General features: G+C 49.9%; 1 protein-coding gene across 2 annotated transcripts; it reads right to left on the bottom strand.

The window, feature by feature from the left end:
- Positions 1 to 102,881: 102,881 nt before the first annotated feature.
- PLXNB1 (plexin B1) lies at positions 102,882 to 466,252 on the bottom strand. 2 transcript variants are annotated; one of them, XM_069206118.1, is made up of 38 exons: positions 466,121 to 466,252; positions 322,454 to 322,521; positions 294,974 to 296,117; positions 276,569 to 276,751; positions 246,051 to 246,179; positions 241,189 to 241,289; positions 230,775 to 230,907; positions 223,782 to 223,938; positions 219,402 to 219,510; positions 219,202 to 219,310; positions 216,900 to 217,820; positions 215,718 to 215,846; positions 213,983 to 214,105; positions 212,543 to 212,636; positions 208,487 to 208,653; positions 194,944 to 195,095; positions 192,917 to 193,022; positions 190,577 to 190,713; positions 177,277 to 177,453; positions 173,246 to 173,414; positions 166,859 to 167,101; positions 162,722 to 162,898; positions 161,900 to 162,048; positions 160,243 to 160,343; positions 159,145 to 159,362; positions 148,134 to 148,312; positions 146,805 to 146,871; positions 144,951 to 145,097; positions 141,516 to 141,690; positions 141,033 to 141,136; positions 140,255 to 140,339; positions 135,867 to 136,033; positions 135,609 to 135,769; positions 130,078 to 130,225; positions 110,720 to 110,784; positions 110,558 to 110,633; positions 107,659 to 107,733; positions 102,882 to 105,428 (listed from the first exon to the last, which is right to left on the bottom strand). In XM_069206118.1, the coding sequence occupies exons 3-38, from the start codon at positions 296,114 to 296,116 to the stop codon at positions 105,324 to 105,326; spliced, it is 6,681 nt and encodes a 2,226-aa protein (XP_069062219.1). In that variant the 5' UTR covers position 296,117; positions 322,454 to 322,521; positions 466,121 to 466,252; the 3' UTR covers positions 102,882 to 105,323. The 2 variants fall into 2 exon arrangements, with proteins under 2 accessions (XP_069062219.1, XP_069062220.1); XM_069206119.1 differs by lacking the exons at positions 146,805 to 146,871; positions 148,134 to 148,312.
- Positions 466,253 to 528,073: the final 61,821 nt, after the last annotated feature.

Below are 528,073 nucleotides of genomic sequence, written 5' to 3'. Positions count from 1 at the left end.
GAAGCATAAGAGGGAAGTAAAGAGGAGAGACAGGTACAGGTAGAGAGGAGAGAGTCAGGGGAGTGGAGTAAAGAGGAGAGACATGTGCATGTAGAGAGGAGAGAGACAGGGGGGAGTAAGGAGGAGAGACGGGTACAGGTAGAGAGGAGAGAGTCAGGAGAGGGGAGTAAAGAGCAGAGACAGGTACAGGGAGAGAGGCGAGAGTCAGGGGAGGGGAGTAAGGAGGAGAGACAGGTACAGGTAGGGAGGAGAGAGACGGGGGAGGGAAGTAAAGAGGGGAGAAAGGTACAGGTAGAGAGGAGAGAGACAGGGGAGGGAAGTACAGAGGAGAGACAGGTACAGGCAGAGAGGAGAGAGACAGGGGAGGGAAGTAAAGAGGAGAGACAGATACAGGTAGAGAGGAGAGAGTCAGGGGAGGGGAGTATGGAGGAGAGACAGGTACAGGTAGAGAGGAGAGCGACAGGGGAGGGGAGTAAGGAGGAGAGACAGGTACAGGGAGATAGGAGGGAGTCAGGGGAGGGGAGTAAGGAGGAGAGAAAGGTACAGGTAGAGAGGAGAGAGTCAGGGGAGGGGAGTAAGGAGGAGAGACAGGTACAGGTAGGGAGGGGAGACACCCGGGAGGGAAGTAAGGAGGAGAGACAGATACAGATAGAGAGGAGAGAGACAGGAGAGGGAAGTAAAGAGGAGAGACAGACAGGTAGAGAGGAGAGAGACGGGGGTGGGAACCACAGAGGAGAGGCAGGTACAGGTAGAGAGGAGAGAGATGGGAGAGGGAAGTACAGAGGCGAGACAGAGGTACAGGTAGGGAGGAGAGAGACAGGGGAGGGGAGTAAAGAGGAGAGAGACGGGCAGGGGAGTAAAGAGGAGAGACAGACAGGTAGGGAGGGGAGGGAAGTAAAGAGGAGAGACAGGTACAGGTGGGGATGAGAGAGATGGGGAGGGAAGTCAGGAGGAAAGACAGAGGTACAGGTAGAGAGGAGAGAGACAGGGGAGAGAAGTAAAGAGGAGAGACAGGTACAGCTAGAGAGGAGAGAGACAGGGGAGGGAAGTACAGAGGAGAGACAGGTACAGGCAGAGAGGTGAGAGACAGCGGAGGGAAGTAAAGAGGAGAAACAGGTACAGGTAGAGAGGAGAGAGTCAGGGGAGGGGAGTAAAGAGGAGAGACGGGTACAGGTAGAGAAGAGAGAGTCAGGGGAGGGGAGTAAGGAGGAGAGACAGGTACAGGTAGAGAGGAGAGAGACAGGAGAGGGAAGTAAAGAGGAGAGACAGACAGGTAGAGAGGAGAGAGACGGGGGAGGGAAGTACAGAGGAGAGACAGGTACAGGTAGAGGGGAGAGAGACAGGGGGGAGTAAAGAGGAGAGACAGGTACAGGTAGAGAGGAGAGACGCAGGGGAGGGAAGTAAAGAGGAGAGACAGGTAGAGGTAGAGAGGAGAGAGACAGGTGAGGGAAGTACAGAGGAGAGACAGGTACAGGTAGAGGGGAGAGAGACAGGGAGGGGTGTAAAGAGGAGAGATAGGTACAGGTAGAGGGGAGAGAGACGGGGAGGGAAGTATAGAGGAGAGACAGACAGGTAGAGAGGAGAGAGACAGAGGAGGGGAGTACAGAGGAGAGACAGGTAGAGGTAGAGAGAAGAGAGGCAGGGAAGGGAAGTTAAGAGGGAGAGACAGAAAGGTAGAGAGAGGAGAGACGGGGGAGGGGAGTGAGCAGAGAGACAGGGGAAGGGAAGTAAAGAGGAGAGACAGGTACAGGGACAGAGGAGGGAGACAGGGGAAGGGAAGTAAAGAGGAGAGACAGGCACTGGTAGAGAGGAGAGAGACAGGGGAGGGAAGCACAGAGGAGAGACAGGTACTGGTAGAGAGGAGAGAGACAGGGGGATGGAAGTACACAGGAGAGACACGTACAGGTAGAGGGGAGAGAGGCAGGGGACGGAAGTACAGAGGAGAGACAGACAGGTAGAGAGGAGAGAGACAGGGGAGGGAAGCACAGAGGAGAGACAGGTACTGGTAGAGAGGAGAGAGACAGGGGGATGGAAGTACACAGGAGAGACACGTACAGGTAGAGGGGAGAGAGGCAGGGGACGGAAGTACAGAGGAGAGACAGACAGGTAGAGAGGAGAGAGACAGGGGAGGGAAGTAAAGAGGGGAGACAGGTACTGGTAGAGAGGAGAGGGATAGGGGAGGTGAGTACAGAGGAGAGACAGGTGCAGGTAGAGAGGAGAGAGACAGGGAGGGAAGTACAGAGGAGAGACAGGTACGGGTAGAGATGAGGGTGACAGGGGAGGGGAGTAAAGAGGAGAGACAGGTAGAGGTGTAGAGGAGAGAGACAGGGGAGGGAAGTAAAGAGGAGAGACAGGTACAGGTACAGAGGAGAGAGACAGGAGAGGGAAGTAAAGAGGAGAAACACGTAGAGAGGAGAGAGACAGGGGAGGGAAGTAAAGAGGAGAGACAGACAGGTAGAGAGGAGAGAGACAGGGGAGGGAAGTAGAGAGGAGAGACAGGTACAGTTAGAGAGGAGAGAGACAGAGGAGGGAAGTAAAGAAGAGAGACAGACAGGTAGGGAGGAGAGAGACAGGGGACGGAAGTAAAGAGGAGAGACAGGTACAGGTAGAGAGGAGAGAGGCAGGGGGGAAACACAGAGGATAGACAGGTACAGGTAGAGAACGGAGAGGCAGGGGAGGGGAGTACAGAGGAGAGACTGGTGCAGGTAGAGAGGCGAGAGACAGAGGAGGGAAGGAAAGAGGAGAGACAGACAGGTAGGGAGGAGAGAGACAGGGGAGGGAAGTAAAGCGGAGAGACAGGTACAGGTAGAGAGGGGAGAGACAGAAGAGGGAAGTAAAGAGGAGAGACAGGTACAGAAAGAGAGGAGAGAGTCAGGGGAGTGGAGTAAAGAGGAGAGACAGGTACGTGTAGAGAGGAGAGAGACAGGGGGGAGTAAGGAGGAGAGACAGGTACAGGTTGAGAGGAGAGAGTCATGAGAGGGGAGTAAAGAGCAGAGACAGGTGCAGGGAGAGAGGCGAGAGTCAGGGGAGGGGAGTAAGGAGGAGAGAAAGGTACAGGTAGGGAGGAGAGAGACGGGGGAGGGAAGTAAAGAAGAGAGACAGGTACAGGTAGAGAGGAGAGAGACAGGGGAGGGAAGTACAGAGGAGAGACAGGTACAGGCAGAGAGGAGAGAGACAGGGGAGGGAAGTAAAGAGGAGAGACAGGTACAGGTAGAGAGGAGAGAGTCAGGGGAGGGGAGTATGGAGGAGAGACAGGTACAGGTAGAGAGGAGAGCGACAGGGGAGGGGAGTAAGGAGGAGAGACAGGTACAGGGAGATAGGAGGTAGTCAGGGGAGGGGAGTAAGGAGGAGAGAAAGGTACAGGTAGAGAGGAGAGAGTCAGGGGAGGGGAGTAAGGAGGAGAGACAGGTACAGGTAGGGAGGGGAGACACCCGGGAGGGAAGTAAGGAGGAGAGACAGATACAGGTAGAGAGGAGAGAGACAGGAGAGGGAAGTAAAGAGGACAGACAGACAGGTAGAGAGGAGATAGACGGGGGAGGGAACCACAGAGGAGAGACAGGTACAGGTAGAGAGGAGAGACATGGGAGAGGGAAGTACAGAGGAGAGACAGAGGTACAGGTAGGGAGGAGAGAGACAGGGGAGGGGAGTAAAGAGGAGAGAGACGGGCAGGGGAGTAAAGAGGAGAGACAGACAGGTAGGGAGGGGAGGGAAGTAAAGAGGAGAGACAGGTACAGGTGGGGATGAGAGAGATGGGGGAGGGAAGTCAGGAGGAGAGACAGAGGTACAGGTAGAGAGGAGAGAGACAGGGGAGAGAAGTAAAGAGGAGAGACAGGTACAGCTAGAGAGGAGAGGGACAGGGGAGGGAAGTACAGAGGAGAGACAGGTACAGGCAGAGAGGTGAGAGACAGCGGAGGGAAGTAAAGAGGAGAAACAGGTACAGGGAGAGAGGAGAGAGTCAGGGGAGGGGAGTAAAGAGGAGAGACAGGTAGAGAAGAGAGAGTCAGGGGAGGGGAGTAAGGAGGAGAGACAGGTACAGGTAGAGAGGAGAGAGACAGGAGAGGGAAGTAAAGAGGAGAGACAGACAGGTAGAGAGGAGAGAGACAGGGGAGGGAACCACAGAGGAGAGACAGGTACAGGTAGAGAGGAGAGAGATGGGAGGGGGAAGTACAGAGGAGAGACAGAGGTACAGATAGGGATGAGTGAGACAGGGGAGGGGAGTAAAGAGGAGAGACAGACAGGTAGGGAGGCGAGGGACAGGAGAGGGAAGTAAAGAGGAGGGACAGGTGCAGGTAGAGGGACTAGAGACAGGGAGGGGAGTAAAGAGGAGACACAGGTACTGGTAGAGAGGAGAGAGACAGGGAGGGAAGTAAAAAGGAGAGGCAGGTACAGGGAGAGAGGAGAGACAGGGGAAGGGAAGTAAAGAGGAGAGACAGGTACAGGTAGAGGTGAGAGAGACAGGGGAGAGGAGTACAGAGGAGAGACAGGTACAGGTAGAGGGGAGAGAGACAGGGAGGGAAGTAAAAAGGAGAGGCAGGTACAGGGAGAGAGGAGAGAGACAGGGGAAGGGAGGTAAAGAGGAGAGACAGACAGATAGAGATGAGAGAGACAGGGGAGGGAAGTAAAGAGGAGAGACAGGTACTGGCAGAGAGGAGAGAGACAGGGGAGGGAAGTACAGAGGAGAGACAGGTACAGTTAGAGGGGGGAGAGGCAGGGGAGGGAAGTACAGAGGAAGGAGGTACAGGTAGAGGGGAGAGAGACAGGGAGGGGAGTAAAGGGGAGAGACAGGTACTGGTAGAGACGAGCGATACAGGGGAGGAAAGTAAAGAGGAGAGACAGGTACAGGGAGGGGGGAGACATGGGGGGGAAGTACAGAGGAGAGACAAGTGCAGGTAGAGGGAGAGAGACAGGGAGGGGAGTACAGAGGAGAGACAGGTACAGGCAGAGAGGAGAGAGACAGGGGACGGAAGTACAGAGGAGAGACAGGTACAGGTAGAGGGGAGAGGGGTAGGGAGGGAAGCACAGAGGAGAGACAGGTAGAGGTAAAGAGGAGAGAGACAGGGGAGGGAAGTAAAGAGGAGAGACAGGTGCAGGGAGAGAGGAGAGAGACAGGGGGAGGGAAGTAAAGAGGAGAGACGGACAGGTAGAGAGGAGAGAGACAGGGGGGGGAGTAAAGAGGAGAGAAAGATATAGGTAGACGGGAGAGAGACGGAGAGGGAAGTACAGAGGAGAGACAGACAGGTAGAGAGGAGAGGGACAGAGGAGGGGAGTACAGAGGAGAGACAGGTAGAGGTAGAGAGAGGAGAGACAGGGGGAGGGGAGTGAGGAGAGAGACAGTGGAAGGGAAGTAAAGAGGAGAGACAAGTACAGGGAGAGAGGAGAGAGACAGGGGAAGGGAAGTAAAGAGGAGAGACAGACAGGTAGGGAGGAGAGAGACAGGAGAGGGAAGTAAAGAGGAGAGACAGGTACTGGTAGAGAGGAGAGAGACAGGGGAGGGAAGTACAGAGGAGAGACAGGTACTGGTAGAGAGGAGAGAGGCAGGGGACGGAAGTACAGAGGAGAGACAGACAGGTAGAGAGGAGAGAGACAGGGGAGGGAAGTAAAGAGGAGAGACAGGTACTGGTAGAAAGGAGAGAGACAGGGGACGGAAGTACATAGGAGATACAGGTACAGGTAGAGGGGAGAGAGACAGGGAGAGAAGTAGAGAGGAGAGACAGGTACAGGTAGAGAGGAGAGAGACGGGGAGGGAAGTAAAGAGGAGAGACAGGTACAGAGGAAAGAGACAGGGAGGGAAGTACAGAAGAGAGACAGACAGGTAGAGAGGAGGGGGACAGGGGAGGGGAGTAAAGAGGAGCGACAGAGAGAGGTAGAGAGGGGAGAGACAGGGGAGGGAAGTAAAGAGGAAGATAGGTACAGGTACAGAGGAGAGAGACAGCAGAGGGAAGTAAAGAAGAGAGACAGGTACAGGGAGAGAGGAGAGAGACGGGGGAGGGAAGTAAAGAGAGGAGAGAGACGGGAGGGAAGTAGAGAGGAGAGACAGGTACAGTTAGAGAGGAGAGAGACAGAGGAGGGAAGTAAAGAAGAGAGACAGACAGGTAGGGAGGAGAGAGACAGGGGAGGGAAGTAAAGAGGAGAGACAGGTACAGGTAGAGCGGAGAGAGGCAGGGGGGAAGCACAGAGGATAGACAGGTACAGGTAGAGAGGGGAGAGGCAGGGGAGCGGAGTACAGAGGAGAGACAGGTGCAGGTAGAGGGTAGAGAGACAGGGGGGAAGCACAGGGGATAGACAGGTACAGGTAGAGAGGGGAGAGGCAGGGGAGTACAGAGGAGAGACAGATACAGGGAGAGAGGAGAGAGTCAGGATTGGAGTAAAGAGGAGAGACAGGTACAGGTAGAGAGGAGAGAGACAGGGAAGGGGAGTAAGGAGGAGAGACAGGTACAGGTTGAGAGGAGAGGGTCAGGGGAGGGAGGTAAAGAGCAGAGACAGTTACAGGGAGAGAGGCGAGAGTCAGGGGAGGGGAGTAAGGAGGAGAGACAGGTACAGGTAGGGAGGAGAGAGACGGGGGAGGGAAGTAAGTAGGAGAGACAGAGGTACAGGTAGAGAGGAGAGCGACAGGAGAGGGAAGTAAAGAGGAGATACAGGTACAGGTAGATAGGAGAGAGACAGGGGAGGGAAGTACAGAGGAGAGACAGGTACAGGCAGAGAGGAGAGAGTCAGGGGAGGGGAGTAAGGAGGAGGGACCGGTACAGGTAGAGAGGAGACCGACAGGGGAGGGGGGTAAGGAGGAGAGACAGGTACATGTACGGAGGAGAGAGACGGGGAGAGAAGTAAGGAGGAGAGACAGAGGTACAGGTAGAAAAGAGAGAGACAGGGGAGGGAAGTAAAGGGGAGAGACAGGTACAGCTAGAGAGGAGAGAGACAGGGGAGGGAAGTACAGAGGAGAGACAGGTACAGGCAGAGAGGAGAGAGACAGGGGAGGGAAGTAAAGAGGAGAGACAGGTATAGGTAGAGAGGAGAGAGTCAGGGGAGGGGAGTAAAGAGGAGAGACAGGTACAGGTAGAGAGGAGAGAGACAGGGGAGGGGAGTAAGGAGGAGAGACAGGTACAGGTAGAGAGGAGAGAGTCAGGGGATGGGAGTAAAGAGCAGACATAGGTACAGGGAGAGAGGAGAGAGTCAGGGGAGGGGAGTAAGGAGGAGAGACAGGTACAGGTAGGGAGGAGAGAGACGGGGAGGGAAGTAAGGAGAGACAGATACAGGTAGAGAGGAGGGAGACAGGAAGGGGAGTAAAGAGGAGAGACAGGTACAAGTAGAGAGGGGAGAGACAGGAGAGGGAAGTAAAAAGGGGAGACAGACAGGTAGAGAGGAGAGAGACAGGGGAGGGAAGCACAGAGGAGAGACAGGTACAGGTAGAGAGGAGAGAGACGGGAGAGGGAAGTACAGAGGAGAGACAGAGGTACAGGTAGGGAGGAGAGAGACAGGGGAGGGGAGTAAAGAGGAGGGATACAGGTGGAGGGGAGTAGAAAGGAGAGACAGACAGGTAGGGAGGGGAGGGAAGTAAAGAGGAGAGACAGACAGGTAAGGAGGCGAGAGACAGGGGAGGGAAGTAAAGAGGAGGGACAGGTGCAGGTAGAGGGGAGAGGGACAGGGGAGGGAAGTACAGAGGAGAGACAGGTGCAGGTAGAGCGGAGAGAGACAGGGAGGGGAGTAAAGAGGAGAGACAGATACTGGTAGAGAGGAGAGAGACAGGGGGAAGAAAAGAGGAGAGACAGGTACGGGTAGGGAGGAGAGAGACAGGGGAGGGAAGTAAAGAGGAGAGACAGGTACAGGTAGAGAGGAGAGAGGCAGCGGAGGGAAGTACAGAGGAGAGACAGGTACTGGTAGAGAGGAGAGAGACAGGGGAGGGAAGTACAGAGGAGAGACAGGTGCAGGTAGAGGGGAGAGAGACAGGGAGGGGAGTAAAGAGGAGAGACAGGTACAGGTAGGAGAGACGCAGGGGAGGGAAGTAAAGAGGAGAGACAGGTAGAGGGAGAGAGGAGAGAGACAGGAGAGGGAAGTAAAGAGGAGACACAGGTACAGGGAGAGAGGAGAGAGACAGGGAAAGGGAAGTAAAGAGGAGAAACAGACAGGTAGAGAGGAGAGAGATGGGGGAGGGAAGTAAAGAGGAGAGACAGGTACAGGTAGAGAGGGGAGAGACAGAAGAGGGAAGTAAAGAGGAGAGACAGGTACAGGTAGAGAGGAGAGAGACAGGGGAGGGAAGCACAGAGGAGAGACAGGTACAGAGACAGAGGAGAGAGACAGGGGAGGGAAGTACAGAGGAGAGACAGAGGTACAGGTAGGGAGGAGAGAGATGGGGAGGGGAGTACAGTGGAGAGAGACAGTGGAGGGGAGTAAAGAGGAGAGACAGGTACAGGTAGAGAGGAGAGGGACAGGGGAGGGGGGAAGTAAAGAGGAGAGAGACGGGGAGGGGAGTAAAGAAGAGAGAGAAAGGGGAGGGGGGAGTACAGAGGAGAGACAGGTACAGGTAGAGAGGAGAGAGACAGGGGACGGAAGTAAAGAGGAGAGACAGGTACAGGTAGAGAGGAGCGATACAGGGGAGGAAAGTAAAGAGGAGAGAAAGGTACAGGTAGGGGGGGAAACAGGGGGAGGAAGTACAGAGGAGAGACACGTGCAGGTAGAGGGGAGAGAGACAGGTAGGGGAGTACAGAGGAGAGACAGGTACAGGCAGAGAGGAGAGAGACAGGGGACGGAAGTACAGAGGAGAGACAGGTACAGGTAGAGGGGAGAGGGGTAGGGAGGGAAGCACAGAGGAGAGACAGGTAGAGGTAGAGAGGAGAGAGACAGGGGAGGGAAGTAAAGAGGAGAGACAGGTGCAGGGAGAGAGGAGAGAGACAGGGGGAGGGAAGTAAAGAGGAGAGACGGACAGGTAGAGAGGAGAGAGACAGGGGGGGAAGTAAAGAGGAGAGAAAGATATAGGTAGACGGGGGAGAGACGGAGAGGGAAGTACAGAGGAGAGACAGACGGGTAGAGAGGAGAGGGACAGAGGAGGGGAGTACAGAGGAGAGACAGGTAGAGGTAGAGGGAGGAGAGACAGGGGGAGGGGAGTGAGGAGAGAGACAGTGGAAGGGAAGTAAAGAGGAGAGACAGGTACAGGGAGAGAGGAGAGACAGGGGAAGGGAAGTAAAGAGGAGAGACAGACAGGTAGGGAGGAGAGAGACAGGAGAGGGAAGTAAAGAGGAGAGACAGGTACTGGTAGAGAGGAGAGAGACAGGGGAGGGAAGTACAGAGGAGAGACAGGTACTGGTAGAGAGGAGAGAGGCAGGGGACGGAAATACAGAGGAGAGACAGACAGGTAGAGAGGAGAGAGACAGGGGAGGGAAGTAAAGAGGAGAGACAGGTACTGGTAGAAAGGAGAGAGACAGGGGACGGAAGTACATAGGAGATACAGGTACAGGTAGAGGGGAGAGAGACAGGGAGAGAAGTAGAGAGGAGAGACAGGTACAGGTAGAGAGGAGAGAGACGGGGAGGGAAGTAAAGAGGAGAGACAGGTACAGAGGAGAGAGACAGGGAGGGAAGTACAGAAGAGAGACAGACAGGTAGAGGGGAGGGGGACAGGGGAGGGGAGTAAAGAGGAGAGACAGAGAGAGGTAGAGAGGGGAGAGACAGGGGAGGGAAGTAAAGAGGAAGATAGGTACAGGTACAGAGGAGAGAGACAGCAGAGGGAAGTAAAGAGGAGAGACAGGTACAGGGAGAGAGGAGAGAGACGGGGGAGGGAAGTAAAGAGAGGAGAGAGACGGGAGGGAAGTAGAGAGGAGAGACAGGTACAGTTAGAGAGGAGAGAGACAGAGGAGGGAAGTAAAGAAGAGAGACAGACAGGTAGGGAGGACAGAGACAGGGGAGGGAAGTAAAGAGGAGAGACAGATACAGGTAGAGAGGAGAGAGGCAGGGGGGAAGCACAGAGGATAGACAGGTACAGGTAGAGAGGGGAGAGGCAGGGGAGCGGAGTACAGAGGAGAGACAGGTGCAGGTAGAGGGTAGAGAGACAGGGGGGAAGCACAGAGGATAGACAGGTACAGGTAGAGAGGGGAGAGGCAGGGGAGGGGAGTACAGAGGAGAGACAGGTACAGGGAGAGAGGAGAGAGTCAGGAGGGGAGTAAAGAGGAGAGACAGGTACAGGTAGAGAGGAGAGAGACAGGGAAGGGGAGTAAGGAGGAGAGACAGGTACAGGTAGAGAGGAGAGAGTCAGGGGAGGGGGGTAAAGAGCAGAGACAGTTACAGGGAGAGAGGCGAGAGTCAGGGGAGGGGAGTAAGGAGGAGAGACAGGTACAGGTAGGGAGGAGAGAGACGGGGGAGGGGAGTAAGGAGGAGAGACAGAGGTACAGGTAGAGAGGAGAGCGACAGGAGAGGGAAGTAAAGAGGAGATACAGGTACAGGTAGATAGGAGAGAGACAGGGGAGGGAAGTACAGAGGAGAGACAGACAGGTAGAGAGGAGAGAGACAGGGGAGGGAAGTAAAGAGGAGAGACAGGTACTGGTAGAAAGGAGAGAGACAGGGGACGGAAGTACATAGGAGATACAGGTACAGGTAGAGGGGAGAGAGACAGGGAGAGAAGTAGAGAGGAGAGACAGGTACAGGTAGAGAGGAGAGAGACGGGGAGGGAAGTAAAGAGGAGAGACAGGTACAGAGGAGAGAGACAGGGAGGGAAGTACAGAAGAGAGACAGACAGGTAGAGAGGAGGGGGACAGGGGAGGGGAGTAAAGAGGAGAGACAGAGAGAGGTAGAGAGGGTAGAGACAGGGGAGGGAAGTAAAGAGGAAGATAGGTACAGGTACAGAGGAGAGAGACAGCAGAGGGAAGTAAAGAGGAGAGACAGGTACAGGGAGAGAGGAGAGAGACGGGGGAGGGAAGTAAAGAGAGGAGAGAGACGGGAGGGAAGTAGAGAGGAGAGACAGGTACAGTTAGAGAGGAGAGAGACAGAGGAGGGAAGTAAAGAAGAGAGACAGACAGGTAGGGAGGACAGAGACAGGGGAGGGAAGTAAAGAGGAGAGACAGATACAGGTAGAGAGGAGAGAGGCAGGGGGGAAGCACAGAGGATAGACAGGTACAGGTAGAGAGGGGAGAGGCAGGGGAGCGGAGTACAGAGGAGAGACAGGTGCAGGTAGAGGGTAGAGAGACAGGGGGGGAAGCACAGAGGATAGACAGGTACAGGTAGAGAGGGGAGAGGCAGGGGAGGGGAGTACAGAGGAGAGACAGGTACAGGGAGAGAGGAGAGAGTCAGGAGGGGAGTAAAGAGGAGAGACAGGTACAGGTAGAGAGGAGAGAGACAGGGAAGGGGAGTAAGGAGGAGAGACAGGTACAGATAGAGAGGAGAGAGTCAGGGGAGGGGGGTAAAGAGCAGAGACAGTTACAGGGAGAGAGGCGAGAGTCAGGGGAGGGGAGTAAGGAGGAGAGACAGGTACAGGTAGGGAGGAGAGAGACGGGGGAGGGAAGTAAGTAGGAGAGACAGAGGTACAGGTAGAGAGGAGAGCGACAGGAGAGGGAAGTAAAGAGGAGATACAGGTACAGGTAGATAGGAGAGAGACAGGGGAGGGAAGTACAGAGGAGAGACAGGTACAGGCAGAGAGGAGAGAGTCAGGGGAGGGGAGTAAGGAGGAGGGACCGGTACAGGTAGAGAGGAGACCGACAGGGGAGGGGGGTAAGGAGGAGAGACAGGTACAGGTACGGAGGAGAGAGACGGGGAGGGAAGTAAGGAGGAGAGACAGAAGTACAGGTAGAGAAGAGAGAGACAGGGGAGGGAAGTAAAGGGGAGAGACAGGTACAGCTAGAGAGGAGAGAGACAGGGGAGGGAAGTACAGAGGAGAGACAGGTACAGGCAGAGAGGAGAGAGACAGGGGAGGGAAGTAAAGAGGAGAGACAGGTATAGGTAGAGAGGAGAGAGTCAGGGGAGGGGGGTAAAGAGGAGAGACAGGTACAGGTAGAGAGGAGAGAGACAGGGGAGGGGAGTAAGGAGGAGAGACAGGTACAGGTAGAGAGGAGAGAGTCAGGGGATGGGAGTAAAGAGCAGACATAGGTACAGGGAGAGAGGAGAGAGTCAGGGGAGGGGAGTAAGGAGGAGAGACAGGTACAGGTAGGGAGGAGAGAGACGGGGAGGGAAGTAAGGAGAGACAGATACAGGTAGAGAGGAGGGAGACAGGAAGGGGAGTAAAGAGGAGAGACAGGTACAAGTAGAGAGGGGAGAGACAGGAGAGGGAAGTAAAAAGGGGAGACAGACAGGTAGAGAGGAGAGAGACAGGGGAGGGAAGCACAGAGGAGAGACAGGTACAGGTAGAGAGGAGAGAGACGGGAGAGGGAAGTACAGAGGAGAGACAGAGGTACAGGTAGGGAGGAGAGAGTCAGGGGAGGGGGAGGGGAGTAAAGAGGAGGGATACAGGTGGAGGGGAGTAAAAAGGAGAGACAGACAGGTAGGGAGGGGAGGGAAGTAAAGAGGAGAGACAGACAGGTAAGGAGGCGAGAGACAGGGGAGGGAAGTAAAGAGGAGGGACAGGTGCAGGTAGAGGGGAGAGGGACAGGGGAGGGAAGTACAGAGGAGAGACAGGTGCAGTTAGAGCGGAGAGAGACAGGGAGGGGAGTAAAGAGGAGAGACAGATACTGGTAGAGAGGAGAGAGACAGGGGGAAGAAAAGAGGAGAGACAGGTACAGGTAGGGAGGAGAGAGACAGGGAATGGAAGTAAAGAGGAGAGACAGGTACAGGTAGAGAGGAGAGAGGCAGGGGAGGGAAGTACAGAGGAGAGACAGGTACTGGTAGAGAGGAGAGAGACAGGGGAGGGAAGTACAGAGGAGAGACAGGTGCAGGTAGAGGGGAGAGAGACAGGGAGGGGAGTAAAGAGGAGAGACAGGTACAGGTAGGAGAGACGCAGGGGAGGGAAGTAAAGAGGAGAGACAGGTAGAGGGAGAGAGGAGAGAGACAGGAGAGGGAAGTAAAGAGGAGACACAGGTACAGGGAGAGAGGAGAGAGACAGGGAAAGGGAAGTAAAGAGGAGAAACAGACAGGTAGAGAGGAGAGAGATGGGGGAGGGAAGTAAAGAGGAGAGACAGGTACAGGTAGAGAGGGGAGAGACAGAAGAGGGAAGTAAAGAGGAGAGACAGGTACAGGTAGAGAGGAGAGAGACAGGGGATGAAAGCACAGAGGAGAGACAGGTACAGAGACAGAGGAGAGAGACAGGGGAGGGAAGTACAGAGGAGAGACAGAGGTACAGGTAGGGAGGAGAGAGATGGGGAGGGGAGTAAAGTAGAGAGAGACAGTGGAGGGGAGTAAAGAGGAGAGACAGGTACAGGTAGAGAGGAGAGGGACAGGGGAGGGGGGGGAAGTAAAGAGGAGAGAGACGGGGAGGGGAGTAAAGAAGAGAGAGAAAGGGGAGGGGGGAGTACAGAGGAGAGACAGGTACAGGTAGAGAGGAGAGAGACAGGGGAGGGAAGTAAAGAGGAGAGACAGGTACAGGTAGAGAGGAGAAAGACAGGGGAGGGAAGTACAGAGGAGAGACAGTGGTACAGGTAGGGAGGAGAGAGACAGTGGGAGGTGAGTAAAGAGGAGAGAGACAGGGAGAGGGGAGGTAAAGAGGAGAGACAGGTATAGGTAGAGAGGAGAGAGGCAGGGGAGGGAAGTAAAGAGGAGGGAAAGGTACAGGTAGAGAGGGGAGAGACAGGCTAGGGAAGTAAAGAGGAGAGACAGGTACAGGGAGAGAGGAGAGAGACAGGAGAGGGAAGTAAAGAGGAGAGACAGGTACAGGTAGAGAGGAGAGAGTCAGGGGAGGGGAGTAAAGAGGAGATACAGGTACAGGTAGAGAGGAGAGAGAACGGGGAGGGAAGTAAGTAGGAGAGACAGGTACAGGGAGAGAGGAGAGAGACAGGAGAGGGAAGTAAAGAGGAGAGACAGGTACAGGTAGAGAGGAGAGAGTCAGGGGAGGGGAGTAAAGAGGAGATACAGGTACAGGTAGAGAGGAGAGAGAACGGGGAGGGAAGTAAGTAGGAGAGACAGAGGTACAGGTAGAGAGGAGGGAGACAGGGGAGGGAAGTAAGTAGGAGAGACAGAGGTACAGGTAGAGAGGAGTGAGACAGGGGAGGGGAGTAAAGAGGGAGAGACAGACAGGTAGAGAGGAGAGAGACAGGGAGGGAAGTACAGAGGAGAGACAGGTACAGGTAGAGGGGAGAGAGACAGGGAGGGGAGTAAAGAGGAGAGACAGGTACAGGTAGAGAGGAGAGACGCAGGGGAGGGAAGTAAAGAGGAGAGACAGGTACAGGTACAGAGGAGAGAGACAGGGAGGGAAGTAAAGAGGAGAGACAGGTACAGGGAGAGAGGAGAGAGACAGGAGAGTGAAGTAAAGAGGAGAGACAGGTACAGGTAGAGAGGAGAGAGACAGGGAGGGGAGTAAAGAGGAGATACAGGTACAGGTAGAGAGGAGAGAGAACGGGGAGGGAAGTAAGTAGGAGAGACAGAGGTACAGGTAGAGAGGAGGGAGACAGGGGAGGGAAGTAAGTAGGAGAGACAGAGGTACAGGTAGAGAGGAGTGAGACAGGGGAGGGAATTAAAGAGGAGAGACAGGTACAGGTAGAGAGGAGAGAGACAGGGGAGGGAAGTACAGAGGAAAGACAGGTACAGGCAGAGATGAGAGAGACAGGGGAGGGAAGTAAAGAGGAGAGACAGGTACAGGTAGAGAGGAGAGAGTCAGGGGAGGGGAGTAAGGCGGAGAGACAGGGAGAGAGGAGAGCGACAGGGGAGGAGAGTAAGGAGGAGAGACAGGTACAGGGAGAGCAGAGGGAGTCAGGGGAGGGGAGTAAGGAGGAGAGACAGGTACAGGTAGGGAGGAGAGACACGGGGAGGGAAGTAAGGAGAGACAGATACAGGTAGAGAGGAGGGAGACAGGGAGGGGAGTAAAGAGGAGAGACAGGTACAGGTAGTGAGGAGAGAGACGGAGGAGGGAAGTACAGAGGAGAGACGGAGGTACAGGTAGAGAGGAGAGAGACGGGAGAGGGAAGTACAGAGGAGAGACAGAGGTACAGGTAGAGAGGAGAGAGACAGGGGAGGGGAGTAAAGAGGAGGGATACAGGTGGAGGGGAGTAAAAAGGAGAGACAGACAGGTAGGGACGGGAGGGAAGTAAAGAGGAGAGACAGACAGGTAGGCAGGCGAGAGACAGGAGAGGGAAGTGAAGAGGAGGGACAGGTGCAGGGAGAGGGGAGAGGGACAGGGGAGGGAAGTACAGAGGAGAGACAGGTGCAGGTAGAGGGGAGAGAGACAGGGAGGGGAGTAAAGAGGAGAGACAGGTACTGGTAGAGAGGAGAGAGACAGGGGGAAGTAAAGAGGAGAGACAGGTACAGGTAGGGAGGAGAGAGACAGGGGAGGGAAGTAAAGAGGAGAGACAGGAGGGACAGGTAGAGAGGAGAGAGACGGGAGAGGGAAGTACAGAGGAGAGACAGAGGTACAGGTAGAGAGGAGAGAGAAAGGGGAGGGGAGTAAAGAGGAGGGATACAGGTGGAGGGGAGTAAAAAGGAGAGACAGACAGGTAGGGACGGGAGGGAAGTAAAGAGGAGAGACAGACAGGTAGGCAGGCGAGAGACAGGAGAGGGAAGTGAAGAGGAGGGACAGGTGCAGGGAGAGGGGAGAGGGACAGGGGAGAGACAGGGGAGGGGAGTAAAGAGGAGGGATACAGGTGGAGGGGAGTAAAAAGGAGAGACAGACAGGTAGGGACGGGAGGGAAGTAAAGAGGAGAGACAGACAGGTAGGCAGGCGAGAGACAGGAGAGTGAAGTGAAGAGGAGGGACAGGTGCAGGGAGAGGGGAGAGGGACAGGGGAGGGAAGTACAGAGGAGAGACAGGTGCAGGTAGAGGGGAGAGAGACAGGGAGGGGAGTAAAGAGGAGAGACAGGTACTGGTAGAGAGGAGAGAGACAGGGGGAAGTAAAGAGGAGAGACAGGTACAGGTAGGGAGGAGAGAGACAGGGGAGGGAAGTAAAGAGGAGAGACAGGTACAGGTAGATAGGAGAGAGGCAGGGGAGGGAAGTACAAAGGAGAGACAGGTACTGGTAGAGAGGAGAGAGACAGGGGAGGGAAGTACAGAGGAGAGACAGGTGCAGGTAGAGGGGAGAGAGACAGGGAGGGGAGTAAAGAGGAGAGACAGGTACAGGTAGGATAGACGCAGGGGAGGGAAGTAAAGAGGAGAGACAGGTAGAGGGAGAGAGGAGAGAGACAGGAGAGGGAAGTAAAGAGGAGACACAGGTACAGGGAGAGAGGAGAGAGATAGGGAAAGGGAAGTAAAGAGGAGAAACAGACAGTTAGAGAGGAGAGAGACGGGGGAGGGAAGTAAAGAGGAGAGACAGGTACAGGTAGAGAGGGGAGAGACAGGAGAGGGAAGTAAAGAGGAGAGACAGGTACAGGTAGGGAGGAGAGAGTCAGGGGGATGGAAGTAAAGAGGAGAGACAGGTACAGGTAGAGAGGAGAGAGACAGGGGAGGGAAGCACAGAGGAGAGACAGGTACAGAGACAGAGGAGAGAGACAGGGGAGGGAAGTACAGAGGAGAGACAGAGGTACAGGTAGGGAGGAGAGAGATGGGGAGGGGGGTAAAGTAGAGAGAGACCGTGGAGGGGAGTAGAGAGGAGAGACAGGTACAGGTAGAGAGGAGAGGGACAGGGGAGGGGAGGGAAGGAAAGAGGGGAGAGACGGGGAGGGGAGTAAAGAAGAGAGAGAAAGGGGAGGGGGGAGTACAGAGAAGAGGCAGGTACAGGTAGAGAGGAGAAAGACAGGGGAGGGAAGTACAGAGGAGAGACAGAGGTACAGGTAGGGAGGAGAGAGACAGTGGAAGGTGAGTAAAGAGGAGAGAGACAGGGAGAGGGGAGTAAAGAGGAGAGACAGGTACAGGTAGAGAGGAGAGAGGCAGGGGAGGGAAGTAAAGAGGAGAGAAAGGTACAGGTAGAGAGGAGGGCGTCAGGGGAGGGGAGTAAAGAGGAGAGACAGGTACAGGTAGAGAGGAGAGAGACAGGAGAGGGAAGTAAAGAGGAGAGACAGGTACAGGTAGGGAGGAGAGAGTCAGGGGGATGGAAGTAAAGAGGAGAGACAGGTACAGGTAGAGAGGGGGGAGACAGGGGAGGGAAGTAAAGAGGAGAGACAGGTACAGGGAGAGAGGAGGGCGTCAGGGGAGGGGAGTAAAGAGGAGAGACAGGTACAGGTAGAGAGGAGAGAGACAGGGGAGGGGAGTAAAGAGGGAGAGACAGACAGGTAGAGAGGAGAGAGACAGGGAGGGAAGTACAGAGGAGAGACAGGTACAGGTAGAGAGGAGAGAGACAGGGGGGAAGCACAGAGGACAGACAGAGAGGTAGAGAGGAGAGAGTCCGGGAGGGAAGTAAAAGGGAGAGACAGGTACAGGTAGAGAGGAGAGAGACAGAGGAGGGAAGTACAGAGGAGAGACAGGTACTGGTAGAGAGGAGAGAGACAGGGGAGGGAAGTACAGAGGAGAGACAGGTACAGGTAGAGGGGAGAGAGACAGGGAGGGGAGTAAAGAGGAGAGACAGGTACAGGTATAGAGGAGAGACGCAGGGGAGGGAAGTAAAGAGGGGAGACAGGTACAGAGGAGAGAGACAGGGAGGGAAGTAAAGAGGAGAGACAGGTGCAGTTAGAGGGGAGAAAGACAGGGAGGGGAGTAAAGAGGAGAGACAAGTACAGGTAGAGACGAGAGACGCAGGGGAGGGAAGTAAAGAGGAGAGACAGGTACAGGGAGAGAGGAGAGAGACAGGAGAGGGATGTAAAGAGGAGAGACAGGTACAGGTAGAGAGGAGAGAGTCAGGGGAGGGGGAGGGGAGTAAAGAGGAGAGACAGGTATAGGTAGAGAGGAAAGAGACAGGGGAGGGGAGCAAGGAGGAGAGACAGGTACAGGTAGGGAGGAGAGAGATGGGGGAGGGAAGTAAGTAGGAGAGACAGAGGTACAGGTAGAGAGGGGGGACAGGGGAGGGGAGTAAAGAGGAGAGACAGGTACAGGTAGAGAGGAGAGAGATAGGGGAGGGAAGTACAGAGGAGAGACAGGTACAGGCAGAGAGGAGAGAGCCAGGGGGTGGAAGTAAAGAGGAGAGACAGGTACTGGTAGAGAGGAGAGGGATATGGGAGGCGAGTACAGAGGAGAGACAAGTGCAGGTAGAGGTGAGAGAGACAGAGGAGGGAAGCACAGAGGAGAGACAGGTACAGATGAGAGAGACAGGGAGGGAAGTAAAGAGGAGAGAGAGGTAGAGAGGAGAGCGACAGGGGAGGGAAGTAAAGAGGAGAGACAGGTACAGGTAGAGGGGAGAGAGACAGGGAGGGGAGTAAAGAGGAGAGACAGGTACTGGTAGATAGGAGAGGGAGACAGGAGGGAAGTAAAGAGGAGAGACAGGTACAGGTAGGGAGGAGGGAGACGGGGGAGGGAAGTAAAGAGGAGAGACAGGTACAGGTAGAGAGGGGAGAGACAGGAGAGGGAAGTAAAGAGGAGAGACCGGTACAGGTAGGGAGGAGAGAGACAGGGGGATGGAAGTAAAGAGGAGAGACAGGTACAGGTAGAGAGGAGAGAGACAGGGGATAGAAGCACAGAGGAGAGACAGGTATAGAGACAGAGGAGAGAGACAGGGGAGGGAAGTACAGAGGAGAGACAGAGGTACAGGTAGGGAGGAGGGAGATGGGGAGGGGAGTAAAGTAGAGAGAGACAGTGGAGGGGAGTAAAGAGGAGAGACAGGTACAGGTAGAGAGGAGAGGGAGAGAGGAGGGGAGGGAAGTAAAGAGGAGAGAGACGGGAGGGGAGTAAAGAAGAGAGAGAAAGGGGAGGGGGGAGTAAAGAGGAGAGACAAGTACAGGTAGAGAGGAGAGAGACAGGGGAGGGAAGTAAAGAGGAGAGACAGGTACAGGTAGAGAGGAGAAAGACAGGGGAGGGAAGTACAGAGGAGAGACAGAGGTACAGGTAGGGAGGAGAGAGACAGTGGGAGGTGAGTAAAGAGGAGAGAGACTGGGAGAGGGAAGTAAAGAGGAGAGACAGGTACAGGTAGAGAGGAGTGAGGCAGGGGAGGGAAGTAAAGAGGAGAGAAAGGTACAGGTAGAGAGGGGAGAGACAGGGGAGGGAAGTAAAGAGGAGAGACAGGTACAGGGAGAGAGGAGAGCGTCAGGGGAGGGGAGTAAAGAGGAGAGACAGGTACAGGTAGAGAGGAGAGAGACAGGGGAGGGGAGTAAAGAGGGAGAGACAGACAGGTAGAGAGGAGAGAGACAGGGAGAGAAGTACAGAGGAGAGACAGGTAGAGAGGAGAGAGACAGGGGGGAAGCACAGAGGACAGACAGAGAGGTAGAGAGGAGAGAGACAGAAAGGGAAGTAAAAAGGAAAGACAGGTACAGGTAGAGAGGAGAGAGACAGGGGAGGGAAGTACAGAGGAGAGACAGGTACTGGTAGAGAGGGGAGAGACAGGGGAGGGAAGTATAGAGGAGAGACAGGTACAGGTAGAGGGGAGAGATAGCGGGGAGTAAAGAGGAGAGACAGGTACGGGTAGAGATGAGGGTGACAGGGGAGGGGAGTAAAGAGGAGAGACAGGTAGAGGTAGAGAGGAGAGAGACAGGGGAGGGAAGTAAAGAGGAGAAACAGGTAGAGAGGAGAGAGACGGGGGAGGGAAGTAAAGAGGAGAGACAGACAGGTAGAGAGGAGAGAGACAGGGGAGGGAAGTAGAAAGGAGAGACAGGTACAGTTAGAGAGGAGAGAGACAGAGGAGGGAAGTAAAGAAGAGAGACAGACAGGTAGGGAGGAGAGAGACAGGGGACGGAAGTAAAGAGGAGAGACAGGTACAGGTAGGGAGGAGAGAGGCAGGGGGGAAACACAGAGGATAGACAGGTACAGGTAGAGAAGGGAGAGGCAGGGGAGGGGAGTACAGAGGAGAGACTGGTGCAGGTAGAGGGGAGAGAGGCGGGGGAAGCACAGAGATAGACAGGTACAGGTAGGGAGGGGAGAGGCAGGGGAGGGAGTACAGAGGAGAGACAGGTACAGGTAGAGAGGCGAGAGACAGAGGAGGGAAGGAAAGAGGAGAGACAGACAGGTAGGGAGGAGAGACACAGGGGAGGGAAGTAAAGCGGAGAGACAGGTACAGGTAGAGAGGGGAGAAGCATAAGAGGGAAGTAAAGAGGAGAGACAGGTACAGGTAGAGAGGAGAGAGTCAGGGGAGTGGAGTAAAGAGGAGAGACATGTACATGTAGAGAGGAGAGAGACAGGGGGGGGTAAGGAGGAGAGACAGGTACAGGTAGAGAGGAGAGAGTCAGGAGAGGGGAGTAAAGAGCAGAGACAGGTACAGGGAGAGAGGCGAGAGTCAGGGGAGGGGAGTAAGGAGGAGAGACAGGTACAGGTAGGGAGGAGAGAGACGGGGGAGGGAAGTAAAGAGGGGAGAAAGGTACAGGTAGAGAGGAGAGAGATAGGGGAGGGAAGTACAGAGGAGAGACAGGTACAGGCAGAGAGGAGAGAGACAGGGGAGGGAAGTAAAGAGGAGAGACAGATACAGGTAGAGAGGAGAGAGTCAGGGGAGGGGAGTATGGAGGAGAGACAGGTACAGGTAGAGAGGAGAGCGACAGGGGAGGGGAGTAAGGAGGAGAGACAGGTACAGGGAGATAGGAGGGAGTCAGGGGAGGGGAGTAAGGAGGAGAGAAAGGTACAGGTAGAGAGGAGAGAGTCAGGGGAGGGGAGTAAGGAGGAGAGACAGGTACAGGTAGGGAGGGGAGACACCCGGGAGGGAAGTAAGGAGGAGAGACAGATACAGATAGAGAGGAGAGAGACAGGAGAGGGAAGTAAAGAGGAGAGACAGACAGGTAGAGAGGAGATAGACGGGGGAGGGAACCACAGAGGAGAGACAGGTACAGGTAGAGAGGAGAGAGATGGGAGAGGGAAGTACAGAGGAGAGACAGAGGTACAGGTAGGGAGGAGAGAGACAGGGGAGGGGAGTAAAGAGGAGAGAGACGGGCAGGGGAGTAAAGAGGAGAGACAGACAGGTAGGGAGGGTAGGGAAGTAAAGAGGAGAGACAGGTACAGGTGGGGATGAGAGAGATGGGGAGGGAAGTCAGGAGGTGAGACAGAGGTACAGGTAGAGAGGAGAGAGACAGGGGAGAGAAGTAAAGAGGAGAGACAGGTACAGCTAGAGAGGAGAGAGACAGGGGAGGGAAGTACAGAGGAGAGACAGGTACAGGCAGAGAGGTGAGAGACAGCGGAGGGAAGTAAAGAGGAGAAACAGGTACAGGTAGAGAGGAGAGAGTCAGGGGAGGGGAGTAAAGAGGAGAGACGGGTACAGGTAGAGAAGAGAGAGTCAGGGGAGGGGAGTAAGGAGGAGAGACAGGTAGAGGTAGAGAGGAGAGAGACAGGAGAGGGAAGTAAAGAGGAGAGACAGACAGGTAGAGAGGAGAGAGACGGGGGAGGGAAGTACAGAGGAGAGACAGGTACAGGTAGAGGGGAGAGAGACAGGGGGGAGTAAAGAGGAGAGACAGGTACAGGTAGAGAGGAGAGACGCAGGGGAGGGAAGTAAAGAGGAGAGACAGGTAGAGAGACAGGTGAGGGAAGTACAGAGGAGAGACAGGTACAGGTAGAGGGGAGAGAGACAGGGAGGGGTGTAAAGAGGAGAGACAGGTACAGGTAGAGGGGAGAGAGACAGGGAGGGAAGTAAAGAGGAGAGACAGGTACAGGTACAGAGGAGAGAGACAGGGAGGGAAGTAAAGAGGAGAGATAGGTACAGGTAGAGGGGAGAGAGACGGGGAGGGAAGTATAGAGGAGAGACAGACAGGTAGAGAGGAGAGAGACAGAGGAGGGGAGTACAGAGGAGAGACAGGTAGAGAGAAGAGAGGCAGGGAAGGGAAGTTAAGAGGGAGAGACAGAAAGGTAGAGAGAGGAGAGACGGGGGAGGGGAGTGAGCAGAGAGACAGGGGAAGGGAAGTAAAGAGGAGAGACAGGTACAGGGACAGAGGAGGGAGACAGGGGAAGGGAAGTAAAGAGGAGAGACAGACAGGTAGGGAAGAGAGAGACAGGAGAGGGAAGTAAAGAGGAGAGACAGGCACTGGTAGAGAGGAGAGAGACAGGGGAGGGAAGCACAGAGGAGAGACAGGTACTGGTAGAGAGGAGAGAGACAGGGGATGGAAGTACACAGGAGAGACACGTACAGGTAGAGGGGAGAGAGGCAGGGGACGGAAGTACAGAGGAGAGACAGACAGGTAGAGAGGAGAGAGACAGGGGAGGGAAGTAAAGAGGGGAGACAGGTACTGGTAGAGAGGAAAGGGATAGGGGAGGTGAATACAGAGGAGAGACAGGTGCAGGTAGAGAGGAGAGAGACAGGGAGGGAAGTACAGAGGAGAGACAGGTACGGGTAGAGATGAGGGTGACAGGGGAGGGGAGTAAAGAGGAGAGACAGGTAGAGGTGTAGAGGAGAGAGACAGGGGAGGGAAGTAAAGAGGAGAGACAGGTACAGGTACAGAGGAGAGAGACAGGAGAGGGAAGTAAAGAGGAGAAACACGTAGAGAGGAGAGAGACGGGGGAGGGAAGTAAAGAGGAGAGACAGACAGGTAGAGAGGAGAGAGACAGGGGAGGGAAGTAGAGAGGAGAGACAGGTACAGTTAGAGAGGAGAGAGACAGAGGAGGGAAGTAAAGAAGAGAGACAGACAGGTAGGGAGGAGAGAGACAGGGGACGGAAGTAAAGAGGAGAGACAGGTACAGGTAGAGAGGAGAGAGGCAGGGGGAAACACAGAGGATAGACAGGTACAGGTAGAGAAGGGAGAGGCAGGGGAGGGGAGTACAGAGGAGAGACTGGTGCAGGTATAGAGGCGAGAGACAGAGGTGGGAAGGAAAGAGGAGAGACAGACAGGTAGGGAGGAGAGAGACAGGGGAGGGAAGTAAAGCGGAGAGACAGGTACAGGTAGAGAGGGGAGAGGCAGAAGAGGGAAGTAAAGAGGAGAGACAGGTACAGAAAGAGAGGAGAGAGTCAGGGGAGTGGAGTAAAGAGGAGAGACAGGTACGTGTAGAGAGGAGAGAGACAGGGGGGAGTAAGGAGGAGAGACAGGTACAGGTAGAGAGGAGAGAGTCATGAGAGGGGAGTAAAGAGCAGAGACAGGTACAGGGAGAGAGGCGAGAGTCAGGGGAGGGGAGTAAGGAGGAGAGAAAGGTACAGGTAGGGAGGAGAGAGACGGGGGAGGGAAGTAAAGAGGAGAGACAGGTACAGGTAGAGAGGAGAGAGACAGGGGAGGGAAGTACAGAGGAGAGACAGGTACAGGCAGAGAGGAGAGAGACAGGGGAGGGAAGTAAAGAGGAGAGACAGGTACAGGTAGAGAGGAGAGAGTCAGGGGAGGGGAGTATGGAGGAGAGACAGGTACAGGTAGAGAGGAGAGCGACAGGGGAGGGGAGTAAGGAGGAGAGACAGGTACAGGGAGATAGGAGGGAGTCAGGGGAGGGGAGTAAGGAGGAGAGAAAGGTACAGGTAGAGAGGAGAGAGTCAGGGGAGGGGAGTAAGGAGGAGAGACAGGTACAGGTAGGGAGGGGAGACACCAGGGAGGGAAGTAAGGAGGAGAGACAGATACAGGTAGAGAGGAGAGAGACAGGAGAGGGAAGTAAAGAGGAGAGACAGACAGGTAGAGAGGAGATAGACGGGGGAGGGAACCACAGAGGAGAGACAGGTACAGGTAGAGAGGAGAGAGATGGGAGAGGGAAGTACAGAGGAGAGACAGAGGTACAGGTAGGGAGGAGAGAGACAGGGGAGGGGAGTAAAGAGGAGAGAGACGGGCAGGGGAGTAAAGAGGAGAGACAGACAGGTAGGGAGGGGAGGGAAGTAAAGAGGAGAGACAGGTACAGGTGGGGATGAGAGAGATGGGGGAGGGAAGTCAGGAGGAGAGACAGAGGTACAGGTAGAGAGGAGAGAGACAGGGGAGAGAAGTAAAGAGGAGAGACAGGTACAGCTAGAGAGGAGAGGGACAGGGGAGGGAAGTACAGAGGAGAGACAGGTACAGGCAGAGAGGTGAGAGACAGCGGAGGGAAGTAAAGAGGAGAAACAGGTACAGGGAGAGAGGAGAGAGTCAGGGGAGGGGAGTAAAGAGGAGAGACAGGTACAGGTAGAGAAGAGAGAGTCAGGGGAGGGGAGTAAGGAGGAGAGACAGGTACAGGTAGAGAGGAGAGAGACAGGAGAGGGAAGTAAAGAGGAGAGACAGACAGGTAGAGAGGAGAGAGACGGGGGAGGGAACCACAGAGGAGAGACAGGTACAGGTAGAGAGGAGAAAGATGGGAGGGGGAAGTACAGAGGAGAGACAGAGGTACAGATAGGGATGAGAGAGACAGGGGAGGGGAGTAAAGAGGAGAGACAGACAGGTAGGGAGGCGAGGGACAGGAGAGGGAAGTAAAGAGGAGGGACAGGTGCAGGTAGAGGGACGAGAGACAGGGAGGGGAGTAAAGAGGAGAGACAGGTACTGGTAGAGAGGAGAGAGACAGGGAGGGAAGTAAAAAGGAGAGGCAGGTACAGGGAGAGAGGAGAGAGACAGGGGAAGGGAAGTAAAGAGGAGAGACAGGTACAGGTAGAGGTGAGAGAGACAGGGGAGAGGAGTACAGAGGAGAGACAGGTACAGGTAGAGGGGAGAGAGACAGGGAGGGAAGTAAAAAGGAGAGGCAGGTACAGGGAGAGAGGAGAGAGACAGGGGAAGGGAGGTAAAGAGGAGAGACAGACAGGTAGAGATGAGAGAGACAGGGGAGGGAAGTAAAGAGGAGAGACAGGTACAGGCAGAGAGGAGAGAGACAGGGGAGGGAAGTACAGAGGAGAGACAGGTACAGTTAGAGGGGGGAGAGGCAGGGGAGGGAAGTACAGAGGAAGGAGGTACAGGTAGAGGGGAGAGAGACAGGGAGGGGAGTAAAGGGGAGAGACAGGTACTGGTAGAGAGGAGCGATACAGGGGAGGAAAGTAAAGAGGAGAGACAGGTACAGGTAGGGGGGGAGACAGGGGGGGGAAGTACAGAGGAGAGACAAGTGCAGGTAGAGGGGAGAGAGACAGGGAGGGGAGTACAGAGGAGAGACAGGTACAGGCAGAGAGGAGAGAGACAGGGGACGGAAGTACAGAGGAGAGACAGGTACAGGTAGAGGGGAGAGGGGTAGGGAGGGAAGCACAGAGGAGAGACAGGTAGAGGTAAAGAGGAGAGAGACAGGGGAGGGAAGTAAAGAGGAGAGACAGGTGCAGGGAGAGAGGAGAGAGACAGGGGGAGGGAAGTAAAGAGGAGAGACGGACAGGTAGAGAGGAGAGAGACGGGGGGGAAGTGTAGGAAGTTGGCTCTGTATGTGCTATTTCAAAGTAAGGAATAGCATGCACAGAGTCCAAGGGTTCCCCTTAGAGGTAAAATAGTGGTAAAAATAGATAATACTAATGCTCTATTTTGTGGTAGTGTGGTCGAGCAGTAGGCTTATCCAAGGAGTAGTGTTAAGCCTTTGTTGTACATACACATAGACAATAAATGAGGTACACACACTCAGAGACAAATCCAGCCAATAGGTTTTTATATAGAAAAATATCTTTTCTTAGTTTATTTTAAGAACCACAGGTTCAAATTCTACATGTAATATCTCATTCGAAAGGTATTGCAGGTAAGTACTTTAGGAACTTCAAATCATCAAAATTGCATGTATACTTTTCAAGTTATTCACAAATAGCTGTTTTAAAAGTGGACACTTAGTGCAATTTTCCCAGTTCCTAGGGGAGGTAAGTATTTGTTAGGTTAACCAGGTAAGTAAGACACTTACAGGGCTTAGTTCTTGGTCCAAGGTAGCCCACCGCTGGGGGTTCAGAGCAACCCCAAAGTCACCACACCAGCAGCTCAGGGCCGGTCAGGTGCAGAGTTCAAAGTGGTGCCCAAAACACATAGGCTAGAATGGAGAGAAGGGGGTGCCCCGGTTCCGGTCTGCTTGCAGGTAAGTACCCGCGTCTTCGGAGGGCAGACCAGAGGGGTTTTGTAGGGCACCGGGGGGGACACAAGTCCACACAGAAATTTCACCCTCAGCGGCGCGGGGGCGGCCGGGTGCAGTGTAGAAACAAGCGTCGGGTTCGCAATGTTAGTCTATGAGAGATCTCGGGATCTCTTCAGCGCTGCAGGCAGGCAAGGGGGGGGTTCCTCGGGGAAACCTCCACTTGGGCAAGGGAGAGGGACTCCTGGGGGTCACTTCTCCAGTGAAAGTCCGGTCCTTCAGGTCCTGGGGGCTGCGGGTGCAGGGTCTCTCCCAGGCGTCGGGACTTTAGGTTCAAAGAGTCGCGGTCAGGGGAAGCCTCGGGATTCCCTCTGCAGGCGGCGCTGTGGGGGCTCAGGGGGGACAGGTTTTGGTACTCACAGTATCAGAGTAGTCCTGGGGTCCCTCCTGAGGTGTCGGGTCTCCACCAGCCGAGTCGGGGTCGCCGGGTGCAGTGTTGCAAGTCTCACGCTTCTTGCGGGGAGCTTGCAGGGTTCTTTAAAGCTGCTGGAAACAAAGTTGCAGCTTTTCTTGGAGCAGGTCCGCTGTCCTCGGGAGTTTCTTGTCTTTTCGAAGCAGGGGCAGTCCTCAGAGGATGTCGAGGTCGCTGGTCCCTTCGGAAGGCGTCGCTGGAGCAGGATCTTTGGAAGGCAGGAGACAGGCCGGTGAGTTTCTGGAGCCAAGGCAGTTGTCGTCTTCTGGTCTTCCGCTGCAGGGGTTTTCAGCTGGGCAGTCCTTCTTCTTGTTGCAGGAATCTAATTTTCTAGGGTTCAGGGTAGCCCTTAAATACTAAATTTAAGGGCGTGTTTAGGTCTGGGGGGTTAGTAGCCAATGGCCACTAGCCCTGAGGGTGGGTACACCCTCTTTGTGCCTCCTCCCAAGGGGAGGGGGTCACAATCCTAACCCTATTGGGGGAATCCTCCATCTGCAAGATGGAGGATTTCTAAAAGTTAGAGTCACTTCAGCTCAGGACACCTTAGGGGCTGTCCTGACTGGCCAGTGACTCCTCCTTGTTTTTCTCATTATTTTCTCCGGCCTTGCCGCCAAAAGTGGGGCCTGGCCGGAGGGGGCGGGCAACTCCACTAGCTGGAGTGTCCTGCTGGTTTGGCACAAAGGAGGTGAGCCTTTGAGGCTCACCGCCAGGTGTGACAATTCCTGCCTGGGGGAGGTGTTAGCATCTCCACCCAGTGCAGGCTTTGTTACTGGCCTCAGAGTGACAAAGGCACTCTCCCCATGGGGCCAGCAACATGTCTCGGTTTGTGGCAGGCTGCTAAAACTAGTCAGCCTACACAGATAGTCGGTTAAGTTTCAGGGGGCACCTCTAAGGTGCCCTCTGGGGTGTATTTTACAATAAAATGTACACTGGCATCAGTGTGCATTTATTGTGCTGAGAAGTTTGATACCAAACTTCCCAGTTTTCAGTGTAGCCATTATGGTGCTGTGGAGTTCGTGTTTGACAGACTCCCAGACCATATACTCTTATGGCTACCCTGCACTTACAATGTCTAAGGTTTTATTTAGACACTGTAGGGGTACCATGCTCATGCACTGGTACCCTCACCTATGGTATAGTGCACCCTGCCTTAGGGCTGTAAGGCCTGCTAGAGGGGTGTCTTACCTATACTGCATAGGCAGTGAGAGGCTGGCATGGCACCCTGAGGGGAGTGCCATGTCGACTTACTCGTTTTGTCCTCACTAGCACACACAAGCTGGTAGGCAGTGTGTCTGTGCTGAGTGAGAGGTCTCCAGGGTGGCATAAGACATGCTGCAGCCCTTAGAGACCTTCCTTGGCATCAGGGCCCTTGGTACTAGAAGTACCAGTTACAAGGGACTTATCTGGATGCCAGGGTCTGCCAATTGTGGATACAAAAGTACAGGTTAGGGAAAGAACACTGGTGCTGGGGCCTGGTTAGCAGGCCTCAGCACACTTTCAATTGTAAACATAGCATCAGCAAAGGCAAAAAGTCAGGGGGCAACCATGCCAAGGAGGCATTTCCTTACAGGAAGTAAAGAGGAGAGAAAGATATAGGTAGACGGGAGAGAGACGGAGAGGGAAGTACAGAGGAGAGACAGACAGGTAGAGAGGAGAGGGACAGAGGAGGGGAGTACAGAGGAGAGACAGGTAGAGGTAGAGAGAGGAGAGACAGGGGGAGGGGAGTGAGGAGAGAGACAGTGGAAGGGAAGTAAAGAGGAGAGACAAGTACAGGGAGAGAGGAGAGAGACAGGGGAAGGGAAGTAAAGAGGAGAGACAGACAGGTAGGGAGGAGAGAGACAGTAGAGGGAAGTAAAGAGGAGAGACAGGTACTGGTAGAGAGGAGAGAGACAGGGGAGGGAAGTACAGAGGAGAGACAGGTACTGGTAGAGAGGAGAGAGGCAGGGGACGGAAGTACAGAGGAGAGACAGACAGGTAGAGAGGAGAGAGACAGGGGAGGGAAGTAAAGAGGAGAGACAGGTACTGGTAGAAAGGAGAGAGACAGGGGACGGAAGTACATAGGAGATACAGGTACAGGTAGAGGGGAGAGAGACAGGGAGAGAAGTAGAGAGGAGAGACAGGTACAGGTAGAGAGGAGAGAGGCGGGGAGGGAAGTAAAGAGGAGAGACAGGTACAGAGGAGAGAGACAAGGAGGGAAGTACAGAAGAGAGACAGACAGGTAGAGAGGAGGGGGACAGGGGAGGGGAGTAAAGAGGAGAGACAGAGAGGTAGGGAGGCGAGGGACAGGAGAGGGAAGTAAAGAGGAGGGACAGGTGCAGGTAGAGGGACGAGAGACAGGGAGGGGAGTAAAGAGGAGAGACAGGTACTGGTAGAGAGGAGAGAGACAGGGAGGGAAGTAAAAAGGAGAGGCAGGTACAGGGAGAGAGGAGAGAGACAGGGGAAGGGAAGTAAAGAGGAGAGACAGGTACAGGTAGAGGTGAGAGAGACAGGGGAGAGGAGTACAGAGGAGAGACAGGTACAGGTAGAGGGGAGAGAGACAGGGAGGGAAGTAAAAAGGAGAGGCAGGTACAGGGAGAGAGGAGAGAGACAGGGGAAGGGAGGTAAAGAGGAGAGACAGACAGGTAGAGATGAGAGAGACAGGGGAGGGAAGTAAAGAGGAGAGACAGGTACAGGCAGAGAGGAGAGAGACAGGGGAGGGAAGTACAGAGGAGAGACAGGTACAGTTAGAGGGGGGAGAGGCAGGGGAGGGAAGTACAGAGGAAGGAGGTACAGGTAGAGGGGAGAGAGACAGGGAGGGGAGTAAAGGGGAGAGACAGGTACTGGTAGAGAGGAGCGATACAGGGGAGGAAAGTAAAGAGGAGATACAGGTACAGGTAGGGGGGGAGACAGGGGGGGGAAGTACAGAGGAGAGACAAGTGCAGGTAGAGGGGAGAGAGACAGGGAGGGGAGTACAGAGGAGAGACAGGTACAGGCAGAGAGGAGAGAGACAGGGGACGGAAGTACAGAGGAGAGACAGGTACAGGTAGAGGGGAGAGGGGTAGGGGGGGAAGCACAGAGGAGAGACAGGTAGAGGTAAAGAGGAGAGAGACAGGGGAGGGAAGTAAAGAGGAGAGACAGGTGCAGGGAGAGAGGAGAGAGACAGGGGGAGGGAAGTAAAGAGGAGAGACGGACAGGTAGAGAGGAGAGAGACGGGGGGGAAGTAAAGAGGAGAGAAAGATATAGGTAGACGGGAGAGAGACGGAGAGGGAAGTACAGAGGAGAGACAGACAGGTAGAGAGGAGAGGGACAGAGGAGGGGAGTACAGAGGAGAGACAGGTAGAGGTAGAGAGAGGAGAGACAGGGGGAGGGGAGTGAGGAGAGAGACAGTGGAAGGGAAGTAAAGAGGAGAGACAAGTACAGGGAGAGAGGAGAGAGACAGGGGAAGGGAAGTAAAGAGGAGAGACAGACAGGTAGGGAGGAGAGAGACAGTAGAGGGAAGTAAAGAGGAGAGACAGGTACTGGTAGAGAGGAGAGAGACAGGGGAGGGAAGTACAGAGGAGAGACAGGTACTGGTAGAGAGGAGAGAGGCAGGGGACGGAAGTACAGAGGAGAGACAGACAGGTAGAGAGGAGAGAGACAGGGGAGGGAAGTAAAGAGGAGAGACAGGTACTGGTAGAAAGGAGAGAGACAGGGGACGGAAGTACATAGGAGATACAGGTACAGGTAGAGGGGAGAGAGACAGGGAGAGAAGTAGAGAGGAGAGACAGGTACAGGTAGAGAGGAGAGAGGCGGGGAGGGAAGTAAAGAGGAGAGACAGGTACAGAGGAGAGAGACAAGGAGGGAAGTACAGAAGAGAGACAGACAGGTAGAGAGGAGGGGGACAGGGGAGGGGAGTAAAGAGGAGAGACAGAGAGAGGTAGAGAGGGGAGAGACAGGGGAGGGAAGTAAAGAGGAAGATAGGTACAGGTACAGAGGAGAGAGACAGCAGAGGGAAGTAAAGAAGAGAGACAGGTACAGGGAGAGAGGAGAGAGACGGGGGAGGGAAGTAAAGAGAGGAGAGAGACGGGAGGGAAGTAGAGAGGAGAGACAGGTACAGTTAGAGAGGAGAGAGACAGAGGAGGGAAGTAAAGAAGAGAGACAGACAGGTAGGGAGGAGAGAGACAGGGGAGGGAAGTAAAGAGGAGAGACAGGTACAGGTAGAGCGGAGAAAGGCAGGGGGGAAGCACAGAGGATAGACAGGTACAGGTAGAGAGGGGAGAGGCAGGGGAGCGGAGTACAGAGGAGAGACAGGTGCAGGTAGAGGGTAGAGAGACAGGGGGGGAAGCACAGAGGATAGACAGGTACAGGTAGAGAGGGGAGAGGCAGGGGAGTACAGAGGAGAGACAGGTACAGGGAGAGAGGAGAGAGTCAGGATTGGAGTAAAGAGGAGAGACAGGTACAGGTAGAGAGGAGAGAGACAGGGAAGGGGAGTAAGGAGGAGAGACAGGTACAGGTAGAGAGGAGAGAGTCAGGGGAGGGGGGTAAAGAGCAGAGACAGTTACAGGGAGAGAGGCGAGAGTCAGGGGAGGGGAGTAAGGAGGAGAGACAGGTACAGGTAGGGAGGAGAGAGACGGGGGAGGGAAGTAAGTAGGAGAGACAGAGGTACAGGTAGAGAGGAGAGCGACAGGAGAGGGAAGTAAAGAGGAGATACAGGTACAGGTAGATAGGAGAGAGACAGGGGAGGGAAGTACAGAGGAGAGACAGGTACAGGCAGAGAGGAGAGAGTCAGGGGAGGGGAGTAAGGAGGAGGGACCGGTACAGGTAGAGAGGAGACCGACAGGGGAGGGGGGTAAGGAGGAGAGACAGGTACAGGTACGGAGGAGAGAGACGGGGAGAGAAGTAAGGAGGAGAGACAGAGGTACAGGTAGAGAAGAGAGAGACAGGGGAGGGAAGTAAAGGGGAGAGACAGGTACAGCTAGAGAGGAGAGAGACAGGGGAGGGAAGTACAGAGGAGAGACAGGTACAGGCAGAGAGGAGAGAGACAGGGGAGGGGAGTAAGGAGGAGAGACAGGTACAGGTAGAGAGGAGAGAGTCAGGGGATGGGAGTAAAGAGCAGACATAGGTACAGGGAGAGAGGAGAGAGTCAGGGGAGGGGAGTAAGGAGGAGAGACAGGTACAGGTAGGGAGGAGAGAGACGGGGAGGGAAGTAAGGAGAGACAGATACAGGTAGAGAGGAGGGAAACAGGAAGGGGAGTAAAGAGGAGAGACAGGTACAAGTAGAGAGGGGAGAGACAGGAGAGGGAAGTAAAAAGGGGAGACAGACAGGTAGAGAGGAGAGAGACAGGGGAGGGAAGCACAGAGGAGAGACAGGTACAGGTAGAGAGGAGAGAGACGGGAGAGGGAAGTACAGAGGAGAGACAGAGGTACAGGTAGGGAGGAGAGAGACAAGGGAGGGGAGTAAAGAGGAGGGATACAGGTGGAGGGGAGTAAAAAGGAGAGACAGACAGGTAGGGAGGGGAGGGAAGTAAAGAGGAGAGGCAGACAGGTAAGGAGGCGAGAGACAGGGGAGGGAAGTAAAGAGGAGGGACAGGTGCAGGTAGAGGGGAGAGGGACAGGGGAGGGAAGTACAGAGGAGAGACAGGTGCAGGTAGAGCGGAGAGAGACAGGGAGGGGAGTAAAGAGGAGAGACAGATACTGGTAGAGAGGAGAGAGACAGGGGGAAGAAAAGAGGAGAGACAGGTACAGGTAGGGAGGAGAGAGACAGGGGAGGGAAGTAAAGAGGAGAGACAGGTACAGGTAGAGAGGAGAGAGGCAGGGGAGGGAAGTACAGAGGAGAGACAGGTACTGGTAGAGAGGAGAGAGACAGGGGAGGGAAGTACAGAGGAGAGACAGGTGCAGGTAGAGGGGAGAGAGACAGGGAGGGGAGTAAAGAGGAGAGACAGGTACAGGTAGGAGAGACGCAGGGGAGGAAAGTAAAGAGGAGAGACAGGTAGAGGGAGAGAGGAGAGAGACAGGAGAGGGAAGTAAAGAGGAGACACAGGTACAGGGAGAGAGGAGAGAGACAGGGAAAGGGAAGTAAAGAGGAGAAACAGACAGGTAGAGAGGAGAGAGATGGGGGAGGGAAGTAAAGAGGAGAGACAGGTACAGGTAGAGAGGGGAGAGATGGAAGAGGGAGGTAAAGAGGAGAGACAGGTACAGGTAGAGAGGAGAGAGACAGGGGAGGGAAGCAAAGAGGAGAGACAGGTACAGAGACAGAGGAGAGAGACAGGGGAGGGAAGTACAGAGGAGAGACAGAGGTACAGGTAGGGAGGAGAGAGATGGGGAGGGGAGTAAAGTGGAGAGAGACAGTGGAGGGGAGTAAAGAGGAGAGACAGGTACAGGTAGAGAGGAGAGGGACAGGGGAGGGGGGAAGTAAAGAGGAGAGAGACGGGGAGGGGAGTAAAGAAGAGAGAGAAAGGGGAGGGGCGAGTACAGAGGAGAGACAGGTACAGGTAGAGAGGAGAGAGACAGGGGAGGGAAGTAAAGAGGAGAGACAGGTACAGGTAGAGAGGAGCGATACAGGGGAGGAAAGTAAAGAGGAGAGACAGGTACAGGTAGGGGGGAGACAGGGGGGGGAGTACAGAGGAGAGACAAGTGCAGGTAGAGGGGAGAGAGACAGGGAGGGGAGTACAGAGGAGAGACAGGTACAGGCAGAGAGGAGAGAGACAGGGGACGGAAGTACAGAAGAGAGACAGGTACAGGTAGAGGGGAGAGGGGTAGGGAGGGAAGCACAGAGGAGAGACAGGTAGAGGTAGAGAGGAGAGAGACAGGGGAGGGAAGTAAAGAGGAGAGACAGGTGCAGGGAGAGAGGAGAGAGACAGGGGGAGGGAAGTAAAGAGGAGAGACGGACAGGTAGAGAGGAGAGAGACAGGGGGGGAAGTAAAGAGGAGAGAAAGATATAGGTAGACGGGAGGGAGAGGGAAGTACAGAGGAGAGACAGACAGGTAGAGAGGAGAGGGACAGAGGAGGGGAGTACAGAGGAGAGACAGGTAGAGGTAGAGAGAGGAGAGACAGGGGGAGGGGAGTGAGGAGAGAGACAGTGGAAGGGAAGTAAAGAGGAGAGACAGGTACAGGGAGAGAGGAGAGAGACAGGGGAAGGGAAGTAAAGAGGAGAGACAGACAGGTAGGGAGGAGAGAGACAGGAGAGGGAAGTAAAGAGGAGAGACAGGTACAGAGGAGAGAGACAGGGAGGGAAGTACAGAAGAGAGACAGACAGGTAGAGAGGAGGGGGACAGGGGAGGGGAGTAAAGAGGAGAGACAGAGAGAGGTAGAGAGGGGAGAGACAGCAGAGGGAAGTAAAGAGGAGAGACAGGTACAGGGAGAGAGGAGAGAGACGGGGGAGGGATGTAAAGAGAGGAGAGAGACAGGAGGGAAGTAGAGAGGAGAGACAGGTACAGTTAGAGAGGAGAGAGACAGAGGAGGGAAGTAAAGAAGAGAGACAGACAGGTAGGGAGGACAGAGACAGGGGAGGGAAGTAAAGAGGAGAGACAGATACAGGTAGAGAGGAGAGAGGCAGGGGGGAAGCACAGAGGATAGACAGGTACAGGTAGAGAGGGGAGAGGCAGGGGAGCGGAGTACAGAGGAGAGACAGGTGCAGGTAGAGGGTAGAGAGACAGGGGGGGAAGCACAGAGGATAGACAGGTACAGGTAGAGAGGGGAGAGGCAGGGGAGGGGAGTACAGAGGAGAGACAGGTACAGGGAGAGAGGAGAGAGTCAGGAGGGGAGTAAAGAGGAGAGACAGGTACAGGTAGAGAGGAGAGAGACAGGGAAGGGGAGTAAGGAGGAGAGACAGGTACAGGTAGAGAGGAGAGAGTCAGGGGAGGGGGGTAAAGAGCAGAGACAGTTACAGGGAGAGAGGCGAGAGTCAGGGGAGGGGAGTAAGGAGGAGAGACAGGTACAGGTAGGGAGGAGAGAGACGGGGGAGGGAAGTAAGTAGGAGAGACAGAGGTACAGGTAGAGAGGAGAGCGACAGGAGAGGGAAGTAAAGAGGAGATACAGGTACAGGTAGATAGGAGAGAGACAGGGGAGGGAAGTACAGAGGAGAGACAGGTACAGGCAGAGAGGAGAGAGTCAGGGGAGGGGAGTAAGGAGGAGGGACCGGTACAGGTAGAGAGGAGACCGACAGGGGAGGGGGGTAAGGAGGAGAGACAGGTACAGGTACGGAGGAGAGAGACGGGGAGGGAAGTAAGGAGGAGAGACAGAGGTACAGGTAGAGAAGAGAGAGACAGGGGAGGGAAGTAAAGGGGAGAGACAGGTACAGCTAGAGAGGAGAGAGACAGGGGAGGGAAGTACAGAGGAGAGACTGGTACAGGCAGAGAGGAGAGAGACAGGGGAGGGAAGTAAAGAGGAGAGACAGGTATAGGTAGAGAGGAGAGAGTCAGGGGAGGGGAGTAAAGAGGAGAGACAGGTACAGGTAGAGAGGAGAGAGACAGGGGAGGGGAGTAAGGAGGAGAGACAGGTAGAGAGGAGAGAGTCAGGGGATGGGAGTAAAGAGCAGACATAGGTACAGGGAGAGAGGAGAGAGTCAGGGGAGGGGAGTAAGGAGGAGAGACAGGTACAGGTAGGGAGGAGAGAGACAGGGAGGGAAGTAAGGAGAGACAGATACAGGTAGAGAGGAGGGAGACAGGAAGGGGAGTAAAGAGGAGAGACAGGTACAAGTAGAGAGGAGAGAGACAGGAGAGGGAAGTAAAAAGGGGAGACAGACAGGTAGAGAGGAGAGAGACAGGGGAGGGAAGCACAGAGGAGAGACAGGTACAGGTAGAGAGGAGAGAGACGGGAGAGGGAAGTACAGAGGAGAGACAGAGGTACAGGTAGGGAGGAGAGAGACAGGGGAGGGGTGTAAAGAGGAGGGATACAGGTGGAGGGGAGTAAAAAGGAGAGACAGACAGGTAGGGAGGGGAGGGAAGTAAAGAGGAGAGACAGACAGGTAAGGAGGCGAGAGACAGGGGAGGGAAGTAAAGAGGAGGGACAGGTGCAGGTAGAGGGGAGAGGGACAGGGGAGGGAAGTACAGAGGAGAGACAGGTGCAGTTAGAGCGGAGAGAGACAGGGAGGGGAGTAAAGAGGAGAGACAGATACTGGTAGAGAGGAGAGAGACAGGAGGAAGAAAAGAGGAGAGACAGGTACAGGTAGGGAGGAGAGAGACAGGGAATGGAAGTAAAGAGGAGAGACAAGTACAGGTAGAGAGGAGAGAGGCAGGGGAGGGAAGTACAGAGGAGAGACAGGTACTGGTAGAGAGGAGAGAGACAGGGGAGGGAAGTACAGAGGAGAGACAGGTGCAGGTAGAGGGGAGAGAGACAGGGAGGGGAGTAAAGAGGAGAGACAGGTACAGGTAGGAGAGACGCAGGGGAGGGAAGTAAAGAGGAGAGACAGGTAGAGGGAGAGAGGAGAGAGACAGGAGAGGGAAGTAAAGAGGAGACACAGGTACAGGGAGAGAGGAGAGAGACAGGGAAAGGGAAGTAAAGAGGAGAAACAGACAGGTAGAGAGGAGAGAGATGGGGGAGGGAAGTAAAGAGGAGAGACAGGTACAGGTAGAGAGGGGAGAGACAGAAGAGAGAAGTAAAGAGGAGAGACAGGTACAGGTAGAGAGGAGAGAGACAGGGGATGGAAGCACAGAGGAGAGAAAGGTACAGAGACAGAGGAGAGAGACAGGGGTGGGAAGTACAGAGGAGAGACAGAGGTACAGGTAGGGAGGAGAGAGATGGGGAGGGGAGTAAAGTAGAGAGAGACAGTGGAGGGGAGTAAAGAGGAGAGACAGGTACAGGTAGAGAGGAGAGGGACAGGGGAGGGGGGGGAAGTAAAGAGGAGAGAGACGGGGAGGGGAGTAAAGAAGAGAGAGAAAGGGGAGGGGGGAGTACAGAGGAGAGACAGGTACAGGTAGAGAGGAGAGAGACAGGGGAGGGGAGTAAAGAGGGAGAGACAGACAGGTAGAGAGGAGAGAGACAGGGAGGGAAGTACAGAGGAGAGACAGGTATAGGTAGAGAGGAGAGAGGCAGGGGAGGGAAGTAAAGAGGAGGGAAAGGTACAGGTAGAGAGGGGAGGGACAGGCTAGGGAAGTAAACAGGAGAGACAGGTACAGGGAGAGAGGAGAGCGTCAGGGGAGGGGAGTAAAGAGGAGAGACAGGTACAGGTAGAGAGGAGAGAGACAGGGGAGGGGAGTAAAGAGGGAGAGACAGACAGGTAGAGAGGAGAGAGATAGGGGAGGGAAGTACAGAGGAGAGACAGGTACAGGCAGAGAGGAGAGAGACAGGGGAGGGAAGTAAAGAGGAGAGACAGATACAGGTAGAGAGGAGAGAGTCAGGGGAGGGGAGTATGGAGGAGAGACAGGTACAGGTAGAGAGGAGAGCGACAGGGGAGGGGAGTAAGGAGGAGAGACAGGTACAGGGAGATAGGAGGGAGTCAGGGGAGGGGAGTAAGGAGGAGAGAAAGGTACAGGTAGAGAGGAGAGAGTCAGGGGAGGGGAGTAAGGAGGAGAGACAGGTACAGGTAGGGAGGGGAGACACCCGGGAGGGAAGTAAGGAGGAGAGACAGATACAGATAGAGAGGAGAGAGACAGGAGAGGGAAGTAAAGAGGAGAGACAGACAGGTAGAGAGGAGATAGACGGGGGAGGGAACCACAGAGGAGAGACAGGTACAGGTAGAGAGGAGAGAGATGGGAGAGGGAAGTACAGAGGAGAGACAGAGGTACAGGTAGGGAGGAGAGAGACAGGGGAGGGGAGTAAAGAGGAGAGAGACGGGCAGGGGAGTAAAGAGGAGAGACAGACAGGTAGGGAGGGTAGGGAAGTAAAGAGGAGAGACAGGTACAGGTGGGGATGAGAGAGATGGGGAGGGAAGTCAGGAGGTGAGACAGAGGTACAGGTAGAGAGGAGAGAGACAGGGGAGAGAAGTAAAGAGGAGAGACAGGTACAGCTAGAGAGGAGAGAGACAGGGGAGGGAAGTACAGAGGAGAGACAGGTACAGGCAGAGAGGTGAGAGACAGCGGAGGGAAGTAAAGAGGAGAAACAGGTACAGGTAGAGAGGAGAGAGTCAGGGGAGGGGAGTAAAGAGAAGAGACGGGTACAGGTAGAGAAGAGAGAGTCAGGGGAGGGGAGTAAGGAGGAGAGACAGGTAGAGGTAGAGAGGAGAGAGACAGGAGAGGGAAGTAAAGAGGAGAGACAGACAGGTAGAGAGGAGAGAGACGGGGGAGGGAAGTACAGAGGAGAGACAGGTACAGGTAGAGGGGAGAGAGACAGGGGGGAGTAAAGAGGAGAGACAGGTACAGGTAGAGAGGAGAGACGCAGGGGAGGGAAGTAAAGAGGAGAGACAGGTAGAGAGGAGAGAGACAGGTGAGGGAAGTACAGAGGAGAGACAGGTACAGGTAGAGGGGAGAGAGACAGGGAGGGGTGTAAAGAGGAGAGACAGGTACAGGTAGAGGGGAGAGAGACAGGGAGGGAAGTAAAGAGGAGAGACAGGTACAGGTACAGAGGAGAGAGACAGGGAGGGAAGTAAAGAGGAGAGATAGGTACAGGTAGAGGGGAGAGAGACGGGGAGGGAAGTATAGAGGAGAGACAGACAGGTAGAGAGGAGAGAGACAGAGGAGGGGAGTACAGAGGAGAGACAGGTAGAGAGAAGAGAGGCAGGGAAGGGAAGTTAAGAGGGAGAGACAGAAAGGTAGAGAGAGGAGAGACGGGGGAGGGGAGTGAGCAGAGAGACAGGGGAAGGGAAGTAAAGAGGAGAGACAGGTACAGGGACAGAGGAGGGAGACAGGGGAAGGGAAGTAAAGAGGAGAGACAGACAGGTAGGGAAGAGAGAGACAGGAGAGGGAAGTAAAGAGGAGAGACAGGCACTGGTAGAGAGGAGAGAGACAGGGGAGGGAAGCACAGAGGAGAGACAGGTACTGGTAGAGAGGAGAGAGACAGGGGATGGAAGTACACAGGAGAGACACGTACAGGTAGAGGGGAGAGAGGCAGGGGACGGAAGTACAGAGGAGAGACAGACAGGTAGAGAGGAGAGAGACAGGGGAGGGAAGTAAAGAGGGGAGACAGGTACTGGTAGAGAGGAAAGGGATAGGGGAGGTGAATACAGAGGAGAGACAGGTGCAGGTAGAGAGGAGAGAGACAGGGAGGGAAGTACAGAGGAGAGACAGGTACGGGTAGAGATGAGGGTGACAGGGGAGGGGAGTAAAGAGGAGAGACAGGTAGAGGTGTAGAGGAGAGAGACAGGGGAGGGAAGTAAAGAGGAGAGACAGGTACAGGTACAGAGGAGAGAGACAGGAGAGGGAAGTAAAGAGGAGAAACACGTAGAGAGGAGAGAGACGGGGGAGGGAAGTAAAGAGGAGAGACAGACAGGTAGAGAGGAGAGAGACAGGGGAGGGAAGTAGAGAGGAGAGACAGGTACAGTTAGAGAGGAGAGAGACAGAGGAGGGAAGTAAAGAAGAGAGACAGACAGGTAGGGAGGAGAGAGACAGGGGACGGAAGTAAAGAGGAGAGACAGGTACAGGTAGAGAGGAGAGAGGCAGGGGGAAACACAGAGGATAGACAGGTACAGGTAGAGAAGGGAGAGGCAGGGGAGGGGAGTACAGAGGAGAGACTGGTGCAGGTATAGAGGCGAGAGACAGAGGTGGGAAGGAAAGAGGAGAGACAGACAGGTAGGGAGGAGAGAGACAGGGGAGGGAAGTAAAGCGGAGAGACAGGTACAGGTAGAGAGGGGAGAGGCAGAAGAGGGAAGTAAAGAGGAGAGACAGGTACAGAAAGAGAGGAGAGAGTCAGGGGAGTGGAGTAAAGAGGAGAGACAGGTACGTGTAGAGAGGAGAGAGACAGGGGGGAGTAAGGAGGAGAGACAGGTACAGGTAGAGAGGAGAGAGTCATGAGAGGGGAGTAAAGAGCAGAGACAGGTACAGGGAGAGAGGCGAGAGTCAGGGGAGGGGAGTAAGGAGGAGAGAAAGGTACAGGTAGGGAGGAGAGAGACGGGGGAGGGAAGTAAAGAGGAGAGACAGGTACAGGTAGAGAGGAGAGAGACAGGGGAGGGAAGTACAGAGGAGAGACAGGTACAGGCAGAGAGGAGAGAGACAGGGGAGGGAAGTAAAGAGGAGAGACAGGTACAGGTAGAGAGGAGAGAGTCAGGGGAGGGGAGTATGGAGGAGAGACAGGTACAGGTAGAGAGGAGAGCGACAGGGGAGGGGAGTAAGGAGGAGAGACAGGTACAGGGAGATAGGAGGGAGTCAGGGGAGGGGAGTAAGGAGGAGAGAAAGGTACAGGTAGAGAGGAGAGAGTCAGGGGAGGGGAGTAAGGAGGAGAGACAGGTACAGGTAGGGAGGGGAGACACCAGGGAGGGAAGTAAGGAGGAGAGACAGATACAGGTAGAGAGGAGAGAGACAGGAGAGGGAAGTAAAGAGGAGAGACAGACAGGTAGAGAGGAGATAGACGGGGGAGGGAACCACAGAGGAGAGACAGGTACAGGTAGAGAGGAGAGAGATGGGAGAGGGAAGTACAGAGGAGAGACAGAGGTACAGGTAGGGAGGAGAGAGACAGGGGAGGGGAGTAAAGAGGAGAGAGACGGGCAGGGGAGTAAAGAGGAGAGACAGACAGGTAGGGAGGGGAGGGAAGTAAAGAGGAGAGACAGGTACAGGTGGGGATGAGAGAGATGGGGGAGGGAAGTCAGGAGGAGAGACAGAGGTACAGGTAGAGAGGAGAGAGACAGGGGAGAGAAGTAAAGAGGAGAGACAGGTACAGCTAGAGAGGAGAGGGACAGGGGAGGGAAGTACAGAGGAGAGACAGGTACAGGCAGAGAGGTGAGAGACAGCGGAGGGAAGTAAAGAGGAGAAACAGGTACAGGGAGAGAGGAGAGAGTCAGGGGAGGGGAGTAAAGAGGAGAGACAGGTACAGGTAGAGAAGAGAGAGTCAGGGGAGGGGAGTAAGGAGGAGAGACAGGTACAGGTAGAGAGGAGAGAGACAGGAGAGGGAAGTAAAGAGGAGAGACAGACAGGTAGAGAGGAGAGAGACGGGGGAGGGAACCACAGAGGAGAGACAGGTACAGGTAGAGAGGAGAAAGATGGGAGGGGGAAGTACAGAGGAGAGACAGAGGTACAGATAGGGATGAGAGAGACAGGGGAGGGGAGTAAAGAGGAGAGACAGACAGGTAGGGAGGCGAGGGACAGGAGAGGGAAGTAAAGAGGAGGGACAGGTGCAGGTAGAGGGACGAGAGACAGGGAGGGGAGTAAAGAGGAGAGACAGGTACTGGTAGAGAGGAGAGAGACAGGGAGGGAAGTAAAAAGGAGAGGCAGGTACAGGGAGAGAGGAGAGAGACAGGGGAAGGGAAGTAAAGAGGAGAGACAGGTACAGGTAGAGGTGAGAGAGACAGGGGAGAGGAGTACAGAGGAGAGACAGGTACAGGTAGAGGGGAGAGAGACAGGGAGGGAAGTAAAAAGGAGAGGCAGGTACAGGGAGAGAGGAGAGAGACAGGGGAAGGGAGGTAAAGAGGAGAGACAGACAGGTAGAGATGAGAGAGACAGGGGAGGGAAGTAAAGAGGAGAGACAGGTACAGGCAGAGAGGAGAGAGACAGGGGAGGGAAGTACAGAGGAGAGACAGGTACAGTTAGAGGGGGGAGAGGCAGGGGAGGGAAGTACAGAGGAAGGAGGTACAGGTAGAGGGGAGAGAGACAGGGAGGGGAGTAAAGGGGAGAGACAGGTACTGGTAGAGAGGAGCGATACAGGGGAGGAAAGTAAAGAGGAGAGACAGGTACAGGTAGGGAGGGAGACAGGGGGGGGAAGTACAGAGGAGAGACAAGTGCAGGTAGAGGGGAGAGAGACAGGGAGGGGAGTACAGAGGAGAGACAGGTACAGGCAGAGAGGAGAGAGACAGGGGACGGAAGTACAGAGGAGAGACAGGTACAGGTAGAGGGGAGAGGGGTAGGGAGGGAAGCACAGAGGAGAGACAGGTAGAGGTAAAGAGGAGAGAGACAGGGGAGGGAAGTAAAGAGGAGAGACAGGTGCAGGGAGAGAGGAGAGAGACAGGGGGAGGGAAGTAAAGAGGAGAGACGGACAGGTAGAGAGGAGAGAGACGGGGGGGAAGTAAAGAGGAGAGAAAGATATAGGTAGACGGGAGAGAGACGGAGAGGGAAGTACAGAGGAGAGACAGACAGGTAGAGAGGAGAGGGACAGAGGAGGGGAGTACAGAGGAGAGACAGGTAGAGGTAGAGAGAGGAGAGACAGGGGGAGGGGAGTGAGGAGAGAGACAGTGGAAGGGAAGTAAAGAGGAGAGACAAGTACAGGGAGAGAGGAGAGAGACAGGGGAAGGGAAGTAAAGAGGAGAGACAGACAGGTAGGGAGGAGAGAGACAGTAGAGGGAAGTAAAGAGGAGAGACAGGTACTGGTAGAGAGGAGAGAGACAGGGGAGGGAAGTACAGAGGAGAGACAGGTACTGGTAGAGAGGAGAGAGGCAGGGGACGGAAGTACAGAGGAGAGACAGACAGGTAGAGAGGAGAGAGACAGGGGAGGGAAGTAAAGAGGAGAGACAGGTACTGGTAGAAAGGAGAGAGACAGGGGACGGAAGTACATAGGAGATACAGGTACAGGTAGAGGGGAGAGAGACAGGGAGAGAAGTAGAGAGGAGAGACAGGTACAGGTAGAGAGGAGAGAGGCGGGGAGGGAAGTAAAGAGGAGAGACAGGTACAGAGGAGAGAGACAAGGAGGGAAGTACAGAAGAGAGACAGACAGGTAGAGAGGAGGGGGACAGGGGAGGGGAGTAAAGAGGAGAGACAGAGAGAGGTAGAGAGGGGAGAGACAGGGGAGGGAAGTAAAGAGGAAGATAGGTACAGGTACAGAGGAGAGAGACAGCAGAGGGAAGTAAAGAAGAGAGACAGGTACAGGGAGAGAGGAGAGAGACGGGGGAGGGAAGTAAAGAGAGGAGAGAGACGGGAGGGAAGTAGAGAGGAGAGACAGGTACAGTTAGAGAGGAGAGAGACAGAGGAGGGAAGTAAAGAAGAGAGACAGACAGGTAGGGAGGAGAGAGACAGGGGAGGGAAGTAAAGAGGAGAGACAGGTACAGGTAGAGCGGAGAAAGGCAGGGGGGAAGCACAGAGGATAGACAGGTACAGGTAGAGAGGGGAGAGGCAGGGGAGCGGAGTACAGAGGAGAGACAGGTGCAGGTAGAGGGTAGAGAGACAGGGGGGGAAGCACAGAGGATAGACAGGTACAGGTAGAGAGGGGAGAGGCAGGGGAGTACAGAGGAGAGACAGGTACAGGGAGAGAGGAGAGAGTCAGGATTGGAGTAAAGAGGAGAGACAGGTACAGGTAGAGAGGAGAGAGACAGGGAAGGGGAGTAAGGAGGAGAGACAGGTACAGGTAGAGAGGAGAGAGTCAGGGGAGGGGGGTAAAGAGCAGAGACAGTTACAGGGAGAGAGGCGAGAGTCAGGGGAGGGGAGTAAGGAGGAGAGACAGGTACAGGTAGGGAGGAGAGAGACGGGGGAGGGAAGTAAGTAGGAGAGACAGAGGTACAGGTAGAGAGGAGAGCGACAGGAGAGGGAAGTAAAGAGGAGATACAGGTACAGGTAGATAGGAGAGAGACAGGGGAGGGAAGTACAGAGGAGAGACAGGTACAGGCAGAGAGGAGAGAGTCAGGGGAGGGGAGTAAGGAGGAGGGACCGGTACAGGTAGAGAGGAGACCGACAGGGGAGGGGGGTAAGGAGGAGAGACAGGTACAGGTACGGAGGAGAGAGACGGGGAGAGAAGTAAGGAGGAGAGACAGAGGTACAGGTAGAGAAGAGAGAGACAGGGGAGGGAAGTAAAGGGGAGAGACAGGTACAGCTAGAGAGGAGAGAGACAGGGGAGGGAAGTACAGAGGAGAGACAGGTACAGGCAGAGAGGAGAGAGACAGGGGAGGGGAGTAAGGAGGAGAGACAGGTACAGGTAGAGAGGAGAGAGTCAGGGGATGGGAGTAAAGAGCAGACATAGGTACAGGGAGAGAGGAGAGAGTCAGGGGAGGGGAGTAAGGAGGAGAGACAGGTACAGGTAGGGAGGAGAGAGACGGGGAGGGAAGTAAGGAGAGACAGATACAGGTAGAGAGGAGGGAAACAGGAAGGGGAGTAAAGAGGAGAGACAGGTACAAGTAGAGAGGGGAGAGACAGGAGAGGGAAGTAAAAAGGGGAGACAGACAGGTAGAGAGGAGAGAGACAGGGGAGGGAAGCACAGAGGAGAGACAGGTACAGGTAGAGAGGAGAGAGACGGGAGAGGGAAGTACAGAGGAGAGACAGAGGTACAGGTAGGGAGGAGAGAGACAGGGGAGGGGAGTAAAGAGGAGGGATACAGGTGGAGGGGAGTAAAAAGGAGAGACAGACAGGTAGGGAGGGGAGGGAAGTAAAGAGGAGAGGCAGACAGGTAAGGAGGCGAGAGACAGGGGAGGGAAGTAAAGAGGAGGGACAGGTGCAGGTAGAGGGGAGAGGGACAGGGGAGGGAAGTACAGAGGAGAGACAGGTGCAGGTAGAGCGGAGAGAGACAGGGAGGGGAGTAAAGAGGAGAGACAGATACTGGTAGAGAGGAGAGAGACAGGGGGAAGAAAAGAGGAGAGACAGGTACAGGTAGGGAGGAGAGAGACAGTGGAGGGAAGTAAAGAGGAGAGACAGGTACAGGTAGAGAGGAGAGAGGCAGGGGAGGGAAGTACAGAGGAGAGACAGGTACTGGTAGAGAGGAGAGAGACAGGGGAGGGAAGTACAGAGGAGAGACAGGTGCAGGTAGAGGGGAGAGAGACAGGGAGGGGAGTAAAGAGGAGAGACAGGTACAGGTAGGAGAGACGCAGGGGAGGAAAGTAAAGAGGAGAGACAGGTAGAGGGAGAGAGGAGAGAGACAGGAGAGGGAAGTAAAGAGGAGACACAGGTACAGGGAGAGAGGAGAGAGACAGGGAAAGGGAAGTAAAGAGGAGAAACAGACAGGTAGAGAGGAGAGAGATGGGGGAGGGAAGTAAAGAGGAGAGACAGGTACAGGTAGAGAGGGGAGAGATGGAAGAGGGAGGTAAAGAGGAGAGACAGGTACAGGTAGAGAGGAGAGAGACAGGGGAGGGAAGCAAAGAGGAGAGACAGGTACAGAGACAGAGGAGAGAGACAGGGGAGGGAAGTACAGAGGAGAGACAGAGGTACAGGTAGGGAGGAGAGAGATGGGGAGGGGAGTAAAGTGGAGAGAGACAGTGGAGGGGAGTAAAGAGGAGAGACAGGTACAGGTAGAGAGGAGAGGGACAGGGGAGGGGGGAAGTAAAGAGGAGAGAGACGGGGAGGGGAGTAAAGAAGAGAGAGAAAGGGGAGGGGCGAGTACAGAGGAGAGACAGGTACAGGTAGAGAGGAGAGAGACAGGGGAGGGAAGTAAAGAGGAGAGACAGGTACAGGTAGAGAGGAGCGATACAGGGGAGGAAAGTAAAGAGGAGAGACAGGTACAGGTAGGGGGGAGACAGGGGGGGGAGTACAGAGGAGAGACAAGTGCAGGTAGAGGGGAGAGAGACAGGGAGGGGAGTACAGAGGAGAGACAGGTACAGGCAGAGAGGAGAGAGACAGGGGACGGAAGTACAGAAGAGAGACAGGTACAGGTAGAGGGGAGAGGGGTAGGGAGGGAAGCACAGAGGAGAGACAGGTAGAGGTAGAGAGGAGAGAGACAGGGGAGGGAAGTAAAGAGGAGAGACAGGTGCAGGGAGAGAGGAGAGAGACAGGGGGAGGGAAGTAAAGAGGAGAGACGGACAGGTAGAGAGGAGAGAGACAGGGGGGGAAGTAAAGAGGAGAGAAAGATATAGGTAGACGGGAGGGAGAGGGAAGTACAGAGGAGAGACAGACAGGTAGAGAGGAGAGGGACAGAGGAGGGGAGTACAGAGGAGAGACAGGTAGAGGTAGAGAGAGGAGAGACAGGGGGAGGGGAGTGAGGAGAGAGACAGTGGAAGGGAAGTAAAGAGGAGAGACAGGTACAGGGAGAGAGGAGAGAGACAGGGGAAGGGAAGTAAAGAGGAGAGACAGACAGGTAGGGAGGAGAGAGACAGGAGAGGGAAGTAAAGAGGAGAGACAGGTACAGAGGAGAGAGACAGGGAGGGAAGTACAGAAGAGAGACAGACAGGTAGAGAGGAGGGGGACAGGGGAGGGGAGTAAAGAGGAGAGACAGAGAGAGGTAGAGAGGGGAGAGACAGCAGAGGGAAGTAAAGAGGAGAGACAGGTACAGGGAGAGAGGAGAGAGACGGGGGAGGGATGTAAAGAGAGGAGAGAGACAGGAGGGAAGTAGAGAGGAGAGACAGGTACAGTTAGAGAGGAGAGAGACAGAGGAGGGAAGTAAAGAAGAGAGACAGACAGGTAGGGAGGACAGAGACAGGGGAGGGAAGTAAAGAGGAGAGACAGATACAGGTAGAGAGGAGAGAGGCAGGGGGGAAGCACAGAGGATAGACAGGTACAGGTAGAGAGGGGAGAGGCAGGGGAGCGGAGTACAGAGGAGAGACAGGTGCAGGTAGAGGGTAGAGAGACAGGGGGGGAAGCACAGAGGATAGACAGGTACAGGTAGAGAGGGGAGAGGCAGGGGAGGGGAGTACAGAGGAGAGACAGGTACAGGGAGAGAGGAGAGAGTCAGGAGGGGAGTAAAGAGGAGAGACAGGTACAGGTAGAGAGGAGAGAGACAGGGAAGGGGAGTAAGGAGGAGAGACAGGTACAGGTAGAGAGGAGAGAGTCAGGGGAGGGGGGTAAAGAGCAGAGACAGTTACAGGGAGAGAGGCGAGAGTCAGGGGAGGGGAGTAAGGAGGAGAGACAGGTACAGGTAGGGAGGAGAGAGACGGGGGAGGGAAGTAAGTAGGAGAGACAGAGGTACAGGTAGAGAGGAGAGCGACAGGAGAGGGAAGTAAAGAGGAGATACAGGTACAGGTAGATAGGAGAGAGACAGGGGAGGGAAGTACAGAGGAGAGACAGGTACAGGCAGAGAGGAGAGAGTCAGGGGAGGGGAGTAAGGAGGAGGGACCGGTACAGGTAGAGAGGAGACCGACAGGGGAGGGGGGTAAGGAGGAGAGACAGGTACAGGTACGGAGGAGAGAGACGGGGAGGGAAGTAAGGAGGAGAGACAGAGGTACAGGTAGAGAAGAGAGAGACAGGGGAGGGAAGTAAAGGGGAGAGACAGGTACAGCTAGAGAGGAGAGAGACAGGGGAGGGAAGTACAGAGGAGAGACAGGTACAGGCAGAGAGGAGAGAGACAGGGGAGGGAAGTAAAGAGGAGAGACAGGTATAGGTAGAGAGGAGAGAGTCAGGGGAGGGGAGTAAAGAGGAGAGACAGGTACAGGTAGAGAGGAGAGAGACAGGGGAGGGGAGTAAGGAGGAGAGACAGGTAGAGAGGAGAGAGTCAGGGGATGGGAGTAAAGAGCAGACATAGGTACAGGGAGAGAGGAGAGAGTCAGGGGAGGGGAGTAAGGAGGAGAGACAGGTACAGGTAGGGAGGAGAGAGACAGGGAGGGAAGTAAGGAGAGACAGATACAGGTAGAGAGGAGGGAGACAGGAAGGGGAGTAAAGAGGAGAGACAGGTACAAGTAGAGAGGAGAGAGACAGGAGAGGGAAGTAAAAAGGGGAGACAGACAGGTAGAGAGGAGAGAGACAGGGGAGGGAAGCACAGAGGAGAGACAGGTACAGGTAGAGAGGAGAGAGACGGGAGAGGGAAGTACAGAGGAGAGACAGAGGTACAGGTAGGGAGGAGAGAGACAGGGGAGGGGTGTAAAGAGGAGGGATACAGGTGGAGGGGAGTAAAAAGGAGAGACAGACAGGTAGGGAGGGGAGGGAAGTAAAGAGGAGAGACAGACAGGTAAGGAGGCGAGAGACAGGGGAGGGAAGTAAAGAGGAGGGACAGGTGCAGGTAGAGGGGAGAGAGACAGGTGCAGTTAGAGCGGAGAGAGACAGGGAGGGGAGTAAAGAGGAGAGACAGATACTGGTAGAGAGGAGAGAGACAGGGGGAAGAAAAGAGGAGAGACAGGTACAGGTAGGGAGGAGAGAGACAGGGAATGGAAGTAAAGAGGAGAGACAAGTACAGGTAGAGAGGAGAGAGGCAGGGGAGGGAAGTACAGAGGAGAGACAGGTACTGGTAGAGAGGAGAGAGACAGGGGAGGGAAGTACAGAGGAGAGACAGGTGCAGGTAGAGGGGAGAGAGACAGGGAGGGGAGTAAAGAGGAGAGACAGGTACAGGTAGGAGAGACGCAGGGGAGGGAAGTAAAGAGGAGAGACAGGTAGAGGGAGAGAGGAGAGAGACAGGAGAGGGAAGTAAAGAGGAGACACAGGTACAGGGAGAGAGGAGAGAGACAGGGAAAGGGAAGTAAAGAGGAGAAACAGACAGGTAGAGAGGAGAGAGATGGGGGAGGGAAGTAAAGAGGAGAGACAGGTACAGGTAGAGAGGGGAGAGACAGAAGAGAGAAGTAAAGAGGAGAGACAGGTACAGGTAGAGAGGAGAGAGACAGGGGATGGAAGCACAGAGGAGAGAAAGGTACAGAGACAGAGGAGAGAGACAGGGGTGGGAAGTACAGAGGAGAGACAGAGGTACAGGTAGGGAGGAGAGAGATGGGGAGGGGAGTAAAGTAGAGAGAGACAGTGGAGGGGAGTAAAGAGGAGAGACAGGTACAGGTAGAGAGGAGAGGGACAGGGGAGGGGGGGAAGTAAAGAGGAGAGAGACGGGGAGGGGAGTAAAGAAGAGAGAGAAAGGGGAGGGGGGAGTACAGAGGAGAGACAGGTACAGGTAGAGAGGAGAGAGACAGGGGAGGGGAGTAAAGAGGGAGAGACAGACAGGTAGAGAGGAGAGAGACAGGGAGGGAAGTACAGAGGAGAGACAGGTATAGGTAGAGAGGAGAGAGGCAGGGGAGGGAAGTAAAGAGGAGGGAAAGGTACAGGTAGAGAGGGGAGGGACAGGCTAGGGAAGTAAACAGGAGAGACAGGTACAGGGAGAGAGGAGAGCGTCAGGGGAGGGGAGTAAAGAGGAGAGACAGGTACAGGTAGAGAGGAGAGAGACAGGGGAGGGGAGTAAAGAGGGAGAGACAGACAGGTAGAGAGGAGAGAGACAGGGAGGGAAGTACAGAGGAGAGACAGGTACAGGTAGAGAGGGGAGAGGCAGGGGAGCGGAGTACAGAGGAGAGACAGGTGCAGGTAGAGGGTAGAGAGACAGGGAGGGGAGTAAAGAGGAGAGACAGGTACAGGTAGAGAGGAGAGATGCAGGGGAGGGAAGTAAAGAGGAGAGACAGGTACAGGTACAGAGGAGAGAGACAGGGAGGGAAGTAAAGAGGAGAGACAGGTACAGGGAGAGAAGAGAGAGACAGGAGAGGGAAGTAAAGAGGAGAGACAGGTACAGGTAGAGAGGAGAGAGTCAGTGGAGGGGAGTAAAGAGGAGAGACAGGTACAGGTAGAGAGGAGAGAGAACGGGGAGGGAAGTAAGTAGGAGAGACAGAGGTACAGGTAGAGAGGAGGGAGACAGGGGAGGGAAGTAAGTAGGAGAGACAGAGGTACAGGTAGAGAGGAGTGAGACAGGGGAGGGAATTAAAGAGGAGAGACAGGTACAGGTAGAGAGGAGAGAGACAGGGGAGGGAAGTACAGAGGAAAGACAGGTACAGGCAGAGATGAGAGAGACAGGGGAGGGAAGTAAAGAGGAGAGACAGGTACAGGTAGAGAGGAGAGAGTCAGGGGAGGGGAGTAAGGCGGAGAGACAGGTGGAGAGGAGAGCGACAGGGGAGGAGAGTAAGGAGGAGAGACAGGTACAGGGAGAGCGGAGGGAGTCAGGGGAGGGGAGTAAGGAGGAGAGACAGGTACAGGTAGGGAGGAGAGACACGCGGAGGGAAGTAAGGAGAGACAGATACAGGTAGAGAGGAGGGAGACAGGGAGGGGAGTAAAGAGGAGAGACAGGTACAGGTAGTGAGGAGATAGACAGGAGAGGGAAGTAAAAAGGAGAGACAGACAGGTAGAGAGGAGAGAGACGGAGGAGGGAAGTACAGAGGAGAGACAGAGGTACAGGTAGAGAGGAGAGAGACGGGAGAGGGAAGTACAGAGGAGAGACAGAGGTACAGGTAGAGAGGAGAGAGACAGGGGAGGGGAGTAAAGAGGAGGGATACAGGTGGAGGGGAGTAAAAAGGAGAGACAGACAGGTAGGGACGGGAGGGAAGTAAAGAGGAGAGACAGACAGCTAGGCAGGCGAGAGACAGGAGAGGGAAGTGAAGAGGAGGGACAGGTGCAGGGAGAGGGGAGAGGGACAGGGGAGGGAAGTACAGAGGAGAGACAGGTGCAGGTAGAGGGGAGAGAGACAGGGAGGGGAGTAAAGAGGAGAGACAGGTACTGGTAGAGAGGAGAGAGACAGGGGGAAGTAAAGAGGAGAGACAGGTACAGGTAGAGAGGAGAGAGGCAGGGGAGGGAAGTACAAAGGAGAGACAGGTACTGGTAGAGAGGAGAGAGACAGGGGAGGGAAGTACAGAGGAGAGACAGTTGCAGGTAGAGGGGAGAGAGACAGGGAGGGGAGTAAAGAGGAGAGACAGGTACAGGTAGGATAGACGCAGGGGAGGGAAGTAAAGAGGAGAGACAGGTAGAGGGAGAGAGGAGAGAGACAGGAGAGGGAAGTAAAGAGGAGACACAGGTACAGGGAGAGAGGAGAGAGACAGGGAAAGGGAAGTAAAGAGGAGAAACAGACAGTTAGAGAGGAGAGAGACGGGGGAGGGAAGTAAAGAGGAGAGACAGGTACAGGTAGAGAGGGGAGAGACAGGAGAGGGAAGTAAAGAGGAGAGACAGGTACAGGTAGGGAGGAGAGAGTCAGGGGGATGGAAGTAAAGAGGAGAGACAGGTACAGGTAGAGAGGAGAGAGACAGGGGAGGGAAGCACAGAGGAGAGACAGGTACAGAGACAGAGGAGAGAGACAGGGGAGGGAAGTACAGAGGAGAGACAGAGGTACAGGTAGGGAGGAGAGAGATGGGGAGGGGGTAAAGTAGAGAGAGACAGTGGAGGGGAGTAGAGAGGAGAGACAGGTAGAGAGGAGAGGGACAGGGGAGGGGAGGGAAGGAAAGAGGAGAGAGACGGGGAGGGGAGTAAAGAAGAGAGAGAAAGGGGAGGGGGGAGTACAGAGAAGAGGCAGGTACAGGTAGAGAGGAGAAAGACAGGGGAGGGAAGTACAGAGGAGAGACAGAGGTACAGGTAGGGAGGAGAGAGACAGTGGAAGGTGAGTAAAGAGGAGAGAGACAGGGAGAGGGGAGTAAAGAGGAGAGACAGGTACAGGTAGAGAGGAGAGAGGCAGGGGAGGGAAGTAAAGAGGAGAGAAAGGTACAGGTAGAGAGGGGGGAGACAGGGGAGGGAAGTAAAGAGGAGAGACAGGTACAGGGAGAGAGGAGGGCGTCAGGGGAGGGGAGTAAAGAGGAGAGACAGGTACAGGTAGAGAGGAGAGAGACAGGGGAGGGGAGTAAAGAGGGAGAGACAGACAGGTAGAGAGGAGAAAGACAGGGAGGGAAGTACAGAGGAGAGACAGGTACAGGTAGAGAGGAGAGGGACAGGGGGGAAGCACAGAGGACAGACAGAGAGGTAGAGAGGAGAGAGTCCGGGAGGGAAGTAAAAGGGAGAGACAGGTACAGGTAGAGAGGAGAGAGACAGAGGAGGGAAGTACAGAGGAGAGACAGGTACTGGTAGAGAGGAGAGAGACAGGGGAGGGAAGTACAGAGGAGAGACAGGTACAGGTAGAGGGGAGAGAGACAGGGAGGGGAGTAAAGGGGAGAGACAGGTACAGGTATAGAGGAGAGACGCAGGGGAGGGAAGTAAAGAGGGGAGACGGGTACAGAGGAGAGAGACAGGGAGGGAAGTAAAGAGGAGAGACAGGTGCAGTTAGAGGGGAGAAAGACAGGGAGGGGAGTAAAGAGGAGAGACAGGTACAGGTAGAGACGAGAGACGCAGGGGAGGGAAGTAAAGAGGAGAGACAGGTACAGGGAGAGAGGACAGAGACAGGAGAGGGATGTAAAGAGGAGACACAGGTACAGGTAGAGAGGAGAGAGTCAGGGGAGGGGGAGGGGAGTAAAGAGGAGAGACAGGTATAGGTAGAGAGGAAAGAGACAGGGGAGGGGAGCAAGGAGGAGAGACAGGTACAGGTAGGGAGGAGAGAGATGGGGGAGGGAAGTAAGTAGGAGAGACAGAGGTACAGGTAGAGAGGGGGGGACAGGGGAGGGGAGTAAAGAGGAGAGACAGGTACAGGTAGAGAGGAGAGAGACAGGGGAGGGAAGTACAGAGGAGAGACAGGTACAGGCAGAGAGGAGAGAGCCAGGGGGTGGAAGTAAAGAGGAGAGACAGGTACTGGTAGAGAGGAGAGGGATATGGGAGGCGAGTACAGAGGAGAGACAAGTGCAGGTAGAGGTGAGAGAGACAGAGGAGGGAAGCACAGAGGAGAGACAGGTACAGATGAGAGAGACAGGGAGGGAAGTAAAGAGGAGAGACAGGTAGAGAGGAGAGCGACAGGGGAGGGAAGTAAAGAGGAGAGACAGGTACAGGTAGAGGGGAGAGGGACAGGGAGGGGAGTAAAGAGGAGAGACAGGTACTGGTAGATAGGAGAGGGAGACAGGAGGGAAGTAAAGAGGAGAGACAGGTACAGGTAGGGAGGAGGGAGACGGGGGAGGGAAGTAAAGAGGAGAGACAGGTACAGGTAGAGAGGGGAGAGACAGGAGAGGGAAGTAAAGAGGAGAGACCGGTACAGGTAGGGAGGAGAGAGACAGGGGGATGGAAGTAAAGAGGAGAGACAGGTACAGGTAGAGAGGAGAGAGACAGGGGATAGAAGCACAGAGGAGAGACAGGTATAGAGACAGAGGAGAGAGACAGGGGAGGGAAGTACAGAGGAGAGACAGAGGTACAGGTAGGGAGGAGGGAGATGGGGAGGGGAGTAAAGTAGAGAGAGACAGTGGAGGGGAGTAAAGAGGAGAGACAGGTACAGGTAGAGAGGAGAGGGAGAGAGGAGGGGAGGGAAGTAAAGAGGAGAGAGACGGGAGGGGAGTAAAGAAGAGAGAGAAAGGGGAGGGGGGAGTAAAGAGGAGAGACAAGTACAGGTAGAGAGGAGAGAGACAGGGGAGGGAAGTAAAGAGGAGAGACAGGTACAGGTAGAGAGGAGAAAGACAGGGGAGGGAAGTACAGAGGAGAGACAGAGGTACAGGTAGGGAGGAGAGAGACAGTGGGAGGTGAGTAAAGAGGAGAGAGACTGGGAGAGGGGAGTAAAGAGGAGAGACAGGTACAGGTAGAGAGGGGAGCGTCAGGGGAGTGGGGTAAAGAGGAGAGACAGGTGCGGGTAGAGAGGAGAGAGACAGGGGAGGGGAGTAAAGAGGGAGAGACAGACAGGTAGAGAGGAGAGAGACAGGGAGGGAAGTGCAGAGGAGAGACAGGTACAGGTAGAGAGGAGAGAGACAGGGGGGAAGCACAGATGACAGACAGACAGGTAGAGAGGAGAGAGTCAGGGAGGGAAGTAAAAAGGAGAGACAGGTACAGGTAGAGAGGAGAGAGACAGGGGAGGGAAGTACAGAGGAGAGACAGGTACTGGTAGACAGGAGAGAGACAGGGGAGGGAAGTACAGAGTAGAGACAGGTACAGGTAGAGAGGAGAGAGTCAGGGGAGGGGAGTAAAGAGGAGAGACAGGTACAGGTAGAGAGGAGAGAGTCAGGGGAGGGGAGTAAAGAGCAGAGACAGGTACAGGTAGGGAGGAGAGAGAAGGGGGAGGGAAGTAAGTAGGAGAGACAGAGGTACAGGTAGAGAGGAGGGAGACAGGGGAGGGAAGTTAAGAGGAGAGCGTGTACAGGTAGAGAGGAGAGAGACAGGGGAGGGAAGTACAGAGGAGAGACAGGTACAGGCAGAGAGGAGAGAGACAGGGGAGGGATGTAAAGAGGAGAGACAGGTACCGGTAGAGAGGAGAGAGTCAGGGGAGGGGAGTAAGGAGGAGAGACAGGTACAGGTAGAGAGGAGAGCGACAGGGGAGGGGAGTAAGGAGGAGAGACAGATACAGGGAGAGAGGAGAGAGTCAGGGGAGGGGAGTAAGGAGGAGAGACGGGTACAGGTAGGGAGGAGAGAGACGGGGGAGGGAAGTAAGGAGGAGAGACAGAGGTACAGGTAGAGAGGAGAGAGACAGGGGAGGGAAGTAAAGAGGAGAGACAGGTACAGCTAGAGAGGAGAGAGACGGGAGGGAAGTACAGAGGAGAGACAGGTACAGGCAGAGAGGAGAGAGACATGGGAGGGAATTACAGAGGAGAGACAGGTACAGGTAGAGAGGAGAGAGTCAGGGGAGGGGAGTAAAGAGGAGAGACAGGTAGAGAGGGGAGAGACAGGGGAGGGGAGTAAGGAGGAGAGACAGGTACAGGTAGAGAGGAGAAAGTCAGGGGAGGAGAGTAAGGAGGTGAGACAGGTACAGGTAGAGAGGAGAGTGACAGGAGAGGGAAGTAAAGAGGAGAGACAGACAGGTAGAGAGGGGAGGGACGGGGAGGGAAGCACAGATGAGAGACAGGTACAGGTAGAGAGGAGAGAGACGGGAGAGGGAAGTGCAGAGGAGAGACAGAGGTACAGGTAGGGAGGAGAGAGACGGGGAGGGGAGTAAAGAGGAGAGACAGACAGGTAGGGAGAGGAGGGAAGTAAAGAGGAGAGACAGACAGGTAGGGAGGCGAGAGACAGGAGAGGGAAGTAAAGAGGAGGGACAGGTGCAGGTAGAGGGGGGAGGGACAGGGGAGGGAAGTACAGAGGAGAGACAGGTGCAGTTAGAGGGGAGAGAGACAGGGAGGGAAGTACAGAGGAGAGACAGATACAGGTAGAGAGGAGAGAGACGGGGAGGGAAGTAAAGAGGAGAGACAGATACTGGTAGAGAGGAGAGGGATATGGGAGGCGAGTACAGAGGAGAGACAGGTGCAGGTAGAGGGGAGAGAGACAGAGGAGGGAAGCACAGAGGAGAGACAGGTACAGGTACAGAGGAGAGAGACAGGGAGGGAAGTAAAGAGGAGAGACAGGTAGAGAGGAGAGCGACAGGGGATGGAAGTAAAGAGGAGAGACAGGTACAGGTAGAGGGGAGAGAGACAGGGAGGGGAGTAAAGAGGAGAGACAGGTACTGGTAGATAGGAGAGAGACGGGGGAAGTAAAGAGGACAGACAGGTAGAGGTAGGGAGGAGAGAGACAGGGGAGGGAAGTAAAGAGGAGAGACAGGTACAGGTAGAGAGGAGAGAGGCAGGGAAGGGAAGTACAGAGGAGAGACAGGTACTGGTAGAGAGGAGAGAGACAGGGGAGGGAAGTACAGAGGAGAGACAGGTGCAGGTAGAGGGGAGAGGGGAGAGAGACAGGGAGGGGAGTAAAGAGGAGAGACAGGTACAAGTAGAGAGGAGAGAGACAGGGGAGGGGAGTAAGGAGGAGAGACAGGTACAGGTAGAGAGGACATAGTCAGGGGAGGGGAGTAAAGAGCAGAGACAGGTACAGGGAGAGAGGAGAGAGTCAGGGGAGGGGAGTAAGGAGGAGAGACAGGTACTGGTAGAGAGGAGAGAGACAGGGGAGGGAAGTACAGAGGAGAGACAGGTGCAGGTAGAGAGGAGAGAGGCAGGGAAGGGAAGTACAGAGGAGAGACAGGTACTGGTAGAGAGGAGAGAGACAGGGGTGAGGGAAGTACAGAGGAGAGACAGGTGCAGGTAGAGGGGAGAGAGACAGGGAGGGGAGTAAAGAGGAGAGACAGGTACAGGTAGAGAGGAGAGACGCAGGGGAGGGAAGTAAAGAGGAGAGACAGGTATAGGGAGAGAGGAGAGAGACAGGAGAGGGAAGTAAAGAGGAGAGACAGGTACAGGTAGAGAGGAGATAGTCAGGGAAGGGGAGTAAAGAGCAGAGACAGGTACAGGGAGAGAGGAGAGAGTCAGGGGAGGGGAGTAATGAGGAGAGACAGGTACAGGTAGGGAGGAGAGAGAAGGGGGAGGGAAGTAAGTAGGAGAGACAGAGGTACAGGTAGAGAGGAGAGAGACAGGGGAGGGAAGTAAAGAGGAGAGACAGGTACAGGTAGAGAGGAGAGAGACAGGAGAGGGAAGTAAAGAGGAGAGACAGGTACAGGTAGGGAGGAGAGAGACAGGGGGATGGAAGTAAAGAGTAGAGACAGGTACTGGGAGAGAGGAGAGAGACAGGGGTGGGAAGCACAGAGGAGAGACAGGTACAGGGACAGAGGAGAGAGACCGGGGAGGGAAGTACAGAGGAGAGACATAGGTACAGGTAGGGAGGAGAGAGATGGGGAGGGGAGTAAAGAGGAGAGACAGGTACAGGTAGAGAGGAGAGAGACAGGGGAGAGGAGGGAAGTAAAGAGGAGAGAGACGGGGGAGGGGAGTAAAGAAGAGAGAGAAAGGGGGGTACAGAGGAGAGACAGGTACAGGTAGAGAGGAGAGAGACAGGGAAGAGGAGTACAGAGGAGAGACAGGTACAGGTAGGGAGGAGAGAGACAGGAGGGAAGCACAGAGGAGAGACGGGTACAGGTAGAGAGGAGAGAGACAGGGAGGGAAGTAAAAAGGGGAGACAGGTACAGGGAGAGAGGAGAGAGACAGGGGAAGGGAAGTAAAGAGGAGAGACAGGCAGGTAGAGAGGAGAGAGACAGGGGAGGGAGATAAAGAGGAGAGACAGGTACAGGTAGAGAGGAGAGACGCATGGGAGGGAAGTAAAGAGGAGAGACAGGTACAGGTAGAGGGGAGAGAGACAGGGAGGGAAGTAAAGAGGAGAGACAGACAGGTAGGGAGGAGAGAGACAGGGAGGGAAGTAAAGAGGAGAGACAGACAGGTAGAGAGAGGAGAGACAGGGAGGGAAGTACAAAGGGAGAAACAAATGCAGCACGTGACAGAGGAAAGAAGACAGAGAGAGGCCAGGGAATGAATGGGAGAAGTGAGGCAGAGGTAGACTCAACTGTTGTGAAAGCAGAAACCCCACTCCCTGAGATGCTGCAAACTGCTGCCTGGAGGCGCGCATGGGTAGAATATGGTGAGCCCTTCCCGCTCCCACCCCTACACCCACCACAAAGTACAACAAATAACCAAGTGCAGTCAGTGCCCAGAAGTCAGGGTCGGCTTGGGCAGTGGGCAATGGGCCGGTGTTTGTAGGGCCTCAGTCTCCCGGCCCACAGACCCCATCCCGGCTACTGGAAAGTGTCTTTATTCAGCCACACCCACCCGACCCCGAGCGCGGCTTGGGGCCAGGTTTTGCTCTGGAGTTTGGGGGGATTCTCACCTCGGCCCCCCCATGTGTCTGACTCAGCCCGGCAGTAATGTTTTCAGTCATGGCTGCTGCCATTAATGCTTGGTGGGGCCGAGCGGGAGGGGTGGGTGTAATAATAACGCCTTAATGTATCTCTGCTTTCTCCCCTCCCTACCCAATCCGGACACTTCTCTCATGCTGTTACCCAGCTGAGTGCTGGGATTGGTCTGAGCGGGCTGAAGGGCCACTCGCTGAGGGCCTGAGAGCCTGTGCTGGTTCTTCACCTGGCTGTGCAACACAGCTCGGGTGGCGAGTTCTAAGTGCGCATGTCGGCTAGGCTGGCCATTTTCACGCACACTCACAGTGCACGGACTACTCCTCCTCTCTGCTGCTGATGCAGAGGATGGCCCCATCCCATCCTAGACTCAAAAATAAAATGACAATAAAATAGTTTTATCATCTGCCGTACCGGAGGGGCTGCCCCTGAGTGTTTTTCCTCTAAACCCTCCTTCTGGGCTACCAAATTCTGGACATGATGGACAGGGAAGAAGGGATGTTGGACCTGGCCCTTTTTACAGGGTCATCCTGAAAGTTTTGGCTTCCTGCTCCTATTTTTTCTGACCTCTTTTTGTTGGCGCTAGGACTCAGAGAACTTTATCACGGCTGATCAGTGCTAAAGTGCATGTGCTCTCGCTTCTAAATTTGGTATGGTTGGCTTACACCTAATTGGCACCTTTCATTTACATGTTAGTCCCTTGTACAATGGCATCCCTATACCCAGGGCCTGTAAATTAAATGCTACTAGTGGGCCTGCAGCGTGGCTTGCGCCACCCACAGAAGTAGCCTTTCAAACCTGTCTCAGGCCTGCCAGCTCACGGTCTGCGTGCGCAGTTTACTGCCACAGGAGCCTGGCATCTAAATTCACTTGCCAGGCCTGGAACTCCCCTTCTACTACATATAAGTCACCCCTGAGGTAGGCCCCAGCGAGCCCTATGGGCAGGGTGCTGTGTATGTAAAAGGCAGGACATGTGTATTTATGTGCTACATGTCCTGGTAGTGACACTGCTGTGAGTGCTGGTTCTCTCATAAGATTGCATTGGAAATGCCCTAACCTATGTCTAAGTGATAATGTCTGATCTATGAGGGGTGGCCTAGGCATGTTTGGTATGGATGGAATGGGAGTGAGACATGCTGGTTACTGGTGTAGATGGATTTTTTATTACCATTATAGAAATGCCACTTTTAGAAAGTGGGCATTTCTCTGTGCTTATGACTCTGGTGTTTTGCAGCTTGACTCCCATCCACGTCTGGGCAGAGTGACAGCTGGGCTTTGTGCATACCTTTTAGACAGCCTTTACACTGGGAGGGTGGAGGTGTCACAGAGGTGCATCTGCATACTAAAGGGTCTTCTTTGGCTGGGAGAGGGAGAGGGAGAGGCGGGGCACACCTGTATTTGTAATGGCTGTGCCCTGGCCTCACACAAAGGGCTCGTTTACTCCCCACTGATGCCTGGAGCCAGTGCTGAAGGGGAAAGGGGACATTCCTGGAACCCGTTAGTACTGGTTGGAACCCCTTCTCCCCCTTTTGTGGACGCTGAGCAAAATGAGTATAAGTACAGGGGGTTTTACCCCACATTTTTAGACAATAATGGATTGACCTGGACACTGGATGCTGCTGGAAGGACTCATCAGGAACCGCCTTGGAACTGCTGCTGTTGTGCTGACCTATGACCTGCTAGGTCACTGAGAGGGACTGCTACTGCTTCTTAACCCCTGTGCTGCCCTGCTTGCTTGGGTCCTGCAGCCCTATGCCCCCATTGCTGTCTCCAGGGGCTGGGTGGTGCGCCCCCTGTATTTCAGTGGGAGGCTTGTGGAAAGCACCCCGGGGCCTCAGCGCAGGAAGCATGCTTGCCTCTGCTCCCAGAGTGCTCCCTCCTTCACACCAAGCGCAGAGAGAGCACTTTGTTTCTGTTACTTACAGCGCACAAAGAGCGCTGGTTTTCATTAGTCTGGTCGGCGTGAGAGGTGCCTGCTTTCTCCAACGGGACAGGGCAGCAGCGCTAGTGGAGCGCGCCCGACCATCCCCCCTTTTGTGCGAAGGTGCCCCCCACAGGCAGGAGAAGTGCAAAAGAGCCCCCGGCAATCATCGATCGAGCGCGGACGAGATGCCTCTGGGGCATAAGCCGGTGCTCTTTCCCGGAGTCGAGGTCGCATTTGGAGTCAGAGGGAGATCTCTGCCGGTCGGACAGAAGGAAGGAGCTGTGTGCCCCGAGCCTGGAGGCTCGGCTAGTGGAGTCGCGGTTCAGAGGAGAGGTGGAGTTGGCTGGAGCCGCCCTGCCCTCCCCTCTCCATGCCAGGAGAATCAGACGGAGCCGAGCCACCCCCTGGTCATAGCCGCACTGCAGGTTCGCAGGCGGCTGCTGTGCCATCCTTGTCTTCCTCTCATCAGTGGGGAGACACTGGGGTAGCCCAGCCCCTAAAGAGCGCAGAGCAGGGACCGAGACAGGTCTCCCGCTGGAAACACAAGTGGGCCTGACACCCCCATGACAATACCCTTCTTTTTAGTGGCATAGGTAGCGGGGAGGGTAGTGACCCTCGGCGGAGGTCCCCGGCCCTGCCACCATTACTTTCGCATTCCTGCAGGAGCTCTTGCATTTCACGTATGAGTCCGCGGTTTACCGCCCCTCGTATAATATAGGCGAAGGGGCATTTATGATGAAGTCTAGTATGTTTATTCTGACATGTGCCATTTCTGGAATGTTTTATTCCATGTACATTCAGGACAGTGTTTTGGCATTCATGATTATGTGTTTACTATGACATGTGTGTTTTTGGTGACAATGACTACCTGACTACTACTTGTGTTGCAGAATACCAGTAACTTCTGTGTTTATGTGACTACTGCGGACTTTTGCAGAGTACTAGTAACCTGTGTGATGTTCTGATAACTGCTTGTGTAGCAGGTTATTACTGATACATGTTGTGTTTGGTCTAATGATGTCTTATGCAATACAGTTTTTTTTTACATAACTTGTTGTTGTGTTTTCTTTCTGCTGTATTTATTGCGTCACCTGTGTGTTGTGAAATCACTTTACACATTTCCTCTGGGATAAGCCTGACTGCTCATGCCAAGCTACCAAGGGGTTGAGCGGGGTTATCTTTGGTGTGTAACTTCCTCGCCCTGACTAGAGTGGGTGGGTTCTGCCTGGCTTAGGTGCACACCCTAGCCAACCAGAAACCCCATTTCTAACAAGGTAGTATACAGACGCCGTTCAGGGGGCCAGTTGATGTCACTTCACTCCAATTATCTTTAAGGCCCTGGTGGAGGCCACCTTTACCCAGAGAATTAAATAGAAAGGCTGTAAACTATGTACAGTCCCAGCATCGACTCAGCATCCTGTGATTCTGTGCAAATCACTTGGGGCCTGATTTAGAGATTGGCGGATGAGTTTTCTCCATCATAAATGTGATGAATATCCCGTCACCCGTAATACGATCCCATTGCAGCCTATAGAACCTGGACGGGATATCAGTCACGTTTGTGATGGCCTAACCCGCCCGCTAAACTCTAAATCAGGCTCTTTTCCTCCCAAGACCTAAAATAAAAGTAAATTTGATCTTATGTAATATATAGAGTGCACATGAGAATCTCTCCAGTGCCTTACGGCTGATTTTATGCTATAGTAAACTACACAGGTAGAAAACTAACTGGTCAGATTCTGCAAAGGCCCGAGCCATGGTAAACAAAAAGGTCTCTTTAAATAAAAACATTGATGCCCCTTTTTAACATGGCTTTTCTGTCTTTGTCTAGGCTTATCTATGTCACCTTCAGAACAGATTTTAATGTGTTTTTTCGTTATGTTTGCTTTTAAAGTACATTCTGATCAGAGGAAAATATACTGTGTTTGAGCAATTATCTTCTTTTTCCCAGCACCCAAGGCATTAAAATACCAGTCGTGCTGGTAAAAAATATAGCCGGAGACAACCGTAGCCAGATCAGTGTTTGTGGCCCTTGGACCATTTTGTTTCACTTTGCAAGCCCAGCCCAACTGCAGTGCTTCTAGTTTTCACCAATGTCACTGTCTCTATAAGATTTAAAATGTTTCATTTAACAAACATTTCTCTAAAAATGAGTCCAATGAGACTAAGTCAATGGAGACCCATGAAAGGAACGATCTGGGAATGTGGGCCACTTTTTTGGGGCGTGCCCGGGCCTAACTGTGACCCCTAATCTGATTCTCAGAGGTGAAGGCTGAACAGGCAGGTCTCAGGCAGGAGATCAAGAACTGGGCTGTCTGAGGGGTCACCTTGGCCGTGTTGATGTCACAAACCCACAAGATGGAAGCAAGACAGGTACTTTCAAGGGGAAACACAAAAGACGGCAAAAAATGGGTCAGAGCACGTGTCACTGTGATGGAGCAGAACACATGTCACTCAGTGAAGGAGCAGAGAACATGTCACTCAGTGAAGGACCAGAACATGTACCACTCAGTGAAGGAGCAGAACAGGTGTCACTCTGTGAAGGACCAGAACAGGTATCTCTCTATGAAGGAGTAGAACACGAGTCACTCACTGAAGGAGCAGAACACGAGTCACTCAGTGAAGGAGCAGAACATATACCACTCAGTGAAGGAGCAGAACAGGTGTCACTCTGTGAAGGAGCAAAACACGAGTCACTCAGTGAAGGAGCAGAGCACGAGTCACTCAGTGAAGGAGCAGAACATGTACCACTCAGCGAAGGAGCAGAACAGGTATCACTCTGTGAAGGACCAAAACAGGTGTCACTCTGGTAAGGACCAAAACAGGTGTCACTCTGTGACGGACCAGAACAGGTATCTATCTGTGAAGGAGTAGAACACATGTCACTCTGTGAAGGAGCAGAACAGGTGTCACTCTGTGAAGGAGCAAAACACGTGTCACTCAGTGACGTAGCAGAGCACGAGTCACTCAGTGAAGGAGCAGAACATGTACCACTCAGTGAAGGAGCAGAACAGGTGTCACCCTGTGAAGGAGTAGAACACGTGCCACTCGGTGAAAGACCAGAACAGGTGTCACTCTGTGAAGGAGTAGAACACATGTCACTCTGTGAAGGAGTAGAACAGGTGGCAGTCTGTGAAGGAGCAGAACATGTGTCACTCAGTGAAGGAGCAGAACAGGTATCACTGTGTGAAGGAGTAGAACACATGTCACTCTGTGAAGGACCAGAACAGGTGTCACTCTGTGAAGGACCAAAACAGGTGTCACTCTGTGAAGGACCAGAACAGGTATCACTCTGTGAAGGAGTAGAACACGTGTCACTCAGTGAAGGACCAGAACAGGTGTCACTCTGTGAAGGACCAAAACAGGTGTCACTCTGTGAAGGACCAGAACAGGTATCTCTCTGAGAAGGAGTAGAACACATGTCACTCTTTGAAGGACCAGAACATGTGGCACTCTGTGAAGGACCAGCACAGGTGTCACTCTGTGAAGGAGTAGAACACGTAACACTCTGTGAAGGACCAGAACAGGTGTCACTCTGTGAAGGAGCAAAACACGAGTCACTCAGTGAAGGAGCAGAACACGAGTCACTCAGTGAAGGAGCAGAAGACATGTCACTCTGTGAAGGACCAGAAGAGGTATCACTCTGTGAAAGAGCAGAACATATGTCACTCTGTGAAGGACCAGAACAGGTGTCACTCTGTGAAGGACCAGAACAGGTATCTCTCTATGAAGGAGTAGAACACGAGTCACTCACTGAAGGAGCAGAACACGAGTCACTCAGTGAAGGAGCAGAACATATACCACTCAGTGAAGGAGCAGAACAGGTGTCACTCTGTGAAGGAGCAAAACACGAGTCACTCAGTGAAGGAGCAGAGCACGAGTCACTCAGTGAAGGAGCAGAACATGTACCACTCAGCGAAGGAGCAGAACAGGTATCACTCTGTGAAGGACCAAAACAGGTGTCACTCTGGTAAGGACCAAAACAGGTGTCACTCTGTGACGGACCAGAACAGGTATCTATCTGTGAAGGAGTAGAACACATGTCACTCTGTGAAGGAGCAGAACAGGTGTCACTCTGTGAAGGAGCAAAACACGTGTCACTCAGTGACGTAGCAGAGCACGAGTCACTCAGTGAAGGAGCAGAACATGTACCACTCAGTGAAGGAGCAGAACAGGTGTCACCCTGTGAAGGAGTAGAACACGTGCCACTCGGTGAAGGACCAGAACAGGTGTCACTCTGTGAAGGAGTAGAACACATGTCACTCTGTGAAGGAGTAGAACAGGTGGCAGTCTGTGAAGGAGCAGAACATGTGTCACTCAGTGAAGGAGCAGAACAGGTATCACTGTGTGAAGGAGTAGAACACATGTCACTCTGTGAAGGACCAGAACAGGTGTCACTCTGTGAAGGACCAAAACAGGTGTCACTCTGTGAAGGACCAGAACAGGTATCACTCTGTGAAGGAGTAGAACACGTGTCACTCAGTGAAGGACCAGAACAGGTGTCACTCTGTGAAGGACCAAAACAGGTGTCACTCTGTGAAGGACCAGAACAGGTATCTCTCTGAGAAGGAGTAGAACACATGTCACTCTTTGAAGGACCAGAACATGTGGCACTCTGTGAAGGACCAGCACAGGTGTCACTCTGTGAAGGAGTAGAACACGTAACACTCTGTGAAGGACCAGAACAGGTGTCACTCTGTGAAGGAGCAAAACACGAGTCACTCAGTGAAGGAGCAGAACACGAGTCACTCAGTGAAGGAGCAGAAGACATGTCACTCTGTGAAGGACCAGAAGAGGTATCACTCTGTGAAAGAGCAGAACATATGTCACTCTGTGAAGGACCAGAACAGGTGTCACTCTGTGAAGGAGTAGAACAGGTATCACTCTGTGAAGGAGTAGAACAGGTGTCACTCTGTGAAGGAGCAGAACATGTGTCACTCTGTGAAGGACTAGAACAGTTGTCACTCTGTGAAGGACCAGAACAAATGATTGTCAGTGAAAGACCAGAACAGGTGTCACTCTGAAGGAGCACAACACATGACTCTCAGTAAAGGAACAGACACGTGACTCTCAGTGAAAAAGCAGAACATGTGACTCTCGGTGAAGAACATGTGTCACATGGTTAAGGAGCAGAACACATGACTCAGTGAAGGAGCACAATACGTGTCACTCTGTGAAGGAGTAGAACAGGTGTCTGTAAGGAAATGCCTCCTTGGCATGGTTACCCCCTGACTTTTTGCCTTTGCTGATGCTATGTTTTGAATTGAAAGTGTGCTGAGGCCTGCTAACCAGGCCCCAGCACCAGTGTTCTTTCCCTAACCTGTACTTTTGATTCCACAATTGGCACACCCTGGCATCCAGATAAGTCCCTTGTAAGTGGTACCCCTGGTACCAAGGGCCCTGATGCCAAGGAAGGTCTCTAAGGGCTGCAGCATATCTTATGCCACCCTGGAGACCCCTCACTCAGCACAGACACACTGCTTGCCAGCTTGTGTGTGCTGGTGAGAACAAAACGAGTAAGTCGACATGGCACTCCCCTCAGGGTGCCATGCCAGCCTCTCACTGCCTATGCAGGTATAGATAAGTCACCCCTCTAGTAGGCCTTACAGCCCTAAGGCAGGGTGCACTATACCATAGGTGAGGGCACCAGTGCATGAGCACTGTGCCCCTACAGTGTCTAAGCAAAACCTTAGACATTGTAAGTGCAGGGTAGCCATAAGAGTATATGGTCTGGGAGTCTGTTTTACACGAACTCCACAGCACCATAATGGCTACACTGAAAACTGGGAAGTTTGGTATCAAACTTCTCAGCACAATAAATGCACACTGATGGCAGTGTACATTTTATTGTAAAATACACCCCAGAGGGCACCTTAGAGGTGCCCCCTGAAACTGTATCCAACTTTCTGTGTAGGCTGACTGGTTCCAGCAGCCTGCCACACTAGAGACATGTTGCTGGCCCCATGGGGAGAGTGCCTTTGTCACTCTGAGGCCAGTAACAAAGCCTGCACTGGGTGGAGATGCTAACACCTCCCCCAGGCAGGAGCTGTCACACCTGGCGGTGAGCCTCAAAGGCTCACCCCTTTGTGCCAGCACCGCAGGACACTCCAGCTAGTGGAGTTGCCCGCCCCCTCCGGCCCCGGCCCCCACTTTTGGCGGCAAGGCCGGAGAAAATAATGAGAAAAACAAGGAGGAGTCACTGGCCAGTCAGGACAGCCCCTAAGGTGTCCTGAGCTGAAGTGACTCCAACTTTTAGAAATCCTCCATCTTGCAGATGGAGGATTCCCCAATAGGATTAGGGATGTGACCCCCTCCCCTTGGGAGGAGGCACAAAGAGGGTGTACCCACCCTCAGGGCTAGTAGCCATTGGCTACTAACCCCCCAGACCTAAACACGCCCTTAAATTTAGTATTTAAGGGCTCCCCTGAACCTAAGAATTTAGATTCCTGAAACCTACAAGAAGAAGAAGACTGCTGAGCTGAAAAACCCCTGCAGAGGAAGAACAGAAGACACCAACTGCTTTGGCCCCAGTCCTACCGGCCTGTCTCCTGCCTTCCAAAGAACCCTGCTCCAGCGACGCTTTCCAAAGGACCAGCGACCTCTGAATCCTCAGAGGACTGCCCTGCTTCAAGCAAAACAAGGAACTCCCGAGGACAGCGGCCCTGCTCCACAAGAACTGCGACTTTGTTTCAAGGAGCAGATTTAAAGACCCCTGCAACTCCCCGCAAGAAGCGTGAGACTTGCAACACTGCACCCGGCGACCCCGACTCGACTGGTGGAGAACAACCAACTCAGGGAGGACCCTCCGGCGACTCTACGACTGTGATTAACCAAAGTTGCCCCCCCTGAGCCCCCACAGCGACGCCTGCAGAGGGAATCCCCAGGCTCCCCCTGACCGCGACTGTCTGAACTCCATTTCCCGACGGCTGGAAAAGACCCTGCACCCGCAGCCCCCAGCCCCTAAAGAAACGGAACTTCTGTGCAGGAGTGACCCCCAGGAGGCCCTCTCCCTTGCCCAGGTGGTGGCTACCCCGAGGAGCCCCCCCCTTGCCTGCCTGCATCGCTGAAGAGACCCCTTGGTCTCCCATTGAAAACTAAAGGAAACCCGACGCTTGTTTGCACACTGCACCCGGCCGCCCCTGCGCTGCTGAGGGTGTACTTTCTGTGTGGACTTGTGTCCCCCCCGGTGCCCTACAAAACCCCCCTGGTCTGCCCTCCGAAGACGCGGGTACTTACCTGCTGGCAGACCGGAACCGGGGCACCCCCTTCTCTCCATTATAGCCTATGTGTTTTGGGCACCTCTTTGACCTTTGCACCTGACCGGCCCTGAGCTGCTGGTGTGATAACTTTGGGGTTGCTCTGAACCCCCAACGGTGGGATACCTTGGACCAAAAACTGAAACCTGTAAGTGACTTACTTACCTGTGAAAACTAACAAAAACTTACCTCCCCCAGGAACTGTGAAAATTGCACTGTGTCCACTTTTAAAACAGCTTATTGTGTTTTATGTCAAAAGTATACATGCTAATGTAATGGTTCAAAGTTCCTAAAGTACTTACCTGCAATACCTTTCAAATGAGATATTACATGTAGAATTTGAACCTGTGGTTCTTAAAATAAACTAAGAAAATATATTTTTCTATAACAAAACCTATTGGCTGGATTTGTCTCTGAGTGTGTGTTCCTCATTTATTGCCTGTGTGTATGTACAACAAATGCTTAACACTACTCCTTTGATAAGCCTACTGCTCGACCACACTACCACAAAATAGAGCATTAGTATTATCTCTTTTTGCCACTATCTTACCTCTAAGGGGAACCCTTGGACTCTGTGCATACTATTCCTTACTTTGAAATAGTGCATACAGAGCCAACTTCCTACATTGGTGGATCAGCGGTGGGGTACAAGACTTTGCATTTGCTGGACTACTCAGCCAATACCTGATCACACGACAAATTCCAAAAATTGTCATTAGAAATTGATTTTTGCAATTTGAACTATTTTTCTAAATTCTTAAAAGACCTGCTAGGGCCTTGTGTTAGATCCTGTTTAGCATTTCTTTTAGAGTTTAAAAGTTTGGTAAAAGTTTGAATTAGAACCTAGAACTAGTTTTAGTTTCTTAAAAAGTATTCCAACTTTTAGAAGCATAATGTCTAGTGCAGAGATGAATGTGGTGGAACTCAACACCACACCTTACCTCCATCTTAAGATGAGGGAGCTAAGGTCACTCTGTAAAATAAAGAAAATAGTAATGGGCCCCAGACCTTCCAAACTACAGCTCCAGGAGCTGTTGGCAGAGTTTGAAAAGGCCAACCCCTCTGAGGATGGCAACTCAGAGGATGATGATAGTGACTTGGAGGGTGATTCCCCCCTACCAGTCCTATCTAGGGAGGACAGGGCCTCTCAAGCCCTGACTCCACAAATAATAGTCAGAGATGCTGGTTCCCTCACAGGAGGGACCAACAACTCTGAAATCACTGAGGATAACTCCAGTGAAGAGGACATCCAGTTAGCCAGGATGGCCAAAAGATTGGCTTTGGAAAGACAGATCCTAGCCATAGAAAGGGAAAGGCAAGAGATGGGCCTAGGACCCATCAATGGTGGCAGCAACATAAATAGGGTCAGAGATTCTCCTGACATGTTGAAAATCCCTAAAGGGATTGTAACTAAATATGAAGATGGTGATGACATCACCAAATGGTTCACAGCTTTGGAGAGGGCTTGTGTAACCAGAAAAGTGAACAGATCTCACTGGGGTGCTCTCCTTTGGGAAATGTTCACAGGAAAGTGTAGGGATAGACTCCTCACACTCTCTGGAAAAGATGCAGAATCTTATGACCTCATGAAGGGTACCCTGATTGAGGGCTTTGGATTCTCCACTGAGGAGTATAGGATTAGATTCAGGGGGGCTCAAAAATCCTCGAGCCAGACCTGGGTTGACTTTGTAGACTACTCAGTAAAAACACTAGATGGTTGGATTCAAGGCAGTGGTGTAAGTAATTATGATGGGCTGTACAATTTATTTGTGAAAGAACACCTGTTAAGTAATTGTTTCAATGATAAACTGCATCAGCATCTGGTAGACCTAGGATCAATTTCTCCCCAAGAATTGGGAAAGAAGGCGGACCATTGGGTCAAGACTAGGGTGTCCAAAACTTCCACTGGGGGTGACCAAAAGAAAGGGGTCACAAAACCTCCCCAGGGGAAAGGTGGTGAGACAGCCAAAAACAAAAATAGTAAAGAGTCTTCTACAGGCCCCCAAAAACCTGCACAGGAGGGTGGGCCCAGAGCCTCTTCACAAAACAATTCTGGGTACAAGGGTAAAAACTTTGATCCCAAAAAGGCCTGGTGTCGTAGCTGTAGTCAGTCTGGACACCAAACTTGAGACAAGGCCTGTCCCAAGAAAAATACCACTTCTAACTCCACTCCAGCTAACACTGGAATGGCTAGTCTCCAAGTGGGATCAACAGTGTGCCCAGAGCAAATCAGGTGTCACACTGAAGCTACATTAGTCTCTGAGGGTGGGGTGGATTTAGCCACACTGGCTGCCTGGCCCCCTAATATGCAAAAATACAGGCAGCAGCTCTTAATTAATGGGACAAGTGTAGAGGGCCTGAGGGATACAGGTGCCAGTGTCACTATGGTGACAGAGAAACTGGTTTCCCCTGGCCAATACCTGACTGGACAAACCTATCCAGTCACCAACGCTGACAATCAGACTAAAGTACATCCCATGGCTATGGTAACTTTAGAGTGGGGAGGGGTCAATGGCCTGAAACAGGTGGTGGTCTCCTCAAATATCCCAGTAGACTGTTTGCTTGGAAATGACCTGGAGTCCTCAGCATGGGCTGAGGTAGAACTGAAAACCCATGCAGCCATGCTGGGTATCCCTGAACTGGTGTGTGTCAAGACAAGGGCACAGTGCAAGGCTCAGGGTGAAAAAGTAGAGCTGGAGTCTGGAAGAAAGGCCCAGCCTACCAAGAGGAAAGGAAAGTCAGCTGGGAAACCAGCTGCAACACAGCAAGAAAAAGAGAACCTCTCTTCTCAGGAAGAAGTTCTGCCCTCTGAGGGAACTGAGCCTATGGAGCTGGAACCTTATCAGGTTGAGCTCTTAGGCCCAGGGGGACCCTCAAGGGAAGAGCTGTGTAAGGGACAAGAAACCTGTCCCTCTCTTGAAGGCCTTAGGCAGCAAGCTGCTGAAGAGTCCAATGGCAAGAAAAATGGAACACATAGGGTCTATTGGGAAGATGGACTCCTGTACACTGAGGCAAGAGATCCCAAACCTGGTGCCACTAGGAGAGTGGTAGTGCCTCAGGGTTTCAGAGAGTTTATTCTGACCTTAGCCCATGATATTCCCCTTGCTGGGCATTTGGGACAAACCAAGACGTGGGAGAGATTAGTCAACCACTTCTACTGGCCCAACATGTCCCAGAAGGTTAAGGAGTTTTGCCTCTCCTGCCCCACCTGTCAAGCCAGTGGTAAGACAGGTGGGCATCCAAAGGCCCCCCTCATTCCACTTCCAGTGGTGGGGGTCCCCTTTGAAAGAGTGGGTGTGGACATAGTTGGTCCACTAGAACCTCCCACAGCCTCAGGAAATATGTACATCCTAGTAGTAGTGGATCATGCTACTAGGTATCCTGAAGCTATTCCCCTTAGGTCGACTACTTCCCCTGCAGTAGCCAAGGTCCTCATTGGTATCTTCACCAGAGTGGGTTTCCCTAAGGAGGTGGTGTCTGACAGAGGTACCAACTTCATGTCAGCATACCTAAAACACATGTGGAATGAGTGTGGGGTGACTTATAAATTCACTACACCATATCATCCCCAAACTAATGGCCTTGTTGAGAGATTCAACAAGACATTAAAGGGCATGATCATGGGGCTCCCAGAAAAACTCAAAAGGAGATGGGATGTCCTCCTGCCATGTCTGCTTTTCGCTTACAGAGAGGTGCCTCAGAAGGGAGTAGGATTCTCACCCTTTGAACTTCTGTTTGGCCACCCTGTAAGGGGACCACTTGCTCTTGTTAAAGAAGGCTGGGAGAGACCTCTTCATGAGCCTAAACAAGACATAGTGGACTATGTACTTGGCCTTCGCTCAAGGATGGCAGAGTACATGGAAAAGGCAAGTAAAAACCTTGAGGCCAGCCAACAACTCCAGAAGTTGTGGTATGACCAAAAGGCTGCACTGGTTGAATTTCAACCAGGGCAGAAAGTCTGGGTTCTGGAGCCTGTGGCTCCCAGGGCACTCCAGGACAAATGGAGTGGCCCTTACCCAGTACTAGAAAGGAAGAGTCAGGTCACCTACCTGGTGGACCTGGGCACAAGCAGGAGCCCCAAGAGGGTGATCCATGTGAACCGCCTTAAGCTCTTCCATGACAGGGCTGATGTAAATCTGTTGATGGTAACAGATGAGGACCAGGAAGCTGAGAGTGAACCTCTCCCTGATCTCCTCTCATCAGACCCTAAAGATGGCTCAGTGGATGGAGTGATCTACTCAGACACCCTCTCTATCCAACAGCAGTCTGACTGTAGGAAGGTCCTGCAGCAGTTTGCTGAACTCTTTTCCCTAACCCCTGGTCAGACACACCTGTGTACCCATGATGTGGACACAGGAGACAGCATGCCTGTCAAAAACAAAATATTTAGACAGTCTGACCAAGTTAAGGAAAGCATCAAGGTGGAAGTCCACAAGATGCTGGAATTGGGAGTAATTGAGTACTCTGACAGCCCCTGGGCTAGCCCAGTGGTCTTAGTCCCCAAACCTCACACCAAAGAAGGAAAGAGAGAGATGAGGTTTTGTGTGGACTACAGAGGTCTCAACTCTGTCACCAAGACAGATGTTCATCCCATTCCTAGAGCTGATGAGCTAATAGACAAATTAGGGGCTGCCAAATTCTTAAGTACCTTTGACTTAACAGCAGGGTACTGGCAAATCAGAATGGCCCCTGGAGCAAAAGAAAAGACAGCATTCTCCACACCTGATGGGCATTATCAGTTCACTGTTATGCCCTTTGGTTTAAAGAATGCCCCTGCCACCTTCCAAAGGTTGGTGAATCAAGTCCTTGCTGGGTTGGAATCCTTTAGTGCAGCTTATCTTGACGATATTGCTGTCTTCAGCTCCACCTGGCAGGATCACCTGGTCCACCTGAAGAAGGTTTTGAAGGCCCTGCAATCTGCAGGCCTCTCTATCAAGGCATCCAAATGCCAGATAGGGCAGGGAACTGTGGTTTACTTGGGACACCTTGTAGGTGGAGGCCAAGTTCAGCCACTCCAGCCTAAGATCCAGACTATTCTGGACTGGGCAGCTCCAAAAACCCAGACTCAAGTCAGGGCATTCCTTGGCTTGACTGGGGACTACAGGAGGTTTGTGAAGGGATGTGGATCCATTGTGACAGCCCTCACAGAACTCACCTCCAAGAAAATGCCCAAGAAAGTAAACTGGACTGTAGAATGCCAACAGGCCTTTGACACCCTGAAACAAGCTATGTGCACAGCACCAGTTCTAAAAGCTCCAGATTACTCCAAGCAGTTCATTGTGCAAACAGATGCCTCTGAACATGGGATAGGGGCAGTTTTGTCCCAAACAAATGATGATGGCCTTGACCAGCCTGTTGCTTTCATTAGCAGGAGGTTACTCCCCAGGGAGCAGCGTTGGAGTGCCATTGAGAGGGAGGCCTTTGCTGTGGTTTGGTCCCTGAAGAAGCTGAGACCATACCTCTTTGGTACTCACTTCCTAGTTCAGACTGACCACAGACCTCTCAGATGGCTGATGCAAATGAAAGGTGAAAATCCAAAACTGTTGAGGTGGTCCATCTCCCTACAGGGAATGGACTTTATAGTGGAACACAGACCTGGGACTGCCCATGCCAATGCAGATGGCCTTTCCAGGTTCTTCCACTTAGAAAATGAAGACTCTCTTGGGAAAGGTTAGTCTCATCCTCTTTCGTTTGGGGGGGGGGGGTTGTGTAAGGAAATGCCTCCTTGGCATGGTTACCCCCTGACTTTTTGCCTTTGCTGATGCTATGTTTTGAATTGAAAGTGTGCTGAGGCCTGCTAACCAGGCCCCAGCACCAGTGTTCTTTCCCTAACCTGTACTTTTGATTCCACAATTGGCACACCCTGGCATCCAGATAAGTCCCTTGTAAGTGGTACCCCTGGTACCAAGGGCCCTGATGCCAAGGAAGGTCTCTAAGGGCTGCAGCATATCTTATGCCACCCTGGAGACCCCTCACTCAGCACAGACACACTGCTTGCCAGCTTGTGTGTGCTGGTGAGAACAAAACGAGTAAGTCGACATGGCACTCCCCTCAGGGTGCCATGCCAGCCTCTCACTGCCTATGCAGGTATAGATAAGTCACCCCTCTAGTAGGCCTTACAGCCCTAAGGCAGGGTGCACTATACCATAGGTGAGGGCACCAGTGCATGAGCACTGTGCCCCTACAGTGTCTAAGCAAAACCTTAGACATTGTAAGTGCAGGGTAGCCATAAGAGTATATGGTCTGGGAGTCTGTTTTACACGAACTCCACAGCACCATAATGGCTACACTGAAAACTGGGAAGTTTGGTATCAAACTTCTCAGCACAATAAATGCACACTGATGGCAGTGTACATTTTATTGTAAAATACACCCCAGAGGGCACCTTAGAGGTGTCCCCTGAAACCTTAACCGACTATCTGTGTAGGCTGACTAGTTCCAGCAGCCTGCCACAACCGAGACATGTTGCTGGCCCCATGGGGAGAGTGCCTTTGTCACTCTGAGGCCAGTAACAAAGCCTGCACTGGGTGGAGATGCTAACACCTCCCCCAGGCAGGAGCTGTCACACCTGGCGGTGAGCCTCAAAGGCTCACCCCTTTGTGCCAGCACCGCAGGACACTCCAGCTAGTGGAGTTGCCCGCCCCCTCCGGCCCCGGCCCCCACTTTTGGCGGCAAGGCCGGAGAAAATAATGAGAAAAACAAGGAGGAGTCACTGGCCAGTCAGGACAGCCCCTAAGGTGTCCTGAGCTGAAGTGACTCCAACTTTTAGAAATCCTCCATCTTGCAGATGGAGGATTCCCCAATAGGATTAGGGATGTGACCCCCTCCCCTTGGGAGGAGGCACAAAGAGGGTGTACCCACCCTCAGGGCTAGTAGCCATTGGCTACTAACCCCCCAGACCTAAACACGCCCTTAAATTTAGTATTTAAGGGCTCCCCTGAACCTAAGAATTTAGATTCCTGAAACCTACAAGAAGAAGAAGACTGCTGAGCTGAAAAACCCCTGCAGAGGAAGAACAGAAGACACCAACTGCTTTGGCCCCAGTCCTACCGGCCTGTCTCCTGCCTTCCAAAGAACCCTGCTCCAGCGACGCTTTCCAAAGGACCAGCGACCTCTGAATCCTCAGAGGACTGCCCTGCTTCAAGCAAAACAAGGAACTCCCGAGGACAGCGGCCCTGCTCCACAAGAACTGCGACTTTGTTTCAAGGAGCAGATTTAAAGACCCCTGCAACTCCCCGCAAGAAGCGTGAGACTTGCAACACTGCACCCGGCGACCCCGACTCGACTGGTGGAGAACAACCAACTCAGGGAGGACCCTCCGGCGACTCTACGACTGTGATTAACCAAAGTTGCCCCCCCTGAGCCCCCACAGCGACGCCTGCAGAGGGAATCCCCAGGCTCCCCCTGACCGCGACTGTCTGAACTCCATTTCCCGACGGCTGGAAAAGACCCTGCACCCGCAGCCCCCAGCCCCTAAAGAAACGGAACTTCTGTGCAGGAGTGACCCCCAGGAGGCCCTCTCCCTTGCCCAGGTGGTGGCTACCCCGAGGAGCCCCCCCCCTTGCCTGCCTGCATCGCTGAAGAGACCCCTTGGTCTCCCATTGAAAACTAAAGGAAACCCGACGCTTGTTTGCACACTGCACCCGGCCGCCCCCGCGCTGCTGAGGGTGTACTTTCTGTGTGGACTTGTGTCCCCCCCGGTGCCCTACAAAACCCCCCTGGTCTGCCCTCCGAAGACGCGGCTACTTACCTGCTGGCAGACCGGAACCGGGGCACCCCCTTCTCTCCATTATAGCCTATGTGTTTTGGGCACCTCTTTGACCTTTGCACCTGACCGGCCCTGAGCTGCTGGTGTGATAACTTTGGGGTTGCTCTGAACCCCCAACGGTGGGCTACCTTGGACCAAAAACTGAAACCTGTAAGTGACTTACTTACCTGTGAAAACTAACAAAAACTTACCTCCCCCAGGAACTGTGAAAATTGCACTGTGTCCACTTTTAAAACAGCTTATTGTGTTTTATGTCAAAAGTATACATGCTAATGTAATGATTCAAAGTTCCTAAAGTACTTACCTGCAATACCTTTCAAATGAGATATTACATGTAGAATTTGAACCTGTGGTTCTTAAAATAAACTAAGAAAAGATATTTTTCTATAACAAAACCTATTGGCTGGATTTGTCTCTGAGTGTGTGTTCCTCATTTATTGCCTGTGTGTATGTACAACAAATTCTTAACACTACTCCTTTGATAAGCCTACTGCTCGACCACACTACCACAAAATAGAGCATTAGTATTATCTCTTTTTGCCACTATCTTACCTCTAAGGGGAACCCTTGGACTCTGTGCATACTATTCCTTACTTTGAAATAGTGCATACAGAGCCAACTTCCTACAGTGTCACTCAGTGAAGGAGCAGAACACGTGTCACTCTGTGAAGGAGCAGAACGATTGAATCTCAGTGAAGAAGCAGAACACGTGTCACTCTGTGAAGGAGCAGAACGCGTGAATCTCAGTGAAGGAGCAGAACGCGTGAATCTCAGTGAAGAAGCAGAACACGTGTCACTCTGTGAAGGAGCAGAACACGTAACTTTCCGTGAAGAAGCAGAACACGTGTCACTCTGTGAAGGAGCAGAACGCGTGAATCTCAGTGAAGGAGCAGAACGCGTGAATCTCAGTGAAGGAGCAGAACAGGTGTCAATCTGAAGGAGAAGAACACATGACTCACAGTAAAGGAACAGACACGTGACTCTCAGTGAAAAAGCAGAACATGTGACTCTCAGTGAAGGACCAGAACACGTGTCACTCAGTGAAGGAGCAGAACAGGTGTCACTCAGTGAAGGACCAGAACATGTACCACTCACTGAAAAAGCAGAACATGTGACATACAGTGAAGGACCAGAACAGGTGTCCCTCTGTGAAGGAGCAGCACACGTGTCACTCAGAGAAGAAACAGAACATGTGTCACTCTGTGACAGAGCAGAACACGTGACTCTCACTTAAGGAGCAGAACACGTGTCACTCTGTGAAGGAGCAGCAGATGTGTCACTCAGAGAAGAAACAGAACACGTGTCACTCAGTGAAGGAGCTGAACAGGTGTCACTCAGTGAAGGAGCAGAACAGGTGTCACTCAGTGAAGGATCAGAACAGGTGTCACTCAGTGAAGGAGCAGAACATGTGACTCTCACTGAAGGAGCAGAACACGTGTCACTCAGTGAAGGAGCAGAACACGTGACTCTCACTGAAGGAGCAGAACATGTGTCACTCTGTGAAGGAGCAGCACATGTGTCACTCAGAGAAGAAACAGAACACGTGTCACTCAGTGACGTAGCAGAGCACGAGTCACTCAGTGAAGGAGCAGAACATGTACCACTCAGTGAAGGAGCAGAACAGGTGTCACCCTGTGAAGGAGTAGAACACGTGCCACTCAGTGAAGGACCAGAACAGGTGTCACTCTGTGAAGGAGTAGAACACATGTCACTCTGTGAAGGAGCAGAACACGTGTCACTCAGTGAAGGAGCAGAACACGTGACTCTCACTGAAGGAGCAGAACATGTGTCACTCTGTGAAGGAGCAGCACATGTGTCACTCAGAGAAGAAACAGAACACGTGTCACTCAGTGACGTAGCAGAGCACGAGTCACTCAGTGAAGGAGCAGAACATGTACCACTCAGTGAAGGAGCAGAACAGGTGTCACCCTGTGAAGGAGTAGAACACGTGCCACTCAGTGAAGGACCAGAACAGGTGTCACTCTGTGAAGGAGTAGAACACATGTCACTCTGTGAAGGAGTAGAACAGGTGGCAGTCTGTGAAGGAGCAGAACATGTGTCACTCAGTGAAGGAGCAGAACAGGTATCACTGTGTGAAGGAGTAGAACACGTTTCACTCAGTGAAGGACCAGAACAGGTGTCACTCTGTGAAGGACCAAAACAGGTGTCACTCTGTGAAGGACCAGAACAGGTATCACTCTGTGAAGGAGTAGAACACGTGTCACTCAGTGAAGGACCAGAACATGTGGCACTCTGTGAAGGACCAGCACAGGTGTCACTCTGTGAAGGAGTAGAACACGTAACACTCTGTGAAGGACCAGAACAGGTGTCACTCTGTGAAGGAGCAAAACACGAGTCACTCAGTGAAGGAGCAGAACACGAGTCACTCAGTGAAGGAGCAGAAGACATGTCACTCTGTGAAGGACCAGAAGAGGTATCACTCTGTGAAAGAGCAGAACATATGTCACTCTGTGAAGGACCAGAACAGGTGTCACTCTGTGAAGGAGTAGAACAGGTATCACTCTGTGAAGGAGTAGAACAGGTGTCACTCTGTGAAGGAGCAGAACATGTGTCACTCTGTGAAGGACTAGAACAGTTGTCACTCTGTGAAGGACCAGAACAAATGATTGTCAGTGAAAGACCAGAACAGGTGTCCCTCTGAAGGAGCACAACACATGACTCTCAGTAAAGGAACAGACACGTGACTCTCAGTGAAAAAGCAGAACATGTGACTCTCGGTGAAGAACATGTGTCACATGGTTAAGGAGCAGAACACATGACTCAGTGAAGGAGCACAATACGTGTCACTCTGTGAAGGAGTAGAACAGGTGTCACTCAGTGAAGGATGCAGAACACGTGTCACTCTGTGAAGGAGCAGAACGATTGAATCTCAGTGAAGAAGCAGAACACGTGTCACTCTGTGAAGGAGCAGAACGCGTGAATCTCAGTGAAGGAGCAGAACGCGTGAATCTCAGTGAAGAAGCAGAACACGTGTCACTCTGTGAAGGAGCAGAACACGTAACTCTCCGTGAAGAAGCAGAACACGTGTCACTCTGTGAAGGAGCAGAACGCGTGAATCTCAGTGAAGGAGCAGAACGCGTGAATCTCAGTGAAGGAGCAGAACAGGTGTCAATCTGAAGGAGAAGAACACATGACTCACAGTAAAGGAACAGACATGTGACTCTCAGTGAAAAAGCAGAACATGTGACTCTCAGTGAAGGACCAGAACACGTGTCACTCAGTGAAGGAGCAGAACAGGTGTCACTCAGTGAAGGACCAGAACATGTACCACTCACTGAAAAAGCAGAACATGTGACATACAGTGAAGGACCAGAACAGGTGTCCCTCTGTGAAGGAGCAGCACACGTGTCACTCAGAGAAGAAACAGAACATGTGTCACTCCGTGACAGAGCAGAACACGTGACTCTCACTGAAGGAGCAGAACACGTGTCACTCTGTGAAGGAGCAGAACACTTGACTCTCACTGAAGCAGCAGAACAGGTGTCACTCAGTGAAGGAGCAGAACACTTGACTCTCACTGAAGCAGCAGAACACGTGTCACTCAGTGAAGGAGCAGAACACGTGACTCTCACTGAAGGAGTAGAACACGTGTCACTCTGTGAAGGAGCAGCACATGTGTCACTCAGAGAAGAAACAGAACACGTGTCACTCAGTGAAGGAGCTGAATAGGTGTCACTCAGTGAAGGAGCAGAACACGTGACTCTCACTGAAGGAGCAGAACACGTGTCACTCTGTGAAGGAGCAGCAGATGTGTCACTCAGAGAAGAAACAGAACACGTGTCACTCAGTGAAGGAGCTGAACAGGTGTCACTCAGTGAAGGAGCAGAACAGGTGTCACTCAGTGAAGGAGCAGAACAGGTGTCACTCAGTGAAGGAGCAGAACAGGTGTCACTCAGTGAAGGAGCAGAACAGGTGTCACTTAGTGAAGGAGCAGAACAGGTGTCACTCAGTGAAGGAGCAGAACACGTGTCACTCAGTGAAGGAGCAGAACACGTGTCGCTAGGGGCACTGATGTTCCCAGGCAATAGGGGTAATGCCCTGCTTCCCTTCGTTGTGAAGAGGCAAGAACAGAGAAATAAACGAAAATAAATCACTACTCCAAGAACTTTAGTGAACTCCGCGAATGTCCTACTGCACAGCAGTGCCAGCCGGACGGGCGAGGATTTCCTCGACCTGCAGGTACAGCAGTGACATTATCGGAGAGGGAGGGCTGATATACAATGCAAGTGGATCCAGTTGCTTTTGGGGCGCAAAACAGTGGCCCTGGGAGGAGCTAGCAAAGCTCCATTCATTTTGATGGCTGAGGGTGGGGCAGGCTGATGAGGACAAGGAGGGAGTGGGTGGCAACAATTTGTTGATCATCACAGAGGGGCAGCTGTAGGAGGGGTACAGGGGCTGCTCTCCTGGCACTAACAAGTGTTTAGTGCTGCATTTGGTTTAACTTTGGAAAAAACATTATGGAGCTGAGCAGAACAGAGAGCTCCTTACCTCAACCACAGAGGCCCAAGAGAGGGAAGGGACCAGCTGCCGACAACAATTGCACTAGTGGACTAAGAGGTCAGTGTGCAGTCAAGCGTCTGCATCGGGGGCATCGCCCTAACCCCCATCCCACCCCCATCCCTGTTTTAGCAGCTCGAGGGGGTGGGGTTCTTGATGGGCCTCTTCTGTCTGCAGCCTGGCAGACAAAGGCTCATAATTAACTTGAGAGGGTGAGTGAGTTAAAAGAAGAATGGGTGGATGAATGGATGAAATTGTGGATGGATAGATGAATGGATGAATGAGTGAAAGGATAGATATAAGAATGGAAGAGTGAAAGGCTGGGAGGGTGTATGAGTGAAAGGGAGCTTGGATGGATGGAAAGGATGGTTTCCTGGACGATGAGAGAAAAGATGGATGGATGGCAGAATGAGTGAAAGTATGGATGGATGAGTGAAAGGGTCAATAGATGGATGAGTGGATGGATGGATAGAGTGAAAGTATGGATGGATGAGCGAAAGGAGGGATGAGTAAAAGGATGTATGTAAAGATGGATGAGTAAAACAATGGATGGATGTCTGGATGAAAAGATGGATGAATGGACGAGTGAATTGATGGATGGATGAATAGATAGCTAGATGGATGAGTGAGTGAGTCAAAGGATGGATGGCTGAGTAAAAGGGTAAATGAAGGGATGTATGAATGGGTGGATGGGATTAAGGGTGGATGGATGGTTAGATGGATGTAAGGGTGGATGGCTGAGTGAAAGGGTGAATTGTAATTGTATTTTATAGCGCTTTCTACCCCTGACGAGGTGTCAAAGCGCTTTTCTGAGAGTAGCACGCTACTCCGGAACCCAAGAGGAATCAGTGGTGGATTAGTACAGGGAGCTATGGGTACAGTATTCGTATTTGTTAATTTGAGCAGAGGATATGTGAGTTTGTTAGTTGGAATGACTAGAGTAATGGAGGGATAGAGGAGGGAAGAATCCAGAAGTGCTAATTGGGAGTTTATGGTAATAGGATGAGGCTGGGGATGAGTAAAGGAGAGATGGAGGAGGGAAGAGTCTGTGGAAAGGGGTGAGGGAGATCATAGAAGCAGAAGGGGTTTGGATGAGTCAAAGGTGAGGTAAATGAGAGAGAGTTTAGTAGGGTTGTTTGGGAGGTCACGGTAGTAAACTGAGGTTTGGGGTGAGCCAGGAGCGGTAGACGAGGGAAGATCTTACGCAGGGTTATTGTGGAGATCAAAGTAGTAGAATGGGTTTGGGATGAGTCAGAGCGGGGATGGAGGATAGATTGATAGAGACATAGGGTGATGAGGAGACAGAGTAAAGCTTTTATTTTTTAAAATATTTATTTCTGAATTTTATTTATAGATTTAATTTTATTTATTTGTATTTATTTTTTCTCTAGTACAGTAGGACTAGAGTAATAAATATATAGATACGCAAATACTTAGTAAGGGAATATATGCGCAAGAAATATAATAATGGGTATAGTAATATGAGAAGTAAAGTAGTTTTGAATAAACACAGACTTTCAAGATTTGTAATATTTGATGTTAATAATAAGTGTACTTTTCTAACATTCAGTTATCTTTCCTCAATTTTTTAATAGCGAAATGCTTGCTGTTAAATAGTTAAGATAACATTTGCTCATTGTGATATAAAAAAGAAACAGGGATTCATAAATATCTAACATAACAACTTATCTAGGAGCTATGCAATGACCTATGAGCATGTTAAGCATAGAATAATATACACGCATATATGTATATACACACACATATATATATACACACATGCATACACACATATATATATTTAACCATGAGTAAATATGCATTTGTTAAACAAGCGTAACGAGTATGTGTATAATTTATTATAATTAAATAGTAATGATACATATTTCTTAAAGAACTATACATATCTAGATTATACACATAATCAGATTATAAATATTTATCAACATAGGCACATGCAGTCCATTGCTGTTTGAATATGGTGGTTATGAAGGAAAGAGCCAACTCTTGAGTAGTCTTCTGAATACAAGATAGTTATCCGTGGATCTTATATTTGGGGGTAATGAATTCCATAGTTTGGATGCTTGAACGGAGAAGGATGTACCACCTATAGTCTTTTTCCTGTATGGTGGTGTTCTATGGCGGGGTGCCAATCTTGAGCGGAGGTTTCTTTGTCAAATGTATTTGGTTATTTTGTTTCTGATAAAAAGCGGTCCTGCTCCGTGTATAGCTTTGTGGGTGATACAAAGCACCTTGAAGGTGGATCTTCTGGCAATGGGAAGCCAGAGTAGTGCTCTCAAGGCAGGGGAGATGTGGGCTTGTGGCTTTACATGTAATAGTCGTCTGGCAGCTGAGTTCTGAATACGTTGTAGTTTTTTCATAATAGATATAGATGATCCATGGTAGAGGCTATTGGCATTATCTAGTGTAGATAGCGCAAGAGAGATAGTAGCCTAGACCTTGTGTGGAAATCCGAGGTGGGGGGAAGATGCGTCTCAGGGTCTTCAAGGTGATGAAGCTTGTGCTAATGTACCCACTTGGACATTCATTGTTAACTTGGAGTCCACGGTATTGCCAAGGTTTTTAATTTCCTTGGATACTTGAGGAGGTGGTCCAGATCATCAGGCCAGGCGCACAGTGGGTCATAATTTTTCCAGTCCCCACATGTGAGTATTTCCATTTTGGAAGCATTCAATTTGAGATGGCTCCAAGTCATCCACTGTTCAACGGCTCTGAGGCAACTGAAGATTTGGGACTTTTCAATGTCTTTGGGGCATTCCAGTTTAAGGAGTATTTGTGTGTCATTTGCAGAGATGTAGCAAGTGACTTGAAAATCATTGATCAATTCTGGTAATGATATCATGTAGACATTGAAAAGCATAGGTGAGATGATTGATCCTTGGGGGACCCCTGCTTTTTTGAGGTAGGGTTTGGACGACAAGTGGGGAGAATAGATAATATTAGTTCTGTTTTGAAGGTAGGATGTGATCCAGTCAAGAGCAGTCCCTTCTATACCGGCTTTGTGGCATCTTTGAATTAGGGTGACAGGGTCAACAGTATCAAAGGCAGCCGAGAGGTCCAAGAGAAGTAGTGCAGCAACCCCATTGCGGTCAACTGTGTTTTTAAGATCATCCCAGATTGCTATGAGAGCGGATTCAGTGCCTCTTCCTGGGCGGAATCCAGTTTGGTAGCCTGAAAGTATGGAGTTGTCTTTAATGAATTGTGACATTTGGGCGAATGCTGCTCTTTCTATCAGTTTGCCCCAGAAAGGTCCACTTGTAATTGGTCTGTAGTTGTTAGTGGCTTGCGGGTCTAGGTTTGTTTTCTTTAATAACGGACATATAAATGCCTTTTTCAGGTCTTCAGGAAAACTTAAAGATTTATTGATGATTCTTTTTACAGGTGTAGAAGTAGATAAAAGAATGTTCTTGAAGATGTGTGGTGGACAAGGATCAGAAGGGCAGCCGGAAGGCCCGCTTGTTTCGACCAAATCCATAATTTCAGCTTGTGATGTTTGTGTGAAGGAGTGCAGAGGTTGGGATGGTTTATTCTTGGAGGGGATTTTAGGAAAGAGGTTGGCGCTGATGGTTTTCTTCTGTTTTAAATAGGAGTCCACTGTGTCTGCCCTGGTTGTGTAATGAATTGCCAGTTTGTTTGTGGAATCTTGAGTAGTGGGATGACTTCCTCCCATGTATTTAGGTTTTTGAAATTCTTTGAGAATATTTTGAAATTCTTTAGTTGTAGATTTAGAATTTAGAATTCTGTCTGAGTAGTACCTTTTTTTAGCTTTTTTGATTGATGATTTGTATATTCTGTTAAGTTTATGTAGCTGAAGTTTGTCTTGAATGTTGTTTGTTTTGAGCCAGGTCCGTTGCAACCTTCTGATTTGTTGGTTTACCTTTTTAAGTTCTGTGTTTCTCCAAGGTGATGGTTTTCTTTTGTCATGTTTAGTTTTTCTGAGTGGTATTAGGATATCAAAAGCTTCCTGTAGCCACTCATAAAATTTTGGAACAGAATTTATTGTGTCGAGATCTGTGTTGGCTGTTAGTTGTAAAATGTAAATGTAAAATGTAAATTAGCACTTGTATAGCGCACTACTCACCCGTTAGGGTCTCAAGGCGCTGTACTCATACCACTATGGAACCCCTCCTGGCTTTTTCCCTGTGAGGCGCCCACTCCTGAGCACCCCCAGGGTGAAGCCAGGCATCCAAGCGCTGTTGGGGCCGTTGTGGAGATTAAGCAAGCTATTGCCCAGAGTTGCAGAGTGGGACCCATGAATTAGATTAGGCACCGAGGCGAGAATTATCTGGTCAAGGGGAATTGAGCCCAAGACCTGCCGAAGCGGGACTTGAACCCTGGTCTTGAGCTAGATCTCTGCTTCAGGGTCTGCCGCTCTAACCATTGAACCACACTTCTCCACTTGTTGTGTTTCTAAGTCTTCAAAATTCAGTTTGCTCCATGGTCGATAGGTGCATGTATGTAAGTAGTTGTGAGTTGTGTTGATTTGTGGTGTTTTATGTTGGAAAGTTACCAAATAGTGGTCTGACCATGTGATTGGTGTGATGCTTTGAAAGGTAGCTAGTTCAGGGTTCGCAAACATGACATTTAGGATGTGTCCAGCAATGTGTGTGGGATTGTGTACAATCTGATGTAGGTTCAATGTGACTAGGGCAGTGGTGATAGCTTTTGGATGGGGCATATTGGGTTTGTCAAACCAAATGTTTAGGTCCCAAGAATGCATAGGTTTGAGTATAATGTTATATGGTTTGAGACTGTGTCTAGAAAAGTGTCTGGGAATGTGGAGTTGTTAGGTGGAGGTCTGTAAAGGAGGAGAAAGTTACAGGAGGAAGTTGGAGTAGGGTTGCATCTGGTGAGGAGGGCCTGTAGGAGACTGGCCTGGCTTGTAGAGGCCCAGTTATCCCAGTTATCCCTTATTAGTGTAGAAGAGGTGTTTCTAGCAGCTTAGGCTGATAGAAGGTAGCTATGGCAAAGCAGCTTAGGCTGAACTAGGAGACATGTAAAGCTCCTACTATACCACTGGTGTCATATGCACAATATCATAAGAAAACACAATACACAGAAGTACTAAAAATAAAGGTACTTTATTTTTATGACAATATGCCAAAAGTATCTCAGTGAGTACCCTCAGTATGAGGATAAGATATATACACAAGATCTATGTACACAAACCAAAATTATGCGGGTAATAGCAAGAAAAGTAATGCAAGCAATGTAAAGTTACAGTAGATTGCAATAGGAGCACATAGGTATAGGGGCAACACAAACCATATACTCCAAAAGTGGAATGCGAACCACGAATGGACCCCAAACCTATGTGAGCTTGTAGAGGGTCGCTGGGACTGTAAGAAAACAGTGAGGGTTAGAAAAATAGCCCACCCCAAGACCCTGAAAGGAAGGTGTAAAGTGCACCTACTACCCCCAGAGAGCACAGAAGTCGTGATAGGGGGATTCTGCAGGAAGAACAAACACCAGCAATGCAACAACAGTGGATTTCCGGACCTGAGTACCTGTAAGACAAGGGGACCAAGTCCAAGAGTCGCGACAGTGTCGAGAGTGGGCAGGAGCCCAGGAAATGCCAGCTGAGGGTGCAAGGAAGCTGCCACCTGTTGGAAGAAGCTTGGAGTTCTGCAAGAAAGAAGAGGACTAGGAACTTCTCCTTTGGAGAATGGATGTCCCACGTCGCGATGAAGCTTGCAGAGGTGTTCCCACGCAGAACGACGGCAAACAAGATTTGCTAGCTGCAAGGGTCGCGGTAGAGGTTTTTGGGTGCTGCTGTGGCCCAGGAGGGACCAGGATATCGCCACTTGGAAGAGGACACAGAGGAAGCGCCCAGCAACTCAGGGAGCCCTCACAGAAGCAGGCAGCACCTGCAGAAGTACCTGAACAGGCACTTGGAAGAAGAGTGAACCAGAGTCCATGCAAAGTCACAAAAGGGAGTCCCACTACGCCGAGGACAACTCAGAAGGTTGTGCACTGCAGGTTAGCGTGTCGGGGACCCAGGCTTGGCTGTGCACGAAGGAAATCCTGGAAAAGTGCAAAGGAGCCGGAGCAGCTGCAAATCACGCTGTACGCAGCAATGCAGTCTAGCGTGGGGAGGCAAGGTCTTACATCCACCAAACTTGGACTGAAGAGTCACTGGACTGTGGCAGTCACTTGGACAGAGTTTCTGAGTTCCAGGGACCACGCTCGTTGTGCTGAGAGGGGAGCCAGAGGACCAGTGATGCAGTCTTTTGTTGCCTGCGGTTGGAGGGGGAAGATTCCGTCGACCCACGGGAGATTTCTTCAGAGCTCCTGGTGCAGAGAGGAGGCAGGCTACCCCCAGAGCATGCACCACCTGGAAACAGTCGAGAAAGCCGGCAGGATGAAGCGATACAAGGTTGCTAGTAGTCGTCTTGCTACTTTGTTGCGGTTTTGCAGGCATCCTGAGGAGTCAGCGGTCGATCCTTTGGCAGAAGGTGAAGAGGGAGATGCAGAGGAACTCTGATGAGCTCTTGCATTCGTTATCTGGTGAGATCCCCAAAGCAGAGACCCTAAATAGCCAGAAAAGGAGGTTTGGCTACCTAGGAAGGAGGATTGGCTACCAAGAGAGGTAAGAGCCTATCAGAAGGAGCCTCTGACGTCACCTGCTGGCACTGGCCACTCAGAGCAGTCCAGTGTGCCACAGACACCTCTGTTTCCAAGATGGCAGAGGTCTGGGACTCACTGGAGGAGCTCTGGGCACCTCCTCTGGGAGGTGCAGGTCAGGGGACTGGTCACTTCCCTTTCCTTTGTCCAGGTTCGCGCCAGAGCAGGGCTGGGGGATCCCTAAACCGGTGTAGACTGGCTTATGCAGAGATGGGCACCATCTGTGCCCATCAAAGCATTTCCAGAGGCTGGGGGAGGGTACTCCTCCCCAGCCTTCACACCTATTTCTAAAGGGAGAGGGTGTTGCACCCTCTCTCAGAGGAAGTCCTTTGTTCTGCCTTCCTGGGCCAGGGCTGCCTGGACCCCAGGAGGGCAGAAACCTGTCTGAGGGGCTGGCAGCAGCTGCAGTGGAGACCCCGGAAAGGCAGTTTGGCAGTACCCGGGTTCTGTGCTAGAGACCCGGGGGATCATGGAATTGTCCCCCCAATGCCAGTGAATGGCATTGAGGGGACAATTCCATGATCTTAGACATGTTACATGGCCATGTTCGGAGTTACCATTGTGACGCTGTACATAGGTAGTGACCTATGTACAGTGCACGTGTGTAATGGTGTCCCCGCACTCACAAAGTCCGGGGAATTTGCCCTGAACGATGTGGGGGCACCTTGGCTAGTGCCAGGGTGCCCACACACTAAGTAACTTTGCACCCAACCTTCACTAGGTGAAGGTTAGACATATAGGTGACTTATAAGTTACTTAAGTGCAGTGGTAAATGGCTGTGAAATAACGTGGACGTTATTTCACTCAGGCTGCAGTGGCAGGCCTGTGTAAGAATTGTCAGAGCTCCCTATGGGTGGCAAAATAAATGCTGCAGCCCATAGGGATCTCCTGGAACCCCAATACCCTGGGTACCTCAGTACCATATACTAGGGAATTATATGGGTGTACCAGTATGCCAATGTGAATTGGTACATTTAGTCACTAGCCTGTTAGTGACAAATTTGGAAAGCAGAGAGAGCATAACCACTGAGGTTCTGGTTAGCAGAGCCTCAGTGAGACAGTTAGGCATCACACAGGGAACACATACAGGGCACATACTTATGAGCACTGGGGCCCTGCCTGGCAGGGTCCCAGTGACACATAGACTAAAACAACATATATACAGTGAAATATGGGGGTAACATGCCAGGCAAGATGGTACTTTTCTACAGGGCCTCAAAACCTTGTATGGAAATGTTGTCTGTTTTACTGAGGTTTATTGCCTGTTTAAATATAATAGCTAGTCCACCCCCTCTCTTGCCTATAGGATTTTGTGTGATAGTTTGATAGCCCGGGGGAAGGGCTTCATGCAACACTGGGGCCATGTCATCTCCCAACCATGATTCTGTTATGCATAGTGAGTCAGGTTGTGTGTCAGTGAGAGTGATCAAGCATTTATGAGTAGGCAGTTTAGAAAATGTGTGTTTGTGGCGGTGTCATTTTGTTTTGGAGAAGGGTGAGCAGTATATTTTGAGCTTGTAGCAGGTGGGCTGTTAGTTGTGATAACTGGATAGATGGATGAGCCAAAGGGAGGATGATGGATGGATGGATGGATGGAATGAAAGGATGGATTGATGGAGCAAAATGGTGGATGGAAGAGCGAAAGGCTGGTGGATGACTGAATTGATGGATGAATGGATGGATGAAAGGGGTTATGGATAAGTGAAAGGATGGATGATTGAGTGGATAGACTGGTTTGATGGATAGGTTTTCCCTGGTCCAGTGTTGGCTTTCCTTTATGGGCTTCACATCTACACTACACCCTTCTTGTTTTGTGGTCCATTTTTATTGTATCAAGAGTAACTAATTATTCACTGTTGATATAATAAAAATAAAAAGTAGCCCGACTTTGGGTCCAGCAACAAACTGAGGCAGCTAGTGACATTGTTTGATGCTGACAGAGGTGCATGAAGGTGCCTGCATCAGCCATTAGAGATACTATTCAGAGCTGGTGAAATCCCAGCACTGTGAACATGTGTGTGTGACTATTTGTGTGAGTTATAGTGAAAGAGAACCAGTGAAGGAATGAGTCACAGCGAGTGAGAAAGAGTGACAGTAAGGACCAGTATGTGTGAGAATGACTGTGAGCGAGTCAGCGAGAATGACGCTGAGTGTAACTGAGTGCTATTGTGTGTGTGACTGAGTAACAGTAAGACTGATTCAGAATGAGTGAGAATGAGTGGGACTGAGTGAGACAGAGTGGGCCAGAGTAGAATGAGTGAGACCGCGTGAATTAGTGAGACTAAGTGAGACTGAGTGAGTCAGAGTGAGACAGTAAACTTAGTGCAAGAACGTGTGAGAGAACCCTTTCAAGAAAAGGCTCATTGGAATTTGAGCCAAGGATTACGCCCCACCACTTTTAAAGGTCACCAGCCGCCACTACCCGCCAAGCGGGAACCGCCAGAAGACCGTACCGCGGTCAAAAGACCGCGGCGGTCATTCTGGGTTTCCCACTGGGCTGGCGGGCGACCGCCAAAAGGCCGCCCGCCAGCCCAGTGGGAAACACCCTTCTACGATGAAGCCAGCTCCGAATGGAGCCGGCGGAGTGGAAGGTGTGCGACGGGAGCAGTTGCACCCGTCGTGAATTTCAGTGTCTGCTAAGCAGACACTGAAATTCAAAGTGGGGCCTTCTTACGGGGGCCCCTGCAGTGCCCATGCCATTGGCATGGGCACTGCAGGGGCCCCCAGGGGCCCCACGACACCCCTCACCGCCATCCTGTTCCTGGCGGTCGAAACCGCCAGGAACAGGATGGCGGTGAGGGGGTCGGAATCCCCCATGGCGGCGCAGCAAGCTGCGCCGCCATGGAGGATTCCCCTGGGCAGCGGAAAGTCGGCGGTACACCGCCGACTTTCCGTTTCTGACCGCGGCTGTACCGCCGCGGTCAGAATGCCCAAAGGAGCACCACCAGCCTGTTGGCGGTGCTCCCGCGGACCCCGGCCCTGGCGGTAATTACCGCCAGGGTCGGAATGACCCCCTATGTGTCACTGTGACACATGACTCTCAGTAAATGCACCCAACACCTGTCAATCTTTGAAAGAGAAGAACAGGTGTCACTCAGTGAAAGAGCAGAACACTGGCTCTCAGTGAAGGAAGAGAACAGCCATCACTCAGTGAAGGAGCAGAACACATGTCACTCAGTGAAGGAGCAGAGCAGTTGTCACTCTGTGAAGGAGCAGAACACGCATCAGTCTGTGGAGCTGTCAGTTATATGAAGGGGGTTATATACTAATGTTTACGACAGAGCTTGAGTGGCATCAAATGCACAACGCATTGCATTGATGTACTCACCTTTACATAGGCCCGCAGAGCTGGTGCCAGTTTGAGCTGCACAAGTACCAATGCAAACTGTAGTAAATCTTCAAGAATGGCTTGTAAAGTGCCGAACTGAAGAACGAAACACTCAAGGGGGAGTATTTTACTTAATATGTGGTCACAAAGCAACAATAGCGACTGTTTGTTCCTGAATTCCTTGTTTTTATGCCACCAGCCACAGTTCCCAACATTTACTCCCCCCACTTTGTGTACAGATGTCAAGTCCTGAGAACCCTCCAGCACCATCACCAGATTAGTCTCAGAGGCTTCAAGAGACTGGGACATAACATGCCTTCTCCTGAATAAATGAACATTAATTATAATGAAATAGGAGGCATCCTCTTTCGACTCCTCGGCGTGATTTTTTAAAATCAGAATGTGAATCATCAGGATGATGATGACACAAATTTGATTCTAACAATATCATCTACTTAAAAGTTTCTTATCTGTGCACATTTCAAGCCATACCTAACAAATGTTTTATATTGTTTTGAGATTACAGTTTTCATTTTCTCTTTCTTAATATTTCACATGTCTCAACTTTTTTCTGATGGCTCATTCATTGTGGTCCAACTCATGTGAAAGGTTTTCATCCTCTAAGTGTTTGGAAACGAGCAATGCCAGTTGTGGAATGTGGTGTGGCATGATACCAGCATAACATTTCTTGTACAACTTTATCCACCGTTCATCTATTTGCAATGGCCAGGTTGGCAGTTTTAGCAATAAGTCTGTTTGCTCTTCCTTCAAGAACATTTCTGTGAGGAAGATATAAACTAGTCCTCCTTTGTTTAATGTCTGTTTCTTTCAGTGAGTTAATCCTATCATTGGAACCTGATGTCTACTCTGTTGCCTGTTACTGGAGCTTTTGGCAGTCCTTCCTGTGAAAATAATCTCCTGAGAAATTCAATAACACATGGTGTATCTGGCTGTCTGACAAACTGCACTTTAATCCATTTTGATTTGAAATTTATGAGAACTAGTGCAAACTTATTACCAAGTTAGTAAATAGGACAAAAAAGAAGTCTAATGCACTTTTTCCTACATATTCGCAGAAAGTTCTACAACTAAAATGGGACCATACCATGTGGCCAAATGTTTGTCAGTGTTCTTACATACAACCACATCCCTTAATTTTGAACTCTGCATCAGAATCCATTTTGGGCCACCAGTATGTTTCACATGGCCTTTTCTTGTTGAGTGTCACCCCTAGATGTCCTGGATGTGCTAAATCAACTAATTTACTTCTGCCAGAAGTAGAAGGAACTAGTTTGTCTCTTCTGAAATGTACGTATTTCTGTGTAGACGATTTAGGTGACACTTTTGCAAAAGTTTGTCGGTCTCCAGATAAACTCTTTTCTTTTGGTCAGCCTTGAGATCCATTATAATGTTTGCAACACAACACCTCCAGTCATGGTTTTCCTCCATTCATTGTCTGAATTGCATGTTTAAGCTTCACAATCTACAGGGGCAACAATGTACTCCATATCCACACAATCTTATCAACAGTACAATCACCTTGTAAAGGGAAGCATGTTAAAAATCTGCCCTTTCGTTTGTTGGTCCAGGAACATGCATAATATCGAAATTTTATTCCAACAATTTAGTGCTTGGTCTGGCCAATTGTGCTGTTAATGTTTTAGAAAGTCTACTAGATCTACATAAACAAGTACTAGAGGTTTGTGATTTGTTTTATTGGTGCAATGTGTATTCTACAGAACATTTCTACATTTTTCACCTGCCGGTCTACAGGCTAACATTTCTTTTTCTATCATGGAATATGACTTTTCAGTTTTTTTGAACACTTGATGCAAAAAGTATATTGTTGTCTCCTTTCACGCAGTTCTGTCTGATTACAGTGCCTAACCCTTGTATCACTGGCATCAACTGTAATACTGAGATGTAACCCTAGAAGCAATGGCTGTAAGAGGGGTACACTTACTAAGCCTGTTTTGATGAGTAAGAACACATCTTCTTGCTCTCTACCTCGTGAGAATTCAGTTTTTTTCTTTAGTAACCCGGTCACAGGTTCAGCTATAGTATCAAAATTAAGCAGACATTGTTGCATAAAATCCACAGAATCCTACAAAGGCCAACATTTGTTCTCTATTAGTGGGATGATGGGCATCTTCAACGGCTTGGATGAAACCAGGCTTAGGACTGACACCCTTAGCACTAACTACTTGTCCAAAATACTTTAGCCATTTCTCCCCTAAGATACATTTGCTGCATCTTAAACGCAGGCCATTCAACTTAATTTTCTCAAGAACTGCACAAAGTCTACTACTGTGTTCATTCTAATCTTTTCCAGCCACTAGAACATCATCTTGGAGTGTTAGAACACCTTCCATTTTTCCTGATATTGTTTCCATTTATGGCAGCTGCCAATTCCAACCGAAATGGCATAATTTTGTATTGGCAAACCGCATCAGGAGCAACAATGCTGCTAGATGACTTAATGAAAGGGCAAGGCAATTAGTTGATAAGCTCATTGGACATCTAGAATATATTGGCAGTACTTAACTTGACCAGGAGTCCCTCTATTTTAGGTAGTGGGTGTGCATCAACCCCGATGCTTTGGTCAGGTGCTCTAAGGTCAATACACATTCGTAATTCTTTATTCTTTTTCTTGGCCACTACAGTAGGGGAAATCCATATTGACCTATCTTCTTGTCCAATGACGCCTTCAACTTGCAGCCAATTCAATTAATGTGAAACGTTTTGTCTTATACTTAGAGGCACATTCCTTAAGCTATGTTTCACTGGGAAGGACAAATCTTTGAGTTTTATTTCTATTTCAAAAGATCTTAATAGATCTGAACTCTCTTTGAATAAATCCTCACACTGATTTATCAGTTCGTTTAGATTTCTGTGGATTTGTCAAACAAAACTTTAACTTTACTAGTGTATGTTTCATGGACATCAACCTGAATACTGCCAAACATTCTGTGATTTTTAAAGTCTTCTCACAATTTCTCTGAAAGACATCACTTGCTTTCCTTTACCAGGAAGAAGTACAATGTCAAGCACAAAGTCAAGCATGCCCCGATGTGACCATCCAAGAGTGTTTTTTTTCCTCTAGAAGCCAACTTATATCAGTTGTACAGAATCCCTGAGAAGCTAGAAGCAAACCAAGAAAACCAATTACATCAATTTTGGATCACTGAAAATATTCAGTTTTAATATGTGATACGATTAAAATTCTATCTTTCTAGTAATTTAACAGTGTATCATGATGGATGATCGGGATTCCGGCTCCTGAATCCATAAGTAGATTTAACATGAAACCTCCTCCTCTGATGGCAGATGGGGGCTTCCTAGTATTCTTTGATTCAGAAAAGTCCATACTTAAAACAAGATTTTTGACACAAGACTTTAGATCCTGTTCTTAAGGTGAGTTTTCAATTTCATGTGTTTGTATTTTCTTCTTCACGCATACTTTTGAACAAGGCCCTAAATTCCTCATAGGTTTCAAGTCAAGTCTTTTTCACTACTCAAAATTTAAAAGAAGCCATGTGGCGAGTGGACCCACAGGGACAACAGTCATAAAAGCTGATTTGTGGAGGAGAAAATTCAGTATAACAGTATTTATTTAGTCCCCAGTGGAATTGGTCTTTATAGTACAAATGGGTTCATCAGAATACTTAGGGGGTCATTATGAACACGGTGGTGTTTACCGCCGTGTTCATGCTGGCGGTCATTACACTGACCGCCAGCCCCCTCGAGACCCCGCCTAAACAACATTCTGCTGAGCCGGCGGGCGGAAGCATTGTTTCCGCCCGCCGGCCCAGCAGAATGCAGGGCCGGGACATTGCCGACGGCTCCATCAATGCCGCTGTGCAGTGGGTGCAGTAGCACCAGTCGCGCAGATCACTGCCCACAAATCGGGCAGTGACCTGCACGACGGGGCTGTGCACGGGGGCCCCAGAGCACCCCTTCTGCCAGCCAGCCTTTCCCAAGAGTGGAGGAAAAGGGATCATTATCCGAAGGGCAGCGCTGCCCTGTCGGATGATGATTTCCTCCACCATCAGGCTGCCTGTTGGCGCGGCCCTCCCTGTGCTCATTATATGGCGGTTCAGACCACCGTGCGGGTGGCGGTCTTTGCCGCCACCGCCGGCATAGCGGTCTGAACCGACAGGGCTCATAATGAGCCCCTTAATCTTGATTTCTTCCTGTAGCTGCTTCAATGCCAGTGACAGTTTATATTTAATTGTTTCCTTGTATTGTTTTGCTATGACATCTAACCACTAATTGATCCCTTATAAGCTGATCTGTAAAGTTTTAAAGTCAGTAGTCATAAGAGCTGTTACATATGTCTCAATAGATTCATCATGGCGCCATTTGTTTGAGAAAAATGTGATTCATCGGACTACTATACTTTTTACGGAACTTGAAATTCAGCAAACTCCTCTCCTTTTATTGATTTACGAATTGGAAAAATGTTCAATGATGCATTGACCTTCCCTCCAAGACAATATTCAAGAATACATGTTTTTCTTTTCTTTTTAGCTCTAAGGTGTTGTGTGCCAATTGCTCATAGATACACACTAAATGATCTGTACCAATCCTTCAATTTAATTGTTCTGGGAGTCTGGGAATAATGGAGGAGGTTGTACCACTTACATTGGACTACTTTGTAGAACATAGCTACTCAAAGTGCGGCCCTCCTGACCTTTCCACGAGGACACTGAGTCAACAGCAGCACTGGGCAAGTAATTATTTAAAGGTTAATGGGGGTTAAAGTAAGGAAGTAACTAGGGTGTCCTGCAATGCTAGAACACCTTTAGTTTTAAAGACCTCTTGCAGGAAACATGTGCAAATATGAGAAAGTCTCTTGAACATTCACACAGTGTATTTCATTAACATGCAGAACAGTTTCACTTTAGTGCACCAGAATAAATCAGTGCATTGAGAAGTGTTTTTCTCTTGTGACAAGGTGCGAGATCCTTCCTCTCCTTCTTCTGGCCAGTGTGGCATATTGTCTATCCGTGGCACTGGGTAGGTTCCTCTATTTCATTTAAAAGAGGGAACAATGACTCAGGGAGATAGGGCTAGGGGAGCATCAGGATGTTAGACTGGCAAGAAGTATGTAGTATTTATTGTAGTAGGAGAGATTAGAACTTTTCTTGCTATCGCTGGAGCTAAGAGAGAATGAGTAAGCACAAGTTTGCATGTTAGGATAGGATACCTTGAAACCACTAGATTTTTGAGGGCAGAAGGTAGATTCAAGTTGTTATGTTGTTAGAGGTTGAGAATCATTAATCCCAGGTTTTGTTTATAAGAAGTGGGCAACAGATGATATAGCTGATGAAGGAGTGACTGGGAGTGAGTGGAGTGGGTAGCAGATGGCCACGGTACAAAACTAACTGACAAGTAATTGGCAAGCACCTTCAGGGTGAACATCGAGAAGGACAGGAGCTTGCTAATGCTAACAAACGTCCATGAAACGGATGTTCACAAATTGCCAGGGCTAATCATGACCACTTTTCCACCCTCGGATGGAATTTATCGGTGCAGGGACTTCGCACTCATGATGGAGTTTGACTCACATCTAAATGGGCTTGCAACTGACAGGAATTCTTTGTGATCTTGTGCCAGGCATAAAACAGTATAATTTCCTCATTTACTACCAATTTACCTTTGTGAATATGACCCACAAGTCTTCATTCTCTCCAGCTGAGAGACACTGAGAGGTGGAATGTCTTTCCTTTATTGTGGTGTGTGGCAGATGTCAAGCCAAGCATTGCTTAGCAGCTGTGGGTGATGGTGAGTGGTAAGTTGTATCGCTCACCCGCTACAGCTTATGCCCTAGGATCAGTGACAAGGAGAGAAACTGCAGCTGGTTACTGCAATGTGTTTCCATCTAATCCTTTCCTCTGGATGTTCAGGTGTTGTTCCTTGCTAGGAATCCTTAAGTATGTTTGCAAACATTTTTGAACATTGATGTGTGGTGGTTCTGTTGCCTGCACTTGCCTGTGTATGCAGCTAAAGAGACTTGCTCCTTTAAACTTCAGAGGTGCTTGAGTATTCCATGGCAGGGGAGCTCAGCAATATATATAGACAAGGGCTCCGTGGCTCTAATGCTTGCACTGCACGTAATGTGCAAGCAGAGCCAGGACAAACTACATTTCCCAGAGCGCCATGGGGCTATCACTGGACTTGCGGTCATCTTAAATCGATATCATCTAAGTGTAACTTACTTGCTGCAGCCAAAATCTTGTTGCCAGGAGATTGGAAATCATTGCACTTTCATCAGGAGTTAGAAGTACTTGTTGATTTCAGATAGGTATTTTGGGTAGCACTTGGGATCAAGAATTTAGAGTTTAATTTGCATATTATTACTGGACTCATCCTCTCATGGATTCCAAGCTCTTATGGCACTGAAGTAATCCTTCTTAGGATCACAGAGCCTACTGCACTAGTGAATCTTAAACTTGTACATTCCTGGTAATATTCCTTGAATTGTGCACAGTATTACGTATTGTCAGTGGTGGGGAAGTGAATGCATATGGTCAGTAAAGACAGCACCACACTAAATTGCATTCAATATGCTACAGCTGATGAACTATATATGTTGAGAATCATTCAGATCACAGACGATTACAGGTTAATGAAGTGAGTTACCAATACAGGAATGAGTATTACAGCTCAGGTCACTGGTGCATGGTTTTTACAAATGTTTATTCTGTATTTCAGCCCTAGTAAGTCATAGAAATGTTACCAACCATGGGGAGTGGGTTAGGCAGAGATTGCCGGAAGGATTGTCATATGCCATCGTAAAAATAGGGACGAATTAGGTAATTAACAAAATACTAAAGCAGTTATTTCTTGGTGTAGATATCAATGTCTCTGCAGAACATGTTGAGTCCAGCAGTAAGAACAGGCAGTGTTAAAATATCCATTGTCTTTGTTTATGTCCCTCTCATCCATTTTCCTTTCCCCGGGTCCAGTGCTGATCGCCAGTGGGTGCAGGAGAAGGTGGATACCAGCATCACTCCTGTTTCATCCAGCCTGTCAGTTTAGCGAAACCTTGAAATCTATGTGATGTCATCAGTGCTCAGGGTTTGCCCACAGTTTGTGCATGTTTGTGTACTCATAAATATGTACATTTGTATTCCTATTTGCAAACATACTTGACTGTGCTCCCAACCCCCCTATGTTTAAAGGTCTCCCTTGAGCCAGCAAGCTGACGAGCGTTGGAGATGCACCTGTGAGTGGTACTGTGACCTGGGAGGGTTCGGGCAGCATTTCCAGCAATCTACTGATGAAGGACGAAATCTAGAAACATATGCATGTGTCTAGAGATGCACAGCACTACCTGCACCAACTTTGGTGAAAACATATAATAAAATTTGAAGTAAGCACTAATTGTTTCTGCATTTACCATAATGCAGAGTCGAACTGCGCTGGGATGTGAGGCAGTGAGCTCCCAACCCCCCGTTCTACTTTGCAGGTGTCCTAGTTGTGTGGCACATGTGCAGTAGGTGTTCCGTTAATGTTGATGGCCTGGTTTTTGCCAACACAGAATTTGAATTTGATTCTATTTTTATGATGATTGCGAATAGTTGTACATTTCTTCTTTTATTGACAAGCAAACTTTGCTGTTGCGCTAACTGCGTGTCTCAGATGTGGTTCTTTTTCCAATGACCTCGGAGGACGTTTGGGTAGAGCTTTTTGGTTAACTTGAGGATTCAAGTAGGTGGGGCACTTAGCAGTTGTGCCGTAGTAGAGAGACTGACAATATTGTGGCCACAGCAGTAGATGATAGAACACTTCTCGATGTCACCCACATGACCGAATTAATCAATCAAGTATTATTTGTACAGCGCTGCTTTCCAACCGAGTGGGTATCGAGGGCATCCAGAAGGGATCCTAACTGAATTCTCTGCCTTGTTTGATACTGCGTACCGTTTGTTTCTCACTCGGCGATTGGCAGAGACTGGAATTGTGAGTGCCACCTAGATGTGGTTCAAAACCTTCTTAGGACGTGAATACCAGTCTCTTCCCATCTCGCCTTTTAGGTCAAAGAAGTGTGCAATTACCTGTGGAGTGCTGCAGGATTACTCCGTGCCCCCAGGTTGCGTAACACTTAAGTGCAACCTCCAACCAATCCTATTAGCTCTTTTGGCTGCATGCTCTATCTATTGTCAATGACATGTAAAAAATAATGCAATTGGACAAGCATTAACTACAGTTACCCTGAGGGACTGTGTTGGCCATGCAACAGTGGACAAGCCATGAGGTCCTCAAAATCAATGCCATTAGAACAGAGGCTATAGATATGAACTTTGATTGGGCAGTGTACTCTGGCTTATCAGCGCGAGGGGTACTGGCAACACCTGGGACCAGAGTTGAATCCCTGAAAGGTATTTTAGACCGAGCACTGTGGTTTAAGAAGCAAGCCAATAGAGTATCTAGTGGTTGTTTCCATCTGTTGACCTTGTATGAAGACCTTACCTCTAATTGCAAAGGAGTCTCATCCTAGAGTGGTTGTCTGCTGAAGTAGTCTTTATTTGGGCTAAGGACCCTGAGCAAGGGCCAAATGGTAGTGAGTCTAAAACTTTGCTGTCCGGACAATTCTACAACTGGGGAAATTTGATCATGTGTCAAACAGCCGCTGAGGCCAGCACTGATTGAAAGTCAAGCAAAGAACACAGAGTTCAATTCTCTGCTGGGTACAAAGTCCTCTTATGGCATAAGTCTTTGTAACTTAGAGTGGGTGAGGGCATTCTGGCATTGGGTGCAGATAATCAATATTAAACTAAATGTCTTGTCTTGCTTAAAAACAAATTCTCACTGCATTCCAGATCCTTGTGCTATGGGAACCTTTTTCTCGCACATCTCCCTCAGCTTAATCTGGAGAAATGTTCAAGGTGATCATTCTGACTTTTCGGTTTTAAGCGGAGTACAAATTTGTATTTTTGCCTCTGGCAATTGGAGAGTCACTTGGCTTTAAAAAAGAGACCCTCAAGTTCTTCCTCATTTCTAACAATCTAGAGAGATACCATTTTTTTCTGCTTTTGTTTTTCTGGAATCGTTTGTCTGTGTCCCCAGCACCAGAAAGCCATTGGGTGGAAAATATATATTCACTGAAAAAAACAAAGGTTAAAGTGTTGTTATAGTAAGGAAAGGCAATATCATGTTACTTTACATTAAAAAAAACTAAAAAACACTGAAGTAACCGAAATGTCATTACAAGACGGGCGGTACCATTATGCACTCATCCTTTAAAGCCACTGCATGCAGCACTTGGAAGACATTACACCATAGACAAAGTCAATCTAGAATAGAACAATGGCAACACGTAAATAGTCCATGTACATAGAGATCTGCCTTTTAAATGCTGCTTCTCAGATAAGTAGCACTTTTTCATATTGCTTACAAGATTTCTGTTTATGGTGTTTCATTTAATTAGTTCAATATCAGTTGAATGTGATACTTTGTGCCCCATTTTCGTTTGATTGCTTTCATACATTAAACCATAATTCACGTTCACCTATAGAGATATTGTAACTGTCCACACGACGACAGCTGATAGTTACGCTGTCTCTAGAGGCCCCTGCACGCACGGAAACTGCTGCGTTTAGTGAAACTTTGGACTAATCTCTCAATCCCTTGGCTCCTTTTATTTTTCACAACAAGAAGTTATTTATTATTAAGATAGTATCTAAAGCTAAAACCAACAAGCCTATTGTGAGCTCAGAAGGGAAAATTAATGAGGAAACTGATACAATTTGAAATGCATAGTGGTGTACGCGAAGCTATTGACCAAGCCCTATCTAGAAAAAGAGATAGTAGAGCCTCAGCGTTAGAGTTTTCAGAAGCAGTGGGAACTGGTCCAGACACAGGAGTAACGGGAGACCAGAAAAAGAGAAAAATTAAACACATTGAGGAAGGATCAGTTCCTTCTAGATTATTGGGAGGTCTCAGCACCTCAAACAACATGGGAGTTCTCAGCATCTCAAACAACATGGGAGGTCTGAGTACCTGAAATAGAACGGGAGGTCTAAGCACCTCGAAAAGGATGGGTGCCCAATGCAGCACAATAGACCTTGGTGACCTTAGAGTCACAGAAGCTTTGGAGACTCAAGAAATTGAGTTTATGGAGCACAATGCTGATGAGATGGACACGGCTGATAAATACATTCTGGATCTTGATGAAGGATTTTCGGTCGATAATGACTTCCTTTCAAGAATCCTTCTTGTTCTAAGGATATTATTAAGAATCCTCTTGGAGAGGAGGTGTTCTCTCCCCATAACATTAAACACCCAAGTAGTGCTGAGTGGTGGCCACTCCAGCATGTTGGTAATTTCATCAGGAAATGGATTAGATACCCTCTGGAGAAGGAGGTGAGAAATGTGCTTAAGGTAGAATGTTCGAGGCCAGTGATTTATGACAAAGTTTGCCTCACGCCAAACTTAGATCCTGAACTCATCACCTTTTAGTTCAAAATGGGCAGAGATCCAAAGAAGGGACTTGAGAAGTCCCTCAAACTGTGTCAGGACCATCTTCTGGACATTCTTGGTCCTTTAGCCAGAATCATCGATATGACGAAAGATGCATATCTTAAAGTCATTCCCATAGATTTGGATCTTCTACATGGATGGAGCCAGGGGACTATGGTGTTTCTGGGTAATGCGAACGCCGCATTGAACGCAGAGAGACGCAAAGCAGTCCTTATGCGAATAAACCCCAAACTGGGAGATCTGACAGAAAAAGAGCCATCAGAGAACCTGAAAGTTCTTTTCTTTGGGAAGGATATGGTTACAACCTTGGGAAAATATATTGCAACAGTTACAGCCTTTGACAAGGCACAATCAAATATGCGCAAAGTTTTCACCCCAAGTGTTTTTGGTTGGGCCGGCAGAAGGGGACTTTCGGCCTGCCATGGCCTTCAAAGGTCCCAATATAATTCCTACAGACAAAGTGGCCTTTTATCCACAAAGAGGGCGCTATCAACATGCCAGAGGAAGCAAGACTGGAGGGCACAGTTCCTCAGGTTACCAGGGTGAGTATAATCACTTTGCTTTCTTCTTTTTCCCTGGAAAAAGTGGGAGGTCGTCTCAAATTTTAAAGCATAACTCAAGATAAATGGGTTTTGCAAACCATCAGAGGTTTCAAAATAGATTTTATCGGAACTCTTTTTCAAAATCTACCTCTAAGAAAATGATCTTTCTTCATAGACCAAAAGAAAATGGTAGACGAGGAGGGAAAATCTATGTTTGATAAAGGGACGATTATAGAGTTAAGCTTGGAATGCACTCTTTTTCTGGTAACGAAGAAGGACAAGGGATGGAGGCCGTCATAAATCTGAAAAATGTAAACAGTTTCTTGGTTTACAGACATTTCAAGGTGAATGGGATCCATCTTTTAAGGGACATGTTATTAAAAGACGATTGGTTAGTGAAATTATATCTAAAGGATTTGTATTTTACTATCCCCATGTCCAAAGAATGAATGCCAACCTTACCTTCAGTTCATTTGGCAAAATTGTCTTTTTCAGTTTTGCTCATTTCCCTCGGGCTCTCTTCTGTACCATGGTGTTTACCAAGGTGATGAGAGCAGTAGCATCCTTCTTAAGAGCAAGAGGTGTATGTATGATCACCCAAACTCAACTTTTGAAAGATTTGGACATGGTTATGTCACTTCTCGTAAGTCTGGGCTTCATAGTAAACAAAGAAAAGTCAATTCTTATTCCTTCTCAGTCTCTGGAGTTACTTGGCTTCACAATAGACATGATCAATGGGCTCTTACTACTTCCTTTAAAAAAGATTTTCAAGATAAGAAAGGAAATGAGGTTTGCCCTCAAACAAGAACCATTCACTCTGAGAGAACTGGCAAGACTATTGGATCTTCTTTCATCTTCTGTCTTTCCAGGTCCCTTACACTATTGCGCTCTGCAGAGATTAAAAAAGCAAACACACTTTGGAGAGGCTTATTGTATGGGGACATGGAAATTTGGGATCCAGAAGCGTGGACGGAACTGACTTGGTGGTTAGAGAATTTAGAAGCCTGGAATGGTCGGACAAACTTTGGTTCATCCCCAGATTTTATTCTAGAATTGGATGCAAGCCTATATGGTTGGGGAGCACGTTTGGGTGTACAGGAGACTGGTGGGTCATGGTTTAATACAAAGAGGTCACACCACCTAAACTATTCAGAATTAACTGCTGGTCTTTATGCCCTCGTGAGTTTCAGAGACTGGCTGCAAGGCAGTACAGTATTGTTGAAGATGGACAATGTTTCTGCTGTTGCTTATATCTATTCCATGGGAGGAACACAATCTTTAGATCTGACAGTTTTGTTCAAGAATCTTTGGCTGTTCTGCTTAGAACACAAAATCAGTTTACAGGCGGAGTATCTGTCTTTGCGGATTGGAATTCAAGCTTTTTAGGTGATTAGAGTGACTGGAATCTCAACAAGGATTGCTCCAGGAAAATATTCCAGTCTTGGAGTCCATTAAAGATAGACCTTTTTGCGAGCAGACTGACATTTCAACTGAAGAATTATTACAGTTGGATGTGAGATCCAGGAGCTTTAGCTGTGAATGCCTTCCTTCAGAATTGGGAGAGAGCAGACGCTTATGCGTTTCCTCCCTTTGCAAAGATTCAGAGGATTCTTCAGGAAGTGCGGAATGAAGAATGCTCCCTTGTTCTAGTAACTCAGCTTTGGATCTCACAGACATGGTTCCCCAAGACTTTGGAACTAGCTTGCGGCATTCCATTTCTTCTTCATGCTACAGAGGGTCTTCCGAAAGATGTAGATGGAGAGGAACATCCTTTTGCACAGTTAGGGACTTTGACCCTTCTTGCATGGAAAATATCAGGCGATCTTCGGGAATGTCAGGGCTTTCGGGAAGAGCTCCTTGAGGAATCTTGGGCCCCAGGAACCAGGTATAGGTATAAGGGTATCTGGAAGACCTGGGCATGCTGGTACATGGACAGAAACTGGGATCCCGTGGAGGCTCCTATAGTAGAGGTGGTTAACTTTCTAGTGCAAGAATCTGATAGGGGTCTCAGTTACAGAACCATTAACTGTTATAGATCTGCAATATCTGCATGGCACAATATGGTTAATGGCAAAAGTCTAGGGAAGAATGTGTTGATATGCAGAGGGCTTAGCATGAGATTGAGAAGAACACCAAGACAGAGATATAAAACTTTAGGGGATGTTAATCTGGTATTCAACATGTTTTCTCATTGGCCAGGGAATAGGTTATTGGAGCTGAAGAAACTCTCTATGAAACTAGCTGCCTTACTCTGTCTGCTCTCGTCGTAGAGTTTCAGATGTTAAAGCATTAGAGGTAAGTAACCACCTTCGTGACCCATTTGGGGTGATTTTTGAAATAACAAGAACCAAAACTATGTTGGATACAATCTTTTACCCAAGATATTATTCATGTGAAAATTGTGCGTGGTGGACTGTATTAAAGAATATGGTTCTTGCATGAATAAATTTCACCCACATGGTAATAATGAATTGTTGATTGCTTTGTCAAGCCATTTAAAGCGATCAGTACTGCCACTATTGCTAGATGGGTGAAATGCATTACGCAGGAAGCTGATGTTGATTGGTCCAAGTTCTGTGCTCATTTCCATAAGAGGTGCAATGGCCAGTCAAGCCTTCTGGAACGGAGGAAGATTAGAAGACAACATGAAAGCTGCTGATTGGTCTAATGCAACCACATTTGCTAAACATTTCTGTAAACCAATCAAGCATATGTCTGAAGTGGGTTTAGAGGGCTACCAGCATGCATTATGGTAGCCCCTGGTCTTGTAATGAAATAGCGATTCTCTGAATGAAATGCCAAGAGAATCTGGATTTCATTAAAGAAACGGATGCAAACATTATCCTGCCCTCCTGCCCTTTTGGGGTTCTTTTTTAAAAAACAAAAAAGGGGTATGAATTATCTGTATTGTGTTGTTGTACAGTTTAAATATTCTTTGGAATTTTAGGAGAATTGATTATATTGAATTTGTTTTACTGAAAATGTTTTTATCCAGGTTTGTCCTTTTCTAATTGTATTTATCTTTACAGATAATAACTAATAAGTCAATGTTGAGGAGGTATTTGTGCGAAATAAAGCATTTAGTTTTGGATGTCACTTTAATCCACTAGCAGAGGGACAGGAACAATGCTGGACCTGCGACTCTCGCATTTAAAAGAGGCAGACCTCTGTGAGCATGGACTATTCATGTTGCCATTGTTCTATTCTAGATTGACTCTGTTTATGATGTAATGTCTTTCAAGTGCTGCATGCAGTGTGCATGGAGTGGCATTAAAGGATAAATGCATAATGGTAGCCTCCGCATCCTTAATGAAATCCAGATTCTCTTGGCATTTAATTTGGACAAGCGCAATTCTTGACCCCTCCATGCACAGTGAAGTCATCATTGATGTTATTTCACATGTCACCAGGGATGTCATCAATGGTGTCATAGGACATGTCATGAGTGATGTAATATATGAGGTCATTAGCAGTGCATGGCAACTGGTGAATTTCAGTGATTTTTTTTAGTTTAGAATGTTACGTTTAAACTGACATTTTCATCTAACTATAACGTCACTCTCGCAACATAGCTGGTGGCTTCTCTTACACTGAAGCGCTTGTTGTTCACAAAAATGACAATAGGCAGCTGCCTTACAGCATCACCACAAGAGGGTCCCAGCTGAAACAAGTTGTCCCTGTTGCCCGTGGAGTGGGTGAGCATTTTAAAGAAAGTCTGAAACAGTCAGAAAGTAAGTCAGTCCCTTTCTTCTGCTTGAACGAATACAGGTTGACTATTCCTCCTGCTCCTGTTTAATATGAACATCAGCAATCCAGAAACCAGGCGACTGACATTATTTCAATTTATTGAATAACTTGTGTAAGAACTCTTTTTTATTAAAATCATTTAGATCCTAGAAGTGTGATATTTACAAAAATGTTTTAACATGATGAAAGTAGTTTCCCCCACATCATCCGAACATCCGAACCCTCTCGGCCATGGTTCACAAATGGTTACCCTACTATGTCATACAATGGTGCTTTATTTTCGAGTCTTTATTTTCGAATTCTAATCCGATCACCAAGCACAGATGAACTAGAAAAGGGGAGAAAACCTGCTGCTGAGAGTGCCAAAAATGAACAAAGTAACAGAAGAGAGGGAGATGGATAGAGTGAGAGGAGAGCGAGAGAAGCGCTGCAAAAAGAAACAACTACAGAAAGGACAAAAGTGCAGCAAGAAGTAGGTAAAGATAAACTGGCGGAGAGAAAATGATTGGAAATAGAAATATGAAGGAAGTTGGTGTTGATGTGGTGGGAAGATTATAAACATAACAATGGAGGGCATTGGAGAAGGTGGGGATCAGTATTATGTCCTGGTGGAAAAAGAAACAAAAAGACACAACCAGAGATGACTCTTGTCTTTGCAAATGACAGGCCAGACAGAAGGACACCTGTTGATACTAAATGCTATCTTAAAAATAAATTACAACCCTTCTTTATTAATTAAATACATTTCTTGTCCCTACACTATTTACAGCTACCATTCTAAGCAGCAGAGGTGCCTAAGACAAAGAATTCTGCCCTGTGCAGAGAGAGGACAGGGCAGGTTGTTTTGTATGTAGAACGACAGCTTACGGAGTGCGCGGTCCACAAACGGAATTATAAATACGCTTCTAGGTTTTTAGTGCAGTGTTAGAACATACAGAATGGGCCGTCCACGGCTCCTAAGTACCAAAAAATATATAACACAGGACAGTGACTTTCCTTCGACTTGGTCAGGTCTTGGAGCAGAAGGGTCGAGTGCTGGGAGGGATTGGGGGGTCCTGGGCCACTACGGATGTCAACAATCATTTAGCTGGTTGGAAAATCTGCAGTAAAACTCTAAAATCTCAGGTGAAATGTCTTGTTACTTGATCTGCTGCTAGAACTGTAATTTTTAAAAACCTAATTCCAAAAAAATAATCTGACTTAAACTACAAGAACAATAATTTGAGAGTAAATTACAAATCTGCATGTTTTAGCGAAGTCTGCCGCGCATGCAGGCCTTGCCCTGCCACGGTGCGCGGTTGGCGCACTGATGCAATGCGCAGTTAATTGCAAGTGAACAGGCCTTTCAGCTGCACCTGATATCAGGTCCTAGGAGTCACCTGTGTGCAATGGACAGTGCGTGGCTGATGCAGCTTTAAAAAAATGCCAGACAACCTGGTTCCACGAGATTGTTTTTTAAATGACTGGGCAATCTCCAGGCCACATTTTCTTCTTAGAAAACGTGCTTTTAATTAGAAGTGATAGGCTGTTAAAAGCACAACTGCACAGGCAGCATGAGTGTAGGGAAACTGGAAAACTTCACGACAGGCCTGTGGCAGTGAACCGTACGTAGGGTTGGGATGGAGACGGTCACATGTCAGGGTGAACATGTGAGATATGTATGACAGAATTTCAAACAGGGTTTAGCAGAAACATTCCAAGAACATCACACAAACTCCACCTTGAGCCACCATAGCCTTGCTGAGGGTTTCGCCTCTCCGGAAATCCTGTGTTGTGCCCTGCACTGGTGTGTTACACAATCCTGTAAATATGGCAGTCACTAACCAGCAAAAAAGGCAGGTCTGTTTACAGCTTTGACCAATCTGCTCCTACAGCACTAGGGTCTGACCTAGCCTCAGCGCGTCTACTTGCTTGGACCCCGATGTACCATTAGGGGGGTACCAGAGGAAGAGCAAGGCGTGAGCTCAGTGCCCAGTCAAAATCCCACTGCTCCGCCTGAAAACTTGTTTTCCCACACTTAACTTGGCACATCTCTAAAAACATCTGAAGAAAGAAGCAACCGGTCTGCAGCACAGTCCCGAGCTCAGCTTGGTCCAGCGACTTTAAGATGAAAAAAAACCTCCTTTATTAAAGTTCTTTTTCATAAAGAACGCAAAAACTGTAAAAAAATATATATATTCTTTAAAACTGAAGGGCAGCAGTTGCACTTGGGCAGGATCTCCCTTCACAAATGCCCGTAGTTTTCAGAGTCTGTCTCCATTTCAATAGACAGCATCACACTGTGCGCGATTTTATAAAAATCTGCCAAAGCCTTTGAGACAATTTTTTGACTGTGGTGCCATTCTGCCTGAAGCCTTGTGGTTGGGAAGTTGCAAGAATACAACTGGAATATGGCAGACATATCTTCACGCTGTTGAACAGCCAAGCCCCTTGGGCTCATCTGAAAGGGGTGAGGTTTAGCCAGTCTGACAGCACCGTCCATCTGTCTATCTGTCCAGTCCTAGAAATGCTGCTTTTTTCTGGTCACAAATCTGTGACTTTGTTCTCGACGGCGGCCGCGATCTGCTGCAGTCGGTATCCAAGCTGCATCTTCTGCGCCGTGGGATCTTCTTCGAGGGCGGTAATGATCTGGAAAAGGAAATTAAGATACATTAGGTTACGTTCAGCAATGTCTACCTAACTTTTCCCCCAGAAAGATTTACCATCATCTAATGGCTTGGTGGACGGTAGAGTCCAAAGTCATGCCAGTGATTCCTGCCTCGTTCTGCAAGAATCCTCACTGAGTGTGCACAACCAGAGGCGCCCTAGGAGAATGTGCGATCTACAAGCATCACGTGATCTGCTTTTTCACACCAAGCCTCAGCCCAAGTCAAGAGTTGTACTCAACACCTGAAACAACATTAAAGACAGACTCAAATTCCCATCTGTAGGAGACCTCAGAACAGTAGGGAAAGCCCCCCCCCCTCCTGGAACAGCTTCCAATGATCAAAATGGCAATAGTGTCACATATCTAAACCAAACAAGTTGCAGCCTACCATCTCTTTGAGAGTCACATGGTGTGCATGCTCATGGTAACTTGTGTTGGTGTCCTTAAAATTCAGTTGTTTTCACAAGAAGTTTACCATTTTAGGTGTTGGACGTAGATGCGTCTGTAATACGCCTCCTCTATACCACCGACATGACCGCCACACAGCCGAGCTCACCGGCACTGTCCATGTTCTCATTTGTGTTTATGGTTTATGATAGTATGTAAGTTACCTTGGGAGCATTACCACAAGGATTGCATGTGAATCTACCACAGATCCGAAAATAAAAACTATTGTTAAAGATAAACAATGTTTTGTTGCAGTGTGAATCTGCTGTAGAGTCCCACAAAAGCATAGTTACAAACTGGAAATCCTGCTCCTACATTAGAGAAGGTCCCAAGGTAATACTTGGGACCTCATCAGATCACTCCTTAAGCTTTGCCTGCTATAAATATTTGTCTTGCTAGAGTCTGAATGAAGGAAATAATGCTTTGCCAGCACGTCACTAGCACTCTATGCCACTAGTTCACCCAACAGAAGCAAAGCAACTGTGCCATCCCTTGGGGAATACATTCTTGGTTTTTCTTGCTGCAATTTAGCAGCTTGTTTGTAACATTCCTGTGTGCATGGTCCTATCAATCAGCTTTTTGAATCACCAAAGAGATACCTGACAACAGTTTACCTAACCAGAAATATCAGTTCATTTCCTGACATCTTTGGTCCCAACAAAGCAACACATTAACACTCTTTTGATGCACGTGGACTCCAGGAAGCATTTTTAAAAATATGATGGATTTCATTTTGTGTGGAAAGATAAAAGAACCTTAAACATAGGAATAGGACATATCTGAAAAACTGCTCTTCCTTTCTGAAACAATAAAGAGGGTTTATTATTGATACATCTTCTAACTCATTAGTTAGCGCACGAATCAACCCCAAAGGGGACCTCGGCGCTGTAGCACAGATCCTGGGAGAGAAAAAGCGCAGTTTCTTTTTTCTCTATGTTATGTTATAGCCATATAACCACGTCTGCATTGATAAGAGAGGCATCTGTCCTGCCATTCCTGCAGCATTCCACTGCATTTCTATGGGTCTGATCTGGCTACCTGGGGCCCACATCATGATAGTCAAATAGATATTGCAATTTATGAACCTTTTCAGAGATCCAGACTTTCCTATTTTCAAGCCCTTTTGGTCTGTTAAAGGAGTGGGGAGCACTTCCCTTGATCCCCCGTCTTTCAGTTCAGAGACTTTGTGAGGGTGGGCACTGCTGTGTACGTCCTGGTGGCTGGGTCTCCCTCTCTAACAAAGCAACTCTAGAAAGGAGTGTCCAATATTGTTGGATGTCTGCTTCCGTGTTTCCACTTTTATCTTCCACAAACGGTGTTTGATTACCATAGTGGTGGCTTTATAGATTTTATTTATTTTGTCTCTGTGAAGACTCCTCTCATTTCTCAGGTGGGGCTGTGACTTCATTAAACCACATCTATGGATCTCTGCCTCTCAAACTTGAATTAAGAATTGGAATGTTAAATCAGCAGAGGAGGATGTCTGCCCTTCACTGTTGCACTCAGAACAAGTGCTGGAGGTGACCCACAGAAATGGAAAATAACATCTGTGGTAGAAAGAATAAAACTCCAATCCTTATGTTTGGGAGCACGCGGGTGTGGGGAGCACAGAAGGTCCGTGCCATCAAGGATGAACCAAAGGTCTTTTCTGTGGCTCTCCCCACCCCGGACTTACGCACCTCTCTTCTAGCAGACCCCTTCATAGCACCCCGAGGATTCCCGGCCACCCTTAGCCACCAAGCGCTCTTACGATCACCTTCTTACCTGGTCGTAGTACTTGTTGATGTACTTGTACAGCTCATGCAGCGCTACAAGGAAGTTCAGTTCACCTGAGTAATTCTGCAAGAATAAAAACAAAAGGTTTTGTTAGATTTCTGTGTCTTACTCTCACTATCAGTTAGAAACCCTTCTGCGCACTCAGACAGACATCAAACTCTCCTGGGTCTCAGAAAACATTCTATGCACTCAAATAGACATCAAGCTCTGCTGGTTCTCAGTTAGAAAACATTCTATGCACTCAAATAGACATCAAACTCTGATGGGTCTCAGAAAACATTCTATGCACTCAAATAGACATCAAACTCTGCTGGGTCTCAATTAGAAAACATTCTATGCACTCAAATAGACATCAAACTCTGCTGGGTCTCAGTTAGAAAACATTCTATGCACTCAAATAGACATCAAACTCTGCTGGGTCTCAGTTAGAAAACATTCTACGCACTCAAATAGACATCAAACTCTGATGGGTCTCAGAAAACATTCTATGCACTCAAATAGACATCAAACTCTGCTGGGTCTCAGAAAACATTCTATGCACTCAAATAGACATCAAACTCTGCTGGGTCTCAGTTAGAACACCTTCTGCACACTCAAATAGACATCAAACTCTGCTAGGTCTCAGTTAGAACACCTTCTGCACACTCAAATAGACATCAAACTCTGCTGGGTCTCAGAAAACATTCCATGCACTCAAATAGACATCAAACTCTGCTCGGTCTCAGTTAGAAAACATTCTATGCACTCAAATAGACATCAAACTCTCCTGGGTCTCAGAAAACATTCTATGCACTCAAATAGACATCAAACTCTGCTCGGTCTCAGTTAGAAAACATTCTATGCACTCAAATAGACATCAAACTCTCTTGGGTCTCAGAAAACATTCTATGCACAAAAGGTTTTGTTAGATTTCTGTGTCTTATTCTCACTATCAGTTAGAAACCCTTCTGCGCACTCAGACAGACATCAAACTCTGATGAGTCTCAGAAAACATTCTATGCACTCAAATAGACATCAAACTCTGCTGGTTCTCAGTTAGAAAACATTCTATGCACTCAAATAGACATCAAACTCTGCTGGGTCTCAGTTAGAAAACATTCTATGCACTCAAATAGACATCAAACTCTCTTGGGTCTCAGAAAACATTCTATGCACAAAAGGTTTTGTTAGATTTCTGTGTCTTACTCTCACTATCAGTTAGAAACCCTTCTGCGCACTCAGACAGACATCAAACTCTGATGGGTCTCAGAAAACATTCTATGCACTCAAATAGACATCAAACTCTGCTGGTTCTCAGTTCGAAAACATTCTATGCACTCAAATAGACATCAAACTCTGATGGGTCTCAGAAAACATTCTATGCACTCAAATAGACATCAAACTCTGCTGGGTCTCAATTAGAAAACATTCTATGCACTCAAATAGACATCGAACTCTGCTGGGTCTCAGTTAGAAAACATTCTACGCACTCAAATAGACATCGAACTCTGATGGGTCTCAGAAAACATTCTATGCACTCAAATAGACATCAAACTCTGCTGGGTCTCAGAAAACATTCTATGCACTCAAATAGACATCAAACTCTGCTGGGTCTCAGTTAGAATACATTCTACGCACTCAAATAGACATCAAACTCTGATGGGTCTCAGAAAACATTCTATGCACTCAAATAGACATCAAACTCTGCTGGGTCTCAGTTAGAACACCTTCTGCACACTCAAATAGACATCAAACTATGCTGGGTCTCAGAAAACATTCCATGCACTCAAATAGACATCAAACTCTGCTCGGTCTCAGTTAGAAAACATTCTATGCACTCAAATAGACATCAAACTCTCCTGGGTCTCAGAAAACATTCTATGCACTCAAATAGACATCAAACTCTGCTCGGTCTCAGTTAGGAAACATTCTATGCACTGAAATAGACATCAAACTCTCTTGGGTCTCAGAAAACATTCTATGCACTCAAATAGACATCAAACTCTGCTGGGTCTCAGTTAGAAAACATTCTATGCACTCAAATAGACATCAAACTCTGCTGGGTCTCAGAAACCATTCCATGCACTCAAATAGACATCAAACTCTGCTCGGTCTCAGTTAGGAAACATTCTATGCACTCAAATAGACATCAAACTCTGATGGGTCTCAGAAAACATTCTATGCACTCAAATAGACATCAAACTCTGCTGGGTCTCAGTTAGAAAACATTCTATGCACTCAAATAGACATCAAACTCTGCTGGGTCTCAGTAAGAAAACATTCTATGCACTCAAATAGACAACAAACTCTGCTGGATCTTGGTTAGAAAACGTTCTGCGCACTCAAATAGACATCAAACTCTGCTGGGTCTCAGTTAGAAAACATTCTATGCACTCAAATAAACATTATACTCTGCTGGGTCTCAAACACGCCCTGTTTTTGTGGTGTGGCACATAACTGTGGTGGGTGCATGCCTGGGCATTTAAAGAACCCTGTACCATATACAGAACACAGCAGGAAACCAGGGCCAGAATAAAACACTGGCAAACTGTCTCCGTTTGCACTGTGGAACACCCTTTACTGTGCGTCAGCTGTACTGGGACAGTGTGCCCGATTACACAACAATATGTGCTGTCCTCAGCGCAGGTGTGAACTCTGAAATGTTGCCCTCCTCACAATGCTTAGTGGTTAGACATTTTATTTTCAGTTTTGCACAAGCTGTGTATACTTTGTGCCTCAACTGTGCCACTTTTGTGAAATATATGTGTCCCCGATTGTGAGCACTGATGTTTCAAGGTATGAGGAAAGGGGAAATCACCTGGCAAGGGTTGGGCTGTGCCATGGGAGACAAGACAGACATCTGTGGCAGTGCCCACAGCTGTAAAGTGCGAGAGAAGTGCTCACATACCCTGGACAGCTCAGCTAATGCAGAGTTCATGTCTTGGTCACTTGCGGAGATGGTCTGTCGAATGTCGGCATAGTACCTGTAAAAAAGGTAGGACCTGGTTATGCCATTGCCGAGACAACAGGTTTGCTGTGGTTTTGCGTCGCGCTGTGGTCCAGACCCTACCTTTCCACCATCTGCTTGTATCGAGGGATGTCTCTGGCATAAAGCAGCTTGTTGATAGGAGAATCCTGAGGAGGGAAAGATTCAGACACTTCAGAAACAGCAATATCAGTTTCTTTGGAACAAAAGATGGTTAGACAATGTCCCTCCGGTGCAGAGAATTCTGGGACCGTCAGAAGGGAGGTCGGCGATCCCCAGCTTGTATGAACTGCTCAAGTCCACACCTACCACTAGCACCACAGCCTGTGATTAGACCCCCACCCCTGTATCTGCTCTCACATGGATCACCCAGCATGACCCAGGCCTCTTTGAACCATGAACTGACTGTTCTCATGTGCTCTGACTGACTGTTTACTGGCATTTACGAGGAGCCTACCACCTCTTGAGTCTCTAGATGTTGGGGGGAGGACTCCTAAACAAGGGATTACCATGAGGGTCTGCGGAGGAGAGGCTCACGGGTGCCATTAAGAACCCCCCTTTCACAGAATCGTTTCTGGATTTCTTGGGTTGACCACAACACTGACCACTGCGAATGATGACTCTACCAAAATCTGGGGCAGACACAGAAGAGCGACAGGAAGGACAAGGCATGAGACAATAACGCAGTCGCTAACAATTAATCAGCTAAGGGACTTTCCGTCAGCAGCGTTGCCCCCTGGTCTACATGAGCTCAGTCCTGGAAGTACAGCATGAAATGTTTCACTGGCCTTGAAAGTGACCGAAGGGCGTTGCTTTGATCCTCTCAGAAGAACGAACCAAAAGCAACGATCCAATGAGATGTTGCGGACAGAAGACTGCAGCAAGCAACCTCTTCTGGCAGTCAGTCTTTAATCGCTTGCTACCTAGGGGTTTTGCATTTTAGAATATGCTCAATTGGCAAAGGTTCGACATACCCAAGAAGCTGAATTCCGACCAATGAGCGAGAGAGGCCTGGATTATATTCTTGTTTTATGGCTAGGTCAGTTATGGCAGAGTACTAGAATTACTGATCAACAACACTGTTTAGCATTTTAAGAATACATAATTGACCTGGATAAACTGGAAACTTGTTTGTTTCAAGATGGCCGACAGGGGCCAAATGTATGTTTGCAGCACAGGAAACTGAAGCAAGCAATGCAGAAAAATGCTATTTCTGACTTTTATCGAGATTATGTAGTTGAAGCATTGTACAAAAGGTGCTGAGGATGTTAAAGTGAGCACTATTTGTGATCTGTGTGCACTCAAAGTTTAATCAGACTGTACGGGGATAAAATCACCATTCGTGATCCACCAGGTGTCGCCAGCTGAGCTCATCTGCCCTGGCATTTAAAGATCCCATCACGTGGTACACGATCAGGGTGATGCCCTGATACTCCACTGAACTCCAGAGATTAAGGGTCAGACGAATCAAAGTTCCATTGTGCATTACCTAAATAGTGAATGTTAAGTAATCGCTTTTTAGGTACTGCAAAATGGAATGTAACAAACTAGCGATTCACTATTAGCAATTACTTAAAATTAGCAATCTCTATTAGGGAATGAGACTCTATTCGTTCCTATAGGTGTGAATGGCTTTGCATTTCCTAATTTGCTAATTCCTTTTAGGAATTTGCAAATTAGGAAATGCAAAACCAAGGGTTTCCGGGGCCTAAGGACCCCCCAAAAAATATTGTGCAAATGTAAAGCGCACACATGCCCTACATGGCGCTTTAAAAAATGCATTTCACTAAAATGCACATGGTCACCACCAACTTGGAGTTGATGGCAATTGCATTTCCTAAATGCCCAGTTCACATTTAGGAAATGCTTGATACATGTGTATAGGGAATCGTAAATAGGATTTCGCTATTTGCGATTCCCTACTTGGAGTCGCAATTTTATGGAACTGCAAAAAATTTGCGATTCCCTAAAATGGGACTGTGATGCCTTTCATACATCGTGAAAGGCTATTTTGCATTCGCAAACTGTGGAATTTACTGATTTGCACCGTTTGCGAATGCAAAATCCTTTGATGCATCTGGCCCTTACTGCCTTTTGGCACAAGACCCTGGACCGCTCTCCTCTTTGCCTGTTGCAGTACCACATGGCGGTGGTGTTGGCCACGAGAAACTGCACCAGCCTTCTCTTGACTGATGGCAATAAGGCCTTCAACACCAGGTGGATGGCCCATGATCGAAAGGTTGGATCATAGCCTAAAGATCTTGGACTAATGTGTTGGAGGAAAGGCCCTGAACTGTGTCCAGAACAACTCCTATAAAAATAGAGCATTTGTGAAGGGGTCAGCTGTGACTTCGCCCATTGATGGAGAACCCCAATGATATCAAGAGGTTTGCGCCATCTGGAGGTGGTCTATGACTGACTGTGGGTAGCCCAGCTTCAACATTCAGTCATCAAGGTAGGGTAAAATTGGTATCCTCAATCTTCAAAGGTGGGTGGCAACTGACACCATCACTTTCATGAATATCCAAGGGGCACTGGCAAGGCTGAAGGGGAGCATACCAAACTTGAAATGCTCCTGGCCAACACTGAACTGCAGGTAATATCTAAGGGACTGCAGGGTGGGCACATGAAGTATGCAACTCGTAAGTCTAAGGCAGCCATTTAGTCGACTGGATCCAGGGCACACAGAACATGGGCCGGTCTGAGTATTTTGAATTTGTCCTTCTATAAGAAGGCATTCAGAGGGGAAAGAACTAAACAAGGTCAAAGGCCTCCATCCTTCTTCAGCACATGGAAATAGTGGGAGTAACAGCCAGTCCCCATTTGCGAGTCCGGTACCATATCAATTCAAATCAAACTGGTTTTATATAGCGCCTGGCTACCCAACCAGGCCTCCCAGCGCTTTTTGACAACCACTCCAAACTGCCCATGGGATTCAAGCCAGCTCAGGCTACAAATGATAAGTTTTTAGAAGTTTTCTAAAGACAGATTCAGACTGCTGACTTCTGATGGGGGCAGGGAGAGCATTCCAGAATCGAGGTGTTAGGAAGGTGAATGAACGTCCAACGCTTCTTGCTCTTTTGACACCAGGTACTGACAAAAGCCACTGATTGCTTGAATGAAGAGAACTTACTGGGACGCTGGTGCCAGGAGATTCCGGTTGATGATCAGGCCTCTCCCATGAATGGAACGATGCACAATACACATGGCCTAAAAAAGAATTATTTTTTCCACAGGGAGCCAGGGCAGGGCTGTTAAAGCTGGTTTGGTCGATTGACATTTCGGGATTTTATAAAGAGTTCTGGCTGCTGCGTTCTGGACTACTTGGGAGACGTTTTATAACATATTTTGGGCTCCCTAATTATAGGGAGTTCCCATAGTCTAGGAGAGAGATAATTAGGCCCTGTACCACAGTTCTTCTTGTGGAGCGTGGTAGTTTATGTAAAAACTTTCTGAGGAACCTAAGGATACCGAAAGAGGAGCCTGCAAGTTTTTGGGATTGGGTTTCCATGGTAAGGCCCTCATCTATCCAGAAGCCTAGACTCTTAACTGTTGAAGCTGGCTTGGGTAAATCTCCAAGTTGTTCTGGCCATCCGAATTCCAACCATCTAGAATTCCAACCATCTAGGCCTATTGTTCTCAGCCACGAGAACCTCTGTCTTGTCTCCGCTGAGTTTCAAACAACTTGCAGTCATCCACTCTGTGACCTCTGGAAACTCTACAGTAGCCTCGGAAGGGCCAAGAATGATGAGGTAACTGTCCAGTAGGTGTTAAAAGGTCGCCAGAACATGCGAAAGCCCAGCGTTCCATGAAGTGCTCTGGGAAAAAATTTGCTTTTTTGCCAAAAATGGGAGAAATGTCAAAAGTCATACCCATAATGCACATCACCAGACAAGCCTGGGGATTTCATCCACAGGTGTGACGGGGCACACCACTATTACCGAATATACGCCCCAATCAGTAGAATCCAGGCCAGCCTGAATCATTTATTTGGCTGCACCCTGAGCATCTTAAATAGTTTGAGTCAGGGAGACCCTGACAATTTCCTAGAAGGCGTTCATAGACCATCCTTGTAGGCAACTTGTGTTCGCCAACCTTATAGCTAGCACTATAAAGAACATTCCACTAACGCGGCCCTGCTCATAGTGCCCTAATATAAAGATAAAATATTGCTGGTGAGTCCACTACCACTCCATTATATTAATGTGTTTATGGAGAGAGCGCTTTGACTTTGAGTTCGAGAGTTTAGTGTTCCACAATGTAGAAAGGCTTGTACATGGAACCAAGTAACTGTCTTGGAAGTCTATTTCGTAATTATGTATGCATGTTTGTATATTCACAATCAATAAGCATTTCTGGTCACAAGTGTAATTTTTCTTGTTGCTATTTGTAAGGAAATGCCTCCTTGGCATGGTTGCCCCCTGACTTTTTGCCTTTGCTGATGCTATGTTTACAATTGAAAGTGTGCTGAGGCCTGCTAACCAGGCCCCAGCACCAGTGTTCTTTCCCTAACCTGTACTTTTGTATCCACAATTGGCAGACCCTGGCATCCAGATAAGTCCCTTGTAACTGGTACTTCTAGTACCAAGGGCCCTGATGCCAAGGAAGGTCTCTAAGGGCTGCAGCATGTCTTATGCCACCCTGGAGACCTCTCACTCAGCACAGACACACTGCTTGCCAGCTTGTGTGTGCTAGTGAGGACAAAACGAGTAAGTCGACATGGCACTCCCCTCAGGGTGCCATGCCAGCCTCTCACTGCCTATGCAGTATAGGTAAGCCACCCCTCTAGCAGGCCTTACAGCCCTAAGGCAGGGTGCACTATACCATAGGTGAAGTACCAGTGCATGAGCATGGTACCCCTACAGTGTCTAAACAAAACCTTAGACATTGTAAGTGCAGGGTAGCCATAAGAGTATATGGTCTGGGAGTCTGTCAAACACGAACTCCACAGCACCATAATGGCTACACTGAAAACTGGGAAGTTTGGTATCAAACTTCTCAGCACAATAAATGCACACTGATGCCAGTGTACATTTTATTGTAAAATACACCACAGAGGGCACCTTAGAGGTGCCCCCTGAAACTTAACCGACTATCTGTGTAGGCTGACTAGTTTTAGCAGCCTGCCACAAACCGAGACATGTTGCTGGCCCCATGGGGAGAGTGCCTTTGTCACTCTGAGGCCAGTAACAAAGCCTGCACTGGGTGGAGATGCTAACACCTCCCCCAGGCAGGAATTGTCACACCTGGCGGTGAGCCTCAAAGGCTCACCTCCTTTGTGCCAACCCAGCAGGACACTCCAGCTAGTGGAGTTGCCCGCCCCCTCCGGCCAGGCCCCACTTTTGGCGGCAAGGCCGGAGAAAATAATGAGAAAAACAAGGAGGAGTCACTGGCCAGTCAGGACAGCCCCTAAGGTGTCCTGAGCTGAAGTGACTCTAACTTTTAGAAATCCTCCATCTTGCAGATGGAGGATTCCCCCAATAGGGTTAGGATTGTGACCCCCTCCCCTTGGGAGGAGGCACAAAGAGGGTGTACCCACCCTCAGGGCTAGTAGCCATTGGCTACTAACCCCCCAGACCTAAACACGCCCTTAAATTTAGTATTTAAGGGCTACCCTGAACCCTAGAAAAATAGATTCCTGCAACTACAAGAAGAAGGACTGCCCAGCTGAAAACCCCTGCAGCGGAAGACCAGAAGACGACAACTGCCTTGGCTCCAGAAACTCACCGGCCTGTCTCCTGCCTTCCAAAGATCCTGCTCCAGCGACGCCTTCCAAAGGGACCAGCGACCTCGACATCCTCTGAGGACTGCCCCTGCTTCGAAAAGACAAGAAACTCCCGAGGACAGCGGACCTGCTCCAAGAAAAGCTGCAACTTTGTTTCCAGCTGCTTTAAAGAACCCTGCAAGCTCCCCGCAAGAAGCGTGAGACTTGCAACACTGCACCCGGCGACCCCGACTCGGCTGGTGGCGATCCAACACCTCAGGAGGGACCCCAGGACTACTCTAAGACTGTGAGCACAAAAACCTGTCCCCCCTGAGCCCCCACAGCGCCGCCTGCAGAGGGAATCCCGAGGCTTCCCCTGACCGCGACTCCTTGAATCCTAAGTCCCGACACCTGGGAGAGACCCTGCACCCGCAGCCCCCAGGACCTGAAGGACCGGACTTTCACTGGAGGAGTGACCCCCAGGAGTCCCTCTCCCTTGACCAAGTGGAGGTTTCCCCGAGGAACCCCCCCCTTGCCTGCCTGCAGCGCTGAAGAGATCCCTAGATCTCCCATAGACTAACATTGCGAACCCGACGCCTGTTTCTACACTGCACCCGGCCGCCCCCGCGCTGCTGAGGGTGAAATTTCTGTGTGGGCTTGTGTCCCCCCCGGTGCCCTACAAAACCCCCCTGGTCTGCCCTCCGAAGACGCGGGTACTTACCTGCAAGCAGACCGGAACCGGGGCACCCCCTTCTCTCCATTCTAGCCTATGTGTTTTGGGCACCACTTTGAACTCTGCACCTGACCGGCCCTGAGCTGCTGGTGTGGTGACTTTGGGGTTGCTCTGAACCCCCAACGGTGGGCTACCTTGGACCAAGAACTGAACCCTGTAAGTGTCTTACTTACCTGGTAAAACTAACAAAAACTTACCTCCCCCAGGAACTGTGAAAATTGCACTAAGTGTCCACTTTTAAAACAGCTATTTGTCAATAACTTGTAAAGTATACAGGCAATTTTTATGATTTGAAGTTCCTAAAGTACTTACCTGCAATACCTTTCGAATGAGATATTACATGTAGAATTTGAACCTGTGGTTCTTAAAATAAACTAAGAAAAGATATTTTTCTATAACAAAACCTATTGGCTGGATTTGTCTCTGAGTGTGTGTACCTCATTTATTGTCTATGTGTATGTACAACAAATGCTTAACACTACTCCTTGGATAAGCCTACTGCTCGACCACACTACCACAAAATAGAGCATTAGTATTATCTCTTTTTTGCCACTATCTTACCTCTAAGGGGAACCCTTGGACTCTGTGCATGCTATTCCTAACTTTGAAATAGCACATACAGAGCCAACTTCCTACATTGGTGGATCAGCGGTGGGGTACAAGACTTTGCATTTGCTGGACTACTCAGCCAATACCTGATCACACGACAAATTCCAAAATTGTCATTAGAAATTCATTTTTGCAATTTGAAATTTTTCCAAATTCTTAAAAGTCCTGCTAGGGCCTTGTGTGTTAAGTCCCTGTTTAGCATTGTCTTTTAGAGTTTAAAAGTTTGTTAAAGGTTTGAAATTAGATTCTAGAAACAGTTTTAGATTCTTTAAAAAGTCTTCCAACTTTTAGCAAAATAATGTCTGATACAGAGATGAATGTGGTGGAACTCGACACCACACCTTACCTCCATCTTAAGATGAGGGAGCTAAGGTCTCTCTGTAATATCAACAAAATAACCATTGGCTCCAGACCTACCAAAATTCAGCTCCAGGAGCTGTTGGCAGAGTTTGAAAAAGCCAACCCCTCTGATGATGACCTCACAGAGGAAGAAATTAGTGACTTGGAGGCCAATGTCCCTCCTCCAGTCCTAAATAGGGAGAACAGGACCCCTCAAGTCCTGTCTCCAACTGTGTTAGTCAGAAATAGTGAGTCCCTCACAGGAGGGTCCCACATTTCTGAAATCACTGAGGATGCTCTCAGTGAAGATGACCTCCTGTTAGCCAGGATGGCCAAAAGATTGGCTTTAGAGAGACAGCTCCTAGCCATAGAAAGGGAAAGACAAGAGATGGGCCTAGGACCCATCAATGGTGGCAGCAATATAAATAGGGTCAGAGATTCTCCTGACATGTTAAAAATCCCCAAAGGGATTGTGACAAAATATGAAGATGGTGATGACATCACCAAATGGTTCACAGCTTTTGAGAGGGCTTGTGTAACCAGAAAAGTGAACAGATCTCACTGGGGTGCTCTCCTTTGGGAAATGTTCACTGGAAAGTGTAGGGATAGACTCCTCACACTCTCTGGAAAAGATGCAGAATCTTATGACCTCATGAAGGGTACCCTGATTGAGGGCTTTGGATTCTCCACTGAGGAGTACAGGATTAGGTTCAGGGGGGCTCAAAAATCCTCGAGCCAGACCTGGGTTGACTTTGTTGACTACTCAGTGAAAACACTAGATGGTTGGATTCAAGGCAGTGGTGTAAGTAATTATGATGGGCTGTACAATTTATTTGTGAAAGAACACCTGTTAAGTAATTGTTTCAATGATAAACTGCATCAGCATCTGGTAGACCTAGGACCAATTTCTCCCCAAGAATTGGGAAAGAAGGCGGACCATTGGGTCAAGACAAGGGTGTCCAAGACTTCAACAGGGGGTGACCAAAAGAAAGGGGTCACAAAGACTCCCCAGGGGAAGGGTGATGAGACAACCAAAACTAAAAATAGTAAAGAGTCTTCTACAGGCCCCCAAAAACCTGCACAGGAGGGTGGGCCCAGAGCCTCTTCACAAAACAATGGGTACAAGGGTAAAAACTTTGATCCCAAAAAGGCCTGGTGTCATAGCTGTAAACAGCATGGACACCAAACTGGAGACAAGGCCTGTCCCAAGAAAGGTTCCACTCCAAACTCCCATCCAGGTAACACTGGTATGGCTAGTCTCCAAGTGGGATCAACAGTGTGCCCAGAGCAAATCAGGGTCCACACTGAAGCTATTCTAGTTTCTGAGGGTGGGGTGGATTTAGCCACACTAGCTGTCTGGCCGCCTAACATGCAAAAATACAGACAGCAACTCTTAATTAATGGGACTAGAATAGAGGGCCAGAGGGATACAGGTGCCAGTGTCACCATGGTGACAGAGAAACTGGTTTCCCCTGGCCAATACCTGACTGGAAAAACTTACACAGTCACCAACGCTGACAATCAGAGAAAAGTACATCCCATGGCAATGGTTACTTTAGAATGGGGAGGGGTCAATGGCCTGAAACAGGTGGTGGTCTCCTCAAATATCCCAGTGGACTGTCTGCTTGGAAATGACCTGGAGTCCTCAGCATGGGCTGAGGTAGAACTAAAAACCCATGCAGCAATGCTGGGTATCCCTGAACTGGTGTGTGTGAAAACAAGAGCACAATGCAAGGCACAGGGTGAACAAGTAGAGCTGGAGTCTGGAAAAATGGCCCAGCCTACCAAGAGAACAGGAAAGTCAGTTGGGAAACCAACTGCAACACAGCAAAAGAAAGGGAACCTCTCTTCTCAGGAAGAAGTTCTGCCCTCTGAGGGAACTGAGCCTTTGGAGCTTGAACCTTATCAGGTTGAGCTCTTAGGCCCAGGGGGACCCTCAAGGGAGGAGCTGTGTAAGGGACAAGAAACCTGTCCCTCTCTTGAAGGCCTTAGGCAGCAAGCTGCTGAAGAGTCCAAGGGCAAGAAAACTGGAACCCATAGGGTCTATTGGGAAGATGGACTCCTGTACACTGAGGCCAGAGACCCCAAACCTGGTGCCACTAGGAGAGTGGTAGTGCCTCAGCTGTTCAGAGAGTTCATCCTAACATTGGCCCATGACATTCCCCTTGCTGGACATTTGGGACAAACCAAGACGTGGGAGAGGTTAGTCAACCACTTCTACTGGCCCAATATGTCCAACATGGTTAAGGAGTTTTGCCTCTCCTGCCCCACCTGTCAAGCCAGTGGTAAGACAGGTGGGCATCCAAAGGCCCCCCTCATTCCACTTCCAGTGGTGGGGGTTCCCTTTGAAAGAGTGGGTGTGGACATAGTTGGTCCACTAGAACCTCCCACAGCCTCAGGAAATATGTATATCCTGGTAGTAGTGGATCATGCTACCAGGTATCCTGAAGCTATTCCCCTTAGGTCGACTACTGCCCCTGCAGTAGCCAAGGCCCTCATTGGTATCTTTACCAGAGTGGGTTTCCCTAAGGAGGTGGTGTCTGACAGAGGTACCAACTTCATGTCAGCATACCTAAAGCACATGTGGAATGAGTGTGGAGTGACTTATAAATTCACTACACCATACCATCCACAAACTAATGGCTTGGTTGAGAGATTCAACAAGACATTAAAAGGCATGATCATGGGGCACCCAGAAAAACTCAAAAGGAGATGGGATGTCCTCTTGCCATGTCTGCTTTTCGCTTACAGAGAGGTGCCACAGAAGGGAGTAGGATTCTCACCCTTTGAACTTCTGTTTGGTCATCCTGTAAGGGGACCACTTGCCCTTGTTAAAGAAGGCTGGGAGAGACCTCTCCATGAGCCTAAACAGGACATAGTGGACTATGTACTTGGCCTTCGCTCTAGAATGGCAGAGTACATGGAAAAGGCAACCAAAAACCTTGAGGCCAGCCAACAGCTCCAGAAGTTTTGGTATGACCAAAAGGCTGCACTGGTTGAGTTCCAACCAGGGCAGAAAGTCTGGGTTCTGGAGCCTGTGGCTCCCAGGGCACTCCAGGACAAATGGAGTGGCCCTTACCCAGTACTAGAAAGGAAGAGTCAGGTCACCTACCTGGTGGACCTGGGCACAAGCAGGAGCCCCAAGAGGGTGATCCATGTGAACCGCCTTAAGCTCTTCCATGACAGGGCTGATGTCAATCTGTTGATGGTAACAGATGAGGATCAGGAGGCAGAGAGTGAACCTCTCCCTGATCTTCTGTCATCAGACCCAAAAGATGGCACAGTAGATGGAGTGATCTACTCAGACACCCTCTCTGGCCAACAGCAAGCTGATTGTAGGAGAGTCCTACAACAGTTTCCTGAACTCTTCTCCTTAACCCCTGGTCAGACACACCTGTGTACCCATGATGTGGACACAGGAGACAGCATGCCTGTCAAGAACAAAATCTTTAGACAGTCTGACCATGTTAAGGAAAGCATCAAGGTGGAAGTCCACAAGATGCTAGAATTGGGAGTAATTGAGCGCTCTGACAGCCCCTGGGCTAGCCCAGTGGTCTTAGTCCCCAAACCTCACACCAAAGATGGAAAGAAAGAGATGAGGTTTTGTGTGGACTACAGAGGGCTCAATTCTGTCACCAAAACAGATGCCCATCCAATTCCAAGAGCTGATGAGCTCATTGATAAATTAGGTGCTGCCAAATTTCTAAGTACCTTTGACTTGACAGCAGGGTACTGGCAAATAAAAATGGCACCTGGAGCAAAAGAAAAGACAGCATTCTCCACACCTGATGGGCATTATCAGTTTACTGTTATGCCCTTTGGTTTAAAGAATGCCCCTGCCACCTTCCAAAGGTTGGTGAATCAAGTCCTTGCTGGCTTGGAGTCCTTTAGCACAGCTTATCTTGATGATATTGCTGTCTTTAGCTCCACCTGGCAGGATCACCTGGTCCACCTGAAGAAGGTTTTGAAGGCTCTGCAATCTGCAGGCCTCTCTATCAAGGCATCCAAATGCCAGATAGGGCAGGGAACTGTGGTTTACTTGGGCCACCTTGTAGGTGGAGGCCAAGTTCAGCCACTCCAACCCAAGATCCAGACTATTCTGGACTGGGTAGCTCCAAAAACCCAGACTCAAGTCAGGGCATTCCTTGGCTTGACTGGGTATTACAGGAGGTTTGTGAAGGGATATGGATCCATTGTGACAGCCCTCACTGAACTCACCTCCAAGAAAATGCCCAAGAAAGTGAACTGGACTGTGGAATGCCAACAGGCCTTTGACACCCTGAAACAAGCAATGTGCTCAGCACCAGTTCTAAAAGCTCCAGATTATTCTAAGCAGTTCATTGTGCAGACTGATGCCTCTGAACATGGGATAGGGGCAGTTTTGTCCCAAACAAATGATGATGGCCTTGACCAGCCTGTTGCTTTCATTAGCAGGAGGTTACTCCCCAGGGAGCAGCGTTGGAGTGCCATTGAGAGGGAGGCCTTTGCTGTGGTTTGGTCCCTGAAGAAGCTGAGACCATACCTCTTTGGGACTCACTTCCTAGTTCAAACTGACCACAGACCTCTCAAATGGCTGATGCAAATGAAAGGTGAAAATCCTAAACTGTTGAGGTGGTCCATCTCCCTACAGGGAATGGACTTTATAGTGGAACACAGACCTGGGACTGCCCATGCCAATGCAGATGGCCTTTCCAGGTTCTTCCACTTAGAAAATGAAGACTCTCTTGGGAAAGGTTAGTCTCATCCTCTTTCGTTTGGGGGGGGGTTGTGTAAGGAAATGCCTCCTTGGCATGGTTGCCCCCTGACTTTTTGCCTTTGCTGATGCTATGTTTACAATTGAAAGTGTGCTGAGGCCTGCTAACCAGGCCCCAGCACCAGTGTTCTTTCCCTAACCTGTACTTTTGTATCCACAATTGGCAGACCCTGGCATCCAGATAAGTCCCTTGTAACTGGTACTTCTAGTACCAAGGGCCCTGATGCCAAGGAAGGTCTCTAAGGGCTGCAGCATGTCTTATGCCACCCTGGAGACCTCTCACTCAGCACAGACACACTGCTTGCCAGCTTGTGTGTGCTAGTGAGGACAAAACGAGTAAGTCGACATGGCACTCCCCTCAGGGTGCCATGCCAGCCTCTCACTGCCTATGCAGTATAGGTAAGCCACCCCTCTAGCAGGCCTTACAGCCCTAAGGCAGGGTGCACTATACCATAGGTGAAGTACCAGTGCATGAGCATGGTACCCCTACAGTGTCTAAACAAAACCTTAGACATTGTAAGTGCAGGGTAGCCATAAGAGTATATGGTCTGGGAGTCTGTCAAACACGAACTCCACAGCACCATAATGGCTACACTGAAAACTGGGAAGTTTGGTATCAAACTTCTCAGCACAATAAATGCACACTGATGCCAGTGTACATTTTATTGTAAAATACACCACAGAGGGCACCTTAGAGGTGCCCCCTGAAACTTAACCGACTATCTGTGTAGGCTGACTAGTTTTAGCAGCCTGCCACAAACCGAGACATGTTGCTGGCCCCATGGGGAGAGTGCCTTTGTCACTCTGAGGCCAGTAACAAAGCCTGCACTGGGTGGAGATGCTAACACCTCCCCCAGGCAGGAATTGTCACACCTGGCGGTGAGCCTCAAAGGCTCACCTCCTTTGTGCCAACCCAGCAGGACACTCCAGCTAGTGGAGTTGCCCGCCCCCTCCGGCCAGGCCCCACTTTTGGCGGCAAGGCCGGAGAAAATAATGAGAAAAACAAGGAGGAGTCACTGGCCAGTCAGGACAGCCCCTAAGGTGTCCTGAGCTGAAGTGACTCTAACTTTTAGAAATCCTCCATCTTGCAGATGGAGGATTCCCCCAATAGGGTTAGGATTGTGACCCCCTCCCCTTGGGAGGAGGCACAAAGAGGGTGTACCCACCCTCAGGGCTAGTAGCCATTGGCTACTAACCCCCCAGACCTAAACACGCCCTTAAATTTAGTATTTAAGGGCTACCCTGAACCCTAGAAAAATAGATTCCTGCAACTACAAGAAGAAGGACTGCCCAGCTGAAAACCCCTGCAGCGGAAGACCAGAAGACGACAACTGCCTTGGCTCCAGAAACTCACCGGCCTGTCTCCTGCCTTCCAAAGATCCTGCTCCAGCGACGCCTTCCAAAGGGACCAGCGACCTCGACATCCTCTGAGGACTGCCCCTGCTTCGAAAAGACAAGAAACTCCCGAGGACAGCGGACCTGCTCCAAGAAAAGCTGCAACTTTGTTTCCAGCTGCTTTAAAGAACCCTGCAAGCTCCCCGCAAGAAGCGTGAGACTTGCAACACTGCACCCGGCGACCCCGACTCGGCTGGTGGCGATCCAACACCTCAGGAGGAACCCCAGGACTACTCTAAGACTGTGAGCACAAAAACCTGTCCCCCCTGAGCCCCCACAGCGCCGCCTGCAGAGGGAATCCCGAGGCTTCCCCTGACCGCGACTCCTTGAATCCTAAGTCCCGACACCTGGGAGAGACCCTGCACCCGCAGCCCCCAGGACCTGAAGGACCGGACTTTCACTGGAGGAGTGACCCCCAGGAGTCCCTCTCCCTTGACCAAGTGGAGATTTCCCAGAGGAACCCCCCCCTTGCCTGCCTGCAGCGCTGAAGAGATCCCTAGATCTCCCATAGACTAACATTGCGAACCCGACGCCTGTTTCTACACTGCACCCGGCCGCCCCCGCGCTGCTGAGGGTGAAATTTCTGTGTGGGCTTGTGTCCCCCCCGGTGCCCTACAAAACCCCCCTGGTCTGCCCTCCGAAGACGCGGGTACTTACCTGCAAGCAGACCGGAACCGGGGCACCCCCTTCTCTCCATTCTAGCCTATGTGTTTTGGGCACCACTTTGAACTCTGCACCTGACCGGCCCTGAGCTGCTGGTGTGGTGACTTTGGGGTTGCTCTGAACCCCCAACGGTGGGCTACCTTGGACCAAGAACTGAACCCTGTAAGTGTCTTACTTACCTGGTAAAACTAACAAAAACTTACCTCCCCCAGGAACTGTGAAAATTGCACTAAGTGTCCACTTTTAAAACAGCTATTTGTCAATAACTTGTAAAGTATACATGCAATTTTTATGATTTGAAGTTCCTAAAGTACTTACCTGCAATACCTTTCGAATGAGATATTACATGTAGAATTTGAACCTGTGGTTCTTAAAATAAACTAAGAAAAGATATTTTTCTATAACAAAACCTATTGGCTGGATTTGTCTCTGAGTGTGTGTACCTCATTTATTGTCTATGTGTATGTACAACAAATGCTTAACACTACTCCTTGGATAAGCCTACTGCTCGACCACACTACCACAAAATAGAGCATTAGTATTATCTCTTTTTTGCCACTATCTTACCTCTAAGGGGAACCCTTGGACTCTGTGCATGCTATTCCTAACTTTGAAATAGCACATACAGAGCCAACTTCCTACACTATTTCAAGGGAACCATAAATGCTGGACCTTAAATCTAGGCCGGTCAAAGAAAACATTTGTTTCTCGCAGGCTTCAATTCACCTTGACTCTCTGTCTGGGGGAGTCGTAGGAAACAGAATGGGATTTACATTGCTGGTGGAAGTCTGGACCATAAGACTCTCTGGAGTAGGATGCTGAGTCTAAAAACCAGTGTCACCTGGCACTGTCTGTTCACTGGTGGGCAACACCAAGGCTTAGATCAGGTACACATCAATGTATCAGTGACAACGTTGTTGGATGGCAGAAAGGACTCGGAGAAAGCCTGTCCGGGCTCTGAAACTCCAGAACTCTACGGAGGAAGGTTGTGGATCCAGAATTACTACGGAAAAGGAAGCACTTTTTTCCATTGAGGGCTTTGGGGCAAAATCCACCCAGTATAAGGGGAAGTACGAACCCCGGTGGCCTGTAAGTCCATATAGAAATTGTCATCATTATAAGGTAGGGGGGAATCATCCTCACCACCTCCATTGTCATCTCCTAGAGGAGGCAAACTCCAATCAGAATCAAAACTGAGAAGCTAGTGGAGCAACTGAGGGCAGCCCCATAGAAGAGTCAGCGTTTCGTCTGAATCTGACTGTACAGGAATGTGGTGCATCAGAATGGTGTCAGGATGCACTGTGGCTGCTGCTGAGATGAGTTTGGAGTTGGACATCGGTGTCACAAAGAGTGCCCCACTGGCGCGACCTGCATCTGGACCAGCGTCCATACTGAAAGGAACTGGCAGGAGTCGTAGAGACTGAGTGGAATTCAGCACAGGAGTCGGTGGAAACCCAAGGTGGGTTCAAGAAGTACAGATGGTGCAGACAGATTCGCAAGCAGTAACCTGACTGGAGGCCTCCACAGATCCTTGGGGCACAAAGGCACGCCAGAAGGAACCGGAAGAGTGCCATAAATGTCCCTAAAGGCCTCTACGTGTTGCTGTGTCGCCAATGACCTTGGGAACTCTGAGTGCATCAGGATCACTTGTGGAATCAGCACCTCAACTGGAGACTGAGAGTGAGACCGAGTGGCATCTTTACGACCAAGCGGCTTCTCTGAAGACAGAGAGTGGAACTGCTTTTGTCACTGCTTTTAGTCTAAGATGACTTTGTTGACAAAGATGAGCTGTCACAGAAATGGACTCGAGCGGAAAGGAGATGCGCGCTCTACTCCGAACAAGAGAGGGACAACATATAGATTGGTCCATTGTCTTGGATCACCTGTGCGCTGGGGGGGGTCGGGGGGAATTCTTCACATGACTCAGAGTCATGCCTGAGCCCAATCACCTAAGGCACACCTTCTGCAGGTCTATCCCAAACCCCTGTTTCCAACACTCATGGCATAGTTTAAACTGGGCACTTTCAGGTGGGAACATTGCCCTCTTGCACAGAGGCTTTCAATGTTTGGAAGAAAAAAGATGTGTCAATCTGAAAAACAGAAGCAGCGTTCCGGATCTGCGTTCGTAGGTTGGCAAGCAGGGGTGGCACTTATATGTGGCTCCACTCCGTGACTTACGCTAGGTACAAAGTAAATGCAGAGCCAGAAGCGCCATCAAGTGGCACCCGTGAGCGCTGCAGTGAAAGCTTCCCTATCCAGACCGGCGCCTGGGATATTCTAAAGTTAAGGAATCTGTGGTTAGAAGTGTCCATCAGAATGGTATGCTTTAGATGCAAACCCCTAAAATGTAGGTATTGTTTGGACTCTGTAGTGGGTGGCAGCGCTTAATTTGTAAAAGAGTAAGTGCCAGGGCCCTCGTCAGGAGGCCGCCTCGGCTTGCACCATATGTTGCACGGTCAGCGCTGCCAGTGACAGAACCTACACAACTCCTAACCATCGCAATGCTACAAGCGTGACAAATCATACTGTTCGAGGCCCCCAAAGCTGTAAGAATGGCTTAGGTCGCATGGATTAGTTGTTTACAATGTATATAGAATTAGTAAACAACTGTTGTTCTGCTCATCTTTAAATTACAAAAAACAGCGCCACCGTGCGGCAGCTGTCAGTTCCCAGTGTGGGCAAATAAGTGCCGGTGCGGCACACCAGAAACCACCAGCTCAAATTAAGCACTGGTGGGTGGTGGACCGCTCCTGCTTCTGTCCCAGCACTGAGTGGTACCCAGGACTGCACCAGTACAGGAATTTGGCCCAGGGTCCCTGAACGTGCATTCCTGACACATGACCAGAATCCATTCTGTGGAAAAATGCTCAGAAGAGATTAAAGAAACAACGAGTTTGGAAGATCCCTGAGCTTAAGCCAGAATACTCGTGGCAGACACTCTGGATGTATCTCCTTTTTTGCCACGTCTTGGTTAAAATTCGGAGCAAGTCCAGTGGGCCCACAGTGTGCATAACAAATCATGGGGCAGACCATAAAAAAAGGCTTTCTCAGGCAGTCCATCAGGGGTGAGAAACAGTAAGCAGCAGCACAGGCTTTAGCTCCAAGAGCAAAATAAGGGATAAACATCTGCAGTGCAAACAACATAATCCAAGCATTAGAACACAAAGCAGGTCAGGTGAACCGGTCCACATCATCAGGAGGACAAAGGGGACAGCGGCGGGCACACAGCGGCGGGCACACAGCTTACTCGGCAGTGCCAGAGGCTGTAACATGTATTAGAACATTGGAATGCTGGGGGCTCCATTGAAAACAATGGAGTGCTGCGGGCTTTTACTGGCCGGTAAAAGCCCGCAGCGCCAACATTCCAATGTTCGCTTTGTTCACAGCAACAGCTGTGAACAAAGCCTCACGGAGCCCGAGGGGATTTTAATCCCCTCGGACTCTGTGAATTTTTTTTTTTTTAATAGAACATTCTGCCCTGAGTGGCAGAATGTTCTAATAGCCTTAGAACCCGCCGTAGCAGGCTCTACCGGCTATTAAAGTCCCTCTCCCTTGTTAAATGCCCTCGCCGAACGCGGGGAGCGGGCCTTTAATAGCCGGTAGAGCCCGCTACGGCGGGTTCTAAGGCTATAGTGGGACGAGGATTTTTGCACTGCTTTCAAATGTAACATATTTTATCTATCCTCCTTGACGTGCCATGAGGCAGCACTGGGCTCCCTTGATTTGGGGAGCAGAGAGGTAATGCTGGTGAAGAAACTCAGACCAGCTGATTGGATGGGTGCATCCGTCATGGGGAAGGTGTGATGGCACATGAACACACAATAACTGGGCTTTACTGAAAATCAAATTCAGGGCATGATTTAAAGTTTGGCGGACGGGTTACTCCATCACAAACAAGACGGCTATCCCGTCCACCACATTAACAGGATATAATGGAATCGTAATACGGCAGATGGGATAGCCGTCATCCATATTATCATTCCCACAGGATAGAATGGAATCGTAATACGGCAGATGGGATAGCCATCATCCATATTATGATTCCCACAGGATATAATGGAATCGTAATACGGCAGATGGGATAGCCGTCATCCATATTATCATTTCCCACAGGATATAATGGAATCGTAATACGGCAGATGGGATAGCCGTCACATTTGTGATGGAGTAAATCTTCTGGCAAACTCCAAATCAGGCCCTAAATCTTTAAACAATATATTAATAACTAGTGACATTGCATGAGAGTTTTCTTGTAGACGACAGGTCGCTACTGACCCGCCTGCAGGTGCTTTGAATGATTTGCAGTATGGGCTAATTCAATGCTGGTGACTAAGTTATTAAAGTGTTGTGTACCATAGACTTAAAGTGTCTGACGGAGAGCACTGGAGCTCGAATCTCCCACTGAACACCAGCTTCTCACACTGCCCACCAGTATGAGCCTTTCAGAAAGCACAGCGTCCACCACTGCAAGCTTCTCTATCATTCTGTAAGTGCAACGCTCTCACACTGACGAGTGCAAACTTCTCACACAGCCCAGTGCCGTCCCTCTCACTGCCCATCACTGCAATGTCTTCTTACACTTCCCACCAGTGTGAGCATCTCATAGAGCCCAGTGCCAACCCTCTCACTGCCCATCACTGCAATGTCTTCTTACACTTCCCACCAGTGTGAGCCTCACACAGCCCAGTGCCCACCCTTCCACACTGCCTGCGAGTGCAGACTGTCCTCTCTGTGCCCACCAGTGTGAGCCTCACAAAGCCCAGTGCCGTCCCTCTCACTGCCCATCACTGCAATGTCTTCTCACACTTCCCATCAGTGTGAGCCTCTCACACAGCCAAGTGCCCACCCTTCCACACTGCCTGCAAGTGCGGGCTTTCCTCACTGTGCTTACCAGAGTGAGCGGCTCACACTGTCCCGTGACAGCTTTTTCAAAGTAGCCACCAGAGGAACTTTCCTCACTTTGCATGAGTGTGCCTTGTGTGTGTGTGCTTTGTGTATGTGTGTGTTCTGTGAATATATGCTTTGTGCACATGTACCAGCATATGTAAGTCTGCTGTGATGTGAGTACCAATCTGAATCCCATATTTTGAAATGCATTTGGATATTCTTTGGGAAAACTTTGACGCTACAACAGTTCAACGAGAAAACCTGGAAGCAGGAGAAAAAGGTGGGAATGAAGAAAGGTGTCTCCACTGTCGTCCACTACCCAGTAAATTGAAAATGTAAAGGTGTGCACCCAAGCTTACCCTCCCCAGCTTATGGTCCGCGATTGTGCAGGAGTCCATGAATGTCTGAGCGATGACGGAGAGGACCGCGTCCACGTTGTCGGAAGCCTGAACGTCAAAAATGAACTGAGGGTTTTTGATGATGTTGATCCAGAAGCGGAGCGGGAGACTGTGGGGATAAAAGCATGATGGGTACATTTAGGAGCAGCTTGGGGGTATGGCTGAATGCAAAAAAAGTATTTACTGTCAGAACATTGAAAGCAGCAAGTGCTAACCTCATGTTCAGCAACCACTGTGGCAACTTTTAATGGATCATCATGCTCGCTTCTCCTGCTAGAACATGCTTCAAAAATGTGAGATATATTTAACCTTATCCTGAATATAGTGCAGCTCTGGAGTTATATTTCCATAACCCATCTATCATTCTCCTGAGGTGGGTGGCTCGGTGTAACACAGGACTCTGGCCCTCATTAGAACCCTGGCGGTTGGCGGAGAAGTGGCGGTCTTACCGCCAACAGGCTGGCGGTAAAAAAATTGGAATTATGACCATGGTGGTTACCGCCATGGTAATCCGCCACTTCTTTGAACCGACTACCAGGGCGGAGACGACCGCTGGGCTGGAGACTTGGGTCTCCAGCCCGGTGTCCGTCACAAGACTGCCGGCGGTATCACGACCCGGCTGACCGCCATGGATTTCATGGGGTTGGGAACCGCCATGAAATCCATGGCGGTAAGCACTATCAGTGCCAGGGAATCCCTTCCCTGGCACTGATAGGGGTCTACCCCTATCGTCGAGTCCTTCCCCGACACCCCCAACCCCCTGCCACCCCCAAAGGTGGCAGGACCCCCCTCCCCACCCCTACCCCCGACATCACTACACAGACACACACCGACACACATGCAGACACCACCAACACACATAACCCGCACACACACAAACAAAAATTCAAACAGACACACACACAGTCATACACGCACACCCTCATTCAGACATACACGCACACATCCATACAGACATACATACAGGCAGACACGCACGCATTTTCAAACCCAATACCCCCTCCACATGCATACACGCAATCACACGCACACCCCCATGCACGCACACAACACCCAACACCCCCTCACCCCCCTCCCATAACGGATGATCAACTTACCTGATCCGTTGATCCTCTGGGAGGGGACGGGATCCATGGGGGCTGCTCCGCCGCCAGCACCCCGTCAACAGAACACTGCCACGCCGAATCACATAACGTGATTCAGTGGGAGGTGTTCTGTTGACGGGGCGGTGGAGGTGGAGCATCCTCCACTTCCCCGCCGACCGCCAGTATGGCTGCTGGCGGCTCTCCATCCGGAAAAGGATGGAGGGCTGCCAGCAGTCATAATTCGCTGAGCGGAAAACTCAGCACGGCGGTCGCTCGACGGTCTTGTGAAAAGACCGCTGAGGTTGAAATGACCCCCTCTGTCTTCATACGGTATAGGCCACCCCACAAAACCCAGGCACTTCCCAGGCCTTTCCACCCACAGTCCCCCTCACAGACCTCTACACCATCCCAAGACTGCAGAGGCAGGCGTGGGCAGACAGACTGAAGTTTACAACATGAGCAGAGCACCCCCTAGGGCCCTTCTGAGGTTGAACCACAGCGCACCACTCCTTCTGTGTGCGGTCTCTGCTTACAACAGGCCAGTGATTTAAGTGGGATGAAAAGGGTGTGTGTATAACTCCCAAGTTTCCCATTTCCAAGCGCGATCGGGTTCAATCTTACAACGAATCATTTTTATTAAAAACCCAGCCAGTGTGTGCCGATGGACAAACAGCCTCGAAATATTTAAAATTCAAATTGAAATTAATTAATAGTGCTGTAACATTTCTTTTCATTTTGTTCTCCATTTATATAACTGTATACAATTATCCTACATTAATATTTAACACAAAAATATTGTTATAATTTTTTTTCAAGTTTAATAGACTTTTTTTTTTTATAAGCTTTTCTTATAATTTACAAAAGGGATATATCAACCACCGGGCAGAGATCTCCCTATGATAAAGTATCGGGAAAGATAAATACATAAAATATATATATATATATATATATATATATATATATATATATATATTTGTGTTAAACATTATTGTAATGTTATATATTAAGTTCAAATGTAGAATAAAAAAAGGTACATGACTATTAATAACCAAAATAACTTTTTTTTTCTTTTTCAAGTTTAATATATATAGTTTTTTTTTTACTTTTCCCTATACTTTACCATAGAGAGGTCTTCACCACTGTGCCAGAGACCTCCTGAGGGTAAAGTATAAGGAAACGTAATAAAAGTTTGTTAAACATGAAAAATTTAGGGAGATATTTTTATGTTATATATTAATGTAAATTATGGTTACATATTTATTTAACTGTAGACCAAAAATAGAACTATTAAACTATTAATTTTGGACAAAGGTTCCAGAGACACTATAGTTAGGTTGACATTTTACCCACACAAATCCATAGAAATTCAGCAGTTATAATTACACTTAAAGTTATATTTATGTTAATAAACTATAACTCATGGCCTAAAGTTACTTAACGCCACAAGTTATAATTTCTTCAGATATGTATAATTGTGAGTATAACTACAACTGCTGAATTTCTATGGTTTCCTGTGGATCAAATGTCAACCTAACTATAACGTCCCTGTAACCTTTGGCTGTTTACAGTAAATTTGTATGTTGTTTAATGTAAAGTAATATATAAGTATCATACATTAACACAACCAATGTCGCGCACGGCCTTTGGCTGTCTGTAAGGGGGTTGGCAGCAGGGCCTGTGGCCAACCCCTCCCCCCACTGCATACACCCAAACGAACGCTGTGCATGGCCTTTGCCCGTGCGCGGTGGGGGTATGGTATGTTACTTTTGTTCCGATTGGGCTTCAGATCCATTGTGGATTTATACTAGGGGTTGCGCTGTGCTCCGCGGTGGATCTGGGGATTGGTCAAAAAATGTGGGCAATATTTTACCCATGAGGGGTCCCTCAGAGACCTCCTCGGTGTGCCCTATGGGTCAGGATACCGATTATCCTGAGCCTTTATGTGTGTTTTTATTTATGTATTCTCCCCTGGGCCTTGCCAAGAAACAAAAAGGTGGGACCAACTTCCCTTTCAGGCTGTGGCCAGGCAATCAGGGCCTTTCATTTTATCCAGCTCCACGGGTACCAAGAAGGAGCTGTGTCCCTAAATATCTATATATTTTTTTCCTTTAAAAAACTCTGAAACTACTGAAATGATTTACACCAAATTACAGAAGGGGCTCTTTCTAGACCAAGATCTAACTTTCAGCAAAATTTGGTGTCATTCTGTTCAGTGATTCAGGCTGTAGATGTGTCTAAAACGGTAAAATCCCCATGGGGAAAAAGCATTTTGGGACCCCCACCCCTTTTTCTCTGCCCCAGCTTGACGAATCACCCCGAAACTTCTCAGACAGCAGGTGAAGTAACTAGCACGCTTGTTTTGAAAACTTTGTGAAAATTCCTCAAACTGCGCCAAAGTTATTAGCAAAACAAAAAAAACAGTTTGTCTGGAAAAGTTGGTCCTAACTAAACACTCATGACAACATTGATAATATCACTGTAACATTTGCAGTAAAATTACTGATGAGAAAACTGTGCATGGTGAGGGTGCGAGTTTTAGTTACCTTAGGGCAGGAGTTATAGTTACCTGAAATAACTAACTATAACTGCTGAATTTCTATGGTTTTGTGCGTGTAAAATCGGAACCCAACTAAAACGCCCCTTCAGCCTTTGATTTGTTGGTGAGTATAAGTTCATGGTAATGGACGAGGTGGTGCCTTTGTATGGACGCTCTTTGCACATGTGCTCTATGACCTTCTTGAAGGCTACAGCCGAAACGCATTGGTCTGGTGTTTTTCCTGCACTTTAAAAAAAATATTGCAATAAAGGATAGTTAAAGTAGAGTTGTGCCGCTAGTGTCATCCCTGTGCTCGACCTTCAGATTCTGTGGTGTGGGAGACGATGGAGAATAAAATATATAACACACAAACACCACACACACAAATTAATAAAGTTAACATTATTTCCCATGTTCCATTTTAAGTGCCTGCTTTCATTTGTTTCTATGGAAGGATGTTGCAGTGTTGGTCATGCGTGGTGCTGGACTGACTTGTGCATCCTTTTTGGCAGTAGTAACTTACACTCGAAAATGTGGTTCCACTTCCTTTTACACTGTCTCAGGGGTGGAGACACATGAGTCTATACTTTTCAGTAACCTTACACTGGTAAATAGCAGATAGCCGAAAGCAGCAAAATTACTCACAATTTTGAGAGTTAACTTACACGTGTAACTTCCTCAGAAGTGAATGCTATCTGTGTGACTAGTCCTGTCCGTGTTCACTCCTTTAAATTCTTTCCCATGCAGTGTGCACTGTTTTTATGTATGCTCACACTCCCACATGATTAAGAATATAAGACACATATATAAAGTAGCTGGCGTCCCTAAAATTTCTAGCCTTGAAAAAGCTCCAGGTTGGGGTGAAACACGAGTGGGCTGACAATCTGAAACCATTTACCAAGTTAATATCTTCAGAAGCCAATTTAATTTAAAGAATTAAGCAAAAAAGAAGCAGAAAGAACCGAAAATAAATAATTTTGGATTGTAGATCAAGACTTTTTAGTCACTCCAACATATGTGAGGAAAAGGACAATATTGACAAACAAGAGCTAACTATTGTCAAATATTCTGATACCATATAAAGCAGTAAGGAAAAGTTTTTGAACATAGAGTACACTTCGTACTTACATTCATGCGCGTCATTGTCTGAATTCAGATTTTTACATTGAAGAGTTCATGGTGCATCATTTATATTTTATCATACAATTATAAGCAGAAATATTTCTTAATTGAAGTGAAATTTGTGTGTGAAAAACAGAGCTTGATGCAAGTTAGGCTCCTTGGTTAATTTTTCCAAGGACTTTGTGCAGAAGCCAAGCAGTGCTCTATCTCTGTGCTGGTATGGGTGATCATGGATAGGGGAAGCAGGGCTCTATCTCTATGCTGGTCTGGCTGATCATGGATAGGGGAAGCAAAGCTCTATCTCTGTGCTGGTATGGGTGATCATGGATAGGGGAAGCAGGGCTCTATCTCTGTGCTGGTCTGGCTGACCATGGATAGGGGAAGCAGGGCTCTATCTCTGTGCTGGTCTGGCTGATCATGGATAGGGGAAGCAGGGCTCTATCTCTGTGCTGGTCTGGGTGATCATGGATAGGGGAAGCAGGGCTCTATCTCTGTGCTGGTCTGGCTGATCATGGATAGGGGAAGCAGGGCTCTGGCTACGCAGAGCAGCTTGTAGGCAGGAATGAGGCTCAGGAGCAGTATGGTTAGGAAGGTTTATGACTAAGAAGGGCTTGGACCAACAAAAGGTTTCTGATAAGTAGGGTTAGGGCTAAGCAGTGATCTGTTGTACTGGGCCTACTAAGCACATCAAAGGCAAAGGACACAAATCTCATTCACAGTCATGTGACGTATTGCACTTTGAGCCTCACCTGTTTGTTTTCCAGATGTGGATGGTCTCCGGGTCCGTAATGCTGTGGTGTATAGCTTGGTCATCCAAGAGGTCGAAGAAATACTTGACAGCCAGTGGCACCGGGCGGCTGGTGCTGAGAATCACCTGGAACAGGTCATCAACAAACTTCTGCAGGGTTCCCTGCAGAGGATACAAGTAAAAGAGTGGGGTCAGGACAGAAGGCTCAGGGCTGATCGGAAGGGGCCAAACATGGACAGATCAGGGCCATCCCTCCTACCTTCATTGAGAGGAGACGTGTCAGGTATATTTCTGGGATGGCCTTTGCCCGCTCACGGTCCCGAAGACTTCCTCGTCTGTGTTTTGGAAGCTCAGGCTCTTCGGTCGGCTTTGCCAGGTGCCAAAGCTTTATCCCACCCTCATCTGCATCCTCCAACATTGGTGTTTCTGGAAAACAATGTCCTACTTTAACAAATTACCTTCTGTACTGGAATCAAACAGGCAGCAATGTCACCTGAATAGCAGGCACAAGTTTCTTAAACTGTTAAACAATCCCAAATGAGTGATAACCAGTCAAATGCACTTCTACCCTCACACTTAGCAGCTGACACAAGTGCAGAACTGTTACTTTAGTTGCAGGGATAACAGGGTCTGTCACCATTCAACATTTATTACCATGTTTGAGGCAAGGGCTTTCCTAGCAAATTGTTTTAAAAGGCACAATTGTTTTATCGTAGGGTAAAATGTCTTCTGATATCACATCTTCGTGTGTCATTGGTGGTTGGTAAGATGGCCAAAGTCTGCTCTATGCCACTTCTGCTTGTTATTCTTTGGTGACTGGACGCAGGGTTGGAACACCTTGTTCGGAAGCATGAATATTTTCTGGATTCACATGCTGAGCCTTGTGGCAGGTGTCTCCTCCTGTTATTCCATATTGAAAGAGACGGTTGTGTGATTACCCATTCCTAGAGGTTGGTGACACGAGGCACAATGCCCTCTCCTCCAATCACGTTAGTCAATGCATCACCGCCACGCCACTGTAGAAAGCAGCGCAGCTAACCAATCACAAGTTTTCGCTTGAAAGACACTAAGGGGCTGATTCTAACCTTGGCGGACGGCGGAGGCCGTCCGCCAAGGTTCCGCCGTCAGAACACCGCACCGCGGTCGAAAGACCGCGGCGGTGATTCTGAGATTTGCCCTGGGCTGGCGGGCGGCCGCCAAAAGGCCGCCCGCCAGCCCAGGGCAAATCAACCTTTCCACTAGGATGCCGGCTCAGAATTGAGCCGGCGGAGTGGGAAGGTGCGACGGGTGCAGTTGCACCCGTCGCGTATTTCAGTCTCTGCTACGCAGACACTGAAATACTTTGTGGGGTCCTCTTACGGGGGCCCCTGCCGTGCCCATGCCAGTGGCATGGGCACGGCAGGGGCCCCCAGGGGCCCCGCGGCACCCCCTACCGCCATCCTGTTCCTGGCGGGCGAACCGCCAGGAACAGGATGGCGGTAGGGGGTGTCAGAATCCCCCATGGCGGCGCAGCAAGCTGCGCCGCCATGGGGGATTCTAAGGGCAGCGGTAAACCGGCGGGAGACCGCCGGTTTGCCTCTTCTGACCGCGGCCAAACCGCCGCGGTCAGAATGCCCTGCGGGGCACCGCCGGCCTGTCGGCGGTGCTCCCGCCGACCCTGGCCCCGGCGGTCTTAGACCGCCGGGGTCAGAATGACCCCCTAAATGGTGCAATCGGCGTGAAAAGAATGCTGCAAACTGCCATGTCTTGCCAGTCGTGCAGAGACGTCTTAAAATGATCCACTCTAGAGCCTAGCATTCCTTCACAGACGATTGTTCATGCAAGTTGCAAGGACAACCATCTACAATTGCAGTTGTGCAAAGACACACTCCTGCATGGGACGTAAGACTCAAAGGTCCTTTGCTAACGACTGCAGAGAGCACATTTGTGAAGCATGCGGGCACAAATGCTTTAGTTAGGTCCTTCTGTGGAAAGGGTCACAGCTATCAATCCTAGTTGGACTCGCCCCATGAGTTGGGCCACAGCTGTTCTTGGTAGTAAAGGTGCAACCGACACCAAATTTGTGGCATGTACTACACAGAGTGATAAGTTATTAAAGTAATATATGTGTAACTATGGCTGACCCTTGCGTGGGGCAGCGTGAGCAGAGCCTGAAGCGTCACACTTCTCTGCGGTACGGCAAACATTGCATCCTTCGAGCAACAGAAAGAACCACATGGCTCCAAAAAGTACCCAGAGACCAACATAACCACTTCCTACCCCAAGCTGCCAGCCTGCAGGATCAGCAAGATACCCACTAGCATTAACCAAAGGGAAGTTAAAGTGAGATTGCAGACAACTAGTGAACAAGAAACGTACAGCTCAGTTCGCTGTTTTTGCTTTCAAACAAAAGAGGGATACAACAAGTGCTCTCTGGTGAATTTTCAGATTTGATTGAACTGAGGGTGCACAAACTGTTAAACTTCACACTCGAAGCTCAGTGAGTTTCTTTAACTTGCAGAGTTTGTCTTGATAAATCTCCTTTTCTTCAAACCAGTATATTTTATAGTATGATTCATAAAATGCAGTTAATTTGTATTCTCAGAAGAAGAAGAAAGTTTATTGACAAGGTTAACTAAAACCATTGCAATTCAAACACACGTCCAATGTAAAAGCTTAACATACTGACTGTATAAATCAGAAGCTCATAAAAACGTAATTTGCTTATTTGAAACTGAATCATATCATGATGTTAAATTGTACGGAAGTAAAACCTGCTCCGCTAATTTCAACCTTGTTCTTAATCAGGATTTTCTTATTCCCGTGTTAAAGCTGTGTTGTTAGTTGCTAAAAGGCGTGGCGGCCGGCAGTTTTAGGAGGGAGGGGGGCGGGCGGGAAGCACCCTCACACACACACATCCATTAACAACACACATCATTTAAAAAGAGATCCCTCTCTCTCTCTCTCCTTCCCCTCCTCTACCCCCCAACTTCATCACAGAGTGGGATGGGGTCAGTGAGACTGCTGACCCCTCCCCACTCTCTGACGAGGTGTCACTGATTGACACTCATCCTGGGCGCTTCAGGGCTTAAACCTGAAGCGCCCAGATCGAAGTCAATGGGTGACGCTTTCCTTGTCATCCGGGGGAGGGCCTCGAGGCACCTTTGCTGAGCCGAGGAGGTCACGCCCATAAGAGCTGTGACCTCTTCAACCCAGCAAAGTTCAGCTCACACATCCAGGAGTTTGTGCTAATCGCGCATGTCTTTTCCTGGCTGCCTGACCTGAACATGAAGAGTGTCTGTTAGGGTGACCTTTGTTCAGCCTGACAGACACTCTTCATAAGGGGCAAAAGGTGGGGGGGCGTGGCCCCTCCACCCTAAAGGATGGGCTGCGCCTGGTTAAAAGTAAAATTCAGGGATTATCCTTAAATAATTAACACTAAGTCATACCTATGACCAATTTCTGCCTGCAGTTGACCGTTTAAAAACTCTTCTAACACCAGTTGATAAATCATGCACTCTCGGATTGCTAGAGTTTATTCTCTAATTCTTTTTGGGCCTGTACCATAAATTTGGTCCCTCAACAAGAAAATGGAATTGAGAGTGTGCTAAGCCAACTGATAACGGCCGGCCTACATGAGCGTATATTTAATGGCCTGAAGATGTTTTTCAAATACAATATCCCGAGGCCTAGCAAAGCCGGGCACACGCAAAAGATGTGTTCTAATGACTCTCGTCTGTACCCACACAGTCGGCAAAAATGTGTCGGTACTTGCTGTCTCCATAAAGGGACTGTGTCTTTCGTTTCCATCAACCTGAATCAAAAAAGCATGAACCGATGTTTCAAAAGTCAATTTGTATTCTCATTTCTTTCGGCTGAGATCGTCCACGTACACTAAAGGTTTTCAAGATATGATGGATTGGGCTAATTCTTACTATTAGCCCCAGATCACTCCTGTCCGCCGAAACCTATGGTTTTACACATTTTTCAGTTTTTTAAAATTAAGAATATTGCAATAATGACTCTTTAATGAATTTCTTCATTTTATAACATTATATTATTTTGATGCAAAATCAGTTTCTTGTCACAGTGAAGAAGCAATAAAGTTCTTATCATGATGAATGAGTTCTCCACCATGAAAAGCACAGACAACAAAACAGAAGGACATTTGAAGACTTGAAAAATTTAAAGAAATGTTGGTTTCAAATATTAGAAATAGAATAAAGATATGGCATAAAACCTAAGACACTATTGCGAAAATCTTATAGAAACACTGAAAAACCTTCAAAGGACAGAAGTGATTTGATGTAGGATTTGAGAATTTGCTTGACTGAGGGATCTGAGATTAGACAGTCTGTCTCCTCCTTCTAAAGTTGACCACACATACATTGGTGCAAATCTCTCCACTTGTCAGTGTTCCACAGTTTTCGGCTAGTAACGCAATGATGTGCGACACTGGAATAACATCCCTGAGGTGGAAGCTGTCTATGCACTCCTAACACAATCCCGGACCCTGTAATAATATGGACGCCCGGAGACTAATGATAACCCGATACCAGGCTTCGAGGAAAGCTGCATGACCAACATGCCTGCAGGCGACGGCTTCTCTTATTTTACACTATAAAGCTCAGGGAACCTCAGCTGGCAGCCTCAAAACATGTGACTCACTCTCTCCAGGGATGTAGTCATGATTTTCAGGATGGATGTGTTTGCTCAGACGTGTCACCAGCGCCACCGTTGCTCCGTCTGGTACCTGGAACCAATGCAGAACATGGAGAGTTTTAAAATTTGTTAGCTTCAACGCAAAATATATCCACTTTCCAGTTGAAACACAGAAAGGCTTCTGGCTGTAGAGGCACACAAAGGGGGCTCTCAGAAGGCGCCAGGCTTTCAGCCCTGAAGAACTAGATATCCCGACAACACACACGTTTCGTAACTGAAATAACATCCTGATACAATATAATCTTTGCATTTGTGTGTTTCCTTTTTTTGTACATAAAACTACCATTGACCTGCTTATAGTCCTGGTACCCGATACCTGCTGGCTGTTGCATCAATCTGTATTTCTTAAGTCTTTTTTGAAAATTCTGTATGGGTACAAAGTCGCTCTGTACAGTTTAGTCTTCTAGAAGCATCTTATAAAAGACCTTCTCTGTTTTAAGAGTCTGCAATGCAACCTTATTTACAATGCACACCTGTCAGCTCCAAAGAAGCCTTTTTAAACCTTGAGTGAAGCGAGCATGACTGGAGAATTATTGCAAAGCATCTCTTCTTTGTGGCAGCTCAACATCCATCCATAGCGCAGCTCAGTATGCGTCAACCCCCCCCACCCCTCCAGTAAGTGTCACAACTCATTCTTCAGGTTCACCTTCTCTCTGAAGGCCATTTAAGTCAGACCAGAGGTTATTGCAATACAGATGACGCCAGACGCTTCGCCCCATCTCACCTTATAGTGCTGCACTGTATTCACTCGCTTCCAGCTGCCTTGGACAATGGATGTCAGGTCTTCGTCAGAAAGGATTAAATGCCCAGCCAGCCCAGACCTCCACTCTTGAAACACAGGTCAAAAACAAAAAGGCATTAGGGTTAACACGCAGACAAACCTTTATCACTATGCGACTGCTCATAAGTAATGAACAGGTGCAGGCTGGGATGTAGAATATTGACAAGTGACATGTCCCATGCACGACGAAGGTAAGGAACCCCAGTTACATGAACTGGAAGGACCCTTAACCAAATAAAGCCAGAAGGAAACCCCTTGCACATGGGCGCACGTAAAAGGGCCCTTTGCTGCTGGACTGCGACTACGCTCCAACCTCGTCCAGTTATCAGATAGCCAGAGTTTGAGGGCAAGTAACCCCCATCACTCTCAAATAGGGTATACTTTGAGTACCTCCTGAATCATCAGAGCATGATGAGAGATGCTCACCGAGGTCAAGGGTGTCGGGATCAGGCCGGTTGCCGTATGGCGTTCCTTTATACACCTGGTCCAGGATCTTCTCTTTCACCTGTGTGATTGTGTCACAGTCCAGCACTTTCACAGGCACCCCCTGAGCATCTTCAGCTGCCAGCCCTCCTCCGGCTTGAGGTACAGCATTAAGTGTCTAAAGAAAGGGGAACAAAGATGCACCATCCATCAGTTTACGGATAGTTCGGATAGTCAGATGGGCAGTAATGCATGCAACTGATGCACCTTCTAGGGCGCCTGGCCCCTAAAGTTGCCAGAGCGATACTTGGTGAGTAATACTGATTACTCGATTCCACATGGTGTATTGAGTCCCGAATCCCATTTATTGTTCATCAGATATTTGTGGTTTTAGATGAACCACAGGGTACCTAGAAAAAACCACCATCCTGTCGGTATGGAGACGGTTGATGTCGACTGCACCCGTGGCCGCTTCTCAAGACGATCCATTAGCCAACATCAAGTTTAACCTGCTGCTACTTTGTGGGTAGAAATTACACTAAATGTCAAGACGAGGAAAGTTTAGAAGGTTATCTTGTTCCAGGACTGTGGAAAAAATATAAGTAGATAGTAATAGAGACAAAGGAGGTGGTCATCAAGACAGGGACTTGGTTATTCCAGAATAATAGGATGACAGATTGACAAACATGCCATATGCATGCAATAATTAACAAACATAAGATGGCAAAACCATTGCACATACCTATGTAACGTCTGCCCTGCATTAGCATGTACAGTGCAAATTTGGAAGTGGGAACCAACTGAAAACCCTCATTTTCAGGCCATGGTTCAGATTTTATGTAGCATTCACGGGTTTGGAAGGTTGCTTATTACACTTTAAGGAGAGCAATGAAACACGGCTCCGGCAGTGAATATTTTCCAAAGCTAATTATGAAAGAAGAAACTTGCAATCTTCTGTAATGGTGTGACAGTAAGTGCTGATCTACTAAATGTAAGATCAAACAACTTTACAGAATACAATCTCCTTGTGCGACCAATGAGAAGGTAGGGTTATGGCTAGTTGAGCGCCCCATTCAAACACTGCGTTTCAAGGCAAGCACCCCCTTTCAAAGACGAGCGCCCCCATTCAAACACTGCGTACCAAGACGAGCGCCCCCTTTCAAACACTGCGTACCAAGATGGGCGTCCCCTTTCAAACACTGTGTTCCAAGACGAGTGCCTCCTTTCAAACACTGCGTACCAAGACGAGCGCCTCTTTTCAAACACTGCGTACCATGACCCAAGCTCTATGGTTGGAAAAGGTAGTTGACTTTGACTCTTTGACTTTACATAGGGGGGATCCAAGGTAGAACATTTCATGGTAAGAACATTTATTCAGGCCAATCCTTGGAGACCAAAGATATGTCCTTTCATTTGCTGTTGTTTTACTGATGTCTGGAGAACTTGTGGATGCATCATGGGACTTCTATTGCATGTATCTTGGACAAAGCCACTGGTGAACCAACACACTTTACAATACATTGAGGAATGTACCCATATATTCCTTCCTTAAACATCATGATCTAGAAGTGCTGACATATTTAGGTTAAAGATAGCAAGAAAGAGAGACGGGTGAGGCGGGCAGACCTACCGGACCTGTTTGATGGCAGGCGACACATATTAAATCATTCATATAGTTTTTCAAGTTGGCCACAACAAGGCTGAGGGAAATTTGTGCAATGAACTGTTGAATAATGACTCCTATATTGAGGGTACATTAGTGATGTGAAGTCAATTTATAAATAAATTAGGCTTCTGTGTTAATAGGTAAACGTTCAAATGGGCGCGGTGCTGGCTAGGAGCTGAAAACTCTGCTAAACAACCACAAACCCAGGAGTCAGGGGCATGAAGAAAGAGTATACACAGGGGGGTGCAGATTAAAACTTTATAACAATCTAGGGTAACATTTCAAACAGCTAATTTGCAAGTAAAAGAATTGGACTGTTTGGTAATCGGAAAGGAGGTTTGTAGTGCAAAGCAGTAGCAAAATACTGTATTACTAAGAGGGGGCATTGAGAGTTGACCTAGTACTTGTCAGGTTTCTGTCCAAAATTGCTGGATTGGTTCTATATTGTAATAATTTAATTCATCACTAACAGATTGACAATAATCCTTTAGATGAAAAGACGCAAAAGATATGTTTTTAGAATTTAAGTGTGCATTATGAATGGTGTTTTAAACAATGCTTGAGTACATCTGCTTTGTTTATTGTTATCAAACTGGGAGAAGAATGAAAGAAATGGCATGAAGCCCCCACTCACTAGTGACATCAGCAGGCCCAGGCCATTCCTTGGCACATCACTTAGGCCACCAAATGTACCAGATGTGGGCACCTCCTCCAAGCCCCTCTTCCCTGAGTTAAAGGATGAGGGCATTGAATGTGTGTGTGCACTGAGGAGCCATGTTAGGGATGGAATAAATATCGGCGAGCTGTAACACCTGAGGAGTGTACTGGAGAATCCAAGGTAGCATAGGATCCGTGGATGAGGCCCACTCTAGTAATCCACAACTAGTAACAATACACTGAAGCTGAGCCTCTCTGTGGCAGCCCACGCTACGAGGGCAGACGCAGGGGCTCCATGGTAACTTTAGGGATTGGTAACAGGCTGATAAGGGAGGGACCACCGTTGGACCCGCTCCTCAGCGGACATAGGCGGGTAGCGTAGTTCACCTAGCTTTGGCTACTGTAGCGCGTGGACATGGGAAGCCCTCTACACCTAACACAACACACTAGAAACAAGCTGCACTTTGCATTCTCCACCGACAACAGGTACATGGGGGGGGGCAGCTAGCAGGGCGCGGAGATGGAAATGCCCCACAGTACCATACACTGAAACCCTCAATATTAACAGGGGACAAACCAGAGGGCTCAGGTCATGGGGATTCGCACCCTCCAACATGATCTGAAATAAAAGGCCATTCGCCATCAGATCCATTCTTGGTGAGTGAGGAAGGCTGATGATGAAGCACGACACCTGGGCAGGTGTGTAAGGGCGTACCTAACATTTTTTCACCTTGAAGAAGCACACAGAACATAGATACTGTACCCAACCCATGGACGAATAGTCCGAACCTGGGGATACCACTGTTTGTTTGGGCTTCTCTTTGTTATTTCAGATGCATCACATTAACATGGCCTGTGGGCAACTGGGGACAATGGCTTATGTACAGAAACCTTCACTGCTGTTAGCAGGTCACGGGTAGCCGTGATACCTGCAGTTACTGCCAACAAGACAGGGTTTGGGACAGTTACCTGCCAGGCGGTGGGCCTGTGACGGTGCTTGCAGACAGAGGTCCACACTGCAGTGTATTCGCTATACACAGCATCCTCCCCCCACCACAAAGAGGCAGAAGAGAAGTACATATGACCCCAGGTTAGCCCCAGCTATGGAAACTCACCAGCGTCTTGTACTCCACGTCGTCCCGCAGGAGGCGGTTGTCGTTCAGCGTGTACTTGGCCTTTCCAGTTACGCCGTCCACTGGCCCTTTGTCCACCTGGTGCTTGATTCCACGGAAGAGCATGTAAAGAGGCTCTCCAGCAGAGTCCTGTCAAATAGAAACTGCATGATTAAAAATGCTTTTTCACACACTACAGAGCAGAATATGTTTCATTCACTTGGTAAAGGAGGTTGGAGGGTATTTAGTGATGTGTAGAGAGACGTAACCACTTCAATCAAAGAGCTACAGTGCATTCAAATGCACCTCAGGCCTCCAACGTGAAACCCTTAGCAGGTGATTTCATTCATTGCATCACACTGTACAAAAATCAACAAAAGAATATTATACATATGGCAGTGTGCTTTTTATGGTGATACAAAGATAACCAACAGAACCTCTGGTGTGTGGAAAAGAGGAAGCAAGGCTGTGCTTTTATTTTTAGATTGACATACCAATTTAAAGAGCATGTATGGAGCGGCAGGCCATGGACCATGATAAACTGGAGAGCTTCTATGGTAAATCTCTGTCTCAAAAAATAAGCAAACTGTATTTCTAACATATTAGTTCTATCAAGTACACGATATAGCTCATTTGTAAGTCGGCCTTTCGACGCTATGCCGCCTTCTACTCAGGTGCAGTGGGAAGAGGGTAAGCTTAGCTCCTATGTCACTGGCCAAAGCCATGGAGTGCATCTGTTGTTTAATAATCTATAAAGTCCTGTCCACGGGAGGGAGAAAGGACATCTCCTGGCATGTACATCTGTCTCTATGCGAAGACATGGGGATTTAGGATGCTGAGAAGGTTCCCTTGAGAAATAATTTAACCTTGGCTTACTAGTAACCACCATGACTTCTTGACTGCTGCAACGATTGAGGCAAACCGGCTTGGGTGAGAAGCCATTCCGCCAACAAATTGGTGCGATGAAGGCAAGGGCAGGAGAGAAAAGAGAGTTTGAGAGGGCTTTGGCTAGCAGATGCAGTCATTGCATGGATGACACAAGCAAGGCCAGGAGAAAGGTTTGTGTAATGTGCCTTACTGTGAGCATGTCACCTCCAAATTAAGAGAAAACCGAGCATTGTTGCAGGGTTACGCATCCCTGCTTCCAAACACATAGGGCCTGATAAGTCCTCCTTCTCTATTCTAAGTTGGGCAAACCATCAGTTTTCTTATGGCAGTTCCCCTACGGGGTCAGAAGTAAGAAAAGGTACTCTGACTGCCTGACAGACTTAGACCGTCAGAGTAAAAACATCAGACCACTCAATCTACTTGGAGTGGTAGGTCTTGTCTTTTTTTACTATCCGCGATGGACAGAAACTCATAAAGGCTTCCACACCCAAGGTGAAAACTTTCATGGTGTGGAATGAACAGTTTTTTTGTTTTCACAAACTCCTGTTTTGGGATTTTATTCCTGAAAAACAAAAAGGTTTGGTGAACAGCTGTCTAACGATCTGCGGTGGTACCTTAAACTTAATGTGCCTTCAGAGCCACCCCCACAACAGCTGTTCCTCCGAAGGCACAGATATCACCACTGGACAGGCACTTGCCTCTAAATATGGTGGCCCATCCAACAGGGTGGTGGATGGAACGTCCTCTGCCACCTTGACAGACCGAGTAAAGACCACCACACTTTAAATCAGACCCTTAGTTAATTCATTGCTTGTAAAGGGACAAAATGGCAGATACAGATGTTTTCCGCAGGCTGGTGCCCTTAAGTTGCTATCTAGGACTTGGGCAGAATTCATCATTCTTCATATTCCCAAAGTGCACGAAGGGGAGTACTTGGGAACCAACGCGAAGTGGACTGCGTGTTCTCACCCTTACGAAGGTGTACAGACAAATGGACATCCAGTTGGTCAGCAGCTTCTCCACGACTGTTTCCGTCCTGAAAAAAAGCAGAGCGGCCATATTTACAGGCAACTTTAAGGGATTTTGAAAAACAGTGATGGACCACCAGTATATACATCAAATGCTTTGACACTTCAGTTGTTTTTTTAATCATAAACTCAATTGCAAGATATTTGTAAAATAACTTCTATTAATATTAATTAGTTGGTCGTTAAAATGTTGCAATTTTGTTAATATTTATTTCATTAAAGAAGTAAGAAATTGAGGGAAAACATGTATTGGCTTCTTTGAAGCACGATTTAAACTTATTTAAAAGATTTATAAAGTGCCTAGTCATAGCACTGTACAATGAAGTAAATGTTGCAAGAGACAACAGACAAAAACAAAAGAACCTAAGCTAATGGTGTTTGCTGTCTATTACTAAACAAGAACATAATGCAGAAAAATAAAGAAGGAAGAAAAGAGTTTAAAAAACAATGTAAGTAGGAAATCCTAGAACAAAGTACTTTTATGGACATTTTTCAGGGACTCATGCACTCAATTGACTTGACTGGCAATTCACAGCATCAGGGCCACTCCTGTTCACAACTGTTTCCAAGTCCTAGAAAAGGACCCCTGGGCTCTCCAGCCTTCGGCTGTCACCTCTCTGGTCACACTGACATCTTCAGATGTTCTTCTAAACATAATGGGTGGTCAGATAAACAACTTTAAAGCTCACGCAGGCTATTTTAAACTTGTGAGAACTAATCCAGGCTTCGAAGAGTATGTGTAATATGAGTCAACCTGACAGCCCCAGCAACTAACCTGACTGCTGCAAGCAGGTCTCTTCTCAGCTAGTAGTTACCTGCAGTATCTCCCTTCAGTCCCCTGAAAATCTGTCTACTTGTCAATATTTATTCATTTTTGATGATGTCACTTTTGACTTGAAGGGTAGTTTAATCCCAGTTGTAACGCTCCCACTACAGTCAATAGATGAAGGATTACCTTAATTCAGAGTAGGTTTAGGTGGGTGTGACTGATGAGCTTAGTTACACACATGTCCATGTCCTTAAATGTACCTATGCTTGTGTCCATGTATGTATTCAAGGTTCTGCCCATCGCCAGTGCTCTATGAAGTCTAGGTGCCATCTCAGTATAGCTCGTTGTCTGCTTCTAAACACTATATTAGTGCGTGTGAGCTATAAAGTTGAATTCAGTCAAGAAATTCTCACAATTGGTAAGTTATGGGGACATTCTGGCTGGGGAATGCGATTATGATGCCAACTGTTGTAGATATTCTATTCTTCTTCACGGTCTTACCTTCGCAACATCAGTTTGGGGTTCTTGGCCACGTACTGCTCCACCAAATCATTCAGCAACGTCTTCAGGATGTCGGTGAAGTACTCCAGCTTGCCGTGGAGGGACACGGTGAGAAGCGAAGCCACGTAGCCTCGGTCTCTCGGCGAAAACGTGCGCTGGCTCTCCAAAGTGTGAATAAACTGCAAAGTCAAGGACAATTTCACTTAAGTATACGCGGCCTTTCATAAAGAAAACGTAAGACATGCCCATTTATATATTTCCATAGCGCCTACCACCACATCGCCTCAAGGCGCAGAGGTATCAAACTGCATCCAAGAGGGGGCTGTATACACCCAAGCTCTAAATTAACTGGAACATCTTAGGTCGTAAACAAAACCTCGCAGGAACCATATTTTTGCGCAGACGGTGGAGTCTGTGACCCTTAGAGGAGGTTCCTACAAAGAACTTGGAATGAAGGCTGTGGCTGAAAGGCGTTCAAGAAAGCCACACTCTTGTGAAAGCAAACTTTGGGTGTCAAAATAACTCCAAATATTAAATCCCGCTGGTAGACTGTGACCTGCAGACAACAGGGTTTTATTCTTTCAGGGCTGACAAAGCCTATAATACTTGTACGGCTGATCAAATGGGCACAATTGAGTTGGATAATAATAACACCAATTAATTAAATGCGAGGCTCTAGTTTATGCTCTATAATATATCAATAATATTATTAATGCTTATAACTGTTATTAACAAATTATGTATCATTATATATAAGATATTATCTTATCTAACAGATTATGTATGTTACTATATTATTATTATATAGAAGTAATAATAGAAATAGTTCCTAATTATATTATAGATAATTATATATCATAATATTTTTTATAGTGTATACATATTATATTAATGTGATTATGTATTATATATTAAATGCCAATATATATTATATATATGTATATGGAAAATGTCACTTACCCAGTGTACATCTGTTCGTGGCATTAGTCGCTGCAGATTCACATGCTGTGCACAGTCCGCCGTCTGGTGTTGGGCTCGGAGTGTTACAAGTTGTTTTTCTTCGAAGAAGTCTTTTCGAGTCACAAGACCGAGGGACTCCTCCCCTTTCGATTCCATTGCGCATGGGCGTCGACTCCATCTTAGATTGTTTTCCCCGCAGAGGGTGAGGTAGGAGTTGTGTATGCTAGTAATAGTGCCCATGCAATCGAATGAATACGTATGTACATAATGAAGGTTAAAGTAATATATTTACAAATGTACAAATGTTGAAGATCTACTTCTAAACGGCTACAGGCTCCCGGGGAGGTGGGTGGGCGCATGTGAATCTGCAGCGTCTCATGCCACGAACAGATGTACACTGGGTAAGTGACATTTTCCGTTCGGTGGCATGTGTAGCTGCAGATACACATGCTGTGCATAGACTAGTAAGCAGTTATCTCCCCAAAAGCGGTGGTTCAGCCTGTAGGAGTGGAAGTAGTTTGAAATAAAGTTCTTAGTACGGCTTGCCCTACTGTGGCTTGTTGTGCAGATAACACATCTACACAGTAGTGTTTAGTAAATGTATGAGGCGTAGACCATGTCGCTGCATTACATATTTCGTTCATTGGAATATTTCCTAGAAAGGCCATGGTAGCACCTTTCTTTCTGGTTGAGTGTGCCTTTGGTGTAATAGGCAGCTCTCTCTTTGCTTTAAGATAGCAGGTTTGAATACACTTAACTATCCACCTAGCAATGCCTTGTTTTGAAATTGGATTTCCTGTATGAGGTTTTTGAAAGGCAATAAATAGTTGTTTTGTCTTTCTAATTAGTTTTGTTCTGTCAATGTAGTACATTAGTGCTCTTTTGATGTCTAATGTATGTAGTGCTCTTTCAGCTACGGAATCTGGCTGTGGGAAGAACACTGGTAATTCTACTGTTTGATTTAAGTGGAACGGTGAGACAACCTTTGGTAAGAATTTTGGATTTGTTCTTAGAACTATCTTATTTTTATGTATTTGAATAAATGGTTCTTTTATGGTAAATGCCTGAATCTCACTCACTCTTCTTAGAGATGTGATGGCAATGAGAAATGCAACTTTCCACGTTAAGTATTGCATTTCACAAGAATGCATGGGCTCGAAAGGTGGACCCATGAGTCTTGTTAAGACAATGTTGAGGTTCCATGAAGGAACAGGTGGTGTCCTTGGTGGTATAATTCTCTTTAGGCCTTCCATAAACGCTTTAATGACTGGTATTCTGAATAGTGAAGTTGAGTGAGTAATCTGCAGGTAAGCAGATATTGCGGTGAGATGTATCTTTATGGAAGAAAAAGCTAGATTTGATTTTTGCAAATGTAGTAAATATCCTACTACATCTTTTGGAGATGCGTGTAATGGTTGAATTTGATTGTTATGGCAGTAACAAACAAATCTTTTCCATTTATTTGCATAGCAGTGTCTAGTGGAAGGTCTTCTTGCTTGTTTTATGACCTCCATACATTCCTGTGTGAGGTCTAAGTGTCCGAATTCTAGGATTTCAGGAGCCAAATTGCTAGATTCAGCGATGCTGGGTTTGGATGCCTGATCTGTTTGTGTTGTGTTAACAGATCTGGTCTGTTGGGTAGCTTGACATGAGGTACTACTGACAGGTCTAGTAGTGTTGTGTACCAAGGTTGTCTTGCCCATGTTGGTGCTATTAGTATGAGTTTGAGTTTGTTTTGACTCAATCTGTTTACTAGATATGGAAGGAGAGGGAGAGGGGGAAAAGCGTACGCAAATATCCCTGACCAGTTCATCCATAGAGCATTGCCTTGGGATTGCTGGTGTGGGTACCTGGATGCGAAGTTTTGGCATTTTGAGTTTTCTTTTGTTGCAAATAGGTCTATTTGGGGTGTTCCCCAAATTTGAAAGTAAGTGTTCAGTATTTGGGGGTGAATTTCCCATTCGTGGATTTGTTGATGATCCCGAGAGAGATTGTCTGCTAGCTGGTTTTGGATCCCTGGAATAAATTGTGCTATTAGGCGAATGTGGTTGTGAATCGCCCAATGCCATATTTTTTGTGTTAAGAGACACAACTGTGTTGAGTGTGTCCCCCCCTGTTTGTTTAAATAATACATTGTGGTCATGTTGTCTGTTTTGACAAGAATGTATTTGTGGGTTATCATGGGCTGAAATGCTTTTAGCGCTAGAAATACTGCTAACAGTTCTAGGTGATTTATGTGAAACTGCCTTTGATGTATGTCCCATTGTCCTTGGATGCTGTGTTGATTGAGGTGTGCTCCCCACCCTGTCATGGAAGCATCTGTTGTTATGACGTATTGTGGCACTGGGTCTTGGAAAGGCCGCCCTTTGTTTAAATTTGTACTGTTCCACCATAGAAGCAAGATGTATGTTTGGCGGTCTATCAACACCAGATCTAGAAGTTGACCCTGTGCATGTGACCATTGTGATGCTAGGCACTGTTGTAAAGAAATGGCTCCCTGTTGCAGTTACCCCCCACTTTTTGCCGGATACTGATGCTGACTTGACTGAGAAGTGTGCTGGGACCCTGCTAACCAGGCCCCAGCACCAGTGTTCTTTCACCTAAAATGTACCATTGTTTCCACAATTGGCACAACCCTGGCACCTAGGTAAGTCCCTTGTAACTGGTACCCCTGGTACCAAGGGCCCTGATGCCAGGGAAGGTCTCTAAGGGCTGCAGCATGTCTTATGCCACCCTAGGGACCCCTCACTCAGCACAGACACACTGCTTGCCAGCTTGTGTGTGCTGATGGGGAGAAAATGACTAAGTCGACATGGCACTGCCCTCAGGGTGCCATGCCAACCTCCCACTGCCTGTGGCATAGGTAAGTCACCCCTCTAGTAGGCCTTACAGCCCTAAGGCAGGGTGCACTATACCACAGGTGAGGGCATATGTGCATGAGCACTATGCCCCTACAGTGTCTAAGCAAAACCTTAGACATTGTAAGTGCAGGGTAGCCATAAGAGTATATGGGCTGGGAGTCTGTCAAAAACGAACTCCACAGCTCCATAATGGCTACACTGAATACTGGGAAGTTTAGTATCAAACTTCTCAGAATAATAAACCCACACTGATGCCAGTGTTGGATTTATTAAAAAATGCACACAGAGGGCATCTTAGAGATACCCCCTGTATTTTACCCAATTGTTCAGTGCAGGACTGACTGGTCTGTGCCAGCCTGCTGCTGAGAGACGAGTGTCTGACCTCATGCGGTGAGAGCCTTTGTGCTCTCTGAGGACAGAAACAAAGCCTGCTCTGGGTGGAGGTGCTTCACACCTCCCCCCTGCAGGAACTGTAACACCTAGCAGTGAGCTTCAAAGGCTCAAGCTTCGTGTTACAATGCCCCAGGGCACTCCAGCTAGTGGAGATGCCCGCCTCCTGGACCCAGCCCCCACTTTTGGCAGCAAGTCCAGGAGAGATAATGAGAAAAACAAGGAGGAGTCACTGGCCAGTCAGGACAGCCCCTAAGGTGTCCTGAGCTGAGGTGACTCTGACTTTTAGAAATCCTCCATCTTGCAGATGGAGGATTCCCCCAATAGGGATAGGAATGTGACCCCCTCCCCTTGGGAGGAGGCACAAAGAGGGTGTACCCACCCTCAGGGCTAGTAGCCATTGGCTACTAACCCCCCAGACCTAAACACGCCCTTAAATTTAGTATTTAAGGGCTCCCCTGAACCTAAGAATTTAGATTCCTGCAACTTACCTGAAGAAGGACTGCTGAGCTGAAAAACCCCTGCAGAGGAAGAACAGAAGACACCAACTGCCTTGGCCCCAGACTTACCGGCCTGTCTCCTGCCTTCCAAAGAAACCTGCTCCAGCGACGCTTTCCAAGGGACCAGCGACCTCTGAATCCTCTGAGGACTGCCCTGCTTCGAAAAAGACAAGAAACTCCCGAGGACAGCGGCACTGCTCCAAAAGAACTGCAACTTTGTTACAAGGAGCAGATTTAAAGACCCCTGCAACTCCCCGCAAGAAGCGTGAGACTTGCAACACTGCACCCGGCGACCCCGACTCGACTGGTGGAGAACAACCAACTCAGGGAGGACCCTCCGGCGACTCTACGACTGTGAGTAACCAAAGTTGTCCCCCCTGAGCCCCCACAGCGACGCCTGCAGAGGGAATCCCCAGGCTCCCCCTGACCGCGACTGTCTGAACTCCATTTCCCGACGGCTGGGAAAGACCCTGCACCCGCAGCCCCCAGCCCCTAAAGAAACGGAACTTCTGTGCAGGAGTGACCCCCAGGAGGCCCTCTCCCTTGCCCAGGTGGTGGCTACCCCGAGGAGCCCCCCCTTGCCTGCCTGCGACGCTGAAGAGATCCCTTGATCTCTCATTGACTTCCATTGAAAACCCGACGCGTGTTTGCACACTGCACCCGGCCGCCCCCGCGCTGCTGAGGGTGTACTTTTTGTGCTGACTTGTGTCCCCCCCCGGTGCCCTACAAAACCCCCCTGGTCTGCCCTCCGAAGACGCGGGTACTTACCTGCTGGCAGACTGGAACCGGGGCACCCCCTTCTCTCCATTGAAGCCTATGTGTTTTGGGCACCTCTTTGACCTTTGCACCTGACCGGCCCTGAGCTGCTGGTGTGATAACTTTGGGGTTGCTCTGAACCCCCAACGGTGGGCTACCTTGGACCCAAACCTGAGACTTGTAAGTGATTTACTTACCTGACAAAACTAACAAAAACTTACCTCCCCCAGGAACTGTGAAAATTGCACTGTGTCCACTTTTAAAACAGCTTATTGTGTTTTATGTAAAAAGTATACATGCTAAAGTAATGATTCAAAGTTCCTAGAGTACTTACCTGCAATACCTTTCAAATGAGATATTACATGTAAAATTTGAACCTGTGGTTCTTAAAATAAACTAAGAAAAGATATTTTTCTATAACAAAACCTATTGGCTGGATTTGTCTCTGAGTGTGTGTACCTCATTTATTGTCTATGTGTATGTACAACAAATGCTTAACACTACTCCTTTGATAAGCCTACTGCTCGACCACACTACCACAAAATAGAGCATTAGTATTATCTCTTTTTACCACTATTTTACCTCTAAGGGGAACCCTTGGACTCTGTGCATGCTATTCCTTACTTTGAAATAGCACATACAGAGCCAACTTCCTACAACTGTTGTAAGGGCCGCATGTGTAACCTTGCGTTTGGGACAATGGCTATGCATGAAGACATGATGCCTAGGAGTTTTAATACCATTTTTGCTTGTATCTTTTGTGTTGGATACATGGCCTGTATTACCTTGTGAAATGTTTGAACCCTTTGTGGACTTGGAGTGGCTATCCCTTCTGTTGTGTTGATTGTCGCTCCTAAGTATTGCTGTGTTTGGCACGGCAAAAGGTGTGACTTTGCATAGTTGATGGAGAAACCCAGCTTGTGAAGGGTCTGTATGACATACTTTGTGTGATATGAACACTTTGTTAGCGTGTTGATTTTGATTAACCAGTCGTCTAAGTAAGGGAACACGTGTATTTGCTGCCTTCTGATATGTGCAGCTACTACTGCTAGGCATTTTGTAAAGACTCTTTGCGCGGTTGTTATTCCGAATGGCAACACTTTGAATTGGTAATGTATTCCTTTGAATACGAACCTTAGGTATTTCCTGTGTGAAGGATGTATCGGTATATGGAAATACGCATCTTTTAGGTCTAATGTTGTCATGTAGTCTTGCTGTTTGAGCAGTGGGATTACGTCTTGTAATGTGACCATGTGAAAGTGGTCTGATTTGATGTAGGTATTTAGTGTTCTGAGATCTAGTATTGGTCTCAGAGTTTTGTCCTTTTTTGGTATTAGAAAGTACAGTGAGTAAACTCCTGTGTTTTTCTGTAGACTTGGTACTAATTCTATTGCGTCCTTTTGCAGTAATGCTTGAACTTCTAGTCCTAGAAGATCTATATGCTGTTTTGACATATTGTGTGTTTTCGGTGGGACGTTTGGAGGGAATTGGAGAAATTCTATGCAATAACCATGTTGGATAATTGCTAAGACCCAAGTGTCTGTTGTTATTTCCTCCCAAGATTTGTAGAACTGGCTTAGTCTTCCCCCCACTGGTGTTGTGTGAAGGGGTTGTGTGACTTGTGAGTCACTGTTTATTTTGAGGGGTTTTGGGACCTTGAAATGTTCCCCGATTTCTTGGGAATTGGCCTCCTCTGTATTGTCCCCGAAAACCTCCCCTTTGATATTGTCCCTGGTAGGTAGGTGGTCTTGCTTGTGAGGTGTTGGTTTCTGTGGGTTGACCTCGAAACCCTCCCCTAAAAGGTGTCTTCCGAAATGTGCCTCTGCTCTGCGGGGAGTACAGTGCGCCCATGGCTTTGGCTGTATCGGTGTCCTTTTTTAGTTTTTCAATGGCAGTGTCCACCTCCGGCCCAAACAATTGCTGTTCATTAAACGGCATATTGAGCACAGCCTGTTGTATTTCTGGTTTGAACCCAGATGTGCGCAGCCATGCGTGCCTCCTTATTGTGACTGCAGTGTTTATTGTCCTTGCAGCTGTATCCGCTGCATCCATGGAAGACCGTATCTGATTGTTCGAGATACTTTGTCCCTCTTCCACCACCTGTTGCGCTCTTTTCTGGAACTCTTTGGGTAGGTGTTCGATGAAATGTTGCATTTCATCCCAATGAGCCCTGTCGTATCTCGCCAAGAGTGCTTGCGAGTTGGCGATACGCCACTGATTTGCTGCTTGTGCTGCAACCCTTTTTCCCGCTGCATCAAATTTGCGGCTCTCCTTGTCCGGAGGTGGTGCGTCGCCTGATGTATGCGAGTTGGCTCTCTTACGAGCTGCCCCCACAACTACTGAGTCCAGTGTCAGTTGTGTTGTAATAAATATAGGGTCTGTGGGAGGTGCCTTATATTTTTTCTCCACCCTTGGAGTTATGGCTCTGCCTTTAACTGGCTCCTGAAATATTTGTTTCGAGTGCCTTAGCATTCCTGGGAGCATGGGAAGGCTTTGATAATGGCTATGGGTGGAGGACAGAGTGTTAAAGAGGAAGTCATCCTCAATAGGTTCTGAATGTAGTGATACATTGTGGAATTCGGCTGCCCTAGCGACCACCTGTGCATATGATGTACTGTCCTCAGGTGGAGACGGTTTAGTTGGGTACGACTCTGGGCTATTGTCCGATACTGGAGCGTCGTAGAGGTCCCATGCATCTGGATCATCCTGGCTCATTGTTGTATGAGCTGGTGAGTGTGTTAATGGTGGAGTTTGCGCCGGTGATGCATGAGTTGATGGTGGTGGAGAAGGTGGTGGAGTTACTTTCTTTACCACCTTTGCTTGTGGTTGCTTGTCTCCTTGTTGGAAGGCAAGTTTCCTTTTCATCTGGATTGGGGGAAGAGTGCTGATCCTCCCTGTATCTTTTTGAATAAAGAGCCGTTTTTGCGTGTGATCTGGCTCTATTGTTTGTAATTCCTCTTCAAATCTGTGTTTTTTCATTTGAGAGGAAAGTCCTTGTTCCTCTGAGTAGGAACTAAATCTCGGTTCGGATGCCGGATGTTTCGGCACCAAAACCTTTTCTACTGATTTTTTCGGCTCCGACAAAATCTTTTTTCTTTTCTGCGTCGTGCCTTCTTGGTGCCGACCAACCTCGTGCCGCTGTCTCGGTGCCGAATCTTTTCTGCGCCACTCTCTCGGGCCCGAGATTGCTGCGTGCCTGTATCTCGACCGGAGTCGGATGACTTCGACACCAGCTCGCCCTTTTTCGGTGCCGATGGACGGTCACCTACTTTTCGGGTTAAGCCATGGCCTGTTGGCGGTGGCGTCCCCTGGGCTCTGACAGTCTTTTCGTGAGCTTTTTGTTTCGACGTCTTACTCACGGTTGACGTTTCTTCGGCGTCGAGTTCTTCGGAATCCGACTCGTGGATGGATTACGCTTCCTCTTCGTCCTCGAACCATTGTTGTCCTGTCGGCGTGGACGCCATTTGCAATCTCCTGGCTCTTCGGTCTCTGAGCGTCTTCCTCGACCGAAACGCTCGACAGGCTTCACACGTATCCTCCTTGTGCTCGGGGGACAGGCACAAGTTACAGACCAGATGCTGATCCGTATACGGATATTTATTATGGCATTTAGGACAGAAGCGGAACGGGGTCCGTTCCATCAGTCTTGAAGTCGCACGCGGTCGGGCCGACCAGGCCCCGACGGGGAATCGAAATTACCCCGAAGGGCCACCGGAGCTCTTCAAGATTCGGTGTCGATTTGTTCTAACTAACCCGATACCGAATGAAACAATACCGACGATTTTTTCCGAGATTCTAACTAACTTTCCGACCCGAAACACGGAGCGAAAAGGAACACGTCCGAACCCGATGTCGGAAAAAAAACAATCTAAGATGGAGTCGACGCCCATGCGCAATGGAATCGAAAGGGGAGGAGTCCCTCGGTCTCGTGACTCGAAAAGACTTCTTCGAAGAAAAACAACTTGTAACACTCCGAGCCCAACACCAGACGGCGGACTGTGCACAGCATGTGTATCTGCAGCTACACATGCCACCGAACATTATGTTCTTTACAGTTATTATTGGAGTGCTATAATACTACAGCTAATATTAACTATAATCTTTATTATTATTTTTAGCAATATTGTCTTTACTATAATTACCTTTATTATTACTAATATTGTTATTACTATTATTACCTTTATTATTACCTTTATTATTACTATTATTGTCATTATTATTACTATTATTATTATTACTGTCATTATTACCTTTATTATTACTATTATTGTTATTACTATTATCATTTGTATTATTACTATTATTGTCATTATTATTACTATTATTATTATTACCTTTATTATTACTATTATTATTGTTATTATAACCTTTATTATTACTATTTTTGTCATTACTACTATTATTATTATTGTTATTATTACCTTTATTATTACTATTATTGTTATTATTATTATTATTATGAAGCAGCCATATGGATGGAGATTACGAGGTTTTCGAAAGAAGCGGCCCGTTGTGAAATCTGACATTTCGAGCTTGAGAGGCCATGAGGCTGCGCTACAGCGGTGACCATGAAACAGATGATGGCAGACGGCAGAGGTGGTCAACGGAGACATCACCAGAGCGGACATACGGTAACCAGCACATTTGGCAATGGCCGCGCGCACCATGCTTCGAATGCATGTGCAGCAGCGAGAGCGCGGTGTGTTTGTGGAGCACAACCTCAGACGTGAGACACCCCTCGGGGACAGGATGAACACACTCCTGGTGAAGGGGCGCCAGCTTAATGGAAGTAAAGATCATCTGCCATAGGAAAAAGTTCTTTTTTACAAAGGTAAAGTAGATGTGCTGATGGAGTTCATGGATCCCACTAGTGAGGATCCCCGTGCAGACTAAAGAAGTCTTTACTTCCGTGTCTGGTCCTAACACAGAGCCCGCATCCTTGAAGTAAAGCCCAAGAACATCACACATAAGTGAACACTGATGGATGTCAGTCCACTCTTTGCTATTAAGAAAGTAAAACATACATGAACATATTTGGAGTATGTTTTTTGCACTATGTGCAAAGCAGGCAATAACTGAGCGTCAACTATAGAGTTGTTAATTATGAGACATTTATATTCTTTTTCAAATATCTAACCCATCTAAACAAACATCTAAACATTGGTTTTAAGGATCTTCAAAGATCTTCAATTTTATTTTGATGATCCAACCCAGGTATGAGTATTTGTGTGATCATCACTCAAATGAACTCTAGAAATGTGTTCAATAATTAACAATTAAATATCGATTCAACGTGTCATCAGGAGTAGTAAGCGCTACCTAAATGCAATTAAAATACAATTAAATGTCAATAAAATGAATCAACTATCATCAGACAAGTGTGAAAAGGGTGCTCTTGGCCACTAGGTTTGAGTGCAACCAACCTGTCGCCCAAACACACCACATAAACTAAAGTTGACAGGTATGGTTGGTCAATTCAATGAAAGGCACATTTTCTTTACACAAAACTAAATACTAGTTTCCAGAAGGCAAGTGCTTCTTTACCTTTGTGAGGAACAGTTTACTGTTGAGTAAGTTTGAGAGCTGCACCAAGCCCTGCTCCACAGTCTGCCGCCGACATTCAGGCACATCCAGGTCTCTCCGGAGAGGAGACTCGCGGTGCCCAGGGAAGAAAATTCTCTCTGCGTAAGTCTTGTAATCCAAGAAGGGAATTCCAGTGCCAACCAAATCACTAGCAGGGTCCATCATTTCCGTCATAAGGTCTGGAGAGGAAAGGTAAACAGAAAATGAAAGATGAAAAGACACTACACCATGAAAAGCAACTTACGAAACCCTAAATCTATGCTCAGCTAGGATAGCTGTTGTGGTGCGGAGACTCAGAAGTCTACAAAATTGTATTTTGTGACACACATAGCTTGGTGCGTGTGGTAAGCAGGATGCATTTCTCAGGGGTCTGGCTAGGATCTGTGGGCCCCAAATCTTTACAAAAGCAGCATAAAAAGCAAGAGCTGGACCTGCTTGAAAGCGGCAGATGAAAGTGTGAACGAATATCCAGGGCTAGCGTGAAGAAAGTGAAAGGACAAGTTAAACACTTTTTATTGTTATGCACGGTCTTCAAAGCTTTACTGTCTTTACAAATTATTTCGAGATTAAGTTTAATTAAAAAGTGTGAGTGGAAGTGTACCTGCCTTTTATTTTACTTAATTTTATTAGAACTAGGATGTAAGCGAAGGTTGGAGACGACAACTAGGTTTACGCATAAGAAGATGGAGGCTAGAGAGACCAGTACAATAAAACACTGTTTTACTTGCTGCTGGGATCTGTGCGTTTTGCAGGTCACAGGATGAACCCTGTTGGGCCAGACTCAAACATTCATCCATCTAAAGTAGATAAAATCAAACCACCAATGTAGAAACAAGGCAAACCAAAAGCAGCAAAAGTTGATTAAACATGTGGTGTGTTCTACATCGTTGGTCAACAGTGTGGTTTGTGTTATTGTGAGAAGGGTTGGGAGAGCCTGGCAGTGGTTCTCTCCAATGTCTTGCATTTCACAACCCTGGGGCAGGCAGTGGATTGATATGCACAGTATGGGTGCATGGTTGAATGACACAAGCTCCGCGATGAGTGAGCGGAGATCCTTACCTGTGAACTCCTTCTTGCACCGATCACGAACGCTGGTTTCCAAGTTCTCAAGCTGGATCTGAACCTTCTTGTAATCTCTCAGAGCTTGTTTGCTTTTCCGCCTGGACAGAGTGAGAGGAGACAATAGCATTGCCTTTACTTCACATTATTCCATTTTATGAACTGACATGTTTCTCCACTTCTACTTTTCAGATCAGAAGTGCCTCTTTGGTAAGCAACCATTCATGTTCATGCACTGTAAACAACTGACTGTAAACTGTTAATGGCCAGTGGTTCGGTTATCTGGTGGCAAAATGAGCAAAAAGACAGCAGCCAGCAGCAGGTGATTTCACTGGGGTGGGATTAAAGTGCTAGAGAAATGTCCACTATCCCATGGAACAAAGCCGCAGAGTTCAACAGTGGTCCCAAAACCACCACCAACTTTTCTTCTCTCAAAGTTATCCTTCTCACCCTCAACCTTCCTTGCTTCAGCCCCACTGCTTGGTTTTGGCCCCAGGATGATCTGTGGAGTCAGAGCTCTGTATCACATGCACCGGGGCAGGGGAGGAGCGAAGCATCTTTACTTCCACACTTCTGACCTCGTGTCCTCATCCAGTGTGAGAGGGAGGGTGGATATTTCATCTGTGACACAAGCCTGGCTTGTCTCTAAATTGATCTCTAGTTATAGAAACAAATCATCTCCTGGTGGCCACACCAGCATCATCCATACCCTTACGTCCTCAGTACCGCTGATGCCCAGCCGTTGCCCCAGGATGGAGGCCCCATGGCAGGAATGGGAAAGATGAGCCTTCAGACAGATGCTGCATGGCCGTCCTGAGGGGCAGGAGTTGTATAAGCCCACCCAGATTATGCTTCGATAAAGTTTCCATGGAAGTCCTGAGATGGAGATGGGGCTTTGGTTGGTCCTATCCCTAGCATGTGCGGAGATGTACATGCCTTTCCTGGTGGGTGGCCCCATTCATAACATGTTTAGATAATGTTTCCATGGATGTCCTCAGGGAGTGAAATGGTGGTGGTGAGGGCTTTGGGTGTTCCTGACTGTGGCAAGCTCAGACAGAGGCTTCTTGGCTGTTCTGAGGGGGGGGGGTGGTTCTAGGACAATCCTATAACTGACCCTTACATGATCTAATGCAGGGGGGGCAATTTAGATCCCTGTTATGCTCCATTGTCGGATCCATACCTGTCATGGATGAATGGCTGTAAAGTCAGATGCCTTGTACTTGAGATCCATTCCTGTCCTAAGAAGAACTGGACATGTGTGATGCTTACATAGCAGATCCAAGTCTGCCCTAATGGGTGGTTGGACAGCCAGATCCCTCAACAGACTCATCCCTTTCCTAAGGATAGGCTGGACGTGTGTCCCTTGCATGGCACACATCCACCTGTCCTAATGGGAGGTCCTGTCCTCACGATAGGTTGGACAAGCACATCTCTCCTAATTCAGATCCATACCTGTTCTAACAGAAAGATGGACAGGTAGATCCCTCATATAGAAAGATCTCCATGGCAAATCCACACTGGTCCCTTGTCTGTTCATCCATGCTGCTTGTAAGGATATTCTGCTCATGCAGACTCTTTGTATGGCATCCTCATGCCTGCTGTAAGGTGAAGTTGGGAGATTACGACACTTGTATGTTCACGTGGTGTCCAGTTTTACCTGTAGATGAGCACAATGATGAGGACGATAAGTGCCACGAAGGACGCCCCCACTCCTAGTCCGATCTGAGCCTCCAGTGGGAACGTCAGCTGGCTCTCTGCATCATACTGGACTCGACCCAGGAAGAAGTTCAGATTCCCCACTTGTACCTGCAGGGAAAAACACTGCAACTTCAGTAACGAGCAATTGTTAACATGAAGTCTTGCCATAACTTAACAATTTCTGAGGTTACGTACAAATGAAAATAAACACTGGCTGGCATCATCTGCAGACAAATACACTAGCAGACAGTGCAAATGTGTCAGTCTCTACACAGGACCGCCCACGTTACAGCTTCCGCCTAACAAGTGAAATCTCAGAACAGTCATTACGTACATGTGCCATCTCTTCAGATTGATGTAAGAACTGTATGTGCCACATATAGAATAACAATGCACTGCATTGTATCAAAACACATGCAGACAAATGCACACCTCGATTCTGAAGAAATCCATTGGTGAAGCGCTGCAGTGAGTGTCACCTTCATTTTGTTCAGAGTAATCCAGGAAGCACCACAACCACCTTCCACTACACTTAAAAAACACATAAAAACTCCATCAAGAAGGCGGAGAACCATAAAGCAGAACCAGGTAGGCAAACAAGCTCTCCTCTGTCCAGGCAGGTAGAGAATCCCGATCCACCACCTGGTACTTGGGGTCTCTAACACTAAGAGAGAAATAACCAAGCACATCCAGGACAAAAGGTACTACCTTTGTATTTTATGTTATCAGTTACTTGAGTCACTCTTTTTGTCCCACCAATGCCCCGTTTGTATTCATTTACCGTGAACTCTGGCAGGGAGTCCATCCCTTCCCGCTTGGTCGGCTGGCGCGGAGTGGGCTGCTCTGAAGGTGGCTCACAGTACAGGTGGTTGTGCGTCAGTGTCTTGACGACACACACACCCTCCCCGATCATCGCCACCAGCTCGTCCTTCGTAACGGCCAAGTCCAGGTTTTCACCCTGAAAAAAGAATCAAAAGAAGCATTGTCAATTAGGTAGTAAGAACATCAGAGTCCTGTGGTGTATGGAATTATGAAAGTAGGAACCCAACTCTACTATGAAACATGCAGCAGTCAAGGCAGTGTGGACAAGCAGTACTAGCAGACGTTGGGTAAAACGTGCCCTCTTTACGGACATGGGACTACTCTCCACATCCTGGGTTGTTGACATAAACCAACACGGCAGAAAGACTTCACATGTGCTGAGAGTTTAACTGGTGGGACCAAGAGATCCGTTTTGAATTGTTTCTGGTTTAGCATGGTACACAATCGAGGGTGGATCTCGCTTCCCCAACCATTGGACTTGAATTTGCTGCATTGTGAAGATGTAGGGAAGCGAGCCTAACACTGAAGTGACGGAGGATGGAGAAAGGGATATCCCTTAAAATTTCTACAAAGACCTTTTAGCAAGGATTGGCTGATTAATTTTTCCTGTGCACTGCCATTTGGTGGATGGTAGACATGAGGACACACGTTAGCAGATTCCGTTGTTAAAGGTGTGGAAGTTTCTAGCCAGGTCCTGCCTTTTGTCCTTCTTGACTGGTACTTCAAGACAGCAGAGGACAGAGATGCAGTCTTCACACTACGTTGGGGCCATGTTTTGGATACTCCGGCTTGGAGCCAGTCTCATCAGTACCTGCTGTGACAGCCATCGCCTTGCAGAAAGGCTGTGTTTGCATCACAGCCACAACATGACATCTGAAAGGGAACCACCCAAACTAGGGCCGTGACCTCAGACAGTGGAACCACATCCTCTGTCTGGAAAGTGAGTATAAAGGTGGGACCCAAACCATCCACTTTGTTCCAGCTCCAGGCTCTTCCTCACCAAGGGAAGGATTGCTCCACAGAGTATTCGAAGAGCTGTGGTCAGACCAGGGCTGGTGTCTGCATGACAGCCAGTCTCCCACAGGGGACATCACCTGAAGACAGCACAACTTGATGAAGAAGCTGTATGCTGCCTAGCGCTTAGAAGCCTGCCTGCCAGCTCAGAGAGGGAACAATGGTCTGTCTGTGAGGGGACACCCAGTCATCTTCCCAGTGTGCTGAGCACACAGAAGAGACAACTTTTATCAGGGGCAAAGCTGGAAGCGACCCACGTAATGAGGCATGATCTGGTCTCCTTGTGTGGTTCATGTGGCAAACTGCAGAAGAAAGTACGGGCCAGAGAACCATCCTCACTGCCAAGAACCTGGCCTCATCCCAAAGGCCTTCGCTGCCGAAAACAAGCCCACCTCGATCAGGCCTGTCGTGCCGTTCGTTCTTGCGGACTGAGTGAGGAGCGAAACTCCCGCCTGCCACTCACACTGGTGACACCGACACAGGACGATGCACGCCCGACAAGTGCACGATCTAGAGTACTACGGAACCCTGCCCCCTGCAAACAGAAAATACAAGGACTGAGAACAACCCACAGAGACACTGTCTCTAGAACTTGCATAAACTCTCCATTGTCTAACCTGATGATCACTAGTGAACTTGCACCCGTGCCTGATTGTTGGCTAGGACCTTCTATCTCTGCAAAGCCGCATAGGCACCGGGACTCAGCATTATAGATGGTGTGATACTTGGCAAGAGCCTGTTTGTGAGGCTGTAGAGCCTTGTAGCTGAGTTCCCCATTAATGTGGGTACTATTTCATTTTGCTGGCAATTTAAAGTACTTCTCTTTTTAATTAAGGCAGGCTCTGGGATGTAAGTTTATTTATTGTGTGTGATGGTTGGTGACTTCCCAGGTCTGACCCCTCATCATAGCTCCCTGAGCACTCTACCCTGAGAGTAAAGTGAGGAAAGGATGGTCCGTGGTCCACTTCGCAGAGCCACGATAAGGCGGACCCCAGGGCACCAGAAGCGAACCACCGTGGTGGTGGCCCAGTAGCCCTGTCTGGATTATAGTCCCCTGAATGGGGTCTGATAGAAAGCGCAAATAGACAGAGCGATAGAGCAAATGCATCCTGTAATAGCAGATGAGGCAAGGGCAGCTCTGCAATAAAGGATCTTCCTGGCAAGGCAGGCTGCACAGGGAAGATAACAGATTTTCACTAGTGATCCCTCTAACCTTGCACATACCCAATAGAACTCTCTTGTGGAATCATATTTCTGTATTTGGAACCATAATCAGTTCCTGGAGGGACCTATTGAATTTTTCATTGCTGTCCTTTTTTCTTCTATTTTCTGGTCTGTGTACACTTCAGTCTTGGAAGGTTAACCATTTTCCTAGAAAATTCCTTCAAATACAATTTTCTTCTTCTGGGATCTTATACAATGCCTGTCCCTCCACCACTACTTTTTTTCTTACTCTTTATACTATTCCTGTACCAGTTCTCCTGCCAAAAACAAGTTTTTTTTTATTTTTATTATTCTTTATCTTTTCTGGCAAATCTCTTCAGTAACTTTCAAACTGGAAATGTAAGCACTTACTGAAACTTTTAACTCTTACTTGTTTGCAAATCTGCATTGTGCACAGTCACCATAAGCTAACTGCATCAGCCTCAGGCCCTTCATTCACCTCTCGCACCTTAACACACTTCAACATATACAACGAAGACCTGTCACGCGTCTGCCTGCATCACTAGATGGTTTATGAACCCAGACTGCAGGTAAATAAAGTGCTTATTGCAAGTATTCTATGCATTTTGGTTGCGTGCAAAAACGTCTGCCGTCTACAGAGGCACTAATCCTTTAGATTGGCTTTTCTACAGGTGTTTTCAAATGAATTCACCCCTTTCACACCCCTCGTTTCCTTCCCTTTGCTCAAAAGATCAGCCTCCAGGTTTCCCTCAGGGCTTCTGTGCAAATCCCCGTTCTGGATCTTTCAACCAGTTTGTGTTCCTTTTTTCTCGCTTCATTGGGATGGTGGGAAGCAGCACCTCTATTTGTTTCTGTATCTTAAGCTCTAACTGCTTAAAACTGGCTCCTGGCTTCATTCAGAGCATCAGAAAAACAGTTCTGGATGGATGTTTGAGCTGATCCCAGCCACTGGCAATCGCTTGGGCTGCTTCTCAATCCAACGGCAATGCAGGCAGAGATATCTGTACCCTCTCTGTCCCTTCAGCGGAGCTGCTACAGCAACCGCACAGCTTAAGGGAATGTAGTTCAAGAAAGTGGGGGCCATGTTTGATGCAAAATACCCAAAACTTTTTTCTCAGAAAACAAAAAAGCAATTGTTGGGTGTGCAATTTTCTCACTGTGCATGGAAGCTATTGCCACTTTCCGTGACATGACAGATGGCTGTCCACGGTAACTAAAATTAGTGATAGGCTGTCACATCCGAGGTTTCAGTTAGCGGAGTCAGCCCAGTTCTTAATTTGAGACGGTGGTTTTCGGTGCTCAGCACCGGCACTTGATTGTCAGAACCTGCTCTAATGACAGTCCACCACATGGTGGCGCTGTCTAATTTTGAGATGAGCACAACAACAATGTTTAATATGTCAGTATGCAGTAGAAATGAATAATCCTTGCAGCTCACTCCATCAGTATAGCTTTGCGTGGTCTGGAGCAGTCAGAGTTGTCACTCTGGTGGGAGTGCGACTTCGGCATCGCTGGCAGGAGCAATGGATGGTGCAGGCTGCAGTGGCGTCCCAAGAAGGACCCAGTACTTACTCTTTTTTACTTTTACAAATTAATCACCTGCTGAGCCACTGAAATCCTGCACTTCCCTCGACTCTGAATAGTACAGGCTGGGAGTATCACCAATTTATGTCAGTGCTCCTGCTCGAAATGATCCCCACGACATTATCATCGCACAAGACTTACCCAACTCCAGCAGAAGCATCTTCTATTTCTGCCTTTTTTTATGCACATACGCTGTAATTTTATTTTAAAAGACTTTAGAGTTAAAGCGCTATAAAGCTGTCAATAAGCAATAAAGCGCATGGGCAAATGAGGGTTGAATAACCGCTGCGTTGACAAGGACCCCGAGGCTTACCTCCACAGAGATGACGCTGCCCGGTTTGTGCCGGTAAGGCTTGGCAGGGTCCTCGGCATTCAAAGGCTTCAGGACTGGGTTGGCCTCGTAGGAGAAGGAGGCTGGGTTCAGGCTGTTGAAGTTGAAGAGGAGGTTGTCCAGGATAAACTCAACGCTGATCCGGGCGTTGCCCAACAGCAGGTGGATGGACGGAGTCTTGCACAGGATGAGGTGGGATGAGTTGATGGCGCACAACTCTTCAAACTGCAGCGGGAAGAGAGAAAAGGACAGATTCACAGTTAAAACAGAGCAGGGCCATCCCACATTCCAGGTCCCGAGTGAACTTCTCGTTCCCTTACAGGACTGAGGAGGGCTTCACTGAGGGAGTAGAAACCTTATATCCAATGTATTTCAATTTTAACAAATAATGTGCCTGATTTAGATACTGGCGGACGGGTTACTCTGCCACAACGGTGACAGATATTCTGTGCGCCAAAATCTACATAACATTTTGTCCTATGGGATTTAGATTCGGGTGAGCGGGATATCCATCACCGTCGTGACAAAATGATCCATCCGCCAATATCTAAATCAGGCCCGAAGCCTCCTTAAAAATTGAATGGAATAAGGGGAAAAAATCCATGCAAAGTTAAATAGAATATTGAATAACATGGTGGGACACAAGAGAACATATCAAATGAGTGCTCAGAGGCGACCGGAGGGATGGGCGTAGATTCCCCTAAATGCAACAGAGAGCTGTAGTGACATCTCTCTCTCTTGTACAGTTACACACACACACACACACACACACACCCCTTGCATGTGCACACACAGGCACACACCCTTTGCATGCGCGCACACACACACACACACACATTTGAACAAGGTTGACATCACATGTTTAACTTTATGTCCCGCCCTTGTCCCCTTAACAGCTTCCTACCAGCTGCTGACCAGGATGAGAAGAGCAAGAAATGAAAATAAAAAATTGACAACCAGGTCAACTTTTGATTTTGAGCGATACCTTCTAGACCCCCGCGACCAGGCAGTAGGAAGGTCACTGAAGGGCGATGCACTGCCCCTGGCTGCCTGCAGATGACGTCGGTGAATGCAGGGACCTGTGCAATGGCTTTTCAATAGTCTAGGTGACCCTTAGGTACTTTATACTCTATCAGTTCTCATAATCAATACATCTGCCAACAAATCCTTTTTAGACTCTGTTTCCATAAACATCAGCGGTTGGAAAATAAAAGTATGGGCAGCTTAGTCTTTTTTAGGTCGAGAGTGCAAGTTGTGATCTATCTGTGGGCTTTTAACCACGCCCACCGCACGCCCATCACTATCACTCGTTCATGGGCTTGACTTTCGAAATTCCTTTTTTATCACTGGTAAATCATTTACGTTTGTCCCTCCTTGAGGCGGTTTTGTTACCGCCTTGCAGACCGATCCTGTTACATGGATAATTGCACGATTGCCGATACGTTTGACTGTAAGCAAACTTCTTTTTCTTTTGTGTCTCTCCTTCGCGCTCATGGCGGCCGTGGCGCTTTGAATCGGCTCGCTTATGGCAACTGTTTTACTTTTCATTTTCAAACAATGTGGCAAGAAAAGTCAGTTCGGAACATACAAAGCTAAAAGCTTAAACTCAAGCAAACGCGCGACCCATTCCATTGCAAATGCTTGTTTTGCGTTGGAGCCACAGAGCACAGAATGTCAGTCTCCAGTCAATTTTCCCGTAAGCGTAGGTTCCACGGTGCTCCAGCAGATACAAGCAGGTGAACTGATGAAAGTTCAAATGCTGGGCCACAGCAGGTCCCTGCAGAACAGGTTAGTGACTGATGGCCCATGCATTCCAGACATGATTACAGGAAGGGCCCGGATTAAAAAGGAGATCTGGAAATATGTACTACAACCCCCACAATGCACCGCGTGCTGACACCTGGCCGGTTATCGCCACCAGAATCATTTTTTTTGTACAACGAGCCCAGAGGAGTCATTTTACAGCAATATTTTCCCAAATGTTCGTTAAAACACAACATATCGCCACGATAATGTTCAACAGAAACTCATGAAACAGTTCTAACTTCAGGGTCTGCTACAAACCCAAGAAGTATTATTTCGCCACAGCCGGCAATCCTGCGTGCACCTGTGGATTCTGTGACTGGGGCTTGGCTCTATCAACAAAGGGTATGAGAAAAAAAATCGGTAAAACCGATCCTTTCTTGAGTCACATTAAAACATCAAAAACATAGCTGTGTTAACATTCCAGCCTTGGGGGGGGGGGTATGTGCAAGCGCTACTTTAAGGGGGGACCAGCTGGGACCCCCAGCCTCTGGAGTAACAGAGGCAGTATGTAACAGACACATCTCTTACCGAATCCTCATCACTGATTACCAATATCCTGAATCGACAAAGACCATAGTTTGCCCCCCGTGTATTTCAGTAGTTGCAACGCCTCAGTACATTTCCAAACTCCCAAACGCCGGCACAGAAGGACTGAAGGCTCGAACTGAAGCAACATACAGGGGGGGCTGGTCAAAATGCAATGTAGACCCCAATTTCGTCCTGTTCTACCGGCGTTAGAAATTTACAAACAGCAGACTCAAGGCGCTGTCCTTTACGGTGTGGCGCTCGGGGGCCACGAGGACTCTGCAGCCCTAACAGGAGCAGAGAATAGCTTTTTGTACCAACTTTTGAACCCTCGTGTTGGCATCCGCTCCTCCCCCGTAGACGTGTTATGGGTTTAAGGCCAGTTTCTGACAGGATAAGCATCGGACCCATCTTCATTGGAGGAGGACTTGGCCCACTTCTGACCTCGAAGGATCCTGGGCCTTTCTGGCTTCAGCAACGTACCGTGGGTCAAGTATGTCCGAGACCCCCGTGCAGTCCGGCAGCGGGGTACCGTGGGCGCGTCATCAGCCCTGTCTATCAGTAAGATGACCATCAAGGGGGCTACGTCAGGCACAACCCTCATCTGGGCCCCTGACCGATGCCTTCATCCCGGTGAAGGACGCCTTCCAGGGGGAGTGGTTTCTGGACCAGATGGAACCTGTGTCATATCAAGGAAACAGAAGAACACGCCCTGTTCTACTGTCCAGCCTACTCAAAATATCTTGCCGGCCTTCGTCGAGAGAAACTAGAAAAAAGTTCTGACAGGCTTTTCCAATAGGTTTTCCGGGAACGCGGCCCCGGGGTAGGTCTCCGGCCACGGACTGTCAGCTGAAACTATACAACGACAGCCTAATGGTACGCTTGTACCCATGGAGCCCCGTCCCTATTTGAGGATGGTCTTCTTCTGTCTTGACTGTTAGATGTGTAACTTGTTGGAGTAAGTTAACTCAAGTTTTTTTACACACAGTTTTTTACACAATGTAGTTTTCACTGTAGCTTAGAAGATTTTTGTGTGTGGTCCTGATGAAGCGCCAGTTAATCCGTTAGGACTTTCTGAGGTGCGAAACATGTTGACCTTCGCTAGTGGCTGAAGTAAGTTCCTTCCTCCATTATCCCGGTAGAGTGTGGGAACATAATTTCCTTTTCGCTCTACAGTATTTTAAATATTGACCGGGACCCTGCCGTGATCAATAAAGTACGGGTTTTTGGAGGTTCCCGAGCCAAGTTTATCTCTTTCCTTTCTCTCCAGCTTTCCCTTTTTTGCCTGTAGGTTTAAATGTATCCCTACATGTTCTAACCACGGCACAGATTACCAGTAAAGGTCTCTGGCAAAGAGCCCCCATGGGGCCCTCAGACATTGCAGCGCCAGTTGACGAGGAGCGAGCCCTATGATGAAGCATGACATCTCTTGGATGTGTGAGGGCTCTTGCTTCTATCTATAGAAGTGCCGAGTGGACTTTTGACTTCTCTTTGGAACAGTGTACTTTTCTGTTTTGACATTACTGTTAGAGAGATTGTACACTGGACCATTTAATCTCCCTGTCCCTCACACGATTATATAGTTTTCCAATAACAGACATTTATTGAAAGATGTATTTCCTTTAAACAATTTCCTCTTATTAACGCCTTCATACTTAAAATTGCCAGCAATTACTTTATAAATAACCTGTAAAAGCACAAATATGTTAGATCAACGTCATCTGTAAATTCAAGAAGGGTTAAGCCAGTTTTAGTTATTCCTAACTTTCAGTCAAGTGAACTCCACAAATTTGCCAAAACTGCACATTTAAAGCCGGTGCGATTTCCCAGTCTGAGACAGGTTTTAAGGAGGGATGGGTTTGTGCTGTCAGGCGATGCCACAACACACTACACGGGCAAGACTTGTGTTAGAAGAATTACACATATTCCACTGAGTTGCTGCATTTTTTGATTTCCACTTCTGTTGAAAGTCTTCCTGGATGTAAAGACCACAACGTTATTGTATGCACATGATCTGAGTTTCTCCACAATTGCCTTTTCCAAATGTACTTGTGAATGGGGCTTGTTACTTGGACCTTCCACTAGTCTGCAATGCCTCCTCATATGGAGTTTTCCTCACTTGATTTAAATATTACCTTTAAACTCTTGAACTGGCCGTCTAGTGTCCCAGACCTTTAAAGTCCTAAGTTAAAAGGAGAGGACCTTGGGCTATTTGAAAGTAACTTTGAGTTATGCTGCTCAGCCTGTAAGTGCATCTATGATGTGTCGTGTTCGGACTCTCTGGTTCGCGCCCAACAGCTCAGTAAATCTGCATCTCAAGCGACCGGTTCTTTTTCTAGGCATATTTGAGACTGGTGAGTGCAGAAGGCCAGCCAATGTTCTGAGCCTACACTGAGCGAGGTCAAACCAGTTATTAAAAGCCCTGGAGAACGCCTCGAGGCCACATTTCAAAGTGGGATGAAATTTTGCTTGGATGACCTCGAATAGCGCTTTTATTGAGGGGCCTGTTAGATTTTTCGATATTGGAGTTAGTAGGGTATGTTGGGGGAGTTGCCCTTGATTTTTTCAATGCCAAGTGTGATAGGACATTGACCATATCCCTATAGAAGACATGCAAGTATGTATAAAAAAAGTTTATTTTATTTTAGTAAGATGTACCATCCAAAACACCAGCGGCTTTCATTCCCAGACAAGCACCAGTACATTGGATTTTACATGATTACCAAACTTCTCTGTACTTGGGATGTCAAGAGTGTGTAATCAAACAGCGCTACTGAGCCATCAGCACAATGAATGATGGATACTGGGATCCCTGTAGCTATGGGGGACCGGCTGTATGAGAAGCTAAGGCGAGACCTGTATCTGCAGTGCAGGAGCTAAAGGGCAGGGGTACATGTAGGGTTATACATCCCTGCTGGTGTACATTATTTGTGACAAGTTACTAATAGCCCTAGCTCTGATGTGCCCCAAGTATCCTTATATAAGGAATTCTGGTGCTGAGTGTCACTATCTAATTTATGCAAGACAGTTGCCCATTGGGTGCTTGCTGATGCATTGTAGCCAACACGTTTCACCCTGTTTGTTGCCTGGAAGTCGAAAGCTTCTTCAAGGCTTGGCACCTGACACTGGCAAACAAAGAGGCGACAGGACTGTATGCATGCTGAAGGAATATTAAGATTTCTAAATAAGAAAATAGGAACTTAATAAACGACTCGATATTAGCATCAATAAAAGTTTGCAGGCCTTGAAAAAGCCCTCATCTTGCAGCCAACAAACGGGGTGAATCTCGTATTGGCTACAATGTATCAGCAAACACCCAATGTAGAGGGTGTTACAAATATGACATTGTGATGAGCTGTGAGAAATAACAAGCTTTAAAACATAGCAACAAAATGGTCGAGAAGTCTTGCATGTACACAGAAACTTCCACACCTGCTCAAAGGGAAGAAGGAATTAGACAATGATAGTCTTGTAAAAAGGAAAATTGACACTCAGGTCCAGAATTACTTATATCCATGAGGAGGGGTTGGCCCAACCCCTAAGGAGTGTCACAGAGTTTTCTGCATAAAATGAACAGTAAAATCATAACTATATAAAAACGAAGCTTTACAGGTTGGGTGAGGAGAAGGTCGGGTCTGCAACCTGCATTAATATCCTTATATAGCGCTTTTTGTGACGGAGTTACCCCATCCATCAAACTCTAAATCCGGCCCTTAGATGGCACTATCCCTCCTGCTCTACCTGTTCAGCCTACTATGTGTTCTTTCAACTTTCCTGATTTTGCAGAGCTAGAAGGCTACAATTTTAATTCTTGGTACTTGCTTGCAAGCACTGGAAACCCCCCCCCCCCCTCCCCACGGCTGTGGAATATGCAACATCTGCCCCAGTTTAGGAGGAAACCAAGCATAGGGTTGTTCACCTGATATCCTCTCCTCAGTCCACCAGCTCCAAGTGAGCTGGAGAGTGAGAAGGTTGCGGTGCTCCAGAGAAGGAGCTATACACATCCATGGAGGCGCTCTAGGGCTGCTTGGGACTTACCTGCTGCACACTGCACAGGGCATTTTCTGGGCACTCCGTGTCTGGAATAATCCGGCGCATCCTCCTCAGTCCTCGGCGCCGACGTTCTGCTGGTGAAACTGTAACACGGATCTTGGGGGCTTGAACCACGTCAAGGTTCTGTCCGTAAACCAGAATCACTCGCCCTCCGCTACAGGGAACAAACATCAGCAACAGTTTTTAATACAGGATGTAAAAGTGCATGAGAAAGATGAGATGAGCATCAGAGATAGACACATTCTGCAACACTGACTTCGTCCATGAACCCCCGGCTCGGTGCACAGGTTTCACCCCTTCTGACTCAGCGTTACTCTTCTCTGTGCCCATGAACTTCCTGCGCGGTGCACTGGTTTCACCCCTTCTGACTCAGCGTTACTCTTCTCTGTGCCCCAGAACTTCCTGCGCGGTGCACAGGTTTCACCCCTTCTGACTCAGCGTTACTCTTCTCTGTGCCCATGAACTTCCTGCGCGGTGCACAGGTTTCACCCCTTCTGACTCAGTATTACTCTTCCCTGTGCCCATGGACTTCCTGCATAGTGCATAGGTTTCATCCCTTCTGACTCAGCGTTACTATTCTCTGTGCCCATCAACTTCCTGCTCTGTACAAAGGTTTCACCCCTTCTGACTCAGCGTTACTCTTCTCTGTGCCCATAAACTTTCTGCACAGTGCACAGGTTTCACACCTTCTGACTCAGCGTTATTTGCCACATGCCCAGGAACTTCCTGCTTTGTGCATGGATTTCACCCCTGCTGACTTAGTGTTACTCATGGATTTCACCCCTGCTGACTCAGTGTTACTCCTCCTCGTGCCCATGAACTTTCTGTGCTGTGGACAGGTTTCACCCCTTCTGACTCGGCGGTACTCTTCCCTGTGCCCATGAACTTCCTGCTCTGCGCACAGGTTTCACCCAGGATGACTCAGCGTTACTCTTCCCCGTGCCCATGAACGTCCTGCTCTGTGCAAAGCTTACACCCAGGATGACTCAGCGTTACTCTTCCCTGTGCCCATGAACTTCCTGCTCTGTGCACAGGTTTCACCCCTGCTGACTCAGCATTACTCTTCCCTGTGACCATGAACTTCCTGCTCTGTGCACAGGTTTCACCCAGGATGACTCAGCGTTACTCTTCCCTGTGCCCATGAACTTCCTGCTCTGTGCAAAGGTTTCACCCAGGATGACTCAGCATTACTCTTTTCCAATCCCATGTACTTCCTGCTCTGTGCACAGGTTTCACCCCTTCTGACTCAGCGTTACTCTTCCCTGTGCCCATGGACTACCTGCATGGTGCACAGGTTTCATCCCTTCTGACTCAGCGTTACTCTTCTCTGTGCCCATCAACTTCCTGCTCTGTGCACAGGTTTCACCCCTTCTGACTCAGCGTTACTCTTCTCTGTGCCCATGAACTTCCTGCACAGTGCACAGGTTTCACACCTTCTGACTCAGCGTTATTCGCCACATGCCCAGGAACTTCCTGCTTTGTGCATGGATTTCACCCCTGCTGACTCAGTGTTACTCATGGATTTCACCCCTGCTGACTCAGTGTTACTCCTCCTCGTGCCCATGAACTTCCTGTGCTGTGGACAGGTTTCACCCCTTCTGACTCTGCGGTACTCTTCTCTGTGCCCATAAACTTCCTGCTCTGTGCATAGGTTTCACCCCTACTGACTCAGCGTTACACTTCCCTGTGCCCATGAACTTCCTGCTCTGTGCACAGGTTTCACCCAGGATGACTCGGCGTTACTCTTCCCTGTGCCCATGAACTTCCTGCTCTGTGCAAAGGTTTCACCCAGGATGACTCAGCGTTACTCTTCCCTGTGCCCATGAACTTCCTGCTCTGTGCATAGGTTTCACCCAGGATGACTCAGTGTTATTCTTTTCCAATCCCATGTACTTCCTGCTCTGTGCACAGGTTTCACCCAGGATGACTCAGCGTTCCTCTTCCCTGTGCCCATGAACTTCCTGCTCTGTGCACAGGTTTCACCCCTGCTGACTCAGCATTACTCTTCCCTGTGCCCATGAACTTCCTGCTCTGTGCACAGGTTTCACCCAGGATGACTCAGCGTTACTCTTCCCTGTGCCCATGGACTTCCTGCATGGTGCACAGGTTTCACCCCTTCTGACTCAGCGTTATTCGCCACATGCCCAGGAACTTCCTGCTTTGTGCATGGATTTCACCCCTGCTGACTCAGTGTTACTCATGGATTTCACCCCTGCTGACTCAGTTTTACTCCTCCTCGTGCCCATGAACTTCCTGTGCTGTGGACAGGTTTCACCCCTTCTGACTCGGCGGTACTCTTCTCTGTGCCCATGAACTTCCTGCTCTGTGCACAGGTTTCACCCCTGCTGACTCAGCATTACTCTTCCCTGTGCCCAAGAACTTCCTGCTCTGTGCACATGTTTCCCCAAGTATGACTTGGCGTTACTCTTCCCTGTGCCCATGAACTTCCTGCTCTGTGCAAAGGTTTTACCCAGGATGACTCAGAGTTACTCTTCCCTGTGCCCATGAACTTCCTGCTCTGTGCACAGGTTTCACCCAGGATGACTCAGTGTTACTCTTCCCTGTGCCCATGAACTTCCTGCTCTGTGCAAAGGTTTCACCCAGCATGACTCAGCGTTACTCTTCCCTGTGCCCATGAACTTCGTGCTCTGTGCACAGGTTTCACCCAGGATGACTCAGTGTTATTCTTTTCCAATCCCATGTACTTCCTGCTCTGTGCACAGGTTTCACCCAGGATGACTCAGCGTTACTCTTCCCTGTACCCATGAACTTCCTGCTCTGAGCACAGGTTTCACCCTTGCTGACTCAGCGTTACTCTTCCCTGTGCCCATGAACTTCCTGCTCTGTGCACAGGTTTCACCCCTGCTGACTCAGCGTTACTCTTCCCTGTGCCCATGAACTTCCTGCTCTGTGCACAGGTCTCACCCCTGCTGACCCACTGTTACAACCCCAGAACACTCATCTGTGACCAGCAACCGCCACCTTAAGGCACCCCAGAACACTCACCTGTGACCAGCAACTACCACCTTAGCGCAACCCCAGAACACTCATCTGTGACCAGCTACCGCCACCTTAACGCAACCCCAGAACACTCATCTGTGACCAGCAACCGCCACCTTAACGCAACCCCAGAACACTCATCTGTGACCAGCAACCGCCACCTTATACGGAAGTCTGTAGCCCATCACCAGCTTAAGATGTATGTTTTTAATAAGAAAGTTCCAACCACCTTAATCTCACTGGAGTGGAAATATGTTAGCCCCCCAATATTTTACACAGCTATGAAGACTGCAACACCTTTTGTGATGCCGTTTGGATGCCTGATCTCATTATAATGGTCTGACACAGCATTAAAATGGCAAAGTCAAGTTAGCAGACTGGGAGCCATGTTTTACCTTGGTCTCTTGGGCTGCCTGGCGGTGTGTATGTGCTGTGAATCTCTGCCTACAGGTGAGATCCCCTTGTGATTTGCATCTGCTGTGAATGTCCACCAATATGTGTGATATGGCAGTAAGACACTCCTGCTGGTGTGCATCTGTTCTGAATGTCTACCTGTCTGTGTGATGGGTCAGTGAGACACCTCTGGTGGTCTGCATCTGCTGTGAATGTCCACCAATATGTGTGATATGGCAGTAAGACACTCCTGCTGGTGTGCATCTGTTCTGAATGTCTACCTGTCTGTGTGATGGGTCAGTGAGACACCTCTGGTGGTCTGCATCTGCTGTGAATGTCCACCAATATGTGTGATATGGCAGTAAGACACTCCTGCTGGTGTGCATCTGTTCTGAATGTCTACCTGTCTGTGTGATGGGTCAGTGAGACACCTCTGGTGGTCTGCATCTGCTGTGAATGTCCACCAATATGTGTGATATGGCAGTAAGACACTCCTGCTGGTGTGCATCTGTTCTGAATGTCTACCTGTCTGTGTGATGGGTCAGTGAGACACCTCTGGTGGTCTGCATCTGTTGTGAATGTCCACCTATCTGTACAAGAAAGAAGTGAGAATCCGCCTGTACCTGAGGAAGCTCTTTGCAGGTGCGGCAGATGTGATGTTGGGATCTGGGGTGTATCTGAAGGAGAAGGCTTCTGATCTGCGTTCCTGCTCGCCATATTTGATGGTCACCGGGTGCTCTGCTGACGCATTACTTGGACCAGTGCGACACTCCAGCTGGTTCTCCTGCACCTCCGAGAAGCTTAGAGAGATGGAAAAAGTGTTATTCTTCAGAAGCATAAACACCCCAGCACACTGAAAAGTATTTGGAAGTTGTCACAGTCACTGTGCAGCCTTGGCGTGAGATCATAACGTGCACTTTTGAAAGATCCACTCCTTTAAAGCATATAACTCATCCATTTCACTTATTTCCTCGATCACAGTTTATCAGGGGCTCAGGGTACATCAAGAACAGGCTAACACATATCTTTACTTATTGTTTTTCATCCAATCAGGTTTGAGCCCCCTTGTCAGGAAGCCATAATTTATAAAAAAAAACTTTATGGCAATGGAACTATTGGATATGTCACTACATTTTAAAGAACTGAATTGGGGGGTCTTTTATTCTTGTAATGGTATTATCTTTCCTCATTTTAGGTCTCACTACAGACAGCTTCAGCTGCCTGTAGAAACAGATCTTCTCTTCCATATATTAGAAAGAAGTATAATTAAGTATATATACATAGAGGGAGGGCGGGCTTTGAGTAAGCCCTCTTCACCACTGGGTTTCACGTGTTATTCACGGTCTGCATGTATTCCACAGCTGTCCATCACTGAGGTGGCATGTTTAAGATGGCTACATGTTGTAGGAAGCTGGCCTGGTGTGTGGTGAGCACCTATGGTGTTATCACCTTATACCAGGTATCCCCCTCAGTGATGTGTAGGCAATGTCTAGGAAGCCAGGCTCTCTAGAGGTAGATGTGGATGAGCAGCCAAGGCTTATCTAGGAGACATGCAAAGCTCATATAATACCACTGTAGTCACACAGCACTAACACACATGAAATAAAACATTCAGTTGTACAAAAATAAAGGTACTTTATTATAGTAACACAATTACTAAAATACTGTAAGTATTTAGAAGTAAGTAAACACACTATTATATACACATTAGAAGTCAGTGATTAGCATAAAAAGCAATACCAAATAGCAAAAAAACAGAAAATAGTGAGGGTTCTAGGGGAGATCGAACCATATACTAAGTGGAATGTGAAGGACTGTCCCCCACACAAGGAAGTGGAATCTGTAGGAGGGAACTGGAGGAACTAGGACCCCCACAAGGTAAGTACCAGGGTGCCCCCCAGCGACCAGCAGAGTACCTGTTTTTTCCCAAAGCCCACAGGAGAACTTTGAAAAAACACTGTGCAAGACCCAGACAAGACTGGAAGACCCCAAAGGTGGATCCTGACAGAAGAGGACCTGCAAAGAGGGGGGACCAGGTCCAGTTCGAGTTGGAGTGTCCGGTTGTGGCAGGAGCCACTACCCACCCTTCTGGAGATGCAGGACCAGGTCGATGGTGGATGAAGAAAGTCAGGACTTCAGCACTGGAGCAGGAGAAGAGTTCCATAAGTGATGCTAGTGATGTCCCGCATCGGCAGTCGTGATGCAGTCGGTTGTGGTGCTGGAAAACCAACAACAAGCCTTGGCAAATGCAAAAGTCAGAGAAGAAGGTTTGCAAGGCTGAAGAGGACTAGCAACGCCCAGGGGACTCGACCCAAGGAGGGGAGTCTGGGGTGACCCTCAGCAGCTGGAAGAGTCACCAGAAGAGGAGGCAGCCCCCACAGGTGACCCACAGGCAGCAGGCACAGGAGTCGCAGTGAAGGCCACTCAGCACACCTGGAGAGGAGTCCCACGTCGCAGGAGAAGCAGGCAGGAGACTGTGCTTTGCAGGTTGGAGTGCTGGGGGCCGGGGCTACACAGAGCCTGGAGATCCCTTGCAAGAGGAACAAACAAGCTTGTTAGCTGCAAGAGTCGAGGCGCACAGGGATACTGTCCTGCAAGGAGAGGCAAGGGCTCACCATCTCCCAAGTTGGACGGCTGGTGGAGAGGACTGACAGGCCCACTCCAGACGACCACCTGTGATGCAGGATACACGTAGTTCTGGAGTAGAGAGGATCCATGCCGGCGATCGTCATTGCAGTTGGTGCCGGCAAATGCAGGGGAGTGACTCTTTCATTCCAACGGAGATTCCTTCTTGTTTCTTGGTGCAGACTGAAGACTTGCCGCCCTCAGAGGCTGCACAGCCGGGAAAATGTTGCAGGTGCTGGAAAGAGTGGGAGAAACAATGTTGCAGGGTGAAGTCGTCGATGGAGCTGCCGAATGTCGGTTCCTGAAGAGTCAAGTTGTGGTTCCAGTGGCTAGAAGATGAAGTAAACAATGCAGAGGAGTCCTGCAGGAATCTTGCACGTCGAATCTGAGGACCCTCTCAAGAGGGAGACCCTAACTAGCCCTAAAAGGGGTTTTGATCACCTGCAAGGTGACCACCTATCAGGAGGGGGCTGTGACGTCACCTCACTGACCTGGCCACTTGGATGCTCCCAGAGGCCTCTGCACATCTTAGATTCAAGATGGCAGAATCAAGTGGCCACCTGGAGGAGCTCTGGGCACCAGCCATAGGGTGGTGATGGACAGGGAAGGGGTGACTCCCCTTTCTATTGTCCAGTTTCGTGTAAACTGGTTTATGCAAGGAGGGCACCAAATGTGCCCTTCAAAGCCTACTGGTGGCTTGGGGAGGCTACCCCCTCAAACCATGTAACACCTATTTCCAAAGGGAGAGGGTGTTCCCTCCCTCTCCCAAAGAAAATCCTTTGTTCTGCCTTCTTGTGCTTGAGCTGGTTGCAGGAAAGTGCCCTCTTTCTTGGCATGGTTACCCCCATTTTCTGCCTGTTGTCAGTATGTTTGACTGTGTCTACTGGTTTCCTGCTAACCAGGACCTCAGTAGTTTTGCTCTGTCCTCTACATTGTACCATTTTCTTTCCACAATTGGCACACTGGGCCCCCCATGGAAGTCCCTAGTATATGGTACCTAGGTACCCAGGGCATTCGGGTTCCAGGGGATTCCTGTGGGCTGCAGCAGTTATTCTGCCACCCATAGGGAGCCCATGCAGAGGGTTCAGCAGGCCTGCCATTGCAGACTGCATGAACCAGGTGCATGCACCTGGTTTCACTACTGGTCACTGCACCAGGTCACTGTAAATCACCCCTATGGCAGGCCCTCTCAGCCCAGAGAGCAGGGTGCAGGTACCTGTGTGTGAGGGCATCCCTGCACTAGCAGAGGTGCCCCTACGAACTCCTGCACCATTTTACTGGACTTCATGAGTGCAGGGACGCCATTTTATATATGTGCTGGACATTGGTCACTATCTATGTCCAGCTACATAATGGTAACTCTGAACCTGGGCATGTTTGGTATCAAAGATGTCGGAATCAAACCCCAGTACTGTTGCAAGTATTGGAAGTATGATTCCATGCACTCTGGGGGCTCCTTGGAGGACCCTCAGCATTGCTACCACCAGTTTTACTGGGTTTTCCAGGCAGCCCAACTGCTGCCACCCCTCAGATAGGTTTCTGCCCTCCTGCTGCTTGATCTGATCATGCCTAGGAAGGCAGAACAAAGGATTTCCTTTCAGAGAGGGAGGTAACACCCTCTCCCTTTGGAAATAGGAGTGACTGGCTTGGGAGGGGTATCCTCCCAAAGCCACTGGTATGCTTTGAAGGGCACATTTGGTGTCCTTCGAGCATAAAGCAGCCCAAACTGGTGCAGGCACCTTCAGCCACTGCTCTGGCGCAAAACTGGACAATGCTAAGGGGAGTGACCACTCCCCTGTCCATCACCACCCCAGGGGTGGTGCTCAGAGCTCCTCCAGAGGGTCCCTGGGTTCTGCCAACTTGATTCTAAGGTTGGCAGGGAACTCTGAGAGCATCTGAGTGGCCAGGCCAGGCAGGTGACATCAGAGGCCCCTCCTGATAGGTGCTTACCTGGTTAGGTGAGCAATCCGCCCCTAAGGGCTATTTAGGTTCTCTCTCTTGGGTGGGTCCTCAGATTAGGCTTGCAAGATTCCAGGACTCCTCCTCTGCAACCTTCACTTCGATTTCTGGCCTCCGGAACCGTGGACTGGACCCTCCATGAACCCACAAGCTACAGATCCACGAGGAAGACTCTTCTGCAACACTGTATCCAGAGTTCCTGCCATTGCAACAATTTCCTCACTGTTCATTCTAGAAGACTGCAACTCTTCAGCCTGCACAAGAAGAAGGAGGACTCTCCCTTGGAGTGAAGCGGTCACTCCCCTGCAACTGCAGGCACCGATGACAAGCGACGACCAGCTGCGTGGATCCTCTCACCTGCTGAGCTACGTAGATCCTGCATCATGGGTGGTGGTCCGGAGTAGTTCTCTTGGGCCTCTCTGCCAGCTCTCCAACTTTGGTGGAGATAAGCCTTAGCCTTCCCACACGGGACAGTACCCCCATGCACCAAGTCTCTTGCAGCTGCTAAGGCTTGTTTGCATCTTTACCAAGGGATCTTCAGGCTACGTGTAGCTACAGCCCCCAGCTCTCCATCCTGCAAAGCACAGCCTCCTGTGTGGTTCTCCTGTGCTGTGGGATCAACTTTTGTAGTGCTGCGTGGGCTCCTTCTGTGACTTCTGTGTCCCCGTCCTGTGGGACTCCTGTGGGTGCTACATCTGCTCCTGTGGACTCTCTGCGACGCTGAGGGCCCCCTGTGACTCCCCCTCTTGGGATGAGTCCTCCTGGGCCTTGCTGGTCCCCGGCAGTACCTTTTTTCCAGTAACTGCGAGTTTGCCTTTGGCAAGGCTTGTTGGTGGAATTCCTGCATCAACACCCGTCTGCAATCTTCCTTCCAGAGTGGGAATCTTCGGCATCCCTCAGGAACTCTTCTCCGGGTCCAGGGCTGCAGTGCTGACCTGTTCTTCAGAGCCGCCGACCAACTCCTGCATCCACAGCTGGGTGGGTAGTAGCTCCTACTCCTCCTGGACTCCACTGTGACTCTTGGACTCGGTCCCCTCTCTATACAGGTCTTCTTTCTTCAGGAATCCACCCCTTTTTTTCTTGCAGTCTTCTCTGGGTGTCTTCTTTTTCCTTCTTTTCCTCCTTTTGGGTGGTTTGGGCAAAATCCAGTGTTTTACTTCTGCTTTCCTGTACGCTGAGGGGTACTGTGTTACTTACCTTTGTGCTATTCTGATACCCCCGCTCCCCTCTACACATTTTACTTATCTAGGTGGGGGCACCTTGTTCGCATTCCATTTGTTTAGTATATGGTTTGTGCTCCCCCTAGGGTCACTATTGGTTATTGCTGTTTGCACTGTTTTCTAACCTTTGCTATGCCTGTTTCTGATTACTAGTGTTTATATTTAATGTATTACTTACCTCCTAAGGGTGGGTTACCTGCCTAGTATTTTGTAGTGATTTGTTCCAAAAATAAAGTACCTTTATTTTTGTCACACTGAGTGTTTTCTTTCATGTGTGTTAGTGCTGTGTGACTACAGTGGTACTGCATGAGCTTTGCATGCCTCCTAGATAAGCCTTGGCTGCTCATCCACAGCTACCCCTAGACAGCCTGGCTTCCTATACGCTGCCTACACCTCACTGAGAGGGGATACCTGGACCTGGTATAAGGTAAGAACCATAGGTTACACACACCAGGCCATCTTCCTACACTGGTCAGGCAGCAGGAGGGCAGAAACCTGGAGGGTGGCAGCAGCGAAGCCTGCCTGGAAAATCCTGAAAGACTTGTAGGAGCAATACTGGGGGTCCTCTAAGGAGCCCCCAGAGTGCATGGTATTATACAACTGGCAACAGTATACCAAACATTCCCAGGTTCGGAGTTACCATTATGCAGCTGGACATAGGAAGTGACCTATGTCCAGTAGACGGGTAAAATGGCGTACCCGCACTCACGAAGTCCAGGAAAATGGAACTGGAGTTCATGGGGGCACCTCTGCTAGTGCAGGGATGCCCTCACACACAGGTACCTGCACCCTGCCATCTCGGCTAGGAGGGCCTACCATAGCGGTGACTTACAGTGACCTGCTGCAGTGACTTGTAGTGAAAGGGTGCATGTGAACGGCAAGAAAAGGTCAATAATTTTGCCTTTCAGAAACATCAATGCTTATTTAAAAGGGAACCTAGTTTTAGATGAAGGGGTCTCTCTTAAAGACGCATTTCTTCCAGGTCAGAGAGCCACTAACAGTTATGACGTAAAAGAGCAGGTTTGCCACAAAGGAGCCCACTCGCCACGTCACCGACTGGCACCGAGGGGCAGGTTCACAGCACAGACCGTGGTTGGTAACCGGAAGTCCCGCCCTAAGCCTGGCACCCCCAGGTCTGTGGGGGGAGAGGGGTCTTTGTACAAAGTTCATTCAGTTGTGTTAGGGTGTGTTCCTGACGTCACCTTAGATACGAGTCTATATCACAGCCAGACAGTCTCTGCTCCCTGCATCTCTGCACAGGAGTTTGTTTTAATTCTCGTTTTTATATGAGTTCAGTTTCACAGTAAAAACCAGACATGAGATGAGTAGGAAAAACCCTTCTACTGTTGGGAAAAACAGCATCTGACCATGTCCCTGCGGGGAGCGTCGGGGGAGGCCTGGGGGGCTCGGTATGTCAGGGGGAGTCAGTTTAAAAATAGAGTTTGCATATCTCAAGTAAAGTATGATATCACCAGGCGCTAAAGATAGACCAGGCCTGGGGGGCATCCTGGGAGCCTGGCCGGGGGCAGCTGAAGGTCTGTCCGGCCGTGGGAAGCTGGCAGGAACCCCACAGCAGCCAGGGCAGCCCCCCAACATACCAAGGGCTCACTGTGCTGCCTCAGTACCTCAGCCAGAGAGGGCGCCTGGGTTCCTCACAAGGGACAGTGGGCAGGTGGGCGCTCGCCTCTTGGCGCTATAGTACAGGCAGATGCCAGGTCTTCAAGTGGCCTCAAAAGGCCGGGTCTCTGTGCCCGGCCACTGCCAGGGTATTTAATGGTCCTAGACCCAGCGGGCCAGAGAGCCACATATTCTGCTTTTAGTGCCAAATCTGTCCATTTATGGTTCTTGGCATTGACTTCTACTGCGAGTATAAATCCAGAAAACATATGACAGTACCTTCCCCGGCTGCAGAGGGCGCCCTAGGCCTCGGGTGATTCATTCACCAGTACCAGGCTTGAAACCCTTTGTGCCAGTCTGTTCACTTATAGTGTCAGGTGTGGGGGCAGGACCTCACTGCAGGAGGCTGAGGGTCACTCCCCTGCACCAACATTCTTGGGTGTCAGGGGAAGACCCCTCCAGAACCCGAACACCACAGCCCCTAACTATCAACAATATTCAACTGCCAGGTCCTTGCAGCCTGCAGGGCGAGTGGCTCCACCTTTCAGCGCATAGGGTGAGAGGGGCTCCGCCTTTCAGCACGGGGGTGAGAAGGGCTCTGCCTTTCATTGCATAGGGTCCGAGAGGCTCCACCTTTCAGCACAGCGGAGGAGAGGGGCTCCATCTTTCAGCGCATAGGGTGAGAGAGGCTCCGCCTTTCAGCACGGTGGGGAGAAGGACTCCACCTTTCAGCGCATAGGGTGAGAGGGGCTCCGCCTTTCAGCACGGGGGTGAGAAGGGCTCCACCTTTCAGTGCATAGGGTGAGAGGTGCTCCGCCTTTCAGCAAGGGGGTGAGAAGGGCTCTACCTTTCAGTGCATAGGGTGAGAGGTGCTCCGCCTTTCAGCACAGGGGTGAGAAGGGCTCTACCTTTCAGTGCATAGGGTAAGATGGGCTCCACCTTTCAGCACAGCGAAGGAGAGGGCTTCCATCGTTCAGCACAGGGGGTGAGGGGAGCTCCACCTTTCAGCACAGTAGGGGAGAGGACACCATCTTCATTTTACCACAACCCCAGAACTCTCAGCTGTACACAGCTAACACGACCCCAGAACTCTCAGATGTAAACAGCTAACCCCACCTTAACACAACCCCACAACTTTCAGCTGTAACCAGCTACCTCCACCTTAACACAACCCCAGAACTCTCAGCAGTAACCAGCTACCTCCACCTCAACACAACCCCAGAACGCTCAGCTGTAACCAGCCACCTCATCACAACCCCAGAACTCTCAGCCGTAACCAGGTACCTCCATCATAATGCAACCCCAGAACTCTTAGCTGTAACCAGCTACCTCCACCTTCACATAGCCCCAGAACTCTCAGCTGTAACCAGCTCCATCCACCTTAACACAGCCCCTGAACTCTCAGCAGTAACCAGCTACCTCCACCTCAACACAACCCCAGAACTCTCAGCAGTAACCAGCTACCTCCACCTTAACACAACCCCAGAAGTCTCAGCAGTAACCAGCTACCTCCACCTTAAAACAACCCCAGAACTCTCAGCAGTAACCAGCTACCTCCACCTTAACACAACCCCAGAACTCTCAGCAGTAACAGACTACCTCCACCTTAACACAACCCCAGAACTCTCAGCAGTAACCAGCTACCTCAACACAACCCCAGAACTCTCAGCTGTAACCAGCTACCTCCATCTAAACAAAACCCCAGAACTCTCAGCAGTAACCAGCTACCTCCATCTTAACACAACCCTAGAACTCTCAGCAGTAACCAGCTACCTCCATCTTAACACAACCCTAGAACTCTCAGCAGTAACCAGCTACCTCCACCTAAACACAACACCAGAACTCTCAGCTGTAACCAGCTACCTCCATCTTAACACAACCCCAGAACTCTCAGCAGTAACCAGCTACCTCAACACAACCACAGAACTCGCAGCTGTAACCAGCTCCCTCAACACAACCCAGGAACTCTCAGATGTAACCAGCTACCTCCACCTAAACACAACTCTAGAACTCTCAGATGTAACCAGCTACCTCCACCTTAACACAACCCCAAAACTCTCAGCAGCAACCAGCTACCTCCACCTAAACACAACCCCAAAACTCTCAGCTGTAACCAGCTACCTCAACACAACCACAGAACTATCAGCTGTAACCAGCACACAACCCTAAAACTCTCAGCTGTAACCAGCTACCTCCACCTCAACACAACCCCAGAACTCTCAGCAGTAACCAGCTACGTCCATCTTAACACAGCCCCAGAACTCTCAGCAGTAACCAATTCCCTCCACCTTAACACAACCCCAGAACTCTCAGCTGTAACCAGCCACCTCAACACAACAACAGAACTCTCAGCTGTAACCAGCTACCTCAACACAACCCCAGAACTCTCAGCTGTAACCAGCTACCTCCACCTAAACACAACCCCAGAACTCTCAGCTGTAACCAGCTACCTCCACCTAAACACAACCCCAGAACTCTCAGCTGTAACCAGCTACCTCCACCTAAATACAACCCCAGAACTCTCAGCTGTAACCAGCTACCTCCACCTAAATACAAACTCAGAACTCTCAGCTGTAACCAGCTACCTCCATCTTAACACAACCCCAGAACTCTCAGCAGTAACCAGCTCCATCCACCTTAACACAACCCCAGAACTCTCAGCAGTAACGAGCAACCTCCATCTAAACACAACCCAGAGCTCTCAGCTGTAACCAGCTACCTCCACCTCAACACAACCCCAGAACTCTCAGCAGTAACCAGCTACCTCCATCTTAACACAACCCCAGAACTCTCAGCAGTAACCAGCTACCTCCATCTAAACACAACCCAGAGCTCTCAGCTGTAACCAGCTACCTCCATCTTAACACAGCCCCAGAACTATCAACAGTAACAGCTACCTCCACCTTAACACAACCCTAAAATGCTCAGCAGTAACCAGCTACCTCCATCTTAACACAACCCCAGAACTCTCAGCTGCAACCAGCTACCTCCATCTTAACACAACCCCAGAACTCTCTGCAGTAACGAGCAACCTCCACCTAAACACAACCCCAGAACTCTCAGCTGTAACCAGCTCCATCCACCTTAACACAACCCCAGAACTCTCAGCTGTAACCAGCTACCTCCATCTTAACACAACCCCAGAACTCTCTGCAGTAATCAGCTACCTCCACCTAAACACAACCCCAGAACTCTCAGCTGTAACCAGTTCCCTCCACCCTAAAACAACCCCAGAACTCTCAGCTGTAACCAGCAACCTCAACACAACAAAAGATTTCTCAGCTGTAACCAGCTACCTCAACACAACCCCAGAACTCTCAGCAGTAACCAGCTACCTCCACCTCAACACAACCCCAGAACTCTCAGCAGTAACCAGCTACCTCCACCTCAACACAACCCCAGAACTCTCAGCAGTAACCAGCTACCTCCACCTAAACACAACCCCAGAACTCTCAGCTGTAACCAGTTCCCTCCACCTTAACACAACCCCAGAGCTCTCAGCTGTAACCAGCTACCTCAACACAACCCCAGAACTCTCAGCAGTAACCAGCTACATCCACCTAAACACAACACCAGAACTCTCAGCTGTAACCAGCTACCTCCACCTTAACACAACCCCAGAAACCTCACCAGTAACGAGCTACCTCCACCTAAGAACAACCCCAGAACTCTCAGCTGTAACCAGGTACCTCCACCTTAACACAACCCCAGAACTCTCTGCAGTAATCAGCTACCTCCACCTAAACACAACCCCATAACTCTTAGCTGTAACCAGCTACCTCCACCAAACACAACCCCAGAACTCTCACCTGTAACCAGCTACCTCCACCTAAACACAACCCCAGAACTCTCAGCTGTAACCAGCTACCTCAACACAACCACAGAACTCTCAGCTGTAACCAGCACACAACCCCAAAACTCTCAGCTGTAACCAGCTATCTCAACACAATCCCCAGAACCCTCAGCAGTAACCAGCTACCTCCACCTTAACACAACCCCAGAAATCTCAGCAGTAACCATCTACCTCAACACAACCCCAGAACTCTCAGCTGTAACCAGCTACCTAAACACAACCCCAGAACTCTCAGCTGTAACCAGCTACCTCAACACAACCACAGAACTCTCAGCTGTAACCAGCTACCTAAACACAACCCCAGAACTCTCAGCTGTAACCAGCTACCTCCTCCTAAACATAACCTCAGAACTCTCAGCAGCCACCAGCTACCTCCATCTTACCACAACCCCAGAACTCTCAGCAGTAACCAGCTACCTCCACCATAACACAGCCTCAGAACTCTTAGCACTAACCAGCTACCTCCATCTTAACACAACCCCAGAACTCTCAGCTGTAACCAGCTACCTCCTCCTAAACATAACCTCAGAACTCTCAGCAGCCACCAGCTACCTCCATCTTACCACAACCCCAGAACTCTCAGCAGTAACCAGCTACCTCCACCATAACACAGCCTCAGAACTCTTAGCACTAACCAGCTACCTCCATCTTAACACAACCCCAGAACTCTCAGCAGTAACAGCTACCTCCACCTAAGGACAACCCCAGAACGCTCAGCAGTAACCAGCTACCTCCACCTAAGGACAACCCCAGAACGCTCAGCAGTAACCAGCTACCTCCACCTTAACACAACCCCAGAACTCTCAGCAGTAACCAGCTACCTCCACTTTAACACAACCCCAGAACTCTCAGCTGTGACCAGCTACCTCCAGCTAAATACAACCCCAGAACTCTCAGCTGTAACCAGCTACATTATCACAACCCAGAACTCTCAGCAGTAACCAGCTACCTCCATCTTAACACAACCCCAGAACTCTCAGCAGTAACCAGCTACCTCCATTTTAACACAACCCCAGAACTCTCAGCTTTAACCAGCTACCTCCATCTTAACACAACCTGAGAACTCTCAGCAGTAACAAGCTACCTCCACCTTAACACAACCCCAGAACACTGAGCAGTAACCAGCTACCTTCATCTTAACACAACCCCAGAACTCTGAGCAGTAACCAGCTACCTCCATCTTAACACAACCCCAGAACTCTCAGCAGTAACTAGCTACCTTCATCTGAACACAACCCCAGAACTCTCAGCAGTAACCAGCTACCTCCATCTTAACACAACCCCAGAACTCTCAGCAGTAACAGCTACCTCCACCTTAACACAACCCCAGAACTCTCAGCAGTAATCTGCTACCTCCATCTTAACACAACCCCAGAACTCTCAGCTGTAATTAGCTACCTCCATCTTAACACAACCCCAGAACTCTCAGCAGTAACCAGCTACCTTCATCTGAACACAACCCCAGAACTCTCAGCAGTAATCTGCTACCTCAACACAACCCCAGAACTCTAAGCTGTAATTAGCTACCTCTATCTTAACACAACCCCAGAACACTCAGCTGTAACCAGCTACCTCAACACAACTCCAGAACACTGAGCAGTAACCAGCTACCTCCATCTTAAAACAGCAACAGAACTCTCAGCAGTAACCAGCTACCTCCATCTTAACACAACCCCAGAACTCCCAGCAGTAACCAGCTACCTCCACCTAAACACAAGCTCACAGAACTCTCAGCAGTAACCAGCAACCTCCATCTTAACACAACCCCAGAACTCTCAGCAATAACCAGCTACCTCCATCTTAACACAACCCCAGAACTCCCAGCTGTAACCAGCTACCTCCACCTAAACACAAGCTCACAGAACTCTCAGCAGTAACCAGCAACCTCCATCTTAACACAACCCCAGGACTCTCAGCAATAACCAGCTACCTCCATCTTAACACAACCCCAGAACTCCCAGCAGTAACCAGCTACCTCCACCTAAACACAAGCTCACAGAACTCTCAGCAGTAACCAGCAACCTTATCACAACTCCAGAATTCTCTGCAGTAACCAGCTACCTTCATCTGAACACAACCGCAGAACTCTCAGCAGTAACCAGCTACCTCCATTTTAACGCAACCCCAGAACTCTCAGCTGTAACCAGCTACCTCAACACAACTCCAGAACACTGAGCAGTAACCAGCTACCTCCATCTTAAAACAGCAACAGAACTCTCAGCAGTAACCAGCTACCTCCATCTTAACACAACCCCAGAACTCCCAGCAGTAACCAGCTACCTCCACCTAAACACAAGCTCACAGAACTCTCAGCAGTAACCAGCAACCTCCATCTTAACACAACCGCAGAACTCTCAGCAGTAACCAGCTACCTCCATCTTAACGCAACCCCAGAACTCTCAGCTGTGACCAGCTACCTTCATCTGAACACAACCCCAGAACTCTCAGCAGTAACCAGCTACCTTCATCTGAACACACCCACAGAACACTCAGCTGTATGTAGCAATTCACAGGAAGCCCGTGACCTGCACCCACTCCGCTGTATGGAAGACATGTTTGTGAGTCACAATAACACACATCTCAGTACACCAGGGGTGCCAGCATTACCCAGAGCACCAGCAAACTCTCTCTAGGACAGAACAACCTTACATGTGGCAGGGAATGTCTCCGACCAGCACGCTGATCTCACTGGGGCGCCCCGTCAGCAGCTTGGAACCCATCAGGGTGAGGCAGGTACCCCCAGACTTCGGACCTCGAAGGGGGAAGATAGACTTCAGCTCTGGGTTCTGAAAGGAAGGGAAGCAAGAGTGAGGAAGCCATTGAGGGACTAATGAATGAGATGAAAAGGGGCATGTGAGGGAAATTACTGTGGCGGAAAAGGGATAAAAGGGGGCAAGAGGGTGGGAAAGGGTACAGAGAGAAAGGGCCAGAGCAGGAAAGGCCAGGGGAAGGGATGGGAAAAGAAGAAGGTGTGGAGATACAAGAAGATTTAGTTAGGGGTGGGACGGGACAAGAAAATAGTTGTCAGAATGGAAGAGAGACAAACCAAATTTTACATCAGCATCAAAAGCTGAGCCTGGTAAAGATGAAAAATAACAGTGTTGTGGTGAACAGAGGAAACGGGAATATTCATTTCAGGGATCAGGAGAACAAACATTATGTAGGTATTATCCATCCCCCCCCCACCTCAAGGGAGGGGTCCTTCAAGAGTCCACCACATCAGCTTTGCAGCAGAAAAAGACATGCATGATTGAGGTTCCTGGTAAAATCCTGAAATAACCGATCGCCAACCAACAAAATGAAAAGTACACCAGCAGCAGAAATGACAGGCTGTGGGACTGTAACTGCTAAACAGGCTGGTGTAAGATCAGGGACTGCTAGCGATGCACGTTTATAGCAGTGCTTCATTTGTGCTTGTTGTTTCCGGTGCGGAGCATCAGTACTTATTTTTGAGGGGCAGCGCTTATTCTTCTGCCCCAAGTATTTACTGCGAGCAAAAGACACATATGGGAAAGACGGGGGAAGTGAAAACTGAAAATGTGTCAGAAAGGGAGAAAGTAGAAAGCTGCAAGAGTGAGGGAAGGGGCAGGAAGTGGCTGTAAACGAATTAAAGTGGCCCGAGATGGCTTCAGGATTACACTGCCTCAGTATTCGGTGCTCACACATATAATTGCAGCAGCCGCGTGTTTAAGACGAGGGCTTTGGGCACCGGCACATTTTTATTTGCAAATTAAGCACTGGTTTATAGACAACTGTCTTCCTGCTTTCCATGGTACTTGTCGATAAATCCGATGACCCAAAGCCCTAAATCACTGAAACGTTCTAGCAATTAAGGCCCATATGTATGAAATGTTTCTGCATTTCTCAACGGGCCGAATCACAATTTCGGACCGTTAAGAATTGCAAAACTCCCTTTTTAAATGTACAAAGGGTACTGTTGCATCAGTAACTGCGATTTCTACCCAGTAGAAATAACAATTTCTCAGTGACAAAAATAGGAAATCGCAAATAGGCATTTCCCATTTGCAATTTCCTGAGCACATGTACAGAGCATTTCCTGAATGCAAAATGGGATTTAGGAGATGCAATTACCATCGACTCCAATTCCATGGTAACCATGCACAAAATGGGAAAAGGCACCCAAAATGCACTTTTTGCAGTGCGTTGAAGCACGCACTCGCCTTTACGCAGCCCCGATTATAAGCTAAAACATTTGTGTGTTTTTTAACTTGGATTTTCTCATTTTCCATCACAGGTACATGCCTAAAGTCCCAATGAGTAACGATGTTGCTAAAAATAAATGAGTGACTGGCATTGCCACAGACAGGATGGTAAAACTGGGCAGCCGTTATATGGGGTGCACATTTCACCTGTGGTACGAGCCAGTGTATGTGAGAACCGGGAAAAAGCAGAAAGTCTGATTGTGCTGCACCTTTTTAAAAAAAAAACAAAAAAAAAACTGACTTCTAATAAATTGTTTCTAATGTCTTCTTTCTAGAACTTGCCAACCACTTTTTTTATGTGTTTAATTTTGCGCTAGTCATTCTGTTTGTATTCTTCATGTTTGCAAACATGCCCTCTCTTTCATAGGAAGGAGCTATGCACCAAGGATTGAAGTGGTTTGTGGGAAAGGTGGTGGTGTGACCACGTATTATAAGGGATAAAGCATTCAGAGAACTTCTAAGAAAGCACAAAGTGTGCAATGATGCAACGATGAGCACACTGACAGCCCTAGAGTGCTGTGCACATCCTCCTGTGGGAGCAGGATATTGTGAGTACACGACAGGTGAACCTTTTTCCAATGCAGATAAGAGGTGCTGCCTCACTCCCTGCCCAGAGCCTCAAGGCCTGCACCAGCTAGTGAGAAGCTAAGCAGCCTCTCCCATTCCCAGTCACAGACCCACAATGGGTCAAGGATCCCAGCATGCATCCTTGAGCTAGGGTCACTCAGGGCTGAAAGAACTGGCAGGAGGCTTCGACCAATCTTACCTGATATGTGAAGATCTGAGCAGAAACACCATGGCCGCCTCCAGGAACCTCCACAGCGACATGTCCCGACCGCTCGGGCGAGCTCAGACCTGTGGTGCATACAATGCTGTAGATGACAAATTGGACAAAGATGTCACTACCTGCATGGCTGAGGGGGGACCCCATGATGATAAAAACCAAAGTGCAGACCCAGGGTAAGGCATATGAGGAAGACTGCCATCCCATCAGCAACCACGGATGAACTTTTCCCTGACGCAGGTGCGTACGTACTCAAGATGAGAGCTGAAGCACTAACGCATCAATTATCTGAATTATCTGAAGACCAGCACACCGTCGGCTGAAATTATCAACTTTTTAACGGAACACGTTTTGCCACAGACGTGTGTCACAGTGCTCCTAATAATCCGCACTGCTATGTGTGGTGATATCAATCAGTGGTGTAGTTAGCACAGTGACACACTTCTAAAAGAGTCCGTTTATACTTCGGGCCTGATTCACGAAGGTAAACTTACACGTTCGTCCTATCTTTCTATGTGCAGAGTTCGCCACGCCATCTGTGGAGTCTCCACCCTCATACACTTTGTATTAAAATGCAGTTTTGTCAATACTGGAAAAGCGTAAACTTACACAAACGTGTACATTTACCTTTGTGAATAAGGTCCTTTCTGTTCACAAGTAAATATGATGAAATATGTAATGCTCAGCAAACTCTGAACATCTCTGGCACCAGTTGTCACCCTTTACAAGTCTCCCTCCCACCTCTTTTCCAACACAAAATCATAAGCAGTTCTCAGACCCCTGGATGCACAATGACCCTTGTTCTGTCTTCCTTCAATGCCAACTCCTTAAGGAGCAGAGACCGTCAGTATAACATATTGACTGAGCATGTTAGCCTTTGAGCTAGTTCAGCGGGTTGAAGTCTGAGCAAACTACAGGTTATTCGTTTGAATGAGGCAGGGCTAACTTTGCTTCACATCCTTCCAGGTTTGATAAAGTAAGCACCAATTTGTTGGACAATCAATATGTCCAATGCAAGGAAACAACTCCTTTGGTGGCATGGGCAATATAAAGATTCATTACTACTATAAATATTATTATAATACATGGGATTCTGCAATCCCTGTATAAATGCCTGTCTCTAATTTCTTTATAATCGTGACTTATTACGCACACAGTTGCCAAGTATAAAGAAATTACATCGGAACTCAACTGCAATTGCTTATTACAGTTGAGTTCTGATGTCATAATGTCCTACTGCCAGCAGCAGAGGTGAAAGGCAGGTCAGGTCATGGAGCATAATTTAAGCAGCTGTTTAAAGCAACTGAAAATGAAAGGTTGCTTTTCTTTCTGTTCTGTTTTTTAACACCACAGTGCCGCGCAGAAAGTAGATATTTATGTCAAGATATTTACTTGTTTGTACTCTTTGGGAAATTAGAGAAAAGCTACCATCTCTGCATGTTTCTGCTGTGCCTTTTTTACACTGACTTCTATTCAATTGCTTCTTGTATCTTTTTTCTACGAGCCAACAACCTTTTTTGATGTCTTTAATTTTGCACAAGTGATTCTATTTTTATTCTTCATTTATGCAAACATGCTCTTTTCATATGAAAGATCTACACAGCAAGGAGTTACGTGGTTTATGGGAAAGGTGCTGGAGTGACCATGTATTATATGGGATAAAGTACCCTCTGCCGTACATGATAAGGATACTGCAAGTCACCTCGGAGTTCCATAACCTTAAAAAGTGACTCGGCCTTGGGCCTCATTCCTCTTTAATGCGATGTAACTCCTTGGTGACTTGCAATATCCTTAGAATGTATAGAAGGGGGTACTTTATCCCATATATTATTATTACAGTGCACTACATGATTCCCACATAGCAGTGACTGAGATGCTAAAACAAAAGTAGGAAAGAGGACATTTGCCAGGAAACTTTATTTTTCTACTGAAGGGGAGGGCAGCGTTGTGAAGCCACATCCTTGGACACCCTGAGAAGAAGCTGTATCAGGCCCCCCTCCAAACAGTACCTGCTCGAGATCTGGTACTGAAGCGGGTCCACAGTACACGGTATTCCAGCCACAGTCACAGTATTCATTATGTCCTCGTGCTTCTGGCCAAGGTTGGAGCCAGTGATGGTGATTCTTGTTCCCCCCTCGATCGGTCCAGAAAGTGGGTCAATCTGCAAGACAAAAACACCTTGGGTAAGCTACCGCCTCTTCCTGCAAAAGCGAGAAACCAATCTAGGGCAAGGACTGAGCCAGGGATCTAATGAGAAGTTCTATAGTCTGCAGCAGAGAGGGGAGAGACATTTAAGTACCCAGTTCTATCAATGATATGTACAGTGGCGGAGGAAAGGAGAGGGGTATTGTGCAATCATGTAAAAGCTCACTTTGTCATTTGAATGTTGTGCTCCCAGCACTGGTGTGGCATTGTAGCGACCAGTCTATCCGCAGGCCAGAATCTACAGGTAGGTCAGGAAGTTGTTTGGGTTCCACCTGCCCTACAGCTGAAGAGCTGGATATTATGTGTATGTGGGCCTCAGAAGTGCTCTGAATGTGTCTCTGTGGACATGATAAGTCCTCTGTGTGAAGCAGAGTCACAGAATCTTGCTGGATTGATTAGAGTGTAAAGGTATCATGCATTGTTTTATAAAGATTTACTTTAACAAGACATTAGATACGTCATTGACTATTGGGAGCAGATGCCGGATCGAGTTCACAAGCTCACCAAGTATACCTTAAAGTTGGTTCCAAGAGAGCACATGGGCTGTGAACTGAGTTGTGACCAGTGCTGGAAGCAGGGAATGTCAACATATTAATATCTCTCCAGATGATGAGGTGGCCATTTGGGTGTCTACCAGTAAACGATTCAGTAAGGAAATGCCTGTTTTTGTCTGGTCACCCCCACGGTTTAAGACTGATGCTGCTGGATTCTCGACTCTGGGAGTGCACTGAGGCCTGCTAACCAGACCTCGGGCTAGTGCTCTCACCTTAAAACATGTATACTTGATTCGCTTATACCCAATTTGGCATAGATTAACTTACTTCTAAGTCCCCAGTAGATGGTACCAGAGGTATCCAGGACCTTTAAGCTAGAGTGTCCCCTCAGGGACTGCATCACCTGTTGTGCCAGCCTGAGTGGGGCAAGGTAAAGCATGGCTCCCACTCTGCTAACTTGATTTTGCCATTTTAAGCAACGGCAAAGCCCAAGCGCCCTTTCTAATGTGTATAAGTCACCTCTACAGAAGGCCTATTGAGTCCTGAGGGTGCAGCATATAGGAAAAATAGAACATGTGTTTAGCATGTTCTAGAAGTATAAACCAGCAACTGTTTTTTTTTTTACTGTGAGAGAGATTGGTATCTCCATTAGTGAGTAGAGGCTTACACGCGGACATCTCAGTTGTGCTAACTTCTGACTGGGACTACCAAAGTAGATGCCTCAAGGTATCAAACAACTCACTGCATTAAGCCTGACTTGATGCCCAGGTTGAAAAATAATGTAACTTGTTGACAGATGCAACTTTTAGAAAGTTTCTGCTCTGTGGCCAAAGTTTTGCTAAGGCTAGCCATGAGACAGCCTTCTGCTCACCAGGGGAGACATGCAAATGGGTCCTGGGACAGATAACAATAGAGGCTTGTCACTTGAGGTGTTACCTCCTCCCGGAAGGAAGCTAAGTGGGGTGTTAGCCCAAAAGACGAGCTTCAAAGGGGAAGCTGCCTCTAAAAGGCTAATGGTAACCACACTTGAAAGGGGCTGCTCTTTTGTTTGGGTGGACAGGTTGATGTCGAGGACAGACAGGGGGAAACGTTGGGCAAACTGGTTTTCCGGTGGGCAAGTAGCCCATAGGTAGCCACCCCTCTAGGGCAGACTACTGAGCTCTTGAGGATGGCAGAGAAGTTCTGCCATCCTGCGAGTGGGCAGAATGGCACCTTCTGGGACAGCAGGACGTCACACTTTGAAGGACGTTGTCATCAGATGGGAGGGGACCTAGTAGCCCATTGGCTAGTGACCGCGACCTACCCCGGAAGGCAGTTTCTAGGCATAAAAAAGGATTGTACGACGGAACACCGATTTCCTAAACAACTAGTGCCTTAACAACGAGGTCGGAACACCGACCTCGTTGCTACTACTAATGATTTTACCACGAATGCCTTAACAACGATTTTCGTTGTAAAGGCATTCCTGATAAAAGCATTACTAATATGCACCATTGACCCTACGTCCCTCACCCCACCCCCTCCCCAAAATCAAAAACGCCCCACCCCCCCCACCCCGCCCCAAAACCTAAAACCCCCTGACCCCCACCCCCACCCCAAAACCAAAAACGCCCCACCCCCCCAACCCCACCCCAAAACCTAAAACCCCCTGACCCCCACCCCCTCCCAAAAACGCCCCACCCCCCCAACCCCACCCCAAAACCTAAAACCCCCCACTTACCTTAGTCGACCCCTTGTCACCTGCGTCCTCCTCCTTCGCCAACTCCCTTCTTTGTACCTTAACCACGCATGTTCGTAGTTCAGAACATACGTAGTTAAGGCACAAAATAACGGAGTCGTGGTTAAAAAAAGCGTTGTTGCGCTTTCGTTAACCACGACTTCGTTAAAAAGACGTCGTAATAAAGGATGTTTCCCATAAACCACTGGCACCCTGGAATCAGATCTCACTTGACTGGAAGAAGAGGACCAAAGAAGGGCTCCCTGCTGACTCTGGAACTGGCTAAGAAGAGGCTGTACCAAATGTGGACGGCACCTGCTGCTCCTTCGGCTAGGAAAGCGAAGGACTGTGCCTGCAGTGTCCTACTCATGGAAAAGTCATCCCCAAGGCCAGCTTGAAGCAGAGACTCCAGTTGCCTGACCTTCCATTCTCAGTACAGGGCCACAAAAACTTGAAGGTGCCTGCAGGGGTGAGTTGGTAGCCCAGATCACTGTATCGCTGCTCCTCACCGCCCTGCAGCCCAAGAGACCATGGCCTGATGCTCAAAGGTTGCACCCCAGTCTTCTGGACCAAGGAGAGTCAACGGAATATGGATTGGCGACTGGACATCTGCTGACCCAGAGAGGACTTTGAAGGACGTTGAACTCTATGGCCAGAAACACCTCACCAGGACCATGGACCAAGGAGTAGCCCCAGGAAGACACCGGTCAACTGCCTGGCATCTTCAGCATCCTTGAGCATCTGTATCCCTTGCATCAGGACCACTCCATAGATGTCAATGGCAAGAAGCCATTGATGCTGGAACTGGATGGAAGATCGCTTGCTTTAAAGGGTTTACTTTTTTGTTGGACCTTGCTGGTCTCCACTGACTAGCTCCCAGCCGAATGTGGTTGTCCAAAGTAACGCAAAGTAACCGCATACCAACCTGTATACGTTTTCTAGACAAAGTTTGTGCCAAGTTTGTTGAACTTGCCAATGCTTCTTTGTGGTTAGGTGAAAAGTCCTGATTTACTGTTTCTTGCAAAATCTATCTACCTAGAACCATCCAGTGGATCTTTTTTATATTGGTGTCCATAACTTCATAAAACTATACTATATTTTTATAAATTGGTGTTGATTTCATGAGACCTATGTTCTCTTTTTCTTTAATTGTTTTGGTGCTTTTTAAATGTTTTACACTTGCTCCCTGTGTAAGGCTGCCTGCTCAGAGCCACAGCTACCCAGAGTGGGCTAAGGTTTAACAAACAAAACCTAACTGCTCCTAAAGGGGTTGGTACTGTGCTGCACGGTGACGTCACACAACCACACCATATAACACAACCCAGTCCTTACAGTCTCTATAGCTTTATTGCCAGCCTTGACAAGGAGTAGTCTCAAGCACAAACTGAAGAACTGAGGGGGTTAATCCGATTCACGGTCACGGCTGGTAGTCATCCTCCTTATGATAAGGGAGCACTGGTCCTATCAATGAAGTCATCAGGAGATGAAGAAGCCTTCAATGATATTTACCGGTCCACTGGAAGCCAGGAGAGTTTGCAAGATGGATGGTCTGTAGTCCCATGGAGATGAAGAGGCACCACAAAGTAAGAGACAAATCGGGTTCAGCTTTGTTAAAGAGGGCATAAGAACGGGGACACGGGGTTGGTATCCGTAAATGTAGCTTTATCTTGCGTAGATATCTTCTGGCTTACTTAGGATTGCATTACCGTTCTTTTCTATAATAACAGGATTTACATCTTGACACCGTTTTTAGTCCACAAAGGGGGACATGCTTGCCTTTTTAGATCGAGGGCGCAAGTGCTCCGACGTGTTGTCATCTATCTGTGGGCTTTTAACCACGCCCACCGCACGCTCATCACTTTCACTCGTTCGTGGGCTTGCCTTTTGAAAAGCAGTTGCTATCATTGGTAAATGCTTTACGTTTGTCCCTCCTTGGGCAGTTTTGTTACCGCCTTGGTCATCGCCCCTGTAACATGGATAATTGCACTTTGCTCATATGTCTGACTGCGAGTGGACTTATTTTTCCTCTCGTCTCTCCTTTGTCATACTCTTGGTGGCCGTGGCGCTTTGAATCGGCTCCCTTATGTCAACTGTTTTACTTTTCATTTTCAATTTATGTGGCAAGAAAAGTCCAGTTAGGAATTTACAACGCTGATAGTTCTAACTGAAGCAAACGCAAGACCCATTGCATTGCAAATGCTTGTTTCAAGTTTGGGATTTAAACTGAAATCTTAGCTTCATTGCTCTGCAGCCCTCTTTGCACTTTTCTCTTTAGCGCTTGGTGTCAATTCCCCTGCATGTCATCGCTCTAAGGAGATGCTTAATAGTGACAAGTCATCCAAGAGAGGTGGCATCACCGATGACTTTGGAAAGGAATGTAACTATTTGGGAACGATAATCCATTTTTTTTATAAAAAAGGTAATTTGAAAATACAAAAAGAAATGGTAACAATGTTACTTCCGAGGGTGCTATGTGGCCATGCACAAAGGTCAAGTATGCTATTGTTCGGTGTGAATTAAGGGGGTCTACAAGTTAGCACAAAATGGTAAAATACAGAACTTATGAGGCCTTTTTGGACTTGTTACTAGTTCTCAGTAAGGTATCATTCTAGTAAGGATATTTCCCAGATGGGCTTCCTAATCTGCCCCGTAAATGTGATTCTTGAACTTTGAGGTGGTTTGTGGAACCTTGAGAGCCAACGTGAGCCTGTTCGCCCGTGAGCTTTAACTTGTAGATATGCCAGGGGCCCAGATTGTAAATCAATTGATGGGTGAGTTAAAGCAATGTTAAGGGCCATGCATAACTACACCAACAGCCAATGCAAGGATCTTAATCCTGGTGAGACGTCACCTCTGGTCGAACAACAATCTAGCTGCCATGATCTGTACCTGCTCATACAGTATATTAGGCTCACGCAGAGGAAGCATCTACAAGGCACTGCCAAGTGCTCAGGAGGAAGGGACCACAGCTCAGACCAACGGTGCCCTAGGCCTGACAAACAGATGAGAGGCTGCTTTTGCAGAAGATTGAAGTGACTTATCTTGGTTAACCGTGAAGGATGTTTTAGGAAAACCAATTGTCCTAGATACTGGACAATACCTAAAATAATGATGACCCGTAGGTAAATATATTTAATTTGCCTACATCATACCTACATAATTTGAACAATCATTTAGTATCTGCAGTCCCCTGAAGATAACCACACGTTGCTGCTTTAAATAAAGATACCCGAAAAAAGACAATTTAGGAAAGCTTTAATTAAATGATTCCTTCGCTACTGTCCGAGCACCTGGAACTGCACCTGTGGCACGTGCGTCATTCCCACCCACACGCATCCCTATGAGGAGCACAGGGCTTGCAAACCTCTGATGGTTGATCTTACAGAGGACTGCTTTAAGACATGCACCGTGGCAAATGAAATCCTGTCACTGGGGGTAAGCTGCAGGATTGTGCAGTTGGGGGTCCCTTGCAGCTCAGTCTTGAAGTCAGGCAGACAAGTGATCCTGTAGTGCATACATCAGGGTAGGGAATTAAGAAGGGATTTGGCATTGTACGATGAGTCTGTCTTCATAAACAGGGTAGTAAGCACCTCTGATCATCGCCACGTCAGAGGTTCTGGTAGAAAGAGGAAAGGTAAGGTGGCACAGTCGCTGTGGGATTTCATGGCCGTGCTTTCTGCGCGAATGAAACTTAGGAGCGCGAGTGCTCGTGGAGGGAACGGGGATATTTTCCATACACGCAATCTGACAGGAGAGCGGTGTTGAAAGAGAGAATGGAGTCACTGCCACCCTTCTCAGACCAACTAGTGGAAGCGTGAGAAGATGTTTAACTCTACTGCCCAGCTCTCTTCTCTCCCTGGCGTACCCTGGCCTGCAAATCTTACCTTTCCTTAGAAATTGGATATTTGTTTTCTTTTTGTTTCTTGCAAGTTTGGTGGCAAAAAATAAATCAAAAGCAAAGTTTGGTAAAAAATGAAAATGTCACTTACCCAGTGTACATCTGTTCGTGGCATCAGTCGCAGTAGATTCGCATGTTCTGCAATAGCTCGCCATCTGGTGTTGGGCCGGAGTGTTACAAGTTGTTTTTCTTCGAAGAAGTCTTTCGAGTCACGGGACCGAGTGACTCCTCCTTTTGTCTCCATTGCGCATGGGCGTCGACTCCATCTTCGATTGTTTTTCCCCGCAGAGGGTGAGGTAGGAGTTGCATTGTAGTAATAGTGCCCATGCAATGGAGTGACTAAGTATGCACCTATTTAAGGTTGAGATGATACATATATAAATAATTGAAGGTAACTTCCAAACTGCTACAGGCTCCCGGGGAGGCGGGTGGGCACATGCGAATCTACTGCGACTGATGCCACGAACAGATGTACACTGGGTAAGTGACATTTTCAGTTCGATGGCATCTGTCGCTGTAGATACGCATGTTCTGCATAGACTAGTAAGCAGTTATTTCCCCAAAAGCGGTGGATCAGCCTGTAGGAGTGGAAGTAGTCTGAAATAATGTCCTTAATACAGCTTGACCTACTGTGGCTTGTTGTGCGGATAACACGTCTACACAGTAGTGCTTGGTGAATGTATGAGGCGTAGACCATGTGGCTGCCTTACATATTTCTTGCATTGGGATGTTTCCTAGAAAGGCCATGGTAGCACCTTTCTTTCTGGTTGAGTGTGCCCTTGGTGTAATGGGCAGCTGTCGTTTAGCTTTAAGGTAGCAGATTTGGATGCATTTAACTATCCATCTGGCTATACCTTGTTTTGAAATTGGGTTTCCTGCATGAGGTTTTTGAAATGCAATAAAAAGTTGTTTAGTCTTTCTGATGTTCTTTGTTCTGTCAATGTAATACATTAATGCTCTTTTGACATCTAATGTATGTAGTGCCCTTTCAGCTACGGTATCTGGCTGTGGAAAGAACACTGGAAGTTCCACTGTTTGATTTAGATGGAACGGTGAAATAACCTTTGGCAAAAATTTAGGATTGGTCCTTAGGACGACTTTATTTTTGTGTAGTTGTATAAAAGGTTCCTGTATAGTAAACGCCTGAATCTCGCTTACTCTTCTCAGGGAAGTAATGGCGATGAGAAATGCCACCTTCCAGGTTAGGAACTGTATGTCGCAGGAGTGCATGGGTTCAAAAGGTGGACCCATAAGTCTAGTTAGGACAACATTTAGGTTCCATGAAGGAACAGGTAGTGTTCTTGGTGGTATAATTCTCCTAAGGCCCTCCATGAATGCTTTAATGACTGGTATTTTATATAGGGAAGTTGAATAGGTAGTCTGCAGGTATGCAGATATTGCTGCAAGGTGAATCTTAATGGAAGAGAAAGCTAGGTTAGATTTTTGTAAGTGAAGCAAGTAACCCACTACATGTTCTGGAGTTGTGTGTAATGGTTGTATTTGATTAATATGGCAGTAGCAAACAAACCTCTTCCATTTACTTGCATAGCAGTGCCTGGTGGATGGCCTTCTTGCTTGTTTTATGACTTCCATACATTCTTGGGTAAGTTGTAAGTGCCCGAATTCTAGGATTTCAGGAGCCAGATTGCTAGATTCAGCGATGCTGGATCTGGGTGTCTGATCTTTTGGTTGTGCTGTGTCAACAGATCTGGCCTGTTGGGCAATTTGATGCAGGGTACCACTGATAGGTCTAGCAGCGTTGTGTACCAGGGTTGCCTTGCCCAAGTTGGTGCTATCAATATGAGTTTGAGTTTGCTTTGACTGAGTTTGTTTACCAGGTAAGGAAGGAGAGGGAGAGGAGGAAAAGCGTAAGCAAATATCCCTGACCAGTTCATCCATAGGGCATTGCCTTGGGATTGTTTGTGTGGGTATCTGGATGCGAAGTTTTGGCATTTTGCGTTCTCCTTTGTCGCAAACAAGTCTATCTGAGGTGTTCCCCAGAGTTTGAAATAAGTGTTCAGTATTTGGGGGTGAATTTCCCATTCGTGGACCTGTTGGTGATCTCGAGAGAGATTGTCTGCGAGTTGATTTTGTATCCCTGGTATAAACTGTGCAATTAGGCGAATTTGGTTGCGAATTGCCCAATGCCAAATTTTTTGTGCTAGCAGGCTTAACTGCGTGGAGTGCGTCCCTCCCTGCTTGTTTAGATAATACATTGTTGTCATGTTGTCTGTTTTGACGAGAATGTATTTGTGAACTATTATTGGTTGGAAAGCTTTTAGTGCTTGAAAAACTGCTAGAAGTTCTAGGTGATTGATATGCAGTTTTGTTTGATGTACGTTCCATTGTCCTTGTATGCTGTGTTGATTGAGGTGTGCTCCCCACCCTGTCATGGAAGCATCTGTTGTTATTACGTATTGTGGCACTGGGTCTTGGAAAGGCCGCCCCTTGTTTAAATTTATGTTGTTCCACCACAGAAGCGAGAGGTAAGTTTGGCGGTCTATTAACACCAGATCTAGAAGGTGACTCTGTGCTTGAGACCACTGTGATGCTAGGCATTGTTGTAAGGGCCTCATGTGCAGTCTTGCGTTTGGGACAATGGCTATGCATGATGACATCATGCCTAGGAGTTGTAATACCATCTTTGCCTGTATCTTTTGTGTTGGATACATGCGTTGTATGATGGTGTTGAAATTTTGAATTCTTTGTGGACTTGGAGTGGCTACTCCTTTTGATGTGTCTATTATGGCTCCCAGGTATTGTTGTACCTTGCGTGGCAGAATTTTGGATTTTGTGAAATTGACGGTGAACCCTAGTTTGAAGAGGGTTTGTATGATATGATTTGTGTGATTTGAGCACTCTATTAACGAATGGGCCTTGATTAGCCAGTCGTCTAGATATGGGAACACATGTATTTGCTGTCTTCTGATGTGTGCTGCGACTACCGCTAGACATTTGGTAAAGACTCTTGGTGCGGTTGTTAATCCGAAAGGCAGTACCTTGAATTGGTAATGTATTCCTTTGAATACAAACCTTAGGTATTTCCTGTGCGATGGGTGTATTGGTATATGGAAATAAGCATCCTTGAGGTCTAAAGTTGCCATGTAGTCGTGCAGTTTTAGCAATGGCAATACTTCTTGTAGTGTGACCATGTGGAAGTGGTCTGATTTGATGAAAGTGTTCACTACTCTGAGGTCTAGGATTGGTCTCAGCGTTTTGTCCTTCTTTGGTATCAGAAAGTACAGTGAGTAAACTCCTGTGTTTATTTGTGTGTTTGGCACTAATTCGATTGCATTCTTTTGCAATAGTGCCTGCACTTCTATCTCCAGGAGATTGGAATGGTGTGTTGTTAAATTTTGTGCTTTTGGTGGTACGTTTGGAGGGAATTGTAGAAATTCTATGCAATAACCATGTTGGATAATTGCTAGAACCCAAGTGTCTGTAGTGATTTCCTCCCATGCTTTGTAATAATGACCTATTCTTCCCCCCACTGGTGTTGTGTGGAGGGGGTGAGTGACATGTGAGTCATTGTTTAGTAGTAGGGGTTTTGGGGCTTTGAAATCTCCCTCTATTTCTAGGGAATTGCCCTCCTCTATATTGTCCCCGAAAACCTCCTCTATACTGTCCCTGGTAAGTGGACGGTGTTGCTTGTGAGGTGCTGGCTTGTGTGCTTTGACCCCGAAACCCCCCTCGAAAGGGCGTTTTACGGAATGTGCTGTAATTCCCTCTGCTCTGCGGGGAGTAGAGTGCGCCCATGGCTTTGGCAGTGTCCGTATCTTTTTTGAGTTTCTCAATCGCTGTGTCCACTTCTGGACCGAACAGTTCTTTTTCATTAAAAGGCATATTGAGAACTGCTTGTTGAATCTCTGGTTTAAATCCAGACGTTCGGAGCCATGCATGCCTTCTGATAGTTACAGATGTATTAATTGTCCGTGCAGCTGTATCTGCAGCGTCCATGGAGGAACGTATCTGGTTGTTGGAGATGGTCTGTCCCTCCTCAACCACTTGTTTTGCCCTATTTTGGAAGTCTTTGGCAGATGTTCAATGAGATGTTGCATCTCGTCCCAGTGGGCTCTGTCATAGCGCGCAAGTAGTGCCTGGGAGTTCGCGATGCGCCACTGGTTTGCAGCTTGTGCTGCGACTCTCTTACCAGCTGCATCGAACTTGCGGCTTTCTTTATCTGGGGGTGGTGCATCTCCAGATGTGTGAGAGTTGGCCCTTTTCCTAGCTGCTCCTACAACAACAGAGTCTGGTGGCAGCTGTGTTGTGATGAAAACCGGGTCCGTAGGAGGCGGCTTATACTTTTTTTCCACCCTTGGTGTGATTGCCCTACTTTTGACCGGGTCCTTAAATATGTCTTTTGCGTGCCGGAGCATACCAGGGAGCATAGGCAGGCTTTGGTAGGAGCTGTGGGTGGAGGAGAGTGTGTTGAACAAGAAATCATCCTCGACCTGTTCTGAGTGGAGGCTTACGTTGTGAAATTGTGCTGCTCTAGCCACCACCTGAGAGTACGCGGTGCTGTCTTCTGGTGGAGATGGTTTTGTAGGGTATGCCTCCGGGCTGTTATCTGACACTGGGGCGTCGTATAGGTCCCATGCGTCCTGATCTTGGTCACCCTGGCTCATGGTGGTGTGAGCTGGGGAGTGTGATGGCGTTTGTGCTGGTGAAACGTTAATCACGGGCGGAGGAGAGGGTGGTGGTGTAACTCTTTTCACCACTTTTGGTTGTGGTGCTTGTTCCGTCTGGAACTCCAACCTTCTCTTTCTCCTAATGGGGGGAAGGGTGCTTATTTTTCCTGTCCCCTGCTGAATGAAGATACGCTTTTGCGTATGGTCCACATCAGTTGCTTGTAGCTCTTCCTCAAACCTATGCTTTTGCATTTGGGAGGTTAGCGAGTGCTCTTCTGTATAAGAGCCTGAAGCTGGGTCGCTTGCAGTTTGTTTCGGCATCGAAACTTTGTCTGCGTGTTTTTTCGGCTCCGAGGTGACTTTTTTCCTTTTCGGGGCCGAAACCTCTCGGCGTCGATCTGTTTCGGTGCCGCTGTCTCGGCGTCGAGCCGTGTCCACACCGGCATCTCAGTGTCGAGGCTTGTCTCCAGCACTTTCTCGGTCCCGAGAAGGCTGCGTGCCGGTGTCTCGACCGGAGTCGGACGATCTCGGCACTGTTTGGGCCTTTTTCGGTGCCGACGGTCGGTCACCGAATTTATGGGTCGAGCCATGGCCTGGTGGCAGTGGCGTCCCCTGGGCCTTGTAAATGTTTCTTTGTGTGGTTTTCGACGTTTTACTCACGGTTTGTGTATCGTCGAATCCTTCGGAGTCTGAGTCTTGGATCGAGAAGGTACCTTCCTCTTCTTGTTCCTCGAACTCCCGTTGGGCTGTCGGTGCGGACGCCATTTGAAGTCTTCTGGCTCGACGGTCTCGGAGTGTTTTTCGGGACCGGAACGCACGACAGGCCTCGCAGGTGTCTTCGCTGTGCTCAGGTGACAGGCACAGGTTGCAGACCAAGTGTTGGTCTGTGTAGGGGTATTTATTGTGGCATTTGGGGCAGAAACGGAACGGGGTCCGTTCCATCGGCGTTCTTCAGCACGCGGTCGGGCCGACCAGGCCCCGACGGAGGATCGAAAAACTACCCCGAAGGGCACCGGAGCTCTTCGATCTTCGATGCGGTGTGGAATCTAAGTACGCCGATCCCGAACGCAACAATACCGACGAAAATCTTCCGAAATTAACTATTTTTTCCGTTCCGAAACTCGGAGCGACAGGAACACGTCCGAACCCGATGGCGGAAAAAAAACAATCGAAGATGGAGTCGACGCCCATGCGCAATGGAGACAAAAGGAGGAGTCACTCGGTCCCGTGACTCGAAAGACTTCTTCGAAGAAAAACAACTTGTAACACTCCGGCCCAACACCAGATGGCGAGCTATTGCAGAACATGCGTATCTACAGCGACAGATGCCATCGAACAGGAAGTTATAACTTTCTGTATACCACATGGATGGAAAAATATCCTCACAATGTGATTTGTCAAATACCAAAGCACTTTCAAAGTGCTTTCCGTGGAACTCCCTGACAGTATTAAAAAATAAAAGGAAGTTTCTGTATTTGTTTATTCGTTTTAAAGGAAAATATTAATAAAAAAACAAAATAACATTACAATTCATTACCTTGTCCCATCCCGCCTCCAACACGCCCCCTAAACAAGGGTAGCGATGTGAGTCACACCGTGTGCAAATAAATATAAATCCATACCTAACATTACATCACTTAAATAGCATAATTGGTACTACTGCATCAAACTACGGCAGATCAGCATCACAGACATATCGAAAGAGTATTGATCACCTGTCCCCGCCACACCTGGTGTATCCGGACTTCTACTGCGTCCCGCTCCGTCCTTCCTCCCAGTTCCACTCCGTTGTAAACCAACCCGCGCCCTACCCCACATTCAGCTCGTACCCACCTCGCAAATTCCCATAACCGCTGCTTTCACGTGGGCAGTCGTTCAGACATCTACCTTAGTGCTATAAACTTCTCTGCCACAGTAAGACCTAGTTCCAATACCTTCTCCACATGCTTTATGTGTTTATTACGTGTGATTTGTCCCAGTAGGCACATCTGTACCGTTGGCTGTATTTGCAATTCGGCTAGTATTCCTAAAGTCTGAATTACTTCACCCCAAACACCAAATTCAGTTTCAGAATGCTTTGGTGTACAGATCTGTCACTTCATGTGATGCTCTGTCAGGCCATGATGAGGAGGTCAGGCATCCAAAGAGAATCACAAAGTGTCGCGGTCTTCGTGGTTGTTTTACGGTTTTGAGAGGGTAACATAATTCCACTCCAGTGAGATTAAGATGGTTGGGCCTTTGTTATTAAAAACATACAATATCTTAAGCTGGTGATGGCTACAGGGATGTTCATCGATAGGCAGTTCTACTCATGTTAAAGGAGGTGTGTGTCACAGAGTGGATGGGGGGAGTGTGGTACTCACAGAGTGGATGAGGGGGAGTGTGGTACTCACAGAGTGGATGAGGGGGAGTGTGGGGGAGTGTGGTACTCACGGAGTGGATGGGGGAGTGTGGTACTCACAGAATGGATGAGGGGGAGTGTGGTACTCACAGAGTGGATGAGGGGGAGTGTGGTACTCACGGAGTGGATGAGGGGGAGTGTGGTACTCACGGAGTGGATGAGGGGAGTGTGGTACTCACAGAGTGGATGAGGGGGAGTGTGGTACTCACAGAGTGGATGAGGGGTGCAGGGCAGGTGTCTTCAACCTCTTCTCCACAGGATTCGACAAAAACACAGCCAGGTTGCTCCCCGCCACACCACACGCAGCGGTACTGGGGGTCCGCGGTCTGACAGCGGCTGCAGTCCGGGTGCCCCACCGAGCAGTTGTAGAGAGTGACTGCAAGAGAGTGAGTATAGGTCACACGAGGCGACGACACCAGGCGCTGAGATGGGGGTGTACGAAGGAGGTACAACACACATGCAGTGTTTCCTGTTCCTTCTCAGATCACTGAAGGCAAAGGTGGTCCAAGCGTCAGGATCACAAAGTCAGCATTTCATTCTCTGTACATATATCATGCATTAGGACACCCTGCACAACTGCAATGTATGCTTCCCTTTGCACATGCGTTACTCTTAAGCACAGCAATAAGGCACATGCAGTAGACATACATCACCCTAAATACACACGCTTCTTACCTGAGCAGGAAGATTAGTTTTTAGTTACTCACACCATTACTCACTAATTAAAGTCAGCCAAGGAAAGCTGATGGTAACAACATATGATTTTCAAATGGTTTAGAGTCCCCTCTGCCCACATTCAGCTTCACCCATCTTTATCCTGGACTCGGGTTCACCATCCATGAACGAAATATTCTCCTCAGGCCATACGCAACCTCAAGCGCCCACCCTAAACAGCATTCATGCTAAACCCACCTCTTACCTACATCAACCCGCCACCACACTGCGCACAACCAGTCACTCCTCACCCATCTGGCCAAAGCACCTTCACAATCCACAGACACCCCATGTCTCCTCCTATGTCTGGAGTCCCTCTGTGCTCAGAGTCCACCTGCCTCAACCTACTTTCATCTTTCATCCAGCTGCCTACGTCCAGCATCTGCTCCCACAAAACTGCACAGCGCCCACTCCCAACTCAAGTTCCAGATCCCTAACCCTTTCTTGAAGTCCAACCCACTTTTGTCTGGTTTTAGCCAGCCTCCCCACCTCTCACAAAGCTGAGTCATCCTTCCCCTGAAACCCAATCTCCTTTTTACTACTGGTCAGTCTTCTGCCCTCCATCCAAACCAGTTTCCAACCTTCTACCTAATCCTATATGCCACCTCTCAGGTCGAGACCTGCTTCTGGCACCTTTGTAGAAGGCCAGCTCACACCCATTGGTCCAATGTCATTTCCATCCCTCCACCCAAGGCCAGCTTCCAGCCCTTTACCACTGGGGCTACCAGATTCTTACTTCCTGGGAAAATTCAGGGAACCTGGAGATGGTGGCCCTGACACAAACCAAAAGCACAAACGTGAAAAATACTATGGTTTGTAATTTAACAGTGGCAAGGGAAAAAAGTGTGCAAAATAGTGAATACTGACAGATACACCTTCCACATCTGAGAAGGCACTGCAGGAGGTGCTTCATGTGCTGATGCCCTGTAGCGCTAAAAATAAGCTGATGGACAAAATACACAATGCTGGGGTCCTAACGCTGACAAAGCACTTGAGGGGGATGGTCACGTTCCTGGAGTATTAGCTCCACCCTTTCAACTGCTGTGCAAGGTACGGAGCTAACTAACCTTACCTGTGTTTCTGTTGCGCGTGACACACCTCAGGCAGTTGGTGCTGCTTGGGTGCTTCTGCAGACCCCTATCCTGTTTGGCGATCCTGCAGAGCTAGGGCAATCCTGGATTATGGCCTGCTGGGTTTGCTGCACAGAGAGAGCTGCAGGGCGCGCCTTGATCAGGATGCGCCGAGGTTTGCCGCTGCCAAGGTCTAGCTGGACCCCACACCGCTGTTGCTGGCCTTGTTGCACTTGTGTGGTGGGACACCGGGTCGGCACTAGACCAGCGCATGCTGATTCTGGGCCAGAACCATGACCTGAGATCTAGAACACCTCGCTGGACCTTGGCTGCTTCACTACTTCGACTCAAATTGATCCCTCCACCCAGCAGAAGTCTGGTTGTCAGGGTTTCAGGCTTCGCATACCTTTATGTGAAATGATGTTTTAAAGACTGATTGATGACATTGCCCCCCCTCATGACTTCCCATTGTACTCCCTCAATAACATACTGAACAATAACTAAAACCTTGCAGAAGCTTTCAGAAGAGATCAACACCACCTGCATTGAAAAATATCATAACAATTAAGGGTTAACTACCTTGACATCTTAAGAATGTAAGTTGTCCTTTTAAAGTTTTTTAATTTAGGGCCCTCTTGTGGTGTGGACACATGTGAATGTACAAGTACTTTTGCTGAAACTGCTTCTAGCTTGGTTGGTTTCCCTTTCATCGCTGAAAGGCCACATTTATACCTGAGGAGGGGACCGAAGACCCCCCCAGGTCAGGGGAGGCTATGGCTTCTGCTCCCCAGTGGAGGACCTCTCACCCAAATTGAAGACCAGTCTGGCAGTGGATCTCTAAACCCTTCAGAGCAAAAATATGTGGCAGCTTCTCTGAAGGCACAAGAGTTTGTCAAGCGGGCACAATGCCATTTTTGCACCATCAGCAAACTTTTTTGTTTTACACTAACAAACCCTAAAAGTGGAAGTCTGCTACTATAGAACAATGAAAACTAATATCCTTACTGCTGGGAGTGGTCTCCGTGCACATCAGGCCCACTGACTGATTTCCCTACCTTGCTTGCAGATGTTGAAAATGTGGAAGCAACAAAATTCGCTGTGAGGGAGACAAAGGACATCTTAGCGAATGGTGACCTGAAAATGTTGTTGAAAATGTTGCTCTCATGTGGTTCCTGAGTAGCTCACGTAGGCGCCTTATTTCTTTGTTTTGCTAAATATGTGTTTGTGAAGGACTGGATGGACAGGGGGAGGTTCTTATTGACTCAATGTGGATGGATATGTTTCTCATATAGTGGTTGGTAAGGGATGTTCTACTAAACACTACTATTAAGACTGATAAGGGAACAGACTTGATCAAAGTCACTTTCCCAAGTTCACACAATTTGTTGTAATGTGGAAGCTGAGATTTCAGTCTACTCTCTAGATTTTGAAGTCAAATGCACATCGGCTACATGTTATGTCCTCATATTTAGCCTTCCTGGGAATCGTTAATGCTAACCCTACACCTTCTACCCTCTTTGGACTATCTTAGATCATCTTGTAAAAGCACAGAATGATGGCATCAAACTGTCAATATTTTATTTTCAAAGACTTTTCTGTTCATATTCCAGTCCTGTAAACACAGCAGTTCAAACAAATCTTAGTCTGCATATTTTAGTAGCAAATGTACATTTAACAAGTTTCTATTTTCTCTAAATATACTTTCTCTCGTTTCTTTGGTTAGTAAAAGCTTTCTTGTTTGATGGGGATAAAGTCCTGGTTTGAAACATGGAAAACTGAAAGATGACTTTGGCGAGGGTTGTTTTTCCTTTAGTTAGTTCATTCAAAATAAAATTAACAGCAGTTGTATGTTTTTAGCTTAGAGGAATTGTGGTAAGAAAGCAGAATAAATATGTTCACTAAATTATTGTTTGATTCAAATAAACTCTAGGCAAAGTGGTCTTTTTCAAATGGTAGAAAACAAGGGTGTCATGCACTAAACTCAGTCAATGCTCACTTTACACTAACTGAGGAAGGTCAGCCCTGGTGGACGTGATGCAGTCCGTACTGTGTGAAGCATCCAACGTTTCACCTACTGAGTCAGGTCAAGACACCCCTGCCTACCGCAGGGCGCTTCTGAGCAGAGAGGCCTTACCCAGCACCTTACAGGGGTGTTGTGGTCTCTGCTATGCTTGTTATACTAAGCAAAATAGAAGAAGTAAATCCTGGCTGACCGTGAGTGACCAATCCCCAACATCTCCCTCACTCAAAACTCTGCTATACCCCTACCGTCCTGTATGGGTCCTATTCCCGTGCCTCTGTCACCGGTCATCGTCTACGTCCCCACCTAAGCACAGCATCCACCGCTCCATCCAAGCCCTGCCTCCAAGACTTTGTCCATGCCCACTCGCATGCAGATCTAAAGCCGGCCAATCTCGTTCATTCCAGGCCTGGGTACCACATCTCTTCATGCAGTCACTACCCTGTGGGCAGGTTACATACCGTGTAGATCCTCCGTGCTGTCCACTCTCAGCTCCTGCTGCCGCTGCACGTACACCACAGCATTGAACTCTGGCTGGGGCGCCGAGTAGCTGTACTAAAACAAGAACGGAAAGTTACGGTGTGATGGGCAAAGATGCATCAACCACAACAAGGATAGGGCGTTAGTAGGGCGGCAACGAGACAAGATGCAGCTCTAACAACTTGAATAATCAGTAGTAGGCGGTCGGCAAAGATGTGCCTACCACAACAAGAGCAGGAGGTTAGTAGGTTACGGAAAGAGGCGTTGCTGCCACAATGACAGCATGACATTAGTAGGGAGGTCAGAGGAAAAGAAGATCTACTGTAGCAAGACCAGCACATTAGTAGAGCGGTGATAAAGAGACACATCTAAAGCAAGAAGAACAGGACATTAGTGGGTGGCCAGAAGAGACAGATCTGCAACAACAAGAACACAACGCCAGGAGATGGTGGGAAAAGAGAATCTATCACAAGAACTGGCCAATGGGAGGTCATGGGAAATGGTGCATCTATTGCAATAAGACCATAATGTCATAGGTGATAGAAAAATATGCATCTAAATAATGAAGAGAAGGTTAGTAGATGGTGGGAAAAGATGTATTTTCGTGAACAGGTTGTTGGGCATTGGAGAGAAAAAAGGAGAGCCTACAGGAGGAAAAATTAACACCAGGAGATAGATGCCTCATTTCCCCTTGCTAACACAACAACGAAGAGATGTTAGGAGGTGTTGGCAAGAGATGCAGCTACTATGAGAAACAACACAAAAGGAGATGGAAGGGAAATGAGGCATCTAATGCAGCAACAAAAGGACATCAAGGGGGTTATTACAACTTTGGAGGAGGTGTTAATCCGTCCCAAAAGTGACGGTAAAGTGACGGATATACCACCAGCCGTATTACGAGTTCCATAGGATATAATGGACTCGTAATACAGCTGGTGGTATATCCGTCACTTTACCGTCACTTTTGGGACGGATTAACACCTCCTCCAAAGTTGTAATAACCCCCTAAGTGTTGGCAAAAATGTGCATCTAATGCAACAAGTACAAGACAAGAGGAGGCGAATGGTATGAAGGAGGCATCCGCTTAACACAAACAAGATGTTAGGAGGTGGGCGGCTGTGGAGTTCCTACAACTACAAAGAGGCAACATTAGAAGGACAAAGGGAGATTTAGAGACATCCATTGCCTGGCTAATGCTGGGATAAGGGTGGCTCTCTCCCAGCCCTCCAGGGACGGAGGCCCTTCTGGAGAATGTCAATGTTTAGTAAAGCGAGCCTTCTAGTGGGTGAAGATTCAGTGCAGAAAAGACAGAAGGTGAGCACAGAAGCTTATGAAAGAGCTCATTTATGAAGGGAAACCCACCCATGAAATACGCCCCAGTCAGTATGAGAGCTCAAGCGCATGGCGTGCCCTGGTGTTACCTGGTGTAGCTGGCAGGTGATGTAATATCTGGACCGGTCATTCATGTCCACATCTACGAAGGCATCCATGACAACGGTCCGGCCCTCCAAGATCAGGACACACTCGTAGTCCCACTGCTCATCCTGAAGAACAGAACATAAGGACCAAAAGCATTGGTAACACTAACAAGCCACCAGCCAACACCGCCCCTCCCGAGAGCTGACGCAAAACTACCCCAGGCTCTGTCCACCATAAACACTTCCTCTTCAAACACTGATCTTTGAAGAAATGCTATTAGTGAAGACAGAGGGGTTTGGCTGATACAGGAAGCACCCCATCACTTCACAGACACAGCTTGTGGGGCTTTTCTGAATAGAAATGCTGGGTAGATCCTCACAGATCGATAGAAGATAATGCCAAATTGTGGGACCTAGTTAGTAACAGTGTCTGCCTCCTTTACAGAGGTATGCCCTTGGGCCTGTATAGAAATGAAGAAATACTGAGGTATGAGGGCACACTGACACTTGGGTGTGGGTGCAGCTAGCATAATATGAGAAACTGCTTAAAATGATGCCTTTATGGAACACTTCATAAGTTGCATGTCACACACGGTAGTTCACTGTATGCACAATCAAAAATGTTGCTTGACTAGGGGGTATTATCCTCAAGCACCTTATATCCTTCCTAGATAACTGCATTCATCGAATCAGACTGGGATTCATCCTATCAAAATTTAGCATCATCTAGGGCTACTGAACAAGACATACCTCTCACCAAATATCAGTATCGCTCCTCTACCGAGCATTAAAAGCTCTCACAGCATTCATAACTCAGTGTACACAGGTGTCACTCAGATCTCCCACAAATGAGAGACAATATCTAAAGAACATCTTTAAGAAGCCAAAAGAGTGAGATCTTACTCTTGGGCGATGTAGGCCCTTCGCCTCTTCCGGGTTGAAGCCTGTGGGGGTCACACATGACAACAGTACAGAAATGCGTCCTCTTTGACAATGAACTCTCCTACCCCCACAAGTGAATACACAAAAAAACACCCTTTGTCTCCTGTGCTTGTAACACTTATTCCACTGCTCTTGTTTTTGTGTTTCCTTTTCTGGACACTTGCAATGGGTGATGTATGGGTATACCAAAAAGGCATCACTTCAAATGTCGCCAAAGGAGTAGAGTAGTCTTGATCTGCAGGGACCACCACACTCCCATTACCAATCAAACAAAGGCACGATTCAAGGCTTTGTGCAGCGACAAGACTCTACACAGTTGTTCACAGGGTTACTTCACCAAGTTATTGCAGAGTTCCCAAGAGACCCTTCTTAAGTACAGGAGCATCCTCAAGGGACCATGCTTCTGCTTGGTCAGTCACGTGCTCACATCTGTCTAAACGTCGAAACTCTCGATTAATACCCACTAACTGCTATCACCCATCAGCGCATCATGTCCTAGTGACCATCCATCTTTGTTTGGTAGCTACCTGCAAAGATGACCAAAACTACCAAGGGCTTAGATTACCTGCAGAAAACTACTCCAGTTACTAAAAAATGTAAGGGGACAGCCACATCAAAAGTATTCAAAACACACTCCACCTCTGAGTGACGCAGTCGAAGTACTCAAACCTTAGCGCCTGGAAGCTTTACATGTGCCCAAGTCACACACCCCAAGAGCCCTTAGGCTGCAGAAAAGTGGGCAGTAGCACTTTGAATCCCCCTTAAATAAAGAAGGAACCAAAGACCAGATGAATACCTGAAAGAGATGGAAGTTCTTCCCCACCAGCGTGATCTTCCGCTCCACGTTGACAGGCAGCAGAGAGGAGCCCTGGATGCTCTGCACACAAGGACAGGCACTGGGCCCCCACACAAACTCTTCTTCATTCTGCAAAACACAAAACAAAATCAAACATGGCATCACCGCTGCAAAGAAGACAACGAACAAACTTAGATCTATCATTGGCGTCCCTCACCTAATACGAGTGCAGCATCAGGACTGGAACCCATGACCTATGGGATGCACTCAGCGCTCTGCTTCAGGCACATCAACCCACTGAGCAACCTTACCTCGTCACACATGAGCAGGCGAGTCTTTCAGTAATAGCAAAGCTGCCTGTATCCAGTACTGGTGCAGAATTAATTTTGTAAACCACTAATCCTCTCCTGACATTTTATTTTACAGGAACTGACAAGCTCATTGCTCTCTCTCTCAAAGTGGAACCTTAAGTGTATTTCCAACTGGAGCTCTGAAACAGCTGTAATGAAAGCAATTCACAAGATGGACCATCCTCTGTGTGAGCATCTAGCCTCCAGGACAAGGTACAAGGTGGATCCAGTAATGTGTAGGCCTGCTTTAAACAACCACGATTCACCCATTGCATGGTGGAGAAGTGTGGCTCAATGGTTAGAGCCGCAGACCCTGGTGCAGAAATCTGGCCCGGGACCAGGGTTCAATTCCCACCTCGGCGGGTCTTGAGCTCAATTTCCTCAGACCTGATAATTCTCGCATCTGTGCCTAATCTAATTCATGGGTCCCACTCTGTAACTCTGGGCAATAGTTTGCTTAATCTCCACAACGGCCCCAACAGCGCTGGGATGCCTGGCTTCACCTTGGAGGTTGCCCAGGAGTGGGTACCTCACAGGGAAAAGCCAGGAGGGGTTCCACAGCGGTATGCGTACAGCGCCTTGAGACCCTAACGGGTGAGTAGTGCGCTATACAAGTACAAAGTTTACAGTTTTACAGTTTACAGCTTATCCCTAGACGCTCCTACCTTCGCCTGGGTGCAGGAAGACTTCCTAGGCACCTCAGAGCACCTTCCTGGACTCTGGCGGTCTCATACTTCACTTAGGAACTTCTCGTTTGACTACAGGTGTTGGACTTTGAGAAGGCCATGAAAACATCACCTGGAATTTACAGAAGCAATTATTCCCAGCTTACCAGCTCAATGAAACCAGCAGAATCATACTGATAGTCGTATAATGAGGGCAGGATTCTGGGAAAAGTCGATGAAACCCCATCTAGTTCGCCATCGCCCGAGAGGATCGTGGAAGTCGAGAAGGGAAACGTGTCGTTCTCGATTGATAGCGAGTCAGTCCAGTCCTCTTTCGTTTCTGGGCCTTCCTGCACCACCCAGTCGATAATTGTTGGGGGCACCTCTGTAGCCGTCAGTTGAGCATCGAGGTCTTCTGGAAGTTCGGATATGGAAGGAGCGCCACTGGGAGTCTGATTGGTGGCCGGAAGCGTTGGCACAGCAGTCGCTGTTTCCTCTTGTGCTGGTTGAAAAGTGACAGAAGGCCCAGCGTCACTGTCCTCGCCTGCGGGAGTGGTAAAGGCAGGAACAAGAGGCGGTGCAGTGCTCGGAAGAGGTGTGGCGAGTGGTACAGTGGACCCAAACTCTTCCACGGTTGTTGGCTCTGCTGTGAGGAGCATCACTTCATCTGTGGTTAGAGACACATTCTCTACAATCACCGCAACCTGTGTTGTAGGCTCTTTGTAAGGTGTTGTGGGTCCTTCTGTAGGAGGCAGTGTGGTCTCCTCTGGAGTTCCACCAGGGGAGGTTGGAAGAGGTTGAGCTGTCGTGGTCATAGGTGCCTGGCTTGGTGTTTCCAGCGGAGGCTCCGTGGTCACAACAGTGATCCTGGGAGCCGTGGTCGGAGTTGGCACAGTGGTGCTGGCTGTGGTTGCAAGTGTGGTAGCGGTGGTGATGGTGGTTGTGCTTGGAGATGTAGTAGACGCAACCGCTGGGAAGGTGGAAGAACCGGGGGTCACAGGAGGTTCAGTGGTGGAGGGCACCGTGGTGGGAGGTGTTCCAGAAGACACCACCGGGGGAAGAGACGCGCTTGAAACTGGCACCTGGACCTAGAACGAGAAGGGTAGAAGGCATTAATGTGGCACATGGTGGTCTTTAGAGAGAAGAGATGGAGGGGCAACAGGAGAACATCAATACGTTGCAACTGGTAAAAGCTGTAATGGAGAATGGTGAATGAGTAACATTCAAAGTAACGAAAGGAGGGGGTGAGGCAACTTGGAATGGAACAGAAAGTACTGTCTGCTTAACTCCAGGGAGAGGTTAGTTAATGGTAACATGAGTACTCCCAGTTTACTCCAAACTGCACAGTTACTTACCTGGGGCAAGATCATTGCCTGGAAGTTGTTCGTAAAATTATTTCTAAACACCACACAAGTAGATAACCCGTGGTGCTGGAACAATCTTCAGACTGGGGGGGGGGGGGGGGGCTGCCATTAGTATTACATCACTGAACTCACAGGGACTGTGAAAACTTCCCGAACCACACCAAGACAAGGGTGGCAAATGTGCTACGCCCCGTAAGCAGGAGAGCGACAGGGCGCAGTAGGTATCTGGGCGTGACTTCTGGAGCACCCGCCACGAATAGATTACTAAATCATGGTTTGGCGGCTCATTGTCGTTTATGGATAGCACGGTTACCACTGAAATGGCCACGGACTTTGCATCGACAGTTTCACTAGTGCACAGACGATAATGTATGGAATTTGGGTTTCAGTGAATATTTCTCATTTGGGCATCACAAAGTGTCTTGATTTGTTGTCATTCTATTGAAATCTTATTTCCACCAAGTTATAGACTTACCAAAAAAGCACTTTCTTAAGTGCTGTCATATTTTGCAATATCTGTGCAGTTCATCTGTGGGTACTTACATTGTTGCTGTTGTGTGTTAAAAGAAACCCTTCAGCCTTCCCTTTCACACCAAGAAGATTGCCCCACTGTACACTTTACAAAATGTTCTCACTTTGCAGTCAGAGTTAAACCAGTCTCTATGTTAGAAGAATAACCAGCAATCTGTCAGAAGGTGCAGCCCCTGACATTTGACCTCTGTCTTTGCAGCACAGCAAGTGTGACACAATACAAACAAAACATAAAGGCACCTTTGTGGCTCATTCACCTTCTGCACTCAGGCGTGGTAGTTTGGGGGTACAGCAGCACCCCCAGCTCTCCTACTTCCAGCATCTACGTAGATGCCTTTCAGTAGCCTATCCCAGCCTCAGCATCCTCAGTGTGCCAACCTCCGGCCTTCGTTGGTTTATCCTGACCTCCCAAGCCTGGCTGTGATGAGGCCAGGAAGGATCAGGTTCATGGTCTAACCCTGACAATCACAACTACGCTAGCTATCAGGGCCACAACAAACAAGAAGTCATTCATGTAAAATATGGCAAACACAGCAACCGGAGGAACGAGCAGCGTGTTGTGGCGCAAACCTACCATTCTGTTGTAGATCACGGTCCCTTCTTCACAGGTGGGTTTGTGGGTGCAGATATGCTGTTGGACACACCAGTTACATCCCCAGTCACTGCTCACACATCCCTGGCACCTGCAGAAGAGCAGAACAAAGGCATGACGCTGAATCTCAAACACTGGACCAGGAACAATGAATAAACAGCGAAGGCTTCTTGCAAACTCACGGGGCCGTCTTGTAGAGCACGGCAACGGCTGCACAGTCGTAGAAGGTAAACTCCACCGCAGAGATAACAATGTCACCAAACTGCAAAAGCAGGGGTACCTTCACGTGATCTAAAGACAACAAGGGAAGAAGGTGTTGAGGGGACTGGCAGGGAGCCCAGAGAGAATCATGCCCCAAAATGACTGGTTGGGCCGTGCTAAAGAGATGCACATATCAGGAGTGCATGACACGTGATAAAATCTGCCAATGCACCAACTAACAAAGCACAAAATCTGGCTGTCGGGAAAACTCCTGGCTTCATAGTAGGATACACAATCACAGAAACTAATCGCCCTAAAGCGCAGAACATTACGCACCATCCAAAGAGGACACTCAAGTAATAATGAGGGTATTAAACTATCAATGTCATTACTTCTTTGAATGTGAACTGGTCATGGAGAGTTAAACTTCCTCGAGCACATCACGGTGTGTCGGTATCGTGCCCAACTGTTGTGGACATGAGTTGGGAGGAAACTACTGTGGGAAAATAGTTCATTTGTGATTTACTGATTACTCAAGTAACACTGATCAAAACATGGATGGGTTTGCAAACTATATTAGAGTAAGGCATCAGGGGAGGAGTAGCTATCATGAAAATGTTTATACCATTGTACAATATCAATGATCTAAAGGGACTATCTGGTGCAGAGAAAAAAGGCAATTCTTTTGAGGCAGTTCTACATATCGAACAATCACCACCAATGGGCATCCTCGAATGTTTGATTGACGTGTGCCCTTCGGCTTCGAGATGTATTGTGGAACATTCGCCGGACTGTCGAGCTGTAACAATATCGACTGCAGAATATTAACTGTCTGTATATCGTCAAGGTAAGTGTATATAGTAAGTATAGATTTACTGTCCTTAACTTACACATCTGTTTACTTAGGTGATGTTGTCAAGAATAGTAAAATAACCTTAACTACACATACTTCCCCGGAGCTGGAACAACCTCCCCCTGCACCTCAGACAAAGCCCGTCACTCACCATCTTCAGGAAGAACCTCAAGACGTGGCTCTTCGGATGAGGTCCCTCCCCTCCCTCCCCACACCCAGAGACCCTCACGGTTAGTAGTCACGTTTTACAAATAGTAAATGGTTCATTCATTGATTGATTTAGTGTAGTCTACACTGTTGTTGCGTTTGATATTCTGAAGCGCGATATTATGACATACAGCTATTTTTATGCACATGAAAAATAGCTTTATCATTATTACAAATAATTACGAGAGCTGGTGATACATTTTCAAAAGAAAGAATTGTTTGTTACAAAACCTATAAAAAAAAATAAAATAAAAAAATTATGTAGCATTGTGAGATTAAAAAAAAATAAACATTTCTGTAAATATACTTTCCGAAGCAATTTAATCTGCTACTAACAGAGTGAAAAAAGATAAAAATTAGCGACGCAATAGTCTGAGCTTAGTAAAGCTGTAAAAGTGTCAGGACAAGGTACACAGTTGATGATCATCAAAACTGATCATTCTGTAGCAGAAAATGTAAGAAAGACGCCCACAGGTCACAAAGTATGACTCCGTCACCTTGCTAAAGTAAAGAAAATACATCAATGCTGGGCTTTCTTTTCCAATAGAATAGGGTGAACACTGCTACCATGAACAAGTTGAAGTAAAACAGTTAATGGTGTATTTCTAACAGAAGTGGACAGAAAACCTTGTTTGAACTTTTTGAAGATTTTTGAAGTTTTGAAGAGTTCTTACCAGGAGGCACAGAAGAACGGTTTGTCTGGTTTTTTTTTTAATTTTTATGTTCGAGCTTTATATAGTGTAAACTCAGCCTGAGGGCATTGGAGAGCTTTACATGAGCACCACTCACATTACACAAGCTCACATTCATTTTGTTTTATTTATTTATTTTAGGAATGGTGAGATTAAACAATTATCCGGAATCACAGGATTTTGAGCCAACACCGGGACTCGAAACTGGTTCCTCAGTTCCAAAGTCACCACATCCCCTCCAGTCTGTGCCAGATTACACTAACTATCCAACATAACTGTTTGACTACAGTAACTCATGGTCACCGTGCTAACTCTGTTAGCCAACCAGACGCCATCTCCAAGTCAAGCAGAGAAGGTCCCCCGAGATGAGACTTTGCGAATCTCTTATGTTCAGTACAAACTCTGTTCTACTGTTGATACTTTCTGGAAGTCTGCTCTTGTCCCCATGATCTCACGCTTGCAGCAAAGTGAACCTCCACACACCAGTACCCTATTTAAGTAGGCTCTGTGTTAGGGTGTAACTGGGCGCCCGCTACACTTCGGGGCGCTTCACTCAATCACTGATGCTGGGGGACCTGTGTTCTTCTATTGTGTGATTCCACGCATATGTTAATACATTACACTGTCAAACTCAGCTGAAAGCTGGAGCTGGGGTTTCCTTCCACACCTGCAGACTGCTGATTCCGACAAAAATGCACTATGTTGTCGACTATACCTCCCAGCTCCTTGAGACCTGAGTCCAGCCTCACTGAACATGTGTGCGAAGTAGGAGAGAAAAAAGTTTGAGTTCACCCACATAACTATCTTTGCAAATATTCATCTATTTCTCATTATCTGTGACATTTAGACTAGTGTATGAGACTAGTATATATTTAGGAATTACACCCTCTAAATCAACACACTAAACTTTTTAAAACCTCCCCTACATAAATGTTTTTATATTTTTGTTTTATTCTTTTTTGCAGGCCCTTGATGATGAATGTACTAGATCACACCTTTGATGCACTTTTGCACATATTTTTAAGTTACCGCTCTAAGATTAGTGTCCATCGTTTTGGAACGATAAATTAAAAGTTTTTAAAAATGGCCGCTGCATCATGACACGCACCGCACGTCCGTCATGACACATGCAGGCGTATACACCATCACGCAGTCGTTTTTTTGTTTTGCTGATGCAGCTTTGTTTCTTTCTGCTTATGTGGAATAGTGTTAGCAAAAAGCATTGGCAACAAGGCTGGACTGGGAATGAAAAGCAACCCTGGCACAAAGGTTAAAACCAGCCCCCACCAGCAGGCATTCTTCATCATTAAACTATTGAATGGCAAACAATTCCTTATTCCAAACAAATAATGTGAGGCGAGAGGTAAGTTCTCACTATTCGAGTGGCCTGGTCAGGGGCGGCAGGCCTACGCCACAGTCCTCCTTACTGTGAGCTCGAAGCGGTTTGTACTGATAACTGTATATCAACCCTTGGATGGCTCACAATTGGTAAATACAGCATGTCAAGAGATGAAGAGAAACACCAATCTTTGACATTTAGGACCGGGAGTACATAAAGTTGGGTCTGGATAACAACAAGGAAATCAGAGAAATGTTTACAAAAGAACTGCGGCTGAAAGGTACATTTGGTAAATGCGCAACATCAGGAAAACTAATGCCTCATAAGAGGCAAGGTGAGGCTCCAAAATGATAATCTGACATTATAATAGTAGAACCCTTACATAAAAGGTATGTTTTTAACTTGATTGTGGTTGATTGTGTGTGAAAAGTGTGTGGAACATTTATAAGCATTTGTCCTTAAGAAGACGCCTAACAAGCAGATACACCACCGAAACGTATAGATGAATACTGAGAACTTACTCCTCTCCTCTCCTTTTGCGTTCTGAATAAGGAATTGTGTCCAGTTCAATTGTTTAATGAGGAATCAGAGGGTGGTACTAAACCTATAAACAGTGTGAGGTTTCACTTCTAATCTTCCACATATTCATGTGTAAGTAATGTCATATTTTTACACATGACGTTTGCTCTTTTTACACATTTGGCACAGCAGTCTGAGTTTATTATAAATGTAGTGCCATTGTCTGGGTCTGAGCGGAGATTTGCTTTTTTGTCTGTGAGAACGCCTTGTCCCCTTTGTTCGGAGGGGTTGCTCTCAATAGTTGTCTGATTTGATCACTAGTTACACAACTTAATGTCCTGATTTTTTTTGCTCTATGTAAAATATTATTTTAAAAGAAAAAAGGAAAAGACTCCTACCTTCTGGTACCTTCAATGCCACAATAAGGAAAAGAAGCATCACCGTGTGTGCTTTGCCAACTTTGACAAACAACAGGAGACTTGGGCATAGTTTCTGCTAATGAGCTGTAGCCACTGCAGTTTTGATCATAAAGCCCAATAGTGCAGACTATAACCTGTGCAAAGAGGAACTATAGTTGCAACCTGAAAAATATCATAACAAAATGACTCTGCTCCGCGATGGCCCCCACAGAATCGTGCAAAAGCAGCCCTGGGCAGCTTACAGCGCTGTGAGGCCACACAGATGTGCGCTACAGAAATATAAAAAACATAACATTACAGCGGGTTCTCGGTGTAGGGAGCTCTCTACAAACCTGTTCCAAAACTTATTGCGGGAGCTTTGATTGGGTCTGGTGAGGGGCACATGACTCCAGTGTCCGTCAGGATGGCCGGGCTCTCGTAATCTTCGAAGTAGCAGGAGTAAGATTCCTCTTCACGCAGAGGCGGCAGCTCGGAGATGGACAGGAAGATCTGCCAATCAAATGACAAGCCGCTACAGTCAGACAGTATCCACCAATTATTGTGCCTGATACATCAGCAAAAGAAATGGAATTAAAACACCGCAGAAGACAGTGGTGGGGGGGACAAGAATAAATCAAACCATAATCATTTGGGGTAAAAGGTGTGCAAAAATGAAGATATTATGCTTGAAACTACATGAAAAAGAAGCATAGGTTTAATTGCATTTTTAGGTTGAACCTACTAGACAGCCATGTGCTTTCTGTTGTGAGGCGTATTGTGGGTACGTAGAGGGGCTTGGAATCCGCTCATTGATTACCATTGGTTGGGTTTCCTTGTCACTCTCATTTACTGCTTCTTATTGGTGATCCAGCTTGTCAATCTTGTGTTTGTCCCTCCCATGAAGCATTGCCTCTTTACAGTCTCTTTGAGTGGCAGGCATTGCTGTTTCCACTGCTTGCTTTTCTAGCACTACTTTTTCTTCTTTTGTGTGAAGCACTCCTTTAGAGTGCATGTGTTTCCATGCAGTTTATTCTTGTATGTCTTTCCACATGCACTCCGTGTTGCTCTCTGTTGCCTGACTGCTTGTCCCTGCCCTCCTCCCTCTTAAAATGTTCATGTGTTCCCCCCCACCTGCGCCCTCAGGGTTGGTTTCTCCAAACACCACCGGTTGATTTTGCTCCCAACCTCCACTGTTGTTTTCACATCCCTTCCTTTGCGGTTCAGGAATTCCCCTCACCTGCCACCCTTGAGTTGTTTTGTTGCCCCTACACCCTCCCCCATTTTGCTTCCGCTCCCCCTTGCCCGCCCACTTAAAAAAAAAAAAAAAAAAAAAAAACGGTTTTGCACATGTTATTTTCTTTTATGTGACAGATCCAACTCAGATCAGTAACTACAAAGAAAAAAACGTACCCGCGTCATTTTGGAGGCGAGGGCATGAGTGGAGCGCGCAAGAGGGAGCGGTGGTGCTGACGAGGAAGCAGCAGTCTGCGTCAAAGATTTTGTTTTTTATTACATTTATAACTTGATTTTATAACCAGCATGCTGCAGCATGACTAAGTACCTTTGGCAAAGCCAATAGGTCAAAAAGGCTAAACCTATCGGCTTTGACAATGCTTGTTATCATTAGTGTGTATTTATAAAGTGCCAAATTTGCAGAGTGCATTGTAGCCAAGTTTCTGATCTAGGAACTTAAAGAAGGGGTCTACTCCCGGCTCTGACAGGATACTGCATTTGTGTGATTCTGGACAACTCTCATTTCCCTTGCTCCTATAAACGTGATATCAGCAAGACCAAACATGAACTTGTTACGTCACGTCGTGTCCAGGACATGTCATGTCATGTTACAGAGATCTGTCTCCCGGGAGGGTGTCCTGGGGTGACCTGCTATTTCTAGCCTGGATTTCTGAATAAATGCTTATTTTTGGGTGGGACAGGTGGAGAACGCTGTTTCTTTGATTAACCAGGGCCTTTTAAATGATTTGTCGTTGCCATCCATGAGGCAGTAAGGAGACGCGCCGCTGCCCTCTCAGCGCGTCCTCAAGGTGACCTTGTGCGCTTGGGCAGAACTCGATGACCTCAAACTTAAAAAATTCTATGAATGGACCATACTCAGGACAACCCCCCATCACAGGTCAGAGGTCAGCAGTCCGCACTGATACAGCTGCACCGAGCAGACAACGACAAGTCTGTATGTGACTTTTTAAGATTGCTCTTCATGCAGGGAGGGGGCGGGGGGGCAAGGAGGGAGGGGGGGGGGAGGTGGAAATGGCCTTGGTTTTAGTGGTCACTTTTACATTCACATCCCTCCTGATGAATGAATGCCCGGACGTTCATGAAAGACTTTGAAATTCACTTCTCTCAATAGATGCCATAAAAACTGCAAAGGAAGACGGGCCCGGACGGACACCCTCGATGCATCAGAAAAGGGCAGCGGGGCTGGGGAGGAGTCATTCCAGGGCTGACCCAGGATCAGCAGGTCACCACTTGGTGCTGGAAGGGATGCTGATTGAATTTGCACAGTTTAGGTTTCATTCCCCGTTAGCACATGAGGGGAAAGGGTCAACTTCCGGTGTTTACAGGGCCAACTTCCGGTGTTTACAGGGCCAACTTCCGGTGTTTACAGGGCCAACTTCCGGTGTTTACAGGGCCCTCGCCCCTCTCCTGGGCCGAACCGGTGATATCTGCTGATGCAAACCTGTGCTAGAGGAGGCACTCGAAAACGTCTCACACAGCGTTTACGTTGTGCGCTGGGAGGCCTCTGGGTAGCCGTGCGCTCTATAAATCCTCATAACATAACATAACATAACATTTATTATTCTCCAATATTTTGAAACTCCGAGCAAGCAAAGCTGAGGGCCGAGGAACAGACGCTACTTGCACCGAGGTGTAACTCGATGGAAAAGGTTGAGAGGTCCAGCGGAAATGCAATAAGTGTATTTATTATCCCGAAGACATTCGAGTGACTCTGTCACATCCTGAAACTTCAGCCACTTCCATGGTTTCTCTTCTAAATAATTTCTCAACCTTTTCACGAAACAAAATGAATTGGTCCAAACGTGAAGCACTTCCGATGAGTACTACTGCCACCACTGCCCTCTTACGTGCCCTCCCACCTAAACGGAAAGATTCTCAACTTCAACATCTCGGGATTCTTCTCAATCCTGGATTAAAAAATATGATGACAGATAATTTAAATCCTACTCTTGAACGAGTTAAGCAGGTTTTTCAGCGCTGGTCTTGTTTAAACCTATCATTGTGGGGTAGAATGCAAATTATAAAAATGAATACAATCCCTATATTTAATCCTATATTTGGCTTATCACTAACCACAACTACTTACTTTTTATGAGTATGTCTTCTCTGGCATCTCATTTTATATGGTGGTGATAATAAACCATGTTTAAGTGGTTCAAAATCACATTCTTCTTCACTGAAAAGAGGTTTACGTCTTCCCCATCGAGAAAATTATTGGATAGCTCGACAATCAGCTCATTCCATTTCTATGCTCCCTACACCCAGAAATATTCCACTATGGGTCCAATCTGAACAATCATTTCCTAAAAGTACCACTCGCTTGCTATCTATCATACTAAAAATCAAAGTTTCACAAAATCTTCTAAACCTGTTACACATTCTTCTCAATTAGCCTGGCAAAAAGCAGATAAAATTACAAAATCTCAAGCACAATTACATTTTCAAGCCCCTTTATGGAATAATGCTGAAATTAGGTATTTGGGGAAAGTACTTAATTGGCATATGTGGGGTAAATATAAAATAAATACATTATCAGATTTGCTTACATGGCAACATTTTTAAAATGTCTTGGATCATTACGTGAAGAATGTAATCTTCCAAGATCACAAATCATTAACTTTACTCAATTTATTTCTATTTTCAATCCTATATTAGACATGTCTCAGAACTAATTTTTTAATTCAGCAATCGTAAAATATATTCAGACCTGGAAAGATTTTAAAGGCACAGTTTCAGGCATATATTCGATACTAACTGAATACGCCTTTTCTACTGAAACATCTAATAATCTGAGAACCTGGCGATCTTCCCTACGTAACACAAACTTTTCAGATAAGTAATGGACCATACTGTTGGAAAAATATAATAAGTGTCTTTGAGACACTCGTCTGAAATGTAATTACTTTAGAATACTGAATCGCTGGCACTGGTCTCCTGCTAAACGTCATGCCGCTAAACTTAGTCCTAACACTAAATGCTGGAGGTGTCAAGAACAAGAATGTAATATTATCCATATATTGGGAGAATGTCCCAATATTTGTTCTTTTTGGTTATAAATTGAGAGCTATTTAAAGAATTACTTACCTACCTACTTTTCTCAATCTTTATTACATGATACAACAGGTCTGGATTGTACCTGGATTTAACGATGGATTAAACCCAGATCTGTGACTGGGGGTGAGTGTTTGACAATGTTCAGCATTCCGTCCATCACTTGTTGTTTTTCCTGAATACTATCTCTACACATATCTTTAAATGGCTATCCACAGCGTTAAGTTTGGCAATAATTAATATTTTACGCTATTGGAAATCAAATGTTTTACCGACATTTACTTCTTCGTTGAAAGACATGTTTGAAGTAGCACATTTTGAAAAGATGATACACAAACTAAATGATAACCTATGACATTTCTTTTCTATTTGGGGTCCTTTTCTAGAATTATAAAACATTTTATTTATATACCTCAAATGCCATAGAGTAAATACCGTGTTTTCTTTGAAGATTACTTGCTTGCAGCAAATCCGAGATATAATATGACATCATCGTAGATTTATTTTGGATTTGTATTATATGTTTGTAGAATGTAATATTTTCTAACAACTTACCTTTACTTTTTTTTGAAAACTTTTCTTATATCCAATTAAGAATATTGTTACATAAAATTTGAACACACTGGATTTTACACTGTATTGCTATACATTCTCTGTATTTTTTCTTGTTATTGCAAATATTTAATAACAAATTGATATAAAAAAGAAATGTAATAAAAGCACTTAATGCATAGCTCTTACATCATGCACCCCTCATCATTCACATAACGCAAATGTCACTTGCACAATGCACCACACGTCTCTATCACAATGCACCCCTCATCACTCTCACAATGCACCTGTTGTGCCTACCACAATGCACCTTTCATCTCTTCCACAATGCACTGATTGTCGCTTCCCAGAAAGCACTCCTTATGCTTCCCACAATGCAGTCCCATCTCTCCCACAATGCACCCCTCATCTCTCCAGAAATTCACCCCTTGTCCCTCCCACAATGCACTTCCCATCTCCCACAATGCACCCCCCATCACTCCCACAATGCACCCCTTGTCCCTCCCAGAATGCACCCCTTGTCCCTCCCAGAATGCACCCCTTATCTCTCCCACTATGCACTGATTGTCGCTTCCCAGAAAGCACTCCTTGTGCTTCCTACAATGCAGTCCCCATCTCTCCCACAATGCACCCCTCATCTCTCCAACAATTCACCCCTTGTCCCTCCCACAATGCACTTCCCATCTCCCACAATGCACCCCTCATCACTCCCACAATGCACCCCTTGTCCCTCCCAGAATGCACCCCTTATCTCTCCCACAATGCACCCCTTGTCCCTCCCAGAATGCACTCCCCATCTCTCCCACAATGCACTGATTGTCGCTTCCCACAAAGCACCCCTTGTGCTTCTCACAATGCAGCCCCCATCTCTCCCACAATGCACCCCTCATCTCTCCCACAATGCACCCCTTGTCCCTCCCACAATGCACTTCTTATCTCCCATAATGCACCCATCACTCCCACAAAGCACCCCTTGTCCCTACCAGAAAGCTCCTCTCATCTCTCTCACAATGCACCCCTTATTCCATCCACCCAGTCTCTTCCACATGGCACTTCTCATCTCTCCCACAATGCACCCCTTGTGCCCCCCACACTGCATGCCTTATCTCTCCTAGAATGCTCCCCTCATCTCTCTCATAACACACCCCTTGTCCCTTCCACAATGTACTCCCTGTCTCTCCCACAATGCATCCCTTTTCTCCCCCACAATGCTCCCCTCGTCCCTCTCCACAATGCTCCAGTCTCTTCCACAATGCACCCCTTGCCCCTCCAATACACCCAGTGCCCCTCACAATGTACCCTTGTCCTTACCACAATGCACTGTCCGTTTCTCCCACAATGCACTCCCCGTCTCTACCACAATGCACCCATTGTCATTCCTACAATGCACCTGTTGAGCCTCCCACAATGCACCCCTTGTCCCTCGCAAAATGCAGTGCCCATCTCTCCTAAAATGCATCTGTTTTCTCACTCACAATACACTTGTCTCTCCCACAATGCAACCCTTGTCCCTCCCACAATGCACCCTTTGTCTCTCCCACAACGCACCCTTTGTCTCTCCCACAATGCACCATTGTTATTCCTACAATGCACATGTTGAGGCTCCCACAATGCACCCCTAGTCTCTCGTAAAATGAAGAGCCCATCTCTCCCAAAATGCATCTCTTTTCCCACTCACAATACACTCCTTGCCTGTCCCACAATGTACCCTTTGTCTCTCCCACAATGCATCCTTTGTCTCTACCACAATGCACTCCACATCTCTCCCACAATGCACTCATCTCTCCCACAATGCACTCCCCATCTCTCCCACAACGCACATCGTCTCTTCCAGCATGCATCCATTGTCCCTCATGCAATGCACCCTTTGTCTCTCCCACAATGCATCATTGTTATTCGTACAATGCACCTGTTGAGCCTTCCACAATGCACCCCTTGTCTCTCCCACAATGCACTCACCTCTCCCACAATGCACTAATCTGTCCCACAATGCACTCCCCATCTTTCCCACAACGCACACCGTCTCTTCCAGCATGCATCCATTGTCCCTCCTGCAATGCACCCTTTGTCTCTCTCACAATGCATCATTGTTATTCGTACAATGCACCTGTTGAGCCTCCCACAATGCACCCCTTGTCTCTCCCACAATGCACTAATCTCTCCCACAATGCACTCCCCATCTCTCCCACAATGCACACCGTCTCTTCCAGCACGCATCCATTGTCTCTCCCGCAATGCACCCTTTGTCTCTCCCACAATGCACTCTCTGTCTCTACCACAATGCATCATTGTTATTCCTACAATGCACCTGTTGAGCCTCCCACAATGCACCCCTTGTCTCTCCCACAATGCACTCATCTCTCCCACAATGCACTCCCAATCTCTCCCACAATGCACACCGTCTCTTCCAGCACGCATCCATTGTCCCTCCCGCAATGCACCTCTTGCCCCTCCCACAATGCACCCTTGTCTATCCAAGTGCCCCTCACATTTCTCTTCTCCTCCCTGCTGATGTTGGCTGGGCTCAGGGACTGGACGCTCAGGCACTGCTGGTGGGAGTCATAGCTCCAAAGCCATTGATTTGTGGCGGCGGCTCGGGAGCACTCGAAGCGGCGGCTGCACCTGTAACCGAGCAAGAGACAATCGATGAACACCTTAGAATCAGCACCACACGTGAGAAGCAGTCAGAAGGCACCAGTCATCCCAGGCCTCAGAGTAATGCTGCGGAATATGGAATTAATAGGAAAATCAATACAACAGGAGAGAGGAATGAACAGCAAATCTATAAAACATTGCAGATGACAAAGGAACTCAATGGAAAATCAATAAATCACGAATGGTGTGTAACAAAGTGAGTCAAGCACATGAGCAGTACTCTGGGGTGTGGAGCCAACAGAGAAACAAGGAGGGGGTGGGCAGAACCACAGAGAGCAAAATCAGCAGAAAATCAATAGACATTGGTATCAGTAGCACTGGATCAATAGAGACAGGCGCTTCGCAGGGTGGGACGGAGAGCACCAATCCAGCATCTGATCACTAGTAAGGAGTGTGCAACCAATAAGGAATCAATACAAGCAGCATTGTGGGGTTGGGCATTAATCAATGATGGGAAAGAATGCAGGATGCCAGACCAATGGCCCATCGGTGGAGCATCTGAGAGGCAACACAAAGCACACAATTATTTAAGAATCAATACATCAGGACTCGAAGATGAAATTTCAAATCAAGAGACAACTAATAAAAACTGAACACAAGAGAGTGGCATAAAACCAAGAAAGAATCCGTAAAATGAAAAAAGTGAGATCAATAACATACGAGCAGTATTATCGCTTGTGAAACTGATGAAGAATGAGTTCAACTTCAGAAAGAGGGTCTTTAATCAATATGGGATCAAAACATCCAGCAGAGACCACTTTACAGAAAGACATGAATAATCAGTAACACAGCAGAAGACAACAGTATTTATGAATACTCGTAGTTATGCACAGCAGCCCGGTTCACACAATGAAAATACACACACAAAGTATCGGCACATGCTGGGTTGCGACATGAGAGAACTGACACAAAAATCCAGGAACTGAAGTAAAACAACTGAGATTTTATAAAACATCTAAACATTGCTGAAGGGGAAGAAATGTATGAGAACAGAAAAACCTGAGATGTATAGTGGAGTCCGGAATAAATAGAGTTTTTATAGATTTAAATCCGGTACAGCGGAATATGAAAACACTCTGGAACCCAAAAAAAATAATAATAAAATAATCAGGGAAATTATGTGATATCGATAGGAAATCAATATAACTAGGAGTGAGAAACGAGCGCGCTTGAGTTTGATAGCGCGCGCAAATCCAGAAGGTTGCCCTGGCACTGGGAAGGCCTAAGGAGAACAAAAAAAGACCTAGAGTTGAAATAAATGTGCATTCAGTGGTTTCTGAAAATGCACATGATTAGGTTCTGTGCATATAGCTGATGGCAGGCCAATCCAGGCCCGAGCCGTGATGATGGAGAAGGCGTGACCACCAATGCGCCTTCTATGAAACCTGCATCCAGCAGCCTGGGGCGCATTATAGAACGCGCTGCATTCTCCTTGTTTGCGCCGTGCGCACCTTTGAAAAGGTACTTCCGACGTAAACAAGGAGAATACGCTGTATTATATTGGATGCGCTGTCCTCAGGGCAGCTGCGAACCTGCGCGGTCCCCAGCGCATCCAAAATAATACCGCGTATTCTCCTGCACTCGCCTGCAAGGGGATGTCTGGGGGTCCACAGGACCCGTTCTCTCCCCTGCAGGGGGTACCATCAGGGGGCCACTGACAGCCCGCCACCTTTTATCTACACCTTGTATCAATAATATGGCGCGGGCGCAGAGGCAAAGGGATTCCCTTGTTTACATGCACCACGCCCACATGCAAATGAGGGTGAGCCCCCTGGTGATAGCGCTGGATCTATACGTGCCCCATCTGTATTGCAGAAAGGGCTGCACAACCGTCTGCGGCTTCTTCAATAATACCAAAGCCCCCCAGGGGCGCGGGTGCAGATGCCCGTTGCATCCCCAGGGCACTTCTATGATGCGGCCTACAGCTGTCTGGAGGGCGACAGCAGATAATGTAACAGTCATTTAGATCAGTGGTTCCCAACCTGTGGTCCGGGGACCCCTGGGAGTCCGCGAAGCCTTCTCAGGGGGTCCGCGACTGCTTAGAAAATTAATTTGTTTTATAAATATTGACAAATTAGGGCCCATGCTTCCAGAAATGACTCAGTGGGGGTCCCCGGATTCCAATGATGATTCAGTGGGGGTCCCTGGGTTCCTTTAATGATAAAGTGGGGGTCCACAGAAGTCAAAAGGTTGGGAACCACTGATTCAGATGCTAGAGCTCATGTTGTGAAGGCTTCGCACGGGCACTATTTCCGGACCGGAAGCCAGGGCATGTTAGTGAAATGGGAGGGATGCCAGAATATTTAGGAAGGCGTCATATAGATCTGTCCGCCGCATCCTGGAGAAGATGTTTGTGCACGAGATGAATGAAAGATCGATAAAGAGCAAATGACAGTAATCCAGCCTAATTGTAATAACAACTGAGCCAAAATTCCCATCGATGAACGAGGCGCAAAGGAAGCAATTTTCATAAGAATCTTCAAAATGTAAAAGCAAACCCCCCCCCTCACCCCCCTAACATGGGTCTCGAAAGAAGGCTCTGTAATAAAGGTTACCCCCAGATTATCAGCGCTGGCACCAGGCTCAGGACATGTGCCCAGACTCTGAGGCCACCAATTATCGGACCAGATGGAGGGATTTCCAAACACCAGGGCCTCGGTCCTATCAGTGTTCAGCCTCAGTGATCTGGAGCCCACCCAATGAGCCTCATGTTCAGCCTTAGTTATCTGGTGCCCACCCAATGAGCCTCATGTTCAGCCTGAAGGATCTGGCGCCCACCCAGTGAGCCTCATGTTCAGCCTCAGTGATCTGGCGCCCACTCAATGAGCCTCATGTTCAGCCTGAAGGATCTGGCACCCACCCAATGAGCCTCATGTTCAGCCTCAATGATCTGGTGCCCACCCAATCAGCCTCATGTTCAGCCTCAGTTATCTGGCGCCCACCCAATGAGCCTCATGTTCAGCCTTAGTGATCTGGCGCCCACCCAATGAGCCTCATGTACAGCCTGAAGGATCTGGAGCCCACCCAATGAGCCTCATGTTCAGCCTGAAGGATCTGGAGCCCACCCAATGAGCCTCATGTTCAGCCTCAGTGATCTGGCGCCCACCCAATCAGCCTCATGTTCAGCCTGAAGGATCTGGAGCCCACCCAATGAGCCTCATGTTCAGCCTCAGTGATCTGGCGCCCACCCAATGAGCCTCAGATGTGAAGCACCGACCGAGATGATCTCGGTACAGTCGAACCGCAGAGTAATCTCGGTATCATCAGCATAGAAATCAAACTGAAACCCTAAGCATTATGATTAGCTAAAAGTATGACGTACTGGATGAAAAGAGCCGGACCCTGGAGAACCCGACAACGTAGCTGTTGATAGGAGCACTGATGGACTTGTGACCCAGAAATGATGCAAAGTCAACAATACTTCTGAATAGTATTGTGGAGAGAGGGAGGGAGACAGAGAGTGGGGGGAGGGAGGGTTGGGGGGGGGGGGGGGGGGGGGGAGAGAGCGCGCGTGTGTGTGTAAGTTAATTCCTGATTTTTATCCTTCATAAAGTCTCTTAAGCAGACAAGCACAGAAAAAATGTTACCCAAGTGGGGAAAAGTCAATTTCCAGCAATAGTCCCACTACAATCACAAGTTACAAAAGGAATATCTTTCTTAAGTGTCCTACATGAATATTAGAAACAGTTTAAGAAAACTTCAAAGCTGGACTATTTCAACAGTTAACACTTGGGGTCCCCGCTTTTCCCATTCAGCGTCTCCATCCGGAGGCCGGCTGCTGGGTAAACTCCCTCCCCGGGCCAGCTTCACCTGCTCCCGGTGAACAGAAGGATTCATTTTAAGGTCCTTTCCATAGATTTTAGGGCATTCAATCAACGGGTCCCCGCGATCTTGGGCACGGCTTTAAGCTCTCTTCTCAGGAGCTCTTTGCGGACTGATGATCTTAGACTGTTTCAAACACTGTAATATACAAAGCCGGGGGGGGGGGGGGGCAGGTTTTGGCCACGAGGCTGTGGAAAGCGCGCCCACTTCCTCGGAAAAGCTGTCCCTCCGAAACCACGCTTAGAAAAAAATCTAAAACTCCTCTTTTTGATTATGGTGGTAACAAGTCTTTAATTATGGTTGTTTTTTGATATCACGCAGTGACCTTTTCCTAGCGCCGGGACACCTCCTCGAGGCAGCTGAGCGCTTTACAAAAGGTATTGTTTTGTACTGCATTCGTAAAATAAATGAATATAACTTTAATGATACAGGATCAACTGTTTTGTGTTTTTTCAATAAGTCAAATGTTCTTCAGAATGTAATAATCTTAAATAAAAGAACGTTTAAAAAGGTCTAAAACCCTTGCTACTTTGATCAAATACGTTCAACATTTCATTACAGAATAGATAAAAATGTCATATTTGTTCAACAAAATGCTACCACTGTTATTTGGGATACTAAACAGGGGGGGCTGTCGACTGAAAGGGTATTAAATGAATGCAGATTTTAGGGCATAATCGTAGTGGGAAAAAAACACTTTACCAGGTGAACCCAGAATGAACAAAATGTTACGTAATTATTAGCTTACGTCTGTAGTAAACTAAATCTTCCAAAATGTATTCAAAACTATTTGTGCAATATTATTGTACATTACCACAATCAATAGCCATGGGTCAAAATAGGTTTTCAATGCACCTTCGGTATACTTAATGTATAGTTGTCTGTCAAGACATTTCACCTCTTGAGTAAGCCATCTTCATTTACTCTGAAAATGTGAAAATGGGAGAAATGCACAGTTCCCCCCATGGAGTGGGGTCTTCCCCAACTCTGCAGGTGTGATGCTATTAATTGTGTTTGACCAATGACTTTGTGTTTCACCATTGCGCATATTAGTTGCTCAATGTTCACCAGTAGCACATTACATGTTGTGGTCAGTTTAGCTGCCTATTGGCTTTAACATGGAGTTAGACATTACATTTGGTATTTAGGTTAGCTGCCTATTGGCTTTGACATGGCATTAGACATTACATTCTGTATTCAGTTTAGCTGCCTATTGGCTTTGACATGGCATTAGACATTACATTTGATATTTAGGTTAGCTGCCTATTGGCTTTAACGTGGGGTTAGACATTACAGTTGAGACATTGCGGATCAGCTGTGTTTTTCCAAGCTGTGATTTTCCACATGGTAGACCAAGCTGTGTTTTTCATACCAGAGCATGTAGATTTTGTGTTTACCTCGCAATCCAGTCTGAGAACGAGTGAGCTCGGGAGAATTGGCCACTCTCCAAGTTTCTTAGGTTCTCACACTGAGTTTGCTTTTAAGGATTACTCTGGGCTACAGCAGGGGTAGATGGAACCTGCTTTGACTTCAGACAGGAACGGAGACGTCAGTTGCCAGTCTCCAGTTTGGGTAGAAAATCTCTTTCTCGCAGTTGAACGGAGTAATCAACTTGCAGGTCCCAGAAAGATGAAGCTGAATATAGGCCCTACAGCTTTGCCCTATGGTGATGAATTTTGACTTTTATGCTTTGCTTTGAAGTTATGCTATAATATAATCACATATATTTGCTGTGTACATTGCAACTGAGAAGTACTTTGATATACTTTGTTTTCACTGCTGCAACTACTTTTGAACCTGTGCTTCCAATCTACTAATTTCGTCTCTCAGGAACCTCCTGGTGAAGTAATAATAACAATAAACGTCTTCTTTAAACTCAGAAGTGCATTCCAGAGAGGTTCTGTAAGCTGGGTTATGAGATAAGAGCAGGAAAGCAGAACAGCAGGTGATTGTGAAATGAATCCCCCCTTGACCTTGCAGCGCAGGGGAGCATGCAAGGTCAATCCAGGATCAGAACTAAAACAAAGAGTGGGTAAAACATGGAGCAAAACCCACAAATCGTCCGAAGGAAGCTCCGGAAAGCAAAGCCAACAAAATCAATGACATACAAGCAGTCCTGAAATGTGAAATCAATACAAAATAATGCAAGCAATGCAGCTGTGTGCGAAATGAGAACACAGTCAATACAACTTGCTAGCAGTAGAAGAGACCAAGGGACGACATCCATAAACCACTGGTCCCAAGACTGATCATCACTCTTTGTGCTGAAACTGGCTTCACCCAGAGCCCACAGGGCTCCTCTCAGAAGCCTCTGACAACGCCTGGCACTGCCCTCTCAAGCCATGCACCCACCACCCGGAGTTACCTCCAGTTCTGTGGTTGCTGCAAAGCCCATGTGGCAGCGATGGGACGCCACCTCATTAGGGTACATTTTGGGGGGTGTAATGGGATTGAGTATGTGACAGTGAGGCCCAGATTCACAAAGGTTTAGCACCAGGTTAGTGTTACTATATCGCTAAACCACGCTTACGTTTTTTGGGGATTCACAAACCAACACAAATTGTATGGAAAGGTCACGCAGAGCACCACCAAACGCTGCTGCGCATTACTTTGAGTGCGTTACATGGGTGGTACATGGGCGTTTACGTGCTACCAACCATGCCTTTTTACGCTAGACCCTATTCACTAACATTAGTAGACAGGGTTTGGGGACAAAAGTTTACGCCTTTTGAAAGCAGGCGTTCAACTGAGAAATGTTTTAATTTCTCCGTACTTTTCCAACTTTGCAAGTGTGCCGCACTATACAGCACACATACAATGCAGGAAAAGCTTTTCTACTTGTCTAGGTGCAGTATTTTGTACAGGAAGTGTACTCTTCCTGTACAAACCCTATGGTAGATTCAGGCATGCACCGTAGCACTACGGTGCCACTCACCGTGTGTAACAACGGACAATAACTTTCACTCACCACGCGTAATGACCGACGATGAGTTCCACTCACTGTGTGCAACGACTGACGATGAGTTCCACTCACCGTGTGCAACAACGAACAATGACTTCCACTCACCCTGTGTAATGACAGACAGTGACTTCCGCTCACCGTGTGTAACGACGGACAATGACTTCCACTCACCGTGTGTAACCAAGGACAATAACTTTCACTCACCGTGTGTAACGACGGACAATGGCTTCCACTCACCGTGTGTAATGACGGACAATGAATTCCACTCACCGTGTGTAATGATAGACAGTGACTTCTGCTCACCGTGTGTAACGACGGACAATGACTTCCACTCACCGTGTGTAAGAACAGACGACTTCCACTCACTGTGTGCAGCGACTGACGATGAGTTCCACTGACTGTGTGCAGCGACTGACGATGAGTTCCACTCACTGTGTGCAGCGACTGACGATGAGTTCCACTCACTGTGTGCAGCGACTGACGATGAGTTCCACTGACCATGTGCAACAATGAACAATGACTTCCACTCACCCTGTGTAACGACAGACAGTGACTTCCGCTCACCGTGTGTAACGACGGACAATGGCTTCCGCTCACCGTGTGTAAGAACAGACAATGACTCCTGCTCACCGCCTGTAACGACAGGCAATGACTCCCGCTCACCGTGTGTAACGACGGACAACGACTCCCGCTCACCGTGTGTAACAACGGACAATGAGTCCGGCTCACAGTGTGTAAAGACGGACAATGACTCCCGCTCAACGTGTGTAATGACGGACAATGACTCCCGCTCACCGTGTGTAATAACGGACAATGACTCCCGCTCACCGTGTGTAATAACGGACAATGACTCCCGCTCACCGTGTGTAACGACGGACAATGGCTTCCGCTCACTGCGTGTAGCGACGGACAATGACTCCCGCTCACTGCGTGTAACGACGGACAATGACTTCCGCTCACCGTGTGTAAGAACAGACAATGACTCCCGCTCACCGCGTGTAACGACAGACAATGACTTCCGCTCACCGTATGTAATGACGGACAATGACTCCCCGCTCACCGTGTGAAATGACGGACAATGACTCCCGCTCACCGTGTGTAATAACGGACAATGACTCCCCGCTCACCATGTGTAATAACGGACAATGACTCCCGCTCACCGTGTGTGATAACGGACAATGACTCCCGCTCACCGTGTGTAACGACGGACAATGACTCCCGCTCACCGTGTGTAACGACGGATAATGACTCCCCGCTCACCGTGTGTAATAACGGACAATGACTCCCCGCTCACCGTGTGTAATAACGGACAATGACTCCCGCTCACTGTGTGTAATAACGGACAATGACTCCCGCTCACAGTGTGTAATAACGGACAATGACTCCCACTCACCGTGTGTAATAACGGACAATGACTCCCGCTCACTGTGTGTAATAACGGACAGAGGTCACTCCCCTTTCCTCCACCTTATGATTTTATCACTGTACCTGTTCTCTGAGAGAACAAATGCATAGAACGGGGGATCCTACACCCATTAAATAGACAATTCCATCCACACAAAAATATTCTTGGCACTGAACCAGGGTGATCGCCTTCAGTACAAAGCAGACACAAGAGCTGCTCTTTTCATGTTTGTTTGCAGAGGAATCACAAATTAAAGTGTCATGATGTGCACCTCACCTGGTAATTACAGCTAAAGGACGGTGCTGGACTTCTAGAATCATTTTCCAAAGCCTCCCAACATGTACTGAGACCTAAACAACTACAGCACACAGTACAGGAACAGAAAACCAATTGATAATACAAAGATCCCGAGATGAAGAAATCTCTGAAAAACCCAGAATAGAAAAAAACTAGAAAAAACACTACAAAACGCAGAAACCTAGAAAAACGACAAGGTAGGTAAACTAAAAAACAAGAGCAGAAAGCAGAGGAGATTTCAAAATCCACAAAGAGCAGACAAAGGGCCTGATTACAACTTTGGAGGAGGTGTTAATCCGTCCCAAATGTGACGGATATACCACCAGCCGTATTACGAGTTTCATAGGATATAATGGACTCGTAATACGGCTGGTGGTATATCCGTCACTTTTGGGACGGATTAACACCTCCTCCAAGTTGTAATCAGGCCCAAAGTTTTTAAAAAGCCGCAATGCGGAACCGACAAAATCTTTGAAAAACTGCGTCACTTAGAAGAGGAAATGCAAAAATCAGCGCAGAACAGACAACACTACAATGCACTGCCAGAGTACACGAGGTGCACAACTGGGCACAAGAGTGGAAACCTCCAAGACCCCCAGCACTGAGCACAAACATCTCTAAAGACAGCCGCAGAAAACAGAGACTTCTGAAAACCCACACACAGATGAGAGGAGACCTCTGAACACAACTCCACCACAGAGGTGGCACTGCCAACACCCACACTGCCGGGGCAGCACTCACCTGGGCAGACCTGGTAAAGAGTGGTTTGTGAACTAAAGAAATTAAAAATGGGCTGCTCGATTCCCAGAAGACTGAGAAGGTACTTAAACCTGAGTGTTGTTGACAAAACAGACCGCAAGATGCTGTCCAGACCAATACGAATCGCTGTAAATAAATAAATCAATGTGTGCAGTATCTAAGCACCTAAAAAAAAAGGTGGTGGCTCTCCTCTTATCAACCTGTGAATGATGACAGACTGAGTGACCCTGTTAGGATTTACACCTGTGGCCTACAGGCTGGCTACACCCAGATGTTTGCACATCTTCCCCAGGGCTATCCGACCTGATGGTTCTTAGTAGCTCTCTGCTGCCCCCAGCTGGCAGTGTGCTGCACCATCTCAGTAGGGGCAGAGTCTTGGAAATTACCCCACAATTAAGCCTTCAAGTTCTCCATTTTAATACATGAATACAGAAAGAAAACAATGTGTTTCCTGTCTGTGTTTAGTTTTAAAAGTGGAAAAATACTGAAAATTGTGCTTGTAATGAGTGACTCCCCATGCTGTCTGTTGTGAATTCCGGGGAGGTGAAATGCAGATTGAGGTATCTTCAAATAGAGGCATACTTTAATATATGTTTGTAATAAATGCTTAATATTTACGTGTTGGTGTGGTGTTTTGCTATATTTGGCTGCTGAATTTGCTAAACCACAACCGGCATCAAGGTATGACTGCATGTTTATCAGTTTAATAGATGCGGAAATGTGTCATTTTTGACTCCACTTATTTGCAAACCACAAAATAAATATGGATAAATACTGATAAGATGGCCAAAAATAAATATGCATAAATACAGACAGAAATCTTAAAAAACAAAAATACCATAAAATGGTGATTCCTACCCACAATACACTGTTTGCAGGTCAGTATTAGAATACATTAGCATTACAGGCCACGCCCCCAGTTGAAGATGGATCCGTGGCGGTGCCCAGCCTCACACAGGCAAGGAGGGGTCTCCACTGGGTAAGGCTAGGACATGGGTCTTACCTGCCCTGAAGCACACACCATCCACAGTAGGGGTCCCTCTCCGACAGGCACGACTTGCAGTCCAAGTGCTGAGAGCATTCCGCGAGGGGCACCTTCAGCACCTACCAGAGACACAAAGGTATTGGGGTCACAGATAAAGAGACCCCCAAATGAGGTGATCATTCAAGATTCCAGCAGCACCCCTCGCCCCCTCATCAAGACACCATTGATGAAGCCCTTCCTATCCACAGGCCCCCTCCCTCGTTACCTGTCCCCTGATCCCCCTCCTTTCCTGTCCCTCTCAGCGCTTTGAGGCAGCTTCACTCTGCTTTTATATTGTAATACATGTGACACAACATGGAACATAAATAATGTCCCCAAAACAGGTGTGAAAAAAATCCTTGTCTCCTAACTCTGCCACTTCTCCTGTGAACACCGACTAGCCAAAACCACTGGGAAATCCAGCGGAAGTCTAGTGCCTGGTTCCCAACCTGTGGTCCGGGGACCCCTGGCCTCCTCAGGGGGTCCGTGACTGCTTAGAAAATTAAATAATATTAACAGATTAGGTCCCCAACTTCAGTCATGATTCAGTGGGGGGGTCCCCGGATTCCAATAATGATTCAGTGGTGGTCTCCAGGTTCCAGTAACGATAAAGTGGGGTCCACAGAAGTCAAATGGTCTAGTGCACCTGGGAGACAGGAGGTGTTGGTGCAAAAGAGATATATGTGAAGCATGTTTGAGAAGCGTCAACTTCTGGACCGCATATCTACTGAAGTGTGCACATCACCTACACCACACTCATACTCCTGCAGTATGCAAACCTCCACTGCAGTACGCTCACCTCCTCCTGCAGTATGAAAACCTCCCACTGGAGTACGCTCACCACCTATGGCACACACATACTCCTGCGGTATGCAAACCTCCACTGCAGTATGCTCACTGCCTATGCCACACTCATACTCCTGCAGTATGAAAACCTCCCACTGGAGTACGCTCACCTATGTCAAGCTCACACTCCTGCGGTAAGCAAACCTCTACTGCAGTACGCTCACCACCTATGCCACACTCATACTCCTGCGGTATGCAAACCTCCACTGGAGTACGCTCACCACCTATGCCACACTCATACTCCTGCCGTATGTAAACCTCCACTGCAGTACGCTCAACGCCTATGCTGCACTCATACTCCTGCGGTATGCAAAACTCCACTGGAGTACGCTCACCACCTATGCCACACTCATACTCCTGCCGTATGTAAACCTCCACTGCAGTACGCTCAACGCCTATGCTGCACTCATACTCCTGCGGTATGCAAAACTCCACTGGAGTACGCTCACCACCTATGCCACACTCATACTCCTGCCGTATGCAAACCTCCACTGTAGTACGCTCACCTCCTCCTGCAGTATGAAAACCTCCCACTGGAGTATGCTCACCACCTATGCCACACTCATACTCCTGCCGTATGCAAACCTCCACTGCAGTACGCTCACCTCCTCCTGCAGTATGAAAACCTCCCACTGGAGTATGCTCACCACCTATGCCACACTCATACTCCTGCGGTATGTAAACGTCCACTGGAGTATGCTTACCGCCTATGCCACACTCATACTCCTGCAGTATGGAAAACTCCACTGGAGTACACTCACCTATGTCAAGCTCATACTCCTGTAATATGCAAACCTCCACTGGAGTACGCTCACCTATGTCAAGCTCATACTCCTGCGGTATGCAAACCTCAACTGGAGTATGCTCACCACCTATGCCACACTCATACTCCTGCGGTATGCAACCTCCACTATAGTACGCTAACTGCCTATAACACACTTGTACTCCTGCAGTATGCAAACCTCCACTGGAGTACGCTCACCGCCTATGCGACACTCGTACTCCTGTGGTGTGCAAACCTCCACTGGAGTACACTCACCGCCTATACCACACTCATACCCCTGGGGTATGCAAACCTCCACTGGAGTACAGTCACCACCTATGCCATACTCGTACTCTTGCAGCATGCAAATCTCCACTGGAGTATGTTAACCGCCTATACCAAACTCGTACTCCTACAGTAGACAACCCTCCACTGGAGTACGCTAGCTGCCTATAACACACTTGTACTCCTGCGGTATACAAACCCCCACTGCAGTACGCTCACCGCCTATGCCACACTCATACTCCTGCAGTATACAACCCTCCACTAGAGTATGCACACTGCCTATGCCACACTCGTACTCCTGCAGTATGCAAGCCTCCACTGGAGTACGCTCACCGCCTATGCCACACTCATACTCCTGCGGTATGCAAACCTCCACTGGAGTACGCTCACCACCTATGCCACACTCATACTCCTGCCGTATGTAAACCTCCACTGCAGTACGCTCAACGCCTATGCTGCACTCATACTCCTGCGGTATGCAAAACTCCACTGGAGTACACTCACCACCTATGCCACACTCATACTCCTGCCGTATGTAAACCTCCACTGCAGTACGCTCAACGCCTATGCTGCACTCATACTCCTGCGGTATGCAAAACTCCACTGGAGTACGCTCACCACCTATGCCACACTCATACTCCTGCCGTATGCAAACCTCCACTGCAGTACGCTCACCTCCTCCTGCAGTATGAAAACCTCCGACTGGACTATGCTCACCACCTATGCCACACTCATACTCCTGCCGTATGCAAACCTCCACTGCAGTACGCTCACCTCCTCCTGCAGTATGAAAACCTCCCACTGGAGTATGCTCACCACCTATGCCACACTCATACTCCTGCGGTATGTAAACGTCCACTGGAGTATGCTTACCGCCTATGCCACACTCATACTCCTGCAGTATGGAAAACTCCACTGGAGTACACTCACCTATGTCAAGCTCATACTCCTGTAATATGCAAACCTCCACTGGAGTACGCTCACCTATGTCAAGCTCATACACCTGCGGTATGCAAACCTCAACTGGAGTATGCTCACCACCTATGCCACACTCATACTCCTGCGGTATGCAACCTCCACTATAGTACGCTAACTGCCTATAACACACTTGTACTCCTGCAGTATGCAAACCTCCACTGGAGTACGCTCACCGCCTATGCGACACTCGTACTCCTGTGGTGTGCAAACCTCCACTGGAGTACACTCACCGCCTATACCACACTCATACCCCTGGGGTATGCAAACCTCCACTGGAGTACAGTCACCACCTATGCCATACTCGTACTCTTGCAGCATGCAAATCTCCACTGGAGTATGTTAACCGCCTATACCAAACTCGTACTCCTACAGTAGACAACCCTCCACTGGAGTACGCTAGCTGCCTATAACACACTTGTACTCCTGCGGTATACAAACCCCCACTGCAGTACGCTCACCGCCTATGCCACACTCATACTCCTGCAGTATACAACCCTCCACTAGAGTATGCACACTGCCTATGCCACACTCGTACTCCTGCAGTATGCAAGCCTCCACTGGAGTACGCTCACCGCCTATGCCACACTCATACTCCTGCGGTATGCAAACCTCCACTGGAGTACGCTCACCACCTATGCCACACTCATACTCCTGCCGTATGTAAACCTCCACTGCAGTACGCTCAACGCCTATGCTGCACTCATACTCCTGCGGTATGCAAAACTCCACTGGAGTACGCTCACCGCCTATGCCACACTCATACTCCTGCGGTATGCAAACCTCCACTGGAGTACGCTCACCACCTATGCCACACTCATACTCCTGCCGTATGTAAACCTCCACTGCAGTACGCTCAACGCCTATGCTGCACTCATACTCCTGCGGTATGCAAAACTCCACTGGAGTACGCTCACCACCTATGCCACACTCGTACTCCCGCGGTATGCAAGCCTCCACTAGAGTATGCACACTGCCTATGCCACACTAGTACTCCTGCGGTATAAAAGCCTCCACTGGAGTACTCTCACTCTTGGTGAGTGTCCCTGCAGTCATGGCTGCCCCAGAAGGACTGGTTTTTAATGCACAGGTCAGATCTCAATGGTGCTCAGAAAGGTTTCCCATATTACAAACCCTCCCACCCTTTTGGTCTGGGTGGACATTAACGTAGATCACTTTCAAGGACCCCTTCTGGTTGGCCCATTATAAGGCACCAGAGGTAGGCGCCGGCGGTCACGCGCGGTGTTTGGGGTGTCACGTGTCCTTCTCATCTGCTATTCGACAAAAACCTCACCGACTCTCCTTTTGATCATTTTTAAAACTCACATTTATTGCCCTTGAACTTCTTTTTGTCTTATCAATGCTTTAGCTTAACCTAGATTAAATATTTTTTTCTTTTTGATCTAGTCTTTTTAATTCCTCCTATTCCTGTTTTTCGTAAGTAATAAACAATGCTTATACCCGTGCCTTTTCTTTGGTTTACTCTCTCTCAGGAAATGTTATTCTTTTTTATAATTATATTTATTAGATTTTGCAATAAGCAGTGGTAGGTTACTGCACTATAATAAACTACACACATTTTAACCACACACTAGTACGTTAACAACAGCATTCAAACATTCATTGAAAGTGCCTGGTGACCCCTCAACGAGAAGGATGCACGTTATACTTATTATGTATAAATATTAGTGGAACAGACCTGAGCGGTGTGCATGACCCACAGTAAACCACCCCAAGGGCACTGGAAAGAGGTTTTTCTGGGACCCCAACTCTGGCACATCCTCCTACCCCAGGGATCCACAAACTTCCAAAACCCCTTCCTTACAGCCCTGAGACCTTCTGTGCTCTATGGAGCGATGCTGCACCCTAGGTCCTCACCCAGTGATGGCTAGCGCACAGAAGCAGAACTCACTCACACACTGATGTGCACTAAACAAAGCCACTAACATCTGGACACCCTGCTTCTCCTTACCGTTGTTTGGGTCATGACATAGAGATGATCCTGTGATTGGTCGAACAGGAGGTCTCCGCCCACAGCAGTGTTTGACTGGTTGGTGATGGAGCGGTACTGGGTGGCTTCTCCCTGGTCATTGATGAAGACCTGTAAGAGGCAGCGGGAAGTAGAGATCGAAACGTTACAGGCGGAAGCATCGAAGACACATATCTGGGGAGCCGCCCCGGCCCTGAAAGCCCTAGCAGCCACGTCAGGCGGTGGGCTAAAATAACCACATGTAGTTGTATGTCGTGATTGCTGCTATGGTCTACATTTGCTCAATTTTCGACCTTAAGGTGATGAATATCTGAGAAATCGAACCAGAATTTCAACATGCTGAGCAAGGGTTCCACACACACTTGCCGCAGGTGCACTACCCCTCTCTTTGGTTGGCATTATAAACAAAACAACACCCAGTGAAACAACGCCCAGTGAAAATTAGCAGATGAAACATTGAGGCAAACTACACATTAGGTGGACCTGGTGTATAAAAATCAAGTAAGTTATTCAGTGCTGTGTTCAAGTGAGCTATTTGTATTCTGGAAGGTGGGCGGGAAAGGGTGACGCGAGAGGGGAATAAATACCTTGCACGCGGAAGCAAAGCAGAGGGCAGATTCTAGAAGTGGTGTCTGCTTCTGGCTGGACAGGGTCTTGAGCAGGCCTGGGCAGAACTCACAGAGTTTCACTTCGCAGAGTTACCTAAAAACTCTGTGAGATTCCGTAGAGTTCAACATGCAGCGGAGACCCAGTACACTATGCTGCTCGTGTTGATTTTTAGTGCCAGGAGCTTGTCCCGCACTTAAAAAGTCATCGCGAGCTGCACCACGTGGCGCACCAGAGGGTGGAACTTGTTTCTGCTGCTTGAGTAGATTTTCTACTCGAGCAGCAGCTTTCTCAGTGCGAGCAGCAGCTTTCTCAATGCGAGCAGCAGCTTTCTCAATGCGAGCGGCAGCTTTCTCAGTGCAAGCGGCAGCTTTCTCAATGCGAGTGGCAGATTTCTCAGTGCAAGCGGTAGCTTTCTCAATGCGAGTGGCACCATTCTCAGTGCGAGCGGCAGCTTTCTCAATGCGAGTGGCAGCTTTCTCAATGCGAGCGGCAGCTTTCTCAATGCGAGCGGCAGCTTTCTCAATGCGAGCGGCAGCTTTCTCAATGCGAGCGGCATCTTTCTCAGTGCAAGCGGTAGCTTTCTCAATGCGAGTGGCACCATTCTCAATGCGAGCGGTAGCTTTCTCAATGCGAGCGGTAGCTTTCTCAATGCGAGCAGCAGCATTCTCAAAGCGAGCAGCAGCTTTCTCAATGCGAGCGGCAGCTTTCTCAATGCAAGCGGCACCATTCTCAATGCGAGCAGCAGCTTTCTCAATGCGAGCGGCAGCTTTCTCAATGCGAGCGGCAGCTTTCTCAATGCGAGTGGCACCATTCTCAATGCGAGCGGCAGCTTTCTCAATGCGAGCGGCAGCTTTCTCAATGCGTGCGGCAGCTTTCTCAATGCGAGTGGCAGCATTCTAAATGCGAGTGGCAGCATTCTAAATGCGAGTGGCAGCTTTCTCAATGAGAGTGGCACCATTTTCAGTGCGAGCGGCAGCTTTCTCAATGCGAGTGGCAGCTTTCTCAATGCGAGCGGCAGCTTTCTGAATGCGAGCGGCAGCTTTCTCAGTGCAAGCAGCAGCTTTCTCAGTGCAAGCAGCAGCTTTCTTAGTGCGAGCGGCAGCTTTCTCAATGCGAGCAGCAGCTTTCTCAATGCGAGCGGCAGCTTTCTCAGTGCAAGCGGCAGCTTTCTCAATGCGAGTGGCAGCTTTCTCAGTGCAAGCGGTAGCTTTCTCAATGCGAGTGGCACCATTTTCAGTGCGAGCGGCAGCTTTCTCAATGCGAGTGGCAGCTTTCTCAATGCGAGTGGCAGCTTTCTCAATGCGAGCGGCAGCTTTCTCAATGCGAGCAGCAGCTTTCTCAATGCGAGCGGCATCTTTCTCAGTGCAAGCAGTAGCTTTCTCAATGCGAGTGGCACCATTCTCAATGCGAGCTGTAGCTTTCTCAATGCGAGCGGCACCATTCTCAATGCGAGCGGCAGCTTTCTCAATGCGAGCGGCAGCTTTCTCAATGCAAGCGGCACCATTCTCAATGCGAGCAGCAGCTTTCTCAATGCGAGCGGCAGCTTTCTCAATGCCAGTGGCACCATTCTCAATGCGAGCGGTAGCTTTCTCAATGCGAGCGGCAGCTTTCTCAATGTGAGTGGCAGCTTTCTCAATGTGAGTGGCAGCTTTCTCAATGCGAGCGGCAGCTTTCTCAATGCGTGCGGCAGCTTTCTCAATGCGAGTGGCAGCTTTCTCAATGCGAGTGGCAGCTTTCTCAATGCGAGCGGCAGCTTTCTCAATGCGAGCGGCAGCATTCTCAATGCGAGCAGCAGCTTTCTCAACCTCGCCCATGTTGAGAAATTTCGCCAAGAGGTGAATTAGCGCTCGATTTTCTCACTTACGCTCACCAACTTTAACATTGGCGAGCCACACATGAGAAAAAAAACTCAACCATGTGGCGGTTGGTGAAGTTTTTCCCCAACTCCTCGCTCCAAGTGGAGCACGGAGCAGGCAATAATCCACAAACTCCACCGGAGGAGCAGAACTTTTCGCCTGCCCCTAGTCTTGAGACTTCGTCAGACTTTAGGGAGAAGGCTCAGGTACAACAAGTAATGTTCATGAAAGACAGGGCGTCAAATGCATCCAGCAGGAAGAAAGACGACCACGGCCAGTAGAAGTACTAAGGACTGTCCCAAGACCACCACAGAGCAGTGAAGGAGCAAAGACAGAGCTGGAGACCCAGTAGGAACTAGAGTCTTTCACGATGGGGGTCACCAAGCCTTCGACTAATCTGCAGGGGGACAACCGCAGTGTACTAAGGGCGAGACCATGATAATCGGTTCCAGAGACACTATAAGGCAGGGGATGAATGGGAAATCACCCCGGGACCCACCTGCCAAGGGACCCGGGTAAAGCGAATGGGCAGTCGAAATTCCTGCCATGACACCTGTGCTCATAAAAAAAGTTATTTTTCTAATGTGACATCTGAGTATGCCTACATGAAACATGGGAGCAAATTCAGCATTATTTCATGCAATGTGGGAAAGGGAGAGGGCAGGACAGGGGCAGCTCCCTTCTAACCCGCTGGCATACACACACACACACACACCCCTTTGGACTATGATGCAAAGGTGTGGGCCTGGCATCTGTTCTAGAAGGGCAGCTTTCCAGTAGAAAACTCTGTGGGGTGACTTATTAACATTTTGTGCCGGATTTAAATCACAAAAGTGTTGCAAACCAACACAAACCCTTTATTTCAAATATACTTTCTGTATACTCGGTGTATCTGGGCGCTATTCCATCAAGCGCCTTTCTCACACTCCAAATCCAGCCGCAAAGGGCCTAGCGTTCATCTTTTCAGACCACCCAGGATATCGTGATTTGCAAAAAATCGCAAACTCTCAACTTTTCTAAATATCCTGTCATTTTTACAAAAGCGTCCGCAAAATTTGTGGAAAAAAACAACAACATGGGGTTCACCCTCTCTTTATTCGCTTCCTAAACAAAGGGAATATGCGCAACAGGCCAGGGGCAGTAAAAGTCTCAGCTCCCTCTGTTGCCTGCCTCTGAAATGCAGAGTCCCCCCCCCCCCCCGTGCAGTTAGCCTGCGGTGTAATGTGCCCACTATGGACTCTGTAGGCCACTGACAGGCTCTCCTTCCCCCCAGCCTCCACTGCCCCCCACTTGTCTCCCGTTAACCCCTAAATCCCTCCATGTCTCATTTAAAAAAAATAATGTACATACCCTTGCTACACCTCCCCTCCCCCCCCCCCAGCCTCTGGTGCCCTGCAGAAAGGGCAGGTTTCAGTTTGTAATCTGCTCTCTTTGCATCAGACACCCTCCGTTTCAAGGCGCTTTGCTGCTTGAGACTCTGCCTACAGATTGTGACACAGCCCAGTCTCCTGCAGTGACAGACCACAGGTCGTGCTAGATTTTTGTGGCAGGTCACCTCAAATATATTGTGAATTTTGAGATTTTGGGACCGCAAACTTTGCTTTTTTGGGGGGGGGGGCATCAAAATTTGCCACCCGAAGCTGCGTTTTTGACGCAAAAACGGCACAAACTTGCAAAATACAATTGTATTTTGTGAGTTTGCGCCATTTTTGCGTCAAAAAGCGGCGCAAATGCGGCGCTAAAAAAGTATAAATATGGGCCTAACCTTCAATTCTCTTTCTTCGGCTCACAGGGCCTTTCACAAGAAGGACCCTCTTTTCTTCCAGCAGAAGTTCTGTCACTACAAACCACTCATCTGTTCTGTGCAACCAACTCAAAAGTTGCTTTGCGCACCTAAATGCAAACAAGTTTGTGTTGGAGGAAGATCTTTTTAACTTCAAGCTGGTGGACCCTGGAATTCATTTCCAACTTACATCCGGATGTTGGGCAGCCGTCTTACTGTTGAAAAAGCCTCAACAATGATGTCTCTTTCCTCAGTATTGCTCTTGGTTCTAATGCACTCGAGTTAGTTCTCGGCACCAGGACCCTGTCAGAGGTATTTGCAGCACCTTCAACTAAATACAATGACAATAAAATACTTTCAGGCACAAAGGTTGTTCTGCACAGAAAAGTTGCCTAAAATACTGCAAAGCTGGGCTGTGAACTGCTTTGAATTTTTTGGTGTTAAGGAGGCATTTCATGGATGGTGCATGAAATTAAATGAAAATAATTTATAAAATAAAAGAGGACAGTTTTCCACCCAAAGAAAATGCACCTTTGAGACAAGCTTTAAAAGGAGAAATGTTTTTATTGCTCCAAACTTTTCTGACTCTGCATGTGAGCTGCACTGCCCAGCATATATACAAAGTGGAAAAAGTATTTAAATGTCATCTACACATTGTATTTTGTCCTTGAAGGGTAAGTTTCTAGCATAAAATCCATGCAAGACATGATGCACACACCTCTCCACTGTGGTACAATGGCGTGTGTGGTGCTGGGCAGAGTGACTGATGCTAGCGCTTGGAAGTGAGTAGGACAGTGCATATCTTAGTAGAGTTGGTGCTGCCGAGGTGGGCTACCCGGGGCTTGTGGATGGCGGACCACACAGCCCCCTCACCCTTATGAATATAGCCCCAAGGGTAAGTTCACCGGGGAATAAACATAGCTCAACACCATTTTTAGGTCGAGCATAGCAGCGAGCAAGCGCTGCTTTTCTGGATGTGTTGGTGTGTATCTGGGCTTTTAACAACGCCCACCGCACGCCCATCACTATCACTCGTTCATGGGCTTGCCTTTTAAAAATCCTTTATTTTTGTTGGTAAATGCTTTATGTTTGTCTCTCCTGGAGGCGATTTTGTTCCCGCCTTGGACATCGCCCGTTAGATGGCTAATTGCACTTTTGCCGATACGTTTGACTGCGAGCGAACTTCTTTTTCCTATTGTGTGCTGGTTCACGCTGATGCCGTAGCGCTTTGAATCAGCTCGCTTATGTGAAACTGTATTACTTTTCATTTTCAATTTATGTGGCAAGAAAAGTCTGATTAGGAGTTTATAATGCTAATAGCTGTAACTAGAGCAAATGCGAGACCCATTGAATTGCAAATGCTTGTTTTTCTTTTTTCAATATCACAGGAGCCCCACTGGATTGCTGCACTTTTTGCCTTTTTTTCCTACAATTTTTTCCTTTTTGGCCCCAGGGGTGTTTTAGACTTTAAAACATTATGTTACTGAATATTTCACCTCCCATAACGTTACTTTAACCTTTGTTTTTCTCAGTGAATTTCTAAGGTTTTATTTAATGTAAAGTTACATTTTATTACCATATGTAAAGCCAAACTCCCGGAACCATGCCCTGCAGGAAACCCCACGCTGCACACGGCCTTTGGCCGTGCACAGCAGGGGGTTGACCCACAGGCAGCCAAACCTCCCCTTGTCTCTCGACATCAAAGACCACCCTATACATAACGCAGATCTATCATCTTTTTCCAAACATTACCAATAATTTCAGTTAAATCTATATTTCAAGAATGAGTTAAAAAATATTTAATAACGTTTACATGTCTGTGACTCTTTTTACATAGATTTTATAATTACATTTTGGGGGCATCATGATATAAAGCATTTTATGTGATATATCTTTAACACATGCAATTCAATTGGCCCCTAGGTGGCACTACAATCCAGCTGTAGAGCAAAATCTCTAGAGTGCTTTAGAAAAATTCGGTAAGTTCTCTTGGGGTTATGGTTTCAATGACCCAGGAGACTGCGCGGAATGGGTCTTCTGATATGATATTGGGGTACACCCTGGAACAGAGCGGCTGCACGGACCGGGCCCACTGTACACCCCTGCATGGGGCTGATCCTTCACCTGTCAAGTGCTCTCGAAAAGGACACAACTAGTACATGGTGGTACCAAAGTGTACCCCAGTCTGTTCCCAAGGAGCGATGAAGGCTTCCGCTGAGGAATACTTGGGTCAGACTGAAATGAGTCTATGAACCTGTGATTTATAAAACTTCATCTAGATAACTTGGACTGCCAAACTCCTGAACCTAGCAGGGGTGGCTCCTCCATGAGGGCGGAGGAACGTCCCCCTACCCCGACAGCAGCGGCAGCTGCAAAACCTGTACAAGGAACAGTGTTTACTATCGTTTCCTTGCAAAGGGGCGGGGCCACGGGGGAGTGCACGGCACTCCCCCTCAAAGTGCATGTGTGTTTGGCCGGCCAAACACACATGCGCAGTAGGCTCTCTCCAGCTGGGCAGTTGAGAGATCACAAAGGCTCCCAGGATGCCTAGGAGCACCCTGCCTGGGCGCCCCCAGCCAATCCTGGCGCTGCTCTGAGCAGGGTTAGGATTGGCCGCAGGGCAGGGGGGGGAGCTTGTGCGTCCAGCCTGCTGAGGAGACGCAGGAGAGGCAGCAGAGCACGGCGTACAGGTAAGTTTATTTATTTTTTTAATTGTATTTATATTTTCTCCCCCCCGCTTTCCCCCTACTCCTCCCATACCCCTCCACGCAGGCCTCGATAATTTACCATTAATTGACAATTGCTCTTGCATGTTTGGCGTCAAATTGCTTTATTCCGGCAAAAACCGCAGGTGATATTTTTTAGATCTGGATTAGAGAAGCTGCTGTCTTGCGAGTGCCATTTCATTAAAAAAAACTATAAACAAAAATACAAACAGAGGGACTTTGGTTTCAGCCCTCTCCTTCTATTGGCCTGCTCAGCTGTCATTCAGATTTTGCTTCTGCCTATCACGGATGTCTTACATTGTGAGTGACAGTTTATTGTTTCTGCACATCTGCCTAAGAAGAAGTGCACTTGAGTGCCAGGGCAGATGGCCAATACACGAGTTAGTCCAGGCTTTTTTTTTCTTTCGATCTGTTTTCCTCTTTATTTTTTCTCATCCATTTGTACTTAAACTATGTCTTCTGGTTATAATTCAAAGTTAATAGTATCTTTTGTTTGGATCAGTAAGGCTCATAAAACTAAAAAAGTTTCCATTCCTGTTCTAGTCCACCGACTTCCAAGGAATCATGCATACTGATACTTACATTACACGCTAGTTTATTTTCATAAAATAATTCAATTGCAAGTACGTGACCCCTACATTTCGTGGGCACCATGTGTTTTTTATCTTTTAACTTTTGTATCAGATGCTTGCAATGTTCATAATACACCATCACACAAGTTTGGGGAGGCCAGACCTGTTGCCTTTGCCAGTGCTTGTTGCAGGTAGATTTTTAAGAAAGGCGGAGGTTTTTGTAGCTGCAGTTTGGGTGTTTCCTGCACAGGGTGTTTCTGGGGTTAACGTCCCCCTCTGGTACCCTAAAGGCTTGCTGAGGCGGTGAGAAGACAGACATGGAAGGAGGGGCAGACGGTTGCCATGACACCCGGACCCCCTGGCCTAATTTGTGGTTCATTATGTCCAGGAGCTAAGGAGTCACCGGTGAGACGCGTGTCTGGACCCTGATTTCGAAGGGTTTGTGTTACTGCGCTTCGGCGGCTCCGGTCCAGGAGGTGGGGGCTGCACCGGGTCTCAGCATCCTTGAGGATGCCGCTGTCTGAGGAGGGAAAGCTCGGCTGCTACGTCACCAAACTGGGACATTGCACGATGGGTCCTGATGCAGGGGGTTTAACAATGGAGGCAGCTGGGGGAGTGGGGGGTGGGGGGGAAGGAGTGAGGGAGTGCGAGAGAGAGGGGGGGCGGGCGGGAGGGGGAAGGAGTGAGAGAGAGGGGGCGTGGGAGAAAGGGGCGAGAGAGGGGGAGAAATGAGTGGGTGTCAGGGAGAAAGGAGTGAGAGAGAGCATGAACATGAGTGAGTTTGAGTGAGCGTGTGTCTGTCTGATTGTCAGCAAGGGCGCTGCTCACTTCTTGTTTCTCTCGTTCCTGCTCTGTCTCTCCAACACTCTCTCCTCCAGGAGGTGAAGGTCTCGCACTCTCTGCGTCTCCTGTCTCTTCTGCTCCCAGTCTCTCCAGCCCTCTCTTTCCCAGGAGGTGTGTCTCGCACTCTCTGCGTCTCCTGTCTCTTCTGCTCCCAGTCTCTCCAGCCCTCTCTTTCCCAGGAGGTGTGTCTCGCACTCTCTGCGTCTCTGGTCTCTTCTGCTCCCAGTCTCTCCAGCCCTCTCTCTCCCAGGAGGAGTGTGTCTCGCACTCTCTGCGTCTCCTGTCTCTTCTGCTCCCAGTCTCTCCAGCCCTCTCTCTCCCAGGAGGTGTGTCTCGCACTCTCTGCGTCTCCTGTCTCTTCTGCTCCCAGTCTCTCCAGCCCTCTCTTTCCCAGGAGGTGTGTCTCGCACTCTCTGCGTCTCTGGTCTCTTCTGCTCCCAGTCTCTCCAGCCCTCTCTCTCCCAGGAGGAGTGTGTCTCGCACTCTCTGCGTCTCTGGTCTCTTCTGCTCCCAGTCTCTCCAGCCCTCTCTCTCCCAGGAGGAGTGTGTCTCGCACTCTCTGCGTCTCCTGTCTCTTCTGCTCCCAGTCTCTCCAGCCCTCTCTCTCCCAGGAGGAGTGTGTCTCGCACTCTCTGCGTCTCCTGTCTCTTCTGCTCCCAGTCTCTCCAGCCCTCTCTTTCCCAGGAGGTGTGTCTCGCACTCTCTGCGTCTCCTGTCTCTTCTGCTCTCAGTCTCTCCAGCCCTCTCTCCTCCAGGAGGAGTGTGTCTCGCACTCTCTGCGTCTCCTGTCTCTTCTGCTCCCAGTCTCTCCAGCCCTCTCTCTCCCAGGAGGAGTGTGTCTCGCACTCTCGGCTTCTCCTGTCTCTTCTGCCCTCAGTCTCTTGAGTTCTCTCTTTCTGAGGTGTGTGTCTCACACTCTCTGCTTCTCCTGTTTCTTCAGTTCTCTCTTTCTCAGAAGTGTTTCGCACTCTCTGCTTCTCCTGTCTCTTCTGCTCTCAGTCTCTTCAGCCCTCTCCCTTTTCCAAGAGGTGTATGTCTCACTCTCTGCTTTTGCTGCCTCTTGAGCTCTCTCTTTCCCAGGAGGTGTATGTCTCGCACTCTCTGCTTCTCCTGTCTCTTCTGCCCTTAGTCTCTTGAGTTCTCTCTTTCTGAGGTGTGTGTCTCACACTCTCTGCTTCTCCTGTTTCTTCAGTTCTCTCTTTCTCAGAAGTGTGTTTCTCACTCTCTGTCTCTCCTCTCAATCCATCCAGCCCTCTGCCTTGCCTGAGACACAGTCCAGCTCTCTTTTATTGACTGTCTGTAGAGAGCCTGAAGAGACGGAGCCCTCCCTTCTATACGAAGAGTGCAGGGAGAGACCCCCATGAGACAACTGACCCAAGGCTGTCTCTGCAGAGAGCCTGAAGAGACGGAGCCCTCCCTTCTATACGAAGAGTGCAGGGAGAGACCCCCATGAGACAACTGACCCAAGGCTGTCTCTGCAGAGAGCCTGAAGAGACGGAGCCCTCCCTTCTATACGAAGAGTGCAGGGAGAGACCCCCATGAGACAACTGACCCAAGGCTGTCTCTGCAGAGAGCCTGAAGAGACGGAGCCCTCCCTTCTCCACGAAGAGTGCAGGGACAGACCCCCATGAGACAACTGACCCAAGGCTGTCTGTGCAGAGAGCCTGAAGAGACGGAGCCCTCCCTTCTCCACGAAGAGTGCAGGGAGAGACCCCCATGAGACAACTGACCCAAGGCTGTCTCTGCAGAGAGCCCGAAGAGACGGAGCCCTCCCTTCTCCACGAAGAGTGCAGGGAGAGACCCTCATGAGACAACTGACCCAAGGCTGTCTCTGGAGATGGCCCGAAGAGACGGGGCCCTCCCTTCTCCACGAAGAGTGCAGGGAGAGACCCCCATGAGACAACTGACCCAAGGCTGTCTCTGGAGATGGCCTGAAGAGACGGAGCCCTCCCTTCTCCACGAAGAGTGCAGGGAGAGACCCCCATGAGACAACTGACCCAAGGCTGTCTCTGCAGAGAGCCCGAAGAGACGGAGCCCTTCCTTCTCCACGAAGAGTGCAGGGAGAGACCCCCATGAGACAACTGACCCAAGGCTGTCTCTGCAGAGAGCCTGAAGAGACGGAGCCCTTCCTTCTCCACGAAGAGTGCAGGGAGAGACCCCCATGAGACAACTGACCCAAGGCTGTCTCTGGAGATGGCCTGAAGAGACGGAGCCCTCCCTTCTCCACGAAGAGTGCAGGGAGAGACCCCCATGAGACAACTGACCCAAGGCTGTCTCTGCAGAGAGCCCGAAGAGACGGAGCCCTCCCTTCTCCACGAAGAGTGCAGGGAGAGACCCCCATGAGACAACTGACCCAAGGCTGTCTCTGCAGAGAGCCCGAAGAGACGGAGCCCTCCCTTCTCCACGAAGAGTGCAGGGAGAGACCCCCATGAGACAACTGACCCAAGGCTGTCTCTGGAGATGGCCTGAAGAGACGGAGCCCTCCCTTCTCCACGAAGAGTGCAGGGAGAGACCCCCATGAGACAACTGACCCAAGGCTGTCTCTGCAGAGAGCCCGAAGAGACGGAGCCCTTCCTTCTCCACGAAGAGTGCAGGGAGAGACCCCCATGAGACAACTGACCCAAGGCTGTCTCTGGAGATGGCCTGAAGAGACGGAGCCCTCCCTTCTCCACGAAGAGTGCAGGGAGAGACCCCCATGAGACAACTGACCCAAGGCTGTCTCTGGAGATGGCCTGAAGAGACGGAGCCCTCCCTTCTCCACGAAGAGTGCAGGGAGAGACCCCCATGAGACAACTGACCCAAGGCTGTCTCTGCAGAGAGCCCGAAGAGACGGAGCCCTTCCTTCTCCACGAAGAGTGCAGGGAGAGACCCCCATGAGACAACTGACCCAAGGCTGTCTCTGCAGAGAGCCCGAAGAGACGGAGCCCTCCCTTCTCCACGAAGAGTGCAGGGAGAGACCCCCATGAGACAACTGAACGAAGGCTGTCTCTGCAGAGAGCCTGAAGAGACGGAGCCCTCCCTTCTCCACGAAGAGTGCAGGGACAGACCCCCATGAGACAACTGACCCAAGGCTGTCTCTGCAGAGAGCCTGAAGAGACGGAGCGCTCTCTTCTCAACGAAGAGTGCAGGGAGGGACCCCCATGAGACAACTGACCCAAGGCTGTCTCTGCAGAGAGCCTGAAGAGACGGAGCGCTCTCTTCTCAACGAAGAGTGCAGGGAGGGACCCCCATGAGACAACTGACCCAAGGCTGTCTCTGCAGAGAGCCTGAAGAGACGGAGCGCTCTCTTCTCAACGAAGAGTGCAGGGAGGGACCCCCATGAGACAACTGACCCAAGGCTGTCTCTGCAGAGAGCCTGAAGAGACGGAGCCCTTCCTTCTCCACGAAGAGTGCAGGAAGAGACCCCCATGAGACAACTGACCCAAGGCTGTCTCTGGAGATGGCCTGAAGAGACGGAGCCCTCCCTTCTCCACGAAGAGTGCAGGGAGAGACCCCCATGAGACAACTGACCCAAGGCTGTCTCTGGAGATGGCCTGAAGAGACGGAGCCCTTCCTTCTCCACGAAGAGTGCAGGGAGAGACCCCCATGAGACAACTGACCCAAGGCTGTCTCTGCAGAGAGCCCGAAGAGACGGAGCCCTCCCTTCTCCACGAAGAGTGCAGGGAGAGACCCCCATGAGACAACTGACCCAAGGCTGTCTCTGCAGAGAGCCTGAAGAGACGGAGCCCTCCCTTCTCCACGAAGAGTGCAGGGAGAGACCCCCATGAGACAACTGACCCAAGGCTGTCTCTGCAGAGAGCCCGAAGAGACGGAGCCCTCCCTTCTCCACGAAGAGTGCAGGGAGAGACCCCCATGAGACAACTGACCCAAGGCTGTCTCTGGAGATGGCCCGAAGAGACGGAGCCCTCCCTTCTCCACGAAGAGTGCAGGGAGAGACCCCCATGAGACAACTGACCCAAGGCTGTCTCTGCAGAGAGCCTGAAGAGACGGGGCCCTCCCTTCTCCACGAAGAGTGCAGGGAGAGACCCCCATGAGACAACTGACCCAAGGCTGTCTCTGCAGAGAGCCTGAAGAGACGGGGCCCTCCCTTCTCCACGAAGAGTGCAGGGAGAGACCCCCATGAGACAACTGACCCAAGGCTGTCTCTGCAGAGAGCCTGAAGAGACGGAGCGCTCTCTTCTCAACGAAGAGTGCAGGGAGGGACCCCCATGAGACAACTGACCCAAGGCTGTCTCTGCAGAGAGCCTGAAGAGACGGAGCGCTCTCTTCTCAACGAAGAGTGCAGGGAGGGACCCCCATGAGACAACTGACCCAAGGCTGTCTCTGCAGAGAGCCTGAAGAGACGGAGCCCTTCCTTCTCCACGAAGAGTGCAGGAAGAGACCCCCATGAGACAACTGACCCAAGGCTGTCTCTGGAGATGGCCTGAAGAGACGGAGCCCTCCCTTCTCCACGAAGAGTGCAGGGAGAGACCCCCATGAGATAACTGACCCAAGGCTGTCTCTGGAGATGGCCTGAAGAGACGGAGCCCTTCCTTCTCCACGAAGAGTGCAGGGAGAGACCCCCATGAGACAACTGACCCAAGGCTGTCTCTGCAGAGAGCCCGAAGAGACGGAGCCCTCCCTTCTCCACGAAGAGTGCAGGGAGAGACCCCCATGAGACAACTGACCCAAGGCTGTCTCTGCAGAGAGCCCGAAGAGACGGAGCCCTCCCTTCTCCACGAAGAGTGCAGGGAGAGACCCCCATGAGACAACTGACCCAAGGCTGTCTCTGCAGAGAGCCTGAAGAGACGGAGCGCTCCCTTCTCCACGAAGAGTGCAGGGAGAGACCCCCATGAGACAACTGACCCAAGGCTGTCTCTGCAGAGAGCCCGAAGAGACGGAGCCCTCCCTTCTCCACGAAGAGTGCAGGGAGAGACCCCCATGAGACAACTGACCCAAGGCTGTCTCTGGAGATGGCCTGAAGAGACGGAGCCCTCCCTTCTCCACGAAGAGTGCAGGGAGAGACCCCCATGAGACAACTGACCCAAGGCTGTCTCTGCAGAGAGCCTGAAGAGACGGGGCCCTCCCTTCTCCACGAAGAGTGCAGGGAGAGACCCCCATGAGACAACTGACCCAAGGCTGTCTCTGCAGAGAGCCTGAAGAGACGGGGCCCTCCCTTCTCCACGAAGAGTGCAGGGAGAGACCCCCATGAGACAACTGACCCAAGGCTGTCTCTGCAGAGAGCCTGAAGAGACGGAGCCCTCCCTTCTCCACGAAGAGTGCAGGGAGAGACCCTCATGAGACAACTGACCCAAGGCTGTCTCTGCAGAGAGCCCGAAGAGACGGAGCCCTTCCTTCTCCACGAAGAGTGCAGGAAGAGACCCCCATGAGACAACTGACCCAAGGCTGTCTCTGGAGATGGCCTGAAGAGACGGAGCCCTCCCTTCTCCACGAAGAGTGCAGGGAGAGACCCCCATGAGACAACTGACCCAAGGCTGTCTCTGCAGAGAGCCCGAAGAGACGGAGCCCTCCCTTCTCCACGAAGAGTGCAGGGAGAGACCCCCATGAGACAACTGACCCAAGGCTGTCTCTGCAGAGAGCCCGAAGAGACGGAGCCCTCCCTTCTCCACGAAGAGTGCAGGGAGAGACCCCCATGAGACAACTGACCCAAGGCTGTCTCTGCAGAGAGCCCGAAGAGACGGAGCCCTTCCTTCTCCACGAAGAGTGCAGGAAGAGACCCCCATGAGACAACTGACCCAAGGCTGTCTCTGGAGATGGCCTGAAGAGACGGAGCCCTCCCTTCTCCACGAAGAGTGCAGGGAGAGACCCCCATGAGATAACTGACCCAAGGCTGTCTCTGCAGAGAGCCTGAAGAGACGGAGCCCTCCCTTCTCCACGAAGAGTGCAGGGAGAGACCCCCATGAGACAACTGACCCAAGGCTGTCTCTGGAGATGGCCTGAAGAGACGGAGCCCTCCCTTCTCCACGAAGAGTGCAGGGAGAGACCCCCATGAGACAACTGACCCAAGGCTGTCTCTGCAGAGAGCCCGAAGAGACGGAGCCCTTCCTTCTCCACGAAGAGTGCAGGGAGAGACCCCCATGAGACAACTGACCCAAGGCTGTCTCTGGAGATGGCCTGAAGAGACGGAGCCCTCCCTTCTCCACGAAGAGTGCAGGGAGAGACCCCCATGAGACAACTGACCCAAGGCTGTCTCTGCAGAGAGCCTGAAGAGACGGAGCCCTCCCTTCTCCACGAAGAGTGCAGGGAGAGACCCCCATGAGACAACTGACCCAAGGCTGTCTCTGCAGAGAGCCCGAAGAGACGGAGCCCTCCCTTCTCCACGAAGAGTGCAGGGAGAGACCCCCATGAGACAACTGACCCAAGGCTGTCTCTGCAGAGAGCCTGAAGAGACGGAGCCCTCCCTTCTCCACGAAGAGTGCAGGGAGAGACTCCCATGAGACAACTGACCCAAGGCTGTCTCTGCAGAGAGCCCGAAGAGACGGAGCCCTTCCTTCTCCACGAAGAGTGCAGGAAGAGACCCCCATGAGACAACTGACCCAAGGCTGTCTCTGGAGATGGCCTGAAGAGACGGAGCCCTCCCTTCTCCACGAAGAGTGCAGGGAGAGACCCCCATGAGGCAACTGACCCAAGGCTGTCTCTGCAGAGAGCCTGAAGAGACGGAGCCCTCCCTTCTCCACGAAGAGTGCAGGGAGAGACCCCCATGAGACAACTGACCCAAGGCTGTCTCTGCAGAGAGCCTGAAGAGACGGAGAGCTCTCTTCTCAACGAAGAGTGCAGGGAGAGACCCCCATGAGGCAACTGACCCAAGGCTGTCTCTGCAGAGAGCCCGAAGAGACGGAGCCCTCCCTTCTCCACGAAGAGTGCAGGGAGAGACCCCCATGAGACAACTGACCCAAGGCTGTCTCTGCAGAGAGCCCGAAGAGACGGAGCGCTCTCTTCTCAACGAAGAGTGCAGGGAGAGACCCCCATGAGACAACTGACCCAAGGCTGTCTCTGCAGAGAGCCCGAAGAGACGGAGCCCTCCCTTCTCCACGAAGAGTGCAGGGAGAGACCCCCATGAGACAACTGACCCAAGGCTGTCTCTGCAGAGAGCCCGAAGAGACGGGGCCCTCCCTTCTCCACGAAGAGTGCAGGGAGAGACCCCCATGAGACAACTGACCCAAGGCTGTCTCTGCAGAGAGCCTGAAGAGACGGAGCCCTCCCTTCTCCACGAAGAGTGCAGGGAGAGACCCTCATGAGACAACTGACCCAAGGCTGTCTCTGCAGAGAGCCCGAAGAGACGGAGCCCTTCCTTCTCCACGAAGAGTGCAGGAAGAGACCCCCATGAGACAACTGACCCAAGGCTGTCTCTGGAGATGGCCTGAAGAGACGGAGCCCTCCCTTCTCCACGAAGAGTGCAGGGAGAGACCCCCATGAGACAACTGACCCAAGGCTGTCTCTGCAGAGAGCCCGAAGAGACGGAGCCCTCCCTTCTCCACGAAGAGTGCAGGAAGAGACCCCCATGAGACAACTGACCCAAGGCTGTCTCTGCAGAGAGCCCGAAGAGACGGAGCCCTCCCTTCTCCACGAAGAGTGCAGGAAGAGACCCCCATGAGACAACTGACCCAAGGCTGTCTCTGCAGAGAGCCCGAAGAGACGGAGCCCTTCCTTCTCCACGAAGAGTGCAGGAAGAGACCCCCATGAGACAACTGACCCAAGGCTGTCTCTGGAGATGGCCTGAAGAGACGGAGCCCTCCCTTCTCCACGAAGAGTGCAGGGAGAGACCCCCATGAGACAACTGACCCAAGGCTGTCTCTGCAGAGAGCCCGAAGAGACGGAGCCCTTCCTTCTCCACGAAGAGTGCAGGAAGAGACCCCCATGAGACAACTGACCCAAGGCTGTCTCTGGAGATGGCCTGAAGAGACGGAGCCCTCCCTTCTCCACGAAGAGTGCAGGGAGAGACCCCCATGAGACAACTGACCCAAGGCTGTCTCTGCAGAGAGCCTGAAGAGACGGAGCCCTCCCTTCTCCACGAAGAGTGCAGGGAGAGACCCCCATGAGACAACTGACCCAAGGCTGTCTCTGCAGAGAGCCTGAAGAGACGGAGCGCTCTCTTCTCAACGAAGAGTGCAGGGAGGGACCCCCATGAGACAACTGACCCAAGGCTGTCTCTGCAGAGAGCCTGAAGAGACGGAGCCCTTCCTTCTCCACGAAGAGTGCAGGAAGAGACCCCCATGAGACAACTGACCCAAGGCTGTCTCTGGAGATGGCCTGAAGAGACGGAGCCCTCCCTTCTCCACGAAGAGTGCAGGGAGAGACCCCCATGAGACAACTGACCCAAGGCTGTCTCTGCAGAGAGCCTGAAGAGACGGAGCCCTCCCTTCTCCACGAAGAGTGCAGGGAAAGACCCCCATGAGACAACTGAACGAAGGCTGTCTCTGCAGAGAGCCTGAAGAGACGGGGCCCTCCCTTCTCCACGAAGAGTGCAGGGAGAGACCCCCATGAGACAACTGACCCAAGGCTGTCTCTGCAGAGAGCCCGAAGAGACGGAGCGCTCTCTTCTCAACGAAGAGTGCAGGGAGAGACCCCCATGAGACAACTGACCCAAGGCTGTCTCTGCAGAGAGCCCGAAGAGACGGGGCCCTCCCTTCTCCACGAAGAGTGCAGGGAGAGACCCCCATGAGACAACTGACCCAAGGCTGTCTCTGCAGAGAGCCCGAAGAGACGGAGCCCTCCCTTCTCAACGAAGAGTGCAGGGAGAGACCCCCATGAGACAACTGAGCCAAGGCTGTCTCTGCAGAGAGCCCGAAGAGACGGAGCCCTTCCTTCTCCACGAAGAGTGCAGGAAGAGACCCCCATGAGACAACTGACCCAAGGCTGTCTCTGGAGATGGCCTGAAGAGACGGAGCCCTCCCTTCTCCACGAAGAGTGCAGGGAGAGACCCCCATGAGACAACTGACCCAAGGCTGTCTCTGCAGAGAGCCTGAAGAGACGGAGCCCTCCCTTCTCCACGAAGAGTGCAGGGAGAGACCCCCATGAGACAACTGACCCAAGGCTGTCTCTGCAGAGAGCCTGAAGAGACGGAGCGCTCTCTTCTCAACGAAGAGTGCAGGGAGGGACCCCCATGAGACAACTGACCCAAGGCTGTCTCTGCAGAGAGCCTGAAGAGACGGAGCCCTTCCTTCTCCACGAAGAGTGCAGGAAGAGACCCCCATGAGACAACTGACCCAAGGCTGTCTCTGGAGATGGCCTGAAGAGACGGAGCCCTCCCTTCTCCACGAAGAGTGCAGGGAGAGACCCCCATGAGACAACTGACCCAAGGCTGTCTCTGCAGAGAGCCTGAAGAGACGGAGCCCTCCCTTCTCCACGAAGAGTGCAGGGAAAGACCCCCATGAGACAACTGAACGAAGGCTGTCTCTGCAGAGAGCCTGAAGAGACGGGGCCCTCCCTTCTCCACGAAGAGTGCAGGGAGAGACCCCCATGAGACAACTGACCCAAGGCTGTCTCTGCAGAGAGCCCGAAGAGACGGAGCGCTCTCTTCTCAACGAAGAGTGCAGGGAGAGACCCCCATGAGACAACTGACCCAAGGCTGTCTCTGCAGAGAGCCTGAAGAGACGGGGCCCTCCCTTCTCCACGAAGAGTGCAGGGAGAGACCCCCATGAGACAACTGACCCAAGGCTGTCTCTGCAGAGAGCCCGAAGAGACGGAGCCCTCCCTTCTCAACGAAGAGTGCAGGGAGAGACCCCCATGAGACAACTGACCCAAGGCTGTCTCTGGAGAGAGCCCGAAGAGACGGAGCCCTCCCTTCTCCACGAAGAGTGCAGGGAGAGACCCTCATGAGACAACTGACCCAAGGCTGTCTCTGGAGATGGCCTGAAGAGACGGAGCCCTCCCTTCTCCACGAAGAGTGCAGGGAGAGACCCCCATGAGACAACTGACCCAAGGCTGTCTCTGCAGAGAGCCCGAAGAGACGGAGCCCTCCCTTCTCAACGAAGAGTGCAGGGAGAGACCCCCATGAGACAACTGAGCCAAGGCTGTCTCTGCAGAGAGCCCGAAGAGACGGAGCCCTTCCTTCTCCACGAAGAGTGCAGGAAGAGACCCCCATGAGACAACTGACCCAAGGCTGTCTCTGGAGATGGCCTGAAGAGACGGAGCCCTCCCTTCTCCACGAAGAGTGCAGGGAGAGACCCCCATGAGACAACTGACCCAAGGCTGTCTCTGCAGAGAGCCTGAAGAGACGGAGCCCTCCCTTCTCCACGAAGAGTGCAGGGAGAGACCCCCATGAGACAACTGACCCAAGGCTGTCTCTGCAGAGAGCCTGAAGAGACGGAGCGCTCTCTTCTCAACGAAGAGTGCAGGGAGGGACCCCCATGAGACAACTGACCCAAGGCTGTCTCTGCAGAGAGCCTGAAGAGACGGAGCCCTTCCTTCTCCACGAAGAGTGCAGGAAGAGACCCCCATGAGACAACTGACCCAAGGCTGTCTCTGGAGATGGCCTGAAGAGACGGAGCCCTCCCTTCTCCACGAAGAGTGCAGGGAGAGACCCCCATGAGACAACTGACCCAAGGCTGTCTCTGCAGAGAGCCTGAAGAGACGGAGCCCTCCCTTCTCCACGAAGAGTGCAGGGAAAGACCCCCATGAGACAACTGAACGAAGGCTGTCTCTGCAGAGAGCCTGAAGAGACGGGGCCCTCCCTTCTCCACGAAGAGTGCAGGGAGAGACCCCCATGAGACAACTGACCCAAGGCTGTCTCTGCAGAGAGCCCGAAGAGACGGAGCGCTCTCTTCTCAACGAAGAGTGCAGGGAGAGACCCCCATGAGACAACTGACCCAAGGCTGTCTCTGCAGAGAGCCTGAAGAGACGGGGCCCTCCCTTCTCCACGAAGAGTGCAGGGAGAGACCCCCATGAGACAACTGACCCAAGGCTGTCTCTGCAGAGAGCCCGAAGAGACGGAGCCCTCCCTTCTCAACGAAGAGTGCAGGGAGAGACCCCCATGAGACAACTGACCCAAGGCTGTCTCTGGAGAGAGCCCGAAGAGACGGAGCCCTCCCTTCTCCACGAAGAGTGCAGGGAGAGACCCTCATGAGACAACTGACCCAAGGCTGTCTCTGGAGATGGCCTGAAGAGACGGAGCCCTCCCTTCTCCACGAAGAGTGCAGGGAGAGACCCCCATGAGACAACTGACCCAAGGCTGTCTCTGCAGAGAGCCCGAAGAGACGGAGCCCTCCCTTCTCAACGAAGAGTGCAGGGAGAGACCCCCATGAGACAACTGAGCCAAGGCTGTCTCTGCAGAGAGCCCGAAGAGACGGAGCCCTTCCTTCTCCACGAAGAGTGCAGGAAGAGACCCCCATGAGACAACTGACCCAAGGCTGTCTCTGGAGATGGCCTGAAGAGACGGAGCCCTCCCTTCTCCACGAAGAGTGCAGGGAGAGACCCCCATGAGACAACTGACCCAAGGCTGTCTCTGCAGAGAGCCTGAAGAGACGGAGCCCTCCCTTCTCCACGAAGAGTGCAGGGAGAGACCCCCATGAGACAACTGACCCAAGGCTGTCTCTGCAGAGAGCCTGAAGAGACGGAGCGCTCTCTTCTCAACGAAGAGTGCAGGGAGGGACCCCCATGAGACAACTGACCCAAGGCTGTCTCTGCAGAGAGCCTGAAGAGACGGAGCCCTTCCTTCTCCACGAAGAGTGCAGGAAGAGACCCCCATGAGACAACTGACCCAAGGCTGTCTCTGGAGATGGCCTGAAGAGACGGAGCCCTCCCTTCTCCACGAAGAGTGCAGGGAGAGACCCCCATGAGACAACTGACCCAAGGCTGTCTCTGCAGAGAGCCTGAAGAGACGGAGCCCTCCCTTCTCCACGAAGAGTGCAGGGAAAGACCCCCATGAGACAACTGAACGAAGGCTGTCTCTGCAGAGAGCCTGAAGAGACGGGGCCCTCCCTTCTCCACGAAGAGTGCAGGGAGAGACCCCCATGAGACAACTGACCCAAGGCTGTCTCTGCAGAGAGCCCGAAGAGACGGAGCGCTCTCTTCTCAACGAAGAGTGCAGGGAGAGACCCCCATGAGACAACTGACCCAAGGCTGTCTCTGCAGAGAGCCTGAAGAGACGGGGCCCTCCCTTCTCCACGAAGAGTGCAGGGAGAGACCCCCATGAGACAACTGACCCAAGGCTGTCTCTGCAGAGAGCCCGAAGAGACGGAGCCCTCCCTTCTCAACGAAGAGTGCAGGGAGAGACCCCCATGAGACAACTGACCCAAGGCTGTCTCTGGAGAGAGCCCGAAGAGACGGAGCCCTCCCTTCTCCACGAAGAGTGCAGGGAGAGACCCTCATGAGACAACTGACCCAAGGCTGTCTCAGGAGATGGCCTGAAGAGACGGAGCCCTCCCTTCTCCACGAAGAGTGCAGGGAGAGACCCCCATGAGACAACTGACCCAAGGCTGTCTCTGCAGAGAGCCCGAAGAGACGGAGCCCTCCCTTCTCAACGAAGAGTGCAGGGAGAGACCCCCATGAGACAACTGAGCCAAGGCTGTCTCTGCAGAGAGCCCGAAGAGACGGAGCCCTTCCTTCTCCACGAAGAGTGCAGGGAGAGACCCCCATGAGACAACTGACCCAAGGCTGTCTCTCTGTTGCAGACAATGAAAGCAAACAATCCGTGAGCGCATCAAACATGACACAAACCCACCGCCGCCCCCACCAACCCGGACTGTACGGAAAAACCCTCCAAGGACATTTCTTAGACAACAAACTCAATGACTTTTGCCAGAAGACCACACTGTGCATCACACCCCCTCCACCACAGGCCCCGCCCACTTACTCATTCACAGTTCATGATAAAACTGTCTCAGAGTGCTGCCCAGCATGAGTCGCCATCACCCCTCCCCCCTCTCTATGGATGACGTCAGCCTCCTAAAATCCGCCAGTCATCTGATGATGATGACGTGTTTGCTTTCTGCGTCATCGAATTTAAACTTGACGTGAACTCTTCAACACTGAGCATCGTCAAGGCAACATCCATTGGTAGTCTTCAATGGGCCGACCAATCAGATGCCGTCCCTGCTATCGTATAGAAGACGCGACTATACAGGGCGTCAGTGCCACCCTGAGCATCACCAACGACAGTGACCCATTCCTACTGGTCCTCGCTGAACTCTAACACTGAGCATCATCAAGGCAACACCCACTGGTAGTCTTCAAAGGACCGACCAATCAGGTACCGTCCCTGCTGTGTATAGAGGACGCAACACTACCGACCACAAGTGGCACTCCGAAGATCACCGACACGGGTGGTCCACGCCTACTGGTCCTCGCTGAACTCTTCAACAGTGTGCATCCCGAGGGCAGCATCCATCAGTCTCCACCAGGCTGACCAATCAGGTGCCATCCTCTGCCCTCCTACAGAAGACGCCCAATCCAGGGCATCAGTGCCACCCTGGAGACCACCGACGAGGAGGCATCAGGCCTACTGGTACTCGCTGCACCCTTGGTGGCCTCCAACTTCCAGATTGGCACCCCCAAATTCCAATGGCTTTTAGTCAAATTTCAGGTCCACCAGTTTCTATTCTCAACCCAATAATTTTCCGTGTTACTGGTCAAGCAAGGCACCTACATCAGAGCATCAAAGAGACATGAATAATACCAAAGTCACAGTAACAATAGTTTAAATAGGATTTCATACAGCGCGTGTGCTGCCTCTAAGCACTGTACATAACATGCGTTACTGGTGCCCTCTGGTACTGGGTGCACCGACCTCGGAAAGATGTAGGCGTGAGTTTGCTTCTGACCTCCACATAAACCACAGATGTGGGAAATGCTGGACATATTGAAGTATTTGCCAGGTTGATGCTGAGTGACACCTGCCACCGAGGTGTAGACATTGCCAGGACATCATTGCACCTCAGCAGACCCATCATCAATGAACCGCTCCTCCCCAGGCTGTCTCGGGACCCGAACCGCACAGGACGATGGGGATTCCAGGCCCCCCCGGGTGAGCGGTGCTGACCCCACAAGTTCCCACATCATTCATTCTCTCTTGTCCGGGGGTTGGTGGGGTACGTAAATAGGTCATTACATGGGGCTTGTGTACTCCTGACCACAACTTTCTTCCCAACCTACACAGGGGCGTGGCCTGGTCGGAAAAACGCATTATTTTGTAAAATAAAAAACATTTTTGAGGACTTTAGACAGAGTGTGCGTGTGTGTGCGCGCGTGCACGTGTGTCTATGTAAAAAATCCCAGGTGAAATCCGACAGACACCCCACCACACCCAACTCAAAGCACCGGTACCCAACTACAACTATTTATCAGGAAATACATTAATAACGGGGTGTAAGACACACCAGTCACACACCCCTGAACATACACCTTACAATTCACGAATCCAACACTTCTCTCCTGCACTGATGATGCAAGGCCAGCTACCCTGTGCTTCTAGAGCCTTCCACGGGACTGAAACCCATATTCCAGGCTGCCAGAAGCATCGTTGAAGGTCACTGGAAGGTCCGGCCCCCCCCATCATCTTTACTGTTCTGCCTTCCAGAAAACACCAAGTTGAACTCACGGTCGACCTATAAAACAGGACGAACTGGCGGCCATCATGTCCATCCCTGGGCAGCACCACGGACAAGCGTGAGCGGGGCTTCATCTCCTCTGCCCCCCCCCCCCAACGGGGGAACTACCGCTTCTCTCATCTCAGGCTGGGGGGTCAGCTGTACCCACAGATCTGAGCCTACCCTCCTCTTCGCCCATCACCCACCATCTCGGATTGTTACTAAGTGACGGATTCTCGGTTTGTGAAACACGGTGTGTGAAAGGCCTGCTCACTAGTGCACGAGGATGTTGGTGAAGGTGACGTGTAACACATAATACGATTCTCAGCACTTACCTGTCACATACATCCATGCATGCATGCAAACATGCTCACACGTGTTCACGCATATCAACCAACTGATGCCCATACATGCATCAGTGCAAGCATCGAGCCGGCTTTAGGGCGGTGCGACCGGACCGGGTGCTGACATCGGTGGGGAGGGGGCGCTGACCTGGGGGGGGGGGGGGGGGCGCTGTGTTTAGAAATAACTCAGGAAACTTGCGATTTAAAAGCACCTGCTAAAAGTTGCTTGTGCATCCAGCATCCAGGAAGCGATTAAAATGTCAAGATTACCGGTTGAGATTAATCTTCCTGCTAGGGAGAGAGAGGAAGTTTTGTCTAGTGCAGGTTTGACTCGCCATAAAGTAGCGCAGAGGATTAATGTGCCTGCTGCAAAGAACAGATCTGTATTTTAAGTGGATAGCTGAGTGGATTAGTGAAGCCAGCCTTTAGCAGCGCTTTAAAACAAATGAAATATATGTGAGAAACAGGGGGGTTATGAAGAAATGAGGGGCACTTTTGACGGGTGGTAGTGAGGGAATCAGAAGAGGTGGTCATGGGGTTGGGGGGGCCCAAAAAGATTGCCGGACAGGGCACCACCGGCGCTAACGCCGGCCCTGGCAAGCATGCACTTGGCACCCACACAGGTGCACATGTATGGGAGGCTGTTGCACAATCTTAGTAACTAGGTGGTACCTGTGAGGGGGACAACAGCAGCCTTCGAAGGCGACCCAGAGGCGGAAATACGTGTGTCTGTGGCATTGGGTGGTGGGGGACCCAATGCACCAGGGTTTTCACCTCCATCGGGCACTGCTGACAAGAGGTACTTCTGAAAATGTCCCTTCTTTTCATAAACTGAGCTCAGGGTTTCTAACCCACACATTCCATTCAAACTTCAGTCCCTTTAAAAGCCCAGTTTTCTCTGACAGATACCTTTGAAGTGTAGTGTGGTTAGTTTTACGTATTCATTGCGCTTTAGCTTCAGGCTTTAGGCCTTTGTGCATTTTGCCCTGAATATATTTTATTCATTTGCTAATAGCTTAGAGCCTCTGTGCACTTTGCTCTACATGCTTTTTATTAGGCTTCGTACTGTTATTTTTCAAATAGCCAGTTCTACGGTGTTGTTTTTTATTCATATCACACTGTTTTGCCTACTCTGCACTAGAGTTCTCCATAACATATTTACTCTGTGCTTCAGTCAAGGATACAGTCTGGTACATTGCCGATAGACGTGGTAAGAGTTTAGACTCGGCATTCCTGCGTAGGGACATTTTGTGATCTCGCTGACATGTTAGTTATAAAATCACTTCCTTGTCCCAGTACACGCAAGAGGGAGATTCCGACCAGGGAACCACAACTAGACGCTGACTGCCTCGTTGCAGATGCTGAACCAAGATCACAGGTCTTTGCTCAGGTATGAGGGCTGATATCCCCATAGTGATTCTAATAGGCAAGCTAGAAGCTTAACATGCTGTGCTCTAGATAGAACAAGCAGAGGGAGAGTAGAAACTGTTTGACAATATGATAGCTTTGTTTTTATGTTTTACTCTCCTGGTAACTATCACAATCCTACTGTGTTGTATCGTTCTGGTTATTGCGGCTCACACCTTAATATCTAAAATACAGTCGTTTTATTAAAACATTATATAAAACTTATACTGTCTTTGTCATTTGTATATGAGATCATATTGGAAATAAGAGAGTTGGTTTGGATCTGAGTAACCACGACTTCCCTGAGAAGTTCCAAAGATGTCATGCGCTCGGCTGCCGAATCATTCCTTCCACATGGGAGAAATGAGGCACTGCTAGTTAGCCGGAGCAAAAAACGGATTTAGGGTGACAGAGTTCTTTACACGTGGGTCAGACTCAGTCCCCCACACCGTTATCGATCCTGCTACCTAGAAATCCAGTAGTCTCATTTAGAATAATGAGAGCCCACGCGACATGGCGCCGCCAACGTTTGGTCTGGCTCTAATGATTAGGTCCGACTGACTCTCTTGGTCTCATATATATTTTGACTCCTTGGTTCCGTATACGGAGACGTCCGTGGGGCTGAGGGTTTCCGCCGCCACGACATAGGTGCTTCCTATTGCTTAGTGGTTGGTTGTTCAAGCTTGAACTTTGAAAGGAAAAAACCCCGATATTGGTGTGCCTTCTCTGCCCTGCGGCTGTTTTTTATAAAATGGCGAATCCTAATGTAGTGAACATAGCAATTAATATGCGACATCCGCTCACAGGACATCTATTGACACATGGACTGACAGTCCAGGGGGGTCCGGTCACTTTTGTGGTGGACGCCCATGCAGCCTATAGAATGGAACTTTTTTATTCTTGGGTCGCTTTTCCAGCAGTAGATGGGGGAACAAATACTTTTCACAAATACACAGTTGCGAATGCCCCTGGACAATACAGGGCTTACGCTTATTTAGAAATATCTCTATCTTATCAAGAACACCATAATTGGCTTGATGGCGCCCTCCCACACACAATAGCACAAGTAAGGTTAGGTCCACTGAGTAATGATGGTCCTACCTGGCCTTTATTGGCTACATATACACCACATTCTGCGGTTGCTCAATTGGCAGTGGTTGAAGTTCGTCGTTTATATACAGAATTAACGGCTACATATAGACGATTAGTTCAGTTTGTGATGCAGACATTAAACACGAATGCAGCGCGTGCTGCTCCAGCGCACCCACAGGCGGTGGTTCCGGGTCTTAATCCGGCCACTGTACACTCAGTTATGGGTAAAGTACTGGCTAAACGAGAGGAGACTCCGTTTTGGCTGGCGCAAAAAATTAATACGCTGGAAGCAGTATTTCCCCATACGGGACCTCAGGATAAACATAGAATTTTGACGATGTGTTTGCCGTACGGGATGGTTCCTCCGGTGGACCTTTGTAATACCTGGGGCACGGTGTTTGCCGCGCTCTACACTACGGCACATGGTACACCGACATTAGCTAATTTACCGGACGTACTTAAACAGATTCAGGATGAATATGGGGCTGCCCCTGCCTTGGATTTGGGCATGCAGTTGCTGGGCAATTTTGCCACAGTTTCTTCTATTATTTGGAGTAATCTCAAAGGAGAGGCGGTAGCACTAGCATTGCGTATGCGTCTTCGGGATGTTCCGCTGCCTCAACAGGAACGGGAGCTTCCGAGAATAATAGCGGAAACATATTCTAGTATTGGTCGTGATAGCCTAGGGGCTAGACCACAAAAACCCCAGTTACAGGGTAAAAATAATAAAGATAATGCTAAACAGCAACAACCTGAGGGTTCGAAAAAGCGCTGGGAAAAGAAACAGCAAACACCTAAGAAGGATGATGGGCAGTCTCCGCAACCGGAGACCCCACAGAATAAGTATAATCTCAGGAATAGGGATACTTTGAAGACGCCCGATAGATATCAATATACTGATACACGCCAATCTCGTTCCTTTCAGGACTCCTCGGAAAAGAGAAGTGAGAGAGGTGGGCGGTCAGAGCGGAGGACGGAGTACGTGAAACCGAGACAGGATTCACAACGCTCAGCGGAGGTTTCTATTAAACAAGAAGAGAAACCGCTGCAACAGAAACAGCAATTTAAAAAGAAGAAAGTGGCAGCTGTCTCAGTTAGACATGCCACTCAAGAAGAGAGTTCTCTTGACGAACAAGACATGGGCATTAGCACTGTTAGACAGCGCGGCAGAGGTCACAATAGTTTGCCGGAGTCTTCTAGAGCATCTGGAGGTGAAAGCAACTGATGACTTCATACAAGTCGAGATGGTGGATATGCGAGTCTCTGATCCTGATAGAGTATATGAAGTGACTCTGCGATTGGAAGGGGACATTGACCGTGTTATAAACGCCATTTTTTGGGACCATGTGGTAAAATCATATGATGTTCTGTTGGCCGAACAAGATTGGCCACCTGACTTTGTTCGTGACTGTCCAGTTGGGGAGGAGGTTTTTACACCTTCCTTCTCACCACTTGTTCCGAGAGAACTCGCGGAGTCCTATAGTAAATCATGGGCTCTAGCACAGGCTCCCGCCTTGTATAGAAATAACGTGGGGTGGGACAGACAATCACCTTATCATGTAATACCTATAAAGGGCGAACCTCAGCCACAACCGCAATATCCTATCAAATTTGAAGCTAGGGCATCGGTTAGGAAAATTCTTACACAATTGGAGTATCAGGGTGTTATTGAGCCCTGTGTCTCGCCGATGAATAATCCCTTGTTTCCGGTTGCTAAACCGGACCATTCATATAGGATAGTGGTGGATTACCGACATTTAAATAGTCATACACGCACATATGCAATACAGAATTCACACAGCGCAGCGCTTATGAATAATATAGTGCGTAAAAAATATAAGACAACATTAGATATCTCGAATGGATTTTTCTGCCAGAATATAGCGCCCGAGAGTCGGGACTATACCTGTTTCAGTGCGTTTGGCTCTCAGAAAAATTTTTGTCGTTTGCCTCAGGGGTATAAGAATAGCCCAGGACTGTTTTCGGCTCGTGTAACTGAACTGCTGCATGAGTTCGACCCTGAAGCATTATCATATGTTGATGACATATATCTGACAGATGATGAGATTCTGCAACATCTAAGGCGCGTATCGCGCATTGTTGTGGGGTTTGCTGATATTGGCTATAAGTTTAATTTTAAGAAATCAAAGATTGCCTTCCTCAGCGTCATTTTCCTGGGATATGAGTTGTCGAGTGAGGGCAAGAGCTTAGCGCCACATTTTTTGGAGAAATGTGCTTTATTGCAGCCTCCTAATACGGTTCGGAAGCTCCAGTCATTGTTGGGGTTTCTGAATTTTGGCAGAACTTACATTCCTGAATATGCAACGCGTATAAAACCCTTATACGAGTTGATTCGCCCGAATTTTTCGAGTAAATTTTGGACGATTGAACATACACACATACTGCGAGAATTACAGAGTGATCTTTTAGCAGTTAAACACTTACGCACTCTGGACAATAAGACACATTTAGTGATCAGGGTGATACCTGGGGCTGTTGGGTTTACTTATGTCACCTTTAATGAAGGGGAGACTGTCCCGATTGCATACAAGTCTCACTTGTATTCAGCTGCAGAGCAACGTTTTGCACAAACTGAGAAAATTCTCACTGCAGTACAGATGGCTGTTATTAAAGAAAGACTGCTGGCCCAGGGTCAACGCATAGTTGTCGTTTCCCCGGTTCCGGCCTTAGAGGCTGTTACAAAAGCGAGTGTTCCTAATTCGAAAGCTTTACACCCGCGATGGATACAATGGGCTACGTCTTTGACAGCCACTGATGTAGATTATGTATTTGACCCTAAACTGCAGACTCAAGAATTTCTTCAATACGAAATAGAATACCCTGTTCCTGCTGGTACATTGCCTATTGACCAATATGAAGTTTTATGAAATGTGGCAGCCGGATTCTCTGTTATTTCACACCCAAGGTTAGCAGGGACATCTTAAGGATTTGGGGGGCCTTGGGCGAAATTTATTTTTTGTTTGGGGTGGGGTGGGGGGGGGGGGGGGACCAAGGGGGACTGCTCAGAACTGCTTTGAATTTCTGACCCAATTTCAGCTCTTCCACGCCCTCTTCAGCCAGGTCACTGACAGTGCAGAGACACACTTGTCTAAATATGTCTACATTTCATATTTGAGAATAATGACGTGTTTTTAATATTGTAAGACAGCAGCCCCTCGCCAGTATTACTGCAGATAATCTCTGTGACCCCCTCCCCCCTTTTCTCATATGTGAAGCCTTGTTTTAATCTAAAAGACTTTTTTATGGATGTTGCATAAAAAACAAACACAACATTTCTCTGCAAAATGTCTGAAATAGACTCACACACATACAAATAAATTAAGGGAATACTGTATTTAAAACCATCTGTTTAGGAATTATTCAAGGTCATCAGGGTACGACTCTCTGCAGGACAGCGCTGGCTCCATGGGGGGTCCCCTGAAGGGCGGGGCCCCGGCTTGAAACGTCTCTGAAGGTTAGCAGCTGTCACTAATAAATCTGGAGAGACCCCACATCAATGGTCCATTCATTCTCCAATATAAAGTTGACAAATGATTGGAAGAGATGGGTTGCAGACCAAGGACCGAGCAAGGTCAAGCAATAATGTGACGCGCAACCTGAGACTGTAATTTACAAACTCCAAGGCCAGAGTCCATATTTCATAAAACACAGAGGCCGCTGTAAGACAAATGAAGCATCAATAAAGCGCAAAGAAGCGTTCAGCACACTCGGGGAGGACAGGCCAACAACCCCTCACTGTGGACGGCCTAAGGGACGGGACGTTTTAAGGCCTGGGCAACGTGGGCTCTGGCCCCGGGCCCCACCCTTCAGGGCCCCCCTGATAGAGCTCTGTTCTGCAGCCTCTTGCCCCAAGGACCTCGAATATTTCTTGTTTTAAATACTGTTTTTCTTTCATTTATCTTTAATGTGTGTGATGTGGAGAGGCTGTTATAGATATTTTACAGAGACATGCTGTGTTTATGTTTCATGCAACATCCATAAAAAAGTTTATTTTACATCAAAACAAGAACTCGCATATGGGAAATGGGAGGGGGTCACAGAGGTTATTTGCAGTAATATTAGTGAGCTGTTGTTGTGTAACAATATTAAAAAATCAAGTCACTATCCCTGAATATAAGATGTAAACACATGTAGGATTGGACAAGTGCCCCTGGGCGCTGTCAGTGACCTCCAAAGAGGGCACGAAAGAGCTGAAGCTGGAACATAAATTCAAACCTTATCCGAACAGGGGCCCCCAAAATACCTTTGGCCCAGGACCCCAAAATCCTTAAAATGCCCCTGCTAAGGGATGCACACGTTTTTAACCCTACCGACTACCTTCACCCCAATGCGCCTCCAGCGCCCTGAAGCCACTGCGTTTAACAACTGCTGACCCCTATTGAGTGGAGACATGAGGTTCTTAGTGTGTGTATGAAAAACATACTAAAAAACGTTACTTTTTGGAATGTTATTCCGCTCCCAGGCACTTCCCAGTTGGCACTACACTCCTAATGATGTCTACTATACCCCTTTGCCCCCACACCCAAGAACTTTCATCCAAACCCAACGTTCATGAAAACAAAACCCGCTGTCTAAACACATATTGATATAATCAAAACCGAGCAAGCGCTTTGAAGCAGCCTTTGGAGACATGCGCGCTATACGAATAGCCTACAATGCTTTTAAAGACATGTTTGCACAACTGTTCCTCAGTGCTTCAGCCTCAGCTCACAGCGCACAGACCTTATGCAGGCGGCCACGGGTGTCCCCCAGGAAGGCGATGGTGTGCTCGTGCTCCACGTGCAGCGCTACGGCAGTCAGGCGGGTGTCTGGGCGCTCCAAAATGGCGGCTGCCTCGAGGGCGATGCGCCGGGCCATCGGGCTGGGCGTGTGGTCGGAGCCGCAGGGGTAGGAGTCCAGCGTGTCCTGGAGGGGAGAGAGAAGGAAGGCTAGTGTCTGGTTCACCACACTGGGGTCACTGGTGCAAAGGAAAGGTGCAACACAAGGACCTGCTGTCACCAGCATCACCAGAGACCGCACAAGCGTGAACAGAAACAAGCCCCGAGGGGCGACAGGTAAAGGAGATCACAAACCCACCCTATGAACACTAAAAAACAACCCTTTGTGCTACCTTAGAGGAGCGAAAACTGGCACTAGACAAAACCCTGATCCCTCTCCAGCAGGTGCACTAATCACCAGAGTTATCTTGGCACTTTTATTGCTGTCTGAAAACTTTAGGATATGCAAGGAACTCTGCAGTGCTTTTAAAACTGCTGCACTGCTACTAAACCGGCCCCCAGTAACAAAAGCGTCCCCCCACCCTTCCAGCCTCCTAGGGAAGTGCCCGATGCCCGGTAGGACCAGTCCGGCCTGAGACTCTGAGGCCCAGAAGTCCTGACCTCTTGTTCTCTGGACATAACCCCACCTCCTAACCTCAATCACAAATTAAAACTGTGGTTTGTTCACCCCACAGAATAACCTGGTCTTACTTCCTTTTGTCAGATGATGACGTGGTAATTTAATATTCATAATGTTAAAATTCGTATGTCTATGTAATTACATGGCTGAACTTTCTGTCTCCCTCTCTCTTGAGCCTAGAAGCAGTTGCACATGTTGCGCTAATTAAAAAAAAAACATTATATCACATGACATCGCATTAAAGTCTAATGTCTTCTCTTGGTTACCTTGGGAGTGCAGCGGTGTGGGAGAAACCCACCGATGCTCTGTAACAACATATAGGGCCTGATTTAGAACTCGGCGGACGGTAACTCTGTCACAACAGTGATGTATATCCAGGCCCACTGGAATTATGTGGCACGAGAGGGACACATTATGTGACAGGGTTTAGTAAATTATGAGGCTGGAAAAGGCAAATTATGCGGCATAAGGCGGCACACTTTGTAATATTACTACTACATTATTTCAACATTTTAAAACGTTATAACACTGTCTGGGCATTGGTTGCCCCTCGTTAGTACTATTTTAATAGCCAAAGGTAGCAATAAGCAACAAAATGGGACCAGTCCAGTTTTGCACAGAGCCTTCCACTACGAAGCAACACGTGTCGATGCACTTATAGTAACTTTTGAACCGTTTGAGCCAGAAACAATTTTTTTTGTTAAAATCTGCAGATTAATTGGCAGATGACGGATTATGTGGCAAATCTGTAACTATGCAAAAATCGCCACGTCCGCACAACGGCACAATTCCAGTGGTCCTGCGTGCATCCCATCAGCTGAAAGCTTGTCCGCCGAGTTCTAAATCAGGCCCATAATGTTTCTTCTTCATGGATAAGGGCAGCGCATCACCCTGCTGCGCGCATGCGCACTGCCCCTGCTCAGAGCGGGACCTCTAGGCACATGCAGCGGCCACAGCTGCAGGGAGTGGGACTCCTGGCACGAGCTGCACTGATATCCCATCCCTGGAACTCCCGCACCAGCTATGAACCAGAGTCCTCAGTGGGCGATTACAACTGAGTCCAGTGCCTGGGCACCAGAACCAGGGGTCGAACGTCCTTGCCAAGATTTATTAATTTGATCAGAACAGTTCCCACACTTTTTAACTATAAAGAGAAGCGTTTCTGAGCGGGTGAGTTGCTCTGGGTTGACAGGGGAGAAGGGGGGTCTCCCCTACTGTGGATGAGAGACGAGAGTGACAGCCCAAGAAGAACCAACCCCTCTCTCCAGGGTCCCCACTTCTTGAAAGAATTGTTTAATCAGAAAATCTAAGGCTCCTTGGGGCAGTACATGCTCGAACCGGAAGAATCAGGAATGTGTCCTTTTAATCAAAACCTATCAAAAAGGTTTCACGTGGTACAGACACTGTATTACACACTTGCATGTTCGCAGCGCCTCCTTCCACAAGCTGAAGCATTAGCGCTATAAATACAGGTCACGTTTCCCCGGTGCACCCACCACGACCATCGGGTGACACCCACAGACATCTGAAGTGATCGCATTAACCTTTCCCACCTCAAAAATGCATTTCCCACAGATTAATTGAAGCCACATTTATTTTTCATCCAAGGTATGTGCGCTATATCTTATATGTGGTTACCTGGGAGCGGAAGGCCACGGCCTTTACAGAATATTTTGTTGTTTTTACCCCCCACACACACACTGCCCCCCACCCCCGTTGCACTTGGGGTCACAGTTCCCACACGTTCCTTTCGACCATTAACCGGAACCCCCAGAGATGAGAAGGGATCGGTTATTGAATGACACCCCCACTTTGGAAACTGCGGAGTGTGGCTTTAACCTTCCACAGCCACCAGCGGCAGGAAAGCTATTCCGGTGACGGACGGTGTCTGTGATCCGTGCGTCACAGGTAAGTCCTCCTGGCGCCAGGCGCTGCTTGGGGACTCTCCGAAGAGCCTGCCTAACGCAGTCCACTTTCAAGGCACTAGGTTACCCAAGGAGTCCAAGGGGTGCAGAGGCTTACAATTCGGCCGGACTGCCTCCCATATGTGGTAGAGAGCCTGGAACAGCCCCCCCTTCAGCCACGCGCTGTGGCTGAGGTGTCTACAGTGAAGAAAAAGCCAAACACGTGCTTGTTCCAGCAGGATTCATTCTACAGCATGTCTACTGCGGGTAGCCTTTGAATGTAGCGCCGGCACACTCCATGCAGTATCCAAGCACTTTACAAATCACAAATCAAAGTTTTAAAAAAGTGGCTTAATTAAAACATCTCTGCTACAGCTGGTCCTTAGTCTCACCTGGGGAGTCCTACAGTCAGCCCCAGACCAGGAGGAAGGACCAAGATCCCGCTGGTGATTACCGGGGGCACAGTGGGGGGACAAAGTCAAGGATGCCCCCAAAGAAGGGATTCTGAAGAGCTGACCCGCCCACGGGGCTTCTCGGCACTGATCGAAGTTTATTGCTCTTCCGGTACGGCCGTGGTCTTCTCTTCTTGGTGGTAGCTTCCAGCAGTGTCACACTCTCAGCCCCCCCTGCACAGTGAGTTGGGCTCTCCCCTCAAGACATAGACAGCTTCCAGTAGGGTTGGCAAGCAGCTGCTGTGCAAAGCTCCTAGACACCAGACAGACAGACAGGCCGATAGCGCTCAAGGCAGACTCTCTTTGGGGGGGGGGATAAAGCTCAGCAGTCCACTCCACCCCCCCAGGAAGCTTCCCCACCAGTTTTCGGTCCTTTTTGCATACCCTTGCCTCAAGTATTTCCCCCAACCTGACAAGGATGCTGGCAATCAACCATCCCATCCCTGCCTCCTAGGAACTGTAACACTTTTAGAGGACAGGCAGGAAGCCTGCAGAGACAGCCCCCACATTACATAAGAGAGACACTGCCATAACCTCCCACAAATCAAAGAAAAGCTACAGAAAATATCTCCGGGGAAAGTCCAGGGAACTTCCTGGCCTGCCTGCAGGTCAAACTGAAAGGCCTAGGCTGCTTGACCCAAACCCTCCATTGTTGGACTCGGCCCTCTTTGCTGGGTCAACCCCAAACTTTTGGCCTTCACCCCTCCTGTTTTCAGAATCTGTTTTTGTTGGCTTTTAGAACTCTGTGCACTTTACCAGTGATAACATGCTTCTGCTCACCACCTAAAACCTGGTATAATTGGTGTACACCTGATTAGTAAATTATGTTTACTTCTAAATACTTCATCTATGGTACCACTGGTACCCAGGGCCTGTAAATTAAATGCTACCAGTGGGCAGCAAAACTCACTGTGCCATCCACTAAAATAATTCTTTTCAAGCATGTGTAAAGCCTGCGGGTGCAGGTTCTAGTGCAGTTTTAAACTACCAATTCAACCTGCCAAAATAAACCTCTTTTGCTACATTTAAGTCATCTCTAAGGTTGCAGTTTTGAAAATGGCACTTTTAGAAGGTTGTCATTTTCCGGCCCTGAACTTTCTGAGGTCTTCTAAGAGTTTCCAGCTGCTTGGGCCTGTTAATGGCTACCCCTTCAGGAATGCATATTGAGTTCAGACAGTGAACAACGGGGTGTAGCTTGGAGAGGGCCATCCTGCCAGGATGGGAGGGGCTGAGTTGTTCCCTGCCCCACCTACATTTCAAAGCGCTGCTTTCAGCACACTCACACAGAAAACTGACACCTGCCTAGCGCCACCCTAGACTTCTTGGAGCCTGGGCAGAGGAAGAATGCGTAAGGAAGGACATTTCCAGAACCAGGTGTGGAGGTGGACATGAAGTTCTCCCACCTCAAAGGGTGGCACCAGGTATAAATATTGGGCCTGCTGAGCTACCCGCTCTTCAGTACTCTCCTGGACCTGTGAGCATTTCGGAAGAAGGGCCACCTTGTTCTCCTGAGGACTGCTCCACTACTTGAGTCTGGCTTTGTTCTCGAGAGGACCGCCCTGCTGCTTGAGATCTGCCTTGTTCCCCAGAGGACTGCCCTGCTGCTAGAGGCCTGCCTTGTTTTCAGAGGACTGCCCTGCTGCTCTGCCCTGCTGCTCGAGGCCTGCCTTGTTTTCAGAGGACTGCCCTGCTGTTCGAGGCCTGCCTTGTTTTCAGAGGACTGCCCCGCTGCTTAAGGCTGGCCTTGTTCCCCAGAGGACTGCCCTGCTGCTTGAGATCTGCCTTGTTCCCGAGAGGACTGCCCTCCTGCTGGAGGCCTGTCTTGTTTTCAGAGGACTGCCCTGCTGCTAGAGGCCGGACTTGTTCCCCAGAGGACCGCCCTGCTGCTGGAGGCCTGCCTTGTTCCTGCCTTGTTTTCAGAGGACTGCCCTGCTGCTTGAGGCCGGACTTGTGTCCCAGAGGACTGCCCCACTGCTTCAGGCCTGCCTTGTTTTCAGAGGACTGCCCTGTTGCTGGAGACCTGCCTTGTTCCCCAGAGGACTGCCCTGCTGCTCGAGGCCTGCCTTGCTCCCCAGAGGACTGCCCGGCTGCTCGAGGCCTGCCTTATTCCCCAGAGGACTGCCCTGCTGCTCGAGGCCTGCCTTGTTCCCCAGAGGACTGCCCGGCTGCTCGAGGCCTGCCTTGTTCCCCAGAGGACTGCTCTGCTGCTTGAGGCCTGCCTTGTTTTCAAAGGACCGCCCTGCTGCTGGAGACCTGCCTTGTTCCCCAGAGGACTACCCTGCTGTTTGAGACATGCATTGTTCCCCAGCTTGAGGCCTGCTTTGTTCTTCAGAGGCCTGCCCTGCTCCCTTCATCCCAGGTTAACCAGAGAGTCTTCAAGGGTCAGTCGGATGTCCTCCTGTTCTGAGCTACAGGGACACAACAAGCTCCTAAGGCCTCCCTGCAACTGCCCAGCTCACCCGCGGCAACTGGCCCTGTCTGGACCTCCAAATGGATCCGCCCGAGCCCTTCTGGCCCCTGCCAGAATGAGTTCTTGATCCCCAAGTGGTGCCTGCCCAGGTCCTGCACCCTTGGCTGGCATCAGTTGAGCTCCTTATGTAAAATCCTGAAGTTTTGAACTCTGCATGGAGGACTTTGAGAAGGTAACTTTCTCAGCGGGTCTAACCAGGTCCCTGTAAATGGCCCGCACTTGTGACTTTTTCCCAGTCTAGCACAACCGGATGCAAACAGTTAGCGCGTTCTGGCGCTATTTTTACTTCAACTGTTAAAATTGAACATCTCAGTTCTACTGATTTGATGTCATTTTCTTTAGTACATTTTACTCTATTTTTCTAAGTTGGTGTTGGATATGTCTTTGCTGTTTTCACTTTATTATTGTTTTTGAGCTACATAATACTTACACAGTGCCTCTAAGTTAAGCCTGACTGTTATGTGCCAACCGACCCTAGGGTTAAACACAGGTTCAGTCAGTGACTTTGTGGTCCTACCTAACAAGGATTGTGGTTGTTGCTTGAGAAGGGTGTCCACCCTTCCCAAGCAAAAAAAAATTTTTTTTACATCCACCTTGGGAAACTGCAATCCCAAGATGGATCTCTGTGCCCATACAGTAAAGCACAACATACGCAGTCCATGTTCACTCTACCGCGTGCAAACGCGGTCCACATGCATTCCACGTGCATGTCCCATAGGAATGGAGCAAAGAACCTGGCAGAGAGACACTTTGAGAGAGGAGACCTCTCAACATGAGAAACAAGCAGGCATCTCGCCCTCAAGGTGACAGGCAAAAAGGACCTGTCTCTTCCGCCACTAACAGTCACTCTCAGGCTGGTCAGAGGAGAGGAGTCACTCTCAAAGGGAGAGGTGCTCTTTGAGAGCCCCTCCTGGCCTCAGAGCCATGCTCTGGGGTCTGATTCCATTTCACAGAAGGCTGCCCATGAACATCAGTCATGTGGACTTCATCGAGGCGTCAGACATCTGCAGAGACACACTGAGGCTCTACTAGCAGTCTAACAAAGACTCGCGCACTCCATGCAGAGGACAATCCGTCTCAACAATTGCATTGCCCTCCTTTCACTAAATTTATATTTTCCTCATTGCATTAAGTGCTTTTTCCTTCACAATTCTGCCCTTGAGAGAGCAAAATACCAACAATAAAACAATTTATTCAATCGGTGCTATAGCCTTCTTGCCTTTCAAGCATCCTTTGTTCAGGTTTCTGCCAGCATCACTCGACAGGAAGGGCCCTGGTGGTCACAGAAGGACCTAAGGAGTTAGACCGGAAGCGACGTGCAGGAGGGGGGGGGGGAGCAGATATCAACCAGTGGGGGAATGGAAAGGACATGGATCTCTCCCTACACGAGGCCTTTAAAATGCGCCTGGCTGCTGCCTTCAAGAGCGTCCTTCGGGTCTTGGAAGGATATCGGCCCCACTGAAGACAGAAACTGGGATTGGCTGCACAAACATGAACATCAACGCCTCTCACAATGCTGTGCAGGTGGTTTAAATGTGCCCTCTCAGGACATATATAATGTACATGCTAATGGTTTAATGTGTCCTCTCAGGAGATACAAGGGCACCTGCTGGTGGTTTAAATGTAATTGTAATTGTAATTGTAATCGTATTTATATAGCGCTTACTACCCCTGACGAGGCGTCGAAGCGCTTTTCGATGAGTAGCACGCTACTCCGGTACCCAACAAGAATTAGTGATGGATTAGTATAATTTAATAAGGAGTACAGTTTTAGTATTATTATGAGTTAATTTGAGTTGCGGATATGAGAGTTTGTTAGTTAGATTGACTGGAGTAATGGAGGGGTGGAGGAGGAAAGAAATCCAGAAGTGTTAATTGGGAGTTTATCCTTCATTTGCTCAATCCAAAGGCTTGAGATGAATAAAAGGGGGGCGGAGGGGAAAGAGGATGTGGAAGGGTTTGGGAGAGCATAGTAGCAGGGTGAGATGAATGCAGGAGAATTTAGTAGGGTTGTGTGGGAGGTCACAGAGGTAGAGTGAGGTTTGGTGAGTTAGATGTGGGGGTGGAGGGATGAGCTTAGGCAGAGATATTTAGGAGATGGAAGTGGTCGAAGGGATTTGGGATGAGTCCGAGTGAGAATGGAGGATAGTTTGATAGAGACATGACATAAGAGCGATGAGTAGATAAGTGTGATAAAAAGAGAGCAGAAATTCATAGAAACATGCCAGGCACAGAAACAACATATACACATATATATATATATATATATACACACACACACACACATGACTATACACACACATCTGCACATACAATACATAATTAGAAACATGGGTAAAAATACTTAGTCGTCCATCCATCATCCTGGTAAAAAGGCGGGAACTCCCCCACCTACCTCGAGGGTGGACGGGGCGTGGCCCAGCGGGCGGAGCCCACAGGTGCTCCACAAAGGGAGAAACCCTCCACTCTGTGTCTCCAGCAGAGGAAGACAGAAACCGCGCGTCCCAGTCAGACACAGACCACGCTCCAGCACATCATCAGCTCACCTCCAGGAAGGATTCCAGATCCCCTCCGCCATGGGATCTCTGAGCACACAGCCCCGCCCCGCCCCATCCCTGGTAAGCCCAAGAGCCAGGGTGGGCCGTCCTTTCCAGAAGGTGAGCTTCAACCGCAGCATCTGCCGCGTCCACATTGTACACTAGGGTACGTGATGGGCCACGGGGGCAAAAACGTCTTCAGCAACCTTGTGTGCCCCCGGCAATGTCATTGCCACTAGTGCGATCCCGCGGAGATGTCCTCGCGCCCCTGCACATCAATGACGCACCAGCATGTACCCCCCTCCCCCAATGTGTCCTCTGAGGAGATATGGGGGAGGGGGGTACATGCTGGTGGTTCAAATGGGTCCTCTCAGGAGATATGGGGATACCTGCTGATGGTTTACATGTGTCCTCTCAGGAGATATTGGGGGAGGGGAGGTACCTGCTGGTGGTTTAAATGTGTCCTCTCATGGGATGTGGGACTATAAGTGTATGTTTTAAATGTGTCCTCTCAGGAGATACGAGGGTACCTGCTGGTGGTTTAAATGTGTCTTCTCAGGAGATACAAGGGTACCTGCTGGTGGTTTAAATGTGTCTTCTCAGGAGATACAAGGGTACCTGCTGGTGGTTTAAATGTGTCCTCTCAGGAGACATGAGGGTACCCGCTGGTGGCTTAAATGTGTCCTCTCAGGAGATCTGGGGGGTGGGGTACATGCTGGTGGTTTAAATGTGTTCTCTCAGGAGATACGAGGGCACCTGCTGCTGGTTTAAATGTGTCCTCTCAGTAGATATGGGGTACATGCTGATGGCTTAAATGTGTTCCCTAATAATATACAATGGCACATAAATGTGTCCTTTCAGAGGATATTGGGGTACATAACGATGGCTTAAATGTGTCCTCTCAGGAGATATTAGGGGTACATGCTGACGGTTTAAATGTGTCCTCTCAGGAGATACGAGGGTATCTCCTGATGGTTTAAATGTTCTCCCACGAAATATGGGGGTACATACTGTTGGTTTAAAGGTGTCCTCTCAGAAGATATAGGGGAACATGCTGACAGTTAAATGTGTCCTCTCATGAGATGTTGGAGTATATGTGGATGGTTTTAAATGTGTCCTCTCAGGAGATATAGGGGTACATGCTGATGGTTTAAATGTGTCCTCTCAAAATATATAAGGGCACATACATGTGTCCTCTCAGGAGATATGGGGGTACATGCTGAAAGCTGAAATGTGCCCTATCATGGGATGTGGGACTATAAATCTATGTTTTAAATGTGTCCTCTCAGGAGATATGAGGGTACATGCTGGTTGTTTAAAGATATCCTTTTGGAAGATATAGGGGCACATACTGTTGGTTTGAATGTGTCCTCTTGGGAAATATGGGGGTACGTGCTGGTGATCTAAATGGTGATCTCTCTGGAGATATGGGGTTACGTGCTGAGGGTTTAAACGTTTCCACTCTGGAGATACAGGGGTGCATGTCAATGGCTTAAATGTTTCCTCTCAGGAGGTATGGGGTACATTGTGAAGGTTTAAATGTCTCCTCTCAGGAGATAGGGGATACATGCTGGTGTGTTGAATGTGTTCTCTTTGGAGATATGGGGGTACATGCTGGTGGTTTAAGTGCGTCTTCTCAGGAGATATGGGGGTGACTGCTGATGATTTAAATGTATCCTCCCAGCAGATATGGGGCTACATGCTGATGGTTTAAATGTGACCTCTCAGGAGAGATGTGAAAGGGTGGTGCTCCCTCTGTTGAGGTCTAGACGGGCACCCCCTCAGATGCCGATCAGTGCCAATGCCTGGCACATGCCAGGATCCGGGCAGGTGTCAGTCGGGACAAGGCACTGAAATGTTAGAATATCCTTTAAGCTAGTCAATGAATGGTCAACTTAAATTCACTTGAAACTTTTCTGCCCCTCTTTCATTAGCCTTTACTGCATGTGGCTGCAAGTAACATGAGCATAATATGATTAAACCATAACATAACTATCTCTTTTCAGTGGCTCTTTCTCCCCAGGCTTGTCCCTGGGTCTCCTCTCTAAGCTCTTCCTGCCTCGTGGCTCAAATGTATGTCTATCCTTAGTTCCCAGTCTGGGGGTGAGCTGCACCCTCTTGTCCAGCCTGCAGAGTTCCCTCAAGGCCCTTCTCTGGGGTGTGTCTTGACAATGCATCTGTGTTTATTAGAAATACACAGGTACCCCATCCTGGCACAAGGCGAACCCCACTGTCCTGAACCAGCAGAGTGTAAAGCTCTAGTGGATCATGAATAATGCGCCTCGGTGTATGATGCAGGGGCAGAAAGAGGCAGTAGATGGAGCCACTGGTCACACTGGCCACTGATGCTACAGAGGAATAATGCCAATGGTCCTGCTGAACCCTGGGTACAGGGCTTTGATACTAAACACAAAGAAACTAAGAGTACTGACCACTAAGCATACAGCGCGCCACTGTTAATACTGAGCGAGAGCGCTGGCGAATCAGTGCCATGCTGATGACACCCGTCCACTGACACTATGAAGCACTGTTAATGCTCAGCCATTGACACTAAGAACCACTGTTAATGCTCAGAAATTGACACAAAGAACCATTGTTAATGCTCGGTCTTTGACACTATGAAGCACTGTTAATGCTCACCCATTGACACTATGAACCAATGTTAATGCTCAGCCATTGACACTATGAACCACTGGTATTACTCTACCATTGACAATGATGAACCTGTGCCACTGATAATGCTCAGTACCTGATAATTCTGTGCCACTGATGCTACAAACCACTGCTAATGCTCACCATTGACACTGTGAACCACAATTAATGCTCAGTCATTGACACTATGAACCATTGTTAATTCTCAGCCATTGAGAATACGAAGCACTGTTAATGCTCAGCCATTACGCTACAAACCACTGCCAAAGCTCAGCCATTGACACTCAGAACTACTGTTAATACTCTACCATTGACACTGTGAACCACTATTAATAAACAGCCATTTACACTCTGACCTACTGTTAATGATCAGCCATTGACACTATGAATCACTGATAATGCTCAGCCATTGACCCTCTGAACCACTTTTAATGCTCAGCCATTGACACTATGAAATACTGTTAATGCTCAGCAATTGACACAATGAAGCACTGTTAATATCAGCCATTCACACTACGAACCATTGTTAATGCTCAGCCATTGACAATATGAAGCACTGTTAATGCTCAGCCATTGACACTATTAACCACTGCTAATGGTCAGCCATTGACACCATGAACCATTGTTAATGCTCAGCCATTGACAATATGAAGCACTGTTAATGGTCAGCCATTGGCACTATGAACCACTGTTAATTTTCAGCCATTGACACTACGAACCACTGTTAATACTCTACCATTGACACTGTGAGCCACTGTTAATGCTCTACCATTGACACTGTGAGCCACTGTTAATGCTCAGCCATTCACACACTGATCTACTGTTATTGTTCACCCATTGACAGTAAGAACCACTGTTAATGCTGATCCATTGACACTATGAAGCACTGTTAATGCTCAGCCATTGACACCGTGGACCACTGTTAATGCTCAGCCATTGACACTATTAACCACTGTTAATTTTCAGCCATTGACACTACGAACCACTGTTAATGCTCAGCCATTGACACCGTGGACCACTGTTAATGCTCAGCCATTGACACTATGAACCACTGTTAAAGTTCAGCCATTGACACTATGAACTGCTGCTATTGGTCAGCCATTTACACAATGCACCACTGTTAATACTCTACCATTGACACTGTGCGCCACTGCTAATACTCAGCCATTGACACTCTGACTCACTGTTAATGATCAGACATTAACACTATGAAGCACTGTTAATGCTCAGCCATTGACCCTATGAACCACTGTTAATGCTCAGTCATTTACACTATGATGCACAGTTAATGCTCAGACTTTGACACTATGAATCACGGTCAATGCTCAGTCATTGACATTATGAAGCACTGTTTATGCTCAGCCATTGACACTATAAACCACAGTTAATACTCAGCCATTGACACTATGAACCATAGTTAATGCTTAGTCATTGACACTGTGAAATACTGTTAATGCTCAGCCAATGGCACTATGAAGCACTATTAATACTCTGCCATTGACACTGATTAATCTGCGTAACTTACTATACTGAGTCACTAAAAACACCCATCAATTGCCTCTATGAACCATTGTTAACACTCTGCCTTTGACACTATGAACCACAGTTAATGCTCAGCTGTTCATACTATGAACCACTGTTAGTGCTCAGCCATTGACACTATTAACCCAGGGGTGTGGAATTTATTAAAATATCTACTTGTCCACGGGACAGGTTGCTTCTCAAATCTACTTGTCCTGTAAAAAGATCTACTTGTCCCTTTGGTGCCATGTAGTGTGGCGCCAAATTATAGCAGCAATCTTATTATGTAAGAGCTCTGATAATAGCCTCTCTGATTATGCCAGGGCTACTACCATAGTAGGGCTTGAATACTAGCAGTTTCAATCCCTACTGTAGCAATTTCCTTATTTTTCCACCTTTCTGCAGATCTGCATACTGGGGCTGGAGGAAGCAGTAAGCAATAGTTCCAGGGCTGGAATGCCTTTGAGTCTGCAAACCTACTAACCTGCATGTTTTAAAGATTTTCACCAGCTTCTCTCTAATATTTTCCCATAATAAGAAAGGTTGGACATTTACTCCTGACAATGGCAGAATTAGAACTTCTTCCAGGGTTGGGAAGAAAGTGGCTGGAGGGAAAATGAACTTGCAAATGCTCAATAGATTTTCACATGAGCAAATCTACACATGCGTATTTACCCATGCTAAAATACAGTTCACAAATATTTTATAGGGGTACGACATATACCATGGGTGCACTTTTATGACTTTCTTTAAGAATTTGGGGCCACATGTAGGTAGGTTCAGATTTGTGACCCGCAAATTGCGAGTCGCAAATCCGAATGTAGGATGGTGTCCCTGACACCATCTGTGATTCGCAAGGGCTTCGCAAATGTTCACCTCATGAATAATCATGAGGTGGGTCGCAATTTGCGACCCCCTTGCGAATGGCGGCCTCACAGGGATGGTGGCCTGCTGGAGACAGCAGACCACCATGTCTGTGACTGCTTTTCAATAAAGCAGTTTTTTTTTGTTTTTTTTTGTAATGCAGCCCGTTTTCCTTAAAGGAAAACGAGATGCATTACAAAAACGAAAAATGAAACGTTTTTGTTTAATTTTTTCAGAGCAGGCAGTGGTCCGCAGGACCACTGCCTGCTCTGAAAAAATGTTTACAGTGACATTCACAATGGGGAAGGGGTCCCAGAGGGACCCCTTCCCTTCTGTGAAAGTGTTAGCACCCATTTGAAATGGGTGCAAACTGAGATTGGTTTGCGCCCGCATTCGCAAAACAATCCTACATTGCACTGCGAGTCGCAATTAGGAAGGGAACACCCCTTCCTAATTGCGAGTCACAAACCCGTTTTGCGATTCGGTAACCAGGTTACCGAATCGCAAAACTGGGTTTGTGCATCGCAATGTGCTTTTTGCACGTCGCAAACAGCGAAAGTCGCTGTTTGCGACATGCAAAAAGCTACCTACATGTGGGTCTTGGTCCCTAATTAGGTCTGGTGTTAACAAAGACATTTTGTTTTTATTAAACTTCTATTTCTCTCTCTTTCGGCTGGCTTTACTGTGAGTGATCGCATTCTTCTCTTCCACAAGGAGCATATTGGCACACAAAGTAGTTTTGTTCAGTGTCAGGAACTACAGTGGCAATCAGTGACGTAATGAAACTGGAGGGTGCCCCTTTGCAAAGAACATGGAGGAGCCCCCTCTCCAGACTCTCTCAGGGCAGGTGCTGTGCTGAAGGGGCCCCCTGGAGGGCGGCTGCGGGGCCTTTGTTATGCCACTGGTGGCAACATGTGCTTTTAGAGTTCAAAAACGTTTTGGGGGGTTTTTGCCAGTGTTTGTTACAATGTTGAGGACCTGGTAGCTCCCACAACAATAAAGTGTTACAAAAGCCATGTCAAAACAAGACATGCATTGATGAAACTAAAAGACTTATAAAAATATGTCAGATCAGTTGGCTTTGTCAGTGTTTGTTTATTTTCATGCTTCCCATAATCGTGTTGAAAATGGTTACACTGATTTTCCATTAGAAATATTTTTGGGAAATACTAGCATGCATCAAAACATTTTACTAAATGACACTTCATTTGCATATAATCAGAGAGCATTCTGGGAGCATTATACTTAGCCTCATAGCCTAAACTTTTCAAACATGTGTATACAAGTTTTTTTTTTTTGTACTGGAACCAACGTCAGTAGTGAAGTGTGACATTAAAACATTTATTTACAGCACTCACCCTAATAATGAAGGTTTTCAAATAATGAACCATAAATACAAGTTCGAACAGCATTATCTCTTGGAAACACATTACCTCATATGCAGAGAGTTCCACTCTCTGTAAACAGGCAGCCAAAGGGTTTGTGCTGCAGAGGGTTGGGTCTGCTTGTCCCAAGGACAAAGTAAACATAAAATCTTGTTGCCCTTGACCCCAAACAAGATGTCCCGGGCGTCGGGCGATAGGAATTCCACATCCCTGAATTTAACCACTATTAATGCTCAGCCATTGATATTATGAACCGCTGTTATTAGTAAGCCACTGACACGGTGAACCACTGATAATACTCATCCGTTGACAGTAAGAACCACTATTAATGCTTAGCAATTGACACTATGAACCACTGTTAATACTCAGCCATTGACACTATTAACCACTGTTAATGCTCAGCCATTGACAATAATAAGCACAGTTGCTCAGCCACTGACACTACGAAGCACTGTTAATGCTAAGCCATTGGCACTATGAACCGCTGGTAATGCTCAGCCACTGACACTAGGTACTACTGGTAATACTCTGTCATGACACTATGAACAACTATTAATACTGAGCGTTCGACGCAATGAACATATGTTAATGCTCAGCTATTGGCGCTATGAACCACAGGTAATGTTCAGCCATTGAAACTACGAACCACAGTTAATGCTCAGTCATTGATACTATGAACCACTGTTATTACTCCACAATTGACATCGATACACCTGTGCCACTGATAATGCTGAGTCCCTGACAACTCTCAGCCATTGATGCTATGAACCACTGCTAACGTTAAGCCATTGATGCTATGAAGCTTTGTTAGTACTCTACCATTGGCACTATGAAGCACTGTTAATGCTTGGCCATTGACACTATTAACCACTGGTAATGCTCTACCATTGACACTATGAACCACTGTTAATGCTCAGTCATTGACACTGAACCACAATTAATGCTTGGCCATTGACACTATGAACCACTGGTAATGCTCTACCATCGACACTATCAACCACTGTTAATGGTCAGCCATTGACACTATGAACCACTGTTGTTACTCTACCATTCACACTATGAACCACTGTTAATACTGAGCCATTGACACTATGAACCACTTTTAATGTTCAGACATTGACACTATGGCCACGGTTAATGCTTAGCCACTGACACCGTGAACCACTGTAATGGTCAGCCATTGACACTATGAACCACAGTTAATGCTCAGCCATTGACACTATGAACCACAGTTAATGCTTGGCCATTGACACTATGAACCACTGTTAATGCTCAGGTATTGACACTTTGAAGCACTGTTAATGCTCAGCCATTGACACTACGAACTACTGTTAATGCTCAGATATTGACACTATGAAACAATGGAAATGCTTGCCCATTGACACTATGAACCACTGTTAATGCTCCGGTATTGACACTATGAAGCACTGTTAATGCTCAGCTATTGACACTGTGAACCACTGTTAATGTTCAGCCATTGACACTATGGCCACGGTTAATGCTTAGCCACTGACACCGTGAACCACTGTAATGGTCAGCCATTGACACTGTGAAACACTGTCAATACTCTGACATTGACACTGTGAACCTCTGTTTTTACTCTACATTGGACTTCAATACACCTGTGCCATTGATAATACTGAGTAACTGATACTTCTGTGCCACTGATGCTATGAACCACTGTTAATGCTCAATCATTGTCACTATGAACCACTGTTATTACTCTACCATTTGCATCGATACACATGCCACTGTAATGCGGAGTCCCTGACAACTCTCAGCCATTTATGCTATGAACCACTGTTAAGCCTCAACCATTGACACTATGAAGCACTGGTAATGATCTAACATTGACACCATGAACCACTGTTAATGCTCAGTCATTAACACTATGAACCACTGTTAATACGCTAACATTGACTCGATGAACCACTGTCTATGCTCAGCCATTGCATATAAACCACTGTTAATACTCAGCCATTGACACTATGAAGCACTGTTAATGCTCAGCCATTGACACCGTGAACCATTGTTAATGCTCAGCCATCGATACTATGAACCACAGTTAATGCTCCATCATTGACACTATGAACCACTGTTATTACTTTACCATTGACACCAATACACCTGTGCCACTGATAATGGTGAGCCCCTGACAACTGTCAGCCATTGATGCTACGAACCACTGTTAAGGCTCAGCCATTGATGCTATGAAGCTTTGTGAATACTCTACCATTGGCACTATGAAGCATGGTTAATGCTCAGCCATTGACAGTATGAACCACTGTTAATGCTCAGTCATTGACACTATGAACTGTGCTAATACTCAGTCATTGACACCGTGAACCACTGTTATTGCTCTACAATTGACATCAAGAAACTTGTGCCATTGAAAATACTGAGTCCCTGATAATTCTGTGCCACTGATGCTATGAACCACTGTTAATGCTCAGCCATTTATACTATGAACCACTATTCATGCTCAGCCATTGACACTATAAACCACTGGCAATGCTCAGCCTTTGACACTATGAACCACTGGTAATGCTCAGCCACAGATACTAAATACTACTGGTAATACTCTGTGATGACACTATGAACAACTATTAATACTGAGTGTTTGACACTATGAACATATTTTAATGCTCAGCTACTGGCGCTATGAACCACAGGTAATGTTCAGCCATTGACACTACGAACCACAGTTAATGCTCAGTCATTAACACTATGAAACACTGTTATTACTCTACCATTGACACCGATACACCTGTGCCACTGATAATGCTCAGCCCCGGACAACTCTCAGCCATTGATGCTATGAACCACTGTTAATGCTCAGCCACTGACAATACGAGCCACTGTTAAGGCTCAGCCATTGACACTATGAACCACTGTTAATGCTCAGCCGTATTACTACGAGCCACTGTTACTGCTCAGCCATTGACACTACGAGCCACTGTTAAGGCTCAGCCATTGATACTATGAAGCATGGTTAATGCTCAGGAATTGACACTATGAGCCACTGTTAATGCTCAGCCATTGACACTATGAACCAATGTTAAGGCTCAGCCATTGATGATATGAAGCTCTGTTAATACTCCACCATTGACACTATGAACCACTGTTAATGCTCAGCCATTAACACTATGAACCACTGTTAAGGCTCAGCCATTGACACTATGAACCGCTGTTAATGCTCAGCCATTGACACTGTGAACCACTGTTACTACTCTACAATTGACATCAATAAACGTGTGCCATTGATAAAACTGAGTCCCTGATAATTCGGTGCCACTGATGCTATGAGCCACTATCAATGCTCAGTCATTCACACTATGAATTACTGGCAATGCTCAGTCATTGACACCGTGAACCACTGTTAATGCTCAGCTATTGACAGTATGAATCACTCTTATTACTCAGACAATTACAATATCAACAACTCTTAATACTCAGGCATAGCAGCGTTCATAAGGCAAAGGAGGTGTGAGGCTGCAACCTCAGGCAAAAGACACACATCAAAGTTTTCTTTTCCCAGGAATCCAAATGAAACCTCCCTACGAAGGTATTACCTTATCGGTTACTTCTGAACCGCGCTCATCTTGGCATTCGACTGCTCAGCGCGTTCAGGGCTCGATGGACAGAGGGGTGTGGATGATGATGGTGAAAGGGTTTACACAGTGTCCATGAAGAGGTGGGCCTTCAGGTGTTTTCAGTTCTTCAATGATAACCTCAGGGCAAAGAAACACTGCTGAGGGTTTCTGTGGACAGGAGTCCTGAGGGCAAACCTCTCCTAAACCATGTTCATCTCGCACAGAACAGCAAAAGAGAATCTGATCTTTCCATGCCTTGTTGGTTGTAAGGAAGCAATGTAAGATGCGAATTTACTCGTATTAACCAAAAACAGGACCAATGCAGATATATCAGACAGAAAAAGCCACTTACCGAGGGCAGCTGCACGCAGATGGACTTCACGTCGTACTCTATGTAGGCCACCTCCAGCCCATCTTCTGATCGACCATCCTTGGTGTAACAGACGTCTCTGGTCTGGTTGATCAGAGCATCAATCTCCTCCATCCTGAACATGCAGAGAGCGGACTGCTCACTCAACCTTCCCGAGGCGGCCTGCCATGCCGCAAACACCCCAAACAGAACGTCACCGTGCGTGGTCCTCACACCTCTCCTCACCTTGGTACCTGGTTGGGCCACGTAAGCTGCCTGCAACAAGTTGTAGGACCTGCCCTTCCCTCTGCAGCTCAGGGGCAGCTCCACGTATGAGTAGTAGTGCGAATCGTCGGGGCAGATACGGGAGATGTAGGTCTTGTACTCACGCGACTGCGACTTGAGATCGCGTCGGTAGAACAAGAAGTATACGCTAGACCTGTGTGTGAAGGACTTGATGAAGTGGTGGTTGTACTCCGAGAGGCGGCCCACCACGGCCAACTTGGCGGTGTCCTCGTAGGAGAAGATGGAGTGGGACTCCGCCGCCTGGACGTCCCCCTCTGGCACATCCAGATTCCGCGTGGTGATTGGCGGGATCCCACCTGCCCCTTTGCTGGTGTACCCTCTCCCCACAAACAGCAGAGGCGCGCCATCTCGAGAGCGTCCCACCAACCCAACGGTACTCACATTGGGGTCATTGGCAGCCACGTACTGGGTGTCCACAGGCCTCTGCGGCCGGAAGAGGACGTTGTTGATGGACTTCAGGCTTCTCTTCTCACAGATCCCTTGGTGGACACTACCACACACTACCAGCTGCCCTTGCAGGGGGCTGACCAGCAGTAACTTGTTGAAGTTGTCGGTGGCCCGGGCTTGAGGGCACTCCTCGCTGGACACCGGGGGGAGGCAGTCTTTGCTGTCCAGGACGGGGCCAGTCTGGACTGCGTTCTGCACCATCAAGTCTGGTGTCAGCTGGAACAGGAAGTTGGTGGCCCCAAGATAGAGGGTGCCCGTGTCGGGGTCCACGGTCAGGTGGTTGAAGTGTGTATCGTTGTAGGAGAAGGTGGCGTAGGGCAGCGCTCCGGGGAGGAGGATCCCCAGGACGCAGAGCACCGGAAGCAGCAGGGTCTCTGGATCCATGGTGAACATTCTGTGAAGGAAGAAAGAGGGGGTTACTTCCGGCTGAGCACAGGGTAGGGCAGCAGGGTCTCAGCAACTGCCCAGTCAGCAACAGGAAAACAATCACACACCCCTGTGGATCCAATTAAAATACAGATAGACACTACTAGACCACAGAACAGCAGCCCCCCCGCCCCCCTACAAACGGACATGTCCTGGTAGGAGGGAGGGTGAGAGGGCATGGATGAGTGAGACAGCTGGTGGCTCACTAGGTGCCATTCTTCCCTCACGCACAGATACAGGCACACAAAAACACACACAGACGCGCACACACACACACGGAAGCACACATGCACACACATACAGGCACACAAAGACATACACAGACGTACACACAGGCAAGCACATGCACACACAGGTACAGGCATACAAAGACACACAGACGCACACACAGGCAAGCACATGCATGCACACACAGATACAGGCATACAAAGACACACAGACGCACACACAGGGAAGCACATGCATGCACACACACACACACAGATACAGGCATACAAAGACACACAGACGCACACACAGGCAAGCACACACACGCACATACACACAGATATAGGCATACAAAGACGCGCACACAGGCAAGCACATGCACACCCACACACACATACATACAGGCATACAAAGACACACACAGACGCAAACACAGATAAGCAAGCACACATGCACACACATACAGGCACACAAAGACATACACCGACGCACACACAGGCAAGCACATGCACACTCACACACACATACAGGCACACAAAGACATACACCGACGCACACACAGGCAAGCACATGCACACCCACAGACACATACAGGCACACAAAGACATACACCGACGCGCACACAGGCAAGCAGAGATGCATGCACACACATAGACACCAGACACCCAAAGACACACACTCCAAGCAATAGCACTCATGTTTCACAAATGTAGCTTGGAATTGCCTGGCACAGGGCCTCGTGGTTCACAGGCAGCCACTGAGCCTTCACTGGAAGCTGTTTCGAGCACTGTGCACACGCCTTTAGCCACTGAAGTGGCCAGTTTGTGGGCATCGGGGCTCCCCAATCTGCATAAAACCTTTGGTAACTAACTCGCCTCACCCCTCCTTGGGTTCCTCGGGGTGTCTTCCTGTGCAAGAAATTGTGTGGTTATGTTTCTCTGTTTCTCTCAGCCCAAACAGAAAAGCTCCACGCTTGTCAGCTGTTCTCTTTGTGTCCCACATTCCCTGGGGGTTCAGGGCCAGCCCACCAGGTGCATTGGGGGGGCAGAGCCTGCGTAATCCTTGTTACCAAGGTAGTGGTGGCGCCTGCGGGACCGGCGGGACCCACCCCAAAGTGTCAAACACACATGTGGCTCTAACGAAGTGATGCACGGAATCTATTTACATCATGTTGGAAAGGGACAATGACCCGTTCACAGTCCGTCGTTGTGCACACTTACCCTCCGCGTGCACTGCACATTTACCCTCCGCGTGCACTGCACATACCACTCAACATCTGCATCTGAGATGTGCCCGGGGGCAGTACATCAGTGCTTTTACTTGTTGAGCTGTGCACAGAATTGCCAGCATTTATTTTGCGGTTCAAACACTCAACAGCATGTTTTACTCTACGAGCACTCTACAAGGGTGTAGGAGATGTATCAGAGAGCACAAGAGACGGAGCATGCGCACACGGGGCAACCTGCAACAGACTTCATTGAGATACTCCTAGACAGAGACAACAGACTATGACCTCTGAGCCAGAGTCTGCCCTTTTATGCATGTCCTGTTATAAACCACAGCACGTGTTCCCCTGCTTCACCTCAGCACCCCAGAAAGAGTGGCAATCTGTGATTGCTTGTGTCTTCTAGCAGTGCCTTTGTTCTTGTGCAGAGCAGCACAGCCGTGACTTCTAGCTCTGCCTTTGTCCTTGTGCACAGCAGCACAGCAGTGGCTTCTAGCTCTGCCTTTGTCCTTGTGCACAGCAGCATAGCCGTGACTTCAAGCTCTGCCTTTGTTCTTGTGCACAGCAGCACAGATGTGACTTCTAGCTCTGCCTTTTACCTTGTGCACAGCAGCACATGTGACTTCTAGCTCTGCCTTTGCCCTTATGCACAGCAGCACAGCCGTGACTTCTAGCTCTGCCTCTGTCCTTGTGCACAGCAGCAACTTCTACCTCTGCCCTTGTGCACAGCAGCACAGATGTGACTTCTAGCTCTGCCTTTTACCTTGTGCACAGCAGCACACATGTGCCTTCTAGCTCTGCCTATGCCCTTGTGCACAGCAGCACAGCGGTGACTTCTAGCTCTGCATTTGTCCTTGTACACCGCAACACAGCCGTGACTTCTAGCTCTGCCTTTGTCCTTGTACACGGCAGCACAACCATGACTTCTAGCTCTGCCTTTGTCCTTGTGCACAGCAGCACAGCCGTGACTTCCAGCTCTGCCTTTGTCCTGTGTGCACAGCAGCACGGCTGTGACTTCTAGCTCTGCCTTTGCCCTTGTGCACAGCAGCACAGCCGTGACTTCTAGCTCTGCCTTTGTCCTTGTGCACAGCAGCACAGCTGTGACTTCAAGCTCTGCCTTTGTCCTGGTGCACGGCACCACAGCTGTGACTTCTACCTCTGTCTTTGTCCTTGTGCACAGCAGCACAAGCATGACTTCTAGCTCTGCCTTTGTCCTTGTTCACAGCAGCACAGCCATGACTTCTAGCTCTGCCTTTGTCCTTGAACACGGCAGCACAGCTGTGACTTCTTCCTCTACCTTTGTCCTTGTGCACAGCAGCACAGCTGTGACTTCTAGCTCTGCCTTTGACCTGTCCTTTGACCTTGTGCACAGCAGCACAGCAGTGACTTCTAGCTCTGTCTCTGCCCTTGTGCACAGCAGCACAGATGTGACTTCTAGCTCTGCCTTTTACCTTGTGCACAGCAGCACACATGTGACTTCTAGCTCTGCCTTTGCCCTTGTGCACAGCAGCACAGCGGTGACTTCTAGCTCTACATTTGTCCTTGTACACCGCAACACAGCCGTGACTTCCAGCTCTGCCTTTGTCCTTGTACACGGCAGCACAGCTGTGACTTCTACCTCTACCTTGTCCTTGTGCACAGCAGCACAGCTATGACTTCTACCTCTACCTTTGTCCTTGCTGCACAACAGCACAGCTGTGACTTCTAGCTCTGCCTTTGTCCTTGTACACAGCAGCACAGCTGTGACTTCTACCCTCCGCCTCTGTCCTTGTGCACAGCAGCACAGCTGTGACTTCTAGCTCTGCCTTTGACTTTATGCACAGCAGCACAGCAGTGACTTCTACCTCTGCCTTTGTACTTGTACACCGCAACATAGCTGTGACTTCCAGCTCTGCCTTTGTCCTGTGTGCACAGCAGCACGGCTGTGACTTCTAGCTCTGCCTTTGTCCTTGTGCACAGCAGCACAGCCGTGACTTCTAGCTCTGCCTTTGTCCTTGTGCACAGCAGCACAGCTGTGACTTCAAGCTCTGCCTTTGTCCTGGTGCACGGCACCACGGCTGTGACTTCTAGCTCTGCCTTTGTCCTTGTGCACAGCAGCACAAGCATGACTTCTAGCTCTGCCTTTGTCCTTGTTCACAGCAGCACAGCCATGACTTCTAGCTCTGCCTTTGTCCTTGTACACGGCAGCACAGCTGTGACTTCTTCCTCTACCTTTGTCCTTGTGCACAGCAGCACAGCTGTGACTTCTAGCTCTGCCTTTGACCTGTCCTTTGACCTTGTGCACAGCAGCACAGCAGTGACTTCTAGCTCTGTCTCTGCCCTTGTGCACAGCAGCACAGATGTGACTTCTAGCTCTGCCTTTTACCTTGTGCACAGCAGCACAGATGTGACTTCTAGCTCTGCCTTTTACCTTGTGCACAGCAGCACACATGTGACTTCTAGCTCTGCCTTTGCCCTTGTGCACAGCAGCACAGCGGTGACTTCTAGCTCTACATTTGTCCTTGTACACCGCAACACAGCCGTGACTTCTAGCTCTGCCTTTGTCCTTGTACATGGCACCACAGCTGTGACTTCTACCTCTACCTTTGTCCTTGTGCACAGCAGCACAGCTATGACTTCTACCTCTACCTTTGTCCTTGCTGCACAACAGCACAGCTGTGACTTCTAGCTCTGCCTTTGTCCTTGTACACAGCAGCACAGCTGTGACTTCTACCCTCCGCCTCTGTCCTTGTGCACAGCAGCACAGCTGTGACTTCTAGCTCTGCCTTTGACTTTATGCACAGCAGCACAGCGGTGACTTCTACCTCTGCCTTTGTACACCGCAACATAGCTGTGACTTCTAGCTCTGCCTTTGTCCTTGTACACCGCAACACAGCCATGACTTCACAGTAGCACAGTCGTGACTTCTAGCTCTGTCTTTGACCTGTCCTTTGACCGTGTGCACAGCAGCACAGCTGTGACTTCAGCTGTGCCTTCGTCTTTGTGCAAGGCTGTGACTTGTAGCTCCGCCTTTGACCTTGTGCACAGCAGCACAGCTGTAACTTCGAGCTCTGCCTTTGACCTTGTACACAGCAGCACAGCCGTGACTTCTAGCTCTGCCATTGACCTTGTGCACAGCAGCACAGCCATGACTTCTAGCTCTGCCTTTGACCTTGTACGCAGCAGCACAGCCGTGACTTCTAGCTCTGCCTTTGCTCTTGTACACAACAGCATAGCTGTGACTTCTAGCTCTGCCTTTGACCTGTCCTCTGACCTTGTGCACAGCAGCACAGCAGTGACTTCTAGCTCTGCCTCTGTCCTTGTGCACAGCAGCACATATGTGACTTCTAGCTCTGCCTTTTACCTTGTGCACAGCAGCACACATGTGACTTCTAGCTCTGCCTCTGTCCTTGTGCACAGCAGCACGGCTGAAAGTGCACCGGCGGAGTTGTTTATTCAAGCTCAGAAACATCGTTGTTACAAATGTTTCAAAATTCTTTACTTGACTGAATCCAGAAGCGTTTTGATGACACTTTCGATTTGCAAAACGTGTTGTAAGTTACGTCCCTGTTTTCGTCAAAAATGCTGCTTAGCAATAATAGTTCAACATGCCATTCACAGCATTACGAACTAATTAATCTTCTGAGTGGATGCACGGTGTGTACACAATGCAGTGCCAGGTTGTGATTGATTCTAACTCCTCCCCTCACCCCCCCCCACCCCCTTTAATAACAGGGTGACGCGTTAAACGTATAACCGTCCTTAAAAGACATTGTACACAACTGAAAGTACCGAAATGCTCTTAAAAAAACACTACGTTAGCAATACAACGAAACCTAAAGAGTACACATATAGTGGTAAAAAAATCTGTTATAATGGTGTATTAATCGTCTAAGGCAGAGTGGGGGTGACAGGAAGGCACAGGACTTTAAACAAGGTGTCCCCACACCCAGGAGCTCAGCGGAAACCCCGTGCTACACACACGCTGTGGCCAGGGCGCTTTTTGGTCCCCACATCCCTCTCATTACCTCCTCCGCGGATTCCCCACACTACCACCCGGCAAAAGTGCCCCACATCTCTCCAGAGCCCCTCGCTCACATGCTGCTCATTTGCATTAAAGTGCTGGTAAAGGTTGTCTTTGCTAATGCACTCAGCTATCCACATAAAATACAGATCTGTACTTTGCAGCAGGCACATGACCCTCTGCGCTACTTTATGGCGCCAAAACTGCCACTGGACAAAACTCCCATCACTTTCTCTGTACCTGGACCATTAATCACATGAGTTACCTTGACATTTTTATTGCTGCCTGAAAGCTGGATGCACAAGAACCTCTGAAGCAGGTACTGCCAAATGCTAAGTTATGGCTCAACACAGCGCCCCCTCCCGGTCAGCGCCCAGCGCGGCCGCACCAGTTGAACTGCCCCAAAGCCGGCCCGGAATGTGGCACAAACCCACCTTCAGGCGAAGCTGTACCTTCCTGGCACTCTGCCCAGGCCTGGCACTGGAGGTGCCTGGACCTGGCACAACTGTGCCAAGGGCTGGGACAGGCACAACCACACTCTTGAAACACACGAGGGAAGTGCAGGACGTGCTTTTGTGTGGCTGATCCACGCTGTTCGATTCACGGGAAACTGCCAAATAAACACTTAAATGCACCCTGTGGCCTCTGCGGTTTAAGCTGCAGTCCAGCGCCTTCCATCAGTCCATGTTTGACCTTTGAACTGCGCAGAGGCGCCTTCGAGAACTCCCTATCCTTGACCTGCCCGCGGTTTGAGCTCTAGATTGTTCTAGAAGCCGCTTAAAAGAATTATGTAGGAAAGAATTAAATCTCTTGGTTAACCTGTTCATTGGAACACACGCGACCAACAGGACCAATGAATTAACAGGTGATTTATTTCTTATAGCGCCTGGCAACAGGCTGCCATCCAGCAGAGAACCAAACATGGCGGCCCGGTCACTGCTGGCTTTCATCCTCTGACAGACCAGGTTTGGAGGGAGTGGGGCTCCTCTGTCAATCAATCAATCTATCAGGATTTATAAAGCACAGCAAATCATCTGTGAGGGGCTCAAGGCGCTGGAGTTGCTAGCTTCTTCAGGGTGCTGTGTTCATTGGAACAGCCATGTCTTGGGCGTTCCTGAGGTGCAGGGGAAGGGCATTCCAGGCTTTGGCCCCCAGGTGAGAGAAGGAGCGCCCTCTGCTGTTGGATCGATGGGTGTCTGTGAGGTAGAGGGAGGTAGAGGGAGGCAGATCGCGGGTGTCTGGTCAGTTGGTGGAAGGTCATTTGTTTGTTGATGTAGGCTGGTCAGCATCTTGAACTGGCATCTCTTCGGGACTAGGACACACCTGAAAATCTTACGGAGCATGCGTAGGTTGTGGGACCAGGCAGTCAAGATTGTGTTTACATGTTTCTGCATAGATGGCTTGCTGTCCAAGATGATGCTGAGGTTGCGGGGGTGGTCTGTCAGGGTGGGGGAAGGGACGAGTTCAGCAGGCCACCAGGTGGCCTTCCATGGCAAAGTGTTGTTCCTAAATTTGAGCCCTACTGGTCGTTGCCCCACCCTTCAGCCAGCAGTGCCAATACACATGCTCTGCTCTGTGCATGGGGGGTGGGCTGGTGGATGGTCCCAGGGCCTGGCTCATGCCTGGGGAGGAGGCAGCCTTCCTGGTGAGAGAGGAGGAGCTTGCGCCAAGCCCCTCGCACACACTTTCACAATTACTGGACGTTGGACAGAGCCTGCTCCTTCCGACATCCCCTAGTCTTATGTATAAGGGCTTCAAAAGTGATGTCAGGCCACAGGACAGACAAGACACCTGGATCCTCCGAGAAATCCTCACTATTCATGTATGGGCAGGTGGGAACTCCCAGCTGCAGGGTTTTTACACTCCTGGACAATGAGGTTGAAATTTGAAACCAAAATGTTGGATCAGCTCTGTGGTCCTGGGCAGGACATCTCAGAGTCATGCCCAACACTAAAACTGTCCTTCTTGATCCGTGTAGAGAGCACTGTCCATAAAGCTAAAGGCCTTCTCTCCACCATGGTACCAGGGAGGCAGAATGAAAGCATGAGAGGGTCAGGAGCATCTCACCCTGCAGCCTGGCACCCGCCACTGTCCTGAAGTGCTTCTGAAGAGGGCAGGAGCATCTCACACTGCAGCCTGGCACCCGCCACTGTCCTGAAGTGCTTCTGAAGAGGGCAGGAGCATCTCACCCTGCAGCCTGGCACCCTCCACTGTCCTGAAGTGCTTCTGAAGAGGGCAGGAGCATCTCACCCTGCAGCCTGGCACCCGCCACTGCCCTGAAGTGGGTCTGAAGAGGGCAGGAGCATCTCACCCTGCAGCCTGGCACCCGCCACTGCCCTGAAGTGTGTCTGATGAGGATCAGGAGCATCTCACGATGCAGCCTGGCACCCGCCACTGCCCTGAAGTGCTTCTGAAGCGGGCAGGAGCATCTCACCCTGCAGTCTGGCACCCGCCACTGCCCTGAACTCTGACAGAAGAGGGTCAGGAGCATCTCAGCCTGGCACCCTCCACTGCCTGAAGTGCTTCTGAAGCGGGCAGGAGCATCTCACCCTGAAGTCTGGCACCGCCACTGTCCTGAAGTGTGTCTGAAGAGGGCAGGAGCATCTCACCCTGCAGCCTGGCACCCGCCACTGTCCTGAAGTGCTTCCGAAGCGGGCAGGAGCATCTCAACCTGCAGTCTGGCACCCGCCACTGCCCTGAACTCTGACAGATGAGGGTCAGGAGCATCTCACCCTGCAGCCTGGCATCCTCCACTCCCTGAAGTGCTTCTGAAGCGGGCAGGAGCATCTCACCCTGCAGTCTGGCACCCACCACTGCCTGAAGTGTTTCTGAAGAGGGTCAGGAGCATCTCACCCTGCAGGCTGGCACCTGCCACTGCCCTGAAGTGTTTCTGAAGAGGGTCAGGAGCATCTCACCCTGCAGTCTGGCACCTGCCACTGCCCTGAAGTGTTTCTGAAGAGGGCAGGAGCATCTCACCCTGCAGCCTGGCACCCGCCACTGCCCTGAAGTGTTTCTGAAGAGGGCCAGGAGCATCTCACGCTGCAGCCTGGCACCTGCCACTGCCCTCAAGTGTGTCTGAAGAGGGCAGGAGCATCTCACCCTGCAGCCTGGCACCCGCCACTGCCCTGAAGTGTTTCTGAAGAGGGCCCGGAGCATCTCACGCTGCAGCCTGGCACCTGCCACTGCCCTCAAGTTTGTCTGAAGAGGGCAGGAGCATCTCACCCTGGAGCCTGGCACCCGCCACTGCCCTGAAGTGTTTCTGAAGAGGGTCAGGAGCATCTCACCCTGCAGTCTGGCACCCGCCAATGCCCTGAAGTGTTTCTGAAGAGGGTCAGGAGCATCTCACCCTGCAGTCTGGCACCTGCCACTGCCCTGAAGTGTTTCTGAAGAGGGCAGGAGCATCTCACCCTGCAGCCTGGCACCCTCCACTGCCTGAATTGCTTCTGAAGCGGGCAGGAGCATCTCACCCTGCAGTCTGGCACCCGCCACTGCCTGAAGTGTTTCTGAAGAGGGTCAGGAGCATCTCACCCTGCAGGCTGGCACCTGCCACTGCCCTGAAGTATTTCTGAAGAGGGCAGGAGCATCTCACCCTGCAGCCTGGCACCCGCCACTGCCTGAAGTGTTTCTGAAGAGGGCAGGAGCATCTCACCCTGCAGCCTGGCACCCGCCACTGCCCTGAAGTGTTTCTGAAGAGGGCCAGGAGCATCTCACGCTGCAGCCTGGCACCTGCCACTGCCCTCAAGTGTGTCTGAAGAGGGCAGGAGCATCTCACCCTGCAGCCTGGCACCAGCCACTGCCCTCAAATGCGTCTGAAGAGGGCAGGAGCATCTCACCCTGCTGCCTGGCACCAGCCACTGTCCTGAAGTGTTTCTGAAGAGGGCAGCGGCATCTCACCCTGCAGCCTGGCACCCGCCACTGCCCTGAAGTGGGTCTGAAGAGGGTCAGGAGCATCTCACCCTGCAGCCTGGCACAAGCCCCTGCCCTGAAGTGGGTCTGAAGAGGATCAGGAGCATCTCACCACTTTGAAGCTCTTGTACATGTTTCAACACACTGACATGTACAAATGAAACCCTGTGGGTGAGGGAGGTGGGAAAGGGATGAGCCGGGCTAGTTTCAGAAACGGTTTACGTTGGAGCATTCTGCCTACGGTTCTGCTGACTCACAAGGCCACGTGGCACGTGCATGGATGTTTCTCACATTATTTTTCCTTGTTCAGTGTTGAAATAGTTTATAGCTCAGCGATACGAGAGCATCATTTAGAGGGGAAGGGTTAGTCTGATGCCTCCGATGTGGTTTATGGCAGTGTGGATTGTGAGTGCCAGGTACTGTGGCCCATGCCATGCCAAGCTTGCCCGTCATCTCTCTCTCTGGACGATCTGTAGCCGAGGGGCGCGGCTCACTCACCCACTCAGTCACATCCTTTGATGGGGATCCAACATAGCAGACTCTTTTGAAGACCCTACTGTCTCAGAGCAGCCACACCTGGATAACCACCCTGTCCCACTTAAGTCCCTTGCAGATCACCATGAATTGACATTTTGTGATTTCTTCTTGCTCTCCTACCTCTGGGCACAGAGCACACTGTCTCTTTCTGTAGTGCTTGACTCGTGAGGGTCTTGCCAAGTGCAAGTCATGTTTGCTACCAGGTAGATGTCCTCACCTGGATCAGGTCCCGTGCCTTGATACTTCCTTTGAGGCCAAATGCCCCAGCCTTGAAGCTTCCTCTGACTTGTGGCTACAGCCAATCAACCAATCAAGGATTTATAAAGTGCAGCAAATCACCCGTGAGGGTTTCAAGGCGCTGAAAAAGCAAGGAGAAGACAGGAGCAAGAGCGAAGCAACAGCACCGGAGAGCTGGGCCTGGGAGCCAGTGACTCCTTCCTTCAGAAGGCAGCGCAGATGCAGCCAGCACCCCACTTCTGCTGAGGACCACACCCAGGAGCACATCCACTCTCAGATACCCACCTCTGGAACAGAATGTAGGAATGACTAGCAGAACAAGTCCTCTCCTGCAGGAGGCACCCAGGACCACCCTTAGAAGGTGTTGACTTTGAGAGCTCAGAACAACTACTTTACCTTCTCTCTGGATCCCACTCAAGCAGGGAACGGTGTCTTAAGGGGGATCCTGGGAGCTCCCCATATAAGTGCATGCAGGTATCCCTCGCCATCTTCTGTACTCACCCCGTCACAGCTGACAGGCATTCAGAGAACCGCCTATGCAAAGACATTATCCAAATTTGAGACTCATGAACCAATGGAGTCTGCCACACATGGAAGGACTCAGGCCTACCTGAGTTTTGCGACCATTGGATCATGGACGAGGGCCTGATAGATGCCCCTGCTGCAGGGATAAGATGCCCTGGGGCATCAGCTTGTAACCTGTCCATCAATCTCGAGTGGCATTAGATCTCACGCGGCCTCACAATGCCATCACACAATGGATAACAACTAGCCACCCTCAGGTGTGAAGGGTACACAGTCCTTCCCTGCTGATGCTTGATGCCTAAACTTGGTGGCTTAGTGTCCTTTCATACTCTTGGGGCTTAAGCCTGGACTCCCTGGGGCCTGTCCTGCTTACCCTGTCCTGACCTGGTCACCCAGGGGCCTGTCCTGCTCACCCTGTCCTGGTCACCCAGGGGCGTGTCCTGCTTACCCTGTCCTGTCCTGCTCACCCTGGGCCCTGTCCTGCTCACCCTGGCGCCCTGTCCTGCTCACCCTGGCGCCCTGTCCTGCTCACCCTGGCGCCCTGTCCTGCTCACCCAGTCCGGCTCACCCTGTCCTGCTCACTCTGGGGTCCTGTCCTGCTCACCCTGGAGTCTTGTCATGCTCCCACTATTGCCCTATCTTGCTTACCTGGGGCCCTGTCCTGCTCACCCTGGGGCCCTGTCCTGCTCAGCTTGGGGCCCTGCCCCGCTCACCCTGGCGTCCTGTCCTGCTCGCCCTGGGGCCCGGTCCTGCTTGCCCCGGGGCCCTGACCTGCTCACCATGGGGCCCTCGCATGCTCACCCGGTCCGGCTCACCCTGGCGCCCTGTCCGGCTCACCCTGTCCTGCTCACTCTGGGGTCCTGTCCTGCTCACCCAGTCCGGCTCACCCTGGAGTCCTGTCCTGCTCACCCTCGGACCCTGTCCTGCTTACTCTGGGGCACTGTCCTGCTCACCCTGCTCACCCTGGGGCACTGTCCTGCTCACCCTGGGGCACTGTCCTGCTCGCCCTGGGGCACTGTCCTGCTCGCCCTGGCGCCTGTCCTGCTCGCCCTGGCGTCCTGTCCTGCTCGCCCTGGCGTCCTGTCCTGCTCGCCCTGGCGTCCTGTCCTGCTCGCCCTGGCGTCCTGTCCTGCTCGCCCTGGGGCCCTGTCCTGTTCGCCCTGGGGCCCTGTCCTGCTCGCCCTGTCCTGCTCACCCTGGGGCCCTGTCCTGCTCGCCCTTGGGCCCTGTCCTGCTCACACTGGGGCCCTGTCCTGCTCACACTGGGGCCCTGTCCTGCTCAGCCTGGGGCCCTGTCCTGCTCAGCCTGGGGCCCTGTCCTGCTCACCCTGTCCTCACACTGATGCCCTGTCCTGCTCACCCTGGGGCCCTGTCCTGCTCACCCTGGGGCCCTGTCCTGCTCACCCGGGCGCCCTGTCCTGCTGACCCGGGCGCCCTGTCCTGCTCACCCTGGCGCCCTGTCCTGCTCAGCCTGGGGCCCTGTCCTGCTCAGCCTGGGGCCCTGTCCGGCTCACCCTGTTCTGCTCAGCCTGGGGCCCTGTCCTGCTCACCCTGTCCTCACACTGATGCCCTGTCCTGCTCACCCTGGGGCCCTGTCCTGCTCACCCTGGGGCCCTGTCCTGCTCAACCTGGCGCCCTGTCCGGCTCACCCTGGCGCCCTGTCCGGCTCACCCTGGCGCCCTGTCCTGCTCACCCTGGGGCCCTGTCCTGCTCACCCTGGGGCCCTGTCCTGCTCACCCTGCTCGCCCTGTCCTGCTCACCCTGGCACCCTGTTCTGCTCAGCCTGGGGCCCTGTTCTGCTCACCCTGGGGCACTGTCCTGCTCACCCTGGGGCACTGTCCTGCTCACCCTGGGGCACTGTCCTGCTCACCCTGGCGCCCTGTCCTGCTCACCCTGGCGCCCTGTCCTGCTCACCCTGGCGCCCTGTCCGGCTCACCCTGGCGCCCTGTCCTGCTCACCCTGGGGCCCTGTCCTGCTCGCCCTGTCCTGCTCACCCTGGCACCCTGTTCTGCTCAGCCTGGGGCCCTGTCCTGCTCACCCTGTCCTCACACTGATGCCCTGTCCTGCTCACCCTGTGGCCCTGTCCTGCTCACCCTGGGGCCCTGTCCTGCTCACCCTGGGGCACTGTCCTGCTCACCCTGGGACCCTGTCCTGCTCACCCTGGGACCCTGTCCTGCTCACCCTGGCGCCCTGTCCGGCTCACCCTGTTCTGCTCAGCCTGGGGCCCTCTCCTGCTCACCCTGTCTTCACACTGATGCCCTGTCCTGCTCACCCTGGGGCCCTGTCCTGCTCACCCTGGGGCACTGTCCTGCTCACCCTGGGGCACTGTCCTGCTCACCCTGGGGCACTGTCCTGCTCAACCTGGGGCCCTGTCCTGCTCACCCTGGGACCCTGTCCTGCTCACCCTGGGGCCCTGTCCTGCTCACCCTGGCGCCCTGTCCTGCTTACGCTGGGGCCCTGTCCTGCTCACCCTGGCGCCCTGTTCTGCTCAGCCTGGGGCCCTGTCCTGCTCACCCTGTCCTCACACTGATGCCCTGTCCTGCTCACCCTGGGGCCCTGTCCTGCTCACCCTGGCGCCCTGTCCTGCTCACCCTGGCAACCTGTCCTGCTCACCCTGGCGCCCTGTCCTTCTCACCCTGGGGCCCTGTCCTTCTCACCCTGGGGCCCTGTCCTGCTCACCCTGGGGCCCTGTCCTGCTCACCCTGGGGCCCTGTCCTGCTCACCCTGGGGCCCTGTCCTTCTCACCCTGGGGCCCTGTCCTTCTCACCCTGGGGCCCTGTCCTTCTCACCCTGGGGCCCTGTCCTTCTCACCCTGGGGCCCTGTCCTGCTCACCCTGGGGCCCTGTCCTGCTCGCCCTGGGGCCCTGTCCTGCTCGCCCTGTCCTGCTCGCCCTGTCCTCACACTGATGCCCTGTTCTGCTCACCCTGGGGCCCTGTCCTGCTCACCTTGGGGCCCTGTCCTGCTCACCTTGGGGCCCTGTCCTGCTCACCCTGTCCTGCTCTCCCTGTCCTCACACTGATGCCCTGTCCTGCTCACCCTGTCCTGCTCGCCCTGGGGCCATGTCTGGCTCACCCTGTCCTGCTCAGCCTGGGGCCCTGTCCTCCTCACCATGGGGCTTTGTACTATTCACCCAGAACCCTTGGTACCCACCCTGGGGCTTTTCACTGCTCACTCAGACTCCTTGTTACCCACAGGGGGCTTTGTACTGCTCACCCAGGGCCCTGGTTACCCACCCAGGGGCTTGGACTGCTCACCGAGGGCCCTGGCTACCAACCCGGGGCTTCGCACTGCTCACCAAGAGTCCTGGCTATCCACCCTGGGGCTTTGCAGTGCTCACCCAGAGCCCATGTTACCCACCCTGGGGGTTACACTGCTCACCCAGAGCCCTTGGTACCCACCCAAGGGTTTACACTGCTCACCTACAGCAGTTGATTCCCACCCGGGGGCTTTGCACTGCTCACCAAGAGCCCTTGTTTCCCACCCCGGGGCTTTGCACTGCTCACACAGAGCCCTTGTTACCCCACCCTGGGGCTTTACACGGAGAAGTGTGGCACAATGGTTAGAGCGGCAGACCCTGATGCAGAGATCTGGCCCGGGACCAGGGTTCAATTCCCACCTCGGCGGGTCTTGGGCTCAATTCCCTTGGACCAGATAATTCTCGCCTAGGTGCCTGATCTAATTAATGGGTCCCACTCTGTAACTCTGGGCAATAGCTTGCTTAATCTCCACAATGGCGCTGACAGCACTTGGATACCTGGCTTCACACTGGAACTGTCCAGGAGTGGGTGCCTCACAGGGCAAAGCCAGGAGGGGTACCACAGCGGTATGCGTACAGCGCCTTGAGACCCTAACGGGTGAGTAGTGCGCTATACAAGTGCAAAGTTTACAGTTTTTTTTTTTTTTAACACTGCTCACCCAGAGCCCATGTTACCCACACTGGGGCTTTGAACTATTCACCCAGAGCCCTGGTTACCCACCCAGGTGTTACCCAGACAACAACTAACACAGGCACTGGGTGGGCTCGTGCTCCCACGAGGTGTCTGGAGCATGGCCAAGCTCTTAGCTGGGTGTGCCCCTTCCACTGGTTCGAAGATGCTCGGCACATGTCCCTGCAGCCCTCAGCACCAGGCAGTACTTAGAGCAGAAGTCTCAGGTGAGGCCCAGCCCGGGAAGAGATAATCTGCCCTACACAGAGATTTCCCATAATTATTCCTTCGCGTGTTGTGTGGCCTGGTGCCAGACGAGGCTTGGTGCCAGCCAAGGCCTGGTGCCAGCTGCTGGGGCTCAAATCTGCACAGGCTGAGGAGCAGGGGAGGGACTGAACAGCACCCACACAGCTGTGGACTGGTACCTGACATCTGGAAGGAGACCTTCACTCACACGGGGGGGTCAGAGGTGCGAAGAGCCCAGGCCCACTGTGAGCGGCTGCCACTCAGACAGGGCACAGCTAGGTCTGGCATCTGATGCCCATCGGTGCTCACCAGGAAGGTGTCGGGTCGGAGGGGTGCAAGTGGGAAGCACTGCTGCTTTTGTTCCTGGGGACCGATATTGCAGCATCGCTGCAAAACCGGCCCCCAGCACTAGAAAACCGTACCCCACCCTTTCAGCCTCCCTGCCCGCTAGGCCAGTCCGGCTCCGAGGGATGACCCCAAAGCAAGCACACTGTATCCAGTCCGGCCCTGAGGGATGACCCCAAAGCAAGCACACTGTATCCAGTCCGGCCCTGAGGGATGGCCCCACAGCGAGTACGTTGTATCCAGTCCTGCCCTGAGGGATGGCCCCAAAGCAAGTATGTTGGATCCAGTCCCGCCCTGTGGGATGGCCCCACAGCGAGTACGTTGGATCCAGTTTGGCCCTCAGGAATGGCCCCATACAGAGTACATTGGATCCAGTCTGGCTCTGAGGGATGGCCCCACAGCGAGTACGTTGGATCCAGTTTGGCCCTGAAGGATGGCCCCACAGCGAGTACGTTGGATCCAGTTTGGCCCTGAGGAATGGCCCCACAGAGAGTACATTGGGTCCAGTCTGGCCCTGAGGGATGGCCCCACAGCGAGTACATTGGATCCAGTCCGGCCCTGAGGGATGGCCCCACAGCGAGTACATTGGATCCAGTATGGCCCTGAGAGATGGCCCCACAGAGAGTACATTGGATCCAGTCTGGCCCTGAGGGATGGCCCTACAGCGAGTACATTGGATCCAGTCCGGCCCTGAGGGATGGCCCCACAGCGAGTGCGTTGGATCCAGTTTGGCCCTGAGGAATGGCCCCATACAGAGTACATTTGATCCAGTATGACTCTGAGGGATGGCCCCACAGCGAGTACATTGGATCCAGTCCGGCCCTGAGGGATGGCCCCACAGAGAGTACATTGGATCCAGTCTGGCCCTGAAGGATGGCCCCACAGCGAGTACATTGGATCCAGTCCGGCCCTGAGGGATGGCCCCACAGCGAGTACGTTGGATCCAGTTTGGCCCTGAGGAATGGCCCCATACAGAGTACATTGGATCCAGTATGACTGAGGGATGGCCCCACAGCGAGTACATTGGATCCAGTCCAGCCCTGAGGGATGGCCCCACAGAGAGTGCATTGGATCCAGTTTGGCCCTGAGGGATGGCCCCACAGCGAGTACATTGGATCCAGTCCGGCCCTGAGGGATGGCCCCACAGCAAGTACATTGGATCCAGTATGGCCCTGAGAGATGGCCCCCCAGAGAGTACATTGGATCCAGTCTGGCCCTGAGGGATGGCCCCACAGCGAGTACATTGGATCCAGTCCGGCCCTGAGGAATGGCCCCATACAGAGTACATTGGATCCAGTATGACTCTGGGGGATGGCCCCACAGCGAGTACACTGGATCCAGTCCGGCCCTGAGGGATGGCCCCACAGAGAGTACATTGGATCCAGTCTGGCCTGAGGGATGGCCCCACAGCGAGTGCGTTGGATCCAGTCTGGCCCTGAGAGATGGCCCCACAGAGAGTACATTGGATCCAGTCTGGCCCTGAGGGATGGCCCCAGAGCGAGTACATTGGATCCAGTCCGGCCCTGAGGGATGGCCCCACAGCGAGTACATTGGATCCAGTATGGCCCTGAGGGATGGCCCCACAGAGAGTATGTTGGATCCAGTCTGGCACTAAGGGATGGCCACAAATTGAGTAACTTGGATCCAGTCCGGCCCTGAGGGATGGCCCCACAGGAAACATATTGGATCCAGGCGGCCCTGAGGGATGGCCCCACACTGAGTACACTGGATCCAATGTGGCCTTGAGTGATGACTCCACAGCGAGTACACTGAATCCAGTCTGGTCCTCAGGGATGACCCCACAGCAAACATATTGGATCCAGTCCGGCCCTTAGCGATGGCCCCACAGCGAGTACATTGGATCCAGTCTTGCCCTGAGGGATGGCTCCACACTGAGTACACTGGATCCAATCCGGCCCTGAGTGATGGCCCTGAGTGATGGCCCCACAGCGAGTACACTGGATCCAGTCCAGCCCTCAGGGATGACCCCACAGCAAACATACTGGATCCAGTCCGGCCCTGAGGGATGGCCCCACAGCGAGTATGCTGAATCCAGTCTGGCCCGCAGGGATGGCCCCACAGCGAGTTCGCTAGTATTTAGGAATGGTCAAGCAGAAAGGCAGATGAGCAACTGGTGTGCGGGCAGCTGATAGAGAGGAAAGCGCTTGTCAGCTGAGAACTAGGGCATCAAAGCGCTTTGTGGCGCCTGAAAGCTGACCGCCAGCTGGAAGGGGTGGGCAGTTTAGTTTCTGCAGATGGCTGGGACCGAAGAACGACAGGCTACATGCCGGAGAATCCTGAATAAGTTGGAGGCGGTGAAACTAATTGGATGGAATGCTACATACGGAGAATTACCTCAATCCACGCGAGGCCCAACAACAACACGAAATGTTTTCCTACCTTTTGCAGCTTGAAGGATTTTCTGGATTCACATGCTGTGCATTATTCCAACATATCGGACTGAGCTTCAGTGCATCATGGGTGGTCTCCGAGGGGTGCGTCACAGTGGGATCCAGACAGACCCCTGTAGAAATTATTCCCTTCCCGCCTGGACTCATGGTTCAGGGCTGGAGGAGATGTAGCATGGAGTTTGCTTTCTACAGCTTCCTTGTCTAGTGTGGTGTCTTCCTGACCTGTGGGCAGGAGGACGAGGGGAACGAGAAGCATGGTCAGATTCTTGTACCAGGGCTGGGCTGAGCTGTCCACCACTATTCACTCTCTTAGACATTTCCAGCGTGCTTACGTTCAGAAAGCTGCTTCTCCGTCCCGTGTCCTTTTCCCCATTGCCCTGCCAAAGTATTTACAATACCCACTAATGGTCAAGACTCCCATCTCTTCCTTCATTGTAAGGATTCTAGACTGGGGGGCTCTTTAACCTCAGGAAGTCTGCTTTAGTACCATGACTTGCTGGATCTGGTGCTCCGAAAACCCCAGGCACCATACATCAGCTGCGTCACAGTGATGACCCCATGACTTCTGACCTCAAGCGCCTTCCTTCATGTTCATGACCTCAATGGATCCAGACTCTGTGACCTCAAGCACCTTCCTTCAACTCTGTGCAGTCACGGATCCAGATTCATTGACCTCAGGAACCTTCCTTCACCTCTGTAGCATACATGGATCCAGATTCATTGACCTCAGGAACCTTCCTTCACCTCTGTAGCATACATGGATCCAGATTCATTGACCTCAGGAACCTTCCTTCACCTCTGTAGCATACATGGATCTATGTTCATTGACCTCAGGCACCTTCCTTCACCTCTGTAGCATACATGGATCTATGTTCATTGACCTCAGGAACCTTCCTTCAGCTCTTTGCATACATGGATCCAGATTCATTGACCTCAGGAAGCTTCCTTCACCTCTGTAGCATACAGGGATCCAGATTCATTGACCTCAGGAACCTTCCTTCACCTCTGTAGCATACATGGATCCAGATTCATTGACCTCAGGAACCTTCCTTCAGTTCTTTGCATACATGGATCCAGATTAATTGACCTCAGGAACCTTCCTTCAGCTCTGTAGCTTACATGGATCCATATTCACTGACCTCAGGAACCTTCCTTCAGCTCTTTGCATACATGGATCCAGATTCACTGACCTCAGGAACCTTCCTTCACCTCTGTAGCATACATGGATCCAGATTCATTGACCCCAGGCACCTTCCTTCAGCTCTTTGCATACAGGGATACATATTCATTGTCCTCAGGAACCTTCCTTCAGCTATTTGCATACATGGATCCAGATTAATTGACCTCAGGAACCTTCCTTCAGCTCTGTAGCATACATGGATCTATGTTCATTGACCTCAGACACCTTCCTTCACCTCTGTAGCATACATGGATCCAGATTCATTGACCTCAGGCACCTTCCTTCAGCTCTTTGCATACATGGACCCAGATTCATTGACCTCAGGCACCTTCCTTCAGCTCTGTGCAGACATGGATCCATGTTCATTGACCTCAGGCACCTTCCTTCACCTCTGTTGCATACATGGATCCAGATTCATTGACCTCAGGAACCTTCCTTTAGCTCTTTGCATACATGGATCCAGATTCATTGACCTCAGGAACCTTCCTTCACCTCTGTAGCATACATGGATCTATGTTCATTGACCTCAGTCCTCTTCCTTCAGCTCTGTGCATACGTGGATCCAGATTCACTGACCTCAGGCATCTTCTTTTAGCTCCAGGGCCTCAATGGATCCAGACCACCTAGAACCCTGCAACTTTGCTTCAGATCTGCAGCTAAGTCCTTGTGTCTGACACAACATGGTTTGTATTGTGCACGGACGCTCAGATCTTGCAAAAATCCCAACATCTCGACCTCTCTCCTGTTCTAGGTCAGCCTTGTGCTCGGGTTTGTCATTGACTGGGGACCAGATGGTTCATCTACTCTCCGGCATCAAGGGTGCATGGTCACAAGGACTCCACCCACCCCTGACCCATCACCTGGGACCACTAGGGAGTTAACTCCAGTTAAAGAAGTGGATACCAGTACTGTAATTATAGTAGCGTCAGCTATATGTTATTAGGAAGTGGGCTTGTGCGAGTGGGATCAAGACGTAATGATGTGCACTAAAAAAATACCCTTTATACCAGTTTACCACGGATAGACCTATTGGCATTGTCTGCACTGGTTTGCTTTGGTTGAGTACTTTTTAAACCTGGTGAGTGTCGGGGCAGCTCTGTACTAGTCGATAGCAACTGGCATTACAGGCAAACCATTCTGAATGTTTTCCTTCAGATTTTGCACTTCTCCTACCTTGGCACCCTTAGCAACTAAGTGGTTTGCTAATATAGCTGAGTCAAAGGGTAGTGTGAGGGGCCCTCCTGTCCCCTACCTGTTCTTGCTATGGTGATGGCATTGTGTGTTGTTTGGGGCAGGATCTTCAATAGATGGCAGGGAGAAGTGTTCTATTAATGGGTTCAGAGTGCGAAACCAGAGCTGTGGCAAAGTCAGAGCTGACAAGAGTGGACTGGAAAGGAGAGGTCAGGAGAGAGGGGTCACAATAAGAGACCTGGGGGGAGGGTTCTGGAGTTAAAGGGGTCAAAATATGAGACAAGAAGGGGTCAGGAGAGACGGGTCACAATATGAGACTGGGGGGTTCAGACGTAAAGGGGTCACAATGAGACTAGAGGGAGTTAGGAGTAAAGGGGTCCACAGTATCAGACAGGAGGGGGTTCAGGAGTAAAGGGGTCACAACGAGACTAGAGGGGGGTTCATGAGTAAAGGGGTCAAAATATGAGACAAGAGGGGGTCAGGAGTAAAAGGGGTCGCAATATGAGACTAGAGGGGGTTGAGGAGTAAAGGGGTCACAGTATGAGACTAGAGGGGTTCATGAGTAAAGGGGTCAAAGTACGAGACTAGAGGGGTTTCAGGAGTAAAGGGATCACAGTATGAGACTAGGGGGGATCAGGAGTAAAGGGGACACAATGTGAGACTAGAGGAGGGTCAGGAGTAAAGGGGTCACAATGTGAGACTAGAGGGGTTTAGGAGTAAAGGGGTCACAGTATGAGACTAGAGGGGGTTCAGGAGTAAAGGGGTCACATGTGAAACTAGATGAGTTCAAGAGTAAAGGGGTCATAGTATGAGACTACAGGGTGTTCACGAGTAAAGGGGTCACAATATGAGACTGGGGGGTCTGGAGTTAAAGGGGTCAAAATATGAGACTAGAGGGGGTCAGGAGTAAAGGGGTCACAATATGAGACTGGGGGGTTCAGAAGTAAAGGGGTCACAATGTGAAACTAGATGGGTTCAGGAGTAAAGGGGTCACAGTATGAGACTAGAGGGGGGTTGGGAGTAAAGGGGTCACAATGTGAGACTAGAGGGGTTCAGGAGTACAGGGGTCACAGCATGAGACCAGAGGGGTTCCGGAGTAAAAGGGTCACAGTATGAAACTAGAGGGGGATCAGAAGTAAAGGGGTCACATCATGAGACTAGGGGTTCAGGAGTAAAGATATCACAGTATGAGACTGGGGGGGTCAGGAGTAAAAGGCTCACAATATGAGACAGGAGATGAATCTTCCAAGTTACACTTATATTGTGGGGTGCACAGGCCAGAGAAGGGATGCTCATGTATGCTAGTATTGTGGAGCAGAGACAGGGACACGTCAGCAGGGCATCAGGAGTAGTGAAGTTGGGCCAGTGGGCATGTCTGCCATCCAGGGCAGATATGGGTGCACTGGATTGCCTGGCATCATGGTTTGTGCTGCCAGGAGCAGAGAGGTGGCACAGGCAGAAATGGGCAATGCAGAGATAAAGACAGATTGCGCCAGCCAGAGGCCATTCATCTGCAGGGGAGTGTCGAGCTCCTGCTGTCCGCCTGGCTGGGACCATGAATGGAAAATGTGTCCTGTTCGGTGTCTGCAGCCCAGCAGATCTCTACAAAGCTTCTAATTTAAAAACACTTTTGGCAATCCAACCCTGGGCACACCGCCAGAGCTGGTCTGTGCTTTCAGGAAGTGCCAGCCAGCGACTGAGCAAGGTTCCAAGCACCTTCACTGTACCCTGGCATCAATGTGTGAGCAGTGAGCTATATATGAAGGGCCAATGCCATCACAGGCCCAGCTTCAGTGTCTCAGGGCACCCAGTTTGTGAGCAGTGAGGTGTGTGAAGGTTCTAGATCACCACAGGGTCAGCTTCACTGCCCCCTGGCACCAAGTGTGTGAGCAGTGAGGTGTGTGAAGGTTCTAGGTCACCATAGGGTCAGCTTCACTGTACCCTGGCATCAATGTGTGAACAGTGAGCTATATATGAAGGGCCAATGCCATCACAGGCCCAGCTTCAGTGTCTCAGGGCACCCAGTTTGTGAGCAGTGAGATGTGTGAAGGTTCTAGATCACCACAGGGTCAGCTTCACTGCCCCCTGGCACCAAGTGTGTGAGCAGTGAGGTGTGTGAAGGTTCTAGGTCACCATAGGGTCAGCTTCACTGCCCCCTGGCACCAAGTGTGTGAGCAGTGAGGTGTGTGAAGGTTCTAGGTCACCATAGGGTCAGCTTCACTGCCCCCTGGCACCAAGTGTGTGAGCAGTGAGGTGTGTGACGGGTCCAGGAATTCACAGAGCGAGCTTCATTGAAGCTGCCTGGTACCAAATGTCGAGTTCTGTGGTGTGCGGAAGGTGTGGCACCAAGAGGGCGCTTTTCACTGACCCCGGCATTAACAGGGTAAGCTCTGACACGACTGGAGATGCCAACTCTCCCAAGGCATGCTGAGTAAGTGGTATACTCTAGGGCAAAGGCACGGAAGAAATCACCTGAAGGGGAGGAGTTTCAGATTTGAAACCAATAGGGAGGGATTGACACCTCAGTCACTATGAACAGAATGAACCCACCCCACCCTGCTGCCTGACCACTGGGGGCGGGCTGTACTCCCGCCCAGGTGGAGGCGGCCAGCTGGGCAGGCTGTACCTCTTCCATCCTGCTGGAACAGGGCGGGGCTAGGCAACAGAGGCAGCGTTCTTCTGGTGAGCGTGCAGGGCTGCACGATGGCTCGCCCTGTGGTGAGACTTCCTGCAGACCGTAAGCTCACAGTAGCCAATCAGAGGGCACGCCATAATGATAAGAACAACCACGAGGGCAACAATAATAACAGTAACATCATTAATAATAAGAGTAATAATAACAGTAACAACATTAATAAAAATATTAATAAGAATATTAACATTAATAATAATAGTAGTAACAACATTGACAATATTAATAATAATAACAGTAACAACATTCATATTAAGATTAATAATAAAAATAATAACCACATTAATAATAGTAACACCATTACTATTGACAATAATAATAATAATATTAACATTAATAATAACGTTATGATGATAACAGTAACAATATTCATAATGATAATAAAAACAATAATGCTAATAATGATTATGTAATAATCATAATATTAATAACCACAGTCATATTATAAATAATGATTATAGAAAGCATGAAAACAACAAAACAAGTTAAAAAAGCTCTGAGATGTATGAAAGGATTTCACCGCACGAAGGCGGTCTCAGATCCCTGCTGATGTCAAACACTCCCAGATCACCTATTTGTTACTGAGAGCTCCAGGTACCCCCCTTTCAAACTAAAGCCCTATTGTATGCAGTGCTTAATGTGCGCCGGTGGTTTCTGGGGCTTGGCACTTAAGGCTCAACACTGGCTATAAGGACATTCCACCACATGGTGGTGCTGTCTGTTTGATTTTGAGATGAGCCCAACAAGTGTTCAGTACTTCAATATACATTAACAAGCCATTGCAATGCAATAGGTCTCACATTTGCTTGAGTTAGAGCTATTGGTGATGTAAATGCATAACTGGACCTTACTTGCCACATAATTTGGTCCTCTCTGCCACATAATTCCAGTGGCCTTTCATATAACTAAAGCACTTCCATTTACCCTTTTCCTCTATCTGCAGCAAAAATTGAAAATATTGCCATTATTTATTATATTTAATTATATTATCATTTTAAGAGATGACCTAGACAGAAAGAGCAAGTCATGCTGACTGTTTTTATGGTGGTCCCTTTGTCCTAGGACCATCATGCGGTAAGTTATGGGCAAAAATATTTTGTAAAATGAATGCCCCACAAAGCATTATAGGTGGAGTTTCCGAGTGCAGCAAATATTGTAGTATCTTGTCTGTAATGCTCAGAACAGCCCTTAGAAGGCACCACTATAAAAATATAATTTGGAAGAAACATAGTCATTTAACCATATAGTCAGCCCCTGAAAGGTATAAACACATGAAAAGAGAATGCCAGAAAGAAATTCAGTTTAACCATATTTGTAACCCCTAGAAAGCATAGTGCATTACACATTTTCAGGCCTAGCAGGCCTACTCAATAATATTACAAACAAGGCCCTTAAACACAAACTACTCTCGGCTGTAAAACAAAAGTTCCAGTCATGAGAGTTTGAAAAGTCACTGAATGGTGGGAGAGGTTACTATTTTGGGGTCCTCCAAACCTAGTATGGAGGCCCAGAGATGCCCTCGACAGAAAGAGTGCATCGTGCTGAACGGTTTGTTGGTGGTCCTATTGTTGTAGGACCACCACAGGCAGAGTTATGAGCCAAAATGATTTATAAAAGAACGGCCCTCAAAGCATTGTGGGGCGAGTTTCCTGAGTGCAGTGAATGTTGTAGTTTCACCTCTCCTGCTGCGTTGGGAAAGCTGCGTTGAGGATTTCCGTGTTTTTTGTGTTTAAAATGCGCCACTACTCATGTAAAGCGCTCCTCTGTTTGCGCTAAATGAAACTTCACTACGTAAGTGGTACTCATGTAAAGCGCTCCTCCGATCGAGTTTGCGCTATAAGAAACTTCAAAAAAACTAAATAAAAAAGAACACCCCTCCAGCTTGCAGCATTTGGGCGCAGAGACTACAAATAAACAGCGGCACGCCCAAAAACAAGGAGGAGGAAGAAACAACATACGGTCATGGATCGTGAAGCTGGAGAGGCAAAAGAAAAAAGTAGTGCGCCCAAGCTAAGGTATATGGCCGATCGTGCAATAATCCATGTAACGGAGTCAGTCTCCAAGGAGGTAACCAAGCAGCCTCAAGGCGGGACAAACGTAAAGCATTTACCTACGAAATCAAGGGAATTTTGAAAGGTAGGCCAAGGAACTAATGAAAGTGATGGGCGTGGTGAAAGCCCACAGAAGTAGATTACAGCATGTCGAGGATGCTCGCGGCCTAGGCTCCACCTACAAATAAATGATACCTGCCACCCAAGCTATTCTTATAGCTCCAAGTGACCTGGAAGAGCCCGAAGGGTCACATTTGTAGCAGTTGTGTCGCTTCTGGCATCGGCATAGCTGGCAATGGGTGGTGCAAACTTGAGTGGCCTCCTGAGAAGGTCCCTGGGCTTTACCTTTTTACAAATTAAGCACTGCTTTTATATATAGTTGTTTTTCTGCTAAGGGGCTATGTACAGTGCTCACGTTTGGTTGGCTCTTCATGGCGCTTTCAGATTGGATGAAAAGGGGGGGGGGTATGCACTGGCATGTGTAAGGCTGCATCTGTAGGCAGCAGATAAACCGGTGAGTCTCCCCCCCTGAGGCAGGCAGGCTTCTAGGAGCTAGTGGGTGAAGAGAGGTGCCCTTACCTAGCATACCACCTTCGAACTGAACACTTGGGGAGGCTTGTAGTGAGGTGGAGGGGCATAACGCTAGCCCCTACAGCGAATGGGCCCCAACCTGTGAGGTCAATGAATATCCATGATTTGCAAGAAAATGTAGGGGCCTCTCTTCAAATTCTGCTGGGGGCCCCATCATTTTGTGTTACACCACAGTTGGGCTGAAGTCCTTCCTGAGGTAGCCCGCTGCTCTTCCCCACAGCGCCTGGAGTACAAGGCGCAGGGCTTCAGTGAGGGGTCTTTTTCTGGTCCGCAGTCAGTGCCAGGCTGCTGGGTCGAAGTGGTCAGACTGAGGCAGACCGAAGGAGACGGTGGTCCACTTCTGAGCCTTAGGTGGTCACCCATGGTCTTGCCTGGGAGTCCTGCGGAAGTGGAAATGACGTATGCCAGGCCAGGTGTAGGGGTCCCTTTGACAGCTGGTGTGTTTACAATGGGGGATATCTCTTTAATTCTGTATGGATGAGAGTGAATGCTTAAAGCATCAGTGAGACGTGTTTTTCTTTCTTTTTTTTCAATTTCATATAGCGCCAACTTGGCCTAAATGCATCAGAGCGCTGTATATTAGCACCAGACAACATTACAAAGTTTTTTTTTAATTTGAGCACGAGGAGTTTAAGAGATTTGTCAAAAATCTCAGGATGTTGTATCAGTCGGGACGCCAAACTTGGTTTCTTGCTTCCAAAACTGGACAAAACTAGTCGCTTAGACCACCCCTCGTTCCCAGGAATGAGGTTCAGTAAAGGGGAAAACTGTTCCCTAAAGTCCTGCACTGTTTGAGTGCCCCTCTCATGGGGAGAGGCCCTGGTAGAAATACCTCACCGCCCGGTGGTTCTGAGGGGGAAACAGAAGGAAAGCGCAATCCCATTCGACACGGCTTTTTATGTGAACGTGTGGGATTCTGCAGTGATGACAATGCCCCTTGTGTAGTGCCTAGAAGCAGACCACCCGTAGTTCTAAGCGCTGCATAAAGCCATGCCCATGAAGAGACAGCGTTCATTCGGACCGCACTTACCATTTGTCTGCTCTGGGGTGTCGAGGCAGCGGCTCCAGGTCAGTCATGGGTCACGGCTGCAGGTCCAGCTGAAAAACAGGAGCCGGTCAATTCACAGCCAATACCCAGCTTCATCAATAAATCCAAGCTTTACAATCTGGGCTTCACTCTAATCAGGAGGCAGGCTGGGGGGGGGGGGGACTGGGACCAGGAGAGCGCGCTAAATCCAGCTTAATTTACAGATAAACGAGACAGCTGCAGTCTGACAGCACAGCATTAAGAGACGTCTCAATACCAGGAGTCTGTGTGACATGTCTTCTCACCTACACAACATCCATCAGGCTGAGTGAGTCATTTGATAGACTGAAGACCGCCTTTTGTCTGCAGCATGAAAAAAACGTACTCATTTAAAAGTAAACTGAACAGTACAAATACCGATTTTTTTTTTCTCCAGAAAATGTTGTTTATTCCTTGAAGTTCAGGTTAGGCCACAGACACTGATCTCAAAGCAGCAGCTACAGAAAGTTCACCTCAGACACATCACACACAGTCTGAAGATTGTGAACAGTCACCTTTCTCAGCACGGGGATCACCACAAGACCCCAGACAATACAGAGCTCAGTGGCTATACTCATTCTCTCCTCCCCGGAGGGACCCACATCACTCCACACCTCAAGAAACTTCACTGACTCCTGATTCCGAAGAGATGCCTGCTCAAAACAGTGGCATAACAAAACTTGAGCCCCCCCCTACACAGTACATGGAGGGGTCTCCTCTCCGGACTCACTCAGACGGTCTCAGGCCAGTGTACTGTGCTGTGGGGCCCCCTGGAGCTCAGGGCCCCCTGCACGCCGGGGGCTTTGTTGCGCCACTGGTTCAAGATGCTGACCGCCCTGCATAACGAAGGACCAGCATACATCAACAAATGCATGACCCTTTGACAGACCAGGCACCTGTGGCCCTCCGCCCTCTTTATCGCTGACACCCCTGGCCCCCCTCTGTGGCAACAGCAGAGGACACTTCATCACAACTAGTGGCCAAGGCTTGGAGCGGCCTTCCCTTACACCTCACGGCCACCCCATCGCTCCACGAATTCAGGAAGGGACTCACGACCTGGCTATTCAAATGAGCAGGTTAACAACACAGCAACCTACAATCTCCAGCGCCTTGAAAGTCTCAGAGGTGATCTGCTGCGCTCTATAAATCTTTGATTGATTGATTGAAAATTGCATCTCCTTCTGTGCAGTCCAGCTGGATGTACATTTACACAAACGGACACATTAAGAACCAGCCTGTTAAACATCTACAAAACGCTGCACCAAAGCCTGGTGGGACTGAGGGATGTCACCCCAAGAGCACACCCCTGTCCTCTCAGAACCCAACAGATCAAGACCATCAAAAACAAGTTAGCAAAATATACCACAATCACGTGTCCTCGACCCTTCATCGAAGCCATATAATCGACTAATGGCGCATAAGAACTGAACAGAATCCCCCGGCCACGCAAAGAGCAATCACGTACCTCAACTGTAGGACACCAACACCAAAACCCTGGGCCAAACATATCCATTCACAGATGATGCAGAGATCCTGCACAGAATCCAACACACCGATTCATAGATCCTGCACAGAATCCAACACACCCATTCATAGATCCTCCAGAGATCCTGCACAGAATCCAACACACCCATTCACAGATCCTACAGAGATCCTTTACAGAATCCAACACACCCATTCATAGATCCTACAGAGATCCTGCACAAAATCAAACACACCCATTCATAGATCCTACAGAGATCCTGTACAGAATCCAACACACCCATTCACAGATCCTACAGAGATCCTGTACAGAATCCAACACACCCATTCATAGATCCTACAGAGATCCTGTACAGAATCAAACACACCCATTAATATATCCTATAGAGATCCTGTACAGAATCAAACATATCCATTCACAGATGATGCAGAGATCCTGCACAGAATCCAACACACGCATTCATAGATACTCCAGAGATCCTGTACAGAATCAAACACACCAGTTCATGGAACCTACAGAGATCCTGCACAGAATCCAACACACCCATTCATAGATCCTCCAGAGATCCTGAACAGAATCAAACACACCCGTTCATGGAACCTACAGAGATCCTGCACAGAATCCAACACACCCATTCATAGATCCTCCAGAGATCCTGAACAGAATCAAACACACCCGTTCGTGGAACCTACAGAGATCCTGTACAAAATCCAACACACCCATTCATCGATCCTCCAGAGATCCTGTACAGAATCAAACATGCCCATTCATAGATCCTCCAGAGATCCTGCACAGAATCCAACACACCCATTCACAGATCCTACAGAGATCCTGTACAGAATCAAACACACCAATTCATGGAACCTACAGAGATCCTGCACAGAATCCAACACACCCATTCATAGATCCTACAGAATCAAACACGCCCGTTCATGGAACCTACAGAGATCCTGCACAGAATCCAACACACCCATTCATAGATCCTGCAGAGATCCTGTACAGAATCAAACACGCCCATTCATGGATACTGCAGAGATCCTGCACAGAATCCAACACACCCATTCATGGGTCCTACAGAGATCCTGTACAGAATCAAACATGCACATTCATAGATCCTCTAGAGATCCTGCACATAATCCAACACACCCATTCACAGATCCTACAGAGATCCTGTACAGAATCCAACACACCCATTCATAGATCCTACAGCGATCCTGCACAAAATCAAACACACCCATTCATAGATCCTACAGAGATCCTGTACAGAATCAAACACACCCATTAATATATCCTATAGAGATCCTGTACAGAATCAAACACATCCATTCACAGACCCTACAGAGATCTTGCACAGAATTTAAAACACCAATTCATAGATCCTACAGAGATCATGTACAGAATCAAAAACGCCAATTCATAGATCCTACAGAGATCATGTACAGAATCAAAAACACCAATTCATAGATCCTTCAGAGATCATGTACAGAATCAAAAACACCCATTCATAGATACTACAGAGATCCTGTACAGAATCCAACACACTCATTCATAGATCCTACAAAGATCCTGTGCAGAACCAAACACACACATTCATGGATCCTACAGAGATCCTGCACAGAGTCAAACACACACATTCATTGATCCTAGAGAAATCCTGAACAGAATCAAACACACCCATTCATGGATCCTACAGAGCTCCTGTACAAAATATAACACACCCATTCATAGATCCTACAAAGATCCTGTGCAGAACCAAACACACCCATTCATGGATCCTACAGAGAGCCTGCACAGAATCCAACACACCCATTCACGGATCCTACAGAGATCCTGTACAAAATCAAACACACCCATTCATGGATCCTACAGAAATCCTGCACAGAATCCAACACACCCATTCATGGATCCTACAGAGATCCTTACAGAATCAAACACACCCATTCATGGATCCTAGAGATCCTGCACAGAATCAAACACACCCATTAATAGATCCTAAAGAGATCCTTTACAGAATCAAACACACCCATTCACATACCCTACAGAGATCCTGTACAGAATCAAACACACCCATTCATGGATCCTACAGATGTCCTGCACAGAATCAAACACACACCATTCATGGATCCTACAGATGTACTGCACAGAATCAAACACACACCATTCATAGATCCTAAAGAGATCTTGTACAGAATCAAAGAAATACATTCATAGATCCTAAAGTGATCCTGTAGAAAATCAAAGAAATCCATTCACAGACGCAACAGATTTCCTGCACAGAATCAAACACACATATCCACACATCCTACAGAGATCCTGCTGTATAGATTCAGACACATTCTATAGAACTTTTTTACACAATAAAGAGGCAGCACACAAACTAAAGTTTGCAAAGGAGATCAATGAAGTTCACAACGTTGGTCAGAAGGTTTTCTCATCCTTTAAACTCTTTTTCCTTCTTTATACATCAACAAAGGCGCAGCCAGCGCGTTTCACCCAAAAAGGGGCTTCATCAGGGCATAATCTCTACGAATGCTCACGTTTCAGACAGAAGTCTTATTGCAGTAAGTGCGAGCAAAACAGCAGCCATCTATTAGGATCACTCGTAAATGTATGAACCTTGTGTTGTCCAGGATCCAAAGTCCATGAAGTTTTTAAAAAATGGTGCTCACGGAGCCTAAGTATGAAGATTTCAGAAATACCTGAGTACTCCAAGCCGTGTTTGGCAGAGCTCTGCTTTTGACTTTGGGTGGAGACACTTTGCCGAACACGGGTTGGACTACCACGATATTTCTGTTTTATCCATTTAATGTTGGGCATTTGGTAGCTGTCACATAGAGGTGGGCAGCAGGACAACATACTTTATGGAAACTACAGGTGGTGCGGTATAGTGTTCCCTAGTGACCACTTGTGGTTTTTTGTACATTCTATAAAGCCCATTCACCACAAAACAACCATGCAACACAACATAGGGGGCAGCAGGATCTTGTGTAACAAAACTCGATAACCACAGACCCCCTCGACCCCAGTCACAAGAACCCTGGAGCTGTGCAGGGCGCTGGTCCCACAGAGATGCTTCAACGACACCTCACAACTGGTGGTCAAGTACTCAGGGGATACTGTGCGCAAGACCCAAAAATACCTGGAAAACACTGACTGCCTCTTCCTCAGCACTCACTCCTAGCTCTCGCTGGAAATCACTTACACATTCAAGCTTTACAATACATAGCTTCATTTATATGTCTTTTGTCGTTTTATATTATAGTTATTTATATTATTCTATTTAAATGATAACATATTAATAAGAACAAAATAATAAGAACAATAATTATAAAACACACATGCCCGGTGCTGCAAGAGCTAATAATAACAATGATAATAAAATATAATAATAATAATTACAATACTAACGATAATAATAATTAAATAATGATGACAATACTAACGATAATAATAATGATACTGATAATAGCAATAATAACGATAACAGTAATAACAATAACAATAACAATAATAATAATACCAACAATAACACGAATTAGAATAATAACACTAATAACAACACATATTAATAATAGTAATAATAATAATGATAATAATAATAAAACACATGGTGCTGGTGGTATAAGAGAACGATAATATTAATGATACTACTACTAATAATAGAGTGATAACAACAATAATAATAACAACAACACTTTCCACATTAATATTATTAATAATAATAATAATAATATTAATAATAATAATAATACACACGTGGTCCCGGTGGTATAAGAGATAAATATAATAATACTACTAGTAATAATAGTAATACTACTACTAATAACAATAACAGTGCACACAGGGTCCCGGTGCTTTGAGAGATCATGATAATACTACTAATAATACTAAGAGTAATAATAGTAATGCTACTAATAATAATAACAATTATTTATCACATTAATAATAATAATAATAATACACACATGGTTCCGGTGATATAAGAGATAAGTATAATATTATGACTAGTAATAATAGTAATACTACTACTAATAACAACAATAACAGCGCACACAGGGTCCCGGTGCTTTTAGAGATCATGATAATACTACTAATAATACTACTAGTAATAATAGTAATACTACTATTAATATTAATAACAACAATAACAGCACACACAGGGTCCTGGTGCTTTGAGAGATCATGATAATACTACTAATAATACTACAAGTAATAATAGTAATACTACTACTAATATTAATAACAACAATAACAGCGCACACAGGGCCCCGGTGCTTTGAGAGATCATGATAATAATACTAAAAATACTACTAGTAATGATAGTAATGCTACTACTACTAATAATAACAACAATAACAGCACACACAGGGTCCTGGTGCTTTGAGAGATCATGATAATACTACTAATAATACTACTAGTAATAATAGTAATACTACTACTAATATTAATAACAACAATAACAGCGCACACAGGGTCCCGGTGCTTTGAGAGATCATGATAATACTACTAATAATACTACTAGTAATAATAGTAATACTACTACTAATATTAATAACAACAATAACAGCGCACACAGGACCCCAGTGCTTTGAGAGATCATGATAATACTACTAATAATACTACTAGTAATAATAGTAATACTACTACTAATATTGATAACAACAATAACAGCGCACACAGGGCCCCGGTGCTTTGAGAGATCATGATAATACTACTAATAATACTAAGAGTAATAATAGTAATACTACTACTAATAACAACAACAATAACAGCGCACACAGGGCCCCGGTGCTTTGAGAGATCACGATAATAATACTAATAATACTACTAGTAATAATAGTAATACTACCACTAATATTAATAACAACAATAACGGCGCACACAGGGTCCCGGTGCTTTGAGAGATCATGATAATACTACTAATAATACTACTAGTAATAATAGTAATACTACTACTAATATTAATAACAACAATAACAGCGCACACAGGGCCCCGGTGCTTTGAGAGATCCTGATAATACTACCAATAATACTACTAGTAATAATAGTAATACTACTACTAATATTGATAACAATAACAGCGCACACAGGGCCCCGGTGCTTTGAGATATCATGATAATACTACTAATAATACTAAGAGTAATAATAGTAATACTACTACTAATAACAACAACAATAACAGCGCACTCAGGGCCCCGGTGCTTTGAGAGATCATGATAATACTACTAATAATACTAAGAGTAATAATAGTAATGCTACTAATAATAATAACAATTATTTATCACATTAATAATAATAATAATAATACACACGTGGTCCCGGTGGTATAAGAGATAAGTATAATAATACGACTAGTAATAATAGTAATACTACTACTAATAACAACAACAATAACAGTGCACACAGGGTCCCGGTGCTTTCAGAGATCATGATAATACTACTAATAATACTACTAGCAATAATAGTAATACTACTACTAATATTAATAACAACAATAACAGCGCACACAGGGCCCCGGTGCTTTGAGAGATCATGATAATAATACTAAAAATACTACTAGTAATAATAGTAATGCTACTACTACTAATATTAATAACAACAATAACAGCACACACAGGGTCCTGGTGCTTTGAGAGATCATGATAATACTACTAATAATACTACTAGTAATAATAGTAATACTACTACTACAAATAATAACAACAATAACAGCGCACACAGGGCCCCAGTGCTTTGAGAGATCATGATAATACTACTAATAATACTACTAGTAATAATAGTAATACTACTACTAATATTGATAACAACAATAACAGCGCACACAGGGTCCCGGTGCTTTGAGAGATCATGATAATAATACTAATAATACTACTAGTAATAATAGTAATACTACTACTAATATTAATAACAACAATAACAGCGCACACAGGGTCCCGGTGCTTTGAGAGATCATGATAATACCACTAATAATACTACTAGTAATAATAGTAATACCTCTACTAATATTGATAACAATAACAGGGCACACAGGGCCCCGGTGCTTTGAGAGATCATGATAATACTACTAATAATACTACTAGTAATAATAGTAATACTACTACTAATAACAACAACAACAATAACAGCGCACACAGGGCCCCGGTGCTTTGAGAGATCATGATAATACTACTAATAATACTATTAGTAATAATAGTAATACTACTACTAATAACAAAAATAATAACAGCGCAAACAGGGCCCCGGTGCTTTGAGAGATCATGATAATACTACTAATAATACTACTAGTAATAATAGTAATACTACTACTAATATTAATAACAACAATAACAGCGCACACAGGGCCCCGGTGCTTTGAGAGATCATGATAATACTACTAATAATACTACTAGTAATAATAGTAATACTACTACTAATAACAACAACAATAACAGCGCACACAGGGCCCCGGTGCTTTGAGAGATCATGATAATCCAACTAATAATACTACTAGTAATAATAGTAATACTACTACTAATATTGATAACAACAATAACAGCGCACATAGGGTCCCGGTGCTTTCAGAGATCATGATAATACTACTAATAATACTACTAGTAATAATAGTAATACAACTACTAATATTGATAACAACAATAACAGCGCACACAGGGCCCCGGTGCTTTGAGAGATCATGATAATACTACTAATAATACTACTAGTAATAATAGTAATGCTACTAATAATAATAACAGTAACAATACTTATCACATTAATAATAATAATAATAATAATAATAATACACACGTGGTCCCGATGGTATAAGAGATAAGTATAATAATACTACTAGTAATAATAGTAATGCTACTACTACTAATATTAATAACAACAATAACAGCGCACCCAGGGCCCAGGTGCTTTGAGAGATCATGATAATAATACTAATAATACTAGTAACGCTACTACTACTAATATTAACAACAACAACAGCGCCCCCAGGGCCCCGGGCCGCGCGAGCAGCAGACCCCTGCACTCCCAGTTTGCTGTGTAACACACATGCAGGAAGCACTGGCATTCTGCCCCCCACATGTTAACCCCCAGGAGCCCCCCAGCATGAGTAGGGGGGTTCACTTAAGGGCTCAGATCTACTCTGCTGAGAAGGCAGCACATTGGGGCCTCTGGAATGTGTGTGGGGGAGGAAGGGAGGGCTCTACCTTCTAATAATAGCCCCTCAGATGTGACGCAAGCGTCATCTCTGGGGCCATTACAGCTGCTGTGGGGATGTAGTCTGATATGTAAGTACAGATTACACAGCCGTTCGCGTGCCAGGAGACCGGACGCCGTCTGCGTGACCCTGGTGTGATGAGAAAGGCCACCAGGCTGCTTCCTTGTCCCTCCTGTCTGGGTCCTGCATCCTGGGCGGCCATCTTGGAATAGTTTTGTCCATACACTACCACTGTTTTACCGTTCTAAGATGGCCACCGTGTTTACAAGCATTATCTTGGACACCTTGGATCGATACCACGATACGTTATACACTTCAGCATAAGGTTAATATTATATGTAGAGTGATATTGTTTTTACTAGTAAAAGATGGACAACACTTAGCTGCTAAATGTAGCAATTATGTTGGAACTTTAAAACAACAATACACTACGAACAAAACATTTGAATATGGCATTCACTGCAATGTTTAATTGCATTTTTGTATTACAATCATAGGTCTGTCAAGCTTAGGGGACAACATAATTTCTTCTACTTTTAAATTTATCATCCATGTGCTTCTTGAGTTTGTGTGGTTTATTGCACATGGGGGGGTGAATGCAAGAATGAGTCAGAAGGCAGGTGAATTAACATATGAGTGCATGCAGTTTGACTTATTAAATACATAAAGTAATGAGTGATTGATTACATACTTTCAGTTATAAACTAGACCTACTGCCATTGCCAATGCTTGTTTGTTTATCTTGCTTGTGTACAAAGATATTTAGAGTAAATCATTTCCAGGAGCTCTGTCACAAAATCAAAACTTAACATCAAGAGACCAGAATCATAGAAAGTAACAGCATACCTCACAGACATTAAAACTTAAAAAAATATCTTATAGCCTTTGTAGAAATAAATAAGAACGGGATGAGAGACTGAATCCACCAGCAGCATCTTTTTATATCAAGCACTGGAAAACCCAATCCATTTGGCTTGCACTGTGAGAAGGGCTGGGTGGCCACTAGTCGTGGTCAGCCATATTCAACAGGAAGCACCTGGGTGAATGCAGCCAATGTGGCCGCGAGCCTGCAGTGTGGGGCCGCATACCTCCGGTGTGGGGGCGCGAGCCTCCGGTGTGGGGCCGCGAGCCTCCAGTGTAGGGCAGCGAGCCTCCAGTGTGGGGCCGCATACCTCCGGTGTGGGGGCGCGAGCCTCCGGTGTGGGGGCGCGAGCCTCCGGTGTGGGGCCGCGAGCCTCCAGTGTAGGGCAGCGAGCCTCCAGTGTGGGGCTGAGAGCCTCAGTGTGGGACCGCGAGCCACTGGTGTGGGGCCTGATCCTGCGGTGTGGGGCCGCGAGCCTCTACTGTGGTGCAGTGAGCCTCCGGTGTGGGGTGGCGAGCCTCCGGTGTGGGGTGGCGAGCCTCCAGTGTGGGGCCCGAGCCTCCGGTGTGGGTCCCTGAGCCTCCGGTGTGGGTCCCTGAGCCTCCGGTGTGGGTCCCTGAGCCTCCGGTGTGGGGCCGCGAGCCTCCAGTGTGGGGCCGTGAGCCTCCAGTGTGGGGCCGTGAGCCTCCAGTGTGGGGCCGCGAGCCTCCAGTGTGGGGCTGAGAGCCTCAGTGTGGGACCGCGAGCCACTGGTGTGGGGCCGTGATCCTGCGGTGTGGGGCCGCGAGCCTCTACTGTGGTGCAGCGAGCCTCTGGTGTGGGGCGGCGAGCCTCCGGTGTGGGGTGCGAGCCTCCGGTGTGGGGTTGCGAGCCTCCAGTGTGGGGCCGCGAGCCTCCAGTGTGGGGCCGTGAGCCTCCAGTGTGGGGCCGCGAACCTCCAGTGTGGGGCTGAGAGCCTCAGTGTGGGACCGCGAGCCACTGGTGTGGGGCCGTGATCCTGCGGTGTGGGGCCGCGAGCCTCTACTGTGGTGCAGCGAGCCTCTGGTGTGGGGCGGCGAGCCTCCGGTGTGGGGTGCGAGCCTCCGGTGTGGGGTGCGAGCCTCCGGTGTGGGGTTGCGAGCCTCCGGTGTGGGGTTGCGAGCCTCCGGTGTGGGGTTGCGAGCCTCCGGTGTGGGGTTGCGAGCCTCCGGTGTGGGGCTGAGAGCCTCAGTGTGGGACCGCGAGCCACTGGTGTGGGGCCGTGATCCTGCGGTGTGGGGCCGCGAGCCTCTACTGTGGTGCAGCGAGCCTCTACTGTGGTGCAGCGAGCCTCCGGTGTGGGGCGGCGAGCCTCCGGTGTGGGGCGGCGAGCCTCCGGTGTGGGGTTGCGAGCCTCCGGTGTGGGGGCCCCGAGCCTCTGGTGTGAAGCATGGCTGTGTGTGCAACAAGGAACTACTTCAACACAGCACCAAAGACACAATGTAAAGACATTGGAACAGTGTAACCATCCGCGATAATGCTGCGGCCCTGCACTGATCACATTGGGACGGATGATGGCTACGGCGGTCTCTAGCCGGGCGCTAAAAATGAAAAGAAACCGAAGCAATGAAATCAATGCGGGTAAAGGGACCACTGTAGCCCTCATTTTAGGGGTTTATTTCTAAAGAATTCTGGGGCAAAAACTGCAAATCTCCAACTGCCTCTTCCTTTCTAAGAAGCACAAGTGAGGCAACCCCAAAGCAAAGCCCTCCTTGGCGCCCCCTGTCATGGGCATGGGCCCCCCACGCGATTCTCGAACAGTATTTTGAGATTGGGTGCATGAACCTCGAACTAATTTTGTCAAATAAACAATAAAACGACTCTTGGAACAGAAAAGGAGCTGTCCTATGATCTCTAATTATACAGTACCCGAGTCATCAACAAAGATGAGCACATGTGTTGCCCCCCAACTCCGAATCACAAGTGATGGGAACATTTCGCAGGGAGCTAGGGGGTTTCTTCTCACACAAATGTTACAAGCTGAGCAAATGTACACAGAGAAACAAAGGTACATTCAGAGTTTTGGCGCTTGGAATGGGGGGAAAAACCTGCAATACTCCTGCGTTGTTCCTCGCTGGGACCTGCTAAGTTGTAAAAGAGAGTACTTAGGGGAAAGTTCTCCAGAACCCTGAGCAGCCCCAGTAGGCGTTCCCTGTCAGATAAATAATTCGTCAATTCTGAAAACTGAAATTAAAGACTTGAGTACCTTGAAAGTTCACACCTACATTTGCATCAAGTGGGCACCCAAGACCACTCGCCTCTCCGTTGGTGTAAATCAGGACTACCACTCCCAGAATGCACTGAAAAGTTTAATATTGGGACCTGACGTCCTTCGGTAACTTTGTGAACTCGGTCTCCTCAACAAAGGGCGACGCAGAAGCAGCAGAAAAGCAACGCAGCTGTCGAGGGGGAGAGGGTTGGCCAAGGACAACTGGGGGGCATCCCCCCGACCCACCCGTCCCCCCCCCCCCCCCAATGTACATCACAGGTCATAGACATGATGTTTGAGCAAGCAGGCGAGAGAGATCCCGTCTGCAAACAGACTCAATGTTCAAAGCCTTTAAAGAATCCCTCCCCCCCAGCGCCCCCAACGCCACCGTCAGCCCCCCCCATCCCCCCCCGTCCAAACTCCACCCTCTACAGGCCGCATTCATTCAACACCGCAGGCACCTGAAGTAACGAGGTCTGTGCGAAGCTGGACCTGAATTCATCGAAGTTAAGAAAACTTGCCATCCTCAGCGAGGAGCATAAAAAAAAGGCAAAACCTATTTTTTGCGCGAGAAGTTATCAGCAAAATGTTTTGCGGGGAAATCTCCCGCCAAAATACAAGTCCCGCTGTGCCCAGAATCTGTAGGACAAGAGACCAGCACCAGACTGAGGCACAGGGCATCCCGCACTGATCATGCACCTTTCATGTACCATGGTGAGTTATGACCCATTCCTACTAGGGTGACCACCTGGGATTGAGGCAAATTCTGGACAGGACTGTAAAAAATTCAGGACAAAGGGTCAAAATTCAGGACAAAAATTCAGGACAAAGGGTCAAAATTCAGGACAAAAATTCAAGAACAAACTTCAGTTTTACAGACACACGCAAGAGAGGCCATGCCTCACTATGTTGTCAGTGCATTTATTTACTCTTTTTTGACATAGCACTATTTATTCACTGTCGACCTTTTGTGATTGTCTCCTGGTGTGCTACATTCAGGTGTCGCATTACGTCCTTGTTCAGTAGTAAATTAATGCCCTTCAGTACTGCGGCAAGTCCATCACCCCTACCCAAATCTACCTGATCTTTCCTGAAGAGAAAGTAACAGCAAAATTTTGATTATGTTTCTGAACATTTTAAAACCCCTGGCAAACAGTTTGGGAAACATTAAGGTAATTAACCTTATGCTAATTTAAACAAATTGAACAAAAACACCTGGCTTACCCCAACCGCCCATGGACTTTCAACCTCATTTTTTTTTAAAGAGGCAGGGCAGATGGTGTGGGCGACAATCTCACACCTAATGTCAGGATGTGATGTACCCATAACTAGTCTGTAGTCTCACTGCACTAGAGTAAATGTCTGGGACTCTACATTTATCTCAGAAATGGGAGCCCGGACTCCCAATCAAAGATAATCAAAGAGGAGGATGAAATCGAGATCAAATGGGATTTCCTCAGCAAGTAATTCAAAGCGTTGTTGCTAATAACTGGATAAATAAAGAAGAGAAGAACAAGGTGGGACAATTCCTAAAATCAGACAAGATGGGTCCGCCAAGACTATTCAAAGGTATTGGGTACCTGGGGAAATGTCTCTGCACACAGGAGCGAAACAGAAGGGGCACTGTCAAGTGGTCGAACAAGCAACACCCATCCACCTTAGCAAACTCTTCTGGTGCAATGGTTCGCTGTTAGTGCTTGTGAAGGGTGAGCAGGGGCCAGACCCCTTGCAAGGTTGTGCAAGGCAATTGCCTGCTTTGTCCATGTCTTTAAACAGTTTTGAAATTGAGCAAAAGCCAAACTAGAGATCTGGGTTATCCTTAAGTGTCAAGTACACATAGAATCTTCAAAATATTTGGGATGTAAATTTTACAAACAAAATGTACAAATTTTAAAATGTAATTAGTGTTTCTTAAACATATGTCACTGTTTTCCCCTTTATATACAATTAGATCTCAGATTGATCTAGGAACCAGTTACCTTTTGATACCTAATGATTAATATCTACCATTCTTACACTGATTTCCAGGATGAAAATCTCGGCAGAGCGAACGGTCCCTCCAAGCCCAGTTTGCTTTTTGGTCTTCTCTTCTGCTTTCTGTAGAGGCCATGTGACACTAGCGAAGATGGTGTGCTACCCCGATGATAGTATTATTCTGCAAACCTTCCCCTGGTCATCCTTCATTCCTTCTTCAGACAGGCCACACATCTGATTTGGTCACTGCGGCGCCATCAGGAGCTCTTTCCACCCTAAAGCTAACTGTGACTGCGGGTGGATTAGGTCTTCTGGACTTAGAATGCTATTATTCAGCTGCACAGGTCCAATGGGTGGCTCGCTGGCTTTCTGCCCACCTCCCTGCATGAGATGGGGTTTACCAGTAAAGACTTTTAAGGAAGGCTTAATGCACTGCTCATCGTTTCCTACTGACCATTCTACGGATCACCATCCGGGGTTATCATGCACGGCTTTCTCTTGCCTTGCATGAACCTGTAAACTGACACGAAGAAACCCTATGCTCCTGCACTACCTTTGCTAAGCCTTCCCACCTGCACACTGCACTGGTCGCCACTGTACTCTACACCACTCTGCTCTGTACTAGTGCATTCTGCACCAATACACTCTATTCTACTGCACTCTATGCCACTCTACCCTGCCCAATGCCACTCTTTGCAACTGCACTCTACACCAGTGCACTCTAAACAACTGCACTGTGTGCCACTGCCCTTTACTCTGAACCACTGTACTCTATGCCACTGTTCTCTGTACCACTCTACACCACTGCACTGACACTCTACTCTACAACTCTGCACTCTACACTACTCTATTCTATGCCACTGCACTCTAGGCACTATCCTCCACTCTACAATACTCCACTCTACACCACTGCACTGACACTCTACTCTACAACTCTGCACTCTACACCACTCTACTCTATGCCACTGAACGCTAGGCACTATACTCTACTCTACATCACTCTATAATAATCCTCTCTGTACCACTCTACACCACTGCACTCTATGCCACATGAGTCTACTCTGCACTCTGACACTGCACCACTCTGCATTGCTGCAGTCTCTGCTACTCCACTGCACTCTATGTAACTCTACCCCATGCCACTCTATGCCACTGCACTCTGCGCCAATGCACTCTAAACAACTGCACGCCACTGCCCTCTACTCTGTACCACTGTACTCTACGCCACTGCTCTGTGCCACTCTACTCCACTCTACATCACTGCACTGACACTCTACTCTGCAGCGTTGCACTCTCCACCACTGTACTATACACTGATGTATTATGTACTACTGCATTCTATGCCACTGCACTCTATGCCACTGCACTCTATTCCACTCTACTCTGCATCACTCCACTCTACAGCACTATACTCTACTCTGCACCACTCTACACTACGCCACTGCACTCCCTGCAACACAAGTCTACTCTGCAATCTATGCCACTGTACCACTCTACACTACTGCTCTCTCTGCCACTCTATTGTATGCCACTCTACTCCACTGCACTCTACTCTGTCCCACGCCACTCCATGCCACTGCACTCTAAACCACTGCACTCTACGCTAACGCACTCTATACAACTGCACTGTACCCCACTGCACTGTACTTTGCACCACTGTGCTCCACGCCCTGCTCCTATGCCACTCTACTCCACTCCACACAACTATGTCACTAACCTTAAGCCATGCTGAACAGCAGCTACTCTGGTGTATAACATGGCTAATGGCTAAAACACATTAGCAAAGACAATAACTCTTTCGTAGACGAGACCTGTTGGCTTTGCCAATGTTTGTTAGTACTATGAGGTACAGAGGTCGCTGAAAGAACTGTGAAAAATAAAATTACATCATAATAAAAGCTGCTACAAAATGAGCAAATGCATTTCGGTTAAATAAAAAAAGCGCTTCTCAAATACAGATTTGAATAATATACAGTTTATACCTAGTACTAAAAAATGTTATAACACTCCATTAAAACCACACACTCCACAGCTGACCTTAGAACACCATTACAATCCCTCTCTAAAAGAAATATCTTTACCACCAGAAAACTTCCAGTGACTCCTTTTAGCAAAGCCAATGCAGGTTTTCAAGCCCCTTTGTATTTGCAGATTTAGCAGTTGCGCACATTTGCATGTCTTTAGGGAAGGTGACACCCTGGCAAGAGGGTCTGATTCTTATCCCTCTGCCCCTCCCTCCCTCAGAGCACAGGAGACTCCCTGCCTTTGAAACCTGCTGGGGAAACTAATCGGCCGTAATTTCGCTCTACAATTATGGACAAATGCCGTCCGTTAAGCCTTTCATCACGGACAACGGACAGCAGGGCGAAATTACGGACAGTCCGTGAAATTTACGGACGGGTGGTCACCCTAATTCCTACCCGTGGGTCAGTCCGACACCGTCCTTCCCCGTGAGTTCACGGCCCACAGGTCCGTCCCACACACCTACTGCCCAGGTTATGTGCCCTGTGGTGAGTTATACGCCCTTCCTTCCCCTGGAGCGGTCATGCATGTCAAAAAATGCAACTACAGACTTTGGAATGGTAGGTAAACATATACGGTTCTTATAACAAAATATTTTCACGTGTCAGGAATTTAACAAAAATAAACTCTAGTCCAGTGGTTCCCAACCTGTGTTCCTGGGACCCCTGGGGGTCCACAAGCCCTCGTAAGGGTGGGTCCGAGACTGCTTAGAAAATTAAATAATATTAACAGATTAGTCCCCAGCTTTCAGTAATGACTTACTGGGTGGGGTCCCCGGATTCCAATAATGATTCAGTGGGGGTCCCTGGGTTCTAGTAATGATAAAGGGGGGGTCCACAGAGGTCAAAAGGTTGGGAACCACTCCTCTAGTCCATGAACAAACTTTCATTTAAAAAAGCGCTCACTGATTTTGCCTCTAAGTTAGTTTCAGTTTTCGTATATCAATAAATATGTATTTTTAAAATGTCTTTTATTTCAAAAACGAAGTAAAAATGCTGTGTTTAGAGCAAATAATTTGCCCCGTCTCCTCAAAAGCATCAAAAACGTCACAGAGGGATCTGCACTGTTTTTGCGCCAATGGAAAGCTTCTGCAATATTCACCCGGATGAGAATGAGGCATTTGGTAACTTTTGATGAAACGATGGCTGCATGAAGGTTCCCACAGGATGTGGCCCAGCAGGGACAGGGTTCAGCGGAAATAACTGGAAGCGAATTCTGTCTCTTGGGCGCAGCTGGTCTGAACTATGGGCTGAGCACTCCCACTGACCAAGCTCCTATGTTTGAAACTAGGTTGGGTATCAACCTTGGGGGTCCCCGCTGGCTGGTCTGGGACCATGGGCACTGTGCTCCTACTGACGAGCCCCCCTGTGCTCACGACTATGTTACTGTATCGACCTCAGGGGTCCCCGCTGGCTGGTCTGGAACCATGGGCACTGTGCTTGAGACTATGTTACTGTATCGACCGCAGGCATCCCTGCTTGTTCGGGACCATGAGACGAGCGCTTCTACTGAATAGCAACCCCATGTTTGAGACTATGTTGTTGTATCGACCTCTGGGGTCCCCCCTGGTCTGGAACCAAGGGCCGAGTGATGCTACTGCCGAGTTGCCCCGTGTTTGAGACTATGTTGCTGTATTGACCTCAGAAGTCCCGCTGGTCTGGACCCATGGGGCGAGCACTCCTACTGACGAGCTGCTGCATGTTTGAGACTATGTTGTTGTATCAACCTCCAGGGTCCCCCCTGGTCTGGAACCAAGTGCCAAGTGCTCCTACTGACGAGCTGCCCCGTGTTTGAGACTATGTTGCTGTATCGACCTCAGAAGTCCCCGCTGGTCTGGAACCATGGGGCGAGCACTCCTACTGACGAGCTGCTGCATGTTTGAGACTAGGATGTTGTATCGACCTTCGGGGTTCCCGCTGGTCTGCAACCATCAGAAAAGGACTCCTACTGACAAGCCGCCCTGTGTTTGAGACAATGTTGCTGTATCAACCTAAGGGGCCCGCTGGTCTGGAAGCATAGGACAAGCACTCCTACTGATGCGCCGCCCTGCGTTTGAGACTATGTTGCTGTATCGACCTCAGAAGTCTCTGCTGGTCATGAACCATGGGCCGAGCATTCCTACTGACGAGCCACTTCGTGTTTCATTCTACGTTGCTGTATGGACTTCCGGGGACCCCACTGGTCTTGTACCATGGGCCGAGCACTCCTACTGACGAGCTGCCCTGTCTTAGACACTAAATTGCTGTATCAACTTCAGGGTCCCTGATGGTCTGGAGCCATGGGCTGAGCGCTCTTACTGACAAGCTGCCCGTGTTTGAGACTATGTTCTTGTGTCGGTCTCAGGAGTCTCTTCAAAGTGGATGAGGAGGGACATCTGGCCTCAGTCTCAATCTCAGAAGTCACCTCCGGTTTAATCACATTTTAGAATTGCGGCAGCAGAGCCTCAAATGCTGGAGGAGGCCCAGGACTCCCAGTCCTCCTTGTGGCCACATGGGCTCTGCTCACCCAGCCCCTTCTCGCTGCTCTTTGATGCTGGGGACCAGCAGATCTTTCCAACAATACCACAGCCGGTGACCACCGTACCCACGCAGACAGTCGCTGCTTGGGTTGTTTTCTGCCTCGCTGGGTCATTTCATGCCTGACTCCTTCCATCTGCTTCCAGGGCCCATGGGGCTCTGCTCCTCCCCACCAAGGCTTGCTCAGACCTCCGCAGGGTCTCCTTGGAGCAGTGAGTTAATGTGCTCTTACACTGAAGACACTTTACTGCGCACACACAGCCGACTTCAGTTTATTTGATATGGGGCAGCAAATATTTTTAAAACTTTCGGCCAAGTGGAAGTCCTTTTGCAAGATGTCTTTATAAAACAGGTGGACATCAACATGGTAAAAAGGTTACATCCATTATTGGAACAACTATTTGGCTTATGATGAAGCAGGTAATCTGGGAATCACAGGACCAGAGAAAAGCTCACCTGACAGGTGATCGTCTGCCTTTGCGAACCCAAGATATACTAGGGGAATGAGATCTCTGAACTGGTTCAGGAGGACAAGTCTAAACCTGTACCTTATAAAGGGTTACACAAGGTCTGCTCATCCTCAAACCATGACTACTGTTGCACTTCTTATCTTTCTCATCTGGTGCAAATGTGCAGCAGTAGCCAGGTAGTAGGCAGCTGGCCTTTAATCGGGTATGTAGGCTCCGCTCTAGTCACCATCTCGCCTTCTGGGCCTGGCCAATATGGACCTTTAAAGTATACAAAAAATGTGATGGATGGAATGCGTGAATTATTCTCAGTCAATGGTAATGACTCCGGGCCACATCCCCGTCCATTGTTATTTTGCACCTGATGTTACCTCCTGCTCCAATGAGAACAGTCCAGCCCGAACTGCCAGGCCAGGTCCTCCCTGCACCAGAACACAAGCAACTTGGGACCAATTCCACCCTAGTTATGGGCTCATCAGCCAGGTATAGCTTTACTCCAGTGACAAAGTGTGCACAAGACCCACGTCTGAGCATACCCGTCTCACTTAGGGCGACACACTAAAGTATACAAAAAAGTGATGGGTGGAATGCTTGAATTACTCAGTCACTGGTAATTACTCGAACCACATTTCAATCCATTGTTATTTTGCACACCATGTTACCTCAGTTTGGATCGAGTTATATGCAAATCAGTCTTGACCCTCCTCCAATTGAAACAGTCCAGCCTGAAATGCCAAGCCAGGTCCTCCCTAAATCAGAACACAAGCAACCCAGGACCGGTTTTATCCTAGTTATGGGCTCATCAGCCAGGTATAGGTTTGTTCCAGTGACAAAGTGTGCATAGGGCCCACATCTGAGCATTCCCATCTCACTTAGGGTGACACCTTAAAATATACAAAAAAGTGATGGGTGAAATGCTTAAATTAATTTCAGCCACAGGTAATTAATTGAGCCGGCGTCCCACTTCACTGTCATGGGATTAGAAGCCTTGGCACACACATACACACCTGAGAGCAGACTTTAGAACTGATATCGACAGCCAACACAGTACAGGGGTGCCATCCACTCAGCTACCACTTGGCCCCATAAAACATTTTTTAGAAGGATACAGTGTGCACAAGTATCCAACAGGGCACTTGAAAAAGAGAATCTCACGTACCCAACACTTTCTACAGAAACTGTCCCTAAGCACTGATCAATCACCTCCTACAAGAGATGAGAGGGATAACTACTTTCCTGGACAGGAGAGATGAATGGGTACCAGAAGCAGTAGGAAACACTTGGACTGAAGCCCATCTCATCATTTAATGTCACGCTAGGCAGACCAGCCACATGCTGGACAGTATTAGTCCGGCCTGAACAACCAGCTTCCAGCGCCTGCTTTGCAGCGGCGTTAATTGTTGGCGCTAAACCCTTTCTGCTAATGTTAGTAGATAGGGTTAGCGTCAAAATGCATGTGTGGTTGCACGGAAACGACCATTTACTACCGATGTAACACCCCCTTGGTGTGAAGAAACACATAGCAGTGCTTTCCGGCGCAAGACCATTTTTGAGCTGGAAAGTAATTAGGTAAAAAAAAAAAGATTTTGCATTGATTTACTTCACTTTTGTGATGCAAAGATGGCGTAAAATCTTAGTAAATCGTAGTAAATATACCCCCAAGTCTCCCAGCATTCAGACGCCTAGGGGACAGTATTTATGGACTAAAAATGTGCAGAGGGGTGACTTGCAGAGACTTTGTTAATCACTCTCTATCGCATGATTAAATGGTTCCACTATCAATGTGTAAAAAAAGATTAGACGATATTAACGATGCTACGAATCAAGTTAATAGGATCCTGACAAATTCAAATGTCAACACACTGCAGAGAGGCTGCGCATCCCTGAGCTACACTCAACCAACACAACCCAAAGACGAACAGCACGCAAACTCCACAACACAGGACATTTAGGCCACACAGGAGTGAAGCTGCGACGAGAAATACCAAAGGACCTCAAATGGTCCACATGACCAAACGAGAAACTGGAAAACTCAGAGGAAAGAGAAAGAGTGAAGGAACTGGAAGACCAGATCTCCTCGGACCACGCGGAGCAGAGTGAGACCATCACGGGAAGGACCTGAGACCCGGAGGTAACCAGCTTGTGAGTGTAAGTGAAGAGGTTTTGGAAGAAATGCAGTTACGAGGGATTAGGTTTTATGCCCACCTGTGACAGTGACGAAGGTGCATGTCAGGGATCCCTGACGGTCGTAGATTTTCAGGACACCACCGATGCATGCCTATGTCTAATGCAGCCTTTCCACTGTGCGCAAAATCTGCACCTGTGCAACTCCGCATTTGCACAATGGCGCCATTTTTCCTGTCTCCCCAGGGAAAATACATTTCCTCGTGGAAAAACTTCTTTCTGAACAACCGTATTCAGTATGGGGTGTTCCTTTGCCTCTCTGAAAGGTGCATTCATTGGGGAAATGTACACGTGTGTGCTCTTCAGGTCAGGGAAGAGTTGACTCACCTGTTTAAAAACTACATCAGAACACATTAACCATCCGTAATCGAGATACATACATTCATACAAACATGCATACACACAAACATACATACACACATACATACATGCATACACATACATACATACTTACATAGGTACGTACATACATACACACAGATAGATGCATACATACATACACACATACATACTTACACACACACACACACACATAGGTAAATTTCCACAAACTCCTATCCTGGTAACCAGGGTGTGGATTTTAATATTGCTAATAGTTTTTGCTCAAAAATATAAGTGAACTCGAAGGCCCAATTATGAGGCCCTGGAAAGGATGCGGTACTCCAGAAAGCGGTATTTACTGGGTGCGGTAAACGCTTCCACTTCAGAGTTTTACCTGGGACACGAGTAATGACGTGTCACGTCGGTGCTCTCCGTGCGTAATTTGGCCTGCATTGAATTTCGCGAAGGTTAGTTCTGCTGGTACCGCGGCGGGCCCAACCTACCACCTGTGGAAATGCCGGGGAGCCTGGTAATTGCCTCAGTGGCTTAATCTGGATTCCGAGGCAAACGGGAGGTTTCACAGCGATAAGAATGTGCTGCCAACGTGTGATAAAGACATATTTGTTTCACCAGCGCACACTTCAGAATAAAACTCTCCCCGGCCTGTAGGCCTTGATCCTTTCATGAAGATGAGAAGGGTCCCTATGGCGGGGGGGTTGATGTGTCCAAGTTAGATCCTTGAACATTGTTCGCTTAGGCACCGATAACCAATGCAGCCTCTCGGGAAAAAGCGACACAGATGAGTGCTTTGAGGGCTTCTGTAGGCGCTGGATTCGATATTCTGCAATGACCAGGTATAGGACATTGACGTAATCCAACCATGACAGTCCCATGCTCCAACCAATGTGGTCTGTGCCCCCAGTGGCATCAGATGCCAAAATGTCCGAGGCAGGCAAGTAATCCAAGCACAGGATTTCACCACCGATGACACCTGGGGCTCAAAGGATAATTCTGAGTCAAACAACAGGCCCAGGTTCCTTGACGCCTCCGTGGGTAGTGGCGGGGGTGGGAACATTGCTCCGCCGGGCCCCGGTCCAACCCGAAGCTGGGCGTGGCTCACACAACAGGACCTCAGTTTTACCGGGGTTGCACTGAAGTTTGTTTTTTCTCAGCCAGTCGGAAAGGTTTCTTTGGTGGTGGCCGAGTCACATTTGCAGGTTAATAGGAACTTTGTGTCGTCTCTATAGAAAATTACCCCAATAGTGAACAATTGCACTAAATACGCCAAGGAGCCAAGTATATATTAGAAAGGGTGGGGTCCAGGGCAGACCCCTGAGGCGCCCCCATCTCAGCTGTGTGACTATGGAAGAGCATGGTGTCATCCAAACAGCCTGCTCTCTGTGCTCTAGAAATGAACCCACCCATCTGAGGGGCGCCCCCATCTCAGCTGTGTGACTTTGGAAGAGCATGGTGTCATCCAAACAGCCTGCTCTGTGCTCTAGAAATGAACCCACCCATCTGAGGGGCGCCCCCCATCTCAGCTGTGTGACTATGGAAGAGCATGGTGTCATCCAAACAGCCTGCTCTCTGTGCTCTAGAAATGAACCCACCCATCTGAGGGGCGCCCCCATCTCAGCTGTGTGACTATGGAAGAGCATGGTGTCATCCAAACAGCCTGCTCTGTGCTCTAGAAATGAACCCACCCATCTGAGGGGCGCCCCCCATCTCAGCTGTGTGACTATGGAAGAGCATGGTGTCATCCAAACAGCCTGCTCTCTGTGCTCTAGAAATGAACCCACCCATCTGAGGGGCGCCCCCATCTCAGCTGTGTGACTTTGGAAGAGCATGGTGTCATCCAAACAGCCTGCTCTCTGTCCTCTAGAAATGAACCCACCCATCTGAGGGGCGCCCCCCATCTCAGCTGTGTGACTATGGAAGAGCATGGTGTCATCCAAACAGCCTGCTCTCTGTCCTCTAGAAATGAACCCACCCATCTGAGGGCAACACCCTCCACACCCAGATGTTCCAGCCGTTTTAAGAAGATACCTTGGTCCACAGTATCAAATGCTGCAGATAAATCCAACAGCACCAAGGCGACATTAAAACCGGTGTCCAGACTCGGCTTAATCGCTCCGGTCACTTCTAGAAGTGCGGTCTCCGTGCTGTGTCCAGTGCGGAAGCCGGACTGGGGTGGGTGTAGCAGTTTGCTGTTGACAAGAAAAGGTTGAGCTGGTTGTCTGTGCATTTTTCCAAAATTGTGGCTGCTAATTAGATTACACTTCTGGGTCTGCATTGGCCTTTTTCAGGAGGGCGACAACATTAGCTCTTTTCCAGGCCCTGGGGATAATCCCTAACTGAAGTGAGACTGAAAACAGCTCCTGATATATTGGAGTCCGAGACAGCTGAGGTGGAGTGGTTCCTCGGGTGATCCTGATTTGCACCCCACTAACTGTATCTTCAGATCCTTCGCCGTAGGAGGTACAAATAGTGTCAATTTGGTATCTGCTGATGGCCCTAAAAGATCACCCAGCACCGTAACACAGGCTGGAGCATTGAGACTGCCCATATTGCCCTGGACTTTAAGAGTCTTGCCCTCAAAAAAGTCACTCTATGACACATATCTTGGTCAGACACCATAAGTGGGGCTGTTGCTTTGGGGGACAACAAAACTGGAGCCAAACTTACAGATTTTCTTGCCCTTTGGTAACAGATTTTATCCTCTTCTAGGTACTAACAGTGTCAGAGTCTCTCAAGCTTTTTCCAAGCTGCCTCCTCTCGGACGGGTTCCTGGGTGAACCCTCCGGCTGTGTGAGTTTTGTGTCCCTTCCGGGTGGACCTCCTCGGTACTGTTGCATCAACCACTTTCAGGAGCCAGTTTGATATTGCTCTATAGCAGTCATTTCCCTATTGAGATCATTTCTATGGAACTGGATCACCCATGATTCTCATTAGCCAAATACTGCATCTCAGCGTCACACGGCGTACTAGGAACGATTGGTCCCAAGCCCTATTAAAGATCCGCACACTTGACTGCCATAAACAATTGGATCTATTCCACCCAGATCAGATCTATATCAGATCCAGCGGCTTCGACTGAGCTGTGGGCTATGGGCGAGGGCCAGCTCAAATTCTATATGGAGGTGAACCCCCCTCACGAGCACCCCAGAAGCGAAGGTGTGGGTGGGACCGTGGAAGGCCTGGAACAGATTAGAGGTGCCGGAAAGGTGACTGACCAATCCCCTCTGTGGATAGACAACAGTTTCAGAGAGGTTGTACCAATACAGGTCTTCAGGGGATAGGGCGGCCTAGGGATTTCAATACTAAGTGCTGCAGCAGGTGGAACGCCAAAACCCTTTCCTGACATTAAAGAGAAATGTGGACCACTCCAAACACAGTTTTACAGATATCACCTGTGTAGGCATGCTTTTATGCCCAAACTATAGGATCTAGACAATATCCCGGAGTATAGTCCCCTCGAGGCAAAGCTTAAACCTCACCCAACTCCCTCCACAAAGAAACATTTCCTCCCGGAACAGAACTCTGAGCATTAACTCTCCAGCCTCTTCTAATCAGACCGAGGAAAACCAGGGAGAAGACACGGACCACCTTGTGGATGGAGAATGGACTGTTGGACCACCTTGAGGATGGAGAATGGACTATCGGTGCACATTAAAGATCCGGAAGGGACTATCAGGCCACATTAAGGGTGAGGAATGGACTGTTGGGCCACCTCGAAGATGGTGAATGGACTGTCGGGCCACTTTGAGGATGGAGAATGAACTGTCGGGCCACCTTGAGGATGGAGAATGGACTGTGCTCCCTCTGAGCAGAGTCCACAGCTGTGCAGTGGGAGCAGGTGGCAGGTGGCAGGGCCTGGCCTGTGCCCAACCTCTCTGATTGCCAATCCCTGCAGCACAGGACCTTTGGCCAAGGACACTGTAGGTTCAATGCTGAACATGCTTTTACCTTTCTGTATAACCCCCTGCACTGCTAAGCAGTAAAATATGAGACTGAAAGACTTCGGGCTTAGAATGACAGAGCCCATCAGCCCCACCAGCAAGAGCAGGCTCAGTGTGCTTGTTGTTGTCAGGAGACACCCAGAGCAGGAGGCCTTCTAACAGCCTCTAGCAGCAGGGAAATTACTGTAAAGACTAGTGCTACCTTAAGTCTCTTCCAGTTCCCACCTGGTTTACTAACAGACCAGGAGTCATCTAAAGCACTGAAGACTCTTCCGCGCTATGAAGACACACTATTCCTCCCAGGCACACTGTGGTATCTGAACTTCCAGGGGGTCCACCGCACGCTTGTGCTTCACAGCAAGTTCTGGTGTTTGCATGTTGGGCTACAATAAGTTTACTTTCTGTGCAACTCGAGAAACAGCACAGATAGTAGCCACTGTGCTACTATTCAAGCAGACTCTTTTTAACCCAGCCCCTCCAGCACAGTCCTGTGTAGCAAGTCTGCAGCCAGGAAGGGACACATCTTTGTATGGGCATGTACGAGGGGAGTGTGTGTGTGGGGATAAGGGGTCTGCAGACCTGGAGCCTGGAAGGAATGCATCTCTTTATGGGGATGCATGGGGGGGGGCGGGGTGTGTGTGAGGTGGTGGAGGGGGGTTGATGTGCAGACCTGAAGTCTGGAAGGGATCCATCTCTTTATGGGGATGCACTGGGGGGAGGGGTGTGTGTGTGTGTTTGGTTGGGGGGTGTCTGCAGACCTGTAGACCTGCAGCCAGGATGGAATGCATCTATTTATGGGGATGCACAGGGGGGAGGTGTGTGTGTATGTGTGGTTTGGGGTTGTCTGCAGACCTGGAGACCTGTAGCCGGGAAGGGATGCATCTCTTCATGGGGATGCATGGGGGACGGTGTGTGTGTGTGTGGCTGGGGGTTGTCTGCAGACCTGTAGCCGGGAAGGGATGCATCTCTTCATGGGGATGCACAGGGGTGTAGGGTGTGTGTGTGTGGTTGAGGGGTGTCTGCAGACCTGGAGACCTGTAGCCAGGAAGGGATGCATCTCTTTATGGGGACAGTTCTCGTTCCAGTCACCCATGGGCAGGCTGGAGTAGAAGACAGACTGTCACTAAACATGAACAAGCTTTGACAGACAGCGGGTGAGACGTGACTTTAACTGGTGAAGTAGCTTCATGGCGCTACGGCGCCCTCTGCAGATTTCTGTATGAAAGACGCAGGGGACAGGTTCGACTCCCAGATGGGAGGACCCTAACCTCCGCCCTTATTAGCTTACTCAATTTGCTAAAAATAGCGGCACTGAGTTGGGAAATAAGAACTGACATTTACAGTGCTAGAAATGGCAAAAGTCATGAACCAAGCGCTATATAAAAATACTTTAGCATGTGCATGTCCTGAGAGTAACACACGTTGGTATCTGTCACGACAGACCTGTGATACTGCAGCTCGTGTGTAGCGGCCTTTCTGAAGTCATGCATGCAGACATATGATTGCTGCACTCTCTGCAAAGGGTGCTCTCTGCAGGCAGACATATAATTGCTGCACCCTCTGCAACAGGTGATCTCTGCATGCAGACATGTCATTGTTGCACTCTCTGAAACAGGTGCTCTCTGCAGGCAGACATATCATTGCTGCACTCTCTGCAAAGGGTGCTCTCTGCAGGCAGACATGACATTGCTGCACTCTCTGCAACAGGTGATCTCTGCATGCAGACATATCATTGCTGCACTCTCTGCAAAGGGTGCTCTCTGCAGGCAGACATGTCATTGCTGCACTCTCTGCAGGCAGACATATCATTGCTGCACTCTTTGCAAAGGTTGCTCTCTGCAGGCAGACATGTCATTGCTGCACTCTCTGCAACAGGTGATCTCTGCATGCAGACATATCATTGCTGCACTCTCTGCAGGCAGACATATCATTGCTGCACTCTCTGCAAAGGGTGCTCTCTGCAGGCAGACATGTCATTGCTGCACTCTCTGCAATAGGTGCTCTCTGCATGCAGAAGTCATTGCTGCACTCTCTGCAGGCAGACATATCATTGCTGCACTCTTTGCAAAGGTTGCTCTCTGCAGGCAGACATGTCATTGCTGCACTCTCTGCAACAGGTGATCTCTGCATGCAGACATATCATTGCTGCACTCTCTGCAGGCAGACATATCATTGCTGCACTCTCTGCAAAGGGTGCTCTCTGCATGCAGACATGTAATTGCTGCAATCTCTGCAGGCAGACATGTCATTGCTGCACTCTCTGCAATAGGTGCTCTCTGCATGCAGAAGTCATTGCTGCACTCTCTGCAAAGGGTGCTCTCCACATGCAGACGTCCTTGCTGCACTCTCTGCAACAGGTGCTCTCTGCATGCAGACATGCCATTGCTGCACTCTCTGCAACAGGTGCTCTCTGCATGCAGACATGCCATTGCTGCACTCTCTGCAACAGGTGCTCTCTGCATGCAGACATGTCATTGCTGCACTCTCTGCAACAGGTGATGTCTGCATGCAGATATGTCATTGCTGCACTTTCTGCAACAAGTGATCTCTGCATGCAGACATGTCACTGCTGCACCCTTCAACAGGTGCTTTCTTTTGGCAGACATGTCATTGCTGCACTCTGCAACAGGTGATCTCTGCATGCAGACATGTAATTGCTGCACCCTTCAAGAGGTGCTCTCTGCATGCAGCCATCATTGCTGCATTCTCTGCAACAGGTGCTCCCTGCAGGCAGACATGTCATTGCTGCACCCTCTGCAACAGGTGCTCTCTGCATGCAGACGTCATTGCTGCACTCTCTGCAAAAGGTGCTCTTCGCATGCAGACATCCTTGCTGCACTCTCTGCAACAGGTGCTTTCTGCATGCACACATGTCATTGCTGCACCCTTCAACAGGTGCTCTCTGCAGGCAGCCATCATTGCTGCACTCTCTGCAGGCAGACATGTCATTGCTGCACTCTCTGCAACAGGTGCTCTCTGCATGCAGACATCATTGCTGCACTCTCTGCAAACAGACATGTCATTGCTGCACTCTCTGCAGGCAGACATGTCATTGCTGCACTCTCTGCAGGCAGACATGTCATTGCTGCACTCTCTGCAGGCAGACATATCATTGCTGCACTCTTTGCAAAGGTTGCTCTCTGCAGGCAGACATGTCATTGCTGCACTCTCTGCAACAGGTGATCTCTGCATGCAGACATATCATTGCTGCACTCTCTGCAGGCAGACATATCATTGCTGCACTCTCTGCAAAGGGTGCTCTCTGCATGCAGACATGTAATTGCTGCACTCTCTGCAGGCAGACATGTCATTGCTGCACTCTCTGCAACAGGTGCTCTCTGCATGCAGCCATCATTGCTGCACTCTCTGCAAACAGACATGTCATTGCTGCACTCTCTGCAGGCAGACATGTCATTGCTGCACTCTGCAACAGGTGCTCTCTGCATGCAGAAGTCATTGCTGCACTCTCTGCAGGCAGACATATCATTGCTGCACTCTCTGCAAAGGGTGCTCTCTGCATGCAGACATGTAATTGCTGCACTCTCTGCAGGCAGACATGTCATTGCTGCACTCTCTGCAACAGGTGCTCTCTGCATGCAGAAGTCATTGCTGCACTCTCTGCAAAGGGTGCTCTCCACATGCAGACGTCCTTGCTGCACTCTCTGCAAGCAAGAATTTGACACAGCACTACTCTGAGGGGCACAGCAGGGCAAGAGACCGGAGGCAGTTCTACGTCCCAGTCATGCTGCATGCTCTCTTACATGACGTCCTGGCATGTAACACGACAACATTCACATGAGGTTCCTTCTTATGGTTGAGATGAAGTGCAAGAGATAAGGTTGGTTCTAGCCAGACCTAAACAAACAGACCGTTCTCGGCACAAACCAAACCAGTTGGCGCCAGACACTTCAGTGGTCTCCATGAAACAGCACCTCCCAGCATGCACCGCTCTCTGGCCCTATCCCACAGCCCAGGGAAGCTGCCCCAGCACCCCCATTCAGCCTCTGCAACCCACTGAGTTACCCTGCTCTGAAGCATGTCCCCGATCACCCCTCACAGCGCCCCCTCTAGGATGTACCACCGCACTGCACTTTAGGAACACTGCCTGGCCAATCACACTTTAGGAACACTGCCTGGCCAATCACACTTTAGGAACACTGCCTGGCCAATCACACTTTAGGAACGCTGCCTGGCCAATCACACTTTAGGAACGCTGCCTGGCCAATCACAATTTGCCTCCAGTGCAGAGGAAACAAGTCCTGGGCAAAGTGGCTCTGGCCCGGGGCCCCCAGCCTTTTGGGGGGGCTGGGGGGCGTTATAGAGCCATCTCTGTTCTGCAGAGACGTGTCCTGATGACCTTGAATGATTCACAAACAGCGTGTTTTAAATACCGTTTTTTCTTTAGCTTGTTTTTAATGTTGATGTGTCAGGGTCTATTACAGACATTTTGCAGAGATGTGAGTTTGTTTCATGCAACCTCCATAAAAACAGTTTCTTTTGGATCAAAGCAGGAGCTCACATCTGAGGACAGGGGCTGTCACGGAGACCATTTGCAGTAACTTCACTGAGCCGCTGCTGTGTAACAATTCTGAAAACACACATCACTGGACATTTGATGAAACATATTTATATTTGGAGGCGCGTGCGCCTGTGCACTGTCAGTGAGTTGACTAAACAGGGCACAAAACAGCTGAGCCTAGATCACAAATTAAAAGCTGTTCTAAGCAAGGCCCCAAAATGTATCTGCCCCAGGCCCCCTAAATCCTTAAAATGTCCCTTCTCCAATGCCAGGTCAGACAAATTGCGAATCTGAGAACCCAGATTGAACGCTTCCAGAGCTCGCCCAATTCCAGTTCCTGTTTTTACCTTAATAAATAAATGAATATTTCCAGTTTGGCGTGACCTGACCTGGGTTCAGATGGGCCTGGTCTACAGGGAAGCAGGGAGATGTCACTCCTGACAGCTGTTTCTGACAGGCTGCTGGGCCTGGCGCGGGATCTGTCTCCTGCCAGGCGTGTTACAGTCAGGAGCATCAGACCCAGGATAAATATTCACCTCTGCATGGATGCCAGCCTACCTCTCAGCCGAGGACACCGAAAGGCACGGTGGGCGAAATACAGACTTAAGCATAATTTAGTCTGCGTATGTCCTGGTACATCACTCTGACGTTTATCTAGATTTATCAGTTCATATATCAGTGAGTAATTTTTCGTGTCTTATATGACATTTGATAAGGTAGTCCAGTGGCTTCCAGTATTCCTGAAATAATTCTTTATGAGTCGTATCATAAGACATCTTCACTACAGCCAACACGTTTCACTCCACTAGAGGGAACTTCCTCAGGGCTAGTGAATTCTAATCTGTTCCAATTTTTATTTTGCTTCATCTGTTTTTGTATGCAAGATGCCGAATGCCCCTTGCTGTTTATCAATTGTACCTTGCAAATTCTACAATCTCATGATGTGATGCGCTTAATTGTTTCCTGTAACCACAGCACAACATATTTCACAATATGAGTACTACAATCCATCTCCATGTGTTGTGTTGTGTGGCAAATGGGTATGGTGGTGTGCCTTCTTAAGCGTGGTGGTCCATACCTTAACTGAATTTACGTAGCGCTTAATTCCGGTGATGAGATGAAGAAGCACAGTTACAAATGTGACATTGCCTTCTTGAGTCCATTATTGCAACTTCTATTCTCTCACGTAAGGAGGACTGGTAAAGTTCCAGCATCTTGGAAAGGTGCAGGTGCGCAACAAATTTACAAGAGGGGCCCCAAGCAAGAGCCAAGCAGCTATAGATTAATAGCACTTATAGATTTTGAGGGGAAGGCATTGCCAAGTACCTTCTGCTTAAACTGAAGAATTGGGTTGAAGATCAGTTGTTAATTTCATCAACCCAAACCAGATTCCACCCTGGTTGTTCTACTGTGGACAACATCATGGCTTTGACATTAGTTGCAAAAAATCTTTAACACAGAAATCAACATTGCATGCCTGTTTTGTGGATTATTCCACAGTATTTGATAAAGTGAACTGGCATAGGCTGTGGACCAAGCTTACGAAGTGGAACATTTATCTCTGTTTCTTACATTTTCTTATTGAACCGCATAGTGACACATGGCTGCAGGTAAAACTAACCTCAAACAATCCTGTCTCATCTAAATTCTGTACCAAGAACGACCTTAAGCAAGGTTGCATCTTGGACCCCCCTTTGTTTTCTTATATATCGCAGACTTAACAGAGACGTTGGGGGTCAAACCAGGGTTGCCCGTCTAAGTTCGGAGGAGCTAAAGTATCATAATTGGTTTATGCTGACGATCTGTTGGTATTCTCACAAATGCTGATTGGCCTTTAACACCAATTAAACAACTTAAATAGATTTAATTTGGAAACTAGACTAATTGCCAATTTATCAAAAACAAAAATTATTACTTTTGGCAAGAAACTTAAGGTCACAAGGTGGGTCCTTGGAGATACTATGATCGAAATAGTTGAACAATATGACTATCTTGGGATCACATTTGACAGAAAGCTATCATGGCTTAGCCATTCAACCATCAGGAATCATAAGTCAGCCATGATCACTAAATCTGTCGCAAGATTTGCAAAATTGTTTGGGGGCAAAGCAATCAAGCTAGCATTGAAAGTATTAAATATGGAAGTTATCCCATTCTTGCTATGTGCTTCGCCAGTGTTACATCAGAAGATCATTGCCAACCTCGACAAAACTTTTATGCAATGTGTTTGAAACGTCCTTCATCTTCGTATGGCCACTCATCACCGAGGCTTACGGCTAGAACTAAGTCTAAAATACTTCGCTCCATTACAGAAACACCAAGAACTGCGCTACAGCTGATCCATCATCTTTGAAATGTCTAATCCATCAAGAAACAAGGGAAACTACATATAAGGATCTGGAGTTGCAAGCTAGTATTTCCAAAAAATATTCCTAATGGAAAATCAGTGTAACCATTTTCAACAAGATTATGGGAAGCATGAAAATAAACAAGCACCGGCAAAGCCAACCGACCCGACCTTTTTTTTTTGTGAGTCTTTAGGTTTTGTCAATGAGTGTCTTGTTTTGACATGGCTTTTGTAACACTTTATTGTTGTTGGAGCTGCCAGGCCCTCACCATTGAAACAAACACAAGCAAAAGAAAAATAAGTTTTTGGTCTCAAAAAGCACACATTGCCATCAGTGGACTAACAAAGACCTTGCAGCCCCCTCCAGGGACCCCCCTCAGCACAGCAACTAACTACCCTAAGTGAGCCTGGAGGGGGGCCTCCATGTTCTTTGCGGGCGGCTCCAGTTTCATTACACCACTGATTGCCACAGTAGTTCCTGGTACTTAACAAAACTACTTTGTGTGCCAATACGCTCATTGAGGAAGAGTAGAATGTGACCACTCACAGTAAAGCCAACCGATAGACAGAGAAATAGAAGTTTAATAAAAACAAAATGTCTTTGTTAATGCCAGACCTAATTAGGACCCAATTCTTAAAGAAAGTCACAAAAGTGCACTCATAGAATATGTCTTTGAATTAGTGGCTTTAATAAACCAGGAAATCGTACTCCTAGAAAAATATTTGTGAACTGTATGTTAGCATGAGTAAATATGCATGTGTAGATTTTCTCATGTGAAAATCTATTGAGCATTTACAAGTTCACTTTCCCCCCAAATGCTTTTTCCCCAACCCGATAAAAAGTTCTACTTCTGCCACTGCCATTGCCAGGAGTAAATTTCCAGCCTTTCTCATAATAGGAAAAGATTAGAGAGGAGATAGTGAAAATCCTTAAAACATGCTAGTTAGTAGGTTTTACAGATTCAAAGGCGTTCCTGCCCTGAAACTATTGCTTACGCCTTCCCCAGCCCCAAAATGTAGATCTGTTGAAAGATGACAAAGTAGGACAAGGGCTATAGTAGGGATTGCAACTGCAAGTATTCAAGCCCTACTACGGTAGTATCCCCGGCATAAACAGAGGCTGTTATCAGAGCTCCTACATGATGGGATGGCTGCTATAATGTGTCTCCGCACTACATGGCACCAAAGGGACAAGTAGATTTAAGAAGCAACCTGTCCCATGGACAAGTAGATATTCTTATTAAATTCCACACCCCTGGCTATTATTGTAATATTTTGATTGATACAATACATTTATTACCTACCTACAAATGTGCAGCTTGAGACTAATGTAAATGTCTTGGATGGAAGAGCTTGCTCTCTTGGGTGGCATAAAAGGGTAGTGGTTTGCTGTCATGTGTCAGGCCCAGTGTCATGCTTTTATTGCGTTTTGCCTCTTCACCTAGCCATGAAACGGAGGCAAACGTGTGATGGGTAGCACTCCTAAGCGCTGCAAGCTGGTGGCTGTCTGTGGATAGATGGATGGATAAAGAGTGTTGGAGTGCACTGTGACCTATGTGGAAAGCGCTTTGAAGCTGTGCGTGTAAAGCACACCTGTTAGAACCATCGTGGTCATGCAACCAAGATACAATACTACTGATCTTGCAAACATTGGATCCTTCCTGAGGGATCTCCTGAGATACAATACTACTGATCTTGCAAACAGTGGATCGTCACTGAGGGATTTCCTGAGATACAATACTACTGATCTTGCAAACATTGCATCTTTAATGAGGGATCTCATGAGATGCAATACTACCGGTTTTGCAAACAGCGGATTATCAGTGAGGGGTCTCCTCAGATACAACACTCCTGATCTTGCAAACATTGGATCATTACTGAGGGATCTACTGGGGTACAGTACTACTGATCTTGCAAACATTGGATCATTACTGAGGGATATCCTGAGATGCAATACTACTGAACTTGCAAACAGTGGGTCATCACTGAGGGATCTCCTGAGATGTAATATTAGCATCTTGCAAACATTGGATCCTTAATGAGGGATCTCATGATATACAATACTACTGATTTTGCGAACAGCGGATCATCAATGAGGGATCTCCTCAGATACAACACTACTGATCTTGCAAACATTGGATCATTACTGAGGGATCTCCTGAGATACAATACTACTGATCTTGCAAACATTGGATTCTTAATGAGGGATCTCATGAGACACAATACTACTGATTTTGCAAACAGCGGATCATCACTGAGGGATCTCCTGAGATACAACACTACTGATCTTGCAAACATTGGATCATTACTGAGGGATCTCCTGAGATACAATACTACTGATCTTGCAAACATTGGATCCTTGCTGAGGGATCTCCTGAGATACAATACTACTGATCTTGCAAACAGTGGATCGTCACTGAGGGATTTCCTGAGACACAATACTACTGATCTTGCAAACAGTGGATCATCACTGAGTATCTCCTGAGATACAATACTACTGATCTTGCAAACATTGGATCCTTACTGAGGGATCTCCTGAGATACAATACTACTGATCTTGCAAACAGTGGATCGTCACTGAGGGATTTCCTGAGATACAATACTACTGATCTTGCAAACATTGGATCCTTAATGAGGGATCTCATGAGATACAATACTACCGGTTTTGCAAACAGCGGATCATCAGTGAGGGGTCCCCTCAGATACAACACTCCTGATCTTGCAAACATTGGATCATTACTGAGGGATCTACTGGGGTACAATACTACTGATCTTGCAAACATTGGATCATTACTGAGGGATATCCTGAGATGCAATACTACTGAACTTGCAAACAGTGGGTCATCACTGAGGGATCTCCTGAGATGTAATATTAGCATCTTGCAAACATTGAATCCTTAATGAGGGATCTCATGAGATACAATACTACTGATTTTGCAAACATTGGATCCTTACTGAGGGATCTCCTGAGATACAATACTACTGATCTTGCAAACAGTGGATCCTTAATGAGGGATCTCATGAGATACAATACTACCGGTTTTGCAAACAGCGGATCATCAGTGAGGGGTCTCCTCAGATACAACACTCCTGATCTTGCAAACATTGGATTATTACTGAGGGATCTACTGAGATACAGTACTACTAATCTTGCAAACATTGGACCTTGCAAACAGTGGGTCATCACTGAGGGATCTCCTGAGATACAATACTACTGATCTTGCAAACAGCGGACCATCACTGAGGGATCTCCTGAGATACAATACTACTGATCTTGCAAACAGCGGATCATCACTGAGAGAGACAATATCTATGATCTTGCACAGAACTCACAGGGGATGTGGTGAATCAGTGACGCACGGGTTTCACTACAGGTGTGCACAGAGACGTGTGTTCGGCTCCTGCCACACTCTTCAGTGTTTTACACACTCTAGTTCACTCCGGGAAGCTTTAAAGAACCCGCTGAAGTATCCTGCATAGCGAGACAACATAAGTAATCGGTGGTGAATCGCATTCAAACTGGGATCTCTCAAGTGTGTGACAATGCCTCTCTTTCTGATCCATGGATTACCTTGCTGGAGATGCCTGGGATAATAATGTGGAGTAAAACATCCAATCAGAGGTATAACGGTGCCACAGGGTGGGCCGCATAATTTGTCTTTCGGTGCTTAAAATGTGGGAAAGTGTTCCCTTTTTAGTATTATTTAGCCGCAAGGCTGTCACAAGTGGGGTTCAGCCAGGACTAATTTATCTGGGCCCCGATCTAGGCAGAGCCCCGAATTTGAAATGAGAAACTATGAGAAGATTAGTAGCTCAAAATGAAATGATGATGACAATAATCTTGTCATTTCAGGCTCAAGAGTAGAGGTGCTTTGAAGGAGCTGGTGAGGCCCACATTTTTAGGGAAGGGAAGGGTGGGTACGGGGGTGTAGAAGAGCCCCCCCCCCCCGCACTTACTGATAGCTTTGGCTGACAGTACAGCGTGCAAATGCTTCCGTCAATTAAACAGATATTTACAAAACTCTCTCTGTATCTTGTGCAGCAGAAGCAATTCAGGGGTCACACACATGCAGAGGAACACAGGAAGGGGAGGAGATTAACAGGGAGACCATAAAAAGGGGGAGAGGCTGTTTGGAAGGATAGAAATGACGTCCCTTCCGCCCACATTTTTATTGGTAATTCAGAAATGACAACTGTCAGAATAACAAACATACACGAAACAAATATACGTAGTGCTTTAAATTGGGGTTCCACCTACTTCTAAGCACGATATCTGTGTCTGGATTTGGTGTGAGTTTGTGGGTTCATGGTGTGCTGGCTGTAAACAGCTGGAAGGGGTGAGGGGGTCTTCGTGGCTTCAGGAGGGCGAGAACATGCTTCTAAGACGTGGTGTGAAGTCCGGAGAAAGCTGAACTAAAATCCACCAGGGTCGAAAGACCTGGTTCTTTTATTTTTAGTGTTTGTGTTTTTATAGCGCCTAAAGCTGCTGTAATGCTTCGCGGAGGCCCTCTGGCTGGCTTCAGAGTTTAGTGACTTTTGGCTCTGCCGGCTCCAAGAAGGCAAGGGGGGATACACACCTTTGGTCTTGAATAATCCTCTTCTGCCTTAAAACTACCCCCCCTCCCCAAACCCTGTGACCAGCATTTCCAGACTGTACAAAGGCTGTTCAGAGGAGGCCTGTTCACCCGAGGCTATTCCACTAACTTCAGATTAGTTAACCAGTTTCCCACAATGCCCTGGGGCACAGGGGCTGCCGGGAAGGTGAATGTCACGGATCAGTACTTAATAAAAACTCCTTTCTCTGGGATGAATGTTGCCTCATTTGGCCTCACAGTGAAACCGAGGAGACCTGACAAATTTAAAGTGGCGTGTGCAATGCTTGTTATTGCAGACAAACAGCCTGTAAAGTAGTCCGTCTTGGAGTTCATTGCATGTAGTGCAGGCGGAAGGAAACAACCAAACAACTAAAGACAGGTAGTTAGATAGGATTCCACAGGGCTGAGTCAAGACGTGACTGGCAGAGTCTGGAGCCAGTGGCTGAAAGGGGCAGGTCAAAGAATGCCAATGGATGCAGGGGGCGGACCCAAAGTGCACTCTCTGTATAAAGTAAGCAAATAATTTGTGGGACAGCAGCTCTGTCAAAACCCAGAAGTAAAGCATGATGCACTGGAATATGAGAAAGAAAAATAGTAGAGGAGGGACCGGGAGATTACTGGTCCAGTGTACAGCCTCCCAATAGAACCATAATACAAAAAATTGGTACACTGTTCCAAACACACAGAAGATTCACAGGAGCGAACCAAATTCTTCAGGAGCAAGAACCCTCATGCATCACAATGGATGACTAGCATCATCATTGGGAAAGCTCCTCGTCAGGCTGGTGCTGCAATGCCTGACGGGCTCCCCAAACGGGGTGCTCTTAACCACTTTGCTCAGATGTCAATGTTGTGATTGGGACAAAATGCTGTCACTCAGAGAGAAAAGAACCAATGGCACAAATGGGTTGATCAGTTGCCCATGTTTTATGCAGTGGTGGGTGGATGCAAAATGTGAAAGACAGCTGAACAGACCAATGAGTGAAAGGGACCTACTTAAAGCCCCCATATGTAAGTATATTTAATGCAGCATTTTTGCTAAAATGAAAAGGTCTTGGCTAAGGTCATTCCTAGAAACAAAACGCCCGTGAGTAAGAAGCCAGAGGTGGATGAAGGTGTGGGGTGGACCAGGAGTAGGGAAGGGGGTACGGGAGAGGTCTGTGGGCCACACAGAGGCACCAGCTCTCAGGCTCGGCTCCAGGGTCCTAGAACCACCAGCCTTGGTCTGGAGCTCTTAGGACAGAAGATTAAAGCGGCTCCGGAAATCCTTTTAATTCTCTCCTCTGGCCGCCATATCATACCATAATCCCTCTGACCCATATAGGGCTCCGCACATGGTCCGCTCTCATTGGCCGGTGGTATTCCCACGGTGTCACCGACATCACAAGCTTCGGGTGATGCCGGGGAGAACCAGGCGCCGAGTAGCAGCACAAGCGCCGAGAAGTGCACAGCGCTGCTTCTACCACTATCAAAGCGCCTGCTCCCCAGTGCCAGGTCCTTGTAGTGTTGGGGACCTAGGCCCTCATGCTACTAAAAGATGTGATGCGGACACAGTGGTAGGGTTCTGTAAAGTGGCCCCGGGCACGTGCGCCTGGCCCTTTTTATTGTCAGGGTCACCTGATCAGTGATGCCCGTGTTGGGTGGGTGTGGGGTATGTATGTAAGACCAGCCCTCAGCCAAGAGGCTGGTATAAACACTAGAACGTGTCCAGCAGGACACTACAGTCCTCAAACTGCCCAACAGTGCCAGCTCCTCACGGTGCTCACGAGTGCCAGCCTCACACTGCCCAACAGTGCCAGCTCCTCACACTATTCATAAGTGAGAGATCTCCTCACAAGTGCCAGCCACCCCACACTGCCCAGCAGTGCCAGCATCTCAAACTGCCCAACAGTGCCTGCTCCTCACACTATTCAAAAGTGCGAGAACTCCTCAGCTGTTCACAAGTGCCAGGCACTCACACTGCCCAACAGTGCCAGCTCCTTGCACTATTCACAAGTGACAGAGCTCCTCACATTGTTCACAATTGCCAGCCACCCCACACTGCCCAGCAGTGCCAACATCTCACACTGCCCAACAGTGCCTGCTCCTCACACTATTCAGTGCCAGAACTCCTCAGCTGTTCACGAGTGCCAGCCTCCATACTACCCATCAGTGGTGGTGCAAACATTGCCCAAAAGTGCTAGCCATCCATGCCTACTCACCACACAGCCCCACAGTGCCTGCTCCTGCTCATCACATTGCCCACCAGTGCCAGCTTCTTACACTACCCAAGACTGCCACCTCATCACACCAGTGCCACCTCCTTTCAGTGCCAGCTTATCACACTACTCACCAGTGGGAGATCTTCAGCGTAGTCACCAAGACAGCCCACCACAGTTTACTCAAGTGCCAGCTCCTCGCACTGAAGCCCAATGCCAGGCCCTCACTATTCCCACCAGTGCCAGCTCCTCGCACTGCACTCCAGTGCCAGGCCCTCACTATTCCCACCAGTGCCAGCTCCTCGTACTGCAGCCCAATGCCAGGTCCTCACTATTCCCACCAGTGCCAGCTCCTCGCACTGCAGCTCAATGCTAGGCCCTCACTATTCCCACCAGTGCCAGCTCGTCGCACTGCACCCCAATGCCAGGCCTGCACTATTCCTACCAGTGCCAGCTCCTCGCACTGCAGCCCAATGCCAGGTCCTCAATATTCCCACCAGTGCCAGCTCCTCGCACTGCAGCCCAATGCCAGGCCCTCACTATTCCCACCAGTGCCAGCTCCTCGCACTGCAGCCCAATGCCAGGCCCTCACTATTCCCACCAGTGCCAGCTCCTTACTCTGCACCACAATGCCAGGTCCCTACTATTCCCACCAGTGCCAGCTCCTCGCACTGCAGACCAATGCCAAGCCCTCACTATTCCCACCAGTGCCAGCTCCTCGCACTGCAGACCAATGCCAAGCCCTCACTATTCCCACCAGTGCCAGCTCCTCGCACTGTAGCCCAATGCCAGGCCCTCACTATTCCCACCAGTGCCAGCTCCTCGCACTGCACCCCAATGCCAGGCCCTCACTATTCCCATCAGTGCCAGCTCCTCGCACTGCACCCCAATGCCAGGCCCTCACTATTCCCACCAGTGCCAGCTCGTCTCACTGCACCCCAGTGCCAGGCCCTCACTATTCCCACCAGTGCCATCCTTCCACTGTGTCCACCCACAGATCTTTATAAGAGGCCAGTCTGATGCCACCGAAGGGTGGTTCACTGGTGGCAGGTGGTGCACAGAGACACACAGTGGTGAAACGCTGCACCAGTGAATACTGAAGATCACCCCACACTGCAGGAGTGAGTCTTGGGAGACGCTGGTGCAGCAGTGCTGTGAAGGCTGAGCCTGGGTGTGATGAGGTGGGGGGCAGTAGTGAGAGACCTACACCGGGGCTGTGCTATGGGGGATGGGGCAGGCTGCAGGTAAGAGGGGTCTGCAACGCTGGCCACACCATTGAGTACCGAGGGAGGACTCCAAGGCGCTTCTGTCTCCTAACCTATCCGGTGGGTTAGAAAGGCCACCCCTTGGGGTCCACGGTGGCTTCCCAGGGGTGGGCTTCGATCTCGGTAGTACATGTACACCCCCTCCCCCACCCCCCAGAGTAATGGCACTGGGTGTCCTTGAGCACCTCAGGGGTACAAAGTCCCACTGGATCGCCTCTTGGAGTAAGCGAGCGTGTGAGTGACTGTGAGTGAGTTTGAGTGAGTGAGTGAGTGAGTGAACAAGGAAGCAAACATCTGCAGCTAATTAGAACATAAAACTATTAAAAGTCCTGAAGGTCAAAAGCAAGTGAACTTTGGTCAGGTGAATGATTCCCTTAAAGCAGGACACAGCGTCTGGGTGCTTCTTATGGAGGGCACAAGCCCATTTCCAATCTAATACAACCTGGCAGGGTCTGTAAATTTATCATGAAAAACTCCTGAGATATTAGGAAGCCATCTCCTCATCTCCTTCATGACACCAAACTGAGGGTCAAGGTCAGGGCAGACCCTGCAGAGCTGAACCAGAACCAGGCAGCTGCCTCGATCCAACTCGACCTCTCCTCGACCACAAGGTCCTCCTCGATCATGTCAACTGTGGGGCTGGGGAGAAGGGGGTGTGATTAGCTAGACTGACCCTCAACCATAATGACCTCCTCGATGATGCGAACCATGGACCAGTGGAGCTTGAGGGGGTCAGTAGCTAGACCGACAAAGAAGTGTGAAAAGAAAGACAAAAATGAACATTAGGGTCCTCTGCTGAGCCTATTCTGCTAGAATAGCTGGCCCTCCCTTCCACCAGATGACCTGATCCTCTGCTGAGTCCATTCTGGTAAACTAGCTGGTCCTCTGCTCAGTCTATGCCACTGGATTACCTGGTCACCCTGAGCCTTTTATACCAGATTATCTGGTCATCTGCTGAGCCTATTCTAGCAAATTACCTGGTCCTCTGTTCACCCTATTCTGTCAGATTATCTGGTCATCTGCTGACCCTATTCTGTCAGATTACCTGGTCCTCTGCTGAGCCTATTCTGACAGATTACCTGGTCATCTGCTGAGCCTATTCTGTCGGATCACCTGGACCTCTGCGGAGCCTATCCTGTCAGATTATCTGGTCCTCTGCTGAGCCTATTCTGCTAGATTAGCTGGCCCTCCCTTCCACCAGATGACCTGGTCCTCTGCTGAGCCCATTCTGGCAAACTAGCTGGCCCTCTGCTCAGTCTATGCCACTGGATTACCTGGTCATCCTGAGCCTCTTATACCAGATTATCTGGTCATCTGCTGAGCCTATTCTTCCAAATTATCTGGTCATCTGCTGAGCCTATTCTTCCAGATTACCTGGTCATCTGCTGAGCCTATTCTGTCAGATTATCTGGTCCTCTGCTGAGCCTATTCTGTCAGATTACCTGGTCCTCTACTGAGTTTATTCTACAGGTTATCTGGTCCTCCCTTCCGCCGGATGACCTGGTCCTCTCCTGAACCCATTTGCCAGACTAGCTGGTCCTCTGCTCAGTCTATGCCACTGGATTACCTGGTTATCCTGAGCCTATTACACCAGATTATCTGGTCATCTACGGAGCCTATTCTAGCAGATTACCTGGTCCTCTGCTGACCCTATTCCAATGGATTATCTGGTCCTCTGCTGGGCCTATGGCGCTAGATTACATAGTCCTCTGCTGGGCCTATTCTAACTCGTTTCCTGGTCCTCCTGAGCCTATTCTGATGGATTACCTGGCCGGCTGCTGAACCTATTCCGTTAGATTACCTGGTCCTCTGCTAAACCTATTTCAACAGATTATCTGGTCCTCAGATGAGCCTATTTCAAAGGATTACCTGGTCCTCGGCTGATCCTATTATGATGAATTACTGGTCCTTTGCTAGACATTTCAGACTGATTATCTGGTGCGAATGAGCCAATTCCACCAGACCACCTGGTCCTCTGCTGAGTCTATTTCACCAGACCGCCTGGTCCTCTGCTGGGTCTATTCCACCAGACGGCCTGGTCCTCTGCTGAGTCTATTTCACCAGACCGCCTGGTCCTTTGCTGAGTCTATTTCACCAGACCGCCTGGTCCTCTGCTGGGTCTATTCCACCAGACGGCCTGGTCCTCTGCTGAGTCTATTTCACCAGACGGCCTGGTCCTCTGCTGGGTCTATTCCACCAGACGGCCTGGTCCTCTGCTGAGTCTATTTCACCAGACCGCCTGGTCCTTTGCTGAGTCTATTTCACCAGACCGCCTGGTCCTTTGCTGAGTCTATTCCACCAGATTACCTGGTCCTCAGCTGAGTCTATTTCAAAGGATTACCTGGTCCTCAGCTGAACCTATTATGATGAATTACCTGGTCCTTTGCTAGACATTTCAGAATGATTATCTGGTGCGAATGAGCCAATTTCACCAGACCGCCTGGTCCTCTCCTGGGTCTATTCCACAAGATTACCTGGTCTTCAGATGAGTCGATTATGCTGCATCACCCTGGCATTGTGGCATCAAAATGAGTTAGGATGTGATACTCATGCCTTCTTCAAGCAACATAGAGCTAAAAACCACGCCACACACAGCAGCCTCAGGCTCCTCACGGAAACAACATCATCCCAGGACCGGAAACCCTCCCAGCAGGAGAAATATTCAACTCCAGACCCTCTGCAGGGGGTTGCACTTATCTCTATTCAATTGGGTGTCTGTATAAAGCACGTGTGCTCCCCATACATTCCAACCAATGACACCTGTTTGCGCTCTATAAATGTTTGATTGATTGATTGATTGATTGATTACAGCGCCAATGTGTGTGGACAGAGACAGGAAGGCACGTACTCTTGGAGAACTCAGGACAAAAAATGTGTCCAGAACAGAACAAAACAAGTATTTGGAACGCAATAGGTCTCACGTTTTCTTGAAATACAGCTATTGCCTTTGTAAATTGATAGCTGGACTTTTCTTGCCACATAAATTGGTCAACACTTTCCTCATAATTTCGTCTTTTCCTGCCGCATGATTCCAGTGGCCCAGCATTTAAATAAAGCACTTCCATTTCCCTTCTTCCTCTGTCTTAAAAGATATACAATTATCATATAAAACTTTATCAGAAATAAACTTTTGGCATTAGAGTGTAATGCTCAAAACACCATAACAAAAATATAATTTAGGACAGATTGGAGGGAGAAAGGAAAGAGGGAGTCGGGAGTAAAGATGGAGAGGACGTGTGGCGTAGTAACGGTGTCACGGGGCCTGGAGTAGGAAAGGAAAATGATTAACTGCAATTTCAGTAGGAAAATACAGCAGTTATTAGAGTTGAGTGAGGTCCAAGGTGTCTGGGCCTCGGTGCCACTGCACCTGTTGCTCCCTTGATAACTAGGCCTCAGGAGGGAAAGCGGATGGGGCAGAAAAAGAGAAGCAAAAGGAATTCAACAGACACAAGGAAGAAGGAGAAGGGGTCACAAAAAAATTTAAAGAAAGAAGGAAAAGAAAAAAAATGAGAAAGTGAAAACACAACTAAGAAGAAATAGATCAAACATGTGAGACAAAAGAAACAAGCATTTGCAATGCAATGGGTCTCGCATTTGCTCATGTTAGAGCTGATCGCGTCGTAAACTCCTAACCCGACTTTTCATCTATCGGCAAAAGTGCTTTTATGTACATAACCCGAAAAAGTGAAATTAACTGTGTAACGCGCTCGAATTCTGGCAAGCGAAATCGCGCTAGGAAAATAGAGAAAAAGTAGTCCACGATCCGACAGAAAACAGCGAGCATCGCATGTTTTCTGTACTTGGTCACTGCGCTCGAGGAAGGCTAACCAGCGGAAAAGGCATGACGTGTGCATGCCTTCCACTAATGAAAGCAAGCAGATTTTACTAGGCAAGCCCACGGACCAATGAAACACACTGACGTGACGTCGACAGGGCTCCGAGCCCTTTTCTAATAAATAAAGCGTCTCTGTGCGATACGCATGCGGGAGCGCATGCAATGCAGGCTCAACCCTAAAAAGGGTAGAAATCTAGGGAACAAAAAATAAAGAGGAAAAAATAATGAAAGAAGTGTGAAAGGAAAGATAAAAATGAACATTAGAGAGAAAACAAATGGTGAGAGAAATAAGCAACTAAAAACGAGGGCATGCGTGTACTGACACATTTCCCACAGACACAGAATGGGAAAACCTCTTTGACACTTTGGGCCCAACAAGTAACTTGTGGCTTCCACATACAGATGGGAGAAAGAGGGGTTTATAGTAAAATGTGAATTGACAGTTAATGATAAAAACACCAGAGAAGGGAAGGAAGAAAGATCTAAAAAATAAATAAAAGTGAAAGGACGCATATTGAGTCAAAGGAAAGAGAAAATAAAAAAGACTGAATGAAGAGAAGAGAAAAAGTAGTGAAAGAATGAACACCTGATGAAGAGAAAAGAGAGGAATGAAACAAGGAAATAAATAACCAAGTTTTTGCAAGTTTGAAAGAGGAGGTCGCAAGAGGAAGAGGAAAATTTAAAAAAAAGGGAGAGGAGTAGAAAAAAAGTTGAAAGAAAGAGCAAATGTGGATTTTATGAGCTGGAAGGAGAAAAGTGGGGGTGAAAGAAAACAGTGAGAGTAAACAGAGTAAAGGAAAGAACGGAGTGAGATAGGTGAACCAGACCCTCCCAAATAAAGATTGCAGTTAAGAATAGATGTAATTGGCTCCCCCATGTCCTCAAATAGAAGTCAGAGTGTGGAACAGCAGGGGGCACTGCAGAACAGCAGGAGGAGCATTACCAGAGTTGTATGTGAACCCCAATATAGGAATATTGGGGCGTTTCAGATCAGGTTTAGGGGTATAGACAGAGCTGTGTCCCGGCCCAGTGCTTGAATAACAGAAAGGCAGCGGGTGAGGAATGAGAAACGGAGCGCTGTGTAATTCCTGGTATTGGAATAATGGGGAGCTGCAGGTTAGGGTTGAGGTGCACTGACAGAGTTGTATGTGGGCTGCAGTACTGGAACAGTAACGGGCACTCAAGGTCAGGAGTGAGGTATGTTAATGGAGCTATGTGTGGAACCTAGTATTGGCGTGCCAGTGTTGCCGAGTGTTAGCCTGGAGGTGCCCTGGTGAAGCTGCCAGTGGGGCCCAGTATGGGAGTGGCATTGCCGCTGAACCACAGAAGTGAGGAGCCCTGAAGGACGTGTGTGTGAGCCTTAGCACTGAGAAGAAATGTGCACTGAATGTTAGAATTGATGGATTCTGGTGGAGCTGTGGTGGTTCCCATCAACAGTGGCGTTGGATGTTAGACTTGAGGTGCACTGGCTGACCTGTGCTTTACACTTTTGGGTCCAGTATTGGCTTGGCAGTGGGACTGGGTATTAGGATTGAGCTGCTATAATGGTACTGTGTGTGAGCGGGGTCCCAGTATAGGAAAGCAAATTACCTTGCCAGGGTAGAACTGAGGTGCACTGATGGAGCTGTGCCCGAGGTCCCAGTACTGGAGTAGCAGTGTGTACTGACTGCGAGAACTGAGGTGCTCTGGCAGACAGTGCATGTGGGATTCCTGACACTGGCACGGCTGAGGGCTTTGAATGTGTGAACTGAGGTGCACTGATGGAGCTGCGCCCAAGGTCCCAGTACTGGAACAGCAGAGTGTACTGACTGCAAGAATTGAGGTGCTGTGGAAGTCAGCACGTGTGGGGTTCCTCCCACTAGCACGGCTGAGGGCTTGGAGTGTGTGAACTGAGGTGCACTGATGGAGCTGTGCCCGAGGTCCCAGTACTGGAACAGCAGAGTGTACTGACTGTAAGAACTGAGGTGCTCTGGCAGACAGCGTGTGTGGGGTTCTGGCACTGGCACGGCTGAGGGCTTTGAATGTGTGAACTGAGGTGCACTGATGGAGCTGTGCCCGAGGTCCCAGTAATGGAATAGCAGAGTGTACTGACTGCAAGAACTGAGGTGCTCTGGCAGACAGCGCATGTGGTGGTCATGACACTAGCACAGCTGAGGGCTTGGAGTGTATAAACTGAGGTGCACTGATGGAGCTGCGCCCAAGGACCCAGTACTGGAGCAGTGGATTGTACTGACTGCAAGAAGTCAGCGCGTGTGGGGTTCCTGGCACTGGCACAGCTGAGGGCTTGGATTGTGTGGACTGAGATGCACTGATGGAGCTGTGCCCGAGGTCCCAGTACTGGAGCAGCAGAGTGTATTGACTGCAAGAACTGAGGTGCTGTGGAAGTCAGTGCATGTGGGGTCCCTGGCACGGCTGAGAGCTTGGATTGTGTGAACTGAGGTGCACTGATGGAGCTGCGAGTGGGATCCCAGTATGGATCAGAAGTGGGCACTGTCTCTAAGAGTTGCGGAGCCCTGGTAGAGCTGGGTGCCAAGGCTATAAGCAATTACAAGGGATCCTCGGCCCTTGCTCTCAGCACACAGGCAGGCACACTTGGTGAAGAAAATCCAAGCCAAGGAAGGGAGGGAGCCAGGCAGCTGAGAGCGGGGTGCAGGGAGCCCACAAAGACCAAATGTGACCAAGATAAAGCCTGATTTATAGCCTTGTTTACAACTAAGCTCAGAGCAAATTAATAGGGAAGCTTCACTGGACAGGAGCAGGAAACAAAGTAAAAGAAGTCCCCTACAAACCAGATGAACAGGACAACGCGTAATTATACAGTAGTTGGTCCCTGCTCTCACACAGAAGAAGGAGGGACAAAGATGCATGACTGACCACTAGCAAGCAAGGATTTTTAAATGACACTGAAACTAACAAATGAAATAGCTGGAAGCCCTCAGAAGAAGTATACTTAACAGTATATAAGAGGTCGTACGCGTACACTCAACCTCAGCACATGAGTGGCGCGGGATGCAGTCCAGGATGGTTGTAGATTCTCAAGAGGTGGGTTTCAGGGCCGTTCCAGGGATGAAGGAACAAGAGTGAGGTGCAAGGGGGGTCGTGCTGGAGTCTCTGTCCATGTGCCAAGAAGACCTGGTGACTGCTGAGATCTGATAAAACCTCGCAGATCCGTCCCTTCAGCCCCTCATGCACCCTGCTTGTCACATAATGTAGTTTAACACTATATATGCCAATACTGTGTTGGAAAATCTGTTCCCACCTCCATTTCCCCAAATCTTACTGGCCAAGCTTCGCCCCTGTCAACAGTGGTAATAAACATGGGCGTAGCTTGGGCAGTAAGATGAGGGGGGCTTTCGATTTTCCAAGAATCAGGTGGCATTTAATGTTTAAATGCATTATAGGACAAGCGGGTGCATGAGAGGGGCCTGAGGGGCAGCGGAATCGCAGAAAAATGCAGATTAGTAGAAATACTGAGACAGAAACAACAATGTTTTGTAAAATAAACCAATACGTTTGAGAGTCTCTCTCTCTCTCATTCACTCATTCATTCATTGCTGGTATCATCCGACTGACATCTCACACTGAAAGCAGCTGTACCCAACTTTTTATCAGAAAATACATTTATTGGGGGTGTACCCCAGACACCCCCACGTATAGCGTATTACACTCTACAAGGATGTGTGTGTACGTGTTTTTACATATGTAGTCGCTGCTGCCTGCATAGGTAGAGTCAGCCTCCAGTTGTAGGTTGAATACACTTTCCCACTCCCCACTATCTGAAGGCCTCCCACAAACGTGTGCACAGCCCCCTCGGTCAATGGCCCGCTTGTCCTCCGAGGTCTGCCCGCTGCAGACGTGGGCTTGACTTTCCCAGGTCCCCGCAGTCGTGAGCTATTCACGGAGACAGAGGGGCCATTTTCTCTCCGCACTCCAAGGTGACCCTGGGAGGATGCACGCGGAATGAGCCCTTCATTCATGGTCGGGCAGCGCCGTGACTCACAAGTGGCTACACTTCCTGTGGCCTCCATGGCGATGAATGGGTACCGGTGCCCGCCCGGCAGCAGAGCCCAGGGGATGGGTAGTGTGGCGGGTGGGGGGGGTGATGTGTCTCCGGGCAAGGGGACCCACCACTGAGTCTACAGCTCTGCTCCAACTGTACACGTTTTATAAATAAATCCAGGATTTGTAAGGCACACAGTGAGGGCCTCAAGGCGCTTAATTGTAGGCAGAGAGATTTAGGGCCTGATTTCGAGTTTGCGGAGGGGGTTTCTCCATCACAAACTATTCCATTAAAGACTATGGAACCCGCACCGGGTTCCCCCAGCTCCCAAGTCAGCTCAGGCAGTTGCGCCCCCCTCTCCCTATCAAGATATATCATCAAATCTTGGATGTCACCAATGGCCACATTTTATAAACGTTACTAATAACAAGGAAGTCAAACAAAAAGAGTGGACTGTGCCACCACTCGCCCTTCTAAAAGTACATGGGCGTGCTTAAAGGAGTTGCAGCCTCGAGGCACTAGCCCCCTACTGCTTATTTAAATATTCTGTCCTCTCTGTAGACTTTCACGTAGGAAGCTGAGGGCCGAGCACCCAAGTGTGGCCTGCTTCATCATGGGGTTTGCCCCAAATAGCCCTGTGAGGTCATCGACCACCTGCTGTGAGGATTGATAACCGATCAGTCATTCACTGCTTCACACTCCCAAACGTATCAGCATCAGCTTTTGAACAGAAACCTGCACAAAACCACAATTTATTGCTAATGCTCCCCACTTTCATCAAGGTGGAAGCTTCCTCTGGTCCAGAGAGCACCTATCTACACGCCCCGTGGGAGGTACATGGTTCATGGCCACATGCAGACCTGCCAGAGAACTGCTGCGTGCTCGTTGTAGAAGAAGAAACAGCACTTCAAGGTCATACAATAACCATTCTTGCAACCATGTGATCTCGTGAGGTCATCTGCTGGGCGATAGTGGAATTGCAGCATGTCACCCATCTGATCTTGTGAGGACATCTGCTGGGTGCTAGTGGAACTGTAGCCATATTGTATTTCCTCCAGGCAATATCAATGAAGCCGTCTAGTGGCTGAAAGTGGATTTGCAGGCTTTTCTTTTCATGGAAATCTCTCTGATAACGTTGGTTAGGCTAGGCAGAAGAAGTAGGTTTCACATCCCAGCTTATTTCTGTGAGGTCATCTATTGGCTATGAGTGGAATTCAGCAGGTCATCTGCATGTTATCTCTGGTAGGGCACCTGCTGACTACCAGTGGAACTGCAGTAGGTCATCTGCATATTCTACATGGGATGACACCTGCTGGTTACCAGGGGAACTGCAGCAGGTCATCTGCATGTTATCTCTGTGAAGACACCTGCTGGCTACCAGTAGAACTGCAACAAGTCATCCCTACATGATCTCTGGGAGGACCCCTGCTGGCTACCAGTGGAACTGCAGCAAGTCATCTGCATGTTATGTCAGCGAGGACCCCAGCTAGCTGCGAGTGGATCTGCAGCAAGTCATCTGCATGTTATCTCAGCGAGGACACCCGCTAGCTGCCAGTGGATATGCAGCAGGTCATCTCCACATGATCCCTGGTAGGACACCTGCGGGCTACTGGTGGAACGCCGGTCATCTGCATGTTATCTCTAGGAGAGCACCTGATGGCTACTGGTGAAACTGCAGCAGGTCAGGCTACTGGTGGAACTGCAGCAGGTCATCTCCACATGATATTTGGGAGGACACCTGCTGGCTACTAGTGAAACTGCAGCAGGTCACCTGCATGTTATCTCCGGAGGACACCTGCTGGATACCAGTGAAACTGCAGCAGGTCACCTGCATGTTATCCCTGCGAGGACACCTGCTGGATCCCAGTGGAAGTGCAGCAGGTCATCTGCATGTTAGATCTGGGAGGACACTTTGTGGCTACCAATGGAACTGAAGCAAGTCATCTCCACATGGTCTCTGCGAGGACACCTGCTGGATACCAGTGGAACTGCAGCAGGTCATCTGCATGTTATCTCTTCGAGGACCTGCTGGATACCAGTGCAACTGCAGCAGGTCATCTGCATGTTATCTCTGCGAGGACACCTGCTGGATACCAGTGGAACTGCAGCAGGTCATCTGCATGTTATCTCTGCGAGGACACCTGCTGGATAGCAGTGCAACTGCAGCAGGTCATCTGCATGTTATCTCTGCGAGGACACCTGCTGGATACCAGTGGAACTGGAGCAGGTCATCTGCATGTTATCTCTGCGAGGACACCTGCTGGATACCAGTGCAACTGCAGCAGGTCATCTGCATGTTATCTCTGCGAGGACACCTGCTGGGTACCAGTGGAACTGCAGCAGGTCATCTGCATGTTATCTCTGCGAGGACACCTGCTGGATACCAGTGGATGTGCAGCAGGTCATCTGCATGTTATCTCTGCGAGGACACCTGCTGGATACCAGTGCAACTGCAGCAGGTCATCTGCATGTTAGCCCTAGGGGGACACTTGCTGGCAACAAGTAGAACTGAAGCATGTAACCTGTATGTTATTTCCGGGAGGACACCTGCTGGGTACCAGTGGAACTGCAGCAGGTAATCTGCATGTTATCTCTGCGAGGACACCTGCTGGGTACCAGTGGAACTGCAGCAGGTCATCTGCATGTTATCTCTGCGAGGACACCTGCTGGACATCAGTGGATGTGCAGCAGGTCATCTGCATGTTAGCCCTGGGAGGACACTTTGTGGCTACCAGTGGAACTGCAGCAAGTCATCTTCATGTTAGCCCTAGGAGGACACCTGCTGGCTACAAGTGGTACTGCAGCCTGTAACCTGTATGTTATCTCTGGGAGGACACCTGCTGGATACCAGTGGAACTGCAGCAGGTCATCTGCATGTTAGACCTGGGAGGACATCTGCTGGATACCAGTGGAACTGCAGCTTTTCAAATTTATCTAGCCATAATCCATAACACTAGACTTATTACCATCTGTGAGATGGGGTGTGAGGTTGTGAGATAAGTACTTGGTGGCGCTGATTGGCTCATTACCTTAATACCTTCTCAAATTAGGTTTTTGTCAGACAATGCAGAGTGGGCATTTAGGATTCGAGACCGGCTGCTGCTTTCATGTCCACACTCCACCGGGCACCGTACTGTGGTTACTGATTAAAATGCTGCTATGCGCCAGGGGGTGTCCAGCAACAAATATCTGTAAATAATCTGTGGCTTTGGCAGCCCTCCTGCTCCTAAGGTGTCTGCGTACAAAGGACAAGCACTACATGTTGAAAGCTCAGCACCGCCTCGTGCACAAAGCCCCCCTACATCAGAGCGGATTACCCTCTGTGTGTGATGGGGGCAGGTTGGGGACTCGAACACTGCTCTCTGCAGCAGAACTAATCCCTTTGTGGCCCACAGGAGCCTGGCAGCGAGGGCCTGGAGGAGTGAAGCAGGGTGCCCTCTAATCCTGAGCGGGAAGTGCACGGATTCCTGCCTCCTGAAGGCCCCGGGCTGGAAACATAAGCCCTGGACAATGCAGAGCTGTTGTGGCAAGCCTGCAACAAAATCCGAGGATAAGAACATTTACCCAGTGTGCTGCATGGGGGACTGTCCTGGTGGGAAACAGGAAGAATTCCTTGACACATGAGTGCCTCTGAAAGGCCCGTAGGGCTGGGGCAGAGTCGGGGACATGCCAGGCGCCAGCTACCAATGGCCTTGCTGACCCACAATGAATATCCACGAGGTAAATTTACATATAATGCATTTCAGTGGGGGATTATGTGCATTTTTGACATCCTGAAACCTGATAGGCCTTTACTTTGCAACAGGTTGACTAGTCCGTGCTTAGCTCGGGGCTGCTGGGGCATTCCCTCTAGTCCACGTGGTCTCTGAGAGGACTACATGTAATCCATATTTAGTCCCAGGAATTCCAGAAGAAGGACTAGGAACCCCTTGAGATGAACCGCGCCTCGCCTCTGTGACAAGTTGAATCGGTGATCAGCGATTGGGTCTGCAGCCAGGTACCCCTCACTAGTCACTACTGGAGGTCACTGGACAAATACCTCAGTTCAAGGGTTCAAGACAAGGTGAGAGTATCTGATCCAGGAGAAACTGTCACCAAAACCCACTGAGCCCTCACACTGTGCACATCACAAACTCAGTGGTCTGCTGGGGACTACGGCAAGGCTATGTCTTATCCAACTCTATAGTTTTCATTCTATTGACCCCAGAAGGATGAGAAGCTGAATGGTCCCTGACGAGTATTATGCTTGTGACCGGTCTCTGCAGCGTGCGCTCAAACCACTGGGCTAGAGAGCCAAGCAGTCACACACCTCCTGTTGTGACATCCAGACAGGACGTCCTCTCCGGCGACCTTGCGGGGGTGGGGAGGGAGAGGGGGGGGGGGGAGTCTGACCCGTCTGACATTGATCCGCTGCTCCTGATGGGAAACACTCAAGCAAAGGTGGGCGTGTCCAGACCAGCCTGCGCATTGCCACAGCTCCCATCCTGGGCTGCAAACCCCGCGTGCACCCTGCAGGGGGCGCTGTTCCAAAGGGGGTGCTGTGGCATGGAGAGAAGTATCTCTTCTTTTTATTCGCTTTAACTACCAAAGAGATCAAATACCTTGTTACAAGAGGGAGCCAGCGAAGAGCCCCGAACGGGGCAAAACGTGTCAGTGGTTGTTGAACTTCGGCCAGACGTCTGCTCCCGCGGAGGAGTTAAGATCTAGGGGTCAACCTGCCAATGGTGGATCCAACAGATCTGGGCTCCAAATTAAGTTTCCGCCCTTGACTGCGCCGTGTGATCCTCGGCACTTTGATACAACTCCAGGTGAAACAATACAGACACCAACACATCGACTCGCAGAATACCACACACGTACTGGACAGGATAGAGTTAGGATTCAAACCCACGTCTGCTTACCTCGTGGATACCCCGCCAGCTGGTGATTTGGAGGCGACATTGTTTCCGGTCGATGTTTTAAAGTCGGTATTTTGGTACCACACACAGAGGTTTTCAAATCAGCGAGGAGCTGGCACTGCCCACGGAGGGTGGCACCACTCAGAGCTTGCACGGAATGTTCTGGACCATAAACATGGCTGGGCCTTAGCCAACAGTTCTCTGCCGTCTCCTCCCCCGGCCCCTTGGCACAGACCTCGGGCCTGGCATGAGCCCCCTTCACACAGAGGCAGGGAGAGTATTTTAATTCCACCTCCAGGTGCGCAGGATTGCAGTCGCTCTCGGTTCACGCCAGCAGGGACCGCGCAGGTAACTCCACTCCTTCAAAATACATGCGTGCCCCCGCCCCCGGGCCCCCACCCCACACCCGGTTAATGAACCACCAGGGCCGGCAATTATCAAACACAGAAATAACAGCCAGAGGGGACGAGCGCTGTGGTTAACATTCCATGCCAGGCCATCAACAGTCAAGTAGCCGCATTCCATGCCAGGCCATCAAACATTACAAGAGGGAGCCATATTCCATGCCAGGTCATTACCTAATACTGGAGGTAGCCTGGCATTACCTATTACTGGAGGTAGCCACGTTCCATGCCAGGCCATTAACCATCACAGGAGCTAGCTACATTCCGTGCCAGGCCATTAAACATTAGAGGAGGTAGCCACATTCCATGCCAGGCTATTAAACATTACAGGAGGGAGCCATACTCCATGCCAGGTCATTACCTAATACTGGAGGTAGCTTGGCATTACCTATTACTGGAGGTAGCCACATTCCATGCCAGGTCATAACCTAATACTGGAGGTAGCTTGGCATTACCTATCACTGGAGGTATCCACATTCCGTGCCAGGTCATTACCTAGTACTGACTGTAGCCTGGCGTTACCTATTACTGGAGGTAGCCACGTTCCATGCCAGGCCATCAAACATTACACGAGGTAGCCACATTCCATGCCAAGCCATTAACCATCACAGGAGCTAGTCACGTTCCATGCCAAGCCAAGCCATTAACCATCACAGGAGCTAGCCACATTCCGTGCCAGGCCATTAAACATTAGAAGAGGGAGACATATTCCATGCCAGGCCATTACCTTTTACTGGAGGTAGCCACGTTCTATGCCAGGTCATTACCAATTATTAGAGGTAGACACATTCTGAGCCAGGCCATTAAACATTACAGAAGGCAGCCACATTCCATGCCAGGCCATTAAACATTACAGGAGGAAGCCATACTCCATGCCAGGCCATTACCCATCGCTGGAGGTAGCCACATTCCGTGCGAGGTCATTACCTAGAACTGGAGATAGCCACATTCCATGCCAGGCCATTAACCATCACAGGAGGTAGTCACCAGCCGTATTACGAGTTCCATAGGATATAATGGACTCGTAATACGGCTGAACAACTAATTTTAAGGTAAGGTTTTCTTTTTGGTTTTTATGGTTTATTAGTTGTTTAGAATATATATATATATATTAGTTGTTCAGGCAATTGTTATTCAGGCACAATTGTTGTTTAGACAGTAGTTGTTCAGTACTTAGTTGTAGAGACTTTTTAGTTGTTCAGCAGGGGCGGTTTAGGCTATAGTTGTTTAGGACCTAGTTTTTATGTCACATATTCCTGGCTTGAACCTAAAATTACTAAAGGCCTAACGATTGTGCATAACTGGACATCCATCTTGCATACAGTTATACAATTACAAATGTGTACAGAATCACTGTTGGTAAAACAATATTCAACCCTCTCAAGTCTAACAAGAAACTACACAATACCCACCCCCCAGGGTTTGTCAGACTGCGTGACTAACACCAAACCCTTGCCAACGATGGTAATTTGGGAGAATGTAGTGTGATAAGAATCTACTGCTAGAAGCCTAATAACTTTAACAAATGCTTTTCACAATAAACAAGACAGGCCTACTGCCTTTGCCATAACTAATAAGCAAAACAGAACTGTGGCATTTGGAAAACAGTTTCCTGCACACCTGTCAGGCCTATAACTGTTACCATTGGCTTGTCCCTCTAATCGACTTTGGTGTACTATACTGAGGTAAACTTTGCCACAAGGCAATCATCAGGAATACGTCATAAAATTACAAATAGATACAAAGTTACAGTTGGCAAAACAAATAACTATGGTGCCATAAAAAGCTTAACAAGGTTTGTCACAGTACAAATCTTCTATACCCATGATTTTTCAGAGGGCGCAACTAACACCAAGTTTGTTGCCCACTATGGTAATCTGGAAGATTCCCAAATATGTATCTGTAGGCATTAATACAGGGCATAAACAATCCACCCATAAATGCCTATTACCTTTAGCATAGGCTTGTCAAAATAAATGTATTAAGACTATTGCCCTTATCATAACTTTTCATAATGAACACTCAGGCGAATGCCTGTATCATATACTTGTCATAAATAGGGGTGGGTGAAGAATTCTGCTCCGCCGGAGGAGTTCGCAGAGTTTTCACCACTCCGGGGAGTGCGGAGTTAGGAAAAACTCAGTGAAGTGACACGGAGCAGAGTTTTTTCTCTTGCTCGTGCTTGCCAACGTTAAGTTGGTGAGGGTGAGCGAGAGAAATCGCTAAGTTGGCGAGCACGAGATTTCTGAATGCGAGCGGTAGGCCGCAGCCGCTCACGTTGAGAAAGCTGCTGCTCGCGTTGGAGAAGCTGGTGCTCGAGTAGAAAATCTACGTGGGCGGCAAAAAGAAGTTAGCGCCTTCTGGCGCTCCACGTGATGCCGTTCGCACTGATTTTACAGCACAGGAGAAACTTGTGTGCTGAAAATCAGTGCGAACAGCGCACCTTACTCAAACTCCGTCACTCGTGGAACTCCACGTAGCGCGGCAGAGTTTTTTCAGCACTTCATGGAGTTCCGCGTAGCAGAACTCCACCCAGGCACAGTCATAAGCAGCTCAGACCTAATGTGTAAGGCATAAGCTTGCCTATAAGGCTGCCATCAGGTATACAGTAATATTACAGAAAATATATGCAAAGTTACAATTGTCACAACAATATCAAATACCTGTTAAAAGAGCCTATTAAGGATTACCATAGTGCATGTTTTTCTACCCCTGTGGTCTTCTCTGGTAGGGCAGAAACACCAAAACCCTTGCCTACTATGGTAATCCGTGAGATTCTGTGTAACACAATACCAGGCCACAGGATTTAGCACATTTTATTAAAAATCCACCCCTCAAAGATTATTGCATTTAACACATGCTTTTCACAAGTAAGTCCGGCCTACTTACTTTGTCATAACTTTCCATTATAAACAAATCACTTCTAAGGAATCTGATCTACAATTTGCCATTGAACTGTAAGGCCTCTAGCCTTTGGTATTAGTTGACATTACAACCAACGCATAAACGGCAACACATCAGAGTGGGTGACCAAAACCCTTGGCTACTATGGTAATGTGGGAGATTACATGTAATCTAAAACCAGCCTACAGCCTGTCACAGGGTGTAGTGACATCCACTCTTCCAGGCTAACTAGTCTTAACAAACGCTGTTCACAATAAATAAGGCAGGCCTACTGCCTTTGCTATGCCATTACATAATAATCAGACCAGCCCTATGGCATCTGGCAACTTTTTTCCCTGAACACCAATCAGGCCCTGAGGTGTAATCAATGGCCATAACTAGCTGAGGCCTTCCTTACTGAGCATAAGCCTTCCCACAAGGCAACCATGGAGCACACAGTCATCATTCACAAGTCATATAAAATGACACTTGGTAAAACAAAACACTACCTCTGCTAAGAGGGCCTAACCAGTATTCTCACAGAAACAATTGTCGATACCCACCACCGTTCGTCACAGGGGTAACCGGTACCAAAACCCTTGCCTACTATGGTAACCTGTGAGATTTCATGTAACAAAATACCTATCAGCAGGCTTTAAAATAGGGTAAGTACAATCCACCTGTGAATACCTATTTGCTTTAACGTATGCTTTTCGCAATAAATACACCAGGCCTACTGCTTTCTTCATAAGATTCCATAATAAACCGATCAGGCCTATATTATTCATGTTCAGTGGCTTGCCACTATAACCAACACAGACCTGCTGGATCCAGGATAACCTTTGTCACACGCCAGAAAGGACAATGTAAGCATTCTTTTTAGTGGCAGCACACAACCTCAGCCCAATCAAGTCCTCTCCTCAGGGCAACCAACATGTGGGTGGAGCCTAAACCCCTCTTTCCTATTGCCCTTGAAGCTCATTTTTAGTTGATCACATGAAGCCCAGCGGTAGTTGCTATGTCAAGGCAGACCTAAAAATGCATTTGGATTAATGTAACCCTGGACATCCCATGCTGCTCTGGAACACACCACCACACTCTGAAGTCTCCTGTTATTGAAGGGAAGAGGATCTGTGCTGCTGACAGAAGAAAAACAGAGTATATTATCTAGTTATCTAAAACACTTTACCAGTCTCAAGTGCCTGCAGCTGATACTTAGCAGCTGGCTCATGCAGCTGGAAGAACCAACAAAAAGACCCACTCAGCAACCAAATGAACTGCTTAACAACCAAACAACCTGTTCCATAGTGAAAGGACCAGTACCAAAATCAATGCACCCACTACACAACCAAATGACCCACTGCACAACCAAAGGACCCACTACACAACCCAAGGGCCTTCTCCCAAACAAAGGACCCACCTCCAACCAAAGGACCCACATCCAACCAAAGGACCCACTACTCAACCCAAGGGCCTTCTCCCAAACAAAGGACCCACCTCCAACCAAAGGACCCACTTCCAACCAAAGACCCACTACACAACCAAAGTGCTCACTACACAACCAAATGAACTGCTTAACAACCAAACAACCTGTTCCACAGTGAAAGGACCAGTTCCAAAACCAACGCACCCACTGCACAACCAAAGACCCACTACACAACCAAAGGACCCACTACACAACCCAGGGGCCTTCTCCCAAACAAAGGACCCACCTCCAACCAAAGGACCCACTACACACCCAAAAGAACCCACTGACCTGCTCCACAGTCAAAGGACACGTTCCAAAACCAACGCACCCACCTCACAGCCAACTGACCCCTTACACAATCAAAGGACCCACTGACCTGCTCCACAATCGAAGGGCCCGCTACACAATCAAAGGACCTGGTTCCAACCAAAGGACCCACCTCCAAAGAAAAGACCCACTACACACCCAAAAGAACCCACTGACCTGCTACACAGTCGAAAGGCCTGCTAAACAGCCAACGAACACACTGACCTGCTCCACAGTCAAAGAACCCGAAAAATCCAGCAACCAAAGGGCTCACAGCCAAAGGGCTCACAACCAAAGATCCTCCAACCAAAGGGCTCACAACCAAATGGCTCGCAACCAAATGGCTCGCAACCAAATGGCTCGCAAGCAAAGATCCTCCAACCAAAGGGCTCATAAGCAAAGATCCTGCAACCAAAGGACTCACAAGCCAAAGGGATCGCAATCAAGGATCCTGCATTCAAAGAGCTCACAACAGAGGATCCTGCAACCAAACAGCTCGCAACCAAAGGGCTTGAAACCAAAGGGCTCGGAACCAAAGATCCTGCAAACAAAGGGCTCGGAACCAAAGATCCTGCAACCAGAGGGTTCGGAACCAAAGATCCTGCAACCAAAGAGCTCGGAACCAAAGATCCTGCAACCAAAGAGCTCGGAACCAAAGATCCTGCAACCAGAGGGCTCAGAACTAAAAATCCAGCAACCAAAGGGCTCGCAACCAAAGATCATGCAACCAAAGAGCTCACAACCAAAGATCCTGCAACCAAACAGCTCGCAACCAAAGATCATGCAACCAAATGGCTCGGAACCAAAAATATTGCAACCAAACATGCTTCAACCACAGGGCTCGGAACCAAAAATCCAGCAACTAAAGGGCTCAGAACCAAAGGGCTCGGAACCAAAAATCCAGCAACCAAAGGGCTTGCAACCAAAGATCCTACAACCAATGGGCTCAGAACCAAAAATCCAGCAACTAAAGGGCTCACAGCCAAAGGGCTCGCAATCAAAGATCCTGCAACCAAAGGGCTCGCAACCAAACATCCTGCAAAGGTCCTCCAACCAAAGGGCTCACAACCAAAGGGCTTGGAACCAAAGATCCTGCAACAAAAGGGCTCGGAACCAAAGATCCTGCAACCAAAGGGCTCGGAACCAAAGATCCTGCAACCAAAGGGCTCGCAACCAAAGATCCTGCAACCAAAGGGCTCGGAACCAAAGATCCTGCAACCAGAGGGTTCGGAACCAAAGATCCTGCAACCAAAGATACTGCAACCAAAGGGCTTGAAACCAAAGGGCTCACCACCAAAGATCCTGCAACCAAAGGGCTCGGAACCAAAGATCCTGCAACCAAAGGGCTCGGAACCAAAGATCCTGCAACCAAAGGGCTCGCAACCAAAGATCCTGCAACCAAAGGGCTTGCAACCAAAGATCCTGCAACCAAATGGCTTGCAACCAAAGATCCTGCAACCAGAGGGTTCGGAACCAAAGATCCTGCAACCAAAGGGCTTGCAACCAAAGATCCTGCAACCAAAGGGCTCGCAACCAAAGATCCTGCAACCAGAGGGTTCGGAACCAAAGATCCTGCAACCAAAGGGCTCGGAACCAAAGATCCTGCAACCAAAGGGCTCGCAACCAAAGATCCTGCAACCAAAGGGCTCACCACCAAAGATCCTGCAACCAAAGGGCTCGCAACCAAAGATCCTGCAACCAAAGGGCTCGGAACCAAAGATCCTGCAACCAAAGGGCTCGGAACCAAAGATCCTGCAACCAAAGGGCTCGCAACCAAAGATCCTGCAACCAAAGGGCTCGCAACCAAAGATCCTGCAACCAAATGGCTTGCAACCAAAGATCCTGCAACCAGAGGGTTCGGAACCAAAGATCCTGCAACCAAAGGGCTCGGAACCAAAGATCCTGCAACCAAAGGGCTCGCAACCAAAGATCCTGCAACCAGAGGGTTCGGAACCAAAGATCCTGCAACCAAAGGGCTCGCAACCAAAGATCCTGCAACCAAAGGGCTCACCACCAAAGGTCGTGCTCAGCTCTCACTGTTTTGCTCTCCTGCCTCTGCCCTGATTCCTTCCCTATTGTTTCACTAATGTTTTCTTCCAGAGTCCTCATTCATTCCCTGTGCTTCCTCTGCTGTTCCCTCCTTACCCTGCCCTCACTCTTTCTCTTCCCATATTGTGCCCTCGCTCCTTTCTTCTTTCTCCTCTACCCTCAGTCCTTCCCTCCCCCTCCTCTGTCCTCTTTCCTACCCGTTCCTTCCTCTGCCTTCACTCCTCTCCTCTTCTTCCTCAGCCCTCGGTCCTTCTCTCTCCTTCCTCTGCCATCATTCCTTCTCTCTCTCCTTCCTCTGCCCTCATTCCTTCTCTCTCTCCTTCCTCTGCCTTTATTCCTTCCCTCTTCTTCCTCTGCCCTTAGTCCTTCTCTCTCCTTCCTCTGCCCTCATTCCTTCCCTCTCCCTCCTCTACCCTCAGTCCTTCTCTCTCTCCTTCCTCTGCCCTCATTCCTTCCCTCTCCTTCCTCTGCCCTCAGTCCTTCCCTCTTCTTCCTCTGCCCTTAGTCCTTCTCTCTCTCCTTCCCCTGCCCTCAAACACTTCTCTCTTTTCTTCTCCACCCTCATTCTCTCTCTCTCCCTCCATCCCTTGCCCTGAGTCCTTCCCTCTCCCTCCTCTTCCCTCAGTCCTCCTCTCCTCTATTCCTCTGCCCTCAGTCCTTCCCTCTTCTTCCTCTGCCCTTAGTCCTTCTCTCTCTCCTTCCCCTGCCATCAAACACTTCTCTCTCTCTCTCTCTCTCTCTCTCTCTCTCTCTCTCTCTCTCTCTCTCTCTCTCTCTCTCTCTCTCTCTCTCTCTCTCTCTCTCTCTCTCTCTCTCTCTCTCTCTCTCTCTCTCTCTCTCTCTCTCTCTCTCTCTCTCCATCCCTTGCCCTGAGTCCTTCCCTCTCCCTCCTCTTCCCTCAATCCTACTCTCCTCTATTCCTCTGCCCTCAGTCCTTCCCTCTCCCTCAGTTTTTCTCACCCCTTCCCCGGCCGTCAGTCCTCCTCTCTCTCCTTGCTCTGCACTCAGTCCTTCCCTCTCCCCTCACTCCTTCCTCCCTCGGAGCTCACTCTTCCTCCTTTCAGCATGGCAGGCACGCGCAGGCCAGGATTTAAAAGGCTCCCAGTAATGAACAGAGACATCACCGCACGTCCTTGGACGTGACCCCCAGACGGGGCGAGGAGCCGGAATACCAACAAGATGCCCCGGGCCCGACGGTGCGCTGCACGGAGCGCCGGGCGTCGAGGGGATGTAGAACCAGGGGGTCGGGCCCTGAGCCACGGTGGGAGCGTGGGGGGCACGGGAACCCGAGGGAAGGGCGTGCAGAGAAGGAGGAATGGGCACACACAGCGGGAGGGCCGTGCACAGAGAAAGAGAGGGACGTGCACTCAGAGATGGAGGACGTGCACTGAGAGGAAGGGACGTGCACTGAGAGAGGGAGGGCGTGCACAGAGAGAGGGAGGGCGTGCACAGAGAGAGGGAGGGCGTGCACAGAGAAAGGGAGGGCGTGCACAGAGAGAGGGAGGGACGTGCACAGAGAGAGGGAGGGACGTGCACTGAGAGGAAGGGACGTGCACTGAGAGAGGGAGGGCGTGCACACAGAGAGGGAGGGCGTGCACACAGAGAGGGAGGGCGTGCACACAGAGAGGGAGGGACGTGCACTCAGAGAGGGAGGGACGTGCACTAAGAGGGAAGGCCGTACACAGAGAGAGGGAGGGCCGTACACAGAGAGAGGGAGGGCCGTGCACAGAGAGAGGGGGGACGTGCACTGAGAGGGAGGGACGTGCACCGAGAGAGGGAGGGCGTGCACACAGAGAGGGAGGGACGTGCACAGAGAAGGAGGAATGTGCACACACAGAGGGAGGGACGTGCACCGAGAGAGGGAGGGCGTGCACACAGAGAGGGAGGGACGTGCACAGAGAAGGAGGAATGTGCACACACAGAGGGAGGGCGTGCACTAAGAGGTAGGGACGTGCACTGAGAGGAAGGGAAGTGCACTGAGAGGAAGGGACGTGCACAGAGAGGAAGGGACGTGCACTGAGAAGGAATAATGTGCACACAGAGAGGAAGGGACGTGCACACAGAGAGGAAGGGACGTGCACAGAGAAAGGGGGATGTGCACACAGAGAGGGAGGGCGTGCACAGAGAGGGAGGGCGTGCACAGAGAGGAAGGGACGTGCGCGCAAAGGAAGGGACGTGCACACAGAGAGGTACTTGCACACCAAAGAAGGGACGTGCACTGAGAAGGAAGAATGTGCACACACAGAGGGAGTGTGTGCACAGAGAGGAAGGGACGTGCACACAGAGAGGGGGGGCGTGCACACACAGAGGGAGGGCGTGCACAGAGAGGAAGGGACGTGCACACAGATAGGGAGGGCGTGCACAGAGAGGAAGGGACGTGCGCGCAAAGGAAGGGACGTGCGCGCAAAGGAAGGGACGTGCACACCAAAGAAGGGACGTGCACACCAAAGAAGGGACGTGCACCCAGAGAGGAAGAGACGTGCACACACAGAAAGGAAAGCAGGTGCAGTCTAAGGAGAGACAGCCGTGTAAGCTTAGGGAAGAGATGATCCCACAAGGGGCCAGAGGGAGTCGCAGAGGGGTGACTTGGGACACGCGCAGAGGGTGAGACCCACGCCCAAGAGAGTGAGATATACACACTCACGAGGTGAGAAACACAAGAGGTTTGACTACACACTCCAATGACCTCTCTTTAACTAGATTTAGAGACAGACACACTCATTGGAAAGACAGCCACACCAAGGGGAGAGAGGACAGTCTCACCAAGTGGAGAGAGGACAGTCTCACCACGGGTGAGAGACAGATGTGCCAAAGAGAAGAGAGCCGTGACAAAGAGAGAGAGACATGCCAAGGGGAGAGAGACATGCCAAGGGGAGAGAGGACAGTCTCACCAAGGGTGAGAGCCATACCAAGGGGAGAGAGGACAGTCAGTCTCACCAAGGGTGAGAGACAGCTATGCCAAAGAGAGAGAGCCATGCCAAGGGGAGAGAGGACAGTCAGTCTCACCAAGGGTGAGAGACAGCTCTGACAAGGGGGCAGAGGGATCCAAATCCAGGGAGGAGAGTGAGCACGCTTGTAGGGGGGGGGGAGGGGGGGGGGGAAGAGTCAGCTACGCCCAAAACGAGAGACAGCCACACCGAGGGATCCGCAGCGCTGAACGTTAAATACCGGGATTGAGGCTCTTAGCACTCAGAGCTGCAGCTCCCAACATGTTGTAATAATCACAACATCACAACCCCTCATCAGCCTGGGAGCTTCACTCTTTAATTATAGCAAGCTCCAGACTGGGGCTGAGGGACCCCTCCCCAGATGAACACCATGCACTCATTCATTGGAACAGAGCATTCTACAGGCGCCCTACAGAGGGACAGGAAACCCTTCCCACATTGGGTCAACACAAGACATCCTTCCAGCCACACCACATAGGGTCAAAACAAGACAACATCCTTCCAACCACACCACATAGGGTCAACACAAGACATCCTTCCAACCACACCACATAGGGTCAATACAAGACAACATCCTTCCAACCACACCACATAGGGTCAACGCAAGACAACATCCTTCCAACCACACCACATAGGGTCAACACAAGACATCCTTCCAACCACATCACATACGGTCAACACAAGACATCCTTCCAACCACACCACATAGGGTCAATACAAGACAACATCCTTCCACCCACACCAACATAGGGTCATCACAAGACAACATCCTTCCATCCACACCACATAGGGTCAACACAAGACATCCTTCCAACCACACCACATAGGGTCAAAACAAGACAACATCCTTCCAGCCACACCACATAGGGTCAACACAAGACAACATCCTTCCAGCCACACCAACATAGGGTCAACACAAGACAACATCCTTCCAACCACACCACATAGGGTCAACACAAGACATCCTTCCAACCACACCACATAGGGTCAAAACAAGACAACATCCTTCCAACCACACCACATAGGGTCAACGCAAGACAACATCCTTCCACCCACACCAACATAGGGTCATCACAAGACAACATCCTTTCATCCACACCACATAGGGTCAACACAAGACATCCTTCCAACCACACCACATAGGGTCAAAACAAGACAACATCCTTCCAGCCACACCACATAGGGTCAACACAAGACAACATCCTTCCAGACACACCAACATAGGGTCATCACAAGACAACATCCTTCCAACCACACCACATAGGGTCAACACAAGACATCCTTCCAACCACACCACATAGGGTCAAAACAAGACATCCTTCCAACCACACCACATAGGGTCAACGCAAGACAACATCCTTCCACCCACACCAACATAGGGTCATCACAAGACAACATCCTTTCATCCACACCACATAGGGTCAACACAAGACATCCTTCCAACCACACCACATAGGGTCAAAACAAGACAACATCCTTCCAGCCACACCACATAGGGTCAACACAAGACAACATCCTTCCAGACACACCAACATAGGGTCAACACAAGACAACATCCTTCCAGCCACACCACATAGGATCAAAACAAAACAACATCCTTCCAGCCACACACCCCATAAGGTGCGGCGTGCTACCCATGTACGCACGCGCTTTGGCGCCCCACATGGGGGCAGAGAGCACTGTACAAATGGTTTACTACAAGTGTGTCACACACCGGGACATCATACCGCCCTGCAGACACATCACACACACAACAGATCACATGGCGGCAGGCAAACCTCGCACACGTGCAGCACGGATGTGTGAGAGACAGCCGGACAATGCACAGAGGAACCAACTGCCGGGCAGTGCCATGGACATCACATGGCACCAGCGGGCACTGTCATGAGCAGGGGGTAAAGCCATGCAGTGCCCCCCCCCCCCGACTATCATAATAAGACACCAGAGGGACCCTGCCAGCCAGACCACCCATCCGATAGAGCCCCCACCGCCTAAAACACTACGACGAGGCGACTCAGAGCCCGGTGCGCCTGTCGAGGAGACTGCCTGCAGCGCTACGAAGCTCTGCCCATTGCTGATGTGCGCTATGCGCCTGACGTGGCATAACCTGCCCACAGAGGCCGCATGGCTCCATACATACCCTCGTTACCAAGGCTGGCACCTGCCCCCTCTACCTCACGGGAAGACGGTTGCGTGCTTTCAGCGCCAAGAGGCAGTTCCGTTTGTGTCATGCATGCGCTATATGTACATATTCCCTACACAGGCCGAGTATTCAATGAGCTATGAAGACGCCCTGCAGCGCTTGCTTCCTTAAGCTCATCGCTGTAGAGTTGTCTCTGTGGGCGGTGGGCACCTTTACCAACCAACCAACGACCCACGTTAGCCATTCGGGACACCCACAAAACAAACAAAAAACTCACACCTCATTTAAAAAAAACTGGAGTATTTATTGATCTGTTTGTCACAGGGTACAAAGACCTATCGTGAACAACTCACCACACGAGAGCTCACCCTCCTCAAACTGCACCAGCACCCGGCTCCCATGAAAACAGATCGAAAGGCACAGATTCGCTCACTACTGAGAGGCGCTGCGAGGCTACGCTAACGGCAGAATGGGCGCTATACAGGTGCTAAGAACAATATACATAAATGGTCAAAGGACGACAATCGCCAGCACGAAGCTCCCAGGTGGGCCACAGGCGCTACACTATGACAGCTGAAAAGGCCCACACTGGACAGAGCGCCTTGAAGGCAGGCGATGACTCCCTCCCCGTAAACACAGGATGTCCCGCCCACGAGGGCTTCTTCTGTTTAATTGTAACTCATCCGCCCAGGGGTAGCTTTGATGCTTGAAGACTACAAGCCGAGGAGTCTCTTCTTGCTGTTGAGTAATGGGTGTCATTACCCATCTCAAGGGTGCCAATTATGCCCACCGTGGAAGGATAAAAGGCGGAGCATGCGCTGGATTCTGTGATCTCAGTCTGCATAATCAGACGTAGTAATCAGCTGAGCTGTCCTGGGGCTTTGATCCCCCCGAGGGAGGCCTTCTGAGCTTCTCATCCTAGTTTATTTCTGGGGCGAAGGACCCCCTACCCCCCCTTGTTTCTGGGCCCATTGTTTATTTTTGGGGCAGACACCCCAGTGGGCTGGCTGCTGGGTTCAGCATTTCTTCCTTTCCCACCCAACTCTAAATCTTGGTGTTTTATTACCCACGCCAGTGATGCTTAATTCTGCCAGGCAGGGGAATGTCTCAGATAGAGGGGCACTGCCCTAGCTAAGAGGTGCCCTTCCCCCCTGCCAGCCCCCACGAGCCAGAAGGACTTGCGATGGATAAAAGGAGGGTCCTACAATAGTATTTTCCCGCTTTGAACTTCTTGTTAAGGAACATTGTACAGGTCATGCTGACATCATCTCGAGAAGGGAGAGGGGCAAATCTATTTCTCAGAATATAAAATGTGAAATCCGCACTTAAGAAATATTGCCAGTTGGCATCTTTCATGCCATTCCCACTGAGGCACACAAACTGCCCGAGACACCCGGAAGTGGTCGCTCCACAGTTCGGAGGTGGTTCCTCCCCCCTTGGAGGTGGAAGCAAACTCTGCAGCATTTCATTGGAATTCAGTTCTGAATGGGAGGGGGGTGCGGGGGAATTCCACCCCGCTGGCGGAGTTTTGTCCACTCCATGTTCTGCTTGGAGCATGGAGTTCTGGTACAACTACCCCAATCGCCGCATGGCGGACATTTTCTCACACGCGGCTCGATAATGTTAAGTTGGCTAGCAAGAATTTGCATCCCCTAGCATGAATTTGGGGTGCTAGAACACCTCCCAATGAGATTTCTCAACAAGGGCAGTCGTGGCTGGTTGCTACCGTTCGCGTTGTGCAAGCTTCCGCTCTAGCGGAAAATCTACTCGAGCGGCAGAGTGAATCAGCACGCCATGTGGTGCAGTTCACACTGATTTTACAATGCAGATCAATCTCCAGGTGCTAAAAATCAGTTCAAGCAGCGTGACGTACCAGACTTCTGCCCGCTCAGTGCAAGCAGCGTGACGTACCAGACTTCCACCTGCTCAGTGCAAGCTGCGTGACGTACCAGACTTCCACCCGTTCAGTGCAATCAGCGTAACGTACCAGACTTCCACCCGCTCAGTGCAAGCAGCGTGACGTACCACCCGCTCAGTGCAATCAGCGTAACGTACCAGACTTCCACCCGCTCAGTGCAAGCAGCGTGACGTACCACCCGCTCAGTGCAAGCAGCGTGACGTACCAGACTTCCACCTGCTCAGTGCAAGCTGCGTAACGTACCAGACTTCCACCCGCTCAGTGCAAACAGCGTGACGTACCAGACTTCCGCCCGCTCAGTGCAAGCAGCGTGACGTACCAGACTTCCACCAGCTCAGTGCAAGCTGCGTGACGTACCAGACTTCCGCCCGCTCAGTGCAAGCAGCGTGACGTACCAGACTTCTGCCCGCTCAGTGCAAGCAGCGTGACGTACCAGACTTCTGCCCGCTCAGTGCAAGCAGCGTGACGTACCAGACTTCCACCCGCTCAGTGCAATCAGCGTAACGTACCAGACTTCCGCCCGCTCAGTGCAAGCAGCGTGACGTACCACCCGCTCAGTGCAAGCAGCGTGACGTACCAGACTTCTGCCCGCTCAGTGCAAGCAGCGTGACGTACCAGACTTCCACCCGCTCAGTGCAAGCAGCGTGACGTACCAGACTTCTGCCCGCTCAGTGCAAGCAGCGTGACGTACCAGACTTCCACCTGCTCAGTGCAAGCTGCGTGACGTACCAGACTTCCACCCGTTCAGTGCAATCAGCGTAACGTACCAGACTTCCACCCGCTCAGTGCAAGCAGCGTGACGTACCACCCGCTCAGTGCAATCAGCGTAACGTACCAGACTTCCACCCGCTCAGTGCAAGCAGCGTGACGTACCACCCGCTCAGTGCAAGCAGCGTGACGTACCAGACTTCCACCTGCTCAGTGCAAGCTGCGTAACGTACCAGACTTCCACCCGCTCAGTGCAAACAGCGTGACGTACCAGACTTCCGCCCGCTCAGTGCAAGCAGCGTGACGTACCAGACTTCCACCAGCTCAGTGCAAGCTGCGTGACGTACCAGACTTCCGCCCGCTCAGTGCAAGCAGCGTGACGTACCAGACTTCTGCCCGCTCAGTGCAAGCAGCGTGACGTACCAGACTTCTGCCCGCTCAGTGCAAGCAGCGTGACGTACCAGACTTCCACCCGCTCAGTGCAATCAGCGTAACGTACCAGACTTCCGCCCGCTCAGTGCAAGCAGCGTGACGTACCACCCGCTCAGTGCAAGCAGCGTGACGTACCAGACTTCTGCCCGCTCAGTGCAAGCAGCGTGACGTACCAGACTTCCACCTGCTCAGTGCAAGCTGCGTGACGTACCAGACTTCCACCCGCTCAGTGCAATCAGCGTAACGTACCAGACTTCCACCCGGTCAGTGCAAGCAGCGTGACGTACCACCCGCTCAGTGCAAGCAGCGTGACGTACCAGACTTCCGCCCGCTCAGTGCAAGCGGCGTGACGTACCAGACTTCCACCCGGTCAGTGCAAGCTGCGTGACGTACCAGACTTCCACCCGCTCAGTGCAAGCTGCGTGACGTACCAGACTTCCACCTGCTCAGTGCAAGCTGCGTGACGTACCAGACTTCCGCCCGCTCAGTGCAAGCAGCGTGACGTACCAGACTTCCACCCGCTCAGTGCAAGCAGCGTGACGTACCACCCGCTCAGTGCAAGCAGCGTAATGTACCAGACTTCCACCCGGTCAGTGCAAGCAGCGTGACGTACCAGACTTCCACCCGCTCAGTGCAAACAGCGTGACGTACCAGACTTCCACCCGCTCAGTGCAAACAGCGTGACGTACCAGACTTCCACCAGCTCAGTGCAAGCAGCGTGAAGTACCACCCGCTCAGTGCAAGCAGCGTAACGTACCAGACTTCCACCCGGTCAGTGCAAGCAGCGTGACGTACCAGACTTCCACCCGCTCAGTGCAAACAGCGTGACGTACCAGACTTCCACCCGCTCAGTGCAAGCAGCGTGACGTACCAGACTTTCACCCACTCATGGAGCTCCCAGAATGGCATTGAGTTTTTATGTGACTGCAAAATTACTTGGAGTGAAACATGCAGATTTTTTTTGTTTTTTTAAACCGAGTTGTACTCTCAAGCACCAGTTGCCACTTCACTTTCATTTTTCTGAAGGTCTTTGGACGAGTCACAAGAGACTTGAAGATTCCACCTGGTGGTGGTCTGTGCCCAGCACCTGGCCTTCTCCTCCATGCTCGGACCCCTGGGAGCCCTCCGACGGCTCCTGCCACCCAGGCTCTCCCCCCCAGTGGCTCAGAGACCAAGGTGGGGGCGCAATGTGAGAGGCTGAGGCTGGTGCCAACCAAAGCTTGTGGCTCAGGAGTGAGGGAGTACCCTGCTCCCTGCCCTCAGCGAGACCCTGCCCTCAACCTCTGCTCCCGGCCCTAAATTATACCCCTTCTCCCTGCCCTCAAAGAGACCCTCCTCCCTGCCCTCAAAGGGACCCTGCTCCCTGCCCTCAAAGGGACCCTGCCCTCAAAGAGACCCTGCTCCCTGCCCTCAAAGGGACCCTGCTCCCTGCCCTCAAAGGGACCCTGCTCCCTGCCCTCAAAGAGACCCTGCTCCCTGCCCTCAAAGAGACCCTGCTCCCTGCCCTCAAAGGGACCCTGCTCTCTGCCCTCAAAGAGACCCTGCTCCCTGCCCTCAATATTACCCTGCCCTCAAAGAGACCCTGCTCCCTGCCCTCAACCCCTGCTCCCGGCCCTAAATTATACCCCTTCTCCCTGCCCTCAAAGAGATCCTGCTCCCTGCCCTCAAAGGGACCCTGCTCCCTGCCCTCAATATTACCCTGCCCTCAAAGAGACCTTGCTCCCTGCCCTCAAAGGGACCCTGCTCCCTGCCCTCAAAGGGACCCTGCTCCCTGCCCTCAACTTGCTCCCTGCCCTCAAAGGGACCCTGCTCCCTGCCCTCAAAGGGACCCTGCCCTCAAAGAGACCCTGCTCCCTGCCCTCAAAGGGACCCTACTCCCTGCCCTCAAAGGGACCCTGCTCCCTGCCCTCAAAGGGACCCTGCTCCCTGCCCTCAATATTACCCTGCCCTCAAAGAGACCCTGCTCCCTGCCCTCAAAGAGACCCTGCTCCCTGCCCTCAAAGGGACCCTGCTCCCTGCCCTCAAAGGGACCCTGCTCCCTGCCCTCAAAGGGACCCTGCTCCCTGTCCTCAAAGGGACCCTGCTCCCTGCCCTTAACCCCTGCTCCCTGCCCTCAATATTAATTACCCTGCCCTCAAAGAGACCCTGCTCCCTGCCCTCAAAGGGACCCTGCTCCCTGCCCTTAACCCCTGCTCCCTGCCCTCAATATTACCCTGCCCTCAAAGAGACCCTGCTCCTTGCCCTCAAAGAGACCCTGCTCCCTGTCCTCAAAGAGACCCTGCTCCCTTCCCTTAACCCCTGCTCCCTGCCCTCAATATTAATTACCCTGCCCTCAAAGAGACCCTGCTCCCTGCCCTCAAAGGGACCCTGCTCCCTGCCCTTAACCCCTGCTCCCTGCCCTCTATATTACCCTGCCCTCAAAGAGACCCTGCTCCCTGCCCTCAAAGGGACCCTGCTCCCTGTCCTCAAAGGGACCCTGCTCCCTTCCCTTAACCCCTGCTCCCTGCCCTCAATATTAATTACCCTGCCCTCAAAGAGACCCTTCTCCTTGCCCTCAAACCCTGCTTTGACACCCAGCTCCTTGCTCTCAACAAGACCCTAATCCCTGCCCCAAAAAACATGCTCCTCTGCCAGCTGAGACCCCGGTGCAAGAGGGAGGGGGCACCCTCTGCAGAACCACCCCTCCCTGGACCATCCCTCCCCCCCAAAAAAAAATACCCCTGGAGAGACACACTCAAAGCTCCACCCACCTCCCGGAGAGAGACACTCATACAGTCAGCTAGAGCCCCCTGGAGAGACACACTCATCCAGTCACCCAGAGCCCCTTGTAGAGACACACTCATACAGTCAGACACCCCTTAGCCCCCTGGAGAGACACACTCATACAGTCAGCTAAAGCCCCCTGGAGAGAGACACTCATACAGTCACCCAGAGCCCCCTGGAGAGAGACACTCATACAGTCAGATACCCCTTAGCCCCCTGGAGAGACACACTCATACAGTCAGCTAGAGACCCCTGGAGAGACACACTCATACAGCCAGCTAGAGCCCTCTGGAGAGACACACTCATACAGTCAGCTAGAGGCCCTTGTAGAGACACACTCATACAGTCAGACACCCCTTAGACCCCTGGAGAGACACACTCATACAGTCAGCTAAAGCCCCCTGGAGAGAGACACTCATACAGTCACCCAGAGCCCCCTGGAGAGACACACTCATACAGTCAGCTAGAGACCCCTGGAGAGACACACTCATACAGTCACCCAGAGCCCCCTGGAGAGACACACTCATACAGTCAGCTAGAGACCCCTGGAGAGACACACTCATACAGTCACCCAGAGCCCCCTGGAGAGAGACACTCATACAGTCACCCAGAGCCCCCTGGAGAGAGACACTCATACAGTCAGCTAGAGACCCCTGGAGAGACACACTCATACAGTCACCCAGAGCCCCCTAAGACACACTCAATTAGACAGCGAGGAGGGACCAGGGCAGTGCAGCTCCAGGGCGTCCTATAACGACCCCCTGTGGAAGATGACGGTGTACCCCTAGGTTTTTTTTGGTAAATTCTGGACTTCTATCTAGAACATTCCACTAAACGCCCTGCGTCTGGTGGCAAAGGGACTCAGCGTTTATTCGTGTTTCATGTTTATGTTTATTCACGTCCCCTTCGGGTCTCACCTGGAGGGCCCAACCGGATGCACAGACGCCACTTGGTAATGGTCTACTGGGCCTTCCCTCGGGGACACCTTAAGAAGTGACTGGAGTCCACCGGTGCCCACCAGGTGCCCGGGCTCTAGGGCATCACTGCCTCGGTGGGCTCCTGGCGGAAGCCAGTGGGGAGTACCGGTGGTGGGAGGTAGGGGTGTGACCGGACGTTCCTGGTCAAGGGAGGCCGGCAGGAGGCGCCACAAAAGCGATGGATGGATATGATGTGCGGAAATCAGTCAGAACCAGCGATCATCACTCTGAGTAGCATTCCATTCCACTGGTTTCAGCTCGTCTGTTACATTACACGAGAGTAAACCAATCCGAACCACTGATCATGACTCTGGGTAGCATTCCATTCCATTCCATTGGTTTCAGCTCGCCTGTTCCATTACACGAGAGTAAACCAATCCGAACCAGTGATCGTGAGCTGGGTAGCATTCCATTCCATCGATTTCAGCTCGTCTGTTTCTTTACATGGGGGTCAATTAATCTGAACCACTGATGATCACTCTGGGGAGCATTCCATTCCATCGGTTTCAGCTAGCCTGTTTCTTTACATGGGAATCAATCTGAACCACTGATCATCACTCTGGGTAGCATTCCATTCCATCGGTTTTAGCTCGCCTGATCAGTTACAGGACAAAACCCACCGCATGCACTGGAGGTCCTTCTCTAGCGCAGCCCAGACTGAAAGGGGCTCATGTGCAAACCGATGTGTACCTCAGCCTGGGTGACCCTCTCAGGAGAGGTGCAGCTGGGGGGCCGTGTCTTGCCACCCTCCACCCCCCATTTAGCAATGTTCTCGTCGACAGAAGGGCCAACCTTGCCCCACCCAGCTTTACACTGCGCAAAAGGGACAGTCCGGCCCGAGCACTTCTCCCAAGTCTCTCTGAGTGGGAGTTCACTCACGGGTGGGACAGGTGTGGTGAGGACATGAGCCCTGGTGCAAGAACCGTGAAACAGAAAAATACGTGCACTGTCACCGCGTGGCAATAACTGCATCCGGTTAATGCAGTGGATGGAAACATCATCCAAGCCACGCAGAAAACCAGAAGGTAAACACGTGTATGTAAATGTCAGAATGTTTGTTTTACGAAGAAAACTTACATTTATTACGCAAGTGAGCGCTGCCGGACTGCAGATGGAGGTGATGTGGATCACACGAGTGCACCAGGATGGCAGTAGCCAGGACTTCTGCTTTCAGTCGGAATCCTGCCCCTAATGCCTGGGGTACCTCAGTCACTTGGGTGAGAGAGGAGAGGGTCACTCATTAAACGTGTCTCTGAGGCCCTGCATCCATCCCTAGGGATGCAAGGAGAGGCCGGAAGCCTGGGGATTGTGAGGGCTGGTAGGGCTGGGGCAGTGGGCAGGGTTGGATAGGCAGGCACCCTGCCCTAGACTCTGCTATGGATCAGGCCTGCTGATGCACGTCCCCTGCTGGGAACCTGAGAGGATAATTCACAGTAAACTGTGGAGGTGAAACCCCAGCCCTGGGGCTCAGGCTTCAATCCCAAACACAAAGGCGGGGCTTAGCATCCCCCACCAACCCCCCAGCTTCTGGAACAACCCCTCCCTTCTGGGAGGCGCAGACGTGGGAAACCGGCTCAGGGTTTAAAGCAGCGGAAATCTGTTTATTTTGAAGGATTATTCCTTTCCAACGGTGGACTCAGGAATGTCCCGGCGCTTACTGGCGCCAGGTGTGCTCTTGGGGACAGCGGTGTTAGTTCTAGGATAGAAGCAGGACAAGTTGGACACAACTTACAGGGCAGAGACAGGCTTGCTTTATCGTGGATCAGAAAAGTCTCAAGCTGAGCCCGTGGAAGTACCCCCCCTTTTCCACTGAGCGCCCCCATTCAGTACAATGACCGCTGTGACCTCTGAAGCGTGCAGGGCCGGGGCCGAGTCAGTCAACACCTCCCGCAGGGTCAGAGCCTGGGAGAGATGTGATTATAGAGTTATTAATTACCTTAATGTCCGGGGCGGGACTTCCTGTTACAGGCCCGTGCAGTGATGGTACAAGGACAGGCTTACCTGCCCCAGCCCCTTCTCCCCCTCCCAAGGGTAGGGGCACCTGACTGACCCCACACAAAACACTCTGAAACCCACCTGGGTGGAGTTTCCGCTCAGAAAAATAACAAATACATGGAATTGTCCAGTGAAAAACGCAGGGCACAACTGCCCTGTATTATAACACAACTGCCCCATGTGGGGATGTGACTGGCACTGGCCAAGGCCACGACTAGCCCCATACGGGGATGTGACTGGCACTGGAGAAGGCCACGACTTGCCCCATACTGGGATGTGACTGGCACTGGACAAGGCCACGACTTGCCCCATACTGGGATGTGACTGGCACTAGCCAAGGCCACGACTAGCCCCATACGGGGATGTGACTGGCACTGGAGAAGGCCACGACTTGCCCCATACGGGGATGTGACTGGCACTGGAGAAGGCCACGACTTGCCCCATACTGGGATGTGACTGGCACTGGACAAGGCCACGACTTGCCCCATACTGGGATGTGACTGGCACTGGACAAGGCCGCGACTTGCCCCATATAGGGATGTGACTGGCACTGGACAAGGCCGCGACTAGCACCATAAGGGGTTGTGACTGGCACTGGTGCCAGGCCTTCTCCGAAGGTCCAGTGGGCACAGCTGTCCTGTAGTCAGGGGTAGAAGGCACCAGGGATGGCTCGGAGTTGTTAAGTCACCTGGTGGTAGGAAAGTTTTGCACTTGCGGATGAGTCGGAGTTGGTGAACCCCCCTCCGGCAGACGCTTGGTACCGGCTTCAATGTTGAGTACCCTCTTTTAAAGGACCCCTAAGAATGTAAAAGATTGGACAGTTCGGGGCTGGATTTCTGCAGATTAGATCACATTAATACGAATATCACCGAGGATGACGTCAGGTTTTCAGAAAAGGAAACAAATCTGTTTAGAGCTCCTGGAACTTTAGGCGTCTTCTTCAGCAGTTTCTGATGCTGACGACCCAGGAGGGTCAGATGGCGCGGGCAGAGTGGCACAGACCCCATGGGTATCAGGGTATCATCCACTTAGAGGCGATACCGTACCCCCAAGTCGGCTAATAGTGACCCCAGGGATTCAAGACAAATATTGAAGCGTAGGGGTCCATTACTGAACCGCGAGGTACCCCGCAGGTGCCCCCAACTTTCACACAATGACGTCTGTGGGGGGGGTCCGCTTTCGAGGTGTGGCAGTGGTACCCAGCCGTTCTTGGGGGCGCCCAGGAGGATTGGATCAGAGATCGAGGTCAGACCTAGAATACCCGAAAGGCAGCCGTCAAAGACACCCACAAACTTCGGGGCGCCTTCTCTCATCATCCATCACTGGTGTTTGAGCCCCGCTCGGACAGCCGAGGGAGGTCCCACACAAGGATCTTCCTTTCAGGGTCCCTTGGGCGGGGGTGCCAGGCAGGTCCCCATCATCATGTTCATGAGAACCGAGACCTACGATGCGGCAAACATATTCTGCTCGGTGTGTTTTTGTTTTTTAAATAGTGTTTTAACACGTCCACCTCTGAGTAGGTCAGTAACAGAGCCACGTTCTAAAGAGCAGTTTATCACTTCAAGCCAAGGAGGAAGCGGACCTTAAATGATTTTATTGTGCCTAGGGTCAGATGTAAAGTGGGTGTACAGTCCACTTTTCGCTGGCCCAGTGGCAAGAGGTAATTTCATGGGGCACGGAGTAGTTGTGCCCCCAGGTCCTCGGATCTCAGCGATGGGTGAGACAGCCCACCTGTGATTGGCCAGTGACGGGGCAGAGTGCAGTGGTGGCTGAGACAGCCCGTTTGTGATTGGCCAGTGACGGGACAGAATGCAGTGGTGGCTGAGACAGCCCGTTTGTGATAGGCCAGTGACGGGACAGAGTGCAGTGGTGGCTGAGATCGCCCGCTTGTGATTGGCCAGTGACGGGGCAGAGTGCAGTGGTGGCTGAGACAGCCCGTTTGTGATTGGCTAGTGACGGGACAGAGTGCAGTGGTGGCTGAGACAGCCCGTTTGTGATTGGCCAGTGACGGGACAGAGTGCAGTGGTGGCTGAGATCGCCCGTTTGTGATTGGCTAGTGACGGGACAGAGTGCAGTGGTGGCTGAGACAGCCCGTTTGTGAGCAGTGGTGGCTGAGACAGCCCGTTTGTGATAGGCCAGTGACGGGACAGAGTGCAGTGGTGGCTGAGATCGCCCGCTTGTGATTGGCCAGTGACGGGGCAGAGTGCAGTGGTGGCTGAGACAGCCCGTTTGTGATTGGCTAGTGACGGGACAGAGTGCAGTGGTGGCTGAGACAGCCTGTTTGTGATTGGCCAGTGACGGGACAGAATGCAGTGGTGGCTGAGATCGCCCGTTTGTGATTGGCTAGTGACGGGACAGAGTGCAGTGGTGGCTGAGACAGCCCGTTTGTGAGCAGTGGTGGCTGAGACAGCCCGTTTGTGATAGGCCAGTGACGGGACAGAGTGCAGTGGTGGCTGAGATCGCCCGCTTGTGATTGGCCAGTGACGGGGCAGAGTGCAGTGGTGGCTGAGACAGCCCGTTTGTGATTGGCCAGTGACGGGGCAGAGTGCAGTGGTGGCTGAGACAGCCCGTTTGTGATAGGCCAGTGACGGGACAGAGTGCAGTGGTGGCTGAGACAGCCCGCTTGTGATAGGCCAGTGACGGGACAGAATGCAGTGGTGGCTGAGACAGCCCGCTTGTGATTGGCCAGTGACGGGGCAGAGTGCAGTGGTGGCTGAGACAGCCCGTTTGTGATTGGCCAGTGACGGGGCAGAGTGCAGTGGTGGCTGAGACAGCCCGCTTGTGATTGGCCAGTGACGGGGCAGAGTGCAGTGGTGGCTGAGACAGCCCACCTGTGATTGGCCAGTGACGGGGCAGAGTGCAGTGGTGGCTGAGACAGCCCGCTTGTGATTGGCCAGTCACGGGGCAGAGTGCAGTGGTGGCTGAGACAGCCCACCTGTGATTGGCCAGTGACGGGGCAGAGTGCAGTGGTGGCTGAGACAGCCCGCTTGTGATAGGCCAGTGACGGGACAGAATGCAGTGGTGGCTGAGACAGCCCGCTTGTGATTGGCCAGTGACGGGGCAGAGTGCAGTGGTGGCTGAGACAGCCCGCTTGTGATTGGCCAGTGACGGGGCAGAGTGCAGTGGTGCTGAGATCGCCCACCTGTGATTGGCCAGTGACGGGGCAGAGTGCAGTGGTGGCTGAGACAGCCCGTTTGTGATTGGCCAGTGACGGGACAGAATGCAGTGGTGGCTGAGATCGCCTGCTTGTGATTGGCCAGTGACGGGGCAGAGTGCAGTGGTGGCTGAGACAGCCCGTTTGTGATTGGCCAGTGACGGGTCAGAGTGCAGTGGTGGCTGAGACAGCCCGCTTGTGATAGGCCAGTGACGGGACAGAATGCAGTGGTGGCTGAGACAGCCCGCTTGTGATTGGCCAGTGACGGGGCAGAGTGCAGTGGTGGCTGAGATCGCCCACCTGTGATTGGCCAGTGACGGGGCAGAGTGCAGTGGTGGCTGAGACAGCCCGTTTGTGATTGGCCAGTGACGGGACAGAATGCAGTGGTGGCTGAGATCGCCTGCTTGTGATTGGCCAGTGACGGGGCAGAGTGCAGTGGTGGCTGAGACAGCCCGTTTGTGATTGGCCAGTGACGGGACAGAGTGCAGTGGTGGCTGAGATCGCCCGCTTGTGATTGGCTACTGACGGGACAGAGTGCAGTGGTGGCTGAGACAGCCCGCTTGTGATTGGCTAGTGACGGGACAGAGTGCAGTGGTGGCTGAGACAGCCCGTTTGTGATTGGCTAGTGACGGGACAGAGTGCAGTGGTGGCTGAGACAGCCTGTTTGTGATTGGCCAGTGACGGGACAGAATGCAGTTGTGGCTGAGATCGCCCGTTTGTGATTGGCTAGTGACGGGACAGAGTGCAGTGGTGGCTGAGACAGCCCGTTTGTGAGCAGTGGTGGCTGAGACAGCCCGTTTGTGATAGGCCAGTGACGGGACAGAGTGCAGTGGTGGCTGAGATCGCCCGCTTGTGATTGGCCAGTGACGGGGCAGAGTGCAGTGGTGGCTGAGACAGCCCGTTTGTGATTGGCCAGTGACGGGGCAGAGTGCAGTGGCTGCTGAGACAGCCCGTTTGTGATAGGCCAGTGACGGGACAGAGTGCAGTGGTGGCTGAGATCGCCCGCTTGTGATTGGCTAGTGACGGGACAGAGTGCAGTGGTGGCTGAGATCGCCCGCTTGTGATTGGCTAGTGACGGGACAGAGTGCAGTGGTGGCTGAGACAGCCCGCTTGTCATTGGCCAGTGACGGGACAGGTCCCACGGTGACCCCAGCCTGCTCCGAGGGGCCCAGGAGAGCACGCTGCACCCCAGCCTTGCTCCAAGGGGCCCAGGAGAGCACGATGCACCCCAGCCTGTTCCAAGGGGCCCAGGAGATCATGGTGCACCCCAGCCTGCTCCAAGGGGCCCAGGAGAGTACAGTGCACCCCAGCCTGCGCCAAGTGGCCCAGGATAGCTGCTGGGTTTACCTTTCAACACGTTCCTACCCTTGTCTCCCTCTGCTGCTACCCCTCGGTTCCACAATTTAAACCTGGCCTCTCATCTACCCACCAGGGACCCCAATGCGCCCTAAAGTGGGAAAGAAAGTGCAGGTCCGCAGAGGGAAACAAACAGTTCTGGAGCGCTGTGGTTATTGGCGCAGACTCATAGGCAGGGCCACTGGAATTATGCGGCAGAAGAGGGGCAGATCATGCAGCAGGGTTGAGTAAATTATGGGACAAGAAAAGGCAAATTATGCGGCACAATGGTGCACATTTTGAAATAATATTAATTCATTATTTCTTCAGTTTTCAACTTGGTAACACTGTCTGGGCATTGGTTGTACCTCATTAGTACCATTTTATTACCCAAATATAGCAGTAAGCAACAAAAGGATGACCAGTCCAGCTTTGCAGAGGGCTTAAACTGCGCAGCAACAAACACCGCTGCATGTTTAGTCACTTTTGAACCATTTGAGCTAGAGACATTTATTTTGTTAAGAGCTGCAGATTATGCGGCAGATGATGGATTATGTGGCAAATCCAGAATTATGCGAAATTCGCCGCACAGTCGCATAGCTGCAGTGGGCCTGCTGACAGGGCACCGCCTTCTGTGGCATGATTTTGACCTCTGTGAGGAGTTCCTGTCTTCATGCTGGGGTCTGTCCTTCGGTCTCACCACAGGGCCAAGTGAGGTGTCTCCTGTCTCCGCTCTCTCCCTGGTGACCCATCCTTCGCTGTCAGACACTCCACACTCCACCATCAGGACGGGGAGCAGCCTACAAACTGCCCCGGAAGCACTAGATTTCAAAGTCCCTAACTGGGTCAGTGCTCACTTGGGGCGTAAAAATCCAGTTTATAAATTCAGACTGAATTAATAATGCGAGATATTCTAAATTCTTTATGGGCTGAATTACAGAGTCCCTGAAACCGAGATTTAATTATTAGGTGTAATGAATGGAAGACTTCACGCTCGTTCATTTATTACGTCACTCCTTCTAATTCCGTCTCTAGGTTGGAAAGTATTTAATTCTTCCCTGAAGGAAACGACAGGAAGAGAGAAGTTACTGGACACATGCCAAAACTTTACAAGAGGAAAGTGGGAGGTTTAAAGAACAAAATCGTCAGAAGAATGTATTTCTCCCACTGCCTCCTGTTGGCGCAGGCGGGACGCAGCCACAATAAAGCCATTTTTACCTCCCAAACTCGGGAGCCTCCCGCCTGAGTCGGGTCTCTTGGCATGTGTGATATTGTGCATCGGGTAATATAATCCTCTCAAAACACTATATTAAAGCCGTTCAGGGTACACCTGATACTTCACACCGGACGTCCGGCCTTGTGTCCGGAAGTCCTTCCCCTGGAAGGTTGGTGAGTTACTGGGGACATCTCCCCACATCCCACGTCTCTCCTGGCTCGTGCTGGAGGTTAGATGAAGTCGTTCTGTACTTCAGAGAGGCCTGAGAAGGCCCCCCCTGCACGGGGGCTCCGTGAGGACTCCACTGCCCCCCCCCACCCCCCCAAGAATTATCCATGCAGGAAACATCCCTCCGGGAGCCTTTCTAAAGCCTTATCGTCTCCTAAATAGGGGGTCACTGACCCCCCAACCCCCAAGCCCACCTCCCCCACCCTGACACGTGCTCCTGGGAGCTCTCAAGCAGGCCCAGGAGGCCGGGCCTCCTAAAGAGGGGGATCAGTGATATCCCCCCACACCCCACCCCAGTGACCCCCCACCCCCGGGAGCCCTTTAAGCGGTCACTGGAGGCCGGGCCTCCTAAAGAGGGGCTCACTGATACCCCCCACCGCAGTGACACCTCCCCCCGGGGGCCCTTTAAGCGGTCACTGGAGGCCGGGCCTCCTAAAGATTGTGGCAGCCCTTCGTCGACAGGGGCGTAGCTTCGGGGGTATTTGGAGTGTTACACCCCCAAGTACTTTCTGGTATCTAGCTGGGTGCAGGTGCTCCAGCCGGGGATGGTGAGGTGTCTGTCGGGTTTCACCTGGGATGTTTCCATCCACACAGACAAAAGCGCACCCACTCTGATCCTGTTATGAGCGTCTTCAGAAACGTTGGTTATTTTACCAGATATTGAGTTTTCCCTCACTTAGAGCCTCCGCCATTCCGTCTTCGCCTCCCTTAACAACGCCCGAAAGCCCCGCTGGTCCATGACGGGTTTTGACTTTATGTGCCAGAGTGACGGTTCGGAGATCTGAAGCTCACCCCCAGTCTGAGTGACCCAGCTACGCCCCTGTTCACCCAGCATCGCCAGGATGTCGTGACTGACGGATATGTCACAAGTGTCGCGACACTTTCCCCACCGTGCAACAGTACGAACCAGATTGGCATCCCTTTGCTGTTCCAAAACAAGCACGTTAGACTGGGAAGCAGCCCTGGGCCAAAGAGTTTGTAGTGTCTGAGAATCTCACTGGCACCGACCCATCCCCCTTCATGCCCTCCCCCCCGCCCCCCAGGGGGGCCCACACACTCCCCACACCCCCAGCAGTCTCCCCTCCACCTCGCACCCTAGTGCTAAGATTCGCGCGTATGTGGCGCCTTCGCAAGCAGCGCAAACAGTGATGTGTGTGTGTTGGGGGGAGGGGGGACTTTATCCTTCTATGTCAGCATCACCACCACCTCCAGTCCCTCAGGACCCGCACAGAGTGCCCCATACAAAGACCACCCCTCGCTTCTCATCCCATATAGGCAGGGCTGGGGCGCCAAGAAGCCCTCTTCCCTGGACCATCTCAGCGCGTGCAGGTTTTCAATCCCAAATTATTGTCTGCAAAATAGTTAGGAACCAGGTATCGCAGCAAACTCCAGCTAAAAACCCACAGAGAAGGGGACGCGTGTCCAACACAAACCTCTCACAGATTGTAAACCTTTCACCCCATATGACGTGAAAGTGCCGCATAATCCAGTCTTCTCTAGCGCCTTGACTATGGCCACGCGCTTCTCACCGCACTGCTGGAGATGAGTCCTGTGCTACTGAGGTCCGCCCTTCATCCTACTGCCGCAAACACGAGCACATCGCACCGGTCCAAGCATCCTTAAAGCGCCTCAACCTGCCCGTCTAGCACACAAAACGCTACACTTAAACCAGGGGCATTGCAATCACGCGACACTGCGCCGTATTCTGCATAATTATGGATCTGCAGTATTTGCCACATAATCAAACATCTGTTGCACACGAAGCAGATTAAAAATGGAATGTGAGGTCGCAGGCGGATTAAAAAATAATGTTTACAGTTCAAATGGATGAAAAGTTCCTGAAAACGCCGCAAAATGTGTGCTGTGCAGGGGAAGGCCCTTCACAAGAGTCCACTGGTCGGTCGGCTTTCAATTGCTTATTGCTGTATTTGAGTATTAATCTGTTACTACTGAGCTCTATACTTTGCCCGGACTGTGTAAAAATTACAAAATAATGCAGAGATACTGTCGCACAATGTGCCGCGTAACGCCGTTTAATTTGCATTTTCTTGCCGCATAATTTAGTGAACCCTGCCGCATAAACGTGTACTGCCATTTCACACAGGTCCAGTGGCACTGACTTGAACTGATTCTCACGGGATCCAGTTTGGCGAGAAACAACTTTACCCCCCTACAAAAGGTACCTTTCAGAAGGTCTGTTCTCCCACCGCAGGATGCGGAAGTTGGTGACTGCACTTGAGGTTTGTGAGCACACATCGTGCACCCAGGCGGAAGCTCACCCCACACACGTATTTCTGCACTAATGCGCGCTGCGAGACGCTCTGACGACTTCGGGGACTTCGTGGCCCTTTATTTGCCCATTTCTTTGAAGTTCTACACAGTTGACGATGGGGGGAGACCCCTTAGTGCACCCCAACAGCCAATAAGGGGTGGGCTCGAGCAAATAGTAAGGCTGCTGCTTCCGGCATGTCATTGCCCCCCAATCCGCAGCAGAAAGTGTTCGGGGTCGGGGAGGCACTTCCAGGACACCTGGTACCTTGGCACTCTTTCCAAACATCAGCAGCATGAGGGTTACCACTGGCACCCCCGCCGACCCCAGCGGATGGGGGGACTGCTGGAGATCCAGGCAGCTGGTCCAATACACCCCTCTACCACCAGTCCCAGATGTGGTAATCTGGTTATATGCCAAACCCCACCCCCGTACCAACACCCATCACCATTCCCACCTGTGGTAATCTAGTTATACGTCAAGTCACCCCCAACACCCAACACTAGTCCCAACAATTGTAATCTTGGTATATGCCAAGCACCTCCCCCCGACCAACACCCACCCCCAGTGGTAATCTGGGTATATAACAAGCACCTCCCCCCGACCAACACCTACCGCCAGTGGTAATGTGGGTATATGCCAAGCATCTCCCCCCGACCAACACCCACCAACAGTTTCAGCGGTGGTAATGTGGGTATATGCCAAGCATCCCCGCCCGACCAACACCCACCAACAGTTTCAGCGGTGGTAATGTGGGTATATGCCAAGCATCCCCCCCCCGACCTACACCCACCAACAGTTTCAGCGGTGGTAATGTGGGTATATGGCGAGCCTCTCCCCTCGAACAACACCCACTACCAGTGGAAAAATGGGTAAATGCCAAACCCCTCACAATGTACCACCAGTGGTAATTGGGTATATGCCTAGCCCCTCCCCTGTACCAACACCCATCACCATTCCCACCAGTGGTAATCTAGTTATATGCCAAACCACCAACACCCAACACTAGTCCCACCAATTTTAATCTGGGTATATGTCAAGCACCTCCCCCCGACGGTAATCTGGGAATATGACAAGCACCTCTCCCCGACCAACACCCACCACCACTGGTAATATGGGTATATAACAAGCACCTTCCCCCGACAAACACCTACCGCCAGTGGTAATGTGGGTATATGCCAAGCATCTCCCCCGACCTACACCCACCAACAGTTTCAGCGGTGGTAATCTGGGTTTATGGCTAGCCTCTCCTCTCGAACAACACCCACCACCAGTGGTAATCTGGGTAAATGCCAAGCCCCACACAATGTACCACCAGTCCCACCAGTGGTAATCTGGATATATGTCTGGCCCTTCCCCCCGACCAATACCGACCACCAGTCCCAACAGTGGTAATCTGGGTATATGCCTAGCCCCTCTCCTCGACCAACACCTCCCACCGCTCCCAGGTGTGGTAATCTGGGTATTTTATGCCAAGCGCCCCAACCTCTGGCCCCCCACCAGTCCCAGCTGTGGTATTGTAGGTATATGCCACGCCTCCCCCTCGCCCCGCACCCCATCACCAGCAGTCTGAGGGTGGTAATGTGGTAATCTGGTTACCGACCCAACTCTTTTCACAAAAGCGCTGCGAAAACAGGGTCAATTCAGCGCCTTATGGGAAACCCGTAGGTAAAGCTCTTAGGTCGCCATGCGACCGCTTCGGAGCGCTGAGGAAGCCAAGGCGGGGGCGACGGAGGGGCCAGCAGAGGGGCCCGGCGGGGGGAAGGGGACGAGAGGCCGGGTCGGGGTGGTCTCACTAGGGCAATAGGGGAGAGGAGATGGAGAAGGGGTAGGGAGTTATACCTGCCCGGCGGGCACTGGGCCGACAAGAGCCCGGGGTCCATCCTCTGACCCTAGAAACCAAACCCATCCCTGGGAAGGAGCCCCCGCCCCCTGGGGTGGCCCCTTGTGAACAAACACCCATCAGCCACCTGCTTCAGTCCTCTGAAAAGGCGCCTTTTGTGTCAGCCAAGAGCTGGAGGATGCGTGAAATTCCACGGGTCAAAGGTCAGCAGCCACTGAAGGGGTGAATGTTTCATGTCAGGCGCACGAGGCAGCGTTGGCATCCTACCCGGTGGAATTCCACCGCGCCCCCTAGACTGACCTGCACCCCATCCTGCTTCTAGGCCGGACCTCCACCCCATGCCTGTATCCCATCCTGCCTCTAGGCTGACCTGCACCCCAAGCCTGCACCTAATCCTGCCTCCAGGCAGGACCAGCACCCCATGCCTGTATCCCATCCTGCCTCTAGGCTGACCTGCACCCCATGCCTGTATCCCATCCTGCCTCTAGGCTGACCTGCACCCCGTTCCTGTATCCTATCCTGCACCCCATCCTGCCTCTAGGCCGGACCTGCACCCCATGCCTGTATCCCATCCTGCCTCTAGGCTGACCTGCACCCCATCCTGCACCCCATACCTGCACCCCATCCTGCCTCTAGGCTGACCTGCTCCCCAAGCCTGCACCTAATCCTGCCTCCAGGCAGGACCAGCACCCCATGCCTGTATCCCATCCTGCCTCTAGGCTGACCTGCACCCCAAGCCTGTATCCCATCCTGCACCCCATCCTGCCTCTAGGCCGACCTGCACCCCAAGCCTGCACCTAATCCTGCCTCCAGGCAGGACCAGCACCCCATGCCTGTATCCCATCCTGCCTCTAGGCTGATCTACACCCCAAGCCTGTATCCCATCCTGCACCCCATCCTGCCTCTAGGCCGACCTGCACCTAATCCTGCCTCCAGGCAGGACCAGCACCCCATGCCTGTATCCCATCCTGCCTCTAGGCTGACCTGCACCCCATGCCTGTATCCGATCCTGCCTCTAGGCTGACCTGCACCCCGTGCCTGTATCCTATCCTGCACCCCATGCCTGCACCCCATCCTGCCTCTAGGCCGGACCTGCACCCCATGCCTGTATCCCATCCTGCCTCTAGGCTGACCTGCACCCCATCCTGCACCCCAAGCCTGCACCCCATCCTGCCTCTAGGCCGGACCTGCACCCAAGCCTGTATCCCATCCTGCACCCCATGCCTGCACCTCTTCCTGCCTCTAGGCCGGACCTGCACCCCATCCTGCACACCATGCCTGCACCCAATCCTGCCACTGGCCTGGTCCAGCACCCCATCCTGCCTCTAGGCCGGACTTGCACCCCATGCCTGCATCCCATCCTGCCTCTAGGCCGGACCTGCACCCCAAGCCTGTATCCCATCCTGCACCCCATACATGCACCCCATACAGCCTCTAGGCTAACCTGCACCCCATCCTGCCTCTAGGCCGGACTTGCACCTCATGCCTGCACCCCATCCTGCCTCTAGGCTGGACTTGCACCCCATCCTGCCTCTAGGCCGGACCAGTACCCCCATGCCTGCACCCCATCCTGCCCCTAGGCCGGAACTGCACCCCAAGCCTGTATCCCATCCTGCACCCCATGCCTGCACCCCTTCCTGCCTCTAGTCCGGACCAGTACCCCATGCCTGCACCCCATCCTGCCTCTAGTCCGGACCAGTACCCCATGCCTGCATCCCATCCTGCCTCTAGGCCGGACCTGCACCCCAACCTGCCTCTAAGTCAGACCAGCACCCGATGCTCGCATCCCATGCTTGTACCCCATTCTGCCTCCAAGGTGGACCAGCACCCCATGCCTGCACCCCATCCTGCTTCAAGCCTGGAACGGCCCCAGTGCCAAAGTCTGCATTCCACCGACCCCCTATGATGGAATGGAACCGGGTCCCGATGTCTGCATTCCACTCATACCCTATGATGGAACGGAACCAGGTCCCTATGTCTGTATTCCACCCGCCCCCTATAATGGAACTGACCCTGTTCCTATGTCTGCATTCCACCCGCCCCCTATAATGGAACTGAACCAGGTCCCTATGTCTGCATTCCACTGACTCCCTATAATGGAACTGAACCAGGTCCCTATGTCTGCATTCCACCGACCCCCTATAATGGAACTAAACCAGGTCCCTATGTCCGCATTTCACCTGCGCCCCATGTTGGTCCACGGAGGCAGAGAACCCCCACATACCGCTGGCATCAGGAGGACTTAAGTATCACTCAAAGAATCATACAAAAGGGAAGCACTCAAAAAGTCCAATTGCATTTCTGATTCCCCAATAGGATCTAGAAAAGTCCCAAGTCCACTGTGCAGAGGCAATTTCCCCAATATTCTGCCATCCAAATGAGGAGCCTCAGATGCGAAGATGAAAAAGGCGTTACCAATCTTTATTCTTCATTGCTTCCGTTTTTGTTTATATAAAAACTGAGAATGGTAGCCCAGCCAACATGTTTCGTCCCAACAACAGGACTTCATCAGAGATTGTAGTGCATGTTTTAGCATCATTAATATATATTTTTATTCATGATAAGTATTGCCTTAGGGACTCCCTGAGCAGGGTCTGACTCTGTATGCTAAATGCCCATCCACCCGTGCCAGATCTGGTGCCTGCACACTGTTAACACATAGTGGCTTGTTAATGTCTGCTCCCTGCAGTGTTAACATCTCCTCCCTCCACAGTATGTTAACGTCTGCTCCATAAACAGTGTTATCATCTGCTCCCTGAACAGTGTTAACATCTGCTCCCTCCACAGTATGCTAAAGTCTGCTCCCTGAACAGTGTTATCATGTGCTCCCTGAACAATGTTATCATCTGCTCCCTGAACAGTGTTAACATCTCCTCCCTCCACAGTATAACGTCTGCCCCCCTGAACAGTGTTAACATCTGCTCCCAGAACATGGTTAACATCTGCTCCCTGCATGGTTAACATCTGCTGCCTCCACAATATGTTAAAGTCTGCTCCCTGAACCGTGTTATTATCTGCTTCCTGAACAGTGTTAACATCTCCTCCCTCCACAGTATGTTAACGTCTGCTCCCTGAACAGTGTTATCATCTGCTCCTTCCACAGTATGCTAAAGTCTGCTCCATGAACAGTGTTATCATCTGCTCCCTGAACAGTGTTATCATCTGCTCCCTGAACAGTGTTATCATCTGCTCCCTCCACAGTATGCTAAAGTCTGCTCCCTGAACAATGTTAGCATCTGCTCCCTGGACAATGTTATCATCTGCTCCCTGGACAATGTTATCATCTGCTCCCTGAACAGTGTTATCATCTGCTCCCTGAACAGTGTTATCATCTGCTCCCTGAACAGTGTTATCATCTGCTCCCTCCACAGTATGTTAATGTCTGCTCCCTGACCAGTGGTAACATCTGCTCCCTCCACAGTATGCTAAAGTCTGCTCCCTGAACAGTGTTATCATCTGCTCCCTGAACAATGTTATCATCTGCTCCCTGAACAATGTTATCATCTGCTCCCTGAACAATGTTATCATCTTCTCCCTCCACAGTATGTTAACGTCTGCTCCCTGAACAGTGTTAACATCTTCTCCCTGAACAGTGTTATCATCTGCTCCTTGCTCCTTGAACAGTATTAACATCTCCTCCCTCCACAGTATGCTATCGTCTGCTCCCTGAACAGTGTTATCATCTGCTCCCTGAACAGTGTTATCATCTGCTCCCTGAACAGTGTTATCATCTGCTCCCTGCAGGGTTAACATCTGCTCCTTCCACAGTATGCTAAAGTCTGCTCCATGAACAATGTTATCATCTGCTCCCTGAACAGTGTTAACATCTCCTCCCTCCACAGTATGTTAACGTCTGCTCCCTGAACAGTGTTAACATCTGCTCCCTGACCAGTGTTAACATCTGCTCCCTCCACAGTATGCTAAAGTCTGCTCCCTGAACAGTGTGATCATTTCCTCCCTGAACAGTGTTATTATCTGCTCCCTGAACAGTGTTATCATCTGCTCCCTGAACAGTGTTATCATCTGCTCCCTCCACAGTAAGTTAACGTCTGCTCCCTGAACAGTGTTAACATCTGCTCCCTCCACAGTATGCTAAAGTCTGCTCCCTGAACAATGTTATCATTCCCTGAACAATGTTATCATCTGCTCCCTGAACAATGTTATCATCTGCTCCCTGAACAGTGTTATCATCTGCTCCCTGCAGGGTTAACATCTGCTCCTTCCACAGTATGCTAAAGTCTGCTCCATGAACAATGTTATCATCTGCTCCCTGAACAGTGTTATCATCTGCTCCCTGAACAGTGTTATCATCTGCTCCCTCCACAGTATGCTAAAGTCTGCTCCCTGAACAGTGTTAGCATCTGCTCCCTGGACAATGTTATCATCTGCTCCCTGAACAGTGTTATCATCTGCTCCCTGCAGGGTTAACATCTGCTCCCTGCAGGGTTAACATCTGCTCCTTCCACAGTATGCTAAAGTCTGCTCCCTGAACAGTGTTATCATCTGCTCCCTGAACAGTGTTATCATCTGCTCCCTGAACAGTGTTATCATCTGCTCCCTCCACAGTATGTTAATGTCTGCTCCCTGACCAGTGGTAACATCTGCTCCCTCCACAGTATGCTAAAGTCTGCTCCCTGAACAGTGTTATCATCTGCTCCCTGAACAATGTTATCATCTGCTCCCTGAACAATGTTATCATCTGCTCCCTGAACAATGTTATCATCTGCTCCCTGAACAATGTTATCATCTTCTCCCTCCACAGTATGTTAACGTCTGCTCCCTGAACAGTGTTAACATCTTCTCCCTGAACAGTGTTATCATCTGCTCCTTGCTCCTTGAACAGTATTAACATCTCCTCCCTCCACAGTATGCTATCGTCTGCTCCCTGAACAGTGTTATCATCTGCTCCCTGAACAGTGTTATCGTCTGCTCCCTGAACAGTGTTATCATCTGCTCCCTGAACAGTGTTATCATCTGCTCCCTGAACAGTGTTATCATCTGCTCCCTGAACAGTGTTATCATCTGCTCCCTGAACAGTGTTATCATCTGTTCCCTGCAGGGTTAACATCTGCTCCTTCCACAGTATGCTAAAGTCTGCTCCATGAACAATGTTATCATCTGCTCCCTGAACAGTGTTAACATCTCCTCCCTCCACAGTATGTTAACGTCTGCTCCCTGAACAGTGTTAACATCTGCTCCCTGACCAGTGTTAACATCTGCTCCCTCCACAGTATGCTAAAGTCTGCTCCCTGAACAGTGTTATCATCTCCTCCCTGAACAGTGTTATCATCTGCTCCCTGAACAGTGTTATCATCTGCTCCCTGAACAGTGTTATCATCTGCTCCCTCCACAGTAAGTTAACGTCTGCTCCCTGAACAGTGTTAACATCTGCTCCCTCCACAGTATGCTAAAGTCTGCTCCCTGAACAATGTTATCATTCCCTGAACAATGTTATCATCTGCTCCCTGAACAATGTTATCATCTGCTCCCTGAACAGTGTTATCATCTGCTCCCTGCAGGGTTAACATCTGCTCCTTCCACAGTATGCTAAAGTCTGCTCCATGAACAATGTTATCATCTGCTCCCTGAACAGTGTTATCATCTGCTCCCTGAACAGTGTTATCATCTGCTCCCTCCACAGTATGTTAATGTCTGCTCCCTGAACAGTGTTAACATCTGTTCCCTGACCAGTGTTAACATCTGCTCCCTCCACAGTATGCTAAAGTCTGCTCCATGAACAGTGTTATCATCTCCTCCCTGAACAATGTTATCATCTGCTCCCTAAACAGTGTTATCATCTGCTCCCTCCACAGTATGTTAACGTCTGCTCCCTGAACAGTGTTAACATCTGCTCCTTGAACAGTATTAACATCTCTTCCCTCCACAGTATGCTATCGTCTGCTCCCTGAACAGTGTTATCATCTGCTCCCTGAACAGTGTTATGATCTGCTCCCTGCAGGGTTAACATCTCCTTCCTCCACAGTATGCTATCCGCTGCTCCCTGAACAGTGTTATCATCTGCTCCCTGCACAATCATCTGCTCCCTGCACAGTGTTAACATCTCCTCTCTGCACAGTGTTATCATCTGATCCCTGTAGAGTGGTAACACTCAGTCCATCCACAGACTGTGTTACTTCTTCCTGCCCAGTGTATTAACATCTATTGCCAGCACAATGTGAACATCTGTTCCCAGCACAATATTATCACCTCCCCTATCTGCTCCCTGCACAGTGTCAATACTGAGCTCCTGCAGTGTTAACATGTGCTTCATTCAGGTGAAGTGTAAATATCTGTTCCCTGCACGGTATTAACATCTGCTCCCTGCACAGTGTTAACACTCAGTCCATCCACAGTTTGTTAACGTTTGCTTCCTGCACAGTATTAACACCTGGTGCCTGCACAGTGTTAACAACTGCTCCTTGTAGAGTGTTAACACTCAGTGCATCCACAGTATTAATATCTGCTCCATGCACTGTTGCACTCCCTCCCTGTACAGTGTTTTAACATCTGTTGCCTCCACTTTTAAAATCTGTTGCCTGATCTGTATTAACATCTGCTCCCTGCATAGTTTTAGTATCTTCTTCCTGATCAGTGTTATAATCTGCTCCCTACAAAGGATTAGAGAAGAAGAAAGTTTACTGACAAGGTTACTTAAAACCATCACAATTCAAGCGTACAATATAAATACTTAACAACTCACTAAATAAATTAAAACTCTTAAAAAGACATGATTTGCTTATTTAAAAAAAAAAAAAAAAATCATAATAATAATTTATATGTCATAAATACCTGCTCCGCTATTTTCATTGTTGTTCGTGATCAGTTGTCTTATTCCCGTATTTCAGCTGCACTATTAATGGCTCAAAATAAGTTTCAAGGAGTATCCTTAAATAATTAACTCTAAATCGTACCTATATCCTTTATCGTGATAATTAAATTTTACGTCTTTAAAACCTGCTCCGCTAATTGCAGCCTTGTTCTTAATTGGTTTTCTTGCTCCCATGTTGTAACAGCATTGTTAATTGCTAAAAATAAATTTCCCTAACCCATTCTTATAGTTGATTTTTGGCTGCAGTTAGTCGTTTGAAACTTTTCTAACACCAAACAATAAACCATGCACTCATGGCTTACTACAGTTTATTCCCTCGTTCTTTTTGGGCCTGTACCATAAATTTGGTCCCTCGACAAGAAAATGGGATTGAGCAACCGCTAAGCCAACTAATAATGGCCGGCCTACATGAACGAATATTTAATGACCTAAGGGTACTCTTCAAATACAATTTCCAGAGGCCTAGTAAAGCTGGGCACACGCAAAAAATATGTTCCAATGATTCTAATCTATACCCACACAGGCAAAGATGTGTCTGCAATTGCTGTCTCCATGAGGGGAATATGTCTTTCGTTTCCATCAACCCAAATCGAAAAAGCATAAACCGATGTTTCAATGACTGGTTGAAGGAGCCTGTAAAGTTTTATATGATGTTAAAACGGTCCATGCATGCTGTCTTCTTGCCAGTTTATGTTTATCAAAAGTTAAAGGCTTCATTTTAGTGACAGCACTTTCATTCCGATAGAACTCCCCTTTACCCAGGTTCTGCTCCCAAGCCTCTCGCAAACCTAGCACATTTATGCAATTGTTTAAGTGGTGACCCCAGGTGCCCTTGTAGTTTGATAAAGGCACATTTGCTCTGATGTTCCTAGTTTTTTAAACCCACTTCTGAGCGAACCTGGGTTGGAGATGCTGAACGTGGAATCCTAAAACTGATTTGTAGGCTTTCATCTGGACTCGATTGAAAAACCTGCCCCTCCCCCAGCATAATTTCAGCTCCATAGGTGACAGAAGGCATTAGCCTTGTTGCCATGACCGAAAGTAGGTGAGTGTATGAGGAACAGTTTAATTTTTGTTTTAGTACTTTGAAGCCAAAGGTCAATGAGTGGGCTTTGGCCTGAGCAACAGCAAACTGTGGTTTAAAAGACAAGAGGCGATTGATAGTAAATCCCAGGTATGTATATGTGTTGGCGACCTCCACACAGGTTCCATTTAAGTACCATAAAGCAGATTTAAATTTCTTGTCGTCCAGGCTGACAACTTTTGTTTCACTCAAATTGAGTTCCCGACCTTGCTTTGTTATATATATATGTGAAATGCATCCATAATATGCTGTAGTATGACTCGTGTTTGACTGCACAGGGTTAACATCTGCTGCTATCAGAGTCTCAACACTCAATCATGCACAGTGTTACATCTGAAGGGTTAGCATCTGCTCCCTGTACAGCATTAGCATCTCCTCCCTGTACAGCATTAGCATCTGCTCCATGCACAGTATTACCATCTCCTCCATGCACTGTGTTAACCTCTGGTCCCTTCAGTGTTACATCTCCTACCTGCACAGTGCATCATCTCCTCCCTGCACAGTGTTAACATCTGCTCCTAGCACAGTATCAACCTCTGCTCCCTAAACAGTTTTCATTTGCTCCCTGCACAGTATTATCATCTGCTCCCTTCACATTGTTAACCTTTGCTCCCTGCACCATTTTAGCATATCCTTCATGCAGTGTTAAAATCTGCTCACTGCACAGTATTACTATCGCCTCCATGAAGTGTTAACCTCTTCTCCCTGCACGGTGTAATCATCTGCTCCCTTCGCAGTATTATCATCTGCTCCTAGCACCGCATTAATACTCAGTCCCTGCACTGTATTACCATCTCATCCATGCAGTGTTAACCTCTGCTCCCTGCACAGTGTTATAATCTGCCTCCTACAGTTAGCATCTGCTCGTAAAACAGTATCAACTTCTGCTCCGGCACAGTGTTATCATCTGCTCCCTGCACAGTGTTATCATATGCTCCTAGCACAGTGTTAACCTTTGCTCCCTGCACAGTTTTGTCATCTCCTCCATGCACAGTGTTAAAATCTGCTCCCTGCACAGTATTACTATCGCCGCCATGAAGTGTTAACTTCTGCTCCCTGCATGGTGTTGTCATCTTCTCCCTGCACAGTGTTATCTGTTCCTAGCACAGTGTTAACATCTGCTCCCTGCATAGTGTTATCATCTGTGCCTTCCTCTGGGTTATCATCTGCTCCTTGCACAGTGGTACATCTCCTAAATGCACAGTGTTAAAATCTACTCCCTGCACAGCGTTAGCATCTGCTCCCTGCACAGCATCAACATCTGCTTCCTAGACAACCTAAACATCTGTTCCCTGGAAAGTATTACCATGTGCTCCATGCACAGTGTTAACCTCTGCTCCCTGCACCGTGTCATCATCAGCTCCTAGCACAACGTTAACACTCAGTCCCTGCACCGTATTATCATTGCCACCACGCGGTGTTAACCTCTGCTCACTGCAGTGTTATCATCTGCTCCCTGCACAGTATTACCATATCTTCCAAGCACTGTGTTAACCTCTGCTCCCTACACACTGTTACCATCTGCTCCCAGCACAGTGTTATCACCTGCTCCTAGCGCAGTATTAAACTCTGCTCCTTCACAGCGTTATCATCTGCTCCCTGCACAGTGTTATCACCTGCTCCTAGCGCAGTAATAAACTCTGCTCCTTCACAGCGTTATCATCTGCTCCCTGCACAGTGTTATCACCTGCTCCTAGCGCAGTATTAAACTCTGCTCCTCCACAGCGTTTTCATCTGCTTCTTGCACAGTATTACCATATCTTCCAAGCACTGTGTTAACCTCTGCTCCCTACACACTGTTATCATCATCACCCTGCACAGTGTTACACCTCCGCCCTGAATAATGGGGAAACACCGCTGAGTGACTCACAACCGTCGACCGATGTCTCCATAAAGTGCCAAGAAGCCCAGTAATTGGCTGCGCCGCTGGGATGCCAAGTAACACATTTGCAGCCGGGAGAAGTCCTGCATAGGAGAGTGCACAGCATCACGTGTTGAAGGGCTGGTGGCAGATGGCAGTCACTGTGTTGTACAGAATAAAGTACATGGCCTCAAAGGAACGCATACTCTCGGGACCAAGACAGACACATCCGAGTCAGATGTTCAGAATGGTCACCTAAGGTAACTTTGTTTAAATACATTGAAATTGAACTTGTGTCTAGTGGTGGTTCTGAAAATCTGGCCTGGATGCAGCCCGAACGTATACAGAGGGCACCCCGGGCGCAGACACTCACCACTGGCTGGTTATAGATGGGGGGTACTTTATTTCATATATTAGGGTGATCTCCAGAGCGCCAGCCCCCTCTCTGCTGGTGTCCCTGAGGCCACCCAGCCCATTGCGCCTTCACTTGATGCCCAGGGTCCCCTCTGGCACCAGGCCATGCAGCAGCACCTGTTCAGGGGCCCTGAAGCCCCAGGAGGAATGTGAGGAATGTACCATTCGTGATGGGGGTTAGGGGTGACTCTAAAAGCGCTTGGCACACCCCACAGGGGGTGCAAACAGCCAAGAGATCAGAAAGAAAAGCATCCTGGCAGGTGTGAGGTTTCATCACCAGTCTGCACTGGAGGCGTGAGAATGCAAGACCCTGACGAAAAGGATCATGGGAGGCGTGAGACTACCTCAATAGTCTGCACTGGAGGCGTGAGACTACATCCCTAGCCTGCACTGGAGGCGAGAGACCCCTAGACCATGACGAAAAGGATTGTGGGAGGTGTGAGACTACATCCCTAGCCTGCACTGGAGGTGAGAGACTCCTAGACCATAACGGAAAGGATCATGGGAGGCGTGAGACTACATCACTAGCCTGCACTAGAGGCGTGAGACTACATCACTAGCCTGCACTGGAGGCGTGAGACTACATCCCTAGCCTGCACTGGAGGCGTGAGACTACATCCCTAGCCTGCACTGGAGGCGTGAGACTACATCCCTAGCCTGCACTGGAGGCGTGAGACTACATCCCTAGCCTGTACTGGAGGCGAGAGACTCCTAGACCATAACGGAAAGGATCATGGGAGGCGTGAGACTACATCACTAGTCTGCACTGGAGACATGAGACTACATCACTAGTCTGCACTAGAGGCGTGAGACATCATCACTAGTCTGCAATGGAGGCAAGAGACTACTCACTAGTCTGCACTGAGGCGTAAGATTCCACGACCCTGACAAAAAGGTTCATGGGTTCATGGGAGGCGTGAGACTACATCATAGAAGGCGTGACACTACATCACTAGCCTGCACTGGAGGCGTGAGACTCCTAGACCCTGACAAAAAGGATCATGGGAGGCGTGAGACAACATCACTAGTCTGCAATGGAGGCGAGAGACTCCTAGACCATGACGAAAAGGATCATGGGAGGCGTGAGACATCATCACTAGTCTGCCCTGGACGCGTGAGACTACTCACTAGTCTGCACCGAGGTGTAAGATTCCACGACCCTGACGAAAAGGTTCATGGGAGGCATGAGACTACATCATATAAGGCGTGACACTTCATCACTAGCCTGCACTGGAGGCGTGAGACTCCTATACCATGATGAAAAGGATCATGGGTGGCATGAGACTACATCACTAGCCTGCACTGGAGGCGTGAGACTACATCACTAGCCTGCACTGGAGGCGTGAGACTACATCACTAGCCTGCACTGGAGGCGTGAGACTACATCACTAGCCTGCACTGGAGGCGTGAGACTCCTATACCATGATGAAAAGGATCATGGGTGGCAAGAGACTACATCACTAGCCTGCACTAGAGGCGTGAGACTACATCACTAGCCTGCACTGGAGGCGTGAGACTACATCACTAGCCTGCACTAGAGGCGTGAGACTACATCACTAGCCTGCACTGGAGGCGTGAGACTACATCACTAGCCTGCACTAGAGGCGTGAGACTACATCACTAGCCTGCACTGGAGGCGTGAGACTACATCCCTAGCCTGCACTGGAGGTGAGGGACCCCTAGACCATGACGAAAAGGATCATGGGAGGCGTGAGACTACATCACTAGCCTGCACTGGAGGCGTGAGACTACATCACTAGCCTGCACTAGAGGCGTGAGACTACATCACTAGCCTGCACTGGAGGCAAGAGACTACATCACTAGCCTGCACTGGAGGCGTGAGACTACATCACTAGCCTGCACTAGAGGCGTGAGACTTCATCACTAGCCTGCACTAGAGGCGTGAGACTTCATCACTAGCCTGCACTGGAGGCGTGAGACTTCATCACTAGCCTGCACTGGAGGCGTGAGACTACATCACTAGCCTGCACTGGAGGCGTGAGACTACATCACTAGCCTGCACTAGAGGCGTGAGACTCCTAGCCCATGATGAAAAGGACCGGTTGTGAGGTGCAGGACCGGTTACGGGGCGCAAACCCATATCTGGGGTGCAGAGTCGGATGGCTGTTAAAGCGGTGCAGAACCGGTTCTGGGGTACAGGGCCGGTTACAGGACCGGTTCCGGGGTGCATGACAGGTTACCGGGTGCAGGGCCAGTTCTGTGGTGCACAGCTGGATTCGTGGTGCACAGATGGATTCGTGGTGCACAGCCGGTTCCAGGGTGCAGGGCCAGTTCCGGGGTCCAGGGCCAGCTCCGGGGTGTGGAGCCATCTCTGGGTTGAAGAGGTGGACGGCTGTTAGATCGGTGCAGAACCGAGTCTGGGGTGCAGGGCCGGTTCTGTGGCATACAGATGGTTTCGTGGTGCACAGCCAGTTCCGGGGTCGGCTCCGGGTTGTGGAGCCATCTCTGGGGTGCAGAGGTGGCAGGACCCCACATGGCACGGTGAGGTCCCAGCACCAGGGCTGGTGCACAGGACATGCTGGGCACGCGTGTGCCAGGGGGTAACCCACACTGGCAATGCCATCACGAGCCAGGAGGCATTCCAAGGGCAAGTCCTCTCAAGCTAAAAAAAGGCCACGAGTCAGTCTGTGAGATAAAAATAACTCATTTCTGTAGATGGGGGAGCTGGGAAAACTGCAGATTGGCAGGAATAACTCAGCATTTCATCATTGCAAGGATAATGAAATGCAGAGCAGTTCCCGTTGAATAACAATTAATGGATACAAAACTATGGCCGATACCCAGGTGATGTGCTTTTAGTAACTGATTTGTAAATGACGACATCCATCCATTCATCCACTGGAAAGCGCCGGTGATCTCTAGCCTGCGCCCCCGCACAGGGCGTGACCCCTGATACATATCGCGATATTTACACCGGAAGTACCTTGCTCCCAGAGTACCCAAGCACATACGCTACATTACACGGATTTCGATTGCACTTGCGGTGTATCAGTTTATCAATGAACAGGATCCGGGGGGGAGGGGGGGCTTGTCTTATATCGGCGCCGTTCGATACTCTGCTGAATAAGGCGGACCAGAGCTGACGCTGCAGAGACTTTCATTTATTTAGTTTCAGGGGAGAGACGGTGGGGGCCAAGAGGGGTGGGATAATTCAAGCACGGAACATACCCTGTTAATAATCCACAGGACACGGGCGGGTGGCACCCAACACGGACTTATTAACAGGGAGTCCTACCAAGAGCTCGTGCACCCCTCCTCCCTGGGACAGGCAGAAGGGGCCCGAGGGAAGACACGCTGGACTCACTGGAGGGACACTGGACTCACTGGAGGGAGGAATAACACACTGGAGACGGACACTGGACCCAAAGAGGCGGGCACTGGACTCACTGGAGGGACACTGGACTCACTGGAGGGAGGAATAACACACTGGAGACAGACACTGGAGCCAAAGAGGCGGGCACTGGACTCACTGGAGGGACACTGGACTCACTGGAGGGAGGAATAACACACTGGACCCAAAGGGGCCGGCACCGGACTCACTGGAGGGACACTGGACTCACTGGAGGGAGGAATAACACACTGGAGACGGACACTGGACCCAAAGAGGCGGGCACTGGACTCACTGGAGGGACACTGGACTCACTGGAGGGAGGAATAACACACTGGAGACAGACACTGGACCCAAAGAGGCGGGCACTGGACTCACTGGAGGGAGGAATAACACACTGGACCCAAAGGGGCCGGCACCGGACTCACTAGAGGGACACTAGACTCACTGGTGGGAGGAATAACACACTGGAGACAGACACTGGACCCAAAGGGGCCGGCACCGGACTCACTGGAGGGACACTAGACTCACTGGCGGGAGGAATAACACACTGGAGACGGACACTGGACCCAAGGGGCGGGCACTGGACTCACTGGAGGGAGGAATAACACACTGGACACAGACACTGGACCCAAGGGGACGTGCACTGGACTCACTGTAGGGACACTGGACTCACTGGAGGGAGGAATAACACACTGGACACAGACACTGGACCCAAGGGGACGTGCACTGGACTCACTGTAGCGACACTGGACTCACTGGAGGGAGGAAAAAACACACTGGGCACAGACACTGGACCCAAAGGGGCCGGCACTGGACTCACTGGAGGGACACTAGACTCACTGGAGGGAGGAATAACACACTGGACACAGACACTGGACCCAAGGGGACGTGCACTGGACTCACTGTAGGGACACTGGACTCACTGGAGGGAGGAAAAAACACACTGGGCACAGACACTGGACCCAAAGGGGCCGGCACCGGACTCACTGGAGGGACGCTAGACTCACTGGTGGGAGGAATAGCACACTGGAGACAGACACTGGACCCAAAGGGGCCGGCACCGGACTCACTGTAGGGACACTAGACTCACTGGAGGGAGGAATAACACACTGTAGACGGACACTGGACCCAAGGGGACGTGCACTGGACTCACTGTAGGGACACTAGACTCACTGGAGAGAGAAATAACACACTGGACACAGGCACTGGACCCAAGGGGCAGGCACTGGACTCACTGTAGGGACACTGGACTTACTGGACGGATGAATACCACACTGGAGCCAGAGTCCGGACCCTAGGGGACGCTCACAGGACTCACTGGATGGACACTGGACTCACTGGAGAGAGAAATAATTCACTAGAGAGAGACTGGACCCACTTGAGAGAAACTGGACCCAAGGATAAGAGGCACTGGACTCACTGGAGACAGGCTGGACCCAGGGAGAGACTGGACCTGAGAGGGAGGGCAATGGACCCACTGGAGGGAGACTGGACTGAATGGCGAGAGACACTGGAGTCACTTGAGAGAGACTGCACTCACTGGAGAGAGAGACAGGACCCCCAGGGAAGAGGTACTGGACCCACTGGAGAGAATGGACCAAGGGGAACAGACACTAGATTCACTGGAGGGAGAAATAACACACTGGAGTGAGAGAGAGTGAGAGAGTGTGAGAGAGAGAGTGTGAGAGAGAGAGAGAGAGAGAGAGAGAGAGAGAGAGAGAAATTGGACCCAAGGAGAAGAGGCACTGGACCCACCGGAGAGAGATGCTGGACCCACTGGAGCGAGGCTGGGCTCACTGGAGGGACAACTAACACACTGAAGAGAGACTGGGCTCACTGATGAGAGACTGGACATACTAGAGAGAGGCACTGGACTCAGAAGTAGAAATAACACACTGGAGAGAGACACTGAACTCATTAGAGGGAGACTGGACCCAAGGGGAAGAGGCAGTGGGCTCACTGGATGGAGACTGGACCAAGGGAAAGAGACACTAGACTCACTGAAGGGAGACTGTACCCAATGAAAAGAGGCACTGCACTCACTGGAGGGAGAAATAACACAATGAAGAGACACTGGACTAACTGGCGGGAGACTGGACCAAGGGGAAGAGGCACTGGACTCACTGGAGAGAGACTGGACTCACTGGAGGGAGACTGGACCCACTGGAGAGAGACACTGGACTCAACAGAGTGAGACTGGACGCAAAGGTAAGAGGCACTGGGCTCAATGGAAGGAGGCTGGACCCACTGGAGAGAGACACTAGAGACACTGGAGAGAGACTGGACCCGAGGGGAAGAGACACTGGACTCAAAAGAGAGAGACTCCTCCCACTGGGAAGAGGCACAGGACCTACTGGAGAGAGATGCTGGATCCACTGGAGCGAGGCTGGGCTCACTGGAGGGACAACTTACACACTGAAGAGAGACTGGGCTCACTGGTGAGAGACTGGACATACTAGAGAGAGGCACTGGACTCAGAAGTAGAAATAACATACTGGAGAGAGACACTGAACTCATTAGAGGGAGACTGGACCCAAGTGGAAGAGGCAGTGGGCTCACTGGATGTAGACTGGACCAAGGGAAAGAGACACTAGACTCACTGAAGGGAGACTGTACCCAATGAAAAGAGGCACTGCACTCACTGGAGGGAGAAATAACACAATGAAGAGACACTGGACTCACTGGAGGGAGACTGGACCAAGGAGAAGAGGCACTGTACCCACTGGAGGGAGACTGGACCCACTGGAGAGAGACACTGGACTCAACAGAGTGAGACTGGACCCAAAGGTAAGAGGCACTGGGCTCAATGGAAGGAGACTGGACCCACTGGAGAGAGACACTAGAGACACTGGAGAGAGACTGGACCTGAGGGGAAGAGACACTGGACTCAAAAGAGAGAGACTCCTCCCACTGGGAAGAGGTACAGGACCTACTGGAGAGAGATGCTGGACCCACTGGAGCGAGGCTGGGCTCACTGGAGGGACAACTAACACACTGAAGAGAGACTGGGCTCACTGATGAGAGACTGGACATACTAGAGAGAGGCACTGGACTCAGAAGTAGAAATAACACACTGGAGAGAGACACTGAACTCATTAGAGGGAGACTGGACCCAAGGGGAAGAGGCAGTGGGCTCACTGGATGGAGACTGGTCCAAGGGAAAGAGACACTAGACTCACTGGAGGGAGACTGGACCCACTGGAGAGAGACACTAGAGACACTGGAGAGAGACTGGACCCGAGGGGAAGAGACACTGGACTCAAAAGAGAGAGACTCCTCCCACTGGGAAGAGGCACAGGACCTACTGGAGAGAAAGAGAGACACTGGATCCACTGGAGGGAGACTGGATTCAAGGGGAAGAGGCACTGGAGAGAGACGCTGGACTCAATGGAGAGAGAATGGACCCAAGAGGAACAGGCACTGGGCTCACTGGAGGGAGACTGGACCCAGTGGAGAGAGACTAGACCCACGGGGAGGAGGCACTGGAATCAATGGAAACAGACTGCACCCACTGGAGATATACTGGACCTACTAGAGAGAGACACTGGAGTCGTCGTAGGGAGACTAGACACAAGGGGAAGAGGCACTGGGCTCACTGGAGGGAGACTGGACTCACTGGAGAGAGAGACTGGAACCAAGGGGAAGTGGCAGTGGGCTCACTGGATGGATACTGGACCAAGGGAAAGAGTCAGTAGACACACTGAAGGGAGACAGAACCCAATGGGAAGAGACACTGGGCTCACTGAAGGGAGACTAGACCCACTGGAGAGAGACACTGGACTCATTGGAGGGAAATGGGACCAAAGGGAAGGGACACTGCACTCCCCGGAGGGAGACTGAACCCAGTGGAGAGAGACCTTGGACTCGAGGGAGACTGGACCCAAGAGGAAGAGGCATTGGGCTCACTGGAGGGAGACTGGACCCAAGGGGATGAGTCACTGGGCTCACTGGAAAGAGACTGGACCAAGGGGAAGAGGCACTGTACCCATAGGAGGGAGACTGGATCCACTGGACTCACTGGAGGGAGAATGGACCCACTGGAGCAAGACTGGTCCCACGGAGAAGAGGCAGTGGACTCAATGGAAATAGACTGGACCCACTGAAGAGATACTGGATCTGAGAGGAAGAGACACTGGACACACTGGAGAGAGACACTGGATTCGGTGGAGGGAGACTGGACCCAAAGGTAAGAGGCACTGGTCTCACTGGAAGGAGACTGGATCCCCTGGAGAGAGACACCAGAGTACATGGAGAGAGACTGGACCCGAGGGGAAGAGGCACTGGACTCACTGGAGAGAGACTGCTCCCACTGGAAAGAAGCAATTGACCTACTGGAGAGAGAGAGAGAGAGAGACACTGGACCCACTGGAGAGAGACCTGATTCAAGGGTAAGAGGCAATGGAGAGAGACGCTGGACTCAAAGGAGGGAGAATGGACCCAAGAGGAAGAGGCACTGTGCTCACTGGAGGGAGACTGGACCCACTAGAAGGAGATTGGGCCCACTAAAGAGAGACTGGACCCACTGAGAAGAGGCACTGAACCTACTAGAGAGAGACACTGGACCCACCGGAGAGAGACTAAACCCAAACGGAAGAGGCACTGGGCTTACTGGAGGGAGACTGGACTCAGGAGAGAGAGACTGGACCCAGGGGGAAGAGGCACTGGGCTCACTGAAGGGAGACTAGACCCACTGGAGAGAGACACTCAACTCACTGGAGGGAAATGGGACCAAAGGGAAGAGACACTGAACTCCCCGGAGGGAGACTGAACCCACTGGAGAGAGACCCTGGACTCGAGGGAGACCAGACCCAAGAGGAAGAGGCACTGGGCTCACTGGAGGGAGACTGGACCCACTGGAGGAATAGAGGACTTACTGGAGGGAGACCGGACCCACCAGAGAGACACTGGACCGAGACTGGACCCACTGGACTCCCTGGACCAAGACTGGACCCACTGGGAAGAGGCAGTGGAATCTCTGGTGGGACAATAAGACATTGGAGAGAAAGACTGGACCCACGGGGAAGGGTCCTGGGTTCACTGGAGAGAGACTGGACCCATTGGGAAGCAAGGCTGGACTGGCCGTAGTGTGCATCAGGCGTTTCCCCGGGGGCTGCTTTTGTTACGGGGGGTAGTTTTCTAGCAGTGTAGCAGTTTTAAAGGCACTGCAGAGTTCCTTGTATATCCAACAATTTTCAGCAACAATAAAAGTGCCAATATAACTCTGGTGATTAATGTACCTGCTGGAGAGAGATAAGAGTTTTGTCTAGTTGCTGTTTTGACTCATCTAAGGTAGCGCAGAGGGTTAATATGCCTGCTGCCAAGAACTTTACTGTGCAGATCACTTAACAATACTTTATGTCAAGGGTCTCCAAACTTTTCATTAACAGGAATTAACAAGAGTTACTTATGTTCAATGAAAATCGTCCAGATCTACTAGTTATAGTGTTAAATACATCAGCAATGCAAGGTGACCAGCCGTGATCACCTCAAAGCAGGAGTGCTAGCAGTCATGTAAAAAAGGCTTAGTCAGTTTGGAATGCCTCCTGGCACCAAGGTCATAACTTTAGTAATAGGTCTCTCGAGGGTGCATGATTTATCATTCAGATAACACATTTGGGAAATTATGGGTTCTGAAAATACATACATTTTCATATCAAATACACACTTTCCAGTTTGGGTATACATATATTAATTCAACCACGGGAAAGCTTCTAGTTTAGTCGGGTGCACTGCACACAGGAGAGCTACTCACATGTAGCTGGAGAGCTACCAGGAGTTCACGAGCTACTTGGAGAAGCCTGTTTTATGTGCGCTGCTCAGTGGGTCATGGCTTTTGTCACAGATATTCTTTTGTTACTGTGCATTTCATAAGTTACAATCATATTCTAGCACAGTGAGCTATGAACTGCCATCAAACAGCTGCAGCAAACCTCATGGTACAGGTTTGAAAGTTATGATTTTTTTCCCCAATTCTTAATCATCCATTTTTTCTAAAAAAAAATAAAATAAAATAAAAGTCTGTTTGGATAGAAATAAATTATTAATGAAGTGTTACAGTCTGAATCCTGAGTTTATGCTTCTTCAGATCAAGCACTCTTAGAAAATGCCACCAGTATGCATGACCAGAATCCTACACTTTGTATCCCCATTGTCTTATGTAACATTTCCTGTACACTGATTTACACACGTATGATCCATTGTCTCTATACCTGTGTGGGTGATATAAAGTGCTCCTTTACCCTACGTTGGTAAGACAGAGAGACCCCCAACCAACTGCATAACCAAGAGAGACACCGACCTTCTGTAAAACCAAGAGAGACACCCGAACTTCCACCCGACCTTCTGTAAAACCAAGAGAGACACCCGACCTTCTGTAAAACCAAGAGAGACGCCCAACCTTCGGTAAAATCAAGAGGGATGCCCGACCTTCTGTAAAACCAAGAGATACACTGACCTTCTGTAAAACCAAGAAATACACCCGACCTTCTGTAAAACCAAGAGAGACACCCGACCTTCCACCAGACCTTCGGTAAAATCAAGAGACACCCATCCTTCTGTAAAACCAAGAGAGACACCTAGCCTTCTGGAAAACCAAGAGAGACACCCGACCTTCTGTAAAACCAAGAGAGACGCCCGACCTTCGGTAAAACCAAGAGAGACGCCCAACCATCTGTAAAACCAAGAGAGAGCCCCCGACCTTCTGTAAGACCAAGAGAGCCCCGACCATCTGTAAAACCAAGAGAGACACCCAGCCTTCTGTAAAACCAAGAGAGACACCTGACCTTCTGTAAAACCAAGAGGGACGCCCGACCTTTGGTAAAATCAAGAGGGACGCCCGACCTTTGGTAAAATCAAGAGGGACGCCCGACCTTTGGTAAAATCAAGAGGGACGCCCGACCTTTGGTAAAATCAAGAGGGACGCCCGACCTTTGGTAAAATCAAGAGGGACGCCCGACCTTTGGTAAAATCAAGAGGGACGCCCGACCTTCGGTAAAACCAAGAGAGACTCCCGACCTTCTGTAAAATCAAGAGAGACGCCCGACCTTCTGTAAAATCAAGAGACGCACGACATTCTGTAAAACCAAGAGAGATGTCCGACCTTCTGTAAAACCAAGAGACGCCCGACCTTCTGTAAAACCAAGAGACGCCCGACCTTCTGTAAAACCAACAGAGATGCCCGACCTTCTGTAAAACGAACAGAGACGCCCGACCTTCTTTAAAACAAGACAGACGCCCGACCTTCTGTAAAACCAAGACAGACACCTGACCTTCAGTAAAACTAAGAGAAACACTTGACCTTCTGAAAAACCAAGACAGATGCCCAACCTTCTGAAAAACCAAGACAGACGCCCGACCTTCTGAAAAACCAAGACAGACGCCCGACCTTACACCCAACCCGCCGTAAAACCAAGAGAGACATCCGAACTTCTGTAAAACCAAGAGAGACACCCGACCATCTGTAAAACCAAGAGAGACGCTCGACCTTCTGTAAAACCAAGAGAGACACCTGACCTTCCGTACAACCAAGAGAGACACCCGACCTTCTGTAAAACCAAAGTGACGCCTGATCTTAACCCCGGCGACACCTCACATGCTGTGAAGCTAGAAGACACATCAACCTTCTGTAAAACAAGGGCCGACCCGAACTCCTAGAGCACCGGAACAACCTTTACATATGGTGTATCCCCCCCCAGATCTCCCACCCTAAGCTGTGACCAGTAGTGCCCCTCCCCCGGAACTCCCACCCCCAGTAGTGACCAGTAGGGCCCTCCCACCTCCAGCAGTGACCAGAAGGGCTCCCAGCTGGCCTACCACCACCAGCAGTGACCAACAGGACCCCCGAGACCTCCCACCACCCCCAGCAGTGATCAGTAGGACCCCCCCCCCGAGACCTCCCTCCACCCCCAGCAGTGATCAGTAGGACCCCCACCTGGCTTCCCATCCCCAGCAGTGACCAGTAGGGCCCCCACCTGGCCTCCCACCACCAGCAGTGAAAAGTAGGGCCCCCACCTGGCCTCCCACCACCAGTAGAGTCCCCCACGCACCTTCCACCTCAAGTAGTGACCAGTAGGGCCCCACCTGGCCTCCCACCACCAGCAGTGACCAGTAGGGCCCCCACCTGGCCTCCCACCCTCAGCAGTGACCAGTAGGGACCCCACCTGGGATCTCCCACCCCCAGTAGAGAGCAGTAAGGCCCCCACCTGGCCTCCCACCACCAGCAGTGACCAGTAGGGCCCCCACCTGGCCTCCCACCACCAGCAGTGACCAGTAGGGATCTCAGCTGGCCTCCCACCCTAAGCAGTGACCAGTAGGGCCCCCACCTGGGATCTCCCACCCCCAGTAGAGAGCAGTAAAGCCCCCACCTGGCCTCCCACCACCAGCAGTGACCAGTAGGGCCCCCACCTGGCCTCCCACCACCAGCAGTGACCAGAAGGGATCCCAGCTGGCCTCCCACCCTCAGCAGTGACCAGTGAGGCCCCCACCTGGCCTCCCACCACCAGCAGTGACCAGTAGGGCCCCCACCTGGCCTCCCACCCTCAGCAGTGACCAGTAGGGCCCCCACCTGGGATCTCCCACCCCCAGTAGAGAGCAGTAGGGCCCCCACCTGACCTCCCACCACCAGCAGTGACCAGTAGGGCCCCCACCTGGCCTCCCACCACCAGCAGTGACCAGTAGGGCCCCCACCTGGCCTCCTACCACCAGCAGTGACCAGTAGGGCCCCCACCTGGTCTCCCATCACCAGTAGTGACCAGTAGGGCCCCCAGCTGGCCTGCTACCCTCAGCAGTGACCAGTTGGGCCCCCACCTGGCCTCCCACCACCAGCAGTGACCAGTAGGGCCCCACCTGGCCTCCCACCACCAGCATTGACCAGTAGGGCCCCTGAGACCTCCCACCACCCCCAGCAGTGACCAGTAGGACCCCCCACCAGGCCTCCCACCCCCAGCAGTGCCAGTAGAGCCCCTCCTGGGACATCCTACCCCCAGTAGAGAGCAGTAAGGCCCCCAGCTGGCCTCCCACCACCAGCAGTGACCAGTAGAGACCCCCCCGGCACCTCCCACTCCTGTAAGTGACCAGTATGGCCCCCACCTGGCCTCGCACCCCCAGCAGTGACCAGTAGAGCATTTGCACCCCCCTCCGGCACCTCCCACTAGAGACCAGTAGGGCTCCCACCACCAGCAGTGACCCGTAGAGCCCCCACCTGGGATCTCCCACCCCCAGTAGAGAACAGTAAGGCCCCCACCTGGCCTCCCACCACCAGCAGTGACCAGTAGGGCCCCCACCTGGGATCTCCCACCCCCAGTAGAGAACAGTAAGGCCCCACCTGGCCTCCCACCACCAGCAGTGACCAGTAGGGCCCCCACCTGGCCTCCCACCACCAGAAGTGACCAGTAGGGCCCCCACCTGGCCTCCCAGCACCAGTAGTGACCAGTAGGGCCCCCACCTGGCCTCCCACCACCAGTAGTGACCAGTAGGGCCCCCACCTGGGATCTCCCACCCCCAACAGAGAACAGTAAGGCCCCCACCTGGGATCTCCCACCCCCAGCAGAGAACAGTAAGGCCCCCACCTGGCCTCCCACCACCAGCAGTGACCAGTAGGGCCCCCACCTGGGATCTCCCACCCCCAGTAGAGAACAGTAAGGCCCCCAACTGGCCTCCCACCACCAGCAGTGACCAGTAGGGCCCCCACCTGGCCTCCCAACCTCAGCAGTGACCAGTAGGGCCCCCACCTGGCCTCCCACCCTCAACAGTGACCAGTAGGGCCCCCACCTGGGATCTCCCACCCCCAGTAGAGAGCAGTAAGGCCCCCACCTGGCCTCCCACCACCAGCAGTGACCAGTAGGGCCCCCACCTGGCCTCCCACCACCAGCAGTGACCAGTAGGGATCCCAGCTGGCCTTCCACCAGCAGCAGTGACCAGTAGGGCCCCCACCTGGGATCTCCCACCCCCAGTAGAGAGCAGTAAGGCCTCCACCTGGCCTCCCACCACCAGCAGTGACGAGTAGGGCCCCCACCTGGCCTCCCACCACCAGCAGTGACCAGAAGGGATCCCAGCTGGCCTCCCACCCTCAGCAGTGACCAGTGAGGCCCCCACCTTGCCTCCCACCACCAGCAGTGACCAGTATGGCCCCCACCTGGCCCCCCACCCTCAGCAGTGACCAGTAGGGCCCCCACCTGGGATCTCCCACCCCCAGTAGAGAGCAGTAGGGCCGCCACCTGACCTCCCACCACCAGCGGTGACCAGTAGGGCCCCCACCACCAGCGGTGACCAGTAGGGCCCCCACCTGGCCTCCCACCACCAGCAGTGACCAGTAGGGCCCCCACCTGGTCTCCCATCACCAGTAGTGACCAGTAGGGCCTCCAGCTGGCCTGCTACCCTCAGCAGTGACCAGTTGGGTCCCCACCTGGCCTCCCACCACCAGCAGTGACCAGTAGGGCCCCCACCTGGCTTCCCACCACCAGCAGTGACCAGTAGGGCCCCCACCTGGCCTCCCATCACCAGTAGTGACCAGTAGGGTCCCCACCTGGCCTCCCACCGCCAGCAGTGACCAGTAGGGCCCCCACCTGGCCTCCCACCCTCAGCAGTGACCAGTAGGGCCCCCACCTGGCCTTCCACCCTAAGCAGTGACCAGTAGGGCCCCCACCTGGCCTCCCACCACCAGCAGTGACCAGTAGGGCCCCCACCTGGCCTCCCATCACCAGTAGTGACCAGTAGGGTCCCCACCTGGCCTCCCACCGCCAGTAGTGACCAGTAGGGCCCCCACCTGGCCTCCCACCCTCAGCAGTGACCAGTAGGGCCCCCACCTGGCCTCCCACCACCAGCAGTGACCAGTAGGGCCCCCAGCTGGCCTCCCACCCTCAGCAGTGACCAGTAGGGTCCCCACCAGCCTCCCACCGCCAGTAGTGACCAGTAGGGCCCCCACCTGGCCTCCCACCCTCAGCAGTGACCAGTAGGGCCCCCACCTGGCCTCCCACCCTCAGCAGTGACCAGTAGGGCCCCCAGCTGGCCTCCCACCCTCAGCAGTGACCAGTAGGGCCCCCAGCTGGCCTCCCACCCTCAGCAGTGACCAGTAGGGCCCCCACCTGGGATCTCCCACCCCCAGTAGAGAGCAGTAAGGCCCCCACCTGGCCTCCCACCACCAGCAGTGACCAGTAGGGCCCCCACCAGGCCTCCCACCACCAGCAGTGACCAGAAGGGATCCCAGCTGGCCTCCCACCCTCAGCAGTGACCAGTGAGGCCCCCACCTGGCCTCCCACCACCAGCAGTGACCCGTAGGGCCCCCACCTGGGATCTCCCACCCCCAGTAGAGAGCAGTAAGGCCCCCAGCTGGCCTCCCACCCTCACCAGTGACCAGTAGGGCCCCCACCTGGCCTCCCACCCTCAGCAGTGACCAGTGAGTCCCCCACCTGGCCTCCCACCACCTGCAGTGACCAGTAGGGCCCCCACCTGGCCTCCCACCCTCAGCAGTGACCAGTAGGGCCCCCACCTGGGATCTCCCACCCCCAGTAGAGAACAGTAGGGCCCCCACCTGGCCTCCCACCACCAGCAGTGACCAGTAGGGCCCCCACCTGGCCTCCCACCACCAGCAGTGACCAGTAGGGCCCCCACCTGGCCTCCCACCCTCAGCAGTGACCAGTAGGGTAGGGCCCCCACCTGGCCTTCCACCCTAAGCAGTGACCAGTAGGGCCCCCACCTGGCCTCCCACCACCAGCAGTGACCAGTAGGGCCCCCAGCTGGCCTCCCACCCTCAGCAGTGACCAGTAGGGCCCCCACCTGGCCTCCCATCACCAGTAGTGACCAGTAGGGTCCCCACCTGGCCTCCCACCGCCAGTAGTGACCAGTAGGGCCCCCACCTGGCCTCCCACCCTCAGCAGTGACCAGTAGGGCCCCCACCTGGCCTCCCACCACCAGCAGTGACCAGTAGGGCCCCCAGCTGGCCTCCCACCCTCAGCAGTGACCAGTAGGGTCCCCACCAGCCTCCCACCGCCAGTAGTGACCAGTAGGGCCCCCACCTGGCCTCCCACCCTCAGCAGTGACCAGTAGGGCCCCCACCTGGCCTCCCACCCTCAGCAGTGACCAGTAGGGCCCCCAGCTGGCCTCCCACCCTCAGCAGTGACCAGTAGGGCCCCCAGCTGGCCTCCCACCCTCAGCAGTGACCAGTAGGGCCCCCACCTGGGATCTCCCACCCCCAGTAGAGAGCAGTAAGGCCCCCACCTGGCCTCCCACCACCAGCAGTGACCAGTAGGGCCCCCACCAGGCCTCCCACCACCAGCAGTGACCAGAAGGGATCCCAGCTGGCCTCCCACCCTCAGCAGTGACCAGTGAGGCCCCCACCTGGCCTCCCACCACCAGCAGTGACCCGTAGGGCCCCCACCTGGGATCTCCCACCCCCAGTAGAGAGCAGTAAGGCCCCCAGCTGGCCTCCCACCCTCACCAGTGACCAGTAGGGCCCCCACCTGGCCTCCCACCCTCAGCAGTGACCAGTGAGTCCCCCACCTGGCCTCCCACCACCTGCAGTGACCAGTAGGGCCCCCACCTGGCCTCCCACCCTCAGCAGTGACCAGTAGGGCCCCCACCTGGGATCTCCCACCCCCAGTAGAGAACAGTAGGGCCCCCACCTGGCCTCCCACCACCAGCAGTGACCAGTAGGGCCCCCACCTGGCCTCCCACCACCAGCAGTGACCAGTAGGGCCCCCACCTGGCCTCCCACCACCAGCAGTGACCGGTAGGGCTCCCAGCTGGCCTCCCACCACCAGTAGAGCCCCCCGCACCTTCCACTCTCAGCAGTGACCAGCAGGGCCCCCCACCTGGCCTCCCACCACCAGCAGTGACCAGTAGAGCTCCCACATGGCCTCCGACCCTCAACAGTGACCAGTAGGGCCCCCACCTGGCCTCCCAACACCAGTAGAGCCCCCGCACCTTTCACCTCAAGTAGTGACCAGTAGGGCTCCCACCTGGCCTCCCAACACCAGTAGAGCCCCCCCCCCGCACCTTCCACCTCAAGTAGTGACCAGTAGGGCCGCCACCTGGCCTCCCACCCCAGTAGTGACCAGTAGGGCCCCCACCTGGCCTCCCACCCTCAGCAGTGACCAGGAGGACCTCAGCAGCCCATCTCCGGGGCCGGACACTTGTATCAATAATGCTGGGGACTCCTGCCCGGACAGCCCCCGCCGGACCACAGACTGGAACAGCTGACACAACACGGCGCCTGCCCTTCTCAGAGCCTATAATTGATTTTTAACCAGAGTTCACTTTGCTGAAAAGAAAAACAAATCGCATGTTTGTTATCAGAAGGAAGCTGTTTCCTTAGCCCCCCACCCCCCTCCAGTCCTGGTCCTTTTCTTCCGGTGCAGTCACTTAATTTGTTGACCAGTCTATTAATCCTAATATTCTCACAGCAGCTGCTCAGGCAGAGGCGCTGGGCCCAGGAGCACACGGTGTCCCCATGCACTGCGCTAATCAGCGCCGAGATCCAATTAGGCCCATTCAAGCGGGACGAGGTCCACATGTCATGTCAGGAAGGATGCGCCGAGCCGGGCCGAGTTAATAAAGTGTGCGCCATGACGCGCGCTTCTGGCGGGAGGACTGGGGGGGAGAAGGGGGTCTGTCCAGCTTTGGGGTTGGGGGGAGGCCTGGTGGGAGCGTGGGACTGGGACCTGAGAAGCGGACTGCACCAGGACCAAGGATCAGTACAGACTGGGCCTTAAGGGGACAGGGTGCACCAGTACCAGGGATCAGTACAGACTGGGCCTCTAGGGGACACACCGCACCAGTACCAGGGATCAGTACAGACTGGGCCTCTAGGGGGGACACCGCACCAGTACCAGGGATCAGTACAGACTGGGCCTCTAGGGGACACACCGCACCAGTACCAGGGATCAGTACAGACTGGGCCTTAAGGGGACAGACTGCACCAGTACCAGGGATCAGTACACACTGGGCCTCAAGGGGACAGGGTGCATCAGTACCAGGGATCAGCACACATTGGGCCTCAAGGGGACAGGGTGCACCAGTACCAGGGATCAGTACACACTGGGGCTTAAGGGGACAGGGTGCACCAGTACCAGGGATCAGTACACACTGGGCCTCTAAGGGACAGGCTGCACCAGTACCAGGGATCAGTACAGACTAGGCCTAAGGAGAGGCCCCCACCAGTACCAGGGATCAGTACAGACTGGGCCTCTAGGGGACACACTGCACCAGTACCAGGGATCAGTACAGACTGGGCCTTAAGGGGACAGACTGCACCAGTACCAGGGATCAGTACACACTGGGCCTTAAGGGGACAGGCTGCACCAGTATCGACTGCGCCTCAAGGGGACAGGCTGCACCAGTACTGACTGGGCCTCAAGGGGACAGACTGCACCAGTACCGACTGGGCCTCAAGGGGACAGGGTGCACCAGTACCAGGGATCAGTACACACTGGGCCTCTAGGAGACAGGCTGCACCAGTACCAGGGATCAGTACACACTGGGCCTCTAGGAGACAGGGTGCACCAGTACTGACTGGGCCTCAAGGGGACAGGGTGCACCAGTACCAGGGATCAGTACACACTGGGCCTTTAGGGGACACGCTCCACCAGTACCAGGGATCAGTACAGACTGGGCCTCTAGGGGACACACAAGTACCAGGGATCAGTACACACTGGGCCTCAAGGGGACAGGCTGCACTAGTACCAGGGATCAGTACACACTGGGCCTCTAGGAGACAGGGTGCACCAGTATCGACTGGGCCTCAAGGGGACAGGGTGCACCAGTACCAGGGATCAGTACACACTGGGCCTTAAGGGGACAGGCTGCACCAGTACCAGGTATCAGTACACACTGGGCCTTAAGGGGACACACCGCACAAGTACCAGGGATCAGTACAGACTGGGCCTCAAGGGGACCGGCTGCACCACTACCAGGGACCAGTACACACTGGGCCGTAAGGGGACAGGCTGCACCAGTACCAGGGATCAGTACACACTGGGCCTTAAGGGGACAGGCTTCACCAGTACCAGCGATCAGTACAGACTGGGCCTCTAGGGGACACACTCCACCAGTACCAGGGATCAGTACAGACTAGGCCTAAGGAGAGGCCCCCACCAGTACCAGGGATCAGTACAGACTGGGCCTCTAGGGGACACACTGCACCAGTACCAGGGATCAGTACAGACTGGGCCTCAAGGGGACAAACTACACCAGTACCAAGGAACAGTACAGACCGGGGTCTAAGGTGAGGCCTGCACCAGTACCAAGGGCCAGTTCAGACTGGGCCTCTAGGGGACACACCGCACAAGTACCAAGGATCAGTACAGACTGGGCATCTAGGATACACACTGCACCAGTACCACGGATCAGTAAAGACTGGGACTCTAGGGGACACACTCCACCAGTACCAGGGATCAGTACAGACTGGGCCTCAAGGGGACAAACTACATCAGTACCATGGAACAGTACAGACTGGGACCTAAGGAGCGGACTGCGCCAGTACAGACTGGGTCTCAAAGTGCAGACTGCACCAGTACCAAGGATCAGTACACACTGGGCCTCAAGGGGACACATTGCACCGGTACCAAGGACCAGTACAGACTGGGCCCTAAGGAGCAGACTGCACCAGTAACAAGGACCAGTACAGACTGGGCCCTATAGAGCGGACTGCGCCAGTACCAATGATCAGTACACACTGGACTTCAAAGGGACACACTGCACCAGTACCAAGGATCAGTACAGACTGGGCCCTAAGGAGCAGACTGCACCAGAACCAAGGACCAGTACAGACTGGGCCTCCCAGAGGACACACTGCACCAGTACTAACTATCAGTACATACTGCGCCCTAAGGAGAGGACTGCACCAGTACCAATGATCTGTACACACTGGGCCTCCAGGGGAGAGACTGCACAGTACACACTGGACCCAAAGGAGCTGACTGCACCAGTACCAAGGATCTGTACACAATGGACCCTAAGGAGCAGACTGCATCAGTACCAAGGAGTAGTTCAGGCTGGGCCTCTAGGGGACACACTGCACCAGTACTAAGGATCAGTATAGACTGGGGCCTAAGGAGGGACCTGCACCAGCACAAGGACCAGTACAGACTGGGCCTCAAGGGGGGCATCCTGCATCAGTACCAAGAATCAGTACACACTAGCCCTTTAGGGCGCGGACAGCACCAGTGCCAAGGACCAGTACAGACTGGGCTTCAAGGGGACAAACTACACCAGTACCAAGGAACAGTACAGACTGGGGCCTAGGGTGAGGCCTGCCTCAGTACCAAGGACCAGTTCAGACTGGGCCTCTAGGGGACACACCGCACCAGTACCAAGGATCAGTACAGACTGGGCATCTAGGATACACACTGCACCAGTACCAGGGATCAGTACAGACTGGGCCTCTAGGGGACACACTCCACCAGTACCATGGAACAGTACAGACTGGAACCTCAGGAGCGGACTGCACCAGTACCAAGGACCAGTACAGACTGGGTCCCAAAGTGCGGACTGCGCCAGTACCAATGATCAGTACACACTGGACTTCAAAGGGACACACTGCACCAGTACCAAGGATCAGTACAGACAGGGCCCTAAGGAGCGGACTGCACCAGTACCAAGGAACAGTACAGACTGGGCCTCCCAGGGGACACACTGCACCAGTCCTATCAGTACATACTGGGCCCTAAGGAGAGGACTGCACCAGTACCAAAGATCAGTACACACTGGGCCTCCGGGGGGGGGGAATGCACAGTACACACTGGACCCTAAGGAGCTGACTGCACCAGTACCAAGGTTCTGTACACAATGGACCCTAAGGAGCTGACTGCATCAGTACCAAGGAGCAGTTCAGGCTGGGCCTCTAGGGGACTCACTGCAGCAGTACCAAGAAGCAGTACAGACTGGGGCCTAAGGAGAGGCCTGCACCAGTACTAAGGACCAGTACCAGACTGGGCCCCAAGGAGTGGACTGTACCAGTACCAAGGACCAGTACAGACTGGGCTTCCAGGGGGGCATCCTGCATCAGTACCAAGAAGCAGTACACACTAGCCCTCTAGGGCGCGGACAGCACCAGTGCCAAGGACCAGTACACACTGGGCTTCAAGGGGATAGACTGCACCAGTACTATGGATCAGTGCACACTGGGGCTCAAAGGGACAGACTGTACCAGTACCAAGGACCAGTACACAGTGAGCCTCAGGGGGACAGACTGCAAGTACCAGGGATCAGTACACAGTGAGCCTCAGGGGGACAGACTGCATCAGTACCAGGGATCAGTACACAGTGAGCCTCAGAGGGACAGACTGCATCAGTACACAGTGAGCCTCAGGGGGACAGACTGCATCAATACCAGGGATCAGTACACAGGGAGCCTCAGGTGTCACAGACTGCATCAGTACCAGGGATCAGTACACAGTGAGCCTCAGGGGGACATACTGCAAGTACCAGGGATCGGTACACAGTGAGCCTCAGGGGGACAGACTGCATCAGTACCAGGTATCAGTACACAATGAGCCTCAGGGGGACACATTGCATCAGTACCAAGTATCAGTACACAGTGAGCCACAGGGGGGGGCAGACTGCATCAGTACCAGGATCAGTACACAGTGAGTCTCAGGGGGACAGACTGCATCAGTACCAGGGATCAGTACACAGTGAGCCTCAGGGGGACACACTGCATCAGTACCAGGGATCAGTACACAGTGAGCCTCAGGGGGACAATTTGCATTAGTACCAGGGATCAGTACACAGTGAGCCTCAGGGGGACAGACTGCATCAGTATTAGGGATCAGTACACAATGAGCTTCAGGGGGACAATTTGCATTACTACCAGGGATCAGTACACAGTGAGTCTCAGTGGGACAGACTGCAAGTACCAGGGATCAGTACACAGTGAGCCTCAGAGGGACAGACAGCATCAGTACCAGGATCCGTACGCAGTGAGCCTCGGGGGGACAGACTGCATCAGTACCAAGGATCAGTACACAATGAGCTTCAGGGGGACACATTGCATCAGTACCAGGGATCAGTACACAGTCAGCCTCAGAGAGACAGACAGCATCATTACCAGGATCAGTACACAGTGAGTCTCAGGGGGACAGACTGCATCAGTACCAGGGATCAGTACACAGTGAGCCTCAGGGGGACACACTGCATAAGTACTAGGGATCAGTACACAGTGAGCCTCAAGGGGACAGACTGCATCAGTACCAGGGATCAGTACACAGTGAGCCTCAGGAGGACACATTGCATCAGTACCAAGGATCAGTACACAGTGAGCCTCAGGGGGACAGACTGCAAGTACCAGGGATCAGTACACAGTGAGCCTCAGGGGGGACAGACTGCATCAGTACCAGGGATCAGTACACATCCTCAGGGGGACAGACTGCATCAGTACCAGGGATCAGTACACAGTGAGCCTCAGGGGGACAGACTGCAAGTACCAGGGATCAGTACACATCCTCAGGGGGACACACTGCATCAGTACCAGGGATCAGTACACAGTGAGCCTGTACCAGGGATCAGTACACAGTGAGCCTGAGGGGGACAGGCTGCATCAGTAGCAAGGATCAGTACACAGTGAGCCTCAGGGGGGACAGACTGCATCAGTACCAGGGATCAGTACACAGGGAGCCTCAGGGGTCACAGACTGCATCAGTACCAGGGATCAGTACACAGTGAGCCTCAGGGGGACAGACTGCATCAGTACCAGGGATCAGTACACAATGAGCCTCAGGGGGGACAGACTGCATCAGTACCAGGGATCAGTACACAGTGAGCCTCAGGGGGACAGACTGCATCAGTACCACGGATCAGTACACAGTGAGCCTGTACCAGGGATCAGTACACAGTGAGCCTCAGTGGGGACAGACTGCATCAGTACCAAGGAACAGTACACAGTGAGCCTCAGGGGGGACAGACTGCATCAGTACCAGGGATCAGTAGACAGCGAGCCTCAGGGGGACAGACTGCAAGTACCAGTGATCAGTACACAGTGAGCCCCAGGGGGACAGACTGCAAGTACCAGGGATCAGTACACAGTGAGCCTGTACCAGGGATCAGTACACAGTGAGCCTCAGGGGGACAGACTGCATCAGTACCAGGGATCAGTACACAGTGAGCCTGTACCAGGGATCAGTACACAGTGAGACTCAGGGCGACAGGCTGCATCAGTAGCGAGGATCAGTACATAGTGAGTCTCAGGTGGGACAGAATGCATCAATACCAGGGATCAGTACACAGTGAGCCTCAGGGGGACAGACTGCATCAGTACCACGGATCAGTACACAGTGAGCCTGTACCAGGGATCAGTACACAGTGAGCCTCAGGGGGGACAGACTGCATCAGTACCAAGGAACAGTACACAGTGAGCCTCAGGGGGGACAGACTGCATCAGTACCAGGGATCAGTAGACAGCGAGCCTCAGGGGGACAGACTGCAAGTACCAGTGATCAGTACACAGTGAGCCCCAGGGGGACAGACTGCAAGTACCAGGGATCAGTACACAGTGAGCCTGTACCAGGGATCAGTACACAGTGAGCCTCAGGGGGACAGACTGCATCAGTACCAGGGATCAGTACACAGTGAGCCTGTACCAGGGATCAGTACACAGTGAGACTCAGGGCGACAGGCTGCATCAGTAGCGAGGATCAGTACATAGTGAGTCTCAGGTGGGACAGAATGCATCAATACCAGGGATCAGTACACAGGGAGCCTCAGGGGTCACAGACTGCATCAGTACCAGCATCTGTACCAGGGATCAGTACACAATGAGCCTCAGGGGGGACAGACTGCATCAGTACCACCGGTCAGTACACAATGAGCCTCAGGGGGGACAGACTGCATCAGTACCAGGGATCAGTACACAGTGAGCCTCAGGGGGACAGACTGCATCAGTACCACAGATCAGTACACAGTGAGCCTGTACCAGGGATCAGTACACAGTGAGCCTCAGGGGGACACATTGCATCAGTACCAGGGATCAGTAAACATCAGTACCAGGGATCAGCACACAGTGAGCTCCGGGGGACAGATAGCATCAGTACCAGCATCTGTACCAGGGATCAGTACACAATGAGCCTCAGGGGGACAGACTGCATCAGTACCAGGGATCAGTACACAGTGAGCCTCAGGGGAACAGACTGCATCAGTACCACGGATCAGTACAAAGTGAGCCTGTACCAGGGATCAGTACACAGTGAGCCTCAGGGGGACACATTGCATCAGTACCAAGGATCAGTACACAATGAGCCTCAGGGGGGACAGACTGCATCAGTACCAGGGATCAGTACACAGTGAGCCTCAGGGGGACAGACTGCATCAGTACCAAGGATCAGTACACAATGAGCTTCAGGGGGACACATTGCATCAGTACCAGGGATCAGTACACAGTGAGCCTCAGGGGGACAGACTGCATCAGTACCAAGGATCAGTACACAATGAGCCTCAGGGGGGACAGACTGCATCAGTACCAGGGATCAGTACACAGTGAGCCTGTACCAGGGATCAGTACACATTGCATCTGTACCAGGGATCAGTACACAATGAGCCTCAGGGGGACAGACTGCATCAGTACCACAGATCAGTACACAGTGAGCCTGTACCAGGGATCAGTACACAGTGAGTCTCAGGGGGACACATTGCATCAGTACCAGGGATCAGTACACATCAGTACCAGGGATCAGCACACAGTGAGCTCAGGGGGACAGATAGCATCAGTACCAGGGATCAGTACACAGTGAGCCTCAGGGGGACACATTGCATCAGTACAGGGATCAGTACACATCAGTACCAGGGATCAGCACACAGTGAGCCTCAGGGAGACACATTGCATCAGTACACATCAGTACCAGGGATCAGCACACAGTGAGCTCAGGGGGACAGATAGCATCAGTACCAGGGATCAGTACACAGTGAGCCTCAGGGGGACACATTGCATCAGTACCAGGGATCAGTACACATCAGTACCAGGGATCAGCACACAGTGAGCTCAGGGGGACAGATAGCATCAGTACCAGGGATCAGCACACAGTGAGCCTCAGGGGGACATACTGCAAGTACCAGGGATCGGTACACAGTGAGCCTCAGGGGGACACATTGCCTCAGTACACATCAGTACCAGGGATCAGCACACAGTGAGCTCAGGGGGACAGATTGCCTCAGTACACATCAGTACCAGGGATCAGTACACAGTGAGCTCAGGGGGACACATTGCATCAGTACACATCAGTACCAGGGATCAGTACACAGTGAGCCTGTACCAGGGATCAGTACACAGTGAGCCTCAGGGGGACACATTGCATCAGTACCAGGGATCAGTACACATCAGTACCAGGGATCAGTACAGAGTGAGCTCAGGGGGACAGACCGCACCAGTACCAGGGATCAGTACACACTGGGGCTCCAGGGGGGCACATTGCATCAGTACCAGGGATCAGTACACAGTGAGCTCAGGGGGACAGATTGCCTCAGTACACATCAGTACCAGGGATCAGCACACAGTGAGCTCAGGGGGACAGATTGCCTCAGTACACATCAGTACCAGGGATCAGTACACAGTGAGCTCAGGGGGACACATTGCATCAGTACACATCAGTACCAGGGATCAGTACACAGTGAGCCTGTACCAGGGATCAGTACACAGTGAGCCTCAGGGGGACACATTGCATCAGTACCAGGGATCAGTACACATCAGTACCAGGGATCAGTACAGAGTGAGCTCAGGGGGACAGACCGCACCAGTACCAGGGATCAGTACACACTGGGGCTCCAGGGGGGCACATTGCATCAGTACCAGGGATCAGTACACATCAGTACCAGGGATCAGTACACAGTGAGCCTCAGGGGGACACATTGCATCAGTACCAGGGATCAGTACACATCAGTACCAGGGATCAGCACACAGTGAGCTCAGGGGGACAGACTGCATCAGTACCAGGGATCAGCACACAGTGAGCTCAGGGGGACAGATAGCATCAGTACCAAGGATCAGTACACATCAGTACCAGGGATCAGCACACAGTGAGCCTCAGGTGGACAGACTGCATCAGTACCAGGGATCAGCACACAGTGAGCTCAGGGGGACACATTGCATCAGTACCAGGGATCAGTACACAGTGAGCTCAGGGGGACACATTGCATCAGTACCAGGGATCAGTACACATCAGTACCAGGGATCAGCACACAGTGAGCCTCAGGGGGACACATTGCATCAGTACACATCAGTACCAGGGATCAGCACACAGTGAGCTCAGGGGGACAGACCGCACCAGTACCAGGGATCAGTACACACTAGGGCTCCAGGGGGACAGACTGCATCAGTACCAGGGATCAGTACACAGTGAGCTCAGGGGGACACATTGCATCAGTACAGGGACCAGTACACATCAGTACCAGGGATCAGTACACACTGGGGCTCCAGGGGGGCACATTGCATCAGTACCAGGGATCAGCACACAGTGAGCTCAGGGGGACATATAGCATCAGTACCAGGGATCAGCACACAGTGAGCTCAGGGGGACACATTACATCAGTACAGGGATCAGTACACATCAGTACCAGGGATCAGCACACGGTGAGCTCAGGGGGACAGATAGCATCCGTACCAAGGATCAGTACACACTGGGGCTCCAGGGGGGCACATTGCATCAGTACCAGGGATCAGCACACAGTGAGCTCAGGGGGACAGATAGCATCAGTACCAGGGATCAGTACACAGTGAGCTCAGGGGGACAGATAGCATCAGTACCAAGGATCAGTACACACTGGGGCTCCAGGGGGGCACATTGCATCAGTACCAGGGATCAGTACACAGTGAGCCTGTACCAGGGATCAGTACACAGTGAGCCTCAGGGGGACACATTGCATCTGTACCAGGGATCAGTACACAATGAGCCTCAGGGGGACAGACTGCATCAGTACCACGGATCAGTACACAGTGAGCTCAGGGGGACAGATAGGATCAGTACCAAGGATCAGTACACACTGGGGCTCCAGGGGGGCACATTGCATCAGTACCAGGGATCAGCACACAGTGAGCTCAGGGGGACACATTGCATCAGTACACATCAGTACCAGGGATCAGTACACACTGGGGCTCCAGGGGCACACTGCACCAATGCCAAGGACCAATACACACGATCACACATCAGAAAGTTCTGCAGTCTTGTCCCTGCACCACCTGCCGGCCGGTTATAGAAGGTGCAGCCCTGTGACCTGCCCTCCAGGTGTAGTATGCAGGGGCCACAGCAGCACTGGGGACCGTGAGGCCAGTAAGGGTCACTCTTTCTGGCTGAGGCTGGGTCTGGCCCAGGGGTCACTCATTAGACCTCAGATCACGTGTTTCTCCAGAGCTCTGCAACAAACAGAAGTCAGTGGGCACCATGAAAGCACTTTCTTTACAGAGCTTATGGCGGAAGGGAAGGCTGACCTGGTATCCGGACACGGGGCACCCTGGACCCCACTGGCTCAGTGAGCGGAATAATATTATTGTGCAGTGCACAGCTTTGGGTCACCAGCGCGCGTTAAAGAAACAAATACGCTTACCAATGTGCTAGAAAAGCTAGAGAGGTGGCCTTAAGGCGCACGGATAGCGCACAGATATCCGTAGTGCACAAGCGGCGCACGGATATCCATAGTGCGAAGGTGGCGCACGGATATCCGCAGGTCACAGACAGCACACAGCCCTGCACAGGTAACGCACAGATATCCATAGTGCACAGGCAATGCACAGATATCCGTAGTGCACAGGCAGTGCATGGATATCCGTAGTCCACAGGAAGTGCACGGACCTGCACAGATAGCGCAAAGATATCCGTAGTGTACAGGTAGTGCTCCGATATCTGTAGTGCACAGGTAGTGCACAGATAGCCGTACTGCAAAAGTAGCACACAGATAGATATCCGTAGTGCACAGGCAGTGCTCCGATATCAGTAGTGGAAAGGCAGTGCACAGATAGCCGTAGTTTAAAGGCAGCGCACGGATAGATATCCGTAGTGCACAGGCAGCGCACAGATATAAGTAGTGCACAGGCAGCGCACAGATATCCGTAGTGCACAGGCAGCGCACAGATATCCGTAGTGCACAGGCAGCGCACAGATATAAGTAGTGCACAGGCTGCGCACGGATATCCGTAGTGCACAGGGAGCGCACAGATAGATATCCGTAGTGGACAGGCAGCGCACGGATATAAGTAGTGCACAGGCAGCGCACGGATATCTGCAGTGCACAGGCAGCGTACGGATATCCACAGGTCACAGGCAGCGCACGGATAGATATCCAAAGTGCACAGGCAGTGCACAGATAGCCGTAGTGCACAGATAGCCGTAGAGCACAGGTAGTGCACAGATAGATATCCGTAGTGCACAGGCAGCGCACATGCCTGCACAACTAACGCACAGATATCCCTAGTGCACAGGTAGTGCTCTGATATCTGTAGTGCACAGGCAGTGCACAGATAGCCGTAGTGCACAGGCAGCGAGCGCACAGATAGCCGTAGTGCACAGGCAGCGCACAGATAGATATCCGTAATGCACAAGCAGCGCACAGATACAAGTAGTGCACAAGCAGCGCACAGATATAAGTAGTGCACAGGCAGCGCACATAGATCCGAAGTGCACAGGACGAGGAACGGTGAAGTCGGGGGAGCCGCCCCCCCCCCCCCTAGGGATACAGGTGAGATACGGTTCACCTGTGTGGTCCAAAGGAGGTTCAGGACAGAAAGGGATCCTGTCACATTGATTTATGGATGATGAATAAATCTTATTAAAATGGTTTTTTATAAACATGTTTTGAAGATTGATTTTTGCAGGTGAATTATTACTGTCTGTGTTTTATGAAATAATTGGTAAAAGATAGAAGTAAAAATCCTTCCAACAAATAAGTTTTTGTCGGTCTGCTGTAGCAGGTGTTGGGGTGAGGGCTCTCTGGTGGTCTCCGAGTTCTAATCCGTAGTGCACAGGTACTGCTCCAATATCTGTAGTGCACAGGCAGCGCACAGATATCCGTAGTGCACAGGCAGCGCATGGATATCCGTAGTGCACAGGCAGCGCACGGATATAAGTAGTGCGCAGGCAGCGCACGGATATCCGCAGTGCACAGGAAGTGCACAGAATTCTGTAGTGCACAGGCAGCACACAGATATCCATAGTGCACAGGCAGCGCACAGATATCCATAGTGCACAGGCAGCGCACAGATATCCATAGTTCACAGGCAGCGCATAGATATCCGTAGTGCACATTCCAACCCACAGACCCATGCTCACACTATCCCCATATACCACCCCACAGACTAATGCCCACCCCACCCTCACATTCCACCCCACAGACCCACGTTCACCCGCCCTCACATCCCACCCCACAGACCCATCCTCACATTCCACCCCACAGACCCACCCTCACCCCATCCCTACATCGCACCCCACAGACCCATGCTCAACCCACCTTCACATACCACCCCACAGACCCATGCTCACCCCACCTTCACATCCCACCCCACAGACCCACGCTCACATCCCACGCCACAGACCCACGCTCACCCACCCTCACAGACCCATCCGCGCTTTCCACCCCACAGACCCATGCTCACCCCATCCCCATATACCACCCCACAGACCCACGCTCACCCCATCCCCATATACCACCCCACAGACCCACGCTCACCCCACCCTCACATCCCATGCCACAGACCCATGCTCACTCCATCCCCATATACCACCCCACAGACCCACGCTCACCCCACCCTCACATCCCACGCCACAGACCCACGCTCACCCGCCCTCACACCCCAGACCCATCCACACATTCCACCCCACAGACCTTTGCTCACTCCATCCCTATATACCACCCCACAGACCCATGCTCACCCCACCTTCACATACCACCCCACAGACCCATGCTCACCCCATCCCAATATACCACCCCACAGATCCATGCTCACCCCACCTTCACATACCACCCCATATACCCATGCTCACCCCACAGACCCATATACCACCCCACAGACCCATGCTCACCCGACCCCATATACCACCCACAGATCCATGCTCACCCTACCTTCACATACCACCCCACAGACCCATGCTCACCCGACCCCATATACCACCCCACAGATCCATGCTCACCCCACCTTCACATACCACCCCACAGACCCATGCTCACCCCACAGACTCATATACCACCCCACAGACCCATGCTCACCCGACCCCATATACCACCCCACAGATCCATGCTCACCCCACCCTCACATTCCACCCCAGACCCACGATCACCCCACCCTCACATCCCACCCCACAGACCCACGGTCACCCGCCCTCACATCGTACCCCACAGACCCATCCGCACATTCCACCCCAGAACTATGCTCACCCCTTCCCCATATACCACCCCACAGACCCATGCTCACCCCACCCCATATACCACCCCACAGACCCATGCTCACCCCACCCCATATACCACCCCACAGATCCATGCTCACCTCATCCCCATATACCACCCCACAGACCCATGCTCACCCCACCCCATATACCACCCCACAGACCCATGCTCACCCCATCCCCATATACCACCCCACAGACCCATGCTCACCCGACCCCATATACCACCCCACAGACCCATGCTCACCCCACCCTCACATTCCACCCCACAGACCCACGCTCACCCCACACTCACATCCCACCCCACAGACCCACGCTCACCCCATCCCCATATACCACCCCACAGACCCATGGTCACCCAATCCACTGCCACCCCACAGACCCATGGTCACCCGACCCCATATACCACCCCACAGACCCATGGTCACCCCACCTTCACATTCCACCCCACAGACCCATGCTCACCCGCCCTCACATCCCACCCCACAGACCCACGCTCACCCCATCCCCATATACCACCCCACAGACCCATGCTCATTCCATCCCCATATACCACCCCACAGACCCATGCTCACCCCATCCCCATACACCACCCCACACTCATGCTCACCCCACCTTCACACACCACCCCACAGATCCATGCTCACCCAACCCCCATATACCACCCCACAGACCCATGCTCACCCCACACTCACATCCCACCCCACAGACCCACGCTCACCCCATCCCTACATCGCACCCCACAGACCCATGCTCACCCCACACTCACATACCACTCCACAGATCCATGCTCACCCAACCCCCATATACCACCCCACAGACCCATGCTCACCTCACACTCACATCCCACCCCACAGACCCACGCTCACCCCACCCTCACATCCCACCCCACAGACCCACGCTCACCCGCCCTCACATCCCACCCCACAGACCCACGCTCACCCCACCCTCACATCCCACCCCACACATCCATGCTCACACAATCCCCATACACCACCCCACAGACCCATGCTCACCCCACCCTCACATTACACCCCATAGACCCACGCTCACCCCACTCTCACGTCACACCCCACAGACCCACCCTCACCCCATCCCTACATCGCACCCCACAGACCCATCCCCACATCCCACCCCACCCGAGTACCATGGCTTGAAGTCTTGGCTCAGACCAGAGATTCTTTCCTGCTCACATCCGTGCTCCCCCAGCCCCCTCCCCCACGAGGGGCTGGGGGGGGGGGGTATTCAGCGGCAGCAGCTGTTCCTCTAAGCCTGAATGAAGACATGCCCAGCCCCCTCCCACCCCTGAGACCATTCACAGCCCCCGCACAATGGGAACAAAGGGCCGCCCCTCCCCCACCAGCGCCCCACTGCAGGACGGGCACCCAGACAGCAGCGCAGAGGCATCTCAGCCCCCCCCCCCCCCCCCCACCCACGGGACAGTAACAACAGCCCAGGCCTCTAGGAGCTTCCCGAAGTAACAGTACAAGCATGGCGAGGATCACACAGTGTTACACACAGAACAGGTGCATGATGGGGTGTTTATGCCATTGTGGGAATGGTGATTGTTAACAACACAGGTTACACCACAGACATCCAGGAAACAAATGCAACTTGTGGTTTGTGGTTGTAAAGTTGTATAAACACCGCCCCCGCCCGCCAGGCTCGTCGCCTACAGATCAGTTCCAGGATTAGTTGCCAATTAGCGGACTGCAGGCTGGACGGGGTGTGGCTAACGCACTATTTTAGGGTTAACCAGGTGTATTAGAAAAGTAGAAACAGCAGCAGCGCCTGGAAACGACAGAAGAGGGACACGAAGCGCTAAATGAAGCACACGCTGCTCTTGCCATTTCAAGGATTTTCACCCTGCTCCAGTCTAAGTGCAAAAGTCAAAGAAATCCTCTGGAGTCTGGCTTATTGTAAAGTATTGTGATACTTATATAGCGCTTACTGCCACCGTGAACATAAGAAATACCACAGAGGTGCTGCCGAGCTGCTCAAAGCTGAATACCACAAACCGTCCCCCTGTCTCACACCTCTTCATCCATCACCCTGCTAGGCGCTACGTCCTATCACCGCCCCTCGGCGGTCACTGTCACGACATGAAAACACTTCCCACCCAGGATCAAAACAAAGAGCACACACTCCCAACCACACATCACACGGCGGGGCGTGGTAACGATGTACGCAGGCGCTATACTAAATGTTGTCGTACCATGCAATAGAGCTAAAGGTTGCGCTGATGGATAGAAAACATGACAGCTATCACACACAGAGTGGACTCTAGGAGCTAGACAGTCAGAGGTGCGGCAAGTGCCAGCTACAGAACTTCAGAACTCCACAAGGATTACTACAAACACGTCATCACTTAAAGCAACAGCGACAGGCGCTTTGAACCGCTGAAGTTTCCAGCCTGGGAGCATCGGTCATAAATGTCTTAGCCTCATCGCAACCTCAAGACAGACCAAAGCCCAGCTGGTCCCTTTAAAGTTCTCAAGCCAGACCTAAGAACATCCTGCATGACGTCAGGTATGTGGAAGGGCGAGGAAGTGTGCACATGCACTTATATTTAAGGGCTGTTCCATATAGGATCTAGAAAAGTGTGCGAAGTTAATGTTATAAGGCGCTTATAGAGTGCGCCTACACCGAAAGGTCTCTTGGCGCTTAGGTAGAGGAAGCCGCAGCTGGCAATTAGAGTTAGCCATAAGCTTTTCTGGACAGATAAGAGTTTTCGGAAACCCACACAGTAGGCTAATATCGGGGAACAGTGTTCCAAATCTGGGGAGCCGCTGAAAGAATAGCCCCACCCAGCCTCTTCCTGTGGCTTCGTGGAGCAGTTCACCGGTTCAGGTAAGCGCATCGAGGATGACCACTGGGGTTGCAGCGCTGAACTCTAGAGGACGAAAAGGCCGGATTTTTATCATGAACACATTTAAAAAGAATACATCCCGGTTTAAAAACAGTCCTCTGGTCTACAGGAGCCAATGTAGCTTGTCCAAGGGGGGTTAGTGAGGCAGTGTCTCGGCTGAGGACAACCCACCTGGGCCGCCTGGTTTGGGGCTACGTGCAGCCTGTGGTTTACACCTGTGGGGGTCCCAGGTAGAGAGCATTGTCAGTCTATCGGGACATCACTAGGGCAATGATAACTTGAACGACAGCTTCAAAGCTGAATTATCTCCTTGGAGAAAGCACGAGGAAGTCATGGAGAAATCCTCACCAAAGAGGTCCCCAAGGCTTTTCACCACTTTAAGGGGAGACCCCATCTGCGAACGCCAGGAGGAGGGGCTCCACTGTTGCAGTTTACTCTCGGAACCACAATCTCCATTTTGTCAGACTTTAACTTTAACTGATGGCTGATACATAACATGGTGTCTGGATTCAGGGGCGTGGTCAGTGGTGAAAATCGGACGCAGATCATCCGCCTAGTTGTAAACCGCTACCTTCCGCTGCTGGAGGGGGTGTATCCGTGCGCCAATGTAGACGGAACAAGTGAGGATCCCTGAGGGACTCCACAATTAACTGGACCCTTTAAGGAAGGATTCCATCCAAACAGGGGTCACACCCTGCAGGTCTGCGGGCCAAATGACGGACCAGGGCCTGTGTGACGCCTCCATTGGCTTCTTTCCTCGTACCCTCCATTGCCTAAAGTTCAGGAACAAAGTCACCAAGAACAGCAGCAAAATAAGGAGTAGAACAGAGCAAACTACGCTATAAGAGTTGGAAAGACCAAAGACGGGTATGAAAATGCAGTAACTTACACAGAATAACAGATGGAGCTTGGACATAATATTTATAACAAGATTCTCCAGGTGCTCAGCCTTGTTTCTCAGTTCTGTAGGAGGAGGTCGCTTGCGTTCTCCGGGTGCTCAGCCTTGTTCTTGAGTTCTGTGAGAGGTGTTCTATTGTGTTCTCCGGATGCTCAGCCTTGTTTTGGGGTTCTGTAAGAGGTGTTCTCTTGCGTTCTCCGGGTGCTCAGCCTTGTTCTTAAGTTTTGTGAGAGGTGTTCTCTTGCGATCTCCGGGTGCTCAGCCTTGTTCTTGAGTTCTGTAAGAGGTGTTCTCCTGCGTTCTCCGGGTGCTCAGCCTTGTTCTTGAGTTCTGTAAGAGGTGTTCTCTTGCGTTCTCCGGGTGCTCAGCCTTGTTCTTGAGTTCTGTGAGAGGTGTTCTCCTGCGTTCTCCTGGTGCTCAGCCTTGTTCTTGAGTTCTGTAAGAGGTGTTCTCCTGCGTTCTCCGGGTACTCAGCCTTGTTCTTGAGTTCTGTGAGAGGTGTTCTATTGTGTTCTTCGGGTGCTCAGCCTTGTTTTGGGGTTCTGTAAGAGGTGTTCTCTTGCGTTCTCCGGGTGCTCAGCCTTGTCCCTGAGTTCTGTGAGAGGTGTTCTCCTGCGTTCTCCGGGTGCTCAGCCTTGTTCTTGAGTTCTGTGAGAGGTGTTCTATTGTGTTCTTCGGGTGCTCAGCCTTGTTTTGGGGTTCTGTAAGAGGTGTTCTCTTGCGTTCTCCGGGTGCTCAGCCTTGTCCCTGAGTTCTGTGAGAGGTGTTCTCCTGCGTTCTCCGGGTGCTCAGCCTTGTTCTTGAGTTCTGTGAGAGGTGTTCTCCTGCGTTCTCCAGGTGCTCGGCCTTGTTCTTGAGTTCTGTGAGAGGTGTTCTCCTGCGTTCTCCGGGTACTCAGCCTTGTTCTTGAGTTCTGTGAGAGGTGTTCTCCTGCGTTCTCCTGGTGCTCAGCCTTGTTCTTGAGTTCTGTGAGAGGTGTTCTGCGTTCTCCTGGTGCTCAGCCTTGTTCTTGAGTTCTGTGAGAGGTGTTCTCCTGCGTTCTCCGGGTACTCAGCCTTGTTCTTGAGTTCTGTGAGAGGTGTTCTCCTGCGTTCTCCAGGTGCTCGGCCTTGTTCTTGAGTTCTGTAAGAGGTGTTCTCCTGCGTTCTCCGGGTACTCAGCCTTGTTCTTGAGTTCTGTGAGAGGTGTTCTATTGTGTTCTCCGGATGCTCAGCCTTGTTTTGGGGTTCTGTAAGAGATGTTCTCTTGCGTTCTCCGGGTGCTCAGCCTTGTTCTTGAGTTCTGTGGGAGGTGTTCGCTTGCGTTCTCCGGGTGCTCAGCCTTGTTCTTGAGTTCTCCGGGTGCTCAGCCTTGTTCTTGAGTTCTGTGGGAGGTGTTCTCCGGATGCTCAGCCTTGTTTGTGAGTTCTCTAGAAGGAGGTTGCTTATGTTCTCGTGGTGCTAAGCGTTGTTTTTTCAGTTCTGCAAGAGGTGTTCACTTGCATTCTCCGGATGCTAAGCCTTGTTTCTGAGTTCTGTGAGAGGTGTTCTCTTGCGTTCTCTGGGTCCTTAACCTTTATTTGTGTTCTCTACAAGGTGTTCTCTTGCTTTCTCTGGGTGCTCGGCCTTGTTCTTGAGTTTTGTAGGAGGTGTTCTCTGGCGCTCTCCGGGAGATTAGCCTAATTTTGGAGTTCTCCAAGAGGTGTTTTCTTGTGTTCTCCAGGTGTTCTGCCTTGTTTTGGAGCGCTGTGTGGGCTGTTCTCTTGCATTCTCCAGGTGCCTAGCCTTGTTTTTGAGTTCCATTAGAGGTGGTCTCTTGCATTCTCCCAAACCTTCAGCCTTGTTCTTGAGTTCTGTGAGAGGTGTTCTCTTGTATTCTCCAGGTGCCTAACCTTGTTTTTGAGTTCTGTAGGAGGAGGTCTGAGTTGCTATTGGGCATTTCTTGACCTGAGCCCAAATCTCTTTATCTTAATCCAGTGGTAAATGTGTTTTGGAGCTTTCTGTCAGCAGTTGGGCTCAGGTCAGGGACTTTGGGTGTTTGTGTGTTATTTATAAGGGAAGTATCCCTCAACCATCCTGTCCCTCAAACCCTTTTGTGACTATATGATGTCATTTCTTGCCCTGTTGATGTGTTTGTGGAAGTTCAGGTGATTATCGTGAACGCACCAAAGTGGGCCTGAGCTTCTAATAGTGGTCTGGATGCAATTTAAGTACTGGTGGGCTGAAGCCGGCTGTGAAAAGAGGAGAATGGGAACAACCTCAGTTTCATTGGGGTTGACTGAGGTGGCGTGAAGTCCTGCAGAACTGTACGATGTTGAGTATGGAAGCAGGAGAGGGATGGTTACCGGGAGAAGAAACCTTCAGATACAGCTGAGCATCATCAGCATATTGGTGCCTTGGCCCTCTTGCGAAGGTGCTGCATGGAACACTGTTTGTGTTCTACATTTCTAAATTCTTCCCTCATGTATCCCTCCTTTGACTCCTCCCAAACCTCATTTTACTCAGGGGTGTGGAATTTATTAAAATATCTACTTGTCCGGGGGACAGGTTGCTTCTCAAATCTACTTGTCCTGTAAAAAGATCTACTTGTCCCTTTGGTGCCATGTAGTGTGGCGACAAATTATGGCAGCAATTAATAGCCTCTCTGATTATGCCAGGGCTACTACCATAGTAGGGTTTGAATACTTGCAGTTTCAATTCCTACTGTAGCAATTTCCTTATTTTGCCACCTTTCTGCAGATCTGCATACTGGGGCTGGAGGAAACAGTAAGCAATAGTTCCAGGGCTGGAATGCCTTTGAGTCTGCAAGCCTACTAACCTGCATGTTTTAAAGATTTTTACCAGCTTCTCTCGAATATTTTCCCATAATAAGAAAGGTTAGACATTTACTCCGGACAATAGCAGAATTAGAACTTCTTCCAGAGTTGGGAAGAAAGTGGCTGGAGGGAAAATGAACTTGCAAATGCTCAATAGATTTTCACATGAGCAAATCTACACATCGTATTTACCCATGCTAAAATACAGTTCACAAATATTTTACAGGGGTACAACATATACCATGGGTGCACTTTTGTGACTTTCTTTAAAAATTTGGGGCCACATGTAGGTAGGTTCAGATTTGTGACCTGCAAATTGCGAGTCGCAAATCCGAATGTAGGATGGTGTCCTTGACACCATCTGTGAGTCGCAAGGGCTTCGCAAATGCCCACCTCATGAATAATCATGAGGTGGGTCGCAATTTGCGACCCCCTCGCGAATGGTGGCCTGCTGGAGACAGCAGACCATCATGTCTGTGACTGCTTTTCAATAAAGCAGTTTTTTTTTGTAATGCAGCCCGTTTTCCTTAAAGGAAAACAAGATGTATAACAAAAATGAAACGTTTTCGTTTCATTTTTTCAGAGCAGGCAGTGGTCCACAGGACCACTGCCTGCTCTGAAAAAATGTTTACAGTGACATTCACAATGGGGAAGGGGTCCCATGGGGATCCCTTCCCTTTTGTGAAAGTGTTAGCACCCATTTGAAATGGGTGCAAACTGCGATTGGTTTGCGCCCGCGGTCACAAAACAATCCTACATTGCACTGCGAGTCGCAATTAGGAAGGGAACACCCCTTACTAATTGCGAGTCACAAACCCGTTTTGTGATTCGGTAACCAGGTTACTGAATCGCAAAACTGGGTTTGTGCATCGCAATGTGCTTTTTGCATGTCGCAAACAGCGAAAGTCGCTGTTTGCGACATGCAAAAAGCTACCTACATGTGGGTCTTGGTCCCTAATTAGGTCTGGTGTGAACAAAGACATTTTGTTTTTAATAAACTTCTATTTCTCTCTCTTTCGGCTGGCTTTACTGTGAGTGATCGCATTCTGCTCTTCCACAAGGAGCATATTGCCACACAAAGTAGTTTTGTTCAGTGTCAGGAACTACAGTGGCAATCAGTGACATAAACGAAACTGGAGGGTGCCCCTTTGCAAAGAACATGGAGGAGCCCCCTCTCCAGACTCACTCAGGGCAGGTGATGTGCTGAAGGGGCCCCCTGGAGGGCGGCTGCGGGCCTTTGTTATGCCGCTGGTGGCAACGTGTGCTTTTAGAGTTCAAAAACTTTTTGGGGGGGTTTTGCCAGTGTTTGTTACAATGTTGAGGGCCTGGTAGCTCCCACAACAATAAAGTGTTACAAAAGCCATGTCAAAACAAGACACGCATTGATGAAACTAAAAGACTTATAAAAATATGTCAGATCAGTTGGCTTTGTCAGTGTTTGTTTATTTTCATGCTTCCTATAATCGTGTTGAAAATGGTTACACTGATTTTCCATTAGAAATATTTTTGGGAAATACTAGCATGCATCAACACATTTTACTAAATGACACTTCATTTGCATATAATCAGAGAGCATTCTGGGAGCATTATACTTAGCCTCTTAGCCTAAACTTTTCAAACATGTATGTACACGTATTTTTTTTTGTACTGGAACCAACGTCAGTAGTGAAGTGTGACCTTAAAACATTTATTTACAGCACTCACTCTAATAATGAAGACTTTCAAATAATGAACCATAAATACAAGTTGGAACAGCATTATCTTTTGGAAACACATTACCTCAACTGCAGAGAGTTCCATGCTTTGTAAACAGGCAGCCAAAGGGTTTGTGCTGCAGGGGGTTGGGCCTACTTGTCCCAAGGACAAAACAAACATAAAAACTTGTTGCCCTTGACCCCAAACAAGATGTCCTGGGCGTTGGGCGATAGGAATTCCACATCCCTGTTTTACTACAATGATCTCCCAAATAACACTTTATAGACTCTTCCCTCTTCTGTCCCTCCATTATGCTATTCAATCCAACTAACAGACACAGCTCAGATTCACTCATGTTTCCTAATCTAATCCGGCACTAATCCTTTTTGGGTTGCGGAGTAGCGTGGTACCCTCTGAAAAGCACTTCAACACCTTGAGTGGGGTAGTAAGCGCTATATAAATACAATATGGCAGACTCTTTAATAAAGTTTCCCTGAGGTTCAGTATCAAGGCTGGAGAAGAGTGCAGAGGGCCTGAACCCCTTGTGAAGTTTGAGGCAGAGCCGTCTAGCTTGATCAGTTGACAGCGGAGAGGCAGACAGGGCTTACACCAGACCAGTACCTTGACTTCACCACCATCCATCCAGGATCCAGAACCGAGCACGTAAAGTGCAGAGATGTGGAATAAGCAAGTAAACCCCATGTACTAGAGCACAGGTGTGGGCACCGGCTGATGGTGCAGCTGGTATATGTTCAATATGCTGAGGGCTCGCAAGGGCTGCCAGGGAGTTCTACCAGGATGGGGGGTTTGTTGTTAAATAATCCAAGAAAGGTACCCAGCACCAATACGTGTGCACCAGTTGTACTCCAAGCATGGTAGCCTGCGAGACCCCGGTTCTGCTTGTCTGTAACATTTCTTAAGTGTGTCACACTATGTTAAGGGTAAACCCTGCACTAACATAATACAAAAAAAATAAAAAAACACAGTGACCAAGTTTACCCTCAACTAGAAACCAGAAGGCAGCCTCTGGTGCCCTCAGCTGGGGCTGTTTTCGTTTCTGGACTATGTTGAGGTCCATGTAGGCCCCCGTGATCTGCTGTGTTGCTCCAGATGTGTCCTAATCCCTTGTGTAGACCTCCTTCCGGCACTCTGTGGTCAGTCAGCCCCTGGTAGGTGAGGGCTCTTTGGCCCCTTCCTTTGACTTCTTTCAATTAATTGATCAAGATTTTGTAAAGCACAGCAAATCACCTGTGAGGGTCTCAAGGCGCTGGAGTTTCTAGCTGCTTTGCGGTGCTCTGTTCATCCGAAACAATCCGATCCATCTGACACACTGACTGTGTTAGTTCTCATTTCTGTGAATACCATTTCTGGCTAGATCTAGGGAAAAGGAGTTGTTAGAGGCTCTGTGATGTCAAGTTCTTATATTCTGATATGTGATGGCCCTGTGTAATGCCAGTTTCTTTCTGTGTCCCAAACAGTACACCTCAGGGCAACCTTGGTACATTCATCCACAAAACAACACCTCATTGTGATTAGGTTCTGCCAATTAGGCAGCCGTGCCCAGGCTGGCACCGGTGCAATATGAGACGGCCTGGCACCAGGGGCAGGGCACAGAGGCATGTACCACCTATTCAAGAACATAACAACCAGAACAGAACCCGAGAAAGGAAAGCCAGGGTGGGAAATTATACCTCTTTGTGTCTCTAAAAGAAAACATAGGAGCAGGCTGTGCCCCGAGGCGCTGCCCAGCCTCGGGATCACATCAGACTTTCTCCAAGCAGGACCCGGTTCAGAGTATGTTCTCCATGGAAGCCACACGGATCAGGACATGTTAACCTTGCAGGGTTCATATCGGTGGATTCACCGGTCCTAGCATGTGCTCCTGCAGAACGCACAGACCGTCCTTGCATGAGACCTTCTATATGGTATGAAAATGTTGTAGGTCTATGCACACACCCAACCCCTTGAAAGAGCAAAGTTTTTAACAGGGATGTAATTCACAACAGCAAAAACAGCCCTTGCATCCCGTTCCTGATCAACCTCCGCAGCTCTCAACACCATCAACCATCCAGCATTGATTCAGGTCCTGAAAACTGGCCTCTGCTTCAGCAGCACAAACCTACAATGTTTGCATCCTACATCAGCAACCAACAGCAATATCTTGATAGGAACTACCTGATCTCATACTCTTCGTCACCTTCGGGGTCCCCCAAGACTCCATCATTTTCAACTTTTATTTGGCAGTGGTGGGAGCCATCCTTGTTGACAGGTTAACACCAAAGTTCCCCAGTATCCTGACATCACCCAACTGTATCCCAACAGCTCCTCGACCAACCACATACAGAGACTCAAAGTCCGCCTCGAACATCTTCAAACCTGGATATCAACAAACTACCTGGTGCTAAACCCCACAAGGACTGATCATTCCTGTTAGCCAACAATGGCAAACATTCCCTGTTTCAGTCATGGCTCTCCAACTCAAACCTAACAGGTTCCATGCCCCAACTGGCAGAACAGGTCAAACCCCGCGTGTCCCCCCTAAACTTGACCCTCTCACTCAAAACATTGACAAGAAGACCAGAACAACAAGGCTCCAACTCTCTCTCCTCAAAAAAAGTTAAACATTTTCTCCCAGGAGTAGGATGGCACAAGGATCTTGTCAAAAGGATGTAGTCGAAAGCCTATATGACTTGCTGACAAAGGTTGGATGAACAGGCCAGGTCTATCTAGCATATGGGAGGTTGTGTCAAACCTCTGGCTCCAAGAACACATTATCAAGAAGACCATAACAGTCTGGTTCCAACTCTCCCCTGAAAAAAGTAAAATTGTAAAATTAACTTTTACAATTAAAAGTAAAATTGTTTCTCCAGGAAAAGATTTCAAAACAACAGCCTAAGTCCCATTTCTCTCCCACTTAGATGGAGGCAATGTCCTGCTCAACAAGATCCCAGCGACTGCTCTCACTCCCCTAGAAGGCATCCGACACGCACCGTTCAAGGTGCTGAAAAAATCTGAACAAATGCCACATGCCACATATACTCCGTGGTCCAGCCTTCCCCTACAGCATGAGATGACCTGTTGTCACACAAAAGAGCCTCCTCCTGACTTCTTCCTTCCCCTACAGGATGAGATGACCTGTTGTCACACAAAAGAGCCTCCTCCTGACTTCTTCCTTCCCCTACAGCATGAGATGACCCGTTGTCACACAAAAGAGCCTCCTCCTGACTTCTTCCTTCCCCTACAGCATGAGATGACCCGTTGTCACACAAAAGAGCCTCCTCCTGACTTCTTCCTTCCCCTACAGGATGAGATGACCTGTTGTCACACAAAAGAGCTTCCTCCTGAATTCTTGAATTCTGCAAGAAACTGAAGACCTGGCTTTTGATCCTTTCCGTAGCTCTACATCCTTGCCCGTCCCCGCCTCCCCATTGCCCCCCCCCACCCGCAGCTTCCCCTTGTACAGCGCTCCCTTGCTACCCATCTAGGTTTGTACTTTAGAAATACCAAACTATACAAACATGCAGTCACACAATGATGTGTACTGGTGTGTTTGAGACACTGCCAGTCTAGTAGTGGAACAGAATGTAAGAGGAAGAATGAACATGTTTACAATTGCCTTAGTGTGTGGTCCATCATTATATTCAGCCTGGATAGGTTGGAGCTTCCGGAACAGGCCGGGGCGTGCACCCTATGATGCCAGCGTCATGCCAACCTTTCAGCTTAGCTTGGGGATGCTGAACAATCCTCTGCAGTGACCGTTTAGGGCTAACCGAAGGGCACGCTGGACAGAGGCCGGTGGGTTATTGGCTAGTTCAGTGGTTCCCAACCTTTAAACTTCTGTAGACCCCCACATTATCATTACTGGAACCCAGGGCCCCCCACTTAATCATTAGTGGAATCCAGAGACACCTCACGGAGTCATTACTGGAAGCCGGGGCCCCCGGCCTAAAAAATGCTGATGATTTGAAACGCAAAACAATACACAGAAAATACAGGAACCAACAATCATCAAACAAATATAAGTAAAAACATAATTGTAATAGGAAGGTTTGAGCTTTTCTAAATCCAATTGAAGCCGCACATCGTCCATACTATGTTCTGTTTGATGCATCTGCTCCCGCGAATCAATCTGAGGACGCCAATTTAATTTTTAGCCTCCAACTAATTCCTTGACATTTACAGTACGTTTTCTAATTTTCAATTCTGCCTTTTGTCACTTTATTTACATACACATTAGTAATATGTTAATATTATTTCATTTTGTAAGTAGTCGCAGACCCCCAGTAGTCCCTTGACCACAGGATAGGAACAACTGGGCTAGTTGATATTGATCAGTGACAGAATATCGGAAACACAAATATTGTGTGGGCACAATATTATGTCCAAAATATCGAGGAGGTAAGTTCAAAGAGGTAAGAATAAATATACTATTCTTAACTTCAGATCTGTGTACCTTGAAGATATATGTATAGTTAAGGTACATATATGTGGAGTTATATATAGTAAAACTTTACTTTCCCACAGAAAAAGACCTTCACAATAGTCTTGCCCTCGATATTCTGTCCCACGATTTTTGTGTTCCCATATTTTGGCGAAACACTGTTGATATCGGGGAGCCGAGTTGTCCATCTAAGAAGAATTTAAAAATAATCTTTTAAAGTGCCTGGATGCCGGCCCTGCTGGTGAAAGGCACTTTAAGATGAGCGGACTCTAAAGTGAATCAACCCAGAATGGGACAGGCTCGATGAAGCATCATGGACTTGGTAGAAATGCTCTTGACTAGAACATACACGTACCTTATTACATGTCTACCCACAGCAGTATCCCAAACAGATCCCGCATGTCTCTGCCAGTAAAGCAGTGCACCCGCAACCTGTAAGAAGAGGTCCCACCATTTTTTCGAGATGTAAGATCTGCAGTGAGGATCTGGCCTGGGCATCCTTTCACTCGATGCAAGGTATCGGACCACACTGGCCAGTAGGTCCTTGAATTTAGTGATGGGCAGTGGCAGCCTCCAAAGAGGACCCTGTGGATGGTCAACCGAAGATGGCTTCCTCGTTGAACCCTTGGTTAGATCAGTTCAGGGCACCACACAGGTTTGATTTGAACGAGATTTATAAAGCACAACAAAGGCCCATGGGTCCCATGGGTATCTAGGTGCAAAGTCATACTCAACTTGATTCAAGGTTCAGACACTTGCTCTGCTCAATGGTCAAGTGCCTAGTGGGTCTACAGAACGGGAATTCTAAGAAGCTGCCTGGGCACCACAAGCGGGCAGCCCCAGGGGGCATCTAGAGGCACCGAGCATAGCCTCTATCCCAGGGGAAGTAAAGCAACACATCAGTTGTCGGGCTACATGGCTCACAACAGTATCTATCAAGCAGAACCAGAAACCGGAACTGCAAAGGTTACGTTGAACCTAAGTGCTCCAGATTCCCAGAACTCCAGCCCGCCTTCAGCACCGAGGCAGCTACCATTCAGGTACTCGATGACAGTCCCATATCATCTTCAAGGGTGACCCTTGCCTGCTGCCTGGACTAGATCTGTCAGCAGCATTCAACACCGTGGATCCTGCCAGGCTGCTAAAAGTGCCTGAACACAGAGAGGGCTTGGGCGGCCAAGTTCTGAGCTGGTCTTGATCCTACCTTTCTAGTCATAGAGAGATTATCACAGTAGATAGCAATTGATCCTCTGTCAATGGCGGTGACCCCATGGCTCCATCCTAGCGCCTGTTACTGTTTAATCTCTCTAAAGTCCCTTTCAACTGCACTAGGAGTTCAACACATCCTTCCATCAGTATGCTGATGTTACTGAGCTGTGCCTGACAACACCCTGCCTGAAGGACAGAAACACCTTCAAGGCCTACCTCTTAAAAATACAGCATTGGTAGTAGAAAGGGGACACATCTTCAGCACATGCACGAAGATGGCATGATCTCAGGATTTAGAAGAAACACGTCACCCCTACCAGTCGTATCATGAACAGTAACATCCCTGGTTTTCATCAACATTTCCTTGACCTCAATCAACAAACAAGATCAATCAGCAAGTTACTGCCTTCATGCTTTGAGGAAAAGAAAACATCTTCTGAGCTTCAACCTCCAAGCAAGACCCGCAGCTCACAACCTAACCATCTCCTGCCTCAGCTACATGGGTCTTCTAAGGGCTTCCCATGCCTCACTGAGGTGGTCTTACACGCTACTGCAAGGATGGTCTCCCCATCAAGGAAATCTGATCAGACAACTCCAGCCCGGCAGAAACTCCACCAGCCCCCTTTCCACAGCCTGAAATTTACAGCCACCACATTTAATCTATACAGTATATCAGTGGCTCGCAAAATTTTGAATTTTATCATTACTGGAGCCTGGGGACCCCCACTGAATCATTGGAATCCGGGGACACCCCCCACTGAGTCACTACTGGAAGCTGGGAACCCCGGTCTAAACATTGTTGATGATTTGAACTGCAAAGTAGTACACAAAAAAATTCAGAAACACGCATTCATCAAAAACATACACAAATGATAAAACATTGAATTTAATTTGCAAACAAATATAGATAAAGAATAAAAATTATTTTAATAGGAATACTGGAGCTTTTCTAAATGTAATTGAAGCCACTCATCGTGCGCACTGTTTTCTGTTTGATGCACCTGCAAAGCTCCCACGAATCAATCTCCGGATATTAATTTAATTTTTAGCCTCCAATTTCAAATTCCTTGACATTTACAGTACAGTATAACATGTTCAATTGTACATTAGCAGCTTTATGTACACTTCATTAATCTGTTAATATTATTTAATTTTCTAAGCAGTCGTGGACCCCCGAGGAGGCTTTGCGGACCCCCAGGGTCACCCAAACACAGGTTGGGAACCAAGCCAGTAGATTTTAATTTTAAAAGGAGAACTTCAAGAAGGCAGGGGTACAGCCCCTCCCCCTGCGTCTAACTTCACTGGCGCTCCTCAAGTGCTTTGAAGCCAGGCTCACACTCTAACCCCCGTACCCAGGTGCCTGGCACCACTGCCCACGCTGGCGCTGCATGTCTCACCTTCTAGGATGCCCAGTGCCCACCTGCTGTACATACAAGCCCCGTCCCTCTCCAGAGAGGGCTCCTGTGCCCTGAAGGTGCCCCGTCCCTCTCCAGAGAGGGCTCCTGTGCCCTGAAGGTGCCCCGTCCCTCTCCAGAGGGCTCCTGTGCCCTGAAGGTGCCCCGTCCCTCTCCAGAGAGGGCTCCTGTGCCCTGAAGGTGCCCCGTCCCTCTCCAGAGAGGGCTCCTGTGCCCTGAAGGTGCCCCGTCTCTCTTCAGAGGGCTCCTGTGCCCTGAAGGTGCCCCGTCCCTCTCCAGAGAGGGCTCCTGTGCCCTGAAGGTGCCCCGTCCCTCTCCAGAGGGCTCCTGTGCCCTGAAGGTGCCCCGTCCCTCTCCAGAGAGGGCTCCTGTGCCCTGAAGGTGCCCCGTTCCTCTCCAGAGAGGGCTCCTGTGCCCTGAAGGTGCCCCGTCCCTCTCCAGAGAGGGCTCCTGTGCCCCGTTCCTCTCCAGAGAGGGCTCCTGTGCCCTGAAGGTGCCCCGTCCCTCTCCAGAGAGGGCTCCTGTGCCCTGAAGCTGCCCCGTCCCTCTCCAGAGAGGGCTCCTGTGCCCTGAAGGTGCCCCGTCTCTCTCCAGAGGGCTCCTGTGCCCTGAAGGTGCCCCGTCCCTCTCCAGAGAGGGCTCCTGTGCCCTGAAGGTGCCCCGTCCCTCTCCAGAGGGCTCCTGTGCCCTGAAGGTGCCCACGCGTGTGGTTAATAGTCCGTGTTGGCACCTCTGTCCCCTGGCACTGACCCGCGGGATTGGTACATGGCAGTGACTCCCTCCTGTTCGGGGGATATTGAGAAATATTAGTGTTTTTAAATGGTGGTGTCGCCTCGTGTTCCTGGTCAGTGCTCCAGGTCGGCCTGAGGACGGGGCTATCCCGTGCCACCCCGTGTATAGAACTCCCCCTAGCCCCCCCGGACCCCAGGGCAGGGTGGGGGCGCCTGTCACCGGTGAAGAACCGAAGCCCCCGGAGGGTCGGTAACCTAGCTCCAGCCGAGGCCGCTAAAGGCGGGGCTGTGTCTGAAGCAACCCCAGCGCCCAGAGGAGGACACGCGCTAACGAGGCGCATGTACTGAACTGAGTAACCACCCCAGGGGTGGGTAAACCTGCCCCCGGAGCAGAGGGGTGAGGGAGGGCTGCTATGGGCCGCTAGAGCCCTACACATGTGCATGTGAAGTGCATGTATGAAGAGGTACGACAAACACAGGGTGTCTCCCCTGACGAACATGACAAGAGTCACCGCGATCCTGCCAGTACAGCGATAACACACATGACATGCTCCGGAGCAACATACATGCAGCCTACGTGTGCCATCCACGTATTAAAGCGAGTTATGGCATACATGCAACGTGTCATGGTCCACAGATCATACATGATCACAGAAGCCACACCCTATGGATACCACCAAAGACACTAAAAAGCCGACATACACTGCGCCCCGCAACACAATGTAAACATGACAGCGATCCACAGCTTACATACGCTGATCATACACCGACGGGTACCTCTTCAACACAATGCAAACATGCACAGACATGAGAGGGCACATACACGCGGTCATACACCAGAAGGGAACCCCAACACAATCCAGCCATGAAAATACATGACAGGATCCAGGGGCACACAGTCGACCTACACACCGGTCATACAGTGACGGGCATCTCAACACAATCCAGACATGAACATACATGACAGGAGCCAGGGCACACAACCGACATCCACCGGTCATACACCAGTGGGGAACCGCAACACACTGCAAACATGAACATACATGACAGGATCCAGGGGCCCACAGCTGACATACACCGGTCGTGCATGGGCAGGCACTCCTTAACCGGAAATGAAACATGCACATACATGACACCACCCAGAGATCTACAGTTGACATTAAGTGATCATACATGGTCGCCCTATGAAAGCACTGTGAACGCGCACATACGTGATGTGCTCTGGGGACCTAAAACTAACTGACAGTGTCAAAGCTTGAGATCCTTTCAGAAACATCAGTGAATGATTCACTGGGAATGACTCACTGTGTGCCCTTGGAGCTCAGGCCAGCACAAGGGGGTCGGCCCCCCAACCCGTCCAAACCGTGCAACATAGACACCCCACAAAGGGCAACAGCCAGGGTCCCGCCTGCAATGACTTCAAAGAGCAGCTAACATGCAGCAGTTATACTTAAAGGGCCCCCCTGCAAAGTACCCCTGGGGGCCCCCTCCCCTGGATCCAGTCAGGAGCCTGCCGCCCGTGCACAGTGTACTGCGCTGAGAGCCCCCCTGGACCCCCGACCCCGCCCGCACCGCGGGGGCCTTTGTTACGCCGCTAACATGACACATTACAATCCTTAAACACAGCTGCGGGAACATGTTAAACCCTACCGACGGTCCGGAACAAAGTGAACCGGGGCCCCAGCACCCCACGAATAATCATAAGAAAAAGGAAACATTTTGTTTTTAATGAATGCCGCGGTACTTTCATGTAACCAACAGTGAACAAAGTCCAATAAAAGACAACAAATACCAATAATAACAAGAATAAAGCGCCTGGTGCGGAGAGACCAGGCCGGCGCGCTGCCGGTGGGGGTCACCTTCAGCCCCTGGTGTGTGAGGGGAGGTGCCACCCATCACCTTGCTGCGGAGGATCACACCGATCGATCGGGTCTTTATCGACAAGGTGTGGTTCGGTGCCAAGGACGGCTCCGGTCTCTTCCCAGGTGAGACCTGGTGCCCCCCCCCCCCCCCCCCCATGCGCACCGAGGAGCCTGTGCCCGCTCCCGGGGGTGCTCAAAGAAGTCTAGGGGGCTCCGGTACCCAGTTTGCTTTGTCCATTACAATGACCATTTCCCACGGCCCTTTGTATACAGCTCAGGTGCGGAACCAGAGGGGGGGCGGGGGGGGGGGGGCATTTCTGGGGCATACCTCCATCTTCCACTTGACCCTCAAATATCTTAAGCACAACGCCCCCTCCCCCCCGTCACCTCACTGAAGTTAGGTGCAGGCGACAGTGAGGGGTAGATAGAGGTGGCAGGGGCAGTTGATGAGCTGGGGCAGGATGGGTCGAAGCCAGGGGCAAGTGCAGGGTTGGTAGGGGAGGGGGAAGGGTTAAGTGTGGGAGTGAGTGCAAGGGGAGTTGATATACGTGGGGAAGTGTGGGTCGAGGTTGATGAAGAGAGGGGCTGGGGAGGGCTGTGGGGTGATGAAGAGAGATAGGGGCAGATGGGGGATGATAGATGATAGGGGCAGATGGAGAGGGGTGAAGGCACCAGGGGGCGGTGCTCAGCTCTGCTCAGAGGAGAGCAGGTGGGCAGTAGGGTTCAGGGAGGGGGTGTCAGGGGCAGGTGAGGAAGGGTGATGGCACCAGGGGAAGGGGTGATAGGGGCAGGTGGGGGATGATAGGGGCAGATGGGGAGCAGGGAGGGGTGAAGGCACCAGGGGGAGGTGACAGGGGCAGGTGAGGAGGGGGAACAGGGGCAGGTGAGGAGGGGTGAGGGCCCCAGGGGGAGGGGTGATAGGGGCAGGTGAGGGCACCAGAGGGAGGGGAGATAGGGGCAGGTGAGGGATGATAGGGGCAGATGGGGAGCAGGGAGGGGTGAAGGCACCAGGGGGAGGTGACAGGGGCATGTGAGGGGGAGGTGACAGGGGCAGGTGAGGAGGGGTGACAGGGGCAGGTTAGGAGGGGTGAGGGCACCAGGGGGAGGTGATAGGGGCAGGTGGGGGGTGAGAGTTCCAGGGGGAGGGGGTGTCAGGGGCAGGTGAGGAGGGGTGAGGGCACCAGGGGGAGGTGATAGGGGCAGGTGGGGAGGTGAGGGCACCAGGGGGAGGTGACAGGGGTAGGTGAGGAGGGGTGAGGGCCCCAGGGGGAGGGGTGATAGGGAAAGGTGAGGGCACCAGAGGGAGGGGAGATAGGGGCAGGTGAGGGATGATAGGGGCAGGTGAGGGATGATAGGGGCAGATGGGGAGCAGGGAGGGGTGAAGGCACCAGGGGGAGGTGACAGGGGCATGTGAGGGGGAGGTGACAGGGGCAGGTGAGGAGGGGTGAGGGCCCCAGGGGGAGGGGTGATAGGGGCAGGTGAGGGCACCAGAGGGAGGGGAGATAGGGGCAGGTGAGGGATGATAGGGGCAGGTGAGGGATGATAGGGGCAGATGGGGATCAGGGAGGGGTGAAGGCACCAGGGGGAGGTGACAGGGGCAGGTGAGGAGGGGTGAGGGCACCAGGGGGAGGTGATAGGGGCAGGTGGGGGGTGAGGGCACCAGGGGGAGGGGGTGTCAGGGGCAGGTGAGGGCACCAGGGGGAGGTGATAGGGGCAGGTGGGGAGGTGAGGGCACCAGGGGGAGGGGGTACAGGTGTGAGGGCACCAGGGGGAGGTGCTCGGCTCTGAGGAGGGGGAGGTGACCCCAGGGGCACAGGAGGAGGAGGAGTGACTGCGCTGCCGGGTTTCCCACGCTGTTCTGCAGGGGCCGGGGGGCTCCCCGGACGCCCCCCGCAGCCCCGGGGTCTCCGGCCCCCTTACCTGCTGCGCTCCAGCCCCGGGGGAAGGTCCCATCCCGCTCCGGCGCCCTCGGCTCTCGGCTCCGGCTCCAGGCTGCCCTCTCTCCCGGCTACAGAGCGGACTGTGGCTGTGCGGGAGCCCCGCGGACCCGGGCCACGCCCACACAGGGACAGACCACGCCCCTCGGCCGCGGGCCACGCCCACACTGGCGCGCTCGCCCACCCTGGAGCGGGAGACACCCACGGAGCGCTCGGCCACGCCCCATAGCCTCAGGCCACGCCCACCCCAAGCGCGATCCGCACATCCGCGAGCGGGAGACACCCACAGAGCGCCAGGCCACGCCCACACAGCGCGACCGACCTATCCGCGTGCGGGAGACCGTCACACAGACAGGCCGCGCCCACGGATCGCTTCCATTCATGAGCGGCTGCTCCACGACGAGGCCACGCCCACATCGGAGCTCGAACCACCCATCCGCGTGTGGGAACGCCTTCAGCGAGGGCGGCCACGCCCACTCTCGGGCAGCCACGCCTTCCCGTAGACAGGCCACGCCCACACGGGGCGGATCGCTTCTATTCATGAGCGGCTGCTCCACGATGAGGCCACGCCCACACAAGAGCGTCCCTCCGCGCGCCGCGCCCCTAGAGTGAGGGCCACGCCTCCCCGCTCTTGCCACGCCCCCGCCTCAGACACGCGTGCCCGGCATTGATGCCGCTCGGGCATCCCTCGCCCACGTGATTACCCACGTCCCTGTCCCTCCGGGGCTTGTACCCCAAGCACTGCACGGGCCCCCCGTGGGCAGGCCCTGCTCTCAAGGGGGAGCTCCTCTAGAGGCACAGTGAAAACTGACCATTGGTCCAGCCCGCCCAAAGGGGCGGGGCTTAACTGCCAGAGTAGGAGTCTGTCTGCAGAGGCCCCGCCCACGCAGTGTCTGCCCACCCTACTAAGGCCAACCATCCCACCCAAACACTGCTCAAACCAAAGCCAACCCTCTGCCATCCGAACCGCGCTCAAACGTACCCACTACCCACCCAAACCCTGCTAAAACTCACCCTATGCCACCCAAACCACACTAAAACGTACCCACCCAAACCCTGCTAAAGCCAACCATCGCCACCCAAACACTGCTCAAACCAAAGCCAACCCTCTGCCATCCAAACCGCACTAAAACCTACCAACCCAAACCCTGCTAAAGCCAACCATCGCCACCCAAACACTGCTCAAACCAAAGACAACCCTCTGCCATCCAAACCGCACTAAAACGTACCCACTACCCACCCAAACCCTGCTAAAACCAACCATTGTCACCCAAACACTGCCCAAACCAAAGACACCCCTCTGCATCCAAACCGCACTAAAACGTACCCACTACCCACCCAAACCCTGCTAAAACTCACCCTCTGCCATCCAAACCGCACTCAAACGTACCCACTACCCACCCAAACCCTGCTAAAACCAACCATCGCCACCCAAACACTGCTCAAACCAAAGACAACCCTCTGCCATCCAAACCGGACTAAAACGTACCCACCCAAACCCTGCTAAAACTCACCCTCTGCCATCCAAACCGCACTCAAACGTACCCACTACCCACCCAAACCCTGCTAAAGCCAACCAGTGCCACCCAAACACTGCTCAAACCAAAGACAACCCTCTGCCATCCAAACCGCACTAAAACGTACCCACTACCCACCCAAACCCTGCTAAAGCCAACCATCGCCACCCAAACACTGCTCAAACCAAAGACAACCCTCTGCCATCCAAACCGCACTAAAACGTACCCACTACCCACCCAAACCCTGCTAAAACCAACCATCCTCACCCAAACACTGCCCAAACCAAAGACAACCCTCTGCCATCCAAACCGCACTAAAACGTACCCACTACCCACCCAAACCCTGCTAAAGCCAACCAGTGCCACCCAAACACTGCTCAAACCAAAGCCAACCCTCTGCATCCAAACCGGACTAAAACGTACCCACTACCCACCCAAACCCTGCTAAAACTCACCCTCTGCCATCCAAACCGCACTCAAACGTACCCACTACCCACCCAAACCCTGCTAAAACCAACCATCGCCACCCAAACACTGCTCAAACCAAAGACAACCCTCTGCCATCCAAACCGGACTAAAACGTACCCACCCAAACCCTGCTAAAACTCACCCTCTGCCATCCAAACCGCACTCAAACGTACCCACTACCCACCCAAACCCTGCTAAAGCCAACCATCGCCACCCAAACACTGCTCAAACCAAAGCCAACCCTCTGCCATCCAAACTGCACTAAAACGTACCCACTACCCACCCAAACCCTGCTAAAACTCACCCTCTGCCATCCAAACCGCACTCAAACGTACCCACTACCCACCCAAACCCTGCTAAAACCAACCATTGCCACCCAAACACCGCTCAAACCAAAGCCAACCCTCTGCCATCCAAACCGCACTAAAACGTACCCACTACCCACCCAAACCCTGCTAAAACTCACCCTCTGCCATCCAAACCACACTAAAACGTACCCACCCAAACCCTGCTAAAGCCAACCATCGCCACCCAAACACTGCTCAAACCAAAGCCAACCCTCTGCCATCCAAACCGCACTCAAACGTACCCACTACCCACCCAAACCCTGCTAAAACTCACCCTATGCCACCCAAACCACACTAAAAGTACCCACCCAAACCCTGCTAAAGCCAACCATCGCCACCCAAACACTGCTCAAACCAAAGCCAACCCTCTGCCATCCAAACCGCACTAAAACCTACCAACCCAAACCCTGCTAAAGCCAACCATCGCCACCCAAACACTGCTCAAACCAAAGCCAACCCTCTGCCATCCAAACCGCACTAAAACCTACCAACCCAAACCCTGCTAAAGCCAACCATCGCCACCCAAACACTGCTCAAACCAAAGACAACCCTCTGCCATCCAAACCGCACTAAAACCTACCCACCCAAACCCTGCTAAAGCCAACCATCGCCACCCAAACACTGCTCAAACCAAAGCCAACCCTCTGCCATCCAAACCGCACTAAAACCTACCAACCCAAACCCTGCTAAAGCCAACCATCGTCACCCAAACACTGCCCAAACCAAAGACAACCCTCTGCATCCAAACCGCACTAAAACGTACCCACTACCCACCCAAACCCTGCTAAAACTCACCCTATGCCACCCAAACCACACTAAAACGTACCCACCCAAACCCTGCTAAAGCCAACCATCGCCACCCAAACACTGCTCAAACCAAAGCCAACCCTCTGCCATCCAAACCGCACTAAAACCTACCAACCCAAACCCTGCTAAAGCCAACCATCGCCACCCAAACACTGCTCAAACCAAAGACAACCCTCTGCCATCCAAACCGCACTAAAACGTACCCACTACCCACCCAAACCCTGCTAAAACCAACCATCGTCACCCAAACACTGCCCAAACCAAAGACAACCCTCTGCATCCAAACCGCACTAAAACGTACCCACTACCCACCCAAACCCTGCTAAAACTCACCCTATGCCACCCAAACCACACTAAAACGTACCCACTACCCACCGAAACCCTGCTAAAGCCAACCAGTGCCACACAAACACTGCTCAAACCAAAGCCAACCCTCTGCCATCCGAACCGCACTCAAACGTACCCACTACCCACCCAAACCCTGCTAAAACTCACCCTATGCCACCCAAACCACACTAAAACGTACCCACTACCCACCGAAACCCTGCTAAAGCCAACCAGTGCCACCCAAACACTGCTCAAACCAAAGCCAACCCTCTGCCATCCAAACCGCACTAAAACCTACCAACCCAAACCCTGCTAAAGCCAACCATCCCCACCCAAACACTGCTCAAACCAAAGCCAACCCTCTGCCATCCAAACCGCACTAAAACCTACCAACCCAAACCCTGCTAAAGCCAACCATCGCCACCCAAACACTGCTCAAACCAAAGACAACCCTCTGCCATCCAAACCGCACTCAAACGTACCCACTACCCACCCAAACCCTGCTAAAGCCAACCAGTGCCACCCAAACACTGCTCAAACCAAAGACAACCCTCTGCCATCCAAACCGCACTAAAACGTACCCACTACCCACCCAAACCCTGCTAAAGCCAACCATCGCCACCCAAACACTGCTCAAACCAAAGCCAACCCTCTGCCCTCCAAACCGCACTAAAACCTACCAACCCAAACCCTGCTAAAGCCAACCATCGCCACCCAAACACTGCTCAAACCAAAGACAACCCTCTGCCATCCAAACCGCACTAAAACGTACCCACTACCCACCCAAACCCTGCTAAAACCAACCATCGTCACCCAAACACTGCCCAAACCAAAGACAACCCTCTGCATCCAAACCGCACTAAAACGTACCCACTACCCACCCAAACCCTGCTAAAGCCAACCAGTGCCACCCAAACACTGCTCAAACCAAAGCCAACCCTCTGCCATCCAAACCGCACTCAAACGTACCCACTACCCACCCAAACCCTGCTAAAACTCACCCTATGCCACCCAAACCACACTAAAACGTACCCACCCAAACCCTGCTAAAGCCAACCATCGCCACCCAAACACTGCTCAAACCAAAGCCAACCCTCTGCCCTCCAAACCGCACTAAAACCTACCAACCCAAACCCTGCTAAAGCCAACCATCGCCACCCAAACACTGCTCAAACCAAAGACAACCCTCTGCCATCCAAACCGCACTAAAACGTACCCACTACCCACCCAAACCCTGCTAAAACCAACCATTGTCACCCAAACACTGCCCAAACCAAAGACACCCCTCTGCATCCAAACCGCACTAAAACGTACCCACTACCCACCCAAACCCTGCTAAAACTCACCCTCTGCCATCCAAACCGCACTCAAACGTACCCACTACCCACCCAAACCCTGCTAAAACCAACCATCGCCACCCAAACACTGCTCAAACCAAAGACAACCCTCTGCCATCCAAACCGGACTAAAACGTACCCACCCAAACCCTGCTAAAACTCACCCTCTGCCATCCAAACCGCACTCAAACGTACCCACTACCCACCCAAACCCTGCTAAAGCCAACCAGTGCCACCCAAACACTGCTCAAACCAAAGACAACCCTCTGCCATCCAAACCGCACTAAAACGTACCCACTACCCACCCAAACCCTGCTAAAGCCAACCATCGCCACCCAAACACTGCTCAAACCAAAGACAACCCTCTGCCATCCAAACCGCACTAAAACGTACCCACTACCCACCCAAACCCTGCTAAAACCAACCATCCTCACCCAAACACTGCCCAAACCAAAGACAACCCTCTGCCATCCAAACCGCACTAAAACGTACCCACTACCCACCCAAACCCTGCTAAAGCCAACCAGTGCCACCCAAACACTGCTCAAACCAAAGCCAACCCTCTGCCATCCAAACCGGACTAAAACGTACCCACTACCCACCCAAACCCTGCTAAAACTCACCCTCTGCCATCCAAACCGCACTCAAACGTACCCACTACCCACCCAAACCCTGCTAAAACCAACCATCGCCACCCAAACACTGCTCAAACCAAAGACAACCCTCTGCCATCCAAACCGGACTAAAACGTACCCACCCAAACCCTGCTAAAACTCACCCTCTGCCATCCAAACCGCACTCAAACGTACCCACTACCCACCCAAACCCTGCTAAAGCCAACCATTGCCACCCAAACACTGCTCAAACCAAAGCCAACCCTCTGCCATCCAAACTGCACTAAAACGTACCCACTACCCACCCAAACCCTGCTAAAACTCACCCTCTGCCATCCAAACCGCACTCAAACGTACCCACTACCCACCCAAACCCTGCTAAAACCAACCATTGCCACCCAAACACCGCTCAAACCAAAGCCAACCCTCTGCCATCCAAACCGCACTAAAACGTACCCACTACCCACCCAAACCCTGCTAAAACTCACCCTCTGCCATCCAAACCACACTAAAACGTACCCACCCAAACCCTGCTAAAGCCAACCATCGCCACCCAAACACTGCTCAAACCAAAGCCAACCCTCTGCCATCCAAACCGCACTCAAACGTACCCACTACCCACCCAAACCCTGCTAAAACTCACCCTATGCCACCCAAACCACACTAAAAGTACCCACCCAAACCCTGCTAAAGCCAACCATCGCCACCCAAACACTGCTCAAACCAAAGCCAACCCTCTGCCATCCAAACCGCACTAAAACCTACCAACCCAAACCCTGCTAAAGCCAACCATCGCCACCCAAACACTGCTCAAACCAAAGCCAACCCTCTGCCATCCAAACCGCACTAAAACCTACCAACCCAAACCCTGCTAAAGCCAACCATCGCCACCCAAACACTGCTCAAACCAAAGACAACCCTCTGCCATCCAAACCGCACTAAAACCTACCCACCCAAACCCTGCTAAAGCCAACCATCGCCACCCAAACACTGCTCAAACCAAAGCCAACCCTCTGCCATCCAAACCGCACTAAAACCTACCAACCCAAACCCTGCTAAAGCCAACCATCGTCACCCAAACACTGCCCAAACCAAAGACAACCCTCTGCATCCAAACCGCACTAAAACGTACCCACTACCCACCCAAACCCTGCTAAAACTCACCCTATGCCACCCAAACCACACTAAAACGTACCCACCCAAACCCTGCTAAAGCCAACCATCGCCACCCAAACACTGCTCAAACCAAAGCCAACCCTCTGCCATCCAAACCGCACTAAAACCTACCAACCCAAACCCTGCTAAAGCCAACCATCGCCACCCAAACACTGCTCAAACCAAAGACAACCCTCTGCCATCCAAACCGCACTAAAACGTGCCCACTACCCACCCAAACCCTGCTAAAACCAACCATCGTCACCCAAACACTGCCCAAACCAAAGACAACCCTCTGCATCCAAACCGCACTAAAACGTACCCACTACCCACCCAAACCCTGCTAAAACTCACCCTATGCCACCCAAACCACACTAAAACGTACCCACTACCCACCGAAACCCTGCTAAAGCCAACCAGTGCCACCCAAACACTGCTCAAACCAAAGCCAACCCTCTGCCATCCGAACCGCACTCAAACGTACCCACTACCCACCCAAACCCTGCTAAAACTCACCCTATGCCACCCAAACCACACTAAAACGTACCCACTACCCACCGAAACCCTGCTAAAGCCAACCAGTGCCACCCAAACACTGCTCAAACCAAAGCCAACCCTCTGCCATCCAAACCGCACTAAAACCTACCAACCCAAACCCTGCTAAAGCCAACCATCCCCACCCAAACACTGCTCAAACCAAAGCCAACCCTCTGCCATCCAAACCGCACTAAAACCTACCAACCCAAACCCTGCTAAAGCCAACCATCGCCACCCAAACACTGCTCAAACCAAAGACAACCCTCTGCCATCCAAACCGCACTCAAACGTACCCACTACCCACCCAAACCCTGCTAAAGCCAACCAGTGCCACCCAAACACTGCTCAAACCAAAGACAACCCTCTGCCATCCAAACCGCACTAAAACGTACCCACTACCCACCCAAACCCTGCTAAAGCCAACCATCGCCACCCAAACACTGCTCAAACCAAAGCCAACCCTCTGCCCTCCAAACCGCACTAAAACCTACCAACCCAAACCCTGCTAAAGCCAACCATCGCCACCCAAACACTGCTCAAACCAAAGACAACCCTCTGCCATCCAAACCGCACTAAAACGTACCCACTACCCACCCAAACCCTGCTAAAACCAACCATCGTCACCCAAACACTGCCCAAACCAAAGACAACCCTCTGCATCCAAACCGCACTAAAACGTACCCACTACCCACCCAAACCCTGCTAAAGCCAACCAGTGCCACCCAAACACTGCTCAAACCAAAGCCAACCCTCTGCCATCCAAACCGCACTCAAACGTACCCACTACCCACCCAAACCCTGCTAAAACTCACCCTATGCCACCCAAACCACACTAAAACGTACCCACCCAAACCCTGCTAAAGCCAACCATCGCCACCCAAACACTGCTCAAACCAAAGCCAACCCTCTGCCCTCCAAACCGCACTTAAACCTACCAACCCAAACCCTGCTAAAGCCAACCATCGCCACCCAAACACTGCTCAAACCAAAGACAACCCTCTGCCATCCAAACCGCACTAAAACGTACCCACTACCCACCGAAACCCTGCTAAAACCAACCATCGTCACCCAAACACTGCCCAAACCAAAGACAACCCTCTGCATCCAAACCGCACTAAAACGTACCCACTACCCACCCAAACCCTGCTAAAACTCACCCTCTGCCATCCAAACCGCACTCAAACGTACCCACTACCCACCCAAACCCTGCTAAAACCAACCATCGCCACCCAAACACTGCTCAAACCAAAGACAACCCTCTGCCATCCAAACCGGACTAAAACGTACCCACCCAAACCCTGCTAAAACTCACCCTCTGCCATCTAAACCGCACTCAAACGTACCCACTACCCACCCAAACCCTGCTAAAGCCAACCAGTGCCACCCAAACACTGCTCAAACCAAAGACAACCCTCTGCCATCCAAACCGCACTAAAACGTACCCACTACCCACCCAAACCCTGCTAAAGCCAACCATTGCCACCCAAACACTGCTCAAACCAAAGACAACCCTCTGCCATCCAAACCGCACTAAAACGTACCCACTACCCACCCAAACCCTGCTAAAACCAACCATCCTCACCCAAACACTGCCCAAACCAAAGACAACCCTCTGCCATCCAAACCGCACTAAAACGTACCCACTACCCACCCAAACCCTGCTAAAGCCAACCAGTGCCACCCAAACACTGCTCAAACCAAAGCCAACCCTCTGCCATCCAAACCGGACTAAAACGTACCCACTACCCACCCAAACCCTGCTATAACTCACCCTCTGCCATCCAAACCGCACTCAAACGTACCCACTACCCACCCAAACCCTGCTAAAACCAACCATCGCCACCCAAACACTGCTCAAACCAAAGACAACCCTCTGCCATCCAAACCGGACTAAAACGTACCCACCCAAACCCTGCTAAAACTCACCCTCTGCCATCCAAACCGCACTCAAACGTACCCACTACCCACCCAAACCCTGCTAAAGCCAACCATCGCCACCCAAACACTGCTCAAACCAAAGCCAACCCTCTGCCATCCAAACTGCACTAAAACGTACCCACTACCCACCCAAACCCTGCTAAAACTCACCCTCTGCCATCCAAACCGCACTCAAACGTACCCACTACCCACCCAAACCCTGCTAAAACCAACCATTGCCACCCAAACACCGCTCAAACCAAAGCCAACCCTCTGCCATCCAAACCGCACTAAAACGTACCCACTGCCCACCCAAACCCTACTAAAACTCACCCTCTGCCATCCAAACCACACTAAAACGTACCCACCCAAACCCTGCTAAAGCCAACCATCGCCACCCAAACACTGCTCAAACCAAAGCCAACCCTCTGCCATCCAAACCGCACTCAAACGTACCCACTACCCACCCAAACCCTGCTAAAACTCACCCTATGCCACCCAAACCACACTAAAACGTACCCACCCAAACCCTGCTAAAGCCAACCATCGCCACCCAAACACTGCTCAAACCAAAGCCAACCCTCTGCCATCCAAACCGTACTAAAACCTACCAACCCAAACCCTGCTAAAGCCAACCATCCCCACCCAAACACTGCTCAAACCAAAGCCAACCCTCTGCCATCCAAACCGCACTAAAACCTACCAACCCAAACCCTGCTAAAGCCAACCATCGCCACCCAAACACTGCTCAAACCAAAGACAACCCTCTGCCATCCAAACCGCACTAAAACGTACCCACTACCCACCCAAACCCTGCTAAAACCAACCATCGTCACCCAAACACTGCCCAAACCAAAGACAACCCTCTGCCGTCCAAACCGCACTAAAACGTACCCACTACCCACCCAAACCCTGCTAAAGCCAACCAGTGCCACCCAAACACTGCTCAAACCAAAGCCAACCCTCTGCCATCCAAACCGGACTAAAATGTACCCACTACCCACCCAAACCCTGCTAAAACTCACCCTCTGCCATCCAAACCGCACTCAAACGTACCCACTACCCACCTAAACCCTGCTAAAACCAACCATCGCCACCCAAACACTGCTCAAACCAAAGACAACTCTCTGCCATCCAAACCGGACTAAAACGTACCCACCCAAACCCTGCTAAAACTCACCCTCTGCCATCCAAACCGCACTCAAACGTACCCACTACCCACCCAAACCCTGCTAAAGCCAACCAGTGCCACCCAAACACTGCTCAAACCAAAGACAACCCTCTGCCATCCAAACCGCACTAAAACGTACCCACTACCCACCCAAACCCTGCTAAAGCCAACCATCGCCACCCAAACACTGCTCAAACCAAAGCCAACCCTCTGCCATCCAAACTGCACTAAAACGTACCCACTACCCACCCAAACCCTGCTAAAACTCACCCTCTGCCATCCAAACCGCACTCAAACGTACCCACTACCCACCCAAACCCTGCTAAAACCAACCATTGCCACCCAAACACCGCTCAAACCAAAGCCAACCCTCTGCCATCCAAACCGCACTAAAACGTACCCACTACCCACCCAAACCCTGCTAAAACCAACTATCGCCACCCAAACACTGCTCAAACCAAAGACAACCCTCTGCCATCCAAACCGGACTAAAACGTACCCACTACCCACCCAAACCCTGCTAAAACTCACCCTCTGCCATCCAAACCGCACTCAAACGTACCCACTACCCACCCAAACCCTGCTAAAGCCAACCATCGCCACCCAAACACTGCTCAAACCAAAGTCAACGCTCTGCCATCCAAACCGCACTAAAACGTACCCACTACCCACCGAAACCCTGCTAAAGCCAACCAGTGCCACCCAAACACTGCTCAAACCAAAGCCAACCCTCTGCCATCCAAACCGCACTAAAACGTACCCACTACCCACCCAAACCCTGCTAAAGCCAACCACTGCCACCCAAACACTGCTCAAACCAAAGTCAACCCTCTGCCATCCAAACCGCACTAAAAGGTACCCACTACCCACCCAAACCCTGCTAAAGCCAACCATCGCCACCCAAACACTGCTCAAACCAAAGACAACCCTCTGCCATCCAAACCGCACTAAAACGTACCCAATACCCACCCAAACCCTGCTAAAGCCAACCATCGCCACCCAAACACTGCTCAAACCAAAGCCAACCCTCTGCCATCCAAACCGCACTAAAACGTACCCACTACCCACCCAAACCCTGCTAAAGCCAACCATCGCCACCCAAACACTGCTCAAACCAAAGCCAACCCTCTGCCATCCAAACTGCACTAAAACGTACCCACTACCCACCCAAACCCTGCTAAAGCCAACCATCGCCACCCAAACACTGCTCAAACCAAAGCCAACGCTCTGCCATCCAAACCGAACTAAAACGTACCCACTACCCACCCAAACCCTGCTAAAACTCACCCTATGCCACCCAAACCACACTAAAACGTACCCACCCAAACCCTGCTAAGACCATTTCCCTGCCACCCAAACCCTGTTAAAACCAATTCTCTGCCACCCAAACCACACTAACACTTACCCACTACCCACCCAAAGCCCACTAAATCAAGTCTCAGGCAGAGACTCACTGTCCACTCAGACCCTCCATAGACCAGGGTTCAGCCCCTTAGGCCACGCCCCACCAATCCTCTGTGTACATAGGCCACTCCCACAGCACTCTGCCCACCCAGGCCTTGCTCAGATCAACCTTCTGCCACCCAAAACCAACTAAAACAAAGTCTCAGACATGGACCACTCAGACCCTTCTTAGAGAGGGTGATTAGGCTTCCCAGATTGGCCGGGACAGTCCCTGTTTTCCATCACCTGTCCTGGTAGATTTCGAGAAATTTGACTCATGTCTCGGTTTTTAGCGAGGGTCGCCTGAAAACGGTGGGAGGAGTTTTTTTTTGTTTGCCAAGGTATAGATAGTTATCAGAACGCATCAAAATTAACAGGGCTTATACTGGCTTTAAACATTACATTTTATTTAAGTTCTTAGTGCATCTTCTGTAACTCTAAGCTGATGAGCGCCTTCATTCTGTGCGCTCGTTTGAAGTAACATTGTAGTCCTTCTATTTTTGTTAAATTACCTGGTTTTTGGCTTTAAAATTCCGGTCACCCTATTCTTAGAGTAGTGCTGGGCCTCATAGGCCACGCCCCACCAGCCCTGTCCACCAACCCTCTGATAACTAGCTCTAAGGTGGAAAACAAAATAAACTCCACCAATTCTGCTTGTACAAGCCTCAGCTATAAAAGCCTACATCCACCAACCATCTGCCTCTACAAGCATCAGCTGCACAAGCCCCCTCCACCAACCCTCTGCCTCTACAAGCCCGGCTTACACAAGCCCCCTCCACCAACCATCTGTCTCTACAAGCATCAGCTACACACGCCTCCCTCCACCAACCCTCTACCTCCACAAGCATCAGCTACACAAACCCCCTCCACCAACCCTCTGCCTCTACAAGCATCACACACACAAGCCCCGTCCACCAACCCTCTCCCCCCACAGGCATCAGCTACACAAACCCCCTCCGCCAACCCTCTACCTCCACAAGCATCAGCTACACAAGCCTCCCTCCACCAATCCTCTACCTCCACAAGCATCAGCTACACAAACCCCCTCCACAAGCATCAGCTACACAAACCCCTGTCCACCAACCCTCTGCCTCTACAAGAAGCCTCTTCCACCAACCATCTACAAGCCCCGCCCACAAAGCCTCTGGCCTCATCACCACGCCCACACCAAACCCCTGCCGCACTGACTCCTTCCACATCAAGGCTCTGGTCACTGAGCCACGCCCCTCACCAGCCTCTACCCACTGACTCTGCCCACACCAAGGCTACCCTCCCCAACCATCAACAGGCCACGCCCCCTCCAGTGAAGTCACGCTCCACCCATTCCAGCTGGCTGTGGACACTGGAGGACACTTCCAGATGTGAGAGCATGGCAGCTAGATGCTGTGGGGGTCCATCACCCACAGGTGCTAGCAGTGCCTAGAAATGAAATATGGAACTTCTGGCACCTTCTATGCAGAGTACTGTTTGCTCCTCAGAAGTGCCGGCCCAGTACTCACCAGTACATGTGCTGCAGCAGCGCCTAGACGTGCAGGTCTGCTCCCGCCAAATTAAACCCAGTGAATGAATGAATGGTCGGGAGAAGGGGCTACCTACACTTGTGACAAGGTGCCGGTCACTGCGGAATGAAAACTCGGACTTTTATAGAGTTTAAACACCACGGGATCCGACTGGGAAGGCGCAGCTCGTGCCATGCGACTCTAAGCGCTGTTAATCGCCCTCCTCACTAGCGTCATAAGGATCAGGGGGCCATGTGTGTGCAGAATTACCCCGATGGCTGGGTAGATGAAAGAGCCAGGGGTGACGTGAACGAATGTGTTAATGAACATATGAATGAATCAGTATGTGAAGAGTGAAGTAATGTGAGTGACTGAATAAAGCCATATGTGCGTTAATGACTGAAAAGACGCCTGCGTGAATAAATGCGTGGATGGACATATAAATGAACATATGAATGAACCGATGCTTGTAAAACTTTAGCGAGGGAGTTTCCAACATCCTTTCCGAGGTTTTCATTGAAGAACTGTTGTACAAGAGAAGCTCAGTCCTCTAAAGCGAGGGGTGGCCCTTCCCTGAGGTCGTGACCTTGAAGTTCAAGCCTCACCGGGGAGGGCGGAAGTTGAGGAGGCGCGATCTGTTTGATCCCGGGAAAACCACTTAACCCCCCATTACATGAATGTGACCTTGTGTTATGTAACTTGTGGTCATGTAAAGGGCTTGGGGGGGTCGTCAGGGCTGGACTGGGAACCCAAAGCAGTCCTGGCAAATTGTGTCAGAGCCCCCCACCGCCCCTGCAATATAGTGCACAGCGAGTGGGCCTGAGCACTACAAGGGGGCAGAGGGGTGTTCGTGTCCCTAAAGAAAATTTGGGGGAAAATGGCAAAAACTATGCATTCTACAACACATTTTTCATTATATATTCAATTGTGTTCATTTTCAAAGCATTGTAAATGATGAGTTTACAGTGCACCAGGATACAGCAATCTTTCTTGGGGCTCTTCAATGATTCCCTCCCGATCACCCTCTAACAGCGACTCTCATCTCTCCATAGCCCCTCTCTCACATGCATCTCTCCGTAGCCCCTCTCTCACCCTCTAACAGGGTCTCTCATCTCTCCATAGCCCCTCTCTCATGTATCTGTCCGTAGCCCCTCTCTCACCCTCTAACAGCGCCTCCCATCTCTCCGTAGCCCCTCTCTCATGTATCTGTCCGTAGCCCCTCTCTCACCCTCTAACAGGGTCTCTCATCTCTCCATAGCACCTCTCACCCTCTAACAAGGTCTCTCATCTCTCCGTAGCCCCTCTCACATGTATCTCTCCATAGCCCCTCTCTCACCCTCTAACAGAGCCTCCCATCTCTCCGTAGCACCTCTCTCACCCTCTAACAGCGCCTCTCTTCTCTCCATTGCCTCTCTCTCACATGTATCTCTCCGTAGCCCCTCTCTCACCCTCTAACAGAGCCTCCCATCTCTCCATAGCCTCTCTCTCACACGTATCTGTCCATAGCACCTCCCTCACCCTCTAACAGGGTCTCTCATCTCTCCATAGCCCCTCTCTCACATGTATCTGTCCGTAGCCCCTCTCTCACCCTCTAACAGAGCCTCCCATCTCTCCGTAGCCCCTCTCTCACATGCATCTCTCCATAACCCCTCTCTCACCCTCTAACAGGGTCTCTCATCTCTCCATAGCCCCTCTCTCACATGCATCTCTCCATAGCCCCTCTCTCACCCTCTAACGGCGCCTCTCTTCTCTCCATTGCCCCTCTCTCACATGTATCTGTCCATAGCCCCTCTCTCACCCTCTAACAGGGTCTCTCATCTCCCCATAGCACCTCTCACCCTCTAACAGGGTCTCTCATCTCTCCATAGCCCCTCTCACACGTATCTGTCCGTAGCCCCTCTCTCACCCTCTCACAGAGCCTCCCATCTCTCCGTAGCCCCTCTCTCACCCTCTAACAGGGTCTCTCATCTCTCCATAGCCTCTCTCTCACATGGATCTCTCCATAACCCCTCTCTCACCCTCTAACAGGGTCTCTCATCTCTCCATAACCTCTCTCACATGTATCTGTCCATAGCCCCTCTCTCACCCTCTAACAGGGTCTCTCATCTCTCCATAGCCCCTCTCTCACATGTATCTCTCTGTAGCACCTCTCTCACCCTCTAACAGGGTCTCTTATCTCTCCATAGCCCCTCTCTCACCCTCTAACAGGGTCTCTCATCTCCCCATAGCACCTCTCACCCTCTAACAGGGTCTCTCATCTCTCCATAGCCCCTCTCACACGTATCTGTCCGTAGCCCCTCTCTCACCCTCTCACAGAGCCTCCCATCTCTCCGTAGCCCCTCTCTCACCCTCTAACAGGGTCTCTCATCTCTCCATAGCCTCTCTCTCACATGGATCTCTCCATAACCCCTCTCTCACCCTCTAACAGGGTCTCTCATCTCTCCATAACCTCTCTCACATGTATCTGTCCATAGCCCCTCTCTCACCCTCTAACAGGGTCTCTCATCTCTCCATAGCCCCTCTCTCACATGTATCTCTCTGTAGCACCTCTCTCACCCTCTAACAGGGTCTCTTATCTCTCCATAGCCCCTCTCTCACCCTCTAACAGGGTCTCTCATCTCTCCATAGCCCCTCTCTCACATGTATCTGTCCATAGCACCTCTCTCACCCTCTAACAGAGCCTCCCATCTCTCCGTAGCCCCTCTCTCATGTATCTGCCCATAGCCCCTCTCTCACCCTCTAACAGCGCCTCTCTTCTCTCCATTGCCCCTCTCTCACATGTATCTGTCCGTAGCCCCTCTCTCACCCTCTAACAGAGCCTCCCATCTCTCCGTAGCCCCTCTCTCATGTATCTGCCCATAGCCCCTCTCTCACCCTCTAACAGGGTCTCTCATCTCTCCATAGCCCCTCTCACACGTATCTGTCCATAGCACCTCTCTCACCCTCTAACAGGGTCTCTCATCTCTCCATAGCCCCTCTCTCACATGTATCGGTCCATAGCCCCTCTCTCACCCTCTGATAGCGCCTCTCATCTCTCCATAGCCCCTCTCTCACATGTATCTCTCCGTAGCACCTCCCTCACCCTCTAACAGCGCCTCTCATCTCTCCATAGCATCTCTCACACATGTATCTATCCATAGCACCTCTCTCTCATGTATCTGTCCATAGCCCCTCTCTCACCCTCTAACAGGGTCTCTCATCTCTCCATAGCCCCTCTTTCATGTATCTGCCCATAGCCCCTCTCTCACCCTCTAACAGTGCCTCTCATCTCTCCGTAGCCCCTCTCTCACATGTATCTGTCCATAGCACCTCTCTCACCCTCTAACAGCGCCTCTCTTCTCTCCATAGCCTCTCTCACATGTATCTGTCCATAGCCCCTCCCTCACCCTCTAACAGAGCCTCCCATCTCTCCGTAGCCCCTCTCTCACCCTCTAACAGGGTCTCTCATCTCTCTATAGCCCCTCTCTCACATGTATCTCTCCGTAGCACCTCTCTCACCCTCTAACAGGGTTTCTCATCTCTCCATAGCCCCTCTCTCACATGTATCTCTCCATAGCCCCTCTCTCACCCTCTAACAGGGTCTCTCATCTCCCCATAGCACCTCTCACCCTCTAACAAGGTCTCACATCTCTCCGTAGCCCCTCTCACATGTATCTCTCCATAGCCCCTCTCTCACATGTATCTCTCCGTAGCACCTCCCTCATCCTCTAACAGCGCCTCTCATCTCTCTATAGCCCCTCTCTCACGTGTATCTCTCCGTAGCCCCTCTCTCACCCTCTAACAGGGTCTCCCATCTCTCCATAGCCCCTCTCTCACATGCATCGCTCCATAACCCCTCTCTCACCCTCTAACAGGGTCTCTCATCTCTCCATAGCCCCTCTCTCACCCTCTAACAGGGTCTCTCATCTCTCCTTAGCCCCTCTCTCACCCTCTAACAGGGTCTCTCATCTCTCCATAGCCCCTCTCTCACATGTATCTCTCCGTAGCACCTCTCTCACCCTCTAACAGGGTTTATCATCTCTCCATAGCCCCTCTCTCACATGTATCTCTCCATAGCCCCTCTCTCACCCTCTAACAGGGTCTCTCATCTCTCCATAGCACCTCTCACCCTCTAACAAGGTCTTTCATCTCTCCGTAGCCCCTCTCACATGTATCTCTCCATAGCCCCTCTCTCACCCTCTAACAGAGCCTCCCATCTCTCCGTAGCACCTCCCTCACCCTCTAACAGGGTCTCTCATCTCTCCGTAGCCCCTCTCTCACCTGTATCTGTCCATAGCCTCTCCCTCACATGTATCTCTACGTAGCCCCTCCTCTCACCCTTTAACGGTGCCTCTCATCTCTCCATAGTCCCTCTCTCACCCTCTAACAGGGTCTCTCATCTCTCCATAGCCCCTCTCTCACCCTCTAACAGGGTCTCCCATCTCTCCATAGCCTCTCTCTCACATGTACTGTCCATAGCCCCTCTCTCACCCTCTAACGGTGCCTCTCATCTCTCCATAGCCCCTCTCTCACATGTATCTGTCCATAACCCCTCTCTCACCCACTAACAGGGTCTCTCATCCCTCCGTAGCCCCTCTCTCACCCTCTAACAGCGCCTTTCATCTCTCCATAGCCCCTCTCACATGTATCTCTCCTTAGCCCCTCTCTCACCCTCTAACATCGCCTCTCATCTCTCCATAGCCCCTCTCTCACCCTCTAACAGCACCTCTCATCTCTCCATAGCCCCTCTCACATGTATCTCTCCTTAGCCCCTCTCTCACCCTCTAACAGTGCCTCTCATGTCTCCAAAGCCCCTCTCACATGTATCCCTCCGTAGCACCTCTCTCACCCTCTAACAGCGCCTCTCATCTCTCCATAGCCCCTCTCTCACATGTATCTCTCTGTAGCACCTCTCTCACACTCTAACAGCGCCTCTCATCTCTCCATAGCCCCTCTCACATGTATCTCTCCTTAGCCCCTCTCTCACCCTCTAACAGCGCCTCTCATCTCTCCATAGCCCCTCTCACATGTATCTCTCCATAACCCCTCACTCACCCTCTAACAGCGCCTCTCATCTCTCCATAGCCCCTCTCACATGTATCTCTCCTTAGCCCCTCTCTCACCCTCTAACAGCGCCTCTCATCTCTCCATAGCCCCTCTCTCACCCTCTAACCGCACCTCTCATCTCTCCATAGCCCCTCTCACATGTATCTCTCCATAACCCCTCTCTCACCCTCTAACAGTGCCTCTCATCTCTCCATAGCCTCTCTCTCACATGTATCTGTCCATAGCCCCTCTCTCACGCTCTAACGGCGCCTCTCGTCTCTCCATAGCCTCTCTCTCACATGTATCTGTCCATAACCCCTCTCTTACCCTCTAACAGCACCTCTCATCTCTCCATAGCCCCTCTCACATGTATCTCTCCTTAGCCCCTCTCTCACCCTCTAACAGTGCCTCTCATCTCTCCAAAGCCCCTCTCACATGTATCTCTCCGTAGCACCTCTCTCACCCTCTAACAGCGCCTCTCATCTCTCCTTAGCCCCTCTCTCACCCTCTAAAAGCGACTCTCATCTCTCCATAGCCCCTCTCACATGTATCTCTCCGTAGCCCCTCTCTCACCCTCTAACAGGGTCTCCCATCTCTCCATAGCCCCTCTCACATGTATCTCTCCATAACCCCTCTCTCACCCTCTAACAGGGTCTCTCATCTCTCCATAGCCCCTCTCTCACATGTATCTGTCCATAGCCCCTCTCTCACCCTCTGATAGCGCCTCTCATCTCTCCATAGTCCCTCTCTCACATGTATCTCTCCGTAGCACCTCCCTCATCCTCTAACAGCGCCTCTCATCTCTCTATAGCCCCTCTCTCACGTGTATCTCTCCGTAGCTCCTCTTTCACCCTCTAACAGGGTCTCCCATCTCTCCATAGCCCCTCTCTCACATGCATCTCTCCATAACTCCTCTCTCACCCTCTAACAGGGTCTCTCATCTCTCCATACCCCTCTCTCACCCTCTAACAGGGTCTCTCATCTCTCCTTAGCCCCTCTCTCACCCTCTAACAGGGTCTCCCATCTATCCATAGCCTCTCTCTCACATGTATCTGTCCATAGCCCCTCTCTCACCCTCTAACGGTGCCTCTCATCTCTCCATAGCCCCTCTCTCACATGTATCTGTCCATAACCCCTCTCTCACCCTCTAACAGGGTCTCTCATCCCTTCGTAGCCCCTCTCTCACCCTCTAACAGTGCCTCTCATCTCTCCATAGCCCCTCTCACATGTATCTCTCCTTAGCCCCTCTCTCACCCTCTAACAGCGCCTCTCATCTCTCCATAGCCCCTCTCTCACCCTCTAACAGCACGTCTCATCTCTCCATAGCCCCTCTCACATGTATCTCTCCTTAGCCCCTCTCTCACCCTCTAACAGTGCCTCTCATCTCTCCAAAGCCCCTCTCACATGTATCTCTCCGTAGCACCTCTCTCACCCTCTAACAGCGCCTCTCATCTCTCCATAGCCCCTCTCACATGTATCTCTCCTTAGCCCCTCTCTCACCCTCTAACAGTGCCTCTCATCTCTCCATAGCCCCTCTCACATGTATCTCTCCTTAGCCCCTCTCTCACCCTCTAACAGCGCCTCTCATCTCTCCATAGCCCCTCTCTCACCCTCTAACAGCGCCTCTCTTCTCTCCATAGCACCTCTCTCACATGTATCTGTCCATAGCCCCTCTCTCACCCTCTCACAGAGCCTCCCATCTCTCCGTAGCCCCTCTCTCACATGTATCTGTCCGTAGCCCCTCTCTCACCCTCTAACAGGGTCTCTAATCTCTCCATAGCCCCTCTCTCACCCTCTAACAGAGCCTCTCATCTCTCTATAGCCCCTCTCTCACGTGTATCTCTCCGTAGCCCCTCTCTCACCCTCTAACAGGGTCTCCCATCTCTCCATAGCCCCTCTCACATGTATCTCTCCTTCGCCCCTCACTCACCCTCTAACAGCGCCTCTCATCTCTCCATAGCCCCTCTCACATGTATCTCTCCTTAGCCCCTCTCACACCCTCTAACAGTGCCTCTCATCTCTCCATAGCCCCTCTCACATGTATCTCTCCTTAGCCCCTCTCTCACCCTCTAACAGCGCCTCTCATCTCTCCATAGCCCCTCTCTCACCCTCTAACAGCGCCTCTCTTCTCTCCATAACACCTCTCTCACATGTATCTGTCCATAGCCCCTCTCTCACCCTCTCACAGAGCCTCCCATCTCTCCGTAGCCCCTCTCTCACATGTATCTGTCCGTAGCCCCTCTCTCACATGTATCTGTCCGTAGCCCCTCTCTCACCCTCTAACAGAGCCTCCCATCTCTCCGTAGCCCCTCTCTCACCCTCTAACAGGGTCTCTCATCTCTCCATAGCCTCTCTCTCACATGGATCTCTCCATAACCCCTCTCTCACCCTCTAACAGGGTCTCTCATCTCTCCATAACCTCTCTCACATGTATCTGTCCATAGCCCCTCTCTCACCCTCTAACAGGGTCTCTCATCTCTCCATAGCCTCTCTCTCACATGGATCTCTCCATAACCCCTCTCTCACCCTCTAACAGGGTCTCTCATCTCTCCATAACCTCTCTCACATGTATCTGTCCGTAGCCCCTCTCTCACCCTCTAACAGAGCCTCCCATCTCTCCGTAGCCCCTCTCTCACCCTCTAACAGGGTCTCTCATCTCTCCATAGCCCCTCTCTCACATGTATCTGTCCGTAGCCCCTCTCTCACCCTCTAACAGAGCCTCCCATCTCTCCGTAGCCCCTCTCTCATGTATCTGCCCATAGCCCCTCTCTCACCCTCTAACAGGGTCTCTCATCTCTCCATAGCCCCTCTCACACGTATCTGTCCATAGCACCTCTCTCACCCTCTAACAGGGTCTCTCATCTCTCCATTGCCCCTCTCTCACATGCATCTCTCCATAACCCCTCTCTCACCCTCTAACAGGGTCTCTAATCTCTCCATAGCCCCTCTCTCACATGCATCTCTCCATAGCCCCTCTCTCACCCTCTAACAGCGCCTCTCTTCTCTCCATTGCCCCTCTCTCACATGTATCTGTCCATAGCCCCTCTCTCACCCTCTAACAGGGTCTCTCATCTCCCCATAGCACCTCTCACCCTCTAACAAGGTCTCACATCTCTCCGTAGCCCCTCTCACATGTATCTCTCCGTAGCACCTCCCTCATCCTCTAACAGCGCCTCTCATCTCTCTATAGCCCCTCTCTCACGTGTATCTCTCCGTAGCCCCTCTCTCACCCTCTAACAGGGTCTCTCATCTCTCCATAGCCCCTCTCACACGTATCTGTCCGTAGCCCCTCTCTCACCCTCTCACAGAGCCTCCCATCTCTCCGTAGACCCTCTCTCACCCTCTAACAGGGTCTCTCATCTCTCCATAGCCTCTCTCTCACATGGATCTCTCCATAACCCCTCTCTCACCCTCTAACAGGGTCTCTCATCTCTCCATAACCTCTCTCACATGTATCTGTCCATAGCCCCTCTCTCACCCTCTAACAGGGTCTCTCATCTCTCCATAGCCCCCCTCTCACATGTATCTCTCTGTAGCACCTCTCTCACCCTCTAACAGGGTCTCTCATCTCTCCATAGCCCCTCTCTCACCCTCTAACAGGGTCTCTCATCTCTCCATAGCCCCTCTCTCACATGTATCTGTCCATAGCACCTCTCTCACCCTCTAACAGAGCCTCTCATCTCTCCGTAGCCCCTCTCTCATGTATCTGCCCTTAGCCCCTCTCTCACCCTCTAACAGCGCCTCTCTTCTCTCCATTGCCCCTCTCTCACATGTATCTGTCCGTAGCCCCTCTCTCACCCTCTAACAGAGCCTCCCATCTCTCCGTAGCCCCTCTCTCATGTATCTGCCCATAGCCCCTCTCTCACCCTCTAACAGGGTCTCTCATCTCTCCATAGCCCCTCTCACACGTATCTGTCCATAGCACCTCTCTCACCCTCTAACAGGGTCTCTCATCTCTCCATAGCCCCTCTCTCACATGTATCGGTCCATAGCCCCTCTCTCACCCTCTGATAGCGCCTCTCATCTCTCCATAGCCCCTCTCTCACATGTATCTCTCCGTAGCACCTCCCTCACCCTCTAACAGCGCCTCTCATCTCTCCATAGCATCTCTCACACATGTATCTATCCATAGCACCTCTCTCTCATGTATCTGTCCATAGCCCCTCTCTCACCCTCTAACAGGGTCTCTCATCTCTCCATAGCCCCTCTTTCATGTATCTGCCCATAGCCCCTCTCTCACCCTCTAACAGTGCCTCTCATCTCTCCGTAGCCCCTCTCTCACCCTCTAACAGGGTCTCTCATCTCTCCATTGCCCCTCTCTCACATGTATCTGTCCATAGCACCTCTCTCACCCTCTAACAGCGCCTCTCTTCTCTCCATAGCCTCTCTCACATGTATCTGTCCATAGCCCCTCCCTCACCCTCTAACAGAGCCTCCCATCTCTCCGTAGCCCCTCTCTCACCCTCTAACAGGGTCTCTCATCTCTCCATAGCCCCTCTCTCACATGTATCTCTCCGTAGCACCTCTCTCACCCTCTAACAGGGTTTCTCATCTCTCCATAGCCCCTCTCTCACATGTATCTCTCCATAGCCCCTCTCTCACCCTCTAACAGGGTCTCTCATCTCCCCATAGCACCTCTCACCCTCTAACAAGGTCTCACATCTCTCCGTAGCCCCTCTCACATGTATCTCTCCATAGCCCCTCTCTCACATGTATCTCTCCGTAGCACCTCCCTCATCCTCTAACAGCGCCTCTCATCTCTCTATAGCCCCTCTCTCACGTGTATCTCTCCGTAGCCCCTCTCTCACCCTCTAACAGGGTCTCTCATCTCTCCATAGCCCCTCTCTCACCCTCTAACAGGGTCTCTCATCTCTCCTTAGCCCCTCTCTCACCCTCTAACAGGGTCTCTCATCTCTCCATAGCCCCTCTCACATGTATCTCTCCATAGCCCCTCTCTCACATGTATCTCTCCGTAGCACCTCCCTCATCCTCTAACAGGGTCTCCCATCTCTCCATAGCCCCTCTCTCACATGCATCGCTCCATAACCCCTCTCTCACCCTCTAACAGGGTCTCTCATCTCTCCATAGCCCCTCTCTCACCCTCTAACAGGGTCTCTCATCTCTCCTTAGCCCCTCTCTCACCCTCTAACAGGGTCTCTCATCTCTCCATAGCCCCTCTCTCACATGTATCTCTCCGTAGCACCTCTCTCACCCTCTAACAGGGTTTATCATCTCTCCATAGCCCCTCTCTCACATGTATCTCTCCATAGCCCCTCTCTCACCCTCTAACAGGGTCTCTCATCTCTCCATAGCACCTCTCACCCTCTAACAAGGTCTCTCATCTCTCCGTAGCCCCTCTCACATGTATCTCTCCATAGCCCCTCTCTCACCCTCTAACAGAGCCTCCCATCTCTCCGTAGCACCTCCCTCACCCTCTAACAGGGTCTCTCATCTCTCCGTAGCCCCTCTCTCACCTGTATCTGTCCATAGCCTCTCCCTCACATGTATCTCTACGTAGCCCCTCCTCTCACCCTTTAACGGTGCCTCTCATCTCTCCATAGTCCCTCTCTCACCCTCTAACAGGGTCTTTCATCTCTCCATAGCCCCTCTCTCACCCTCTAACAGGGTCTCCCATCTCTCCATAGCCTCTCTCTCACATGTACTGTCCATAGCCCCTCTCTCACCCTCTAACGGTGCCTCTCATCTCTCCATAGCCCCTCTCTCACATGTATCTGTCCATAACCCCTCTCTCACCCACTAACAGGGTCTCTCATCCCTCCGTAGCCCCTCTCTCACCCTCTAACAGCGCCTCTCATCTCTCCATAGCCCCTCTCACATGTATCTCTCCTTAGCCCCTCTCTCACCCTCTAACAGCGCCTCTCATCTCTCCATAGCCCCTCTCTCACCCTCTAACAGCACCTCTCATCTCTCCATAGCCCCTCTCACATGTATCTCTCCTTAGCCCCTCTCTCACCCTCTAACAGTGCCTCTCATGTCTCCAAAGCCCCTCTCACATGTATCCCTCCGTAGCACCTCTCTCACCCTCTAACAGCGCCTCTCATCTCTCCATAGCCCCTCTCTCACATGTATCTCTCTGTAGCACCTCTCTCACACTCTAACAGCGCCTCTCATCTCTCCATAGCCCCTCTCACATGTATCTCTCCTTAGCCCCTCTCTCACCCTCTAACAGCGCCTCTCATCTCTCCATAGCCCCTCTCACATGTATCTCTCCATAACCCCTCTCTCACCCTCTAACAGCGCCTCTCATCTTTCCTTAGCCCCTCTCACATGTATCTCTCCTTAGCCCCTCTCTCACCCTCTAACAGCGCCTCTCATCTCTCCATAGCCCCTCTCTCACCCTCTAACCGCACCTCTCATCTCTCCATAGCCCCTCTCACATGTATCTGTCCATAACCCCTCTCTTACCCTCTAACAGCACCTCTCATCTCTCCATAGCCCCTCTCACATGTATCTCTCCTTAGCCCCTCTCTCACCCTCTAACAGTGCCTCTCATCTCTCAAAAGCCCCTCTCACATGTATCTCTCCGTAGCACCTCTCTCACCCTTTAACAGCGCCTATCATCTCTCCTTAGCCCCTCTCTCACCCTCTAAAAGCGACTCTCATCTCTCCATAGCCCCTCTCACATGTATCTCTCCGTAGCCCCTCTCTCACCCTCTAACAGGGACTCCCATCTCTCCATAGCCCCTCTCACATGTATCTCTCCATAACCCCTCTCTCACCCTCTAACAGGGTCTCTCATCTCTCCATAGCCCCTCTCTCACATGTATCGGTCCATAGCCCCTCTCTCACCCTCTGATAGCGCCTCTCATCTCTCCATAGTCCCTCTCTCACATGTATCTCTCCGTAGCACCTCCCTCATCCTCTAACAGCGCCTCTCATCTCTCTATAGCCCCTCTCTCACGTGTATCTCTCCGTAGCTCCTCTTTCACCCTCTAACAGGGTCTCCCATCTCTCCATAGCCCCTCTCTCACATGCATCTCTCCATAACTCCTCTCTCACCCTCTAACAGGGTCTCTCATCTCTCCTTAGCCCCTCTCTCACCCTCTAACAGGGTCTCCCATCTATCCATAGCCTCTCTCTCACATGTATCTGTCCATAGCCCCTCTCTCACCCTCTAACGGTGCCTCTCATCTCTCCATAGCCCCTCTCTCACATGTATCTGTCCATAACCCCTCTCTCACCCTCTAACAGGGTCTCTCATCCCTTCGTAGCCCCTCTCTCATCCTCTAACAGCGCCTCTCATCTCTCCATAGCCCCTCTCACATGTATCTCTCCTTAGCCCCTCTCTCACCCTCTAACAGCGCCTCTCATCTCTCCATAGCCCCTCTCTCACCCTCTAACAGCACGTCTCATCTCTCCATAGCCCCTCTCACATGTATCTCTCCTTAGCCCCTCTCTCACCCTCTAACAGTGCCTCTCATCTCTCCAAAGCCCCTCTCACATGTATCTCTCCGTAGCACCTCTCTCACCCTCTAACAGCGCCTCTCATCTCTCCATAGCCCCTCTCTCACATGTATCTCTCTGTAGCACCTCTCTCACCCTTTAACAGCGCCTCTCATCTCTCCATAGCCCCTCTCACATGTATCTCTCCATAACCCCTCTTTGTAGGAGGCTGGACTGGCTTGTAGTGAGTACCAAGGGGTACTTGCACCTTGCACCAGGCCCAGTTATCCCTTATTAGTGTATAGGGTGTCTAGCAGCTTAGGCTGATAGATAATGGTAGCTTAGCAGAGCAGCTCAGGCTGAACTAGGAGACGTGTGAAGCTACTACAGTACCACTTAGTGTCATATGCACAATATCATAAGAAAACACAATACACAGTTATACTAAAAATAAAGGTACTTTATTTTTATGACAATATGCCAAAGTATCTTAGAGTGTACCCTCAGTGAGAGGATAGGAAATATACACAAGATATATATACACAATAGCAAAAATATGCAGTATAGTCTTAGAAAACAGTGCAAACAATGTATAGTTACAATAGGATGCAATGGGGAAACATAGGGATAGGGGCAACACAAACCATATACTCCAGAAGTGGAATGTGAACCACGAATGGACCCCAAACCTATGTGACCTTGTAGAGGGTCGCTGGGACTATTAGAAAATAGTGAGAGTTAGAAAAATAACCCTCCCCAAGACCCTGAAAAGTGAGTGCAAAGTGCACTAAAGTTCCCCTAAGGACAAAATAGTCGTGTTAGAGGGAAAATGCAAGGAAAACACAAATCAGCAATGCAACAACGATGGATTCCTGACTGAGGGTACCTGTGGAACAAGGGGACCAAGTCCAAAAGTCACAAGCAACTCGGAGATGGGCAGATGCCCAAGAAATGCCAGCGGTTGGTGCAAAGAAGCTCTTACTAGGCTGAAGAACTGTGAATACTGCAGGAACGACAAGGGATAGAGACTTCCCCTTTGGAGGATGGATCCCCCACGCCTTGGAGAGTCGTGCAGAAGTGTTTTCCCGCCGGATGGACGCCAACAAGCCTTGCTACACGCAAATCGTGCGTTTGGCGTTTTTGGACGCTGCTGGGGCCCAGGAGGGACCAGGAGGTCGCAAATTGGACCTGCAGAGAGAGGGGACGTCGAGCAAGACAAGGAGCCCTCACTGAAGCAGGTAGCACCCGGAGAAGTGCCAGAAACAGGCACTACGAGGATGCGTGAAACGGTGCTCGCCGAAGTTGCACAAAGGAGTCCCACGTCGCCGGAGACCAACTTAGAAAGTCGTGCAATGCAGGTTAGAGTGCCGTAGACCCAGGCTTGGCTGTGCACAAAGGATTTCCGCCGGAAGTGCACAGGGGCCGGAGTAGCTTGCAAAGTCGCGGTTCCCAGCAATGCAGCCCAGCGAGGTGAGGCAAGGACTTACCTCCACCAAACTTGGGCTGAAGAGTCACTGGACTGTGGGGGTCACTTGGACGGTGTCGCTGGATTCGAGGGACCTCGCTCGTCGTGCTGAGAGGAGACCCAAGGGACCGGTAATGCAGCTTTTTGGTGCCTGCGGTTGCAGGGGGAAGATTCCGTCGACCCACGGGAGATTTCTTCGGAGCTTCTGGTGCAGAGAGGAGTCAGACTACCCCCACAGCATGCACAAGCAGGAAAACAGTCGAGAAGGCGGCAGGATCAGCGTTACAGAGTTGCAGTAGTCGTCTTTGCTACTATGTTGCAGGTTTGCAGGCTTCCAGCGCGGTCAGCGGTCGATTCCTTATCAGAAGGTGAAGAGGGAGATGCAGAGGAACTCGGCTGAGCTCATGCATTCGTTATCTAAAGTTTCCCCAGAGACAGAGACCCTAAATAGCCAGAAAAGAGGGTTTGGCTACCTAGGAGAGAGGAAAGGCTACTAACACCTGAAGGAGCCTATCACAAGGAGTCTCTGACGTCACCTGGTGGCACTGGCCACTCAGAGCAGTCCAGTGTGCCAGCAGCACCTCTGTTTCCAAGATGGCAGAGGTCTGGAGCACACTGGAGGAGCTCTGGACACCTCCCAGGGGAGGTGCAGGTCAGGGGAGTGGTCACTCCCCTTTCCTTTGTCCAGTTTCGCGCCAGAGCAGGGGCTAAGGGGTCCCTGAACCGGTGTAGACTGGCTTATGCAGAATTGGGCACATCTGTGCCCAACAAAGCATTTCCAGAGGCTGGGGGAGGCTACTCCTCCCCTGCCTTCACACCATTTTCCAAAGGGAGAGGGTGTCACACCCTCTCTCAGAGGAAGTTCTTTGTTCTGCCATCCTGGGCCAGGCCTGGCTGGACCCCAGGAGGGCAGCTGCCTGTCTGAGGGGTTGGCAGCAGCAGCAGCTGCAGAGAAACCCCAGGAAGGGCAGTCTGGCAGTACCAGGGTCTGTGCTACAGACCACTGGGATCATGGAATTGTATCAACAATGCCAGGATGGCATAGAGGGGGCAATTCCATGATCATAGACATGTTACATGGCCATATTCGGAGTTACCATGGTGAAGCTACATATAGGTAGTGACCTATATGTAGTGCACGCGTGTAATGGTGTCCCCGCACTCACAAAGTTCAGTGAATTGGCTCTGAACAATGTGGGGGCACCTTGGCTAGTGCCAGGGTGCCCTCACACTAAGTAACTTTGCACCTAACCTTTACCAGGTAAAGGTTAGACATATAGGTGACTTATAAGTTACTTAAGTGCAGTGTAAAATGGCTGTGAAATAACGTGGACGTTATTTCACTCAGGCTGCTGTGGCAGGCCTGTGTAGGAATTGTCAGAGCTCCCTATGGGTGGCAAAAGAAATGCTGCAGCCCATAGGGATCTCCTGGAACCCCAATACCCTGGGTACCTCAGTACCATATACTAGGGAATTATAAGGGTGTTCCAGTAAGCCAATGTAAATTGGTAAAAATGGTCACTAGCCTGTCAGTGACAATTTGGAAAGAAATGAGAGAGCATAACCACTGAGGTTCTGATTAGCAGAGCCTCAGTGAGACAGTTAGTCACTACACAGGTAACACATTCAGGCACACTTATGAGCACTGGGGCCCTGGGTTACCAGGGTCCCAGTGACACATCCAACTAAAACAACATATATACAGTGAAAAATGGGGGTAACATGCCAGGCAAGATGGTACTTTCCTACACAACCCCCCCCCCCAAACGAAGGACAATAAGACTAGCCATTACCTGATGAGTCTTCATTGTCTAAGTGGAAATATCTGGAGAGTCCATCTGCATTGGAGTGGCTACTCCCAGGTCTATGTTCCACTGTATAGTCCATTCCCTGTAGGGATATGGACCACCTCAACAATTTAGGATTTTCACCTTTCATTTGTTTTAGCCAAAGTAGAGGTTTGTGGTCTGTCTGAACAATGAAGTGAGTGCCAAACAGGTATGGCCTCAACTTCTTCAGAGCCCAGACCACAGCAAAGGCCTCCCTCTCTATGGCAGACCAACGCTTTTCTCTAGGGGTCAACCTTCTACTAATAAAAGCAACAGGTTGATCCTGGCCCTCAGAATTAAGTTGTGATAGGACTGCCCCTACTCCTAATTCAGATGCATCAGTTTGGACATAGAATTTTTTAGAGTAACAAGGGCTTTTCAGGACAGGTGCAGAGCACATGGCCTGCTTCAGCTCCTCAAAAGCTTTCTGACAGTTTGCTGTCCATAATACCTTTTTAGGCATTTTCTTGGATGTGAGGTCATTAAGAGGGGCTGCAATGGAGCCATAGTTCTTAATGAACCTCCTGTAATACCCAGTGAGGCCTAGGAAGGCTCTCACCTGAGTTTGAGTGGTAGGGGGAACCCAATCAATAATAGTTTGGATTTTCCCCTGTAGTGGTGCAATCTGTTCCCCACCAACAAGGTGTCCCAGATAAACCACCTTACCCTGCCCTATCTGGCACTTTGAAGCCTTGATAGTGAGGCCTGCCTTTTGCAGGGCCTCCAAAACTTTCCAAAGGTGGACCAGGTGATCATCCCAGCTGGAGCTAAAGACAGCTATATCATCCAAATATGCTGCACTGAAAGCTTCCAGCCCTTGCAGGACTGTGTTCACCAACCTCTGAAAAGTGGCAGGTGCATTTTTCAAACCAAAAGGCATTACAGTAAACTGGTAATGTCCTCCAATGGTAGAAAATGCAGTCTTAGGTTTAGCATCTTCTGACATTTTGATCTGCCAATACCCTGCAGTCAAATCAAAAGTGCTTAGATACTTGGCAGATGCCAGTGTATCTATGAGCTCATCTGCCCTGGGTATAGGGTGAGCATCAGTTTTGGTTACCAAGTTGAGACCTCTATAGTCTACACAAAACCGCATTTCTTTCTTTCCATCTTTAGAATTGGGTTTTGGTACCAGTACCACAGGAGAAGCCCATGGATTGTCAGAGTGCTCAACCACTCCTAGTTCTAACATTTTCTGAACTTCTTGCTTTATGCAGTCCCTGACATGGTCAGGCTGCCTATAGATCTTACTTTTGACAGGTAAACTGTCTCCAGTATCTATAGTGTGCTCACACCAAGAAGTGGTGCCTGGCACAATGGAGAAGAGTTCTGAAAATTGTCCTAGGAGATTTATGCAATTATCTTTCTGCTCAACAGTAAGACAATCAGCCAAAACTACACCTTCCACAAGAGCATCTTGTTCTGTGGAAGAGAAGAGATCAGGTAGAGGATCACTGTCTTCTTCCTGTCCCTCATCTATTGCCATGAGCAGGGTGAGATCAGCCCTGTCATAGTAGGGTTTCAGGCGGTTGACATGGAGCACCCTAAGGGGACTCCTGGCAGTGCCTAAGTCAACCAAGTAGGTGACTTCACCCTTCTTTTCAACAATTGTGTGGGGTCCACTCCATTTATCTTGGAGTGCCCTTGGGGCCACAGGCTCCAAGACCCACACTTTCTGCCCTGGTTGGTACTGAACCAAAACAGCCTTCTGATCATGCCATTGCTTCTGGAGCTCTTGGCTGGCCTGAAGGTTTTTACTGGCCTTTTTCATGTACTCAGCCATCCTTGATCTGAGGCCAAGTACATAATCCACAATATCCTGCTTAGGAGCTTTTAAAGGTTGTTCCCAACCCTCCTTCACAAGTGTGAGTGGACCCCTAACAGGGTGCCCAAAAAGAAGTTCAAAGGGGCTGAAGCCCACTCCTTTCTGGGGTACCTCCCTGTAGGCAAAAAGGAGGCATGGTAGAAGGATATCCCATCTCCTGCGGAGTTTTTCAGGGAGTCCCATAATCATGCCTTTGAGAGTTTTATTAAATCTCTCCACCAGTCCATTTGTTTGTGGATGATAGGGTGTTGTGAACTTGTAAGTTACACCACACTCCTTCCACATGGCCTTTAAGTATGCAGACATGAAATTGCTTCCTCTGTCTGATACTACTTCCTTTGGGAAGCCCACCCTGGAAAATATTCCCAGGAGGGCCTTTGCCACTGCAGGAGCTGTAGTGGTCCTTAAAGGAATTGCTTCAGGATATCTTGTGGCATGGTCCACTACCACCAAGATAAACCTATTGCCTGAAGCAGTAGGAGGGTCAAGGGGGCCAACTATGTCAACCCCTACCCTTTCAAAGGGAACCCCAACCACAGGCAGTGGGATAAGGGGTGCCTTTGGGGTGCCACCTGTCTTGCCACTGGCTTGACAGGTTTCACAGGACTTACAAAATTCTTTTGTGTCCTCAGACATCCTAGGCCAATGAAACAATGGTACCAATCTGTCCCAAGTTTTCATTTGACCCAGGTGCCCAGCTAAGGGAATGTCATGTGCCAGTGTTAGGAGGAACTTTCTGTACTCCTGAGGAATCACTAATCTCCTGGCAGCTCCAGGTTTAGGATCCCTATGCTCAGTGTACAAGAGGTTGTCCTCCCAGTAAACTCTGTGAGAGTCACTGACATCCCCATTAGCCTGTTTGACAGCTTGCTGTCTGAGACCCTCTAATGTGGGACAGGTTTGCTGTGCCACACTCAGCTCCTCTCTGGCAGGCCCCCCTTCACCCAAAAGCTCAGCAGTGTCTGCTTCCAGCTCCTCTGGTGTAGGTTCTGCACAGGGAGGGAATTCTTCTTCCTCAGAAGTAGAATCCACTGTAGAGGGAGGGATAGTAGGAAGTGGTTTGCTTCTACTAGCCCTAGCTTTAGGGAGCACTTGGTCCATTGTTCCAGGATCCAAGCTTCCCTGTCCTTTTTGCTTTTTGGCCTGAGCCCTTGTCAAAGCAAAAATATGCCCTGGGATGCCCAGCATTGCTGCATGGGCCTCCAACTCCACATCTGACCAAGCTGATGTCTCCAAATCGTTCCCTAATAGACAGTCTACAGGTAAATCTGAAGCTACCACAACTTTCTTTGGACCAGATACCCCCCCCCCAGTTGAGATTTACAACAGCCATGGGGTGGCTTTGTGTTATGTTGTGAGCATCGGTTACTTGGTACTGGTGTCCAAGTATGTGTTGTTCAGGGTGCACCAGTTTCTCAATCACCATTGTGACACTGGCACCTGTGTCCCTGTAGGCCTGGACCTCAACACCATTTATTAGGGTTAGTTGCTTGTACTTCTCCAAGTTATGGGGGCAAGCAACCAAAGTGGCTAAGTCAATAGCCCCTTCAGAGACTAAAGTAGCCTATGTGGTCTCCCTAATCAGACCAACCCCAACTAAATTACCAAAAGTGAGCCCAGCTACTCCCTTGGATTGGCTATTAGTAGGTTTGCTCCCACCACCACTGCTATTAGTAGGGACACTAGGTGTAGCAGTAGGGGTTGTAGTGGTAGGAGCTGTGGTGCCTTTCTTTGGACAACTGGGATCTGTTGTCCAATGGCCTTTTATCTTACATAAATAGCACCATGGTTTCTTTTCCTTGTTCTGATTAAAGGAGGATTTGGGCCCACCACCCCCACCAGAGTGTTTTTGTGGGCCTGATGAAGACTCATTTTTAGATTTGTCCCCACCCTTGTCAGAAGACTTACCATCCTTCTTTTTGTTGCCATCTTTGTCACCCCCTGTATGAACTTTTCTGTTCACTCTTGTTCTGACCCATTTGTCTGCCTTCTTTCCCAATTCTTGGGGAGAGGTCAGATCAGAGTCCACCAAGTACTGGTGCAACAAATCAGACACACAATTATTAAGAATATGCTCTCTCAGGATCAAGTTATACAGGCTGTCATAATCAGTAACTTTACTGCCATGTAACCACCCCTCCAAGGCCTTCACTGCCTGGTCAATGAAATCAACCCAGTCTTGTGAAGACTCCTTTTTGGTATCTCTGAACTTTATCCTGTACTGTTCAGTGGTTAAGCCATAACCATCCAGGAGTGCATTCTTAAGAACTTGGAAATTGTTAGCATCATTTTCTTTTACAGTAAGGAGCCTATCCCTACCTTTTCCAGTAAATGATAGCCATAGGATAGCAGCCCACTGCTTTTGAGGGACATCCTGTACAACACAGGCCCTCTCAAGTGCAGCAAACCACTTGTTAATGTCATCCCCCTCCTTGTAAGGGGGAACTATCTTATGCAGATTCCTGGAATCATGCTCTTTTGCAGGATGACTATGGGGAATACTGCTGCTGCCACCATGGGTATCTAAACCCATCTTCTGTCTTTCCCTCTCTATTTCTAAAGACTGTCTATCCAAATCCAGCTGTTTCTTCTTGAGCTTCAGTCTGGTTTGCTCCACTCTCAATCTATTGAGCTCCCTTTCTAACAATCTGTCATCAGGGTGGGTGGGAGGGACATTTCTAGATACAGAGGTATGATGGGAATGAACAGAAGGAGACCTGTCCCTTACAGAGGGCACCCTAACAGCTTGGCTACCAGTATAATGTGAGAGCACATCATCAGTATGATGTGATTCAACCTCTGTACCAACTATGCTAGACTGTCTAGTAATGGGCAGGCTGAGAAGTTTCTTTCCTGAACCTTTTCCTGGGGGAGTCCCTGGATCAGATTGAGAACCATTAGCTACTTTTTCTACAGATTGGGCACTTATGGCCTTATCCTGTACTCTAAGCATATTAATTAACAGTTCTAAGGAAGGATTCTTCCCTACACTCAAACCTCTCTCTATGCAGAGACTCCTTGCTCCTTTCCAGCTAAGGTGATCATATGCAAGTTTGGACAGTTCAACTTTTTGGCCTGTGCCAGACATTTTTTAGAGGGAGTTAAAGTGATAGACAAAGAGAAAAAAGTTTTCAGAACTTTTTGGAAAGACAGAAAAAAACTTTTTAAACTTTTAAGAACTTTTTGAAAGTTTAGAAGTACTTTTCAGCACTTAGAAAAGAGTGAAAAGAGGAAATGCAAAACTTTTTGGCTATGTGTATATACACTGACCTTGTTTTGTATATTTTTCTCTTATGAAAAGTACAATGACAAGAGTGGTAAGTAGTCTCAAAGCACTTATCCCACCGCTGCACAACCAATGTAGGAGGCTGGACTGGCTTGTAGTGAGTACCAAGGGGTACTTGCACCTTGCACCAGGCCCAGTTATCCCTTATTAGTGTATAGGGTGTCTAGCAGCTTAGGCTGATAGATAATGGTAGCTTAGCAGAGCAGCTCAGGCCGAACTAGGAGACGTGTGAAGCTACTACAGTACCACTTAGTGTCATATGCACAATATCATAAGAAAACACAATACACAGTTATACTAAAAATAAAGGTACTTTATTTTTATGACAATATGCCAAAGTATCTTAGAGTGTACCCTCAGTGAGAGGATAGGAAATATACACAAGATATATATACACAATAGCAAAAATATGCAGTATAGTCTTAGAAAACAGTGCAAACAATGTATAGTTACAATAGGATGCAATGGGGAAACATAGGGATAGGGGCAACACAAACCATATACTCCAGAAGTGGAATGTGAACCACGAATGGACCCCAAACCTATGTGACCTTGTAGAGGGTCGCTGGGACTATTAGAAAATAGTGAGAGTTAGAAAAATAACCCTCCCCAAGACCCTGAAAAGTGAGTGCAAAGTGCACTAAAGTTCCCCTAAGGACAAAATAGTCGTGTTAGAGGGAAAATGCAAGGAAAACACAAATCAGCAATGCAACAACGATGGATTCCTGACTGAGGGTACCTGTGGAACAAGGGGACCAAGTCCAAAAGTCACAAGCAACTCGGAGATGGGCAGATGCCCAAGAAATGCCAGCGGTTGGTGCAAAGAAGCTCTTACTAGGCTGAAGAACTGTGAATACTGCAGGAACGACAAGGGCTAGAGACTTCCCCTTTGGAGGATGGATCCCCCACGCCTTGGAGAGTCGTGCAGAAGTGTTTTCCCGCCGGATGGACGCCAACAAGCCTTGCTACACGCAAATCGTGCGTTTGGCGTTTTTGGACGCTGCTGGGGCCCAGGAGGGACCAGGAGGTCGCAAATTGGACCTGCAGAGAGAGGGGACGTCGAGCAAGACAAGGAGCCCTCACTGAAGCAGGTAGCACCCGGAGAAAAGCCAGAAACAGGCACTACAAGGATGCGTGAAACGGTGCTCGCCGAAGTTGCACAAAGGAGTCCCACGTCGCCGGAGACCAACTTAGAAAGTCGTGCAATGCAGGTTAGAGTGCCGTGGACCCAGGCTTGGCTGTGCACAAAGGATTTCCGCCGGAAGTGCACAGGGGCCGGAGTAGCTTGCAAAGTCACGGTTCCCAGCAATGCAGCCCAGCGAGGTGAGGCAAGGACTTACCTCCACCAAACTTGGGCTGAAGAGTCACTGGACTGTGGGGGTCACTTGGACGGTGTCGCTGGATTCGAGGGACCTCGCTCGTCGTGCTGAGAGGAGACCCAAGAGACCGGTAATGCAGCTTTTTGGTGCCTGCGGTTGCAGGGGGAAGATTCCGTCGACCCACGGGAGATTTCTTCGGAGCTTCTGGTGCAGAGAGGAGTCAGACTACCCCCACAGCATGCACAAGCAGGAAAACAGTCGAGAAGGCGGCAGGATCAGCGTTACAGAGTTGCAGTAGTCGTCTTTGCTACTATGTTGCAGGTTTGCAGGCTTCCAGCGCGGTCAGCGGTCGATTCCTTATCAGAAGGTGAAGAGGGAGATGCAGAGGAACTCGGATGAGCTCATGCATTCGTTATCTAAAGTTTCCCCAGAGACAGAGACCCTAAATAGCCAGAAAAGAGGGTTTGGCTACCTAGGAGAGAGGAAAGGCTACTAACACCTGAAGGAGCCTATCACAAGGAGTCTCTGACGTCACCTGGTGGCACTGGCCACTCAGAGCAGTCCAGTGTGCCAGCAGCACCTCTGTTTTCAAGTTGGCAGAGGTCTGGAGCACACTGGAGGAGCTCTGGACACCTCCCAGGGGAGGTGCAGGTCAGGGGAGTGGTCACTCCCCTTTCCTTTGTCCAGTTTCGCGCCAGAGCAGGGGCTAAGGGGTCCCTGAACCGGTGTAGACTGGCTTATGCAGAATTGGGCACATCTGTGCCCAACAAAGCATTTCCAGAGGCTGGGGGAGGCTACTCCTCCCCTGCCTTCACACCATTTTCCAAAGGGAGAGGGTGTCACACCCTCTCTCAGAGGAAGTTCTTTGTTCTGCCATCCTGGGCCAGGCCTGGCTGGACCCCAGGAGGGCAGCTGCCTGTCTGAGGGGTTGGCAGCAGCAGCAGCTGCAGAGAAACCCCAGGAAGGGCAGTCTGGCAGTACCAGGGTCTGTGCTACAGACCACTGGGATCATGGAATTGTACCAACAATGCCAGGATGGCATAGAGGGGGCAATTCCATGATCATAGACATGTTACATGGCCATATTCGGAGTTACCATGGTGAAGCTACATATAGGTAGTGACCTATATGTAGTGCACGCGTGTAATGGTGTCCCCGCACTCACAAAGTTCAGTGAATTGGCTCTGAACAATGTGGGGGCACCTTGGCTAGTGCCAGGGTGCCCTCACACTAAGTAACTTTGCACCTAACCTTTACCAGGTAAAGGTTAGACATATAGGTGACTTATAAGTTACTTAAGTGCAGTGTAAAATGGCTGTGAAATAACGTGGACGTTATTTCACTCAGGCTGCTGTGGCAGGCCTGTGTAGGAATTGTCAGAGCTCCCTATGGGTGGCAAAAGAAATGCTGCAGCCCATAGGGATCTCCTGGAACCCCAATACCCTGGGTACCTCAGTACCATATACTAGGGAATTATAAGGGTGTTCCAGTAAGCCAATGTAAATTGGTAAAAATGGTCACTAGCCTGTCAGTGACAATTTGGAAAGAAATGAGAGAGCATAACCACTGAGGTTCTGATTAGCAGAGCCTCAGTGAGACAGTTAGTCACTACACAGGTAACACATTCAGGCACACTTATGAGCACTGGGGCCCTGGGTTACCAGGGTCCCAGTGACACATCCAACTAAAACAACATATATACAGTGAAAAATGGGGGTAACATGCCAGGCAAGATGGTACTTTCCTACACTCTTTCACCCTCTAACAGTGCCTCTCATCTCTCTAGCCTCTCTCTCACATGTATCTGTCTATAGCCCCTCTCTCACCCTCTAACGGCGCCTCTCATCTCTCCATAGCCTCTCTCTCACATGTATCTGTCCATAACCCCTCTCTCACCCTCTAACAGCACCTCTCACCTCTCCATTGCCCCTCTCACATGTATCTCTCCTTAGCCCCTCTCTCACCCTCTAACAGCGACTCTCATCTCTCCATAGCCCCTCTCACATGTATCTCTCCGTAGCCCCTCTCTCACCCTCTAACAGGGTCTCCCATCTCTCCATAGCCCCTCTCACATGTATCTCTCCATAACCCCTCTCTCACCCTCTAACAGGGTCTCTCATCTCTCCATAGCCCCTCTCTCACATGTATCGGTCCATAGCCCCTCTCTCACCCTCTGATAGCGCCTCTCATCTCTCCATAGCCCCTCTCTCACATGTATCTCTCCGTAGCACCTCCCTCATCCTCTAACAGCGCCTCTCATCTCTCCATAGCCCCTCTCTCACGTGTATCTCTCCATAGCCCCTCTCTCACCCTCTAACAGGGTCTCCCATCTCTCCATAGCCCCTCTCTCACATGCATCTCTCCATAACTCCTCTCTCACCCTCTAACAGGGTCTCTCATCTCTCCGTAGCCTCTCTCTCACATGGATCTCTCCATAACCCCTCCCTCACCCTCTAACAGGGTCTCCCATATCTCCATAGCCCCTCTCACATGTATCTCTCCATAACCCCCCTCTCACCCTCTAACAGGGTCTCTCATCTCTCCATAGCCTCTCTCTCACATGCATCTCTCCATAACCCCTCTCTCACCCTCTAACAGGGTATCTCATCTCTCCATAACCTCTCTCACATGTATCTCTCCATAGCCCCACTCTCAACCTCTAACAGGGTCTCTCATCTCTCCATAGCCCCTCTCACATGTATCTCTCCATAGCCCCACTCTCACCCTCTAACAGTGCCTCTCATCTCTCCATAGCCCCTCTCTCACATGTATCTCTCCATAACCCCTCTCTCACCCTCTAACAGGGTCTCTCATCTCTCCATAGCCTCTCTCTCACATGTATCTCTCCATAGCCCCTCTCTCACATGTATCTCTCCATAGCACCTCTCTTACCCCCTAACAGGGCCTCATCTCTCATAGCCCCTCTCTTACCTTCTAACAGCGCCTCTCATCTCTCCATAGCCCCTCTCTCACGTGTATCTCTCCATAGCCCCTCTCTCACCCTCTAACAGGGTCTCCCATCTCTCCATAGCCCCTCTCTCACATGCATCTCTCCATAACTCCTCTCTCACCCTCTAACAGGGTCTCTCATCTCTCCGTAGCCTCTCTCTCACATGGATCTCTCCATAACCCCTCCCTCACCCTCTAACAGGGTCTCCCATATCTCCATAGCCCCTCTCACATGTATCTCTCCATAACCCCCCTCTCACCCTCTAACAGGGTCTCTCATCTCTCCATAGCCTCTCTCTCACATGCATCTCTCCATAACCCCTCTCTCACCCTCTAACAGGGTATCTCATCTCTCCATAACCTCTCTCACATGTATCTCTCCATAGCACCACTCTCAACCTCTAACAGGGTCTCTCATCTCTCCATAGCCCCTCTCACATGTATCTCTCCATAGCCCCACTCTCACCCTCTAACAGTGCCTCTCATCTCTCCATAGCCCCTCTCTCACATGTATCTCTCCATAACCCCTCTCTCACCCTCTAACAGGGTCTCTCATCTCTCCATAGCCTCTCTCTCACATGTATCTCTCCATAGCCCCTCTCTCACATGTATCTCTCCATAGCACCTCTCTTACCCCCTAACAGGGCCTCATCTCTCATAGCCCCTCTCTTACCTTCTAACAGTGCCTCTCATCTCTCAATAGCCCCTCTCTCACATGTATTTCATTTGTTTTATAGCACCTCTCTATCGTGTCGTAGCATTATACATCACAGAGACAATGAATCATTGTGGAATGTAAGGAAGTTGTTGGTTGGGAGAACTGGGGGAGGGGTGTGAAGATGCTGAGCTGGGGGTGTAATTGTTATTAAACAACATATTTCACAAAGAAGCTCATTACAGTCCGCCCTTACACTGACACACGCCCTAGCTGCCACCAGATGCAAAAGCAAAGTCAGAGAAGCCATGTGGCCCTTGGGTCCTGTCATCAGACAGGCGCCTGTCTCACCCAAGGCACCTTTTCACAGGATTCTTGGTTTATGGTCACGCTGAGGCAGCCTTCTCAGGGATGAATCCTTAGGACAAGCCATCACTTACTCTTCTGAGACATGGAGAAAACCCACTCAGACATCAGACCCAAATCCATGCTTCTCCAAGGAGCATAACACGAACCCCTGCAGTGCTCGGGGGCCCCACCCTATAGGGGTCCCGTTTCAACCCACGTCTCTGAGTATCTGTCTCACATGAGAATGTCAAGGCTCTGAGTATCTGTCAGATATGAGAATCTCAAGGCTCTGAGTATCTTTCACAAATGAGAATCTCAAGGCTCTGAGTATCTGTCACAAATGAGAATCTCAAGGCTCTGAGTATCTTTCACATGTGAGAATCTCAAGGCTCTGAGTATCGGTCACAAATGAGAATCTCAAGGCTCTGAGTGTCTTTCACATGTGAGAATCTCAAGGCTCTGAGTATCTGTCACAAATGAGAATCTCAAGGCTCTGAGTATCTTTCACATGTGAGTATCTCAAGGCTGTGAGTATCTCACAAATGAGAATCTCAAGGCTATGAGTATCTGTCACTAATGAGAGTCTCAAGGCTCTGAGTATCTGTCAGATATGAGAATGTCAAGGCTCTGAGTATCTTTCACATATGAGAATCTCAAGGCTCTGAGTATCTGTCAGATATGAGAATCTCAAGGCTCTGAGTATCTTTCACATATGAGAATCTCAAGGCTCTGAGTATCTGTCACAAGTGAGAGTCTCAAGGCTCTGAGTATCTGTCACATATGAGAATCTCAAGGCTATGAGTATCTTTCACATATGAGAATCTCAAGGCTCTGAGTATCTGTCACTAATGAGAGTCTCAAGGCTCTGAGTATCTGTCAGATATGAGAGTCTTATCGGCCCCTCCCCGCATTCAACAGGAGGCCCCAACATGTCTGGTTACCATGGCACCATGGTGTCCAGTGACCACTTCTCAGCTCATCACCGACCCACAGCTGGAGGGCGTGACATAGGAAGATGTCCGTCTCGCCGTATTTATATGGTATAAAGTTCAGTGCGCCATATAAGTCACATGGACCGTATGAAGCCACGAGGCCGAAGGCCAAGGGCCCTTATGAGGTCCCAGAATTTGGAGGTGACTTGCAATATCCTTTCAGTGTACTACAGAATCTATTTAATTCCTTGTAATGCAGGGTCACTCCATCACCCAAAAAACATAAATTCTTAGTCTCTTGGCTTTTTCTTATGAAAGTAATATTATGGTTGCTGAATGTGCAAACATGGAATCTGTAGTGTGAAAATAAACACACCAATATGTGCTTATAACTTGTTGCACGTATACCCAGAATGATGTGTGGGGTCAGGGCAGGCACATCAAACAGAATATAGTAAGGACGATGTGTGGCTTCAATTGAAGTCAGAAAAGCTCCAACCTTCCCATTAAAATGACATTTGTACTTTTTATATTTGTTTGCAAATTAAATAAAATGTGTTATAATTTGTGTATGTCTTTGATGAATGCTTGTTTCAGTTTTTTGTGTGTCTTGTTTTGCGGTTCAAATCATCGTGGGGGACCCCAGAAGTCAAAATGTTGAGAACCACTGGTCTACGTCATGTACATCAGATTGTGAAGGTGCATAATGACCCCTGGCTCCACCTAGTATTAAAGGTTCAGAGTCGAACCAGTGAGCAGTGATTTCCTTCTAAACTTTCAATATTGATGAGATTTGCTGACTTTTTTTGAGAATTACCGTGCACGTGCTCTGAAAGTTTAGGGTCTGGTTTTCACTACATAAAACCATTACCCTAAATAAATAAACTTGCTAAGAGTCTGCGAGTCTCCGCGAGAACCAGTGCAACTTTTCAGGCTTCACTGTCCTCAAGCAGCGGTGGCCCCGACAGGCTCTGTTTGTTTCTGGCTGGAAGCCAGGCACGCTGCCGACACACTGCTTATTTTATCCTTTAAACACACACTTGGTATCTCCTGCAGAAGATGTAAACGATAGTCCTCCGGAACAATCTGTAAGGTATACATTTTTTCAGCAGTTCCCTGCACAGATTCAGGGAAGGCTATAAATAAATGTACTTTTGTAGAATAATGGGTGTTTCTGTCTTGACCTTAGAGTTTGTAATTGGAGGAAGGTAGGCTCGGACAGATGTCTTGAATGTCTTTTAGTAGGCTACAGAATAAGTCACTGGCTCTGCCAGGCCCATAGGGCTGGCAGGGAGTCAGTCACACGCCAGGTTTCCATTTGAAAGGCTATTAGGGTTGGTAACCAGGCAGTCGCATGTCTAATGCACCTGACCCTGAGAAGTCTATGCCCCTCATTACGAGTCTGACGATCACTTGACTGCCAGACTCACAGCAGCGGTCAGATCGCAGCCAATGCGGTGGTCCGAGCTCCACATTATGACAACGGCGGTTGTGCCACGGTCGGTCCGCCAGCACCACCAGGATTAGTTGTCCCGGCAGTTGTGGCGGTCCTAATGTGCTAGGGCAGCACTGCAAGCAGCCTGCCCTGGGGATTACGACCTCGTTCTCCACCAGCGATTTCATGGCAGTAACACCGCCATGAAAAGGCTGGTGGAGAACAAGTGCAGAGGGGCCCCTGCACTGCCCATGCAATTAGCATGGGCAGTGCAGGGCCCCCCCGGCCAGCACCCTCGCTTTGCAGACAATGAACATTGCGAGGGTGCTCGTCCACCCTACACACTACAGCATTGCCACTCGCTCGATTACAGCCCGGCCCTGGTTTCTTCAGATAAGTAAAACTATAACTGCTGAATTTCTGTGTTTTTGTGGCTAAAACGTGAAATTAACTATAAGTCCCTGTAACGTGTTTTTTTCAGTAAATTTCTATGTTTTTTAGCGTATAAAATATCGTACGTTAATACAACCACCGCTGCGCGTGGCCTTCGGCCTGCAGCCAACCCTTCCCTACTTGCGCCCAACTCCATGCTGCGCACGGCCATTGACCGTGCACAGCAGTGGGGGTATGGTGTGTGAGTGGGAGAGGGCTTTTTTCTATTGGGCTTCGTATCCGCGTATCCCCCACGGGGACCTGCAGATCTCCCACGGGTACCCAAGGATCTGCGAAGGTTCTGGGCCCTTAGATATCCATACTTTTTCCCTTTATTCCAAAAACACTTAACAGATTTACACCAAATCACAAAAAAATGCTCTTTATAGATCTAGCTTCCTGCCAAACTTGGTGTAATTCTGTTCAGCAGTTCAGGCTGTCGCCTTGTCTAAATATTGCAAAATCTCCTTAGACATAGAATGGGAGAAAATGTTTTGGGCCCTCCATTTTCTTTGGCCCCCACTTAACGAATCAGCCCTAAGCTTTCCAGGTAGCAGCTGAACTAAATGGTGTACTACTTTTGAAACTTTTGTAAAGATTCATCAAACGGCGTCAAAGTTGCAAATTCTGTAGGGCCATAGAACGTGTCATCGATGATATAATATGTGGAGTAATTAGCTGTGCATAGGGAAGGCGCAAGTAATAGTTACCTTAGGGCGCGAGTTATAGTTACTTGAGATAACTTTAACTATAACTGCTGAGTTTTTTATGGTTTTGTACGAGTCAATTCAAAACCTAACTATAAGGTCCCTGTAACCTTTGGGTTTTTTCAGTGAATTTCGAAGTTTAAAAAAAATTATATTTCCTAACTATAACATCCCTGTTAGCTTTGGTTTTCTCAGTGAATTTCTATATGTTTTTTAATGTAAAATAATTTTACTTTCTATATGCTAATCCAACGCCGCACACACCACTTTTGGCAGTTCGCGGCGGGGTTGGCCACAGGTATTGGCTATAACCACCCAACCCTGCACTGCGCAAGGTCGTGGGTGGCCCGATCTGTGGACAGGCCCTGCAGCCAAACCCTCATAGTCACCCAACCCCATGCTTCGGCCGTGCACTGGCGTAAGTGTCTGGGTGGGTCTGAAAGTGGGTGTGTGAGTCTATGTGTGGGTCTGAGTGGATAAATAGGTGTCTGAGTGGGTGTGTAAGTGGGCGTATGGGTCCCTGAGGGCATCTCTGACTGAAGGAATTAGTGTATTAATGAGTCTGTGAATGTCTTAAAAATATATTTTGACTTAGTTGCATATTAATCGCGACCGATATACATGATTTTGTTGCAACGTTACAAGGAGGGGGGCTGCACTGAGCATTGTGATGTATTGGCAAATATCGCGCATCGTGAAAATAAAACATGTAAGGCCATAATTTGGCCTTCAAAGACCACTGTATCACACCCCTGGCGTCAGGATACCTCCACCCTAACACCCTATGGCACTTTTTATTTTTATTTTCTGCCCCAGGGACCATGCCCCATAACATAAAATGGGGGCCGTAACGTTCTGGTCAGGCTGCAGCCAGCCAATCACAGCATTCCTGGTGGCATGTGCATTCGCGACCATGCCACGATCACGGCTCTAGATATACAAATTCATTTTCCCTTTATTATCTCAAAAGTACTGAACAGATTTACACCAAATAACCAAAAGCACAATCTGCAGAACAAAATCTATCTTTCTGTCAAATGTGGTGTAAATCCCTACAGCGATTCGGGCTGTAGTCATGTTCAAAACTCTTGTGGGAATTAACATGGGAAACGCACGTTTTATAACCCTCCCTTTTGACAAACAACCCAGAAACTTTACATGCGCAACAAGAATCACTGGCACACTTGTACAAAAAACATTGTGAAGATCTGTCAAACAACGCCAAAGATATAGGCAAGTCAAAAAATGCTCTTCCTTTGAAAACATCGTCCTAACTCTAGCTACCTACTGGACACCGCCAAGAGGTAATATATATTGCCCCATCCCAGTTGTAATCACGTGCTTGGCCCTGGGGAGCTGGTGGTCACCAAGGTCCGGAGGGGTCCATGCGGCCTCTTTGCTTTTTTTTAATTTTTAATCCTGGGGAGGTGGTGGTGGTCCCAGGGCATTGAAAAGCCCCAGGAGGGGGATCTGCATAGCCCCTTCCACTATTTTTATAAAGCCACAGGTAGCTGGTGGTCCATGGGGGCTCATACAAGCCTAATGGAAGGGGGGGGGTCTGCGTAGCCCCCCCTCCAATATTATAATAAGGCCCCGGGGAGATAGTGATCCCCACGGTTCGAAAGACCCATAGGAGGAGATACCCGTGTGCCCCCTCCTTTTTTTAATAGCCCTCATGCCCCTGGGTCCTCGCCCTCCCGGTGGCTACGTTTTGATCAAGCACGGGAGAGCAAGCTTGTTTTTTTTTCTAATCGTCACTGGATTCACCGCAAATTTTGCCAACAAATGTTTTACAAATGCTTTCTTTGCCCTTGCAGGATGCCAGGGGGACCCCAGCACCATGGCTAATGGGTTAAGGTATGCTACCCTGCCCCTTCACTATTTTTTATTTTTATTTTTTTTAGTCTCAGCTGAAGCCCAAAATGTCTGCCAACACTTCCTGGTTGAAGTGTTGGCAGCCAATGAGATATGAGCATGTGGACTGTCGGATTTTGGAGGATCCACGTTCCTATATATCTATATTTCTTTTTACTTTAAAATTTCTAAAACTACTGAACAGATTTATGCCAAGTCACAAAAAGCACATTTTCTGGACCAAGAGCTAGCGTTCTCCCACATTTGGTGTAAATCTGTCCAGCAGTTTGGGCTGTGGTAGTGTTCAAAATCCCTACGGGTAGTAACAGTGGGAAAAAGCGATTTGAGACCCCCTTTTCCCTGACTCCTGCTTGACAGATCACCTTGAAACTTTCAAGACAGCAGCTAAATCTGCTATTGTATTAGTTTTTAAAATTTTGTGAAGATTCATCAAACAGCATCAAAGTTATTGGCAAAACAAAAAAGTATTTTATGTGGAAACTAGGTCCTACCTATAACTACGTACTGATGCTATATATATATATATATATATATATATATCAATATATATGTATATATATATATATATTTTAGTTGCGGTCATCTCTGAGTAGGTATAGTTAGGTCAGCTTTTCCATATGAAATGCGTTTTTTGTGTTGCTAATAACTTTGGCACCATTTGACGAATAGCCATAAGACAAAAAAAAAAGTGCTCTTTTTTTCCTAGTTTATGAAAGTTTCGGGGTGATCTATCAAGTGGGGGCCGAAGAAAAACGATGATCCCAAAGCGCAAAATCTCAATGAATTTTCTATAGACTTCCAGGGCTACAGCAAAAAATTGCTTAATAGAATTGCCTCAAATTGGCAGGAAACTAGATCGTGTTCTGCAGGTTGTGCTTTTTGTGATTTGGTGTAAATCCGTTCAGTAGTTTTTGAGAAATTAATGGTAAAAAATATTTGTATATCTGGATGGTTGTGTCCGCGAGAGGCTCGAAAGACTCTTGCAGATGAGCCAATTTAATAATAGAGCATACTGATTGGCAGGTTGCTTTTTTCCTTTGGGCCAGTTTGCTCCTGTGGGAGTCTGTAGGAGGCTGGCCTGGCTTATAGTGGGTACCAGAGGTACTTACACCTTGTGCCAGGTCCAGGTTATCCCTTATTTGTGTAGAAAAGGTGTTTCTAGCAGCTAAGACTGATAGAAGGTAGCTATGGCAAAGCAGCTTAGGCTGAACTAGGAGACATGTAAAGCTCCTACTATACCACTGGTGTCATATGCACAATATCATAAGAAAACACAATACACAGAAGTACTAAAAATAAAGGTACTTTATTTTAGTGACAATATGCCAAAAGTATCTCAGAGGATACCCTCACTTAGGAGGTAAGTAATATACACAAATTATATGTACACAAACCCAAAACAGGTAAGTAACAGTAAGAAAAGTAGTGCAAACAATGTAGAATCACAATAGGATGCAATAGGTGAACAGAGGTCTAGGGGCAACACAAACCATATACTCCAAAAGTGAAATGCGAATCACAAATGGACCCCAGACCTATGGGAGCTTGCAGAGGGTCGCTGGGACTGTAAGAAAACAGTCAGGGTGTCCAAGATACCCCACCCCAAGACCCTGAAAAGTAGGAGTAAAGTACCCCTACTACCCCAAAAGGACACAATAGTCGTGATAGGGGGATTCTGCAAGAACCACAAACACCAGCAAAGCACTGAAGATGGATTCCTGGACCTGAGGACCTGCAAGGCAAGGGGACCAAGTCCAAGAGTCGCGATAGTGTCCGGGGCGGGCAGGAGCCCAGGAAGCCCCGGATGAAGGTGCAAGAAGGCTGCCTCTGGATGGAAGAATCCTAGGATTCTGCAACAACGAAGAGAGCTAGGAACTTCTCCTTTGGATGGAAGATGTCCCAAGGCGTGCTGGAGGTTGCAGAAGTGTTTCCACGCAGAAATACAGCAAACATGCCTTGCTAGCTGCAAGGGTTGCGGTAGAGGTTTTTGGGTGCTGCTGGGGACCAGGAAGGACGAGGATACCGCCCCTTGGAGGAGGAGACAGCGGGGGCGCTCAGCTACTCATTGAGGCCCGCAGAGGCAGGCAGCACCCGCTAAAGTACCGGAACAGGCACTTAGAAGATCTGTGAACGCAGAGTCACAAAAGGAGGGTCCCACGACGTCGGAGTCCAACTCAGCAGATTGAGCACTGCAGGACGGAGTGCTGGGGACCCAGGCTAGGCTGTGCACAAAGGAATCCTTTGAGAAGTGCACAGAAGCCGGAGCAGCTGCAAATCATGCAGTACACAGGTTTGCTGTCTGACGTGGGGAGGCAAGGACTTACCTCCACCAAATTTGGACAGAAGGGCCACTGGACTGTGGGAGACACTTGGACCCAGTTCCTGTGTTCCAGGGACCACGCTTGTCAGGATGAGAGGGGACCCAGAGGACCGGTGTCTGAGAAGTTTGGTGCCTGTGTTAGCAGGGGGAAGATTCCGTTGACCCACAGGAGATTTCTTCTTGGCTTCCAGTGCAGGGTGAAGGCAGACAGCCCTCAGAGCATGCACCACCAGGAAACAGTCGGGAAAGCCGGCAGGATGAGGCGCTTCAATGTTGCTGGTAGTCGTCTTGCTACTTTGTTGCGGTTTTGCAGGCGTCCTGGAGCAGTCAGCGGTCGATCCTTGGCAGAAGTTGAAGAGGGAAGTGCAGAGGAACTCTGGTGAGCTCTTGCATTCGTTATCTGAGAAATAGCCCAGAGGAGAGACCCTAAATAGCCAGAAAAGGAGGTTTGGCTACCAAGAAAGGAGGTTTGGCTACCAAGAGAGGTAAGCACCTATCAGGAGGGGTCTCTGACAATATCATAAGAAAACACGATACTCAGAGTTACTAAAAATAAAGGTACTTTATTTTAGTGACAATATGCCAAAAGTATCTCAGAGAATACCCTCACTTAGGAGCTAAGTAATATATACAAGTTATATGTACACAACCCCAAAACAGGTAAGTAACAGTAAGAAAAGTAGTGCAAACAATGTAGAATCACAATAGGATGCAATAGGTAGACATAGGCCTAGGGGCAACACAAACCATATACTCCAAAAGTGGAATGCGAATCACGAATGGACCCCAGGCCCATGGGAGGTTGTAGAGGGACGCTGGGACTGTAAGAAAACAGTAAGGGTGTCCAAAATACCCCACCCCAAGACCCTGAAAGTAGGTGTAAAGTTACCCTACTACCCCAGAAAGACAGAATAGTCGTGATAGGGGATTCTGCAAGACCCACAAGCACCAGCAAAACACTGAACATGGATTCCTGGACCTGAGGACCTGTAAAAGAAGGGGACCAAGTCCAAGAGTCACGAAAGTGTCCAGGGGGGGCAGGAGGCCACTAAACCCCAGATGAAGGTGCACAAGGACTGCCTCTGGGTGGAAGAAGCCAAAGATTCTGCAACAACAAAAAGGGCTAGGAACTTCTCCTTTGGATGGAAGATGTCTCACGGCGTGTTGGAGGTTGCAGAAGTGTTTCCAGGCAGAAATACCACAAACAAGCCTTGCTAATTGCAAGAGTTGCGGTTGAGGATTTTGGGTGCTGCTGGGGACCAGGAAGGACCAGGATGTCACCCCATGGAGGAAGAGACAGAGGGGGTGCTCAGCAACTCAGAGAGCCCCCACAGAAGCAGGCAGCACCTCCAGAAGTACCAGAGCAGGCACTTAGAAGATCTGAGGACAGCAGTCAACTCAGAGTCACAAAGGAGGGTTCCACGACATCGGAGTGCAACTCAGTGAGTTGGGCAGTGCAGGACGGAGTGCTGGGGACCCAGGCAAGGCTGTGCACAATGGAAGTCTTGGAAAAGTGCACAGAAGCCAGAGCAGCTGCAGATCACGCAGTACACAGGTTTGCTGTCTGGCGTGGGGAGGCAAGGAGTTACCTCCACCAAATTTGGAAAGAAGAGCCACTGGACTGTGGGAGACACTTGGACCCAGCCCCTGTGTTCAAGGGACCACGCTCGTCAGGATGAGAGGGGACCCAGAGGACCTGTGATGCAGAAGTTTGGTGCCTGGGTTAGTAGGGGGAAGATTCTGTCGACCCACGAGAGATTTCTTCTTGGCTTCCAGTGCAGGGTGAAGGCAGGCAGCCCTCAGAGCATGCACCGCCATTAAACAGTCGAGAAAGCCAGCAGGATGAGGCGCTACAATGTTGCTGGTAGTCGTCTTGCTACTTTGCTGTGGTTTTGCAGGCGTCCTGGAGCAGTCAGCGGTCGATCCTTGGCAGAAGTCAAAGAGGAAAGTGCAGAGGAACTCTGGTGAGCTCTTGCATTCGTTATCTGAGAAATAGCCCAGAGGAGAGACCCTAAAAAGCCAGAAAAGGAGGCGTGGCTACTAAGAAAGAGGTAAGCACCTATCAGGAGGGGTCTCTGACGTCACCTGCTGGCACTGGCCACTCAGAGCAGTCCATTGTGCACCAACATCTCTGAATCCAAGATGGCAGAGGTCTGGGACACACTGGAGGAGCTCTGGGCACCTCCCCTGGGAGGTACTGGTCAGGGGAGTGGTCACTCCCCTTTCCTTTGTCCAGTTTCGAACCAGAGCAGGGCTGGGGGATCCCGGTGTAGACTGACTTATGCAGAGATGGGCACCATCTGTGCCCATCAAAGCATTTCCAGAGGCTGGGGGAGGCTACTCCTTCCCAGCCCTTCACACCTATTTCCAAAGGAAGAGGGTGTAACACCCTCTCTCAGAGGAAATCTTTTGTTCTGCCTTCCCAGGATTGGGCTGCCCAGACCCCAGGGGGGCAGAAACCTGTCTGAGGGGTTGGCAGCAGTAGCAGCTGCAGTGGAGACCCCGGAAAGGCAGTTTGGCAGTACCCGGGTTCTGTGCTAGAGACCCGGGGATGCATTGAATTGTCACCCCAATACCAGAATGGTATTGGGGTGACAATTCCATGATCCTAGACATGTTACATGGCCATGTTCAGAGTTACCATTGTGACGCTACACATAGGTAGTGTAATGGTGTCCCCATACTCACAAAGTCCGGTGAATTTGCCCTGAACAATGTGGGGGCACCTTGGTTAGTGCCAGGGTGCCCACACACTAAGTAACTTGGCACCTAACTTACACCAAGTGAGGGTTAGACATATAGGTGACTTATAAGTTACTTATGTGCAGTGAAAAATGGCTGTGAAATAACGTGGACGTTATTTCACTCAGCCTGCAGTGGCAGTCCTGTGTAAGAATTGTCTGAGCTCCCTATGGGTGGCAAAAGAAATGCTGCAGACCATAGGGATCTCCTGGAACCCCAATACCCTGGGTACCTAGGTACCTGTGACGGGTCAGACCGATCCGACCCGCACACCAGTGCGACCGGTGCTGCCGCTGTCTGGGAAGACCCGGAAGTGACCCCAAGGTCAACGCTTCCCATTGGTTTAGACCTCTATCCGCGGGAGCCCTGAAACTTAAAAGGAGAGGTCCCGGAGTTCGAGGGCGGGCGGATGATCGAGGAGGAAGTGTTCCAGGAGGCATCAGGAGATCCTATTCAGAAGCTCGTGAGGACCCAGAGGAAGGGAAGATCCGTAGGAGCGTCGAGAATCCTCAAGGTCGGAGCCCGAGCGGAACGAAGAACCATCACGGTCCCAACCGGGGACGAAGACCGCCGGCCCCGGGAAGCAAATCTCTAGGACCCGCCACGCTTCAGGAGAAGCGTGGCCAAGCCAGGTACGGGGCTGGAGGACGGGTAGGGTTAAGGAAGACGGAAGGGTGGAGGTGTATAGAAGGAGAGCACGGGCACGGGGAGGGAGGTATAACGAAAGAGGTGGGATGGCAAGGTCGGGGAGCACTGTGAGGGGAACAAACAAGTCTGTTAGGAAGACAACAGGAATCAGATACCGGCAGAAAGAAAGGGAAGAAAGCCCAATTGTACAGAAGACCGCTCCAGAATCTAATGAGAAAAGAAAGAGAAAAGAGTTTAAAGAAAGGAAAAATAGCCAAAAATAAAGTTAAGCAGACAGGTCTGAGTAAGCACAGAGGGCAGAAAGAAAGAAAAGAGCAGAACCTCAGGGAATGGAAGAAAGAGAGAAAAGAGCAAGTAAGAAAAGAGAAGAAAAGAGCGGAATACAGAAGAAGGGAAAGGAAAGAACATAAATCAGGGACTAAGAAAGAGAGAGAGAAAAGAAAGGGGAAAAGAGCAATTTTACTTAAACACTTACTGTGCCTATTCTTCTTCTGTCCCCACATGCTTCCCGAGAGGCCTATGGAGAAAACAGAAAGAAGAAGACGAGATTAACCCTGCAGGACGGAAAGAGACATCTACCACGAACTTACTCACCACAAATTGCTCTGTAAACCGAAATAAATCTCCCATACCTATGGACTCAATCAGTCTTGTGTGCTTGATCTCGGCCAGCCTACGACAGTACCCTATACAAGGGAATTATAAGGGTGTTCCAGTGTGCCAATGAGAATTGGTGAAGATAGTCACTAGCCTGCAGTGACAATTGTGAAAAGCAGAGAGAGCATAAACACTGAGGTTCTGGTTAGCAGAGCCTCAGTGATACAGTTAGGCACCACACAGGGAACACATACAGGGCATACATTATGAGCACTGGGGTCCTGCCTGGCAGGATCCCAGTGACACATGGGTAAAAACAAACATACATACAGTGAAAATGGGGGTAACATGCCAGGCAAGATGGTACTTTCCTACAGAGTCTGACTCCAGTGCTCTGATTGGCTGCCAGCAACATGAGAAAACTGTTGCAGGACTCAGTCACTAAAGTCCCATGTCCTAAAGTCCATACAAAAGAATAAAAAATAAGGGGTCAGGGCAGGCATACCCTTCCCCCATAGGCCCTATGGAGGGCACACAGAAGACCCCTCGCTGGGGCCAAAATGATAAAGAAAAATGCCAATTTTTGCAGTGATCTCACTGTACTCCTGCAGGATTGAAAAGAACAAAAAACAAAATGGCAGCTGGGGCTGTATTCTTGAATTATAGACCCCGTAGAGAACACCCTCAGTGACACATTGTTTATTTAAGGGGAGGGGTGTGCGGTCCTCCTCCCTGAACCATTATCAGTCATCCATCAATCATGGATTTGTATAGCGCGGCTAATCACCCATAGGGTCTCGAGGTGTTATTTGTGGGTGTGGTGCTCAGTCGAAGAGCCGGGTCTTGAGGTCTTTCCTGAACTGCGTCAGTGATGCTGTCACAATTTGCCTTTCTCTTACCAACTCTTTCAGATGCAAGTGGAGTACGGCTTTGTATCTTGCACATCCTAGTCTGGCCAAGGTAAGGGTGACCCCTTCCGGTGGCCACACTGCTGTGCCAAGATGGAAGCCTAAGCAGTCTGTGCCCTCCAGAAGGAGCCCCAGGGAAAAACCACCAGGAAGAAAACCTCCGGAAGGGAGCTCTCAAAGATTAGAAAGGCACAGTAGAATTCAGGACTCCAAGAACTGGAACATCAGGGCTGTTTGGGTACCCCTTGAATGGCATTAATAGAACAACCTGCCTCTTTACTTTCAAATGACACAGCTGTGGGGAAACCGCTACGTATCTGAAGAATAACAGTTCTTTTCAGAAAACTGAGAAGATAGAGAAATGGTTCTGGTTACCCAATTAATGTAAGGATTGTGTTGTGTCAGCCAAGGTATACATAATATAATCGCATGATTTGGAGAAGCTATCAAATCAAAGGCAAGATATTCCTGGTGTTTCCCAAACTTCAAACACAAAGAAGGAGTAGTTTCTGTTATGGGCCCTGGTGAAAGAAGAGTACCATCTACAGTGTGGACCTGTTCAGGTGTTTCCTTGGGTACACCAGGTATCGTCTTTTCCTTGGCCCATTCCTTATCAAGATAGATACCACTGGCACCACAGTCCAGTAAAGCAGGGACTCCTTCTCTTCCATCTGTTAATTGTAACAACACGGGGAACAGAAAAAGAGACAATGTGTCCGTCTTAGAAGAACAAATAGAAGGGATCTGTAACCACGCCATCCTCTCCCTTCTTACAGAGGGCGGTTTTTGGCGTTTCTCATACCTATTGAAGAACGAATAGGACAGGCATGAATCAACTGTCCTGAATTACCATAGTACAAGCACAGTCCTTCCTTTCGTCCATGTTCACGTTCTGTTTCAGATAGCGAGCCACGGTCATGTCTATTTGCATCGGTTCTTCTCCAGATACCACGGGTGCAGCAGCTCTATTACCTACTTGATGCTGGACCGCTGTACATGAAGATCCCAAAAGAGAATAAATGTGACTCTTTTGTTACTCAGAACGACGTTCCTGAAGGCGGTATTCTAAAGATAATACCATGTCCATAAGCTCTTTCATGTTGTATATTTTTGTAGAATGTACTAGTTCGTCCTTTATTTCTTCATGTAACCCTCTACGAAAAAGGGTAACAAGAGTGCGTTCTACCCAAGTGGTCTCTGCAGCCAAATAACAAAACCTGGTTATGTATTGCAAGACATCCTGATTACCCTGTTGGATGCCACATAAAGCCTCTTCTGCTGCAGACTCCAGCCCAGGACGCTCAAACATTTGTTTAAAGGTCTCACCAAATTCAGTGTGATGAGACAATCGGGAATCATTTGAGGTCACCAAAGGAGTCACCCATGCTAAAGCAGGACCTAACTGTTGCTCCACGTGGCGCGAGCCAAACATTCAGCTCGGGCCACGGCACGCCGCACCCCCAGCCTGCTGTGCACTGTACAAGGCCCCAAATTGGGCATGGAGCCTCATTCTTACATAGCGCGACGCGCTTATAGGCAGGTTTAACCCTCCCCCACTCCCCTGTTCTTGTTTTCTTTTTCTTTCTTTTCATTTTGCACTGTGCCTCCCTTTATGTTTTAGCTTTTTCCCATATTACCCCTATCTTCCCAGCATGCTTAGCTTCCCTACTCTCTATGGCTCCTAGTCCATTATGTTCTATGTGTTTTTCCCTATCTAAGATGGTGTCCTTGCACTTCCTTTTGGTCGCTTTCTGTTTTTTGGTATTTAAGGGCTGTGCTTCTTTTTCTCCTTGCGCTGCAACATTTTCTGTATGAACAATGTCTTCGCTTCTGCTTCCTCGTACACAATTCTGGTTCACGTCTGTTCCAGTGTTGTTTCCTGTTCCTTTTGCTCTTGTATTTACCTTTAATGTTTGCTCCTGTTTCAGGAACTTTTCCTTTCTGGAGGTTTTTTCCCTTTTTAGTTTTTTTTTCCCTCTGGCACTACTTCTGAAGGACACAGCCTGCCCTTGGCGTTTCCATTGCCTGCAGCACCGTGGCTACCAGAAAGAGTCACCCCTACCTGGGCCAAGGCCGAACATTCAGGAATAAGATCCTCGCCATTCGTTCTGCGGACTCCAGGTTAAAGCAGCGCGTAAGTCGTGACACTGACAGGGCACTTATCAAGTAACCAACCTTGGTCTTCTCCTGAAGAAATTGTGATGGGAGAAATGCAAAGAATATTGTCAAGGAATCAAGGAATCCTTTCAACTTATTGGGATCCTCAGAAAAACGTGGGGTAGCAGTAGAAACGGATGGAACATCCATTGTTTTGGAGGCCGACGCTTGTTGTAATGCAGCATTTTCTGAACGTAATTGTTGGAGCTCTTGAGCCTGTTGTTGTACAGTATCTACTAATGATTGAGCTGTCTCCATCATCTCACCCGCAGGAGCCTCCACTATCGTTTGGCCACAGCGGGTTTTTGGGCATTTGCAATCTGCCACAATTCACCTTTCTCCTACCACCTCAGAGAAGGAAACTCAAGCTCCTTATAATCCAGAAAACAGGAAGTGAACAAACAGGGAAAAGTTGAGAAAGTGTCATAGGAAAAACTAAGCAAAACACCATATTAGAAAAGGACTAATAAAAGGAAAGAACAGTGCATGTTGGGAATAACAAGCATTCTGGGACAAAAAAAGCATGTCCCCAAGACCAAAGAACAAACAGCCCAGAACCAAAGGAACAGATAAGTATTATACATGTGACGCGGGGCCCACCAAGACGCAAGAACAGAGCATGCAGTGACCACGGCGAGATCTGCGGCCCGACCTTGGGCTGCCCGACCTCGCCGCCACACAAGAGAAGGACACTGCAGGCAAACAAACGCCCCGCAGCAGGCCAGACGAGCTGAAAATCGGACCGTGGGCCTCCCTGCGGGACGAGGATGGAATGCCGCAGGCAGATTTACAATCCGCAGCATAAAAAGATGCAGTCTGCCTGAGCTTGAGGGGTAGCGTGTTCCATGTCTTTGCTGCTAGGTAGGAGAAGGATCCTCCTCCTGCTGTGCTTTTCTAGATATTGGGGACGGCTGCAAGGGCGAGCTGGGAGGAACGGAGACATCTGTTGGGTACATAAAAGGCGAGGCGGTGCTTGAGGTTTTCTGGTCCTATGTAGTGCAGTGGCTTGTAGGTGTGGATCAGGAGTTTGTATGTGATAACGCTTGTTGACTGGGAGCCAGTGTAGGTCTCTGAAATGAGATGAGATGCGGCTGTGTCGGGGATGTCCAGGATGAGTCTGGTTGCTGCATTCTGGACTCTTTGGAGTCTTGATTGAAGTTTCTTGGTGATGCCAGCATAGAGTTCGGTGCCGTAGTCCAGTCTGCCCATGATGAGTGCGTGGGTGACACTCTTCCTTATGTCAGAGGGGATCCACTTGAGAATCTTCCACAGGAGTTGGAGGGTGTGAAAGCTTGATGAAGAGACGGCGTGGACTTGGTGGTCATGGACAGTGAGGAGTCCAGGATAATGCCCAGGTTGCACGCGTGGTCTGTGCCACCAGGAGTCGTTCCAGGCAGAAGGGGTGGAGCCGAATACGAGGATCTCTGTCTTGTTTGAGTTGAACTTGAGGCAGCTGGCTTCCATGCAGGCGGCGACTGCTCTCATCCCATTGTGGAAATTTCTCTCGACCTGAGCAGTATATATATATTAATAAACAAGTTTATTATTTTTCCCTATGCCTTACCGTAGGGAGTTCTCGGACCAAGTGGTGCAGCTCTCTATCTCCATTTCAAAAGTCAATGGTGCTAACTTAACACTTGTCATTTATGTATCACTGACAAAAGTACTAAACAAAATTCTGTCTGAAAACCTTATGTTTGGAAAAAAGGATTTCAAACAGAATATTAAAATTTGAAATAATTTCATACTAATTTTAATTCTACTGACATCTGCTTATGAATCATTTCATCAAGACCCACGTGCACAGTATTTCAGCATTAAATTGAGTTCTTCATAATAACGAACAAAGGGTCTGATGCGTCAGAGCTTTTTACGCATTCTGTGCTTTTGGGAAAAAGGCGGTGATACATGAGGGTCATCGAAGGCCACTGAGCTTTAATTTAAGTTAGCCTTAATTCAAAAGAGAGCAAACAGAGATTTAAAATCATACTCATTATGGCTCTGCTAATATTTGTTTTTCTATTTCATTGCATCCAAAGCCATAATGTTAGCTTGATATCTTTATAATTAAACAGTGCAATCTCACTTGGTATGATAATGTTGTCTCATGCAAGCAGTTCAGCCTATCTATTGATTTAACATGTTCCGCGACTGTACGTGTCCTGGTCATATGTAATCTAACTACTTCAGGTGAATTTGAAATTGTAGTATTGCATAATCTAATGGACATAGTTCATGTTTGGATGAGATGTTCTTTTCGGCAATCAGATGGTTGCCAATAATATATCTCTATGCAGAGAAAACAACAAATCACCAACAATACTATAACTGCACACTTATTAACCACCACAACCCATTTCTAATCATTGCCCAAAGTACACATGTCATCTTGTCACCACCCCCCAGTTATGTCTCAGAAATAACTAGTATATGGTGCAATCATACACACCTCACCTTTCTCTTCCTGGCTGTCATGACTTAGTAGTAACTGATATATCAGTGATTAAGTAACAACAATAACATGAACTCAGTTCATCAGTTTCCCTTCAGCTGAAAAACAGCACTATGGGGGTCATTATGACTTTGGCGTATGGAAAAGGCTGTCCCCCGAAGTCCATATTGTCAGGTTGCCACCAGTGCAGCCACCTTCCAGCGGGCCCCATTACGGGTTTCCCCTGCTCAGTGGGTGGAAACAGTGTTTACACCCACTGTTCAAGTGGGAAACGGCTACAGCATTGGCACCAGCTCATAATATAGCCGGCGGCCATGCTGTAGTGCGTAGGGTGCACCAGCCCCCGTCGTTCGTTACAGTGCTGGCCAGGGGGACCCCTGCACTGCCCATGCCAAGTGCATGGGCAGTGCAGGGGCCCACCTGGGGTCCCCTGCACCCCCGTCTCCGCCAACAGTTACATTTCGGTACCACCACCATGTAACTGCTGGCGAAGAATGGGGTCGAAATCCCTAGGGTGGCGATGCTTGCAGTGCTGCCTTGGCGGATCATGACTGCCAGCACCGACAGTCCCTCCTGTGGAGGAAAACTGGGGTGCTGGCAGTCCAACTGTGGCGCTACCACCGCAGTCGTAATGTGGCTGTCGGACCGCCACATTGACAGCAGTCCGACGGACCCCGCGACCACACCTCAAGCTTGCATATAGTCTATTAAGACAATCATGATGTAACTTCTGTACTGCTATGCGCTTCCTTGTGTAGGATCGTACGTTTTTAATAACAAAGGTGGCTTGTGTAAAACCGTAAAGGTCCACTTGTGTTGTACTTGAACAATTTGTGTGCATATTCCTCAAAAATTGTGTATTCTCCTGTGCAATGTAAAAATCATAAATCATAGCAGATTCCTCTTTGACAAAACAAAACTATCCAAAAGTAATGTGACGTATGCACTGTGGGTGGTGAGTAGATACGAGTTGTACTGGCTGACCAAGGTACAACTACAAGCGATCTGCTGACTCTGGTGGTATGATCCCTTCTCTCAGGTGGCTCAGCTGAGGGTCTGCACCTCTAACCTAAGCCCAGAAGATGGTCTTTCTGGTACCATGCTGCTCATAGGGTCATAACTGGACATACTCTGGGGTCTGTATCTCTCCTTGAAGGTCATATATGGGCTTCATCTGGACACAACCTGGAATTTTGGTCTTTTGAGTCTAAGGGTGGGCTTACTGTTGCTAAAGTGACCCCAGAAATTATGTCCTTCTACTCCTTTACCTGAGTTGGCCTGACCACATGAGTTGGCCACCCCTCCTAAGGACCTTTGGGCCAGCACTAAGCTATTTTGTGGTTGCAAATCTTGCAAGTTGCAAAATCACAGAATTTGTGTCTGCAAAATGGCACTTGATAAGAACAAAAAAACATTTTAGAATTCAGACACTGAATTGCAGTTTGGGAGGGGAATGTGTTAGGTATCCCTTCCAAATTGGGATCCAGGATGCAACTCTTAGTCACAACCCATGGAAAAGTAACCAAGTCCTCAAAGAAGGTGGTAACTCATTCGCAAAGGCCAAGAGGGTCCCCAGGGAACCTTGGTTTATTTTGGAAAACATTTGTCAGGGAATAGGCACTGCCCACTCCAAAAGAGGTTTACGAAAAAAGTAAACTGCAGACCTGTTTCCTTTAGGAAAAGCATTCTGCAGTCATGAAATATGTTTACTTTAAATACAATTAAAGATATATTGGTCTGTTAACCCTTGCAGCCCACTTCCCCTGTGATAGGCTCCAATGGGAGTAAGTTCCAATTCGCGAACTACCTGATGCACATTGATGCTCTAGAACAACTTGTGACCCATTCCGAATCTTTAGTTTGGGAACTGACTTATTAGTCATAGGTCAGTTCACAAAATCTGTTTTTATTCGCAAAAAGTTGGTGTGCAATTTGTGGCCATGTTTTTCAAATTAAGGGCCTGATTTAGAATTCGGCGATGGGTGACTCTGTCACAACAGTGACGCATATCCCGTCTGATGGAATATAAATCCCATTATATCCTATGGGATTTATATTTCAGTAGATGGAATATCCATCACCGTTGTGACAGAGTAACCCATCGCCGACATCTAAATCCGGCCCTAAATGTTGGTGCATCGGGCTGTTTGTCATTGGTGGGGTGTGGTACAATGGCAATTCATGCATTCTCACCACACTAGGAGTGCTCCCAAGTTTGCCTTTGTAATGGGACAAAAACCGACATCCTACAGTCATGTTTACCACTGCTATAACTATGTAAGAATAACACATGTACATCTACTATGATCTATAGGCAGAATAACCACAGGGACATTGAGCTAAAGGTAAGCCAAGGAACTGAGAGCAATGGGCAACACTCGAAGCAACAAAACACCCGTTAGAACTGTAGCAAAAACAACAAACAATGATGCTTGGAAACATGATGAGGAGGATGAGGAATTAGACATTTATTATGGCTCCATATGAAAATGAAGTTTGTTTTCGACTGTACACACAAAAAACTCCCAGTTCACATGGCCCAGATTAGGGGGTTCGTAGGTTCAGGTGGACTTCCAAGGTGGTGAGGTCTAGGTGAGGGCAGAGATTGGTGCTCGGTTGAATGCCCAGCTCAACAAGGTCTCTGCTGCGATTCACGAAGGTGAGCCAGAGCCTCCTGAGGGGCTCTTGAGTCACGATTTTGGTAACTTTGGTGAGCTTAAGGTGATCTAGAAGGTGATGACGTTTGTTTTATTGTGTTATTGTTATTCATAAGATCTTCTTGGTGCTGGCTGAAAATAAGATACAACTAAGAGTGAGCACACTGTGCTCAACAACCAAGAGGATGGGAACTAGTCTTGGTCACTACAGCGATGCAGAATACACTACTTTCTGAAATGCTGGTTTCTTGCCGCTGGTAAGGAAGAAGGTAGAGTTCCACTATTTGCCTACGGCATCTGAAAAGGCCTTTCCTCCACAGGTGATACTGTAGGATCCTAAGATGCGATTTGCCTCTCCGTGCTCCCTGGAGGTTTACACTGGAAAGGGAATAGGGCAATTGGGTGATAGCTGCTTGGATTGTGGGCTGAGGGAGGCATTTTAATTGTAGCTTCACCACGTCTGATTTCCACTTGTTGGGGCCTAATTTATATTTTGTCCGACTGGTTTCTCTGTCACGGCGGTGATGGATATCCCGTCCGCTGAAATAAAAATCCTATAGGATACAATGGAATGCATATTTTGGCTGACGAATATCCGTCACCATTGTGACAGAGTAACCAGTCCACCGAAATAGAAATCAGGCCCTTAGTGACTTGTTGTAAATGGAGAGAAGATCTTATTTCCAAAAAGAAAGTGAAGATACCATGAACCTCGCTGGACATGTCTCTTTCGGGCACCCGGGATACCTACGGGAGACGGCACAGAGTATTAGTTCCCTTACTCCCCAGTTATGTTTAAATCACTCTAGTAAAGTATGGTTATGGATGGCCTGCTGCTTCAAAGCACTAGATGGAGCCAGAATATTGCCAAAAGTGATTGATACTCAAAGCTTAGGTATCTTCTCTGTTATCCAGTAACGATTAAGAGCTTAAGCACTTATTGCCCATACAACGAAATTCTAAAGATACAGAGTTTACAGCTACTAATGAGGGCAGAAATGGATGGACAATTTTAAAACTATTCAAAAGTAAAGGTCAGAGATTTCAGCAAGGCGACAGCCAAGTCTAACACATCTTGACAGTACATTTTGCCAGCAAGAGGTCTTCCGCAGAAGACAAGTTCTTCCAGATTTTATTATTTGAGCACACTGTCATATATTTTGGTTTCTCTATAAGTCTTGTAGTTTACTTCGGATATCTGCCTTAAAAGTTCTGGGCCCTACCCTCTGATAACTTACAGGTACAAGATCGCCAGACAAAGTTTTCTCCCAGTTAGCAGCATGAACACTCTACTTCCTGGGCCACCAGAAGTGGATCACAACAAGAATTACTTGTGAGGTGGCTCAAGCAGGTGACCTGCACCCACAGAGTTGCCCTTCAAGATACTAAGGGCATTATTCGATAGTAAATAGCGCATGACATAGTGGAGCATTGGGACTGACCATCAGGGGCAATGCTTCAGGCGGTGTTTGGTGTATGACACCCTCAGATAAACACATTCATAGATAGGTAGTTGGGCTTGGGGTTCCTGAGTCGGGTCTGCTATTTCTGTGTTGGTTTTTCTTCTCATCCTGATTTCATCAACAGGTTTAAACCTGTTTATTTTTTGGATCAGTAACTTAAATATAGTGAGGCCCACTTTTACAAAGATTTTGCTTCAGGTTTTTTTTTGTTGCAGTTCTTGCAAAATCCTTTTTTGGTGTTTTCAAAGCCAGACAAATGTTGATTTGCAAGGCATTGTAAGAAAAAGTAACGCATTGCGCTGCCTTGGGCTACTCTGTGTGAGGTAGGCAGAACACTGGTGGCACAGACATTCCCGCGCATCCGCCCATATACACAAAGAGTTGTAGACCTGGGTTTTCCACCAAAATGGTGCACCTGCCTGAGGCTGGTGTAACTAGACTGGGTCGGCCATTGAACGAAGTTTTACACTGACAGTAAATTTCACCCCACTGGTCTGTCCAACTTCAAATCGGTTGTCCAGACCTTGAGTTTGGCAGACGGGAACTATGTCTGCCAAATTCTAAGTCAGCCCTAGTGACCCACCTAAGGCAAATCAGTACTGACCGTGTCCTCGTGGGAACAGCCCCCCCCAACATCGCTCACCTCACTCATCCACCCTGCGGCCCAATCTTCCTGTGTCTCCAGCTTTGGGGCAGCAATAAAAATGTCAATATAACTGGTGTGATTAATGTTCCTGCTGGAGAGATAGGTCAGAGTTTTGTCTAGTAGCAGCTTTGATTCCATGAAGTAGCGCAGGGGGTTAACATGCCTGCTGCAAAGAACAGATCTGTATTTTATGTGGATATCTGAGTGGATTAGTAAAGCCAGACCTCCCACACTTTAAAACAAATAAAATGTGTTTGAGAGAGGGGCTAATGAGAGATGAGGGGCACTTTTGCCCGGTAGTAGTGAGGGAATTGGAGGTGGAGGTGATGGGGAGGGGGAACTAAAAAAGACTGTCGCGCAGGGAGGGACCAGCTCTAAAAGCAGCCCTGGTCCCTGCTGACCCATGGGTGTCACAGGCTTCCCACGCCCAAGAGCTGCAGCTCATCTGACTGACCGCGAAGCCCGCATTTCAGAAGGGAGTGGACCAGTGGCCCAGCACCCTGCCTGGTTATTCTGCCATATCCTGACCAAAATTCATTACCGCCCAGTAATGGCCCGGGTTTTATGGCACATAAGGGCATTTTGGTGTGGATTTAGCACCCCTCCATCACCCTTCAACTCGTGACTCGTTGCTTCTTAGCAAACAGTGACACTGGTCATCTCCCTGTGGTCTCTTTACTGTGGGCACCTTGAACAGTCCGAACAAGCATTTCTTGAACTG

Source organism: Pleurodeles waltl, chromosome 9, assembly GCF_031143425.1.
Source record: "Pleurodeles waltl isolate 20211129_DDA chromosome 9, aPleWal1.hap1.20221129, whole genome shotgun sequence".
Classification (NCBI taxonomy): Eukaryota; Metazoa; Chordata; class Amphibia; order Caudata; family Salamandridae; genus Pleurodeles; species Pleurodeles waltl.
This window is presented reverse-complemented; position numbering and strand designations above follow the sequence as displayed.

What these genes read in the sequence shown, in the direction of transcription:
- PLXNB1 (XM_069206118.1), bottom strand. Translation starts at nt 296,116, where the DNA reads ATGTTCACCATGGATCCAGAGACCCTGCTGCTTCCGGTGCTCTGCGTC. An exon ending in TGACTACATCCCTGGAGAGA is followed by an intron (nt 136,034 to 140,254) that starts GTGAGTCACATG and finishes ATTGTTTTCCAG; the next exon opens with AAACACCAATGTTGGAGGAT. An exon ending in CGGACCATAAGCTGGGGAGG is followed by an intron (nt 110,785 to 130,077) that starts GTAAGCTTGGGT and finishes TTCCCTCCTCAG; the next exon opens with GATTCTCCTATCAACAAGCT.